General features: G+C 39.7%; 1 protein-coding gene across 6 annotated transcripts; it reads left to right on the forward strand.

Annotated features, from left to right (window-relative positions):
- Positions 1-44,846: 44,846 nt before the first annotated feature.
- pcdh7b (protocadherin 7b) lies at positions 44,847-438,790 on the forward strand. Of its 6 annotated transcripts, XM_043693486.2 has the most exons (4): positions 44,847-48,016; positions 230,389-230,605; positions 331,202-331,255; positions 433,701-433,836. In XM_043693486.2, exons 1-3 carry the CDS (start codon positions 44,894-44,896, stop codon positions 331,228-331,230), a joined length of 3,369 nt encoding a protein of 1,122 aa, XP_043549421.2. In that variant the 5' UTR covers positions 44,847-44,893; the 3' UTR covers positions 331,231-331,255; positions 433,701-433,836. The 6 variants fall into 6 exon arrangements, with proteins under 6 accessions (XP_043549421.2, XP_043549411.2, XP_043549434.2 ...); XM_043693476.2 differs by lacking the exon at positions 331,202-331,255 and having other exon boundaries at positions 433,701-438,790; XM_043693499.2 differs by lacking the exons at positions 230,389-230,605; positions 331,202-331,255 and having other exon boundaries at positions 433,701-433,871.
- Positions 438,791-576,716: the final 137,926 nt, after the last annotated feature.

A 576,716-nucleotide genomic window follows, 5' to 3' on the forward strand; every position in this document is an offset into this window, starting at 1 on the left:
AAAACCATATCACAGCATCACTGAAGAAATCAGGCAAAATTAACTTGAGAGATCTCCACAGAATGAAACCCGATGGACCCAATACACCCCATTTCTATGGGTTACCTAAGGTACACAAACCCGGGGGCCCCCTTCAGACCCATAGTCTCACTCCCTGGCACACTGATATACAGGCTAGCAAAGGAACTTCACCATAAACTGAAATACCTAGTAAAAGACTAGACAGTTCACTCCAACCACTCCAACCAAGAATTCATAAACATCATCAAAGACACCAAGATAGAAGAAGACAAAGGACACATGGACTCCTTTGATGTAACAGCATTATTCACATCAATTATAATCAGCCTGGCCAAACATTGACCTCACTATGAGATGAACCAAGAACACAAACTCCAGACAACGCCAACTCCATCAGCAAGGACAGCATTCTCAAGCTAGTAGACCTGCACCTTAATACCAACTTCACCTTCAATGACATCATCTATTAACAAACGAATGGGACACCCATGGGATCCAATATTTGGATTCTTAGCAGAAACAGTGATGTAGAGACTAGAATGAACAGCTCTCCCATGATCCAACTAAAACATTGGGTCTGCTATGTAGATTACACCTTTGTCATCATGAAACGGAACAAATTAGAGGAAACCTATAATATCATTAATAACATCCTTACTCGCATTAATTTCACAAAAGAGGAAGAGAACAACAACAGGTTTCCCTTCCTAGATGTCACATTGGAATGAACAGTTTTTGAAAAACTGCAGACCCACATCTACAGGCACAGACAGATACTCAACGACAGGAGCAACCATCCCAATATCTACAAATGGAGCTGCTTCAGGACATTATTTAAATGGGCCACAACACATTGCAGCACTCAGGAATTATGAACAGCAGAAGAAAAATACTTATACAGCATATTCAAGAACTACAGATTTTTGATAAACACAGTCTGCCGATTTTTAAACAACAGACTCAAACAACAAGACATAACACGCCTTGAGACTCTAACCATACTACCATACATAAAAACCTCTCTGAGATGACTACCAGACTACTCTGACCTCTTGACCCTGCAAAAACTGTAACAAACACGACATTGGACAGATGGGCAAGAAACTAGCTATCAGGATACATAAGCACCAACTAGCCACCAAAAGACATGACCAACTATCACAAGTATCCTTACATAGAGACAAAGAAGGACACCACTTCGACTGGGACAACACATCCATCCTAAAACGTGCTAAACAGACACACACAAGGGAATTCCTAGAGGCATTCAAACTGGAACTCCTCAATAAACACATCAATTTGGACCCCATTTACCAACCTCTGAGAAAAAGAACCGGAAATGCTATCACCCACTTTAACAGACCAAGACACATAAATTGAAAGTGGGACAGAACACCAGTGCTTCATCAGAGGCTCACTAATGATGTTACCTAGCATGGTGATGAAACATCTGAGAACAAACCTACAAGCTCAGTGAGGAAACTTACAACCTGAACCTTAACCTGAGCTACCAATCTTCTCAAAACAAAAGTAGAGAGTAAGAGCACAGTGTAAATCCAGAAATGACTCTTGCACCAGAAAATAATTATGTTCTGGAGAAAGCTGCCAATAGTGCAAGATGGAGAGTTCACAGTCATAGTCCTGCCAGGTATAAAACTGCAAGAAAAAGCCTGAACCTGACTAGATTAGACAGTGAAGTAAATGCCTCAGAGCCATCTCAGAACATAACTTTGAACATTAAAAAAACATCATTCTCAGAAAGATTTAGTGCCAATAAACTTTAGGATTAACTAGCAAGAAAATTGAAACAACAAAACTTGTTACTTCAATGCTTTTGGAAAGGACAAGAACAATTGTGACGTGCAGAAGAAGCAATTACGATGTAAGGAAAAAAACATTTTCATGTAGCGTGTAGTTAAGTATGGAATACATTGCCTGAAAATGTGGTGGAGGCAGGTTCAACTGAGGCATTCAAGAGGACATTCAATAATTATATTGATAGAAACATTGTGCAACAGTGCGGGGGAAAACCAGATTAGCACCAGTGAATGTTCATTCGAAGAACTGGTTCAGGTTTAATGGGACGAATGGGCTCTTTCGGTGCCATTACAGTTCTGTGATTCTGTAACATTAATCGGAAGTTATGTAATGCAGACAGCAGCTCTTGTTTTCAAGAAAAGAAAGGGAGAGAAAAGTTGGAATCATAAGCAGGTTACCCTGATATCAGTAGTTGGAGAACACCAGGAAATGGCACTGGGGACATATGGTATAGTAGTAATAAAAATTCATAATGAATGGAAAGACTCATGAAAGAAAATTTCTATGAGAAAGTTATTAGTTCCTTGAGGACCTAACTAGGTAATAGGGAACCAATAGAGCATTATATTTTGATTTTTCAAAATGACACAATTGAAACTTATGTTTTAGGGTAATATATCAGCATAGATTGATTAACAAACACAAAAAAGGAATAAACAGATCATTTTTGAGTTGTTCAGCTCCAACTACTGTAGCATCACAAGGATCAATGTTTCAGTCTCAGCTATTTGTAATCTCTATCAATAGCCTTATTGGGGGAAGGCCAAGTACAAAGGCCCAGCTCATCTGACTGGAAAATAGCTGTTGTACCAACATACCGAGAGATGTTTTACAGAACTGTACAATTAGGAAAGTTTAACACACTGACTATTCATGAATTGCCCATGTCTGGAATGCTCTGAAAATCTAAAATGCTGGTTAGAATCAGAGATTTCACAGGATTCTAACTCCCTTATCTGAAAAGGTACCCTAGGATAGTTAGAAGGATTAAAACATGCTCTAACTCCTGGGTAACAATCTGAAACTAACTTCCACATCACCACTGACTACCCAACCCCCCGATCTGACCTAACCTGACTCTGTCCAGTGCCACTAAGAACAAGATTGCATTGTACACTCCAAAAGGCCCCACCCAAGCTGACGTGATGAAGCACCCAGCCCATATTCCTCGCTGATATGAGGAGATGCTCCCCAATCAGACCCGACCTTCCCTGACATCCCCCCCAGCAAAATTCCCTGACCTCCCTTATTATCCCCTCACCCACAGCCCTAACCCCTCACTCACAGCCCTCACCCCTCACTCACAGCCCTAGCCCCTCACCCGCAGCCTTCGCCCCTCACTCACAGCCCTCAACCCTCACCCACAGCCCTCACCCCTCACCCACAGCCCTAGCCCCTCACCCGCAGCCCTCGCCTCTCACTCACAGCCCTCACTCCTCACCCACAGCCCTCGCTTCTCACTCACAGCTCTCACCCCTCACCCACAACCCTCACCCCTCACCCACAGCCCTAGCCCATCACCCACAGCCCTAGCCACTCACCCACAGCCCTCGCTTCTCACTCACAGCTCTACCCCTCACCCACAGCCCTAGCCACTCACCCACAACCCTAACCCCATGCCCACAGGCCTAGCCCCTCATCCACCTAGCTGCAATCCTATCCCCTGACCTTTATGAAACTCTACCCCTTCCTCATCCTCCATCCTACCTCATCCCTGCCATACCTACCTCCTTATCTTCTCACTTATCTACCACCCTAAGCTTTCACCCACTTATTTTAATCCATCTTCCTCACCCACTTGTTTGCCATCATACCTCCTCATCTACTTATCTGCCTCCCTAGCATTCACCCACATGCCACCCTATTGTCTCACTCGCCTCTCACCTTTCTCCCTCACCCACCTAATTTACACATGTATACCTTCCCTCCACAATTTGCCTTTGTGCCTTTGGACCTTGAAGCCCTGGAACGCAGCAGTTACTGTGTTAAAAATGAGAATGGCTTGTCGTCCAGTGTTGCACTGTCTTGAAAACTGTCAAAACCAGAACATTCCACGTTCCGAAAGAGGATTGAATCAGAAGTTGATTCATTACCCTGCTCCAGTGCAGTGTAAGTAAAAAGAGTCAAGTAGAAGTCCAACTGATTATCATTTCTTCGAAGATTCAGCTCATAGTTCAGTGGGAGAGAAAGCAATGAGGAGGATGCAAAAGGATTGCAGCCAGCTCAAATGAACAAGGCGTTCCAGATGGAATTGAAACTGGAGAAATGTCAGGTTATCTGCTTTGGCAAAAACAGTAATAAAGCAGAATATTTTTGCATAGTGAGAAACCAGGAAATGTTGATATTCTTTAAAAAACTGGGTCTCCTTGTGCACAAATCACAGAGACATTATAAGATTTATAGCAAGAAAATAGGAAAATGAAATTAGGGTTTGGAGTCCTGTACTAGAGTACTGGGGTCCTACTTTAATTTTGTTTGGCATTGGTGTGGCTGTACCTCAACACAGTTTTGATCTCTTGAACTAGACAGACTTGTCCTTCAGGAGATGCAATGAAGTGTGCTAGAACCAATTCTGGGATAAGCGGATTGTCCTATGAAGCAAGATTGAATAGTCTTAACTTATATTCCGTAAAGGTTAGAATATTATTCCGTAAAGGTTAGGATATTATCTCACAGAAATTTAAATTTGTAGAGGTCTGAACTGAATTGGGGGAATGTGTCCCTTGGCTGTGGAGTGTCATTGTCACCAGATAAGTGCAGACCACAGGCCTGAAATAAGGAGAAATTTCAACATTCAAAAGGGAAACTTGGGAATTGTCCATTCGAGGAAGCTATTTGCTCAGTGGTTCTGTATATGCAGAATGGTGATAAGCATATTTTGCTGTGTGATCATGATAAACCATTGTAGTTGCAATTAGGATAGCCTTGGTTAGACCATCATCAAAAAAGTCAGCAATTGTTTGTGGAAGTGAATGGCATAGATTTGTTTGATTAAACTGCAGCAGAACCCAGGCTCAAACCCACAAAATCTTGGCTATTCTTACATTTTCTTAAACTGTTGGATTCATGCTAGTAGTAGTATTTCTCAATAGAAAGGATATCCTTTTTTGGAAGTTCAAATACGACCACAAAACTGCAGCTACTGGAAATATGGGATAAGCAGGAAAAGAAATTCCAAAAAAACATGGCAGATTTGATAGCATCTGTAGGCAGGAAAAAAAAAGTTAAAGTTTCAGGCTGTGAAATTCTAGCAGAAAGGTCGCAGAAAGCATTGGCTCTAATGGTCAGTTGATACAGTCCCAATGGCTTAAGATAAATATTAACAAATATTACAATATTTATTACAGTTCAGACTTCTAAAAATTTCAAACGTTAATGAGATAATATCCCTTTATTCTAAACTGTGGAGAACATATGCTAAGGCTACTCAATCTTTCTTCATAGAATAATCTGTTTATCTCAGATATGGTTCTAGAGCACTTTATTGCATCTCCTGAAGGAAAGGTTTGTCCAGTTCAAGAGATCAAAATTCTGCTTAGTATTTGAGCTCTGGCCACATCAATGCCATATATAATTAAAATACAACTTCCTTCACTCCAGTGCAGAAGTACAATTCCTAATAATATAAATAAATTAAGCTTCTAAGATTTTCTGAGGTTTAGATGGGGAATGAAGTTGATTCTTCTCACAGTAATTTCCTCTGCCACTGCTTTCTGATCCTGCATATTTATGTTTAATGCATCACTCCACTCTAAAAAAAAAATTTTCCCAAATCGCTCTGGATGAAGGGGTTAATAGTATTGTATTCCAGGATAAATGTATACTGCAGCCTCCAACCATATCCACAGAGTGTAAACACAGGAATTCCCACAGGAGCCCTCAATCCAGCAAAATCGGATAGAGCAATGTAATGTGTTTGCATGGCACCTTTAATGTAAAGAAGTGTCTCAGGTTGCCTCACTGAGCACCATAAGAATATATCAGTTCAAATGACCAAAATTGTATTCAGCGAGAAGCTTTAAGAAGTTTTGGGGAGCGACAATAAACAGAGCATAGATATCTCAGATTGTTTTGGAAACAAAAACAGAAATTGCTGGAAAAACTTAGCATGTCTGGCAGCATCTGTAGCGAGCAATCAGAGTTAACATTTCAGGTTCGGCGACCCTTCCCAGACCTGACACACAAATTCTGATCTCTCTCCACAAGTGCTGCCAGAGCTGCTGAGCTTTTCCAATAATTTCTGTTTTTATTTTTGATTTACAGCGTCCGCAGTTCTTTCAGTTTTCATTCAGTTTGTTATGGATCTGGAAGAGTGAGGCCAGGACGGAATTGAAAATGAGGATGAGATTTTAAAATTGAGGCACTGTTCACTTAATTGGGAGCCAATGCAGATCATCAAAAGCAGGGGTGATGGCTGAATAAGATTCCGTATGAGTTAAGTCACAGGCCTCAGTTTGTGTGACCTCAAGTTCACATCAGATAGAATAGGGGACATAAATCAGGAGTATGTTGGAGATAACAAATGCATGAATGAAGTTTCCACATCAGATGTGCTGAGACAGAGGCAAAGTCAATTAATATTACTGAGATGGAATGAGCAGTCTTAAATAAAGTCACAATAGCCCTAATGGACCACAGGCTGCTTTCTCATTGTAGAGAAAGACATGCAGTGGTGCTTTAGCCTAAAGATCACCAGACAAGGGGGTAAGAAAGGGAATTAAACCCATACTATTAGCATCAGCCTGAAACACAGGCCTACTATCTAGCCAACTGAGTTAAAGTTTGTTTCTGCTCTCAATATTCCAGGAAAACATACAGACTGCTTCAGTAAATATGTTTTCTTAAACTGCAGCTATCACTTCAGAGAGTATCCTTGGTTTGATGCAGTATCTGCTTTCTTTTGTTCAGTCCAAACATAAAAGACATATGATATATCATTTGTTTTAGTAAAACATTTATACATAAAATGTTCTAGTTCAACCTTTAGGAAAGATGAAGCACCAGTTCAAAAATGTGTTTTATCACACACTGCTGCCTCACAGCGCCGGAGACCCGGGTTCATTTCCCGCCTCAGGCGACTGACTGTGTGGAGTTTGCATGTTCTCCCCGTGTCTGCGTGGTTTCCTCCGGGTGTTCCGGTTTCCTCCCACAGTCCAAAGATGTGCAGGTCAGGTGAATTGGCCATGCTAAATTGCCTGTAGTGTTAGGTAAGGGGTAAATGTAAGGGTATGGGTGGGTTGCGCTTCGGCGGGTCGGTGTGGACTTGTTGGGCCGAAGGGCCTGTTTCCACACTGTAAGTAATCTAATCTAATCTAAACACACAGACAACAAAAAATTAGACTTACGTCCATTTTTATTTACCCTTTTTACTAGTCTTATACAAACTTTTATCATTTCGTAAATCCTTAGCATACTTCAGAATTTTACATTCTGGATAAGGAAGCCACAATCACATTATCTTTCGCAGCAATATGATCAATCTTTACATTGAATGGTTGCATCAATGTCTTCAACTGAACATTCTTGCATAATGATTTTTAAACTTTCCAAAAGAAATGTTTATCTGAAACAGAAAATTCAATCAGTTCTACACACACAGTCTTTTCCTCTAATCAAAAATATACTGTTACTCTAGGATAATAACAATCAATATCTAAATCTTCAATTGTAACAGAAGAAAAACATTTAATTGGCTCCACAGTAAATTCCTCAGTAGGTTCTAAAATATTACTGCATTAACATGGCCCCCAGGTCACCAATCTTGGCTTAGATTCATTGGATTCTTTATGTAATGCAAACTCAACTAACTATTGGAGCATTCCTGCTTCAATAATGTTATCCCGAGATGTGAGCTGGAAACACTTTCCCACACATTCGCCTTCAGATTTGTTTCTCAGCTTCGACTACAGTTGTTTGTTTTCCTCTTGGTTGCGTCACTAAAGTCTACTTTCTCAGATTGAAAGAGAAACCTGATTGTTTCAAATATTTGTGTTAAATAGCAGTATTTTATGTTTTCACTGTTGTTCTAAGTTCCATCCATCATTGTTTTGAAGCAACAGCATTAAAACGTTCAGACCTTTTTATTTTATCCAGTGTGCTTTGCTCATTGAACTGAATATCAGTACCACAATTCGTGTGAGGAATTTGAATCTCAGTTGTTTTAAGATACGGATTCAAATTCAATGGTTCTGATTGCATAGACAGTCATAGAGAGTCATAGAGATATTCAATGCATTTTCCCCTTTCTGAATGTAGACCCTTCTTGTCTTTACTGATGTCACCAGAGAATTTCCCCACTTCAAAGCCTAATAAAGCATTTTAGAAAATGTTGAGACTTCCTAACTATAGTTAGATAGATCTACATTGGATTCCAAAGGAGAAAATGAAAGAGGAGCCCCTAGTTATTGAAAGTGCAGGTTTGATCACACAGTGAGGTTTACCTCCTTCTATCTGATATGCATAAGGCATTTTACAGAATTGCACCATGTCTTTATGAAAGTTTGGCCAAGTAAAACACTGATTTATCAACACTTTTTTTCCATATTTCTACATTGTCCTGCTACAGAATTTCATGTGCGACTTACAATGACTCCTAATGATTTCTGGGCAGCACCACTATCTAATAAACAACCTCATATTCCTTGTCCACAGGTCTGAGAGTGTGTGTCCACTTCCTTATTAAAACCCAACTTTTCCATATAATGGCACTCCAGAACTCCTTTCAGTCTCAGCTTCAGTGTGAGCTGCTTGAGCTAGCAGGCTTAAATCGGGATCTGTTTTCTAAGTCTTAATTAATGAAGACATGCCAAATACTTGCTTTGAATTATTTTAATTGTTAAGGAAAGGTTTAGCTACTTCACCATCTGCTTGTGGCATTACTGTGTCCTCTGGTGATAAACTCTGTTTAGTCACTGCCCTAGTCACCACACACAATGGATAATATTTGTTTGTCTACCTGTTTCATCTCTTTAATCCCCTCAGGCTTTCAGTGATTATGGGCAAAACTGTAACCATCACTCCAGCCAAATAATTCCGCAGGAGTAAATCCAATCTGTCCACAAGTTTTTTTTTAACAACAACTACAACCGTTGGTCTGGATAACAAGTCACAATCTAATTGCACTTTGTACAACAGAACCAAGATACCCTCTCCACTTATCCCAGTTACTAAAGCTTTGGCTTTATTGAACTCCGTGGAAGAAAAACTAAATCCTTTTCCAACAAAAAAGGTAGTGTATCTTCTGTGTCTCCTAATATGATATTAAGAGCATAAGACCTAGGAGCAGGAGTAGGTAAATCAGCCCCCAAGCCTGCTCCAAAATTTAGGATGAGTTTTGAGTTTAGCTTCATCGTTTGAAGCAGAATTATCTTCGTTTTTGACAACCTTTTATCTTTCTCATCTAGCCATCTCAACTCATATGTAGTCATAGAAGATTTTATTTCCAGTTATCTGGTTGTAGTTAAAGCTACAGTTGAATCTGTGGTATTTTTCTCCTGAGTTCACATTTTGGATTCATTCTCACGAACCTCAATATATCCTATAGTCTTCCATTGCAACATAAGCATTCCAAACAAATGTGTCTCACTTTGTCACAATCAAAATACTTAGGACTTAGATTTTCACTTCCATCTTCAGTACTTTCATTTCTAATCTGAGGAGGGGATTCTGGAGTATTGCTAGTTGTTCTTTCCTCCACCCTGACTACATGCCTTTCATTTTCCCATCCTTTATCTTATGTGGGTTTGTGGGGTTGATAGAAAGAAGGTTTAGTTTTATGAATGAGTTCATAATGTCAGCTATTACTATTACCTGTCTAGCAGTTATAACCCTTTGTTCTTCCATATGACTTCTTTTCTTGAGTTTTTAAATTTTTCTTCATCACAACTTCTGAAAGAGGGTCACTGGACTCCAAACATTAACGCTGCTTTCTCTACTTTGGCTTAAGTCTGGTTGACCTCATTAGCATGAGGAGAAAGTGAGGTCTGCAGATGCTGGAGATCAGAGCTGGAAATGTGTTGCTGGAAAAGCGCAGCAGGTCGGGCAGCATCCAGGGAACAGGAGAATCGACGTTTCGGGCATAAGCCCTTCTTCAGGAATGGGGAAAGTTTGTCCAGCAGGCTAAGATAAAAGGTAGGGAGGAGGGACTTGGGAGAGGGGCGTCGGAAATGTGATAGGTGGAAAGAGGTCAAGGTGAGGGTGATAGGTCAGACTGGGTGGGGGCGGAGAGGTCGGGAAGAAGATCTCAGGTTAGGAAGGCGGTGCTGAATTTGATGGATTTGACTGAGACAGAGTGGGGGGAGGGGAAATGAGGAAACTGGTGAAATCCGAGTTCATCCCTTGTGGTTGGAGGGTTCCTAGCCGGAAGATGAGGCGTTCTTCCTCCAACCATCGTTTTGTTGTGGTCTGACGATGGAGGAGTCCAAAGACCTGCATATCCTTGGTGGAGTGGGAGGGGGAATTGAAATGTTGAGCTACAGGGTGGTTGGGTTGGTTGGTCCGGGTGTCCCAGAGGTGTTCTCTGAAACGCTCCGCAAGTAGCCGGCCTGTCTCCCCAATATAGAGGAGGCCACATCGGGTGCAGAGGATGCAATAGATGATATGTGTGGAGGTGCAGGTGAATCTGTGGCGGATATGGAAGTTTCCTTTGGGGCCTTGGAGGGAGGTGAGGGGGGAGGTGTGGGCGCAAGTCTTGCACCTCCTGCGGTTGCAGGGGAAGGTGCCGGGAGTGGAGGTTGGGTTGGTGGGGGGTGTGGATCTGACGAGGGAGTCACGGAGGGAGTGGTCTTTACGGAATGCTGATAGGGGAGGGGAGGGAAATATATCCTTGGTGGTGGGGTCCGTTTGGAGGTAGCGGAAATGACGGCGGATGATACGCTGTGCATGGAGATTGGTGGGGTGGTAGGTGAGGACCAGTGGGGTTCTGTCCTGGTGGCGGCCACCACCACCACCTCCCCCCTCACCTCCCTCCAAGGCCCCAAAGGAAACTTCCATATCCGCCACAGATTCACCTGCACCTCCACACATATCATCTATTGCATCCTCTGCACCCGATGTGGCCTCCTCTATATTGGGGAGACAGGCCGGCTACTTGCGGAGCGTTTCAGAGAACACCTCTGGGACACCCGGACCAACCAACCCAACCACCCTGTAGCTCAACATTTCAATTCCCCCTCCCACTCCACCAAGGATATGCAGGTCTTTGGACTCCTCCATCGTCAGACCACAACAAAAACGACGGTTGGAGGAAGAACGCCTCATCTTCCGGCTAGGAACCCTCCAACCACAAGGGATGAACTCGGATTTCACCAGTTTCCTCATTTCCCCTCCCCCCACCCTGTCTCAGTCAAATCCATCAAATTCAGCACCGCCTTCCTAACCTGAGATCTTCTCCCCGACCTCTCCGCCCCCACCCCAGTCTGACCTATCACCCTCACCTTGACCTCTTTCCACCTATCACATTTCCGACGCCCCTCTCCCAAGTCCCTCCTCCCTACCTTTTATCTTAGCCTGCTGGACAAACTTTCCCCATTCCTGAAGAAGGGCTTATGCCCGAAACGTCGATTCTCCTGTTCCCTGGATGCTGCCTGACCTGCTGCGCTTTTCCAGCAACACATTTCCAGCTCATTAGCATGAGTTAAGAGGTACTGTTATCTCTGAAGAGGTATTAATTCAGACTATACTACTTGGTTATACACTATACTGCTGATTAAATGAATGACTAACTAAAAAACTAACGAACTACTTTGAGAGACAATAATTCATGCTTCAGTGGGCAGAGCTACGCCACAGCTTCTGAGTTAACCCTTTCAGGCCAACTGTCTCAGACAACACAGAACAGCAGCTTGTAGAATTTGAAATCAATTAATTAATCTGGAATTTAAAACTAATTTTAGTAATAGAAACCATGAAGCAATCAACAATTATTATAAAAATCCATCTGGTTTCTTAGTGACACTTAGGGAAGGAAATCACTAGCTTTACTCGGAGTGGCCTACATGCAATGCCAAAAAAGTGGCTAACTCTTAATTGCTTTCTGAAAAGGCCATGCATGTCACTCAACTCAACAGCAATTAGCTATGGCTACTAAATGCTGTCCTTGTCAGTGATGTCCATGTCCAATGAAAGAATAAATAAAATAAGAAGCAAGGTATGCACTTACACTGGTCTCAGCAAAGAACTTATTCACTTAATAGGGATTCATTTCTCAACAGTTGTGAGATAATTTGCTGTTTGTATTTATTTTTCCTTGTTATTTGTGGTTATTTTCAGACATAAAAAGTGTACACAATAATACGTGCAAATGTAGAGAATGTATCATCCAAGTGCTCTTCCTGTAGGCCATGGTGAATATAAACAGACATGAATGTACTTTTCTTGGCATTTTCCTAACTGACAGGGTTAATGAGCTACACTCAATTCATATTTTTGTCCCAGCAAAGTATCATCATAAAGAGAAAGCTTTGCTACTTCCTACTATAAAAGTTGCCTTTCTAATTGACATTCTTTCCTAATGTCTTTGGAGTTGTTTTATTAGCTTTCTGTTTAGTACCCTGCCATGTCTTTCTCTGTAGGTCAATTAGATACATCCGCTGGGTGTAGTTAAAAACAGCATCTTTTATTCACCACATAAATGCTTTTCATCAAGGCCAGCCACAGACTATAAGCAGTCTGTTCGAAAATAGTAATTTTCTCAACAAAGCAAAAATCAAAAAGATATTCTACTTTGCAAAGGCTTCCTGCATGACTCGAAATGCAGAAAGTATTAAACTAGGTAAAATTAATACAAATTACTGCAATGCCAGGGAAGGTAAATGAATTCAGTAGGTTTACTGAAAAGTGAAAAACAAACGAAGCAGTTTTCCATTGGGGTGAAAGATCAATTTTTTTTCCCGTGGTATGGTCCAAAATTTCAAATATAAGAAAAGATTAATATCTTTAAAAATTAAACTTTTCTACTAGAGTGTAAAATGTTCCTGATATGATCTTGCATATATCATATATAAATTTGGATTTTAAAAATTATTACACTATTAAACCATTAAACTATTCTTTTTACTCATAATATTTATAGTCCTCAGGATTTCCTTTACTTTTCTCTTCTGTTATATTTATATTGTAGATTGAATTGCTATAAAGTACTCAGAAGCAACGTAATATTTCAAATGAGTACCTTAACTTGCCACACCTATAGTAACATAAGTGTACGCATGTTGACCAGTGGAAAAGTTACTCAAGTGCTTAGCCTTTGAATCAGCATCTAAGTGAGAGTGACAATTGCTGACACTTATCACAATGGCATGTATTCAACATAGGTAAATTATATATAGTCTTTCTTTTGGCAGTATTCACAAGCACAATAAATTGCTTGTACACCTTATTTGCCCTTTGGATTTGAAAAATTATAATTTTATTGCTCCAACAGTTCAATCCAAATTTTAGCCTGAAAATTGCCCTTCAGTTCCAAAGATTTAACCTTCCTTTGTAACATCTTCTGGTGTAAAATGACCAGGGCCATATTTCAAGAATGCTGCCACGTACGTGTAAAATTGGAAATTTCATGGAAAGCTCAGTTTTAACTGTCAGGACAGCCTTTTAAAAACTGAATGCTTGCTTTATGTATTTCCTTTGTAATTGCAGTACACTTCCTGTGTGTCAGACAAACTGCAGAGAATGTTTCACGGTGCTTATATTTTCTCAAGAAATGTTACATTCTCTACAGTGCATACTACATATATGTCATGTATGTGATATACTGCACAAAAATTCCCATAATTCTTCTTTCTACTTGTAGATTTAACAAGAAATGTACAAAAAATTATTTTTCTTAAAATATACAGACAGTCTATTGTAAATTCTGTTTACAAATACACTGCTTTCACATCCACATTATGACAAGGAGTCCTTCCTTTCCTTTCTTTCTAAATTTGAAACAGAGTCATCGAGATGTACAGCACAGAAACAGGCCCTTTGGTCCAATTCGTCCATGCTGACCAGATATAGAGTCATAGAGTCATAGAGATGGAAACAAACCCTTCAGTCCAACCCGTCCATGCCGACCAGATATCCCAACCCAATCTAGTCCCACCTGCCAGCGCCCGGCCTATATCCCTCCAAACCCTTCCTATTCATATACCCAGCCAAATGCCTCTTAAATGTTGCAATTGTACCAGCCTCCACCACATCCTCTGGCAGCTCATTTCATACACGTACCACCCTCTGCATGAAAAAGTTGCCCCTTAGGTCTCTTTTATATCTTTCCCCTTTCACCCTAAACCTATGCCCTCTAGTTCTGGACTCCCCAACCCCAGGGAAAATACTTTGTCTATTTATCCTATCTATGCCCCTCATAATTTTGTAAACCTCTATAAGGTCACCCTCAGCCTCCAACACTCCAGGGAGGATCCTAAATAAATCTTGTCCGATTTGCCAGCATTTGGCCCATACCCTTCTGAACCTTTCTATTCATGTACCCATCCAGGTGCTTTTTAAATGTTGTAATTGTACCAGCCGCCAACCCCTCCTGTGGCATTTCTTTCCATGCAAGCATCACTCTGTGTCAAAAAGTTGCCCCTTCAGTCCCTTTTAAATCTTTCCCATCTAGTTTTGGACTCCCCACCCAAGGAAAAAGACCTTAGCTATTTTTCCTATTCATGCCCCACCATCATCACAATCATTTACACTTATTCTACACAGCATCATACAGCTATCTTCAACTATCTTGGAGAATTACAGAAACTTTTCTTTGTAGCCAACATTCCTCTCTCAATTAATTACACTAAATAATAGACTAACTGCACACTTATTTTATTTGTTAACAGGACTGGGCAGTTATACTTTCTTGTATAATCACAGCAATCATGCTGCAGAAAGTAATTTAGTAGGGCAGAAATATTTTTTAACCATCCTGAAAATTTGAGTTGCAATATAAATACAAACAGTTCTTATGAAGGAGGACACTTGAAAGAGACAAATGAAAAGGACTTTTTGGAACTAATTTGGAGGAGCCGCTGTTGGACTGGGGTGGACAAAGTTAAAAATCACACAACACCACATTATAGCCCAACAGGTTTATTTGGAAGCATTAGCTTTTGAAGCACTGTTGCTTCATCAGGTGATTGTGAAGCAGGATCATAAGACAGAGACTTTATAGCAAAAGGTTACAGTGTCATGTGGCTCAAATATATTAAACAAACTTAGATTAAGTCTTTCATCTTTTAGAATGGGTAACTCTGAAGATGGACAAGGGAGATCCAGTAGATATAGTGTACCTGGACTTTCAGAAAGCTTTTAATAAAGTCCCACATAGGAGGTTAGTGAGCAAAATTAGGGTGCATGGTATTGGGGGCAAAGTACTAACTTGGATTGAAAGTTGGTTGGCTGATAGGAAACAAAGAATAAACGGCTCCATTTCAGAATGGCAGGCAGTGACCAGTGGGGTACTGGGACCACAGCTTTTTACAATATATGTTAATGATATAGAAGATGGTATTAGTAATAACATTACCAAATTTGCTGATGATACTAAGCTGGGTAGCAGGGTGAAATGTGATGAGGATGTTAGGAGATTAAAGGGTGACCTGGACAAGTTAGGTGAGTGGCCAGATGCATGGCAGATGCAATTTAATGTAGATAAATGTATGGTTATCCACTTTGGTGGCAAGAACAGGAAGGCAGATTACTACCTAAATGGAATCAATTTAGGTAAAGGGGCAGTACAGAGAGATCTGGGTGTTCTTGTACACCAGTCAATGAAGGTAAGCATGCAGGTACAGCAGGTCGTGAAGAAGGTTAATAGCATGCTGGCCTTCATAACAAGAGGGATTGAGTATAGAAGCAAAGAGGTTCTTCTGCAGCTGTACAGGGCCCTGGTGAGACCACACCTGGAGTACTGTGTGCAGTTCTGGTCTCCAAATTTGAGGAAAGACATTCTGGCTATTGAGGGAGGGCAGCGTAGGTTCACGAGGTCAATTACTGGAATGCGGGATTACCTTACACTGAAAGACTGGAGCGACTGGGCTTGTATACCCTTGAGTTTAGAAGACTGAGAGGGGATCTGATTGAAACATATAAGATTATTAAAGGATTGGACACTGGAGGCAGGAAACATGTTTCTGCTGATGGGTGAGTGCCGAACCAGAGGACACAGCTTAAAAATAAGGGGTAGACCATTTAGGACAGAGATGAGGAGAAACTTCTTCACCCAGAGAGTGGTGACTGTGTGGAATGCTCTGCCCCAGAGGGCAGTGGAGGCCCAGTCTCTGGATTCATTTAAGAAAGAGTTGGATAGAATTCTCAAGGATTGTGGAATCAAGGGTTATGGAGATAAGGCAGGAACAGGATACTGATTAAGGATGATCAGCCATGATCATATTGAATGGTGGTGCAGGTTCGAAGGGCAGAATGGCCTACTCCTGCACCTATTGTCTATTGTCTATTGTCTATTGTTTGCTGGCTTCAGGTCATTAATATGTAAATGCCAGAACTCCTTTTAAGTCACATTCTCAAGATAACTTCAGGTTAACAGAAGATGTCATGCCAGCTCCGACAATGCATTAAAGGTGTGAGATTAAAATCTGTCTTTGTCCCAATCTTGATGTCAGACTGGTTCTATTTCTAAAGTGGGATTTACAGAATATTACATGGATTGACTTTGGTTATGCATTTTTGAGCAAAATAAAATATAATTCTCCTCATACAGATTCACCCCATAGATGTGTGTGTGAAGGAGAGAGAGAGTGAGTGTGTACATGTGAGTGCATGCAAGAGACTGTGCGTATGTGTGTGCAAGCTTATGTGCGTGAGTGTGATTGGATATAAGCCAGTGAGAGGATATGTGCGTGGGAGTGAGTGTTGGGGTATATGTGTGCACGTATGAGAGAGATCTTTTGTAGGAGAGAGGGTCTGTGTTATTGTTTTTGTGTGTGCCTGTGTGTATGTGCATGTGTGAGAGAGAGAAAGAGAAAGAGAGAGAGTATAGTGCAGTGGGGTCACCTGTAGTGCGACAAGAACCCAAGGTTTTGTTTGACGCCATCCCCATGGATACCGAACTTGGCTATCAGCCCCTGCTCATCTACTTTGTGTTATTGCTTGTCGCAAAGTCTGCCTTGGAGGATGGTCATCCGAAGGTCCGAGGCCGAATGTCCCAGACCACTGAAGTGTTCTCCAACTGGGAGGCAACACCCCTGGTTGGTAATTGTTGTGCGGTGTCCATTCATCCATTGCAGTAGCATCTTCTCGGTCTTGCCAATGCACCATGCCTCAGGGCATCCTTGCCGTAGCATATGAGATAGACAACATTAGCTGAGTCACATGAGTACCTGGCACGTACACGGTGAGAGGCATCCCCGTATGTAATGGTGGTATCTGTGTTGACACTCTGCCACATCTTTCACGGCTGCCGTGATAGGGTTGTATGGTGCTGTGGTCGATGTTGTCCTGAAGGCTGGGCAGTTTGCCACTATGACAATGGAGGAATGGACACTGTACAACAATCACCAGCCGGAAGTGTAGGGGCAACATTTCAGCGGTCCGGGACATTTGACCTCGGACTTTTGGGTGACCATCCTCCAAGGCAACCTTTGGGACAAACAACAACACAAAGTGGTTGAGCAGAGGCTGATAGCCAAATTCGGTCCCCATGGGAATGACTTCAACTGGGACCTTGGGTTAATGTCACATTATAGGGGACCCCACTGCACTAGAGATGATATCCGAATGAGATGGGCGGGCACTATTTTGTTCAGATAATTGATTATTTGGTTAATTGATTCAATGCCTTTCTTCTGGGGCTCAGGGTTTTCTGAAGTTTCCTTTTTCCTCGCTTTGCCTGGCTTGCTCTCTCTCTCTCTCTGTCTCAGGGTTTTTTTCTGAGCAGACACACACATGTGCGTAAGGGACCTGCTGCATTGCTGAAGCCCCCACCCTGCCCTCATCAGTTCAATGGGATTGACACAGCGAGCACTTGTTAAGTCTGCTCCCCATTCAGGAGACTAGGCAAAAGCACACTGCATGCAAGACACTGCCCCTCACCCACTATCTGCCCCCAACCCACCGTCTGCCCCCAACCCACCCCCGCCGCCCCACAGCCTCAACCCCATCCACCCTGCCCTCTGTCCACCCCTCTAACCCCGTCCAGCCAGCCCCCAATCCCATCCACCCCACCACCCCGTCCACCCCCCAACCCCGTCCACTGCCCCTAACCCAGTCTACCCCCCCACCACCCCATCCACCCCCAAACCCCGTCCACCCCCTCAACTCCGTCCACCCCCACCCGCCTTCCCACCCCGTCCACCCCCACTAACTGACCGTGACCCCCACCCCATCTGAAGCGGCCATTCCACGCCCCCACTCTTCCGCGGCAGCCGAACTGGACGCCAACAGTAAGAATGCTGCTGTCTTTAGGGAATGAGTCTCAAAATAGTGCACACACACACACACAAACACACACACACACACATACCTACATACTCACACACTAATACAGGCCCTCTCTCACACAAGCTCTCTCTCATACGTACATACATACACCTCCCACACTCACATGCACTCACCCTCTCAAAGACTTTTACCCCATCACAGACACACACATACTTTAGCAAGCTTGTACACACAATGTCTCACATGCACTCACATCCACATGCACTCATATCCACATACACACACTCACATGCACACAGTCACTCTATCTCTCCTGCACGCACACACATTATGGGGTGAATCTGTATTTGCAGAATTATATTTTTTGTTGCTCAAAAAATGCACAACCTACAGTCAATCCATGTAAGATTCTATAAATCCAACTTTAGAAACAGACCAGTCTGACTCAAGATTGGGACACAAACAAACTTTAACTTCACACCTTTAATGCATTGTCTGAGCTGAGAAGACATATTTTGTCAGAAAACCTGAAGTTGTCTTGAGAATATGATTCAAAGGAGTTCTAGCATTTACATATTAACAAACCAAAACTAGCAAACCCATTCTAAAAGATGAAAGACTTAATCTAAGTTTGCTTAATATATTTCAGCCGTGTGACACTGTAACCTTTTGCTATAAATTCTGTGTCTTATGGTCCTGCTCCACAACCACCTGATGAAGAAGCAATACTTCAAAAGCTAGTGCCTACAAATACCTGTTAGACTATAACCTGGTGTTATGTGATTTTTAACTTGACAGAAATATGTCATTTGATAAGTCAAATAGAAAAATAATCTGAAAATTACATCAATTTAAACTTTGACGCAAGAGAAGGTAGCATAAGAACATAACATAAAAGATAAATTCCAGACTAATGGTAGAAAATCTTTCCTTACATCAGGTCCAATTAGCTTTTGGGTAGCAAAGTAGAGGCAAAAAAATAACTGGAGTATTTCAAGGCATAATTGAATGCAGCAATGGAGTCACCATAATCGTATATTGAAGAATTAGCTAGATAAGCCAAATGGATGCACTTAGCTTTTTGATATTCTATTGACATTTGCAGCTTCCTGGTACTTGCCAAGTAATCATTCTTTCTGTGTGAGCCTAGGCAGGGAATATTCATAGACTTATTTGCATGCAAACCATGACAAATGAGCAATCTTGTTCACATCCAAAATCCATGCATGTATGCTTTCCAGCAGGGGTCACTAGATAGCAATTAATAGCTGCTAATTTTTAACCCAGCGAGAAGGTTTGGTACCAATTTACAGTCTCTCAAATGTTGGTCTCACTAAGATCTTCTGCCTCAGCACAGATCAGGAATTAAAATTACACCTTCCAGTTTTGAAGGCTTTGCAATATACAAAGAAATGCTCTCATCCATTTGGTAATCAAAGTACTTTCAATCATTCCCTTGTTCCAGTCATCAAACCAAAATCTGTAAAAGAAATGAAAATTGTTTATTTTGTACATGCAAATTAAGTTAAGTCTGAGTGCTCTTAATTGATATCTAATAGTACATTATTTGTGAAATGATGCATAGCCAATTTATTTTATAGTTTGAATTAATAAATCTTCAATTACAACATGAAAGGATTTCAAAGCAAATCTGTTACATTCCCCTGCAGATTTCCTTACATTAATGTTGGAGCAACGTTTGAATGGAATTTTTTTTCCCAATTCCTTCTTTTAAATACAACCTATTGCACAAAACTTGTATAATTGCTGACTGTGCCTAATTTTAAAGGATTAAACATAATCAATCTATTCAAAAGACTTGGAGACAGTCAGGACTGCAGATGATGGCAACCAGAGTCAATAAATAGAAGATAGAACTTTACAGCACAGTACAGGTCCTTCGACCCTCGATGTTACACAGACCTGTGGGACCAATCTGAAGGCATATCTATCCTACCCTAATTCATTCTCATCCATATGGCGATCCAATGACCATTGATATGCCCTTAAAGTTGGTGAGTCTACTACTGTTGTAGGCAATGCTTTCCATGCCCCTCCTACTCTGATTATAGAAACTACCCCTAACATCTGTCCTATATCTATCACCCCTCAATTTAAAACTATGCCCCCTCGTGCTAGCCATCTCCATCTGAGAAAAAAGGCTCTCGCTGTCCATCCCATCTAACCCTCTGATGATCTTATATGTCTCAATTAAGTCACCACTCAACCTTCTTCTCTCCAATGAAAACAGCCTAAAGTCCCTCAGCCTGTCCTCAGAAGACCTTTGCTCCATACCAGGTAACATCCGAATAAATCTCCTCTGCACCCTTTCCAAAATTTCCACATCCTCCCTACAATGCGGTGACCAGAACTGTATGCAATACTCCAAGTGTGGATGCTCCAGAGTTTTGTATAGCTGCAGCATGACCTTGTGGCTCTGAAACTCAATCCCCCTACCAATAAAAGCTAACACACCATATGCCTTCTTAACAACCCTATTAACCTGGGTAGCAACTTTCAGAGATCTATGTACATGGATACCGAGATCTCTTTGCTCATCCACACTACCAATAATCTTAGCTCAGTACTCTTCATTACTGTTGCTCTTTCCAAAGTGAATCACCCCTCACTTTTCCACATTAAACTCCATTTGCCATCTCACAGCCCAGCTCTGCAGCTTATCTATATTCCTCTGTAACTTGCAACACCCTTCAGCACTATCCACAACTCCACCAAACTTAGTGTCATCCGCAAATTTACTAGCCCATCTTTCTACGCCCTCAGACCAGGTCATTTATAAAAATGACAAATAGCAGCAGCCCTAAAACAGGTCCTTGCGATATACCACTTGTAACTGAACTCCAGGATGAACATTTCCCATCAACCGCTACCTTCTGTCTTCTTTCAGCTAGCAAACTTCTGATCCAAACTGCTAAATTACCCTCAATCCCATGCCTCCGTATTTTGTGCAATAGCCTACGATGGAGAACCTTATCAAACACCTTCATGAAATCCATATACACCATATCAACCACTTTATCCTCATCCATCTGTTTAGTCACCTTCTCAATGAACTCAATAAGGTTTGTGAAGCACAATCTACCCTTCAATAAATCGTGTTGACTATTCCTAATCAACTTATTCCTCTCCAGATGATTATAAATCCTATCTCTTATAATCTTTTCCAACACTTTACCCACAACCGAAGTAAAGCTCACTGGTCTATAATTACCAGAGTTGTGTCTACTCCCCTTCTTGAATAAGGGAACAATATCTACTATCCTTCAGTCTTCTGGCACTATTCCTGTAGACAATGACAACATAAAGATCAAAGTCAAAGACTCTGCAATCTTCTCCCTGGCTTCCCAGAGAATCCTAGGATAAATCCCATCTGGCCCAGGGGACTTACCTATTTTCACACTTTCCAGAATTGCTAACACCTCCTCCTTGTGAACCTCAATCTCGTCTAGTCTAATAGCCTGTATCTCAGTATTCTCTTCAACAACATTGTCTTTTTCATTGTGAATGCTAATGAAAAACATTCATTTAGCGCTTCTCCATCTCCTCGGACCCCACACATAACTTCCCACAACTATTCTTGATTGGCCCTAATCTTTCTCTAGTCATTCTTTTATTCCTAGGGAGTTTCGGGCTCCCCTCCCCCACCCAGTGTTGACAAAGGGCTTCAGCCCGAAACTTTGACTTTCCTGTTCCTTGGATGCCGTCTGACCTGCTATGCTTTTCCAGGTTCACATCTATTCAAAGGAATCAGTGGGTGAGCTGGTTCAACCAGATAAGGCAGCTTTGTAATAGTAAATTAAAGTCATTGAACAACTCAATCAAAATGGATTTCAGTGGATTTCCATTGACAATTTCAAAAGATTACCAATGTGAATAATACTTTTAAATTCATTAGAATGGCATAAACATTTGAAGCAACTTCTCCAGTTACAGCAATAATAATTTAAGCAATGCCTTCATTCAAATTTATGATTAAATCTATATTTTCCAAATTATGTTTTATCTTTTATTATCAATTATCTTATGAATCTCCTGGTGGTATGAATTTACATAATAACATTCAAAAGAAAGATTCCATGAAGCAGCTGAAAAACGCAAATTAAGTTTAAAATCTAATATGATATTCCTTACATTATAATTGCAAAAAGAAACTAAAAACAAGTCTACATGATATACCCAAAGCCGTTTCTTCATTGCACTTTTAAGTCAATAACATCTGGCTGATTGTAAATCAAGAATACAATTGAACATATCCAAATGTACATCAGTGTAGAAGGGAGCTAATAATGTAACAACCTTGTCAGCAAAGTTGAAGATCAAGAGGTGAAAATTATGGAACAGAACAGACACTGGAAGCTAGAACATCAAGTAATTGAAATGACAGGAAACAGATAGCTGCGACAATCTTTCAAATTGGAGGAAGGTTATGCAGTTGATCCCTTAGGGATTGGTATAACTCATAATTTGCTCTACATCAATGTCCTGGACAATGGTGTGCCGAGTGCACAGTCAAACTATGTGGATGTTCAAGACCTGGAAGCATTCTCAACTGTAAAGAGGAGAGGGGTGGATTTCAAGAGGGCTTAGACAGACTGGTGAATGGACAGAAATCTGACAGGTATTGTATGAATTAATTAAGAGATATGAGAAGTGATACATTTTGGTCAGAAGAATGGGAGAGTCAATATAAAGGGCGCCACTCCAAGGGGAGTACAAGAGCAGAGAGCAAACAGATATATCGACACAAATTATTGAAGGTAGCATGGGAGGTTGGGAAAGTGACATATAGGATCCTAGACATTATAAATAGAGTTCAAAAGCCAGCAAATTATTGTGATCCTTTATAAAACTCTGATCCAGGGTTTTTTTATCCAATTCTGAAAACCTCATTTTAGGAAGGATGCAAAGGCATTCAAAATGATACAGAAAAGATTTGTAATACTTGGTCTGGGAATGAGAGTTTCAGTAGGAGGATAGATTAACAAAGCTGGGATTGTTCCTTTTAGAGAGGACTTTGCAGACAAGAGATTTGATAAACAAAAAATTGTGAGAAGTTGGGACAAAAATGAGAATGAGAAACTGTTTCCATTGGCAGAAAAGTCAAAGATTAAGGGGCAATGAAAAAGAAAATCAAGATGCCTTAATTTTTTTTTAACATACTGAGAAGTTAGGATTTTAAACACACTGCTTGAAAGTGTAGTGGGCACACTTAATCATGGATTTCAAGAGGGAATTGAATTATTATCTAAAGAGAAAATTGTTCTATCTGCATTTCTCCACAGTGAAGTGTCTTGGGTGGCATGGTAGCACAGTGGTTAACACTGCTGCCTCACAACATCAGAGACCCAGGTTCAATTCCTGCCTCAGGTAACTGTCTGTATGGAGTTTGCACATTCTCCCCATGTTTGTGTGGGTTTCCTTTGGCTGCTCCAGTTTCCTTCCCACAGTCCAAAAATGTACAGATTAGGTGAATTGGCCATGCTAAATTGCCCGTAGTGTTAGGTGTAGGGGAATGGGACTGGGTGGGTTGCTCTTCAGAAGGTCAGTGTGGACTTGTTGCGCCGAAGGGCCTGTTTCCACACTGTAAGTAATCTAATCACTAATGTGAGCTAAGAAATTCACTTTTCTGATCTAAAGAGGAGTCTTGTTGACTAAACTAAATGAAGGTTATTGTATTACTGCAACTATTTATAAATTACATGAATATGATCTCCATCACTGCAGAACTTCTTATGAGCACACAAGAACTAGGTCTGATTCCCATTAAGTTCTTTCTTTAGTCTGACCAATTCCTCAAGACATTGAATGATCCTTACTGCACTCAATTACTCCAAGTGTATGAATGCATAAATTCAGACATAAATTGAAGATTTCATGATTATTGACAAAGTGTTCTCTTTGAACTTGAAAAAATGGTAGTTTTTTGGATAGGAAGGATTTGATCGGACTATCTTCTTGATGTTTGCTATTTGTAGTTCTGTCTCAAACTGTAGAGTCATTTACCTCTTGTTGCTGGTTATGTAGAGGATGTTTTGAGGTACTTTTTTTGTTTAATGCTCTCTGTTATAGCGGCAATCTTTTTTGCCTCTTCATCGACTTCAGTGGAGTTGTATGCCCCACATTTTCAATTCATGTTCATGGAATTTGGTTTTCATTTCACGAGTGAATCTGTGCTGAAATTGGCAGACTCCTACATTGTTTTTTTAAAAATATTTTGTACTTCCTCCCTCTTTCTTGGCCATTGAATTAATAATGAAAGTACCTTGTTCACTTCTTCAAGCACCTTGTTTACTTCTTACAAGGTGATTCATTCTTGCTTGCTGTGATTTTTTTTTGAGTGTAGTTATTTGGAGTGACTGGGCAAAAACTTTGCAGATTGAATATACTGTGAGAAAATTTAAGGCTATGCACTTTGGCAGGAAGAATAGTGGAGATCCATATTATTTAAATTGAGAAAGTCTGAAGAAAACCTTGGACCAGAGGGATAAGGAAGGTTTTGTTCATGAATCATAGAGAACTAGCGTCCATGGTTAATCAGGAAGCAAAATGGTATGTTTCCCTTTATTTCAAAGGGAATAGAGTATAAACATAGGGAGGTTTTATTAAAACTATACAAGCAACTGGTCAGATCCTCACAGCTGAATACCATGCACAATTTTGATCCCCTTATCTAAGGAAGGATACACTGGTGTTAGTGATTCAGAGGCTCACCAGGATGATATCGCCTATGGAGGGGAGTCGGCAGCCTATTGGTATTTTTGCTGGACTATTAATGCAGAGACCCAGTTAATGTTCTGAGGACTCGGGTTTGAATCCTGCCATGACAAATGATTGAATTTGAAATTAAATATAAAAATAAGGCATTAAGAGTCTAATGAATTCATTGTTAATTGTTGGAAAAAACCCATCTGGTTCACTAATGTCTTTTAGGGAAGGAAACTGTCATCCATGCCTGGTTGGCCTACCTGTGACTCCAGACCCATGTGATTGACTCTTAACTGCCCTCTGGCTAATTAGGGATGGGCAATAAATGCTGGCCTAGCCAGCCATGCTATCATCCTGTGAATTAATTTAATCTCTATGAGAAGAGTCATAGAATCATAGAGATGTACAGCATAGGAACAGATGCTTCGGTCCAACCCGTCAATGCCAACCAGATATCCCAACCCATTCTAGTCCCAACTGCCAGCACTTGGCCCATATCCCTCCAAACCCTTCCTATTCATATAGCCATCCAAATGCCTTTTAAATGTTGCAATTGTACTAGCCTCCACCACTTCCTCTGGCAGCTCATTCCATATACGAACCACCCTCTGTGTGAAAAGTTGCCCCTTAGGTGTCTTTTATATCTTTCCCCTCTCACTCCAAACCTATGCCCTCTAGTTCTGGACTCCCCCATACCAGGGAAAAGACTTTGTCTAATTATCCTATCCGTGCCTCTCATGCTTTTGTAAACCTCCATAAGGTCACCCCTCAGCCTCCGCACTCCAGGGAAAACAGCCCCAGCCTGTTCAGCCTCTCCCTGTAGCTCAGATCCTCCAACCCTGGCAACATCCTGGTAAATCTTTTCTGAACCCTTTTAAGTTTCACAACATCTTTCCAATAGGAAAGAGACCAGAATTGCACGCAATATTCCAGTGGCCTAACCAATGTTCTGTACAGCTGCAAAATGAGCTCCCAACTCCTGTACTCAATACTCTGACCAATAGAGGAAATGCATTCTTCACTATCCTATCTACCTGCAACTCCACTTTCAAGGAGCTATGAACCTGTATTCCAAGGTCTCTTTGTTTAGCAACACTCCCTAGGACCTTACCATTAAGTGTATAAGTCCTGCTAAGATTTGCTTTCCCAAAATGCAGCAACTCACATTTATCTAAATTAAACTCCACCTGCCTCTTCTCAGCCCATTGGCCCAACTTCAATCCGGTCTATCCTTTTCCATCACTATTTTAAAACTAATAGAATTATGGTCGCTGGCCCCAAAGTGCTCTCCCATTGACACCTCAGTCACCTGCCCTGCCTTCTTTCCCAAGATTAGGTCAAGTTTTGCACCTTCTCCTGAGTAGATTGGACCTGTACTCATAGAGATATAGACAAATGAGAGGCAATCTTATTGGAATTCTGCAAGATTTTTAGGGGACTTGACAGGGTAGATGTAGATGTAGAGACACTTGTAGCTTACCTTTAACATTAAAGATACTACTCCCTGGGATCTGTAGCTGAATTTATGTCTGAATTAAGCTTTGATTTTTCCACAAAGACTTCCTTGGAGAAAGAGTCTAGGGTCAGAAGGCATAATCTCAGAATAAGGGGCTGCACATTTAAAACAGAGATGACGAGGAATTTGGGTAAGGAATCTGTGGAATTCTTTACAGCAGAGGACTGTTCAAACTGGGTCATTAACAAATTCAAGGCTGAGATAGACACATTTTTAATCAATAAAGGTATCAAGGCTTATGGGGAAAAGGCAGTGTTGTTCAGTTACCTCCCTCAATAACAATTACTGGCTTGGCACAAAGGGAACAACAGTCAAGTCTGTATCAAATAACCACTATCTTTATTGTTTCGTTAAAGCAGACATAAGTTCACACCATTCAGTTAGGAAAAGTTTAACAGCAAGCATGCAATTCAAATAAAGCTAAAATTCACATGCACAATTCATTAGTTTTCAAATGACATTCCCTTAACAAAACTAAAAGCCAATACCTAAGAATAGAAGCTCACAGTGATCAGGTGTTTCTTTCCAAGTCTTGGGGTCTCCTTCAAATGTGGGGTCCACGACTTCTCCAAGGTTATTCTCTTGAGTACAGCTACAGTCTTCATGTGTGAATGGCCTCTGGCCAACATTAGGAAAATGGAGGTTAGGATTATCAGATCAGCTGTGATCTCATTGAATGGCAGAGTAGTTTCAAGGGGCTGAATGGCCCACTTCCGCTCCATTATCTTATGGTCTTATGGAATTTGGGCAAGTTAGATATAATGTTTGACCTTATTGCTTCCTCATCCCCTCAATCCCTAATGGCAGATATGAATTTGAAGTGCAGTTCCAGCACAGTTCACTGTGGTGTTTGGCAGGTTGACTCAATTCGGAGCAGATGCTTCCATTGTCAATGAATCATGAGACATTTTTTTGAATGGTGGAGGTGGATTGTTTGCTGCCTCTTTGCTTGTACCTTTTCTCAAATAGTGTCACTACTGAGAATCTGAACTTGCTTCAGTTTTGATAGCTGTGAAACTCATTTCAGCCAAACCACAAACATCACAACTTCCAATTCATTTGTGGTGTAAAACATTTTTTTTATTCCAATGTAACCAGCCTCAGGTGAATCTACTATTTGTTTTGGTTCTGTCATGAGCTTACAGAGGATATTATATGCCCTTCTACTCAGGAGAGAAGATTCTTCATTGTGAGGAACATATTGTTTTTTTTCTTAGTATTCTGAAACCCTTATGTTAAAGAGACTCTTGTAACTTACCTGTCACATTAAATTCACTACTCCCTGGGATATGTAGGTGAACATCTGTTAGATTTAAGCTGTGTTTTCTTCAACAAAGGCTCTCTATCTGACAATACTCTAACACTTGCTCTGGCATTGAGTCATAGAGTCATAGACATGTACAGCAAGGAAACAAACCCTTCAGTCTACCTTGTCCACGCTGACCAGATATCCCAACCTAAACTAATCCCATCTGCCAGCAGCCGGCCCATATCCCTCTAACTCCTTCCTATTCATATACCCATCCAGATGCCTTTTAAATGTTGCAATTGTACCAGCCTCCACCACTTCCTCTGGCAGCTCATTCCATACACATACCACCCTCTGCATGAAAAGGTTGCCCCTTAGGTCTCTTTTATATCTTTCCCCTCTCATCCTAAACATATGCCCTCTCGTTCTGGAATCACCCATCCCAGAGAAGAGACGTTATCTATTTATCCTATTCATGCTCCTCATGATTTTACAACCTTCTATAAGGACACCCATCAGCCTCTGATGCTCCAGGGAAAACAGCTCCAGCCTGTTCAGCCTTTCCCTATAGCTCAAATGCTCTAACTCTGGCAACATCCTGGTAAATCCTTTTTGAACCATTTCAAGCTTCACAACATCTTTCCAGTAGGAAGGAGACCAGGATTGCACACAGTATTCCAAAAGTGGCCTAACCAATGTCCTATACAGCTGCAACATGACCTCCCAACTCCTGTACTCAATACTCTGACCAATAAAGGAAAGCATACCAAACGCCTTCTTATACCAGTGACTCCACTTTCAAGGAACCATGAACCTGCACTTCAAGGTCTCTTTGTTCAGCAACACTCCCTCGGACTCTACCATTAAGTGTATAAGTCCTGCTAAGATTTGCTTTTCCAAAATGCCGCACCTCGCATTTATCTAAATTAAACTCTATGTCTCAGCCCATTGGCCCATCTGCTGTAATCTGAGGTAACCTTCTTCACTGTCCACAACATCTCCAATTTTGGTGTCATCTGCAAACTTACTAACTATACCTCTTATGCACACATCCAAATCATTTATATAAATGATGAAAAGTAGTGGACGCTGCACCTATCCTTGTGGCACTCCACTGGTCATGGGCCTCCAGTCTAAAAAACAACAGTCCACCACCAAACTCTGTGTTCTACCTTTGAGCCAGTTCTATATCCAAATGGCTAGTTCTCCCGGTATTCCATGAGATCTAACCCTGCTAACCAGTCTCCCATGGGAAGCCTTGTTGAACTCCTTACTGAAATCCATATAGATCATATCCACCTCTCTGTCCTCATCAATCCTCTTTGTTAGTTCTTCAAAAATCTCAATCAAGTTTGTGAGACATGATTTCCCATGCAAAAAGCCATGTTAACTATCCCTAATCAGTCCTTGCCTTTCCAAATAATGTACATCCTGTCCCTCAGGATTCCCTCCAGCAACTTGCCCACCACCGACATCAGGCTCACTAGTCTATAGTTCCCTGGCTTTCCTTACCACCCTTCTTAAACAGTGACACCACATTAGCTGACCCCCAGTCTTCCGGCACCTCACCTGTGACTATTGATGATACACATATCGCAGCAAAAGGCCCAGCAATCACTTCTCTAGCTTCCCACAGAGTTATCGGGTACACTTGATCAGGTCCTGGGGATTCATCCACTTTTATGTGTTTCAAGACATCCAGCACATCCTCCTCTGTAATATGTACATTTTTCAAGATGTCCCCATCTATTTCCCTACATTCTATATCTTCCATGTCCTTTTCCACAGTAAACATTGATGCAAAATACTCCTCTAGTATCTCCCCCATCTCCTGTGGCTCCATGCAAAGGCTGCCTTGCTGATCTTTAAGGGGTCCTATTCTCTCCCTAGTTACCCTTTGGTCCTTAATGTATTTGTAAAAACCCTTTGGATTCTCCTTAACTCTATTTGCCAAAGCTATCACATCTAACCTTAAATTCGTGAGATGCTCATTGATGTAAATATCTGCTTACCATAATGTTGGTTTGAGTTTGTGATTTCCTGTAGGTTCACTGGGTTTATCTTCTACTGGGGACTGTTCCATCCTCATTTATCTTCATGTGGATAATTCTTTGCTCACTTGCTGCTCCCGTCCAGCATATTTTCTAAAGTGATCGGTGGTGCTGGCAAGAATTTGCATTTTCTGATGTCTATCCATTGCATTGGCTTATCTGATGCATCTTTGAGGGTTTGTACCTTAAGAAATTATTAGTTTCTGCAATTCTCCTGTGCCAACTTTTATCCTATTGTCAGGACTGATTTGCTATGTTTCTGGACATCTGCTTCACTCTGCAATTGAATGCCTTTCTCTGTAATTAGATCTTCTCTGAAGTGTTATAAATGTAAGGTTGAAAATCATCAAAGGCTTTCAATACCTCTTTAGATTTGCCTGATGTTTAATTTATCCCTGGGTGACCCACAATATCATTAGCTCAATTCCCAAATGCGGACACAAGAATATTTACTTGTTCAGCTTTTGTCTTTCTATCTAGTTTAAATGCTATTCTCTACCTCAAGAATATTCTTCGTCAGCATGTTCAATTTTGTACATATTTGATATATCTCTAATTTTAGATCATCTGGTAATGCTAATTCAAATGCCATAGCTTATCAATGTGAGTTTTATTTTCTCTTTAAATACTTTTTTTCTGTAATATTAGCAGTTCTCATGCTTCCTACTGTACTGGTGATATTTGATACAGGATGTTCTTCCGTTCTTTATCATTGTAATGGAGGTTTACCCACACTTTGGAACTTCGCAATGACTCCCACAGTATTCATATTGATTCCCCACAAAAGATTAGATTAGATTAGAATTGCCTACTTTTTAGCATTGTCAATGTTTGTCTTCTTTAATTGGCATAGTTAGTGATTTACCTTGCTCTTCACATCTGAAGTATTTGAGTTTTCATTTCTTTGACCCCTGTGTCATAGCTTCTATTGATAGCAAAGCCTAACCACGCAGAAACATTTCTTTAAATTATTGCCCTGTTAGCCTTCAATTACTACATCATTTATAGTTTCCCTTCTTGCAGAAAGGATCCTTCATTTTTATTCACTAATCCTCAATATCTTGTCAGCTCACTGACTTTACACCAAGTATGTACAGATATTCTTGATGTCTCCTCGAGTACAACTTCCACAGTTTGGAGTTTCCTCTGCTCGGAGTTTCTGATTCCTTCTTTTATTCCTATGCAACTTCTGTCAGATCTGAAATGATTTCTATGCTATTCTTTGAAGTTTTTTTTTCTGTTGATGTTGCCATGATGTTTTTGGGTTCACTGTGTCAGCTGTCAGCAGTTTCTGTTTCTCCTGAAGTCACTTGAGTCACCAATATATTTCTTCCTGAACTTTCTCTCTAAGGTATAAATTCTAAACTTTCTTATTTAGTACCATTTAGAAATGAACCCGGTCACTTACACTTACTATATTGTGGCAGAGTCCACTGTTGGCATCATATTGTGTGCCAACTCCTTCAATCTAAAGAGATCTAGTGTGAGGTTTTTAATGTACCTTTTTCAACTAAATGGAAGAGTCTCATTGTGTAAACAAGTTGAAGCTTATTGCATTACTACTAGTATTTACAGAATATAGGAATTTGATCTACATTACTACAGAGATTTAGGAACACCCTAGCCTCAGATTTCTTCTTTACTCTGAACAAGTCTCCATCACCCATTGGGTGGTGCTTATTGCACTAAATTAAGCAGCAATCCTTTTAGACCCATGCACAACAAATATATTAGATTAGATTATATTCCCTACAGTATGGAAACAGGCCCTTCGGCCCAACAAGTTCACTCCGACCCTCCGAAGAGGAACCTACCCAGACCCATTCCCCTACCTGATATTTACCCCTAACTAATACAACTAACAATATGGGCAGTTTAGCACTGCCAGTTCACCTGACATGCACATCTGTGGATTGTGGGAGGAAACCGGAGCACCCAGAGGAAATGCAGACAGACATGGGGAGAATGTGCAATCATGGAACTTCATTGCAAAGTAAACACAAAATGAAAGAGAAAACAAGCACAATCATGAAATTGTCATATCTTGTATAATCAATTGTGCAAACTCTACACGGACAGTCACCAGAGGCAGGAATTGAACCCAGGTCCCTGGTACTGTGAGGCAGCACTGAGCCACCATGCCACCCCATACTTGCAGCAAAGGTAGAGGAGTGTGACTGGTGAAGTAACTGTTCCAGTACATCTTCAATGGGTTGCAGAGTCTTCAATCATGCTGTAACCATTCTGTGGAAGTTGTACTTCAAACTGTTAATGTAGTTCATAATTCAATATTTAGAGGCATCTGGTATGAATTTTGTTCAAAATTAATATTGTTAAAGTGTAAACAATCTCTTAGGGCTCACAGTGAATGATTCTAATCTCAATTACTAAAGAAAATTGATGAATAAGGTTGCTGATTTCTGATTATTAAAAATCGAATAGTAATCAAACTCCAGAATGTTGTGCCTTGTGTGTATTCAGTTTGCAGTCATGAAGCCCTGATCTTTCTGTTCCAGTGATGCAAGTTTGTATAAGAAAAAAAAGGCTCCTCACCTACTCTGATAACAGAGCCAATGCTGCACCCCTTGGTGAAGTGTAAAAGTGATATAAAAAATTGCTGCAGATTTTCATTGCCTAAACCTCTAGATGGAGTTGTAGAGTTTCTTTCATACATCTATCTGTCTTTGCATTATTCCTATTGCTTCTTGTTAATTTACAATGCCTTCGTATGAGTTTCCGTGTTGGTCACTTTTTCTCATATCTGCATCCTTCTCACTCTTTAACAATATTGTTTAATTTTTCTTTCATGCCTTTCAAGCATTGTTCATTCATTTATTCATTTCCAGTTTTTAATGTCAATTATTCTTAATAATTTAACCTTTAAAGTCCTCTGTCTAATAATCGGCATTCTCCTTCTTCTGAGAAGCGATTTCTCCTCAAAACTACGCTTTATGTTTTGGAAAACATGTAAAAATGTTATTCTTGCAGAAATGATGGAATGATTGTAAAATTAGTTTAATTAAATGCAAAATAATGATGGTTATTGTGGTTCAATTTCAAACAAGAGCTTATGGTAGGATTTGTATTACATATTTAGTGTTACTTCCATATTTTGCTTTGCAATCAAATGAAATCTTAGCTTTAGACTAACACTGTGCATGACAAATTAACTACCTTGTCTAACCCTGATTCTTAAACTTGTCTGTCAAAGATAATGATTGTTCAGATTAGCAAAGATAAGGTGCAGGCCCTCTGTCTCCATTTTTTATGTGCTGCACAGTTCACCGCAATTTGTGTCACCTCAAAGCCCACTGAATTCTTCTCCCTAATTTTTCTCCTCCCTATGACTCAGTAGGTTTTTTTTCCACAAAAGCAGCTCATCTTATTGCGAACGACTGCTCACCTACTGCTTATGTCTTCACAATAACCACAAACATTGGAATTTGAGTGGGATATCAGCCCAATCAAATGTGTGCTATAAATGTCGAATTTTATGATTCACTTTTGAGGAATGTAACTTTTAATTTGGTAATTACATTTTCAAGGGTATGGTCAATGGAAAAATTTGGGATTGGGAAATTGTTAAATAGTCTTATTTAGATAATTATAAAGATTTAGCAAGGGAAAGATAATTATAATTATTTAATTATATAATAATTAAATAATTATAAAATTATAATTGGGCGGCATGGTGTCTCAGTGATTAGCACTGCTGCCTCACAATGCCATGTTCGATTCCAGCCTCAAGTAGCTGTCTGCATGGAATTTGGACATTCTGTCTTGGTTTCTTTTGGGTGCTTCAAATTCCTTCTCCAGTCCAAAGATGTGTAAGTCAGGTGGAATGGCCATGCTGAAATTATCTGTTGTGTTCAGGGATGTGCAGGCTAGGTGGGTTTATCCATGTGTAAGTGTGGGGTTATTGGATATGGTAGGGGGCAAGGCCTGGGTGGGATGCTCCTCAGTGGGTTGGTTTTGATTCATTGGGTCAAAAGGCCTTCTCTGCACTGTAGGGGTTCTATGATTGTGTGCATTCAGATATTTTTTCCATTTTTTAAAGGCATTGGAAGTTTGAAAACAACAATCAATAGGGTTGGCGTTCACTCAGATTCATAATAGAGCTTGTGAGTTTGATAAAGTTGCAATTGTCTCCATTAGAGATAAAGATTATTCGGTTAGTTTCATAATTAAAGGGAGATTTTGAAGATAAAGTTAATTTTTAAAACTAAATTTGCACCTGGGACATCCCAGGTGTGATATGTCACAATGGGATAGTTTGTGGGTTTTCTTCAAGTTATCTAAGTGTTTTCCAACAGCTACAGTCAGCTTGGGAACAACTTTGACACAGGCAAGAGAGAATCTGCCAGGAGCTGTGAAGCACCTATGGATTCTTACAATCCATAAAATATCCTGGTTCATCTAGTGGCACTCATTCATTATTAGAACACCTGAGTCAAAAACAATCCAGACTTGTAAAAAAATCAAAATATTGTTTCATTGGTAGTGTCTTTTGGGAACTTACATACTGACTTTGATGTGAAAGTATCTGTTGCATTATCTCTGTTTCAGCTTGGAAGGAGCTTGAAACAACAGTGCTGGTGGTCACCACATTGGCTGAGCTTTGGCAATTGCAGAAGGCTGCAATTAACCCAATTGGAGGTTGACAAGGCTCTGCTGTTGTCTGGCAAAAGAAGTGGTACCTCCTTATGCCTTGCTACCTGAACTTTTTAGAACTGATTCTGGGCTGGCTAGACATAACACCTTGCCAAACTGGTTCTCTAGTAAACCACAAGCACACTTTTCTTGCTTGCTGGTGGTGATACTGCTTGTATATAGTGAATAGTTAGACTTAGATATCATCTGTAGTGAAAATGATAAAGCATGGTAATAATGAATCATGCTTCACTCCACCTCCCTAAACACTGCAAACCATTCCACCATATGTTTCCTTTCAACAATCATAATATTATGTAATAATGGTCCCTATTATACAGGCAGGGTACTGTAAGTATGTAATTCAGAAAGAAATATTCACTTTATTTTTGGACAAGTCTTCAGCACTTTTAAAGGTGGAAACTAATAAGCTACCTTTTGAGATCTTGCTCTTGAAAATTAGGTACAATATTGTTGGATGCAACACCCAAAGGACATTAGAAGCCTTAATTCTATCTTTTTATTTCATATTTTTCCATATTCAACTACCTGCTATAGCACTAAAATCCCAATCTTCTAGCAAATGTGTAAAGCTAATTTCTGCTATTATATCACTCCATAATATTTCAGTTATTATGTTGGACACTGGCTAATAAAATTTGCAAAAATCATAAAAATCTGATATGCTCAATCTACTTGATTATATTTCACATTAAAGTGGTGGGAATATAACCTTAGAATTCCTCAGATAGAGGCCATTCAATCCATCACATATGTAACAATCCTCCAATATATCCCAGCCAGACCCATATCCCCATCCTATTGCCATAACCCTGCATTAACCATGGCTAATCCACCTAGCCTGCACAATCCTCGACACTACAGGGCAACTTAGTATGACCTTAACCTGCACATCTTTGGACTGTAGGAGACAGACTTGAATCAAACCTGGATCCCTGGTGCTATGAGGTAGCAGTTCTAACAGTGCTTCTGAATTATTATAATTACACAAATGTCAAACAAGTTTTCATATTTTTGATGAGAACTAATCAAAACAGGTAGATGTTGAAATTATAAACAAAAGGAACTGCCATGTTGGAAATCAAAAACAAAAATTGCTTGAAAAGCTTATCACATTTGGCAGCATCTGTGAAGAGAAATCACAGTTAACATTTTGAGTCCAGTGACCCTTCCTCACATGTTGAAATGAGCCATTATCAAGTTTTCTTAAAACAAATGCTACTTTCTTATGTATTCATTGACTCAAATAACATGAAAATAGACTATTTCATGACACAATTTCTTACAGTACCATGACATTGTTCACAGCACCTTTTAGTGTACAAGCTTGATGCCCATATTCTTGCATAGTCAACTATTTTCTAATTATGAGCAGATCTTGGAGTTCAAAACAGTGATCCCATTACTTTCAGAATTGCTAAGCTAAGAAAAAGCTATTATTGTGTGTAAAACTTACATTTTTGTTTAACAATATTATTTTCTTCAAATCTTAAAAGAAAAAAATGAAATATTCCCATGCCTTTTAATTGTCTCAATATGATTAATGAGGGATCCAATTTATAGCAGAATTTGCATTTATGCAATCAGGTAGCAGGTGTTTCTGACATCATATGAAATCCACAATCATTGAATACAGTTGGCATACTTTTTGTGACAAATGTACAATAAGCAATTTTCATCTCTATACTCTCAATTGTCTGGTAACATGAGATTGCAGATTTTCCTACGAAATTGAAAAAGTGTTATTTCAGTTCTGAAGAAGGGTCACTAAATTTGAAACAACTTGTTGAATGTATGTTAATTGGAGAAAAATTATAATGTCCTGAATTGTTATCAATCTTAAATTCAGAGCTGAAGTTTGGGTGTAAACCAGGTTGAACCATGTTTTTGTTTTGATTGACATTAACCTTCCTGCCCTGGTTACAAACACGTGAAAAGCTTTCTCTCTCAAATTAACAATTTGGATGATGTTTAAGTCAGATGGATTATATAAAATGGTGCCGCATCCTTCTACACTCTTGTTAGCTCTGGAGTTGGACTTTTAAATTCAGCTTTGTACTGTTCGTTTTTTCCTTCATTGATGTTGCCAGACTTGCTGAGTTTTATCCAGCATTTATCTTTCTGTTTATTTTAGTGTTCTTGCTTTCTGTGTCTTCCAGTGACCCTTCTACCTCCACTTATAACTGGTGACATGGTGGCTCAGTGGTTAGCACTGCTGCCTCACAGTGCTAGGGACGCAGATTCAAATCCAGCCTTGGGTCACTGTCTGTGTGGAGTTTACACATTTCTTATCTGTATGGGTTTACTCCAGTTTCTTTCCACAATCCAAAGATGTGCAAGTTAGGTGATTTGGCTATGCTAAATTGCCCATAATGTTCAGGAATGTGCAGGTTAGGTGCATTAGTCAGGGGTAAATATAGGGTAGGGGAATGGGTCTGGGTAGGTTACTCTTCAGAGGGTCGGTATGGACTTATTAGGCTGAAGGGCCTATTTCCACATTGTCAGGATTTGTTAAAAAGAACTGTTTTGGAAGCCCTGTAGAGTATAACTACAGCATGACTATGCTGGATTATATATCAGGTTACAAGATTAGGAGATCACTAAAAAGCTGCCAGGTTTACTATTGATGGAAAGTACAAATCATCTTCCACTAACACAAAACTAACGGTACAAAGCTGAATTTAAAAGTCCAACTCCAGAGCTAACAAGAGTGTAGAAGGATGTGGCACCATTTTATATATGGAAATGTGTTGCTGGAAAAACGCAGCAGGTCAGGCAGCATCTAGGGAACAGGAGAATCGACATTTCGGGCATTAGCCCTTCTTCAGGAATGAGGAAAGTTGGTCCAGCAGGCTAAGATAAAAGATAGGGAAGAGGGACTTGGGGGAGGAGCGTCGGAAATGTGATAGGTGTAGGACTACACCTCCTCCCATCCTGCCCCCTGTAGGACTACACCTCCTCCCATCCTGCCCCCTGTAGGACTACACCTCCTCCCATCCTGCCCCCTGTAGGACTACACCTCCTCCCATCCTGCCCCCTGTAGGACTACACCTCCTCCCATCCTGACCCCTGTAAAAACGCCATCCCATTCTCCCAATTCCTTCGACTCCGCCGCATCTGCTCCCAGGAGGACCAGTTCCAAAAATGCACATTCCAGATGGCCTCCTTCTTCAAGGACCGCAATTTCCCCCCCGACGTGGTCGATGATGCCCTCCACCGCATCTCTTCCACTTCCCGATCCTCCGCCCTTGAACCCCGCCCCTCCAACCGCCACCAGGACAGAACCCCAATGGTCCTCACCTACCACCCCACTAACGTCCATGTACAGCATATCATCCGCTGTCATTTCCGCCACCTCCAAACGGACCCCACCACCAAGGATATATTTCCCTCCCCTCCCCTATCAGCATTCCATAAAGACCACTCCCTCCGTGACTCCCTCGTCAGATCCACACCCCCCACCTCCACTCCCGGCACCTTCCCCTGCAACCGCAGGAGGTGCAAGACTTGCGCCCACACCTCCCCCCTCACCTCCCTCCAAGGCCCCAAAGGAAACTTCCATATCCGCCACAGATTCACCTGTACCTCCACACATATCATCTATTGCATCCTTTGCACCCGATGTGGCCTCCTCTATATTGGGGAGACAGGCCGCCTACTTGCGGAGCGTTTCAGAGAACACCTCTGGGACACCCGGACCAACCAACCCAACCATCCTGTAGCTCAACATTTCAATTCCCCCTCCCACTCCACCAAGGATATGCAGGTCTTTGGACTCCTCCATCGTCAGACCACAGCGAAACGACGGTTGGAGGAAGAACGCCTCATCTTCCGGCTAGGAACCCTCCAACCACAAGGGATTAACTCGGATTTCACCAGTTTCCTCAATTCCCCTCCCCCCAGCCAGTGTCAGTCAAATCCATCAAATTCAGCACCGCCTTCCTAACCTGCAATCTTCTTCCCGACCTCTCCGCCCCCACCCCAGTCTGACCTATCACCCTCACCTTGACCTCTTTCCACCTATCACATTTCCGACACCCCTCCCCCAAGTCCCTCCTCCCTATCTTTTATCTTAGCCTGCTGGACCAACTTTCCTCATTCCTGAAGAAGGGCTAATGCCCGAAACGTCGATTCTCCTGTTCCCTAGATGCTGAATGACCTGCTGCGTTTTTCCAGCAACACATTTCCATCTCTGATCTCCAGCATCTGCAGACCTCACTTTCTCCACCATTTTATATAATCCATCTGACTTAAACATCATCCAAATTGTTAATTTGAGGGAGAAAACTTTTCACATGTTTGTAACCAGGGCAGGAAGGTTAATGTCAATCAAAACAAAAACATGGTTCAACCTGGTTTACACCCAAACTTCAGCTCTGAATTTAAGATTGATAACAATTCAGGACATTATAATTTTTCTCCAATTAACATATATTCAACAAGTTGTTTCCAAACATATACTTTAATCGTTAAAAAAAATGTGAAATTACATTCAACAAGTTTTAGTGTGACATTAACAAAAATGAAATACAGTTCATGTTACAGCTCATGGCATTTGAATGTGCCTCAATAAAAATGTAGTTACACATGATTCTTGCAATATACATTCCAAAGCAAAGATACCATTCAAGGATTTTTACAGTTTTCAGTCGACTCCGATTGAAGGATTTTCAACAGTGTTGTTTTTTTAAGGAACCTTTGCAGTGGGTGCCACACCAATGAGTGTTATCAGCATGCAGTTCTGAATTGTGGAATGTGAAATTTAAGTTTTCCAAAAGTATATTTTATTTCTAATATTTGTAAAAGTACATTGCGTTATCAAAATTGACATTATGAAAAAATCAAATTAATTGAATACAATGCTGTGCATTTCTCCCCATATTTTTAATTACCATTAATACTTATGAACTTCAGTGGTTAGCACTGCTGCCTCACAGTGCCAGAGACTCGGGTTCAATGCCTGTGTAGAGTTTGCACATTCTCCCCGTGTCTGCGTGGGTTTCCTCTGGGTGCTCCGGTTTCCTCCCACAGTCCAAAAATTGCAGGTTAGGTGAATTGGCCAAGCTAAATTGCCCATAGTGTTAGATGGATTAGTCAGGAGTAAATATAGGAGGAGGTGGGTTTCTCTTCGGAGGGTCGGTATGGACTTCTTGGGCCGAAGGGCCTGTTTCCACACTGTAGGTAATCTAATCTAAAAAAGCTTTGTTGTGTGTTGAACATACAGCCTGAAGGGTTTACCCCATTTCCAGGCCTTTGGTAAACTATGGCTGAAAAGCCTCAAAGAGTGACCTCTTTGCCTTTGAATGGCCGCCCCAAATTTTACTTTACAGCTCAGCACATATTAGTGATTCTTAGAATGTGCCAGTCGGCATTTTGTCATGGTCAACTCTTTGCACTGGACAGCTATAAAGTTCCAGGGAGACCACAGAATTTTTTTCCCAAGAGTTTATGGTCCTTGTGTGCAGTTGATATTTATCTTGGTGTGTATTTTTTGGGAGCAGCTATGGGGCAGAGTTCTGGATCATTCAGCTGTTTGGGATAGGCTTCAACAAAATGCCATTGCATTACTTTTCAGATCTTTTTTGTAATGGAACACTCCAGAAGAGGAAGACAACCATCTCTTCCTCACCACAGTTCCGTTGAAGAAAATATGTGAGACTCTAGATGTACAGGTAGAGAATTTATCCACTTCATCCAAACAGAAGGCTAGTTAGTATGGAAAATAGAAAATTCAGACCAGTGTGTGGGAATGTGCTGAAATGATAGTGTCCGAAAGATAACCTGCCATTAATTCTGAATTGTTCCTACAGCTGGGAGCAACATTAAAAATAAATGACCACAGCTTTACTTTTTAACACTGACAACCAAAATAAACAATAATTACAATACAAACCTATGTCAGCTAATTAAAACTAGCTAAGTGGAAACCAAGATTATAAAACAAAGAACTGTGGATGTTGGAGATCTGAAACAAACAAAAACTGAAACTGCTGGAGAAACTTAGTAAGTCTGGCAGGATTTTCTCTGCACAGAGGTTGCCAGGCCTGTTGAGGTTCTTCAGCAAATTCATTTGTTTCAGGAAGATTTATTTGTTAGTCATGGAAATGTATTGTGCTTGGTGGTTGATGCAAGTATTTATTTGAAATGCTATTCTAAATTGCAGCACATTGATATTTGTGTTTATAAACACAATTGCTATCATTGTTTTTCTGAATCTTCAGTAATTTAACTGATAATCCTTATTTTCTGTTTATTCTTTCAATGCTATGAAGACAAACAAATAAAACAGATTAGAAACAACCAAGACACAACACACTGCTAATCTAAAACATTCCTTTCCTATAAATAGTCTTCTTAAAGGTCAACTCCACCCTGCTTATAATTGCAGATAAGATACTTATAATTACGGGTAGGCTGAAATGTCATTTGTCAAGTTTCTATTTGTGCCGAACTGCAACGAAGAAAGCAAGTTGTATCAGATGTGTATTACCTGGTTTAGAGAGATCAAAACAATTTAATCGGTCATTCTCCCTTAGCACCTTTGCCAAAATAATATCAGATTTTTGGAAACAATAATTATCATCTCAATATTGTCTGTTAATTTCTCTCCCAATGTCACCAACTCTTTCTGGGTCTGGCTCCACAGAACTTGGAAACAATGAGAAATCATCAAATGGTCATTGTTCATGCGTTGCTCTAGACAATTAGTGTTGATGATTTTCAACAATATCATTGTGTGTCATGGTTTCATGGCCTGGTTTCACATATGCTTAAATACCATTTAAGTTTGTGATCATGACTCTGGACATGAGTGTGAATATGGAATTGAGGTACAGTGACCCAACTACTGAAACTGGCTAATTCAACCTAAGTTGTAAATCAATTTTGGACTCTACCAGAGAATACTATGTAATATGCAGTACTCCCAGCACATCAGTTTTCTTTCTTGGCCTGCGCAGGTTAATGTCACATGACAATGTTTTGCTTAATAAACCATCAGACATCTGAAATCTTAAAAAGATATTTTACTAATTTTGTTAAAAGGATAGCATATCAAAACAATTTATGTCATTTTAATTTAAAATATGTCAATTAATATTCGGTACATATAAATTGGAAAAAATGTGGGTATACAGAATATTATGCTATAGCTAGAACCCAACACTTGCATAGAGAGCGCAGTAGGAAGCAAAAACTATACTGCTAACTACTGATATCGATTTTAAATGCGGTGCAAGTGCTTAAGCAAGGCATCAAATCTGAGACATAAATGAAAGCACCCGCAAATGTATTAAGGTCTCTGACAATAGGAGCTTACTTGTGCAGTTAGAATGTTGCACACTGACACTCACGATTCCATTTTGCCAGTAACATTAGCCTTGTGCTCAACTGTAAGGACCCAACACAGGTGAAACTGCTCGCTGTAATAAACTGCATTGGAACCCGGTCAAAATTTACATACATCAGGTTCTAACAAGATTTTTTTCTCACATCAGGGCTGTATAGAATCTATATTGATTTAACTGCATAATGTGACCTTTCATCTTAAACTCGATTATATATAGAATGTCGTTGCTCACTGTTAATCGAAGACCGCAGACGTTGAAAATCCGATGTATTCGAACTCGTTTTGTGTTAGACACGAGCCACTCAAAAAACCTGTGTATTCCCTATTTAATTACAATTGCGATCCAAGGATGGTACCGCTTGCACATCCTGCCCAGAACTTTTCATGCATAAAAATCTAAATCTCACTAAAAGTTTCTTTGAAATGCAAACGAGGGGACTGAATGTAAGAGTCTGAACCGATTAGCAGCATCACGAACCACGCTGACAGATTGCTTCACACAATAATCAACCTGCTCCCCGACACCCCAACCCTCCCTGCTACACGGAGACAGTCCACCCTAAAATACAATTATCGTAAGAGGTGTAAAACATATGCTGATTTCTAAACTGCAGTTCGCCAAGTTGATTGTTTTCCCTTTCTCCTATTTTCCCATATTCTCTCTCTGCAGCTCTTGTTCTCAGCAGCGTGTTTTTTTTTTCGCTCTCTCTGCCCCTGCCTCTGTCATCGCTTTCTGGCTGTCACCAAGTGCTGTCCCACGCCTACCCGCGCAGGCGCTGCTCATTGCTGCCGCAGACTGGCTGCGGTCCGTGCGGTTGCTCCAACTCAGTTCAGCAAAAGCGGGGGAAGACAGCAGGCAAGTTTCATCCAGCAAAATCCGATGTCCTCACAGCGCGCCTGCGAGCGCCTCCCGCTCTCCCACACTCTCTCTCTTAAAGAAGTCACCGCGGCGTTGCAGCATTCAGTTGCAAATTGCAAATACAGCACTTCCCCAATGTATACATAAAAAAGGGGTCTCCAGTCCAGTCAACTGGGCAGAAATGCGCCGGTTTCTCATTTTTAAAAAAAGTATATTGTCAAATATAGATTCAAATTCTAATTTTTCACAAATGAGAACAAGTCGCGAACGCAAAGGACAGCACGCCCTTTATCATGGTTGTAAGGAAAATATTTTTTAAAAATGTTTTTAACTCGCAGTCAACCTTGGTTGTATACACATACGAGCTTTTGCTGCCCCTACTCTGTCAGAATAAAAGACTGATTTTAAATCGTGCCTTCCCTCAAAGCTACAGAACGAGATGGAATTGTTGAAAAGATCGATCATGCAAAATATTTTCCAATTAAAATACTTCCGCAAAGAAAGGTTTAAACACCGAAGGTATCAAGGCACGTAGCCAAATGCGCACAGTTAGGAGAAAATAGGAAGATAATATCGAAAAGATGATAAGCTATCAAAAACGTTTAATAGGAAAAATAACGTTGCACTAAAGTAAGTGCAACGGCACGGGGGGGGGGGGGGGGGAAGCGACGAACGTAAAAGCAAGCAAATGAGGGAAGAGATGGATGATGTAGAAAGAGGAATCTCTGCATTTCCTGACCGCGCTTCAGTTCCTTTTCACTCGTGTAGGTGACGCTACCTCAAATGAGTCAGAAAACTCTCACATTCACCCACACTGAGCGGGACGGCATACAAAAGAGGGTGGGAGAGAGAAATCGGAACTATGCTGTTAACCTGAATTCCCAGCTTAACATCGCGCAGATATAAAGGGGAGGGGGGAAAGGAGCGGAATTTACAGATCTTCCAACCCGAGGGAGAGAAAAGAACATTATTACATTCACTCCTTTATAGACTCCAATCCTCCGAGAAGCATCGGCGTTTGGAGTCAGGGTTGCGCTGTAACCTGCAGCTACTTTCGGAATACAGAAGGCTGAATTGTACGGGGAGAGAAAGACAAACCCAACTTCAACTGCAGGAATAGCAATGAACTACTCAGCAGACCACGACTAATCGAATAACAAGGAAGGACTTTTTTTCTCTCTCTCAGAGAAGGATTCAGCACCACATAAAGGACTGCGTCAGGGAGCTGAGATACACTTAGGGGACTGGAATAAGAAAACTTGCCGTTGTCAAAAGTACTGCATCATATTCAGTCTTCAGTTGGGGATTTTTTTGAACATTCAACTACTCGGACCCGATCCAGAAGGAAGACGTCGTTTGTTTTAAAGGTCCGCATCGTGAAATCAGTTTGCTCTCATTCGGATTCCCGTTGTATCAACTAGGATTTCCCTGTCCACGTTCAGTCCAGAGGAGTATCTGCATTTAGACGCAGCTTGGCAGCTCAGCCCTTTTTGTACAGCTCTCCGGGTTCAATACGAAAGTCATTACCGGCAACCTTTATTCTGCGGGACTCTGCTCGTCGAACGCGAGGAAACGGATCGCGTTCGCAATCATTTAACAAGCCCCCCCCCCCCCCCCCCGCCATATCAACTTTCTGACGGCTTCCAGACCTTTTGTCTTCCGCTGCTCTGCAGAGGAACAGCAGCGCCTGGAGTCAATTCGGACGGTCGGAGAGAGAAAGGGGGGAGATTGAGAAGGGGAAGAAAAAGATAGGGGAGAGTGTGAAGGAAAAGGCTGCAATAGTAAGGTTGGGGCAGTCCGGTTGCAGCACACACACACACACAGAGTCCAGCGAGCAGCAGCATGCAGGTAAAGAAGCACTAACTGCGGATTGCAGGGCAAACTTGGAACAACGTGACCCAAGAAGCACGTCCGAAAGCACTAGCGGATTCAGGTGATCAATTCGACTCAGCGCTGTTTCTTCACCTTCGTTTGGGCTGTGGCTGCGAAGCCGGCGATCTCTCGACCGAGAGCAAGAGTTGAGCCGGTCTCCGAAGGATGTTCCAGCGGGGGGAGGGTGGGGGGCAAGACAGAAGGGAAAGGGAGCCAGGGAACTGAAGCGATGTGTGCGAGGCTAGCCCCGTCACTTCAGTGAGTATTTGGAGACGGACGGACAGCTGTCAGCCCTCCAAAGTCGGGAGAGATTCCAACCCCCGCTTTGGCCGAGGAAGAAGAAGAATAATAAAGAAGAGAAATAACGAGAGGGAAAGAGAGAGACATGACTTTCTGCTTCCCGCTGCTGCTGTTCGTGCGGACCGCCGCGGTGCTGGCGAGCGCCAAGCAGGCTCTCCGGTACCGGATCACCGAGGAAGGACCGGCCGACGTGCGGATCGGTAACGTGGCCAGCGACCTGGGCATCGTGGCGGGCTCGGGCGAGGTGACTTTCAGCCTGGAGTCGGGCTCCGAGTACTTCAAGATCGACAACATCACCGGCGAGCTGAGCACCACCGGGCGCCGCACCGACCGCGAGAAGCTGCCGCAGTGCCAAATGATCTTCGACGAGAACGAGTGCTTCATCGACTTCGAGGTGTCGGTGATCGGGCCGGCCCAGAGCTGGGTGGACCTGTACGACGGCCGCGTGGTGGTGCAGGACATCAACGACAACACGCCGAGCTTCCCGTCGCCGGTGCTCACCCTGACCGTGGAGGAGAACCGGCCGGTGGGCACCCTCTACCTGCTGCCCACCGCCACCGACCGCGACTTCGGCACCAACGGCATCGAGAGGTACGAGCTGCTGGTGCCCGAGGAGAGCTCCGGGCCCGGGGGGGAGGCAGGCCGGAGAGCAGGGGGCACCAACGGCAGCCCCGAGGCCCGCGGCAACAACGGCGGCAGCGTCTTCGAGCTGCAGGTAGCCGACACCCCGGACGGCGACAAGCAGCCGCAGCTGATCGTCAAGGGCGCCCTGGACCGGGAGCGGCGGGACTCGTACGAGCTGAGCCTGAGGGTGAGGGACGGCGGCGACCCCCCGCGCTCCTCGTCCGCCCTGCTGCGGGTGCTCATCTCGGACGTGAACGACAACAGCCCGCGCTTCGAGCGCGGCCTGTACGAGGCCGAGCTGGCGGAGAACAGCCCGCCCGGCACCCCGGTGCTGCAGCTGCGCGCCTCCGACCTGGACGCGGGCGTCAACGGCCAGATCGAGTACGGCTTCGGCGCGGCCACCGAGGCGGTGCGGCGCCTGCTGCGGCTCGACGAGGCGACGGGCCGCCTGACGGTGCTGCACCGGCCCGACCGCGAGGAGCTGAGCCAGCTGCGCTTCACGGTGACCGCCAGGGACCGCGGGCAGCCCGCGCGCACCGACCGCGCCACCGTCTCGCTCCGGGTCCGCGACCAGAACGACAACGCGCCGCGCGTCGACATCCGCAAGATCGGCCGCATCGTGCTGCGGGACGGCGTGGCGCAGGTGGCCGAGGACGTGCTGGTCGACACCCCGGTGGCGCTGGTGCAGGTCTCCGACCGGGACCAGGGCGAGAACGGCGCGGTCACCTGCACCGTGGTGGGCGACGTGCCCTTCCAGCTGAGGCCGGCCGGCGGGGGCGGGGGGGATGGTGGCGGTGGCGGCGGCGGGGAGGCGGCCGACGGCGAGCAGAGGGCCCGCAAGTACTTCCTGCACACCTCGGCGCCCCTGGACTACGAGGCGGCCCGCCAGTACACGGTGGCGATCGTGGCGGTGGACTCGGGCAGCCCGAGCCTGTCCGGCAACAACTCGCTGCTGGTCCGGGTCACCGACGTCAACGACAACCCGCCCGTCTTCCCGCAGCCGCTGGTGCGGGTCTCGGTGGCGGAGAACAACCGGCCCGGGGAGGCCGTGGCCTCGGTGCGCGCCTCGGACGCCGACGACGGCAAGAACGCCGAGGTGGCCTACTCGCTGGAGCCGTCCCCGGGGGGAGCCGGGGGAGCGGGAGGCCTGTTCTCCATCGACCCGCTGAAGGGAGACATCGTGGCGAACGCGGTGCTGGACCGGGAGCAGACGGAGCGCTACGAGTTCGTGGTGCTGGCCCGGGATAAGGGCAGCCCCAGCCTGCAGGGCAGTGCCACCGTGCTGCTGCGGGTCACCGACACCAACGACAACGAGCCGCGCTTCATGCAGGACGTCTTCACCTTCTACGTGAAGGAGAACCTGCCCCCGCACAGCCCGGTCGGCATGGTGACCGTCATGGACGCCGACCAGGGCAGCAACGCCGAGCTCACGCTGCGGGTCCAGGAGGACGGCGGCATCTTCTCGATCGACAACGACACCGGCACCATCTACTCCACCGTGTCCTTCAACCGGGAGCAGCAGACCAGCTACTCCTTCAAGGTGAAAGCGGTGGACGGCGGGGAGCCCCCCCGGTCCTCGACCGCCATGGTGTCGCTCTATGTCATGGACGAGAACGACAACGCGCCGACCGTCACCTTCCCGAAGAACGCCTCGTACACCGTGCTCCCCCCTTCCAGCAACCTGCGCACGGTGGTGGCTACCGTCCTGGCGACCGACCGAGACACTGGCATCAACGCTGACCTCAACTACAGCATCGTGGGGGGGAACCCCTTCAAACTTTTCGAGATTGACTCAGCCAGCGGTGTGATCTCCCTGGTGGGAAAGCTCACTCAGAAGCACTATGGACTGCACCGGTTGATAGTGCAGGTTAATGACAGTGGGCAGCCCTCACAGTACACCACCGCAATGGTCCATGTGTTCGTCAACGAGAGTGTTTCAAACGCTACGGTCGTGGAAGCACAGATAGCCCGAAGTCTTCGCACTTCCTTGAAGCAAGATATTGCAGGTGATCCAAATTACGAGATGAGCAAGCAACGACTGAGCATTGTTATTGGGGTGGTTGCTGGTGTCATGACAGTGATTTTAATCATCCTGGTCGTGGTCTTGGCGAGGTACTGCAGACCCAAAAAATCCAAGAATGGCTATGAGGCAGGAAAAAAGGATCCAGAAGACTTTTTCACCCCCCAGCAACACGACAAGTCGAAGAAACCCAAGAAGGACAAAAAGAACAAAAAGTCCAAACAACCTCTGTACAGCAGCATTGTGACTGTGGAAGCATCAAAACCAAATGGACAGAGATATGACAGTGTGAATGAGAAACTTACAGAGAGCCCTGGCATGGGTCGCTATCGTTCCATGAATGGCGGACCTGGGAGCCCTGACCTCGGTAGGCATTACAAATCTAGCTCCCCATTGCCAACGGTTCAGCTTCACCCCCAGTCACCTACTGCAGGGAAGAAACATCAGGCAGTGCAAGAACTACCACCTGCTAACACCTTCGTAGGGACAGGTGACAACATCTCAATTGAATCAGACCATTGCTCTGAATACAGCTGTCAGATAAATAACAAGTACAGCAAGCAGGTAAGAAGCAATAATTACCAAAGCAATGTCTAAATGTAGTTTAGGAGGGAGAAATCATCAGTATGAATGCAGAATAATATCATGCATTTTTAACATGCACATATACTTTGTAATGATGTATGCACATTCAGAATTGATTTTCTGTAAAATCGTAATGTTGAATGTTGAAAAATAGACTGAGAAACATGTCGAACCTTGGATGAAGAAGTTTTCAATTATTTAAATCCTAACTGGGAATAAATGTAACAACTATGTAGTTCTTTTAAAAATTCATTTACATTGCAAAGCCAACACAGAACTGTACATAATCAGCCAGTTAGGATTGTGCATTTTGGGTAATTGAGCTTTTGTGATGTCACTGCACTAATCCTCCTCTTTCTCCCCTCTCTCTGAACCAAAATGAATTACCTGTGCAACGTCAGTTGCTCACAGATCTATTTCACGGTGACAACTAAATTGAAGTACATTCATGTTCAGTTAGTATTTGCATAGTGCGAGATAAGCAGATAAAATAAAATCTATTGGTCTTTTTGGTGTCAGTATTTGCGACATCAACATTTTGCCAAATGTCAATTATGAGTGGCAAAATTCAGATGTTGCAAATGTCACTTGAAAATAAATCCCCAGAGCTCTTCTTTACATGCATGGCTTGATGTCTTTACCTTGATATGAATCACTAAAACAGCTTTGGTAGCTACACTGTAGCAAATCAAATACTCTTCTAGAACTGGAGTCCATGTACAGTGGCAATCACATGTTACAGTTGTGCATCTATTCCTACTAAAATATAGAAGACTTTTACTTATTTAAATGACTAAAAGTAATAAGACTGTTAGTGATGAATGAGATCAGGCACACATGATAGTCTTTGAGAATGTCCATTTATTGTAAAGTAATTTTCTAAAACTTCAGTAATATGGCGTTTAAAGTTTTATTTTAAATGTCTAAAAATATAGGTTTTACTTGTTTAACTTTTGATATATTAATATTACTGCAAACTTCAAAGTATACAAACAGGTTTAGTATTACATTTCTTTGCAACTTTCTGGGAACATGTTGAATCTAATTGATATGTAAAATTACAATCCTAGACTATTCTAACGGTGATAAACATCTGAACACCATTGTGAAAACAATTTGAAGTAGAACTCTGAGAGCATCCCGAGGCAATACGTTTAAAATCCTTATTACCTTTACAATAAACTATGACAGGTCATAGCTCGACCCTTTTTTTTACAAATACGTGTTGAATGATCGGTATTCTCTCCCCAAAATAGTAAAACAGGCTAAACAATTTTCTGATTATTGTGCCTATTCTAAGTGTGTGTGATGAATGAAATGTCACAATGGTTGCATATATTCTTCCATGATAGATACTCTGATGCATTTGGAACTAATTAAATGGAAGGCATGTTTTGTTTCTTGTGTACAATCACCAAAGCTTAGCCGCATCAGAAACTTGCATTTTCTATTTATTAATTCAGTACGGGAATGTAGAATTGGAGTTAAGCTTGGACAAAACAGCAAGGTTTGCACACTGTATTTGGTGTAAATGATAGTTTTTCTTGCTATCTACCTACTCTGGATGAAATATGTTTAATACTTTGTTTTCATGAAGTTAAAAAAATATGCTGAGCTGTGCTTTTGTGGCAGAAAAAAATAAATATCAATATAATGACAATAGCTTCAAGTCAAGATAAAAATATACTCACATAAATTATAACTTCAGGCTATTGATATGTATTTGTATTTTGTGTCCTATTCTTCAATATTAAGCAACTCCTCATTCAAGTAAATTATCTGTGAATCATCGTTCTGTTCAGGTTATCTTGGTCTGTGTATTTTTGAGAGATTGTCAGCGTAATAAAAGGCTATGTATACTTTCCCATATATTTACTCAAGAGCTAGAATTAAAGAAGATGCTAAAGTCAACGAATGATATTTATACTGAAGCTTAAGAAACCCAATCTGTTTCAAATATTCCATGTAAATTTCTATTAGCATTCATGGCAGAAATAAAAAAAATACATATTCCAAATTAATTCTGAAAATAAACAATGAACATTGTCATTTATCATTATAAATGCCTTTACAATGAGATAAATAATAGTATTCAAATCTGTCTTAACCAAGTGTGGAGGAAGTTGAAGGTAATTAGACAAATGAGATTTTTAGGCAGCTGAGCATCTCTGTTGTTTGATATGGATTTCTTTGGATGCAAGTCAAATGAAACAACAATTTACAATTCTGCTATCTCACTGTGGAACGCACATCAATGAGCCATTGGCTTTGTTGATAATATCTTCAGCATTTTGATCTTTATTAATTTTATGCATCTTTTCAATTGAACCAAAGTTAAATTATAGTTAATTGAAGTCTGAGAGGATCTTTAATTAATCTATTTCTTATTCATGTTTCACTACCTGTAACAGTGCTTCATCATAGATGAAGGTGGAAAACATATTTTCATATCTGTTGTGATATTGTGCTTGTGTGACCTGGGTGTAAAAGTACACTTTAACTAACTTTAGGACACTGGATTCATTGTAAAACACATTGGAGAAAGCTGTGCCTGACTGCATAGAGGTGTGGTTCCATTTGATTGTTTTTGCCATCTTCCTGCTTATGACTGTGTGAAGTGGAATTTAAATTTACCCATCATATATTCATATTTAGCTATTTAAAGCCATGACCATAAACATGTGTCTGTAAATAATTAAATTTGATATCTTTCAACTTTAAAATCCACATCTAATTATTGAGATACACTTCAAGGAACTTGTAGTTGAGAATTGAGGAACTTAGCCTCAGAACGTAGTTGAGCGCACAATGTACAAACCTTAAAAATGTGTCAGTACCAAGTTTTGTTCATGTCTTGCAACTGAAGAAAGCCATTTAATAAACCTTCAATGGAGTGTGAGCAAAGAGTAAATGAATTATACATGTTGGCCTTTGCATGCTAATGCTGTTGTGTTACAGTGGTAGTGTTTCTACCTTTGAGCCAGGAGATGTGGATTCAAATCCCACCTGTTCTAGAGGTATGTCATAACATTGCTGAGTAGGTTGATTAGAAAATAGGTTATAATACAGCTAATTGTCTCAGACTGTGATTTGTGGAATGCAGTTTTCAGTGGACAGCATATCACTGTTGATCTTGCTAAGTCAGCAGTAAAGTATTTTGTGTGTGCATTCCTGGTCCCAAGAATAAAGATCTGCTTCTTGGTTGACATTTTAGATAGTCAGCTTTCTTTTTACGTTAAACATTTTGAAGTGTGAGCACTCACCTGGGAAACTTTTAAAATGTATCTCTACACCTGTGTGGAATTATATTGCATACAATGTAACATTAAGCTAGTGTAAGAGAGCCTTCTGGAGGAGTTTCACACTTTTGCATTCACATTGATGCCCAAGTTACACGGCCATTTTTAAACTTGACGCATTTCCAAAACAGCATCAAGCAAATACAGAAGTAAAAGGTACATCCAGCAAATCATAGCTACTACAGTATTTACTGCTTGTTTAATAATATCCAGAAGATTTTTGACCCAGCTTAGGACAGTATTACTTGTATGCCAATTCAGTTAAGGCTGATGGCTGCCACACCCAGAAGAACAGGGATGTTTTAGTTGTGTTTAAAGAACATAGCAGCTTTCATGGCTAAATGCTAGTTCAGTAGTGACCAGAATTGTTGAATTTACAGATGACAAAGTTTATTCTTATTTGGATCCTTATATAGTTCTATTGCCAAACATTTCACTTTCTATTAAATTCAGTGTTGTCAATATATACAAAACAGTCGGCTTGATTTTTTGATTTTGTTTCTTTCGATTCCAGAAAGAGTGTGAATAATGTGTAAAAGTACTTGCATGTGCTCATTTTATTCTAAATTGGTTCTGTAATTAAAACAATGCAAACAACTGAGTACAGTGTCATTTTATTAGCAACAGAGAAATAACATTCAAAATATTCTATGCTTTCTTTTCCTTCTGTTGAAAACGTTATAACATGAAGCATGTACATTTCTAAAGGTATATCTAATATAAAAGGCCCAATAAAAGGCCTTTCTTTCATGTTTGCTTTACAAAATAAAAGTTCTAGAAAATTAAAGTAACAAATAATTGGTTGTTTTATATGGGTGTTTCATGTATTGGTCCGAATACCTCTTGATTGAAAATGAGATTGCATGTAAGACATGCTTAACTTTACCTAAAGGCAGCACAATTAATGTTCTTCAGATGGTTTAGTGGATGAATGCCTTTCGCCTAATTTAAATCACGTGGATTACAGTAATCGTATTCAGATTGGTTGCCCATGGTTCAGGCAGATAAAATTGATGGAATACCAAATAATAATAACTCCCTTAGGAGAAGGTATATTTGTATGTACACTAGGTTCATCTGTGATGTCATCCACTTTAAAATATTCAGCTGACTGGACAGAAAAATAGCTTATTGGCTAATGAAGTAGAGTAATTGCATAAATGATTGCAGTTGCAGTTCATAATTTCATTACATTGGTATTTCTTTCTCACTAATGCAATGATATTTTACTCACTTTTTCTTTCCCTCTTCCATATCTGTCTCATTCTTGTTTATGTTTATGATTTATGATTTGTGTGTATTTTATATCTTTTCATTTTTCTACATTTGTTTGTGTTTCTCTCTTTAAAATCATGATGGAATCACCTCCAGTCTTGCTTCCAATTGGCTTATTTATTTTATGATATCCAAAGACGTCATCTAAATGGAATTGGTGAAGCTTCATTTAAGCAAAATAAATAGAAAGCACTGGAAATGCTGCGTGTAATATAAACGCTTTATGTAATGCCTTTTATTTTACTACATTGAATGCAAAATCTTTAACAAGACAGCAATTTGCATATTTCACAACTAAGAATAGTAAAGATCGTACTAAACTGATTCAAAGCTCTGCACTACTTTGGAATCTTTATAACTTTGAAAATAAAGGATACATAAGCAAAAGAGCTACTACAGAGAGTGAAGTGCAATACGTGTAATTGGAAATAAATAATTAGTCAAACAAATATTTATAAATATAGTGAAATTAACTAATATGACCCTTAGTGTTATGTCTTTAGCTAGTACTGTGCAGATTTCATCATCATCCAAAAATAGTATTTTTTGTATTGACTTTTAGATAATATAAATTAAGTTTACACAAATTTAAAAGATTATCAGTACTTAGCTGGAAAAATAACACATATTACTTCGTCATATCCCATTTATGTGACCAAGCCTGCAACCCCCAGATCCCTTGAATGACTAAAAAAGTCAAATTGTGGAGGGTTCTTGTAATCTATGAAATAAAGTTTACAAAAATCAACAATGGCTTTGTCATCTGTCACATTTTGTGCAGGTTAGGTGAATTGGCTGTTCTGAAATTGTCATGGTGTTCATGAATGTGTGTTCAGGTAGATTAGTCATGGTAAATGTAGGGTAATGGGATTCAGTGGAGAGCTGGGTTTGGACAGTTGGTGTGAACTCGATGGGCTGAATGGCCTCCTTTTCCACTGTAGGTATTCTATTAGTCTATCTAACAAAAAAGAAGTAAACTCACCAATTTTTGAAGAGTAGAATATACCTTTGCAAGGAATAGCATCTCTATTTTATTCCTTATGTGAGAAAAAATTATTCCAATGAAAGCTTCTAAAATTGTGTTTTTCTTTGTTTTAGATTAGGCCTGAACAATTTATGAAAACACGTTTGAGTGATAAAATGACCTTTGATGCCAAAGAATAAGCAGATAATATTACAGTCCAGCATAAGAGCAAGCTGTGTTGCCTTACTACGCCAGGAATCTGGGTTCCATTCTAGCCTTGGGTGACTTTGTCGAGTTTGCATGTTCTCTGTGTGTTTGCATGGGTTTCCTCTGGGTATTTCAGTTTCCTCCCACAGTCCAAAGATGTGCAGGATAGATGAATTGGCCATGTTAAATTGCTCATAGTGTCCAGGGATGTTTAGGTTAGGTGGATTAGCTATGGGAAATGCAGGGTTATGGAGATAGGTTAGGAGGTTGGGTCTCATTGGAATGCTGTTTGGAAGGTTAGTGCAGACCTGATGGGCCAAATGACCTGTTTCCACAAGATAGAGTTCTGTGATTGTATGATTGTATGATTTTATGATGGAAGAATTGCCAACAGGTGGCATCACATTGTTGTAATTGCTACTTCATAGTTTCATTTTTAACAAACTGATTTCAGAAGCTTTCTTTTTTAAAAACATCTTTCGTAGCATGGTCAATGTCAATCAATGTAAATAAGCAAACTTTTACTTCAAGTCATTTTTTTTGATAGAAAATGACCATAGTCACAGGTCTGAAAGCAGCACTCCATGCATGTATTTGAATGGCATGTGTTAGTCTTTCTTTTCTTAAACTATATTCAATGCTGTCACTATGGCTGAGTGCTGTTATTACTGTGCTAGACAATGTAATGTAAAGATGAAACAGCTATACAATGATGCTCTGCTCTCTGAATTCAAACTGGTAATCACAGATAAATTATTTAATACTTAAAATATCTGTCTTTTTTTGTTCTTGTTTCAAGAACAAAATAATGAGAATTAGAGATCGAAGAAAGGAATGTAATATGGAGATTAGTATCATAATATTGTTAAGTAAAACCATCTTAAAGTGTGCTATATCCATATACACATAAATTACCTATTGTCTTTAAAGATGTAGCTGTAAAATAAAAAGATTTGTGTTTTTTTTGTACCTTTCACAACTATAGGACATACCAAATCACTTTACAACCAGAGTCATAGAGTCGTATAGCACGGAAATAGACCCTTCGGCTCAACTCGTTCATGCCGATTAGGTTTCCTAAACCAAACCACTCCTGTTTGCTTGCATTTGGCCCATATTTTTTGAAACTTTTCCTATCTATGTACTTGCTCAAATGTCTGTTCGATATTGTAAGTGTACCCGCCTCTACCACTTGCTCCAGGAGCTCATTCCATAGAAGCACTGTGTGAAAATGTTGGCCTTCAGGTTCTTTTTAAATCTTTCCCCTCTCAACCTAAAACTTTGCCCTTTAGATTTGGACTCCCCTATCCTGGGGAAAAGACCTTTTGCTCTTCACCTTATCTGCCCCTAATGATTTCATAAACCTTTATAAGGTCACCCGTCAGCTTCCTATACTCCAGAGACAAAGGTCCCAGCCTTATAACTCAAATCTGCTAGTCTCTGTAACATCATTGTAAATTTGTTTGCACCCTTTCCAGTTTAATAGTATGCTTCTGATAACAGGGCAACCAGCATTGTGTGCAGTCGTCCAGATGTAGCCTCACCAATGTCTTGTACAGCTGTAACACCATGTCCCATTGTACTCAGTGCTTTGACCAACAAAAGCAAGTGTGCCAAACATCTTCACCGCTCTATCTACCTGTGATGCCACTTTCAAGGAACTGTGTACCTGCACCCATCGTGCTCTCGTTTCGCCAACACTCCTTAGGCTCTAACACTAACTGTGGAAGTCCATCTTGGTTTGTCTTACCAAAATCCAACACTTCGCATTTAATTGAATTAAACTTCATCTTCCTATCCTGGACCCACTGGCCCAATTGATCAAGATCCCACTGTACTCTTAGATAACATTCTCACTATCTACAATGTCATCTGCAAATGCATCCAATTTGGTTTTTATTAATGATGAATAATAGTGGATCCTCCTGGCACAGCTGGTCACAGGCCTCTAGTGTGAACAGCAACCCTCTACCACCACCCTCTGTCTCCAACTTACAAGCCAACATGATAGCTCTCCCTAGATCCCATGTGATCTGACCTTACTAACCAGTCTACCATGCAGAACCTCATTGAAGGCCTTGCTGAAGTCTATGTAGTACAGACAAAAAAAAATGCAGATGCTGGAATCCAAAGTGGACAGGCAGGAGGCTGGAAGAACACAGCAAGCCAGGCAGCATCAGGAGGTGGAGAAGTCGATGTTTCGGGTATAACCTTTCTTCAGAATTGGGGATGGGTTTAGGGGGAGCTGCAGATAGAGAAGGTGGCAGGGACAGGGTGGTGAAGTGGGGAGAGGTGAAGACGGGTAGAGAGTACAGTTAGTACCTTCTACCTGTATTCACCTATTCTCACTTCACTACCCTGCCCCCACCATGCCCTTTATCGGCAGCTCCCCCTACATCTATACCCAGTCCTGAAGAAAGGTAACACCCGAAATGTCGAGTTTTCCACCCCCTGATGCTGCCTTGAGGTCTATGTAGTAAACATCTATCGCTCTGCCTTCATTGATCTTCTTGGTGACCTGTTCAAAAATTCAATCAAATTTATGATGCACAATTTTCCACGCACAAAGCCATGCTGACTATCCCAAATCAGTCCTTGCCTTTCCGAATGCATGGAGTTTCTGTCTCTCAGAATCCCCTCGAACAACTCACCACTGAAATTCTCACCGGTCTGGCTTTTCTTTGAAGCCTTTCTTAAATAATGGCCCAACATTAGCCACCCACCAGTCTTCCATCACCTTGACCATAGCTGTTGATGATACAGATATATCTGTTAGGAGCCCCACAATTGATTCCCTAGCTTAGAGTCATCGAGATGTACGGCATGGAAGCAGATCCTTTGGTCCAACTTGTCCATGTCGACCAAATATCCTAGCCTAATCTAGTCGCATTTGCCAGCACTTGGCCCATATCCCTCTAAATCCTACCTATTTGTATACTCATCCAGATGCCTTTTAAATGCTGCAATTGTACGAGCCTCCACCACTTCCACTGACAGGTCATTCCATACATGCACCACCCTCTGTGTGAGAATGTTGCCCCTTAGGTCCCTTTTATATCTTTCACCCTAAACCTATGCCCTCTTGTTCTGGTCTCCCCCCCCCAGGGAAAATACCTTGTCTATTTATGCTATCCACGCCCCTCATGATTTTATAAACCTCTATAAGGTCACCCCTCAGCCTCTGACGCTCCAGGGAAAACAGCCTCAGCCTGTTCACCTCTCCCTATAGCTCAAATCCTCCAACCCTGGCAACATCCTTGTACATCTTTTTTGAACCTTTTCAAGTTTCACAACATCCTTCCAATAGGAAGCAGACCAGAATTTCATGCAATATTCCAAAAGTGGCCTAACCAATGTCCTGTACAGCCGCAATATGACCTCCCAACTCCTGTACTCCGTGCTCTGACCACTAAAGGAAAGCATGTCAATTGCCTTCTTCACTATCCTATCTACCTGTGACTCCACTTTCAAGGAGCTATGAAACTGCACTCCAAGGTCTCTTTGTTCAACAACACTCCCTCGGACCTTACCATTAAGTGTATAGGTCCTGCTCTTCCCATAATGACTTGGGATGCACTTGATTAGGTTCCAGGGATTTATCTACATTCATGCATTTTAATATTCCTACTTGTCCTCTTCTGTGACATGGACTGTCTTCAAGACAGTACTGTTTACTTCCCTGAATTCCCTAGCTTCCATGCCTTTCTCCATGGTAAATATTGATGAGAAATGTTCATTTAGGATCTCATTCATCTCCTATGGTTCCACATATAGACCATATAGCGACCTTGTTGATCTTTGAGGTGCTATTCTGTCCTTAGTTTGTCCTTATTATACTTGTAGAATCTCTTTGGATTCCTCTTTATTTATCTGTCAAAGCTATCAAATCTCCCCTTTTGCAGTACTGATTTCCCTCTTAAGTGTACTCCAACTCCACCAATACTTCTGAATAGATTCACTTGATCCCAGCTGCTGATACCTGGTCAATATCTCTGGTCATCCAGTGTTCAATACTGTCAACCTTGCCCTTCACACTCTTAGGAACATGCTGGCCCTGAACTCTTGATATCTTGAAAGTCTCCCACTTGCCAGATGTCCCATTTCCTCCAAATGGTCTCCCCCAATCAATGTTTGAAAGTTCTTGTCTAATACTATCAAAATTGCCCCAATGTAGAACTTTAACTTGTGGACCAGACCTATTCTTTTCCATAACTATGTTAAAACTAATAGAATTATGGTCACTGGTCCCAAAGTCCTCCCCTAATAGCATCTCAGGCCCTGCCTTATTTCCCAAGAGGAGGCCAAGATTTGCGCCTTATCTACTGCCATCTGCAATCTTCCTACATACTTCCTCCTCAATTTTCCACTTACTATTGGGGGACCTAGTACAATCCCATCAGAGTGATCACTTCCTGTTTCTCAGTTCGCCTCTTTGGATGATCGCACAGGAATATCTTAAGTATTATTATGATGTTTTCCCTGATCAAAAATGCAACTCGCCCCCTCACTTGGCTCCAGTTCTATCCTTCGTGTAGCATTTGTACCACGGAACTTTGAGCTACCTGTCCAGTCCCTACCTCGGCTATTATTCTGCAGTAGCTATAATATCCCAGTCTCATTTTTCTCAACCATGCCCTAAGTTCATCTGCCTGATCTGTCAGGCCTCTTGCATTAAAATAAATGCAGTTCAATTCATCAGTCTTCCGTCGTTCCCTGCCGTTCTCTTGCTTGCCTTGTCTATTTAACTTGGCCTCTTTAACATTTGTACAACCTCAACCTTCTCTTTTGTTTCACTGTTTAGTGTCCCACCCTCTTGCCAAACTAGTTTAAATCCTCCTGATATGCTCTTGCAAATGTCCCCACCAGGATTTTGGACCTCTTCCAGATCAGGTGTGATTCATCCTCTTGTACAGGTCATCTCTGCTCCAGAAGAGACCCTAATGATGCAAATAATCTGAATTCTTGTCCCTTGCACCAGGTCCTCAGCCACACATTGAACTGCCCTATCCTCCAATTCCTACTCTCACTTACTAGTGGCACCAATGGTAATACAGAGATTATTTCCCTTGAGGTCCAGCTTTTTAACCTCTTGCCTAACTTCATATATTGACTGTATCTATCGTTAGTACCAATGTCTGCAACAACCTCCAGCTGATTGTGCTCCCCTTTAAGCGTTTACCACAACTGTTCCGTGATATCCTTGACCAGCCATCAGGGAGGCAACATACTATCTTGGAGTCTCATTTGCAGCCACAGAAAACCCTCACTAGAGATTCCCCTATCACAATTGCTCACTTGGACTTTGCCATATCCTACTTTAGAGCAGAGCCAGTCTTGTGGCACAGACCTAGCTGCTGTTTTCCACTAATAGGTTATTCCCCTCAACAGTATCCAAAATAGAATACTTATTTGAGGGGGATAGCCATAGGAGACTCTGCACTACCTGCCTACCTCTCCTGGTGATCACCCATCTACCTGATTGAACCTGTGGTGTGACCACCTCTCTGAAGCTACTATCCCATTCTCTGCCTCCTGTATACTCCTCAGTGTGCTCAACTGCCACTCCCATGATCCAGGCAGTCTGAGATGATCTGAAGCTGGACACAAACCCCGAATGTCCTTTAGGGAAGGGAACTCCCATCCTTACCTGGTCTGGCCTACATGTGACTCCAACCCCACGCAATGTTGTTGACTCTGAACTGCCCTCTTAGGGATGGGCAATAAATGCTGGCCTAGCAAGTGATGTCCACATCCTGTGAATGAATTAAGAAAAAGACATAGTCACCAGTGATACTTGACTGCTCTCTGAGCTCCCACATCTGACAGGAGGAGCATACCACTTCACTGACTGCCATCTCTGTTCCATTTAACAACTAGTGTTCTTAAGAAAAAGAAATTCTTGCCTTTCCCTTATCTTGTTGCTGTTTGCCCTTCTCAGCAAAGCCCGGTATTTACGTAAGTCCACACATGGACCTACCGGCAGCTATTTGATCACAAAGCAGCTCCTCTTGAAAATGTCTTCTCCGCTAGGGACTACCTCCCTTCTATTCTTTGCCTGGTGGTTGCTGGTGAAGCTAACAACTCCTTACTGCCAACAGACTTTGTTAAGCCTTTTCCAATCTCTCATACTCCTCCTGATTGCTGCCTGGATGATCACTGGTGAAACCTCCTATTGGAATATGCATCATACTGCAGCTAGTCCATACACAGCAAACATTCACAAACACCAATATGATAATGATTGGAGAATTTATTTTTGTGACTACATTTTTTATCCTTTTATGGGATATAAGCATCACTGGCAGATCCCAAATTGTCCTGGAAAAGGTGATGGTGAGCTACTGTCTAACTTTGCGGTTTGCAATTCTAGAGGACTGTTCAAAAATCATTTCGGCCAGACAAGATAAAGACAGCAGATTTACTGACCTAAAAAGCATTTGTGATCCATATAGGTTTTTAAAACAATCCAATAGTTTCATTATTGAGCTGAGTTTTTTATCCATTCACTACTCACTGAGATTGTGCTGTCAAGCTATACTATTCCTGGAGTCAAAAAAGTTAAAATGCAACAAGGACACAATAAGTTTATGATCTACCTCTCTTCTCTACCCTGGTTGACAGAATGCACAGACCAGGTTTCAGTGTGGGACAAGAATTACTATTTATAAAAAGCATGTAGATGCTAGCTACAAGTAAATAGATATTAACCACTAGCATATAACAATATAAATTAATATTCTAATCCCAATAGAACCCTGCTCCCCCCCCCCCCAACATGGCCATAGACACACGCACATACACAGAGAGACAGTAATGCAAAAATTTATGTGAGGAGGGAAAATTTTGACACAAAAAGTTACTTGATTTTTGCTCATAAGAGTTGCTGAGTTGAATCTTTTTTTGCTGGTCAGAACACTGTTCCTCAGTTGTCCTTCTCTGGATGCTTGCATATTTTGCAAGAAAATGGTTTACTTTTTAAAATCGTCTCTGACTTATTATTTAAAAGTTAAAACTTGCAGCAACTATTAAATGAAGGATAAACTGTTTTTTGTCAGATTTAAAGTGGCTTATCGCAGAGAACAAAGAGAGAGCTCCTGGTAGGTAGAGACCTGATTGAAACCTTTGTCTGATTTCCAGCCCCAATCTGTTCACTTACCTGAGAATCAATCATATAGTTGTTAGTAGGTAGAAAGTCTTTGGTTTGTGGGCTAGTGACCAGTTACTGGTGACAATCAGCTTCTTGTTTGCAACTAAACTCCATTAGTTCACGGTTTGGAGATGCCTGTGTTAGACTGGGGTGTACAAAGTTAAAAATCATACAACACCAGGTTGTAGTCCAACAGGTTTATTTGGAAGCACGAGCTTTTGGTGCGCTGCTCCTTCATCGGTTGGTTGTGGAGTATAAGATTGTAAGACACAGAATTTATAGCAAGAGTTAAATTCTGTGTATTACAATCTTATACTCCACAACCACCTGATGAAGGAGCAGCATTCCCATTAGTTCACAGCATCTCAGCTCTCATTCATCTACAAATGTTACGTAATGTCTTGCTGTACAAACTGTTCACAATGAGTAGCAAGTTACTGGCTTTTAAATCATGCAGCAATCCTTAGTTTATTAAAAAGAGTTATTCTTCCAGTTCCATAATTTTAAAACACAAAAACAAAAAGGCACAGTTTTTACACAAGATTTGTTTTAAAAACAAAATCTGCACTGTGGCAGGATTTCAACTCATGTCTCCAGAAAGTTTGCCCATTCTTTTCTTTGTTGTTGCAATGCTGTGAAACAAGTTGTCATTCCGGGGCATTTTGCCATTCATAGTGTTTGTAAATGCACTTTATTCTTTTCATTTGGACTCGAAGTGCTGTGATATTCATGTCTCTACTTTGACAGTGGGGAATGCAAGAATCTTGGAGATGAAATAACAGTAGGTGGGATATAAGTTTGGATTGCATATTTCCTGAATGCAGACTGAGATGGACTTCAAGGTGGCAGGGATTGAAACACCTTTTTAATGGAATAGTATTTGCAAGGATCAACATGTTTCAGATTTTTATAGTTTCATCTAATTGGAATAAGTAGCCTTTTACCCGGACGAGGCATTTATCACTTTCAAAGTAAATAAAACATTAGGGAAGCTGTTAACCCCTGATTAAAAAAAAACTAAGCGTCAGGAACATTGTTGCATCTTGGTCTGTTCTCTCACATCTGTAAATTTCCATTTGCTTTAGAATTTTAAAAAAACTAGTTCAGGTTTACCTGAGCTAGTTATTTAAGATTCCAATAGACATTGATTCATGTTGAACTTAAATACCTCAAAAATAATTGTATTAATTGAAAGACAATTTGAATTTGAGCAATGCTCGGTATTATTTTTCAATGGCAGTAAATGATCTGCAATGACATTATAAAACAGCAATTCGTGGAATGACTAGTATTATGATGTAATTGGTGTAGTCAGCATTGTTACACTGGCAGTGGACCAATTTGCTCTATATTTGAGTTAGATCATGCTCTTTAATAAGTTTACCTAATTTAGATTTTAAAGACCCATTCCTATGACATATTTGGAATCAATTTTGGTGCAGCAGTAAATTAATCCACAGATCATAGGTTCGCAAAATAAATCCCAGCTTAAGTTAAATATATAAAACAGATATTAGGTATAAATACAGAATATAATTTTTAATAGAATTCCTACGGTGTGGAAACAGGCCATTTGGCTCAACAAGTCCACGCCAACCCTCCAAAGTTTATCCCAACCACACCCATCCCCCACCTTGTTCCCATAACACTGCATTTCCCATTGCTAAGCTACACGTCCCTGAACACTATGGGAAAGTTAGCATGGCCAATCCACCTAACTTGCACATTTTTGGACTGTGTGAGGAAACCAGAGTACTTGGCAGAAAACCACGCAGACACAGGGAGAACGTGCAAACTCCACGCAGGCAGTCACCCAAGGGTGAGGCAGCAGTGCTAACTACTGAGCCACTGTGCCACTGTTTGATTGCTGTTTTTGGCTACCAGTTCAAGATTTTTGAAATGACTGGTTGAAGTTGGAATCATAATCAGGTAACATAAAAATTGCTGCAAAGCTATTGGGAGACTACTTGAAAGATTTGATCATTTTCGGCATGCACAGTTTTGTCTTGGTTAATTTTGTTACAAACTTGGGTTATGGTAATTTGAAAAAACACTCAGAAAAATGTCACTACAATGCAGTATATTTAAACAGAGTCATAGAGTCGTAGAGATGTACAGCATGGAAACAGAACCTTCAGTCCAATCCTTCCATGCCGACCAGATATCCCAACCCAATCTAGTCCCACCTGCCAGCACCCGGCCCGTATCCCTCCAAACCCTTCCTATTCATATACCCAGCCAAATGCCTCTTAAATGTTGCAATTGTACCAGCCTCCACCACATCCTCTGGCAGCTCATTCCATACACGTACCACCATCTGCGTGAAAAAGTTGCCCATTAAGTCTCTTTTATATCTTTCCCCTCTCACCTAAACCTATGCCCTCTCGTTCTGGACTCCCCGACTCCAGGGAAAATACTTTGTCTATTTATCCTATCTATGCACCTCATAATTTTGTAAACCTCTATAAGGTCACCCCTCAGCCTCCCACGCTCCAGGGAAAACAACCCCAACCTATTCAGCCTCTCCCTGAAGCTCAGATCCTCCAACCCTGGCAACATCCTTGTAAATCTTTTCTGAACCCTTTCAAGTTTCATAACATCTTTCCGATAGGAAGGAGACCAGAATTGCACGCAATATTCCAACAGTGGCCTAACCAATGTCCTGTACAGCCGCAACATGAGATCCCAACTCCTGTACTCAATACTCTGACCAATAAAGGAAAGCATACCAAACGCCTTCTTCACTATCCCATCTACCTGCGACTCCACTTTCAAGGAGCTATGAACCTGCACTCCAAGGTCTGTTTGTTCAGCAACACTCCCTAGGACCTTACCATTAAATGTATAAGTCCTGCTAAGATTTGCTTTCCCAAAATGCAGCACCTCGCATTTATCTGAACTAAACTCCATCTGCCACTTCTCAGCCCATTGGTCCATCTGGTCAGATCCTGTTGTAATCTGAGGTAACCCTCTCCGCTTTCCACTACACCTCCAATTTTGGTGTCATCTGCAAACTTACTAACTGTACCTCTTATGCTCGCATCTAAATCATTTATGTAAATGACAAAAGGTAGAGGGCTCAGCACCGATCCATGTGGTACTCCACTGGTCACAGGCCTCCAGTCTGACAAATAACTCTCCACCACCACCCTCTGTCTTCTACCTTTGAGCCAGTTCTGTATCCAACTGGCTAGTTTTCCCTGTATTCCATGAGATCTAACCTTGCTAATCAGTCTCCCATGGGGAACCTTGTCGAACGGCTTACTGAAGTCCATATAGATCACATCTACTGCTCTGCCCTCATCAATCTTCTTTGTTACTTCTTCAAAAAATTCAATCAAGTTTGTGAGACATGATTTCCCATGCACAAAGTCATGTTGACTATCCCGAATCAGTCCTTGCCTTTCCAAATATATGTGCATCCTGTCCCTCAGGATTCCCTCCAACAACTTGCCCACCACCGAGGTCAGGCTCACCGGTCTATAGTTCCCTGGCTTGTCTTTACCGCCCTTCTTAAACAGTGGCGCCACGTTAGCCAACCTCCAGTCTTCCGGCACCTCACCTGTGACTATCGATGATACAAATATCTCAGCAAGAGGCCCAGCAATCACTTCTATAGCTTCCCACAGAGTTCTCAGATACACCTGATCAGGTATTGGGGATTTATCCACTTTTAACTGTTTCAAGACATCCAGCACTTCCTCCTCTGTAATCTGGGCATTTTGCAAGATGTCACCATCTATTTCCCTACAGTCTATATCTTCCATATCCTTTTCCACAGTAAATACTGTTGCAAAATATTCTTTTAGTATCTCCCCAATTTTCTGTAGCTCCACACAAAGGCCGCCTTGCTGATCTTTGAGGGGCCCTATTCTTTCCCTGGTTCCCTTTTGTCCTTAATGTATTTGTAAAAACCCCTTGGATTCTCTTTAATTCTATTTGCCAAAGCTATCTCATGTCCCCGTTTTGCCCTCCTGATTTCCCTCTGAAGTATACTCCTACTTCCTTTATACTCTTCTAAGGATTCACTCGATCTATCCTGTCTATATCTGACATATGCTTCCTTCTTTTTATGAACCAAACCTTCAATTTCTTTAGTCATCCAAAATTCCCTTTACCTACCAGCCTTCCCTTTCACCCTGACAGGAATATACTTTCTCTGGATTCTTGTTATCTCATTTCTGAAGGCTTCCCATTTTCCAGCCGTCCCTTTACCTGCGAACATCTGCCTCCAATCAGCTTTCGAAAGTTCTTGCCTAATACCTTCAAAATTGGCCTTTCTCCAATTTAGAACCTCAACTTTTAGATCTGGTCTATTCTTTTCCATCACTATTTTAAAACGAATGGAATTGTGGTCGCTGGCCCCAAAGTGTTCCCCCAGTGACAACTCAGTCACCTGCCCTGCCTTATTTCCCAAGAGTAGGTCAAGTTTTCCACCTTCTCTAGTAGGTGCATCCACATACTGAATCAGAAAATAGTCTTGTACACACTTAAGAAATTCATCTCCATCTAAACCTTTAGCACTATGGCAGTCCCAGTCGATGTTGGAAAGTTAAAATCCCCTCCATAACTACCCTATTATTCTTACAGATAGCTGAGATCTCCTTACAAGTTTGTTTCTCAATTTCCCTCTGACTATTGGGGGGTCTATTATACAATCCCAATAAGGTGATCATCCCTTTCTTATTTCTCGGTTCCACCCAAATAACTTCCCTGGATGTATTTCCTGGAATATCCTCCCTCAGCACAGCTGTAATGCTATCCCTTATCAAAAATTCCACTCCCCTTCCTCTCTTGCCTCCCTTTCTATCCTTCCTGTCGTATTTGTATCCTGGAACATTAAGCTGCCATCCCTGAGCCATGTTTCTGTAATTGCGATAATATCCCAGTCCCATGTTCCTAACCATGCCCTGAGTTCACCTGCCTTCCCTGTTAGGCCCCTTGCATTGAAATAAATGCAGTTCAATTTATTAGTCCTACCTTGTCCCTGCCTGCCCTGACTGATTGACTCACTTCTGTTTTCAGCTGTACCCCTCTCAGATTGATCTCATTCCTCACTATCTCCCTGGGTCCCCCCCACCCCCCCCCCCCCCCCACCTTACTAGTTTAAATCCTCCCAAGCAGTTCTAGCAAATTTCCCTGCCAGTATATTAGTCCCCTTCCAATTTAGGTGCAATCTGTCCTTCTTGTACCGGTCACCTCTACCCCAAAAGAGATTCCAATGATCCAAAAATGTGAATCTCTCTCCCATACACCAGCTCCTCAGCTATGCATTCATCTGCTCTATCCTCCTATTCCTGCCCTCACTAGCTCGTAGCACTGGGAGTAATCCAGATATTACTACCCTTGAGGACCTCCTTTTTAAATTTCTGCCTAACTCTCTGTAATCTCCCTTCAGAGTCTCAACCTTTTCCCTTCAAATGTCGTTGGTTTCAATGCGGACAATGACCTCCTGCTGGCCCTTCTCCCCCGTGAGAACATTCTGCACCTTCTCTGAGACATCCTTGATCCTGGCATCAGGGAAACAACACACCATTCTGCTTTTCCTCTGCTGGCCACAGAAACGTCTGTCTGTACCTCTGACTACAGAATCCCCTAACACAATTGATCTCTTGGAAGCCGACGTTCTCCTCATGTTGAAACATTTATTTTATGATACAGATCGAGTGAGCATTTACTCTTATTGCTTTGAAGGCTGTATATGGAAAGGATGTTTACTCTTGTTGTTATTCTCGAGCTAGAGGATACTGCTTAAAATTAGGACAGATGAGGGAAAATCTTTTATACAGTCATATAGCATGGTAACTGACCCTTCAGTCCAACTCGTCCACGCTGACCAGATATCCTAAATTAATCTAGTCCCATTTACCAGCATTTGGACTATATCCCTCTAAACCTTTTGTATACCCATCCAGATGCCTTTTAAATGTTGCAGTTGTAACAGCCTCCACCACTTCTTATGGCATATACATACCACTGTTGTGCATCTTTGAAGCTCTGCCTCAGAAGGCATTGGAGGTGGTGTCATGGAATATTTTTAAGGCAGAGATAGGCAAATTCTTGTTAGGTATGGTCATCAAAGATTGTTGGGAAGAGATGAAAATGTGGAATTTGGAACACAAGCCAAGTCCTTATTGAATTGCAAAACAGGCTTGAAGGGCTGAATGGATACTCCTGCTCCTAAATCATATGTATGTAAATATTAAAATTTCTTCTCAAATATTGTGCACAATTTAGCAAGCCAGTTCAATGATAGGATGTGCGAACAGAAATTTATTTACAGTCAGAGGCCAGCATTAACCGTTGAAACTATTTTCACTCGTAAGTTGGTGCAATGATAGTCAGAAATTAAATATGTAAGAGATGTAACTTAAATTATAACATAAGATAATTAATAATGCCTTATCTTGGGCAAAGTTATCTCCATTGAGGTACATCTGCTTTTCTGAGTTATTTAATGAATGAATTGCCCAATATTAAAATGAAATATTGGGGTCAAAAAATAAAATTTCTCTGACCTCTTCACAAATAGTCAATAATTTTCATGGCAAAAATAAGATTTAGAAGATTTTGGGGGAATTTAGAGGGCCAACGGCATGGATTCTGGTGAGACATTTGGAAGAATTGCATGAGAAGTTAGACGAAGTCTTTCTCATCATTACGAGCAATGTGTTGTATTTTCAGGGGTCAAGATGAAACTCTAACGAGGCAGCGACAAGGTGCCTGTTAACACAGATTTTTGCGTGTTGTTGGTCTCATTAACAGAAAATTTTGAATCGTTACTATGCAGTTTCCTATCCTATTACTCCTTGCAAAGAAACCAGAGCCCATTTTCAACTAGAATGGGCCAGAGTCTTGCCATTACCCAGGAATCATGCCAGGCATAACAAACTACAGAGAGTTATGAACACAGTCCAGTTCATTATGCAAGCCAATCTTTCATCTATTGACATCATCTATATTTGTTGCTGCCTCAGGAAGGCTGCCACTATAATCAAAGTTCGCTCCCACCCTGGTTCCAATTTCTTACATTGGGCAGAAGATACAAAAGATAAAACACACGTATCCACAGATTCAAGAATAGCTTCTTCCCCACTATTATCAGACTTCTGAATGGACCTCTGAAATTTTAAATTTAAATGTTGATTTTGTTCTTCGTGCACCTTCTGTGCAGAGGTAACATTGTATTCTTTGCTCTGCTCTGTTACCCTGAAACACTTTGTACGGTATATGCATGACTGCACACAAAACAAAACTTTTCACTGTACCGAGGAACACGTGACAATAATAAATCAAATCAAATTGAGAACTGTTGGACCATGGTGGATTATCTCAGGGAAGCTGAATTTCTTAATCCCTATGTCAGTGTCCTGTTCTAGCTGCGTGAGCCCCAATGTGAATCAGCTCAGAGCCTTTCAATCCTGCCACATCGTGTAGAGAATGGATAAATAAACAATGACCCAAAGGAGGAGGCTGCACACTTAGTTCCACCCTTAATATTGGCAGAAACCTGGTCATTTGCAGGTCAGTGTAAAGATGAGCCTGAAGAATTCATAATTATATTGTCAGAATTATCAAGTAAATGATCAACTCTACCAACTGCAGATGCTGGAGATCAGAGTCGAAGTATCCTGAAAGTGAATCAGAAAGGTGCCATAAGGATCCCAAGAGACTGCAAGGCATGAGATGAGGCAGGTATTTAGGCTTGGGCAGATAATTGGAAAGTAGCAATCAAAAGCTTTTTGTCATTTATATACATGATTTGGATGTGAACATAGGAGATATGGTTGGTACGTTTGCAGATGACATCAGCATTGGAGGAGCAGTGGACAGCAAAGAAGGTTACCTCAGAGTACAAAAGTATCTTGATCAGATGGGTCAATGGGCCGAGGAGTGGCAGATGGAGTTTAATTTAGATATGTGTGAGGTGCTGCACTTTGGAAAAGCAAATCAGGGCAGGAGTTATATACTTAATGGTAAAGTCCTGAAAAGTGTTGCTGAACAAAGAGACTTTGGAGTGCAGGTTCATTGTTTCTTGAAAGTGGAGTCACAAGTAAACAGGATAATGAAGAAGGCGTTTGGTATACTTGTCTTTATTGCTCAGAGCATTGACTGCAGGAGTTGGGAAGTCACGTTGTGACTGTCCAGGACATTGGTTAAGCACTTTTGGAATACTGCATGCAGTTCTGGTCTCCCTGCTATAGGAAAGATGTTATGAAAGTTGAACGTGTTTAGAAAAGTTACAAGATATTGGAGGGTTTGAGCTATAGGAAGATACTGAATAGACTGGGGTTATTTTCCCTGGACTGTTGGAGGCTGAGGAGTGGCATGGTGGCTCAGTGGTTAGCATTGCTGCCTCACAGCACCAGGGCCCCAGGTTCAATCCCAGCCTTGGCTGACTGTCTGTGTGGAGTTTGCACATTCTCCCTGTGTCTGCGTGGGTTTCTGCCGGGTGCTCTGGTTTCCTCCCAGAGTCACAGGGATGTGCAGATTAAATGGATTGGCTATGCTAAATTGCCCATTGTATTAGATGTAGGGTTGTGGGTTGGTGTGGACTTGTTCGGCCGAAGGGCCTGTTTCCACACTGTAAGGAGGTTTCCACACTTATGGAGGTTTATAAAATTATGAGGGGCACTAATAGTATAAATCACAAGGTCTTTTCCCCAGGGTAGGGGAGTCCAAACCTAGAGGGCATAGGTTTAAGGTGAGGGGCGAAAGATATAAAAGGGATCTAAGGGGCAATGTTTTCATGCAGAGGGTAGTGCGTATATGGTATGAGCTGCTAGAGGAAATGGTGGAGGCCAGTATAATTACAATATTTAAAAGGCATCTGGATGGGTATATGAATAGGAAGGGTTTAGATGGATGTGGGCCAAATGCTGGCAAATGGGGCAAATTTATTTAGGATATCTGGTCAGCATGGATGAATTGTGCCGAAGGGTCTATTTCTGTGCTGTAGATCTCTATGGAAATTCCAGACATTAAAGTCTGAGCATATACTTTGTGACTTCAGTTCACTGCTTTCTCCTTCGGGTTGCAATCTTGAGCACACTGTAACAACATCTCAGGGCACAGTTCAGAGTACCTGCCTCACACAACCCACATCATCTCATGCCTTGTAGTCCCTTGGGATCCTCATGGCACCTTTCTGATCAAATTTCAGGATGCTTCTGTACTTTAAAGCTGCAGTGGCAAGTTGCATTGAAATGCTATTGCATGGACATTTTGTGCACAGGAGCAGCCACTGAACTTGTGCATTAGATAAGGTGGCATCTAATGCCTGGTCACTCCCATTAAGGGTCACCCCCTCCCTTAGCTTGAGCCAACTTGAAATGGCACAGCATCCCTGCCTTGAATTGCCTTTTAATGCTTTGCTCCCTCAACCAGAGCTACGAGTCTAACATTACCTCTGTCTTTTATTGTTTTTTGTTTAATACAGGCGCAAAGTGCCTTACATGTTTGTGAGCAGTCGTCAGTCACGCTAACGGAGACAACTTTAGTCGTGGGGTCCTGGCACATTAAGTCAAGGGCAGCCATGCTATCATTTTGGAGGCTTGGACATAGTTGGTTAGTTACTTAGTGCAATCAGGATCAGGATCCTCTCCTCAGGGCTGAGGAAGCAAACATCTCTCACTCCACTCCCCATCTTCACTCTTTGCTCTTTTGGAGACTGTTGTCTTCTGGAACGAGAAAATGGCATGGTTTAAGTCTGAATGAAAGTGGATCATACAGCTAAAAGTGTTGGTGCAGGTGAGGAGAAAATAGTCAGTTGTTCTGAGTGAGTTGTTGTCAGAGGGCATGCAGCATTGGGAGGGTGAGGGGTATGTATTGAGGCTGGTGAGAGCAAGTGGGGGAAGATGTTACTGACCATAGTGAAAGGAGTAAAGCATGATCATTGATGGGTGCTGTGTGCAGTAGCAAAGCCAGAGAGAGTGTGAACCAACAGAAAGGATGGCTCTTGATCTTCCTACACTGCAGGGTATTCCTCCAGGTGATTGATAGCATTGACCTGGGTGGCAATCTTGCTCCATGCTGCTAAGCTGTGATGTTGTGGTCTCCACTATACTGATCCTATGGGAAGAGCTCTCTTCTATTTCATCCTCGGTACAAGACTTTCAGATTCTTATCCACAAAGCAAGGTGCCAATTGCTTTTTCTCTGCCACCTGTAGGGTAAATGTCAATTTCTGTAGAGGGCAGTTCTGGAATTACAGGGCTTGTCCAAGTGAACAATACCCTTTAAAGATGGCACCAGGGCTAGGGATGGTGGTCTTTTCCAACATATATCAGCAGTGACAGGACGTTAGGTGTGGCAAATGGTAAAACAATGGAAGAGAGTTTTGCCATTGAACTAAAGTAGGTTAGTTGGATTGCATGAAATTGACCCTTAGCCAAAATATGACAAGATTTAGTCCTTAAATAACTTGGTTGCTGTAGCTGAACCTTCAGTAACACTGGGCTTGATGTTTCATGCCCCTGCCAGGTTTGTTTTTGGTGTGAGGGCATGTAAAATAGAGAGGGTTCCCAGCTTGCCACCTTTGCACCCACTCTGAGCTCACTGTTGATAGCCTCTGTATCACCTCTCCCCTCCTCTATAAATTTTGTGTGTGTGGTTGTGCTCAATAATTGTTTTGAGCATTTGCATATCAGATTAGAAGATACAGAAGCTGTCCTACATAGCATTGTGCACATGCAATATTATGAAAAGAAGCAAATATTGAAGACAACCATTTTGTTCTTAACTGTTGCAAATTTTGTTTCTTACACATGATTAATTCTGATTGTCTTAACTTAAAATTTTAGTTTCAAGATCCTTTAAATATTGAACTTATGCTTGTACCAAACTCACGCTGTTTGCTGTTGCATAGGCCCCAAGGTTTCAAATTCTCTCCCTACACCTCTCCACCTATCTAACTCATTTCTATCATTTAAGGCACTCCGTACAACATTCTGCCTCGACCGAGCTTTGAATATCTCCTTGTGTGGCTTTGTTTTATAATATGCTGGTGAAGTGCCTTAGGATGTTTCATTTCTTTAAAAGTACCATGTAAATATAAATTGTTATTTGTATATGAAGAACCCAGTCCACATGTTACCTGACAACAGGACATGGTGTCAACTTTGAACGAAATAAGGAAATTAAATAACAAATTACCTTGAACCCAGACTTTGAAAATCCACGTTAATACTATATAAGAATGCACTGATGTTAGCTTGATGTCTCTATTTTCTTGGAAACTGTAAATTAAGATTAGTAATCAAGCTGGCACCATCATATTCATTGCTTGCTCTCATCAAATATCAATACTGAGGTGATGCTGTGTCATGGTAAGCATCAGAAACACCCTATCAAGTAACAATATGTAGGTGTAAAACAAGAATATGAAATATATGGCCCTTTTTGATAATGATCATTAGCCTGTCTCTTATTAGTATGCTTGTAATATTTCAACCCATTTCGTCCAAGGAAGGTGAACACCTCACTTTCCATATTTTAAAATTTCAGCATGTTTTCTGTGGAATATGTTGAAATGGGTGCACACAAGCACCCTTAGTTTAAGTAGGTTTAGTCATGGTTTCATTTATAGAATACATTTAATGATTGATAATATGTTATATAGAAAATAAATGTTATAATGCTGTGTGACAACAAATGTTTTGTGTAATCCTATAAAGCAAAGTCTTGTACACGTGTCAATACAAATTATGAATACATCCAAAATCCTCGAGCAAGTATTAAAATATGACATTCTCGCAGATGATTCTTTTGATTAAAATTCATGTCATATGAATTTTGTATCATTTCACTGCCATGTTAAGAAACTGGACAGAATTATTTTTCTGTAAGCTTTTACATTAGATTGGTTGTGATAAGCGTGGGTTATTTAAATTTGGTCTGTCATCATGTGTATTCATCATTGGCCTTCATGAAACTTATTGTACTTTTTGAAGTTGGCTTAGGAAAGACTCTATACAGTAAGTGTAAAAAACAAAAGAAAAAACATGACAACCATATGCCCACACCCACAATCACACAAAACTCATCCATTTATGGTTGACGCTGTGCAGCGATATAACCTAAGTAAAGTTCATTCTGTATTCGAGATTGATTTTCAACTCCTGAGTGCTTCCTTTAGGTAGGATTTCCATTCCACAGAATGAAGTCCAAGTTTTGAATCTGATACTGAATTATTTATCTGCATAAAGTTATAAGTAATGCAAATGTTCTAAATATTTGATTTCAGATAATTTATAGACATCTTTATATTTTCAAATGAAGTTAATCAAGGTATGTCTAATAATGGTAAAATTATTTCTGTATAATAACTTTGCTGAGTGGTCAGCTGTGTATGTTTTTACATTGCAGTTATATCCTAATCGTGTCAGTTTGCTGTATCTAAAATTAACTCAAAGGTGAACACAATGTTTCAAACTGATTGTAAACTGACAGACAGTAATTATCACCAATAATTTGAGAAATGAAGAGGTTTGCAGCATATAATAGTTTTTATGCTTATTATTGTTTATGATGTAATTACTGATTAATCACAAGATACGAACAAGATGCAAAATTCTTATTCATCGGAGAGTGATGGCGAACACACATGGTGGAATGTGGAATGGAATTTTGACACTCAAGAGGAACATGTCACATGTATCTGTGATCTCAGCAATTGCTAAGATAGCATTTTTAACCAGCATTGCAATTGGCCCAATTACATAATTATTCAATATAATGCACAACCAGTCTAACGGCTTTGTTGAATTACAGATCTTTAAAACTCTATTGAGGTTGTGAAGCTAACTTTTTTGGTGTAAATCTGAGACTACCTGAAAGAGGTATCAAGTTTTCAATTAGTCTTTCATGGGTATCACTAGCAAGCCCAGCATTTGTTCCTGATCCCAATTTGCCCTTCAACAGAGTGTCTTGCGATGTCATTTCAGAGAGAACAGTCAACCACATTTCTGTGGGGCAGGAGACACACGTAGGTGAAACCATGTAAGTATTTCAGATTTCCAAGTAGCCCACTCAGTAGACAGCCTCCATCCACCATCTTAAATGTTCAATGCCTTCACTTCTGTTACAAATTGGCAGCTTTGTGCAGTCTACAAGATGCATAGTGGTAATTTATCAAGCTTCTTTTTGTAGCACCATTCACGCCTGCAGCCTTTACAAACTATAAGAAGAAAGCCACCAGATACCATATGCCAGTTTCCTTTCAAGTCATGCAGGACCCTAACTTGGAAATATAATGCTCCTCCTTTAGTGTCATTGGATCAGAGTCCTGGAACTTGTTCCTCAGTAGCACTTTACAGCTATCAAGTATCTACAGGACTTACAACCGACCACCTTAATCTGAACTATCAACATCCTTTCTCCTCCAGCACTCTACACTTGCCCCCAACTACAGCATAAATGCTGCCCCTTCATACTTCAGTTCAGCTCTGGTGAAGGGTTATCCAGACTCGAAACATTAGCTTACTCTTTCTTCATGAATGCTGCCTGGCCCATTGGACCTCCAGAATTTGTTGTTTTCAGTTAGATTTGTGCCAGGTTGATTGCAGTACTTCAGGAAGATGATTTCTACACCTTTACCAGGGCAGTTATCAATAAATGCTAGCCTTGACAATAGCACTCACAGCCTAAGAAACCACAAAGTACCCATTCATGGCTCAGGTCAGAGCAGGAGGAGTGAGGGTACATAGAGCAGAATGAATGGTAAACTAGCTAACAAAAGATCTTTTCAGATTGGTGGAAAATGGGATTGAGCTGCAACCAATGTTGGGATTACAGTTGCAATTTACATTGATGATTTGGAGCTGCAATTTCAAAATTTGTGGGTAATGCTAAACGTCGAGAATGTGAGTGGGTATGAGTAATAAAATCAAATAATATGACACAGTACTTAGGACCATAGGTACAGGAATAAGCCACTCAGCCTCTTGAGCTATTAAGCATTTAATGAAGTTAAAAATCACACAACACCAGGTTATATGCAACAAGTTTATTTGGAAGTACTAGCTTTCAGGATCCTGCTCCACAGCTACCTGATGAAGGAGCAGTGCTCCGAAAATGAGTACTTCCAAATAAACCTGGTGGTCTTTAACCTGGTGTTGTGTGATTTTTTAACTTTTCCACCCCAGTCCAACACCAGCATTCCACATCATGGCATTTGATGACATCATGGCTGTCCAGTGGCCTGACTTGATATACCTGGCTTTGGCCCATATCCCTTAATACTGTTGCTTAACAAAAAAAAGTTTCAGGTTTAAAACTAAGAACTGATCTAGCACAAATTGCCATTTGTGAATGACAGTTCCAAACAGCTACCACCCTCTGTGTAGAAGTACTCCCTAACATCTCTTGCTGCATGGTCTGGGCCGAATTCTCAAACAATGTTCCCTACTTTTCGACTAGTGGAAATAGTTTATCTACCCTGTTTTTCCCTGTTATGATGTTGAAGATTTTGATCATATCACCCCAAGACCTTCTGAATTGTCAAGAAAACAAGATTAATTTGCATAATTTCACCTTATAACTTAACCCTTGAACTTCAGGTATCATTCTTATAGATCTACATTATACTCCCTCTAAGGCCAATATATTCTTTGTAAGGGGTGGTACTCAGTTCTGCTCACAGTACTCTTAAGCGAAATTAAACCATGTATATACAAGAAGGCATTTTTAATCTTGTAGAATGCCAGTATAATAATAATAATTTTTCAATATAGTTAAATATTAACTGGTGGAATCGGTAAGAAGAAAAGTTGAACTTGGATCGAAAGGATTCAGGGTTACTGATATAAAAATTGCAAAATGTTGTGCTGCAGATTAATAAAGCCATGAAAATATAAGCAAACCAAACACAGAGAATTCATTTCTGGAATGATAGAATTGAAAAAAAAAGGATATTGCTTTAACTCTGTGTAATCTTGGTTAGATCATACTTAAGAGAATTGTACACGGTTTTGGTTTGTATAAACAGACCACCCACTCAGTTGGTTTGCATGTAAAAGGGGAGCCTGTAAAAATTTCTGTCTGGCATTCCCTATGTCCTCAATTGACCCTGCCTGTAATTTTAGGTTGGAAAGATTGGGCTTAGAGTTGGGTTCAGCTTGCCTTTGCTGCAATTAAAACCCTTAAGTAGCCTTTTGAAGACACTTTCCTGCCCTCACCTCAGTGATGAGGCTGGTGGGGGGAGCCCATATATAACCCTTACTTAGACATTGGAGGGAGGATACACACCTGCCTCAAGGCATTCAACCTGGGACATACCCCAAAAGGTTCTCTCCTTTCCCTTAGCCTACTCATCAAGATCTCCACCTTCTAGGCTGCTCCTTTCCTCAACCTTTCTGCATTCTTGACTCAGAAACAAATATGCAGCTCTCTGTTCTGGAATGTTCCTATGGTTCCTATCCCATACTGGTCCCAAATGGTAATTATTTTTGGTTGAGCTTTGAAATTAAGTGTTAAAGTAGTAGGGATGTTATGGCTATGTCTGAGTACTTTCTAACACTAAGCATCTAACAATGACCAAGAGCTGAGTCCCTAAGTGACCATTCCCTTTCACTTGAACATAGTGGGTCAAATTATAGTTCCTTTACCAAGTTCTCAGCTGAGCTCAGTAAGCGTTTGTTTAAACTACAGTTTGCTGAATACTTGGACTAGCTTTGGTAGGCATTGCTATTCTACTCTGCAGTCTTGGATTTTAATTGAAAAGGAATTCTGGCTCATTCCATTTTGTGCATTTTTAAAAATACTTTTCTACCTCCTTATAATGCTACCACTATCAAATTGGTAAAATAAGGAAAGTGATTTATAATACTGCTTACTGAGAGATTAAATGCATGCTTATGAGCGTTGCCTTGAAAATTAGTCGGTTTTGTTGTATATATCTCAGTTCTGCAACAAATGGTAGCTCAAGTACAACTTGCAAAACAAGAATTTTGGCACACTCCAACAGTTTTTATAACTTTCCTTCAAAAAAACATGTTGAATTAGCAGTCTACTTTATGATTTAACTTTTTGCTTCTTTCTTGCACTGAGTTATTACAATGTTGTTCCCAGTATATCTTCCTGAAACTCGCTCGGAGTTGAGTAAAAATAAAAGTTCAATGTTTATGTATGAGCCAGAAATGTTTTAAAATGTTTTGAATAGCAGGCTTGGGTATTTGGAAGTACTCATACAATATGCAAATTTGGCATTAGTTAGAACAAAGTGTAATTGTAAAATATTTGTAAAAGATGGGTTAATAATAAATGACCAGTGTATAGTAAAGAAAGTTTTAAATTCTAGAGGAATCCAAGTGAAATAATATTTTACTTTGACGTATTGGTAGTGATTGCAATACTAATCAACAGAACTTGATGATATTTACAATAAACATCCTTTGTGTGACTTCATTGATAGAGATAAACCAACCTGAGATCATGGATCGAATTTTGAAATCAGCATGTGCCACTTAGATGACCAAGGTATATGTCTGACTTGTTTTGGATGAAATGTGATATCACAAAATATGTCTTTATTCATTTCCATAGTCTCGTAGCTCTCTTTCTTGTCAGGGTGTGGAGGTAATAAGCAGGAAGCTGCTATTGGGAACAGTTGGGGATGGTCCTCCACATTTGGAATGGGGACAAACCGGTGATTGGGAATAGGTTGATAGGGAAAGCTGGAAGGGAAATTAGCAAGTGGTAGCGGATGGAGGTTTGCAATTGATGCTTTTAAAGATTGGGGGAGGCTGTTGGTTTTCTTGAGTGTCTTAGGCAGGGAGCCACTGTTGTTTGTGGACCAAATGTTAATGCTGATTTAGGTTGTGTGGCCCTTTCACTGCTCACTTTCCTTAAATTTAGGAAAATATATTGGTTCTTGATTAAAATATGTGACCCGACATTGTTATTAAGTGACTTGATATTGTGATGCCCTGCAATTTGCAATAATAAATGTGTTGCATTTTGGGATCATATTCTCCTGACATACATATTTAAATTCTCCCACTGACACTCCCTTCTCCAAATAATTGAGTGGAGATGGGATTGATACCAAGGCCTTAGTTTCTCAGCTATATTGATCTCACATGTAATTTGAGATGTAACGCATGCATACGATACATTCACTCAGGCTTTGGATTTCGTCAACATAGCAGGATATTAACCTTGTAAATGAGGCATTAAATCAAATAGCTTGACCATTTGCTGTGGTTATTTAAAGTGTTCATGATCTATTACCCATTTTAGTAATTTTAAAATAATGATTGCCCGTGTAGTTATTTTGTCAGATACCTATGTGAAATACCCCAAGTGGGCAGTGCTAGACAGAAACTAACAGTTGCATCTTCTTTTTGGAAATATCTTACATACCTAAAGATACAGGTAAATTTCTCAATTTGTTTTCCTTTTAGATATTGGATTTCCTCTGAATGCAATTTTATTTGTTTTAAGTAGATTATATAAAGTGTAACTTGTTAGATAATTTGCTACTAATTACAGCTGTCATAATAAAGCAATAGTTCGTGACAATCTTATACTGTGAGCTTTATTTCCTAAAAGTAATTGTAATCCTGTTGATCACATCATAGAGTGACACAGTACAGAGGAGGGAGGGTAGTAGATCCTGTTGTGCCAGTGCTAGCTCTTTGTTAGAGACATTCACTTCATCCTAATCCAGTTGCCATTCCCTTAGGCCCTATTGAATTTTCTCTTCAACTGTTTATTGACTTCTCATGTTACTATTGAATCTTCTTGCATCACTCTTTCAGAAATTACATTTGAGATCATAACAATTCCCTTAAATATTTGTACTCCAACACTGAAAACTGTTTCTATCTTCTTACATACTCAGAAGAATCATTAATAATATTGAAATATGCCATGAAATCTCTTCGACAGTCAGCAGTACAACCATAGCTTCTCCAGTCCTTCTGCGTAGCTTATATCCCTGGTCTGTGATATGTTTCTAGTAAATATATTCTTATCTCATTTAATGTCTTAGCATCCTCCTAAAATATAGTATCCAAAATTTAACAGAGTTATCTAACTGAGGCCTAAGCAATGTTTTCTGCCCCTCAGCCAATTTTATATCCATGGAGTGGCTGCCCTTTACTAATAGTGACTATGAAATTACTTTTTATGTTGCAGAAATGTCTGTCTGGTTCATTGATGTCCTTTAGAGAATAAAATCCTGAGCACATCTGGTAAATATTTTATTCTGAGCTGCAGCAAACTGGTTAAATCTGAAATGACCTAGCAAGCCATTATGTGAGCTTTACCAAATCACCATGACATGGTAATTTTCAGCAGTTAGTCCACTGCTGTTTAAGAAAGCAGCTCATTACCATTTTCTCAACTTTAAAGAAAATTCAGTATTGTCAAAAAATGGTAATCTTATAATAATGCCCATATTCCACTGAATACAAAAAGAAGCAGAATTGAAAAGACAGAAGTGTGTTCAGTGTCAGTATTTCAGAAGCAAAATTTAGGTTGTGTATGGAAAGAAAAAAATGATCATATTTGATTCATAAGTCTGTATTTTTACATTTGGAAAGTTATTCCGATCTCTTAATTTTTGCTATCATATGTATCTCTGATACCTTAGCCTTTGTTCTTTCTTATCTGTTTTCCCTTAGTTCATTTCCCTAGCACTTAGTTGATGTTCTCCCATTTTCGTTTCTCATGAAATGGCAAATTAATCTAGGCCATGATTCAGTGAATAATAACAATTTTATCCAAGAAGCACTTCTTTACGCATGTATCACATCTATTTAAACCTGATGCTATCATCACTGAGAGTTGCCCTATTCCTATTTTAATCCAGGCAATATTGCTGCCACCTAACAAGATTGGGAGCTCCATTCAATGCTTTCCCTTCTTATCTGAAGAACATTGATGCACTGCATTATTTAGTTTCCATTGTCATTCTAACAACATTGTTTATTGGAGTTCAGTATAGCAGCAAAGATCAGAAAGACAACGATTCACAACAGCTTGTGTCAGTGTGTGTGTAATATTTAATAAATAGTTGAAAATTCAGAAGCTAGAATATAGTGAATTCTTTGTAGAAATTAAAACAGTTCACGTTTATTAAATCACAAAAGTAGTTGTTTTTTTGGAATGTTGAAGCTTTGACAATTTTATTGCCAAAATTGTATGCTATCCTGAAATAAGAACAGAATACTGGAAATAATCAGCAATTTAGGCAGCAGCTGTGCAAATTTACAAATTTTGAGACACAGGAGTTCAGCTAACTATAAATTATTTCTATTTCCATTTCAACAAACAATAATGAAGCACACAACCTATGAAGCCTAATTTTAACTTATTCAAAGCACATTCACTTGTGCTTTCAGTTAAAGTTGTGGCCCATACTATATGCAGATATGCATTGAAGATTATTATGGTAATGTTCCAAATACACACTTGATACACAAAATCCTTTTGCACGGATTAGGATGTGCAAGTTGAATGTTAATTTTCTGGCTATCAAGTATGAAGAGGATATATACTTGCAATGTGTGAATATTTGCTCTTGGTGATTATAGCCTGGACTCTTTTGGCAAACTGGCCCTAAAGACTAAAGTAATGTCTTTATTTTGGTGGGATCATTTGTACAACCAGTGGCTAATTATTTGGAATTTAATCTACACCTGTGACCAAACAAGGATTAAAAACAGGACTGGACCATTATATCACCTGCAGTCATTAAAGTGTCAAATGGTCCTCAATGATACAGGCTTGTTTGCATCACGTTATATCACAAATGAATGAAAAAAAAAGAAGGTGGATCACAATAAAAGCAAAAAGTCCACAGGACAACAAAGAAGCCATCAAAGCACTCAATCAAAAAATACTTTGTTGGCCTGAATACATGATCGTCAAAACAACTATTTACTCCATGAGGGAATTAGTATGTCATCAGAGTCTGAACAGTCTGGTAAGTTTGAAATATAGTGTTTCTTTTAAAAAAAAATCTCCCTGAGCAGTACATGTAGTTCAAAAGCATAGTTCATAATGTCTACTTTAATCAGCTTGCTAAATTGCGCTTGTAAAGTAATTAATTCACATGAATAGTATTTTCTGTCCATATTAATAAGTTGCAGTTGAACTATTTAAATTAATCTATGCCTCTGTGGCATTTTCAGACTTCATCATGTATTTCTATCAGAAGTTGAGTTCAAATCATTAACGAATTAAAATCTTTAATGTCTCCACAGATGAGTCATCTTCATCCAGATGTGCTGCATCTGTCCATGCGGCTATAAACACAGAAGGATATTGAGACCGGGCAAGAGATAACCAATATCAGTCATCGATACCATACTACCCAGGGTCACTGTACTGAAAAATCGTTGGAGAGCTCTTTCTTATATTGCTCCATAGGGCTTTCAGCGCCCCACCATAATCCTCTGCAGGCCCTTCACTGGCTCGCACAATAGGAGTTGGAAATTACATCAGTTGTTAACCAGGGCATGCTGGAGAAGGGTATATAACTGTCATAAGCATATGCTGCCTGCTAAAGTCCACTGTACTGAATTAGTGCACAACAAAATAATATGCATTGATGGTATTTGCAGGTAAGCTCCTAGTAAATTGGCTCAACAAATTGGTGCCAAAATAATAAACCTTCTCCAGGCTACTCTAAGCTATTTTCTTTCACATTTGTACAGAAGTCTTTGATAACCCCAGAATCTTAGTGGAAAGTTAACATCCAATTCTTTGTAGCTCAGTTGGGTCTGATCCAAAGTATCAACCTGTGAGATAGCTTGAGTGCTAAAAGCTCTGAAAGCTGACAGTCAGTGCTTTGCACATCTGTGAATAGAAGTGCACTGATCATACTAAATTGTCATGTAATTGAATGACAAAGTGTTTTTCAGTCAGTATTTCACAATTATACTCTTTGTTCCAGTATTAAAGTACAGTAGTATGGTTATTCAGACATTACACGAGAGCCTTCACATTTTGTTACACTATTTTCTATTTATTTACAGTTACTGTCTCAGGTAGTAGTAAATATAGTAGACAGAAATATAGCTGATTTTATATACTAAATCAGTGTTTAGTTTACATGCGTTTCTGTTTCCTGAATTAAAAACATTTATTTATTATTTATATATGTATCTCCCAATTTTACCCTTTTCCCAACAGCACAAGTTTCCCAACCAATCTTGTATATATAATAGGCTTCTGCATGTGCTTGTTCATTTTCCTAGGTGTGGAATTGAAAGTTCCAGGAATGTTCAGTCACATGTGACACTTCAATCCTGCGTGATCTTCTGTCATTAACATATTCATGGGAACTGTGCTTTGATATCTTCTCATTAGAACACAATTTTCTCCTACACATAAATATCACACTTGCATCACTTCCTTTTTTGCTTTTCAACATAATGCACTAGATAAAGATATGCACAAGGAGTTTGCTGGGCATATTGTAAATGCACAGCGAAATGTCAGTCCTTAGGATAAGTATAGGGTTCCCTCCAGATGCATCACTAATGATATGTGCATTTATGTTAATAGACATATTCAGTGAGTTATTTAAGAAAAGAGAATCCTTATTAATGGTTCATGAACACAAGCTGTAGTATTGACCAGACTACTTCCATCCCATGTCCTAAATCAGCTAGTCAGCAGTAGTTCTGCAGTTCAGAAACAGAAGAGAAGATCAACCAGATCTCCTGATCTATATTCAGTGACTATAGGTCTATTGTTTAACTTATATGGAAACAAGATGATTATCAGAATCAGCTATGATGCTATTTACGTAAAATCTAGCCCTGAAGAATAGCTGCTCGGGCAAAATATTGGATCATATTACTAGGTGTAGAAATGTCTGCCCGTACAGATCGCTGCCTTTTGGAAGGGAAGAATAAAAGTGTAGAAAAATACAGGGACAGAGGCTTGAATCACTCTAATTTTAATCTCTTGGAGGTAATTAAACCACGGTTGGAAGTGTGACTTGCAACATGGAACATGCTAGGGAACTATTTGAAACTTGCAGCGTGACTTAATTGGATTGCTTCCTCCCATAATTGATTTATTGCTATGCCTGATATTTGCAAAAGCAGCTTGGAAGGTACTTTTCATGTAACAATATGTCTGTATGTCGGCAGCAGGAATATTGTACTCTGGACATCCTGTGAACAAGACAATAAGTCACTTATTCCATTTACAGACTGAACTTACCTTCACTGTATTACCATATAAATATTCATCCACAGCTTTATGGAAAATGACAGAATCACAGAATTTCTGAAATACCTTGAAAAGAGTTTGAATAAATACATTTTTCTTGCAATAAAACTTCTGCCACTGTTCAGTGTATTATTTGAATCTTCAATCTATCAAACTCTTTCTTCTGCTTGATTCGGAAATCTAATTGATTAGGAATTCAAGCCATATAATAACTTTCTATAATGGTATTTCAATTTCTAATGCACAAAGCAGTATCCTGTTTTTATGGTTTCCCATATTTTATGTTAAGCGAAGTACATTATTTCCACACAGTCTAAATCTGCTCAGTATTTAGCCCCAAGCAGAATTTGCCTTTCAGAACTCTGAAAGTGTATTGTCATCTGTAAGAAACAAGGAAGTTATATCCATAAGGAAGTAATAATAACTGGATGCTTATGAGTGTCTGGGATTTCATGGCTATTAATTTTGAACTTTTGATTGCACCATTGTTTTACAAGTTCAAATACTGCCAGGGCACATGTGAACTGTGATAAAAGGCTTCCTGTAAGACGAGACACATTTATCACAGTATAATTTTTAAACACAGATTGAGAAAGCCAAGGAACCAGATTAATTTCATGCAGCTAGAGAAACTTTTCAACTTCAAATTCATGTTAAAGTAAACATTGTTGTCTTTTCTTGTTACACAAAAGAGCAAAACAATCCATGTGGAAAAAGTGCTCACCTTTTTGCATCTATGTGCAGTTAGTACATTGGAATTGAATTAATATTTCATGTACAATGGCTATGCTATATATTGTTGCACTAATTTATTCTTGAATCACATATTCATATATCTTCACCACTTAGTGAAATCCCAAACATAAATGATAAATTAACCTACCCAGAGGGAATAAGTTGGGTATGAGTCAAACACTCTGATTTACATTCTGCTTACATTTACTCTGCAATGAGGAGTAAACTAAGGTGAAATATGTATTATACATGAACCTGTCTTGACCTCACTGGGTGGGTTAGGTTAATTTTGATGTTTCTTCTGTGCCACCAAGTACCTTATTTGCCCTGTTGACTAATGTGCTGCTATCAGTTTGAGTTATGCAGAATGTTGCAAATATCCAGATTATTTGGATGAATTGGGGCAAAGAGGGAGACTGTTGGGAGCAAAGAGGGAGACTGAACTACTTTTATGATTTAGACTTACCTGGGTAATTTTGGTCACCTGCCAACAGACTGACCTGCCACTTTAAATTGTAGAAAGTGAGTGGCTATTGTGCATCCGCAGACATGAGATGATAGTGTAAAGCCAAAAGGGAAATTTAGGCTTTCCTTAGTCCACATAAATCCATGGAACAAATTTTCTTTTGTCCTGTTAAGAATAACCCACAATGATCCGTTTAAGCACAAGTCCATGCCTGCTCCCACTAACACAAAAAAAGGGTCAATGTTAAAATAATTGCACACCAAAAGTCTCAATTTGCCATCGTAGTGTTAATGGAGCATTTGGCAGTCAAAACTCTGCCTGTCCCTTAAAAGGAGTGTGCACAGCTCTTCACTGATTGAGGAGTCACCTCATCTGAGTTGAAAGTTGTGTGTTCAAGTTCTACTTTTAATCTTGCATGTAACCTAGGCTGACACTTGTGTGTAGTATTCGGCTGGTGCTGCTTTGTTGAAGGTGCCATGTCTAGGGGCCATTTTAAATTGCTAGTTCTTGTGGACAAAATAAAAACTCATCACACTGTTTCAAGAAAAGCAAGAGTTCTACAAGTGACCCCTTTAACCAAATACCATGAGAAAAAAAATATGAATGAGCTATAGTTTATGCAACCTTGCTGTGCAAGTGCTAGTTTATCTATATTGTAACAGTGAAAATACTTTAAAATCACTTTGAGACATCTTGAGATTATGAAAAAAAACTGTGCCAGAATGGTATCTTAAGAGAATCTTTATTTCCATAATATCATGATAGTAATGCATTTTCTTTACTATCCGAGAGCCTTTTGCCTAATTATAGCCTTTTGTCCTAATTGGCATCAGACTCTATGGATCTGGAGAGCTAAACAGCAGTATGGTGGAATTTCTCTGTTCGCTATTGATGAGCAAGAATGAAAAACTGCATATTTCACCCTGCTACTTAGAAAGCCTGTGAGAGAAAAAATGGAATCACAGGCCAGTTAACCTGAAATCTGTAGTCAAGAAATTACTGGAGTCTATAATTAAGGAATACATTGAACACTTTCAGCTATCAGAGAACAGATGAAGTCATGGAAGTTTCTGTGTAATTTAAAGTCTCTGTTTCTACTAATTCTATGTCAAAGTAAACAAATTTGTAGCTCTGATTTGCTGAGCTGAATTTGAATGGCTCTGATATAGAGCGAGCGGACCAATAACAGTTAAACAAAAATTTGTTGTGCACCATCTGCAGTTAATTATAAATTATAGTCCTGAGTTAGTTCATTTCTACTGGGGATGATGATTGAAGGGCTGGAGATGACCTCAGTAGCCTTAGCTTGGGAATAGAAATGGTCAGAATTCTAAATAATTATCCAAAGATTTCAGCTGGGAATACATTTTCTGAAGAGGTAACTAAAACATTGGAACAGAGGGTGTATGTGAATTTCTTCTATACAGACCTTCAAAAGACATTTGATAAAGTTCCTTATCGGTTCCTTATAAGAGCCTGTTAACTAAAATTGATGCTTGTGAAATTTAAAACAATGATCAATCTGGACAGGAAACTGATGGAAGATAAAAGCAAAAGAACTGCATATGCTGGAAATCAGAAACAAAAACAGAAATTGCTGGAAAAAGTCAACAGGTCTGGCAGCATCTCTGGAGGGAAATCAGAGTTAACGTTTCAAGTTTACTGACTAGTGAACTAATTCTGAAGAAAGGGAACTTGACCTAAAATTTTAGCTCTGATTTATCTCCACAGATACTGCCAGGCCTGCTGCCTGTTTCCAGCAATTTCTGTTTTTCCTTGTAATAGGTGAACAAAGACACAGTAGGGATTTGCGAAGATCTGTGTTGGAATGTGAGCTTTTCACTATTTATAATCACTTAGATAATGCAGTAGAAAGCTACAAATCCAAATTTACTGTCCTCAGAAATGTATTATAATCAATCTGTTAAGAGATGTTTTACACAGGTGGGACTTGAATATGTGTTTCCTGGCTCAGAGGTAGAGACAGTACCACTACAGCACAGCAGAGGTATCTATGGATTATGTGGATGGGCAAAATGGCAGTAAATGAGTTGTGTCCCAGATAAATGTGAGTTTATCTACTTTGAAACTAAAAAGGATAGCTTCTAAATTGGGAAAAACTGGAAACAGTGGATGACCAAATAAACTAGGGGTTCCAGCTATGCAGATCTTTAAAGTGCCAAAAGATATGTCTTCCTACTTGGAAAAGAACATTTAATGGGAGTGAGAGCATCCGTCTGTTGTGGCCAATAAAATAATCAATCACATAGAATTATGTTTGAGATTCTTTTGAGAGAGTCTGTAAAAGAAAGATCTATTCCTTTGGGATAGGTGTCACATAAACTCAGTTGAGGTCAGTGACCTAACAATAATTAGAGTAGTAGATAAGGTTTTAAACTAATGAAGGTCGGGTTGGACTCTAAGAATGGGTAATTTCAAAAGCTGAAGTGCAATGTTGAAACTGCAGAGCAGATTAGTGATTTTGGGAAAGATAAAAATGGAGTGAGCTGGAAAGGAACAGATATTATTATAAGTAATAGAGCATTAGTCACTAATTGATTTCAGGGATATAAAGAAATACAGAAAAGGTGCAATATCTGAATATATAGTAATTTCTTCTATAATGTGATGGTTGTGTTCTTGTGCAATCTCGCATTAGAGAAAAATCATGCTTTAGAAACAGTGCTTAAAGTGTTGGTACTGTAATCGGGTTATTGCTAACACACGTTTTAAAAGTTTGCACTGTAGAAACAGTGTCCTCAATTTGTCAATTGCATCACAGTGAATTTGTGTTGACGAAATGTGCATTATAACAGAACAAACTGTATAGAATTTGTCACAAAATAGTTGAACAAACAGCACAGATAGACCTCAGTAAGTTTGATCTCATCTCTAATATCAGAGAGATGGTTGCAAAATAACCAATAATTGCAACTAATGCATAATGTTTTGGAGCGATAGGCAATATAGAAAATGATAATAAATGATACTTTAAAAAAAAAAATTGAGGAAAAGAAATACCTTACTTTGAAAAATCAAGATATGGGGCTGAATTTACCAATCTTTTTGGCAAATAGTGTTTCAAGTGAGATTCAGGGCACCCAACCTGCCACGGCCCATGTTGGTTTTCTCATGCCATATTTCACTTTTTATCAAATTGTCATGTACCTGGACTCTTTGGCATCCGTTCTTGTAGAATTGTATGGCAGGTGCTTATCATCACTGGGATTTTGTGACATTCATGCCATTGGCATGAGTTTTAAAATTGAGCTCCACTTCAGGTGTTGCAAGTCAGGAACTTGCTTTTATACTGTAGTGTTCTGGTGCTAACCCCAAATCAGTGGCCCTGGAAGGAACTTAGCATCTCAGTTCATTGACAGGGAACTGGAGATGTGCTAACGGATGGTGTGGTGGTAAAAAGAGACAAAAAAATTGTAGGTTTGATTTTTCCTGCTAACTGGTAAAGGAAGGCACACCATGAGATTTAGCCAGCTTGTACTGAAGTAGTTGCCCAGGCCAGTGCACTGTGCCCATTGAAGTGTAATGCAGCGAGAAGGTATTGATATTTTATGCTCTGCAAGATTAAGCACCATCACCTTTTCTATGATACCTCATGCTTGCTGACTCTAATCATGCCACTGCACACACTTCTCATGAACTACACCTTTCATTATTGCAAACATCATGTCTACTCAATGGCTGTCATCTATGTCACCCCTCCAAACGGATCCCATTTTGTCCCCTGTGTTTCCTCTTCACTCACTGGGGATACTTTATGACTTCTCATACTTATGCATCCCCACTAATTGCTCTTTCATTTACTGACATTATCTTTAGTCCCTTTCTTTATCTCACTCCAGAAAAATATTGTCTCACTCCCTGGAACGCAGCCTCCACAGCACTCCAGCTCACATATCTGTAATCCCCAGACTGGCCGTACCTGACTTGCGGGACTGACCGTGCATTGTAATCAAACTAGCCCTGGACTGACAGTGGCAGTGCTCCCTGACTGGCTGTAGTACTTCTGAAACTACTAAAGTTTCTCCCCTTTGACTTCCACACGTGGCTGTTTGATTGAAGCACATGTAGTGTGAATGCTATTTAAGCTGCTGGCACATGCTATGAGTATGATATTGACTTTGGTATCTTACAGCAACATATCTGTCCACTTGATGTTCGATGCTTTGAAATCTGACAGTCTGTCTGCTTCTCCCTTAGTGCTGAAAGGCAAAGAAAGTAATGCAGGCTGACAGCCCGTAAATTGACACTTGAGTCTGTGCACTAAAAAACAATGCAAGCCAGAAAAAAGGTGGCAGCCTCTGAGTAAGTGCCAACCAAGTCTGTGAGGTCTAAGAAATAAAGCTGCATTGAAAGATGCATCTTATCTAGTATTACGAAAAGAATGGGGATAAAGCAACTTGGCAGAAGCTTGCAACTCATTAGTATCCCAGACCTCCAATGTAATGTCCTGAAGGAAGTAAAAGATAAAGAACTGCAGATGATGAAAATCAGAAACAAAACCAGAAATTGCTGGAAAAGCTCAGCAGAATGGCAGCATCTGCGGAGCGAAAGCCAAGTTAATGTTTTTGGTCCAGTGACCCTTCTTCAGAACTGAACACTTTATATATCCCCACAATGTAGGAATACTATGGTATGTGGGTCGGAAATAAGAGATGGAAATAATGAGATGGAAATAAGATCATGGTCACTCAACAGTGAGATTATGAACTTGCTGTTTAAATCTTGAGGCCAAAATCAGAATTATTTTTCTCAGCTTGAGAGTCTTATTTTTAAATTGTTTCTGTATTCTCCCAACTTCCCACCATTATCCGTGCTGCTCAAACGAGTGGTAAATTTTGTCCAGAGAACGCGTTCACATGGAGCTAAAAAGAAAACACGAGCCAGAAAATATGGCTTTGAGGAGTTTGTTAAATTGAGTATAAATCAGGAAATTTGGGATGTGTGTAATAAAAATAATGCGGCAAACATGGAGTGAACTCTAATCTTCATATAGCTTGATCAAATTATATTTGCAGCAATTGTGTGGAGGATAAATTAATGGAATACTTTCAAGACAGTTTTATAGGTTAGGGTATTAAATAAATAACTAGGGAATATGCTATATTATACTTTGCACAGTGAACCATGGTTAATTAATAAACCTTTAGCAAAAGAGCTCAGAGGAAGAATGATCACAGTTCGGTAGAGTTGTATATTGAGAAGGATTTCTTTAATCCTGAATAGAGAATAAGACATTGGTATGAATGGGGAGTTGACTGAAATGAATCGGTCAATTGATTAAAATGTGTAGTGGTAGAGAAACAATGAATAGAAGCATGGAGGGAAAAGTTGAACTGTGATGAATAAGAAACCTTACAACCAAAAAAGAGAAAATGCTGGAAAATCTCAGCAAGTCTGGCAGCATCTGTAAGGAGAGAAAAGAGCTGACGTTTTGAGTCTAACTGACCCTTTGTCAAAGCTGGTATCTGCAGTAATTTGTTTTTATTAAGAAACCTTACATATCATGCTAGGTTAAAGGAAGTGGCACATATTGCCAAACATAGCAAGTAAGCTTGAGGTTTGGGAAAGCTTTAAAATTCAACAAAGGGTGACAATTAATTTGTTGAAGAGACACAAAGAAAATAGAATGGGAGTAAGTGAGCAAGAGATATGAAAACAATTTAAAAAATACTCTATTGGTGAAAAAAATGACAAATTAATGAATACAAACATTCATGCCTTACAGGCAGAGACAATGGAAATGATAATGGGGAATAAGGAAGTGACAGAGACATTGAGCCTTATTTTTGCTACTGAGTTGAATTGGTCAAGTTAGGAAATTTCCCTTTCAGCGGATGTACCTTAAGGGAAAGGATTCTCTTACACGCAATTTTAGCTCTGTGTTATGATACGGACAGGTCTGTGGAGGAAATTAGGAGGCAATCACAGATAAGTGAGCATCAAGGAAGACTCGTGCTAATGTTCTATCTCCTTTCTCTGAGATTTCAACCCAGTTCAGTAAAAGGCTGTCAGACCTTCTAGCCCTTTCCCATCCAAACACTCCCACTTCCCCCATGCCACTTACATAGCATCCTACCTGGTATTGTTGTTGGACAGCCCTTAGGAACATGTGGAAACCAAAAATAAACTTCAGCAATCTAATAGAGCTCTCTTAGAGAAAAAAACTTCTTCATGTAACCAGCTCAGAAAGATATTAATTCCCCACAAAGTTATCATTCTGTTCTAATAATAGACAGAATTCTATTCAAACACCACATTAGAAATATTGAATTCATTAGTATGCCTTAACACTAATGTTAAGGCATTAACATTAGTGTTAAGGCATACTAATGGATGCCTTAAATGTAAACTTGCCCCCATCCCAAAAAAAATCTTAAACCTTTGACTCAGAAGGTGGTGAATTATTAGAGAATCCCACCCCTGAAGGCTGTAGAAGTTCAGTCTTTGAGCCTATTTAAAGTTGAGGTTGATCAGTTTTTGATATCAGTGGTCTAAAAGACTATGGGGATAATGCAGGTAAAACTTATTGAACACTTCAGATCAGCCATGATTGCATTAAATGACTGATTGGACTCAATAGGCTGAATGACCTGCTCCTGTTCCAATGTTCTAGCATTGGCCTTGACATCCATAATTTATTGGATCTTAGATCAATCCCAGTGTACAGGAAGAAAACAAATGTAATGTATTACTCGAGAAAGAGGGAGAAAGAAAGCACAGGCACTAAATGCCAGTTAGTTTGACATTAGCAGCAAGAATAGTGCTAAAGTCTATTATTAGGAATGTAATAATAAGGCACTTGGATTGGACAGAGAGAACACCAATTTAGGGAAAGGTAATTGTGTTTGAGAAATTTAAAATAATCACAAATTTAAACTTAAATGTTGGAATTTAATCAAGAGTATTTCTTGCAACTCCCTATGTAACCAGTAGACTCCTTTGTTGTTGCATTTGTGCAATGAGTGATTGTGGCATCATAGATATTTATGTATAAATGCCTACAACAAAATAGTTTGTAAATCATTGAACTAATAAAACATGGTTATCTATTAGGATTGACATATTCCAAAAAAGTCACGAGTTTGTTGGTTTATTTTCCCATTAATTGCTCTGCAGGCAATTACTGAAATGTTGATTAATTTTTTTTCAGTAATACTGGTAACTTTGTATGGAAATTGTGATTTTACTTGCACATTAAAGGTTGTAATATTCAAACCGTAGACATTGGAATTATTTTGCAGTGAAGCACTTGCCATATTTGTCTGAAAATCTGTGTATTTTTACAGAATTGCTAACTCTTTCATATTAAACCAGTTAACACTGAAGTAATATGGCAGAGAAAGTGAATCTTTAACAAATAGTGTGGAACTCAATTACATAATTTCAGGGCCATGAACTTGGCATGCAATCTTTCTCACTGATAATTTTTCAACAAATGCAAAGGAGTAGTAGCAAGAATAAAAATAACTTTGTTTATCAGGGAAGGTTGACCCATTTGTAAAGAGTAATTAAATGTTTGTATGCTGTTCAAATATATATTACGAGGATTAAAAAAAGCTTGTTTAAATTTACACTTGGCTTACAACAGCAGTTTATAGGAATGTCCTGCCTAAAATAGGCTTTTTATTGGATAGAATTATGCAATTGGAATTCTCTTCATATCAATCAACACTCATTAACTAACTTAACTGCTCTAGTTTGATTAAAAACAGCTGGGCCACGAATGAAAAAAGGCATGAAGTGTAGTTTACTATTACTCTTTACCATGGTTCAGTACCGTACGTCCCAAAATGTGATTAACTGTGTGCATGACAGGCTGCTGAAAATTCAAAATCCATCCATCAAGCTACAGGGAAGATAACTGCCACATTCCAGCTGAAGTTGCAATGCAGGGAGAAAACTGAAACACCACTTCATTATCCTTATTGTAAATAATAGGTCAAAAATGAGGTCAAAACCTGGTCCTGGACACTCAAAATTTAAAGTCTCACACCCTGGGTGACATGCATTTGCTTGACAAGTTGGGAGGAAATTATGACATTTAAATTCCTCTCAGAATTGAAAAAAAAAGTCTTAAATGATGTAAGAACCTTGTGTGCTTTATCAAGGCACAACATTTACAACTGTAATTAACTTCACTCAAAATAGTTTTCTTGGCATCTACAGTTACAGTGCAATGAGGGAAGATTTGGTTGGAGTAGGCAGAAAGGAAGTTCGCACTTATATAATTACAGTACAATGATAGTTTGCATATTTGCAATGATAGAATATTCTTGTTGGTAGGTATGGTCAGGCTCTGTTGCATTTCTGAAACCAAACTATTTATGCACAGAATGTAGCCAATTGCATCCAATTTGCATTAAAATAACAATGTTATGTGTATTACATCTTGATCAGATAGGCCAATATGCTGAGGAGTGGCAGATGGAATTTAATTTAGATGAATGTGGGGTGCTGCATTTTGGAAAAGCATATCAGAGCAGGACTTATATACTTAATGGTAAGGTCGCATGGTGTGTTGCTGAACAAAGAAACTTTGGAGTGCAGGTTTACAGTTCCTTGAAAGTAGAGTCACAGGTAGATGGGATAGTGAAGAAGGCGTTTGGTATGCATTCCTTTATTGGTTGGAGTATTGAGTGTAAGCGTTAGAAGGCCATGTTGCGGCTGTACAGAACATTGGTTAGGCCATGTTTGGAATATTGCGTGCAGTCTTGGTCTCCTTCCTATCAGAAGGATGATGTGAAACTTGAAAGGGTTCAGAAAAGATTTACAGGGATGTTGCCAGGGTTGGAGGATTTGAGCTATACAGAGAAGCTGAATAGGCTGTTTTCTCTGGACCATCAGAGGCTGAAGGGTGACCTTATAGAGTTTTATAAAATCATGAGGGGCATGGATAGGATAAATAGATAAGGTCTTTTCCCTGGGGTGGGGAAGTCCAGAACTAGAGGGCATAGGTTTCGGGTGAGAGGGGCAAGATATAAAAGAGACCTAAGGGGCAACTTTTTCATGCAGAGGTGGTGCTTGCATGGAATGAGCTGTCTGAGGAAGTGGTGGAGGCTGGTACAATTGCAACATTTAAAATGCATCTGGATGGGTATGTGAATAGGAAAGATTTAGATAGTTGGGGCCAAGTGCTAGCCAATGGAACTAGATTAGGTTAGGATATCTTGTTGGCATGGATGAGTTGGACCAAAGGGTTTGTTTCCGTGCTGTACATCTCGATGACTCTAATGGTTACTCTTCATAGAAAATGAACCAATAAATTTTGTTTCAAATATAGACAATTGGAGCATATCTTGGCCTTCTGTTTGAACAAATCCTGATTAAAGTGGAAAAGGAAGAGTTTTTTTTCCTGTTAGTTTTGGTTTGTATCTTTTTGTGTCACGCGTTGCAGATTATGATCAGTTAGTTGCGTTAAGTGAGGCAACTTGATAATGCTTGTTATAAACATCTGCAAAATAAAGTGAACACTTAAATCAGTAAATGTTATTCTATTAGGGGTGGATCTCCTCAGATTCTCTTCAGCTTTGCCCCTTTAATCAATATGACATTATAACAACTAAGTAGGAGAAAGTCAGAGGAATTTCACCCCAGTACTCTCTTTTAAGAAAAATTTCCAATTATTTTTGTTTATCTACACAGAGGCTGTGAGGCTATAAATTAGTTCTGTTGCTTCTTGAAAGAATAAATTACTATTTAACAGTCTGCCCATCTGTGATATTGTAGTAAAACATTCTAATAATTTACCTTCATATTAAAAGCAAAATAAGGTGGCAGCATTTACTGTGATACACTCCCACCAATTTTAAATGTTTTGCCTTCGATATTTGGCTCATCATAAGGTCTTCAATTTTTACAGCCTTGCAAGTTACTACCATGGAATTAGATACTAGGCATGACAGATATGCTATCAGAGGAATGCCCAACACTGATTTATCTGACAGAACATCTGAAATAATTTTGTAAATTAAGCAGGTCATAGAGTCGTAGAGAAGTACAGCATGGAAACAGACCCTTCGGTCCAACTTGTCCATGCCGACCAGATATCCCAACCCAATCTAGTCCCATTTGTCAGCATTTGATCCATATACCTCTAAACCCTTCCTATTCATATATCCATCTTGATGCCTTCTAAATGTGTCATTGTACCAGCCTCCACCACTTCCTCTGGCAGCTTGTTCCATGCACGTACCACCCTCTGCATGAGAAAGTTGTTCATCAGGACCCCTTTATATCTTTCCCCTCTCACCCTAAATTATGCCCTCTAGTTCTGGACTCCCCACACCAGGGTAAAGACTTTGTCTATTTATCCTATTCATGCCCCTTATGATTTTATAAACCTCTATAAGGTCACCACTCAGCCTCCGACGCTCCATGGAAAATAGCCCCAGCCTATTCAGCCACTCCCTGTAGCTCAGAACCCCCAATTTTTGCAACATCCTTGTAAATCTTTTCTGAACCCAACCTCATTTCAGACAACAGAAAAGATCATTTTGATTTGATTTATTAATCTTAAGTGTACCGAGATACAGTGAAAAGTGTTGTCTTATGTGCTTTACAGACAGATTGTACTAAACAAGTGCATCAGGGTTACAAAACAGAGTGCAGGATGCAGTGTTACAGCTGCCAAGAAAATGCAGAGATCAATATTTAAGATGTCCATTCAAAAGTCTGATAGCAGCAGGAAAGAAGCTTTTTTGATTCTGTTTGTATGTGTAAGTCTGGTAGCATCTGTGGAGAGAGAAACAGAATTAACACTTTGAGTTAGATTTGATTCTTATTCAGAACGGTCCTGAAGAAGAGTAGTACCTGACTTGAAATATTAACTCTGTTTCTCGCTCCAGTCCTTTCTGATTTCTTTCAGATTCCCAGCTTCTCAGCATTTGACTTTTATTTGAGGTAATTTAATGTAAGATGAAAAGCCTGATTTCAGTTATGCATGCTTTGAGTTATTGGTATTTGATAATCACACAATTTAGTTGTAATGGTTTATCGCCTTATACTAATTGTTGAAACAAACAGTTTTGATCAACTTTATGGTGCCTTATTTTGTATCATCACAATGATTTCAAATGCCACAATCAATTTTGCACTCTATAGATTTTTACAGTATAAATTAGAGTAAAGTTGTTATAACATATTTCTGTGCACAATGAAAGAAAATAACTAGAACATTCGGTGACTTTCAGTTCTGGGACAGGTTTGTTGATGCAAGACAAACCCTGGCTTTATGAAACAGACATTGAAGAAAATCTGTCAAACGTTTTGCTCCGGCTGGAGATGGGCAGACTGGTTTGGGAGTCTGGCCAGACTGGTTTGGGAGTCTGGCCAGGCAGGCTAAGATTGACTGAGCAAAAATCTGATACTATGTTCGAAGTTTTTCAAAAAGAGATTAAAGCGTCCCTCTTATTCTCAACTTCACTACCATCACTCTGCATATCAATCCATGTCAACTATTAACCTGTACCCATCGCCTTGGCCCCCAATCCTCTATGCTAACCTGTGTCCATGTGCCTAGCTCCCCATGACCCCTCATACCCCGTTGTGCAAACTTGTACAGGATACCTTTCCTCAGTGACGACTCATAACTCCATATTAATCATGGCAGAATCAATCATACTCATGACTCTCTATTGCCCCAATGTCAACTCATACATTCGATCTCCTATTCTTTACCTTGCCCTCATCATGACAACTCACTTCAGTATCATGACCTTACCTTAGAAGGCATGCTGAATTGTTAATGTCATTATTAATAAAACAAAAATTCATTGGTACACAAATTTATTCAATACATTCAAATTACTTCAATTAATCCCTTGCAAAAACAGTGTGTTTAAATGTGTATTCCCTGAGGTTATAAACTGACATTTCACTTAAATGTTAATCCCTTATGTAAATAAACATTTCAGTTCTTTGGATATTGGAGCTGTCCATCAAAATGCTTACTTGATAGACACCCCATTATTAAGATGGCTTGGGAAATCACTTAAGCAGTGCAAAATACTGAATTTTTAATTTTTTTTAAAATCCACATTTTTTTGGACAGTAACTTAACAGCTTTGGCAGTTCCTTGATATCTTTGTCAGTCCCATTATCAATCTCACCATCAGCAAAAATGATAGTGCTATCAAACAATAACATGTTCATTCCACTCAATTTCAATCCTGCTACCCACTCAACTCCTAACCTCATTCTAGCCTTAGTCCATACGGAGACATAAGAACAAAACTGCAGAGATGAGGTGAGAAGACTGCCCTTGACACCAAGGTATCCTTTAACCATACAGCATCAAGGAGGCCTGACAAAACTGGGGTTATTGGGAATCAGGGAATAGCTCTTCACTTCTTGAAGTCTTATCTATTGAAAAGGAAGATGGTTGTGTTTGTTGGAAGTCAATCATTTCAGTCCCAGAGTTTGACTCCTAGAGTTGCTCAGGGTGGTATCTATGCTCAACTATCTTTAGTTGCTTCATCAATAATCTTCCCTCTAGCTTAAGGTTAGATGTGTGGCTGTTATGCTAGTGACTGCACAATGTTCAGCACAAGATGTGACTCCTCAGATACTGAGACAGCTCCAGTCCATGTGCAGCAAGATCTGGACCAGTATGTAGGTTTGGGCTGAATAGCATTCATGCCACACATCTGCCAGGCAAGGACCATCTATTACAAGAGAGAATCTAATATTGTCTCCTGACAATCAATGGCATCATCATCGCTAAAAATACAGTCTCAACATTCTGGGAGGTACCATTGACTAGAAACTGAACTGAACAAGCCATATAAATACTGTGGTGACAATAGAAGGGCAGAGTTTAGGAATTCTGCTGTAATCAATTTACCTCCTGTCTCCCTATGGCCAATTAATTATCTAAAAGACACAAGTAAGGATATTAATGGAATACTCTTTACTTGTCTGGTTGGGTGTAGCTCCAACAGCATTCAAAAAGCATCAAAAAGCTTGAGACTAGCAAGAACAAAGCCTGTTTGATTTGCACCCATATCACCATTATTATTATTATTCATATTCACACCCTTCACCACCAATGTGCAGCTGTATGTACAAGTGGCTCACCCAGGCTCCTATGACAACCCTTACCAAACCCGTGACCTCTACCATCTCGAAGGACATGGGCAACAGGCGTTTGGGACACCAGCACCTGACATTTCCCCTTGTAGCCACATACTATCCTGACTTGCAATTATGCTGCCATTCTTTCACTGTTGCTGGGTCAGAATTCTGGGGCTCTGTTTAGAGCAGTGCTCTGGATGTTCTTAACCCCAAGGACCAGCGTGATATGGGAAGGTAGCAAACTGTCATCTGCTCCAGCGTATTTGCGAATAAACAGTAAATACTGGCCTAACCATTAACACCTACATTTCATTAAAGAATGTCTGCCTTTCACGACTTTGGTGATTTCCCTCTCCCAAAGGGTGCCTTTCCTCTTCTACAGGTGCCTTGCCTCTAGCAAAGGCAGTTTACTTTCCAAAATGTGTCCTGGGTCTAGATCCAAAAGGTATAGTACCTCTGCAAAAGGTCTCTCCAAAAGCTGAGAGCAGACCTGCTCTTACCTGGTCTAATCTCCACATTCCACGTTCTCCATTCTGGGGACTCTTGGGTTCATTAGAGCCAGCTGATGTTTCACACAACAAGCTATTGCTGGGAACTAAGGCCTGCCCTGGTGGGAATGAGTAATGCTAAATTTGGAAGCAGGATTTGAGCTTCCCAAATTCTTCTGGCTTTTTTTTTGCATGGCAAGAAGGCTGTCTTACAGAGAGGTGTTGTGGTGTAAATCTGGGCTTCCATCTCTGGAATATACTTCTTTGCCTTTCAATATGTTCTCTTTTGCTGTGTTCAGATTTTAAGCTTAGAAAAAGTGTTTGTTAAATGAGATATCAACAAAGTGTATCTATTTCCATTAAATTTGCAAGGGCTGTCATAGCAGTTAACGTTAAGAAACAAGATTGCTTGGTTATAGGGGCTATAGGATGTAATGGTAATAGGTAATTGAGCAATGTATTGAGATATTGTGCAGATTAAGATGAGACATTATCATGGATAATTTTAATTTTGCAATTTGTTGCTGTTTCTCCAATCAAAACTCAAAGAGGAAGCCTAAAGAAAAGTATGAGCAAGTAAATGTTAAAGAATACCAGGGATTAATGGGAAAATTATTTATCGGCAAAGTGAAGGCAAAATTATGAAAGGGTAGTTGATAGAAAGTGGATAGCCCACTTTACACTCAGCTTGATTGAAAATTAAATGTAAAATGGGTATAAAATGGGCTGCCTGCTTTCTTGTGCCAAAACAAAATCCAATTTCAGCCAAATAGCAGCATGAACTTAAAAGGCTAGTTCATTTCTGAGCTACATCATTGCATGATTCTGTGAAATATGAACAATTTTGTAGTTAGATGTGATAATATGCTTTTATACCTGAACAGAAATGTATAAGACTAACATTTGATCTCCTTTATTTTATCATCTGAATTTAGCAAAATGAGAACCAGTTTTAAATGTATCTATTTTTTGCTCTAAGTTAGAAATGGATTTTTAAAGTGGTTGAAATGACCCTCGATAACATATTTAAAGTGATGCCAACAGCAAACAAATTATTACACAATAGTTACATTTTAATGATGTTCAGATTGATCTATTTGTCAGATATTCCATGACCTGAATAGCAACAAATTTTATATTGATAATTGTATTTTGTTGCTTTTTTGAGTAAAATTGTGTCCATGGAAGTATGTGACGATTGAAGCTGTAGTAATTGATTACAAACAGTGAAACTAAGCAACACTGAGATAGACTGTGATGCAGTCCTTCTAATATTTTATATATTGTTAAATTAGATAAATAATTTAAATATGCTATTTTGTTTGTTAAAATTTTGTCATTGTTTGCAGACATGAAAACATTTGACAGAGATCTTTAATAAAGACAGTAAGTCCAGATTTACTATGCCTGTGTCTTCCCCTATGTGTCATTCGTACTTGTATTGAATATAATAAACTGCAGCACCAACCAATTAAACTTATAGATGATTATGTCATCTGTTTCTGGCCTCCTGCTAGAGCAATGAGAGATCAACAAAAGTTTGAAACAGCAAAAAGGAAGTTTTATATCTGCAATATTTTTCATTATAAACAGAATAAGTAGCAGGAAACTGTGGGACTTGGGAAGTATTCTACTAGTGTACGGCCATTTGGCTAACAATGGATTTATGCACAGAAGCATTATTTATATTCCGCACTTTACCCAACTCTCCACAGACCGTCTGCATTGCCGATGCAAGGACAAACCTATCCTTTCGTGAAAGATCACCAGTGCTAAATCACTTAATTAATTAGCTATATTGGTAAGCAAGCTCTTGCAAACAAAGGAGAGTAATATTATATTATACATACAGAATTATAATTGATGGCTACCATGTGTCAGGCACACTTCTAGGAAAGTGCTGTGGCATGAAAAATGATAACTGACAAGAATTGATCAATTTGTAGTAATTAGATTGTGTTGCTTGGTTGGGGGACGGGGGATTAATTTTATTTTGTGAGAGTCTGTAAAGTGGGCAATACAGCCAGTTGACTGTCTCACAAATTTTACTTGCATTGATGTCAGTAGAGAAAAATCAGAAGAGATTGAAAATGTGCAGTTAATTTTCTGAACCTAATTTTATGCCATCACAAAATTTTATTTTATTAAAAATAAACAAATGTTTGAAGAGCATCATCTATCATAAGCAATACTAAGTGTGGATTTTTGCATTAATTCTGTACATAAGAATGGTCTATAGATATTAGATAAATGTAGATCGCAAGATTGGGTTTGAATACAGACATCTTCTACTGAGTGTCAGCCTGAGAAATGGTTCAAATCAAATCATTATCAGATTGTAATTTATCCATCAGTGATTCCCAAAATACAAGCTTAGCAATTTGCAAGCATGTGTTCAATTTGTGCCAAAACAACCTTTTTAATCAGCAATTGTTATGTCGGACTATTAGAATTGCTTTCATTTAAATTATTTCTGTTCTCATCTGGAATCCCCAGAGTGTGGAACAATTTTGGCTGAAAGCCACTCCCAACCTCTGCCTAACCTATGAAGAATCTTGTGTATAGAGTCATAGAGTCATAGAGATGTACAGCATGGAAAACAGACCCTTCGGTCCAACCTGTTCATGCCGACCAGATATCCCAAACCATTCTAGTCCCATCTGCCAGCACCCGGCCCATATCCCTGCAAACGCTTCCCATTCATATACCCATCCAAATGCCTCTTAAATGTTGCAATTGTACCAGACTCCACCACATCCTCTGGCAGCTCACTCCATATACGTACCACTCTCTGCATGAAAAAGTTGCCCCATAGGTCTCTTTTATATCTTTCCCCTCTCACCCTAAACCTAAGCCCTCTAGTTCTGGACTCCCCGACTCCAGGGAAAATACTTTGTCTATTTATCCTATCCATGCCCCTCATAATTTTGTAAACCTCTATAAGGTCACCCCTCAGTCTCCGGCGCTCCAGGGAAAACAGCCCCAGCCTGTTCAGCCTCTCCCTGTAGCTCAGATCCTCCAACCCTGGCAACATCCTTGTAAATCTTTTCTGAATCCTTTCAAGTTTCACAACATCTTTCACAAAGAGACCAGAATTGCACGCAGTATTCCAACAGTGGCCTAACCAATGTCCTGTACAGCCGCAACCTGACCTCCCAACTCCTGTACTCAATACTCTGACCAATAAAGGTAAGCATACCAAACGCCTTCTTCACTATCCTATCTACCTGCGACTCCACTTTCAAGGAGCTATGAACCTGCACTCCAAGGTCTGTTTGTTCAGCAACACTCCCTAGGACCTTACCATTAAATGTATAAGTCCTGCTAAGATTTGCTTTCCCAAAATGCAGCACCTCGCATTTATCTGAATTAAACTCCATCTGCCACTTCTCAGCCCATTGGCCCATCTGGTCAAGATCCTGTTGTAATCTGAGGTAACCCTCTTCGCAGTCCACTCCACCTCCAATTTTGGTGTCATCTGCAAACTTACTAACTGTACCTCTTATGCTCGCATCCAAATCATTTATGTAAATGACAAAAAGTAGAGGGCCCAGCACCGATCCTTGTGGCACTCCACTGGTCACAGGCCTCCAGTCTGAAAAACAACCCTCCACCACCACCCTCTGTCTTCTACCTTTGAGCCAGTTCTGTATCCAACTGGCTAGTTCTCCCTGTATTCCATGAGATCTAACCTTGCTAATCAGTCTCCAATGGGGAACCTTGTCGAACGCCTTACTGAAGTCCATATAGATCACATCTACTGCCCTGCCCTCATCAATCTTCTTTGTTACTTCTTCAAAAAACTCAATCAAATTTGTGAGACATGATTTCCCATGCACAAAGTCATGTTGACTATCCCGAATCAGTCCTTGCCTTTCTAAATACATGTACATCCTGTCCCTCAGGATTCCCTCCAACAACTTGCCCACCACCAAGGTCAGGCTCACCGGTCTATTGTTCCCTGGCTTGTCTTTACCGCCCTTCTTAAACAGTGGCACCATGTTTGCCAACCTCCAGTCTTCCGGCACCTCACCTGTGACTATCGATGATACAAATATCTCAGCAGAGGCCCAGCAATCACTTATCTAGCTTCCTACAGGTCCTGGGGATTTATCCACCTTTAACCGTTTCAAGACATCCAGCACTTCCTCCTCTGTAATCTGGGCATTTTGCAAGATGTCACCATCTATTTCCCTACAGTTTGTATCTTCCATATCCTTTTCCACAGTAAATACTGATGCAAAATATTCATTTAATATCTCCCCCATTTTCTGTGGCTCCACACAAAGGCCACCTTGCTGATCTTTGAGGGGCCCTAGTCTCTCCCTAGTTACCCTTTTGTCCTTAATATATTTGTAAAAACCCTTTGGAGTCTCATTAATTCTATTTGCCAGAGCTATCTCATGTCCCCGTTTTGCCCTCCTGATTTCCCTCTTAAGTATACTCCTACTTTCTTTATACTCTTCTAAGGATTCACTCAATCTATCCTGTCTATACGTGACATATGCTTCCTTTTTCTTAATAGGTGAAGAGTTCCTTATCTTTCCCACCATGAATCATACTCCTTCAGTCTATGCCAAGCAATGAAAAAAAACTGTCAATTTCTAGTTCCAGTTGCTGGTACTTATACAAGAACATGCACATCTTATCAGCTTATTGTCATATTTATGTTATAGAGATGTTTATGATGGGAATAATTATCCATCTTTGTGCTCCTGGCAGGAGTATCACTACTAGAGAGTAGCATTAGTCATTTGAGTATTTGAGTAGGAATACAATTTTATAAATATTCATTTAATTGGGTGGAAAATTGAGCAGAACTGCATGCTGAAAGTTAAAAACAGGTAGGAACAGGTTTGATTCGATATTAAAATTTAGAATCTCAAATCTAATCTCAGGTCACCTTCTCTTGACCACATGATTTTAGAAAAGCACAGCAGGTCAGGCAACATCAGAGGAGCAAGAAAATCGATGTTTCAGGCAAAAGCCCATCATCAGGGCTTCCTGATGAAAGACTTTTGTCCAAAACGTTGGTTTTCCTGCTCCTTGGATATTGCCTGAGCTTTTCCAGCACTCCTCTAATTTTCAGTATCTGCATTTTCACCACATGGTTTGAGAGCAGAACAACAAAGGTGTGTGTGTTTGGGTGTGTGTATGTGTTTTGGGGTGGCAGGAGGGAATTGTGTGATGTTCGTTTTTTAAAATTCGTTCATGGGATGTGGACATTGCTGGCTGAGCCAGTAGTTATTGCCTGTCCATAATTGCCCAGAAGTCAATGAAAGTCAATATATTCCTGTGGGTCAGGAATAACACACAGACCACATCAGGTACGGGTAGAAGATCTTCCCAAAAGGACATTAATAAAGCAAATCAGTTTTTAATGACAAATTGACAGTGGTTACATGGTTACCATTAGGCCAGCTTTATATTCAATTCGAATTTACCACCAGTCATGATGGGATTTGAATCCATGTCCCCAGAGCATCAGTTCAATGGGGTTCTAGATTACTAGTCCAAAGACAGTGCCACTGCCTCCTTGGCCAGTTAAATATTTTTATGAAATTGGAACTCTCTGATTTAATCTGCCTCATAGGTGACCTGTGATCAGAAAGCCTTCAAGGCCTTTGGAAATGTGAAGAGATGTGAATACAGCTTTCAGTCAGAGTAAGTTGTTTTTCTCTCGCTTGTACAACTTAGATATCCTCTTACTTTTCCATTGCCCCATGCACCTGTCCCTCTCTCGGTGAACTTCACACCTGGAGCATCTTCCTTCAAGAACAGGGACTGCATCCTATACCCTACAGAACAGATTGTGGTCAAACTTAGGGATGTGTCCTGTTCGCCAATTGCATAAGGCGGCATACCTGCTCTTGTTGCCTCTCTCTCAACTGGAAGACAAACTTGAGATAGAATCATACAGTACAGAAACAGATCCTTCAGTCCAACCAGTCCATGCCGAACATAATCTTAAGCCAAGCTAGTCCCATCTGCCTGCTCATGGCCCACATCCCTCCAAACCATTCCTATTCATGTATCTATCCAAACATTGTAACCCGCATCCACAACTTTCTCAGGAAGTTCATTCCACATGCAAACCACCCTCTGTAAAAAAAAATGCCTCTCAGGCCTTTTTAAAAACTCTTTCCTCTCCTCTCAAGCCATGGTCTTGAAATCCCCCATCCTAAGCAAAAGACAACAACCATTAACTCTTATGTATACCCCTCATTATTTTATAAACTTCTATCAGGTCGCCTCTCAACCTCCGATGCTCCAATGAAATCAGTCCCAGCCTATCCAGTCTCCCTTTATGACTCAAACCTTCCATAACTGGCAACATTCTGGTAAATCTCTCCTGAATGGTCTCCAGCTTAATAATATCTCTCCTTTAACTGGGCGATCAGAACTGGATACAGTATTCCAGATGAGGTCTCACCAATGTCCTGTACAACCTCAACTTGACTTCCCAGCTCCTATACTCAAAGGACTGAACAATGAAGATAATGTGCCCAACGCCTTTTTAACCACCCTGTTTATATGTGATGGAAACTTCAAAGAATTATGTACCTGTATCTCTAGGTCCCTCTGTTCTACAACACCACCCAAGGTCCTACCATTAATTTTATAAGTCCTACCCTTTGTTTGTAGTACCAAAATGCAATACTTCACATTTATCCAGATTGAACTCTATCGGCCAATTTTCAGCCCATTGACCCGTTTGATCAAGATCCATTTGTAATCTTAGAAAACCTTCTTCACTGACTACAATGCCACCAAATTTGGTGTTGTCTGCAAACTTACAAACCATGTCTTCTATATTCTCATCCAAATCACTTATAAAAATGACAAACAAAAGAGGGACCAGAACTGATTCCTGTGGAACACTGCTGGTCACAGGCCTCCAGTCCAAAAAGTAACCCTCCACCATTACTCTCTCTCTCTCTCTCTCTCTCTCTCTCCTGCCATTAAGCCAGTATATATCCAATTGGGAAGCTCACCCCGAATTCCATGTGACCTAACTTCACTAATTAGTCTATCATGCTGAACCTTGTCAAAGGCTTTACTAAATCCAAATAAACAATGTCTATTGCTCTGCCATCTTCAATCTTTTTGATAACTTACTTAAAAACCTCAATGAAGTTTTTAACACACGATTTTCCTGACACAAAACCATGCTGACTATTTTTAATCAATTTTTGCCTCTATAAATGTCCATAAATCCTATCTTTTATAATCACCTCAACAATTTACTCACAACTGAAGTGAGACTCACAGGTCTGTAGTTCCCCGGTTCCTTCTTACAACCTTTCTTAAACACAAGTACAACATTAATTATCCTCAAGTCGTCAGGCTCCTCACCCATAGTTATAAATTATGCAAATATTTCTGCAAGGAGTCTCGTAATTTCCATCAGGGCTCATTTCTGGTTGGGGAACATGGCAGAGCAAACAACATTATGGAGTCAAGACTCCAAACTATGTGTGACATCTGGCTTTTGTGACAAAAACACAGTCCTGCCCCCTTCCTGTCAACAGATGCAGCTCATCACAGTCAACATTTACCCAAACATTCCTATATGCACTTCCAGCTATTGCAACAACAAAGACCATAAGATATTGGATCAGAATTAGGCCTTTCAGCCAAACAAGTCTGCTCTGCCATTCAAACATTGCTGATATGTTTCACAGGCCCACTCTTCTGCCTTCTCCCAGTAACCTTTGATCACTTACTAATCATGAACATACTATCTCTGTCTTAAATACACTAATTGAACTGGCCTCAACAGCATACTGCAGCATTGTGTTCCACAGAGTCACCACTCTCTGGCTGAAGAAACTCCCCCTCAGCTCAAAGTTAAAAATCATACAACACAATGTTATGGTCCAACAGGTTTATTTGGAAGCACTAGTTTTTGGAGCTCTGCTCCTTCATCAGGTGGTTGTCACCTGATGAAGGAACAGTGCTCTGAAAGCTTGTGCTTCCAAATAAACCTGTTGGACTATAACCTGGTATTGTGTGATTTTTAACTTTGTACATCCTAGTCCAACACTGGCACCTCCAAATCATAACCTCCTCAGCTCAGTTCGAAAGGCCGGGCTCTCGGATCCTAATCTGGTGAAAACATCTACTCCACGTTCACTGTATCCAGGCCTGTCAGTATTCTGTATGTTTCCGTAAGATTTTCCCCTCATTCTTCTAAACTCCATTGATAATTGACCCCAATCCTCAACCATTCCTCATATGTCAAGCCCTTCATTGCTGGGATCATTCTCTGTGCTTCTTTGTGCTTTCTCCAACATAAGCACATCCTTCCTTAAATAGGGTTCCAAACTGCTCTCAAATTTCTAAATGTGGTCGGACTAGAGCCTAATGCAGTCTCAGCAGTACATTCCTACTCTTCTATTCTAGCTGTCTTGAAATGAGAGCTTCCTAAATTGACTAAATAGACTTGATTGGATTGGGATATCTAGTCAGCATGGACGGGCTGGACCAAAGAGTCTGTTTCCATTCTGTACATCTCTATGACTCTGACTAAATGCCAACTGAGCATGCATGTTATCCTTAACAGAATCTTGAACCAGGACTCCTAAGTTCTTTTGGGCTTCAGATTTTCAAAGGTTCAGACACAAAATTATGCCTTTGAAAGTGATATAGAGAGAGGAATAGCATATTGGAGCACTAGTATAGTGAATCCTGGAATAATGCAATGTAGTTCCTTGCACACTTTGTTGATGTCACTGTGCGTAACTTCCAGTTGTTGATCAGGCATAGGGAAGACGTTATCAGAGGGAAACAGATCATGTGAAAACTTGAGAAGGGGTACAGAAGAACAAGGAATAAAAAAAGACAACAAGCATAGCAATTAAAAACAAAGAATAATCTGCTTCAGTGAGCTATGTTAAAGAGTTAACTTTTGCTGACAACTTTGCCATTAATATCTTTTTGGCTTCTGATCATGTTTCATATAACAAGTGATAATGTGAAGCAATAAAGAATTTATGAAACTATACGTGGTATGGCACTATTGGACTTTGCTCAGCTTGCTTCTGCAGTAGCTCCTAATCTTTTTGCAATTAGACTTGTTGAAATAGACACATTAGCAGAAGGTGCGGTAGGATCTGGAATAATTGTGATCGCATTAGTGAATAGAAATAGGTGTGAAATTACAAGAGTCAAAATGATCGCCATAATTTTTCCAATAACCATGCAAGATATATATATATATATAAATAATAATAGATAATAACTGGGATATTGTGCTTTATTATAACCCCTCAAGCATCTTGGCGGTGACAGAATTTCCAACTGTCCTGATATCTGTCAACAGATTCAGGTTGATTTTTTGATGACTGATTATTTTAAATCTTTAACTTAAGTATCATATATACTTGCTTAAAAGTCAAATTTTTTAGCCAATTTTTCAAGGTTCAATTTATAAGGTCAACTAATTCACAGGTACTAGTTTTGAGGGGCTGAAATTTGTGCTACAGTTTGAAATACCATATTATTAGCAGAAGTCGATTTGATCACACAACTAATCCCAGATAAAGAAGAAAAACACAATGAATTACGGCAAAAGTAATCACCGGATAACGGCAAGAGAAACAAGAATGAATTACTGGTCGGAAATTTTATTTATACATACCGATACAAAAATTTACCATGTCAAAGATTTCTTGAAATCCTGCAAAATCACATCGTTCAACATCGTCATGGCCTGGTATAATGGCGCACTTAAAATGAAATATTTATTAAATTCTGAACGTGTAAGCGTCTTAACTTTCCCACCAAAATCTTCCGATTCCCTCCCATTTATTCTCATATGTTATGAACGTCAGCACCATTAAAAAATTTGTTAAAGAATTAAAGACATATGTAACTAATGTATCTCATTTTTATTCAGATATAATGGCACAATTAAAATGATTAACTTTTTAATGATATTAACTTTTGGATGTATAGTGAACAAAGTGCAATAGATACCAATAGATTTAGTACTGGTCTGAATGAATGAACCAAAACGTGCTGTAGTAAACGAAGTAGACGGTGTAGAGTTATGAATGAATGAATGAATAGAAATGCAATATAGTAAACAGAGAGCAATGAGTAGACTTACAGTTATGAATAAATGAATGCAATTTTATTTAAGTGGGTTAATGGGAACATGCAGTTTCCTTCGTAAGAGGTTTATAATGCGATATAGTAGGGTCGACTTTTATACGAGATGTATGGAAAACACAAGATTTTTTGGCCAAAAATAAGGGGTTGACTTTTACATGAGATTGACTTTTCGACTGGTATCCACGATAAGTTCTTATTCTTTGATGAGCAGAGAATACATGAGTTACACCAAATCTTAGGCTTTTGGATAATTTTCTGAAAATTCAATTTAAACTTAAGTAAGGGTAATTAATGCTTTACTCTATGTGATCAATTATCTGGGGTTAAACAATGATAAATACATGGGGTTTACGTGTTACATTACTTGGATGTCATTAGAAGACTCATACCTGTGATCTCTAATTGTAACCAATTTCTGCCTTGAAAAGTTTCTACTTATGATTAACCTATTCCCTTTTTTCAGTACTTTTAATCTTAGACACTCTTCTTGCTATCCATAGTGATGTAAGTTTCAGAAATAAGTTGATCTCTTTGCTAATTTCCCTATAATATCTCCTGTAATCAGTCATTTGCAGTGGCACTTTGTATGACTGTTTAAGTACTCATTCCTGACATTTGGACACTAATAGGTATTGCTTTTTCATTTGTTCCTCCAGAACTGACCCACTTCAAAGCATAGTAGACTAATATAGTTATTAAGTAATTAAAAAAAGTGATTCCTGTTAGTCATCAGTTATTTGCAAAATGAATGCTTTTTATGTGCAATGTAAAAGGACCCATTTATTGGAAAATCTAAATTGAATGAAAGATATGCCTGTTTAGAATTTAACATTTTACATCAAACCTCCTTTGAAAGGTTTATGGTCTGATTTTGTGGCCAGCTGTGAAGCATGAGTTATTCTGCCTAACTAGAAGGCTGCCCGTGAGGATTGAGAGGTTTTTGTGTTGCAGTTTACTCCTATGAAGTCCAGGGGATCTTTGGTATACAGCAGCAGTGATAGCAGCAATCAGATTAAGTAACTAATTGCAATGAAATGTTCACACACAGCATAGCAGAAAGTTAAAAGTGCTAAAATCCTTCTCTTTTAATTTAGTATTTCATATAATGAAAAGTCAAGAACTGTTCCGAAAAAGTCACATTTGACTCAGAGAATTAACTCTTGATTCTAGCTATCTAGATACTGCCAGGCTTTGTGAATTAATTATTATGATTTGACTAAGGTTGGAGTTAAATGAAAGAATAACTATTGAAAATAAGGAAGAAATGTAGATATTCTTTTCATAACGGAATTTTTAATAGTAGAAATTTGACCTTCCCTCAGGAAGAAATGTGGATTTTCTTTTCATAATGGCATCTTTAATTATAGAAATTTGACCTTCCCTAAATATAAAGTTAACTTTGCAGCATCTGTGAGTGCATTTTACCATACATTTGAAATTAGTATGCTGCCAAGAGCTCAGGACACTTCATTCAATAGTATGTACCTTTTAAAAAGGATTTTTACAGTGAGACTAATGGTGCAAGGATAGATGTCCTTGTCAGTTCATTTGGTGTCTGTGATTACAGTCTATTGAGGTCCCAATAGCATATCCTCTGGAGAAGCAAAAGATTGGTGATGTTGACTTCGAGATTTCCACGTTATTCCCGTTTTAATGGAATATTAACATGAACATTAGTTTTGTTGCCTTTGCCACAATAAAATCTGGACAGTACATTTTTCATTCATCATTCTTGTAGTAACTAGATGAGACTGTAACTCACTGAATTCATTCCATGTGGCATAATTGTGGTTTAATTTATTTCTGGAGTTTCACAACACCCTGTATGTTTGAGTTAAACCATGACCTGATTTAAATTTTTGGATGTATTTTGTAACACTTTATCAGCAATGTTTTCACTGTCTTTTGGGTTCATTTGAAACAGGTTTACTGGTAAACAATAGGTGTTGAAAAATTGAACACAACATTTACTGAAAATTTTAATAAGCCGTGGGTAATGTAATTGTAGTAAGAATGCAACAAGGACAGCATGAAGTCTTACAGTGCTTTAGAACTGAGTTTTGTTAAAGCTTTATGCTTCACTCTGACTCAAAATAGCTTGTGGACGTTAATTGCCTGGTATCCTCAAGATATTGTATTGACAGTTGTTGTAATACCTGCTAATTGTATGTTTTCCATTGTTCTTGATAGATTATCATGAATAAAGCTAATATAAAATTTCAATCAGAGGAATAATCTACACCAGTTGTACAATCGTCTTAGAAATGCCACCCCATATAAGTTCCAGAGCTCTCTGGCAATCTTCATATAGTTCATTGTGGCTACAAACATACAGCACAAAGTTCCTATATAACCACATTAACCATTTTACGACTTAAAGGAAAAGGATATCTTGTCAGACAAATTGCAAGATCATCGCTGTTGACTTGCAAAGGATAACTTTGGTTTGAAAGGGATATGTTATGGTATAGTTTAGGATAATGGTCTCCAACTTTTTTTTAACCACAAGATCACTTTTTAAATGTGCAATCCAGGATCTACCCCAAGAAAATACAGAATTGTTTTTCTTTGCTTTATAAATCTAAAATTAAGTATATATTAATCATTAATTTTGTCCTCTGCTTACCAACTCTCAATGGCTGCACATTACCTGGCAATGCCTTGAAGTCTACTCATTCAAGAGAAATGACTGGTGGGGGTTTCATCTGAGGGTCACTGTGCCTTAGGCAAGGGGAGAGAGTGGGAAGGAGAATCCTTCATAGTAACCTCAGCGAGCTTCAGATTTAACCCTGTGCTGTTGGCATCACTCTGTGTTGCAAACCAGCTGTCCAGCCAACTGAGTTAACTGACCCCTCTTCCTGACAAAGTGCATGATCTCACACTTTCCCTCATTGTGTTCCATCTGCCACTTCTTTGCCTACTCTGCTAGACTTAAGTCTGTGAGGAACTCAAAGTTGAGCAACCATTCATTGTCTGACATTTCAGTACACACTTCATTCCTTGTCTTAAGAAAAGTGAAGATCTCAAGCATCAGACCTAAACATTTTCCTCTTGATTCACCATCGATAGCCTTGAATTTGTCAAGCAAAGATTTGTACAAGTGTGCTAAAGGGATTTCGCTCAAATTGAGTTTCCAATCTTAAGAACAGACTTAAATACATGAGTGAAGTCTATAACTGTATTTGTTATTGCTTGCTAGTGGGTTATACAGTGATAATTGCTAAGTGCGAATATCAGGATAATTTCTGCAAACTGTGACCAAGTCCGCATTTGCTGCTGGACTGTCAATTGTGATGGAAAGCAGTTTCTTGATCAGAAACCAAAAGAACTGTGGATACTGTAAATCAGAACCAAAAATAGAAATTGCTGAAAAAGGTCAGGTTTGGCAGTATCTGCAGAGAGAAATCACAGTTAACATTTTGAGTTGAGTCACAAGACCTGAAATGTTAACTCTGATTTCTCTCCACAGATGCTGCAAGGTCTACTGAGCTTTTCCAGCAATTTCTAGTTTTGCTTCTTTTTTGGATTGTTTTTCTCAAGCATGCACCTTTTGATTTTGTTGTACATATTCTCACCCTTTGTTCTCTCTGTAAGGAGCAAAAGTGTGAAAAGATCCTTTTTGATAATTTTGAATCAACCTGTTCAGAAATGTTATAACACACCTCTGGAGCAGGGGGTACTTGAACCCAGGCCTCCTGGTTCAGAAATAGGGAAACTACTACTGCACCACAACAGCACTCTCAATGCATAAACTCTCAGTGCCTGACTAGGAATCGATCTCGGGCCATGACAGTGGAAGTGCTGAATCTTAACTACTAGACCAGTTATTATGACCTTAAAAACCATGCACACAAAAGCAATCAGTTGAGCTGTGTCAATCATATCAATGGATTCATTGAATTGCAATGAGAGCCATTTGCAATTCTTCAGGTATTGTAAGAAAGACACCATTAGACAAAGATTCCACTCATCTTGCTTCTGTGGGTGCATCAACTGACATGGTCTGGATTATCATCATTATTCCTTCTTTGCTCTTCAAGTCTTTGAACAAAGAGTGATCACAGTAATTCCTTCTTCAATTATTTCACCATCTGTGAATGATGTCTTATGTTAGCCAGAAGATGGCAATTGCTTCAGCACTGTCCTTACCTTTAGCCACTAGTTTAGAAAAAAAAAGTGATTTCAACTGTCTAAATAGCTTTCAGTCTACCTGAAGCATGCTGTTCAAGGGAAAATAATGCTTGAATATACCATAGTGTTATGCCAAATCCCCGTTTTATTTATCAATATATTTGGGTGACATAAATCAATTGCTCTCATCTTCTACAGTTATGAACATAAATTCATTTTCCCATTAGTTATGAATGTTGTACATTTTTGTTTTTTTTCATGGTCCAGATTTATCAATTATTGTCATTGCTTCACCTTGTAGTTCATGATTTCAGTTGGTCACTAGTCACAGAATCTCAGAAGTGTTATGGCACAGAAGGAGGCCATTCCACCCATCATGTCTGCACCCACCTGTTCAAATGGACATCATTTCCTAGTGCCAATCCTATCTTTTCCCCATACTCTTGCACACTATTTCTATCCAAATAATCATCTCATGCCCTCTTGAACGCCTCAAATGTCCTGTCTCCATCACATTTCCAGGCAGTTTGTTCTTTATCTTAACAATGTGCAGTGTGAAAGTTTTTTCTCATATTACCTTGCTTCTTTTGCATGCCACTTTAAACCTAAGCCTCTCATTTTTGTTCATTTTACAAGCAGGAACAGCTTCTCTCTATCAACTCTATCCAGCCCACTTATGATTGTTGAAGTCTCCTGTCAGTCTTCTCTGCTAAGAGAACAGTCCCAACTTGTTCAATCTATTCTCATAACTGATGTTTCTCATTCCTGGAGCCATTCCTGTAAGTTACTTCTGCATCCTGTCCAATTAATTCATACCTTTTCTATATTGTGACACCCAGAACTGAACACACTATTCCAGCTGAGGCTTAACAAATATCTTATGCACCTTCAACATCACCTCTTAGTTCCTATGCCCCTTTAAGTAAAGTGTTCGACAATGTATGCTTTAATAACTGAGCTCTTCACCTGTTCAACCATTTTCAATGATCATGTACACATGATCTCTCTGCTCTTGCACCCCCTTTAAAATTATATCTCTTATATTATCTTTCAATTCTTCACACTGGCCCTCTGGATCCAACCCTCTGAAACATCCAGCATGTTGCTGGCTGTTTTCAAGTGTGGAGGCACAAAAAGTCATTTCTGTGTTTGCAGTTTGTTTCTGGGGTCCTTGGTCAGTTTATCATTGCTTGGATATTGGGTGTGGGGCACAGCAGCATACCTGTTAGTTTTTCTTCATCCTGGACTAATTTGGTAGATAGCTGAAGGAAAAGACCTGCATGCCTACAGAGGTCAGGCAGTAGAGCAGAACTAGCTGAACTGCTTTTGCAGAGTGTCTGCATGGACATAATAAGTTGAGTACCTTATGTTTTTGTTAGTGTAAGATACAGATACACAATCCTTTATCCGAAATCAAAAAAGCTCTGAAATCCGATTTTTTTTTCTGGCGTGTGGAGCTTCAATTTGGTGTGCGAACCACATCGACATCCACTCGAACCATGTTACTCAGGAATGACATGGCGGCGTGGCTCAGTCCTGGTGGGCGTCAATTGTGTCTCAGCGCTTGTACTATTCACATATGGGTCTGCTGTTAGGTAATTGTTTTTTTATTTCACTGTGAAAATGCCATTTATTCTGAAATCTGAAAAATTCTGAATTCCGAAAAACAACTGGCCCCAAGGATTTCAGATAACGGATTGTGTACCTGTACCAACTTCGCACACCATTTCTTTGTATAGTTCTTATTCATTTGTTTGCATTGCCACTTTCAAAACTTACCTTACCCTGCAATGATAGTCCATTTGGCCCAGACTGAAATATGAAGCAACAAGTTAGGCGCATGCACTTTTCTTAAAGTACTACAGTTGCATCTGCATGTTGGAGACCATGGGTTTGGGAAATCCACTTTCATATTCATCACGTGTTCTGAAACACAATCTTGGTGTGTATTAGAGCATTAGTACAAAAAATGGAAAATATTTGATTCTACCTTCATGACAAAGTGGTTCTTGCTAATGTGTGTAGACGTTTGGTCACAAATTTATAAATTTGTCTGGTTATTTCATCAGATTTTTTTGTGCAATTTCTGTGCAATTTTGTGCAATATTTTGACACATAATGTTAATAATTGTAACTAGGAAAATATGCTTATAGGATTTTGAAATTAAATTCTGGAGAACAGACTTTGAATCACTCAACTAAGTACTCATGATAGCAACAATTCACTTTGTTTTAGGATCCTGCCATAGGCACAGAACTTCTCTGCAAGTGTAACATTCAGAATTGTTTTTGATCTGCTTGCCATCTCTAGCATTGGCTAATTATTCTACTATCTATTAATATCAAATATTCTGTCTGGATTTATGTGATTAATCACCGTTGCACATCCAGCTATCTGAAGAAACACATTTCAATGCTTGTAGCCTGTAGGCAGTGTCCACAAGTTTTCACAGTTTAATCTGTTGGGATGTGCCACTGTCACACTTGATTTGTATTTCCTTCTATTATGTTTTACGGGATTGTTAATGAATATATTCTAGATATTATAGCCACTTAAAACAGTGCCCTGATTGTCCAGAAAACCAAAGGCTGTAAATGATAAAATCCTGATAAGACAATAATTTAAATATAATAGAATTAAACATATATATTTCTGTTATTTTTTTATTCTGAGATGTTAACATGTTTTATTTATTTGGGAGCATAAAATGAAATTGATCCAATGACCAATTACACATTAATCGAAAATTAGAAAAAAATTGTTTTGTATGCTTGTAAAGTTACATATTGAAACAAAAACAGCAATTGTTTGTGAAATTCAGCAGTTCTGGCAGCATCTATGGAGAAGGAAACAGAGGTAATGTTTCTGGTCCAAAACAATTACTCTGCATACTCATGTTTCAAATTTCCAGCATTTCAGTTCTTTGTTTTAGTTACAGATTGAACTGCCAATGGTATTACTTATTGAAATATCCAGAAATTAAAGTTGTGGTGTTTTACGACTGCTATGCATTTGCCAAAACATTAATAGTAATAATCTTTTCTTGCCAAAAGGCAGACACTTTTAGGACTTGGCTTGAAACCAATCTTGAATGATTAAAGCAATTTGATTATCTTCCACTTTGGATCATTTCTCGATAGCTCTCTGAAATAAAATGTTAATATTTTCTTTTATTTACTTATGGAATATGGATATAGCTAGCTGGGCCAGCATTTAATACTGCTCCCCAATGTTAGAGTCAACCACGTTGCTGTGGGTCTGGAGTCACATGTGGGCCAAACTAAGTTAGGATGGCATAATGCAATGTTCCTTATTAAATTTACATTGTTCCGTTGGATGATTTATTGAATTAGTTTCCTAGCTATTTATCCATGTTTCCCATTGCTTACATTTCTTAGAGAAATTCTGTTGTAATAAATAAAAACTTGTCAGAATGTTCCAAAGTGCTTTCCAAAGGAAAAATAGTTCCCTTGAATAACACAAGGAAACCTTAGGCATTCCTCATCCTAAGCTTCACTTGTACACTGCCTGATCTTACCTACTGATTCTATCACATTCCCTGACACATCCTTACTGTCAACACCTAATCCCTTGGAATTATGACATGGTCTGCTAATATCCCAATCCAATTCCCTGTCCTCTGCCTTTTCATGACTGTTAAATTCAATTGGAAAATAAACTGCAAGCTTGAGAAGATACCTAATTAACAAAAACTATCAGTGCAATTACTTGTCAATGAATGAATGCATGAATGGGTGTTAATTACAGAAAAGTGGCAGAAAGTGTTTTAACTGTTGTAAAAATTGAAAGAACTGTAGCTGCTATAAATCAGAAACAAAAACAGAAATTGCTGGAAAAGCTCTGCAGGTGTGGTATCATCTGTGACCCTTATAATTAAATGTGAAATAATACATTTACCAGCTGGATTCAGAACTAAGGAAGGGTCACTCAACCTGTAATGTTAACTTTGATTTCTTTCACAGATGCTGCCAGACCTGTTGAGCTTTTCCTGCAATTTCTGTTTCTGTTAATAGCTGTAAATTTGGCATGAATTGTGTATTTTATACATCACTAATTAGTGGAGAAAAAATATAAAGCATCAAATTTGCAATTGATATTATAGAGGTGAAAAATAAGATCGTGGTTGAACTAGGTGACTTTAATTATCCTAATATCAACGAGACTAGTTATTTAAAGGGTAGGGGGGAAAGAGTTTGAGGTATATTCTGGAGAATTTTCTCGGGCAGTATTTTCCTGAGTCAACAAGTTAGGCTGGATCTCGTTCAGGGAAGTGAGATGTATCAAATACACTACGTATCAGTCGAGGAACATCTGAGGAATGGCAATTGTTCTCAAAAACAGTATTTCACTCTTTGAAGTATATATGATATAAGCTTACTACATTTTTCCAAATCTGTATTGGGTGTTGGGGACATAACTGTTCTCATGCAGGGTGAAATCTTTAGCCCCTACTATTGTCACCATTCAGATGGTTTTTGGCAGAAAGCATGAAATCCTTCATGTATGTTAAGTGTTAGCATGAGGCTCAATTATAGAGGAATTACATTATAATCCTACATATTCGTGTTATTGATTTCTCTTGACCATTTCACTATTGTTTTGTTGGAGATAAACACATGATATTGTCTGCGGAAAAGAAGAGGTTGTAATTTCTTTTTTTTATAGATATTTTTATTAGAAATTTAACATTTTTACAAGTTTACAAAAATAAACAAAACTCTCAAGTACAAACATTGATATACAATTAAATCTTAAATAAATAATAACCAAAATTTAACAAAAGAAAAATACCGAGAAAGAAAAAAAAACAAAATTCAACTAACTACTAATCTAACTTACGACTAACCAGAGTGTATAATTAAGTCTCTTACATTATTCAAATAAGAGAAAGAAAAAAAATGGATAACACAGAAATTGGATAGTGAGATCGATGCTCGGAATGTGTTAACATCAAATGTAACAAAACCCGTATTCGTGCAGGATTCCTCTCCCAAGGGCCCCCAGACCAGCCAGATTCGTAATCTCAATTAAATAAAAGCCCTTATTAGGATAGCTGAAATATCTGTATTCGTATAATTCAAGAAGGGCTGCCATATTTTATGAAATAATTCAGTCTTTCGGTGCACCATATTTGTAAGGAAGTCAAGAGGAATACATTCCATAATTAATCTATGCCAATTTGAAAGTCCAGGGGGGGCCCTCAGCCACCCAGTTTACCAAAATATTTTTCCTTGCACAGAAAGAGAGAATAGAAAATAATCTCTTCCTGTGCATATCCAGGGAGGGTAAATTCGAAAAGCCCAAAAGGAGAGACACAGGGTCCATTTTAATTTCCGTTCCTAAAATTTCTGTCAGGGTACTTGCTACTTTAGTCCAGTATCTACGGATCTTATGACAGGTCCATAGGTAATGTACAAGAGTGCCCACCTCTATTTTACATTTGGGATACATTGGAGATGCTCCTGCCTTAAATTTTGCCAATTGATCCGTGCTATATGGGCCCTATGAAGTATCTTCAGCTGGATAGCCTGAGTTCTGTTACAGATGGTGATTCTTCTGGCATTTTCCCAAATGTCATTCCACGTTTCTATAGAGATTTCTAGTCCCAAATCCTGATCCCATGTTTTAAGCAGATTGTCCATATCTCCCGATACTTCATCATGTAGTAAATGATAAATAGGACTGACGGAAGATACCCCCATTGGCCGTAGTACTCTACATTCTCTATCTGATTTATAAAGACTATTTAATAACATAGTCTTCTTATGTATATAATCTCGAATTTGGAAGTATCGAAAGAGGCCTCCATTAGGTAATCTGAATTTCTGACGCAGCTGTTCAAAAGACATCAGGACCCCATCTTTAAATAGATCCCCTAGACATGAGATACCCCTGGATCTCCAGAGTTTAAAAGTGGCATCTGTAAACCCCGGTTGGAATCCCATGCTCCCACTATCGGTGCATAGGGGGATGTTTTATGTGAGTTGCCCTCATTTTGCCGCATTATATTCCAAGCTTTAATTGTGTTTAGTATTATAGGGTTTTTACAGTGATCCATAATGATTTTCCTCTTGTCTGAAAATAAAAGGTTAATAAGTGGGCATTTTACTTGAGAAGCCTCGATGTCCAGCCAGATTGATTGCGGATCAGACAAGACCCAATCAGCTATGTAACTTAATAGGGAACTTAACTGATATTTCCTAAAATCTGGGAAGTCCAATCCTCCCCTTGCCTGTGGAAGCTGTAGCTTCTTCAGCTTAATGAGGGGCCGTCTATGATTCCAGATAAAGGAACCCAACCAGCCATATAATTTATGTAGTGCCAGCCTCGGCAGCATCACCGGAAGCATTCTCATAGGGTATAGGAGACGGGGCAGGACATTCGTTTTAATTAGTGCTATTCTACCCAACCAGGAAATTGGAAGGTCTCCCCATCGCTGGAGGTTCTGCCTTATCCTTTCCAGTAAATGCACAAAGTTAGCCTTGTATAACTGACCAAATACTGGGATAATAAAAATGCCTAAATATAAGAAACCCTCCAGGGACCACCGAAAGGGAAAGTGGGATCCGTCCACTAAGTGAGGTACCATAGCAAGACCACCCATTGGCATAGCCTTGATTTTGAGAAATTAATTTTATAGCCTGAGAATGCGCTAAATGTATTAATAACTTGAATTAAGCGAGGTACGGACATCAGAGGATTACTGAGGAATAGAAGAACATCATCTGCATAAAGGGTAATTTTATGTTTACCTGTACCAATCCTCGGGGCCGTTATATTAGGATCAGCCGTATAGCTTCTGCTAGTGGTTCAATTATTAGCGTAAATAACAATGGCGAGAGAGGATATCCCTGACGGTAGCCCCTACCCACACTGAAGCTATCCGAACCTAATCCATTGGTAACCACAACTGCTTTGGGATCACTATACAATGTTGAGACCCATTTGGTAAACACCTTTCCAACGCCAAACCTTTCCAATGTGTAAAACATATATGACCATTCAACCCTATCGAATGCCTTTTCCGCGTCTAATGAGACTACTACTCCTGGTATCTTTCCCTGATGGCAGGCTTGAATCATTTTCAAAACCCTTCTAATATTATTGGATGATCTACGGCCCTTAATAAACCCCATCTGATCCTCCTTTCTGATATGTGGCAATACCCTTTCTAGTCTCAATGCTAACGTTTTAGAAAGGATTTTAAAATCTACATTTAGCAAGGATATTGGTCTGTATGACGCACAATCTTCTGGATCCTTTCCTTTTTTAAGGATAAGAGAAATATTTGCCTTTTTCAGCGAAGGGGGGAGACAGCCCTGACTCTATGTGTAGTTATACATGTCCATAAATGGACCAGCCAATATTCCTGTAAATTCTTTATAGAATTCAGCTTGAAAACCATCTGGGCCAGGTGCCTTACCGCTGTGAAGTTGCCTGATTGCGTCAAGTATTTCTTGGACTGTTAGGGGAGCATTTAAGACCGATACCTGTTCCGGAGTTAGGGCCAGAAAGGTCAATTTTTTTTAAAAATGACTGCATCCTTCTAGTCATGTCTTCACAATCCTGCGATTTATGTAAATCAGAATAAAATTTTCTAAAGATTGCATTAATCTTTTTATGGTTATGAATCAAAATACCCGTACTTTCCTTGATAGACGTGATAGTTTGAGGGGCCTTTTTTCCCTTTGCAATAAATGCTAAGTATCTACCCGGTTTGTCGCCAAATTCATATAACCTTTGTTTTGCAAATAATATTTCCCTCTTAGCCGTTTGGGTAAGCGCGGTGTTTCGAGCTGTCCTAAGGGCCGTAATCCTTTGCAATTTGATAATTGAAGATCTATCAGCGTATGCTGTTTCCATTGCTTTTAAGCGAGCTTCGAGCAGACCCTGTTGTTCTCCCTTTAATTTTTTCTGGGTTGCTGAGTAGGAGATGATCAAACCTTGCGCGCAAGCTTTGATGGTCTCTCACATCATTGATGGGTTGCTAGCCGTACCTGAATTAATTTATAAAAAAGTTTTAAATTCTTGAGAGAAGTACTTTACAAATTTACTATCTTTCATCAGGAAGGGGTCCATACGCCAGTGCCGAGGGGATGTCCCGTTATTCCTCGCCTTGATTTCCATATATACAGCAGCGTGGTCGGAAATTGCTATACTACCTATTTTACAGGATGATATGGAATTTAAAAAAATCGAGGAGGCAAAAAACATATCAATTCTGGTATGACATTTATGTGGATTGGAGTAAAAAGAAAAATCTCTGCTCTGTGGTTGAAGACATCTCCATACATCTACTAATCCTAATTCTTTGTTCAGATCCACCAATTGTCTAGATCTGGGAGATACTCCTGCAGTACTTTTGGGAATCCTATCTATTTCCGGATCCATAATACAATTAAAGTCTCCCCCTATAATTGTATGACGGGCACCAAGAGCCATCAATTTTGAGAAGGCTTCCATTATAAATTTAAAGTGGTGTGCCGGGGGGGGGGGCAGTACAAATCTAAAATCCCATATTCCTCTCCATTTATAAGGGCTTTAATCAGAATATATCGTCCAGCTTCGTCTTTTATCTGATTTAGGATTTTGAAAGGGAAATTCTTCCGAATAAGAATAACAACTCCCCTACTTTTTGAGCTAAAAGAAGCAAAAAAGGCCTGATCAAATCCACCCTGTCGTAATTTCAAGTGTTCTTTATCCAACAGGTGTGTCTCCTGTAGGAGAGCTATATCAACTCTTTCTTTCTTGAGATTTGATAATATTTTCTTCCTTTTGACTGGCGAATTACTCCCCTTGACATTCTAGGTGCACCACTTAACCGACTGACCAACCATAATTGTCCGGGCAAATCCGAGACCCCTAGGGAGGGGAAACCCTATCCAGAACATCCCGAGCATAGAGCATATAAAATTCACAAAAATAAAGGCTCTCTAATACACTCACAACAGTATAATTAAAAAATCTATTTCTAAATAATAAAAAAAATATAAAATGTATTTAAATGGAGATTTTCCCCCTTCTTCCCAGGGGATGTCACTTCCTTTCCAAAGGTCCATCGTATCCTCTCCCAACCAGTGCCCCACCCTTGACCCAGGTGCTCCTTAATAGGATGAGGAGAATTCAAATATACTACAAAGCTAGAGTTAACAGTGAGCACCCTACCTCCCCCCCCCCACCCCCCCCACCCACACCAGCACCTGGATATATTTGGTAATATTAATACCATGTATAAACATATATAACTATAAAATTACAACCTCAACAAATAATAATTAAATATAATAATACAAAATAATAAGGGAAAACAACCCCGCTCCTAGAGACAGAGATAAAATAGAATAAGGTAACCACCTCTCCCCACCAACATTAACTAGACCCCCCAGCTTATATATATATATATATAGAATAATTTTTTAAAAAACCCAAGGGGGGGAGAAAATCGTGAAGTAGAGAACAAATAAATAAATCCCTCTCCCCAAAAGTCCAAAAATTCCTTAGCCTTTTCCGGCGATCCGAAGTTATACATGGATCCTTCATGGTTAAAGCGTAGCGTCACTGGGTAGCGTAAGGAGTACTGAATATTTAAGTCCCTTAAACACTTCTCCTCATTGAATGCCTTCCTCTTTCGGACCAGAGCTGGGGAAAAGTCCTGGAATAACATGATCATGATCCTTTATAGATCATGGCTTGGGAATCTTTTCCAAGATTTCTAGAGGCTTCTAAGAGTATCTGCCTCTCCTTATAGCTCTGCAGCCGGAACAGGACCGGGCGGGGGCGCTGGTTCGAACCGGGCCCACGTATTGCTACCCGGTAGGCCCATTCCATCCTTACCTGGCCTGATCCAGCCTCCAGATTTAAAAGCTCTGGCAGCCACTGTTCGAGAAACGCTGCAAGCTGGCCTTCCTCTTCCCGTTCTGGAAGGCCTAGCAAACGAATATTTTTTCGACGACCTTGATTATTGAGGTCGTCAATATGATTCTCTAAGGTCCAGATTCACTGTTCGAGAGTCCGGACCCGATTCACGGCCGATTGCGCTGTAGTTTCGGAGGTCGCAGCCTTTAGCTCCACCCCTCTGACTCGGCGCTCGATTTCCTTAATGTCTCGGTCGTGCTTTTGCAGTGCGGCCGAGAGTGAGTCCCATCGGCTTCGGGACTCTTCAATAAAAGCGTCGTTCTTCGCATCCAGTTTGGAGATGATTTCCACGAGGCTCGCCACCGTAGGTAAGTCCCCCGGGGCGGCTGCGGATGCTTCTGCTGCAGCTGGAGAGGGTGTGGGAGGGGTTCCAGCTTGCTGAAAGCTGCGGGCTCCCTTCCCTTTAGTCATTTTACTGAAGATTAGATTGTTTAAATTTAATACTAAGCAACTAATTAAATTAAACAGCTATTTTAAATGATTTGGTGAGTGTGGTGGGGGTTGGTGACCCACTTTGCCCAAGTCTTGGGAGAAGCACTGTAGACTCAGACTTGCTGGGTCGCCGCCATCTTGGATCCCCTCAAGGTTGTAATTTCATTGAGTGCCGAGAAGTGGGCAAACTGTTTTCATCTGAAGTTGAAGTTTCAAAAGCATTTCTGTTATTCAGAATTGTGGGCTTTTATCAGTTACTTTGTAACATAATTCAAGTGCTGTTTTGCACTTGCAATATGATGGTTGAACAAATGGGAATTTGGGATGGTAGAAGAAGAATTGAAGAATTATAATTAAATGTGAAAATAATGCATAATATCAGCTGGAGGATTGTTAAAATTGTACAAGTTTCAATTGTTTAATTTAACCATGAATTGCCTAGATTTTAGCTGTAATTTAATATCCTCACCTTGTTGTCAGTTTGGAGAAAAAGCAGCACTTCATCAGCAAGGAAGATGGAACCTTTGTTGCCTTTCTGTCACTACTCAATTAAGGTAGGAGGACTTGTGCACAATATTCCTGATCCAGCCTCAAATGAATCCTAGAATTCCTACGGTGTGGAAACAGGCCATTTGGCCCAACAAGTCCACACCGATCTTGAAGGGTAACCCACCCAGATCCATTTCCGTATCCTAATACTCTACCTTTTTCCTGACTAATGTACCTAACCTACATATCCCTGAACACTATGGGCAATTTACCATGGCCAGTAATACAAGAATGCAGGTTAAAGCACTAAAGAATGACATTAACATAATCACTTATATAGAAGACAGTAATTAAATACAATACTATAGTAAACACATATTAAACACTATTAGAACCAAAACAGAATTTTTAATCACAGAAACTAATCGGGCTTCCTAATCTTGGGGTACCATGCATTTTCACCACTTGACCTCCCCTCCCTGCTAGCTAGGTTGATCCTTTGGGGTCTTGAGAGTTTCAGCTCACCACTGAGGCAAAATACAGTTTTAAAGCACAGCTGGTTGCTGAGATTCATGCTGTTGGTTCTCTTGGTTCAGAACAGGCCTGTGTCTGGAAAGTCCTGTTTGGATTGCGCTTGGTTGGCTCCCCACCTCCCCAGATGTCCTTTGTTCCGATGATACCCTTGGTTTGGCTTTGACTTCCTGATTGAACTTCTCTGTTTGGCCTCTGTGGATCTGTGGTTCTTGGTTCTGAAGTTACTTGTTGAGGCTGTAAGCCTGTGGGGAAGCTATTTCTGCAGAAGCATGTTGTTGAAAAAGGCTCTCCTTTCAGGTCAGATCAGGTCTAGCAAATATACCATTAGCTCCCCTCAAATCTGTATTGTCCATTGTGTTCCTAGTGTTTCCTTCTGAAATCAATTGGTTTCCCGATGGTTATAGTATCTGTGAATGGATTTTGATTGCGATTTAATGTCCGGTATCTCTGTAAGATCCATACTGTCTGTGATGGGTAGCCCGACATATAAAAATTAGTTTCAGTGTACAGTATTAGGTTTGGTTGATGGTTCTCTGAGATTGGAGGTTCAGACTTTCAGATTGAACAATAATCCCAGACTGAAATCATTCTGGCTCTGTGTGTGCTTGTTGCAGCCTGAGTTTAAGATTTGTCCCATATTTTTAGATATTAGAAAAGTCCAAGGTCTTATCCAGTATTTTAGATGATGGGGATTTTTGCTCAGTCCTAAATATTACTACTTAAGGATGTTACATTTGTTGCTGTTAGATAGTGAAGCATCGTGGAAATGAAAGGGAAGAAAATATTACCTGAAACAATACAATTATCAAGAATCATGAACCCTTAGCAGTTAATTTATAAAATCCTTCAAGTGCTGGTTTGATTTATGTGACATGATGACCACATCAGGATGCAGATTTGTACATTGGGAAAATGTAAACTAGATGGCTATGTTTTATTTTTTCAGATTACTTCATGGAACAGTTTAAAAGTGAGCGGAGGTAGATAATAAGTCACCTTTAATAACAGTGTGTGAGAGAGAAACCCTTCTCTATTAACCTTTTTTCTAGGCTGTAACATGTTGGATGCTTGCTTTCATTCACCAAGGGCATCACTGTTATTGCAGGGAGCACTGATATGAATTCAGTTCTGCCAAATAGCATCATTGTAAACTTCTATTTTTTTTTGAGTGATTCATATTGATAGGAGCTACTGAGTTATTGCGTTTTACATTGGTTATCCTATTCCCTTGGTTGATCTCTTTCACTTGTTTATAAAATAGAACTGAAATATATCTACATAAAATATTTTCCAAGTTGTATTTTCAGAGAAGCCTTTATAGTTCCTACTGTACATATGAAAATATGAATTAGGAGCAGAAGTATGGTATTTGGCCCCTAAAGCCTGCTCTGACAATCAATAAAATTACAAGAGAGAATTGTAAAAAAGATTTAAAAGAAAATTTGGAAATGAATGCTTTGGTAATACTGGAGATTAATTTTGTAGATATACAAGGTATGTCAGACCAGTATGTTGTATTCACTCATTTCACTAGGTTTTCCTTCTGACATGACTGATCTGTTGCAAATTCCACTTCCCCATCTTTTCCGAAAAATTTTGAATCTTCCTTAGGTAAAAGAATTGATCTAATGGCCTTTCCTCCACAACATTCTGGGGCAGAAATTTCCAAAGTTGCATAACGTTCTTTGGAGGGAAAAACAGTCTTGATTTCTGGGTATGGCATAGGCCACTTAGGACTGAGCTAAGGAAAAGTCGCTTCATTCAAAGGATAGTTAACCTGTGAAACTCTCTACCACAGAAGGCTGTGAAGGCCAAGAGACTGAACATATTCATGAAAGATTCAGGTAAATTTCTAGCTTTAAAAGGCATTAAGAGGTATGGGGAGAAAGTGGGAATAATGCATTGAGATAGATGATCAGTCATGATCCTATTGAACAGCGGAGCAGGCTCAAAGTGCTGAATAGCTTACTTCTGCTTCTCGTTTCATCTCTGTTCTTAAAGGGCGACCCTTAATTTTAAACCAATCTCATCATGTTCTCATTATGCCCGCAAAGAAGAAACATCTTGCCAAAACATGTCCACCTTGCCAAAACAGTTCATGGCCTTATATACTTGTCAAGTCACGCCTCACTCTTCTAAATATGATTGGATACAAACCCAGTCTGTCCAAACCTGTCTCATTAGACAAGTTACTAGTTTGGGATATCAATCTGGTAAACCACCTCTGAACTGCCTTCAGTGCATCTACATCCTTCCTTACTTAAAGAAACCAAATTGCACACAGTATTTGAGGTAAGCACACACTAATGCTCTGCAAAACTGAAGCAGAACATCCATACATTTTCGGTTCAGTTCCTTTTGTAATAATGAATAGTATTCAATAAGCCTTTTTTATTTCTTGCTGTACATATTATTATGATCCCCTCAATATATTTTAAGAAGGTAGCCTAGATCCTAACTTTTTCTTATTTTAAAGATAGGTGTGAAGTGCTGTGTTCCAGATGTGATGCACCTGCTCAAACTATTCGATGTTAAGTGAAGCACAATTTATTTAAACACTGTAGTTAAAATACAAACAAAAGAAAGAGGAATTTAGAATAACTTAACCATTCGAAAACTTAACCAAATAATAATAACAGTAACTATCACTAATTAACTGTTCCAATATAGTAACATCCCAGAAATACATCCTTGCAAAAAGGCAAATTCAGACACAGATTCTCACATGCAGTTCTCTAATTCAGGAAGAAAAGCCATCAAGAGTAAATTCAGAGAAAGTAGCAGCTAGGAGAGATTCACTGAAGCTCAATATGAAGGACCTATTTTTGCCATCATGGCTTGTCACATCTAATGGTTGTTAGGTTAGACTTATTTACTTCAACATGTGCTATCATTTCATTTAGTTCAATTTAGAGTCATTGAGTCATACAGCATGGAAACAGACCCTTTAGTCCAATTTGTCCATACAGTTTTCCTAAGTAAGCTAACCTATTTGCCTGTTCATGTACCTGTCCAAATGTCTTTCAAATGTTTAAACTATACTTGTCTCTTCCACTTTGTCTGGCAGTTCATTCCACATACGAACCATGCTCTGTGTGAAAAAGTTGGCCCTCAGGTCCCTTTTAAATACTTTTCCTCTCACCTTAAAATTATGTTCTTTAGTTTTGAAATGCGCAACCCTAGGGAAAAGCCCTTTGCTATTCACCTTATTTATGCCCCTCATGTTTTTATAAACATCAATAAGATCACTCTCAGCCTTCAACGCTCCTGTGGAAAAAGTCCCAAATTATCCAGCCTCTGCTTATAACTGAAAACCTCCATTCTCTGATCTTCATTTCCCATATTACTATTTTGCTATCCTGCTTTATCTTGATTTGTTACATTTATGAAAGTGTGATCCCTCACTCCAATTATGCATTTTAATACACTATCTATTCCCTATTTATATGATTTGCTAAAACACTGCCTCAGTGCAATTCAGATGCCGCTCATCCCAACAACACAGTCCCTAATTTCCCCAGTGCCAATTTCCCACAAACCAGAACCTACCTCTCCCACACCAGTCTTTTGGCACACGTTTTAATTTCACTAACCTCATGTGACAATTGGCACATGGCTCAGGCAATAATCCAGAAATTGAGTATTGATGAGGAAAGACAATTATTGGACACTTGTCAACTTGTTCTTGTCAGGACAAGTAACAAGTCAAAGAAAAAAAGAACATTTACATAGCATGAGTGCTGGGTGCAAAATGCTGGGCAAGTGGACTCTAATTGTTAGAGGTTTACAATAGAGAATATTTGTCATCAATAATTGGTACTTTTAAAAATAAATCACTTGTGTCACTGGCTGGCCAGCATTTATTGCCCATTGCTAGTTGCCATTGAGAAAGTGGTGATGAGCTGCCTTCCTAAATCACTGCAGTCCATGCACTGTTGGTAAACCCACAATACCCTCAGGGAGGGAATTCCCAGATGTTGACCCAGCAACATCACTAGTGTGATGTTAAGTATGAAGGGCAACAGAATGGTATGAAATTGAAAAGTTGGATCTACAAAGCAGTAATCTCAGGATTAATTCATGGCCAACATTCTAGTGAATGTAGAAACAGAGGAATTGAACAACTAAACACTGCTAAATCAGTGTCGGAAAGAAAACATGTGATTTCTGAGACATTGGGACTTAGACAGGGGCAGGTGGGACCTTTCCAAGACTAGGTTGCAGTTTGGCAGGACTGGAGCAGTCATATTCACAAGGAGATTTCCTAATGCTGATGCAGTTTGGAAAGGAAAATCAGAGCAGGACTTATATACTTAATGGTAAGGTCCTGAGGAGTTTTGTTAAACAAAGAGACCTTGGTGTACAGGTTCATAGTTCCTTGAAAGTGAAGTCGCAGGTAGATAGGATAATGAAGAAGGCATTTGGTATGCTTTTCTTTATTGGACAGAGCATTGAGTATAGGAGTTGGGAGGTCATGTTGCGGCTGTACAGGACATTGGCTAGGCCACTTTTGGAATATTGTGTGCAATTCTGCTCTTTCTCCTATCAGAAGGATGTTGTGAAACTTGAAAGGGTTAAAAATAATTTACAGGCATGTTGCCAGGGTTGGAGGATTTGAGCTGCAGTGAGAGGCTGAATAGGCTCGGGCTATTGATTTTCCCTGGTGCATTGGAGGCTGAGGGGTGACCTTGTAGGGGTTTATAAAATCATAAGGGGCATGGATACGGTAAATAGACAAGGTATTTTCCTGGAGTGTGGGAGTCTAGAACTAGAGGCCGTAGGTTCAGAGTGAGAGAGGAAAATCTTAAAAGAGACCTAAGGGGCAACCTTTTCATGCAGAATGTGTGTGTGTATGGAAGGAGTTGCCAGAAGAAGTGGTGGAGGCACATACACAATTCCAACATTTCAAAGACATCTGGATGTTTTTACGAATAGGAAGGGTTTAGAGGGATATGGGTCAAGTGCTGACAAATGAGATTAGATGAGTTTAGGATATCTGGTCGGCATGAATGAGTTGGGCTGAAGGGTCTGTTTCCGTGCTGAACATCTCTATGAATTTATGAATCTATAAGAAAGTTTAAACAAGATTGGCCAAGGAATGCAACCTAATTCAAGGGAAATAAACTAAAAAGGAGGTAGAAAAATAGTAAGCAAAAGTAAAAGACAAGTGAAGCGAAGAGCATCAAATATGATCAAAATAGAGAATAAAATTAAAAGGCTGACTTAAAGGTACTCTATCTGAACATGTTACTAGATTCCTATGATGTCAATTTTAGTTTTTACTCAGTTCTTTGAATTGAGCATACCCAGCTTCCAGTAGCTGAATTGTTGAGCTCAAGAGTGGTTAGGACAGCAAAAGCAAACTCTGACATTACCAACTCTGACAATCAGTGCTGGCTGTACTGCGCAGGCCTGTATTTGTACTGCTGTGACTTGGATGACACAGTTTTACTCGATTGTTGTTCAAGCAGTATTTTAGCTTGCTCTCTTCTAAAATAATGACATATAGCTGCTCTCGGTACAGAGCTTCCCTGTTTAAGCTTGAAATAATATCTTTTTAAGAATGACTTGGAGATGCTGGCGTTGGACTGTGGTGTACAAAGTTAAAAGTCACACAACCACCTGATGAAGGTGCAGCACTCCGAAAGCTAGTACTTCCAAATAAACCTGTTGGACTGTAACCTGGTGTTGTGTGATTTTTATCTTTTTAAGAATTAATCTCACTGTAAAATTAAGTTGCTGTTGGCTTTTGGTATTTCAGTAAGATTTACTGTTTAGGCGAAATTTAAAGTCTCGAGATTACTCTTTAAAACTTGAGTACTTAGCAAACTCCTAAACCTTCTGCACCAAATCTACTGCACAAAGTTTGGTAAAACTAAGTGCTTTTTCATAATTAGGATTTGTTGGGCATACCTCTTAGTCAAAAATTTCTGATTTGAAAAGTTTTATTAAAAACAAACTTTAATTAGTGACTTTAAGATTACCTTTAATAGACTGTTTTCAAGAGGAAACATGTTTTATAAGAGATTGTCAAAGTAGTTGCCTTGAATTTAATAGCACATTACAATCTTAAGTAATGAGATGGATTTTGGCAACAGAGATGGCGAGCACAAGTCAAAAAAATCATCCTAATGCAGAACAAATGTGGGCAACTGTAGAGGTTGGTAAGTGCTAAACTGTTTAGAATTTTTTTTTATCTGGGACTGTTTTGCAGATGTTGACAAAGTTATTGGGCCCTCAAGCCATCACCCCTGACACTGCTTTACCCTCAACTTAAATCTCAGCCAGCTCCACGGCCTCACAAAAACTCCAGGCGTTTTCTGTGCCCACGTCTACCCCCATAGCCGATCAAATCTACAGCGTTCACATCTGTATTGCCTCTCCCAGTATCCATCTTCCAGACCTCTCAGAATGTGGAGATGAGAAAAAAAGACATAATCATCTAATATTCACTCCTAATTACTTGGTAGTGAAAAGAAGGTCCCATTCATTGAATATCTTACAGTGATTATCGTTTATAAAAATAAATATGAAACAGCCATATTAAATCTTTTAATAGCTTTCTTAAAAAGTTTAATCAGTCTTTTATGATGGCCTAATGAAAGCTCATGGGGGTACATCAAAGAACACTATTGAACGTGGCAAGACGAGATGCTACATTTTTTTCAAACAAATGCCTCTCAATCAAAGCAGTCCACCAGTGCATTTGTTTCAGCTCTCACTGACACCTGCAGCCTTTTTTTAAAAGTTTCAAGGTTGGCGCATTTTGCAAACTTTGAATTTGCGGAGATCACCTGCCTTTCATGTTTACATCTACTCCATTTTTAAAATTTATTCTTGGCATGTGGCCATTGCTGGCTAGGTTTTAATACCCATCCTAGTCATCCTGGCGCTCCCACATTGCGTATTTAGTCCTGGACCAGCCAGAATTTATTCTCTTTGAATTGGATAATGAATATAAGTGGCACTGCCGAGTTGGAGTTGCCTACTTATGCAAATTACATCTTGTCCTAATCATAAAAATTGGATTAGTTTGAAGTGAGGGACTGACTGTCATGTCAGAGTCCTGTTCTCAGTTTTCGAAGTCTACATAGTCATTCCAATTTTGTGAAAATCTGACCTACAGTCTCTATGTCTACATGTAGATGAAGATAACTGATGTTAAGATATTTTGTATATTCATAAAATTTGACTCAAAGCTTATGTCACCATGCCACATTTACGTTTTGAAAATGCACTTTGGCTCTTTTTGTCTTATTTACTTTGTGTGGTGACAATTTAGTAATACGTTCAGCTAATAAAAATGGATTCAGAGTATCTTTTGTGAAAATCTTACCATAACCATCTAAATAGCCAATGGCTAATCATTAAATAATTGGAGATTGCTTATATTTAGTTTAATTTTCTGATATATTATAAATCATTGACAAATGTTATGTCACTTTAAAATGTCATAAGCATTATAACACAAATATGGGCAAATAACAAACATTGGAAATAGTATCCAAAGAGTTTTGGGATAATCAATTTAAAAGGTGAAAAGTCTTCAAGGATGTAATGTTACAGCTTTACTTTATCTACTGCTATTGAATATTGGTCCAAGGAGTAAGTGAGTAGGTTGCTATCAAGTCTTGAAGTGCTGATGATGATTTAAAAAAATACTCTGAGAAAGATAGAGGAGATCTACCTGTCAGCTGACCCCATGAGTTAGATTAGATTACAGCTTTCGTTCTGACATGACTTCTGATTTTTTAATGCTATATATCCAGTAGTGTTTTTCCCATTTTAAGTGGTTGCCTTACCTTAGCAGCATACTTGATCCTTGAAATCAAGCATTTTTAGATGGACTAACATTGTTGCTAAAATAGGGGAATCTCAGACTTGAGTATGAGATTTCAAATTCTGTTAGCCCTGGTGTGGATTTGAAATGTTGATATCTTTGTATGATTATAAAGAGAAAGAAGATGCTGTGGGGGTTCCATGAGGATTCAATAATGGGAATATCCTAGCCATTGCTTCAAATTTAAAAGAAAAAAAGGGAGGCAAGAGAGTGTAGCCAGTGAAACATGTTAGAAATATAATGCACTTGTAATGTTAGCCAGACATTTAGAAGTTTCAAGTTCTTATTACTGCTGTAGTTATCCAGGAGATAACTTTACATTGCAGTTGCAGTTCCGTAATATGGAATAGTATAATTTAACATAGGATTGTGGAAGCATGTTGCAATTTTTTTGATCCCATGCTGGCATGTTTGCAGATGATGAGAGAAATATTCCTGAGCTAGCCTTTCTGCTGCCTTCCAACTATCCGCAACCTCTCCATAATTTTATTGGTGTATCCCCCTCTGCACCATCCAAGTATTCCCACCCTGTCTGACTTCACCATCGCAACCTGCGCGCCCACTCCCTTCATTCCTGCATCTCTGCTTCTGTCCTCACTGTACCACCATGCACCCACTGGCACTTGGATTTGGTGAGACTGTAGGCCCAGCTGTGTCTGCCTACGAGAGGTCCAAGATCTGCTGTGTGCCAATTTTTCAGAATAGGAGAGATCTGTTCCCCACTGACTCCTCAAGTAGCAAAGCAGGAAACTCAATCATTCAAAAGATCCTACAATGGTGTTAACATCAGTAACATTGACAAAGAATCAAGGATCAGAAGGAAAAGACAAAGATATTTTTGTACTGTGTTTCTAAGAGATTCATTATCTAGTAAATATTTTATTACCATTATATGAATGGGTATTGGTATTTGAGTGCAGATGTTAATCAATAATAAATAAGAAAGCACATTAACCTCCAGAAGGGGCAGTATGAAGATAATGGGTTGGTTCTCTGCAGTCTGCTGGAGTAGTCAAAATAACAGGTGGGCTCAGAGTCACACAGTCAGCATTGTATCTTATTCCTTGCAGTAGGACAATTCTCTCTCAATTGTGTCACACATGGGACATTAAGTAAGCTAAAAACTCGCCCGTTATTGTTGAAAACTTCTTCAATGTTCAAAATCAACCACTTGCATGCAATTTCAATTTAATTTTCCAGGACTTAATGCAGACTTTCTAATTAGTTTTTTTGTGCCTGGTTACAAAGCTGGTCCTTTTTCTAAAAGGTGTTCCTTTTCTCAGGGCTACTATGTGCTTGTTTAATTTTCAGAGGGGTCATAAAACAGTTTGGGCTCCAAATTGGCTGGGTTGGTACAGAGATGAAAAGGGTATTAGGAGGCCTTTTTGTTTATATGTAAATAGATGAGACTTTAGGCCACAGTTTTCATGCTTTAGAAATAACCTGTATAATGAAAGGGGAGTGGCCAGTCCTGAAAGCTGAATTCTTGTTTTTTAGTTCAGTTCAGCAGTGGACTGTGTGGAAACAGGCTGCTAGACTTTCTCTCTTCCTGCCCTTCTAACTTCGACCTGTAAGCCCTTGTTTCATTTTGCTCTGTGTTTAAGGGGCTTGTTTATTGGAACTGTTGCATGTATTTTTTGGAACAGCATAATTAAGTCTAGTTTGAGTTCTGTGGGTATTCTATATCCTGTTCTTTGTGTTTCATTCCATAATTGTGTGCATAAATTTTTGTCTGTTTTAAAACCTAGTCGTCAACCTAGCTAACTTACTCCGGGTAATGTTCACTCTATACTTACTGAGACCAATAACAAAGTTGCGGTCTGGGCTGCCTGCTTAAGAATGTTTTGAGTAGTCTTGCCTAGTCCATAATAGATTGGAGGCTCTTTGCGGGAGTTAAACAGCGAGTGGTAGCTGCTAGTGTCTTTATTTTGGGTGTTAGTTTGGTTAAATAGACAAAGCTTAGGATAGCACAGGCTCTTTCAGTCGTCAAGCGTTTTCTGGCAGTGGACAAGGTCAACTTGGTAGTTTTACAAAAGGTTGTTAAGGCTAGGCTGCTGGAATTAGCAGACAAGCTGAGGTTGGAGCTGCCTCCTTCTTGAGGAAAGGAGAGATAATTACAGTAGTAGTTCAGCATTTAAATTTGCTAGAAACACTATCATGATCGACAGAGATGGCAAGAAGGCAATTGTAAATGAAACAGCTTGAGTTAGAGGTAAGAGATAAGGAAAGGGCAGCAGAAATGAAACAGTTTGAGTTATGATTAAAAGCAGGAGAGGGAAAAAGAGAGAACAGTAGGAGAGAAAAGAAGAGAGCATTTGAACTTCAGAAATTGGTAAGGGGAGTCAGCATTAAAAAATGATGGAGATAAAGGCTGAGGGTAGGCTTAGTGAGGAGGAGAGTGAGCAAGCCGCTGGTAGTCAAAACCTAATGAGAAACTGTTTAAGTATGTTCAAGCTGCCTAAATTTGATGAGAAGGATTTGAAGCTTTTTTCATCTCATTTGAAATGGTGGCATAACAAATGCAGTGGCCGTGACATGTAAGTTTTGTTGATCCAAACAAACTCTGTAGGTAGGGCTAGTGGGGTCTTCGCATCACGATCAGAGGAGGTATCTGGTGTATATGAGGAGATGAAAAAAAGCCAACTTAAGTGCATATGAGCTTGTAGCAGAAGCCTATAGACAATGTTTCAGGAATCTAAGGAGGGACCCTGGTTAAAAACCTATATTGAGTTTGGAAGGATCTAACAAAATAATTTTGATGGATGGATAAGAGCTTTAAAAATAGAGCAAACCTACGACACGTTAGAGAGGTAACTATTTTGGAGGAATTCAAAACTTTATTGCCTGAAGCAGCGCAAACTCATGTGGAAGAGCAAAAATTTAAAATGGCAAGGTTAGCAGCTGAAGGTGCTGATGATTATGAGTTGATCCATTTAACACCGTTTGGCTTCCAGAATCAATTTCAGTCCATGAGGGATAGAAATTGGGGCAAAGAGAAATCCTCATGTGGAAAGGGAAAGGTAGATCTCAGTTAAGATCATAAGGATAACTTACCACAGGGTAGAAAGGAAACCCTTGAAGGGGACAAAGACATTAAAAAGCTCTGGTGTTTTCATTGTAATAAAGTGGGCCACATGAAATCACAGTTTTGGTGGGCTAGGAGAAAGCCAGATGTAGGAAAGCGTGTAATTTTGTTGGTGTGGAAACAGAAAGCACAGTGAAAGCTAGAAAGCTGCATCAGAGTGCACAAGCTGATCAGAGGTTGATTAAGGAGGAAGTGCCAGATCTGCTTAAAAATATACCTGCAAAGGGAAAGTTTATTCACATACGCCAGGTGTAGCAGGTAAAGAGATTGCAATATTAAGGAACACAGGATCCTTTCAGGCTGTGATGCTGAAGGGTGAGTAGATAGGTACTCCTGAAGGACTATTGCCAGAAAAGGTATTGGTAACAGGAGTTCATGGTGAGATAAAAAGTGTTCAATTATGTAAAGTGAGGCTAGAGTGTCCAGAAAAGAGTGGAGAATTTGTGGCAGGACAAACTCTCAGCTCCAGGAATACAGTTTGTCCTTGTAAATGATATAGCTGATCCACCGGTAGGTGTGCTGCCTACTCTAGTTGAAAAGCTAGTGGAGGCACAGGCAACTGAAGCAATACAGGATGATTATCCAGGAATCTTTCCTGATTGTGTCTAAACGAGATCACAGAGTCACAAGCTGAAGCAGGAGAGATAAAAAGGCACAGACAAGGAAGCTGAAATAGTCTTTTCAAAGACTTTTTTAATCAGATAGTGGGACAGAGCAGTAGACAAATATTAAAAGTGCAAGTATCTTTAGCTCTGCAAAGCTTATTGAGTTACAGCAGAAAGATGAGAACTTAAAGCACTTGTATCAAAAGGCATATACATGGAAGGAGAGTGAATGCATCCCTGTGTGTTATTACTTAACAAACAGTGTCTTAATGAGGAAATGGAGACCATCACACCTTCAAGCAGATGAGAAATGGGCAGAAGTTCATCAGATTGTTTTGCCAGTCAGGTATAGAAAGGACGTGATATGAATGGTGCATGAGCTACCACTTGGAGGTCATTTAGAAGTGCGTAAAACACAGGCTAAAATGCAATAAAATTTTTACTGGCCTGAACTGCACAAAGATGTTGTTGAATTTTGTGAGACATGTCATACATGTCAGTTAATTGGAAAATCACAGACAGTAATAAAACCTGCACTTTTAATACTTATTCCAGCATTTGAGGAACAATTTACAAAAGTTTTTGGTTGATTGCATAGGTCCCCTACCTCAAACAAAAAGTGAGAATAAGTATTTATTAACAATAATAGATGCATCGACTAGATTTCCCGAGGCAGTCCCATTATGCAATATCACAGCAAAAAGGGATGTAGAGGAATTTATCAATTGTTTTTGCCAGATGTGGACTACCAATAGAGATCCAGTCCGATAAAGGGTCAAACTTCACATCCAAACTATTCAAGGAGGCTATGGAAAGCTTGGAAATAACAACTCAAATCTACTGTGTATAATCCAGAAACGCAGGGACCATTATAAAGGTGGCTTCGAACACGAAAGACCATGTTGAGGGCTTATAGTCAGGACTATCAAGATGATTGGGAATAGGGAGTTCCATTTGTGCACAAAATGAATCAACCAAATTCAATCCATTTTAATTAAATAGCAGGTTTTGAGAAGACTTGTAGCTCAGGTTGAGGGGTAGCTCAGACCCCTTGGCATCATGGTAGCCCACAAACCCACCAACACACTAAAACAGCAACTAATGAACTTGAAAGACCCTATACAGACAACAAACAAAGCTAATGTCATTTACAAAATACCGTGGAAGGACTGTAACAAATAATACATTGCACAAATAGGCAGAAAACTAGCCACCAGGATACATGAACACCAACTAGCTACAAAAAGACATGACTCTCTCTCACTAGTATCCTTACATATGAATGAGGAAGGACACCTCTTCGACTGGGACAGCACATCCATCCTAGGACAAGCCAAATAAAGACAAGTACGAGAATTCTTAGAAGCATGGCATTCCAACCGGAACTCTATCAACAAACACATCGAGTTAGACCCCATCAACCACCCCGTGAGAAAAGGAACAAGAAGTGATTTCACCACAGGAAATAACATCACCACAAGAAATGACATCACCAACCCAAAGAAACCCAAACATATAAATAGAAAGCAGGAATTTTCAGCAGTGCTTTACCTGAGGCCCACTGAAGATGTTACCTAGTAGGGTGATGAAACACCTAGAAATGAACCTTCAAGCTCAGCGAGCAGACCTACATCCAATTTTAATTAATTTTTGGGCATAAAGTAAAAGGACCATTAAAATTGATTAAGGAGCAATTAATAAGTCAGAATTCAGAGACCAAATTTTAGAGAGCGACTAAATAGAGCTGGGGAGTTGGCTAGCCAGCATTTAAAAGTATTGCAGCATGCAATGAAATGGGAAGCGAGCAAGAAATCAAAAATTCACAATTTTGCCTTTGGAGAATAGGTGAAACTTTAAAAGCAAGGTTTAGTGGACAATATCAAATCGAGAGGAAATTGAGTGAGGTGAACTACTTAATAAGGACTCCAGACAGGAAGAAGTCTCACACAGTGAGGCACTGCTGCCTCACAGCGCCAGAGACCCGGGTTCAATTCCTGCCTCAGGCGACTAACTATGTGGAGTTTGCACGTTCTCCCCGTGTCTGCGTGGGTTTCCTCCGGGTGCTCCGGTTTCCTCCCACAGTCCAAAGAAGTGCAGGTCAGGTGAATTGGCCATGCTAAATTGCCCGTAGTGTTAGGTAAGGGGTAAACGTAGGGGTATGGGTGGGTTGCGCTTCGGCGGGGTGGTATGGACTTGTTGGGCCGAAGGGCCTGTTTCCACACTGTAAGTAATCTAATCTAATCTAATCTAATCTAATCTAATCTAATCTAATATGAATATGCTCAAAAGGTATGTTGACAGGGAAGGAAAGCAAGAGGAGAAGATGTTTATGATTACAGCACAGAAGGAAGAACTAAGTTCAAAGGATTCTGAATTGGACATTCCTTAAAGCAAGTTGGATGAGTAAGTTGTCCAAAATTGGGATAAATTGTTGTGTTGCCTTCCACAAGAAAATTAAAATGACCTGAAAGAGTTATTACTATCACATGGGGAAATATGTGGAAATAAAATAGCAAGTGCTAACCTAACTGTGCATGATGTCGATATAGGAGATGCTATCCCGATTAAGCAGCATCCTTATAGGCATAACCCTGGAAAGTTAGCACAGGTTCAGAAGGAGATAGACTGCATGCTCCAAGATGGCATAATCGTAGTGAATTACAGTGACTGGAGCTCACCCATAGCCATGGTGCCAAAGCCGGATGGTACCCAACAGTTATGTGTGGACTATCGCAAAGTCAGTGCCGTTACAAAGACTGATGCATATCCAATTCGCCGGTTGGAAGACTGGATCGAAAAGGGACAAACAACTTACATTTCTAAGTTGGACTTGCTCAGAGGCTACTGGCAGGTACCTTTGTAGAAAGGGCAAAGGCAATTTCGGCTTTCATAACATAAGTGGACTATAACAGTTAAAAGTTATGCCATTTGGTATGAAAAACGCTCAAGCCACATTTCATAGACTAACTCATAAGGTCATCGCCAGATTACCCAACTGTGTGGTGTATATTGATGACCTTGTGATTTTTTTAGTCACTCATGGAAGGAACATCTACAGCATTTATCGGACTTGTTTGATCAACGTTGGAAGGCAGGCTAAAACTGAATTTGCCAAAGCCCAAGTCCCCTTCCTGGGCCTTTATATTGGACAGTGACAAATGGCCCCATGGGATGCATCAACTAAAGTAATTGGGGAATTTCCCACACCGTTGATGAAAAGAGCAGTACTACGGTTCCTGGGATTGAGTGGATTTTACCGAAGGTTTGTGCTGAACTTTAGCAGTGTGGCTGCTCCACACACCAAATTGTTAAAAAGGGCAAGAAGTTTCAGTGGACAACAGACTGTCAAAAGGCATTTGGCAGCCAAAAATCTGTTAACCACTGCCCCAGTATTAGTCACACTTGGTTACGTGAAGCCTTTCAAGGTGGCTATCGATGCCAGTGATGCAGGTGTCGGTGCAGTGCTCCTGCAGGAGGCTGATGAGGGAATAGAAAGACCCATTGGGTATTTTTCCAGGAAGTTGAGCGTTCATTAACAGTAATGTTCAACAGTATGAGCTTGGTGTTGGCATTGCAATAATTCAGTGTTTATATTACCAGCAACACATCTGAGACAATCATATACACTGATCATAACCTATTGACATTTGTGCAGAAATTCAAGGACAAAAATGCCAGACTGTTTAGATGGAGCTTGGTGTTGCAGCCATTCAATTTGACAATTGTGCATATGGCAGGTTGCAAAAATGAGATTGTCGATGCATTGTCGTAACTGAAATAAGATATGGAGGCATTTGGTGGTGGGTGTGTTATGGCCTGAATTTGCATGTAGTTGTGCATGTTTGCATGTGTATAGTCAGTGTAGTGTATATGTGTGTTTTAGAGTACTAATCAATTTTTTGAGGGTTTTTAAAAATAAAGCCACCTTTGGATATTGATGACTTTTTTTTAAGGGGTGAAGTGTCACAAAGCTGGTCGTTTTTCTAAAAAGGTGTTCCTTTTCTCAAGGATACTGTGTCCTTGATTATTTTCAGAGGGGTCATAAAACAGTCCATGCTCCGAATCAGCTGGTTTGGTACAGAGATGAAAAGGGTATTAGGAGGCCTTTTTGTTTATATGTAAACAGATGAGATTTCAGGCCACAGCTTTCATGTTTTCGAAGTAACCTGTATAGTGGAAAGGGAGTGTTCAGTTCTGAAAGCTGAATTCCTGTTTATTAATTCAGTTCAGCAGTGGGCTGTGTGGAAACAGGCTGCTAGACTCTCTCTCCTTCTGCCCTTCTAACTTTGACCTGCAAGCCTTTGTTTCATTTTGCTCTGTGTTTAAAGGGTTTGTTTTTTGGGACTGTTGCATGTATTTTTTGGAACAGCATAATTAAGTCTAGTTTGGGTAGACCTAGTTCTGTGGGTATTCTATATCCTGTTCTTTGTGTTTCATTCCGTAATTTTGTGCATACATTTTTGTCTGTTTTAAAATCTGGTAGTCAACCTAGCTAACTTACTCCGAGTAATGTTAACTCTACACTTGCTGAAACAAATTGCAAAGTTACGGTCTGGGCTGCCTGCTTAAGAATGTTTTGAGTGGTCTGGCCTAGTCCATAACAGCCTTCAATAATTTGCTGTTGAATGCTGGTGATGTAAATGTGGATTACCTGATTTGCTGTGAGACGATTTTTGACTTCTCTTTTTAAATTCATTCCTTAATCTTCTGTGGTCAGCATTAGAAAATGAAGTATTTGTTGCCTATCCACAGTTGCTCTTGAACTGAGTAACTTGCTCGAAATTTCAGAGGACAGTTTGCCATTATTGCTGGAATTGTAGTCAGATGTTAGGCCAGATCAGATAAGGATACCAAATTTTCATCCCTTAAGAACATCATTGAACTGTTTTTTTTTTGTGAAAACTGAAAGGATTGTGGATGCTAGAAACCTCAGCAGAATCTATGGAGGGAAGATCCAAGTTAATGTTTCAGTGACCCTTCTAAGAGCTCTTTTGTTTCATGAAATCCAGTGACTACTTCCTGGTCACAACTACCAAGTCTGACTTTATATTCCTGATTTATAAATTAATTTAAATTCTATCTTGATGGCATTTGAACCCTTGTTCTTTGGATTAGATTTCTGGATTACTAGTCCACTAGCATTACCATAATTTTCTCAGATTTAGTGGAGAGTGAGCCACTGGAGGCTGCAGTATTTTTGGGGATTTCTTGTCTGTTTTCAGGCCGAGTTTGACATGAGCCATGGAGTTTGAGTAGGAAATGATTAAACTTAAAATGTTGTTTTCAAACTTTGAAGGAATATGCCAAGGCAGAGTAACTCATTAAGGTGACAGTATATTGAATCCCTAAGTAGTTGGGTGGGGGGAACGGAAGTGGTGGATCTTTAGAAGATAGTTTGAAAGAAGGGGAGAAAAATGTTGCACAATGAGAATCATCCATTCTTTACTCCTCATCCCTGAGCCCTGAAGTGGTTCAGTGCTGTACTGTTATTCTGACGTAACACAATAGTTCCGTTCCCATGTGATCCCGTGTTATAAGAAAATCATGTAAAGCAGCATCATTTCAAGTAATGGGACCGGACTCGCATTATAACCTATACACCTAAGGAAAGTTTGCGTTCTACAAATAATGGTCTAAATTCTTCAATCGCGTTGTAGCAAATTCACATTGAAGAAAAATGTGTTATAGCAGAACTGACTGTATAGGAGCATCAGGAGCTGTGCAGGCAACCCAGGAGCAACAATAGGAAGTAAACAGTGGCAGGAAGCCAGACAACAAGGCAAATATATGCAGGAATGTTGAAGAGATGATGCTTGATGAAATTGCAGCAATCCAAGGAGACTGTTACAGAGGTCCACAGCCTAATGCTGGATACAGTGGCATTGAAAGTTACAGCAACACTTGATTTCTATGCAGCCAGTCCCTTTCAGGGGTTTTCAGGTGACATCTGTGAAATCCCTCAAATGGACATTTGTTGTTGTTTCAACGTGGTAGTACATATACTTTAAGAGAGGGCTGGAGTATTCGTAAAATTCATGAAGGAATGTATTGTGCATTTGTGTTATAATATTAATTATGAATTTCCAGGCTATGCTTTTAAAAATAAAACCAAGTTCAATCTATAATGTGATTATTAAATTCAGTTGATGTCTTGAATGAGGCTGGATTAAACCCAGAAACGCTACCCATTTGAACTGAAAAGTATCATTACAGAAAAGTAAAGGACACAAAATCTCCAGAGAATCATTAGGATAAATAGATACTAGCATCTATATGGCACCAATTTTTAAGGATAAATATCACGCCTTTATAATGGAAACTAACCATATTATTAAATAACAAGTATTAAAACAAATACTTGGGGAAATTTTACCAGTGAGTTCAAACAACTTTCACCTCTGGTCTTGCAATGATGGCTTTCTACCAGAATATCTGGACCAATATGTCTAGTTTGTTTTATGATGTTCAATACAACTAGTAAACCGAAGTTGCAAAGTATGTGCTGTCTTTCTCTGGTTAAACCTCTTATTATGACAATGTTATTATAACCATTTATTAAAAGAAAAGAAATCTTGATAAATGTTCAAGTGGTCAAAATCCAATGATCACAGTGTGAGACCAGGGTAGACTTCTTGCATCAGTTCATATTGGAAGCCAGATATCTCTCTAAATCAGCTACTAGGTAGCCATGCAAGTGGGTAGTTGAATGTATGGGAATAAAAATGAATAATTTCCAGTATTCAATTAAGGGCTGATGGAGGAAACGATCCAACAGGAATGTTGGCTGGAGAGTGAGTCTGATACGTGGAGACCCAATGTTTTACTGTGTCATAAGGAAAGGTTTTTTTTCTCCTCCTGGTTTCCACACAACTCACAAACATCCAAAAAAATAAAATTTAGCTTTCTCGATCTCGTTTAGTCATGGATCCACTTCTTGACCTGACAGGTATGTAGCCACACAGACCTGAGGATAAGACTACTGGCTGGATTTTTAAAAAAAAACTATTTGTAAAGACATTTATGTATCATGACTCATTATTTAAGTGGCACTTGATTATGGTTGAGTTACGGTAAATATTCCTAAAATGACAAACAAGACAGCTGTAGAGCCCGTATGGGTATATTTTTGTGCTTTAAGTTCATGGCATTTTGGGTTGCAAAATCCTCTCATTTTGTTTCAAAATACTTTAGGTTGTGGTAGTAATTTAAAACAGTACAGCTCTGGGTCTGTGTGAAAAAGGTTTCAAAATGTATTTTCTATATTCAACTGTAATGCCTATTAAATGTAAACTGTGTTTCGTTTAGCATGATATTATAATGCTAAATCATGCTTACCAAGTCCTGCTTTTAAGTGATTTTTTTTCCCCTGTCAGATAATCATGCGTGGGAGACTGAAGTAAGTGCAAATTAGCATATTACTAAAAGAAGGATTGAATGCCAATCACTTCTGCTAATGAATTAAAATGTGCTGAAATTGACTCGTGTTCAGGATGCCAGCCTGTATCTCTGAATTGGGTACTCCAGTTTATTAACCCTTCTGTAATTTCATCAGTTTCTCTCTAATTGTATGTGAACTGATCGACAATGGTATTGACTATTATGATACTTGGCAAGCTGAACACAGCAGTGTCGCATAACAGGAGATTATCAAAGCAATTAGATTAATTCCAATTCCCAAAGCACACAATATTTGTTCAGAATAGCTGTTTGTATCTTCTGTTTTCTGGGCTGTGTTGAAACAGATCACATTTTACTCATTGTAGCAAAGCTAGAGGCACATGCAAACAATGTCACAATAGCTGAACCAAAAGAACTGGTTGAGTAGCTCTTCATTTGAGGGTTTTACTTTTTGGATTTTGAATACTTGGACATTTGTCGACACAACATGTGCAAATTTTCTTTAAGTAAATGTTATAATAACATTGTCACGATTAGAGGTTTCTAATAAAACAATTGGTTTTAACCAGAGGATCTGCCAACCAGAGCGTGCACGTTGCAGTTTGGGTTTATATTCATGTTGAACTACATAAAACAGATTGGACATAATGGTCTAGATCTTCGGATAGAAAGCTATTGTTGCAACACCATCGACTGAAGTTCTATATCAGGACCATATGGAAGTCCCAGTACAGCTATTTGGGAAATTGAAACTTCTGATGGGCAATTAACATATGTATAGAATCTTATGGAAAGTCTCTAAGTCTGTTAGAGTTTGAGATTTCAAAGGATTCCATCTGGCTTAGCCTAATAGTTACCCAAGAAATATTGGAGGAATTAAAAGCTGCTTTAACTCCTGAGTAACAATTAAACTGACCCCCAAACTCACCACAGCTCACCAGACTTGAATTTCCTGAACCCAACCTTGGACTGTATCCAATCATCCTCAGACCTAACAACTCTTCATACCTGACCTGGCCCCACCCTTGACTCCTTTCCCCCATATCTGAACTGTCTCCTGACTCCCCCAGACCTCCCCCACATCTGATATGCAGTGTGGTTCCACTTTCCCTGTGCTTGGATCAGGCTCCAACCCATCACTCTTACAGGGTTTTACTGGGTCATGTGTCCCTCAATACCAGTGATTATGCCAAACCATGGGATCACACATCCTATCTCTCCTTTGATCTATGCATCAGACCTAAAGACGCCCATGGCATGCTTCTCTCCGATTCACTGGAGGTTAATAGCCTGCCAGTCAGTCTGATTTGCAAATTGGGAATATGATAATTGCAAAAAGTGTACACTGTGGAATTAAATGTCCCGTGTATACAAGAATCCTGAACTTCCCAGCTGAAACTCCAATAGCCTCCTGCCCCAACCTCTACTCTCTACAAATATAGCCTGCCCCTGCTCATATCCAGATCTGTGTTTTGAGCAATTAGCTATTGAATGATTAAAGTATGCTAGATTAGTTGTGCAATCAAATCATAAGTCCCCAAGATTCTTAGCACTGGAAAGAGTCATTTACAGAGGATGATAAAGCCCAAAATTGAGCAAGCATGATGTGATAGAATGTAAATCAGTAAAGTTTGCTCGAATGTATTTTTCTCATTAATACTGATTGAACATTAAAGACACATGTTAAGTCCCCAGCATTCAGGGTTGTCAGGCATGTGGGATGGGTAGGAGGAGGGGTGGGGAAGGGATGGAGTTGAGCAGAGCAATTGATTTGATTGTCTAGGTCAGCTGATGAGGGAAGTCACAGTTTCAATAATTTATTTTGAGATAATTTTCCAAGCATGCAATGGAAATGGTAATTGTGCTGTCCTAAAGTATGTAGCTTGGGCTGATCAATGCTGAGTAATTTTTGTGCCACGTAAGTAACAGGCAGTCACCATCTCCATCCAGAGGGAATCTACCTTTGACTTTCAATGGCATTGCAGTTTAATTCTCCTACCATCACCATCCTGGGGTTACCACTGACCAGAAACTGAACTGGGTCAGGTATACAAATACTGAAGCTATAAAAGCTGCTCAGAGGCTGAGAAATCTTGTGGTTAATTGCTCACCTCCCGTTTCCCCATTGCCTGCTCACCATCTACAAGGCACAACTGGTAGCATCCGCCACCTATAACATTCCTTCCCTTTTCCACTGATGCACAGTGACAGTAATGTGTACCGTCTATGAAATGTGCTGCACTAACTCACCAAGACTCCTCCAACAACCTTACAAACCCTCAATCTCTACTAACTAAAAAGGTCAAGGGCAATAGATGCAGGGGAATAGCACCACCTGCAAATTCCTCTCGAAATCACACAACATTTTAACTTGGATCTTTCCTGCAACTGTCACTGGTCAAGATCCTGGAACTGCCTCCCCAATAGTATCGAGGTGCCCCTATACCCGAAAGGCTGCACACATCCCAAGAGCAAAACTTTTAAAAAATTGATCTAATCTTGAAAGAGATGAGGTTAGGATCAGCCACACATAGTGGCCAGAAGCTCTTCCACCCTTCCTCAACTCTAAGCCTTTGCAGTCTCTTTTGAAGCATGGACATCAGAAATGATGTGAGTAGGACTGAATATGCTACCTAGTGGTCACTAGTGTACTTTTCATCAGGTATTTTTTGTCTAAGAATGAACTGACTTGTCACCTGTGGAAATTAATACATCTGAATGTATTAATGCCCTCTCTGTGGACTTTTCATGCAACTGGGACTAATTCTGTGCAAAAGGATTACAGGGAAGAGCTGACACTAATGTGTGACACCTATTTTGTTACAAATTGATGCTTCCTGGACTCCCTTAAAGGCTGAGCAGATGGTATATGAATATAGTTTTCCTAGGGGATTTGCAGTTCTTCACCCAGCTTCAGAAATGTGTGTTTTAATTTTTAACACAGTTCAATGTTGAAACATTAGTAATTCTGCTTTGGGAAACTTCCAAACTATTTCTATGTTGCAATATTATGGCCTTTGCTTCCAACAAAATGCTGATTTGCCTGGCTGGAGGCACTTGGAAGAGGACATTTGTTGTTAGGAAATTGTGGTGATTGGGATAAATCAGATATCAGGTATGTTCACTGCTTTTCAAAGCTCTGGATAGAAGCCCCCTTTCATCCATATTCTAATATCGAGCATATGCCCATTTTGTGTCAACTTTTATGAATTTAGACAGCTGATGACACTTTATGATCTGAATGGGAACTAAAAAATTACAGTGATACAGTCTGGTTACCATAGCCAACTATCTCAAGGAGCAGCACTCTGAAAGTTCGTACTTCCAAATAAACCTGTTGGATTATAATCTGGGTTGTGTGACTTTTAACTTTGTCCATCCCAGTACAACATTGGCACCCCCACATAATGTTCAAGGAGAGGAATGACTATGATATCAGTCTATGTCCTTGAACAAATTTCGGTTCTTTTCTTACACTTGAACAAAAATTCAGTCCATATATTGTACTGAAATTTGACTTCAAAAATCTAGATTCCAAAGCATCAAACTCTTATTTAGAATAGCAAAAATCATTGTATTGGTTAAATATTTTGCAACAGACATTTGAATGAGACCAGTGGAATTATTTCAATAACCTGTTTTTTTTTTAACTGTCAAGTTGACATAGCTCTGCACTTCTTTGTCAATTGTACTCAAATTTTGGATACAGCTGGAATTGGAACAAGTACTCACAATCTACTTTGCACTTTTGTTTGCTATTTGCAGCAGGTTGTAGAGTTCCTGTCTTGACTAAATGACACACTATATTGTCCAGTGACCCTGATGGTACAGTGACAATGAAAAATTTTCAAATTGTTGTGGATTATCTCATGGCTGAAATGTTAAGTTAACATCGTATTTCCAGCATTGTATTTAGAACTTTAATTTTCCATTGAATGTTCCGTTTGTCTGCAGGAGTTATGACAAATTCCTTCATAAGTGATTTCATTGTGCACCTAGGGTGCAGTTCAGGGCATCCACAACAAATCTTTCTGTTCGCAGTTTTAATAAAGCTGTTAACCTACATACAATACACACATTCATACCTCGGGTAAAGTATCAGACAAAGGAATTTGATGCCACTGCATTAAGTATCCTTGCAGTAAATAATACAGTAATTTCCACGATAACAGTTACCATTTCTAGGCCTCTGTATCCCTAGGGATGTCTGTTTAGTTTTGCAGTGTGGCACTCATCAATTTCACATATCGGATCTGGTTTAGTTTAGAATTTGAAAGGTTTATGTTGCTCATTTCTGTATTACCATCTTCTTTGAGTAGCTTCATCAAAATGCAGAAATGTATAGGCTAAAAGGATAATTGTGTATTTGTGTAGTTCCAAAATTCAAGCTATAGATAGAATTCTTTTCTTTGTGAAAGACTGTAAGATAGAGTTTCTATCAGCCTCTTTATCTCCACTCTGAACTTAATCATTCCCATTGCTTGATCCATTCACTGTTATCTCAGAGGCGAATGAATTGAAACAAAGACAGAAATTGCTGGAGAACCTCAGCAGGTCTGGCAACATCTATGTGAAGAAAGTAGAGTTAATGTTTTGAATCCCGCGACTCTTCATCGGAACTGTTAGCAGCTAGGAAAAACTGGTATTTATGGGGACAGGGTAGGGAGGTGGGTCTGGGTAGGATGCTTTCAGAGGGTCAGTGTGGACTCAATGGACCAAATGGCCTGCTTCCACACTGTAGGGATTGTCTGATTCTATTCTATGATACAATGCTGACTTTGGTGTTTAGGGGGGTGATCGTGATGGAGGGGAGAAGTGAGTGAACTGGTGGGAGGGAGAGAGATGTGAAAGGAGTTGGTAAACAAAGAGGTAATGGATAGCAAGCCAGGACAGACAAAAAGCCAAATAAGAGATAATAAGGGCTAAGAGTAAGAAAGTGGGTTAGCTGTGCTGAATGCAGCCCATAAAATGTTAAAATGAGCCTCGGAGTATGTGGGAAAGGGTGATTGTGCTAAAAGCAATCTATGCCATAACATGAGCAGGTGTGGGTTAGGTAAACAAAAACATGGAAGGATGGAATAAGCCTGTAAAGTTACTGAATTCAGTGTTGGGTCGTAGAAGCTGCAGGGTCCCCAAGTGGAAAATGAGATGTTGTTCTTCAAGCTTGCACTGAGGCTTGTTGGACCATTGCAGGAGGCCAGCGACAGAAATGTTGGCACAGGAACATGGTGGCGTGTTGAATTTGCAGGCAACTGAAAGCTCGGGAGAAATGAGTTGATTCTGTACAGGGGCGTTATTATACCTCTGAAAGATTTTGAGTGACGTTAGCAGGATGCAACAGCCCTAAAAAGGAGTAAAGGATTTAAGCTGTAGTCAAAATCTAAGCAAGCAAACCTTTGTATAGAGATAATGAATCAGTCATTTATGACACAGAAGGAAACAATTTGACCTTCCCCAATACTATTTCTCAACCAGGGAACACTTTGCTACATTTATAAAATTCAAGACTGCACCATCTCTACTTTTAATATAGTGGTCCCTTTACACTGGGCAGTCCCAGAAAGCAGATGTAATCACTTTCCCCAAATCCTTTATGTGATTTACTGTTTCTGCTTTAAAAACTCTTCAGAATTGTACAGTTTTGTCATTTAGTTTGCTGTATAATTTTGATGATTCAGCAGTATGGGGTAGCTTGTTTTTTGCACTGGTAGACCAGTCTACTAGGGAGATGAAACGTTAACCCTGCTTTTTTTCACAGATGCTTCCAGTCTGGCTGAATTTTCTCAGCAATTTCTGTTTTACATAGAACAGAGAACAATACAGCGGAGGACAGGCCTTCAGCCCTCAATGTTGCGCTGACCTGTGAAATAATCTAAGCCCATCTCATTACACTATACTATCATCATCCATATGCTTATTCAAGGATTGTTTAAATGTCCCTAATGTGGCTGAGTTAACTACATTGGCAGGCAGGGCATTCCATTCTCTGAATAAACAACCTGCCTTTGACATCTATCTTAAATCTATCACCCCTCAATTTGTAGTTATGCCCCCTTGTACAAGCTGACATCGTCATCCCTGTCTACCCTATCTAATCCTCTGATCATCTTGTATGTCTTTGTCAAATCCCTCTTAGCCTTCTTCTCTCCAATGAGAACAGACCCAAGTCTCTCAGCCTTTCCTCATAAGACCTTCCCTCCAGACCAGGGTAACATCTTTGTAAATCTCCTGTGCACCTTTTCCAATGCTTCCACATCCTTCCTCTAATGGGGCGACCAGGACTGTACACAATGTCCCAAGTGTGGCTACACCAGCATTTTGTATAATTGCAGCATGACATTATGACTCAAGAACTCAATCCCTCTATCAATAAAACCTAACACATTGTATACCTTCTTAACAGCATTATCAACCTGGGTGGACTCCAAGATCCCTCTGGACATCCATCCTATCAAAACATCTTTCCATTGACCCAGTATTCTGCCTTCCTGTTATTCTTCCCAAAATGAATCACCTCACATTTATCTGCATTGAACTCCATTTGCCACCTCTCAGCCCAATTCTGCAGTTTATCCAAGTCCCTCTGCAACCTGCAATATTCTTCTACACTGTCCACTACTCCACCGACTTTAGTGTCATCTGCAAACTTACTAACCCATCCACCTATGCTTGTGTCCAAATCATTTATAAAAATAATAAACAGCAATGGTCCCAAAACAGACCATTGTGGCACACCATTAGTAACCGGACTCCAGGCTGAATATTTTCCATCAACCACCACTCACTGCCTTCTTGCAGAAAGACAGTTTCTAATTGAAACAACTAAGTCACCCTCAATCCCATGCTTCTGCATTTTCTCCAACAGCCTACCATGTGGAATCTTATCAAAGGCTTTACTGAAGTCCATGTACACCACATCAACTGCCCTACCCTTATCCACATGCAGGTCACCTTCTCAAAAAACTCGATAAGGTTTGTGAGACATGACCTGCCCTTGACGAAACCATGTTGACTATCTGCAATCAAATTGTTGCTTGCTAGATGATAATAAATCCTAGCTCTTACAATCCTTTCCAAAACATTTTCTACAACAGACGTAAGGCTCACTGGTCTATAATTATCTGGGTCATCTCTACTGCCCTTCTTGAACAAGGGCACAACATTTGAAATCCTCTAGTCCTCTGGTACTAAACTGACTGCTGAAAGATCAAGGCCAAAGGCTCCAACATCTCCTCCCTAGGTTCTCAAAGAATCCTTGGATAAATCCCATCTGACCCAGGAGACTTGTCTACTTTCACTCCTTCTAGAATTGATAACAACTCCTCCTTACTAACCTCGATCCTTTCTAGCCTAATATCCCGTACCTCATCCTTCTCCTCTACAATATTCTCCTTTTCCAGAGAGAAAACAGTTGACAAATATTCATTTAGCACTCTCTGATTTCCACATGGTCCACACACAACTTCCCACTTCTGTCTCTGACTGGCTATATTCCTACCTGAGGCTTCCTTTTATTCCTCACATATCTGAAGAATGCTTTAGGGTTCTCCTTTATTCTACCTGCTAAAGACTGCTCATGTCCTCTCCTTGCTCTTCTTAACTCTCTCTTTAAATCCTTGCTGGCCTCCATCGCCTCATCTGAACCATCTCATCTCAAAGTCACATTTTTGTTTCTGATTTCTAGTATCTGCAAGTCTTTGATGTTTTTCATTTAAAGAAATAGTGTTTTGGATGTGAAGGCCATGTATTTTTATTGAATTGCAATTCTATATTCTGATTGTGAACTGAAATGTTCCCATTTCAGGAAACATTTCACAAGAGTTGTATAAGGGATTGCTGCATATCTTAAAAGCAAGCTACCAGCACTTACTGTAAGTGGTTGTTACACTGTTCATTCAACCAGAGTGGGAGGTTAGTTGCGGACAAACCAACACTATGAGGTGTGTACATTGTGAGATTAAGCTGGGAACAAGTAGTTTATTTGCAACTTGTCACTACCCCACAGACCAAAGACAAAGCTATTCTGCCTGCCAACAATCATGTGTGATTGAACAGGAGCTCGACCTCCAGAAAGGGGAGGTGGAGTCCTTTGTCCTACAATTAAAAGAAATACTTAGAGCCTGAAAAAGTCTGTTTACTTTTCCTTACCAGTTGTTGCAAGCTGTTGCTTTTACACAATATGTCAGGGACTTTAAATTGTCAACCAGTCTATCTATGCCTCATTTAAGCAAATGAAATCAGCTGGAGAAGGAAGATTGAGGAGCAGCAAGTTCTGGCAAGCCAAAATGATTATCTTACTGAACCCTGTGGAGAAGGAACCATTGAAATGCCTTCCCAGATCCTTTCTCCACTCATTACAACAGCTTTTATTGTAGGCGAAAGTGAGGACTGCAGATGCGGGAGATTAGAATCAAGATTAGAGTGGTGCTGGAAATGCACAGCAGGTCAGGCAACATCCGAGGAACAGGAAAATCAACGTTTCGGGCAGGAACCCTTCGTCAGGAATGATTCTGTGTCTGTTGAGTCTAACTGGACTCAAAACATTAACTCTGCCCCAAGGCTGCCAGCCTCATTCCTGATGAAGGGCTTTTGGTCGAAACGTTAGTTTTCCTGCCTCTCGGATGCTGCCTGACCTGCTGTGCTTTTCCAGCACCACAATCTCGACTGCTAACTGCCCAGTGTCTGAAATAACATCACAAAGGCCAGTATCCTGTCACCAAGTCACCCTTTATTTCCACATGCACAGTATATGACACTAATCCAGCTAGATCAGAGCCTGTTTGTAGAGTGAGCAGAACCCCTGACACTCCTGTTTATGTCTGTCAGCCAAGACTCCCTGATTGGACCACTGTAGCAGCCTCCATCAGGGAACTCATGTTCTATGAGGTCTATCTGGCTGACCTTGTTCTAAAACTACATTACCCTTTTTAGAGGATTGCCAATGACTTGCTACCAACTCTGCTCAAAGATTAGGGATGATTAGTGCATTAATTAGAACTTTAATGCAATTGAAATATGATATTTCTGCTGGTAATTAAATCATAGTTGCTGGGTGACGAAAATATATCATTGATTCTAATTCAAGATTTCTGGCTTTTACCTTACCAAAACCAAAAGAGTGGAAGTTAAATCAGGTATCAGATTTTGTGAACTCATCACTTTTTGCTCCACAAATTCTTTGCACATTCAGATGCACCTGGTCAATATCTCTGAAGTATGACCATATTAATAAATGAAGCTTTGATCGCTCAACTTTTTAATTTAAAAAAACCCTTACAATAATTTTATAAGGGAAAGCTTTGCAGTGAATTCAAGCATTTGCTTCTGGGCTGTTGGTTCTCACCAAAGTCAGGCAATTGGGTGAAAGTTGCTTCTTATTACCAAGTTGTCAATGATCTCAGTGAAATGATTTCAGACATTCTGACCCAGCAACTCGAAGACACATCTCCATTACATGAAAGTGCCCATAGATCATCAAAAATTTGCCCTAAAAAGGCAATTTTACTCAGTGCGTCTACAAGCACTGTTGTGCTGGAAAATAAAAATGCCATGTTGCTTTCGACTTGGACAAAAATATGAGTGTGCTACAGAGATTTTGAGAGTGAAAGTACTAAAATAGTAAACTAACTTCATTTGTGCTTCATCAGAGACTTATATTTTGCAACAGAGGACTTAAACCTTAATTCCCATGACTTCCTTTTTTAAATGCCCATTAAGATTATTTTTATATTTCGTGTCATTTCTTTTGAATTTGTGTTAGAACAAAATTCTTTAGTTAATAAAACGTTTATTCAACTAAATATATGTTTTGTTCACAGATCTGCATGATAACTATCACTCTTGTTATGGTTGGGATTTTCCATTTATTCCTTTAAACATGCTTGGATAAGTGTTTACTTCCTCTGCCTGGCAGCAATCCAGTAGAAAGAGATTCAGTTCACTGTTGTTGAACTATTCTGATCTTTATTTCAAGGGATGAATACTAGTGGGGTTCTAAAATAGCCAGGTCATCTGCCCTCCCTCAGTATAGCCTAAGTATTGAAGGTGAAATGTAAACCTATTATTACCTCTAAAAAAAACAGCAAAGTTTGCCAGAAACACACAGCAGTTTTGTCAGCATCTATAGACAGAGAAACAAAATAAATGCATCACTTTTTCATGTCAGAGATGGCAAGGAGACTGGACTAATCTCATGATTTCAGCCGACTCTCAAGAATTGTCCCTTATGCAAATCCGAGTTCATCCCTTGTGGTTGGAGGGTTCCTAGCCGGAAGATGAGGTGTTCTTCCTCCAACCCCGATGTGGCCTCCTCTATATTGGGGAGACGGGCCGCCTACTTGCGGACCGTTTCAGGGAACACCTCTGGGACACCCGGACCAACCAACCCAACCACCCTGTAGCTCAACATTTCAATTCCCCCTCCCACTCCACCAAGGATATGCAGGTCTTTGGACTCCTCCATCGTCAGACCACAGCGAAACGACGGTTGGAGGAAGAACGCCTCATCTTCCGGCTAGGAACCCTCCAACCACAAGGGATGAACTCGGATTTCACCAGTTTCCTCATTTCCCCTCCCCCCAGCCTGTCTCAGTCAAATCCATCAAATTCAGCACCTCCTTCCTAACCTGCAATCTTCTTCCCGACCTCTCCGCCCCCACCCCAGTCTGACCTATCACCCTCACCTTGACCTCTTTTCACCTATCACATTTCCGACGCCCCTCCCCCAAGTCCCTCCTCCCTATCTTTTATCTTAGCCTGCTGGACCAACTTTCCTCATTCCTGAAGAAGGGCCATTGCCCGAAACGTCGATTCTCCTGTTCCCTAGATGCTGCCTGACCTGCTGCGCTTTTCCAGCAACACATTTCCACATCTGATCATCTCTCAGCCTGCCCCCTCTGCCCTTACCATGGCATCCCATGACATTCAATGTTCTCACACCCTTAGATCCCTCACACACATTATTCACTGTCTGAACAGAGCTCGCATGCCTTATTCTAGCAGTTGGAGGCTGGTCAATAATCCATGAAACTCCAAGAGTAAACAAACTAATTCTTCAAACCAATTGTGTAAACAGACTCAAATGTTTGTAAAATAATTAAGCAGTTATATTGTAGTTCATAAAAACCTGAGTAAAGATGCAGGAAAGCAATGGGAAAAGATTAAAATTTTATATTTAGTGATCATAATTGTCTATCCTTTCAATATTGTGAAACATACTTTTTTAATCATTGGATGATTTCTTCTCGTATTCTTGGGATGTATATGTCAGAGCATCTGCTGCCCATCTCTGATTGGACTTTGAAAAAGTCTTTGCATTCATTTCTGCTCACTACACTATGGGAAGTATGTGGAGATTTCGGAGAGGGTGCAGAAAAGGTTGACCAGGATGCTGCCTGGATTAGAGAGTATAAGCAGTAAGGAGAGGCTGGACAAACTTGGGCTGTTTTTCTGGAGCAGCGGAGGCTGAACAGAGACCTGATAGACGTTTATAAAATTATGAGAGGCATAGGTAGGGTTGACAGAATTGAAATGTCTGATATTAAAGGACATGCATTTAAGGTAAGAGGAGAATTTTCAAAGGAGATGTGAGGGCAAGTTTTCATGCACAGAGAGTGGTAGATGCTTCCACCAGGGGTAGTGGTGGAGGCAGAATAGATAGGGGCTTTTAAGGGGCTTTTCGGTAAGCACATGAATAAGCAAGGAATGGAGGGATACAGACCATGGGCGATCAGAAGGGATTAGTTTAACTTGGCATCATGTTTGGGACAACATTGTGGACTGAAGGGTCTGTTCCTGTGCTGTACTGTTCTAACATGATGATAAACTGCTGCAGTACTTCACATGTAGGTACAGGAAGGAGATTCCAGGGTTTTGACCCAGCAATAGTAAGGGAACAGTGACATGGTTCTGGGTCATGATGCTGTATGGTTTGGAAGGGAACCTTAAGGTGTTGTGTTTGCACATATCTGCTGCCCTTGTCCTTCTAGCTCGGTGAGGGTTGCAGGTTTGAAAGACTTTGGTGAGGTTTTCTTAACTCAGTGGAAGATTTTATGACATTAACACTGTTGATTTTTTAATTGACAACTTTACAGTGAGCAGAAGTCACAGTCTAGCAATCAGATAGTTGGAACTTAATACCCTCATCTGGGTGGGGTGTGTCATTTTTTCAGGAGAGTGGTGGGTGGGAAGCCCACCACCTTTGATGGGCCAAAAGACCTACTTCTTCTTTACTTTCTTATGATATTTTATTATGGCCTAACAATGAATGTAACTTCTCTCCAAATTTTCCTACTTTTGCCCTGACTGTGTTAGGGTGGGAAGGCTCATGGACGGCTAATTGAAGCTGTTAAGTGGATAATTGATATGTAGCTAATGGCCTCATCCTGCTCCCACTAGTGTTCAGCCAAAACTGGCCAGGGCACTCATCATGCTGATGCCTGAAAAACAAACCTTGCTTTACTTATTTGAGTGTTCTCAGGTGGGGTCACTCATTTAGGGGAATCAGAAATAGGAAGGGGAAAGCCCACTAAGAACCAAGCCCCTGCCCTTTCAGCAAACTCCATCCCCTCAAAATTTGGCAGGTTTGTCTAAACCAAGATGACTCAGATTTCTCATAAAAACTGAAAGAACCCTGGATTCTAGAAATCAGAAACTAAAGTAGAAATTGCTGGGAAAGCTCAACAGGTCTGGCAGCATGGGTCACTGGACCCGAAATGTTAACTCTGAATTCAGTCTACAGATGCTGTCAGACCTTCTGAGCCTTTCCAGCAACATCTGTTTTAGTGACTCAAGACTCTTCCTGGCTCCCAAGCTGGTTAGCAATGCTGTCATTGCTGCAATTAAATACTGCCTATTGTTAAGACAATAACTTTTTCCAAACAGAGCAGGAGCATAACTCACCTCACTGAATATCGGTACAACACATGAACTATTGAGGAGGTAACACCATTTTACTTCCCTTTTAAGTTCTTCTCACCTTTGGCCCATGGGTTATGCCGTAATGCAGCTCAAGTGAAACCTGATATCTGCTGAAGTCCAGCCATGTCCGTAAAAATTTTGAAAACCTTACCTGGAGTGAGGTAGACATAGCCAGGTGTAGATGGCTGAGAATAGGAACAGAGGCAGGAATGGCAGCTGCCCCAGTCTGCAACCATTTTTTAGATGTTCTCTTATCCACTTGATCAAGTCTGTTTCAATATTTTTGATCTGTGAACATTATGATAACTGGGAAATGTTAAGAATTTAATTTGGAGCTTTTGAAAGAGAGGTTTGGGAACAAAGAAGAAAATGGAAGGTCTATGATAAAGTGAAAACCAGGTGGGTGTAAATGACAAAGGATTTCATGATGCAATGCCAAAGGAAGTGGTAATGGGACAAGCAAATGGAAAATAAACATGAGGAGATATGAATGGCAAGATTCTGAAAAGCTGCTTCTGAATGCAAAATCAAGGTAATAACAGAGAAAAGTGAGAAAAGCAACAGCAATGGTCAATAAAACAGACAAAATGGGAGCCGAGGTTCTGTTCTGAAAGTATTGAATGCAGGGTTGAGCCTGGAATATTGACAAGTATCTGATTGAAAGATGTCTCTCAAGCTTGCATTAGGCTTCTTTGGAGCACAAGAGGTGGCATGGTGACTCAGTGGTTAGCCCTGCTGCCTCACAGTGCCAGGGACCCAAGTTTGATTCCAGACTTGGCCGACTGTCAGTGTGGAGTTTGCACATTCTCCCGTGTCTACGTGGGTTTCCTCTGGGTGCTCCGGTTTCCTCCCACAGTCCAAAGATTTGCAGGTCAGGTGAATTGGCCATGCTAAAAATTGCCCATAGTGGTAGGTGCATTAGTTAGAGGGAAATGGGTCTGATGAGTTACTTTTCAGAGGGTCAGTGTGGACTTGTTGGGCCGAAAGGCCTGTTTCCACAGTGTAGGTAATCTAATCTAATCTAATCGGCCCTGGAGGACATTGACAGAAAGTTTAGAATGCAAGCAAGGTGGAGATGTAAAATGACCTTAAAATTAATCCCAAACTGGATTCCTGGATTTTTGTCCTATAAAGAGATTTGTGTTGAAGCAGGAGCAAATTATAGGGTGAACCCTGTATCCGTGGAATTGTTTTCTGCGCTTTCAGTTACCCGTGGTTTACCGTTGCCTGAACATATTACACAGAAGCTTCCGGAACCAGGGACCGGGGGCGGCTAGGAAGGTAAATTTCCCATTTAACTGAATGGGTTTGCTCCTATCCGTGGTTTTGCGCTTCCACGGTAGGTCTTGGAACATATCTCCCACGGGTACGGGTGACCTACTGTACTGCAGATGCTAGAATCTGAAGTGACAACAAAAGAAAGCTGGAGATCACAGTGGGTCAGGTAGCATCCATGGAGATAGAGCATGTAAAATGAAATGAAATGTGGAGGCGACAGCATTTATGCAGGAATCGGCGGTAGGGTTGGAGTGCTGGAGGAGAAAGGGTGTTGATAGTTCAGATTAAGTGATTGGAATGTGAGAATGGCAGAACAATGGTGTGTCTAACTGCCATACTGGAATGAGCAAAGAGGCCCATTGAGATTGGGAGATGGGTGGGGGGGGGCGGGTTGGAAGGGAGGGGAGTGAGGGTTACAGAAAATGTAAGAAGCAAAGGCTAAAAGAAAGGGAAGGAATGGGTTCACCGTTTGAAGTTGTTGAACTTAATATTGAGCTCAGCAGCTTGTAAAGTGCCTAATCTGAAGATGAGATATTGCTTCTCCAGTGTTCACTGTGATTTGCTGGAGCATTGCAGCATGCTGAGGACACCTTCCAAAACAGTACTGCTGACATGGCTTCCTTCTTTCATAACTGTGTTTCCTGCCTACTGTGGTTGACAGGGCCCTCAGACATACCTCTGCCCTTGCCCCACCCCATCATTCATAAGGGAAATTGGGTCCTGCTTGTACTGCCTTTTTATCCCACCAGCCTCCACAATCAAAGGATCATTCTCCGCTATTTCGGACAATGCCAGTAGAACACCACTACCAAACACATCTTCCCCTCACTCCACTTTTGAATGTACCCTCATCCATTCCTCATATAACCCCCTTTCCCATGGCATCTTCCCATGTAACCACAGAAAGTGCAACAGCCGTCATCTTCTCCATGCTCACCATCCAAGGGCCTAAGCAGTATTCCACCTGTATCTCCTCCAATCTTGTGTATTGTATTCGCTGCACCCAATGTGGCCTTCTCTACATTTGAGAAACCAAACATAGGCTGGGTGACCGCTTTACAGAACACCTTCGGTCCAGGTGTAAGTATAACCCCGACCTTCCCATTGCTAGTCATTTTAACATAGCATCTTGCTTGCATGCCCACTTGTCTGTCTTTAGCATGCTGCAATGCTCCAGTGAATCACAGTGAAAACTGGAGCAGCAACATGTCATCTTCAAACTAGACACTTTGCAACCTTTTGGGCTTGATATTGAGATGCATGTTGAGGCTGGTTTCCATTCAAAAGAATGTCACAGCTCAAGTCATCACTACCATATTTGCCGGCCACATGGAGTCTGTTTGCTCAGTCACAAGTTGTTGGTGTGGAAGATATTTTTCCACTTGTTATTTACAGCTTACAGCATGACACAGTATGAGTTTACTGTGAATGCAATTGCAAAATTGTCATCCGAGTCTATTTTAATGTTCTGTGGGTTGGGCACCATTTTCTCTAATCACGTATCATACATCCTGCCTTTCTGTTTGGGTCATTGCATTAAAGTGACAAAAATTATAAGTTTTGCACTTCATTTCATAAGCATATTCTGCTCTGACACAGTGAGAATGTGCTGCTCTCCCACATCTCCTGCAATCTGTCCAAAAGGAAAGGCCTCAGATAGGATTACGTTGGTGCCTTGGGGCTGTGAAGAACAGCAATTAATTACCCAGTGTCAGTTTATGGTAATTGCTGTGACACACCATGCAGCAGTCAAGTATTTAACATTCCATGTATTTTCAAGAAGTTACATGCCTAAAATCACGTTACCTTACAAAAATATTACTTTTGTCAACCACTCCCTTCATTCCACATAAAGATCACCAACTATTTTAGATTATTGGCAATAAGATGCCTTTGACTTAGACATTAGGTTGTTTGAGGCCGCAGGTATAGAACATGGATAGGCAATAAAATACATGTAAATTCCACATGATTTTTATTCTGTGCTGTGAAGCAGTTAGCTGTGCTGCCAACAGAAAATTTAATTCAGTGTTCCAGTTGATATGCTTCAAAAATGTAATTTAGCTTTATTATTGATCCAGGGACCCTAGCAACTCAAGAAAAACTTCTTATCATTCCTCATGTTTCATTACTATTAGGACACCAGAGGTAATCTTATGATTTTGCAGTGGCAGCACTTATGCCTTCCACTGAGAGCATATTACCCTTTGCAGCGAGTATGTGAATTTATCTTTCCGAGTTCTTATTGACTTCTCTGCAGTGTTCAAGGTGTTCAGTTTTGCCATTGTTCTCCACTCCTCCTTCTGTGGTCAGTTGCATTGTGTTGTCAACATTTCTTGTCTCCCAGTACAATGTGTGTAACTCCAAACTGCTTTGTACAGCAGTCACATAGCCACCTCCAAACTACCTTCAAGATCTATTCTTCTTTTGCTTTTTTTAAACTAGTAAACACTACCAGTAAAAATACATATGTAGCCAATTATGTATTTAAGTACACTGCCCATTAAGGGCAGTGCAAATGATCAAAGGTTGGGGCGGGGTGTGCAGAGTTCTGTGTGGTTTACAGAGTACAGGAAGTGTCTAAATCAAAGTGGAGTTGCTGGGGGAAATAAGGCACTGCATCCCTCACAGCACCCACCTCTTTCTAAAGGCATCACGAGCATTGATGGATATTGCATACTACTTCTCCAAGGACACCCAGGCACAAACATAACCGTGAAAGAGGGGCAGACAGTTAGCAGAGAAGGCCTCCTCTATGGCCCCTGCTTGGACCTATTTATAGCCGACCTGGCCAAGCCCATGAGCTGATCCAAGAGGAGATTGTCTAATCTGCCTGTCCTCTCTGCACCATGTTCCCAAAGATCAGAAGTATAGGGCAGAAGAGAAACCAAAAACACAACAACAAATTTCTCAAGTAACTAAAAATGGGTGCAAATGCACACAACTAACATAAACATGCTCCATGGACTCCACAGTGCTGCAAAATACCGTAAACAGTTAGGCTGAGAGTCCATGAATCGTCATGATCTACAGTTACACAAGACTAGTACATGCAACACCTTCCTGGGGGATCCCTGCAACCCAGCTGCTTTAAGCATGCTAAGGTGTACTTGGACGGCGGATGTGGGAATTGAGATAGATGGTATGCGACAGCAGCCTGTACAAAAGAATGCCTCTTTGGAAGGTGGAAAGACACACCACACATACACACGAGGCAGCTCAGGTTGTAGGGCGTGGGCTATGATGGAAGAAAATAATCTAGTCTTTTAAACAAAAATTAACCTTTTATAAAAAATTAACTTGTTCAGACATGTTATGACACACCTCTGGAGCAGGTGGGATTTGAACCAGGACTCCCAATAAGATCCATTCTTGCCAGCTTTCTTTTATCTCATCCACATGTTGCCTCTTAATATGTTGAGGGGGAGAGGTGTTAGATTTAATTTTTCACAAAATTTGGCAATAATGAATCACCCACCACTTATAAAGCCTTTGGGATTTTTCGATACTTTGCTCGACTGAAAGATCAGGTTTATGATTGATAAGTCTACAGTCACTCAGTAAAAGTTCTGTTTCAACTGAATTATTCGCAGTTGTTCTGGTCATCTTCCACTTTGTACAAAAACATCTAATTCCACATCACTAACCTACCTCTTAACCCTAAAAACTCCTCATTGCTGCTCAACAATTTTAGTGTAATATTAAAATCGAATGTATGAATGGCACACTGGCAGAATGGATTGTCTATCGTAAAACATGTCCAGTTTTCACCCTGTTGATTTTAATAGGTTGGAAGTAAAGTGATTTGTACAGTGGATCACTGCACCCATAGATTCCCCCTCCTCGCCACATGATAATAAACCATTGATGAGCCAGAACTTCTCTCAGTAGAAGATCAGCATGTCTAAGAGTATCATTGTCAGTCCCTGCCGGAATTCAACTGAATATTTGTTATTGACTTTATTCACCTACTCTGTCAGACTGCTCACAATCTTGCTACTTTTTTTGACCTGTAGCAGTGATCTCAGCTTTATATCTTTCAGATACTTATTTTCTCTCTGTCCAGTGCATTACCTCCATTCCTATCTTAATATCTGTACCCTGTCACCTCTCCACTTAACTTTGTGATCTCTGATTGATAATCTTCACCCTCCACGAACTCCTAGTCCTTCAAAACTCTGCTGCTGACATGTTTTCGGTTGTGAATTCTTGTTGTTCCTGAGCTTTGTTGAACCATGAAACTGCCTGACCTGCTGTGTTTTTTCCAGCATTTTATCAACACTGAATATTTGATCCACTGAAGAAATCCTCAGCTGCAAACCTCTTGACTACCCATACGTTCTAGCTGTGCAGTCTTCTTCAGCCTAAGATTCCTTTTCATATCCTTTGAGATTTTGGCACGAGGCAACTGCTCATCATTCCCTCTCTCCAAATCGACTTCTGGAGTATTGTCTAGTGCATTTATAACTTGTTCTGTCCTAGCTGATATAAAATATAAAGCTTTGTATTTAAGATATACATTCTATTTAAAAAAAACATGTAGCAGCGTTGCATTGTTGATTTTTTTCTAAAGTAACAACCTAATTTTACTGAAAGCAGTGCAAAAAAATACATAGGTGCTTTTGAAGGTCTTGTAATGCAGTGGTACCACTGGGTCAGAATGCCCATGTTCAAGTCCCCCATGCCACAGAGGTATGTCTTTTTTTGTTTATTCTGTTGTGGGACATGGGCGTCACTGGCTGGCATAATTTATTGTCATCCTTAATTGCCCTTGAGAAATAGTGGTGAGTTTATTCCTTGAACAGCTACCGTCCACGTGTTGCAGGTAAACTCATAATGCAAATGGGGAGGGAATTCCAAGATTTTGACCCAGTGATAGTGATGAAATGGCAGCATGTTTCCAGGTCAGGATGTTGAGTAGTAGCTTGGGAGGAAACTTCAAATGGTGTTCTCACGTACCTGCTACCTTTTTCCTTCTCGATGGAAGTTTTGGAAGGTGCTGTCTCAAGATCTTTGGTGTATTTCTACAATAAATCCTAGAGATAGTAAACCGTGCTGCTACTAAGTGTCGGTAGTGGAGGGAGTGAATGCTTGTGGCTGTGGTATCAGTCAAGTGGGCTGCTTTAACCTGGATGGTGTCAAGCTTCTTGAGAGTGTTGTTGGAGCTGCGGTCATTCAGACAAGTAGGGAGTATTCTATCACACTTCTGTCTTGTGTCTTGTGGACAAGATTTGGGAGCGAGGAGGTGAGTTATTCACTACATTATTCCTGCCTCTGATCTGCTTTTGTGGCCACCATATTTATGTGGTGAGTCCAGTTGAATCTCTGGTTAGTGGTAACCCTCACAGTGCTGATGGTGTGAGATTCAGTGGTGGTAATGTCATTGAATGTCAAGAGGGAGTAGTTGGATTGTCTCCTTTGTATATGGTAATTTCCTGACATTTGTGTAGTGCAATTATTATTTGCCACTTCTCAGCCCATGCCTGAATAATGAGCAGATCTTGTTGCATTTAAACATAAACTGCTTCAGTATCTGAGGAGTTGCAAATGGTGCTAAACATTGTGCAATCATCGATGAACATCACCACTTCTGACCTTATGATGGAGAGAAAGTCATTGATGAAGCAGCTGAAGATGGTTGGGCCTAGGACACTACCCAGAGAAACTGTGCACAGATGTTTTGGAGCTGAGAGAATTGAACTTCAACAATCACAACTATATTCCTAAGTGCCAGGTTGAACTCCAAACAGTGGAGAGTTTACCCCCAGTTCCCATTGATTCCAGTTTTACTAGGGCACCTTGATGCCATACTTTGTCAAATGGTAGCAGTGCAGTGCCAGGAGGCCTGAGTTCAAGATTCATTTGCTCCAGTTGTATGTAATAATATATCTGAACAGGTTGTTTAGAAAATAACTGTATCCAAATCTTAAAATAGAAAAAGGAGCACAGGCGCTGATGTGGCACAGAGCCAAATATTGTTTGACTGGATTAGTTGATGGAAACCTGAACATAAAACACTTCAGTCTGTAAAAATAACAGATGAAAAATGTTTCACTGACCTAACATGTAAAAGCAAATCTTCTGTGTTAAAATACTGTTAATCAGGAAATACTCCAAGCAAATTAAAAAGTTTAACTAAATGTAAATGTAAAGCATATTGGTCATGGTTTTAAATTTGATTAAATGCTTCTGCAATTTGTTTTCTTGCTGCTTGGTTGACAGCTGTCATTTATGAGATGTAAAAGTGACACAGATAAAATTAGTCCCTTATAATAAATGGGTTCCATTCTTTCCCATTATGTGCAACACATACACCCACACACAAGATCATGCCCGAGTGCTCCAGGTGTTGATTTTTCAATTCATAATCTCACAGCTCCTATTCTTTTAAATTGTCAACCAATTTCAATTGTAATTCATGAAGAAAATATACAATGCAACAATGAAAGAAATTCATGAAAATTTCACCAAAAAGGACAGAAAAAAAAACAAAATAGATTTACACATGATCCCAAAGAGATTCATGGAATCATAGAACGTAACCACACGAAAAAAGCCATTGTCCCATTGAAAAAAAAAAGCTCTACCCAGTTATTCCCATTCTGTTTCACCAGAGCCCTGCAGTTCTTCCCTTTCTGTTATGTATTCAAATACTTTTGAAAGTCACTGCTGAATCTTCTTCCTTCACCTTTCAAGCAGTGCAGTAAAGACTGTAACTCAGTTCTGGCTCTTTGACCAATCCCTTGAATGTGTCTAATTGCCAACACATCTGCCATGGAATCTTTATGTAGTCATAAGTGTTTCTTTATCAAAATCCTTCAAAGTCCTGAAGACATTTTTCGATCTTGATTTAATCAACTCTCCAAGGCTACACCTAATAAATTTTATGACAGATATGGAAGCATAAGGACAACAGGAGAAAGTGTCCTGACATATCAGTCAAAATAGCAACACCTAGGGAAACAGACAGAAGCAACACCATCATTAATTTAATCACTAATGGTTTAGTCGGCTGATACTGATGATGACCAAGAAGTATTCCTATGTATTAAAATTATATGACAAATCTTGTGTGTCCAGACCTCCTGACCACAAAACATGCATCTTCTTGCCATGTTTTTGCATTTTAATGTTAATTTTTACTGTTGTGAATTCGGCGACTCGGGTGAAAATACAAATGCCAGATTGTCACGCAACAATCGGCAACGCACAGTTAACACCTTTACTAGCATCTACCAATTTAGTTTTCACCAGGCGGCATTTCTGTGACCTGATCCTGATTGTGCTTGAGGGTTGCCTGCATATGTGATCTTCTCCATATGGTCAATTAACTGGCTGCCTCTGGGAAACCTGCCTAATTAATGATGGCAGGTAAGCTGCAATTATGAGAGCCAAATGGACTGATCAAAGTTGTACTTCTCTGGCAGCACCCACTGGGAGCATGGACACTGCACTATAGCTGAGGCCTGTGAAGGTATGCAAGATGCAGCTTCCCTCTGAAGACATTTGCAGTTTGGAAAATAAAGTGTACGTGTGTCTGCCACATCATCATTATGTATGGGAAACCACTCCCAGTATGGCTCATATCTGCAGGTGGGCTCTGCACTAGCGGTGTGGTGTAGGAATACAGGAGGTCATGCTGTTCACCAGGCTTGTCTCTATATTTCTGCTGGGCTTTGACCTCACAGGGGTACACATCAGTCACTAGGTAGATCCCAGTGGTGTTACCAATCTTCCCTGAAGTGGATGCTACTTTACCGGAATTGGCTGCCAGGAGTGTAGCCAGTACCAATTAGACCATGCCTCGGCTTGTGTTTTTAAAACCTATTTTCTAATTGACCTGCTCAAAGATGTTATTTTTCACCTCTGGAACAGGTGAGACTTGAACCCAGACCTCCTAGCTCAATACTACCACTGCATTACAGGAGCCCCCAGCTCATTTATAGACATACAACATGTTAGGTAGAAGGCCCAGTAGGCACTTTTTGAAAGCTCACTGCACCATACCCTGGTGTCATGTAACTTCTGTCCTTGTTCTTTGTAGCTGTAACACTATATTCTACATTCTGTTCTATTACCCTGATGTAATTACGTGAGGCATGATTGTCTGGTTAGCACGCAAGACAATAATTTTCACTGTATAATGTTACATGTGACAATCATAAATCAAATTAAATTATATAATTGTGAGTGAGTCTTCTGGTCATCTGTACTTGCTGTACAGTCGTGCCCCTCAAGCTAAAGTCTCTGGCTCCAGGCTGGTGACCTGTTCCAGGAAGAGCTATGAAAGATAAAATCAACTGTATGCTCGGTTTGCCTCATGTATTTCATGGGAAATCTACTAAATTTATTTGTCTTGGGATTAACATATAACACAGGATTTATGTGAGAAGTGCATGGATATAAATCTGAAGTTTCGTTATGTATGAAGTGAGCCAGCAGTAAACTTGGCATTTGATCTTTCCTTGAAAATCCTGATGAACTTTGTTTAGTACACATATTGTGACATTGACCTTTTGTATATTAGTGGAGTGGCAAAAAATGTCCAGATTTTTTTCAAATTAGATATTCAAACCAATGTTCTTTTGGGACCCTGATGCTCTGCCTGCTATGGAGTATTTCAGCAGAGAACTACAGGAAATAATTTGTGTTTCGTTCAGAGCTGAAAACATTCTCTAGTCACTGGGTGAACAGCTTATTACAAAGTATCCAGAGCCTTCTCTGATCTGCAGCAAAATTATTGGTATTGCTAATCCCTAAACATCTGATAATCTCCAGGATGTTGATAGGCTACTCAGCAGTAGTGATGCTGCGGAAGCTAGGGAGAAATGCTTTGATCTTTCATTATTTGAGAAAATCAATGCCGAACATATTTATGGCAAACATCCTACCAGGCACATCCCAACCAAAACCTGGAAGCTCTACCACGAGCTGCTTAGTAATTGCAATAGTTGAGAATGATGCTGGACCCAGTGGAATTGTCAGTGAACAGCTTAATTTCTGACTACGTGACAGACAGACATAAAGTAATCAAGTGCCAGTTTTCACACCATGACACAAAAGAGGAGCAGCTGGTCTTTTTGGAAATACACTTGCAGCCTCAGGGAGACCTGAAAAAAGAAAGAGAAATACAAGTTGGTAAAGCAGCAGAATACTTGGAAGAGCCAATATTCAGTTCAGAAAAAAAACAGAAAAACGGAATTTTCGTGTTTTAAGAACCAAGGATTTTGCTGCAGCATACAAAGGATATGCTGCAGACAACAAACCTCTGTCTGTAGTAAACTTATCCCTACACACACACACAAACCATAGGTAGTTTATTAAAGGTAAGTTAAATAAAAGGCTACTGCGCTGTGCTGAACATTTAAAAGAACATTAAAATGTTTTGGGAAAAAAGGCATTTCTCCCTAAACACCATTGTCAAAATACATAAACAAAACACTGAATCTAGCATAAGGTTGAAAACCACTCGATCAGTACTTGACAGTCTTTGGATTAGGTTAATGTGCAGGTACTGTGTAACGTTGTGCTTTTGGGATTTCTATTGTGAATTCAACCGAAGTAATCTTAACGATAATTAAAGGAGAAATAAACTACTATTCTTTCAATGGCCAATTGTAAGTTGTTTTAATGATTACAGAGTGTCTATTTAGTGTAATCTTGAAATAAAGCTTTTTCCATTAAACATGTAATTCATAGTGTTTTATCCTACTGCTTCACTGTAAATCTATTTTCAGGATTAATGCTAAGTAGTAGTAATTTTTATGTGTGGACTAAGAATTTGTGAAAATAATGCTTATTTTTACAGCTAGATACTACAGCACTTTCAAGATCATCATAATTTGCTCAGCCACTGTCACTCATGTTACAGCTGTCAGTTTGATTTCATGTTCATCTCTACATTGATATCTTCACCATTTAATTAATCATATCTATTTCAACATAAATATCTTACTCATTTAGTTGGTGTCTCTGATTTTTATTTTATCTTTCATCTCATGATGGTAACTAATGCTGGAAGATAAGTTCCTTCCACTTGGGAAATCTGTGATATCCTGCCCAGGTGTCATTCTGCATCCATGATTCTAAACAATGAATGGTGTCAGACGCTTTGATCATGAGGCCCAGCTTGAATTTATTATAAGTAAAACTTTTCACTTTCGAATGAAAACACTGAGCTCTAGAGCCTGGCTATAAATTAAAAACTTGAGTTGCTTTAAATAATCTACATGAAAATACAGGAAAATAAGTCATACCCATACCTGAATTGCTTTTATTAAATCTTGGTTCAGTGCTAGCACTCGCCCCACCAAGCTGGAATATAATGTGTTCCAACAATTCCTTAGCCTCTTTATAAGTACTATCAATGGATGCCCAGGATAATATATTATTATAATTATTGGCTTTTGTTGCTTCACTGACATATTCTCCAAAAAGAGAAGCATGAGGATTTGGTTAAATTTGTTAGCTTCTCTTTTTTAAAAGAGTCACAACATCATACAGCACAGAAACAGACGCTTCAGTCCAACTCCTCCATGCCGACCAAGTTTCCCAAACTAAACATGTCCAATTTGCCCGAGTTTGACCCATACCCCTCTAAACATTTCCTATTCATCTACCTGTCCAAATGTCTTTTAAACACTGTAACTGTACCTGCATCTACACTTCCTCAGGCAGTTCATTCCACATACAAACTACCCTCTGTGTGAAAAAATTGCTTCTCGGGTCACTTTTAAACTTTTCTCCTCTCACTTTAAAATCGAGTTTTGAACACTCCTATCCTAGGGAAAAAGATCTTTTCTATGCCCCCCATGATTTTATAAACCTCTGTCAGGTCACGTCCTCAACAGCATAGATTCATAGAGATGTACTGCACAGAAACAGATCCTTAAGCCCAACTCGTCCATGTCGACCAGATATCCTAATCTAATCTAGTCCCATTTGCCAGCATTTTTCCAGTAAAAAAAAACACGTCTCATTGTAACTCAAACCCTCCAGGCTTGGTAACTTCTTCAAAACTCTTTTTTGCACCCTTTCCAATTTAATAATATCCTTACTATAGCAGGACAACCAGAATTGCACACAGTACTCCAAAATGTCCCTGTCACCAATGTCTTGTACAACCACAACATAACGTCCCAACTCCTATACTCAAAGGTCTGATCAATGAAGACAAGTGTTTCTAACATTAGAGGGAAGTTAGCATGCTAACACCCAGGGCAAGTGTTTGAAACATTGCTGTTTTAATATGCATATATTAATGATCTGGATACTGCTATATAGAGTATAATTTCAAAAGTTGTCAATGATACCAAGCTCTGAAATGTTGTGAACACTGAAGAGAATAGTAAGGCTTCTGAAGAATATAGAGAAAGTGAGGACTGCAGATGCTGATGATCAGAGTTAAGAGTGTGGTGCTGGAAAAGCACAGCAGGTCAGGCAGCATCCGAGGAGCAGGAGAATTGACGTTTTGGGCATAAGCCCTTCATCAGGAATATGCATAGAATATATGTATGTGGCCATCTATATGTGGAGCCACAGGAGATGGATGAGATACTAAATGAATATTTCATGTCAGTATTTACTGTGGAAATGCTAATGGAAGCTATGGTACGTGGGGAAATAAATAGTGATGTCCTGAGAAAAGTTCATGTTACAGATGATTGAGGTAATAAATGCATAAAAGTAGATAAATCTTTGACACTTTCTTTTATTTTTCTCTCTTTACTCTGAAGTGGGTGGTAATATACTTAGATTGTGCTCACTCCATTTTAAAAAAATACACCTGCGCCTGATCATTCGTACTTGTTAGCCTGCTAATATTTAAAATTAAATTTAAAGAATGAAAGTTCTTTCAGATTCCTGCACAGTTATCATTCTGGTAACAGATTATATACAGTGATCATTATATATTGCAACAATGAACACCTGACTAGTTAACCAGGTAATTTGGAGGGATGAAAATCTGCTCTGACTCCTGACTAACTATGAAACTGACTCCCTCAACTCTTCACTAACACCCTTGTCAACTTCTTGACTGCTCAATCTGGAGTTATGCCTTGGTCAGCTTGATAAGGACCTGGCCCTGCAGAAGGAGTATGAAGAGAAAAATGGCACATTGTGAGACCTGCATTTTGTTGGGTCCCAGAGTGCGTGAAGACGTGGATCTTGTTCCTCAGGGAACTAGACTGTTTGTTATAAAAAGGCACAGAGTCCATCAACAGCCCCTTGTGCTGGATTGACACAAAGCTGGGACAAGTGCAATTTAACTTGAACAAATGATGAGGTTGTACAGTTTTGTGAAGGAACACAACTAACAAACACTCACAAAGAGGGTGTTGAAGTATGTTGATGAACAGAAAAATATCAGAGATCAATTGTATAATTAGAAGATGAAGCTGCAATAAAGAGCATAGAATTTGGGATTTTGTAAAAAAGAAACATAAAGAACATGTATAATAAAGGCAGCAATTAATTATACAGATTAATTCGTGGAATATAGCCAGAGTACTCTATGTGCAGTTTGAATGACCATTTCTTTAAGGTCATAAAAACTAGAGAGTATTTCATGTAATATCAGGTTTAGAAATTGTAGTAAAATGAAGAAACAAGGTAACAGAGAAGCTAAAGAGGATCTTTAATGGATTTTTAAAAAAAATCATGAGGACTTTGATAGCAAGGAAGGAAAGAATGTTTTGTTCAGTTTGGATAACTAATGTTGTTATTCAGAGCTTGAGCACTGAGGTTAAGTGAAATTTCTCCAAGGCAGTTTGTTGGAACTCTAAGTGTTTTATTCATAGTGAACCTTCAGGTGGAAGTTGTGTATCTCTTGATGGAAATTGGCATAAATATTTGAAGCAGTAAAGCAAAAAGAGCTATGGGGAGAGGTGTAATTCTTCTAAAAGGTCAGATTTTGGGAATGAACATTTGGAATGGGAGCCTCACATGTAGTGAGAAATAGTATGTAATATGCAAATGATTCTTTTCTGTACACTCACAAGATATATGAGTGTATTTGGGAAAGCCAGTATTTCTTTCCCATCCCTAAATATCAATGAAAAGATGGTGGTATTCTGTCTTCTTGATCACGTCTGTCTGTTTGACCCAGTGATGATGCAGGAACAGAACTATATTTCAAAATCAAATTAGAGGTTTTTCAGGTGTTGATGTTACCAAAATCTTCCTAGGGCTTATACATAGTGGGGATTGGCAGTTTGGATAGTATTGTTGAAGATATATTTGTGAGTTGCTGCCGCAGTGTGCTGCTGGTGGAGTGATTAAACGTTTGAGCAGTAGATCTGTGCTCTTGAAGGGCAATGCTTTATCATGAATTGTTTCAAATACCTTGAATTTTGTGGAAGCTGCAGTCTCCTCAGCAAATGCCAGCTGTGTTATGTCCTGCCTTGTACCTTGTGCCTTGCAGATGGTGGACAGATTTTGGGGAATCAGGAGGTGAATTACTTGCAGCAAAATTTCAAGTTTCTGACCTGCTTTTGCAGCCACAGTGTTTATTTCTGGTGCAATTCAGTTTCTAGTCAGGGGTAATCTGCAAGATATTGGTAGTAGTGGCTTCAGTGATGATAATACATTTGAATGTTAAAGAATGATAGTTAGATTCTGTCTTGTTGGAGATTCTCATTGCCTGACACATGTGTGATGTGAATGTTACTAGCCATTTGTGAGTCCAAGCCTGCATGTTGTCCATGTCTTGCTGATATGGTCCCAGAACACTTCAGGATTTGAGCAATTGCGAATGATGCTAAACATTGCGTTAAATCATAAGGAACCATCTCTACCTCTGACCTTATGAGGGAAGGAACGTCTTTGAAGCTGCTGGAGATGGTTGCGCCTGGGACACTACCCTGAGAAACTGCTGCAGTGGTGACCTGGTAATGAGATAATTGACCTCCAAAGACCACAACCATTCTCCTTTGTGGGATGGTGACTGGGTGGAGGCTGTGGAGACTGAGGGAACAATGGTAGGAAGAATTAGGTTTGTTGTTTTTTTTTGTTAACCTTAGGTACCAATAGATAAGTGACCTCACCAAGAACATAATTTTTGTTTAATGTTTGGTGAGATTTGGTAAACTGCAGTAACAACAGAAGACATTTGATCAGCTGTTCCTTCCACGAGGTATTTTGCCAATCATATATCTTGACATCATGCCAACCATATCACTTGGTACAGTGCCAGTGCTTTGCAGGCAGCCTGCCCAGCATATCACTAGCATGTGCCAGCCTATTAGGCAGCATGCCAACACTATACGGACTTCCTGCTCTTCCAGTCATAAACCATCATTCTGCCAACTGTCATTGTTTTCTATGTCTCTTGCCAGTGCCAGTGTCTCCCTAAATGTGTTTTAGTGGAAAAGTTACCACAAGAGTTTTAAACAGCCATTCAATGAATGATTACTGTGTAGACTGTAAAATAGCCTTAAATAAAGAAGCCCTTTGTTGGCTGTTCAGCAGCTTAGTGGAATTACGTCTGTTGGAGTTTGTGATTTCAACTATATCTGGGTTCACAGGAGAAATAACAAAAAAAAATTATTAAACCAGGTTTTTGTGTAGTATTTAAATCTAATTACAGTGTAGGTTTTTTAAAATTGTATTTAAATCTAGTTACTATATATCTTGAAGGGATATGAAGGATTTTGTTAAAGTTGAGCTTAATACCGATCTACAGAATCACTTTAATAGTTAAGTTGTAACTCGTATGTTGTTATCTTGAAGGTCTATCATACAGTTGGAATAAGCCAAAATAACATGGCAGAATTCCATTATTCTTAATGGATGTTCACTTACTTCTGCATCAGACAGTTTACAAACAATCTTCGTTGCATAATTTAGGCTGGTTTTGAATCTTGAACTCTGCATAGGTGAAGATAATTCAAAAATCAAACAAGAAAATGTGAGTTCTTGAGAAATTTTCATTTCATTTCTTGTCCTTCTGTATTCTGTGAATCTTACACCTTGTTCCTTCATTAAATATTTCAGCTCATTTTTACCGCAAGGTTTAGTATGTCTCAGAGCAGACATGGAGCCCTAGTGGGCTCAGCCTCCTCTGTAATTCAGGAAACTGTGAACAGGTTATTGGGTCTCCTTAAGTTTCTGAATACAACTGTATCACAAAAGGTGTTAGCATTTGAATCAAATCTTCAGAGCAGCAATATGCTTTTCAAAGTAGTGGAAGAATATGCCAACCATGTCCAGTATGTCAGTCACTTTGGAATGCAATGCTACTTTTTTCTTTTATCTGTTGTTGTTTAACCTCAATGGCTTGCCAAGTATAATAATAAAATTTTAGCTGTTATTGAGGGAGAAGCGACTTTGATTATAAAATAGCACTTAAAGGATGAGGGAAAAGCATCTAGAAAGCATAGAGTTGTTGTTCCAACGTTACCAGTGGGGAAGTCATTAGAATCTATAATTAAGGACAGTGACAGCATGTATAAAGAAATTTAAGCTGTTCTGAGGAAGCCCAGTTCCGTTCACCTTTAACCATTGTGCTTCCTGACTAGCAATGCTTGCATTTTAGGACTCTCAGCTTTATTTTCAAATTCATCCATGGATTTGTGCCTTGTTATCTGAAGATTTGCCCTAAACTCTCAATCCTTCAGGATACTGCACTGCTCCAGTTCTGGTTGCATGCATATCCTATTTTTAATTGCTCCATTGCAATTGGCTGTGCCTTCAGCTGCCAATTTTCTTCCTACACTTCTGCACCTTTCTGACTTATTTCCACCCTTAGGATGCTCCTTACATATACCTATTTTGCTAAGCTTTTGATAATTTCTTCTCGTATTTCCTTGTGCCTTGATATCAAATTTACATTACAATGCTCCTATGAATTATTTTGAGATGTTGTATTATGTTAAATTTTGTCTAAAATGTAAGTTGCCGTTGTGAAACTAGAGGGATAGACAAGGCATTCAAGAGGGGGCCTGGCAAGAGATTGTTTTAGATTAGATTCCCTGCAGTGTGGAAACAGGCCCTTCAGCCCAACAAGTCCACATCGACCCTCTGAAGAGTAACCCACCCAGACCCATTCAGAGGGTCTGTGTGAACATGTTGGGCCAAAATGGCCTGTTTCCACACTGTAGGGCATCTAATCTAATCTAAAATTTGAGAACTTTTTTGTGTAGATCCTGAAAGGCAGCTTTCTCTGACTGGATCGTTTAGATATAGAAGTCATAATGCTGGGATAAATGATTGGTCATTTGGGATTGAAAAGAAGAGACATTTCTTCATGAAGAGTATTGTGAATCTTTTGAATTCCAGAGGGCTTTGGGTGCTCAGTCCTTGAGTAGATTCATAGGATTCTTTAGGATATATGTCACAGAACAGGCCAAATGGCCCAACCCAGTGCATCCCTGGCTCAAGTTGGGCTTCCTACTACCTTTCCCCTCATTGAAATCAATCACTGTAACCATCAATTCCCTCCTCTCTCATATGTTTGTCCACTTTCCCCTGAAATGTATCTAAACTGTTCAGTTCAGGATATACTCCTCACGGTGGTCAGTTCCACATTCTCACCAGTCTTTATGTGAAGATGTTTCTTCTGACTTCCCTAATCAAGAGATGGTTAGATTTTTGGGTATTAAAGGAATCAAGAAATGTGTGGATAATTTAGGAAACTGTAGTTGATTTTGTATTGTGGAGCAGGTTTGAGGGACTAAATCATCTCCTGTTCCCATTTTATATGTTCAATGCAGGTAACTGTGAGAAATCCATTTTGGGCCAAAAACTACTGAGCCATGTGTTAAGTGACAGGTGAAAAGATAGGAACATTGCAAATACAAATAAATTTAAGGTCAGTGTGCACAGTTCACAAAAAGTATTAAGTACAAAAACAATCAACAAAAAGAATGTTTGCCTTTATTTGGAAATAACTGAAATACAAAGTGAACAAAAATAAAGATTTTCACAAAACCCTGGTTAGACAATATCTGGAGCATTCTACAACTTTTTTGCACATCACCATTTTGACTTTGAAAGGAGTGCAACAAAAAATTCACCTGTATGTTTCCAGGCTTCCAAGGGTTAGATGAAAAGAAAAGTTATCTCAGCTAAGTTTGACTAAGGGTTATAAAATTTTAAAATAATTAGTAGAATACTTGAGAGAATTTTCTTCCACTCATGGGGAGTCTTGGACAAAGGGACATAATGTTACAGTCAGATTCAGGACTTTCCAGACAGCAGTGAGGAAATACTTAATCATGCAGTGGTAGTTTAGGTGTGGAATCATCTCTCACAATAAAAGGCATTGGATAGTAATTCAGTTAATACTTTTACATCTGAGATCAATAAATTTATACTAGACAAAAGTATAAAAAGCCATGAAACCAAGACAGCTGCACAGAATTGAGATGGAGAGCAACCATTGAAAGACATCAAGGGACTGAATGGCCGACTTGGCAATTCAATGACAAAATAAACAGATGTAAGTCAAGTAATATGTATCTATTTATAAGATAAAGTGAAACTTGTAGTACCGAAAACACGAGCCTATTTCACAAGACACAAAGGTACTTACTATTTAATCAAAAATGAAATAGAAGTAAGTTCTTATTTGGACTGCAGTTGATTATAATGCAGTTTCATCACATGAACGTAACAGCAATGTCATTTAAAATTTGACTCTGCCCACAAGTTTTGTAAACACAAAGCACTGTAACATATTTTTGTCACTGTTATTGAATTCGATGGATAATTTCCAAGGTTTAAGTAAGGCAAGTGTTATTTTTGTCACAAACATGGTTATGATGCCAGGATATACTTGTATTTATTTGTTATCGGAAACAAAATGTCAAATAGGTGAGTTGCTGCATTGCTTCAAATAATGTTATAAATTATATCTGAGAAAAGTAGACAGTTCTCATTTCCACGATGAGTCTGCTGTTTTAATGCATAGAAAACTACCCTTTCTTGCTTCCATTTGGAAGTCACATAAGAATTTCCCAGTTTTCAAGAATTTCTTGACTTCTTTTTGCCTTTTTCCAAGAGAAGACCTGGATCATAGTTTGGTGAATAGTTTACAACTGTACCAGTTCTTGCATGACACTGGTTTGTTAGGCCTGATATCCTTTTTCAACTCTTCTTGTAGATGCATCTTAAGCTAGCTAGGCTCTAAGCATTAGAATACTGTCTCCAAATCTCTCTCATTGCTATCTCACCTCTTTGAAGAACGTCCTTAAAACCTACTTCTTTAACCAGGAGCTTGGCTACCAGTACTACTGTGTGACTAGGAGTCAGTTTCTTTCTGACTAAACAGCTGCAACATGTTAAGATGCTGTATAAATACAGGGTACAAGATTTTTATTCGTATGTTGATTTGAATTATAACATATATATCATGATAGAACAGGGAATGTGAACCCACAGCTTAAAATGACATTCATTTTGTTATAAATTGGGTACTAGTATTCAATGGTGGGAGGAACAACGAGTAAAGGGAACTGAAGTATTGCACATGAGAAGGACAGAGTTTTGACTTTGTGTTATGTATCTTTATGTATGAAGACAAAGGCCCAGATGGTAGAAGTAATCGGAAATCTTAAGTCCCACCCTCAAACATCACATTTTCTGTTTTTGCAGGGGCAGGATTGACAGTAGACTGACTTTCAGACACCACCCACGCCCTCCACCTCCTCCAAGACTTCCGTTTCCCCGGCCCCCAACGCCTCATCTTCACCATGGATATCCAATCCCTCTACACCTCCATCCGCCATGACCAGGGCCTCCAAGCCCTCCGTTTTTTCCTCTCCAGATGTCCCCAACAGTACCCTTCCACCGACACTCTCATTCGTTTGGCCGAACTGGTCCTCACCCTTAACAATTTCTCCTTTGAATCCTCCCACTTCCTCCAGACCAAAGGGGTGGCCATGGGCACATGTATGGGCCCCAGCTATGCCTGTCTCTTTGTTGGCTACGTAGAGCAGTTGATCTTCCGTAATTACACCGGCACCACTCCCCACCTCTTCCTCCACTACATTGATGACTGCATTGGCGCCACCTCGTGCTCCAGCGAGGAGGTTGAGCAATTCATCAACTTCACCAACACATTCCACCCTAACCTTAAATTTACCTGGTCCATCTCTGACACCTCCCTCCCCTTCCTGGACCTCTCCATCTCCATTAATGACGACCGACTTGACACTGACATTTTTTACAAATGTACCGACTCCCACAGCTACCTGGATTACACCTCTTCCCACCCTACCTCTTGCAAAAATGCCATTCCGTATTCCCAATTCCTCTGCCTCCGCCGGATCTACTCCCAGGAGGACCAGTTCCACCACAGAACACACCAGATGGCCTCCTTCTTTAGAGACCGCAATTTCCCTTCCCACGTGGTTAAAGATGCCCTCCAACGCATCTCGTCTACATCCCGCACCTCCGCCCTCAGACCCCACCCCTCCAACCATAACAAGGACTGAACGCCCCTGGTGCTCACCTTCCACCCTACCAACCTCCGCATAAACCAAATCATCCGCCGACATTTCCGCCACCTCCAAACAGACCCCACCACCAGGGATATATTTCCCTCCCCACCCTTTCCGCCTTCCGCAAAGACCGTTCCCTCCGTGACTACCTGGTCAGGTCCATGCCCCCCTACAACCCACCCTCCCATCCTGGCACTTTCCCCTGCCACCGCAGGAACTGTAAAACCTGTGCCCACACCTCCTCCCTCACCTCTATCCAAGGCCCTAAAGGAGCCTTCCACATCCATCAAAGTTTTACTTGCACATCCACTAATATCATTTATTGTATCCGTTGCTCCCGATGCGGTCTCCTCTACGTTCGGGAGACTGGGCGCCTCCTAGCAGAGCGCTTTAGGGAACATCTCCGTGACACCCGCACCAGTCAACCACACCGCCCCTTGGCCCAACATTTCAACTCCCCCTCCCACTCTGCCGAGGACACGGAGGTCCTGGGCCTCCTTCACCGCCGCTCCCTCACCACCAGACGCTTGGAGGAAGAACGCCTCATCTTCCACCTCGGAACACTTCAACCCCAGGGCATCAATGTGGACTTCAACAGTTTCCTCATTTCCCCTTCCCCCACCTCACCCTAGTTCTAAACTTCCAGCTCAGCACTGTCCCCGTGACTTGTCCGGACTTGTCCTACCTGCCTATCTCCTTTTCCACCTATCCGCTCCACCCTCTCCTCCCTGACCTATCACTTTCATCCCCTCCCCCACTCACCCATTGTACTCTATGCTACATTCTCCCCACCCCCACCCTCCTCTAGCTTATCTCTCCACGCTCCAGGCTCACTGCCTTTATTCCTGATGAAGGGCTTTTGCCCGAAACGTCGATTTCGAAGCTCCTTGGATGCTGCCTGAACTGCTGTGCTCTTCCAGCACCACTAATCCAGAATCTGGTTTCCAGCATCTGCAGTCATTGTTTTTACCTCGTTGACTTTCATGCCTGTATGGTTTATGAAGGTAGCTAGCCATTTATATCATCACTTGCCTGAAATCTAATTTTGGCATCCCTTTAGTCTGTCAACCCGAGTGTGCAAAATATCCCTCTTTGGAGCAGTTCTGAAGTTGCACAAAGTTTGTTTGGATTGGCAAGGTACTACTTTGGCTAGGTAAGGCACTCCTTTGGATCAGATTCCAGAAACACCTTTCAAGGTGATCACGTGTCTTTTCGTAGAGGTCAGATGCCCTTTGGGATTGTTAAAACTAGGCATGACTGTGTATAAAAGTACGTAACTTAATTTCTGTTAAGATCTTTGAAACTGTCAATAGACTTATCAAAACTGTCGAAAAACTTGAGAAAGCAATTTGTCATGGTCATCCATCAAAAGTGTCAAAATGACATGCTAGAATTTTCAAAGGAAGTTATCAAAAATATTAAGGCATTAAAAGTACTGCTCATTAAATCTTTGAAAAAAGCTCTGATGTACCCATGGTGAATTCCCCTCGTATGAAAACACATTAAGTCTTGAAAATAACAACATTGTTTACTATTTCACTTTGTCTGTTTATGGTTTGCTTTACTGGATTATTGCTGAAAGAATAATTTCATACACATGGTGAGGTGCCTTCAATTGATTCACAGGTGCATGTGATTTTAAATTTATTGATGTGGTACTATGGATTTCAGTGCTTGTTGAACTAAATGTTTGTTGCTACATGGCTTTAAGTTGATGAAGGAATCTAATTGTAGTAAAAAAATCTTCTTATGAATGAGAGTTTGATTCAATAGGGTGAAATCTTCAATTTACACTTAGAGTTTTATTTTATAGCATCTCTACCTGAGGTCTGCCATGCTGATTTTAAATGAATTGACTTGGTAGGTGTGTGTGAAGAAGGTGGTGTAAAGGGCCATGAGGGTCAATAGAGGAACCTAATTTGTCACGTGGGTTATGCGAGCATGATGGGATGTGTCGAGGGATATAGCTTGGTATGGGGATATACAGGCATGAAATGACATTGGTTGACATAAATGGGGTATGAGCAGCATGTAGACTGAAATGTGGGCCAGAAGAATCTTACTTTATTTCCATTACTGTTAAATATTGGAGTGGCAAACCCCTGAGGAAGGCCTCTAGCTCATCTGACAGCCTCCACAGTTCTTCCAGGTTTATCTGCCCCAATTTCTAATCCAACATCAATGCTTATTCCCCAACACACACACACACCCCTTTACTTCACAGACACTTTTATCAGTTAATTTACTGTACCACAGCAAAATAGTAGATTTTATTTGTTGTACAGTTCCTGTGTCCACTCTGATTAAACAAATTCCATTATTTTCTTTTATTTCATCACATATGAATTATTTCCTGGCTCAAGGCCACTGGCATTTCTGCTTAAATAGCGAGTCAACCATCTGTTCAGGTAATTTCATACAGTGAATCTGATATCACTCTTCACTACATAAAAGGCTAACTGTTTTGCTATTGGTTACTGTATGGCCCACATTACTGAGCAGGTGGTTGAAGAAATCTACTGTAAAGCTACCTGGTTTTGAGGTGTGCTGCTGGAGCTGCTGCTCCATGCTGATGGCATAGGATGAGAAGTCTAAGTAAAATGAAGCAAGTAGGCCTGGGGCATATTTCAAATTCTACTGTGCTGTTGCATGCTGCTCATCTTTTATTAACTGTAAAATTAAAAAGCAGATAAATTTATGATTTAAAAGTTCTGCAAAGTTTGTGATGCAAATGGAGAATTGTTTGAGATTAGAAGATTACATCATTTTACACTTGGTTTTACCTTAGTGGGCTCATGGTGGAGCTTTTTTTTAAGAGTCAGAAACCTGGAATAATGCTTAAACAGCTTTACTTCCATCAGTGCTATGTGTAATCAATCAAAGCCTTTGAATGAATCCTTGGAACACAGTAACCCATTTAAGGGTGTCACCATAAAAGGCATGATACAGCTGCATCATGCTTTTCTTCCAATGCTTTTTAAGTAAAGTGCATTTTATCATTTAATTTAAAAAGCTGGAATGTATTATAAATAGAAGATGCACTATGGAAGATTAGAAGACTATGTAAATTTAAATGATTGAGCAACACAGAAAAACATAATTGATCAATGTGTTTGGATTATATCAGAATGGTTTATTGCTAAAAATCCATCAAAAATCAACATGCCATCTTTTTGCATTACAAATTGTAATGCTCTCTGGAAATATTTCAATAATGAAATTAGCTTCAGAAAGGTTACTGATGTTCTGCAGCATCTCTTTCAGAATATAGCCTTTTGCTTATGCATCTTCATTTGTATGTTTATTATAACATCACTGGTCTAGGTATCTGTCAGAATTTATGAAGAAAATTTAATCTCTCCTGTTGTTGTTGTAAAATATGCATAACTACTGTTATGGATCAGACTATACCAGACCTCTTAAAATATTTTAAGAAAGTAGCTTAGACCCCAATCCAGCAGCAGAGGGAGAGAAAAAATTATCAAGTGAAAACTCAGAGAGTAGCTGCTAGGAGACATTTACTGCAGCTTCCAACCCTGTTGAGACTCAAACAGCAACTGATTAAAGCTAAACCTGAAAAACTAAAAAAAGAAATCATTTTCTGTGAGAGCTGCACAACTCCCACTCAGACTGCTTCTATTGTTTCAATTTTAAAAAGAAACCTAAGGCCTCAAACTGTTTACTTTATTGGCCTTCACTGGCCAGCTCAGACCTCTACCTGCAAACCTTTCTTCAAAAAAGGACAACGTACACTCTTAAAGCCCCAGCATCATCACACTACACTTTGACATTGTAATTTAAAGTCCAGTTAAGGCTTTTGAATGTGCTGTGTAATCACTGTTGCATGTTTATTATTAGTCATATTTATTATAATATTATGTTCACCACTTGATTCATTAGAAGTAAATTTCCACAGAACGTCTCTTGCTAATTTTCATAATTTTACCAGAGAGTCATAGAATCACTGGCAATGAATTTTATGCAATTTCTCCAGAGTTTCTGTATGCCTTCCACTGAAACTATGGTGAATGAAAAGCACAATAGTCAGATAGATCAATACTTGAACACAATATATGATTAACATAAATGTTTGAGACCATTTCTAGTATGCCTGACACTCGATTATAATTTTTATGTCAGAAGAAGCTATCTTCACAGCTCTTTTGGCTCAAACACAAATAAATAGTTGCTGTCAGTTAGGCAAGTCTTCCGTGTCCAATTCAATCTCTCCTATCTCTCATCATTTTAACGATGATTTTGGGATAATTGATCCTTGAATTTGGTTCTTTTTTTTCATATTCTTCAAATACATGCTATCTATTATGCAACATATAGAACTTATAAGACAGAAAAAGGCCTTCTAGTCCAAACTTTTAGTACATCAGATTTAAACATTCTCTTCCAGTATTCATTTTTCTGTTTAAAAACAAAACTGTGGATTGTGTATTTTACAGAATTCCCCCAAATTGAGATTACCCTCATTCTGTTTAAGTAACCACATAGAGAATTAATAACTGCATAATGTAGGTTACATGTATTTTGTACCTTCAACTTCAACCACTTGGAATAAAATATCCCTCCCATTAAAGCAGCAGCTAATTAATAGTTTAAAATTCCACTACTAAATTAAAACTTCAAAATTCTCACTTAACTAAGACAGACACACTACTCTGTGAAAATATGCATTTGCATCATAGTGTGAATATAAATTATTGACTGATCAGTAATCAGTCTGATTTATGCTAATTCTATTCCAGTTGAACAAGTTTTGTAATATCTTTTCAACTTCAGACTTTAAATTCTCTTGGGCCCCACCTGCAGATGTTAAATTGAATCCTGGACACACAGATACGACCTTAAATTGTTTGTTTTCTTGTGTCGCCGTGGTGTTACCAGACCATAGAGGCTGCTCTCGTTTTTTGAGAGAAGCAACTCGTGGTGATTTAACCTGAGGGCCATCAGATCTCAGACAAGGGAAGAGGTTGAGAAGGTGAGTGCTTCATGGTAACCTCAAACCGGTGATGGAAATTGAATCCATGCTGTTCCTTAAATTGGAGGATTCTCTGAAGAGAGTGGATTTTATTTGACAGGTGATACTTAAAGTGACAAGCACATCATGCTATAATTCTCATTAAACACTTAATATTCCTCTTTAAAATATAACAATAATTCACTGTAGTAAAATATTTCTCTGTCCATGTAAATTACTGTCCCATCTCCAAAATTCCTTTCCTCCTCAAAATCCTTCAAGATTTTTGTTGCTTCCCAAATCCATGCCTGTCTTTCCTGGAACACCATATTTTAAATGCTCCATTTCATTTTTTGTTCCTTTCATGGCACTGAAATTATTCTTTCAAAGTCACGAAATAGTTCCCACTGTAAACAATCTGTTTTTATGTTTTTTCGACCTATCTGCAACATTTCAACCAAGCTGACCATTCCATCCTCCCAATGTCTACCTTCCATTGAACTGTTTAGTGGATAAAACAATGACTGCAGATGCTGGAAACCAGATTCTGGATTAGTGGTGCTGGAAGAGCACAGCAGTTCAGGCAGCATCCGAGGAGCAGTAAAATCGACGTTTCGGGCAAAAGCCCTTCATCAGGAACTGCTTTCAGCAGGTTCCATTCGTACTTAACCAATCCTGGGTTAACAAAGAATATTATCTGGAGTGGCTTCTCATCGACTTCGAGACTTTATGCTTGACTTCCATCTAAATAAAAATTGAAAACACAGTATATGACACCCATCCTTTCTCTCATCCCATCCACTCCTTCTCTAAGAACTGAGTATAGTCCTTCCCAAGCCCCGATCATCATCCAAGTCAAATTATTTGCAACCATAGTATTCTATTTGATCTTAAGTTAAGCTTCCAATCCTGTGTTCTTTCCATCCTGTGTTTCATTAAAAACATCTACCTCCATGTTCGTATCAACATCCGGCTTAAACCGGGTCTCAGCCAAAACCGGGTCTCAGCTCATTTGCTATTGAAATCCTTATTTAGGTTTTCGATAACTCTAAAATTGCCTATTGCAATGTTCTCTTGACCAGACTCCTGCCTGGCATCCTCTGAATGCATTCTCATTCATCTTCTATTATTTTCTAACCCACAACAATGTCTATTTATTTGTTATGTTCTGAAATGAATACAGTTGCCACTTACGGCACCATTTTAGGGACAAAGGTACCCAGATACAGATTCTTAAGTGCAAATTCTTAGTGATCAAAAATTTAGAAAAATAAAGCAATACAAAGTCCAATATTGCAGATCATAGGAATTAATTGGAAAAAAAAGAAATAGAAAGTTCAGAATAACAGTCCTTCTAACCCAGTCTATTCTAACAACTAGCCTTGAGTCAGTGCTGGGTCTTGACTCCAGACCATGGCAGGCTTCACCTTGGGGCTGGGAGACTATTCTGAAATCATTTCAAGGCCAGATGTCCACACTGAGGTCAAGCCGGCCCAAAAGACCACTATGCCGGGCTGCCGAAAGACCGCCACACTGGGCAGGGAGACTGGAATGCCAGGCCAAGAGGATGCCATGCCAAGGTGAGAGATCACCACACCAGGTCCATGCTGAGGCTGATAGTCTGAGTTCATGCTAAGACCGGGAGATCAAGACAACACCAAGAAAAAAGAAAGAAAAACAAACGCGAGAGGAAATAATAAGGAAAGAAACTGACAGAGAGGACGAGCCTCAGCTAAGAAGTCCTACTCTGCCAGCATTTGCTGACTAGGATTAGCTGCTGGCCTCAACAGTGTCTGTACTTTAAAATTATCTTCCTTTTTCCAATTTCACCTTTGGCCTCAATCCTTCCTAATATGAAAAGTTTTGTTTATTTGTGATTTATTTCTGATTCCCAGTTTTAATAGCTTCAATACTGGTGGCTAGGCCTTCAGCTCTTTAGGTACTAAGCTCTGGAATTTCCTTCAGAAGCTTCTCTATACCTCACTCCCAATATCCATCTCTCTCTCTTTTAAGATGCAACTAAAACTCATCAAATTTAATTAAAATTTTGATTGCCTTATTATCTGCCTGTGGTTCAGTGCTACTTGAATGTTTTGCCATGTTAAAAATGCTATATAAATAGAAGTTTGCTGTTAAGCATAAGAACAAGTGAAACATGCTATATGACATTTGAATAACCGAAAAGGCTACACAAGTTTGCCTTAAAGGCCAGAACCTAATTATTGATCTGTCCTTATGAATATTGAAATTGACATCTTATTAATTTGGATATGAGATGATAGAATTCCAAAGTTATCTATACATTTCTATTAGTGGTTATCAGAAGTGGTGATTGTCTGTGATAGTCAAACAAGCCACAGAAATGAGAGGCCACTCCAACTACTCCTGACTCCACAAGTATATTTTACAAAATAGAACAAATCTTTGCAAAGGCAAACAATGGCAAGTGGCATCCCACATCTGACAAACCTGAATGAAGCAGACCTGGTGCTTTCTCCTAATGGAGCAGCACAATTTTCAGAAGAGTTAAGACATAGCTGTTAGATTTCTTATTACCACACGCAAGCGATATAACATATCTATCACAGAGCTATCATGAGTACCTTGAAATTGTACAAGGCTATTAAACTGTCATATTAGATGAGAGAGCTGATCTCCAGGTTTGCAGACAACACAGCTAGGTAGGAGGGTGAATTGTGAGGAGAATACAGAGATGCTTCAGTGTGATTTGGCCAGGTTGAGTGAGTGCACAAATGCATGGCAGAGGGAGTATAATGTAGATAAACGTAAGGTTATCTACCTCAGTAGAAAAAACAGGAAGACAGATTATTGTATGAATGGCGACGGATTAGGAAAAGGGAGGTTCCAACAAGGTCTGACAGTCCTTGTCCCCCAGTTGCTGAAAGTAAGCATGCAGGTGCAACAGACAGTGAAGCTGTGAGATATTGTATTCTAGGTCCCTTCATTAACCCACTCACAAGTGCTTTATATTTCTCACACACATGCGCTTTATTTTTATTCATTTATAACTCCTTTACTAACCCACTCACAAGTGAACACTGTGTTGCCGTTTCATTCATTCATAACTCCCTACTTTAACACGGTTTCATTCATTCATTTATAAAACCATGGTTCTGTAGTATATTTTACTATCATATGATAGACAAATTTAAAACAACCCTTTAAAATCAAGATGTGGAACTGCCACTGTTGGACTGGGGTAGACAAAGTTAAAAGTCACAAAACACCAGGTTATAGTCCAACAGGTTTATTTAGAAGCACTAGTTTTCAGAGCACTGGTCCATTATCAGGACAGCTATCTGATGAAGGAGCAGTGCTCCGAAAGCTAGTACTTCCAAATAAACCTGTTGGACTATAACCTGGTGTTGTGTGACTTTTAACTTTATAATCAAAACAAGCGTTTCAAACCCATTCCTGCATTTCACACCTTATCAGTCCTTGCTACAAGCAGTGTTTATCCCTGAATAAGTGTAACGTACAGAATAATACCAAACCCACCATCATGTCTCCACGAAACATTATAATATTAATCAGCCCTTACCAACCATCTTCTGGACCTGATTAGATTACAGAACACCAAACAGTTTCCCCAATTAGTATATACTTGTTAAATACATTTTAACTGGGCCATTATCCCTTTAAGAAACTAACTGTCAAAACAGCACTTAAGTGAAATTGCATGAATGAATGAAATTCACACCAGCAAATAGTAAACAAATCTTACAACCCATCTGCAGTATTATTTTATTAAGTACTAAGTTATTTAGAGCATATAGGTCGAGTATTTTTACTATCAGTTACTAATTTAAAAGACAAAAGGACTATCACCTCTTAATTATGCAAGCAGACAAGGCATAATTCTTAATCCCATCAGAAGTAGTGCCTGCATTTAGCACATAGAGCCATACAGATGAACAGCTCAGAAACAGACCCTTCGGTCTAATTCGTCTATTCTGGCCAGATATCCTAAATTAATCTAGTCCCATTTGCAGCACTTGACCCGTAGCCCCCTAAACCCTTCCTGTTCATATACCTATCCAGATGCCTTTTAAATATTGTAATTGTCCCAGCCTCCTCCACTTCCTCTGGCAGCTTATTTCATTCATGCATCACCCTCTGTATGAAACGTTGCCCCTTAGGTCTCTTTTAAATTTTTTCCCTCTCACCCTAAACCTATACTCTTTAGTCTTGGACTCCCCCACCCTGGGCAAAAGACTTTGTCTATTTACTGGTAGTTCTTCTATAACGCAGTAGTTGCATTCCAGTGAAACCTCACTTAATAGAAAATCGCTTTACAGAAATAATGGGACCTATGGGAAAAGTGGGGTTGGAGCAGACCAGCAAAAAAAAAGATCATTCACAATCGCCCAAAAATCACCCAAAAGTCTACCGCAAAGTATAGCACAACCTGAAAGAAGGTAAACATTATATGTATCAACAAAACAAATGTAAATTTAAAATGGTACATTTAAACAATATTGTTAATGCAGGGACAGAGGGTCATCATGGTGTGTAAGGTAGACTCCCTTATTCCCATCAAGTGAGCTTGAACACATATTCTCTCCTTATGCTCAAAACACTTTATAATGTCTAGCTTCTCTTCCACTGTTGTAGCCTTCTTTTGCATTTACCACCTGCAATTTTATCACTAGGACACTTCTTGCTAACATTCCTGTCACAATGCCCCTCCATTTTTTCAAAAAAGGGATAATCTAGTAGTGTGTCTCTCTCAGATGTTTTAACCCATCTTCTGTCTCCCAGGACAGAAGCCCCCTCAAACCTTTGTGTACTATAGATGAAACAATGTAACACCATAGTAATGAGTTTTTAATATATGTAAGAGCTGTGTATGAAGGGGCTCTTGTAAGAACTGGATTTTGGGATTCTATTGCCTCCTCGAACCTGTACTGTGATTGCTGAATAAAAGCAGCTATTTTCCCCACTCGTTGATTCAGGTCATTACTTGAACATGGTCCCAAGAAGGCAAAAATTGTGTTGGCCCACATGGTGAGAGAATTCGAGTGCAGGAGCAGAAATGTCTTGCTGCATTTGTACAGGGCCTTGGTGAGACCACACCTGAAGTATTGTGAGCAGTTATACTCCCTAATGTAATAACATAGCTAGAACATTCTGTGCAGAAATGAGAATCATTTATGCTATATGGTCAGCTTGTAATGAATCACCAATGTTAATTTTTTTTTAATTAACTTGAGTAGTTTAATTCAACTTTACTTCAGCAATATTAGAAAGATTGAAATGGTATTGTTAGTTTCCCTGTTCTCATGTCTTTAGATTTCAGTCATAACTCTGCTTTCTCTCTCTAGATGCTGTCAAACCTGTTGTGTTTCTGCAGCACTTTCTGTTTCAACATTTAACATTGCAATTCTCTTGATTTTAAGAACAAGATCTCTATCTGTTTTTCTTATTTTATGTTAAACAGAACTCTCATAGAATCCCTACACAGTGAAAGCAGGTTATTCGACCAATTGTGTCCTTGTCCACACGACCCTTTCTAAAGAGCGTCCAACCCAGACCCACCCCTCCTACCCTATCCCTGTAACCCCTGTACTTCTCATGGCTAATATCCTAGCCTGCACATCCCTGGACACTATGGGCAATTTAGCATGTCCAAAACACTTAACCTGCACATTGTTGGGCAGGAACCAGAGCGCCCGGAGGAAACCCATGCAATACACAAAGAGAATGTGCAAACTCCACACAGACAGTCATCCAAGAGTGGAATTGAACCTGGGTCCCTGGTGCTGTGAGGTAGCAGTGCTAACTACTGACCCACTGTGCCACATTTCTCACCACCATCAGCAGAATTTTTCATCCCTCTCAAGTGGCCTCCACAAGTCTCCATCCCTGCTGGTCCTATGGCCCACCTCAATCACTGCCACTAAATTTGGAAAACTTTCATTGCCTCAGATTTTGTTGGCAGTTCTGACAGGAAAAAAAACTGTCAGTAGATACAGTCATTAAACCATTGAAACTGACAGTAATGGCTTAATTCTGCAGCCATGCAGAATAACAGGGAAATCCTAAAGCTCCTGTCAGGAACTGTGAGCTTCTTCAGGGGCTGAGGGTGAAATATTCTTCAGAGTGCTGTTAATGGAAAATCATTGAACTGATAAGAATGACCACACTTTCACTGTTCTCCTCCTTTCGGTAGCATCCTTGATTATTACGGTTTGCTAAAGCATGACATGTTCTGAATTTAGAAATGGAGTAAGGTGATGGGGTAGACACCAAATCTACCTCAACCAGAGGGGAAATTGAACATCATGCTCTTGGTTTTATTTTGAACCACACACTAGCAAACAAAGCAACTAGCAGTCTAATCTTCTACTCTAAGCTTCTGTTAACAAACCAGAGAAATAATTCACCCTCTTGATTGAAGCGTTAAGGCGTTTGCAATGCCATACTAACTTAATAAATTTAAATGCCCTCATTAGCCCTTAGAAATTTATTTTAATTTTGAGGAACATCAAATCATGATAAAACAAAAATTATTCAAAATTATGTGTTCAAAATGAGTTTGTCTTTATTTTAAATTTAACTTAATCCAATCATAATCATTTATTTTGTTATTTTGAAATTTGAATAAAAAGTGAAGGATTCCAAGTGTTTTTAAACTCCTGATTTTCTCTGTGTGAATATTACAGTGTAATTTGCTGCAATTTTTTTTCTTTTTGACATCACTGTTGCTGCATGCAAAGAGATTCTCTTGACTAGCACCAGATTTAAGCTTCTGTCAGGAAGGAGGAAGAACACACCATGCGATTGCTTGATCTTTCTGGGCAACTTTGTTCACATTCAATAATGGGTTGCTTTGTCATTGACTGTAAAATCTGGCTATTGTGAATGAACACAGTTTAAGAGGTAGCTGATATGAATCTATGGAGTCAATGGTTGTTCATTCCCATAACATGAAGGATGGTGAGTCCTGAAATTTGTAGCCCATCCATCAAATGTAAGTAAGTGATGAAGGATGATTGAGCTTGTTTGATGCAGTTGGATGGGAGTGCAATTCTCTTTTTTCAAAAGGCATCTCAAACAGTGGGGAGGAAGCGGGTACTGTGTTTGAAGAGGAGGTACTTTTTGCCCATCATAGGCACTCCTCTGGGAAGATGGAAACCCCTTCCTTTCACGCTCATGTACTTTCAAATCCAACTCGCCAATCCCTAATATCTTTGCTGTCCTGTTTAAGCTGCCAAAAACTGCCCTGTCCAAAGTCCCCTGACTTACTTTGCTCCATAAACCACCTGGGCATTTTTATAAACCTGCCTCAGTCTACGCAGCACTGATTGTGGATTAGTGGCACTACTCGACCTCCTGAGATTGTCTGGCAGCTCCTGATACCTCCTCTCACTGAGGGGTAGAAGTCCCACTATCTATCAGTTTAGCTCTTTTAAAAGACATGCCTGTGGGCTACTGCCTTTTATTTGGGGGTTTGTGGGCTTGGGAGTCAGCTAGTGTGAGGAGTGTGTTTAATGCATCATCCCTGCCCCTCCCCGCCCCAATATTTCTGCCTACACTTGTATTATCTAATGGTTCTTGGAGGAGGGGGTGGATTAATCTTCATATTAAATTAATCTCCACCCATTCTCCTGATGTCTCACACAGTCTGTAGTGAACACAGAGATTTATTCTAGCTCTTCAAGGGAACAGGTATTAACTCTCTATGGTCCTAGTAATTATATAAATATTTTTGCTATCATGCAACAAACCTCTTCATTGCTTTGAAATAATAGTGCCACTGTAGATTCTCTGTGGTAATCTGATTATAACCGAGTAGTTCAAAGGCAAACCAAAGACAAAAGAGGACTGGTGGCATTGAACTACCTCAAACAACCCTTGTCCAGTGTCACATGCTGGTAGAGGTGGCAGTGGCAAATAATACAAGACACCAGTGGTTGTCATTTGGGAGAAAGAAATGCAACAGTAGGAGTGCCACAGCTCTGGAGAAATACTCAGAGTCCATTCTCATAGACTGCAGTTACATTTCTTCTAGTATTTGTTTGCAGAGCAGATTTGACAGTGTCCTGGGAGTAAAAAACTTCCTGTATATGATTGGGATATTTGAAGTCTCAGGGTAATCTGGATGAGGTATGGTGAACATTATGCAAAACATATGGGAAAAATGTTTTTCTATTGGCCGTGCCTTATTATTAAAAACTATTCACTCTTTCTATTGTAAAATTATTCTGGGTATGTGCTTGTCATTAATAGTGTCAAAACATCACAATGTGAAATTTTATTTTTTTGACTATTAATTTCACATCTAGAGTACTTTATGTTGAATGAATCTTCAATTGTGTAAATCCATCTTTATTATACATCTACTGAAAAAAAGAACAATACTTCTAAAATCTAGAGGAATATTTCTGTATTGCAATAGAGGTGACATCAATGTTATTGTCTAATTTGAAAAAGAAGTGATTCCATAACACACGTTCATTTTGACTTATCTATTTTGAGTGTCATTGTTGTATATTCTAATTTTAAACACAACCTATTTTTGTATCAACTACCCTATTTTAGAAAATAAGTGGTGAAAAACTGCAGTACTGTCATCTAATTTAACCAGTGATCACCTGCATGCTGTGCCATTCAGATCTATCAGATTCCAGCTTCCCATCCCCACCTCCCCCACCTCATTGTGATGAGTATGTCCCATGGTATTTTTCATTGCCTGACATGTGCTAGTAATGGTTCTATTAGCCACGGTGTATCTGCTGAGCTTGCTGTTTTCAGCAGTGCTGTCATTATTACTGCTTTTCTGCAGTTTTCTTATTAGCATGTGCCCTTCACTGACTCTGCAAAAGCCATCACATAGAATTAGATGCTTTCCACCAGACCCGTGCTTATTTGTCCACGTTATTCTTTTCAAACTGACAAATATTGCTGATATTACAATAAAATTACTTACCATATCAAAATGTTATTTTACATTAAGACATTATGATGAAAAATGTGCAAAATATTCAACTGCAGAGAACTGCTGAGCATGCTGGATCCTATATTATTTAATAAAAAGGGGCCTACATGTCAGATCTGATACTTAGTAGCTATCATCCTTTGAAAGCTTACAATTAGGTTAAGTTTCCTTCTGATTTCAATAGTAAACCTTTAGCTGATGCGAAAGTCTCACTAAGACTATGCATTAAGCAGAATGCTGAAATTGAAAACTGACATTATGTGCACAACCATAGGATCAAGCAAATGTGTCAATTCAGGCGCATCCAGTATCTCCAAATCCATACTGGGAAAAGGTGTGATCCTAGGGTCTGGAATTTACTGCAGGGGCGCAACCAAAAGGTTATAGTTAATATGACACAATTCCTGTGCCCATTTTGTCAGTGTCAAATGATGTTCAAATTTTGACCAATTTCATTATTAGATCCACAAACATGAAAATGGACTTAATTGGGAGAAAAAAAAAACAAAAATTACTTTTAACAATTAGAGACAAAAGAAAGTGTCAAACTCATTTGTAGTCTCCCTGAAGCTCAAAGATTTCAACCGTTCAACATCATTTTTACACGTCAAGATAATCCACTGTTCTTTACAATTCTTCCTGTCAATCGTCACTCCATCTTTCACTGGCTAAATCCCTTCTTATTCCACCGGAATTAGCCCTCTTTCAATTTAACTCTTTTACTTTAAATTATTTCTTGGCCTTCTCTACTATTAACCTCAACCTTATTACAATGGTCTCTCTTATGCAAATGTTTCTCCACTGACACTTAGTCTACTTGGCTCACCTCATTACTGGATCTGGTGCTGCATAATGTCTCATTCCTAATTGGACCAAGAACATACTTATAAAACACATTTCTTTTTACTATTTTTTTCTTGTATTAGCTGTAAACTGTACATAAGTACAAAAATAACTATAAAAATCAGCACTGATCTATGTAATGAAGGAATATAAGAGGTGCCAAAACTGAAGAAGGAAGGTCCCCTCCTTCTCCTCCCTACTTAAGTATTAGTTTCAGAATTTTCTACTTGATTTATCTGATAATTAAAGCTGATTATGATGTGCCAAAGCAAACATAGTTATTGCTACTATCAAAAGTTGACATTTTTCACCATTCATGACACTCAAGAATTGAGTTACATTGCTCTAAAACTTTAGGACACTTTTAAGTGCCTTTGCTTCTTAAAACTAGAGTTAAAATCTTTTTGGAATTTATTCACAGCACAGACATGAAAGTTACAGTATGTGGATAATAAGATATAATTAGCTCATCTCAACCTCTCTTAATCAATCTGTTGCTGTGGATCACATAACAACTTTATTGCTTTAAGCAGTGACCATACAACATGTCACAGAGGCTTAATACATGGATATGTGACTTTCCCTCAATTAGGCATACTTCGTAATCCACCCCTTTTCAACAAAGCTGAATGCTATTTAGTTCATTATGTACTGATACTACCAACAAAGAAGTACATAGTCAATGCGCCTACATTCCACTTCTTCTGTCTACACTTTCGACAAATACTACTATTTGTAGTATTTCTATATTCACAACTAAATTGTCCAGTTGTAGACCTTGCTTTTGAACATCCATCTATAGGACATTAATTACCAGCTTAATTAACTGAACCAGCAGCAGCAGCATTATAACTAGGTGTATCATGATACTGATCAAGCCAGTTGCAGCCAGACTTCATCCAAATTATAGCAACCAACTCAATCTGATCCACCTTTGCTGCAGATGTTCTCAATGTGTGCTGCTGAATGTCCACAGCAATCCTTTGATTCAAAAGTTGAAGATGCTTAAATTTTGTACTATTTTCACTTTTCCTTCCTCCAAGTGTATTACCTCAGGAAAGATCAAGTAAAAACAAAATCAGAAATTGCTAGAAAAACTCAGTGGGTCTGGCAGCATAAATGGAGAGAAAGCAGACTAACATTTCGGGTCCAGTGACCTTTCTTCAGAATGTTCTGCTTTTGATTTCAATTTCTGATTTTGTTTTTGGTTTCCAGCATCTGCAGTTCCTTGTACTTTTGTTTAGAGTTATAGCAAACTAATAATCTTGACAGACTCCCACATTGGAGATAAATTTGTAAAATTAAAGCATAGGGGATTGGGGTTGTTGAGATTGAGAGAAAATTGGTTCGAAGACAGGAAACAAAGAAAGAATATTTTTATTTCATGTATGGCTGGTAATGACGAATGGGGGACCACACAAATAGTGGGTATTAGGGCTCCAGCTACTCACATAAGGGGGGACTCTCATAGAAACCTGTAAAATTATACCAGGACTAGACAGGTCAGGTGTAAGAAAGATATTCCCTGTGACGGTGGTGGTGGTGGTGGGTGGGGAGTTTGGGTCGGGTCACAGTTCAAGGATAAGAGGTAAACCTTTTACGACTGAAAAGTGGAGAAATTCCTTCACTCAGAGGATGTTAAGCCTGTGGAATTCACTATGGTAGAAAATGGTTGAAACCAAAACATTATGTGTTTTCAAGGAGATAGATTTCACTGTTCTGGTTAAAGGGATAAAGGAATATGGAGGGAGGAAGCAATTGGAATATTGAGCTTGATGATCAGCCATGATCATATTGACTGGTGGTGCAGGCTCAGGGGGTCGAATGGCCTATGCTACTCAAATCTTCTACATTTCTACAATCCCAGACATCATCAGTTAATGTCAACATCTGTCAGCTTCTTGCAGCCTTGAAAAAAGCTTAAAGCTTATAAATTCTGAACAATTCTGTGTTGCAATGCGACTGCAAAAAGTCATCAGATCATTATCATACATGGCGGTGAAACTTGCTCCTTTTTCTCTCTGGTTGGACATCACAGGATTGCCAAGATAATAAAATAATCAGCGACATCTCAAATCACTGGCCTCTTGCAATTAGACAGAAGATCAAACCCACTAATTTCTATATATCCATCTTACAGCTTAAAGTACAGACTCTCAATATTTACATGAACCAGAATTCCACTGTGACGTCAAGAATTTTTTTTTCAATTTGACAGATTAATCACATTCAAATCAATATTTAAAACTAAACACAATGCATTTTGAAACAGAATGCATATACTCTTATTTGAGACAAAAATAGCAAATTTTTGTTTTCCATTCCATTTTTAGGTGCTTTTCCAAATTATTATGGAACACTGAATATAAATGAGCACAAAGGCCATAATGAAATAACAAAATTCAATATTCCAACACAAAAGCAATATTTAAAGGAATGATCTTCCCACAGATTATGCGAGATTGTCACACCAGATTCATTAATTTAAAATTCAATCCAAAATTTCCCCAATACTGGGTGCACATTGTTAGACTGAAATGAATGTATTCAATAATCACATCACAGCTTTATTCTATCATACAACTTAGAAATGGTTATAAACTTATTGTGCCAAACTTAATGCTTTTTTTCGCAAAAATATATTTTATTCAGAAATTATCTGCAAGTACAAAAAACAGTTCAGTACGGACATTGCAGAAAGTACAGTGCAGTTATGGCATTTCTTATATTGGGTATCAATCAAAGTTTGTGAAAAGAAACCTTTACTGAAATGACAAGAATATATTTATATTCCAATTAAAGCCAAAAGGGGATCTCAAATGTAACAGATTACATTATATTATGGAAACATACCTTAGACAATGATTTTTTCCCATTGCTTTATGTTGTAATACCATGCCTCAAGTTCAAGTGATAGGTAGGTTAGAATCTTAGAGGAGTGTTGAGTGACATGCTATGGCAAGATGTGTGGCAGAATTGGCAACAAGTATTGCAAGGCTTACCTCAATGTCGAGATAATCTCTCTCCATCTTTTATGCTTTTGAGAAGTGACGTGGTGAGTTTCTCACCAGGCAGTGGTGAGATGCCAGTTGACACTCATTATTGCTTTTTAAATACCTTGTTAAAAGTCCAGCACACCTCATTAATATTCCAAACTCACCAAGCAAGCCAGATGTTAAAAGAAAAATGACAAGAAAACCAGAGTGAGCACTTGCCAGATTCAGCTTGTTACTTGCTCCAAATGACAGACATGAGACAAAAATGGATGCTATGAGCAGAGGGTGAAATTAGAAAGGCAGTTCAGTGACCTCTGTTTACAGAGTTTACTGAGATAATCATTTTGCTGGTCAGCATGCTGCTTCTTAATTTGCCTTCTCCAGATCATTTCACTTGTTTGCAGGAGGCACAGGGTGACTTGTTCACACTTCTAAAGCTCTCTGATTTAACTAAATAAAAGTCACAGCTTACTACACTTGATGAGGGGAAATAATCTGGATAACTTCAGCTTTGAGATGCTTCTCTTTGAGAGGTCTGATGGCTTTTGCACCAAACAGTTATACCATCACACTTTTCAGATACCCAAAACCAATCACATTGCTGTTGACAGGCAATGGTCTTTGTCATTGATTACTGCCCAGTAGTTCACAGACCAATCAATTATTTTGTGATAGCTAAATCTCCATTCATACAATGCGCTGAAGGTCCAGCTCATCTGTAACCAGGCTTTCCCCACTGCATGAACCAACAACTATGTGAACAGCACTGACAATGAGCATCAGATAATTTGCTTTTAAAAAGTGCAGTAAACTTTCAATCATCCTTGGCTTTTAAAACAGTCCTTTACCCACTTTCAATCCATAAGATATGTATTTTTAACAATATTTAGTGACCAAACATGTCCCAGACTGTTGAGGTGTTTAATGAGCGACCTTAGTTCAGTAAAGCCAATGTTTCAATACACCGTTGTTCGGCAAAATTGAAAGCTATTTTAACTTGTCATGTATGAATCCCACCAACAATAAATTAAATGGGTAATTCAAATGCACATTTCCAAAATCTTTGGAACTCCCAGCTCTACCAATCAGAAGGTAGAAATGGAAACCCCTGGGATGAACTAATGCTAGCAATATACCAAAGATCGAGGATTATCTTGGGAACACAGATCAAAGTCAAAGTGAGATGGTTACGAGGTGAGAATTACACAAGGTGGGGGAGCAGGAACATCAGAGACAAGGGCAGGCAAGTGAATTTCAGCAGCCCCCTCTCTGGGATGCTATGTACAACCCAACAAGACTTGCATGGCAACCTTCCAAGGGACCTGGAAAGATGTGCAGCCCACATTTAGTCCTTGAGCCACCACGAAATTGTATTGGGCTCTGGAAAAATTGGCATGATTGGCTCATTAATGATATTGAAAATGTGTTGCTAGAAAAGCGCAGCAGGTCAGGCAGCATCCAAGGAGCAGGAAAGAAGGGCTCATGCCCGAAATGTCGATTCTCCTGCTCCTGGGATGCTGCCTGACCTGCTGCGCGTTTCCAGCAACACATTTTCATCTCTGATCTCCAGCATCTGCAGTCCTCACTTTCTCCTCATTAATGATCTTGATTGGCACTCTGCTGTTAATGGCCAAGAATCCTGCATCAGCCTTTGTGTCCTTTGTCATTGGTGAAGGACTTTGCTATGATCAGGAGAATTACTTGGGTGAATAAGTGGGCACATTGCCATGGTTGGTATTGCTGTGGGCTGCGTTAAATTTAGGCCTCATTGTTAGCACGGAGGTCACTTGGTATATATTTGAAACTGATTCAACAAGAAAATGATACAAACCTTGTCCAAAATTTCCAAGTGAAATTCTTTAAAAAGTCAGATTATCTCATTGATGATTTTGCAGACATCAAAAATATTCAATATTGCAATTTTGCATTTCAGAAAGCAGATTCTTTCTATATGCAGATGAAAACACAGTTTGCTTTAATAATGATCAAAAACAATAATGTTGCATTGAAGCAAAATATCAAAGATACCAAACAGCATTTTCAGTGGTGTATTGACCTCTCTTAGCCATCTAAATAGCATAAAATGGTCTTGAGTAGAATCAAGCATTGTGTGTTATGGAAGCTGAAGGTTTCTCTGTCACTGTTGTCCAACCAATAACTTCAATTTATGCAATAAAGTACTGAGTAATTGGCAGTAGCAGAAATACTTATAATTATGATGTAATTCTGTATATTTTGTGCTCAGGAGTTGAGATGAACCCTCAATTTGGTAAAATAAGAAAGTTCAAGATGAGGATTTTCAAGCCATTTAATGTTTCCCCTCTTAGAAACCCTCACATCCTTAAAACATTACACTAATCACATTTGCTATTAGGTTCAGTATCACATACTTAATTTATGACATATCAAAATTGTCAGGTTTTTTTCTGAATAATTATCTTCTTTAAATTCATATTTTATAATAGCTATCAACCCCATATAGGTTTTATGTTTCTGGAATATTTTTTGTGATCTTTTTAGAGTTCATGATTGTGCACTAAGTAGATTTTTAGTGATCTATTTTTGAGATTGATAAATGTTTGATAAACTTTTATTATAAAATTGTTTCTCTTGTGCAAAACCATCTCAAAGCTGAATGATTTCTTTCATCTTTGTAGATCTGTACTTTTGTCATCTCTAATGTTGCAGTTTTTTATGTCTGAGACATTTGGAGTGGTCTTATTATATTGCCAAGGAACCTTATTTTAAACATTTTGTACTGTTTTTAAGAAAAATATCAAAAATAATTTACCTTAAAATTATGGCAAATTAGCTTCATAAAATCCTCTAGTTTCACATTTTTAAAAGATCAACAAGTCATTTCACTTAATTGACAGTTTTGCCTCCTTTAATCCTAATATCAAGGTAAAGAAATTCATTATTCATGCTTCATACTTTGTGGAGTTACAGAACTGATCAATCCTAATCTTGTGATTTCAATTGTCATAACATTATTCAAGTTACAGGTTGTGTGGTACGATATTCAATTAAATCTCATTTCTATCTTTAAGGCATCTCGTCTTCACCAGTTACAGTGACTTAAAACCTATCACAAGTGTGCTTGTGTAAACAAATTCAAAGATTGCTGGACAGGTGGACCTTAATTTTAACAATTGGATTGCAAAGCAAACAACAATTTTGCCCAAGAGTGGGAACAATGAGTCAGACTATTCTAAATAACAGGTCTTACATCCTACTTGCCAAATTACTGTCTGTAAAATTATACATCCAGAGGTAGCTGCTGTTAAAAAAATGGCCTCGCTTTGTTCAGACACCCTATAATCTGCATGTTATGATCTGACGGTACTGCATGCAAAACCAAACTTTTCACTGTACTTAGTTACATGTGACAACATTAAATCAAATCAAATCAAATTGCTTGCAAATTAAAAGGATGGGAGGTTGTACATACCAGGAGTTTGTACTATGAAGGTAATGACAAATGTAAATGGATTTATCAGTGAGAGAGTCAAGAGGATTAATAGAAGTAATAGTTATGAATGAAGAAAATAAAAGGAAACCTTGGTAATGTATGTGTTGATTGGAAAAAGAGTCAGAGGTGGCTATCATTTTTGTCTCAGTTTAGTCATGGAAAAAAAAACCTAGATTGTCAGGAGCAGAACAAAGGAGACAAATCAGGCTGTGGTACATGGCCTGGTCCAGGCTCTTATCTCCTTCCCACCCACCTTTTAACAGATGACAGCTTCTGTTGAAGACCTTAGTGACACATTTAGAGTCCAAATGAATGGAATTATGCAGCACAGAAGGAGGCCATGCAGTCCATTGGGTCAGCATCAGTTCTTTAGCAGAAATATCCTTTTAGTCCTGTCCCTATTCCCTCCTCCCCCCACCATGTACTTCTTCCAATTTATTTTTGAAAACTAACTTTTATCTATATCCACCTCAACATCAGGGAGAGAACGCATTCCAAACATTGTTTTCTGAAAGTTATTCCTTCTTTTTTTACTCAATTTAAAATGAAGTTAAATCTGGCCATCTGATTATTCATCCTTCATTAGAAAGAGTTTCTATTTATTCTGTCTAGACCTTTCACCATTATACACACCTCTGTAAAATTCCCCTCAGGCTTCTTGGCTCATAGAACAGCAACCTCAGCTTCTCTGTAATCGCTCTTTCCTCGTAAATCTCTTCTGAACCCTCTCCAAAGCCTTCACATCTCTCTAGTGCCCAGCATGGGAAACTATACTCACAGTTGGATTGAACTTTTATTTTACAGTTTCATCAAAAAATCTGTTCTATAATGCAATTTATAAAACACACTGAAAGCTCAGATTTCAATATGTTGTAGTTCACATCTGCACAACTATCAAACAAGTGCATACATGGATCTTTCTATTCTATAACCAACTCTTCTTATGGCAACATTTTTTTCAAAGTCTCTTCTTAAGAATTTATTTAAGGATGGCTTTATGATTTTAGGGATTTTTTTGATTTTCAGGAACTCCTTTATTACAAAAGCTAGCTCATTTATTAGTGATGCGGTCTAATAGGAACAAAAGGGTTTTTTTTGTGTTGACATACAGAATATTTCAACTCAGACAGAGCCAGAATGAGAAGAATTTGTCAATATATGTTAACTCTCCTATAAACTTAAAGCCACAACACCTGAGGAAAAGCTTCATTTTCCAGACACCACAATATTTATTTTGGCAGAATGCAACCTGAATAAGTTAGCATGAACATTTCTTTCAAAACTACTGACACTCTACATACAGAAAAATCATCTTAAACAGTTCTGTAGCCTGGTGAGATCACTTCTGATGCACTTCCACCTCATGTACTGTACATAAAGCTGGAACAGTTCAAGCAGGCAATTCCAATCTAATTTGCTGCATCTTAGCTTTAAATTGAACAGTTGACAGTGTTGTTTACAATTGCATCCACTACTTTTCTTCCCAAACGAAAGCTCATGATTTTATGTAACCTTAAGCTAGAGATTCCTGTTCATATCTAAGGAATTCATTACCTTAGCAATTTATTCTTTTTACTGGCTCCCAGGTAGATGGGCATTCCATTATTGACAGATTTAAAACTGGTCAATCTAGTTTATAACCTCCTTCTCTGTCCATCCTTTTCCAACCTTCTTCTGCTCCCCTATTTGCAACCTCTTCCTTCCTCTTCTCACCCTTTGCAATTGCAAGTAATCCCATGCATTTGTCCACTGCAGTGACTTTAAAGCTGTCCCACCAATCACCCAGCAATTCACTCCTGTGTTGTATGTTGATAGGCTCAGTAGTGAATATTATCAACCACAAATGTCAGAGAACAATTCCTTGTGTTGGAGGAGCATGAGAAGCACAGAATCACTGTTTGGAGGAGTAGCTCCTCACAGATTCCATCTCTCTCATATATGGGAATATCTTTGCTCTGATTGGTCACTGAGAGGTGGTATTTCCCAAGTCCCAATGGCATGGGAACCAATGATTTGTATCCCCAAATGTTAACTTTATGTTTGGTTGGGAGTCATGTTTTTTTCATGGTAAAAAAAACTTACCAAAAATACAAATATAAAATCATATATCATAATTTTGTAAAATGATAAATCTTTCCAAATTATGCTTTTATAATTATAATGCAGCCTACCAAATCCAGAGTTGTTAATCGAGAATAACCATTGCATATATTTAAATTCAATTTATAAACATTCTGAGGAAGGGTCATTCGACCCGAAATGTTAACTCTGATTTCTTTTCACAGATGCTGCCAGACCTGCTGAGCTTTCCTAGTTATTTCTATTTTTGCTTCAATAAACATCTGTATTTTTGTATTTCTTTAAATCTATGCTGGAATCCCTATAGAAATAAAGGAATTATTTTAAGGTAAATTGATCTTCATTCATGTAAAACAGGCAAAATTGAATTTGCAATTTGTTTAACTGTTTTCCGTCTCTTATGTCTTTTCCAATGATTTTACCAATGTTATCAGCATCTTGAAGGAGGAGCTAAATGAGGGAATTAACTTGTCTCTTTTCACTTGTCACTGTGAATAAGATAAAAGAATGATTGAGATGCAAAATGAACACGTTGAGATGTTGTTGATGTAGGCCAATCACCAACTTTATGAAAACACTAAATCATTATCTGCGCAAGGGATTAGGTATTTTAGAACTACTTGATAGCACTAATTGATTTCTTTCGTGGACATTGAGAAAGCAGATTCTTGTTCCCTAAGGCTTCATTTCCGAACTGTCTTTTCAGCATTTGGTTTTAATATCTCAGGCTTATAAGTGAAAATGCAGAAATAAAGCAAAAGGCTGGTATTTTGACAAATCCAGCTTTATGTAATCTGTATAACTTGGTGGCTCGCAAAGGTTGCCAACTGCAATGAGGTGAATTTATAAAGTCAGGCATATTGGTCTGAATTTTTCAATGGCTAGGTAGTCTCTGCAGCAAATGGGATTTGCACATGGGATCCCTGTGGAATCCTTGGCATAACAAAATCCAAGGCAATTGCCCAGGTCATTGACGATGCTAGAACCCTCTGAAATTATCTATTTAAATCGGATAATGTAGAAGGTTCTTCTGCAGTTAACTGTGTAGTTGTTCAGGTAACCTCCTCGTAATCAATCTCCCACCCAGACCAAGATCTCCATGCCTAGGACCCAACATGTTTTGTACCTCTGGAACCTGACCATTCTTCCTCGACCCACTTGCCTCTGCTGGATCCTCCAGCCTCTTTCCCCCACCTCAGCACCCAATTGTGACCCACTTCCCCTCGTCCCACCGCCGAACCCAATACCACTCACCCCAATCCTGGACCTGGCATCTGCAACCCCCCCTTACCTATCCTCACGAGCCCCAATATCTTCTGCCCATCCACCCACTCACCCAACCATCTCTTATTTGACCCCCATGCGACCTTCCAGCCTGGCACCCTAAACTCAAACTTACCTTACATACTTAACCTTTCACAGGAGCTGTCATAGTTTCTATGATATTGGTCCTTTAGATAACAGAATATAGTGATGAAGTGCTACAAAGAACCTGTGTGGTTTGTTTTCTCCTGACTTTGATGTACAACAAAGGACCTGATAGAATGACAAAACTCCATGTTTCTGAAGGAGACCTAATCAGAATCTCCTGTCAGAAATGTGAATCTCTTTGATTACTTAAAAAAAAATAGGGTGGCAAACTATGCCGCTCCTCAGAAAATCCCTGCCATTGTTTTGTAACATTTCTTGACTTTTAAATGGACCTTTTGTGGCAAGGACAATTCATAGTTAAGAAATTGGCTCAAGGAATTTATTCAAACTGATGTACTTGCAAACTATCGTCCACATATTACTATCAACCATGTTATCACATAACTTAATGCACTTGCATCAAATTAATTTTACTACAGTTACAGTGTTTACCTGTTTTGAATAGAACAATCTCTTTGTTAAAGCAATAGGGAGAGTCATTTGATATGAAAATGCTAAGTGTGTATTCAGTAACATTGCTGAAAATGTTTTATGCCCTCATCTATGCTTTGACAGGATCATATTTCTGAGATCAAAAGTTGGTTGAATTATTATCAAAAAATTGGCATTATCATGTAGACAAAGCTGCTTTATTTGTGTAAGTTAACTTGTTCGGAGACAGTGTCATAGAGCCAATCATACTGCAGTTTTTTGCAGCTGAATGACATGAAACTCTGGGTGTAAATTAATCCAACAATAAGTCAAGAAATATGGTAACCTCCCCACAGTCAGTGAGAGGTGAAAGAACAGAACTGTGAACATATTATGGAAAAATGTAAAAACAACAGCATAGTTGTGGTGGATGATTTTAACTTCTCCTGTATTGGCTGGGACTTGGTTTGGGAGGGAACAGAATTTAGTAGATGCATCCAGAAGGGTTTCTCGAAGCAATACGTAAATCGTCCATGCTAGTCCCAATATCGGGGAATGACCCTGGCCAAGTGATTGAAGTTTCAGTGGGGGAGTATTTTGGGAACAGTGACCATAATTCCACACATTTTAAGTTAATTATGGATAAGGGGAAGAGTGGTCCACCATGGGACGACTAAATTAAGGAAAGGTTAACTAATATTTGGCAGGAACTGAGGAATGGAGATTAGGGCGGCTGTTTCAGAGTAAATCTATATCTGGGAATCTTTTAAAGACGAGTTGATTAGAGTTCAGAACCAGCACTTTGAAATTTGTTTTATTCATTCACAGTTGATGGCATTGCTGGCCAGGCCAGCATTTATTGACCATCCCTAATTACCCAGAGGGCAGGTAAGAGTCAACGATACTGTTGTGGCTCTGGAAACAAATATAGGCCAGACCAGGCAGTTTCCTTCCCTAAAGGATATTAGTAAACCAGATGGGTTTTTCCAACAATTAACAGTGGATTCCTGGTCATCATGCGGCTCTTAATTCTAGATGTTTACTGGTCGGTAAGTTCCCAAGGACCTCATGGGATCTATCCCATGTACTAGTGGAGGTAATTTCTGGGTCCTTGTTTGAAATCTTTGTATGCTTTTAAGACACAAAAGAGGTCCCAGAAGACTAGAGAATAGTCAATGTTGTTCCTTTGTTTACGAAGGGCAACAGGATAATCCAGGAAATTACAAGCTGGTGTGCCTTACATTCGTGGTAGAAAAATTGGAGAATATTCATAGGAACAGAATTTACTCATGTTTAGGAAAAAGTATGGATCTGTTAGCAATAAGCAGCATGGCTTTGTATTGGGGAGGTCATGTCTCACAAACCTGATTGAATTTTTCGAGGAAGTGACAAATTTGATTCATGAAGGCAGTGCAGTGGATGGTTTTGACATGGACTTTAGTAAGGCCTTTGACAAGGTTCTTCTTAGCAGATTGATATAGAAAGTGAAGTCATATGGGATCTGCAGTGAGCTGGTAAGATGAATACAGAACTGGCTTGGTCGTAGAAGATGGAGAGGAGCATTGGAAGGATTTTTTCTCTGACTGCAGATCCGTGACCAGTGGGGTTTCACAGGGATCGGTGCTGGGACCCCTATTGTTTGTAGTATATATATAAATGATTTTGTGTAGAATGTCAATGGTCTGCCTGTTAAGTATGCAGATGAGGCATAGTTTGGCTGAGCTGTAGATAGTGAGGAGGGTTGCCAGGATAGAGCGGGATTGATAGGCTGGAGACTTGAGCGGAGACATGGCAGATGCAGTTTAATCTGGACAAATGCGAGGTGATGCATTTTGGAAGATCTAACGTAAGAGTGAAGAATACAATGAATGGCAGAACCTGTAGAAGTATTAACATACATATTGATTTAGATGTGCAGATCCACAGTTCTCTGACAGTGGCAACTCAAGTGGATAAGATGGTCAAAAAAGCACATGACATTTTTGCCTTCATCTGTTGGAGCATGGAATATAAAAGTTGGCAATACGTAGCTGTGTAGAACTTTAGTTAAGCCACATTTGGAATATTGCATGGAGTTCGAGTTGCCACATCACCAGAAGAATGGCAGCTTTGGAGACGGTACAGAAAAGATTTACCAGGATGTTGCCTGGTTCGGAGTGTATTAGCTATGAGGAGAGATTGGATGAACATGATTTATTTTCACTTGAACATTTGAGGCTGAGGGGCAAGCTGATAGAAATTTATATTATTATGAGAGGCATAAATAGAATGGACAGTTAGAGTCTTTTCACCAAGGTGGAAATGTCAGGTAAAAAGGAGAAAGATTAAAGGAGGTGTGGGAGGCAAGTTTTTTTTACAAAGAAGGTCCTACACTCTTGGAATGCATTTGCGAGAGGAAGTAGTAGAAGCAGATACAGCAACAACACTTAAGGAGCATCGTGACAGATACATGAATAGGCAAAGAATAGGGGGATATGCACTGCGGTGGGGCAAAAGGTTTTTAATTTAAAAGGTGTCAGGTGTTGGAGCAGGCTTGGTGGGACAAAGGGCCTGTTCCTTTGCTGGACTGTTCTTTGTTCTTTTTGTTCTAATATTGTGTATGTTTTAAGGTTTTCACAAGTTTGCTACCAAACCAAACTTGACATGAGTAACTGAAAAAAGTATTTGAACAGATGACCAAAGACTTGGTCTTGAGAAGTAAGGTTGCAGAAGCAGAATTTCTGAGATTAATTATCTAATAGTTCCTTGAAAGTGGAGTCGCAGGTGGATAGGATAGTGAAGAAAGCATTTGGTATGCTTTCCTTTATTGGTCAGAACATTGAGTATAGGAGTTGGGAGGTCATATTGTGGCTGAATAGGACATTGGTTAGCCCACTTCTGGAATATTGTGTGCAGATCTGGTCTCCCTCCTATTGGAAGGATTTTGTGAAACTTGAAAGGGTTCAGAAAAGATTTACAAAGATATTGCCAGGGTTTGAGGGTTTGAGTTATTGGGAGAGTTTGAATAGGCTGGGCTGTTTTGTTTGGAGCATCTGATTCTGAGGACTGACCTTATCGAGGGTAATAAAATCATGAGGGGCGTGGAGAGGCTGAATACACAAGGTCTTTTATGGGGTGGGGGAGTCCAGAGCGAGAGAATATAGGTTTAAGGTGAGAGGGGAACGATTGAAAAGGTTCCTAAGGAGCAACTTTTTCACGCAGAGGATGGTGCGTGCATGGAATGAGCTGCCAGAGGAAGTGGTAGAGGCTGGTACAGTTACAACATTTAAAAGGCATCTGGATGTGTAAGTGAATAGGAGGCGATTAGAGGGATTTGGGCCAAGTGTTGGCAAATGGGACTAGATTAATTTAGGATATCTGGTCAGCATGGATGAGTTGGACCAAAGGGCCTGTTTCCATGGTGTACGACTCTAGTACTAACAATATTTGCAGTATTTGTTATCAGGCTGGGCGATAGTGTTGTATGCACTAAATATTTCCTTACCTGACGTAGCCCAAATCAGGAACTGTTGGGTTAGAGTACCAGAACTAGTTTGTCATTTAGTGTTTGTTATGAATATATTAGCCATGAGTTGGAAATTCTAAAATACATTGTGAATCTTCATTTTCTGGCACATCTGACATAAGGGCATAAACAAACTCAGGACAGAAACAGGCTATTTAGCCCAACCAGTCATGCTGGTTTTTACCTTCCATCTGTGCTAATTGCATAAATCAGCATGTTATAATTCTTTTTCACTTATTCCCAATGTATTCCAAGTAAGGCCTTCAACAACAACATCTACAGTTATTCAAACTTGTGAAGTCTGAATTCCATTTGTAAGAGAGAGCACTTCTCATTACTGAATCAATAATACTCAGTTCTTCACTCCTTCCTGTTTTCTCATCTTTGTCAGCTTTTAACAGTCTCCAGTTTAGGCTATTCCTGATGCAACCATTTGTTCTTGTGATTAAAGAGTGTAGACAGAACACTGTTGTATCTCAGGTCAGGCTATGTGATAATTTATGTACTGTTATGAGCATCCCAGTGCCATTGCAGCTGTTATTATGCAGGCATTACACACACAAATGCTCACTCTGAATTGACATTTTCTAATTCTCAGTAGTAACGGTTGAGAATTGTAGCAAACTTTTGAATAGTGGCTCTGCAACATCTTAAGCCAGATTTTATATACTGAGCAAAGCCTTTTACTTCTAATTTATTTTAAGCTTTGGTAATTTTTCAGTCAGTGTTCTTTCAACATCTGTGAAATGCCATGGGGGTTTCCTGTATTCAGGAAATGCCAAAATGTATCTTCCATGGTAACAACAAACTATATTACCGATTTTGCCAGCTCTAGTTCTTTGACAGGATCCACATAATGTTCAGCTGTATTCTGTTCTATAATTTCATTATTCTTCAATATATTCTTTGTGATCCTTATGAAAGTTGATTGGATTCTAAATGTGCCATGCTGAAGTCACAAAAGAACTATAATTGCTTCATCAAAATAAGATGAGAAGATTAAGTTCATACTTCACTCAAATTGGCAGAGAATTCCAGAGCTGGTGAAAGATATTGCCTGTATACTTCTGGTTTTTTTTAGTTGCTTTTTCATATGTCTATTTTCAAATTACTAAGGTCTCTGCCTCCCTGACCTGTCTCCTTGGTTAAAATATTGGTAGTGAGAGATGGAAATGATCACTCGCAAAAATGCTACTTAAGAGTCCCTATGAACTCAACATCAGTGTGAATTCACATCAGAATATATTTTTTTTAGATTACATTACATTACAGTGTGGAAACAGGCCCTTCGGCCCAACAAGTCTATTCCTTTTTATTCTTGTTCTTCGTGGAATTTAAAATAGAACTGTGATCTAGATTGGCATGTGATTTCAATAGGTTAAGGGTGACGACACAGTTGGTTAAATTGTCATTGCTTCCAATGTATATCATCAGAGTCTTGTGCAAAATGTTAAATGTTATTTTAGTAAAAGATTCAAATCCCATTGAGAGTGTTTTATTTTAGTTGGAAAAAAATGGATTACGATAGATTTAAAGAAAGTATTACAATTAACATAACAAAGATAAAATCAAGTTAATCACCACTTTGACGCAATAAAAAAATTACATGTTGATGTATTGTGTGCATTTTTGTTTCTTATTCAAATTATTCTACATATTTATTTATTCAGACTTAGCAATATGTATTGAAAAGGATCAATCTCACATAAAAATAATCTATCATCATTACATTTGTTAGCTAGCATCTTTGAAGCAATTCAAAATGAGTAGATCTTCAAGTGTTTATTTTTCCCATTTAAACAAATTCTTGCCAGGGAAATGTCTTGTGTTTTACTATAGAAATTGAAAATCTATGGGCACATTCTGTCTTTATATATTGTATGCAGTTTCCTTCACTGAATTATTGTACATGCATTTTTTTGCCCAAATGTCATAACTTGAAATGTTTCCAGCATAAATCATATTTTAACTTGCTGCATGTTTAATGCTATTTTAATTATTTACTAAGTCTACAAGATAAGGAGGAACCATATGGAATGCTATATAGAGCAGGTAATTCATTTAACTGATTTATCTCTAATGCAATTTTTAGTCATTTTAGACTTAGCTACTTTCCATATTTAGTGCTATATGAGACAGACAAAACATGCTGTTTCACATGTCAGTATGTCTGTTTCTGGAGTAGAGATTGCCAGCTGCAATAGCTTGAGGAGTATCTCTTTGCATCAGGCAGAGGAGATCAGGAGACTCTTCCATCTTACCACCTGTCACGGCAGACTAGAAGGATTTACAGGTTGATAATTAACCTGTTTTGCAATGTTGGTAATGCACTCTCTGACACCATCAGAACTTGAGTTCAGTGATTGTAAGTCAGAGGCAGGGGTGTTACTCACTGCACCACAAAATGTTTCTTTCTAAAATCATCAAAAGTATGAAAATATCAACATTAAATAAATTCTAATAGGTGTCATTGAAGCTATACATTTTCAAGATTGATTAACCAAAATTGTTGTGATCCTTGAGAGTGGACAGCATTAGGTGTATGTGACAACATTTCAGAAGTAAACCCATAGACAATATTGATCAACAAAGAGTGGACGGGATACTGTCGAGTTAACTTTTCAATGCTATCCCAGCATTCAGGATTAATAGTATTTAACAAAATAATGGTGGAGGTCTGAAATAAAAGCAGAAAATGCTAGTCATATCAAGAGGTCTGACAATTTTACGGGAGAGAGAAGCAGAATTAACAGGCTGGATTTTTGGTACTAAAGTAAATAACTCAAATTGGGAAGTTTCCTGATTAGGCTCAATCAGTTTAATATAAAGGAACCCATCACATGCAATTTGCACTCGGAAGGTGCTGCAGGATTCAGTCAGACACACTAATGAGGTAAAATTATTACAAAGCCAATCTTAGTTCAGTGGGATAAAATTTGTCTCAGTTGTTTAAGAAAATGCTAGGCCCCCTAGCCCTCACTCTTCACACACTCTGATCCCTCACTTATTCCCTATGTCCCTGTGCCACCACATTCCGCATTATTGTTATATCATCTCATACTACGTATGAAACCTATCCATTCTTCATATTGCCCACATACCTCCACTGCTCGCATGCTGAGATAAGTGCCTTTTAAACTTTTGAAACTCACCCAAGCTTTCATAATGGACTCAGCCATAATAATAATACTTGGGAGATGTCTGCAATGAACACCACTGAACTGCAAGAACAGTCAGTACTGTTTTTCTCATAAGTGACACTCGATTGTGTGTTAATCAATATATTCCAATCGCACTTACTTTGAAATTTCAACTGACAGCTATATCCTGTTTGCTTCACCTTTAAAGGGCTTGGGATTTCATTAACTATAAACCATGAAAATTAAACAGAATTTGTCTGCCTTTCGGGAGCATTTGTGTCAACTCCATTCATTTGTTCATAAATATTGCGAGTTAAGGCCCTCTGAACAAGTAAATTGGGACCTAATCACATTTAGTGCTAATTTCAAATAGCTCTGCTGAGTTCATATTCCCCTGTGTAATTAATAGGAGTGGAGCTGTGGCAACTGAGTCCCAGCTGTCATTTTTGAAAGTCCCTGAAGTCTGTCATCTCTGCAGAAATTCAGCCCAGCGTTTCATTCAATTACCGTTCACGGTTAAATAACAAAGGGAGTAACGTTTTACCAGAAATTCTGGACAAGACTGTTAATTAAGTGCAACACAAAGAAAAGAGGTATTTCGTACAGAAGTTCTGCTAAAGAAAATAATAATATGAATTGTTACCTATTTTGATTGTAAAATTAGTGGCATTGGTAAAGATCTTCTTGTTCTTGAAACAAATCAAGATTAGGTGAAGTGGACATATGTTTGGAACAGTTCCTATGAATGTTGAAAATTTCCAATTTTACATTTTCCCTAAAATAAAATTAGAAATTGAGTTTCCCTTTATTATGTTTTAATTTTAAAGTTAAAAATAGAGGTAATTTTGCTTTTTGCTTTACACCAAGTTTTCTCAATATCTTCAACAATCACCCTTTCATCCACACTTTCTCATTTGTAATTGCTCACTGGATGCTCCTAGCAGAAACAATTTAATGGTTGAACTCAGTCAATTGGGAATCGGAAATATATTGGAAACCAAGAAACGTCTAGGGGCTGAATGAAAATAGCAGGGGGGGGAGTAGAACCAATCTCCTGAAGAGCCAATGACATAGAGCAAATGATAACCACTTGTTTCTATAAATTCTTGTGAGGAAGTTAAGAAAGATACTAATAGGCACACCAGAAAGCGTACTGAATTAATCATGCCTTACTTTTTAAAAATAATCAGTTTTGATGGATGAATGGTTCAAAGCTGACAAAATTGTGTTGAGTAGACAACTTCTTTAATTACTAGAAGAGAGTATGTGTAAAACTCACAAAGTCCCATTTATCTGCTGTTACTTTGGTAGATGTTGCGGAAGTTCCAGCTGAATGGTTATGCTCTAATGAAGAAGTCATCAGACTAGAAGTGTTAACTCTTCTTTCTTCTTACAGATGCTGCCAGACCTGCTGAGTTTCTCCAGCAATGTTTGTCTTTAATTAGGACTTTCATATTCTTGTTCTTGGCCTAACTGACATACTCAGTGGAGTACGAAAATCACTAGAATAAGAGATTTCCATTAATTTTCATTGCTTCTGTTGTGACACCAGGCCAGAAACATCATTGTTTGTGATCTCTGAAAAGAACGTTATTGTTAGCCAACCAAGGGCTGACCTGAATAAACATATTCCATTGTGAGCATGTTAGCAGTCAGATAATCTGAACGTATACAGGAAATTCAATTTAATTTTCACCCAAAATGCTATGTGCAAAATGGTCAAATTATTAAATATGTACTTAAGTTTTAGTTTATTATGCAATCCATAATTAATAACTTGTCTCAAGTCTTATTTGCAGAAGACATGCTCAAGTTCTGCCAGCAGTCCTAACGTACCCAAAAGGCAACAGAAATGTCAGTTTTTCAAGAATTATTCTTTAGAAAGTATTATTTTGGACTGCTTCCAAATTCATACAGATGGACTGAAGTCATGTCATAGGCTTTTTTTCTGCTACTGATACAATTATAAAATGTTTTGTTGTTGTTTATCATTTCAAAAATTTTTTTTTTAACTTTCTTAATCACACTGCTGACTCTTTTTAAGTTATCATGTTATTCTTTTTCATTATTATATTATCTATCAGAGGTTATTCTTTTTTAGTTTTACTTGGTTTCTTTACTTGGTTTCTGTTTATCTATAGTAATAGAAAAGTACCAGTACAAAGAACCAAGAACAATGCAGCATTGGAATAGGCCCTTTGGCTTACCAAGCCTGCACCAATTCCTATTCCTTATTTAGACCCGTTACGCATTGCTCATGTGTAGTTTCTATTCCTCTGTACACCTCCCATTCATGTGTTCATCAAGATGCATTTTAAACATTGCTAACTTGCCTGGTTCCACCACCTCCACTGGCAGTTTATTCCAGGCACCCACCACCCTCTGACTGAAAACTTTGCCCTGCATATCTCCCCTAAACTATTACCCTCTCATCTTGAACTTGTGTCCTCTTTTAGTTGACCTTCCTACCCTGGGGAAAAAGCCTCTGACTATGCCTCTCTATGCCTCTCATAATCTTGTAGACATCTGACAGGTTGCCCCTCAGCCTCTGACTTTCACATGAAAACGATCCAAGATTTTCCAACCTCTCCTCATAAGTACAACCTTCTAGACCAGGCAGCATCCTGGTAAATCTCTGCACCCTCTCCAAAACATTCATGTCCTTCTGGTTATGTGGCATCCAGAAGTAATTTCCTTTTTTAAAAAAATAGGATATGCGTATTCAATACCCTTTCATTGAACAAAATCCTATTATTGTTCTACATTTTTGTGGTATCTCCTTCCACTTTTGGGAAATGGTTTCTTGGCATATGAATATCAACACAAAGAGTACACATTACATTATTGTATGTCACAAAGCTGGCCCCTTTTTTCTAAAAGCTGTTCCTTTTCTCAAGAATACTGTGTCCTTGCTTTTTTTTCAGAGGGTTACTAAAACACTCCCGACTCTGATTAGACTGGTTTGGTACAGAAATTAAAGGTTATTGAGAAGCCTTTTCATTTATATGTAAACAGATGAAACTTCAAGCCATAGTGCTCATATTTTAGAGGTGACCTGTATAATGAAAGGGGAGTGGTCAGCTCTCAAGCTGGGCAGTTCAGTCCAGAACCAGTTAAAAGTTGAGCTGAGTGGAAACAGGCTGTCTCTCTTTCTGCCCTTCTAACTTCAACCTGCAAGCATCTGTTCCATTTTTTAACTGTTTTTATGGGAGTTTGCTTATTGGGAATGTTGTGTATGTTTGGAACAGCATAATTAAGTCTAGTTTGGAGAGGCTGAGTTCTGTCGGGGTTTTTTATTCTATTCTTTGTGTTTCTTTGTAATTTTGTGAATAAATTGCTGTCTGTTTTAAAACCTCGTAGTCAACCTTGTTAACTTAATCTGGGTAATTCTCACTGAACACTTACCGAAGCAAATAACAAATTTATGATCTGAATTGCCTGTTGTGGTTCTGTTCGCCGAGCTGGGAATTTGTGTTGTAGACGTTTTGTCCCCTGTCTATGTGGCATCCTCAGTGCTTGGGAGCCTCCTGTGAAGCGCTTCTGCGTTCTTTCCTCCGGCATTTGTAGTGGTTTGAATCTGCCGCTTCCGGTTGTCAGTTCCAGCTGTCCGTTGCAGTGGTCGGTATATTGGGTCCAGGTCGATGTGCTTATTGATTGAATCTGTGGATGAGTGCCATGCCTCTAGGAATTCCCTGGCTGTTCTCTGTTTGGCTTGTCCCAGTCGAATTCATGTTGCTTGTCATCTGCGTGTGTGGCTACTAAGGATAGCTGGTCGTGTCGTTTCGTGGCTAGTTGGTGTTCATGGACGCGGATCATTAGCTGTCTTCCTGTTTGTCCTATGTAGTGTTTTGTGCAGTCCTTGCATGGGATTTTATACTCTACATTGGTTTTGCTCATGCTGGATATTGGGTCCTTCATTCTGGTGAGTTGTTGTCTGAGAATGGCTGTTGGCTTGTGCGCTGTTGGTCGCAGTAGTCTGGCTGTCAGTTCGGAAATTCACCACAAAGGTATACAGGAAAGCCACACACACATACTAAGTCCTGAACTACAAAAGCAACAACCCCAACACACACAAGAGAAGTTGCATCAAGACACTATTCAAAAGGGCCACAACACACTGCAGTACACCAGAACTGCAAAAAGAGGAAGAAGAACACCTATACAATGTATTCGCCAAAAACGGATACCTGCGCAATTTCATCAACAGATGCCTAAGGGAAAGACAACGGAACGAGGACATGCCGCAACCCAAAGGACTAGCCACACTACCATACATCAAGAGCATTTCCGAACTGACAGCCAGACTACTGCGACCACTAGGACTCATAACAGCACACAAACCAACAGCCACTCTCAGACAACAACTCACCAGAACGAAGGACCCGATACAAGCTGAAAATGTGTTGCTGGAAAAGTGCAGCAGGTCAGGCAGCATCCAAGAAGCAGGAGAATCAACATTTCGGGCATGAGCCCGAAACGTTGATTCTCCTGCTCCTTGGATGCTGCCTGACCTGCTGCGCTTTTCCAGCAACACATTTTCAGCTCTGATCTCTAGCATCTGCAGTCCTAACTTTCTCCTAGAAGGACCCAATACCCAGCATGAGCAAAACCAATGTAGTGTACAAAATCCCATGCAAGGACTGCACAAAACACTACATAGGACAAACAGGAAGACAGCTAACGATCCGCATCTATGAACACCAACTAGCCACGAAATGACACGACCAGCTATCCTTAGTAGCCACACACGCAGATGACAAGCAACATGAATTCGACTGGGACAATACTACTACTATAGGACAAGCCAAACCGAGAACAGCCAGGGAATTTCTAGAGGCATGGCACTCATCCACAGATTCAATCAATGAGCACATCAACCTGGATCCAATATACCGACCACTGCAACGGACAGCTGGAACAGACAACCGGAAGCGGCAGATTCAAACCACTACAAATGCCAGAGGAAAGATCACAGAAGCGCTTCACAGGAGGCTCCCAAGCACTAAGGATGTCACCTAGACAGGGGACGAAACATCTGTAACACAAATTCCCAGCTCGGCGAACAGAACCACAACAACGAGCACCCGAGCTACAAATCTTCTCACAAACTTTGAATCAGAGTTGCTTGCTCAAGAATGTTTTGAGTGGTCTGTCCTAGTCCATAACATGTTGGAACTATGTTTCTTCACTAACATTGTGTGGGTTTTTAGGAAGTAGTGTAGTTGGTCAATTGGCACAGACCAGGTCGCTAACTTCACTTATGTAATAATACAATGTATTTGTGTAAATTGGACTATAACTTAATTGGAAAATTTAAAAGTTCCATTAATCCAATTAACAAAGTCAAAGTTAAAAAGGTGGTTAGGCTAACATTAGTAAATTAATCAGCAATAAACACTGGGAAAGTATCTGGATCAAAAGTGATATGTCATTGATTATCAAAAAAATTATGTGGAATTAGGCAATCCACTTATTACTATTTTTAGGAACTTCATGATTTTAAAAACCCTAAGGACTGAAGGTTATACTGTTGGATTGTAATTCTGATGTTCAAAGAAGTGAGAGCAGAATCAAAATATTGAAAAGCAATTAGTCTAATATGAGTCTGGGGAAAATACTGAAAACGATTTTTACAGGGAGTACCATTTTTTACCTAAATAGCTTACAGCAATAAAGAATAATCAGTGAGTATTCAGAGCAAAACTTCTGGTCTAAAAATTACCGAAGTTCTACCAGAGGATAACAAAATTAGTTGACGGAAATTATCCAGCATATATCATTTACCTCAAAAGCATTTTACAAGCTTTTGTCAGCGAAGGTTTAAAACAAGATTAATACTTGTTAAGTCAGTGTTGTGTTAGTGTGTTGGCAAAAAAGAGGTAGAAGAAAATAACAGCTGGGAAGAACTCTGGAGGACAATAATTTAAGGAAACAGGAGTCAGTTCTAATTCCCTCCTATTTACAGTATGCAGACAAAAAATGATTGGAGAAAAGATAATCCTGATAATGCTATAACATTTATTCTTAGCATTGCTTCAGGTAATGAATGCAATGAGATTGTGTTCAAAAAGAATTGTTTACAAATTAATTAGATTACATGATCCACAAAAACTACAAATGAAGAAAGGCATTCAGGCCAGCTAAGGTGAATCCGTTTGATGCACCTTCATTACTACATGAAGTTGTTACTTAAATGAGTGCAGGTTTGTACTCCATTATTTGATTACTTATATTACTCATTGCATCATTATCACATTACTCTATTTCACTCAAGCTACCTTTGAAAGCTTCTGAATATTAGATGCTCGTTAAAATACTAGACAGTGATGTGCTCATCTGAGCTGGCATGCAAGTCATCCACATTGTATTGAGACATTAAAACTGAGCTGAAATGAAAACATTAAATGCTGGAGAAACTCAGGTCTGGCAGCATTTGTCAAGAGAGAAACAGAGTCAATATTTGAAATTGAATATGACTGTCCTTTGAAACTGGAGATTGTTCCTCAAAACGTAAAAGGTTTTATATAACTGTGAGGTTGTAGCCAAAATGCCTGACAATCACTTAAGAAAGAGAATTTTCTGTGGTGAGTGCGGGCGGAGTTTGGGACATTTGGGCATTTGGGAGCAAAAACAGGAAGGCAAACCATTATCTGAAAGGCAAAAGTTGAGAGAGGGAAATGTGCAATGCAATATGGGTGTTGTCGTACAGCAGTCACTGAAGATAAGTATGCAGGTGTGGCAGGCAGTCACAAAAGTAAATAGTATCTTGGCCTTCATAGCAAGAGGATTTGATTACGAGATTACAGGGAATCCAGAACAAGGATCCACAATCTAAGGATACAAGAAGACAATTTAGGAATGAGATGAAGAAAATTTCTTTACCCTAAGAATGTTAAACCTGTGGAAGTTCACTAACTCAGTAAGAATTGAGGCCAAAATATTGTTTGAATTCAATCAGCAGTTGGATTTAGTATTTAGCGGCTAAAAGATCAAAGGATGTGAGTGAAAAGCAGGAACAGGCTACTGAGTTGAATGATCACCAGGATCATTACAAATGGTGGAGCAGGCTTGAAGAGCCAAATGGCCTACTCATGCTCCTATTTTCTGTGCTTCAGTAGCACTCTGATGGTGTTATATAGTTTTGGTGTTGAATTAGGGTATTGGGAAAGGTACACAGGATCACTGTGCGTGGCACAACCAAATTAAAAATGGTGAGGTGTATTTTACAGGTAATTGCATATAAGATGCAGAAAAAAAGACACGAAGAGAAGAAATACTGAGCCAGTAGCTCATCCAAAGCTTAATCAGCTGCAGTACTCTGCCATATTTGTTGCAGAACCTTCTGGAAACAGTTTGGCCTAATCATACCCAGAATTTTACCAAACATTCAGGTGGTGGATATGGTCATCTTCACCTCAAAGGATGAAAGCAAACAGTTTGTGTGGGATTCTGTTCAATGTTATCACGCTGTGTGTGAAGAATTCTTAGGCATCAGTCCTAAATGTTTTCTCTGGTGCATTATTTTGTCTAACAGATTGAAATGAATTTCTGCAGTAACTTTATACATACCCCGAGCCACAATGCCTATTTGCATATAACTACCTCATTTCTAGTGTGAAAAGCCATGTTCTTTAGTCATAATGTAGACACAAATAATTATCTGCATGAGTCTTCACTATGTCTCTGTTGTATGATTGCACTGATCTTAGGAAGGCACTTTGCCTTTAAAATAGCTAGATCATATCATATACCATCATTGCAGAAAAAATCTTTGCTTTAGTCTCTATTCAGACAGTTAGCCAGTTAGCAAGCAGCTTGTCAACCAATCACTTGTCTTTGTGATATATTAGTAATCTAAGTAAGCATACAACCCAGATTGTATATGTAGCCTGAGAACCATATAATTGCACATTGTTAGTTGTTAATAAACTTCCATGTATCTGACTCAATATGAACCCATCATTCTGTAGTTTATGTCACATGGGTTAATATATCGAAAAGCACAAGATCAACACCTTGCTATTGGCAAGTGGTCATATCATGCTGACAGAAAGCCTCCAGCACTTGAGTGCCATACTTGTTTCATTGGGAGTAAAACTGAGCATAGGATTCAAAATACTGGCTAGTAAGAGCAGCGTACAGTTAAATCACAGCTTTGTCTGATTGTAAAAAGTTGAATTTTGTGAAGTTGAGCTCACTTTAGAGACACTTAAAAATGGCAAGTAAGTCCAAGATGTCGAAATCTTCAGCATTTTTTAAAAATCTAATTTTTACGACAAACAAGAGTGAGGCATAGATAGGAAATCTAAACTCAACAAGCCTATATGACATCAGTCATGAGTTCAAACAGATTGTTTTTTAGTTGTTCCTAGGGTCTTGACCCACAGTGTGAGAATCATAATTTGATTGGGTTAACATAAGTGCTCTTGAAGTGCAGGTAACGTCTGTTTATGTAATATGGCTTGATGTTTTTACAAAACTCCAGCCATTTAAACTTAGGAAAGTGAAATAGGCTGAAACTGTCAGTTAGAATTAAAAAAACCCTCTGGCTGCTAATCCTCTTATTGCCAGGCCATCTCGTTTAGATAAAAATAAAACACCACCTGTTCCTATAGTTTGATTTGAGTTCTTTATTATATTTCCCAAGGATTGTTATGTCAGCTAAGATTATTGTAAATCCTCAGATCAAGTTGACAAGCAATGAAGAAATATCTTATTTCTGTAGGATGGATGCTGACGTGATATTTGATTGACAGGGACTATTAAAGGATTAATGGTTTTCAAAGTGGTAACTGAAAATATTTTTTAATAACAGATTGAACAATTGATGAGATCTAACAATTTTGAATTGGAGTTTTTTCAGTATCAAATGTGTATGAATTAAAGCTCTTTTAGATTGGGAGGAAATTTTTAAAAATCTTTGCATGCCTCCAGAGGCCTTCCTATGGTGAATACTAGGTACATGGCTCGGAAATGGAATGTAATGTGCAATATGACATGATGATGAGGCGGCATGAAAACCATGTAGAATGGTTGTGGTGTAAGGGTAAGTGCAGAAGGTGTTTTATAAAGTGCCACACATTAATCTACTTAACAATATAAAAACTCATGGTGCTGGAGTTGGTATACTAATATGGATAGAATATTGGTTAACAAATAGATGACAGAGCATTGGGATAAGGGAGTATTTTCTGGACGGCAACCTGCAATTTATGGAGTGCCACAGGGATTAGTGTTGGGAGCCACAATTATTTTGAAAATGTATTAATTACTTGAATGAGGAAAGTGAATGTACTGTAGCCAAGTTTGCAAATGATACAAAAATAGGTGAGAAAGCAAGTGTTGAGCATGATAAATAAGAATCTGCAAGTGGGTAAAAACTTAGTAAATGGAATATAATGTGGGAAAATGTGAGATTTTGCATTTTGGCAAGAAGAGTGGAGGAGTTAAGTATTATTGAAATGGAGTTAGGCTGCAGAAAGCAATGGAACAGAGGGATTTGGGAATCTCCATCCATGAATCACACAAAAAAAAAGTAGCGTTCAAGTTCAGCAGATAATAGGGAAGGCAAATGAAATGTTTATCTATTTCAAAGGGAATGGAGTATAATAGTAGGGAGATGTTGCTAAAATTATTCAAGATACTCGTCAGACCATATTTCGAATACTGTGTACAGTTTTGGACCCTTAAATAAAGATAGACATACTGACGTTAAAGGTAGTCCAAAGAGGCTGATACCAAGTATGGAGGGACTGTCTTATGAGAAGCAGTTGAGTAGATTGGACCTGTACTCGTTGGAATATAGAAGAATAAGAGGTGATCTTATTGGAACATACATGTTGCTTTGAGAACTTGACAGGCTAAATGCAGAAAGGTTTCCTCTTGTGGGAGAATCTAGGACCAAAGGACACAATTTTGAAATAAAACACTACATGTGTAAGACAGAAATGAAGAGGAATTTCTTCTCTCCGGGAAAGGGTTGTGTATCTGTGGAATTCTTTACCATAGAGGCTTTTGAAGCTATGTCTTTAAGTATATTCAGTGCTGAGCTGGACAGGTTTTTACTCAGTAAGAGAATGAGTGGTAATGGGACAAGACAGAAAAGTTGAGTTGAGGATTATCACATCAGCCATGATCTTGTTAAATGGTGCAGCAGACTCTTGGGCTGAGTGGCCTATTTTTGCTCTTACCTTTTATGGCCTTTAGCCTCATTGTTTTTCTCTAAAACTTAATGCTCTACTGACAATTACCGTATGTATTTCCTCATCTTTTTTTTCCCCCTTGATTATTAGTAACTTTGGAAGGCTATTGATGTCTTCTGCTGTGAAGACTGAAAAAAAATATTCAATTAACTCCTCTGCCATTTCTTAGTTTCCCATGACTATTTGCCTAGTTCCCCATGACTATTTCTAAGGGGCCTCTGTTAACTTTGGTCTCTTTTCATATATTTATGGAAGCTCTTGCTGTCACCTCAAATCAGGAGCTGCAGACAAGAGCAGCTTACTGAAGATCTGACACCTATTAGGACCTCAGACAGTGATGTCCAGGAGGGATACTATCAGAACCAACAACCCACCAGAGCCATCTTTGAACAAGCAATCAGGTATTGAAGATGTGCTTTAGGCTCTCTTTATTATGCACCAACTGAAGTATTCAAAGTGATAGTGACATGCTGCACTTTGCACTAGGTGATGCAGCAGCAAGGATCAGAGTTCATGCAGGCAAAAGATGCTGAGAGGAGGAGGAAGAGGAGGGGTAATGTGAGGAGCAGAAGGAACAAGGATTTGATGTGGGCAGAGTGTGTTCAGCAATGCAGCCAATTTCTGGACTTTTTTCCCCTCTAATACACACCCATCCACGCACACACACATGCACACACATCCCACTTACATCACGAAGCAATTCAACCAAAGTATTCCTTTCACAAACATCCATTACTCATCTTTAGCTGTAATGTCTTACCAATTGAAGCTGTGATACTTTCAGACAATCCCTTCTAGATCTTAATTGATCTAGAACAGTCCATTCTAGATCTCGATCTGATCTTGTGAAGGTTTTTTTCATCGTGGTTGCCATTGTTTCTTTTGCCAATGATCTTAATCTTCACCCTCTAACTCTCAATGTTTTCACCAATGGGAATAGTTTCCCCCTATCTATTGTATCCATATCCCATTATCTTGAGAAGGTCTATCAAGTCTCCATTCAACTGTCTCTTCTCCACGAGAAATTCCCGACTTTTCAGTTTTTCTGTGCAACTGAAGTTCCTCATCCTTGGAACCATTCTTGTCAATCCTTCCCGCACCTTTTTTAAGGCCGACACATCCTTCCTGAAGGATGGTGTGTGGAAATGGATGAAGTACTCCATTTGAGGATCAACCACCAACATAATTCCTTATTTTTCTACTTTAGACCCTTATTTATAATTCAAGGATGTTGTATGCTTTATTAAACTTTATTAATTTTCTTCCTCCCAGCAGCATGGAAAAAATTACTCTGTGTGCTTTCCAGGTCTACTGCTCGACCTTCAGAAATGTATCAGTGAAGCGAGGTGTCGCCTTGCAACAGTATGAATACAGCAGTTCCTTGTTCTGTTGCTACTTCTAACAATCCTTCAACTTCTATCTGAGCTGAAATGCAGCTAAAGTCTAACCAGTTTCAATGATATATGAACATAAACATCAAGGTCTTCCAGTTCCTGCTTCCCCTTTCGAATTGCACATTGTGTTTTGTATTATTCCTATGTTCTTCTAAGCAAACTGAATCAATTAACACTTCTCAACATTAAATTTCACCTGCTACTTAACCACTCATTCTGCCTATGTTCATTAAGGTTGAACACTGATTATTCATAATACTTCCAAATTTTGTATCATTTGTAAGTTTTGACATTGTGCCCCATAATACCAAAGTCTAACTCATTAACATATACCAGAAAATACAAGAATTTGAACATTGATTGCTAGAGTACTTTGTTTGAAACCTTCTGTTGGTTTGATATTAAGTTATCATTGTGAACATCATCCTGTTTCACAGGTTTTGACATCAGGTCAATGTGAGTGAGTGCTGTATGCCATGTGACAGTGTTATATTTAATTCTATCGAGAAGTAACTTAGGGAGCAACTCCATATCCGACCACCTGGCATGCCAAGACTTGGCTTATCTCCAATGTTTATTGCTTTGCAGCTGGCAGTATTGAGATGGCTAGTCGTTTAATTTGAGTTATCTGTTATTTTCTTCTCTAAGGAGAGACATAAAATATCTTTGAATGAGAGTAACGCAATATGTTCAATGAATAGATGGACAGCATTTGTACAGGTTCACTGTATTGTCAGGAATAGGTGTGACTGCATTGTGATGGTTTATGTCAGTGTTAGATAGTCAGATGGAAATGTGAATTGATGCTGAGATAGAGAGCAATGAATGCACCTGAAGGATAAGCTGGTATAAGGAGTGAGATACAGGAGGAGTCTTAAGAAGATAGAGTGAGGAGGCTAGAGGTTAGATAAATATAAGAACACTGGGTCATTTTATCATCATTTCCCTTTCTGTTTAAGCCATTATACCTTTTCCAGCACTCTATCTAATAGAGTGGTAACACACTGAGATTATTAACCGCCTGAGCAATTTACAGCCACATATTCTTTTTCTCTGTGTCCAGCTTCTTCTTCCCAGCAGTGTGGAAACACATTCTCTGTGTGCTTTTAAAATCTGCAGCTGGAGCTTTAGACAGGCATCAGTAAAGTGAGATGCTGCCTTACAACTGTATGAATCTATTGCAGTTCCTTATTCTGTTGGTATTTCTGACAATCCTTCAACTTTCACCTGTGCACAATCTAGTTACACATTTCAGCTGAAATAAGAGCTGAGGTTAGATCAAGCTAATTAATGAGGAAAATTGGAAATCTGATGCAAAATCAGTGCTTTGTTATAAACTCACGGACAAGCATACTGTTAAAAACGTCTTAATTCTCCAGGCAGTGCTGGACTCTTCCTACTTAGTTTAGGTTTCCAGCATCTGCAGTCCTCACTTTTGCTGATTTCTTCCTACTTAGTGTGTCGTAAAGTTAAGATTAAGACTAGGTTCTCAAGAGGGCTTTTGCCCGAAACGTCGATTTTGCTGAAGCTCCTCGGGTGCTGCCTGAACTGCTGTGCTCTTCCAGCACCATTGATCCAGAATCTGGTTTCCAGCATCTGCAGTCATTGTTTTTACCTAGGTTCTCAAGATAGTCTGCTAAGTTTCCTAAATCTTGTCAGGCTTCATTCTTAGGCACTTCAGCATTCAGATGTGTGCTGCTTATTTTACTTATCTCTGTGTAATACTTCACACATCTGTACATTAAATTTTAACCTGACTTCTGTTTAGATGCTTATTTGTTCAATCAATTCTGAGACTTCTTAGCTACATGGTCCTTCTAATTTGATATCAGCAAATTTGAATTGAGTGTTTTGAGCTCAAATTATTTATGTGAATGGGAAGCAGTAGTTATCCCAACACTGGGTTCTGGACACTTGCCTCAGTATATCTCTCTGACTCTATTTTAATTACTTGAATGAATGAATACACGTTGCTTTGTGCTCCAAAGTAATATGTAAGGTGGTGCAATAATAGCATCCTCTACCAAACCAACTTTCCGACCATACGGGCTTGAATTATTCATCACCACCTGATGAAGGAGCAGCACTCCGAAAGCTAGTGCTTCCAGATAAATCTGTTGGATCATAATCTGGTGTTGTGTGTTTTTTAACTATTTTCTCTAAAGCCTCTTAGTTTTCAATTTGTTTGAATGGGGGAGTTTTTCATATTGTTTGAGAGCATGATGGAGCTCATTGGTCAACTGTTCAGCAAGTTTTGCTAAAAGCCATAATACATTTTAGTGGACAGACTTTATCTAAAGGAAGCAGGAGAGCTGCTTACCTGAAATTTGCATCCAGGTTATCATTCAGTGAATGTTGCTTGCATTTTTAATGATTTTTATCTCTCCCTGACTTCCTCTTTACTATTACAGTCTACTCTAACCAGTTTCCACAGCAAAACATCTACCTCCCTCAATTCATCATGATCAAGAGTAAAATCCTTTAAAATGTGGATAACTTTTTTCATATCTTGGGAGCCTTCTCCAAACAAAGGCAGACATTAATGATATAATTCAGCATTACCTCCAAGGTGTCAGCTCAACCTTTAATTGGCTGAGGAAAGAGCCGTTGAGAACCAGCCCTCAAACTTGAGACCAAGGTTCACTATTGGCAGTAGTGATCTTCAAGCTCTTAAATACTCCAGGGCTTTGCACAATACAATATAAGCAATTTAAAGAACTGGAGGGATACCATCAGTCATGTATTTTCATGATTTTTCAAGTGGTATGTAAGGTGGTCCAGTTGTAGCATCCTCTTCCAAACCAACTTTACAACCATACAGGCTCTAATTATTCAAAACCAGCTCCAATAGTCAGGACACGCCATCTGAAACCAGACTCCCAAAGCAATTACTTCACTCCCATACCACATCGTTGTGGCAGGAGACGCCCAGGGCAGCAGAAATACTTGAGTATCTTCAAAGGGTCCTTGAAAAGGTTAAACATAACAGTTGATTCATGGGAGAATCTGGATTGGGAGTGACCAACAGTGAGAGAGCTCATTCTGAAATTCACCAAACCCATGATGAGAAATTGACAGGAATGCACAGGGGCCAAAAAACCCTCAAGCATCACCTTCCCCACATGTACAGATAGACTGATCAGCCATTTCAGAACCAACTGATTCTGAGTAGAAGCAAGTCATCCTCAGTCCTTATGGAGAAGACAAGCCTGAAATTATTTTTGAATGTCGTCTCTTTCCTTTGATCATGCCTTGATTAGAGACATGGACTATTTTCTAAATTGGGAGAAAATTCAGAAGTCTGACGTGCAAAGAGACTTAGAAGTTCTAGTCCAGGATTCTCTCAAGGTAAACTTGCAGGTTGAGTTAGTAGTTAGAAAAGCAAATGCAATGATGGCATTTATTTTGAGAGGACTTCTGGTCAGACCACATTTAGAGTATTATGTGCAGTTTTGGTTCTGGAGTGTGTTCAGAGGAGATTTACGCGAATAGTCCCAGGAATGAAAAGCTTAACATTTGAGGACTCTGGGTTTATACTCGATGAAGTTTAGAATGATAAGGTGGGGAGGGGGATCTCATTGAAACTCACAGAATACTGAATGGTGTGGACAGAGTAGATGTTGGGAAGATGTTTCCATTGGTCGGAGAGACTAGGACCCGAGGGAATAGTAGAGTAAAGGGAGGATCTTTTAGAACGGAGATAAGGAGAATTTTCTTCAGCCAGAGAGTGGTGAAATAATGGAATACATTGCCACAACAGGCTGTGGAGGCCAGGTCATTGAGTATATTTTAGACTGAGATAGATAGGTTCTTGAGTATCATGGGGATCAAGGATTATGAGGAGAAAGCAGGAAAAGAAGGTTGAGAAACTTATCAGCCATGATTGATTGGCGAGGCAGATCTGATGGGCTGAAAGATGCTTTTTTTAAATAGCTGTCTCTTTATATGTTGATCACCGTTTTAACATGTCTATGAATTTTGTTTGTTTCATTCCAATAAATCCTTTTCCCTCTCTCGTTAAATGGAAATCTATTCCTCCAGTGCTGATTAAATGTGGATGGAATAAATAATTTGGTGTATTAAAAGATTTGCAATTATACATAAAAGGATTCAGAACCACTGTCTTCAGATTGTATACCATATTTTACCTTTCTTGTTTGTGTGTAAAGATTGTATGCACGATCTCAGAGGAGCATTTTATACTCGTAATTTAGCTGTTATTTTTCATCCATTTGAAGTAATGATCACAAAGTGAAGTCAATTTCCTTCTGGAAAAATGAGTTTTCATAGCTTACTTTCTTTTACCCATATGGTGTTTTATGGCCAAATGCTAAATAGCAAAATCTCCACTATTATGAACTTCATTGACACACCTTTAGTGTTGGACTTGAATCCTCTGCTTGATATGGCACCATATAAAGTCCTCAATCTAATTGGTCATTCATTCTGTAAACTGGTTTATGTATTTATTATTCTATATATGTTAATCATCTCCCACTGCCACATTTTCCACATTTTGGGGTTGAATGTCCTTGAGGTTGTCCCATTCATGTGTCAGCAGGAAAGCTGCAGAAATCCAGAAATAGATGACAATTGTTCTTCCAAACAATTTTTGGGAAAATATGACATTTAAAGAGTCAGGGGAACACTGACTGCTATATAATATTAAATTACTGAACTTTGTTCATAACTCAGTTCTTGAAGTATATGTTCAAACTTAATCATACAGTGCTTGAGGCTTTTGCATGTTTCATCTAGCAATAAAGTAGAATTAATTGCTTGGCTGTATTTTACATATATATGAATGTTCATGGAGGACAAAGATTCAATTTGTCATACATGCAGGAGTAAAAAATGCCAGATAGAATAAGAGCGTTAAATATAATTCTTAGCCTGTAACTAACACTTAACACAGAGTGACAATACAGTATTTACCATCAATAATTTAAAGTATGCAACTGTAATGTTCATGGTACTATAGAAAAACATTCTTTTAACAGAATTTTATGTCAACATAATGTAATCTTGCTGATCAGTTTGTTTTCCAAGAAAAAAGGCACTAACTGAGATCATAAAATTCAAATAAACTTAATTTCACAAATTTCCAAAGGCAACTTACTGCTTGTAAGACTTAAGGCACTTGTGCACAACACAGATTCACCCTGTTAACAGTGACAACTGAGAACCACATGGCTGTTGTTTAGAGTGGAATATTTAAGACAAAATAAACCAAAATGGAGTAAGAATTGGGTGTCACCATGCCTATTTGCTGGGCAGGTAACCCAAGACTAAACAGGCTGAATGTGCAAGCTTTGAGCTAACCTCAGATGATTTTTCAGATCTCAAGCGATCTCCAGCAACATGCATTTGACTTGTTGCCTTTGATGATGAATGTCTAACAGTTCAGATTTTGTGAGTGTTGCAACCCAGCAAGTAACTACAATTAAAAGGAGCAGATATTTTAAATTAGGATCTTGAAGACCAGGGATTTATCAATTTGCTCCACAGTATTATGATCGTGATCACAATCACAACCACTCCGCACCACCATCCACCATTCCTTACTGCTATCTCACCCGAGTGCTCTTCCAGGATTACCAAAGTCTATTGCCAATGAGGACAGTGGTATACACTTCAATCTTCCTGAATGCGTGGCCACATGTACAGGTCTAGCACTTACCAGAATATCAGAATGATTTATTTTATCCTCATCTTCTTTTTCTCTCTTTATTTCACTTTCTGTACATGATTTAATATTGAATTAACTGTTCTAGCTTGCCGGTCCTGGTTCATTCTTAAGCTTGGTTGGTTAAGGAGATGCAATATTGCTTACCCTATTTTCTTATAGAGTACTCCTGTATTTGTGAGTTTACTGCAAAAGCACATAGAGAGTCTAAAGGCAAGTGTGCCTGCAAAACTCAGTTTCTTTGCCACTAACTAAAATATCAGCACAATATTAATTCTTATTTGGATGGGGTGTTTATCTTTTTTGATGCAAACCAGTCTGACTGCATCATGTTTGTCATGTTTAAAGATGCAATGCATAGTACCAGTTAGCCTTTTGAAGAATTTTATTACAAAATTCTGAATTATTTACCTCTCCCAAACAGAGTGTACACCATCGACAACTGGTTAGGAATTCATGAATAGGTTAGTTTATTTTCCTCAGAGATTTGAGCACAAAAACTTAGTTGACTCTTCAGTCTAGCACTTTTGCTAGTTCAAGGTGCTGTTATAGAATCATAGAGATGTATAGCATGGGAACAGGCGCTTCGGTCCAACCCATCCATGCTGACCAGATATCCTAAACTGATCTAGTCCCATTTGCCGGGATTTGGCCCATATCCCTCCAAACCCTTCCTATTCATATACCCATCCAGATGCCCTTTAAACACTGTAATTGTACCAGCCTCCACCAACACCACTGGCAGCTCATTCCATACACGCACCCTCTGCGTGAAAGAGTTGCCCCTTAGGTTCCTTTTAAATCTTTCCCCTTTCACCTTAAACCTATGTCTTCTAGTTTTACACTTCCCCGGCCCTGGGAAAAAGACCATGACTACTCACCTTATCCATGCCTCTCATGATTTTATAAACCTCTACAAGGTAACTCCTACATCACCTATGCTCAGGGAAAATAGTCCCAGCCTATTCAGCTGCACCCTGTAGTTCAAACCTTCCAACCCTGGCAAAATCTTTAATAAATTTGTTCTGAACCCTTTCAATTTTAATAACATCCTTCCTATGGCAAGAAGACCAGAATTGTTTGCAATATCTCGAAAGTGGACTAACCAATGTCCTTGACAGCAACAACACGGTTTCAATCTCGCATACTCAATGCATTGACCAACAAAGGCAAGCACACCAAAAGCCTTCGTCACTTCTCTATCTATCTGCAACTCCACTTTCAATGAGAAGGAGGAGGGTTTGCACATTGCTACAGGTTATTTAACTCCTTGTTCTGCCACTGCCACCTCCAATTCCTTTTCAATGCTTCTTTCTCCCCTTCTTTCTCCATCGTGTAATACAGAGACTTCCTTAACATCAAATCCCAATCATTGAATCCCTACATCCCTAAAGAGACAGCATGAATATTCAAATCAGATGTTAAACCCAAACACTGCATACCCTGCAGACTGATGTTAATGATTACTTTGGACAAAGAACAAAGAAGTTCTGTCTGAATACCTCACCACATTATTCCTTCAAAAGTATAATTGGAAATAGAGTGGTTATTGTTACATCACTGTTTCCTGGAGATTGTTACACAATTTGGCTACCGTGTTGACAATGGCTTAAAACAAAATTTAATTGACTATGAAGTGTGTTAAGTGACCCTGAAGTGGTGAAAAGTGCAGTAGAAATAAAGTTTCTTTTTCCTCTGTAGAAGCAAAATTAAGTTGTTTGAACACATAAAATGGGTTTACAGTAATCAGCCCGGTTTTACATTCTACCTGGAGTCATGTAACACAGAATCAGCCCTTTGACCTAACTCATCCATGCCATCCAGGTTGCCTAAACTGAACTAGTCCTATTTTTCTGCATTTGGCAACCTGATCCATATTTATCATTGATTGCAACACTAAAATACTCCACCAAATCTCCCCTTATCGACCTGACCCAATTCAACAACCCCTGTCTTCTCCTATCGTAATCGTGAGAAAGAGCCAGATGTTCAATGCGTTGCTGTGACATTTTTTTCTGTTTATGACTTCAAGAAAGACATTGGCTTTTTTTTAAATGATCCTGAGGCTGAAATAGGTTGTTGGGAAAATCAAAGAGAGGTTCATACCATATTCTATTATGTGTGCCCTAACCTGGGCATGCTTTCAAATTCTTGATGTTAGTTGCCTTCCGATAAAGTATTCAGTTTCTCATATGCATTCTGAATAGCACAAAGTCCTCAAAAAATTGAAATAAAAAAGTGAAATTTAAATAATTAAGATTACATTCAGAAAGAAGATGGGGGAAGTGAAAATAATTTGAGGATAAAAGGGTTAAAAATTAAGTCATAAAGATCTTGGAACTTCTACTTATTCATATTAAGGAGTCCATGGCTGAAGAACAACAGGATAGACATACAATGATGCAGGCAGATATAATTTATATTCATTGTAGCATCTGAAATCTGCATTAGGCAGGACATATAGTACTTAATTAACTTCCAAGAACATCAAGCAGCAGTATATTTCAATTACAAATTCATGGAAAAGATCTTAAGAGTCAACTGGATAACCTCAGCTTATTATTTCATCATTCTATAATAAAATAATAGGAACATTCAGTTGTAATTTGGTTCTGTATAAATTTTGACGTTCTAAGATTTTGTGAAGAAAATAACTCATTGAAATGTAGCCTAGAACCCAAAAATCTACAGTGAAGTCATGATTACTATGTGCTCTTTGTCATGCCCAAAACTTGCAGATATCTGAATAGGCATTTTGTGAAATTCATAAATGTGACTGATTGTCTGGCAAAGGTTATTTATGCAAGGAAGTACCAGTATGTACCAGCAAGTAATTCTTTCTGCAGTGTATTGAATGGAATTTTTTTTAAAAATGTAATAATTTTGTCCTCCAGCTTTTCAGTATCCTGGGCACAACAGGGAATAGGAAGTCCATAGCTTTTTCTGACTCTGGAGCAAATTCATACAAGCAGCATTTTTTTTGATTTAAAACATGATTGTGTCTCTTGTCCAAAGCTAAATCAATTAAATGTTTCCTTTGTTGAAATAGACAACCTCCTAAAAGTAATTAGACTATATTATCATGCAAGGTTATTGTTACCTCCTGATCTAGATGGATTTTAAAGTTTCAAAATATCTGTAGAAAATTTGCTTCCAATTTTCAATGCAATTGCTTTTCATTAGCAATAATTTACTTGTCAGCAATCTGTGAAGATGTTAATTTAAAGTATTATATGAACATTCCATTCTTTAGGAAGGGGAAAATTACAATTTTATGAGTTAGCTTTAAATGGGTCATTTATTAGTGTGAGATACACATTTGATTCACATGACTGAGCGTGACGGCCCTGATAGAAATATGAGGAATGTCCTCGGTCAAAAACCTTTTGTTCAAATAAGTAGTCATCTGATTGTTTTGATGGGAGAATAAAGAAAATCATCCTTTCTACATTGTCTGTACATAATTATAATATATTCAGAACATTTGATTCTGGGTTGCGTGAAACTGATTTTATTTGCAACAGTCAAAGAGACAGCAGTTTACATAGGTAGCATCATATTAAGGAAAACGACACAGAAAGCATTTGCAATACAGGTGGCACTGTTGGTACAATTGTAAAACAGGCATATGTGACTCTTGGCAAAGTTGGCACAGATGGCATAACTGAGAACTTTAGAACAGATGGGAAATTTGGCAAGTGTGATATAGCAGGTCTGGCTGGGAAAATTTCCACAGATGGTATAATTGGCACTAGAAATATCAGATGGTACATGCAACACCATAGGGCCTGTAATGTATGCAGTCTCCTCCAATTAATCGAGTCAGGAATCTAATAAAGAAAGAAAAAGATGGTTAAGAGAATTAAGTGAATATTAAATAGTAGGACTAGCTAGTAATTTACCAGAAAAAGTGTGTGGCCACAAGTTGCAATGGCATGTTACCTTCAAATTATTTAGCAATTGGAGATAGACTGTAAGGACATCAATGCAGTAACATGGAAGTGAAATAAAGGCCCAGAAATTCCAATGGCTTGATATTTTGTTTCTGCAAGGTAGATTGGAGTTCCACATTGAGACCATGCAGAAGTCCTAATGCAATTGACTGCTTGGGAATTGCCTAGAAAATTTGAATTGCCTCCTGGCTATTCTTGTGTGTCTGGAACCTTTAGAGTCCCTTAGAGTTGGAATTTCTGAAGTTCTCACTCACTTAAACTCAATATTTGCTCAGAAAAAGTTAGAGGATTAAAATTCTCGATTAACTGAATGATTCTTAAACTGAACCCCCACCTCACCAATACGCACACTGAAATTCACCACTGAAAACACTTTCCCACAATTAACCTCCCTGACTGCTGAGACCCCAGCACCCAACAACCACCACTGCCAATCTAATCATCCCTGCCTCCATTTCCTCTCCAGGGAAGCCACAGCTGGACACAACATAACCCCTGCCTGAACCAAACCTTCTATTCTTAGATAACATCCCACTGACCTAACCTTCTCCCAGTCAGTCCCTGACCCAATATCTCACTGAGATTCCTGATGAAAGACTTTTGCCCAAAATGTCAATTCTCCTGCTCCTCGGATGCTGACTGACTTGCTGTGCTTTTCCAGCACCACACTCTCGACAACATCTCACTGATCCTACCCTCTTTCCCCAACCCACATCAATCCTACCCCTAACACCTGACCATTAAAACCTAAAACTCCTCTTTCTCCTCACCCCTACCCCTGTTTTTGACCCTGATTGGCATTTCTGGGCCAACGGATAGAATTGTTGTGTTCAGTTATGAATGGGTTTCCTCTGATGATAAGGATAAAATTGATGCAGATGCTGGAATCAGTACTGAAATGCTGGAGATCACAGTGGGTGAGTTAGCATTCATGGAGAGAGAGAGCAAGCTAACGTTCTGAGTCTAGATGACTCTATGTCAGAGCTGAAGTTAGCTTACCCTTCCTCCATGGGTGCTGCCTGACCTACTGTGATCTCCACCATTTGTTGTTTCCCTCTGATGCTGACTTCTATCACTGAACAAATTTTATGAATGCAGTCATTAAAATAATGGCATTCACTACAAATCTGTAAAGATTGAGTATTTTTGTTCTGTAAAGATTGAGTGCTTCAGTTTTAGAGAAATTTGAGAGTAAATGTAAATACAGTTGTTTCATTTATGATCATCTTCCTTCTAGCCTTTTCGTCGTGTGACTTTTTCTGTGGTGAGTCAGCCTCAGGATCCACATCAGGGGTCCCTACAGAGTTGTTATGACAGTGGCTTGGAAGAATCGGAAACACCGAGCAGCAAGAGTTCATCGGGACCAAGACTAGGTTCACTCCCACTTCCAGAAGACAACTATGAGAGGACCACACCCGATGGCAGCGTTGGTGAGGCAGAACACATGGAAAATGGTAAGGTCATAAAACTAATCGCCTTTTCTCTAAACCAAAGTGCATTAATATTAATGCTTAAGACGAGTTTTCACAGATAATAATATGAGCACTTAATTCAAAATTCAAAGTACAAACAGCATAAAAAATGTTTAAGATAAATGCATTTATATTTTCTCATGAATAAAGTAGGATTATTTCTACATATCGAAAATTGCAAAATGGTCTTTTTCTTCAGAATTTCACAATATTGGATTGTAATAGTGCATTAATTTAAAACAATCTTGATCAAAAGACTTAGTATTACCTCTCAAAAATTTACTCTTGAAGAATCATCCATGTGTACATCTGATACAGCTGCTGATTTGGAAATAGTTTTATTTTGATTTTTTTTCAAACTTACATTTTCCCATCAATTTTATCTCCCCTTTTTTACCTGAAGGTGTTAAGTCTTTGTTGAGAAATCTTTTAGTGGACTCTGGTTATCTTCTGCTCCCTTGGTCATCTATGATTCTGGATACTGAGTGGTGATTATTGAAATACTGGTCGACCAATGTGCTGACCTGGCACCAAATCTTGTTCCTATTAGATCGTCACCATTTTGGAGATTCAGTCCCATTAGCATGCTGCTTGCAAGCTATGGGTGTCCCACTGCAATCTGCTATGTGTCTAGTATTGATCATTTTTTGACTGATTGCAGTCTGAAACATGATAGTTCATGGAGTGGGTGGTGGGCTGAGATTGTGGTAGAACACAAACTGTGAAGTCAGAGTCCAGGTTAGGAGCAGCCCACATATTCTTCTGGATCCCAGAGGTGAACATCTGCTTCTGCTGACTCCACAAGGAACTAATCTTCAACATCTTCTGCAATACCACCTGGTAAAACTAAATGGTGCATGAGCATATCTATTCCTGAAACAGGCAGACATTTCAGCTGCACAGTGGAAGGACCTTTCAAAATAGTGATGACAGGATTAATATCGTGAACAGGATGGTAAGTTGCCATTTTCAATTAAAATCTACCCCAGATCCCAGCAGACTATGTGATTACTTGACACAGCTGAGGACCAATTTATTTGCACCCATTATAAGCCTCTATACCTCTAGGTAAGATACTAGCTTCTCTCTTATTTTATCTGGACCTGCAACAGTGGTACTTCTTTACAACATTTTCTTTAGCTTTTATTGCTTTATCAGTTCTGATTGAAGTTGAGTTATTGAACAGACATCTAAAAATTATGCACAACCAGAGGAAAATTTATTCCACACTAACAATTGAGCTCTTGGGAAACTACCTGAGTACTCTGTCTGTCAACCACTTGAGGATATCTTGTAAATATATGGTAGATGCTGCATTAACATTGAAGGTCTTTTGTTTTTGGTCTTCACAAGCATTAAGGTTGAAATGAATTCAGGACACTGTTTGGTCAACAGGGTATTTCTTGCTATGCAAAGAAAACTGATTTGAGCAATATTTATGTCTTTGTGTAAAGAAGTACTGACTCGAAAGAAGGTTAAATCTGTCAGCATGTCAGGAGAGAGACATCAGTGCTGTGCATTAACAAGGCAGGTTGCGTCTGTCAGCAGTTACTGAATCTCTGTGGTCAGAACTTGCATTAAGCTGGGTATTCGGGTTAATTACATGAAATAAAAATGAGCAATTCTGCTACTGCTCTTTTCTTGCACTCAGGTACATTTTTCATTGTTATAGAAATATCAGATACTTTATTTTAATTAAGGAAATACCAATTACTTTTTTAATGGGAAAATGTCCTTCCCTTATTTTTCCTTTTGTGTGTAGGTCAGCTCTTTTTTTGTTTCTTTTGAGGATTTTTTTCTAAGCTTACAAAGCTGATTTATCAATGCTATTTATAATACTCTTCTACCTCTTTACCCCAGTGGCTTCTGCAGCAGATGTTCTCGTCACTTTAGCCTGGAATTTATGCTACATGATATTATACATACAGTTAACTCATTTGCATAAAATCTTTTGCTGCTTTAGCTGGTATAGTTCACCCATTAAAAAATGAAATAGTCGAGCATTTCTTTCAAAATAGTTGACAGTAAAATTTAAACAAGAAGCCATAAGTAAAAGTATAGCAAAAGCCACAATAAAATTATACAGCACGATTTCCATCGTATTATTTCCTCTCTGATATAGCATTTCAGCTTTTGCTTAATGATTTAGTAGACTGATCTCCGTTATTTCATCAACTAAACTGGCTGATATTCCAGTTTACTACTCAGTTTTGCTCGGTCTCAATCAGCCTAGTAAATTGAATGCATTGCAATAGCAGAGAATTGTACCTCAGGGTGTAAAAAATGACTTAAAAACCACAGTTAATTTCCATCAGATAATATATAGAGAAAGGAATGGGTTTTATTGAATATGTTCCACTAACCTCAATAAACTACTAATTCCCAATGAAGAGGCTGTAAAACATGAAAACATTAAATTTTATGTATTTGTTAATCTCTAAAGCTGCCACTCATCTGTCCTGCATCAACCTTTCAGATGTTTGGTGGAAATTTCCCTAGCTAGTTTTGCAGAATAAGTTGTTTCTCTGTCAGCAAAACTAAGGACAGGATATTGCTTTGTGTCCAGATATGACTCCAAAAGAACATTGGATCTTATTTTGTTGATATTATGTCACTGAATACAGACATTGGTCTCCTTTTGGGAGGTAAAAGCATGTACCTAAAATGAATGTTGCCACCATATCCTATCAATAAATTCATGAAAATAGCAGAAAATCTCTTGGACGAAGTAATATTGCTAATAATGGCCAGTATTTTTGAGTCTAATATACTAAGGCACAATTTATGTAGATTCACATTGTTTTGACATGGCACCAAAACAGAATAGAGTCATACAGCGATGAAACGCATCCTTTGGTCTAACTCGTCCATGCCGACCAGACATCCCAACGTGACCTAGTCCTGTGTGCCAGCATTTGGCCCATATTTCTCTAAACTCTTCCTATTCGTATACCCATGCAGATGCTCTTTCAATGTTCTAATTGTACCCGCCTCCACTACTTCCTCTGGTAGCTGTTCCATAAACACACCACGGTCAGTGTGGAGAAGTTAACACTCAAGCCCTTTTTAAATCTTTCCCCTCTCACCTTAAACCTTGGCTCTCTAGTTTTGGACTCCCCTACTGTGTAATGAATATGTTGCAAGGTCTAGGTTTGGAGGGATATGGGCCGCATGCGGGCAAGTGGGACTAGATTGGGTTGGGATATCTGGTCAGCATGGACAAGTTGGACCAAAGGGTCTGTTTCCTTGCTGTACAACTCTATGACTCTATGACTAATTTAATAGAACTACTCAAGAACTTATGTCATTTCCCTTGCACAAGCAATGAAAAACAAGATCTGCCAAACATTTTCTTGATCAATTTAACGTTATAATGCCAGCATAACAATTTTCCTAAATGGTTATGCACATGCAGAATTCTTTTTTCCTTCCACAGATTGTATTGTCCCCTTACTGAGAAAAAGTGAGGGCTGCAGATGCTGGAGATCAGAGCTGAAAATGTTTTGCAGGAAAAGCGCAGCAGGTCAGGCAGCATCCAAGGAACAGGAGAATCGACGTTTCGGGCATAAGCCCATCTTCAGGGCTTCCTGAAGAAGGGCTTATGCCCGAAACGTCGATTCTCCTGTTCCTTGGATGCAGCCTGACATGCTGCGCTTTTCCAGCAACACATTTTCAGCTCTTGTCCCCTTACTGGCATTGCTAGTATGCAGAACTGTCAGTCTCTGTTTGGCTGGCAGCTTTATGAGCCATGCCTTCCTCTTGACGATTAACAGAAGCCCAGCTTCATATTAATGAATGGACTATTGCCAAAAAATTCAAGTGCAGTAAGGTAGCTAAACAGAGACCACTTTTCCTCTGTTAGATATGCTAAGGGTGCAGAGAGCCTCCATCAGTATGTAAACCAGCTCAGTATTTCTTCTATAGCTCATGAGGAAATGGAATTCCTAACTAATGGGACTGTAGACTTTAGTAAAGTAATTATTTTTGCAATCAAAAAGAAAGACAATGATCAAATCCTATCTTGCAACGTTAAAGTACCTAAACAGAATTTTTCTTTTATGAAAGCAAGTGTTTAAAGTTAAAGTATATAAAACAGTGCTGTGAAGACAATTATTGGAGCGGGAGGGGGAGGATTCAGTTGTTGTGGTCCACATTGGTACCAACAACATAGGCAAGACTAGGGTAGAGGACCTGTTTGGGCATTACGAAGCACTAGGCAGGAAATTGAAGCACAGATCCTCAAGGGTCATAATCTCCGGATTACTGCCCAAGCCACGTGCCAATTAGCATAGGGACAAGAAAACTAGGCAAGTAAACATGTGGCTAAGGGATTGGTGTGGGAAAGAGGGATTCCACTTCATGGGGCATTGGCATCAGTTTTGGAACAGGGGGGATCTGTACCGTTGGGACGGTCTCCACCTGAACCGATCAGGTACCAATGTTCTAGCGAAGAGGATAAATAGGGTGGTCAGTAAGACTTTAAACTCCTGAGTTGGGGGGAAGGGAAAGTGAAAGCGACAGGGAGTATGGAGGTAAATGGCAAGATAAGCAGCAGGATAGCATGTTTCCAGGCGGATTTAAAATTGAGGCAGACTGAGAATGCAGTAAAAAGCAAGGATAACTTAGGACATATGACTTCCAACATCTCTAATGATAAGGAAGTTAGCATTAAGGCACTTTACCTGAATGCTCGTAGCATTCATAACAAAGCCGATGAACTAATGGCACAGATAATAGTGAATGATTATGATGTAGTAGGCATCACAGAGACTTGGTTACAGGGGGGTCAGGACTGGCAGTTAAACCTCCATGGTTTTTCAACTTATCAAAAAGACAGAGAGGTGGGCAGAGGGGGTGGGGTTGCCTTGTTAGTTAAGAACAAAATTAAATCTATGGTATTGAATGACATAGCGTCGGATGATGTGGAGTCTGTGTGGGTGGAATTGAGGAACCACAAAGGCAAAAAAAAACATAATTGGAGTTGTGTATAGACCTCCTAACAGTGGTCAGGACCAGGGACGCAACATGTACCGGGAAATAGAGAAGGCATGTCAGAAAGGCAAGGTTACATTGATCATGGGAGACTTCAATATGCAGGTGGACTGGGTAAATAATGTTGCTAGTGGATCTAAAGAAAGGGAATTCATGGAATGCTTACAGGATGGCTTTTTGGAACAGCTTGTCATGGAGCCCACAACAGAGCAGGCTATTCTGGACCTAGTGCTTTGCAATGAACCAGACTCTATAAAAGATCTTAAAGTAAGGGAACCCTTAGGAAGTAGCGACCATAATATGGTAGAGTTCAGTCTGGAGTTTGAAAGGGAGAAGGCAAAATCGGATGTAATGGTGTTACAGTTGAATAAAGGTAATTATGAGGGCATGAGAGAGGAACTGATTAAAATAGACTGGAAGCAGAGGCTAACCGGGAAGACAGTAGAGCAAAAATGGCAGGAGTTTGTAGGTATAATTGAGGACACTGTACAGAGGTTCATTCCCAAGAAAAGAAAGATTAACCGGGGAGGGATTAGACAACCTTGGCTGACAAAGGAAGTCAGGAAATGTATTAAAGAAAAAGAGAGATCCTATAAAGTGGCTAAGAACAGTGGGAAATCAGAAGATTGGGAAGGATACAAAAGCAAACAGAGGATAACAAAGAGTGTAATAAGAAATGAGAGGATCAAATATGAAGGTAGGCTAGCCAGTAATATTAGAAATAATAGTAAAAGTTTCTTTCAGTACATAAGAAACAAACGACAGGCAAAAGTAGACATTGGGCCACTTCAAACTGATGCAGGAAGCCTAGTGATGGGAGATAAGGAAATAACAGGAGAACTTAACAAGTACTTTGCGTCAGTTTTCACAGTGGAAGACATGAGTAATATCCCAAAAATTAAAGGGTGTCACGGGGCTGAGTTGAGTATGGTTGCCATTACGAAAGAGATAGTGCTAGAAAAGTTAAAACGTCTTAAAATTGATAAATCTCCTGGCCCCGATGGGATACACCCTAGAGTTCTGAGAGAGGTGGCTGAGGAAATAGCAGAGGCATTGGTTGAGATCTTTCAAGAGTCACTGGAATCAGGAAAGGTCCCGGATGATTGGAAGATGGCTGTTGTAACCCCCTTGTTCAAGAAAGGATCAAGGCAAAAGATGGAAAATTATAGGCCAATCAGCTTAACCTCGGTTGTTGGTAAAATTCTAGAATCCATCATTAAGGATGAGGTTTCTAAATTCTTGGAAGAGCAGAGTCTGATTAGAACAAGTCAACATGGATTTAGTAAAGGGAGGTCATGCCTGACAAACCTGTTGGAATTTTTTGAAGAGGTAACAAGTAGGTTAGACCAGGGAAACCAGTGGATGTGGTCTATCTAGACTTTCAAAAGGCCTTTGATAAGGTGCCACACAGGAGGCTGCTGAGCAAGGTGAGGGCCCATGGTGTTCGAGGTGAGCTGCTGGGATGGATTGAGGATTGGCTGTCTAACAGAAGGCAGAGAGTTGGGATAAAAGGTTCTTTTTCAGAATGGCAGCCGGTGACGAGCGGTGTCCCGCAGGGTTCGGTGCTGGGGCCACAGCTGTTCGCATTATATATTAATGATTTGGATGAGGGAACCGGGGGCATTCTAGCGAAGTTTGCCGATGATACGAAGTTAGGTGGACAGGCAGGTAGTACTGAGGAAGTGGGGAGGCTACAGAAGGATCTAGACAGGTTGGGAGAGTGGTCCAGGAAATGGCTGATGGAATTTAACGTGAGCAAGTGCGAGGTCTTGCACTTTGGCAAAAAGAATAAAAGCATAGACTGCTTTCTAAATGGTGAGAAAATTAATAAAGCCAAAGCACAAAGGGATCTGGGAGTGCTAGTCGAGGATTCTCTAAAGGTAAACATGCAGGTTGAGTCCGTGATTAAGAAAGCAAATGCAATGTTGTCTCTTATCTCAAGAGGGTTGGAATATAAAAGCAGAGATGTACTACTAATACTTTATAAAGCTCTGGTTAGGCCCCATTTGGAGTACTGTGTCCAGTTTTGGTCCCCACACCTCAGGAAGGACGTACTGGCACTGGAACGTGTCCAGTGGAGATTCACACGGATGATCCCTGGAATGACAGGTCTAACATATGAGGAACGGCTGAGGATACTGGGATTGTATTCGTTGGAGTTTAGAAGATTAAGGGGAGTCTTAATAGAGACGTACAAAATAATACATGGCTTGGAAAAGGTGGATGCTAGGAAATTGTTTCCGTTAGACGAGGAGACTAGGACCCGTGGACACAGCCTTAGAATTAGAGGGGGTCATTTCAGAACAGAAATGCGGAGACATTTCTTCAGCCAGAGAGTGGTGGGCCTGTGGAATTCATTGCCACGGAGTGCAGTGGAAGCCGGGACGCTAAATGTCTTCAAGGCCGAGATTGATAGATTCTTGTTGTCTAGAGGAATTAAGGGCTACGGGGAGAACGCTGGTAAGTGGAGCTGAAATGCGCATCAGCCATGATTGAATGGTGGAGTGGATTCGATGGGCCGAATAGCCTTACTTCCACTCCTATGTCTTATGGTCTATGGTCTTATGGTCTTATAATCTGGATAAACTAACAAAAAAAAAATTCTCTTGGAAAGAAGAGCTTATAAATATTTTGGAGATGATCCATTATGAGTAACAGATTGTGACTAATTTTGACTTTTAGCAAGTTAAAACAAGTGATAATGAATCGGAATCTTTGAAGTCAATGGAAATGGGAAAAAAGAGAAATGTAAAATAGGTGACTGCGTAACAATATTTATGATAGCAGTGCAAAAATAAACCCCTTCTGCATATTGTAAGGGTTTAATGGGAGGGATTTGAGATTTTCATGACAGATTTGGATGACTTCAGTGGTATTCTACCTTTTGTTTTTGTGTTTGTTTTATAAGCCTCTCTTCCATTACCTCAGTGAGGCACCGGAATCATCTGACTTTGGACAGAAGCACCAATGTTTTGACATTGTTAAATGATTCTATCCAGTCAAGCTATGAAATAAGTCCTTTATGCACCAACATTTGATATAGTAATAATACCGTATTTACTATTGTTAAAATGCTGCTACTCATATGTTATGCCTAAAATCAGGATTTTTCTGGACTTCTCCTCCCTACTTGAAACAAGCCTTTCTTCAAATTACCCTACTTGTGTTTTCTCTTCATACCCAGAGGTAAGCAGAGAAAAAAAGCTTCCATTTCCCTAAATTTCACAGCATATTACAAAAATAAACATGTGGTGCAATTTGGTAAAATGGGAAACCAACTCGTCTCCAATTCACAGTCCATTAAATTCCTTTAGGGGTTCGCTAATGAGCTGAGGATGGTGATAGTGGCATTCTCAATGAACAATCTGCATTGAAGAGACATCAGAAAGTTTATTCCTATTTGTGTAAAAACTAATGTTTTATGGGTCCATTTAAACTAGGTTGAGTGCTGTACTTCACATGTATTTTTATTTGTATGGTCAATTTTGTCTGGGTTCCAGTTTGTGGTCTTTTATTTAGCAAGGTAGTTGTGAACCTCAGTGACTGCTGATCCACCTTTGCTACCAGCACCAGGCAGGCAGTTGCCAATTTCTGGAGTTGCTTGGTACTATTAATTTAGTACCAAGCTCACCACTTCCTCAATTAGGATACTTACATTTAAAAATAGGAATGCAAGAACAGAGGCATTGAGGTCTAGGCCAGGACCTGGAACCTGACACTGTTTTAAAATTCTAGCCCAAAATTTCATGTGTCCTACATGATCACTGAGTCAAAGTTGCTGACAACTCATCTTTGCTTGCTCCAGAAAAAGAGAAAGGAACTATTTGAGCTTTCACCTTGCAGGAATATATCAAGAAACAAAGAAATTCAGAATCAGGTAAGAATACCTGGTGAGGCTGCTAGATACAACTAGCAAAGAAATAGTAAAGTTGCAGGATAATTGCTTTTAATTTTTGTACATATTATGACTGGGTGGCACAATGGTTAGCAATGTTACATTATAGCACTGGGGACCCATTTGTATGGAATTTACACGTTCTCCCCTTATGTGACTTCCTCCCACAATCTAAAGATGAGCAGGTCAGGTTGATTGGCTATGCCAAAAAATTGCCCTGTAGTGTGCAGGTTAGGTGGGTTAGCCATGATTTTAAACAAATGTGGGTTTATGGCAGTGGGGTCAGTTCGATGGGATGCTTTTCAGAAGGTCAAAGAAGACTTGATAGGCCAAATGGCCTCTTTCTGCGCTGTCAGGATTCTATGATCCATTATCTGAAGATTCTATTACTCCTATATGGATGCTTACTGTTAGTTCAGTGTTGTGAAAAAAAATCAGTACCCTCGAAAACAGAATATCAAAAGAGAATACCAAAACACATGCATTTTATTTTTAAGATCATCACTGATCTTTTAACATGCTATTGAAAGGGATTAAAGTAAAGGAAGACACTGGATACCTGTTACCTAAAACAATGCGAGTTATAATTAATTTAATTTTTGAAACAAGATTCAGTAAGAAACTATTAGGTGCGGAACACTGGCAGTAGGAACATGAGACTAAGAACAGGATTGTAGGGCCCCTGGGACCTTCTCTGCGTTTTGTAAGATTGTGATTGATCTTCAATCTGATCTTCATTTCCAGTTCTCTACCTTCATTCACTTCATTCCTGTCTTGAATGTATTCTGATTAGATAAGCATCCAAAGTCCTCACGGGAATAGACAATTAGAAATAAAACACACCTCTCCTCATCTCAACTCTTACTCATCAACACCTTTTCCTGAACTTCTTCCCTCTCATCCTAGATCCTCTAGTGAAGGAAACAGCTTCTCGTCATCTGTCCTGACAAGCCGCCTAAGAGTTTTATGATAATTCTCATAAACTCCAGAGGCCCATTCTAATTGGTCTCTTCTCATTGGTTAATTCTGTCATCCCAGGAATACTTCCTGCTGAAAAGTCCAGCATTATTTACAAAATTAAGTATCTGTAATTAGCTTCAGAAGCAATAAATTGAACATAAAGCGTAGTTTAATACAATCTGCATAAAGCCAATTACTAACAATATTGTCAAAACAAGACTGCTGTTGCTTGGTACAACCATAAATTGCTTTATTAAAGCATAATTAATTTGAGCAATGCAATTTGTATTCTTTCAAAATTAACCCAATGAGTTATTTATCCCATCAGCTGTTTATTTGTTGTTGGTGATAATTAATTAAGTACTAATTACATTTCACATCAATCAGAAAAAAATGCTCTTTTAATCACAACAATAAAGGCAGAAAGTTTAGGACCTGTTGGGGGCAGGAGTGGAGGTGGGCAGATGATTAATATACAAGCACTGGCTGGAATGTTGGCTTCCCAGTACTGACAAATGTCACCAGAGGATTGGGCAGGGAAAGGTTGAGGGGTGTTGAATCTGCCCAGTTCATTTGTGCATTTAATTAAGATTATTTAAGAGAGAATTGAGAGCTCATTGTGAACCATATTAAGATTTTGGAAGGCTGTTGACTGCTGCTGGATCAGGGCTGACCAGATGCATGGAAGTAGATCCATAGCAGAAAGTCAGTCATGGCCACCCCTACAAATTAGGTTGCCACATAGAAGGGAGTGCAGTTCAGAAGAGAAGTCAGACATTGGTACCCATGTGATGATCAAGGCACCCATTCACCTCGCAACACATTCATAAAGGGACACAGGCAGGGATTCCAATTCCTTAATGTTTGGGGTTTGCAACAACCAGAGCTTTTTGTGTTTGTGTTTGTGCACATGCCCTGCAACAATCATGGGTTTTTTTCATCCTGTCATTTCAGGAGCCAGCAGTAGTTCATTTTAATCTGACCCCTTGCTGTCACTTTCTTATAGCTGAGATGCATGAAGTAGTTGATTTCTTGATGGAGTCCCTAGTGGGACAAAGCTGCTGCACCAGTCATTATAGAGTAGGCTGTATCATTGGGCCCAGCCACACTGATGGTCACTCAGTCAGAGTAGCCAAGGAAGCTGATGATAGCACCACGTGAGGGATGACTACCTCACTCTTTACAAGGGCTCTGAATGGCTGGAGGGGAGCACTAAAGCAGGCCACCTCTCTCGACAATTTTGTGCCATCTGCATCACTGCTTGGTCAAAGCTACAGTGTGCCATGCATTCTGTGAACATGTTGAAGAACAGCAAACACATTGTGACTCTTCAGCTGGCAAATCTATTGGCTGCTGAATATACCCAGAGGGCCTAGTGCTAAGGATCAATGTTGCTGTCACCTTGTCAGAGCAAAGAAGGTGATCAAATGTTTTCTAGCACTCTGTCCTGACTACATTCTGCCTGTTGATTGTTAGCCATCTCAAGCTTAATGGAGGATGATAACCTTACTTTGTCAACCCGCAGAAAAAGGAGCCACTTCATCTCTAGGTCAGCATGAGTAAAGTGATTGGCAGTGCTGTTCTGGATTTGGTTTCTGTTTCTCCTGTTCCATCAGTAACAATTCCCCACAAATGATTCGGTAAAACAGCAACAACAGTGATGGTTGTCTTTGTCTGTTTAAATTGGGCTTCCTGCCTTTCTTCATCAGGAATGAGGGGGTGGCCAAGGAGGCTGAGAGATAAATGGGAGGCAGGGTGGGGCTGGGGTTAAGGTAGCAGGGAATGTGATAGGCAGATTAAGGTGGGGATGAAAGTGATAGGTCGGAGAGGAGGATGGAGCGGATAGGTGAGAAGGAAGATGGACAGGGAGGACAGGTCAAGGGGGCAGTGCCGAGTTGGAAGGTTGGATCTGGGATAAGGTGGGAGAAGGGGAAATGAGGAAACTGGTGAAATCAACATTGATCCCGTGTGATTAGAGGGTCCCAAGGCAAAAGATGAGGCATTCTTCCTCCGGGCATCGGATGGCTAGAGTCTGGCGGTGGAGGAGGCCTCGGTGGGTGGAGGTGTAGTCGAGGTAGCTATGGGACTCATTGGGTTTGAAGTAGATGTCCGTGTTGAGTCGATCACTAGAAAGGGGGATGGAGAGGTCTAGGAAGGGGAGGGAAGTGTCTGAGATGGTTCAGGTGAACTTGAGGTCAGGGTGGAAGGTGTTCATGAAATTGATGAACTGTTCAACCTCTTCATGGTTCATCCCATGCAGGTGCCCATTGCTGATCCAGACCAAAATGGTACGTGCAGTACGTGGAACTGACCATCTTCCACAGCTACACTGGCACCATTCTCAACCTGTTCTTGCGCTACATCAATGACTGTATCAGCGCCACCTCACGCTCCCAGACGGAGGCTGAACAGTTCATCAACTTCACAACTACCTTCCACCCCAACCTCAAGTTCACCTGGACCATCTCAGATACCTCCCCTTCCTGGATCTCTCCATCCCCATTTCCGGCGACCGCCAAAACATGGACATCTGTTTCAAACCCACCAATTCCCACAGCTATATCTCCTCCTACCCTGCCTCCTATAAAAACGCTATCCCTTATTCCCAGTATTTCCGCCTCCACCGCATCTGCTCCCTGCAGGTCCAATTCTACCATAGAACATCCCAGATGTCCTCCTTCTTCAAACACTGCAATTTCCCCTCCCACCAGCACATCTCCTCCACTTCCCACCCCTCCGCCCTTGAACCCCACACCCCCAATCACAACAAGGACAGAACATCCCTGGTCGTCACCTTCCACCCTACCAACCTCTGGATACATCGCATCATCCTCAGCCATTCTGCCACCTACAAACAGACCCCACTATTAGGGATATAGTTAACTCCCCACCCCATCTGTGTTCCATAGAGACCATTCCCGCCCGACTCCCTTGTTAGGTCCACGGCTCCCACCAACCCACCCTCCACTCCTGGCACCTTCCCTGTCACTGAAAAAAGTGCAAAACCTGTGCCCACATCTCCCCAACCTCTGTCCAAGGCCCCAAAGGATCCTTCCACATCTGACAGAGATTTACCTGTACATCTACATATATCATCTACTGTGTCCGTTGCTCTCGATGTGGTCTCCTCTACACTGGGGAGACAGGACACCAACTTGTGGAACACTTCAGAGAACATCTTTGGGACATACGTACTAAATAGCCCCACCGCCCTGTGGCCGAACACTTTAACTCCCCCTCCCACTCCAAAACGGACATGCAAGTCCTGGGCCTTCTCCATTGCCAAACTCTCGCCATCTGATGCCTGGAGCAAGCCCGGGATCAATGTGGATTTTACCAGTTTCCTCATCTCCCCCACCATATCCCAGATCCAACCGTCCAACTCGGTACCACCCTCTTGAATATTCTACCTGTCCATCTTCCTTCCCACCTATCCACCCCCACCCCTGACCTATGACTTTCATCCCACCTTCATATACCTATTGCATTTCTAGCTACCTTCCCCCAAGCCCCCACCTCCGTCCCAATTATCTCTCAGCCGCTTTGGGCCATCCCCACATTCCTGATGAAAAGCTTATGCTCGAATTGTCGATTTTCCTGCTCCTTGGATGCTGCCTGACCAGCTGTGTTTTCCAGCACCACACTTTTTGACTCTGATCTCCAGCATCTGCAGTCCTCACTTTCTTCTTCCTGCCTACTTCCTTTCTGACTACTTGGCCACTCCACATGCGTCCTTGCATGTTTATTTTTTATTCCATCATCAGCAGAATTCTGATAACAGAACATCATATATGTTGTAACCAATTTATTGATTAGATTACCGACAGTGTGGAAACAGGCCCTTCGGCCCAACAAATCCCACACCGACCCTCCGAAGAGAAACCCACCCCCCCTATATTTACCCCTGACTAATCCACCTAACACTACAGGCAATTTAGCATGGCCAATTCACCTGACCTGCACACCTTTGGACTGCGGGAGGAAACCAGAGAACTCGGAGAAAACCCACGCAGACACAGGGAGAATGTGCAAACTCCACATAGACAATTGCCCGAGGCGGGAATTGAACCCAGGTCCCTGGCGCTGTGAGGCAGCAGTGCTAACTGCTGAGCCACCGTGCCACCCCAATTCTATTTATTTCTTCTAAGAGGTAATAGAGATCTTCAAATTTAATTTATGCTTTTGATATTTTCCTGACCTTATTGCGATTGTGTGCTTTGTTTTTGGCGGTTCAAATGTGATGGACCGAAGGGCCTCTGATGTCCTGTATAATTCCATGATTTTAATACCACTAAGAGAGATCTCAATAGTTCTATTTGCTTTCCTGTGCACAACATCATAGGGCCTAATTTACATATAATACTTAGTACTCACCTGTTCTTGGTGAATTTTCCATTTATCTGGTCATGATTTAAGTTTCTAGCAAGACTGGAGTAGTAAATAGACTTATATATTTTTTAACTCTCAGCTTAGTTACAATAGGTTTGTGTCAAAATTAGGATGTCAGATTCCATAAGAACATAAGAAATAGGAACAGGAGTAGGCTATTCAGCCACTCAAGTTTGCTCCACCATTTAGTAGGGTCTTGGCTGATCTGACATTTCTTATGTCCATTTTCCTGCCCCTTCCCTATAACATTTGATTCTCCTACTGATCAATAATCCATTTATAACACAAAGACTTTGGCCCCTAAGCTTTCATTGACAAGAGGGCTGAAGACTCACAACCCTTGAAGAGAAGAAATTTCTCTTCATCTGTCCTAAATTGGCAGCCTTATACTAAGTTGAAAAAGTCCCTTTAACACATATTGCGCTATAGTTATCCATGAAGTTTCGATTTTGGGTGAGCTGACCTCTGTTGCTCGGAAACTATTGCAAGTGTCTCTGGCACTGAGCTTGGGAGCGGAGACTTGAGCCAGATACATGGGATTTCCCTGGATGTTTACACTGAAAAATGCTATACAATGTATACCTGGTTGAACTCAGTGATTAGCCAGATTGACTCAAGTGAGCATCACAATTGAATTTCCCCAATCATCCACCTTCCATACCAGCTGACTTTCCCCATTGAATATCCTCAGCTCCCAACTCCTCCCATCCATTTGACTACTAACCTAACTAGTAGACAACACTACCCTAACCTGAAGAGTTTTCACACTCATCCACCAACTCAAATGATTTATTATTATCTACTCACTGACTAAGCTTCTTTGTTTACTTAGCAACCCATTTCATCTATTCATGTAGCCATTCACTACATTTACTGAGAGAATATGCATGGCAGCTATTGTCTTAAAAAGGATCTGCCTTCACCCTTCTTCTGTCTCTTGTGCTTATCAGTCTTCCTTTTAGTGTGGCTGCTATTACTCTTGGATTCTTCAGTTAGTATTGAAAGTCCCAGCTGAAAAATTGTGGAAGGGTCAGGTTGCAGAACGCTTCACAGTCAGTGTCAGTGCACTAGCATCAGCACTGATTGGAAGTTCTGGGCCATTTGCAAACATAGAGATTACTAGTCAAGGCCTATATTTCAGAATGTTACCTTTCTCCAACCACAACAGCCAAAACGGTAGCCAATTAAATTAGTCTGTCTTATGTGGTACAGGGAGAGAAAGCCGTATGATTCTAGTTGAAATGATTAGCAAAAGCAGGCTACTATTTTTGCCTTGTTTGATGTACTCACGGTAGATGGAGAAATGTGGGGGATATATAATGTTGAATGTGGAAGAAATTTACTTTTTGAAGGTTAGTAATCAACCTTTTGTTCCAGTGCTAGGAAAGTTTAATTGCATTTGTCTTTGTCTAGCACTTACTGTGAAACAAATTCAGCTAGTCTCTCAGTATTTATGTAGGTGGACTAAAACCGTACTAAATCATTATGCAGTTGAGCTCATCATATCTTCTTAGTACAAAGCATGCAGTACAATGACATAGTTAAAACTGTTGAATGTTCTGTATGGTAATTTTAATAAACAAATCTGTTCTGATGTAAATTTAATATCAGTTTTAATAGGGCAGTGCTTTCGTCTTCAAATTTTACCTTATATTGGTGAATCATTGACAGGCAGAATGATGCTTATACTTTTAAAAAATTGTATTTTGACTCTTACCTAATCAACCAGGCAACATGGTTACAACTGTCATCACTGATTTATTTGTTTATTTAATGTAATTCAGTACTAAGGACAACTGAAAATAGTAGGGTGATTGACGTAAGCACTGATGCAGCTGCTGATTTTACACAGTGATAAGATTTGTGCAAGTAAAATAAGGTAGAACTATGCCAAAAGCATAATATTTCATTTTAAACAAAATGGTAGAATATCCAAAGCTCAAGTATTGGATATGTTAAAAGAAACTACTTCATTTAAATTAGAATATGGAAAATAGATGCATTGAGCAAAAAATTCTGAAAAATAGTCAAGATAATTCTTATGTATTAATCATTTTTGCAAGATAATTAGTTGGCATTCCAAATATAAATAGGTTTAATTGACTGTATATGTCTTTGTGCATACGTACATGAATGGTAGTTGTAATGTCAAATATTCTTGGGCATGTATCATATTAAATATGCAGCAGACGTATTACAAAAGCTGAATGCTAATTTGCTTTCATCAATAGCTGTGTGGCTTCATATTTAAATCGAAAAGTCAACTGTGAAATGTAAAACAAAATGGCTTATACAAAAGATCATTGAGGAGATTGAAAAAAGAGTGTGTTCATTTCAAGCAAGTTAGATGCAACAAATCTTAACTGAACAATGCAAACTCATTTTGTGACTGTGGTTCTGTTTTCTGGTTATTTAAAAATAGATGATAGACACAAGGAACAAAGAAATAACGTACTGATTTCTGTTCTTGAAATTGAAGCAGTGAACACAGAGAGTAGTAAACTGAGTGCTTACTGATATAATTCTGGCATTCTTGTCTGCTTCCATTTAGTGGGACCAGAAAAGACTACCTGTTCCGAAGGGCTTCACTGCCTTCCAAAGTGGCAGAAGTCTAATCTCAGATAGATTGTGATACAATCTGACAATGGTTAGTAGCACTTAGCATGGATGTTACCTACCTCTTTTGTTGGATCTTTTCTAAGTGAGAAAAACTATGCAAAGAGGAGATTGGAGGAAGATATCAGGGAGATGTCAGATGTAGGTTCTTTATGCAGAGAATGGTGGGTGCATGGAATGCATTGCCAGTGGTGGTAGTAGAGTCAAAGACATTAAGGACATTTAAATGACTGCTGGACAAGCACATGGTCAGCAGTAAATCGAAGGGTGTGTAGGTTAGGTTGATCTTAGATTAAGATAAATGGTTGGCACAACATTGTGGGCCAAAGGATCTGTACTGTGTTCTGTCCTGTTCTATGTTCTGTGTTCTAAGTGAAATGGACATGCTATCAGGAGCTGAAAAAATCATTTTGGGTTTTCTAGAATGATGTGTTTCTGATATGCCTTTCTACTTAGAATAATTAATGTCATGAATATTATGACAAAATGTAAAGTTTTGTGGCTTTACAAAATTTTGCCACTTCCTTTTATCATAAGATGTAGAATGCCTGTAATATGTGGGAAATCAGGGACACTCGTAGTCTCCATGGTGACCATATATGCAGGAAGCGTGTTCAGCTACAGCTCCTGATTTTCTGCATAGAGTGCCTGGGGCTGCAGATGGACTCACTATGGAGCATCCATGAGGCAGAGAATGTTGTGGATAGCATGTTTAGTGAGCTGGTCACACCATTAGTAAGGGTTACACAGTCAGAGAAGCATTTAGCGAACAATAGGAGGATGAGCAAGAATGGGGCAGTTAGTGCAGGAATCCCTTGTAGCCATTCCCCTCTCAAACAGATATTCGGAGGAAAACAACAGCAGCAGCCATGTCAGTGGCACCACAATGGTTCTGTTGTACAACAGGAAGTGTGGAAGTATAGAGGAGCAGTAGCTGATTGGGGACTTTATATCAGTGGCGCAGATATGCATTTCTGTAGCCATGAGCAAGACTCCAGGATGATGTGCTGTCTTCCGGGTGCCTCGATAAAGCTTGTATCTGAGCAGGCACAGAATATTCTGAAATGAGAGGCTGAGCAGCCAGCGATCGTGGTCCATATTAATATAAACGATTTGACATAAAGAGAGACGAGGTTCTGAAAAGGGAATTTAGGGAGTTGGGTGGAAAGATTAAAAGCAGAACCTATAGGGTTGTAATCTTGGGATTATTCCCTTGTGCCAATAGCTAGTGAGGCCAGAAATGGCAGGATAATACAGGTGAATGTGTGGCTAAAGAATTATTGTAGGAGGGAGAGCTTCAGATATCTGGTTCATTGGGATCTCTTCCAAGGCATGTGAGACCTACAAGAAGGACGGGTTGTGCCTAAACTAGCGGGGCACCAATATTGTTGCAGGGAGGTTTGCTCATGCCATTCAGAAGGGATTTATGTCCTCTGGCAGAACTAGTGTTTAGACTAGGGTGGGAAACAGATCAGTGTGTCAGCATATGGAATGGTGTTTTTAACATGGTTAACATATTTGTATCATGTTTCTGAACATACTATTTTAACAGTTGTTAACTGCATTACAATGTCTCGTACAGCTAATACATAAGTCTGGTACTCTAGTGTCTAAGGTATGGACTGTAAATGCAAACTTACTGCTCTGTTCTGCCTTCCCATTGCCCTGTAATTTGGAGCAGACAGATTTTGAGGCAGCTTTTTTTCTATTCTCTCTCTGATTCCAGTTCTAGTCCTCACTTTGACAACACCAACCAATTTGGAAACTCATATGGTCAATACTAACTCGGCCATTGTGTCATCAGGTTCCAAGTTAAGAAAACTTTATAAATGCAGTCTTTCTTTTCACAAGCAATTAACACACCTTAAGGAACTTACATGCATACTTAGAACTGGACAAAGTGAGGAGATGCATTTTTAAATTAGGTGTAGCATACTATTAAAAGCAAACCTTATTTTTCAAAATACTAGATTTTCTTTGTGTAAAATTGTTTTTATTAATGATTTTCCATGCAAATTGCAAGATGTACGGCAATTATGGGCGGCACGGTGGCACAGTGGTTAGCACTGCTGCCTCACAGCGCCAGAGACTCGGGTTCAATTCCTGCCTCAGGCGACTGACTGTGTGGAGTTTGCACGTTCTCCCCGTGTCTGCGTGGGTTTCCTCCGGGTGCTCCGGTTTCCTCCCACAGTCCAAAGATGTGCAGGTCAGGTGAATTGGCCATGCTAAATTGCCCCTAGTGTTAGGTAAGGGGTAAATGTAGGGGTATGGGTGGGTTGCGCTTCGGCGGGGCGGTGTGGACTTGTTGGGCCGAAGGGCCTGTTTCCACACTGTAAGTAATCTAATCTAATCTAATCTAATCTAATCTAATGTACAAAATGGTTCAGTTTGACAAGAATATGGAATCATTTTATTTACTTCAATGTCAGTTAATTTTTCAATGATATGTTGTGACTGACCTTAATTAGAATCCTGTAACTTTTCATTTCACAAAATCATTTTCAAGTCTCAAAATAAAAAAGTTAAGAAAAGACTAAGTGGTTCGTCCAACAAAATATAATCTTACTAGAACAGACAGAAAGTTTTAATAAGCAAGGGCATTTCCAGAATGTATGACTTTTGTAACTTGTCCCTTGTTTCCGTCAAGTTATGAAACTTGAGTTTAATGATAAAGAACAACAAACTGTGGTGTGAAAACACAAATTGACCAAAAGGATTATCTGGATGTGTTTTTTCTTGTCCCTCCAGAAGAATAGCTGTAATCTCACATAACAGTTTACTTTTGTGTAATCTAAGTGGACAATGGGAATTGTTTTCAATACATTATGCTCTTATATTATCTGAGATCAAATGTTGAGATATTTGTCCCAAAGGCTTGCTTTTGTGCATGTCATGTCTATTGAATTGTGATTGAATAGATGCTTATATGTGTTCAACACAAAATAAGTATTGTTCTGTACAAAAAAAATGAAACTTTCTTCATCAGAAAATAACAAACAGCCTTCAGTTCTTTTTAATATTAGCAGGTTCTGAGCTCTTGGTAAAATAAATCTTCGAGGAGAAAGTGAGGACTGCAGATGCTGGAGATCAGAGCTGAAAATATGTTGCTGGAAAAGCACAGCAGGTCAGGCAGCATCCAAGGAACAGGAGAATCGACGTTTTGGGCTTATGCCTGCCCGAAACGTCGATTCTCCTGTTCCTTGGATGCTGCCTGACCTGCTGTGCTTTTCAGCAACACATTTTCAGCTCTTGGTAAAATAAAGTCCACCCAGGCAACACTGAGTAGCGAACACATATGCCTCCAGTTCTACTCTGCAACTTTGCAGTAATTTTAACAAGACCGTTCAGCAATTCTAGATAAAGGAGAATACACAAAAGAAGTTGAGTTGGAAAAGAGAGCAATCTGAGAACCAACCCTGTGATCAAATGCATTTTACTTAGAAAAAGTAGCAGTTTCCATATTTGAAGACTTGTCAGCCTGTCAATTTCACAACCTCTCCAATCTGTACTGTCTCTCACCTTGCTGGCCATGGCCAGCCAGATGGTCACTAACTTTAACAGCTTGTTTCACTGTTGAACTTTAGATGTTACAGTGCGCTTGAAATAATAAAAAACATAAGAAATAGAAGCAGAAGTAAGCCATTCAGCTTCTCAAGGCTTATAAGGTCATGATAATCCTCAACATCAATCCCACATACACATCCAATGCCCAAATCTCTTAATTCCCAGAAAATCTAAAACTATCAATCTTAGCCTTGACACTCAATTATTGAACATCAACAATCTTTAAGGTAGACAGTTTTAAAAGTTCACAACTCAAAAATTTATCCTCATTTCAATCTGACATTACCAACTTATCCTGAGACTAACCCCAGCCCCATGGGAAACAACCTCCCATCACTTACACTAACAAGGTTCCCTCTGAATCTCTTATGTTTCAATTATATCACTTTTCATTCTGTGAAACACCAGAAAGTAAACATCCATTCTGATCGTAAGACAACCTTCTCATCTCAGAAATTCACTTAGTTAACCTTTGTTACACTTATTTCAAAGGCAAGTTTATCCTGTCTTATATCCAGAAACCTAAACTGTACACAAAACTCCAGGTGTGATTGAACAAAGGTCCTTTGCATTTGCAGCAAGGCCTCCTCATTATTACACTCAAACCTTTTTACAATAAAGGCCAACATGCTGGAATCTATTAGAAAAGCAAATCATAATTGTGTGAATATCATGTTTCCTGTGCAAGACCATCTAAATCTCGCTGAACACAAATACTAAATGGGTTTTTAACATTTAAAAAATAAATTAGTTTTCCTTCCATCCTGCCAAAGTGAATGACTTCTCAATTCCTTGTATTGTACTCCACTTAGTTGCCCACTCACTTAACCTATCTAAATAATTTTATAAACTCTTTGGAGGGGAATTTTAACATGTGTGAATGAAGTGGTGGGGAAGGGAGAAGAGAAGAACTGGTGTAAATGTATGTGGGAACTGAAATGTTTAACTGGAGAGTGTGTTTCTCAGTGTAAACTCCCATTGTACCAGCCCATGATTTCGCAGTGCAAAAGACCAATGGACGAAGAAGTTAATACTGGATTAACTGCGAGTTCACATTTGTCTGCAAACTGTCTGAACCTCACCATGGGCAACAAGATGAGAGATAGAAGGGATTGGCTTTGCTGTGAAATTGACAGGCTGGAAAACCTTCACCTATAAACCATGGCAGCTGCTTACTTAAGTAAAATGTTTTTGCTCGTAGGATTTGTTCTGAGATTTCATTTTTACTCCCTTTGAGATTGCTTCTATTAATTTTGAATATTCTTACCTTTTTGGTTTACCGTTTTGGGCTTTTCTTTTCCCTCTGACCATCAACGTGCTCCTATCTGTCTCCGCAGCAGTATCGGGAGCAGTTTGTGCGACAATTCCTTGAACTTTGAACAAAAGGAACAATATCAGGACCATCTCCCCAGCCACATTCAGCTCCACAAGATGGAGGGGATAAACATAGAACTATAATTTACATGGGTTCAGATTCACATCATACAAGCAAATCAGTGTTCTGGACATGTAGAAATGTCAACTTATCAGGACCCTCCGACTTTCAATGGAGGTCACTGCCTGACATCTGCAGTGTCCTTTGAGTGGAGCAGATAAGCATCTATTTCTGGTGGCTGCTGAGATGACCATTGCCCCAGTTCATTGTCTCTGGCTCCTTCCAGGTTTTTTATTACTATTCCTGATATATATGTTTAGTGTAGTCCCTTACCCTAACCTAACATGTTCATAACATATCCCTGCCGTAAAACAGATGAGCATTCATATCAGTCTATGTTGTGTATGGTCATGCAGGGCTGCATGTAATGAATTCCCAAGATTTTGATACACCCACAAAAAGGGAAGAGCAATTGTAGTTTGAAATAAAGATGTTGTATGATTTTGAGAAGGATTATGTGTAATTATCAGGAGTCATCCCCACATCAGACACTATGATGGAAGCAAGATCATTGATTGAAGGCACTAAAGATATTTGGGTTTGGGAAACTACCCCAAGAATTTGAACTGTGGCTGAGATGATTGTTTTTCAACAATCTGAGCCATCTTCCTTTGTGCGAGGTATTATTCCAATCAGTGGGAGAATATTCCCCAATTCCCATCAAATGACGCTGGGCCTCTTTATGCCACATTTGGTTAAATTCTGTGCTATTATAGCATCAAGGACAGTCATTCTGAGCACCCCACTGGAGTCACCTCTTTTGTCAATATTTAAATGAAGGCCACATTGAGCTATGGAGTCAACTAGTCTTACCTGGTGGGACACAACCTGAACATCAGTGAGCAGCATATACCTGAGGAAGTGCAGATTGATAGCACTCATAGGATAACAAATGGTGTGCAATAAGTTTGGCAGAGCCAAAGTTTGTCAAATTCCAAGAAGGAACCTCATATGCTCATAACATAATACTATAAAACAGATTTAAAAAAAAAACTTGATCTTGTGAGATTTAGACATCGCTGGCTGACCAGCATTTATTGCCCGTCCCTCATTGCCCTTGAGAAGGTTGTTATGAGCAGTCTCCTTGAACCGCTACAGTCCACCTGCTGTGGGTTAACCCACAATGCCATTAGGGAGGGAATTCCAGAATTTTGACCAAGTAACAGTGAAGGAACAGAGATTTATTTCCAAGTCAAGATAGTAAATGGCTTGAAGGGGAACTTGAAGGTGGTATTTCCATGTACCTGTAGCCCTTGTCCTTCTAGATGGAAGTGGTTGTGTATTTGGAAGTTTCTGGCTGAGGATCTTTGGTGAATTTCTATGGTGCACCCTGTAGTTGGTTCAGTGGCAGTAGTGTGTACTTCGGTGGTGGAGGTAGTGGATGCAGTGCCAATCAAGTAGGTTGCTGTGTCCTGGATGATGACAAACTTCTTGAACGTTGTTGGAACTGCGTCCATTCAGGCAAATGGGGAGTATTCCATCACACTCCTGACTTGTGCCTTTTAGATGGTGGACAGACTTGAGGAGTCAGGAAGTGAGTTGCTTGCCACAGTATTCCTAGCCTTTGATTTGACCTGCTCTTGTAACCATTCTGTTTGTATAACGAGTCCAGTTACTTTTCTGGTCGATGGTTGTTGAAGGTGGGTGATTCAGTAATGTTAACACCATTGAATGTCCAGGGGCAGTGATTAGATTATCTCTTATTAGAGATGGTCATTGCTTGATATTTGTGTAGCAATTGTTACTTGCCACTTTTCAGCCCAAGATATTATCCAGATCCTGTTGCATTTGGACATGGACTGCTTCAGTATTAGATAAGTTGTGAATGGTGCTGCACATTATGCAATCACTGGCACACATCCCCACTTCTCACCTTATGTTGGAGAGAAGGTCATTATGTTTCATTATCAAGATCATTTCAGTCAGAGGAAGTTAGGAGTTATAGAATTAGAGTCATACAGCATAGAAATAGACCCTTTGGTCCAACCAGTCCACACTGACTATATTCCTATACAAAACTAGTCTCATCCACCTGCTGTTGGCTCATATCTGTCCAAACCTTTCCTTTCATTAGGTTATCCAAATGTCTTTTAAATGTTGTAACTGTACCTTCATCTACCACTTCCTCTGGCAGTTAATTTCCTGGAATATCAAGCATATTTGCTTATTTCAAGCCTCAATAAAACTATTAACTACCTCTGGTCTCTACAATTACTCCAAGGCATGCAAAGAGTCCTGGGAAAACGCTCAGTCAAAATCTTCAAATAATCATCTTTTGCTGTTGACCCTGTCTTACTCCAACTATCTCTCTCAGATTTGGAATATTGTGCAGAGTATTGGTTTCCTTATTGAATGAAGGAGGTAATTGTGTTAGAAGCAGTCAAGGAAGATTTACTGGGCTCTCAGCCTGGAATGGAGAGTTGCGTCTTAGGAGGAAAGGTTGGACAGGCTAAGCTTGTGAAATGTGTAAGATTCTGTGGAATCTTGACAGAATGAATGTCGAAAGGATGGTTCCTATTTTGAAACACATAGAATTAAAGGTCAGTATTTAACATAAGGGTTTCATGATTTTTCCTCAGAGAGGGTTGTCAGTCTTTGAAGCTTTCTTTGTCAAAAGTCTATGGAAGCAGAATTTTTGAGTATTTTTGAGGGCAGAGGTGAAACGATTTTTGTTGAATAAAGGAGTGAAAGGTTATTGGGGTAGGCAGGCACATGAGCAGTCAAATCACCCATGAATTTAACAAATGTGAGATTAAGCTTGAGGGGCAGCGTGGCCTCCTTCTCCTCCTAATTCATACGTTTATAGATTATCTCAGATCTGTCAGATTTGAGCAGGATTGGTTGAGAAGCAAAGAAAAGGTGTTTGTCAAGCTAAAGACAACTTATCAATTAAACGTTTAGATAAGCAAAACTTCACAAACCATTAATATTGAATTGAATATTCCATTTCTTATTTAGATTATTGGTGAGAATGTCTACTTTTAAGATTATTTTGCATCAGAAGAAATTGGGTCATTTTCTGGTGAGCCATTTTCAAACCACTATATACAGTGACAGGATGAGAAGAAACAAACACATGACGCAACAATTTAAAAGCACTTGATTGTTGTCACACAGCCTTATTCTATTGAATTTATTGTTCTCCTCTTGATGCCTCAACAGGCGTCTTTTTCATACTCAAGAGCATTTCATTTCCCTTCAGTAATAGCTCAAAATGCATTTGCTTTTGGTCTTCATTCTCAAGTCAATGACTTGTCTTGTGATCAATGCTCAGAAATGAACATCTTTGAGAATCAGCTGAGGAATTAGGATTTGTGTGAAATAAATTAGAATGTTTCCTGTGAATTACACACGAAAAAAACTGATGGGGAACCCAAGAAAAGATACTTTGTACTGCGTTCCCAACATCATCCACATCAGTTAATCATCATTGGCCTAGATTTCCCGATTAGCAGCAAAGCAAGGATGCTCTCAACTGATATTGAATAAACCCTGCCTACAAAGACACAAATACCTCTGTGGCATGGACATTCCTTTTCTCAACAAGCATGAATGTCTGCCGCCAAGTCAAGTGGATGTTTTGACATGAAGCAGCAGTGATGTCAACATGCAGATTTTCTGCTAATCGTATTGAAGTATTCTGATACAGCAAGCCAAGAAGTTAAAAACACTTACTATCTTTTGCTTTTAATTGAAGTTATTGGAGTGAAATCAATGAGGATGAATTGAATAAGATATAATCTAAAAATTCAACTTTTGAAAAGAGCAAAAGAAATAAAATGTGAAATTTTCTTCATTCTGGAAGAGAGATTGGCCAGATTTGGCCGATGTGAAAGGTGCATTTGAAACATAAGAAACTGAGGCAGCTTGACAGGGTAGATGCTGAGGATGTTTCTTCCTTGGATGGAAATCTGGACCTGACCGACTCAGTTTAAAGATACAGGCTCTCCCGCTTAACACGCAGATGAGGAGTGTTTTCTCTCAAGTCGTTATTCATCTTTGGAATTTTCCTCTATAGAGTGCTTCTGTGCCTGGATTATTGAAAATATTCAAGGCTGAGATAGGACAGGCACGTTGATATGATTTATTGGGTTCCTGATTAGTTTTCTCGCTCCTATTTCTGATGTTCTTATGAAAATTGACAATCTACAAATTCAAGACTTTAGCTTCAAAGGCAAACAAGGTATTTTGCTGTCATCTTGAATGTCATATCTGTTCAAAACCCAATTAAATCTCTTTCAAAAAGGCATAACTTTTTCAAGATGTGGAGGTGCCAGTGTTGGACTGGGGTGGGCAAAGTCAGAAGTCATATGATACCAGGTTATAGAACAAGTTTATTTTGAATCAGAAGCTTTCAGAGTGCTGTTCCTTCTTCAGGTGAAAGTGACTTTCACCTGACGAAGGAGCTGTGCTCTGAAAGCTTATGATTTGAAATCAACCTGTAAGTATATAACCTAGTGTCGTGTGAATTTTCAAGGACTTTTTTCAGTGAAAGAAACACTGTAAAGTCAATTTGGTGATGTCTATTTGGCGAAAATGAGGACTACAGATGCTGGAGATTAGAGTCAAGAGTGTGGTGCTGGAAAAGCACAGCAGGTCAGGCAGCATCCGAGGAGCAGGAGAACTAACCGTTTCGGGAAAAAGCGCTTCATCAGGATCCTGATGGAGGGCTTTTGCCTCAAACATCGATTCTCCTACTCCTCAGATGCTGCCTTAGCTGCTGTGCTTTTACAGTGCCACGCACTCGATGTCTATTTGGGGTGACTGGAGGGCCTGTATATCACATGCTGGAGAAGTGTAAATTTCTGGATTTCTGTGTTGCCCAGTAGATGTATACGTTCCAGAGGTTAAGATCCAATAGATGATATTGAGCTTTTACAGTTTCACCATCATAACCACAACAAAATTTAATGTAATCTGCATCAGTCATGCTAAAGGAGATAACAAGCTTACTTATCAGATCCTGTCATATGTGCTTTAAAGATAGAAGGCAAAATGAGTTTGTAACGTACAAAATAATCTATATGAGTTCATTTTCTTTTAATTTATAATTCTAATTGGAAATTGAGCTTGGTGCATCTTGAGTGAAAGAAATTACTTGGAAATAAACATTATCGAACAGTTACTGTGCAAATATTTGTGAGGTGCATTTCATTGTATTTAAATGTAACAATTGACAGAAAAAGACTTGTATGTACAAATGAATATATCTTCAGATAAACAATAAATACATGAACATTTTATTTTCCTTCAGTGTTTCAAGCAATTATACCAATCTAGCTGGGGTTGCTTGTCGGAGATGTTAATATTGTTGATTTAAGTCAGTTGTGTGATTTGCACTGCAAGATCAGTTCTGAGAGTCCCAGGCTATTTGTAGTCACTAAGGCTCTATTCAGAATATCACATAATAGATAGCAAGTACTTTTACAGAGGTTTTCCCTCATGGTCTATTTATTTAATCTATTGTTTTGTGTTACTGAACAATTTAAAGCATGAAATTAACTTTTCTAACCGAAATACATTAAATGTGACCCAAAGCAGTAATTAGTTTAAGCTTTACTTTAATGCTTTCATTGATTATTCTTTCTTAAATCTCCTTGTTACTTTTGTCTTCAAGGTGAACACAGGGCAACTCAATCCCATATAATGTATAATGAAAGAGAAATGTGTATTGAACTACATATTGACATATTAGTGTAAAGTCATAGAGGTATACAGCATAAAAGAGGCCCTTCTGCCCACCATGTCTATGCCGATCAGCAAACACCAAACTGCACTAATTCCATTTACCTGGACTTAGTCCATAGCCTACTCTGCCCTGGCATTTTAAGAGCTCATCGAAATGCTTGTTAAACATTGCATGAATACATGTTTCCACCATCCTCTCAATCCATGTTCCTACCACCCTCTGGGTGAAAACATTTTTCTCAGATCTCTTTCAAACCACTTACATTTCACCTTAAACTTGTCCTGTCTGGTCTTAGACAGAATTGCATGGGAAAAGATTCTCACAAGTTACACTGTCCATACCTCATAATTTTGTATACCTCAATCAGATCCCTCCTCAGTTGTGTCTCTTGGGTCTTCTGCCAATCAAACTACTCTAAGGACATGGCTGGGTCTTCGTTCAGAAATTTGATCCAAGGGACATAAGACATTCCAGCCACGAAGCGAGACCCCCAACACCTTCATGAAATCCAGTCTTAGGATATCTGAGCTAACTGAATGAGAGAGAAGAGATATTGGAGGAGAGTAATATTGTTAATTATGTCAAAGATTGCAGACATTTGGAGAAAGGTGATAAAGGAAGGTGATAATGGCTATATTAACGTAAGATCTCATCTGTGGCTTCAAAAAGAACAGAGATGGCTATGGAAATTTAATTGGACAGATTCAAAAGTTGAGTTGCAGAAAGGATGAGCCTTGATTTGAGGTAATAATACTTAGAGAAGATTTTAGAACAGAAATGATCATTATAAGAGCCACAGGAATTAGTAAGGACAGTGAAAGTAATGAGGTGAGTTTTTTTTTGATGAGAGATGTGATGGCAGCATTCTCAAAGAGGATGGAACTGTTTACAATACTAGCTAAGAGGCCAGACTCAAGAAGAGCAATGATTAACAGTTTGGTATAATATATTATAGGAATAATTAGTAGTGGGATTCTTTTCATCAAGCTGAACTCCAGAGGTCAAGAAAGGGGATAGGAGAGACACTCGAGAATGATGTGAGTTCATAAGTAGGATAGGGGCAAAAATTAGAGCAAGTTTGGGACTGGGGAGGCTGGGAAGTAGCGGATGCAGCTGATTGATGGCTTCCATTCAGGAATCCATTCAGAAAAAAATCCATTCAGGAGAAACACAGGAGAATGATTTGAGAAAACTGCTTATGGTGGAAAACTCCAAAGTAATCTTTGCACTCCAGATTCACCCGAGAATGGTGAGAAGCTTTGTCAGAAGAAAAAATCTGTGATAATTTGGTACATTGATTCCATTAAATGACAACAACCCACAATTACTAATTTGTTGTTGGCCTTGTCTCATTTCTTTTGGTGTTTTTTTCTTTGTGAAAAATACATGCAAACATCAATAGAAAATGCTCAGGAAGTATTTGCCTGTGTAATAATTCATTAATTCCTAAACTTCCAAATGTGTACAAACACATACAAGTTTAAAATATAGCAAAAGCTCAATTTTTGTTCAAGACATTGATGAGGTTGCCATCGAAGAAGAATGTTCCATTCGTTAGCTACACAGTTAAATTAAGAAGCTGTTTATTTTTCCTCTGAGCCTTTAAGATAATGAGTTGCTGCTACTGACCAGAGAGGTCAAGTGCATGTTTTTGGTGGTACATGAGTAGAAATGTCAGAATGGTATCAGAGCAGTGATTATACAGCCATAATCATTGAGTTCTCGATCTACAGACCAGAAATACGCCCTTTGGCCCATTGTGTTTCTGCTGATCAAAACAAGCACCTAATTATTCCCATTATGTTTTCCAGCACCTGGCCCATAGCCTTGCAACTCTTGGCATCACTGGTGCATATTGAAATACTTGTTCAATGTTTTGAGAATTTCTGCTTCTACCACCCTCACATGCAGTGAGATCCAGATTCCTGCCACTCTCTGGGTGAAAACATTTTTCCTCATATTTCCTCTAAGCCTCCCTGCCTCTTAACATACATCAATGCTCCATGGTTATTGATCCTTCCATTAAGGGAAAAGTTTCTTCCTATCTATGGCCCTCATAATTTTAAACATATGACTGAAGTTTCGAACTGAAATTTGCTACACAGACCACATCCGGTAACTGTCTTCTGCACCATCTCCAGTGCGATCACAGCCCACCTGTAATGGGGACTCCAGAGCTCTAACTGAACTAACATTTTAAACAGTTCCAGCAGAACCTCACTGCTCTCAAATTCCACGCCTCGGCTAATAACAACACGTGTACCATATGCCTTCTTAACCACCTATCTATCCATCGTAAGGTACCAACATATAAGCATGCATTTTGATCCTTGGTATTTCCCAGGATGCTACTGTTCATTGTATTCTCTTGCCTTGTTTGTGATGCTTAAGTACATCACCTCTCATTTATCTAGACTGAATTCCATTGATCACTGATCAGCCCATTTTGACAAAGCTATCCACATCCTCTTGTAATCTAAGGCTATCCTCCTCACTATTCATCACTGCACCAATTTTTGTAGCGTCTGCAAATTACTGATTAATCTGCCTACATTTAAGTTTAAATCATTTATATAGCCATTTATATAAAGAACCCCAACACTGACCCCTATGGGACTCAAGTGGGTGCAGACATCCAGTCAGAAAAACACTTCTCAACCATCACGCTCTGCTTCCTGCCACTCAGTCAATTGTGAATCCAATTTGCAAATTTTCTTGCATCCCACGAACTCTTAACTTTGCTATCATTCTCCAATGTGAGACCTTATCAAAGGCCTTGCTGAAGTCCAAGTGAACTACATCAAAAGCATCCCCCTCATCTACATACCTAGTCACCCCTTAAAACCATGCTCACTGTTCTTGATTAATCTCTGTTGTTCAAACGTAGTTTAATTCTGGCCCTCAGAATTGCTTCCAATAATTTCCCGATCTCTGAGGAAAAACTGACCAGCCTGCAGTTTCCTGGTTTATCACTTGCTTCCTTCTTGAATAATAGTGCATCATGTTAGCTGTCTTCTGGCATCTTACTTGCAGCCAGAGATGACTCAGAAACAATTTCAAGCATCACTGCAATTTCCTCCCTTGCCTCACCAAACAACCAATACATTTCATCTGGCCATGGATATTTATCTGATTTTAAGCCTGACAAACCAGTCAGAATCTCCTTTTTGCCTATCCTTATTTCTTGAATTCTTTCACAAAGCTTTTCCCTGTTTTCTATACCTACGTCATATTCTCACTCGTGAATATTGGCATAAGTATTCATTTAGAACCCTGCCTACATCTTCTGGCTCCATGGACTGTGGTCCTAACAAGCCTTACTCTCGTTATCCTTTTATCTTTAGTGTAAAACGATTTAGGATTTTCCTCAATTTTACTGCTAAATATCCTTGCATGTCCCTTTTAGCTCTTCTAATCTCCCTTTTAATTTCAATCTCCCTTACAATTTCAGTTGGAATCCACAAGGAATGATTTGGAGCCAGAGACAGTCGCTGATGAAAGAGTTGTGGTTGTGAAGGTCGGTTCGACTGATAAGTGATGAAATATAACAATGGAAATTTTAAGTCTAAGACTGCAGGAAACTGGACATTTGTTCTGTTGTTATTTCTTCTTCACCCATCATAATATGTTATTTCTGACTGTTCCAGAACTGCGAGGCTTATAGATTAAAGGGTAACATATCTAGGACTGAGATGGGAAGAAATGTTTTACCCCAGAAGTTTGTGAATCTTTAGAATTCTATACCCGAAAGAACTGTGAAAGTTCAGTCATTGAGTGCTGTGATCAGTAGATCTTTTGACTCTCATGAAATTGTGGAACAGGGGGAGGAGTTGCAACTGGTTTTGAGGTAAATAATCAATGCCATATTACTGAGTGTCCAAGAAAGTTTGAAAGGCAGTTTGGCCTATTTCCATTTCTTAATTTTAAGCATCATCAGTGATTTCCCCAATTGAGTATGCACCAAATGGTGATTGCGTTGGTTCAGACCACGAGTGAATGGTGTGGCTTAGGTTTCGGTTGAATGTAACTGCAATTTCTTTGTTATTTGACCTTCTAGTAATGCCATGCATGCCTTTTTTCATAGTTGAGTATCATTTTCTCACAACAAACTCTACCCACATTATTCCAATTTCAAAGGACATGAGTTTTCTGTGGTTTTTGCGAACTATTCTCCTATATTACTGGATACTGCAAATTCTTTTTGACCACCTTAATGTTGCATAACTTGTTACCTATCAAATATGTCACAATTGGGATTCCTAGTTTCTCATTATCACTAATGATATCACATACTGGACACAAAATATGGTTGGTTTTCCCATGTTGTGGAAGCATACTCAGATGTGTTGTTATGACAAGCCAAAGGGTGGCTACTGGTGATCAGAATATTTGCTTATGCTGTGGCTCATTATTTTAAGTCACAGTCTATGAATGCTTGAGCAGCATGGTGAGAATGGAAACCGAGCTGTCACATTAAATGGGATAGAGAAGACGATTGGCAAGCCAGGACAATGTTTTTAATGCCTGTACCGCTTTGGGATACTTTTTTAAAAAGTGTGCAAATTTGCACACAATATGTAAACTACTATTTGCAATCTGTGGCTTCAACACCACTGTGGGAAATGTACACATGACCTTGGAGGACAACCTTGAGCAATCTTTGCTGGCGGGCTAAAAGGGTGCAGCAAGAACACAGGAGGGTTGGCAGTAGTAGGAGGACAAACACTCAGCCTGCGAGAGGACAGCAGGTTTATGTATAAGACCATATAACACGGTGGCACAGTGGTTAGCACTGCTGCCTCACAGCGCCAGAGACCCGGGTTCAATTCCCGCCTCAGGCGACTGACTGTGTGGAGTTTGCACATTCTCCCCGTGTCTGCGTGGGTTTCCTCCGGGTGCTCCGGTTTCCTCCCACAGTCCAAAGATGTGCAGGTCAGGTGAATTGGCCATGCTAAATTGCCCGTAGTGTTAGGTAAGGGGTAGATGTAGGGGTATGGGTGGGTTGCGCTTCGGGGGGGCGGTGTGGACTTGTTGGGCCAAAGGGCCTGTTTTCACACTGTAAGTAATCTAATCTAAAAAAAACCATAAGACATAGGAGTGGAAGTAAGGCCATTCGGCCCATCGAGTCCACTCCGCCATTCAATCATGGCTGATGGGCATTTCAACTCCATTTACCACATTCTCCCCGTAGCCCTTAATTCCTTGAGACATCAAGAATTTATCAATCTCTGCCTTGAAGAGATTCTATGTATCCACTCGCTCTCTCGTGGGACAACATCTCAGCAATCTTCATCATTTGATAGAATCTGCTGTGATTTATTTCTAGTCTCTGTGAATGTATGAACACACAAAAAGGAGCAGAAGTAGACCATTCGACCCCTTGAGCTTGCTCCACCTTTTAATACAATAATGGTGATTTTCTAGTGCTTTGAATTCCACACTCCTATCCATCCCTGGTTACCTTTGATTCCCCTGCCTAGTAAGAATCTTAAAATTTTTTCAAACATTGATATTTAACACTGCTGCTTTCATGGTTCCACCCATGGATGTTATTGTAACCTTACATTGGTCTGAGCTTCCACTGCGGATTCCAGGTATTAATTGGATTCTGTTTGTGCTACAATTGAAGCTGAAATGTTAGCCATCACATGCTGCAAGTTAGTTGGGTCTACAAGTTTGTGAATTAAGTTGGGCCACAATTACATGTTGGAGAGGATTGGCTCCAAGAAGTGTACAAAATAAACTCTGCTGCATTCGTTTGAATACCTCTCAGGATTTCTGGTCAGTCTGCCAATCCATCTGATATTTCCTTTATGTGTACATGCCAGCTGTCTTTTCCTGTAGCCCGCCCTATCCAAATGCTTTTGAATCCTCTGCAGCAAGCTCATGTGCAATCATGCCCTCTGACAGCTGGGACCCATGCAACCCTTGCCCTGACTGCAGGTTGCTTGTGTGTGGTGTCTCACCAGATGCAAATCCTATCTCTAATCTATCGTTCAAATTACGTATCTGAGCTGGTGGCTGTGAGTGTGAAATCATTTTTTTCTTCATCACTGTCTTGTTACTCTTCTATCTATTATTCCTCCACCACTTCCTAGATAGATAGCAATCCTTTGATTTTAGAAAGAAAATGGCAGCATCTGAGTATCACAGCATTTTTATGGCAGAGGTGGTCATTTAGCCTTTGCTGTCTATATTGAATCTACAAGTGAGTAATTCATCCAGTGTGATTCCTTAACCTTCTCCTCATAGCCCTACACATTTTTCCTTTTTAGGTAACTATCCAACTCCCTTTAAAAACCTCATTTGAATGTGTCTCCACCACACTTTCTGACAGTGCATTCCAGAGTCTAACCTCTCAAAGCATGAAAAAAAGACTTTTCAGCATATCTGTTTCTTTTACTATTTATTTAAAACTCCATGCTCTCTCATTCTTGATTCTTTCACTTGTGGGAACAGTTTTCTTGCTCTGTACTCTGTCCAGATCCCTCATGGTTTATATCAAAATCTCATCTCAGCCTTCTTTTCTCCAAGGGAAGTAGTATAAACTTAACCAAGCTATTTTCACCTTGTAAACTAGCAGAGATTGGGAGATGAGGAGAAGAGGGTCGTGAAAACAATAATTCCTAAAGTGTTTTTATATGACACCTCTAAAGTAATAATTTGTCTCAATATGCATACAGCAGCATTTTTAATATGACGGAAGGTGGTTGAGTGTTCAGGATACTACCAATTTCTGTAGTTCTAATCTCATCACTAGCCATGGCCTCAGATATGACTGTCAAGTAATAACCTGCATTATTTTCTCCAGGGAATAAGGACTTATAGGTATTCCTGTTTCCTTCCACTTTGTTATGAATGTCTTTGGTTACATGCTGCTTTCGTCTGCAAGAAAGAGAAACACAAGTATCAGTGAATACAGTGCAACATGTTTGAGTGTTGTGGCTGTTGTGTATAAATTGCTGGCAGAGAGTATAGAAAGTGAAATATGGTTGCGAGTTTTGCAACAGTGGTATGAGGATGTGTTGTAGCTTTAAATGTTGGGGAAAGGTCCTGTTTGATTAAGCTTGTTACTTTGTGGGTGATGGGGTATGGAGCATTAAGTGGTGTCTAAGGCTGGTCTCTGGGATGTGGACTTTGAAAATGCATTCTTGTGTGAAGTCGCTGAATGTTTTGCAACAATGCATCTGAGCCTTTAGGGCTGGACTCTGGGCACTGACCATAGCTATCGGGTAGTTCTGCCTTCTGACCTGTTGTATAGAGTCCTCCTAACCTCTTGTAGTGTTACAACACAGAGATAGACAGTCAAATCAAATCATCCTTTCTATCTCTGTGCTCACAACATAGTAAAATTAAACACTTTAAAGAAACTCAAAATTAAGCCCAGTGGTTCCTAAAAAGACTTTTAGAATAACTAATCCCAGACTCTGCGAATAATCAATTCTAGATACTGGTTTGTAACTTAAACAAAAGATGTGACAATTTATTGGTAATACAGTAACTTTAATTAAACAACAATGTAAACTAATTGATATCTATTTAAACCTGATGACCTTTTTTTTTCAGGCCATTCCCACAAAAGACAGACAAACAAACAAATACAATTCAGAGATAAATAGAAGAAAATAACAAAATTGTCCAGATTTCTTTAGTGGTTTTCATGATGTAATGTTCCACAGGGATAGATTGGTTGATTTTCTGAAGATGTCGATTAGTGCTATCTTTTCAGTTCACTCAGTGGGAGTCAGTAATACTTAAAAGTTAGTTTCTATTTGATGAACTTCCAATAGCTAATGACAGGAAGTTAGGCAGGAAGCTTTCAAATCTTCATGTTGTCGCATCAACAGCCAAACTCCTTCTCCCACAAAACACAGTTCAAACTCTGGCTTCTCCCTGTCAGATTAATGTCTCTCCACGAGGTCCCAGTTACCATTCAACACCTGCCATCTCATTGTGCGTATAGTCTCTCCCAGACTTTCTGAAACCAATTCCCAGGTACTGACCTTTATTAATGGCCAACATCTGCTCTCTGTTTAAACATACTGCTCTCCCCAAGCTCGAAGAATTGTAGAACATTTTGATCAAGACCAGCCTGCAATAACTTCTAGGCTTGGCCTCACAAACAAGCAATAACTTGGTCATTATGCTTTTTCTTAAACAGAAGCTGCAGCCTACAATTTAAGGTCATTTTCAGCTTATAAATCTTTAGTTCACACTTCAAACCAAAATTGATAAAATAGTAAAATAAAAATAATGAAAACTCAGTGAGGGTTCTAACAATAGATATAGCACTTCTCCTTTCTACCTCCTTCATAACAACCTCTAGTGTATTGTCTGAGAATATTGGTGCTGCTGTTCATTATCTGGTACCATTGTTCAATCTTTGTGACATTAAAATGATTCCTTCAATGATGTCCAACAGCTGCTTTTAAGAAGTGCTTACTGACTTTAACTTATGCTAGCTCTCATAATGTAAGTAACTTATGGAGGATTAAGTCTAACACTTCTAAGTTGTATAAGACTACATTTTTCTTATTCAGCAATTTGCTGAATTTTTTCTAATGAGAGCCAGACATCTTTAACTGTAATGGAGATCAATTCTTAAAAACTACAGGTACTGAACAGGATTAATAGGGCTCCATGGGCTAGATTTGATTGCTTCCTGGATCAGTGAGAAATTTTCCCAGCTGTTTCCCCCACCAAGTTGGTCTACATTTTAATTTTGTTTCTGTCTCTCCCAGGATGTTGTGTATTTTTATTTTGTAATGCAGTGGACAGCATATCAGTTGTTTTATGATGTGTAACATAGGTTGAATGATCGCTTCCATGTATTCTGTGATAACCTAATCGATTATTGTAGTGAAAAACCATGGCCTATATTACAAAAATTATTTTCAGAGGCGATAACATGGAACTGTACATCAGCAACTGCTGTTGGTAAGATCAATTGATTTTTACCTGAACACTTCCATGCACTCCTGTCAATTATTTTAAGTTTGTTAAAATAGTGAACATAGAAATGACTTGTTAACTCCTGAAGTGGTGGTTTGCTCCTACCATCATCAATAATTTCTCGGTTAATAATTTAGGACTTAAAAGAATAAAACTGCATTAAGGTGCAACTTTTAATGGAATCAAGTCCTACCACCATTTTTCCAGGAGTTATGAATGAACAATAAATGCCAGCTTTGTCAGTGATGCCCACATCCCAGATGTGAATTAGAAAATGGTAAGATGACACACAAAGAACAATTGCATGATTTTGCCACTCCATGATAACTTTTGCTATAGTTATGTTGAAATTTGACATTGACATTTTAAAATAAAAACTGTAATTTCTGCATGCTAATATTCAAACTTCAATAGGGGTTATTTTGTTTAAAAGAATGATAATTGAGATTATTTAAATTGGCAAGTTATTTCATTCAAGGAATTACAGTGACAATTCAGATAGATGTTGCCTTTTTGTGTGTGCATGAATTCATGTGGACTCCACTGAAATATGAAAGAACCCAACCTCTTTTCAGCTTATAGCCTGTCCAGAAACAGTAGCACTCAAGAGTTCATGTTAATGTCATTTTGTTACTTTTAAAGTACTTAGGACGTGGGCAATTAAAGGCATCAAATTGTTCAGAGTGATGTGAGCTAACATCAAAACAAATTAAACCCCATGGACATTTTCCCCACAGTGATATGTAAATTAAAAAAAGAAATCCTTTAGTTCAGCGATTTGAGTAATATAAATTGTTGGAAGGGTGGAAAATGGAAGTGGTCAAACAGTATGAATATCCAGTAATTCTCCTGAGTGTGACATGAAACCAGATTAGAACCTGTGAAATTACTTGGTTGAAAAATGTACTGCAGGACAGTTCCTCTTCTTTAGAGATGTACATCTGTAATTATATTAAAATCAAACTTTTACAAATCTCTAAGTGTATCAAGAAGTACAGAGTTTAGAATACATTATTACCAGAACAGCTCAGTTCTCCTTGTATTTCAACCATGTATTAACTGTGATGAATCTATGACCTTGAGCATAATACCTTTTCTTTAGAGACCTTTCTGTCAAATATTGAAGGCTTGAAGTTGTGTATGCTGTCCGGATAGGTGAAGCATAAAGCCAAAGGCATTCAAAATTGTGTTATTCCAAATCTTTTGTTATTATAAGTAGTAATGAAAGTTCAATTCTGGATGAATAACCATCAATTTCTGCAGTGTTTTTGGTTATATTGCTTCAAACCTAATCATATTCTGTATTGTTACTCCCGTGTGAATACTTGGCACTAACTAAATCTTAATTCTAGATTTCACCTTTATAAAGCAGGAGCAGCTCACTCACATTATTTGAAAACAACAGGAAACACAATAGAATTTTATATCAGATTATTAAAAATACATGCTGATTTAAATGCCTACTCTCCTATGCGAGTCAGTATTTGAATGGGATATTTGCTCCTGTCAACCCCCATTCACCATTTAGTGCCCAAGAATTAAGTTTTAACTTCAGGCATTAAGAGAACCATCAGAGACAAGTGATATTTCCTTGTCAACAAAACTGAGGATTAGAAATCCACAAACAGCTCTACTTTCACTGTTCCCATGAAATGAAAGGTTCTGAATCCACTGATTCTGGTGCCACTGTTATTCATCACCAACAACACAGTTCAGGCAGTTGCACATAAGAGTGGATTAAATTAAGGAAAACATGATTTATCTTTCTTATCACAACCAAAAGATACATTTAAATTCATATTGAATCTGAATTGTGCTTTTGAGATTATTAATCGATTTGTGCTGTACTGTTTGATATCCGCAGGAAATAATTCTGCACAAGGACTTCATTTCCCAGCATATGTTGCCTTGTTTCTTACATTCAGAAATTAAAAGTAATGATCACATCTTCATTACTTTTAACTTCTGGAGCATTTTCTTCCATTATTTGGAAGAGCCAACGCTGAGCACATGCAATATTTATTCCTCAAATTTTTGTTTTAAATTCACCATATCTATTTGTCAATAGACCCTTGAGGTAGGGTTCCCAAAGACGGTAAAACAGAATGATTGCAGAACCAAATGTTATCAAAGATGCAAAAGAGAAGCAATCAAATGCCCCTCCTGATTGAACATTAATCAGGTTGTTAAGGCTCAGAGCAGCTCACTACTTCCATCTCTTTTGGATCACTGCCTAAAACTTGTCAGTCAAAGATTGAACCTAATAACTGACAAATATCCTACCAGATGTTGTACAAGTTCGGGTTGCCAGAATGAAGGACATAACAAGTAAGAGTTCTGAGTTCAAAATAGAAACATATGTCTGTATAATCTTGTGCTCATTGTGATGTGTCTTACATGTGACATTGCTACAGTCGTGATAATCTGAATGGAATACACATTTTTAAAGATGCATTCAAATTAAGGTTAGAATCAGACAAGAATGAAGCTGCAAAGCACAGATGATATTACATCTTGTTACTGCCCTCTCCAACACTTATTTACGGTGTGTCTTACAACAAAAGCGTAAAGCTTGTTTTACAGCTATGACTAAGTCTAATTCCAACCACTACATGTATAAATGCATTATTAAACAAGTTAAAATGTTAGTTTGCTTCTGAAAATTATACATGCAAACTTCATGACAAGTGTGATGAAGCTGACCATGATAACAGTTCCTTTCACTAACTTATCACAATAGATTGGCATATCAGCTTTTGGGAGCAACATGTGATCCTTAACCTAACTAGATTTATGTTTTTATTAAAAGCAATGTAACAATGAATTCTAGTTTTCAATAACACCTTAATTGCATCTTGGTGCGGGGTGCAAGTGGGGAGCTCCTTATTGCCCAGTGTAATTTTGGTTGAAGATCACAGAAAGCTTGGAACAATAGCTTGAACAGAGTTCCAATGAAATTAAAATTATTTTGTTCAGTGGATAGAACTGTTGGAAACGTTAGAGGCTTTTAAAGCCCAATAATGTATCGATGTCCTTGTTTTAAAATGCAATACCATTTAAAGGTATGTTATTTTGCGTTTGTCCTTATTCTTTCGGCAGCAGTTTTTGACCTTATAACTCTTATGAAATCAAACTGAGAAATCTGACACAGCAGAAGAGTTGCATGTAAATAAAAATCTTCTCGATACAGGAGATAATTGCATGGTACTCTGGTTCACTTAGAGGGAAACTGAATAAGAACCTGAGAGAGAAAGGAATAGGATATGTTGAAAGGTAAGATGAAGAACAGAGATAAGGAGGCTTCTGTGGAGTATAGACATTACCACAAATCTGTTACAGTGAAGTGCCTGTTCCTGTTGTGATCCTATTTCTGTATTGTAATTTTGTATATCTTGAAAAAATGAGTAGTATTATGTTGGCATTCTGGAGTCAAACAAGTTTCCCTACTCTAATTGTATCAGATTATATTTAGAACTGTGGTTTTTAGTTTTAAGATGATCTTTCGGAATACACAGAGCAGTAGATAATTTCTGAAGAGTAAGAAAAGTTCCATGGGATAAACCCAGCATCCATGGTGAACTTGAACAGTTCAAGATCTACCAAACTTAAAGAAGAAGCTTGTAATTGTGCAACAACAGATCACTGGTTAGAAAATTCCAGAGATTTAATACAAGATTAATAAAGAGGTTTGCATTGGAGCACGAGGGAAAGCAATCCACAAATATAACAACAGATATGAAGTGTTTTTTTAATAAATATTTTAAAAAGATTTAACAAATGTGCATTGTTTCTATAGAAAGAATTAACAATGGAAAATAAGGAGATGACAGATGGATTGTAAGACATAGTAAGACATACTGATGATAGGAGACATAAGTAATGTCCCCAAAGCAATTATAAAGTGGGAGGGAGAGAGGAACTCAGAGAAATTACAGTCACTACAGAGTTACTAAGTAAATTATCAGAGCTGGGACAGTTAAACATCATCATAAGGTTATTTGAGAAGATAAAAGTTCATGCAGCAGGAGACAGCATATTGCAATGGATGGAGATTAGCTGATGAAGAAGCAGAAAATCTGTTAAAATGCCTTTTTTTTTAAAGTTGAAAAAATGAAATGAGTGATGTACCAAAGAGATCAGTCCTAGGACCTCAACTGTTTTCAAATTTATAACTTTAAGGAATGGACAAAGGGTATGGCTGCTAAATTTGCTGACAGCACAAAGATAGGTAGGAAGAAGTTGTGAAGATGACATGAGTCTGCAAATGGATACAGATAGGTTAAGTGAATAGGCCAAAATGTGACAAATTGAGTATTATTATGAAGGAAATGTAAAATTGTCTATTTTGGCAGGAAGGATAAAAATAAGCTTATTGTCTAACTTATGAGAGATTGAAGATTTCAAAATGCAGAGGGAGCTGGGTATCCTAGTACATGAATTACAGAAGGTTAACATGTTGTCCATGCAAGTAATAGGAATACTAATAGAATACTGTCACTTATTTATTGTGAGGGGAATTGAATACCAAAGTGGAGAGATTATGCTTCAGGTATTCAGGATAATGGTGAGACCACAGCTGGAAAGTTTTGTGCAGTATTGGAAACCTTCTTTAAGGAAGAATGTAAATGTATTGGAAGCAGTCGAGAGAAAGTTTACCAGACTAACCTGGACTTTCCAGATTGTTTTTTGAGGAATGTTTGGACTGAATGGGCTTGTATCTGTAATAGCTTAGAAGAGTAAAGCGACTTGATTGAAACATTGAATTTCTTGACGGTTTCTGACAGTGCAGATGAGGAGAAGATGTTTCCTGTAATGGGAAAATCAAGAACAAGGGTTACTGTTAAATCAGGGTAACCCACTTAAAATAGAGATGAAATGAAATGCTTTCTTACATAGAGTCATGAGTCTTTGTAACATTCTTCCTGAAAAGGCAGAGGTGAATAAATTCTTGGTAAGTTAGCAGATGAAAGGTTATCAGGGGTCAGCGGGAATGTGGATCTCAGGTTGCAATCAGATCAGCCATGATCTTATAAAATGGAGGAGCAGATTTAAGAGTCTAAATGGCTAACTCCTGCTGATTGTTCCTACTCTTGAATCTTCAGTCTGTTTTCTTCCATTACACCTGATCATATTTTAGGCACAAAAAATCTGCTATTTGTTGCTATTTTGTTAATTGTCAACAAGTGGAGAATGTTGGAAAGAGTGCTTATTTCTAAAGTTTACCTCACTTTAAAGAGTTTGACAAAGTTTCAATTTTCCTTATACATCTCTACCACATATGCTTATTTTTGGTATTTACTTATTAGTTATGTTGATTATTTTAGTTCTGGATAATTGACTTTATTTTATTTTAATGCTAACAGTTGATTTTAAAGTATTTTGATAAATCTTATGGATTTATATGTGTGATGTTGGCGAGAAGTTCAGCAACAGTTACAATTGTTTCAGGAAATCATGTCATTTCAAAAGTTTGAATTCTCCTTGAAAAGCAACAAAAGACCTCAAAGTAGCCATGACAGGAAATTCCTCCAAGCTGATATGTCAAATACGTACATCGAGTAGGAGCTGGAATGGGCCAATCAGTTGCAATTTATCATGCAATCTCATGTCTATTTACACACTTAATATTTAGAATCGCTTGATCCCTAATGAAGTGGGAGATGGCACGAGGTAGAGTGACACTAGGCACATGGACATACAAGATGGCCACTGAGCCATAAGTTGGCCACTTGACACAAAAGATGACCACTGGACCACAGTATGGAGAGAGACAGCATGCAAACAACGATACTGCCTGGGGCTACCAGAATGCCATCTCAATGCACTCACAACCCAGTTATTTAGCCGAAGACGTGTGGGGGACAGAATACACATGAGTAGTGTATACTGCCCACCGAAGTGTCTGAGTCCAGCTAACACCTTTGATAGAAATGCGAACAGTTTGATACAGACTCAATATGGAGAGCTAATAGCCAGGGCTGCAGTAATCGTCCTTCTCAGGAAGAGCGATTAGCACCCATTACTACTGAAATGGACTTCCATGCAGACATTGAAACTGACAATGTCTGCGCTGAAACTGACAATGACCGTGCTGAAATTAACAAAGGCTGCATAGGAATCGACAATGACTGCATCAAAACTATCAACGATTCTGCAACAAACAAACTATGTTACGGAGACAATAACTTCATCACTGACCTATTATTATCACAAAATGTATAAAAGCATCTTGATATGTGCTCTGGATTGAGAGAAGACTCACAGCTGACCACTGTGCTGTTGGTGTCTTTCTTTTCCAGTATTTCCTTGTGCAATAAACTCTGTCGTTGAACCCTGACTCTGACTCCGAGGTTGGTGATTTTCCCCACAACACTAACCTGTATATACTTGATGACCGAGCATCCATAACCCTCTGTGGTATCATATGCCAAAGATTTACAACACTTTCAGCAAAGAATCATTCCTCAACTTCGTCTTAATTATTCACTCTTTAAATCTGAAATTGTGACACCCTGGTTATAGAATTGGAAATTAAATAAATTATGTTGAACATGTATGTCAAACCTTACTTAGACTGTTGGAGCACAGTATTCATTGACCTATTGTCAAAAAATGTTAAACATGAGAGGATATCGACAAAATTTACAAGTGTGATAGCAGACATACATGGGTAAACATTTCTGGAAATTATTGATAGGCTTAGGTTCTTGAAAAAAAAAAGAAAAGTGAGTTACTTAATAGAGGGCTTTTAAAAAAAATTAAAGGGTTTTCAGATGTCGAGAGTAAGATAATGTTTGCTCTTGTGGGGATAAGCATAACCAGATGCTATCAGTTTAAGGTAGACATCACCAATTCCAACAGGAATTCAGAAGTAAGTTCTTTATCCACAGAGGGTCAGAATGCAGACTTTGTTATCACAGGGAGTTAAATACTGTCAATGCATTTAACAGGCAACAAGACAAACATATGGGGGAGAAGTAAGTAGATGTTTACAATCTACTTAAGTGAAATTTAAGTGAGAAAAAGATGGGTGCAAGTTCAAATGGCCATAAACACTGGCATGGACCAAAGTAGCTAACTTCATATTTCTTGTATAATATTCTAACGGTCACATTCTTACCCAAGCATTTAACTTGGCTACATCCCTTTTTGTCTTTTTGTATCCTTCTCAGTTTATTTTCCACCTAATTTTCTATCATCACCAAACTTGGCTATGTTGCACTCAGTCCTCATCTAAAGTGTTGATTTTAATTGTAAATATCTGAGGCCCAAGTACTGATTCTTCTGGTATCTTATTCATCACAGCCTGCCAACCTGAAAATGAGTAGTTTATTTCTACTGTTACCATTGATTGACAAATCATCAATCCACGTTAATATATTATCTCTGATTCCATAAGTCTAAATTTTGTGTAATAACCTGTGAGCCACCTTCCCAAATCCTATTTGTAAATTCATATGCCGGTACATTGGGCTGAATCTTGCATTTTATTTTTAAGATTGTCAAATTTTTTTGAGAGATTTTCTCTGTGAGGCTTGGTGCATTTTTTCATCATATCTTACTAATTGTCCCTTATTAACTACCTGTTCCATCTCTATCATATCCCTCTTATTGGATTGTAGCCCCATCTCACCGTGCGCTGTTCCTGGGACAACTTGCTGTAGCCAGAATATCCTAAAATTGACTACCATCCCTGGCATCAGCACCATCTTTAGAAGGCCACAGTACACACAGACAAATGCTGTCAGTCTGTCCTTGCCCTGCACAGTTCTTGACATTTGACTCAGCAGATGAGGGAAATCTGTGGGTAGGGATCTGGAGGCCCTGCTGGGTGTGCTGATGTAGATGCAGGACATCCTCTTCCCCCAAGACCAGCAGAGGAAGCCACAACACCAAACCATGCCAGCCTATCTGAGGTTGCCATCTGTTTCAATGTAGTCTTAGCTGGCTGTTGGAATGTGTGGCATAGTAGGAGGAAGATCAAGGTCCTTTTGCACTTGGCTGGTGTTTATGCTGTCACTTTCTCTCCACCCATTTCACTCACTCTATCTCTGCTACCTACCCATCTCCCAGCAAGGCTCATGCTCTATCACTCATTATTATATTTGACATCTTCTGTCACTGTAAATCCACTCCAACCCCTGCACTACCCCTCTTTGGCCACTGTCTGGCCTCCTCATTCTGTTTGGACACCACCCCACTTGCGCCAGCAATTACAGCCACCCACCTTCTGCCACTCTTTTTGCTATCTCTTAATACCTGTGCCTCCCCCATTCCAGGAGGAAAATCAGTTGTCAGAGTATTCCAGCTACAGACAATGGAAGTTATTGGAATTGAATTAATAGATGGCGAGCTTTTTAAACACATTTTCACATCATTCGGACATGATATCAACTGCAATTACATGGGTCAACTAATTGAACAATTGTAGCAATCCTCTGTTGTATTATGCAGGAAGATCTGAAAAGATGACTCCTCGCTACCTACACACACCAACTAAATATGAGACTAACTTGACTAATATGACAAAATATCAACAAGCTTTTGACTTAGGTGGACATTTCATATCGTTTAGTCTTTATGCAATAGGTGACTGATGTCACTCATTTAAATGCTTTCTTTTTGCACTGAGGTTAATGGACAGCAGTGACGTAAGTTAGCTTTGTGCAGTCTGGAGGTTCAACCCTGCTGTTCCTGACACCCTCAAAAATAAAGAAGACCTTTCTTCTGGTACCTCCTTGGGTCACGTCAGCAGCTTGCATTGGACGGTGCATTTCCTGTCTGGTTCAATGCAAAGAAATTGGCAATTAGGGTCCATTGTGCATCACAGGGTACCCAATTTGCATTTTAAGTAGACATCCATTAGATTTACAGAGTTATTGTGACAGGGTAGGCAGAGGAGCCATTGTCAGTATCTGCACACAGAGTCCAGTAGTAAATCATTACTGACCATTTTTTTGTGGTGCAACTGCTCCAGTTCTGTCAAGCTGGAGTTCTAAACATTCACCATACTGTATCAAAACTTTGAACTGATGTGAAGAATATCTGACAGAAAGCGAGGCAGTTTTTTTTCCTGAAGACACATCAAAACCAAAGAACTTTGACAAAAAGATCTGTAATGTCCCTGTTTATTCCAAAAGTGTGCCTTTTGATTATGTTGTATTTTTTGACATTAGTTGAAACTGTACCTTAAGGACTCAAGAGCCTTTGTTTTTCTTTCCATAATAATGGAGACCTTGTTCCATTTGGGTGATTTTCTTGCTTGAAGAAATATCAGACTTGACTGCAACTGTGGTGTCATCCAGTTCTCATAAGAAGAAATGTACTTCAGGATGTAGAACATAGACAATAATGTTATTTCAACCTGTAGGACTTAACTTCAAGCAAGCTCACATCAAATTTTAATATGCTTGTAACCATTTTTACTCTCCCAGCTATTTTATGATTTATTGGATTTTGTTGTGGAACTGAAGAGTGCTAATTTTAAGGAATTCCTACATGTGCGAATCATCGTTCAATCATTTAGAATAGGACAAATTTTAAATAATAGTTATCAAAAACAAAAAGGCAGTGATTCTGTACAAAAAAGAAGGACAAGGCAAGGAGTACAATGGAGATAAAATGAAGTAAGTAATGTACCTCAGGTCCTGAAATTCCAAGAGGCTGGGGGCATCACCTGGTTATTGAAATTTGCATGAAATTTGGTTTCACTTGCTCCAGGATTAGTGGTTGGAAAATTTACCAACAGGAATTAATTTGAGAACACATTTATTGTCATCCTTATTGTCAAGATGGCATATTTGATACCAGATTATTCTGAGATTTTTGCCCATTACACCAATGTACCTTTTTTACGATTCTAAGTAGGTGATTTATTCCCAGAGACTTTAGGCACTAAAGAGTCCCTGAGGTGGAAAGATGGAGTGTTGGGTGGCAGTATCCCTCTAATGCCCCTTTAGCATGCCCGCAAGATAATGTAAATGAGTTGAAGCAAATAGTATAAATTTGAGGGGAGTACAGGAACAGAGGAACCTCAAATACCATGTGCATGATTCTCTGAAGGTGGCCAGGCAAATTGAAACAGAAGGCGTATAGGATCCTTGGTTTTATAAATAGAGGCATAGAGTAGTCCAGCAAGGAAGTGATGCTACGCCTCTACAAATCATTGGTCAGGCCACATTTGAAGTTTGTGTTCAGTTATGGGCACCCTATGTAAGGAAGGATATTAAAACCCTGGGAAGGAGTTCAAAGGAGATGTGCTAGAATGATAGCAATAAAGGATTATAGATACAGAGGCAGAGAAATTAGGCTTATTCTCCTTGGAGTAGAGAAGAGGTGACCTTATTTAAATGTTCAAAATTATGAACAATTTTGACAGGGTAAAGAAAAATATTCTATTTTCACTAGTTGATATGTCAGTAACTAGGTGGTCACAATTTCAAGGTTGTCAGCAAGAGAGCTAGAAGTGAGATGAGAAGAAACTTCTTTACTCAGAGAGTTGGGATTTGGAATGTGCAATCTAGGAGATGGTGGAGGTGGATTCCAAAGAAGGCTTCAAAAGAGAGCTTGATATATATTTAAAAGTGATTAATTTGCATTAATAGGATTGGAGATTGGGATTAGCTTGGTAGCTCTTTTGGGAGTTGCTACAAGCACGATGGGTTGAATAGCCTTCTTCTATACTGTAAAATTCTCTGATTCCAAGATTAACCATCCAAGGACTGTTTAGGTTACTTTAGCTGATAGTGGTCAATAAAGTAACTTCACACCGTTTTGCAGGTTAACTTCACAAGTAACAATCTCTCCTAAAAGATCACCTGAACACACAATTGCAAGCTGTACTCAACTTTCACTGTTGTCTTACTACTGGAGTTCACTAACTGCACTGTGTTTGAGGAAGACTGATGCAAATCAGGAGCCCTCTGGGGCACTTGATCAAGACTTCATCAACACTATCAAGATTTACTTTGGAAATTCTCTGAAAACGTCACCTAAAGAGAGTGAGTGCTGTGTTATTGCATCTTATTGAACACCTTACAGGATCGCCAAGAGAATGGGATCTTTCTTGCGGTCTATCTTATTTGGAGGAGAAATGAAAGGAGCAGCTGATGCCAAGCAAAGCAGCAGTACCTGCTGCAGAAGAACAGGGAGTGTTTCTTTTTCCCCATAACCAGTCTCTTTTGGTTGAAGGTATCAACATTTGGACCTCTCTAGTGCTGCCAAGAATCTGTATACTGTTTTCTTTCATCCCTAAAACATTTTGAAATATTGAGTTGTGTGTAAGGTAGCACACCCCACACGAGTTGAAGTGGATTAGTGGAGCCCACATATTGTTCCTAATCAGCAATTGAACATGAAATCTACAAATCTCTGTTTGTATTTCCAAGACAGCTTAAATCATGGTGTCAATCAACTTGCCTCAAAATACCATGCTGAAATCAAACTTTCAAACAAATCAGTTATATGAGCATGGTACTCACTTAATGTAGTTTTGATCTGTTCCCCATTATAGCCAACTGCATCAAGAATATGAAGCAGATTGCAGGTATTATACCTTTGCGAGTAGATTATAGGAAGAAGATGAATTCTCCAAAATTATTTCTAGCTCTTATCCTGCCCGCAGTGTGCAGTACAATTGGCTGATGAAATTGGATGGGTGTTAAGGAACTTATAACAGATGCTGGTGACAGCTCCGTACATTATAATAACCCCATTTCAGCAATTTGGGAGGGGTCTAAGTCTACCTGCATGGGCTGTAGAGGAGTTCTGTGCAATTATTCAATGATTCTAATGTTGTATGTATTTATTTTTTAGTAGTTAACACAGATATTACCAAAAGGAGAGAAAACATTCCTCTTGACAGTACATTACAGTGATTTATTTTATTTTAAAACAATAATTCAAAAAGTATTTTCTAAAAAGGAAATTGGTGTTCTGACTTGCTGTGGGTTGTACTCTGAAGAAAAAGAAAAGATAAACCCAACTTACATTTCCTCAATCTCTGTTTTTTTTTATTTGAATGAGCACACAAATTAAGAAAGATATAGTATGGGCTGCCAATTCACTGTCATCCATTTTACACTGTAGCTGAAACATTTTATCACAATTTGTTTTTGTTTTACAATTTGGATAGATACCAAGTCTTTCATTCAACACTGACATTTGATCGTCACTCTTCATTTGCATTGGGATTTTCCCAATTTCTTCCTAACTTTGCAGCAACTTGGCAGGCCTATTCATTAGTGATAGACATTTACACTTCTTCCACTGAAGTTACAGGAAAATATCAGCAGTCCTTGCAGAAATTGCTCCTTAACTAAAACTAATGATCATGGCCAGTGAATCTGGCAATATTGTACAAATCATTTCAGGATTTAAAATTGCATATGCAAGTCAGAACAGGAGCAGCTAAACTTTAAAAATAGTGCCCTTGGATGCTGTATCATGTTCTGATTGCATCTACAGCGCACTTGGGTTTTCAAAGTAAATGGAATGGTGGGAGTGGTGTGGTTATCTGTGACCCACGTGCCTCAAGCAATTACCTCATTAAGTTCTTCGAGGAGCTTGTTAATGTACCAAAGAGTAAATGGAAATGTTCAGTTGTAAACCAGTGAAACTAAACAGTCTAGTATACCTTTGCTCGCAGCTTGGAAAATCTTGCTGTGGATCATAGGTATTACTTTTCTTTTGTGGCTTGTGAGCACTTTTGTTGATCAGGTCCTCCAATTTGCAGTTTCTGCCCTTCAAGCCTGTGGCAGGCCGAGTCATGGTTGCCAACTGCCTTTTCTCCTTGTGTTGTGTAGGCAGATCCTCCCTTCTGAAACATTTGGTGCCATTAACTGGGTGCTAAACTCATTGCATGCCCAATTAGGGCATTTACATTTGAAGATCATGTTGCATAACTGGTCATTGGCTTCGGACTCAAATTTTTTCAGGCATTATATTCCCTATCCCAAACTAAAAATCAACAATCAGAACACTTTTTGCCTGAGTTCTGTCCAAGAAGATCTATAAATGAGTTTCTTCAGTTTTCTGGTGAGCTGATAAATCAAAGTTGCTGAAACTATCAATATTTTGTGATCAAATATAAGAAGCATTGAAAATTGATGCACAACTTATCTTGATCTCACATTCATTCTTCTGAGACAATAGCCAGTGAAGAAGCCTCAGGAAAGAAGTGGTGCAGGCTTGACATATTAACAAAATTCACATGATTTGTGTTTCTATTGGCATAAAAAACAAAATTCCATAAGGATAGGGAACAATGTGATTTAGCAGTTTCAGCTTAAGATCTCTCAATGACTTTGTCTGTCCACATAAAGAATCAGGCTTGATGATTTAAGAACAGACTTTGAATTTTAATCAAATTTGTGAAGCAGACTCTAATTACAATTTAATCTGTGCAGCAAGAAATTGGTAGGATCGGATAAAGCATCCAGTTTATAGCCGATTCTATTTTCCAAGTCATGGCAATTAGGTCTTCTCAAAATTTTGAAGTTTGGGTCCTTGTTTTAATCTGGAGAATCTTTAGCTTGAAGAGCTGTCTCCTTGCTTTGTCCCATACATGATGCAATGTTGTGCTTCTTGATGCACACATATAATAGCTTACGTTTTTTCGCACAAACAGACCTACTGATGTTGTCCTGTGGACTATGGCTAATTGCGAACTGAAATCCTCCTTTTAGTGCTACATTTCAACATCCTCCCTTCCTTGCTGAGATCCTCTTCTAACCTGCCTGCTTCTGTGGTTCCCACAGTGTCCTCCCTCTTCTGCAATTGCTTCTCAGTGTACCATCACAGTCCAGCATCTTTCTTACCCTTGCCTCCAAACTTGAATTATTTTTATTGCTGCTCCCTTCACTGAGTGCATCTTTTTGAGGTGCGACAATGCACTTCAACCTCACTGAGTTAGCTTTCATGTTTCCACACTCTCACAAAGATAATTTTTATCCCGTTCCCCAAGTGAGCATGATCATTACTACTCTCACCATGCTACGCTTCTTTTGGATTCTGCTCACTTATTGATTCAGGCATGTGCCCAAGTGAGTTATTTCCCACTTCTCCCCATTGCCAAAAGACATTCTGCTCTCACTGAGGTTCTTTCCTGTTTGTCCCACCCCGACAGTTTTCTTGTTATAAGTCAGTAGAAAGCAAAATTTAAGTAGATTGGATGGTTCATGTATTGTTGCATTTTCCCTCAGGTTGAAGTAAATTGAAAGAACATAAATGAGTTTAGGGTATCTGAGATTTGTTAATTTTTTTTATTCACTTGTGAGACGTGGACATCACGGACTGGGTCAGCATTTGTTTGCTCATCCCTAGTTGGCAAGGTGATGGTGAGCTGCCTTATTGAAAAGATGCAGTTCACATGCTGTTGGTTGACAGGGAAGCAGGGAATTCCAGGATTTTGACACAGTGACAGTGATGGAACAGTGATATATTTCCACGTCAAGTTGGCATGTGGCTTGAACGGGAACTTGCAAGTGGTGAGGTTCCCATCTTTCTCTTGCCCTTGTCCTCCTGGATGGTCTTTTTTTCTTCAGTGTACTGTCTAAAGATCTTTCTGCAGTACGTGCTGCTGCTGCTACTGAGCGTCATTGGTGAAGTTTGTGGATATGATGCCAATCAAGCAGATTGCTTTGTCCTGGATGGTGTTGCTTCATGAGTGTTGCTTCATGAGTGTTGTTTGAGCTGCACTCATCCAAGCAAGTGGGGAATATTCCCTCACAATCCTGACTTGTGCCTTGTGGTGGACAGTCAGGATGTTGGAGAGTCAGGACATGAGTTACTTGCAGCAATATTCTTAACTTCTGAAAGGCAATCCCAGCTTCTCAGCTGTATTTTTGTTACATTAATAGAGTCATAACAGAAAAGGCTCCTCAGCACATCGAGTCTGTACCAATATAACTACGACTAAAAGTGTGTTCATCCCAATTTCAATATCCTTGAATGTTACTATGTTTGAAGTATTCATCCAAATACTCTGTTAAAGTTTGTAAGGTTCCTAGCCTTCTTGTAACTTGGCACTGATATAAATCTTCACCATTTATAGTATTTCATTACTATCATTTAAATCCAAAGCAATCATCACAAATAATAATTACTTATTGGACTCTTCTGGGTTGCTACAAGTGAATAATGTAGATTTATAAAACTGACTGATTCTCAATGATTAGTTTGACTAATGACGTCCTGTTATTTACTATATACTGACAAAGTTATGATCACATATTATCTGTGATGGATAATTGAATAGGGTCTGCAGATACTGAAGTATAGCAAAGAATTTGTAGTTTGATTGAAAAATGTTCAAGCACCAACAAGACAGATTAAAATCCAGTTGGAGTGAGGAAAATAAAGTCTTAAGGGAGTAAAATTAGGGTATAAAATCTCTTCAAAGTTGACAGGAAGCTGTAGAAGCAAAAGATTTAAGTGCAGAGAATTTAGTGCACTGCCAATATTGACAGTGACTACTGATAAGTTGTGAATCTGGTGACCTGATCACTTGACCCTTCGATCTGTGCTTTCATTAAGTACGGCTTTACAAAACTTACCTGACTGAATATTCATAACTTCCGTTTCAAAAGAATAATGCAAGATACACATGCAGATTCAAGTAATTCAGAGTTACATCCTCAAAAAATTCCAGAAGGTTAGTCAAGCATGATTTCCCCTTCATAAATCCATGCTGACTCTGACCTATCCTGTTACTACTATCCAGTTGTGTCGTAATTTCATCCTTTATAATAGACTCCAGACCTCAGTGGTGGGAATTCAGTTCAGATTCAAGGGAACTATGGAGCTATGAGGGAGGAGCTGGTCAAAGTTCAGTGGTGCAATACCTTAGCAGGGATGACAATGGAGGAACAATGGCGGATATTTCTGTGTATAATGCAGAAGTTGCAGGATCAGTTCATCCCACAAAGGAAGAAAGATCCTAGGAGGAGGCATGGGTGGCCGTGGCTGACTAGGGAAGTTAAGAAACATATAAAGTTAAAAGTATAACATAGCAAAGATAAGTGGGAAAACGGAGGACTGGGAAGCTTTTAAAGGACAACAGAGGATTACTAAGAAGGAAATACGCAGAGAAAAAATGAGGTACGAAGGCAAACTGGCTAATAATATAAAGGAGGATAGTAAAAGTTTTTTTAGGTATGTGAAAGGCAAAAAAATGGTTAAGACTAAAATTGGGCCCTTGAAGACAGAAACAGGGGAATATATTACAGGGAACAAAGAAATGGCAGAAGAATTGAATTGGTACTTCAGATCTGTGTTCACTGGAGAAGACACAAACAATCTTCCTGAGGTAACAGTGGCTGAAGCACCTGAACTTAAGGGAATTTATATTTGCCAGGAATTGATGTTAGAGAGACTGTTAGGTCTGAAGGTTGATAAGTTCCCGGGGCCTGATGGTCTACGCCCCAGGGTACTGAAGGAGGTGGCTCGAGAAATCGTGGATGCGTTGGTGATTATTTTCTAGAGTTCGATAGATTCAGGATCAGTTTCTGCGGATTGGAGGGTGGCTAATGTTGTACCACGTTTTAAGAAAGGTGGGAGAGAGAAAGCAGAAAATTATAGACCAGTTAGTCTGACCTCAGTGGTGGGAAAGATGTTAGAGTCTATTATAAAGGATGACATTACGACACATCTGGATAGTAGTAACAGGATAGATCAGAGTCAGCATGGATCTATGAAGGGGAAATCATGCTTGACTAATCTTCTGGAATTTTTTGAGGATGTAACTCTGAAGATGGATGAGGGAGATCCAGTAGACGTAGTGTACCTGGACTTTCAGAAAGCTTTTGATAAAGTCCTACATAGGAGGTTAGTGAGCAAAATTAGGGCACATGGTATTGGGGGCAAAGTACTAACTTGGATTGAAAGTTGGTTGCTGATAGGAAACAAAGAGTAGTGATAAACGGCTCCATTTTGGAATGGCAGGCAGTGACCAGTGGGGTACTGCAAGGATCAGTACCGGGACCGCAGCTTTTTACAATATATATTAATGATATAGAAGATTGTATTAGTAATAACATTAGCAAATTTGCTGATGATACTAAGCTGGGTGGCAGGTTGAAATGTGATGAGGATGTTAGGAGATTACAGAGTGACCTGGACAAGTTAGGTGACTGGTCAGATGCATGGCAGATGCAGTTTAATGTGGATAAATATATGGTTATCCACTTTGGTGGCAAGAACAGGAAGGCAGATTACTACCTCAATGGAATCAATTTAGGTAAAGGGGCAGTACAGAGAGATCTGGGTGTTCTTGTACACCAGTCAATGAAGATAAGCATGCAGGTACAGCAGGTCGTCAAGAAGGCTAATAGCATGCTGGCCTTCATAACAAGAGGGATTGAGTATAGAAGCAAAGAGGTGCTTCTGCAGCTGTACAGGGCCCTGGTGAGACCACACCTGGAATACTGTGTGCAGTTCTGGTCTCCAAATTTGAGGAAAGACATTCTGGCTATTGAGGGAGTGCAGCATGGGTTCACGAGGTCATTTCCTGGAATGGCGGGATTACCTTACATTGAAAGACTGGAGCGACTGGGCTTGTATACCCTTGAGTTTAGAAGACTGAGAGGGGATCTGATTGAGACATATAAGATTATTAAAGGATTGGACACTCTAGAGGCAGGAAACATGTTTCCACTGAAAGGTGAGTGCCGAACCAGAGGACACAGCTTAAAAATACGGGGTAGACCATTTAGGACAGAGATGAGGAGAAACTTCTTCACCCAGAGAGTGGTGGCTGTGTGGAATGTTCTGCCCCAGAGGGCAGTGGAGACCCAGTCTCTGGATTCATTTAAGAAAGAGTTGGATAGAGCTCTCAAGGATTGTGGAATCAAGGATTATGGAGATAAGGTAGGAACAGGATACTAATTAAGGATGATCAGCCATGATCATATTTAATGGTGGTGCAGGCTCGAAGGGCAGAATGGCCTACTCCTGCACCTATTGTCTATTGTCTATAATGTATGAAAGATTATGTGGAGTACAGTTAGGATTTCCTAGCACACGTACCCATGTCTGAATTTCCGCACTGGGTTTGTCTTTTCAAATTTATCCACTATTTGTGAGCTGACCGTTCAACCACAAGCTGATTCTGTTGTTAGCTAATACACATACATGAACACAATTTCCAGCCAAGGCCACTAAACGTCATTCTAAATAACCAATCCTGACTCTTTTCCAGCCTTCCTCTCAGGCTCATGCACAAATTGGAGTGCCCTTGCTAAGATCACCTTGCATAAACTCGGTATAGAATAGGCCTTTCCTGTTCTGAATGGCTTAGGTAAGTGTAAAATAAGCTTGGTGACAAGGCAGTGACCATTTCCTTAGATAATGGGGTGGTGCCAAATTACATCTTACAAAGTAATTTCTAAACCTGCCCTGTTTCCTTCAATTAATGTTACAACGTTTAAAAGATAGGATGGATTTGTGAATAGGAAAGATTTGAAGGGATATGGGCCAGGAGCAGGCAGATGGGACAAGTTTAGTTTGGAATTACGTTCGGCAAGGAACAGTTGGACTAAAGGATCTGTTCCCATGCTATATAATACCATATACCCACATCTCTCTGCTTCCGCACACACTTTAAAATTGTATAATCCATGACTCTCTTTGACTACCAAGATAGAGTATGTTATATTTCTCACTGTTGAGATGATTACTATAGATTTAAAGTGCAAATGTCATGCTCTTTTTCCAAAAAAAGGTGAAAAGGTAAACACAACAACTGCGAGTCAGTGCGTTTAAACTTGAGCTTTGCAAACTAATAATTTGGGACAAAATTAACACTCGCTTGGACAAATGAAGATGAATTGAGAAGAATTTGCTTTTAATACAAATTTGTGTGTTGGTTGGACTCTTTCAATGTGGTGATAGGATTAATGACTTTAGTGTAACAATTGGAAAAAGAAAGTGCTGGAAAATCTCAGAATGTTTGGCAGCATCATGGAGAGAAAACAGAGTTAATGTTTCTAGTCCAGTGACCCTTCTTTGGAACTGATAGCTGCTTGGAAAATGTGGTACTTATGATGTTAATGGGAGTGATAGGAAGGGTTACAGAGTGAGCAGTTCAGATAAAGATCGAGCTCAGAGGGAAAGAGAAAAAAATAAGGGAGGCAGATAAAGAGATTATTGATAATAAGCTAGGGAAGAAGAGATGCTAACTAAGTGGTGTGCCCAAGAATTGGCCCAGGAGGAATTGAACTTCTCTTGCAGAATGTCAGATTGGACCTGACATCTGAATGTGCCGGGATCATTCTATGATTCTACATTGTTACCCAAAATCCTGTAAACTCCTATTGGCCTATGAACTCTGGCTTACTGACCTTCAAGAGCATTCAGTCCAACAACAATTCCAATTGAAAGTCTTTATTATGTTCAAGTTCTTTAATGACTTCACCTCTTTATATTCTCATAACCTGCTTCAGTACTACAACTCTCTATTGACTGAAAATGTCTTCCAGTTTTGCGCTCTTGTACATCCCAGGCTTCCACTTCATTGTTGGTTCTTGTGCCTTTCAGATGTCTAGGCCTAAGCTCTGGACATTCACCCCAAAATATGATTTGGAAGTGCCGGTGTTGGACTGGGGTGTACAAAGTTAAAAATCCCAAACCATCAGATTATAGTCCAACAGATTTATTTGGAAGCACTAGCTTTCAGAGCACTGCTCCTTCATCAGGTGGTTGTGGAGTATCACAGCTCACTCTCCTTCTCTAAGGTTGTTTTAAAACCAAGGATTTTGACCAAAACTTCATTAAAGTTAATAATTTCTTTTTGTTTGCTTGATGTCAACCTTTGTGAGATTTCACTTCAGTAGTGGGTTAACTATTAAAGGTATTATTATGAATTTAATCTATTACTGTTGAAAACATTAGACTGAAAAATATTCTGGATAGTCTTGGAGCCAACTCCAGCTGTGTAATATTTAGAATGAATTTCTATTTCAATGTGCACCATTAAATAATTACATTACAAAAGGGGCATCAAAGCATCTGAAGTGAAAGTTTGAAAAATAACGAGTAGGTACTCTGAAGCTAAAAGTAATCACAGCACACTTGTTGTTCTCACATAATTGATTTCTAAAGATATAACAAGTTAATGTAGTAGCTTCATACCAATTTAATTAGGTGCACAGTTCTAACAACTTCAAATTATCTATTTCAAAAGTTCCAATCATATCAAGTGGCCATTCATCCCATTTTGTCTGGAAAAGTCTTTGGCATACATCAAAATTTCTGCTTGAATTATCTTTCTGGATCGCCTGATATTTTTATCCTCATATCTATGTCTAATTACCTCACAAATGTCATGATTGAATTGCTTAAATAGTGCACACAAAAGCTTATCCTGAAGAATCTAAAAGTAATTCATTCAAGCATCCTTCACCAATCCCAAGTTGAATGCTTCACTGACTACTGAGAAAATATTGTTGTCCTCTCAATGGTTATTGTTTCAAAACTTGAGTGAAAAAGTGTTTGATTGTCAATATTTAGTCAAAACTTAGGTGGATAAGTGTCCAAGTTGACAGATGGTATTGCAGCCATCCCTCATATGGACACATCAATTAGGAGGAACACTCTGCCTCTCAAGCCATTTACACTATTCAATAATAGCATGGCAGATCTCATTACTACATATTCCTGACTACCCCGATAACCTTTCATCCCTTATTTACCAAGAATCTACCTCTGCTGTCACAAAAAGAATGCCAACCACCATTTTCAGCTTGGAAGAGACAAGAGTACATGCCTGAACACTATTCAAATCTCATTGCTACCTCGGGCAGCATTTGCTGCCTATCTCTAATTGCCCTGGAGAAGGTGGTAATATCCTCCTTCAATTGCTGCAGTCCATGAAGGAATATATCCATCTGCAAGGCTGTTATGGAAAGTGTACTATCATGAAGACCAGCTCAGTTGCACCACAAATGACCAATTAGGCTGTGTTCTAATGGGCATAATTGTTACCCTGGGCCTGCGGTAGGCAGGGAAAAAAAATATTCTTGGCTTTGTCCTTGCCAATCGAACTGCAGTACATGTTTCTATCTCTGACAGTATTGATAGCAGTGACCATCACACAGTGCTTGTGTAGACATAGTCCTGTTTTTGCTTGAGGATACCCTTCATCAACTTGATCAATATACTTTCAAAAGATCTAGCAACTTAAAACTGGACATCTGGAGATGCTGCAGGCCATCAACAACAGAATATATTTAACCACAATCTGTAACTACATGGCTGGCAAATCCCCATTCTACTATTGCCAACACTTTTGACCCTGTCCACCCCAATCCTATACCGGCACCTCCACATGATGTATCTTGTAAGACGTTGGAGTTTGGATCAGCATGTGGTGAGTTATCCAGATATAGATCACCAGGCCAGTGGTGTAAGTGATTAATTTGTTAGTTCACAAGATCACAGTGTGGCAGATAAGTACTGATGCATAAGTTTCAGACCTCAATGTAGTGGAATACAGGCAAATGCTAATAAGCCCACACACTGTGATACAATGGCTGACCTGCTGAAAAGTCTTCTATCACTGTCAAGAAGTATAGGAGCCCAGTTGGCAGAGGAATTGTCTAAGAGTTTGCCCTCTCTTCTGCCATTGTGCATTTATTTGCTGATCTGTAGATATATTGACACTGTCAGTGCTTTCTCCATTGGTGTTATTGGTGTCACTTAGAACCCAGTCAATATTAACGATTAAAGATGATGTGCTGGGGGTATTCAAAAGTTGAAAATGGAGTGGGAATGGGGGATAGCTGCCATTTCCTTCTTCCTTCAGTCTTCCCTTGGCTCAACAGGGTATAGCTGGGAAAGGAACAGAGGTAAGAGAATAGAAGAAAGGACTGCAGATGCGGAGATCAGAGCTGAAAAATGTGTTGTGGAAAAACGCAGCAGGTCAGGCAGCATCCAAGGAGCAGAAGAATCGACGTTTCGGGCATAAGCCCTTCTTCAGGAATCAGAGGTAAGAGAACGACAGGGAAAGGCTCAACAAGCACAATTATTTTGACTGGTCTCAACACTCCTTCTGCCCTAACTTCTCATTTTCTCTCACTTCCTTCTCCATGCAGAAACATTTACAGCAGCTAATTTTGCACTTTCCTGCTTTGAGTCTCCGTGCTCAGTAATTTGTGCAGACAAAGGCTGTGATTTTCTTGTCATTCATTTCAGGAGGCAAAAGTATGGATGGTGTGTCCTTTGTAGTGGCACTCAGTACTTGGCTTTCTTGAAACTATCAATGATATTCCCTTTCATGGTTATTCTCAGAAAGTTATTCCAGCAAATATAATTTATACTAGTTGAACAATAATTCAAGACAATCATGCACATTTCTGCTTTGAAAGATCTCTGCAATAACCTGACTTGAACTGCTGCTGCGATATCTAGATTGTGCTCCTCCCATGTGCCTGTTAGTTGTCTCTTCGTGGATTCTGTAATATCTTGGGTGTCTACATTTGCACCCTCAGAAGTTGTACTGTGTTACTAGACTACAAACTTTCCAAGTACCTTCCAACACTAGTTTGTCCTTAACTTGCTAACTGCACTATTGTGAATTCTCTGTTGGTTCTAAGTTATACATTTTATTGAATGTATTTCCCTGGTTCAGGATTTCTCTTCCTCAATCACATCTTTCTCAGTGCTCTGCTACTTTCACTGTAGTATCAACTTTAATCTATTAAGACATCACATGATTTTCATTTTTCCGTAAATGTTCAAGTAACCTGACAGTTCCTCAGGGTTTTTTTTCAAATGTTTGTATAATAGGAAATTTAAGTGAAATATTCCTTAATGCCCGAATGTATAGTTTTATTACAAACTACAAAAATGTTTTCTGATGTAGAACTCTGTGGTACATGCTTCATGGATCATTTTCTGAAGAGCATTTGGCTTATCTTCAGTTTAAATGGAGCATTTAATTTTTCTTCATTCTCACCTTTTAGGAAGGGGTGAAAGCTGAGCTGCTCCTTTACAGAACCACCATTTTTGTAGGTGTGAAGCTTTCCCATCCATGACCTCCCTCAAAGGTTGTCATGATGCCATGCAGTGCTATGAACATGAGATGAGAAAAATTAAATGCTCCACTTAAACTGAAGATAAGTCAAATGCTCTTCAGAAAATGAAAGATGAAGTATGTGCCACAGAGTTCCACATCTGAAAACATTTTTGTAGTTTATAAGAAAACTAAACATTCGGGCATTAAGGAATATTTCACTTAAATTTCCCAGTATACAAACATTTGATATAAAAACCCTGAGGAACTGCATGATAACCTATTTCCTTTTGGATTCAGTAAAAGGTCTTTCAGACAGATTATATGTATATATCCATTTATTTTCTGGTTAGAACATACTAACTGTTTTTCCATATGTCAAGACAATCGGAGTCTCAAATTCAAAAATGTGATATTATGCTCATGTACCAACTATAGCAATATGCACTATAATTATTATAAGTTTTTAATATATATTCTATTCCAGTAGAGCTTAGATAAGTCTCAGTTGTTTGCAGTTCGGTTTCTTCCATTGTTCTGGCATTAGGATGTATATACATCATTGAGGCTGATTAATTGTCTTACTGGAAGGAACATTTGAGTGAATTATCGTACTAAGTACAGATGTAAAATTATACACAATGTTGATGCTTTAATGTTTGTCAAGGACACTCATCGACCTGTTACCCTGTTCAATCATTTTATGTTTATCAGGGTGCAAATCAATTTGACAAAAACAAAAAAAAATGCCACTGAGTTGTTGGTATGCTTTACCTTCAATTGATCTCTGTATTCATGTGATACTTTTTGCACTGTCTTACATTTGAAGGTTGCAATAAAAATTAAAGATTTATGTTGAAGTGAAGCTGAAAATGTTATTGTCATTACAAATCTAGAAGCAATGTATATAGTTCATTCAAATGATAGTATGTTGATAAAGTTCTTCTGTAATAAATATAATTGTACCTTTAATTGTCAATATTTATTTCAACAGAATCAATAATGATCTATTTTACATATTTGCATGAATAGTCAGTTGATCAGTGTTTATCTATTCCCTAAGTTTATTTCTTGAAAGGTGAGAGTCTAGAGAAGGTGGAGGAGCAAATCAACCCTGGTGTACAAATACAATAACTTAAGGTTGTGCTACACGGTTAACAAGACTATTGAAACTGCCCTTAAGTTTAACCCTTAAGAATGTAAGTTAAACAATTCAGAACACTGCTGATTTACTGGTGGTTGTTATTAGATTAAAATTATCACAGATGATTTGGTGGTGGGAATAGCCATTCAGTTATGTGAGATAGCACTTATGGATATAGAACAAATCAAAGAGAAAAGCAAAAGACCATTTTTTGAAAAGACCTTTGTAAGGTTCTGCTTGTAGAGGGATGTAATTGAAAAATCAGGAAGCTACGCTAAACCTCTGTTGAACTTTGGTAAAACCACAGCATGCAGCTTTGGTCATCTTGCACTGTAATGTAGACTGAAGGTAGGTTCCCTGGACCCCATTGTAAAAGCCAAACCCACCTTTACTTAGCTGTCTTGCAAAACTTTATTTTATTTTGGATAACTGCCATTTAATTAGTATATGGCAGAGTGTCTGTCTGTCTCCTGAGGCAGTCATACCTCAGAGATGCAGGCCAATTGGAGGCCAGCAACTCTGTGCCACACTAGGATCAGTGGTCCTGTTGTTATTGCAGAATGTCTGGGTGACAGTGGAATCATCAGGATGCCTCAAAACTCAGGTACTTTCAGGATGTCGGCAGAGCAGGGTAGCATGCCCAACTAGTGAGTGAGGGAGGGTAACTGGTGATTGGGGGGGTGGGGGTGGGGGTGTCGGGGGGTAAATCTGGAACAGTGATTCTCTAATTGGCACTGGGGCCAATTCAGAAGGCATCCCTCTTTGCTGAACAGTAGTGTACATAGTTATACCTCTCCAGCTGCATGGTGGGTGCAGGCTGTCTGTTAAGTCAGAATGGCGACAGGGTAAATCCTTAATTGGGCATTTATTGATAACGACTGGCAGAATATTGTCTTTGTTTTTTCTTGAATAACAAAGGCTTAAATAAAACTTAGTAAACACATTTTAAATGATAACCAGTTTTAGTAGAGTGAATCCTAAGAAAATATTTCTGCTTCTGTGTAACTTGTGGCCATGATATGAGATAGTCACTAAGAAATTCAAAAGGAATTCAGAAGAAACCTCTTTACCCAGTAAGTAGGAAGAATGTGAAATTTTCAGTCACAGGGAACATTTGAAGCAAATAATGTGGACACATTTAAATGGAAGCTAGAGGAGCATATGAATAAGAAAGGAATAGATTATTACATTGGTAGACTTGGATGATGAAAGAGAGAAGGAGCCAAGAGTGGAGTAAATTTGCTGATTGGGCTGAATTGCCTGCTTCTGTGACATATTTATTGTATAAAACTATATAAAACCTAACAAATCTATTGTACTGTATTGCATACTTAGGGCACTAGATAATTAATGTAAGCTTCTCACATCTCACACTTGCTTTGGCTGGAGTTCAGTGAAATAGAATTCTTCAAATTGACTAACTGCCACCTGTAGCTAAATTGACAAATTTAGCAAAGTGCACCAATCATTTGGCAATATGGGACCTTTATCAATGTATTGATATTTTAAAAATGTGCCAGCTCCCTCCATTTTCTTTCCAAGGGAATAACTGCACTATAATTCTTTTCAGATTGTATGCTATTTGGACAGAGTGGATTTAGGAAATGTACTTTGGCATTCAGTTGAACAGGGCGAAGGACAGATACTGAAGAAATGGAGTCCATCAGACATCATGGGAAAACAATGCTACACCTATCCAATACATTTCCCATCTTCTTTCTGCGATCTCACACTCACTGTAACTCTGCCAATGCACACACCTCCCACCAAGGCTCATGCTTTACCATTCTCAACACTGCTTGCAGTGTTTTCCTTCAATGGCTCTCATCCCACAAATCCTCCCCAAACTAAGATTTTGTGTCCTAATGCACTTCCTACTTACCCTCAAGACACGTTGTCACCCTTCCCTAAGGACTGGTCCCCTTAGTCTTTCAGCTATGGCCATTTGTTTGAAACACGTGCAGTGTGATTTTGCATAAGCTACGACTACATACTTTAAGTGTGACTCAATGGCATACGCTGCCATACAGCAACAAGTCCACCCTTGACTGATTATTGATGGCACTCATAAAAATCTGTCTCGCTGTCAGCATCTAAGTAAGCGTAAAGTTTGAGGGTGCTGACAAAGCAAGCTACAAGCCCTGAGGTGCAACTTGTTCCAATGCAATAGATGGGTGACTGTCCCTTTGTGCAAAGTATCTTGGTGGCATTATGCAATGTAAAGTGTCAGTGAGCTCCAACGTGCAGTATTGAAGTGTTGAGCTATGTTATAAATTAATCACAAATGTGCCGGGATGATGCAATGAACTGGTGCTTTGCTACTGCTGATCTCTGTGAACAAAGGACAAGATCAATGTCCAGAGGAGACACTGGCAAGCTGTAGATGCCAGGTTACTGCTCTGACTTTCCAGTCAGGAATTGGCATTATCTGGGAAAATAGCAAAATGAATACATATGAGGTGTGATTAGGTAATAATCAATTGTTGATACATGCAAATGGACCTCTCCCCACCCATTTGTGAAAGTCTCATCTCACCATTCGAACTTCAAGTGGAAATTTGGATTTTTTTTCTCAGTACCAAGAATCTCTCCTTTCCTTTATTCTTGCTGTATTTTTCCAACTGTAGCGCCATTACCCGCACTGTTCAGAGGCTAGGAAAATTCTGCTCATTATGACTACTTTAGCTTTCCAAAATATTTACTCAGGTAGTTATAATAGATTAAATTTGATTCATTTCACACTCTGTCTCAACCTTACAATTTTACAAATTATGCTCTGAGACGGTATCGGTGAATTTATTTTTTCATGATATTTAAAAGATACTGCTGATGTTTGATGACCCATTTTGTGCACCATCCAAAACATATTTCACCAGCAATGAGTTATGGAACGGAATTGATTGGTTTACTGGAATCATCAGAAACATTTATAAATGAATGAAATACTTTGGGCAAATATTTGCCAAAAGACTACCATTATTAACAATCATTAATTTCAGCCAATGAAAGTCTGAATGAAAACTGGACGAGCAGGAATTCATTATATTATTTCTTTATATAAAATGACATTTTTATAATTAAAATTTAGTATTTTATTTATCAAACTGGAGAAATTTTAGATTGTTACAGTTTAATGTTAACTATCTATGATACATGTCACATTGCTTAACTGCCATCCTCACACAAGAAAATACCCATCCATTGACATGCAAGGTGTATTTATTTTTTAAACAAAGGCATAGAAATATGTGAATGAAGAGAAAATTCAACTGCTATTAAAATTCTTAAATACATAAATCTATAAGATGCATTAGATTGCCAGAAGTGCATCATGTGTTTTACTCTCATTACTGGCAGATTCTCTGACCATTCAGTTATTTAAGATAGAATCAGACCATGGCTGCACAGAATGCATTCAGAATAGCTATGGCTTTACCATCTCTGTAAATAATAAAAATCTGCAATGACAAAGTAAAACTCATGATTTAGAGATACCCGTGTTGGACTGCAGTGTACAAAGTTAAAAATCACACAACACCAGATATAGTCCAACAGGTTTAATTGGAAACACTAGCTTTCGGAGTGCTGCTCCTTCATCATAACAGTGTTTGAAGACCCAGATGCTCTCACTGACAAGTCTGTTCCTCCCCAAATGTACATTCATTTGCACTTTGAATTGGCAAAGCTTTGCTAAAAGGAAAGGATAAAGCCAAGCACTGGTAAAAATGTCGACAGATTTATCAGTATTGTAAAGTAGTGCATAAAACTAATTGTATGCACACTAATTAGTCAATTCAAAAGTAGACCAATGAAACAAACTTAAAACAAAGGTGAAAAAAGACAATCAGGAAAAAGAATTAAGCAAGATAAAAAGGCAATCAAGTTAAATCTGAAATACTCGATAATAATTTACCATGAGGATCAGATTGATGAGATTGAGCAAAGTTAAGAAAAACTCTCAATTTGTTTCATTGCAACTCACATAAAGTCTGAATTGAGTTCATCACTTTTAATTCTCTTCATTTTGATGTGTGGCTCTAACTTTGGGCTCAGACTGCATTAGCACTATAACTGAAAGGCCATTATTTCAGAAAATTGTTTTGTACCAACAATCGTTACACGGTGCATCCTTAATTCAGTGAGCATGTGGTGATAACCACTTGGGTCCAATTCCAGCGAGCAGGACTTGTTCAGTTTTTGTCCTCCACCAAAATTGACAGAATAATAGCATTTGCATGCACAGACATTCTTCTTTGTCTTGAAAAGTGGAATGGATTGCTACAATTGTACAAGATTCATATGTTATGAAATCATAGCATAAAGAGTGGGGCAGACGACCAACAGAATTGGAAAACTGAAGGAGCTTGCCATTTGTATTCTAGGTCAAGAACTAATTTTAAAATCTACTTTGGTTTTGGATTAGGTGGGATTGGGTTAGTTGGATTGAATCAGAATAGAGGCTGCTTTTGTGTGGAATGGCTAGAGTTAATTATCAATCAGTTTCAGCCTTTTAAAGAACAAAGAAAATTTACAGCCCAGGAACAGGCCCTTCTGCCCTGCAAGCCTGAGCCGATCAAAATGTAATGTCCAAACCTGTCAGTCAATTCCTAAGCATCTGTATCCCTCTACTCCCCACCTACTTATGAATTTATCCAGACGCATCTTAAATGAATCTACCATGCCTACCTCGACCACCCCTGTTGGCAATGCGTACCAAACGCCCACCACCCTCTGTGTGAAGTACTTGCCACGTGTATCCCCCTTAAACTTTTCACCTCTCACCTTGAAAGCGTGACCTCTCATTATTGAATCCTTCACACTGGGAAAAAGCTTGTCTCTATCCACCTGTCTATACCCTTCATGATTTTGTAAATCTCAATCAAGTCCCCCCTCAATCTCCTTTTTTCTAATGAAAATGCACCTAACCTACTCAACCTTTCTTCATAGCCAGCACCTTCCATACCAGGCACCATCCTCGTAAGCCTTTTATGCACCCTCTCCAAAGCATCCACACTCTTTTGGTAATGTAGCAACTAGAACTGTACACAGTATTCTAAACGCGGCCGAACCAATGTCTTGTACAATTTTAACATGACTTGCCAGCTCTTATACTCAATGCCCTGTCCAATGAAGGCAAACATAATATATGCCTTCTTGACCCACTATCCACCTGTGCAGCAACCTTCAAGGTACAATGGACCTGCACTCCCAGACGTCTCTGCCTATCAACTTTTCCCAAGGCTCTTCCATTCATTGTATAATTCGCTCCAGAATTAGTCTTGCCTAAATGCATTACCTCACATTTGTCTGGATTGAAAACCATCTGCCACCTTTCCGCCCAACTCTCCAGTCGAACTATATTCTCCTGTGTCCTCTGACAGTACCTGTCATTAGCAGAGAGATTGAATTTCATTAGCAGAGGGATTGAATTCAAGAGTCGTGAAGTGATGTTGCAACTGTACAGGACTTTGGTTAGGCCACATTTGGAGTACTGTGTGCAGTTCTGGTCGCCTCACTTTAGGAAAGATGTGGAAGCTTTGGAGAGGGTGCAGAGAAGATTTACCAGGATGTTGCCTGGAATGGAGAATAGGTCGTACGAAGATAGGTTGAGAGTGCTAGGCCTTTTCTCGTTGGAACGGCGAAGAATGAGGGGTGACTTGATAGAGGTTTATAAGATGATCAGAGGAATAGATAGAGTAGACAGTCAGAAACCTTTTCCCCAGGTGCAACAGAGTGTTACAAGGGGACATAAGGTGAAGGGTGGAAGGTATGGGGAGATGTCAGGGGCGGGTTGTTTACCCAGAGAGTGTTGGGGGCATGGAATGCGCTGCCTGTGGGAGTGGTAGAGTCAGAATCTTTGGTGACCTTTAAGCGGCAATTGGATAGTTACATGGATGGGTGCTTAAGCTAGGACAAATGTTCGGCACAACATCGTGGGCCGAAGGGCCTGTTCTGTGCTGTATTGTTCTATGTTCTATGTTCTACCTTATGCTTTCTGCTACTCCACCAATCTTCGTGTCATATGCAAACTTGCTGATCATACCAACAGTGCCCTCTTCCAGATCATTTAGGTATATTACAAACAACAGTAGCCCCAACACTGACCCCTGTGGAACACCACTGGTTACCTTTCTCCATTTCAAGAAACTCCCTTCAACTACTACTCGCTATCTCCTGTTGCTCAACCAGTTCTTTATCCACCTAGCTAGAACACCAAGCACACCATATGACTTCACTTTCTCCATTATTCTACCATGGGGAACCTTATCAAATGCCTTACTAAAGTCCATGTGTATGGCATCAACAGCCCTTCCTTCATCCATCAACTTGGTCACTTCCTCGAAGAACTCTATTAGGTTGGTAAGGCACGGTCTCCCCCACACAAAACCATGTTGCCTATCACTGATAAGCCTATTCTTTTCTAAGTATAAATAGATTCTATCCCTCAGTACCTTCTCCAGCAACTTTCCCACCACTGATGTCAAACTCACTGGTCTGTAGTTATCTGGAATAACTACTACCTACTACCCCCTACTACCCTTCTTGTACAGGGGGACAACATGAGCAACCCTCCAGTCCTCCAGCACCTCACCTGTATTTAAGGATGCCACAAAGATATCTGTCAAGGCCCCAGCTATTTCCTCTCTTGCCTCCCTCATCAACCTGGGATAGATCCCATCTGGTCCTGGGGATTTGTCCACCTTAATAACCTCTAGCCTAAAAAGCACGTCTTCCCTCCTTATGTCAACATGATCCAGACTAATCAAACTTCTATCTCTAACCTCAACATTCATCATGTTCCTCTCCTCAGTGATGCAAAGTAATCATTCAGAATCTCACCCATTCTCTCAGGTTTGACACACAGCCTTCCTTCGTTATCCTTTAGTGGACCAATCCTTTCTCTAGTTACCCACTTGCTTCTTATATAAGAATAAAATGCTTTGGGATTCTCCTTAATTCTGCTCGCTAAAGCTATTTCATGGCCCCTTTTAGCCTGCTTGATTCCTCGTTTAAGACTTGTCCTACTCTTCCAATGTTCTTTCAGGGCCCGTTCTGTTCTTAGCTGCCTAGAGTTTATGTATGCTTTCCTTTTCCTCTTGGCTAGTCTTACAATTTCTCCTGTCATTCACGGTTCACGAGTCTTGCCCTTCCAATCCTTTGTCTTCAATGGGACATGCTTATTCTGCACTATCTAAACCTATCTTTGAAAACCTCCCACATCTCAAATGTGGACTTCCCTTCAAATAGCTGTGCCAATCCACATTTCCTAGCTCCTGCCTAATTTTGATATAATTGGCCTTGGCCCAGTTTAGTACTCTTCCCTTAGGACCACTCTCTTCTTTATCTACGAGTATTCTAAAACTTACAGAATTGTGGTCACTGTTCCCAAAGAAATCTCCCACCGCAACTTCTACCACCTTTCCTGGCTCGTTCCCCAATACCAGGTCCAATATGGCCCCTTCCCTCGTTGGACTATTGACATACTGCTCTAGAAAACTCTCCTGGACACTTCGTACAAATTCTACCCCATCCAGACCTCTGATGTTAAGTGTATCCCGGTCAATGTTGGGAAAATTAAAATTAAAATCTCCCATCACCACTACCCTATTGCCTGTACATCTTTCCATAATCTGTTTACTTATGTGATCTTCTACGTCATGCTCACTGTTGGGAGGCCGGTAATACAGCCCAACAATGTAACTGCACTCTTCTTATTTCTCAGCTCCAGCCATAATGCCTCATTCCCCAAGACCTCCATCGTGTGCTCCTTTAGCACAGCCGTGATATTGTCCTTGTCTAGCAATGCAACTCCACTCCCCCTTTTACTTCCCTCCCTGTCCTGTCTGAAGCATCTATATCCTGGAACATTTAATTGCCAATCATCATTCCTTCAACCAAGTCTCTGTGATTGCAATAACATCATATTCCCAGGCACTAATCCAAGCTCTAAGTTCATCTGCCTTACACACTATACTCCTTGCATTAAAGTAGATGCATTTCATGCCACCAGTTTGTTTGCGCTCATCTCCTGTCTGCCTACTCTTCTCTTTATTAATGCTATCTTCATAATTCTTACAGTCTCCAATCTGCACCTCACTGCCTACTTGTTTTCTCTTCTGGTTCCCAGCCCCCTGCCACATTAGTTTAAAACGTCCCCAACAGCAGTAGCAAAAACTCCCCCAAGGATATTAGTTCCGGTCTGGTTCAGATGTAGAGTGTCAATTTTGTAATAGTCCCACCTTCCCCAGAGGTCTCAAAGTCCAACATCTCTGAACCCCTCCCTCCGACACCATCTCTCAAGCCTGCCTATTTTTTTCATTTCTACGCTGGCTAGCACGTGGGTCTGGTAGTAAACCCGAGATCACAACCTTTGAGGTCTTCCTCTTTAACTTCTCTCCTAGCTCCCTTAATTCTTCTTTCAGGACCTCATCTCGTTTTCTACTTATAACATTGGTGCCTATATGCACCAAGACAACTAGCTGTTCACCCTCCCCTTTTAGAATGCTCTGCACCTGATCGGTGACATACCTGACCCGAGCACCTGGGAGGCAACATACCAACCGGGAGTGTCGTTTTCAGGCACAGAACCGCCTATCTACTCCCCTCACAATAGAATCCCCTATGACTATGGCCCTACGAGTCTTTTTCCCGTCCTTCTGAACAGCAGTGCCCACCACGGTGCCATGATCCTGGCAACTGCCCCTGGTGAGCCATCTTCCCCAACAGTATCCAAAACGGTATACCTGTTTTGGAGGGAGATGACCGCAGGGGACACCTGCACTGCCTTCCTACTCTTTTTCTGCATTTTGGTCACCCATTCACTGTCTCCCTCAGCAACTCTAACCTGCGATGTGACCAGCTCACTAAACGTGCTATCCACGACCTCCTCAGCATCACGGATGCTCCACAGTGAGTCCATCCTCAGCTCCAGAGCTGTCATGCGGTCAAACAAGAGCTGCAGCGGGACACACTTCTTGCAAGTGAAAGAGTCAGGAACGTCAGACACGTTCCTAAGCTCCCACATGAAACAAGAGGCACATGCCACGGGTCTGAGGTACCCTGCCATTGTAAGCCTCAGCTTTCTATGAACTAACTAAAACCAAACAATGCACTTAAATATATGAAAAAGAAAGATAAAGAAAAAATAATAGCCTTACCTTGCAGAGTTTTTTTTCCGGTTAGAGGAGGGACGGGAGAGAGATACTGCACGTGTAGTATCTCAGGTTTAGCCACTGCCTAAATATAAATTAAGCCGTCACCTTCCCGGCAGCCTTTGCTTCACTCCACCTTCTCTCCTCGCTGCTTTGTCAAAATGGAGGCCCGACTGCCGAGGTAAGCCCCTTTTTAAGTGGGAAAACTTACCCTCCCCGGCAGCGGTCGCTTCACTCCACTTTTCTTCAGTGTCCAAATGAGGGGAAGATCTGGCGCTGTCACTGAATGTTTTAAAATAGTGATGGAAAAGGATAGACCAGATCTAAAAGTTGAAGTTCTAAATTGGAGAAAGGCCAATTTTGACGGTATTAGGCAAGAACTTTTGAAAGCTGATTGAAGGCAGATGTTCACAGGTAAAGGGACGGCTGGAAAATGGGAAGCCTTCAGAAATGAGATAACAAGAATCCAGAGAAAGTATATTCCTGTCAAAGTGAAAGGGAAGGCTGGTAGGTATAGGGAGTGCTGGATGACTAAAGAAATTGAGGGTTTGGTTAAGAAAAAGAAGGAAGCATGTGTCAGGTATAGACAGGATAGATCGAGTGAATCCTTAGAAGAGTACAAAGGAAGTAGGAGTATACTTAAGAGGGAAATCAGGAGGGCAAAACGGGGACATGAGATAGCTTTGGCAAATAGAATTAAAGAGAATCCAAAGGGTTTTTACAAATATATTAAGGACAAAAGGGTAACTAGGGAGAGAGTAGGGCCCCTCAAAGATCAGCAAGGTGGCCTTTGTGTGGAGCCACAGAAAATGGGGGAGATATTAAATGAATATTTTGCATCAGTATTTACTGTGGAAAAGGATATGGAAGATATAGACTGTAGGGAAATAAATGGTGACATCCTGCAAAATGTCCAGATTACAGAGGACGAAGTGCTGGATGTCTTGAAATGGTTAAAGGCGGATAAATCCCCAGGACCTGATCAAGTGTACCCAAGAACTCAGTGGGAAGCTAGAGAAGTGATTGCTGGGCCTCTTGCTGAGATATTTGTATCATCGATAGTCACAGGTGAGGTGCTGGAAGACTGGAGGTTGGCAAATGTGGTGCCACTGTTTAAGAAAGGCGGTAAAGACAAGCCAGGGAACTATAGACCGGTGAGCCTGGCTTCGGTGGTGGGCAAGTTGTTGGAGGGACAGGATGAACATGTATTTGGAAAGGCAAGGACTGATTCGAGATAATCAACATGGCTTTGTGCGTGGGAAATCATGTCTCACAAACTTGATTGAGTTTTTTGAAGAAGTAACAAAGAAGATTGATGAGGGTAGAGCAGTAGATGTGATCTACATGGACTTCAGTAAGGCTTTCGACAAGGTTCCCCATGGGAGACTGTTTAGCAAGGTTAGATCTCATGGAGTACAGGGAGAACTAGCCATTTGGATACAGAACTGGCTCAAAGGTAGAAGACAGAGGATGGTGGTGGAAGGTTGTTTTTCAGACTGGAGGCCTGTGACCAGGGAGTGCCACAAGGATCGGTGCTGGGCCCTCTACTTTTTGTCATTTACATAAATGATTTGGATACGAGCATAAGAGGTACAGTTAGTAAGTTTGCAGATGACACCAAAATTGGAGGTGTAGTGGACAGCGAAGAGGGTTACCTCAGATTACAACAGGATCTGGACCAGATGGGCCAATGGGCTGAGAAGTGGCAGATGGAGTTTAATTCAGATAAATGTGAGGTGCTGCATTTTGGGAAAGCAAATCTTAGCAGGACTTATACACTTAATGGTAAGGCCATAGGGAGTGTTGCTGAACAAAGAGACCTTGGAGTGCAGGTTCATAGCTCCTTGAAAGTGGAGTTGCAGGTAGATATGATAGTGAAGAAGGCGTTTGGTATACTTTCCTTTGTTGGTCAGAGTGTTGAGTACAGGAATTGGAAGGTCATGTTGTGGCTGTACAGGACGTTGGTTAGGCCACTGTTGGAATATTGCGTGCAATTCTGGTCTCCTTCCTATCGGAAAGATGTTGTGAAATGTGAAAGGGTTCTGAAAAGATTTACAAGGATGTTGCCAGGTTTGGAGGATCTGCGCTACAGGGAGAGGCTGAACAGGCTGGGGCTGTTTTCTCTGGAGCATCGGAGGCTGAGGGGTGACCTGATAAAGGTTTACAAAATTATGAGGGGCATGGATAGGATAAATAGACAAAGTCTTTTCCCTGGGGTCAGGGAGTCCAGAACTAGAAGGCATAGGTTTAGAGTGAGAGGGGAAAGATATAAAAGAGACCTAAGGGGCAACTTCTTCACGCAGAGGGTGATACGTGTATGGAATGAGCTGCCAGAGGATATGGTGGAGGCTGGTATAATTGCAACATTTAGGAGGCATTTGGATGGGTATATGAAAAGGAAGGGTTTGGAGGGATATGGGCCGGGTGCTGGCAGGTGGGACTAGATTGGGTTGGGATATCTGGTCGGCATGGACGGGTTGGACCGAAGGGCCTGTTTCCATGCTGTACATCTCTACGACTCTATGACTCAATAACTAGTAACCCAGAACCCCAAGCTAATGTTCGGGCATGGCAGGTGAAATTTGAATTCAATATATATTGAAAAAAGAGCTAGCCTAATGCTGATCACTGTCAAATGTGATAAAAACCACCTGGTTTATTGACATACTTTAGGGAAGGAATCTGTCATCCTTCCATGGTCTGGTGTACATGTGACTTCAAGCCCACTGCATTGTGACTGACACTTAACTGGTTTTTGGGAAATTAGGGATGGATGATAAATGTTGACATAGCCAGCAACATCAGAATGCCATCAATAGTTTTGAAAAATTGAATTTTTGTTCTCTACGTATTCAGAAAATTTCAGAAAAGTGATAATAGATCAACACTTTTATTAATTCTTGTGTGTTTCACCATTACTACCAGCACCAACAAATAAATCTTACCATTTACAAGTAATCATTATGGAGGATTAATGTTCGTACTTCATTGTTATCTTGTTGAATACAGAAATGACTCTCAGATTGGTAAAAACAGCACAAAATAGTTCTGATGGCCAGAACGTTAAATTCTGAAATCATTTGCAAATATTTTTGTGGTGTAGGTGACAAAGTTTAATCTGAAATGTCTTTTTAATCATACATCCAGCAATACAAATCAGTCTTATCTTTGAAAAATAGCGAGAATAGTAATAAATAAAATATGAGGATTCAGTTCTAATTGTATGACATTTTACTTGATTTACTTTGACCTCAAGACATAAATTAATATTGAACTAGAGAGTAATGATTAGAAAACAGATTTATTTTCTGATGCTATGGTGTTTCAAACATGTATGACATATCAATTGAATACCTAATTTAAACAATGCTGTGAGGCTAAGCTTGGTTCTTCATCCTAGACTTTTCTGATCATCGACTTCCTATAAATTAAAGCTATGTGAAATTCAAGTCTCTGAAATATAAACCGTGGTCTTTGATGTCTGACGAGGTAAGGCTAAATTTCTGGAGGACGATTTTTGGGACTAATTTGAGAATAAATGCTTAAGAAGAACAGAAGAGTACAAACAAAAATAGACTACATTGCCTCTCGTGCTGCTCTCCTACCCCAATTTTGTTTCCTAATCCTTTCCCCTATTCCTTGACTCCCTGTAAGATCAGTAATCTATCTATTCCTAGCCTTAACAAAACTCAACAATGAGCTGGAGCTTCTTTCTATCATTTAGAATTTCCAAATACTGGAGAAATTTGCATATTGCACATTGATACCTGTGGTTTTAGAAGAACTGGTGCATCCACATTCGACACCAGAGAGTAGTTTCACTCAGCTACTTATCAGAACATGAGGCTGCAGACAGAATTTACAGAGGAAAGTTGTTTGTACTTTAAGAGAAGAACAAGCTTTATATTCTGATTTTGTTGATATTTGGATTCTGGCCTTGCTTAATTTGGGTTTAGAACCGAGAACAATACAGCGCAGAACAGGTCCTTCGGCCCTCAATGTTGCGCCGAACTGTGAACTATTCTTAGCTCATCCCCCTACACTATCCCATCATCATCCATGTACTTATCCAAGGATTGTTTAAATGTCCCTCATGTGGCTGAGTTAACTACATTAGCAGGTAGGGCATTCCACGCCCTTACCACTCTCTGCATAAAGAACTTGCCTCTGACATCTTCTTAAATCTATCACCCCTCAATTTGTAGGTATGCCCCCTCGTACAAGCTGACGTTATCATCCTAGGAAAAAGACTTTCACTGTCTACTTATCTAATTCTCTGATCATCTTGTATGTCTCTATCAAATCCCCTCTTAGCCTTCTTCTTTCCAATGAAAACAGATCCAAGTCTCTCAGCCGTTCCACAGAAGACCTTCCCTCCAGACCAAGGAACATCCTGGTAAATCTCCTCTGCACCTTTTCCAATGCTTCCACATCCTTTCTATAATGGGGCAACCAGAACTGTACACAATATTCCAAGTGTGGCCGCACCAGCGGCCAGTTTTGTATAGTTGCAGCATGATATTGCGGCTCCGGAACTCAATCCCTCTACCAATGAAACCTAACACACCGTATGCCTTCTTAACAGCACAATCCACCTGGGTGGCAACTTTTTGGAATCTATATACATGGACTCCAAGATCCCTCTGCACAGTCACACTACCAAGAATCTTTCCATTGACCCAGTACCCTTCCTTCCTGTTATTCTTCCCAAAGTGAATCACCTCACATTTAGCTGCATTGAACTTCATTTGCTATCTCTCAGCCCAATTCTGCAGTTTATCCAAGTCCCTCTGCAACCTGTAACATTCTTCCAAACTGTCCACTACTCCTCCGACTTTAGTGTCATCTGCAAATTTACTAATCCATCCACCTATGCCTGCGTCTCAGTCATTTATAAAAATGACAAACAGCACTGGCCCCAAAACAGATCCTTGTGAAACACCACTAGTAACCAGACTCCAGGCTGAATATTTTCCATGAATATTTTCCATTTTGGGAAAGCAAATCTTAGAAGGATTTATACACTTAATGGTAAGGTCCTTGAGAGTGTTGCTGAACAAAGAGATCTTGGAGTTCAGTTTCATAGCTCCTTGAAAGTGGAGTCGCAGGTAGATAGGATAGTAAAGAAGGCATTTGGTATGCTTTCCTCTGTTGGTCAGTGCGTTGAGTACAGGAGTTGGGAGATCATGTTGCGGCTGTACAGGACATTGGTTAGGCCACTGTTGGAATATTTCATGCAATTCTGATCTCCTTCCTATCGGAAAGATGTTGTGAGACTGTAAGGGTTCAGAAAAGATTTACAAGGTCGTTGACAGGGTTGGAGGATTTGAGCTTTAGGGAGAGGCTGAATAGGCTGGGGCTGTTTTCCCTGGAGCGTTGAAGGCTGAGGGGTGACCTTAGAGGTTTATAAAATGATGAGCCTGGATAGGATAAATAGACAAAGTCTTTTTCCTGGAGTGGGGGAGTCCAGGACTAGAGGGCAGAGGTTTAGGGTGAGAGGGAAAAGATATAAAAAGACGAAGGGGCAACTTTTTCACATAGAGGGTGCTACGTGTATGGAATGAGCTGCCAGAGGAAGTAGTGGTGGCTGGTACAATTGCAACATTTAAAAGGCATCTGGATGGGTATATGAATAGGAATGGTTTGGAGGAATATGGGCCGGGTGCTGGCAGGTGGGACTAGATTGGGATGGGATATCTGGTCGGCATGGACGAGTTGGACCGAAGGGTCAGTTTCCATGCTGTACATCTCTATGACTCTATGACTTTATGACTCTATCTCTTTGATATATTTTCACTGGCTCCCTGTCTCACTTGCTCCCTCTCTCAATGTGCCTGACAACATATCAGGTCCACAGCAGATACCATTTCACTAGCCTGCCATTTAACCCTGGAACATCTGGACAACAAGGAACCGACATCAGACTCCTGCTCATCGACTATAGCTCTGCCTTCAACAACTCTAGCCTCTGCAGACTAATCTCCAAGCTCCAAAACCTTGGTCTCAGCTCCATCCCCTGCAGCTGGATCCTCAGCTTCCTGACCCATAGACCGCAATCAGTGAGGGTAGACAACAGCATTTCCTCCACGATTACCGTGGAATGGGGGAGTCCAGAACTCGAGGGCAGAGGTTTAGGGTGAGAGGGAAAAGATATAAAAAGACCAGCACTGGATTTTCTCCCCCCCCCCCCCCAAGGATATGTTTTTGGCACCCTCCTATACCAGCAACACATTTTCAGCTCTGATCTCCAGCATCTGCAGTCCTCACTTTACCCTCCTATACACCCTGTAGACCCACAACTGTACAGCCAAATTCTTGAACACCATCTATAAGTTTGCTGATTACACCACTGTGGTAGGATAGTTATCAAACAATGACCAATATTATGAAGTTGAAGGTGTGCACTGTATCTTTAAGAGAGAGTGAATGTTGTTCTGAACTGAGAGATTACAAACACCTGTGTATATGACAAGATGGCAGTCCCAGAGTGTACTGGAACATTGAAAATATGTAACACTTGACTGTGAAATGGATAATCAAGTTTTGATTGCTGATTTGACAACAATTTGAATTTAACCCATCAGTTTAAGTTATGTCACAGTATACTAAAACCCTAATGAGCTTGTATTTGGGTTTCTCTTGAATCAATCAAAATAGAAGCCAATGCTACCCTCCTCTTTCATTGTTTTCATCCTTGCTTCTCTCTCTACCTTTTCACACTGCTTGGCCACACCAACAATGTATAATGTACAAAACAAAGATTACACAAGTGTCATTCTGCAGGTCTACATTAGACAAAGACACAGCATTAGCTAATTTCCACATTGTGACAAATATCAACTTCTCAAAGAAAGAGTATAATAATGACACAAATAGTATAAGAAATTAGAGCAGGACCAAGACATATGGCCCCTCAAGCCTACTCCACTGTTCAGTTAAGTAACACCTGAACCGCTACATCATTTCCAAATTCCCACCTTATTCTTGTATCTTATGCTTCCTTAAGTGTTTAAAATCATGGTTTTATTTCTGGAGGTTCAGTAATCCTGAGCATTTTCACCTGTGATGTTTTAAATGTGAACCCTGGCAGATATCTAAAGGGCAAGTATTATTATGTTGCAAGTCATGCAACATTGATAGAGGCAATGAAGCAACAAATATTGATTGCACATGAGGCATCTGATGGAGATACCTGGCACCCAACCTTCTGTGCAGTGACAACCTTTACAAAGTTATGATTAGACAGTGGCACATACTCTGGCAGATCATTCACTCTCTCACAGCAGAGAAGGCAGGTTTTTTTTGAGCTGCCCATGGTTACTGACCTCTGCAGTCACCACTGTACAGGCTGCCTTCATTTGGTAGAGTGCCTTCTCATTGCCAACCATGGAGAAAATAACTTCCTTTCTTTCCAGAGCTGCCTTCAGGAGTACCTATCGGAAGGTATCTCTAAAATGTAGCGCTGCTTTTTGTCTGGTCTCTGACATCTCGAGGGTTGAGTGGAAATGATGAACAGAGGTTAGATGAGATGATGAGCGGAGGTTGGATGTTGCTTCTGGATTGCAAAGAGTGAAGTGCTGTCCACCTACCTTCTAAAGATGGCACCTAGCTGTTAGGGTCTGCCAGGTTCTGGCAGAGGGCAGAACCACCTGTCCATAAAGTGAGGTTTTGCACATGCACATACAAATATAATGAGCTGAGAAGAACACAATCCTGAAAAGTCCACCCACCCTCAAACAGAATTCTCTCCCACGTTTTGAGCTCATCATTACACTTGGCCTTAGAAGAGAAAAAAAATACTGCTCAAGGTATTGAAAATTGGGTGGAATCGTGTGACAATAACAAAGCAAATGGAAATTGTCAGTAAAATGAGTCACCCCTTTCATTTGCTTTCACTGAGGTTTTGACTTAGAAGATATGTACTCATAATTTTGGTGCAAAAGAATTGATTAAATGAATTTATTGAGTGAACCAATTTTATCAATGAGCTCGATTGATTGCTGCTGTTTCAGTCACAAATCTACTCACTGTTTGTGGGTTTTTTTCGCACCCTTGCTCCATTAGCCAGTTCTGCTTCCTAGTCTATCATCTAGCTCAACTATATAGTTCAATTATATATTTATGTTAGCTATTTTCTCATCATCTTCTGTTCATTAAGATCTGTTACAAATTCCAATGTTGTCGTTCCATCTGTTTCCAGCCTCCTAGTTAAGTTACATGTTTCTATAATCTAATACTGTCAACTTCTGCTGTCAGATAGTTCAGCCATTTTGTGGGAATCATGTTATTCCCATTTCAAACTGATTTATGCTGTAGTTCATTGTACAGAGTGTGTATCGACTAATATTTCATTCTACACCACATATATTTTATGCTGAGTAATCAGTATTTTGTTCAGGCATATAATATCCCCTGTATGATTTATGCTGCAGTTTAATACGTATGGCTATTTACAAGAGAATAAACTGCACAACAAAACTATGCAAGAAATATGCAACCTACATTTAAGTTAAAGTGAAAAAGAAAACTGCTGGAATTATCAGAGTATTAGATGGCCCTGAAGCGTAAAACACATACACAGGTACACAAAAAAGATCAAGACTTTGAAATTAATCTGTGGTGAATTAGCATAATTTGATTTGTTCACTTCTTTTAATCCATTATTTTAACAAATTAATAAACAACTTAATGTCTGAAGGAATTAAATATGAATAGTGTAAGTGCTTATATGCAAATTTTCATACAGTGTAAACTCAAGGGCATTTGTTAGGTATAGACAGCAGAGACTGAATGAATCCTTACAAGAGTGGAAAGGCAGTAGGAGTACACTGAAGAGGGAAATCAAGAGGGCAAAAAGGGGACATGCGATAGCTTGGCAAATAGATTTAAAGAGAATCCAAAGGGATTTTATGTATATATTAAGGACAAAAGGGTAACTAGGGAGAGAATGGAGTCCCTCAAAGATCAGCAAGGCAGCCACCAGGGGATGGGGGAGATTTTAAACAAGTATTTTGCATCAGTGTTTACTGTCGGGAAGGACATGGAAGATATAAAATGTAGGGAAATAGACGGTGATATCTTGAAAAATGTCAGTGTTACAGAGGAGGGCATGCTGGTTGTCTAAAACACATATAAGTGGATAAATCCCCATGACTTGATCAGGTGTACCCTAGAACTCTGTGGGAAGCAAGGGAGGTGATTGGTAGACCCTTTGCTGAGATATTTGTCTCATCAATAATCACAGGTGAGGCACTGGAAGACTGGAGGTTGGCTAACATGGTGCCACTATTTAAGAAAGGTGGTAAGGAAAAGGCAGGGAACTATAGACCGGTGAGCCTGACATTGGTGGTGGGCAAGTTGTTGGATGGATAGGATATACATGTATTTGGAAAGGCAAGGACTGATTAAGGATAGTCAACATGGCTTTGTGAATGGGAAATCATGTCTCATGAACTTGATTGAGTTGTTTGAAGAAGTAACGAAGAGGATTAATGAGGGCAGAGTGGTGGACATGATGTATATGGACTTCAGTAAAGCATTCAAGAAGGTTCCTCATTGTAGACTGGTTAGCAATGTTAGATCTCATGTAATACATGGAGAACCAGCCTTTTGGATATAGAACTGGCTTGAAGGTAGAAGACAGAGGGTGGTGGTGGTGGAGGGTTGCTTTTCAGACTGGAGGCCTGTGACCAGTGGTGAGCCACAAAGGTTGGTGCTGCTTTTCGTCATTTATATAAATGATTTGGATGAGAACATAGGACGTAAAGTTTGTAAGTTTACAGATGACACCAAAATCAGAGGTGTAGTAGACAGAGAAGAAGGTTACCTCACAGTGCAATGGGATCTTGATCAGATGGGCCAGTTGGATGAAGAGTTTAATTTAGATAAACGTGAGGTGCTGCACGTTTGGAAGGGTAAATCAGAGCAGGACTTATGCACTTAATGGTAAGATCCTGGGGAGTGATGCTGAACAAAGCGACCTTGGGGCACAGGTTCATATTTACTTGAAAGTGGAGTCGCAGGTAGATAGGATAGTGAAGAAGGCACTTGGTATGCTTGCCTTTATTGGAGACAGCATTGAGTAGAGGAGTTAGGAGGTCATGTTGTGGCTGTACAGGACATTGGTTCGGCAACTTTTGGAATATTTTGCACAATTCTGGTCTCCCTGCTATCGGAAGGATTTTGTAAAACTTGAAAGGGTTCAGAAAGGATTTACAAGGATGTTGCCAGGGTTGGAGGATTTGAGTTATAGGAAGAGGCTGAATAGGCTGGGGCTGTTTTCCTGAAGGTTCAGAGGCTGAGGAATGACCTGATAGAGGTTTATAAAATCATGAGGGTCATAGATAGAGTAAATAGACAAGGTCTTTTCCCTGGGGTGGGGGAGTCCAAAATTAGAGGGCATAGGTTTAGGGTGGAGGGGTAAAATTTAAAAGGGATCTAAGGGGCAACTTGCTCAACAGAGATAGTGCGTATATGGAATGTGCTGCCAGAGGAAGTGGTGGAGGCTTGTATAATTGCAATTTTTGAAAGGCATTTGGGTGGGTATATAAATAGGAAGGGTTTAGAGGGATATAGGGCCAAGTGCTGGTAATTAGGACTAGACTAGATTAGGCATAGACGTGTTGGACAGAAGGGTCTGTTTCCATGCTGTACATCTCTATGACTCTATATCTCTAAATGTCCAACCTAGTCAAAGAATAGCAGGAAGTTTCTTTTATGTCGCTTCTGGTAAATATCCACTAAACAACGTTATCAGAATAGATGACCTTTTTTTAAATATTGCCTTTGTTAGAGTTTACTGTGTTTTCATGAAGTCACAAACACCTGCTGTTGTCCAAAAGTAATTCACTGACTGTGAAACACAAGGATATCCTGAAGGTGTTATGACCATAAGATGTACTGAATATGAAGGGATAATGGGTAGATTCTCTTTTGTTGGAGATTGTCATCACCTGGCATTTATGTGGCATGAATGTTTCTTGCCACTTGTCAGCACAAGCCTGGATATTATCCAAGGTTTGCTATGTATGGACATGAGCCACTTCCGTATCTGAAAACTCACAATTGGTGCTGAACCTTCCCCACTTCTGACCTATTGGTGCTAAAAGGGTTCTTGCTGACACAGATGAAGATGCTTGGGCGAAGGACACTACCTTGAGGAACTCCAGCAGCGATATCCTGGAGTAGAGATTACTGACCTCAAACAATGACAATCATCTGCCAATGTGCCAATGAGACTCCACCAGTAGAGAGTGTTCCCCTAATTCCCATTGATTCCAGTTTTGCTAGGACTCTGAGTGGGCGGCACGGTGACACAGTGGCACAGTGGTTAGCACTGCTGCCTCACAGTGCCTGAGACCTGGGTTCAATTCCTGCCTCAGGCGACTGACTGTGTGGAGTTTGCACGTTCTCCCCGTGTCTGCGTGGGTTTCCTCCGGGTGCTCCGGTTTCCTCCCACAGTCCAAAGATGTGCAGGGTCAGGTGAATTGGCCATGCTAAATTGCCCGTAGTGTTAGGTAAGGGGTAAATGTAGGGGTATGGGTGGGTTTTGCTTCGGTGGGTCGGTGTGGACTTGTTGGGCCAAAGGGCCTGTTTCCACACTGTAATCTAATCTAATCTAATCTAATCTAATCTTTGATGCCGCACTCAGTCAAATGGAGATTTTCTGAGGCATCTGAAATGGATCATCCACTTGACACTTCTGTCTGAAGGTTGTTGCAAATGCTACAGCCTTATCTTTTGCACTGATGTGCTGGGCTCCTCCATTAGTGAGGATGAAATATTTGTGGAGCCATCTCCTCCAATTAGATGTTAATTGAGTGTCAGTTTGATTTATTGTTGTCACATGTACCGAGTTAGAGTGAAAAGCGTTTTGTGTGCTATACAGACAGATTGTACCATATAAAATGCATCCGGGTAGCAGAACAGAGTGCAGAATACAGTTTACAGTGCCAGAAATGGTGCAGAGAAGGAGAGATCAGAATTAATATTTGAGAAGTTCAGAAGTCTGATAGCAGTGGGGACCAAGCTGTTCTCGAACCTGTTCTTGAAAATATTCATATGAACTTTTATATCTTCTGTCCAACGGAAGAGGGTGGAAGAGAGTATAACCAGAGTAGGAGGGATCTTTGATTATGTTAGTTGCTGACCTGAGGCAGTGGGAAGTATAGGTGGAGTCAATGTATGGGAGGCTGGTTTGCGTGATGGACTGGGCTCTGTTCACGGCTCTCTGTAGTATTTTCTGTAGTCTTGGGAAGAGTACTTGCCATCCAGATAGAATGCTTTCTCTGACACATCTAAAAATTGGAAAGAATCCTTGTGGGCATGCCGAATTTCTTTAGCTTATTGAGGAAGTGGAGATGTTGTGTCTTTTTGACCATTGTGTTGATTTGGGTGGGCCAAATGAATATAGCAGGACTTCAGAACTTTAATCTGATCTGTTGTTTGTGGAATCATTTAGATCCATCTATCATTTGCTGGTATGCTGTTTGCAAGCAAGCTTCACCAGGTTAACATCTCATTTTAAGTATGCCTGGTGTTGCGCCTGTCATGACCTCCTGCACTCTATATTTGAACCTTAGTTGATCCCCTTGCTTGATACAGGTACAAGATCCTTTATCTGAAATGCTCAGGACCAGCTGTTTTTCAGAATTCTGAATTTTTCGGTTTTCAGAACCTGAGTTTAATGGTGAAATTTTTTAAAAATCTTATCGGAGAAGTAGATTTCTAACTAAGAATGTGCTTGGCCATGCCCCCTACCCATGTCACACCTGAGTGACACACATTGAGTGGGTGTTGATTTGGGGGCGTTCACAGAGAAACCCCAGGCCTGTCGGTGCTTGGCCACGTCCCCCATGTCGCATCTGAGTGACACACATCGAGTGGGTGTCGACTTGGATTAACTGTTTGCTTGCCAAACAATCTTGTTAGTAAGAAAAATGCTTCACAAAAAATCCTTCAGATTTCAGAGCTTTTCAGTTTTTGGATGTTCGGATAAAGGATCTTGTAACTGTACTAATGGTAGAATGATGGATGTGAGGTTACAGATTATCTTAAGAGCACCAAGAGCACAATTGTTACCCTCAAGTGGTGTTCTCCTTTATTATTATAAAGTTCCACACTTCAAGGATTCCCTTCTATAATAAAGCACAATATTATTCTGGAAAATTACTTTGATTATTGAAAGCATTGAATTAATAACCTACAAACATAATTGAACTTGTTGCTGGTGCCCATGTAAATGTTTATATAAACAGAAGTAGATATTTCTGTGAGGCTGGTCTTTGGAAGCTGTTGTCAGGTTCCTTACTTGTGATTAACTTGAATAGGAATAATTTACTTACAGAAAAATAACTCCTCAGAGAATCCACTTCAGTTGTGCGCTGACTGACCTTGTTGATGAATTTTATTATATTTTTCATCCGAGCATTTTGTCTCCTCTATTATTGATTCTGTAAACTCAGCATCAGACCAGGACATGATTTTAGATGCAATGTTTCAGTGCTAAAAATGTTCTGATACAGAATTTAGGTCATGATTATTGTTACTTCAAAAATTATTTTCAATAAAATATAAAATTGCCTGAGTGCCATGTTATATAGATTCTCAGAAAAGGGAGGAGGAATAGACCACTCAGCCAGTCAAAGTGACTATGACTGATCATCCAACTCAGTACCATGTGCCTGCCTTCTCCACATACCTTTGGACTCATTTTGCCCGAAGGTATATGTCTAATTCCTTCTTGGAAATAGTTAATATTTTGGCCTAAACCACTTTCCATTGCAGAGAATTCCATAAGCTCATCACTCTCTGCGTGAAGAAATTTTTCCTTCTCTCAGTCCTCAGTAGCCTAACTCATATCCTGAGACTTTTCCTCTGATTCTGGGCTCCCGAGACATCAGGAGCCTCCTTCCTGTTTTTATCCTGTCCAGCTCTGTTAGAATTTTTATAGATTTATATGAGATCATCCCATCATTTTTCTAAACTTCAGTGAATATAATCTTTTTGATCTATTGTCTCTTCATACGTCAGACCTCTCATCCTAGAAAATGAATCTGAGATATTTTTGTTGCACACTCTCCATAGCCAGAACGCCCATACTCAGTTGAGGAGACCAGAACGGCATAGAATTCTCCAGGTCTGGTCTCATCCTCGTCCTGTGCAGCGAGACATTTGTGCTCTGGAACTTGAACCTTTTCCCTATGAAGACCAACATACCATTTCCTTTTTTCACCAGCTGCTGCACCAGTATACTTATGATATGAATACAGGTTGAAATATATTTTAGTGCTCAAAACTACTGTATAAATATTTTCTCCAGTCGAGGAAGGTGAAGAGCTATGGTCTGTTCCTGAGAGTGAGGACGTTCAAAACTAAGGGCATAATTTTTGGATGAGAGGAGAAAGATTTAAAAGGGATCTGAGGAGCAACTTTTTCATACAGAGGGTGGTTCATATGTGGACTGAACGGCCAGAGAAAGTGGTTGATGCAAGTACAGTTACAACATTTATAAGACATTTGGACAAGGACATGAATAAGAAAATTTTAGAGGAATATAGGCCAAATGCAGGAAAATGGGGCCAGTTTATTTTGGGAAACCTGGTCAACATGGACAAGTTGGGCCAAAGGGCTTGTTTCCATGCTGTATAACTCTAAGACTGTAGCAATTCTTTCCACTAATCTTTGTTAACATTGAATCTTGCTTGCAATCACAAGTTCTGTACAAAATTGGTAATTTGAAGAAATTTCATCAGTTTACATATTTTCCAACTGTGTCATGAATATTAAGTTGATAGGCAATATTTCAGGGGCCGTAAATGAATAATATCCAAAATGGCTTGAGTTATTGGACCTAATTAGCATAGCAACTGAATTGGCTCTTGCGCAGTGGTAGTCTACCTCTGAGCCAGAAAGCCTGGCTTTGAGTCCCACTTGTTTCGGAGTCGTGTCATAACATTCCTGAACAGATTCATTAAAACACAGCAATTGATCTCAGAGTGATGTTTAGTGTGATGATTCACAATAGTAGCACTGTGCTTTACATTGTCTGAAAATCTAATTGTTCATACCAGATGAGCAGTTTCGAGATGCATGTTCCATTTCAAACTAATAAATACTTAGCACAGTGTGAATGCAAACAATGACTTCTTTGTAATAGTTAAGTAAGTTCTGCTTACGTTGATAAAATGGCCAGAAGGTACTTGAACTCAGCTTGATGCTACAATGCAGTTATACTGCATCTGCAGTAAAGTCCAGGTGATGTGAGGCAACTTTCCTGAGGCAGTGTCAAACTGCGGTACCTAAAAGTAAGACAAAACATGACTCATTTTTTCTGTGAAGCAGAAACTATGTTAAAATATATTAAAGACTGATCTGGAAATTACATTTGTGAATATTGTTCTCATATCTTAATGCTTACTGCTTTTCTTAAAAGTAATAATTACACTTCAGGATAAAATAATGTTTTTCTGTAAGGATTTGCACTGCTCTGAGATATGCAACACTAAAATGATACTACAGATATACAGGAAGACAGCAATGAACTGGCAGTAATGATTATTTTGAATAACATTTTGCATTTACCGTAATCTCATTTGTAATTTTTTTAGTATATTGCAGCATTAAATATTTCCAGAACCTTCCACATTGTTGTTTCACAATGGAGTATAGCCCACAGTTTCCCAGTGTTAATGTCAAAATTATTTTTTATTTTAAACTTTAAAAAAAACTGATCGCCTGGCAGAGGTCTTTATTCCCATCTATTCTCAGTTGTTCTTTCCCAGTCATATGTTACCACCCTCGTAATGCAGTCCCTCGTCATGCAGCTCTCCCCCAGAATCATACACTTTTGTCACAATTTTGAAGGAACGGTGAAGCACAGCACCAAAACTGGGATAAGTACCTTGGGCTACAATGAACAACTTATCAGACTAAGATACATTCCTCTGCTTGCAAGGCATCAGTAAATATGAAAATTTTGTATGTTATTTAGGCTTGATAATATCATGTATGAATAGGTTTGTTCTGGTAGTTCATTTGAGAACATTATTATCTCAACAATCTTCATGAAGCACTTTTGTAATGCACCCAGTAATTTAAACTCTAATTTCTGCATTGTATTCTTAGTTGTAACAGTGATTACACTTCTTCATCGACTATGAAGCACTTTAAGATATCTGATTGTCGTGAAAAGTATTATGTTAGAGCAGATTTTTTTTTTCTTTTTGCCAGTTAATGTATTTATTTTGGTTCCTAAGAAATTCAAGAAATACTTGAAAAAGTAAAAGGAACATTCATTTTGATTCTTTTATTGTTTTTGGGTTACAAATGCAGTACCTCACACTGAGCAGCACACCCCATAAAACCTAAGATAAAGCAAAGGAGAGAAAGCAGAGTTAATATTTTGTTCCAGTGACCCTTCTTCAGTTCTCTGCAGATGCTGATAGACTTGCTCAGTTTCTCCAGCATTTCTGTTTTTGTTTCAGACTTACAGCATCCACAGTTCTTTGGGTTTATTTTCGTTCACAGTTCTGGCCTGTTCCACATTTTACATGCTTTTTTATTCTGATGAGTTAGCTTGTCACACGTGAGTTGCTTTGCATTCTACATTTATTTGCTGCCATTTCAAACATTATTGAACAATGTTGCAACTTTACTGTGTTGTGCACTGAATTTAATCAAATCAGTTTTGTTTAATAGTGAATAAGATAGCTCTCAAGAAGTATAGTTTAAACACAATAGATTGTCCCTGTATAAATAAAACCTGTGCAGCGCTTCATGTGCGATTTTATAATCATAACTTGGCAATGTCACCAAAGGACAATGAGAACTGTAACCTGAGCCAAGTTCTAGATTTCCATCTCTCCTGTGACCTTAATAAGGAGGTTGCCAGGATGTTAGGGATGAGAAGATTGCCATGTTTAACAATAGACATAACAGCCTAAATTGGATAGGTGGAAAATCCAGTCATTTTACCATAACAACTGTTTGCATTTATATAGTGCCTTTAAAAACTTGTGATCAGGAAGGATTGAAACTGTTCCTCTCCTATCAACCTTCTCTGTCAGCCTCAACAAATGTTGTTACTCCATTTTTAGCATGAGACTGTATCACCGATTAAAATGTATTTTTTTAATCCAAACAGTTTGGAACAATCTCTTAAGGTTTTCTTGAGTTTAGAAAGAACATGTATCACCTGATAACCCCAAGGAAAACAATAAAGATATCATGCATAAAGTCTTCATTCAGTCACTGGGCCCGAACAGTAGCAAGTGCAAAGTTAAATGGAGATACAGCCCAGAACAAAAGGAAGATAAAAGAATATACAGTCCTTGGGTATCCTGAGGTGTAAGGTTTTAACCTGAGATCACAATGGGTTAGTTGGATTCGTGGACCATCAACAGCAGAGAATTTTGTAGTTATCTTTCAAGTTTATGGCGAAGTTTCTTTCCGTTCAGTATTTTCACTGGACTGTTTCAAGTTTGATTATTTTTGGTGAGATTACATCTCCAACATATGGAAATTCTCATAATGATGTTTACCATTTCAAGCCTCCATTGGAATCTGACCTTTTTATTTGGCTTTGGATACAATATTAATATTAGCTCTGTTTGATTTTTGTTTAATCCACGTTGTTTTCTGAAATAATTCCACACAGATCACCAAATCACCCTTTATTTTCAAATGGAGAGTTCTTGACATTGATCCATCTCCCTCAGTGCCAGCTCTCAGAATGAACACAACCTCTGACTCTACTATTTATATCTGTCAGCCAGGACTCCCTGATTGTACCAGATTAACAGCCTCAATCAGGGAACTCATTTTCTGTGAGGACTACCTGGCCCACCTTGTTACAGTGACTACAGTTCCACGAAAGATGGCCCACCTGTGTGCATCAGGTGATACCTGTGACCTTTTTGAGTTGGTGATTTTGGTCCATTTTTCAAATAATTTCTCTATAAACTCTCGGTGTTATGAGGGATATGGATAAGGTAAAGAGCAAAAGCTTTTTCCCCGAAGGTAAGGGAGTTAAAAACTAGAGGGCATAGTTTTATGGTGAGAGGAAAAAGATATAAAAGGGACTAGTTTTGTTTGGTCAGTACAGACAAGTTGGACTGAATTGTCTGTTTCCATATTGTATAACTTTGTGACATGGAATTCAAGGATTTGTAATCCATGAATTATATTATCAACATTATCTAACAAAATTTGACATTGAAACATATTGGAAGATTTTGGAGATGTCAAAGTGTTAGATTTTAAGAAGGATCTTAAAACAGGAAAGCAAGTAGAAATGTTTAGAGAAGGAATTACAGAACATTATCTATTTGCATGGCTGAATGAATCTACGGAAAATCCAGTCAGTGATATATGGTGAGCAGTATTCAGTTGGCATAATGTTGACATTTAGAATTATCGAAGCATAGAATAGTACAATGCAGAAGGAGATCATGTGCTTCATTGTGCCTGTTTTAGCTCAATGAATGGCCTGCTCTTTTCTTGTTGCCCTGAATATTTTTCTCCTTTGGTTTTAGTCCAAATTAGCCTTGAAAGTTATTTTTGAATCTTTCAATCAATGCATTACAAATCACAGCCTGTTGCATTGAACAATTTTCCTTCATGTCATTGCTGGTTCTTTCGCCATTTACCCATAAACATGTGCCCTCTGGTCACTGACCCTGCTGTCACTGGAAAGTTTATCCGTATTTACTGACATACAACTTTTGAGATATTAAATGAAGTTTGGACTTAGCTGTTCAGCTGGATGGAAAGGATTCACTGGCAATATTTAAATAAGAACAAGTTCTTCTAATTTCCAACTAAAGCCAGTAAAACACTGCCAATTTTGGAAAGTTGAACAAAAACTGAAAGTGTTAGAAAAAAACAGCAGCTCTGGTAGCATCAGTGGAGTTAATGCTTCAAGTTTAGTTTGACTCTGAATTCTCAAGAAGAGTCATACTGACCTCCAAACACAAACTCACTATCTCTCGCTCCTTTACTTGCAATTGCCTGACCAATATTCTTCTGTCAGCCAGTATGGCTGAATTAAATTATGGCCAAATGTTGGGCATCTTATTTATACTTGGATGACTTGACGAGTCATAAAATCATAGAAACATACATTATGGAAACAGACTCTCTGTTCCAACCCATATTTCTGTCATCCTTAGCTCCCCTTACATCAGTTTCAAACAATCCAAACCTCTACCATCTCCTGCACAATGTTCGTCATAACTCTTGGCAAGCTCATTGTGAATATTATCATTCTCGTCTTCAAATTTCTCCTTAATTGATTAGATTAGATTAGATTCCCTACAGTGTGGAAACACGCCCTTCAGCCCAACAGGTCCACACCGACCCTCCGAAGAGTAACCCACCCAGTCCCATTTCCCTCTGACTAATGCACCCAACACTATGGGCAATTTAGCATGGCCAATTCACCTGACCTGCACATCTTTGGACTGTGGGAAGAAACCAGAGCACCTGGAGGAAACCCATGCAGACACGGGGAGAATGTGCAAATTCTTCTTCCAGCTCTATAATCTTGACCATGCTTTCAGTTCTTCTAATTATTTTATGTTCTCCAGTCCCTCTGCTATGCCATTAATGGTGGAGCCATCAGCCATCTTGTCACTGCAGTCTGTCATCACTACATTGGAACACTTGAACTAGACCTCTATTATACAGCATCTTTGAAACTCCTTTAAAGTCTCCTTCAACTAGATTTTTGTCATCTTCATTCACATGCAACTAATTCGGCATGGGTTTAATACATCAAGATAAAGCAGTTTGTTTTGGCTATGATATAGTTGGTGCATAAATTCAAGTTTTCTTTTTATTAATTGTAGCACTATTAGACATAAATCAAAGGTACTTTTGTATGAAAGAAAACTTATGTTAGAAATCCCAATTTTATGTCTACAAACAGGCAATTTCTCTTTACTCTATTTACCACTGATGTCATCTTCATCATCAACATTGACTGTCCCTTGATTGCAAGATGACATCTATTCAGAGGCACAAGTTTATGTCACATTCATCATAAGCCTGAACAAGCTGATTCTGAACCTCAATCTATTGGGCACATGGGGCGGGACATCCCAGAAAGTCGTGGGACATAAAGTGCAGGATTCACTTTCAGTTCTTTCTTTCCCTGCCTCTAGTCTGCCTCATAATAAAGACATTTAGACTTGAAGCAAGATGCAGCTTGATGAGACAGATTAACACTATTTTGAAAGACTTGTACCATAATCTTCCCAGTCATTAATGTCAATACTGCCACACTTCAGGGAGGGTTTCAGAAAGTCTTTCTAGTGTTTTCTTTATTCTCCTCTGGAATGGTACCCATTCGAGTGATGAGAAAACAGGATTAGCAGGAGAGTAGTTTTCAGTATGCCGACACAATGTCCATCAGTTGGTTTTGCAAAGATTTCGCTAGAATGTTTGTAGACCTAGGTTCAGGGCACAATGTACAAGAACCTCCAAAGGTGCTAATCGAATGCAGTCAGCTTATGTCATTCTTTTAAAGATAAAAACTTTTTTTCTCTCCAATGACAAGATAGAAAAGTTAAGTGTGTTTTTTTTAATGAGATCAGCTACCCTGCTGATCCATGTTATGGTCTCTTTGGCTCGTAAACATACCAAATCTAAAATTGTCCAGGTCAGTACTTGCACGTTTGTGTATGTTCAGTTGTGATATGCCAAATTCTTTTTGACAGAATCTCAAAAGCACCTCTTGCTTCCAATAATTTGAGATGGGGCTTTTCCTATTTTTAACTGGAATATTGCTTGCCACTAAATTATTCAGTATTACCAGCAGAATTTCCACAGTCAATAGATTTGGAACTGGGATGCTGTGTGTTTATAAAGTGTCAACTTCCGAATAGGCTTCCTTCAATCACTGCGATAACTAAGTGAAGAATTTCATGAGTTGCTTTGCTTAGGAAGCAAACATTTGCACAAAGGTTGCTTCATAATTCATCTCTTTCAAGCAAAACTCTCTCCTAACTGATACACTTTATTGTATCAAGAAAATTTAAATGTCTAGAAATAAAAAAAAGGTCACACTCAGAATTTTCACAGGGCAGAACAGAATGTCAATAAAGAGGCAGGGTGAAGGCCAAAAGCCATGCATTATGAACAATGTATGGCTAGCAGAACTGAGCATCATGACAAACGCTTGCTGGACTGAATATAAGTATCAATTTTGTTGTTGGGCAGAAGCATTGTTTCAATCCAAATTAAAGATGTTAGTATAGATTTCTTGAAGCATTGATTCATCTGTTTATTCTCAGACTGTATTATTTCTTGACTAAAGCGGGTGTGAACATTACTAGAAGTTACTGTTCTGAGATCTCGCATTCCCAGACTGACATGAGCAGCAGCAAACTCGCTAGTATTCTGACCAAAGGTGATCACAAAGTAACTAATGTTATCTGTGACCTGTTACAACCCCAACCACAATTGCCATTAAATGTGTCCCAGTTTGAAGAAAAGCAACAAGACTCACTTAACACCAATCTGTCGGATAAATTTTTCACCTCAACAAATTTGAAAGTTGAAGTTGCATGACCGTCTGAATTCTTTTGTCAGCCTTTTGTTCACTTAGGAGAACGGCAGAACTCTTATTTCCAACCCATAAAATCTGAATAGAAACAAAAGTGCAACTGCACTCAAGTCACCAGAAGGCTGAACTGTTGGTTGTTACTATAGCTCAGCAAGGCATTGACATGTGTACTCAGTGAAGATAAAGCAGGTATGTCAGTGAAAATAAAAGGCTGCCAAAATACCAGACATATCAATCACATATATAAAAACTATGAAATTGAAAGAATTATTAGAAGCAACCAACTATACATCGCTAAATGCTTTAACAGGAAAGACTCTCCAAAGACAGAAATAAATAACTGCACATGCTGCAAGCTCTCCTCCATTAATCAGTACAATTTAAATGTCCTTTGCTGGAGTGAAACTGTGCCTGTTCTGTTTTGTAAAGTATAAATGTCATATGATTTCTACATAATACAATGGTGTTTAAAGTCTGCACCTGCTATAGAATTATATGTGACCACACTTCTGAGGGGCAGAACCAACTGAATTATTTCATTTGTGAGGTTTTCAGAGTATGCTTAATGGACCTGATTTTAACTCTGTAACCAGAATTAATTAAAATCCTACCCCTATGCTTTCAGCTGCTGGTGCTTTATTCAATTGATTAGATTGAAAATAAATTAATTACCCAATAACAAAGGAACAGGGCTACAGAGATTTCACTTCTTGGATGAAAAATAAGTAGGAAAAATTTAATTAAAAGACTGAGAAATGTCACCAGAATTATGAAATACATAGTGTAAAGTTAGTTCAAGGTTTTTAAAAAATTCACATTAAATGTATTTATGTATTTGGATGATGACATGAACTGGCTTCTGTTCTAATATATCAAAAGGTTTTTGGCAGAGAACCCTTAAATGAATTGATAATACAATATATTGACTTGGATCTTCTGAATAGCAACAATGCTGAACATATTGCCACTGTGTTGATAAGTTTACTTCTACTGACTTTCATTGCTTAACATTTCATCTGGATTTTCCAACCCTAGCTTTCACACAAAAGTACAAAATAGCATCACTTGAGAGCTCTATTAGAGCAGAGTACAGTCAGACAAAGGCAAAAAAGTGTGCTTTTTTAATAGTACTAGCTGTGTAAATGTAAAAGAGCTTCACTGTGAATATTAGCGAGTGGATGAATGAGTGGGTGAGTGAGTTAGTGGGTATATGGGTTACATTGGTAAGGTGGGAAAGTAGGTCAAGTGGGTGAGAGTGTAGGTGAGTTGTCAACATGGCAGTGTAGTCAGGTGGGGTGGGGAGGTGTGCGTTATTCCAGTCCGGTCAATGGGTCGTCAGGTCAGATCAGTTGCGAGTAGTTGGAGGAGGCGTTGCCCATAAGATAACCGGTTCAGGTCAGATTGAGTTAGAGTAGGGGGTAAGTGATCATGTTAGAGGTAAGTCATGGTTCAGATAGGATGCAGTTTGTCAGTTTGTTGATGGGAGGCTGCTTATGTCCTTTAGGCTATTTGGCACTGGGTATGTATAGTTTGGTGTTTGGGGTGCTGTTCAGACCCTGTGTGTACTTCAAAGTGGAGCTGCTCACAAAAGGCTCAAAAACAACACCTCTCTCTCTCTATGAAGCCCCTCAGATTGGGTGGGAGATCTATGTGTGAATATGAGTAGTGGAATTAGACCTCTTTAGGCTATACAGTACACTAGTACCAATGATAGCTCTCCGATTTCCCTAGAGGGTTGAAGTCAGAGATGTGGATGAGCTTTGGCGAGTGGGGACATATAACACTGGGAAAACTCTGTTAATATCAGAAAATAGCCATCACTGAGTCTTTAATTGTATTAGTTGACTGCCAACCTCCATTGTCAATTCCTGTGACAGTCCACCCCTGGGAAATTGCCCAGAAATGGAACTATTCTTGGGAATCACAGAATGCTGTGACCTACTCAGGGTGTATCCAATGACAATGGATTGCACCCTTGGTATTGCCACCACATGCTCCCAGTGACTCTTCCCCTACACTGCCACTCACTAGTGTCTGTTCACTGGCCCCAACAGCACTTGTCAACTCATCTGGCTGTTTAGGCAAGCACTCATTCACAAAGCCTTTCTCCTCCACCCGGTATCTTGTCAGCGTGATGTGACATTCGTGGGGACTTTGTGGAGTGGCCAGTCTTCTGATGGTCCTCTTCCACTTCTGATCTCACCACCTCCCAAAGTAAAATATTTTACCCAGTGAGTGAAAAAGAATATAATTAAGCAAGGAATGAAAATGAAATAAATGCAGTATTCAACATGAATGTTTTTTTTAGCTAATGCAGGATTATTTGCTGACTAATCTGAAATGAGCTGATTAATAAAACTTCAAACCAACTAATTACAACACATATTACCTATTCAAACAAATCAAAGATTCTGTCAGCTGTTAAAGAAGACATTTACAACCAGGGATTTAATATAAAGTCCTACAATTAGCACAAAATGTTTCTGTCTGAAGGAAAGCTCTTAATAATTATGTTAATGTACTCAGTGCTATCTTGTCATTTGTCACATTATGCACAAATGCCACAGCATAGTCAGAATTCTCTTATGTAACTGTTTTGCTTATCTTAGGCTGTAGTTTCAGTTATCTAAATCAAACCACTCAAATAAATATAAAAAAATTATTGTTGTAAGTGTCAACAGTTAATGGGGGATAAATTGGGTCTGCAATTCCTGATTTTTAGAAACTGTGTGTCTTGTAAATGATCCAAAAAGGTATCGGCCACATGTGCGCACAGCTCTATTATGAAGCATAATGTATGCAAATCGTAATAGTGTTGTTAAGTAGGTTAAAATTTGACAGACGGAATATAATGTGGAGAAATGTGAGGTTAACCATTTTGTAAGGCTAAACAGAACTACAGGGTGTCGATTACAATTCGAGAGGAGGGAATGTTAAATTTGATAGGACCCGGGTGTTCTTTCTGATGAGTCACTGAAAAGTAACATTCATGTACAAGAAGCACTTAAGAAGGCAAATGATATGTTGGCTTTTATTAAAGGTGATTTGAGTATAAGAGTAAAGGTATTTTGCAACCTTGATGGAACCTGGAATATTGTGTCCAATTTTGATCTCCTTGCCCATAGAAAGGTACCATTTAGGGATTGCAATGAATTTTTGCCAGAGCAATGTTGTATGAAGAAAGATTAAATAGACTGCTCCTCTATTCAGTGGAATGAGACATGATCACATTCACACATTGTGGCGACTGTTACATAACCTGTACACCACTCCCATGAGTGACTTAATTTCCATATTATTCCTCATCTTCACCCAAACTGATTCTACATCCTGATCTCCTCAACCAATATCATCTCTAACTATTGCATAATGCCATCCTTAATGAACAGTGACCATCCCCACATTTCACAGAGCTTCTTATTTTTCTTGACTGTCATATACCACATATCTTTCAGGACTCAATCCTTGTCATCTTGAAGCCTTGCATAGGTGATGACTATTAGATCATATTTACCTTCTTTAGTATACTCTGTCAATATATTTATTTTATTATGAATACTGTTTGCATTCAGAAACAAAGCCTTGAGTTTTGTGTTTTATTATCTTAATGCTTGTCTCTTCCTGCCATTCTCTTACTTTCATTTCCTCTGTTGACTTGTTTCCAGTCTTTGATATATCAAATAATTCTACGTTTGATCCATTACCTCCACTATTTAGTTTTAAACCCTTTATACTTCCTTGTTATGTGGTTCACAAGAGCGCTGACCCCAATATGGATCAGATGTAGACTGTTCGAACAGTGCAGGTACCTGTGGTTCTAGAACTGGACGTCCACATAAATTATAAGATCATAAGAAACAGGAGCAAAATTAGGCCATTGAGCCCATAAATACCATGCTTGAACATATCCCTCAAACCCTTTTCAGTCCTGGGAAATATGACCTGAATAGCTATCCTATCCTTTAATCTCATAATTTTATATGCTTTTATCAGGTCACCCCTCAGCCTCTGACGCTCCAGCGCAAATAATCCAAATTTATTCTACCTCTCCTCATAGCTAATGCATTCCAATACAGGCAACACCTCTTTTGCACTTCTCCAAAGCCTCCACATTCTTCCCAAATCATGCTTAAATAATATTATGTGGCAATAAATACAGCATTTAGAATGCTAAATCAGTTACTTTTGCTAAAAGCCATACTAAAATCGAACAGTAACATAACTAGCCTGCACCAGCAGCACTGAAAACAAAAAAAGCAATGCACTCAGCAGTCCAACAGTGCCTTCCACCGAACTCAAAGATAGCTGCCCAGAAATATTTACGCATTTTTGTGGAGCAGCTTTTCTTTTCCCTGATGGCAGTTTAAACTCATATCAATATCTAGGCATTTGACAGCATTTTATATTATGTGGAAATTTGACATTCCAAAAATATAGAATTAGTTTTCAAAGTCAGCAAGAGCATTTAGCTGTAGTTCTGAAATTTGGCTGATGCTTAAAACCCAGACACACCTCATTCAACGAGATGTAACTTTTCAATTATTTTTACATTAAAGTAACTGTAAAATGGAAGTTTTCATCACTGACCTGTATTTTTGCAGTAATGGTAGTCCACAGCCAACTTTACTGTCATTGCTCTACTGAAACCAGCAACAACTTTGGAAGTTTGTATATGTACAGATAAATGTAGAAATCCAAACATTGGTGTCAAGGATTCTATGATATTCCAGACGTTGTGGTGTTGAAGACCTATGGCAGCTCCCCACAGAGTGCAATCCCTGAGCAATCAATTAAATGTATCATACAAAACCAATCTGGAAACATTTGATAGGATAATGCCGCTTCATATCAAAAGTAAGTATCTCAAGTGACCTTGTAGACTAGGTTGGCCTAATATTGTATCCCAAACTTAGTGAACTTAGTTGACTCTATTAAGGTCTTACAGTTGGTTTAAACACTTATAGAATGACAGGGAATCATATTTTTGGTGATATCTGGTGATCCTTGCATGACATCAGCTTGGAAATAAAATTGAGTTTTTATTTAATGTTCCCCCGACAGTCACGTAGTACACCATCATTTCTACTAAGACACACCAGAAATTAAGACTGCCTCTTGGGAATGGCACAAGATAGCATGCTCTGCTCAATAAAATTGTGCCCCAGCAAGGAGTCAACATCTTCATAAAGGAGAATATTGATCAAGATAAATGATGTAGTCGTAAAATATTTCATGGAAAGTGTTTACAATTGTGTGTACCTGAATTATGGAAGTAACTAAAATCAGATATTAAACAATATATTAAAATGAGTTTGTTGTCTGAAGTGAATAATGGCCCAAATGAACTTGCTCACCTAGTATACTTTCCGTAATTTTTGCAGATACATGGATAAATATGTTTTGTCTATTGCTTAAAATAAGTGTGGTACAATGCAATAATAAATGTGACATAACAAAATGAATCTTAATTATTTGTGTGTCTGTAAGAATTTTACTGAATCAGGAACACAAATGCAAAAACCACCTTTACATCTTACTGAGTTACTTCAGCATTGAGTATATCTGCAAAGGTCCGAAATCCTCAATTTTTCCTCAATCATTAGAAATGCAGTGAGGCAGGTTTTACAATCACAGAGTATCATTTTCTAGAAATAAAGTCAGTGAAAGGAAAAGAAGTCAGGAACCTCCATCTTTTATGTGGAAATTCAGAATGGTCCCTTGTCGCTATTTTGGGAAGCGAGAGTGTTCACCATTTCAGCTCAAGAGAGGTTTTGTGAAACTTATTAAGAAAGCAACGTTATGTTCCTATTCCCATATTTGCAGAGTCACTAAGGGGTCCAAGAATTAAAATAAAAACAGAAGCACTGGGATTTATAAACATGAATTAGATTAATTTGTCCTCTTTGTGCGATGCCAGCATGGAAGTTTGGCTACTTTAAGAAGTGATGCGAGCTTCTTTACAGAAATGACCAATGTTGAATGACTAATATGTAGATCTATAGCACTACGATGTATAGCAAATCGCTATTGCCTTTTCTTTCCGATCAGGAATTTCAGAATCCATGTTTCGGTGTTTATGTTGTATTTCTCATTGTGGGGAACCATGCCACAAACTTCATTTCTTAGCTACTAACTCCATCCTTGATTACATATCCTTTTGACAAAATTTTGGAACTCCTTTCCATTAAATTTAGATAAGTTCAATAAAGGTTGAGGGATCCATCCACACCAGATTACTATACAAATGGCATTGCGGATAATTAACCATGATTCTGCGACAAGAGCAAAATAAATGCAAATTTTGTTCTCATTAATTCAGATCTAATAGGTCTAACCATTGAAACAGGAGAGGGACCTAAAAGAAAGGCACAAGTAATAGCAGATTTGTTTAATTCATTTGAGATTTCCTATTCAAGAGTTCCTACACAATATCCATTTGTAAATAAAACGAAGTGTTGGAAAATTCAGGATATCTATACAGAAAGTAACAGGGTTAATATCTAAAGTCCAATATGACTCTTCTTCAGAACTACAGGTTTTTTTTGGTGCATGCTTTCCCATCACCATGTACAAGTCTACTTCTAAATATTGATTAATATGATGATTGCAATAGCTATCTACATCTTCGTCTGGGTAGAAATGAAAATGGAATTATAAAAGGTCAAATAGATGGAATACAATGTGGGAAAATATGAGGTTATGCACTTTGGCAGGAAAAATAGTAGCTATTATTATATTACTATTTAAATGGAGAAATACTGCAGAAAACTATAGAAGAGAGGGATTTGGGAGTGATTGTGAACAAATCTCAAAAAGGTAGCCGACAAGTTCAGCAGGTAATAGGGAAAGCAATGGAATGTTGACCTTTATTTCAAAGAAAGTAGAGTATCAGATTGGGAAGTCTTACCAAAACTAAACAAGGCATTAGGCAGCCCACAGCTGGAATACTGTGAACAGTTTTGGATTCCTGATTTAAGGAAACATGTACTGGCATTGGAGGCAGTCCAGACAAGGTTCACTTGGCTGATTCTTGCTATGCTGAGTCTGTCTTATAAGGAGACTTTGAGTAGGTTGGGCTTATACTCAGTTTACAAGAATAAGAGGCAACCTCATCGAAATATACAAGATTCTTAAAGAACTTGACAGGTTAGATATGGTAAATTTGCAGGAGAGTCTACGATCAGAGATTATAATCTCAGAATAGGAGTTCCATTTTAAAACAGAGATTAGGAAGAATTTATGGTCGGAGGATTGTGAATTTGTGGAATTCTTTACCACAGAGGGCTGTTGAGGCTCTGTAATTTAACTACATTCAAGGCTGAGATCGGCAGTTTTTTAATCAGTAAAGGAATCAAGGTGCATGGGGTAAAGGCAGGAAAGTGGAGTTGAGGATCATCAGATCAGACCAGTGATTTAATTGAATTGTAGGTTGGCTTGATGAACTAAATGGTCTTCTTCTGCTCCTTCATCTCATGGTCTAAAAAATGTTAATATTTCATATAATCTTCCATTAGCGTTTGTAAAGTTCAAGTTGATGAAGGGTGGCACTGAAAATAATAATCTTTGACGAATCATCTGTGCATTGTAGGTTTCCAGCACTTCATGTGCTTATCAAGTTTTTAAAAAATTCTTTTGACTAATCAGCTGCAAATATTTGATTAACTCATAACAATACTGCTTGTAGTGTGGATCTGCACATCTCATTATGTAGCCAAGAGTGAGAGTGCACCTAATCTACCAAATAGTACAATTGGTGGAAATTTATTCCATTAGGGTCTACTGCATTAGTACAGACTGTGGTATTTCAATTTAGGAATTACAACGTTATTATAAAAACTGCTAAGTCTGTCCCTGTATATATGAGAGAATTGCTTAATAAGGATGTGCCATTTTACTATAATTAATTGCTTCAATTAAAGTTTGCCACATTGCTGTAGATTAGAATATTCCTTTTAAAGTCTAAATGGTTGAGACTATATGACTATACAACCTATAATATGACCATAGGTGAGACATTGCTGCTGGTGTTCTACCATAAGGAATTGTTGCAGCAAGAACTGCTTTGGATTCAGTGCACGCCGTGTACTTCAGCACAGTAATGTGTTTTCAGAATTCAACAGCTGCCTTGGCTATCAAATGGAATGGTTACAAAATCTCATTTTTTTTCTTGGTACAAAGATATTTTGAAAATTCAAGGATTACCACATATGACAGCTTCAAAAAAAAATCCTTTAATCTTTCGGGGGCTAAAAAATATTGTAAATATATTGTGCATAAAACAAATCAATCATGGGCTTAAGTATTGGGAACAGAATAATAATACACAGAACCAGACTACAAAATGTGCCACATATGTTCGCATTGACCTGGGAAAGATATAATAGAGAAGACAGTAAGTTGATTGTGTGTTTGCTGCTGTACTTTAAGTAGTCCCATCTTGTGGTGAAATTGAATGAAAAATGACAGTGTTGTAATATGGCTCAGGTGTCTTAGTAGCTTCAACCATTGATTCTCACCATAGTGATTCCAGTTTAAATTGCTGCTTACTCAGACAAAGTGAGGTTAACTGCTGCAGTCAGAAGAGTCACTCTGGAATTAAAAAAAAATCCAGCAGCCACAAAAATATTGACAGGTAATGAAAATTAATAAAATGCATTTTGAATGAATTATATAAAATTATTGACAGCCAGAATGGTGTTTGAGCCCACACACCCAGCAGTTTTGTCAAGTTGGTTCCCTTCAGTTCCCTTCAGTGCTAAACTCTATCAGAGGGCTTCAAGGACATGTCACCTGTCATGGGACTGATGGGAAATACTACAGGCACATCTCAGGCTGCTAGGAAATAACCTCAGGCTGTTCTAACAGGAAAACATATCACATTTTCTCCAGAAGCAATCCATGTGTGGTTGTTGACAAAAATGAACTTGTGAAACTATTGTCTACAACTGAGAACATTGAATTGTTTGTATTGAACTGAGTCCACTCTAAATAAATAGTATCTATGTGTTGCTTTGATACTGTGAATGGGTCAGGTCAACTTGCCCAGTACCAATGATCAGGAATATTAGATTTATCATACTATTGGTTTGATGTACGCGAGAAGAAAACATGTTTTAAGTGATATTGTGATATAAAGATCATTTTATGTATCTAAATCATATATATGCAACATATATGTGTTATATTTACAGTGAATTTTTTGATGGTTATATTATAGGGGGTAGAAAGTCCCCACGATGCAGATAGGAAGCTCTACTCCTTAATAATGCAGGTCAGCTCTTTTTCTTTTCAACACCCAGTCATGAATAAAACTTTAATGTTTTCTTGAATTCAGTTACTGTGGCAAAATGGAGATGAGAATAGAAATTAATGTTGGCAATTGTATCTCATGAAATCCAAATGTTCTTGTACCAATTTATACTGTTTGCTGTTTTAACAAGAGGGGTTAACACCTTGTGTATATTTAATAGATTAAGGCTTCCAGGGAAGCAGAGAATTGAGATGCACTAAGATAAGACCATAAGATGTAGGTGCAGATGTAGGCCATTCAGCCCATCAAGTCTTCTCTGTCCTTCAATGAAATTAATGCTAATCCGCTGACCTGATCATCCTCAACTGCACTTCATTATCTTTTCCCTATAACCCTTGATTCCCTTACTGATTAAAAATCTGACTGTCTCAGCCTGGAATATGCTTAATGTCCCAGCCTCAAAAGATCTGTGCGGTAATGAATTCCGATGACCCATTCCCCTCTGAGAGAAAAAAAAAATTCCTCCTCATCCCTGTCTTAAATGTGTGATCCCTGATTTTGAGATTATGCCATGTGATTGTAGAAACTCTGACAAGGGGAAACAACCTTTCTAAATCTATCTTTCCAAGTCTCCTAAGAATCATGTACGTTTCAATAAAGATGCCTCTATATTCTTTTATATTCCTATAAATCTAGTCAACCTAGCCTCTTACCTAGTGTCAGCCTAGTGAACCTTCTCTGGACTATCTCCAATTCCATTGCATCTTTCCTAAGATAAGGGGACCAAAACTGTTCACAGTATTCCAGCTGTGGTCTGACTATTGCCTTTTTGGGTTTTCATAAAACCTCCATACTTTTATAGGTTGTTCTCTTTGAAATAAAAGTCAACATTCCATTTGCCTTCCCAAATACCCATTGAACTTGGATACTTTTTTTTTTGTGACTCATGAATGAGGACTTTCAAATCCCTGTGTTCTGTAGTTCTTCAGTCGACTTTCTCCATTTAAATAATATTCAACTCCTCTGCTCCTCCTGCCAATATGCATAACCTCATATTTTACCACATTATATTCTTTCTCCCAAGTGTTTTTGCCAAGGTGTCTGGCCTGTCTATGTCTTTGCAGACTCTTTGTGTCATCCTCACTACTTGCCTTCCCATTTTTTTGTGTGTTAACCACAAATGTGGTTAAATTACATTCACTTTCCTCGTTGATGTCATTAATATATATTGTAAATAATTGTGGCCCAGCAGCAATCCCTATTGCACACCACTAGTTACAGGCTCCTGGTCTGAAATACCCCCTTATCCCAACTCTCTATTAGTTAGAAAATCCTCTAACTATTGCTCATATTCTGCCTCCAACACATATTATTAAGTAGCAGAATGTGTGGTGTCATCTCTTAAGACGTGTTAAATCACCACTAGTTATCCCTCTCTGATAAGAGTGGAGACCTATAGTCTTCTGGGATTTCTTTTGCATTATCAAAATCCAAATATATTAATCAATTGTTTCCCCTTTATCCTCCTTTTCACCTCCTCAAGGAATTCTGGCAAATTTCCCTTCACAAATCAATGCTGATACTGATCAAATTAAACATCACTAAATGTTCTACTATTACATCCTTTGTAATAGACTGTAACATATTTGCAATAACAGATATTATGCTAACTGCATATTTACTTTTTTTCTCTCTTTTTAAATAAATTGTTCATTGGCAGTTTTCAGTCCTCTCGGACTTTTTCAGAATCTAAGGATTCTTTGAAGATTCCTATCAGTCCATCCACTGTCTCTGAAGCCACTCCCTTTAATATCTTATGGCTGCATTCCATTACGTTCAAGGGACCTATCAGTCTTTAACCCCATATGTTGCACTCGCATTCTCCTTTAGCAATAGTTATTCTATTTATTTCCAGTCCTTTTGTCTCTTGACTATTTAGTAATTTCAGAATGCTAGTAGTGTCTTCTACTGTGAAGACTGATGCAAAGTATTTGTGAAATTCTCTGCTATTTCCTGGTTCTTCATTATTATTTGCCCCATCCTTGTTTTCTCAGGGGCCCAATACTAGTAATCTTTGCTACATTATATTTTATTTCTTTCAATCTGATGACATCCTAAACTTACCTGGTTAGCAATTGTTGGCTTATCATCTTCTTAGAATCATTCTTCCTCACTGGAATATGTATTTGCTGTGAGCCATGAATTCTTTTCTTAAATGTCTACCTTTGTTCCTCAACCATTTTTGCTGCTGAATTCCTTTTCCTACTCTGTCCAGCCTGTTCTGCCCTCATTCCTTCGTAACTACCATTATTTAACCTTAGCACAGCTGTTTCTGACCCAAGTTCCTCCCTTTCAAACTGAATGCTAAATTCTACCATGTAATCTTCATTGTTTCCGAGGGGATCTTTCAGACTGACATCATCTATGTAAATGCCTGATAGCACCATTCGAGATCCAAAATAGCCTGATCTCAGTTGGATCCACAACATATTGTCCAAGAAAACTGTTTTGAATACAGTCTATGAATTCTTCCTCATATCTTTATCTGCTAATCTTGCTATCCTAATCTAAATTAAAATTAAAGTAATCCGTGATTAATGTAGTGCCTTTGTTACATACCCTCATTATCTCCTGATTTATTCTCTGTTCTACCATATAACTATAACAGAGGAACCCCGCTTATCCGAATGAGATGGGCGGGCAGTATTTCTTTCAGATAATTAATTATTTGGTTATCTGATTCAATGCTTCTCCTCTGGGGCTCGGAGTTTTCTGAAGTTTCCGTTTTCCTTGCTCTGTCTGCCTTTCACCCTCTCTCTGTCTCAGGGTTTGTTTCTGAGCAGACACACACTTGTGTGTAAGGGATCTGCAGCATGACTGAAACCTCCCGCCCCCGCCCCCATCAGTTCAAAGGGAGACACACAGCGAGCACTTGCTATGTCTGCTCCAACTTCAGGAGACTAGTTAGCAGAACACTGCATGCAAGCACTCGCCTCAGCCCCCATCCACCTACCACCAATCTGCCCCCAACCGCATCACCCATCTGCCCCCCAACATCGTCCAACCCCCCCCCCACCACCCCGGTCTGGCCCTAACCACCATCTGCCCCCACCACTGTCCACACCGTCCCCCATCTGCCCCCACCCCCTGTATGCCCCTGCACCCCCATCTGCCTCCCCACCCTCCAGTGAAGCCGGATTGGACACCAACAGCAAGACTTGCTGCCTTTCAGGGGTGAGTCTCAAAATAGTGCGCGCGTGTGCGCGTGCGCGCACTCACAGACACACACACACAACATTTACTGCAACATTTTGACAAGTTCCACCTTTGTCCTGTAAAGAGCAGTGTTGCAGAGATTATCTGGAGAAGGGGGTTTTAGGGTACACCCCTGTACAGAACTCTAGGGAAAGTGTGGGGAGAGAGAGAGTGCAAGCAGTCAGTCATTTAGAGACCATGCCTGGACTCCCATCGATGCCCAGGCCTGTTTTCGGCAGCATTTCAGTGAGCCAAATTCATTTTTAATCACTGGAAACAAAAGACATAATGACTATTGGAAACACCTCTTTGATGTAATGTTTCTATCAGGACCTTGAGATCTTCTTCGCTAATCCAAAATTTGGATAATTGATATTCAGATAATCAAAGTTCCTCTGTATTAGGAAGCCTGTACACTACTCTTAACAAGTTATGGATTCTATATCTTCTAATTTCAGAATCATTTCTTGCTATCCTACTTACATCATTTCTACCAACAGAGCTACCCCACCAACTTATCCTACCTCTCTGTCCTTTTGAAAATTCACATACCCTTAAATATTTCGTTCTCAGCTTTGATCTCCTTGTAACCATGTCTCCGTAAAGGGTATAAAATCAGACTGATTAATCTGTAGTTGTATCGTTAATTCATCTACTTTGTTCAGAATACTCTGCAGATTCAAGCCAAGTGCCTTTTTTACCACTTTTAAAATCATTTTTTTCACCTTTTGACCCTATTTACTGTTTCTTTTCCATATTTGTATTCTCTGGCCCTTCCTGTCCCACTCTGCGAATCGTTATCCAAATATCTACCCTGTAATGTTACACTTTTTTTTTGTTTTGCAAGTGAAATAACTACACAGATATCAATATCTGATCACCAAGTCACCCTTTATTTACATGTGCACGGTACATCTGCTAAGGCCAGCCGATCCCTACACTGAAGAGACCTTCTGAATCTCCTGTCTCCAAGGCTCCCTGATTGGCCAAGTTAACAAGTCCAATCAAGGATCTTATAGTCAATGAGATCCACCTCACTCTGGTTCCAATCACTACAGTAAACCTAAGTTTGCCTTCAATTAGTTTAAAGCCCATTCAATTCACTGCGGCACTAGCATGAGCATAGTTCAAGTGAAGCCTATCCCATCAGAACTTATGAGAGTGCCCCATGATCTGAAAGCCATTCCTCCCACGCTAATTCAAGATGGGGATATTTTGGCTCAATTGCACTGTTGATTCAAATGTACATAATATGTTTTTAATTTGCTTCAGTGAAAATCAAAAAGCTGCACACCTAATCAAGTAAAAGTATTTTATTACTAATGATTAAAATCGCCCCGTTAGATAGCTATTTGATAATATCACCAGTTGTACTTTTTTCTCTAAGAATGGTTGACCACAATTGGATTGAATTTTATTATTGGATTACTAATTCTACGATATAGGATATTGATTATTCAGACTTCTCTACAAAACATTCCAACTGATGCTGGTAAATGTTTAACATCTGTACACCAAAAATTCCAAGTAGAATGAGAATTTATAGACCTGAGACATAAACGTAATGATAAAAATACCTACTATGAAAAAGAAGCTCAATTGTGTATATGTCCATGTCATCAAAATTAATGAGTACTGTTTTATTTTTAGTTAAAAATCACACAACACCAGGTTATAGTCCAACAGGTTTAATTGGAAGCACAATAGCTTTTGGAGCGATGCTCCTTCATCAGGTGGTTTATTTTTAATTTGAAATGAAGAGATTTCAGTGCATGATTTATTTGGATTGTCTGAACAAAGAAAAATAATTTTAATTGTGTATCTTTCCAAGTTATTAATTAGCTAACTAGTACAATCCAGTAAATATTAAGTGGATGATTGTATTTATTAATGTATAACTTCATGTTACAAGCTGTACTGCGATGAACACAAATCAGTATAAGTTACTTCAGTCTACATACTTTTACATTTCAATAGCATTTTTCTTCAAGTATAGTTCTAGCAAACTATTAATTAACAGGCAATAGTGCAACCATATGCATGCTTTGCATTAATATGTTTTGGAATCAAATTTTACATCAAAAGTGACAGTCACGTAATAGCATCAAACTTATAGATGTTGGTTGCAATAAATTATCAAGGAAAATGAAGGTATGATTACTAATACTGATACAGTATTTCTAATCAGTAGAAATATCAAGCTCTCTGTAGCTCCATGTTATCAATTTGAAATTTTATTTTTAAAACAAAAAAAATCCAGTTTTCAGTTTTAATGTCCCTCTCAGTTTTGTTTTTCCTTGTGCCATTTTTCTTTCTCCTCCAAAATAACTATACAGTTGATACGCTCCAAAATACAGCGGTGGAGCCAGCTAATGGAATGGTACTCATTCTCTGATTTTCTGTTCCTTTGATTTTCTCTTTCTCTTTGTGAAGACATACATTGGATAATGCAATAATACTGAAGAGTGGATTTTATTTTTAAATTACATTCAAGTACAATGTCCGTAGATCATGTGCACATTGCCCCGACATCAACTCTGTGTCACCGAGATAATCATACTGGTTCCTCTCTGTTTATATATTATAGCAGTAATATCGAGTGTCTGTCTTCACTTAAGCTTCTGGTATCCACAGTGAATTTTCTACACTCTGGTAGTAAAAGAAGAGCATTGCATTCCATGTTTATCTCAGTGTGCTGGCATGCTTAGGTGAAACTGTCTTTGCGGAGTCACAGAGACAAAACTGTGCACCAAGGAATAGTACATTTAGTTACTTTCATTGGAAATTTCCTCGTGAAGTCTCGTAACCATTTGCTATAGCTTCAGAAAAATGACTAAACGTTCACTGAAGTGCAATGGGCAGTTGGAAGAGCTTCAGGGGAAATTTATGATGGTGGATTGCTGTAGGATCTCTCTATTATGCATTTAGGAAGATAGTGATGCAGGTAGATTTTTTAAAATAATTAAGTCACCTGTACTGTTCTGATTTTGTTAAGATTCAGTAATTAATAATTGTAGGAATATTATATTAAAATGCTTCAAAATACTTCACGCAATTGGTTTTTTTAGAATGTAATGTTTATAACTAAAGTACCTGGTGAAGTGACAACACAGGATAAAATGCATGCCAAGCAGTATGAGTGGCAACAGATAGACAGTGCCAAGTGATTGCACAATCAAACTCTATAGTCCTGCCACATCCAGTTGTGAGTGGTGGTGGACAATAAAATAAAACAGGAGGAGGAAGCTCCACCAATGACCTCAATGTCACTGCTGGGAAGCCCAGCCCCTCAATGCAGGCCGAAGCTATTGCAAGTATGTTAAGCCATAAGTGCAAGGTTGACTATCAATCGTAATCTCCTTTCAAGGTCCGCAGCATTACAGATGCCAACCTTCAGTCAATTCAGTTCACTTCATCTCAAGAAATCGTTGAAGATACTGAATATTGAAAACACTTTTGGTCCTGATAACATCTTGGCAACTGAGCCGAAAATCCATGCTCCAAAAAAGGTTGTGCCTCTATACAGGCTGTGATAGTGTTAAAATGCTAGCATCTACCTAACATTACGCAAAATTGCCAGAATATATCCTATCTATAAATATAGCAGGACAATGAGCTGGAAGGTTCATTTTCAGATGTTTCATCACCAAACTAGGTAACATCTTCAGTGAGCCTCTGGATGAATAAGAGCTGATAATTCCTGCTTTCTATTTATATGTTTGGGTTTCTTAGGGTTGGTGATGTCATTTCCTGTTGTGATGTCATTTCCTGTTCCTTTTCAGAGGGGGTAGTAAATCGAGTCCAAGTCAATATGTTTTTGGATCCGGTTGGAATGCCATGCTTCTAGGAATTCTCATGTATGTCTCTGTTTGGCTTGTCATAGGATGGATGTGTTGTCCCAGTCGAAGTGGTGTCCTTCCTCATCTGTATTTAAGGATGATGTACATGAACATCAACTAGCCACAAAATGACATGACCCTCTCTCACTAATATCCTTATATACAGATGAGGAAGGACACCACTTCGACTGAGACAACACATTCATCCTAGGACAAGCCAAACAGAGACACGCACAAGAATTCCTAGTAGCATGGCACTCTAACCGGAACTCTATCAACAAACACATTGACATAGACCCGATTTACCACCCTCTGAGAAACAGAACAGGAACTGACATCACCATGGGAAGTGACATCACCAACCATAAGAAACCCAAACATATAAATAGAAAGCAGGAATCATCAGCAATAATTTGTCCAGAAGCTCACCGAAGATGTTACCTAGTATGGTGATGAAAATCTGAAAATGAACCTTCCAGCTCAGCGAGCAAATCGACATTCAGAACCTCAACCTGAGCTACAAATGTTCTCAAAACTCGCTAATAGCAGGACAAATCCAACCTGGCCAATAAGCACCCCACCAAACTACTCATAAACATCTCCAAAGTTATCGATAGTTGTTGTCGTTAGTGCTGCCAAGAATTACAGAATTGTTACAGCACAGAAGGAGGCCATTCAGTCCATCAATCTTTTATTGGCTGTTCATATTCATACAGATCTACAGCACAGAATAATGCCATTCAGCCTATGCATTCACGCTGGACAAAAACAACCACACAACTATTCAATTCCCATTTTCCACTTGGTGGCGTAAGTGAACATCGTACTACTTCTTAAATGTTATGTGGGTTTCTGTCTCAACTACCCCATCAAATGGTCAACATACTTCAAATGAGCATCATTTTCTCCTGCTTTTTCCCTATACCCTTGTACATTATTGCTAAGTAAATAACCACCCAATTTTACCTTAAATGCCTCAACTGAACCTACCTCGACAACATTTCCAAGCTGTGCATTCCATCTCTAACTACTCACTGTGCAAGTAAAGTTTTTTTTGCACCATCCTTTCTTCTTTTGCATATCACTTTAAATCTGCCCCCTCTCATTGTTCTTCCTTTTACAAGCAGAAATAGTTCTTTACTCTATCCAACCCACTCATGGTTTTTGAAAACCTGTAACAGATCTCTTACTTGGTTTCTTCTGTCCAAATTTCATCAAAATACCCTCATAATTGAAGTACTTGCTCAGCAATAATCTGCTCATTGATACTAAGTTTGGCTTCCAGCAGTACCACTCAGCCTCTGACCCCAACACATCCCTTGTCTAAATATGAACAAAATGATGGTAATTGAGAGTGATTATCATTGATACCAAGGCAATATATAATAATGTGTGGCATGACTGGCAAATCTGAAGTCAATGGGAATCAAGGTGGAAATCATTCCACTGGTTGGCTTTATACCTAGCACAAAGGAAGATGATCATGGTTGTTGGAGGTCAGTCATCTCATTGCATTAGAGGTTTCTCAAGGCAGTGTACTCAACCTAACCATCTTCAGCTGCTTCATCAGTTACCTTTTTTTCATTGTGTGGTCATGGGGCTGGGAATGTTTGCAGGTCATTGCATAATGTTCAGCACCATTCACATCCCCTCACACCACAGAAATACCACGGAAAGATTGTCTCCAACAAAACAGAATTTAGTATCACTATTCAATGGTATTACTATCATTGAATCTCTCATGATCGATATTCTGTGAGTTACCATGGCCAGAAACCAAACTGAATCTGCCAATGTGACAACAAGAATAGGTCAGATGATCGGAACTTTGCAGCAAGTAATGTATCTTCTCACTTCATAAAACCTATTTATCATTTATAAGTCAGGAGTGTTGCGCAACTTCCACAGCTCATATCTTGTACATCCACTCTAAAAATCTGGAGCCTGGAAGGTCTGGTCCTTTGTGTTTATTCTGTAGTGATCTTCATTTGGTTAATGTTCAGCTTTAGGGAATTGACTAATTTCTGAATTGCATTATTGATAATATTGTATATCTGTGACCATAGGATAGTTTGGTAATTTTGGTGATTTGTAAGCGTGCACGGAATGGCAATCAATGCAACACAATGTTGAATTGCAATGTTGTTTTGCTATCAAGTAGCTCCTGGATGTTTCAGCTCTGTTAAACCCAAAAACTAAATTAAATTAAAATGAAACATTTTCTGTGATAAAGAAATAAATAACTTTTCTTGTGCCATATTAATGTTTGACTGAATGCCACTTTGGTTTTTCATTTCAGTTATGCTCTGGTAAATTGCTGTCACCATATAACATTTCAGTGTGATTTACGAAAGCATCAAGCAGAAGCCATCAATTCTAGATTTTCATTTTAAAAAGCTGGACAGTGTAGAGGTTGCTGGGGTGTGGTGGAGTTGGGTGGAGGGTGTAGTGGGATATTTCAAATTTGTATATTCTGTTGGTGCTTGATTAGGTCCATGGATATCCTGTTCCTTTCAGCAAATAAAATTAAAAGGAAAACATACAAGATGGGTCAGACATCAAGGGAGGATTTTGAGTAGTCTCTGAACTCAGCATCATATAAACAATTTACTCTGCTTCTGAAAGCTGGATGATTCTGAATGGCTTTCCAGCTGAAGTGTGATGTCATGATTGCTAAGGTGAGGCAACAATTTCATCAGTTGACAAATCACTCTGTTAATAATATTTGTCATGTTTCACTTTAATAAAATAACTTCCAGTAAAAAGGTAAACAACTGACAATTTTATTATTTTATCAGAAGCTGTAAAATACTTGCAGTTTTATTTATCCATTAGGGTCATACACCTTGTGTGTATTTCATATGAAATCAGGAGTCCATGCTGAATGATTTGGAACATTAGTGACAGAGTAAAGCTTGAACTGAATAGGAATTTATTTCAAGGACAAAGTGTTGCCTACACAGTGCATAATATAAACTTGCTTATGATATAATATAATGTTGCTAGCACTTATAATTGTAAACAAAATTCAAAAATATATAAAGCATGCATTTTTGAAGAAGGTATTTGATAAAAAGGATTTCTGTGCTACATTTTGAAAAACTTCAATTTCATAAAACTTAACTGATAAAATATGGATCAAGGTGAGACCTCTAATCAGTGCCCAGGCTTATACACAGTCCATCTCCGAACATTAGCCTTTTTAATCAGCCAGAGCCAAGGCAATGAGCATGTGATTTTGTGAACTTGCTTATAAATCAGAAAACTGTGTCCTTTGTTACTGATGGATAACTGATTGATTTATTAGTCGAGAGAGAAATAATGTAATTCCAGAATTATTCAAATTGCTTTGATTGCCTCAGCTGTTGTTTTGTCCAATGTTCGATTAAGAAAAGCTCAGCTACCGAAAAGAAGACCCAGCGAGAGTAGGGGCTAGTGGATTGTGCACCTTCTGAACCCAATGTTTTCCATCACAGCAAAACCAACAGAGGCTATCATCGTTAGAGTAAGGCTGCTGAGCCATACTAAGAGATATTTAACACAGAGTTCACCACCATGTCACAACCGATCTTATAATTCAGTAAGGCTGCAGTCAACTGGTAAGGCAGCAGCATGTTAATAACTGTGACCATTAGCTTCTTTATTCCAGGATATCCCCTGAAAGGAATTTTTATGACACAGATTTATGGAATGACTGGATGGAAAAGAGTTTTCTAGAAGTCATCTTGAGCTATACTATTGCTCCTCTGTGTCACTAACTCTTGTCAAGAAATGTAACATGAAAATGCAAGAATCATGGTGAAAGTTTACAGAATAAATAGTCTAAAGAAAGTAATGTATAATTAAACTACAAATCTTGGGAGGCAATTTATTACAGTTATTCTCTCTGCATAAACACTCACCAGTTAAACGCACCTAGGCATTTGTTCACCATCATTTCCTGTTTATTAAAATTCCAAATATGTGAAGCCAGAAAACACAGCTCCAGGCTAGTTTCAGATATTCACTAAATTATTGCTTATATTGCTGCCTAATCTCATTTCCCAGAAACGAGATGGAAATGTATTCTTCACTTTCCGACCAACTGTGGAGATCTTTAAAATGGCAGGCAAAAAGCACGTACAGAAATATCCATTTCCTAAAGAAGCTATTTTTGTCAGCAGTGGAAGGGAGTGTGAAATCCTACTTTGCAAGCAGGGCCAATTGGAATTAGTGCTCAATTCACACAGATCTACCTTTGCTGTCTAACCCACAGTGTTATGTAGTTGGAAATCCCAGTTGCCCTGGGAGCTCACAAATTGACTGTGGACCCCATGATACCTCAACCACAGGCAAGGAAACTTCTTGATTGTCGCCCGTTGCCTGCAAGACATACCTGCGATGGCGAATTAGTGCTCCTCCATGTTGAACATTGAGGGTGGCAGGGTACAAATTATATTCTGGAACTTTGATGTCCATCACCAAGATAGATTCAGCAGCACTAGTATTTACTGTGCTGCTCGAGTGCTAAAGGAAATAGCTTCTAGGCTGGATCAATGTCAGTGGTAGGGAAAAGCAAACTTGCTTTCATCCGAAGTTGGTTGTCAGCATAATTCTTTGCTCACTTCGGACTGTTTAGCAAATTATGTCCAATCACAGAATCTAAATTGACATTGGACTCTGTCCTTTGAGTTTTGCAAGTATGTGTTGTTTCGCTAGAGTCACATTGCCTGTTGTGAACAGTCAAACAGATGTTTGAGGCAATGTGCCAGTCTTTACTATGTACTAAGTACCTTGCATCATAACATACTGAAGTTCATAAACAAGATTACTCATTTGTTTGTCAGACAGAATGTCTTTTTGTTTTGGCAACAATGTTCTGTTAGTGATGAACATAATTCTTTTACCACAGCATTGTAGCTGTGTGAAACAGCTAGTTTCACTTGTTTAAATCTTTGAGAACTTACCCTTCCAGGGTAATCTCATTTATGATGTACATTTTACAGGATCAAAAGTGATAGCCTTGGGCCCCATTTGTAAAATATAAAGGAAGCAATAATCTGATCTTGGTAGCCATTATTCCATAGGGTGGTTTTTATGTGCCCTATTTTGGCGTCAAGATGCACACCTTGGTTTGAATAGCATGAAAGCTCTTCTCTCAGCAGAAGTTTCTGAATTTACAGTTTGATTCCCAGTTTATACAGGGATTTATAAAGGATTGCCATTGGGAGAAGATGCCAGAGCAGTGGTAGTCACAGGACTAGTAATCCAGCACCCTGCATTAATATTCTGTCAACTTGGGTTCAGAATCCTACCATGGGGAACCAGTGTTGAAATTTGAATTCAATGAAAATTGGAATTAAAAGCATCTCATAAACAGGCATGTTGTATTAAACATCCCTTTGTAACCATTGTTGTTAAAAACCCACCTGATAGGGAAGAAAATGAATTTTCTTTGTTCGGTCTGGCCTACAGGAGACCCCAGACCCACTGCAATGTGGTTGACTCTCATCTGCCCTCTTGAAATGGCAACTCAGCTCAACCGGATTATGAGGGATGGGCAATAAATGCTGGTCCAACCATTAATACTGACATCCCATGAATGAATAAAAAAACAAATTAAATACACATTTTTAACAAACTGAAGGTGATTAAGTTGATTTAACAGCCTTACACGTTTTATGATTGGGCATTTCTTTTCACTAACTTGTATGTATGAACGAGAGTTGTTGAAGATGGGTTTTAGGTTTTTTTTTATCTTGACATAGCCCCTGAGGTCGAGCACTATGTATAGATGGAAGCTATGAAGATATCAGGGGATGTGAGTAGGCATTGGAGTTAGGGTGATTGGGCATTGAGTTAGCATTGAAGGCACTTATTTGGAATGTAGAGGCAGTAGAAGTGGGTGGAAAACCTAATTTGTGATGAGTATGGATTAAAGCCCTCTATTGTTCCTGAAGCAGTCGGGACAAAATTCCAGAGAACCTTCTGATCAGGCCACCTTGGCACTCACTGCCGCATCCATTTGCTTTGGAGGTAGGTGGGTCCAACTGCTCCAGGGAGGAAGACTTGGCTGTAATGAAGCCCTTTAAACCAAGCTACCTACTTCAGTGGATTTCATTTTGCAGCAATTTAGAAACATTATTATTTTGGATTTAGAATCTGATTATGATGAAGCCCACTTTTGGATTCCTCTGGATCGAATTTATGCAGTTCTGTTTCACAGCAGTGTTGTCAGTTTGAGAACAAGATTGCCAGTTGACTGTATTTAATGCTGATTTCAAGATAATTTATTGCTGTTGAATTTTGGCTTCATCAGTTTTTTTGAAACTGACCAAACGTGTTTCACTCAATTAATAAGGAGCAGCATATATAGAAAATGGCCCACTGTATAAGAGGAGTCATGTCACAGATGGTGGGGGAGAGTGAGGGGAGTCATCTTTGGTTTTGGTTTTGGGATATTAGAGTAAAATGGGCCAAAATAAATCAGCAAGTTGTTTTTGTTTTGTTAAAGTCAGTGGAAAATAAAATCAAATAGAGTACAAACAATTTGCAATCACTGTTTTGTGTTACTATCCAAGATGAATTTCACCCCGAGTATACCCTTTTAAAAATATTTCAATATCATTTTAAAAGATAAGCATGTCATGGTGGTTGTAAAATATTCAATAATTTTAAATGTTACTTAACTCATTTTTGATCAGGTTTTATCTAAGATAATTTTGGCATTCATTGGAAAATTTAAATATTTCTTCCAACTGTCACAGATATCAAATTTTGATTGCATCCTGCAATTGACTGTCAGAGTAAGTGCAGTAATTTAGAGAAGTGCTCATTGATGCATTTAAGGCCAATCTCATTGCTTTTGCTTTTGCTTTCAGCTGATGTGAGCATTTTCAGCTCTTAGATGAGATCCACCTTTTAAAGGGAACCAGGAATACCAATGAATAATTTGTTAAATTGTAATTGCACATTAACATATACTGTGTCTGATTGATGTAAATTTTCAAGTAGTAGTATTTTCTTGTTCTTGAATGTACCTCATGTGCAAAAATGAACTTGTGTATTTGTTGACTGTTACTCAAACCATACCAACAAAATAGCGATTATGTAAAAGCCAAATGTTCAGTTTTTGTAAAGAGGGAAAATAAGCTGTATCACCAATTGACTTGTAGCGTGTCATATGTAGCATTCTTTTCATATTTTTACATGAAATGCCCAGTTTTTTTTTCATTTTAACTTGTTGTTAAGGAAGATGTACACATCCATCATTTGGTCGACATCAAACTAAGTTAAATGGCGAGCCCAATTATAGAAAAAACATTGAGTGTAGGCATTTTAAGAGTTGAATTCTTCATTTTACATATTATTTACATATTGACCAAAACATCAGAATTCTGTGATATTTTGAAATATTTTGTATTCTAGCTCATATACTATTGCATAAAACTCTGGTTATACCCTACTTGACATACTGCATTCATTTCTGAGCACTGAATCTCAGTAACAATAAATAGACCTTGAATGGTAGCAGTGTAGATTCACCAAAATGATGATAAGGTTAAAGCATTAAATTAGGAGATGTTGCATAGAGCAGGCTTGTTTTCCCATGAGTATGAGAGATTAAAGGGTGAAGATTTTAAGATGATCAAAGGAGTTGATAGTTTATCTCTGTCTGTCCTCATTTTTGCCAGTACAAGAAGCATTACCTTACAGCTAAAGCTGTGCTTTTCAAGGGTCAGGAATCACATCTTCACACAAAGGATAGTTGACATCTGGGACGCTGACTTGAAAAAGCTATTGAGGCTAAGTGATTGAACATTTTGGAACTGAAATTGCTTGATATTTATTAAGCAAGTGTTATCAAGGTTAATGAAACCAAAGTGAGTACATGAGTGAAGTTAGAGTTTAGCTATATCTAGTTGTACAGCTGAAAGGGTTTGACCGATTTGTCGAACCTTGCTTCAGTGTTACACAGAGCAATAAAGAATGAACTTTGCTTCATGCTTAATCTGCTGATATCAGTACTGGTTAATCTCAGCATTGTTGGACTCGAAGAAGTCAACTCAATGTGAGTGTCTTTGTCCCTAGTTATTATCAAGTAGCTGTACTGGAAGTGCTGTACTGAGAAAAAAAAAACTAGCCTTCGCTCTAGTTGCCCTCTTGCTCAAAGTGTTGGCTATCATTCAGGGTGCTGATAACCAATTTATTTTCTCTCTCTTGCCCTAGAGGAAGTAACATTAAATTAAAATAAACTCAGTATCCAGCAGTTTTTCCTTCATTAAAAAACTGTAAATTACCCAACTACGCTAAATGATAACTGTAAATACAAAATATTAAGCAGCATAAAATGCCTGTATTTCTTCAGTTCTAGCATATGCATACAGAAAATCATGGAAGGTGTTTAACTTTCAAAAAGAATGTTAAATAATAAACAAATTAGTCTTATATTTGTTACATACTTTGCATTAATGATTACAGTAGTAATCCTTTTAAAAAGGTATACCTTATTGGTGAAAGTGTAGATTATTGAAAACAAAAACAATCTCGATCATTATGTCATCACCTACTTTTATCTAATTATACTCATATTTAATACTATTTAAACCCATCTTTTCGTGAGATCACAATCTTCTTTTCTAGCTGGAACATTCATTATACATTGAAATACAGATAGCTATGAGGAATAGCTATGAGGACTCACATATATATTAGAAACAAATTATTTTCATTTCATTCATGTTTTTAGCTTGAAAACTTATTGCATTGCCAAATCTCCAACAGTCTTCCTGCCTATTTTCCTCAGTTGTGGATAGCCTGTAAAATTCAGTTCTGTTTGTTTTGTGTTACCCAAATTACTTCCCAATGTATTAACCCAGATAACTCAGGTGTAGTTTATGGTCTTGCTTCAAGAGCCTTTCTGTTCCTCTCCTCTTGAGACATGAATAAAATGTACGACATAATTGTTGTTAGTTTCATTAAGTCTAATATTATGAGTACATGAGCTGTATAAACTTTAGCAAAATTAGTTAGCTAGTTTGAATTCACTAAAATCCTCAAGTGAAGAAAACAACAGTTGTTTGGACATTTTGGCGCATAGCTATAATTACTTAACAGCTTGAAAGAGAAAAATTAAAAAATTATACTGTTTTGCTTTCAGTAGATCAAAATGCTAGCACTGCCAGGGTAGATTAGGTACACTTACTATTCATGTGCGTTTCACAAACATTTCATGTAAATCTGGCAATTATTATCTTGCTCTATTTCCCTGAACTACGTTTAATTATGTGAAGTATAATGTTAATTGATTCTCCTTACAAAAAATTGCAGGGCTGCTGATGTTTGCTGTACCGTTTATAGTGCAAAAGATGTTCACAGTACCATCTCTATTTTCACATGCTCAAATTGAAGGTCCGCAAAGCTTTCCAGCCGTCTTCACACTGAGGGGGCGGATTGCTGGAGCAGCTGTTAGTTAGTTTGGTTTCAAATGGATTGTGAACTTGCAACCCTTTTAGTGTGCAGAGTTCTTAACATATTTCAATTTGTTCTATTTGTTTTCCCTCCATTTGCATAGATTCAGTCTGTTTCTTTTCTCCTATCCATGTGTTTGCACACACCACATGTAATCAAGAATATTAGAAACAATATTAAGAGTTTGCCATTCAATATCTCGAGCCAATCACAAAGCCATGACTGTTGTTAACTGCAGTTCCACCTCCCTCCATTATCCTCAAATCTCTTGCTTCCTTTAGTATCCAAACTCTGTCACTCTGTGACTATGGCTTCAATATTGTTTTCAAGTGCTCTCTGTGACTTCCAAAGACCCCTTGAGAGAGGAACTTAATTTTGTTTGCATAATGCCAGCATCCAACTTCTGCAGAATATCAACAATTTTTCAATCTCTCACCATTCAATAACCATTCTAATTTTATATTTTTTCAATCAAAGCAGATAACCTCACATTTATCCCTGTTATATTCCAACTAATTTAATCAGATTAATGTTCATCATTTTTCTATCATCTGCCATCGTACATTTCCATCAAACTTTGTATCATTAGTAAAAATGAATACATTATATGAATCTTCACTGGCGTAAATTGCAAAATGCTGGATGCAAGCACCATTCGTAGGCCTGCACTGTTAGTTACACTTCACAAACTGGAAATGGCTCTTTTTATTGTTGGTTTCTGCTTTCGGTCCATTAACCAGTTTTCAAACCATATTACTTTATTGAGTTCTTTTGATCCAAGCATTAGCAACTGCTTTTGGAAAATCCAAGTACTCTCCATCCACTGTTTCATTCTTTTCCACTCTAAGTTATATCCTCAAAATATTTTTAACTGATATGGTCAAATAGTTTCCTTTTCATAAATCATTATGGAACCTTTCCAAATATATTACAGTTTTATTTGTTTATAGGATGTGAATATCACTTGAAGGTTCAGCATTTATTGCCCATTTCCGATTGCTGTGAGAAGTTTGAGATTAATTATAGCAGTTCAAGAAGGCAACTCATCACTATCTTCTGAAGAGCAATTAGAGAAGAGGAACCAATACTAGCCGAGACAACAAACCCCACATTCCCAAGAATGGATGAGTGGTCTTCATGTAGTAAGAAACCCGCAGGTGTTGTTTGGGATGGCCAGAATTTTTAAACAGTAACAGCAAAGGAGCATAACATATTTCCAAGGCAGGAGCTGTGAAACTTGGAGGGAAATTTGCAGATAGCTCCCATGCATTTGCTGCCTTTTAAATAGTTGAAATCATGGGTTTGAAAGATGCTGTTGCAAGAATATATGTGAGTTGCTATACTGCATCAAATGAATGATGCACACTACAATGGTACATTAATGGTGTTGGGAATGAATATTTACAGTGATTAATAGGGTGACAGTCAGGCAGTCTATATTTTCAAGAGAGGTTTTGATTTTCTTAAGTGTTGTTGGAGCTGCACTCAGCTAGACAAATTCCAAATACACTCCTCACCCGGGATTGTTGGTAGGTGGCGGGGGGAGAGGGTGATGCGCTCTATGGATGGTTGACAGGCTTTGAATAATCAGCTTCTTGCCACAGAATTTCCAGGTTCTGACATGCCCTGTTAGCTGCAGAATTCATATGGCCAATTCAATTAAGTTTCTGGTCAATAGTGACCCCCGTCATTCCACTCCATGGTGCTGGCTCATTCAGTGGTTGTAATGCCATTTAAACTCGAAGGGAGGATATTATTTATGTCTTGATTGTCATTGCCTGGCATTTGTATGCCATGAATTCAGTGTCCTGTTATCAAATCTGATAAGATTTTAGGATTTCTGCCAACTAAGGATGTCTAGCTAATGGCCCTTTGAATCTGTCCTTTCTTGGATAATGCGATTAAGCAGAAATTTCTGCCCAGATTGGATTCGTTTAGAGACAGGCCCAATAAAGGAATTGGCTGTACCATGCTACCTACCTTTCCAATTTGTTGATCATTCTGAAAGTGGGGGAGAACATGAACTTCAATTTGGCCTACTTCAATTCAGAGGTCATTTAAATTTCTTGAGGGCTTACTAAAAGTCCATCTCCATAAAAGTGTGCAATGTTTTCTGAGAGGGCAAGCGTTCAGCAGTTGTCTGTGCCTGATCTGATATTTGGAGGTAATAGCCAATTTAGGGTAAATTCATAGAGGCAAGGATAATTTGAAAAGGTAACTGTTCCTGTCTTCAAATTGTAAGTTCTTAAACCTTTGTGAGGTTCAAGTTGTAATAACCCTTCACCGATCAGTGCAAGAACGTCAATTGAGATTTTTGCCAGTTCAGGAAGTCGTCATCCTCCTGATATCATATGGGAATTGGTATCCATATTGCACTTGTACAGTGGAAAGGATGGTGTACATTGAGAAAGTGAGAGTTTTAGAGATGAGGAGCACCAGCTTGCACAAGAAGGGCAGGGCACCCGGCATCAGGAGGATAAAAGAGAGGGTCGAGAAGCATGAAGGAGATGGAGACACCACCATTTTTGCAGTTACTAGATTTCCATTACAAATACCAACTTTTTAATCCCACATTAATTCGACTAATTGAATTTAACTTCCTCAGCTGCTATGGTGGAATTTTAACTCACATCTCTGAATTATTATTCCAGGCTTCCTGTTTGTCAGTTTAGGAAGTAACCACTGTGACATATTTCACTGAATGGACATTAAACAATTCAATTAAAACAGAAACCCAAATTTCCTGGACAGAGCAAGAATAATGGTATATCATGCAGGATCCTTAGTTGAGATGAGACATTGTTCTAATGAAAATAAAGGTATCTGTTGCTTTCATTGAAGAAAAGAATGACCCAGAAAATGAAACTTGTTTTTCATTACATTCTGATGTGTGAAGCTTTTGTAAATATTGTACTTTAGCCTTTGGAATTCAAGAGATATTTATATTTGGCTGTAAAAATTAATGTGATGAACATTTACTTTATATGTATAAAATGGGTGCACATTTGACTACTTTAGCAATGAGGCTAATTTCCATTGATCCTTGAGATCAGTCTAGGGTTTGGTGAATGCTTGTCATGCATGCTGAATTTTGGCTAAGCTAATTTGTAGGCCATTTAGTCTGTTATTGTTTTTAATATTGCAATTTGTTTAATTTATCATCCTTATTATGGAGTATTAATAAAATAGGTTTAATTCACTTCCTGAAATCACACATTCAAAACTTGACTGACCTAATTATCACTATTTGCCAAACACACTGTGTCTTCTTTGTTTCCTCCATCTATTCCAAACATTAGTATTTTTAGTCAGAAATGGTTTAGTCATTTGATATAAGACCTGTCTAACCTATTTCAATCACTGTTCAACTCACTGACCTCAAACAATACCATCACATCTCCATAAAAAAAATGCTTGGCTTCATTTATCTACTAAGCACTGTGGTTTAGTGATTGGTACTGTTGCCATACAGTGCCAGGGACCCAGTTTCCATTCCATCTTTGTGAGTGTCTACCGGGTTAGGATGGGTGGCTGGGTCTGGGTGGGATGCCCTTCAGAAAGTTAATGCAGACTCAAGGCCAAATGGCCTCTTTCTGCACTGTAGGAATTCTGTGATTCTCCTATCAAGCATCTTAAATCATGCTCCACTTCCTCTTCCATCCTCATCTCCAAACCAAAGTCTGATGACTCATATGTCACAAGTTTTGACAATCTGATAAGTTTCTCTGTTGATTTTCCTTTTATCTTTTTGTCCGCCAAGCCCATTTTTTGAGCTGTACTCATGCATTGCATTTTCTTGATTACATTTCTACTGCTGGCCATCAATCTCTGCTTTCTGGCCCCATGTTGGTTGACATGCAACAGTACATTTCCCTTCCTTTAAAGTTCCCACCATCAACCTTTCCTCAAGAGAAAGCCATTAACCCCTCTGTCCCTATATCAGGAGACTTGTTTCCAACCTCCAATTCCTTTCTCAATGCTTAAATATGTTATTACATGCTAAATGTGTGCTTAGCTTGCACAAGAGTAAAATATTGGAAATCTGAGGTAGGAACAGAAAATGTGAGAAATTGCTCACCACGTCTCTGGTGAAAGATGTTTCAATATTGTAGCCTTTCATTGTATCAATAGCAGGATTTTAATATAACTAACATCAACAAAATTTTAGTAATTCAGTTAATTTCTGCAGAACTAATTTTACCCTTTTTCCTTAGTTTGACTTTCATTTCCTTGTAGTTATGATTGCTTTATAATTTTTTTAAAAGTGTATCCGTTGTTAATGGGTGTAACATGTAGCCAAGTAAAGTTGTTTGTATGAAGATGGAATACAGTGGTTCTATTCACTAAACAGATTAGGAGATGTATGATATAAGGTAATGACAATCTCATAATTAATCAATCCATAAACCAGTTTCCAGCACAAGTAATTCATTGTTGTGAGAGCTGCTCATCTCTCAGCATGATCTCACATGCATGGAGGGCTTTACCCATTGATACTCACATTATTAATGAGGTCATTGTGATTTCTTGTCTTTAAAAATGTAAATGTGAAGATGGTATTCTTCCCAGGTTTTTAATTTAAAGACGTGTTTACATTACTGCTCATTTCCTACCTGTTGTATTGCCCCTTTTATATGGACTACCTTTTTTTCACCTTTGCTTGACCATATTACCTTTTATAAGACAGGGTGATAAATACTAACCTTACTGACCAGCATTTTGGGAACCACATGATCACCAACATGTGTACAGATTTAAATGCTGCATTTTTGTTCAAAACACTATTGATTACAACAGGATCTGGACCAGATGGGCCAATGGGCTGAGAAGTGGCAGATGGAGTTTAATTCAGGTAAATGCGAGGTGCTGCATTTTGGGAAAGCAAATCCTAGCAGGACTTATACACTTAATGGTAAGGCCCTAGGGAGTGTTGCTGAACAAAGAGACACTCCAGGTCTCATAGCTCCTTAAAAGTGGAGTCGCAGGTAGATAGGATAGTGAAGAAGGCGTTTGGTATGCTTTCCTTTATTGGTCAGAGTATTGAGTACAGGAGTTGGGAGGTCATGTTGCGGCTGTACAGGACATTGGTTAGGCCACTGTTGGAATATTGCGTGCAATTCTGGTCTCCTTCCTAACAGAAAGATGTTGTGATACTTGAAAGGGTTCAGAAAAGATTTATAAGGATGTTGCCAGGGTGGAGGATTTGAGCTATAGGGAGAGGCTGAACAGGCTGGGACTGTTTTCCCTGGAGCACCGGAGGCTGAGGGGTGACCTTATAGAGGTTTACAAAATTAAGAGGGGCATGGATATGATAAATAGACAAAGTTTTTTCCCTGGGGTTGGGGAGCCCAGAACTAGAGGGCATAGGTTGAGGGTGAGAAGGAAAAGATATAAAAGAGACCTAAGGGGCAACCTTTTCACGCAGAGGGGGGTACGTGTATGGAATGAGCTGCTAGAGGATGTGGTGGAGGCTGGTACAATTACAATATTTAAGAGGCGTTTGGATGGGTATATGAATAGGAAGGGTTTGGAGCGATGTGGGCCGGGTGCTTTCAGGTGGGACTAGATTGGGTTGGGATATATGGTCGGCATGGACGGGTTGGACCGAAGGGTCTGTTTCCATGCTGTACATCTCTATGACTATAGTTTCTTTTCAAAGCTTAACCTTCTATTTCATATTATAAGCAACAGAAAGTGGAGAAAAATATGTTGTTGTGAAACAATATGTTTTGTGTTAGAATTCCCAGTAAATAAAGATTACACATTATGTGCCAATCATCTAAAGGTTACTCCAGTAACTAGGCTGTGACTGCAGTATGTTTTAATAATGTTTGATTTAAGATTTTAATAGAATAACTTTTGCAGAAATGAGTGACTGAAGAACTGTACAACCCTAACATAAACAAAGCCCTTGTTTCATAGCAGTTCAATTTGTTTATCTTATGAAAAATTTAAATAGTGCAAACTTTATATAGTTACTTAACTGCAAATTAATGGATGGTTTAAAGAAATGCTTCTTTTTTTTTCAAGAGGAAAGTTTCGCAGGCAGGAATTAGGTTATGGAAGTACTGGTGCATTGCATGTCACTCAATAAATCCAAATTATTGCATATTGTAATCTAAAGCTATAGATAATGATGATACAGGATCCAACTTTCTTTCTATCACATGGCTAGCCAGAAATTAGTCCTCCTTTTATCATCTGCCATTGGCATGCATCGATAGGATTTGCAACTTGATAATCAATCACATTATGAATGCACCTTTCTTTGTCATTAGGAGTGAAATCCAAACTAGAGCTTCTGACGCAAAGGCAGGGATGTTAACCATTTTGCCAGAAGACCACCACAATAAGCGATGAGGAAGAGACAAAGGAATAGAAACCCGTTCAGAGCCACAAATGTTTCAGCCAGCAAGAAACATTGGGAGACATGTATAGCATCCGAAGCTCGACCATGTAAAATTGATAGGACTGGGCCTTCAAAGTAGATTGGGAGTTCTTTATTGCTGAAACAAACAAAATCATCTCCACAGAGAGCAGGGTTTGTACTGGTGTACAACAATTTCCTCAAGTTGTAATACTAGTAAACACAAATTTGAATGTTGCTTCAGCAATACATGTTCTTAGACATGTGCATTAGCTGCCACTATGACACCAGTCTTTGTAAGTAACATGGATCGCTTGCATCTATTGTGATGTATGGTTTGACCTGATGAAACTTCAGTAGAAAGGGGAAGAAAATCAGCTTTGCTTAGCATGCATGTCATAAGGCATTAAAAATTTAAACATTCTTTGCTTAACTGTTACAGGAACTCGTTTATATCAAAAAGTGATTTGTTAAATCTATTGGTTGAAAATCACAAAGTGAATTTGTTTTTAAAGAAGAAAGCCATATTTGCAGTCAAAAATGGTTACACATTTGCATCTCTGTACCTCCTTCATTCCAAAAACACTAAACCGGAAACAGCCTGTCTGAAAAGCTACACCAGGAATTGCACCTTCAAGCATACCGAATAAGAGACCATCTTCTATTCCATTAGAACAGCATCCAGACAATCTCCCAGGGTCCCCAACTTGTTGAAGACAAACTATTAGAGATAATTACCTCGTTAACAGAATCTTAGCTGAGAGAAAAATTTCTGATCATGATCTAATCAAATTACAATTGGAATACACTAACCATGACTAATGACCATATTTAGTTCGCTGGGCAGAAAGAAGGTCGAAGAACATTCAACTTTGTGTTTTTTTAATCAAATGCTTTCTCTGCATCGCAGGACAAGTAACTGAAACCCTGAAGGAACAAAACCCTGAGTTGTTTCCTTATTTTCCTTTCCCTGTCCAAATGACAATTGAACCTAGCCCGCAGATTTTTACAGTATAGATGCTAGAGATAAAAATTTTGGACAGGATACAACTCATCATTGGGTCTCCATTAGTTCAAGGATGATGTATACTCAAGGCCATGCTGTGGGGCTTCTTCATGCCCAGAGATATTTTGGATGTGGAAATGGACATCCCATGGCATATTGGGATCTGGAGTGTTGGGTTTGTTTCCTTTTTATTTCTTTTCTGCTGCTTTTATGCCTCGTCATTGAGCCATTGGACCTGAGCATATTGCAGCTCGATAGATATGTTGTCATTATTATTAATTATTTGTAGCCAGATTCTGCCTGTCATTAACATCAATACTGCGTTATTTCACAGAGCACTTCAGAGTGACTTTTTGACATTTTTGTTGTTCTTCCCTGGAATGCAGACATTTTGAGGATTGAGTCAAGGGAGGCAATTGCTTTTTGTATTATCCTTGAACTATTAATCCAGAGTCCCAAGTAATGTACTGGAGACCTTCGAATCCTGCCAGTGGCAGATGATAATCTGAATTCAATGAACAACCTGGAATTAAAAATCTAATGACCACAAAACCACAGTCGGTTGTTGGAAAAAAAACCATCTGGTTCACTAATATCCTTTAGGGAAAGAATCTCCATCCTTCCCTGGTCTAGCCTACATGTGACTCCAAACCCACATCAATGCGGTTGATCCTTAACTGCTTTCTGGGCATTTAGGGATGGGCAGTGAATGCTGGCCTCATCAGTGGTGTCCACATCAGTGAATTGATACAAAACAAAAAGGAAATAGTAGGGGAGACATTTTTCAGCCGTCCAGGCACCATCCAGTTAAGCATGTTGATTTTGCAGACGTTTTGCCTGAATGCTTGTAGAGTTGGCTGTAATATTTGTTATATTTGTTTAATCGTTATCCTATTGAATCCAGAGGAAAGAGATGAAATTCATCCAGTGCTCTTATTTGTAACTTTTATATTGTCTAGATCTCACTCTAGCACAAGAGTGTGAAGACATCAACTGCTCTGTACAGTAGGAAATTTGTTTGACTTGTGCAGGTCTTTATTGGCAATTAATCAGTGCTGAAGTCTGTAGAAGGTTGAGCTGACACAGTTGTTCTGGTGTTGGATCTCAGTGTTAATTGTGGCCTTTTGAGAGGTGCCTGCCTAGGTATGGGAAGTGCTCAATATATTCCGGTGGAATATTTAACTGACTAAGTCTGAATTGGTATATGAACTCAACTCAGTGCTGTTTACAACTTTAAACTGTCCTTATACTAAAAATGGCAACGTCAGAAGTAAAACAGAACCATCAAATTCAATCTATAGTCAACCAAGTTACCAATCTTCAGGAATGATTTGACCCTTTAATTTTAGTGAACTCTAAAATTGGGGGCGGCACGGTGGCACAGTGGTTAGCACTGCTGCCTCACAGCACCAGAGACCCGGGTTCAATTCCCGCCTCAGGCGACTGACTGTGTGGAGTTTGCACGTTCTCCCCGTGTCTGCGTGGGTTTCCTCCGGGTGCTCCGGTTTCCTCCCACAGTCCAAAGATGTGCAGGTCAGGTGAATTGGCCATGCTAAATTGCCCGTAGTGTTAGGTAAAAGGGGTACATGTAGGGGTATGGGTGGGTTGCGCTTCGGCGGGGCGGTGTGGACTTGTTGGGCCGAAGGGCCTGTTTCCACACTGTAAGTAATCTAATCTAACTTTCTTTAATTGGCCTGCCCACTCTACAGTCAAATTATGTGCATGTGAACTCCGATTACGTGTGTAAGTCAGAGCTTATATGCAATACGCTTGTCCTTTTAAAAAGTCAAGAAAGATCTCCTAATCATATTTATGCAGCCATAATGTGTAAACAGTTTAACTCTCATGGAATTGGCAAATGTATCCATTTGAAAAACAATCCTGTTACGATGAAAGCAGAAGAGAAGAACCATTTGACTCCCTATCCATTGCCGTCCTTACCAGCCCAACCCCAACAATACCTCAGCTGATTGGAGCAGCGATTTAGTTATTTGGTCGTTTCTCATAATGTATCAAGATGTAGTGCATTGCATTAGTAAAACAGAATTCAAATACCCCTTTCCCTAGGTAGTTAGCCAGGGTTTAGGTTCACAGTCACCAAGATTTCCTGCCTGTAACCCAGACAATTGAACAAAGAGAGCCATACAATGTTGAAATTGCCCAGGCATAGGAGGGAAACTTTAAAAAAATTCAAAAACACATGCTGTCAGATCTTTTTTTCCCAGACACTTTTGCTTAGGGGTTGAGGGCATAACTTATCAAATCTCTTCCACCAATCACGGATTGTTAGAACAAGTATTCTATGTTGCATCCTCCACACTTTGTACTTCTGTCTCCTGTCTCCTGTCTCTATGGTTACTATCAAAAGTCAAACCATTTCCAGGGCTAGCTAGGCATCTTGACCAAAAAGCGATTATGGTTTCATTATTTCCCATTAGCAGTTGGGGAGATTCTCTCTCATCTTCACACTACCCACTATCAAGTACTATTAACTGCAATAATAAAAGCTTTTTTTTTCTTGTAAATGCAATGAATGAAAAATTGTATTTAACATCTCAACTTCCTTTGCATCCTCTAAGCCTAGTTATAACAGTTCATATTCTAAATATCAAATAAAAAGTTATTATTTTAATAAACAAGTTTTTTTTATCATCAGAGGGTATATGGAACAAATACATATGAAATTAAGTAAATGGAACACAGATCAGCCCTGAACTAATTGAATGGTGTTACGGGTTGAATGATCCTATACACTTTCCAACTACTGATTTAACTGGAAATAGTGCATTTTAGACTTTTGAAATAGTTGACATATGTCTGGCATAAAGTGCATTTTATGGCCTTATACTAATAATAATCTGTTCAAAATGCTTTGTTATTTTAGTGTAATTTATAATATGGTTTCCACATGTTTCTAATAGAGAGTGGAATCCTGTTACCACCCAGCCTATGACATAACAGTCTGTGTTTCCTCACAATTAACCTAAATAAAACGACAATACTATTGATGGTGAATACTCTGAAGAAGGGTTATATTGGACTCAAAACAGTAATTCTGTTTCTCTCTCTACAGATACTTCCAGATCTGCTGAGTTTCTCCAGTGATTTATGTTTTTTTTTGTCCACAATTAACCAAACCCTCTGAAATATAATGGACAAATTTGAATCAAATATCCATGTCGTCTCATTGACTCTATCTCTAGACTGGAAGGGCTGGCTTCAAGTTCCACAGATCCCGCTTCAAGTTCCACAGGTCCCAGTGTGTGTGATTGAAAAACTCTTCTTTTGCACATTTTAAGGGCTCTTTTAGCAAAATAGTAATGTCTCTTCCTCTGAGCCAGAAAGTCTGGCTTCAACTCCCACCTGCACCAGAGATCTGTCATAACATATTTAGAAATAACTACATCTCACCTCCTTTTACTCAGCATTGGCACAATGAGAATTGAAGTAAGGTGGGATGTTAAATAGGCATCCAACGAACCACACACGTCACTATCAGGTGGAAGAGGATAAAAATCAGGGCTCATATGACCAAATTAAGACTTTTTTAAAAGACTGAAAACATGCATTCAGGGGGATCAGAATGCATGTGAATTGGTTTAAAATTGTGAATCCAAGTTATTGTTTTAATAAGCATACTACATTCACAGCTTTCTTACAATAAAACTGAAAATACTGGAGAAACTCAACAGATCTGGCAGCATCTGTGGAGAGAGAAAAAAAGTGAATGTTTCAAGTCCAGTATGACTCTTCAGACACCCAGCATATTTACTGCATATTGCCCATGGTCATTCATATGCTGGCATAACTTCTTTTAAGGATAGAAATATACACAATAACACTCAATATGTTTTTTTTTTCCGGTATTGAAATGAGTTGTGGCTTTTTAAGGCAATGAATTGTCAGTAAATTTTCATCAAGTGATATCTGAGATTGTACGTTCTCCAGATTGCACATCAGAAGCTGCTTTCCTTTCATTTTATTTAAAAATGAGCTTGGTAAAATTATTCAGGACGTACAAATATTCTGACTCCTGAGTCAATTAAGATGCTGTAACATTTGAACATTGTAATCTATTGCCTTTGTTTCTGTTTCGAAGACGTATGGGAAATATAATTTTCAATATTGGATTCCAGATATATTATTTTCATTTCATTGTAAATTATTTTGTAATTTAACTGCAACAGACAATATCTGACATTTTTCGGGTTTCTGAGGTACTTGGTTAAAAGCGACAAGTCCTGGAATTAAGTTGCAATATACTAGTGTACAAACAGTTCACAAATTCATCTGATATCATACCCTAATATTTCATTGAAAATGCTGATATGTTTATTTTAAATTTGTAATATTATGCTAAAATTTCAGATGAAATTATACAAGTTTCATACAGCAAAATTGCCAAACATATTTCTGTTTCTAAGTGATGTGTTAAAAGAAATGGAATATTTGAATTCTGCCTTTACCTCTTGCGTTGAGTGACACATTCACAATTACTTCCTTCACCAGTTCTAAAATGCTGAGACAGCCACAGCATAACTAAACAATTAATGTACTTTTCCAACTAATTCTGTTTTTTGAGAAATACAAGACAATTAGCTTTTAGCACCAATAATATAAAAGTTGCCACAAAATATATAGAAGCTGTTCTAAAAATCATTAGTCCTGTAATTAGCAAATACAATCATTGTTTTTGTTCATTAACAATTTGACATGCTACTATCAAATTCTAATGTACCCATAACTAATATGCCTTGCACCATCGTGACCACAGATTCAACAGCCGCTCATCAGGCCCATTGCCAAGAAACAAACCTCTCTCTCACTAACTCTCAGTTGTGAGATCCTTCATTACAGAGACAAGAGAAAAGTATCTAAGTTAAAACTGCCTGGTTTTGCTGAAGTAATGCTTATACTGTCAATCTGACAAGCTACTTTCTATCATTTAGCTTTGCATTATTTTTGACGAATTTGGTCTGGTTAAAGTACAAAATGTCACTTACGTGAAATGTGAGTTGAGTAGGGAGAGAATTACGGATTGTTACTCTTGTTGTACCTACGTGACATTTCTATTGTCATTAAACTTACTCTTGTATGAGGTTGCTAAGTCATCACTATATAAACAGCTACTTGCATTAAATGTAATACCTGTTGGTATAATGAAGTGACTGGCATTTTACAACAGAGTATTCAGTCAAAATTTGACACCAAACCACAGGAGATATTAAGAAAGCTGATCAAAAGCTTGATCAAAGAGGTAGATGTTAGAGCTTAAAAAAACAAAAGCAATGTGGTGTTACAGAGACATTTAGTCAGGAAATCCAAAGCCTAGAATTTGGGCAGCTAGAGGCAAAGTATTGATATTTCCTGGTAAAGAAACTATCTTATTGATATCATCAAGCTTGTAAATTGCACTCAAGCACACATGAGTGTTTCAGTGGCAAAAATACAGCTGAAGTGTAATTATTTTTTAGCTGACCTATTAACATGTAGTATTGATTTTTAATCAACCTTTCCAGACATGTTATGAAACACTTCTAGAGCAGGTGGGACACTACCACTGTGTCACAAGAGCATGTATTATAATAATCATTTTTGCCATTTAGATTATGGGGCAGATTGTTACAGAGTCATGGATTCTACAAACCTTTAAAAATGGTAAACAAGAACAAGGTTTGAAAATTTCATCTTTTATTTTGGATAGATTCCATTTCTCCCAGTGGAGGAAAGGTAAGAAGCTGTGACCTATGCAGGAGGGAAGTCTGAGCTCAGCTTGCCCATTTTCGTTCAGTATTTGAGATCAAATAAATCCATTATTAACTGCAGCAAAGGCCTTAACCAACAGTGTAAGAGACATAAACTTACAGAAGAGACAAAAATGCTTGTAAAGGGTGGATAATATATGTGAAATCAATCAACTGTGAAGGTATTTAAGTTCCCAGCTCTTTAGAAATTTGTAAAAAGCCTGACTGTATCAATATAGGTTGAAAAAACCCACCAATCATAATAATTATTTGTTGGCAATAGCACAACGGCTGTCATTATATCATTGTTACTGGTCAGTGGCTTCCCATACCTATGATTATCCCACCAAGTGGAATTAGAATGTAACTTTTTGACTGAGAGCTCAAAGAGGTTAGGGCCAACTGTTTTTAATGTAGGGTTAGAACTACAAAAAGTTTTTGTTATATACTTGGACTTTTAAAGTTTTGAATTGGTTTTCATAAATGGGAGTTTTCTTTCTTAGGAAGCTGTAGTAGATATTTAGGTCATTGATTTCATGTCAGCATGAGTCCTGAGATCTGTCCATGATAAATACTGGATGACCTAGCATGGAAAGTGTAAGGACAAAAAATAGTCAGTGGTCCCATAGTTGGTGTCAATTGCCATGGAGACAATACGGAGCCATGATATGTGGGCATCATGAATTGGCATTGAGGCTGTAAGGGCACATTAGTGGTATGAGACTGCTTCCATGACAATTTAATACCAATCATCATACCATGAAAGTCCTAAATATCTACTATAAATTTGTTTTGAAATGGAAACATAAGTGGCTTTTATGATGGATGGATGGCATGAATTGGCATGAGGACCATAACAGGCCAAGAAGGGATTTGTGGGAGACATGAATTGATAGGTGATAGGGTGAAGCTTAGGGATGTGAAGGGTGAGGACTACTTGACTTAACATATACCAAAAATGCAAGCACAAAGTCCCAGACAACTGAAGTGAGCCTTTTAAACAGTACTTGTGGTGACTTCCAATTTGCAACAAGGGTTGTCGAGTCCCACCTCATTCCTCCCTCCCCATTCTGGCATCCTGAATAAGATTTGCACCAGAAACATTTTTTCCCCAAGATGGTGCACCAAGATAGGAACTGGGCCAACTTGCACTTCCAAGCCTTCTCCCTTGGGAGGAAAAGTCCACCCCCATATCTTTGAAATTGTATTGAATTGTCTGGAATTTAAGCTATTAAATCCCCTTGAGTAAGTTGAAATTGAAAATAAAGGCATTAAGAGAAATGATTAGATCCACCATTACAACATTTTCAAAAAGGTACAACATTTATTGACACGATTTGGAAATGATATGTCTAAAATCATGGGCCAATATTTTGAGCAGACAGTCACATTCTAAAATTATAACGACATTGTCATCATCAAGTTTATACCTGCAGATAGATCTTTATAAAAGTAATACAACTGTATTTGTTTCCAAAACTTATGATATAAAAACAATATTTGATCCTGCTACAGCCTCTCAAATTTACTTTAATTGAAATGTTGCTGTTATGTTATAAAGCTGGATTAAATCTCACACATTCATTTCTAGTTAACAGTGCAGTTTCATTCCATTAAAGATTTCTTTGATATTCAACAACACTTGGGATCATATACACAGACAATATATATACATTGGTGCAGAATAGTGTCAATAGATGCTGGCTTGAAGTTGGGAGTTACTTTGGCAAAACAAAGAAAGAATTAAAGCAATGCAGTAAGGAGATAATCTGATTTTTGCATTGTGTCCAGTATCATCTCAGCCAAGTTTCACTTCACGCTTTAAATGTATTTGAGGAAGCATTGACGTTTCATGAAACTTTATTTTCCAGCTTTTCTGCTGGCTGGTCCAAGTAGAAAGAATCTCTAGCTTTCTGTTAACAATTCTAATTAGCTGGCCATAGAATCTGATAGAATTCTATACATGCTTCTACAGTGCTTCTTCGTGACTGAGCTCATGGTGACTTGCAGAAGGGCATTCCTGGAAATGATCCTGATTGTGAAATCATCTGAAATAGAGAAACACAGTTTTAAATAGTTACATTGTTGTGTTGCCAGACATATTCCAAGTATTCTGTTCCATATATATATATTCTTGTTCAATCTGATATTATTGCCAGTGTCACATTCAAACATTGGTGCCAGAGAATTTCTTCAAAGCTGAATAGTGCTAAATCTACCTCAGATTATCCTGGAAAAGTAAGGTATCTCAAATGTTTGAGCAACAGATGAAGCTAATTGTTTCATCCTGTTCATGGGATGCCACGTCAGGCTATATTTATTACATAAATGAGTAACAGGATACAGGCAGCCACTGGGTTGCAAAGGGGTTCCATTCTTGAACCTGTTCACAAGTCAATTTGTACGCAAGTAAGAAGATTTATAAGTATAGAAACGTTCGTATGTCAGTCCTTTAAAATTTTAACCCACTGTGGGATTGTATTTCTAATTACGAGTAAGTCAGATGTTTGTAAATTGGGACACTCTGTGTTTGAATTTCAGTGCTGATTTGATGCTCGCTATGTAGGTTGTCTGTCCCGTGGACTGTACAGTTGTACCAAACGGCATATCTCTTTGAGTTCCAAAGAATTCATATTGGACTTGAAAAGTTAACTGTCTTTCACCACAGATACTGCCAGACCTGCCAACTTTACTGGCACTTTCAGTTTCTACTTCGGGTCTTCAGCATCCACAGTACTTTGATTTTATGCATCTCTTTGGCTGTTTGCAGCAAGCAAGGTGTGACCCAATCCATCCATCCCATGCTTGCAAAACTCACAACAGTGCTCAACATTAAATATGTTTCTGCAATTGAACAATGTTTGCTACGTAATCCTGAATGCAAAGTAGTAACTGGCAACTAATTTAGGATTCTCAAAGGGGTTCCCAATGTGCTGCGCTTATGTGTACTGGAAGCTATATATGTTAATAAAAAGGACCATGTACATTGCAAACAGAATGTACATATACATGCAGTACACCTGTTTCAAATCAACAAAGAAGACAACAGTTATTCTGTGGGACATTTCTCAGGGCAATGTCTTAATTAATCAGACTCAAACTCCTTGTTTAATATTTAACAAAGCTTGGCAGATAACTGTCAGTTGTCACTAACTGGTAACCTCTACTAGTCAGAGTCCGTTACTTAAAAATCAGCACTGTTTTCCTTATTCAGTATAAATGTTGTTTTCCCTTTACTTTCTTTTCTCATATGAATTCTCCCGAGGTGCGCAAATAAATAAAAAGCTCCAACAAAATATCTTTTTTAGCAATCTTGGTATTCTATATGAACCGATGATTATTTGTTTCTTCATTCACAGTGTGAAACCTAAATCACTGTGCCAGATATTATAATTTATCTAACAGGCAACAAGATAACTTGTTAACTGAAGTCAAACAAACTCGTATTTATTTCCTGCTGAAAATGTGTTGCTGGAAAAGCGCAGCAGGTCAGGCAGCATCCAAGGAGCAGGAGAATTGACGTTTCGGGCATAAGCCCTTCTTTCCTCATTCCTCATTCCTCATTCCTCAGCCCCTCATTCCTGAAGAAGGGCTTATGTCCGAAATGTCAATTCTCCTGCTCCTTGGATGCTGCCTGACCTGCTGCGCTTTTCCAGCAACACATTTTCAGCTCTGATCTCCAGCATCTGCAGTCCTCACTTTCTCCTCGTATTTATTTCCCCAAAACTATTAAATCGCTTTAACCATTCCTGACGAGAGTATGGCTTGAGAAACTCTTAACAGTTGAACAAAGGGACAAACAATAGAACACACACAGATACATAACCTCAGGTCTGTAACAATGTCCTTAATGCATGACATCAAAACTTATTCCTGAAATTTCAGTAAATTTAGCCAAGTCCTGAGAATGACACAAAGAACAGCAAAGAGTGACAAAACAGACAGTAAGAGCTACAAAAAGTAAAAGAGTATAAAAAGAATAACAAAAGTAATACAAGTCTTACAATTATATTTGGAAAGAAAGGATAGTTAGGACCAGCATGAGCTTCTTGAAAACTGATTACAGTGATGTTGTCAATGAAAATAAGCAAACGGAAGACATGCTAAATAAGTACCTTGCATCATTATTTACAGTTGAGGAGGAGGCCAGCATTGCCTCATTGAATGCCAAACATTCAAAGGAAGCTAATCTTGAATCACAGAAATGGGCACATAAAAATTGATATATGCAAAATAACAGTAATGCAGAAAGTAGTGGAACTAAAGGGTGGCAAAATAAATTACTTTTCATCTGAGGGATTAAAAGGAAGTAGGTGATAATGTAACAAATATCTTAAAATCAAGTTCTCTTGATTCAAGAATAGTTATTTTAGTTTGGAAAATTGCAAAAATCTCTCCAGTATTTAAGAAATGTGAGAAGGGTAAACCAGCGAATTATATACCAGTCATCTTCAAGTGTGCTGTCGGGACATTGTAAATCAATGATTAAGGAGAAGGTGACTGAAACCTTGATTTTTTTTTTTGTCTAATAAGAGAAAGCCAGTAGGTATTTCTAACAGTTAGGTCAAATCTGAAGAGCTTAATTGTTTTTAGTTGCAGAAGGGTTGTTTCCCCTTGTGGAAGAATATCAAACTAGAGTACATAACCTCAGAAAAAGGGGTTGCACATTTAAAACAGAGATAAGGAGGAATTCTTTCTCTCCAAAGGGCAGTAAATCTATGGAATTCTTCATCACAGAGGGCTGTTGAGGCTGGATCATTAGGGAATTCATGGCTGAGATGGGCCAATTTTTAATTAGTGAGGGAATCAAGGATTTTCGAGAGAGGGCAAGAAAGTGGCAATGAGAATTATCAGATCAGACATGATCTCATTCAGCAGATTCAATAAGTTGAATGGTCGCCTTCTACCCTTAAGTCTTATGACCTTTGAAGTAGGGGCAGTCAGTGTTTTCAACAAAACTTTTGAATTAAGTCTTTTATAAGGAACTGTTAGGTTAAAGTTATACCTTGTGGAATTGAAGGCAAACTATTGACCTGGTTAGGAAATGAGCAGAGCAGCAAGAAACAGGGCTGATTGGCCACATGTGACAAGTGTAACCTTGCATTGGCCTGTTGATGCATCAAGTATTCAAATATGTGATTTTATATGTCAAACAGTAGCTGATATTATAAACAGTCTTCATGGAAGTACAGGAATATATAGAGGCATCAATAGATTAAGTGAATAAACAAAACTGAGGGAAGTAGATTTTCATGTATGAAAATACGGTATTGTGTCATTCATTTTGATTCCAAACAGTATACTACTGGAAAATTTCTAAGTGGTAAAATAATAGAAGTAGTGGAGATCTAAAAAGATTTTGCAGTTCATCCATACAGATCATTAAAAAGGCTGAGGGAATGCTTGCCTATATATCCAGAATTCAAAAATACCAAGGGATAGAAGTCATGTTTCAACTTATAAAGTCCTGGTTAAATGACTTTAAAGTTAAGTAAATTTAGTTTCACTGGAATGCTAGTTCAACTCCAAAGTCTAAAATACAAGGAGAAATTGCAACTAGGGTAGTATTCCTTGGAATTTATAAGACTGGGTCTGATTTGATTGAGGTTTTCAAGACATTGAAGAGAACAGGTAGGGTAACTAAAGAGAAGATATTTCTGCTTGGAATGTCGAGTGAGTTTAACCTAAAATTAAAGCCAGATTTTCAGAAAATTGAGAAACTAGATGTAGTTGGCTACATGCCTAGAATGTGGGGCAGGATAATGACTGAGGTCAGTCTTGGGGCTTGTCTCCTTGCCTAGATGATAATGTTGTGAGCCATGAATAGAATCCTTCTGGCAGCTGCACAGAGTGAGAAACAATTAGGACATTTTTGTGCACAGAAAAGATTGCATAAGACTCGACAGCAAAATTTTTAGAAAGATTGAGGTTTTTTTTGTTCACTAAAGGTATGAAAGGACGTGAAACAGAGGGATAGAAGACGTTAGGCCTGAGATCACCTGTGACCTCAAAGAATGGTAGAGCAGCCTTGAGGAGCTGAATAGCCTATTCCTGTTCATTATGGTCCCCTGTGATATTTTTTGTCCTTGAATGTCTATCCTCTGACAAATGATACTCTAATCGAGGAACATGTCTTTCTGCCATATTTACATTCATCAATGTTTGCTGCAGGATTAGCCCAGCTGTAAAGTTCACTGATTGAATGCTGAAAGCATTAATTTCACACATTGAAATCTCAGAGTAAAGGGATTTGCATACGCAGATACTTGGGTAATTAGAATCTGATTGCAAGAATTTTCAGAGACCACAATTTTTTCTTTCTTTCATGCTACATGTGTATCACTGGCTGGCCAGCATTTATTGCCTGTCCCCATTTGCCCTGGAGAAGATGGTGGTGAACTGCCTTCCTGAACTGCTGCAGTTAATGTGCTGTAGGTAAATCCACAATACATAAGGGATGAATTCCAGGATTTTGACACAACAGCACTGAAAGAATGGCAATATATTTCTGAGCCAGAATAGTGAGTGGCTTTGAAGGGAACTTGCAGGTGGTGATGTGCCCATGTATCTGATACCATATAATAACAGAATAGAATCAGACCCTTTGGTCTAACTCAACCATATGTCCTAAACTGATCTCGTACCATTTGCCAACATTTGGTTCATATCCCTCTAAGCCCTTCCTATTCCTTTACCCATACAGATTCCTTTTGAATGTTGTCATTGTTCCTACCTCTACCACTTCCTCAGGCAGCTTAATCCATAAACGTATCATCTTCTGTGTGAAAAAGTGCTCCTCACATCCCTTTTAAATCTTTCCCCTCTTACCTTAAACATCTGTCGTCTAGTTTTGATCTCACCTATCCTGGGAAAAACGAAATGGCTATTCACCCTATCCATGTCTCTCATGATTTTATAAACCTCTATAAGATCATTCCTCAGCCTTCGACACTCCAGGGAATAAAGCACCAGCCTGTTCAGCCTCTCCCTATTGCTCAAGCCCTCCAATCCCAACAACATCCTTGTAAATCTTTTCTGAACCTTTTTAAGTCTAATAACATCCTTTCAAAAGCAGGGAGACCAGAACTGAACATAGTATTCTAAAAGTGGTCTCACCAATGTCCTCACCAGCCGTAACATGACATCCAAACTCCTGTACTCAGTGTACTGACCAATGAAGGTAAGCATGCCAAACTCCTCCTTCACCATCCTGTCTACCTGTGCCTTAACTTTCAAGGAACTATGCACCTGCACCCCCATGTCCCTTTGTTCGACAACACTCCCTCGGCCCTACCATCAACTATATATGGGTCCTGCCTGATTTGCCTTATCAACATATAATATTTATCTAAATTAAATGCTATATGCCACTCCTCAGCCCCTTGGCCCATTATACTCTGTGATAACCTTCTTCAATGTCCACTACACCTCCAATTTTGGTGTCACCTGCAAACTTACTAACATAATTCTTATATTCACATCCAAATCATTTATATAAATGATGAAAAGCAGTGGACCCAGCTATGATCCTTGTAGCACACCACTGATTCTGGGCCTCCAGTCCGAAAACAATCTTGCATCATCCCCCCCCCACCCCCGCCCTTCTCCTACCTTCAAGCTAATTTTGTATCCAATTGGCTAGTGCCTCCTGGATTCCATGTGATCTAACCTTACTAACCAGTCCAGCATATGGAAGCTTGTTGAATGCTTTGCAAACTCCATATAGATGATATCTACTACTCTGCCTTCATCAATCTTCTTTGTCACTTCTTCAAAAAACTCAATCTAATGAGACACGATTTCCCATGCACAAAGCTATATTGACTATACATAATTGGTCCTTGTCTTTCCAAATGCATGTAAATTCTGTCCCTCAAAATCCCCTTCAACAACTCACTCACCACTGACATCAGGCTCACCGTTCTATAGTATCCTGACATTTCCTTACCACTTTTCTTAAATAATGGCACCACATTAACCAACCTCCAGTCTTCCAGCACCTCACACATGGCTCGTTGATCCTTATGGTGCCACAGTTACTCTTTTGCCCTTAATATATTTGTAGAATCTCTTTGGAATCTCCTTAACCCTACTTGCTAAAGATATTTCATATCCCTTTTTTTACCCTCCTGACTTCCTTTTGTACTCCTACTGCCTTTACACTCCACTAAGGATTTGCTCCCAGCTGTCTATACCTGACATATGTCTCCTTTTTCTTGACGAGAGCCTCAATTTCTCTAGTCATTGAGTGTTCCCTACGCCTATCAGTCTTGCCTTCACACTAACAGGAATATACTGTCTCTTAACTCTTTTTATCGCATTTTTAAAGGCTTCCTATTTTCCAATCACCCCTTTACCTATGAATAGCCTCTCCCAATCAACTTTTAAAAGTTAATACCTAATATTTTCAAAATTGGCCTTACTCCAGTTTAGAACATTAACTATCCTTTTCCATAACTATATTAAAACCAGTAGAATTATAATCATTGGCCCCAAAGTGCTTCCCCACCAACACATGAGTCACTTGTCCTGCCTCGTTTCCCAACAGAAGGTGAAGTTTTGCTCCTTTTCTAGTAGGTACATTCACATACTGAATAAGAACATTTTCTTGTACACACTTAACAAATTACTGTCCAACACCCTTGTCCTTCTGGGTGGAAGCTGTTGTGGATTTAGAAGGTACTGTTCAAGAAATTTCTGCAGTGCATCTTGTAGATGTCAAAGGGCAATGGTGAGATTGCCTCTCATTTGAGATAGTCATTGCTTGCTGTAATTTCATGCAATGTAAATATTACGTGCCATTTTTCTGCCCAAGCCTGGATATTGACCATGTTTTGATGCATTTGGATATGTAGTGTCTGAGGAACTGAAAATGGTACTGAGCATTGTGCAATCATCAAAATGGTCAATCATCAAAAATTAAATCATCTTTTTTTTCTTTATTCTTACCGATCAATATTGAAAACTCACTACTTCTCATGATTGCTGCTTTTGCTCATTGGGCACATAGTTGGCTGAAAGTTCAATAGGAACTGGTCAAGAAAGAACAGGTCTGGAAATCCTGCCTGATTTCTTAGGGAGTCATCTTACATGTACAATTAAGGCCCAATAGCTTGCCCTGCCTCCTGTCTCCCAAAAGGCTACTATACTTACACGAGTATTCAACTAATTTGAGGCCAGATTTTCTATTATATTGAATTATATACATGCAATATTTGTTGAAATATAAAAGAAACAATGCAATAAAATTCTAATTTATATTTATCAAGGATTTGTTTCATAATTGTATCTTTGAAAACAGAAATATAAGTTAAAATCTCTTTAGCAAATCATAACTTTAGCTTGGAATGGAAAACTTTAGCAAATGCAGAATTAATATGAAATTGTACCGATCAATTAATGCATATTTAAATAAAAATAAATTGCCTATAGACAGTCATTTATATATAGGTAGTTCTACTATAGTGCTTAATCTCAATTTTGACTGCATTTAAATGACAATCACGAGTGATTGACTATCATAAATATAGCTTAGCTTGACTAATCATTCTATTTCACAGCTTAAGTAACACATTAAATGCAGAAAGGCAAAGTAACAAAACATTACAGAAATATAATGCCAGATTTAGCTACAGTTTAAGTCTGATATAGTATCTGAAAGACGCAAGTTTGATTTGTAGATAAATTGTATTTATAATATCAGCCGTGTGAATATGTTCGGCGTAATGCTGGCCGTATTGTATTCCATGAAATAATTTTACAAAATTGAAGATGTAAATTAGCCATTTGTTGAGTTCAGTTTTGGTTTGAAACATGAGGATATTTTGCCCACCATTGAGAAGGGCACATCAAATCTAGACTGAGCCTAAGGTAAGGAAGCACATAAAGTAGTATTAATTGGAGAACATAGAAATAGCGTATTAGGGTGAGGTAGATTTTTTTCTCAATGTGAATGTTGCTAGCAATTTAAAGGGAGGTGATAATGTACTAGTAATGTCACTAGATCAGTAATCCAGGTCCTCAGGCTAATTTGTGGTGATGTGGATTCAAATTCCACTGTACCAGGTGTTCAAATTTGAATTCAATAGAAGTTTGAAATCCAAAACTAACAAATGGTGACCATATAACCATTTTTGATTATTGTAAAGACCTAGTTGATTTACAGCAGGAAATCTATCATCTTTACCTGGGCTGACCTATACGTGACCCCATGATTGGCTCTTAACTGCCCTCCTGATAATTAGGGATTGACAGTAAACGCTAGTTTAACCATTGACACCCATATTTCATGGGCGATTTTGTTTTTTAATATGAAATTTTTGCATTTCTACTTGTCCCTGTGAAGGTGGTGGTGAACCACAAAATTATATGTAACTTGAAAAACTAACATTTTTGTTTAAAGACCAGAAAAACCATCAAAGCTTCAGTGTCTTTGAATAATTTTGTGATTCTTCTCTGATGTAATAGCAACATACTTGAACATAGAGATTAGTACATGACAACAAATAGGAAATCAACTATTTTCATTCCCTGGAAATGTATTTGCTATGTTTGTAAGCAAAGAAATCCAATTGTCAGCATGAAAGTTTATGCACTACTTAATCAGTGTGAGTAAAATACTATTGGGCAACATATGACGATCCCAGTTTGAGATTGTACAATTAAGGTGTGGAGATTGCCTTAGCAGATACTGATTAAGACTGCTTGATTTGTATCCCAACAGCAGTTGGTAAGAAAACCCCTAGTTAAAAATGCCATTCATCCATTATTACAGCTTTCTTAGACTATAATTTGAAAATTAAAGCTTTTTCATTACTTTGTTATAAATTAATTTTGTTTCTGATGTGCATTGTTAAAATGCTTTTAAATGGCATTGAGAATTAATAAAATCATAGATATATTTTTCAAAAAATGTTGACATTATTACATTGCAGCAACTTGAAAGTTTCTATTCTAGAGAATACTTTTTTTAAAATAAAAAATAAATAAAAAGTCAGATTAGCGTTAGAGGGTCATTCATCTGTATCAAGGGACATAGGAACAGGATTAGGCAGTTCAGCTCTTCGAGCCTGATCTGGCTGAAGTACTTCTTGCAGCTTGTTCCACTCGTAAATTTGAAAAGCGGATCTTAAGGGTTAAGCAGTTTGGTACATTTAAATCACATTTAAAACAATTGGATATGTTTATTTTCCCAGCTTAGAAGAATCCAATGGAAGATATACATTTAGATTCACATACTCTTCAATATGTTATGTATGATTGATGTACATTTTGTTTTATGTTTTGATCACTGTTGCACAGTAAACATCAACAGGGGCTACATTAGAAGCAGTATCTGACATTGAGAATTGGGAGATTAAATGGTAATTTTTCAACTCTAGCTCCTAGATTCAAATTTGATCTCAACTGATGAAAATGTTTCCCTAATTAATGGTTGTTTAGGATATATGTATAATGGATTTCGCAATTCTACTTTTGTACTTGCCTTGGACCTAACTGATTTAACAATTTGTGATGGAAATTATGAATTATGGCTGCCATTTTAAGGTTAGGGCTGAGTCAGATTGTTGAATTCTGTTGAGTTCTTGGCACTTATTACCTCAAATGGAAATGTTCCCATGCTAACATTGAGTGATAAGCAAACAATCATCTCATAATATAGCAGTATTGGTTCTGACTGGTATACTCGTACTAGATTATATAATTTACATGTATATATTGATATAATGTTTTTGGAATTTTCATTTCAAAGTAGTAACAGATAGGTGTTGGTTACTTCTGTGAAGATTTTCTTTTTAAGCAAAAACAAGGTCAGAGAGTCTTTTTGGAAGTGACTTAAATTCAGCATTTGTCTGAGAGCAGGTAACTGCAGATCTCGGTGGCATTAGTGGAAAGATTTTATGCTGTTGTGTTTATGATGGATAGGGTAAACATTAAGGTTATAAGCTTTTTTTACAGTTCAGAAAACCTAGGATTGAGATTTTCTTTTTTAATTCAATTCAGAAAACACCAAGGTTGCGTTCAGAAACAAGTTTCTCTCCTATAAATAGTTGCAGGCGTTTCAGAGAACCAAACACCTCAGTAGAACAGTGTAGTTTATACAACTGGAAAATTTGATTAGAAATCTACAAAGTATTTTAAAAATTAGATAAAATGTTCAGAGTTAAGTTTAAATATTGAAAGGTTGAGAAGGCTTAGAATCTCAGATTTGTGAAAAGTTCATGTTGGGGTAGGCTTGGAAAGGACTCCACAGTCCTCAACTGGTCGGAGAGAATAGGTAAAATTTTAGAGTTGAAATTGGAATGTAATCTCTCTCGAATTGAGATTCTGTAACTGATATTGTTGGGGAAAATGTTGAAATTTTTTCTGAGTGTGTTAAGATATTTCAAGCTATCATATATTTAGGTAGCTTTATTATTGTTTTATGCGATACACCTTAATTCCAACCATACAAAATGAAAATGATGTTTTTGGGGGCATCCTGACTTCTTTCAGCATTTTCCCTATGGCGAAGGTTACCTCTTCATGATGAAAAGGTGGGCAGTGGTTTGGAATAGCTCTAGCAAAAGAATTAATTTTCCCCATCAAAGATGTTGGAGTATATTCAGAAATGAAACAAATACAGGACCTTGCTATTGAAGGTTAAGTGAGTCATTTACGGGGAATTGAAGAAACTACATGATTTAAACAGTAATATGAAATGCATGGGGCTGATGAATTACTAAAATTACGATAGCATTTAAGAAAAATTGCACATTGACCATGTCGCCTAGGTATTGTGCCAACCTCATTTTTACTGTTGTGAGCCCTTTAAATAGATTGCTGTACTTCTGTATTACCAGTGATATGCTTTGTTCCCATTTATATCCTGAATGCATGATGTAGAGGTGTTGGACTGGGATGGACAAGGTCAGAAGTCACAAGACATCACTTCACCTGATGAAGGGCCAATGCTCAGAAACCTTGTGATTTCAAATAAACCTGTTGGGCTATAACCTGGTGTCCTGAATGCATGAGTAGATAAAACAAGAAGACACATACTTGCAAGAATTATTTTATTTTAAATTACGTCCGTGAATAATATCAAATTAGTGATCATTAACTGGTGAAAAATCCAGCTATTGCTGAAATGCCAGATGTGAAAACTAATTGTTCATTTACACCAAGTTATAGCTTTTTATGTACTAAATAGTATTTGTCTAAACAACTTTTTCTAATGCTTTTCAAACAACTGTTCAGTTTGGAAACTTTTATTCTAACTATTCAACAGCAGTTAGACTTCATGAGAAACTGTAAATAGCATGAATGTTGTACCAGAAACCTTATTTTATAAATAGCACTGTCATCGTTGCATCATGGTTGACTAAATTAACCCTGTCATACGTATGATTAATCCTTTAGTTGTCCTAAACCTATGATTTATAAGTATCATTGAAGTGTTTGTCCCTTTCTTCCCTCCAGATGAATTTTGTCACAATTAAATCTGTCCAAATGAACTTAATATGAGACAGGGCTGTGAGAATATTGAATCTAGACGGTTTTCTTTATTTTTATGTGTCAGTTCCAAGTCTTTAACGTTATGTGAGAATTTGCATTCATTTATTAATTATTACTGCTATTACTTCAATAGATTTGCTTTTTTCACTCATTGGTGGTTATCAGTGAGAAAATATCACATCTTAAATTTGCTACTGTGGCCAGTTTATAAAAGAATATTGATCAGTGCAAGGTATTCTCTACTTTTCGACTCACGTCCTGCAAAAGTACATGGTCCGATAGCTCTCCAGCTGTATTATCAAGGATAGTATTTGAAGATCAGTATTCATTTCATGCATGTTACTTATTGTTTGAGGATTTCTGTATTCACATGCTGAATTGTGTAGCAATATTGCAATATTTATTATTTAATGCAGCTGTTGTTTGTACAGTGACTGTTTAATCACCTAGATAAAGCTGTTACCTCTATAATCCAACTAGGTAATGGCTGAGATTATGTTTTTAGTAAGCCATGAAAGGGAACCATATGCCTCACCTATTCACTTGATGCCACTATTTAACAAAGGTGGTAAGGAAAAGCCAGGGAACTATAGACCGGTGAGCCTGAATCAGTAGTGGGCAAGATGTGAAGGGAACTCTGAGGGACAGGACTAACCTGTCATTTGAAAGGCGCGGACTGATTAAGGGGAGTTAACATGGCTTTGTGCAAAGGAAATCATGTCTCATGAACTTTATTGAGTTTTTTTGAGGATGTATGAAGAGGATTGATGAGGGCAGAATAGTGGACATGTTCAATAAGGACTTCAGTAAGGCATTCAATAGACAATAGATGCAGGAGTAGGCCATTCTGCCCTTCGAACCAGCACCACTATTCATTATGATCATGGCTGATCATCCTCAATCAGTATCCTGTTCCTACCATTCCCATAACCCTTGATTCCACTATCCTTAAGAGATCTATCCAACTCTTTCTTGAAAGTATCCAGAGACTTGGCTTCCACAGCCTTCTGGGACAGAGCATTCCACACACCCACCACTCTCTGGGTGAAGAAGTTTCTCCTCAACTCTGTCCTGAATGGTCTACCCCGTATTTTTAAGCTGTGTCCTCTGGTTCGGGACTCACCCATCAGCGGAAACATGTTTCCTGCCTTCAAGTGTCCAATCCTTTAATAATCTTATACGTCTCAATCAAATCCCCTCTCAGCCTTCTAAACTCAAGGGTATACAAGCCCAGTCGCTCCAATCTTTCAATGTAAGACAGTCCCGCCATTCCAGAAATTGACCTCGTGAACCTACGCTGCACTCTCTCAATAGCCAGAAAGTCTTTCCTCAAATTTGGAGACCAAAACTGCACACAATATTCCAGGTGTGGTCTCACCAGGGCCCTGTACAGCTGCAGAAGAACCTCTTTGCTTCTATACTCTATTCCTCTTGTTATGAAGACCAGCATGCTATTAGCTTTCTTCGACAAGGTTCCTGATGGTAGACGGGTCAGCAAGGTTAGATCACATGCAATACAGGGAGAACTAGCCATTTAGATACAGAACTGGCTCGAAGTTAAAAGAAAGAGGGTGGTGGTGGAGGGTTGCTTTTTGGACTGTAGGCCTGTGACCAGTGGTGTGCCATAGAATCGGTGCTGGGTCCACTGTTTTCTGTCATTTATATAAATGCTTTAAATATGGAGATTAGAAGTATGGTTAGTAAGTTTGCAGATGACACCAACGTTAGAGATAGTGTAGTGTAGCGGACAGCGAAGAAGGCTGCCTCAGAGTACAACTGGATCTCAATCAGAGGGCCAGTGGGCTGAGGAGTGGCTGATGGAGTTTAATTTATATAAATGTGAGGTGCTGCATTTTGGAAAGGCAAATCAGGGCAGGACTTATACACTTAATGGTAAGTTCCTGGACAATGTTGCTAACAAAGAGACCTTGGAGTGCAGGTTCATAGTTCCTTGAAAGTGGAGTCCCAGGTCGATAGGATAGTGAAGAAGGCGTTTGGTATGCTCTCCTTTATTCGTCAGATTATTGAGTACAGGTGTTGGGAGGTCATGTTGTGGCTGTGCAGGACATTGGTTAAGCCACTTTAGAAATACTGTTGTGATTCTGGTCTTCCTGCTTTTGGAAGGATGTTGTGAAACTTGGAAGACATAGGGATTGCTGGCTGATTTATTGCTCGTCAGCTCCCTGGTTCTGACACTGGGCTTGCGTAGTGAAATGCGGTGTGATGGAAAACACAAGAGACAGATGTTTCAAAGGCAAAGAAAACTCAAATTTTATTGATAACAAGCAAATTGAATATATGTACAGAAATGGAAAAAAATGAACATTTCAAAACTATTATAGAACAAAACTGAATGTCTGAGATTTGTCTGACGGTTAACTTGAACTCCAGTCAACCTTTGCACCCCAGACTTGATACCGTGGGTTTAAAATCACAGTAAGTAATTGCTAACTAATGGGGACAGAGAAGAGAGAGAGAGAGAAGAAAACAGAACTCACTAATCCCAGAGTCCTTCCCTGCTTCCCTTCCCTGGGGATGCCCTGCACCGTTGGCCCCAAAGCCCACCTGCCCTTAATCTAACTAACCAAGGTAGGACAGATGGTCACCCTGGAGTAGAATGCAGGCTTGGCTTGCTCCTGTCCGTAGTCTCCTGCTGTAGCTGGGTTCTGCTGCGGACGGTGAGCTCCAATTTTTCCTGTTGTCCTGGTTGGTAGTGGATGTTGCTGCTGCTGCTCCATTCAGTGTCTTCTTTCTCTCCATTTTTCGTGTTTAGAGATCAGATCTCCCCCAGTTTTACCCAACTGCAGGCCCCTTATCTCCTGATAAATCTCGTTTTGATTGCTGAGCTATTGTTCCTCATTTTGGGGCTGAATGAATCTTCTGATTACTTGATGAGGTGTAAATGGTTTTCGATGGTTTGGAGTGTCCAGTATGTCTCTTGGATAGGTGTTCATTAAAAGTTTGACTAGTAGTGTGAAGGCTCTTACAGCCAAAGATGTAACAGATTTACATGTACCACAATGTTGTGGAATGCTCACTATTTCTGTGCCAAAGCACTGATTGAAAGTTGAATGGCTCTGTACCATGGTATGCGCCAGAAGGTCTGAAGTTGTTTTGTTCTGCAGTCTGGCTTTCATTGTTTTAAGTTGGGGTGTCAATGGGTGTCTTCCTTTAGTTTTGCAAGGTAACCCCTGTTCCTAGGCTTGTGTATTACACAGTCTATCCCAACCAGCCTTCCCTGGTTCAGTTGAGGCCCATAGTTTCTTGAGTCCAAAAGTTCAATGAATTTTAGTCCAATGTACATTCCATAAACTTAGGTCCAAAGTTCAAATGATCCGATGGGGAATTTTGCCCCACCTTGCAAAGGGTTCAGAAATAATTTACAAAAATGTCACCAGAGTCTGAGGGTTTGAGCTATAGGGAGAGCCTGAATCGGCTGAGACTATTTTCCCTGGAGCATCGAAGGCTGAGGGGTGACCTTATTGGAGGTTTATAAAATCAGAGGAGCACAGATAGGGTGAATAGACAGGGTCTTTTCCCTGGGGTGAAGGAGTCCAAAACTAAGGGAATGGGTTTAAGGTGAGAGGGGCAAGATTTAAAAGGGCCCAAATAATAATTATTATTTGGGCTTCTCTTTTCCAATACACTTGCATAACTTACTGGATGAAAATTTGAATTAGTTAACTTTTATGAAATTTTCTTGTAATGGCAACCAATTATAAAACACAAAACAGTAAAATTACTTTAAACTAACAGCTACTTTTTTATGTGCTAATACCTCATATTATATAAGTGGCTCTACAAAATAATACTAAGATTTACTCCTTGCATTGAATCTGGATATTTTGTGTCTTGTGGTAGTCTATGACAAGGGAAAATGTCTTGCTTTTGGGTCTATTCTTTAGATTTGATGTTCTGACACAAATTACAGGGCATAGCGCTAATATCTTGCAAGAGCAAAGCACTGGTCTCCTTCACCAGTCTTTCTCTCTGTTTACAGAATTCCCCTTCCTCCTCCATGATTTTTGCCACAAAAATGTTCTTAAGTGGGTTGGTTACCTCTGTACATCAGGATTGAAAAAAAATGGCTTTATAATTGAGTTAGCATGCACTTCAGTACCATTTATTGCTATGGAAACAAATCAAAAATGATTGTGCTGCGAAAGTTATAGTTCCTTCCCACTCCCTGTCCCCATAAAAAAGTCACCACCACCTTCCTTTTTTTTAATAAAACTCAAGGTTGTAGAATTTCACTTCAAAATCTATTATTTTATTTCACAAAGTAATAACACATGGTTTCCTGTTGGCATGGTCGATGCTCAGATGGTCACATGAGTGATCTGCTGTGTAGTTATATGGTGTAAGTATTAGCTTTTGGCAACAAAACTTGAAATGTATCCATATATACTAGCGTTTAGAAAAAGACATCAATTATAGGTAGATAACCTATAAAATTCTGGCGCATGCTGCAGAAAGATATTCCATTGAAAGTCGAAAGCCTTCATCACAAAACACTTTCAATGTTGAAACTCTATTTTCATTATTGTTTGTGTTTTTTTTTACTTTGTAGCATTTGGCACATTTGTAAACCATCAACATAAGTCATTCAACAATATTTGAAAATAATCATTTGCTCGTGGAGTAATTGATTTGGGGAGAAAATGTATATTTTCAATAAAAATGCCAATTCTCCTCCCTCCTGCTCTCACTATTTTTAGAGGCACATTGATCAACTGAGGTATGCTCATCAGCACAGTAATAACAAATACCAGGATACACAAATGTATATAGGAGAGGGAAACTAACTTAACAGTTTGCAGTTTTTCATAGCATTCCAAGTCCTGGACAACAGTAGCTACTGCCAGGCTTTGTTGAGCAATTAAATAACGAAACTACCCTAACTCAACTGGAGTGTTAACAGAATTCTGAATTTTAAGCACTGAATTTGTGGTGACACGGACCAATCCAAAATAATAGTAAATTTGAAGTATAAAAGACAGATAGTAATCAGCATTAGACGTTCACAGGTAATTGCTGGTTGAAAGACATGTTTTAATTTCAAGGCTGCAGAAAACATTACGTATCAAATCAATTCACAAACATTTGTCATTCTGAAATTACTGATGTAACTCTTGCTAACTTGGTGTGTCAATAAAGTGTCTACTGATTTAGAAAATTATACCTATTTTAAGGAACTATTTCCTAAAATATCTTTATGCAATGATTCTACAGATTGCACATAGAATCCTAAATTACAGTTTCTCTGGATTTTTCTGCAATCTGCTTTTGCTACTGATTCAATGCTCAGATCAATATCAAGAGTTGTGTCTGTTATTTCTGGTCATTGACTTAAACCAGCGACAAAAATTAATCTTTGTTGCAGTAATCCCTAACTTTGCAAAGCAATGCAGGATTGAACAAAAATATTACAATTTTCAATTTGTTCCAACAAAGTATATAAGAATGAATTATCATAACTGTCTTATACTTAAATCTTATCCGACTTTATGTCATTAAGCTTCTAATGTCATTAAACTTTTAATTAAGCTTTTAAGCTTTTAAGTAAACCACCATGTAAACTTAGTACTTACAGTCAAGTATCTTTGTAGTGTAGCCTTTTTGAAAATACTTGATAATTTTGGATAAAAATGTTGCATTCAAATATTTAGATAAATAAAAAGGAGTAAAAGGGCAATTCAGTTTTCTAAGATAACATTAACATTTAAAAATTTCAGGACATACCTGGAGTCTAACTATATTTTAATCTTCTTGAAATCTAAATATGGTATCATAATTCCCATTGATGATGAAATATTATATTCCAAAAAGTCCTTGGACCCAGTGACGAAACATAAGGACTAATTAGTCCTGTTAGTACTTAAATCCAAAGAAAGTACAGAAACACTGGGGCAAGTTGTAACTCTGCGGAATGTTGAAATACAGGTGGTATCAAATTAACTGCCATTGTACACTGAACAGTATTCTGGAAGCAACCCAGGATACAGATCAACCAAGAGTGAAGACTGGACCCAGTATGATACCCAGCACTGAGACTGGACCTGCATCTCATTGAAATTGAAATGTTAAGTAATATTGTTCCCAAACAAGTTCAAGATCTTTCAGACTTTATGGTACCAAGTGGCCTAGGGACTTCTTGCAGGTACCCAAGATGTTCACATACTGGTACAGACACATGCTGAAAATACATTAATGCAGAAACCCCATCCTGATATTTTCATAAGCAGAGATGGAAAAGTACAGCTATGTTTGGATGGTTAAGAGATCCATTATACTTTTCTTGGAGCAGGGTGTTTGGAAATTCAAAGCCAGTTGTTCTAATCCAATGTGCCATCCAGCTCCCAAAATATCCCTGTTTTAAAAGTTAAAAATCTGTCATCTTTCTAAGCTTTAATAATATGAGATTTAAAGCATTATCTTTTGCGATTAAAATTCATGTGACATCGTGAACAGTTTGCTGCAGTTCCTGTGCCCGGAAAGGGTTGATCATGTAAGCTGGATCAAAATTAGACTCAAACATTGTTAATTGTCTCTTTCCTCAGTTTCAGGCATGGTGGTTAGTCAAGTCTTGACAATGTCAGAAAATATTGAAATATTGCTGAAAATATTATATATGTCACACAAAAAAGAGAGAGCTGACAAATTTGCATCACCTGTATCAATCACGTCACATCACCCTTAATGAAGGAATTTAATTAGTTACTCAGTGCCTTGCAAATGAACTGTTAGCCTCCAAATTGATTGGTTAATGGGCAAAAGAAAGAGCCACCCAAAGAGTCAGTAATTTTGATGCAGGGCTTTGCTAAAAATTTGATAGATGACTGGTCTGCACTTTTTTTTGCTGACAAGTAGAATCTCAGAGAAAGAGAATTGCACTTATGCTTTTTTTTCGTAGAGTTCTGAAATAGTAGCATCCATTAGCAGCAGGATCATGATTGACTTCCTCCTTATATTTTACGCTATTATCATCTGCTTCAAAAAGAATCATTGACCTCAGACATAAAAAGCTATGTTTCTGTTTAATTATTCATGTAAGACTAATATTTTAAACTAACATATGTTTAAAAAAACCTACGCTTCAAATAGATCTCAACTGATTTAGAACAAAGGCCAAATTTTGATACATTTCTTTATAAATAGGGTACGACCATCTATGTCATGGTGAAATTAATGATTTATGCACAAACTAATTACCATTCTAGGAATAGGTGTGATTGAATATTGAAGATACATGTTTACTCAGATACTGGGATACAGTTTATATTTGCGTTATGACTGGATGGTCCTCTTGATTGTATAATCTGAATATTATACAAACATGGTTTAATGCAAGCTGATATAGATATCGGAGAATAGTTCTGAGGATACAAAAACTGTTCTTCAAGATAATTTACAATTGTTATGTCGAAATTTTGCAACATTTCTCAAAGTTAGTTAAGAGAAGATTTATTTGCACAGAAACACTTCATAGTGGCAATGCATGTAGATTCCCCAGAGGCAAGCAGCGTAACTTCCTCTATATGTGTGGTCCATGTGACATTTCTCATTGGCATGAAAACATATGAAAGTCATGTGAGACATGAAGGTGTTTTTCTATTAATTTACGGAATGTTTTGAATCTGGTTGGAGAAATCCAAATCTTTGAATAAGACTTCAAGCAATTAATAAGCAGTGGAACTATCTCTCTTGAATGGTAATCACAAATAACAGGAAGATTATCCTGTTTAAATTCTCTGTTCCTTTATCCAGTTCAATAGAACTGTTCCCATTTAGCTTGTGCCTCACCCAGAAAGGTTGGAACAAGAAAAGGCAATTTAGACACTTGAGCCTGTTCTGACTTCATTGGTATTATGGGTGATCTCTGACATAACTATATAAACTTTATCATTTGCTCTAAAGATGATAATGGATCAAGTTTTAAAATGAACATTTGATTTCATATCAATTGCCTTTTATGGAAAACATTCTAAATCTTTATCAGTTTTTGTGTAAAGAAGTGTATCCTAATTTTGCCCCTGAAAGTTCTGACTCTAAAGTTTGTCTGTGCCTCCAAGTTCTAGATTCCCCAGCCAGAAGAAATAACTTTTTTCTAAATTTAACTTATCTCTCCCCTTAATATCCTGAAGATTTTGATCAACTCAACTTTTTCTAGTTCCAGATAATGCACCCTCATTTTGTTTAATTACTGTTCTTAATTTAACTCTTGGAGCTCAAGTATCATGCTTGTAAATCGATACAATGCTCCCTCCAAGGTTACTACATCCTTACTAGCTCACAGGTCAGATGTGTCGAACCTTTTTTTTTATATAATGAGGCATGACTCCTGCCTACCCTCGAATGTACTCTAACAAATAAAGTGCTGAAGAAACTTAATTGTTCTGTCAGCATGTATGCAAAGAGAAACAAAGTTAATGTTTCAAGACCAATTTTGACTTCTTCAGTTCCAGAACTGAAATAAACTGAATAAATTATCCATCACAATTTCTTCTATTCACTTAATCTGTCAATAGCTGTTCATTCACATTGGCTATAAGACTTTTTATTATTCACTCATGGGAGGTGAGCATCACTAGCTGAGCAATCATTTACTGCTGTTTCTATTTGCCCTTCAAAAGGTGATGCTGAGCTGTCTTCTTGAATTGCTGCAGTCCATATGCTGTAGGTTGACTCACATTGCTCTCAGCAAACAAATTCTCAGATTTTGGGCCAGCAACAGTTATGGTGAGTTGCTTGGAGGGGAATTTGCAGGTGGTAATGTTCCCATATACCTGCTGCCTTTGTCCTTTTAGATGGAAGTGGTTGTGGGTTTGGAAAATGCTGTCTCAGGTAAATTTTTACAGTGCATCTTGTAATTAGTATACACTGATGCTACTGAGTGTCAGCGGTAGAGGGAGTGGATTCTTTTGGATGTGGTCCCAATCAAGTAGGCTGGTTTGTCCTGAATGGTGTCAAGTTTATTGAGTGTTGTTGGAACTGCACCTATCCTGGCAAAGTGACAAAGTGCCTGTCTTTGTGTCAGATGCTCAGAAGCTCATCAGAATATCAAGAACTTTGGCAGTATTGAAAATGTAACCAGCATTACTATGCATGGCCTTCGCACTAAAGGCATAATAATATACATTACTGGCAAATTTTGATATATGACCTACTAATACAATGTCTAAGTTGCTAACAAATGCATCAAATTGTATAAGGCCCAAACACAAATTCTTGCAGGTACCACTCATGACATCGGGCTGGGTAGAATACTTGTCCATCTTCCCTCCTCTTTGTCTCCTTCTGCTCATCCAATTTTCTAACCAGAACAATAATTTATCTTCAGTTTCTTATGCGGGACTTTATCAAAGGCCTTCTGTAACTTATGTAGACACTCAGCAGTCTACTACATCAGTAACCTCTTCAAAAAGTTCAATCAGATTAATCAAACATGATCTTTTACAAATCACTCCAGACACTCTTTGACCAGCTGAAAATTTTGAAGGTTGTCGGGCACTAGCAATTTTGTGTCAGATGCTGAGCTAAGAATTCTACAATTCCTTGGTTTTCTTCTGAAATATTTTCTAGTTGTTATGAAAATATTTCTTCTATTGGGTTGTATTATTTACATTTGTGCAGATGACACCCAGCTCCATTTCCTCACAATCTCCATAACATCTCCATTCTCTCACTCTGTTTGTCAGGTATCTAGTTGTGGCTAAGACTCATTTTCAACAAGCTAAGCTTTGGGAAAAACTTTTCATTTTGGACTTGGGAAGCATAAGTTAGATCACTTTGTGACATCACATCACTAACTTCTCAAAGTTAGTCCATTTCATCTTCCAGAGTAAGGCATACATTCAATTCTGATATCATGTGATAGTTCTGTTTCCATGTGATTCGCATTATAAGAAAACCACACATAACCTTGCCATTTAAACTAATGAGGCCGGAATCGCATTATAGCCAATTCAGGTAAGGAAAGTTTGTGTTCTACAAGTAACGGTCTAAACTGCTCACGTTAAAGTCAATTTGTATTACACGCATTATAGCAGTACTGACTGTACTGGAATTATGGCTTCCAACTCCTGATACCTGCCAAAGATAAAATGGAGGCAAGCTCATGGTGAGGGCAGCAGGTTTGATGGTCACCTTCCATTCAGTGTGACTGCTGTCTACACAGTTATTAGCTTTGAGCTACCAAACCCCTGCATTCGTGCTACATCTTCCTTCTTCACACCCAATATCAACTATGTACAGAATGCATATGCTACCCAACTGGGAAGTCTTCAGATGACCCAGAACATTTTAGAAAAGAAATCATTGATTTCTAAATCAGTTGAAAAAGAATCATAAATACTAATTTATCTGTCAAAATAAACAAGCAGCCAATCAAAGACCATTTTAAAACATAGAATCCCTACAGTGTAGAAGCAGGCCATTTGGCCCAGTGAGTCCACATCAAACCTGACGAGCATCTCACCCAGACCCACCCTATCCATGTAATCCTACATTTTCCATGGTCAATCCTCCTAACCTGCACATCTTTGAACTGTGGGAGGAAACCAGAGCACTTGGGGGAAACCCAAGCAGAGACAGGGAGAATGTGTAAACTTCACACAGCCAATTTCCCATAGGTGGAATTTAACCCAGGTCTCTGGCATTGTGAGACAGCAATGCTAACCACTGAGCCACTGTCCCAACCTAAATTATTATAACATGCTGAAAGATGTATCACTGAAACAAATCACACAGGTCCGTTCATAACTATATTAAGAATCCATTCTGAGCTAGATGCATTCATGAGATTTGCAATGCATTCATAAAGAGATTACATTGAATCACTGAATAAACATTCCTACAGAGCTGAATACAAGGATATCTTGAAGTCCAGCTATTTTTCTTTTCCCCCAATTCTCAATTAGGATTTAATCAAAGAAACCTGATTTTTGTTTTCAAATTCTGGACAGATGTCTGGACTTGAAACCAATGTGAAATATGAATGTTAATATCCATGTGACCCATTAAATTTGTTTGTCGAATGCATAAGGACACTTTATCCATGAACTATAGTAATGTAATGCATATGCAGGCACGCGAACAAGGAACAACAGTGGACCATTTGGTCCTCTGCCATTCAATAAGATCATGACTGGTCTGATTTTAACCTTACCTATACACTCCTGCATATCCCTGATAATCTTTCATCTCCTTAGTAATCAAAAATCTACCTTCAAAATATTTAAAGATTCAGCATCCAGTGCCTTTTGCAGAAGAAAGTTTGAAAGATTCTTAACCCTCAAAAAATCAAAATGTTTCTTCATCTCCACCTTTTAAACTTATTTGCTGAGACATTTCTGATTTCCACAGCAAGTATCTGCTGATTTACCTGTGTATTTCACAAAGTCTTCAGTAGCGTACCCACCTCAACAAACTACCATTGTCCTGGAAAATCACACTTAAAGGATAATCCCAAAGTCAAGAAACCTGAGTATTTATAAGTCTCTGTTCATACCCTTTCAAACATTGTACCATATTTGACTTGAGTGTATGTCAGCTAGGAAGAAAAATAATGTGATTGGATTTAAGAAATAGATTTTTGATATACTTTTTCAACTTCCAAAGTAAATAAAAAATTCTCTGAAGTGCTCCACATTTTTATATATAGTCACTGTTGTTATGAGTAATATTTGTTATTTAAAATCTCTGACTTGATTTTCATGCATTTTGTGGAAACGACGACACAATGGTTTTAATGTGGAATGGTGGTAAATATTCAAAATAATGTATTCTTGAATGCATCATGCAATCTTGCCTTTAATTGTTTGCATTGGAAATAATGCACAAAAATCCACAATATATTTGATTATTAAATATTAGATTTTCTAAGTTACTCATTCTGACCTGCCCCCATCTATAATAGAGTCATACAGCATTGAAACAGGGTGTTTGGTCCACCATGTCTATGACCAATAAATATTTTAAGTGCTCATCCAATTGCTTCTTAAATGTTGTAAGACTATCTGCCTCCACCATGCTCTCATGCAATATATTCCATATTCTATCACCCTCTGGGTGACTTTTTTTCTCAGATCTCCTGTCAACCACTTGCTCCTCAATTTAAACTTGTCTTCTGATCTGAGGGGAAGACATTCTCACGATCTACACTGTCCTTTCCTCTCATGATTTTGTGTATCTCCATCAGATCACCCCTCATCTTTGCTTGCTTCAAGGAAAACAAACACAGCCTATCCAATCTATCCTGATTACTGAGACTTTTCATCCCAGGCAAAGCCCCTCTGCACCCTCTCCAGTGCAATCACATTCTTATGATAGTGTGGTGGCCAGAACTGCACACAGTATGTAGAGTCATATAGTATGGAGGCAGATCTTTTGGTCCAACTAGTCCAAGTCGACCATGTTCCCAAACTAAACTCATCCCACATGCCTGCACTTGGTCCATATTCTTCTAAACCTTTCCTATTCATATGCTTATCCAAATGTCTTTTAAACGTTGCAACTATTACTGCATCTACCACTTTCTCCTGCAGTTCATTCAACACACTAACCACTCTCAATGTAAAAAGGTTGCCCCTCATATCCTTTTTAAATCTTTCTCCTCTCACTTTAAAAGCATGCCCCCTAGTTTTGAACTCTGCAACTTTAGAGAAAAAACCTTTGCTATTCACCTTACCTATGCCACTCATGATTTTAAAAACCTCTGGAAGGTCACCCTTCAACCTCCCACACTTAAGTGAAAACAGTCCCAGCCTATCCAGTCTATTTTTATTACTCAAACCGTCCATTCCCAGCAACATCCTGGTAATTTTTTTTCTTCACCTTCTCCAGTTTAATAACATCCCTTCCTATAACAGGATGACCAGAACTGCACACAGTACTCCAGAAATGACATCACCATCATCCTGTACAACCTCAACATGATGACGCAACTCCTTACTGAAACATCTGAGCAACAAAAGTCAGCATGCTAAGTGCCTTCTTAACCACCCTGTCTTACCTGTAATGCAATTTCAAATAATTATGTTTCTGAAATCCTAGATGTCCCTGTTCTATAACACTATCCAGGGATCTACCATTAATTGCATACACCTGCCCTTGTTTGTTTTACCAAAGTGCAATACCTTGCATTTATCCAAATTAAACTCCATCTGCCACTCCTCAGTGCAGCTAATGAAGGTAAGCATTCCCTATGCCTCTTCACTATCCTTCTACCTCATGATCAAGATCTCTTTGTAATCTTAGATAATTCTCTTCACGATCTACTATTACCACCAATGTTGGTGTCATCCGCAAATTTACTGACCAATGCCTCCTATATTCTCATCCAAATCATGAATATAAATGACAAACAAAAGTGGACCCAGTACTGATGCCTGTGGAACACTGCTGGTCACAGGCCTCTTGTCTGAAAAACCCTAAACCAACACCCTTTGTCTCTGACCATACAGCCAATTTTGAATCCAATTGGAAAGCTCACCCTGAGTTCCATGTGATCGAACTTTTCTAATTAGTCTACCACACAGAACCTCATCAAAGGCTTTACCAAAGTTCGAACAAGACCTCCCTGCTCTTATATTCTATACCCCTGCTAATAGAGGTAAGCATCCCCTGTGCCTTCTCCACCACTCTGTCTACCTGTGCTGACACCTTGAGGGATCTCTTGACTTGTACACCAAGGTCTGTTTGTTCATCAGCACTCTCTAGGGAGCTATCATTCATTATATATGTCCTTCCCCTTTTAGAACTCACAAAATGCATTACCTCACACTCTTTGGATTTAAATTCCATCTGCTAGTGCTCTGCCCAATTTATCAGCTGTTCAATATCAGACTGTAACCTGAGACCACCTATCTCACTATCAACAACACCCATTTTCTTGTCATCTGCAAAGTCACTAACTAAACATTTGTCATTCACATCCAAGTCATTCACAGACATGACAAACAGCAAGGGTCGATGCACCGATCCCTTTGGTACGCCACTGGTCAAAGACCTCCAAATATAAAACAATCCTCCACCTTTCACCTCCTATTTGTGAACTAACTTTGGATCAAGTTTGCCATATGGGACCTTGTCAAAGGCCTTACTAAAGTCCATATAAACCACATGAACTGCATACCCTCATAAATAATATTTATTCATCTTTTCAAAAAATCTCAATTAAATTAGTCAGACAAGATCTCTGTTTTATAAATCCATGCTGAGTACCTCGTGATTAATCCCTGCTTTTCCAAGTATTATAGAGTCATAGAAATTTATAGCACAGAAACAGACCCTTCGGACCAACTTGTCCATGCTGACCAGATATCCCGACCCAATCTAGTCATACCTGCCAGCACTTGGCCCATGTCCCTCCAAACCCTTCCTATTCATATACCCATCTAGATGCCTTTTAAATATTGCAATTGTACCAGCCTCCACTACTTCCTCTGGTTGGTACAATATTGCAATTGTACCAGCCTCCACTACTTCCAGACATGCACCACCCTCTGGTGAAAAGGTTGCCCCTCAGGTCCCTTTTATATCTTTCCCCTCTCACCCTAAACCTATGTCCTCTAGTTCTGGAATCCACCATCCCAGGGAAAAGACTTTGTCTATTTATCCTATCCATGCCCCTCATGATTTTATAAACCTCTATAGGATCACCTTTCAGCCTCCGACACTCCAGGGAAAACAGCCCTAGCCTATTCAACCTCTCCCTAGAGCTCAAATTCTCTAACCCTGACAACATCCTTGTAAATCTTTTCTGAACCCTTTCAAGTTTCACAACAGCTTTCCGATAGGAAGGAGAATTGCACACAATGTTCCAGCAATGGCCTAACAATGTCCTGTACAGCCTCAACATGACATTCCAACGCCTGTACTCAATACTCTGACCAATAGAGGAAAGCATACCAAACGCCTTCTTCACTATCCTACCTACCTGCGACTCCACATTTTCAAGGAGCTATGAACCTCCACTCCAAGGTCTGTTTGTTCAGCAACACTCCCTAGGACCTCACCATTAAGTGTATAAGTCCTGCTAAGATTTGTTTTCCCTAAATGCAGTGCCTCACATTTATCTAAATTAAACTCCATCTGCCCCTTCTCAGCCCATTGGCCCATCTGATCAAGATCCCATTATAATCTGAGGTAAACTTCTTCGCTGCCCACTGCACCTCCAATTTTGGTGTCACCTGCAAACTTACTAACTATACGTCTTATGCTCACATCCAAATCATTTATATAAATGATGAAAAGCAGCACTTCACTGGTCACAGGCTCCAGTCTGAAAAACAACCCTCCACCACCACCCTTTGTCTTCTACTTTTGAGCCAGTTCTGTATCCAATTGGCTAGTTCTCCCTTTATTCTATGAAATCTAACCTCGCTAACCAGTCTCCTGTGAGGAACCTTGTTGAATACCTTACTGAAGTCCTTATAGATTACATCTACCTCTCTCATCAATCCTCTTTGTTACTTCTTTAAAAAATTCAATCAATTGATTAATCCTGTCCCTCAGAATTTGTTCCAGTAATTTTCCTACCACTGACATCAGACTGGCAGGTTTGTAATTACCTGGCCAATCTGTGCTGCCCTCTTGATTAAGGGAAGCACAATAGCTATCCTCCCATCATCTGGCGCTTTGCCTGTCACAAACAAAGTATTAAATACCCCTGCCAGGGTCCCAGAAATCTCCACCCTTACCCATAGCAGCCTGGGATATATCTCATCAGGCATCTGTATATCCACTAAAACATCTAATACCTTTTCCTTATGAATCATTGCATGTTCTACAACCTCACCATTTCAACTGAAATCTCCAGCTATGACATTTTTCTCCTCTTTGAACACAGACGAGAAGTATTCAGTTAGGACCTCACACACATCCACTGGCTTCATGCACATTTTGCCCTTTGGTCCATAATAGTTCCCACTCTTACCCTGGTAATCTTCTTATTCTTAATGTATTTATTAAAAGCCTTGTGTTTTCCATGATCCCATCTAGCAAAGCTGTTCCCTGACCCCTCTTTGCCCTCCTAATGTCTTTTTTAAGCAACCTCTCATAATCTGTACACTTATGAAGGGCCCTCCCCTGTTTTTAACACACTGTACCTGATATATTTTTCTTTTTTTATCTTGATGAAACTCTCAATGTCACTTGACATTTAAGATTCCATGAACTTTCTGCCCTTGCTCTTCACTCTGAGTAGCATGCACACCTTGAATTCTCATTAGACTACTTTTAAAAGACTCCCACTTTTGAAATGTAGACTTACCTGCAAGTAGCTGCTCCCAGTCTGTTTGCCAGATCCTGTCTAATGATGTTGAATTTCCCCCAATTTAGAAATGATGTCTGAACTATCCTTATCTTTTTCTATAATGAAACTTGTATTCACGTTATACATTAACAATCTGTATGAAGGAACTGAGGGCATTGTTGCTAAGTTTGTGGACGACACAAAGATAAGTAGATAGTATTGAAGAACCAGGGAGCCTGCAGAAGGAACTGGACAGGTTAGGAGAATCATCAAAGAAGTGGCAGGTGGAATACAATGAGCAAAGTGTGAGATTATTCACTTCGGTCGGAAGAACAGAGGTGTAGACTACTTTCTAAATAGGGAAAAGCTTCAGAAATTTGAAGCACAAAGAGACTTAAGAGTCCTAGTTCTGGATTCTTTTAATGTTAATATGCAGGTTCAGCTGGTAGTTAGGAAGAAAAATTCAGTGTTAGCATTCATTCACACAAAAATAGACAGAACAGTAAATATGACACAGAACTAGGTGGGACAGTAAATTGCAATGAGGAAATAAGAACCTTACAAATGAATTTACATAGATTCAGAGAGTGAGTCAAAATGTGTCAGATGGAGTTTAACATGGAAAAGTGTGAGGTCATGCATTTTACTCAGAAAATGGGAAGGTGACCTAACATCTAAATGGGGACAGAACTCGGGCTGCTCCAGTGCAGAGGGATCTGGGTGTCCTTGTTCATGAGCCACAGAAAACTAGCATGCAGATGCAGCAGATAATAAAGAAAGCGAATGGAAAATTGGCTTTTATAGCTAAGGGAATAGAATATAAAGGTAAGGAAGTATTGTTGCAACTATACAAGGCATTGGTGAGACCGGACCTGGAGTATTGTGCACAGTTTTAGTCCTCTTATTTGAGGAAAGATATAATGGCAATGGAGGCAGTTCAGAGGAAATTCACCAGATTGATCCCAGAGATGAGGGGTTTGTCATCTGAAGAGAGATTGAACAGTTTAGGCCTATGCTGTCTGCAATTTAGAAGAATATGGGGAGATCAAATTGAGGTATTCAAGATGATAGAAGGTGTGGATAAAATAGACCTGCTTCCTCTTGTGGGGCATTTTAAGATGAGTGGTCAGAGTCTTCGGATAAGAGGTAGCAAATTTAAAACAGAGTTGAGGAGAAACTACTTCTCCCAAAGTCTGGTGAATGCTGGGGCAGTGGGTAAATTTAAGGAGGAGTTAGACAAGTTTTTAATTGGTAATGAGTTGAGGGGAGAAAACAGGAAAATGGGGTTGAGGAGCACATCAACCATGATTGCGTGGCAGAACAGACTCAATGGTCCAAAAGCCCTAATTCTGCTCCTTTCTCTTATGAACTAAAATTTCAAAAGGAATAAAAGAGCAGAGATGTAGAGCCGAGGCTGTTCAAGGTTCCAGTTAGACGGCCTTTCAAATATTGTGAGCAGTTTTGGGCCCCATATCTAAGGAAAGATGTGCTGACATTAGAGAGGGTCCAGAGGAGCTTTACAAGAATGATCTTGGAGATGAGGGCTTGACATATGAGGAGTGGTTGAGGACCCTGCGCCTGTACTCGATGGAGTTTAGAAGAATGGGAGAGATCTAATTGAAACTTCAGAATACTGTGAGGCCTGAATGGAGTAGACATGGAGAAGATGTTTCCACTAGTAGAAGAGACGAGGATCCAAGGTCATGACCTCAGAGTGAAAGAACATTCCTTGAGAACTGAGATGAGGAATTTCTTCAGCCAGAGGGTGGCTAATCTGTGGAACTCATTGCCACAAAGGACTGTGGAGACCAAATCACTGAGTATATCTCAGAAAGAAAGAGAGAGAGAGAGATAGGCTCTTGTCTGGTAAAATGATCAACAGTTAGGTTGAGAAGGCAGGAAAACGGGTTGACAAACATATCAGCCAAGCTCAAATGACACAGCAGACTCAATGGGCTGAATGGCCTAATTCTGCTTCTGTGTCTTATGGTCTTATCTTACTATTCCCAAAATGTTCACCTACTGAGAAATCAACCACTTGACCAGCTTCCCTAGGATTAAGTCTAGCTTTGCCCCTTCTCTAATAGGACTATCTACATACTGGCTAACAAAGCTTTCCTGGATGCACTTTAAAAATTCTGCACAGTCTAATCCATTCATACTAAGGTGATCCCAATAAATTTGAGCAATGTTGAAGTCCCCTAAAAACATAACCCTGGTTCTCTCACACCTTCCTGTGATTTGCCTCCATGTCTGCTGCTCTATCTCCCTCTGACTGTTGGGAGGCTTGTGACATAATCCCAGAAAAGTAATTGTCCTGATTTTATTTCTAAACTCGATCCAGATGGCCTCATTTGAAGACTCTTCTAGGATGCCGTCCCTTGTTACTGCAGTTATATTTTCATGTATCAGTAATACAATGACCCCCCACTCCCCACTGCTCCGCTTTCCTCCCTTTCTTGTACACCCTGGTATGTTGAGCTGCCAGTCCTGACGTTCCTTCAACCATGTCTCAACAATTACAACAATATCATATTCCCATGTGCTGATCAATGCTCCACGTTCATCTGCCTTACATCAATATTTCCCCTCTCCCAGTAATGGGTGTCTGATTAATAATAAATATTTGAAGTATGAAAATAAATACAAAAATATGACTTGAAGGACACTGTAGAATGAATGCGTGCAGCTTAGAATAGAAATGCAGTGGTTTTTCTCACCACTCTTTCATGTTCTGTCAGCTATTGGTAGTCATTTGACTTTTGTAAGAGAGTGTTGTTTCCCTTCCCAATTCACTGTATCGGATTGCTGAATCAGCAATGCTGTCAGTTCCACACTGCTTTCCACTATTCAATGACAGGAATATCTGAGTCAAGTGAAGAAAAGCATCAGAACGCATTACATTCACATCAGAGAACAGGAGTTTGAACCAGATGGATATCATTTAGTATTTTCTACTACTGGCAATTATAGTTTTATTTTTAATGCAGTTCCTAAAAAAACTCTACAGTGCGGAAAACACACACAAAATTTTATTCTAACCCACCTGCACCTAACAGGGAGGTTGCCACTGGCTTGGAAACTTATTTCTAGATTAAGTGGGCTTTGAAGGGCTCTTTAACTGTATTGCAGCGTTAACCTCCCACTTTTGCCCACCTAATCTGAAAGACTGGATGGATTGATGTGCTGAAATTGACAAAAGATTTTTTTTTTAAAAAGGGAGCCAGGCAGGGAATGATGGGCTGAATGGCCTAATTCTGCTTTTGTGTCTTATGGTCTCTAAAAAGACTATGATTTTACATGGATTCCTTATGGTTAAGTAACAACAAGGCTGAAAAGGAATCCTCTCCCACTTCACTCAGGTCTCTCAGTCTTATCTAGAAGTCCTAGTATGGGATCTGAGGTTTACATTTAGATGGTCTTTACCAAGGAAATGAGATGATGTTTATCTACACCCTGCATGCAGCTGAACTTGCACCCTTGGCAGTTAAAATTCTATCCCTAGTCTTGTTGATGTCAGAAATCTGTGATGACCACAGCCTATCTCAACAGCTGGGCACAGCTTCTGGGAATGTCCACCACAGAATCCAATGAACCTTACAGAATCAGAGAAAGACATTTTAATCTGCAGTGAATCAAAAAGACCTGTATCACTGGAGACAAGTTTGGGCTGCTAGCCTGTTTTAAGCCCCAAATGTTGGCTATTCGCTGCTGGCTCTGGAGACAAGTGGGCCTAAATGCCCTCACTGACACCCTTCAGTGTATGCAAAAAAGTTGATGGGATTTTTTTTTCAAAATTAATGCCATAACTCAACACATTTTCCCCAAGGTGATGGGTGTGAATCCCATCATATTCCATCCAGCTATTGAGAGAATGAGGACCTTGGAATATCTGATAATGTATCGCATCCTAAACTAATTTGCAACATCATGTGATGTACTCACTGGGATTGAAATGGAATAATGTTAGAAAGCCATGGATTTTCACTTATGTTGTGAGTAAATAGGATTGGAGGATTTGTGCCATAGGGAGAAGCTGAATTGGCTGGGACTGTCTTCCCTGGAGCATAAGAAGCTGAGGGGTGATCTTATAGAGGTTTATAAAGTCATGAGGGGCATGGATAGGATAAATAGACAAGCTCTTTTTCCTGGGGTGGGAGAGTCCAGAACTAGAAGGTATAGGTTTAGGGTGAGAGGGGAAAGATGTAAAAGGGACCTAAGGGGCAACCTTTTCACGCAGAGGCTGGTGCATGTATGGAATGAGCTGCCAGAGGATGTGGCGGAGGCTGGTACAATTGCAGCATTTAAAAGGCATCTGGATAGTATATGAACAGGAAAGGTTTAGAGGAATATGGGCCAAATGCTGACAAATGGGAGTAGATTAGGTTAGGATATCTGGATGGCATGGACGATTTGGACCGAAGGGAGTGTTTCCATGCTGTACATATCCGTGGCTATGATTCTGTATAGAATCATATAAATTTATCTTGGGTGATAGAGAGTAACAAGTGCTATCACCTTTCCTATAATATATTCCATCAGATATCCAGCACCATTGAAGTAAATTACTACATAACTTCAGTTGTGCTGTGTTGTTTTTTTTTTAACATCTTATCTATTCTTCCAAAACTACTGCCCTTTACTGAATATTAAGCCCATGAACAGTGGGCAATATCCAATGGCTAATCTAAACATATTTTTTCATTCCTGATTTGGAGACAGAGTGTTGACTATATCGACAACTACAGGCACCAAAGCTTGGTCTAGTCATTATTCATAAAAGTCTTTGTGTGGGTCCTGTGTATGTATTGGCACTTTTGTTTGATTTTTGGTTGAAAACATACATTAAGTTCCATATAGCTTATTCCAAAAGCTTGGCATCTGGATAATAGATTTTTTACTAATTAATTGTCTTTTATATAGTAAAGAATTAAATGGACTAAATGTTAAAATGTACTAGGGAGACCTCCTTAACCAGTGATCTGTTTGAAATCCTAATATATCAGTCAGACAGTTAATATGGAGCTACAGCCCACAAATGAGTGTGTCACGTTATTACACCCAGTGGGTAAATATTTCAGTTTAGTGCTAATAACATAGAACTTCACACAATGTATTTCAGGAGTTTGGACGTGCGCTTGAATTTGGGATGCACTTTTGCATTGCAGTAAGATCTGCCACAAAGACGACTTAGAGCACCATTTTGCATCCAAACAATTGGAATTCATATTGTCGATCTCCTAATTGTTTGCTGTAACTGCTATGAAAAATCAGGGGAACCAGCATAAACAGCACTGTTCAGAAATTTTCTGTGACGTTATGATGGGAAGTCAGAGTTCCATGACATAAATTCGATCACAATCAATCTCAAAGGAATTGAGCAATTTATTTTATGTTGTTTTGTGGATAAGCAGCAACAGGGAAATCGAAGCTCCTGTTTCAACCAGGTTTTAAGTCTTCAGTTCTAATTCTGAAACAAACCTGCTATCACAGTTTTTTTAAAAAAAAATCCAATCAGAAGTGAAAAATATCTTTACTGCATTGTTGTAAACCTTAACCAGAATAAAGAATGTGACATGACCAAGTCAACATTTGACTTGAAATTTTGACACAATAAAACTGAGACCTGTTGCTTGAGGATTATGCCATTATGTTTAAGTTTGATCATATATGGTTCTGTTATACAACATAATAAGTTAGCTTATTTTAAAGTAAGCAATTGTTTTGGAGATAATTTTTTTTATCAACTTTTTTCATATAAAGAGACATTTACAGTGTGACAAATTAGTGTTTCGGCTTTTTTTTTACTTGTTTTGCTCATAAGCAGCTGGCATGGTGCTGCAGTGATCATTATATTTTGTGTTTGTTTATAAGCAGGTGGACTTATGTATTTTCATGAAAATATTGCTCCCTGTGATTTTTATATCTCATTATATTTTTGTTACTTACAATCACATTTCTTCTGTTCTAAAAACATCACAGCAGCCTGAACTAAAATCATAAATGATGGTGGGAATTTTACTATTTTACCACCCTCTTAGCCCTCACCCCAACCTGGCATTGGCAGAAACCACCTTGTGGAGTTTCACCAAACTAATTCTTAGGATGGGGTTATTTCAGAATGAGGAAAAAGAAAATAGATTGGGCCATTATTTTCTGTAGGAAATGATCTCAATCAACTATACAAATCCTTAGAGTGCTCAACAGGGTAGACACAGGACAGATGTTTCTCTTAAATCGCAGGCAGTGGTTTAGTACCAGTGAACACAGTCTCAGACTGAGAGGCAGACCACTTCGGATTAAAATGATAAGGAATTTAATTCACTGATAGAGGTATATCTTTGCCCAAAAGGAAAACCTTTTGTTGAATATGTTCCCAACCAAGATGAATAACATTGTAAGATATTTAGAAACATTAAGAGATGCAGGTGCAGGGAAATGTTTTTCAAATAGAAGATCAGCTGTGATCTGATTGAATGGCAGAGCAGTCAGGAGGGACTGAATGGCCTACTCCTGCTCCTAGTTATGATTTCACCCACTCACCTTCACATCTAGTGTCATGAGGGACTGCCTTTAGTCCAGCAGCGACCAGCAGTCCCAGTGACATTGCTGGGATGAAGGAACAGCCAGCTGTTTGATTTTCCAGCAACTCCATGACGTAAGACTTCATCCCAGCTGGAACCAAAATCTTGCCTTGAGCCAAGTAGTGACTGTAAAATGAGTTCAGTCCTTAACGGCACATGGAGACTGGGTCTAGATTAGAGTGGTGCTGGAAAAGCACAGCAGGTCAGGCAGCATCCGAGGAGCAGGAAAATCGACGTTTCGGGCAAAAACCCTTCATCAGCAATGAAGGCAGGAAGCTTCCAGGGTGGAGAGATAAATGGGGGTGGGGCTGACGGTTGGGGGGGCAGGGGGGGTTGCTGGGGAGAAGATAGCAAAGAGTACAGTGGGTGGATGGAGGTGGGGATGAAAGTGATAGGTCAGAGCAGAGGGTGGAGAGGATAGGTGGGAAGGGAGATTGACAGGTAGGACAGGTCATGAGGACAGTGCTGAACTGGAAGGTTGGAACTGGGGTAAGGGGGGAGGGAAAATGAGGAAACTGGTGAAGTTACATTGATGCCCTGGGGTTGAAGTGTTCCGTGGTGGAAGATAAGGTGTTCTTCCTCCAGGCATCGGGTGGTGAGGGAACGGCAGTGGAGGAGGTCCAGGACCTGCATGTCCTCGTCAAAGTGGGAGGGGGAGTTGAAATGTTGGGCCACGGGGTGGTGGGGTTGGTTGGTGCGGGTGTCCCGGAGATGTTCCCTAAAGCGCTCTGCGAGGAGGTGTCCGGTCTCCCCAATGTAGAGGAGACCGCATCGGGAGCAACGGAAACAATAAATAGTATTGGTGGATGTGCAGGTAAAACTGTGATGGATGTGGAAGGCTCCTTTGGGGCCTTGGATGGAGGTGAGGGAGGAGATGTGGGCACAGGTTTTGCAATTCCTGCGGTGACAGGGGAAGGTGCCAGGGCGGGAGGGTGGGTTGTTGGGGAGCATGGACCTGACCAGGTAGTCATGAAGGGAATGGTCTTTACGGAAAGCAGAAAGGGGTGGGAGGGAAATATATCCCTGGTGGTGGGGTCTGTTTGGAGGTGGCGGAAATGTCAGCAGATGATGCGGTTTATGCGAAGGTTGGTAGGATGGAAGATGATGACCGGGGGGATTCTGTCCTTGGAGACTGAGTCACCCTGACTTTCAAGTTGAGGGCAGGCAGCATTACTGTCTAAATGTAAAATTCCACCCAATATTCATAGTGATCCTATGCATTCTTGATTTCATCAACCTCATTAGTCTCAGTACTGTCTTTGACCAGTTGCCCATACCATTCTATTTCACTATCTCTCCTCCTCAGTCCATCCACATGATAATTTCACATATAATTTTCCATTATATTTGTAACATGGTTATCTCTAAATTTCATCAAAGATATTTCCTTGGCCTCTTCATTTCCTTATGTAGGTACTGCTGTTTGGTGACATCATACAAATCAATTGTACATGAACATTGATCTCCAGCTAAATGTGGCAAAAATGAAAACTACTGTCTTCAATTATTCAAGTGATCATCGAATCCAATCCCATAATCTCATTGACTGAAATAGATTGTAAGTTTGTGACCTTATGATTCCATTCAATTCCCTGTTCTCATACTTATCATTCTCTACAGGAGTCAACTAATTCAAAATTACTGACCATTTCTGACCTACACTTAGTTATGTTTGTGAACCATACCCATGTTAATTGATTCGCATTTGGTTTAAATTTAAATTTAAAATTTGTATTTGATGTAATTTTTATGACCTCGCCCCTTCCAATTCCTACCAAATTGTACCTCCTTAAATCATACAACCTCAGAGTCTGTTCATTCAAGGCAAGGACCCTTCAATATTTGTTTTCCGTGCTGTCATGACAATGTAAATGACTTGTGCTCACGTTTTGGGAGAGCCATCATTATAATCTGCCCCAAAATTGCCACATTGCCTGGAAAATTCAATCACCCTGCAAATTGAATAAAAAGTAATGGTGAGGAGTTACACATTTCTTACATTTACTGTATTTACAACTGATAGGCTCACTATGGACTATCTGCAGTGAGAATGGGGAAAACTAACCAGTGATTGGAGGATTGAGGTGACTGCAGCAGGGCCTGGGGGTAGGGCAGGAGGCTAAGTTAGGGAGCAAGACCAATGAGGCCAAGGAAAGAGGCTGGGACCCAGGAAGTAAAGGTGAAGAGCAGGGCTTTGGAGGAAGGAAAGGGTGGGTACAGTTAGAGGAGTTGCAGGGGGATGAGGCAAGATGTGGGGGAGTGGGGATACATGGAAGGGAGTAGGTGTGGAAATGCTAAAAGGGGTTTGCGAAGTGTCTGAAAGGTGAGAGAGAATCTTCAAAGTGGAGATTACAATTCAAAACTTTTTTTAAAAATTTTTTAAACTTTTTAAAGAAAGAAATACTGAACTAACTCTTGATAGAAAAATGAAGGTAATAAATTCCTTGCAAATTCATACATAATACCAAGATTCAAGTTTCAGATGTTCAGGAGCGACTGTGTGAGAGCAGATGTTGTGGATGTTACTACAATAAATGCAATGTCAAATGTATAATTTAATATCAAACAATTTTATGACATAAAGATTTTCATTTATGTGTTATTAACTCAGGGTGGTTTACAGATTTTGAATTCCATAAGGCGCAGTGGCTGTGAGAGAAACATTCAAAGGCCTCATGAGTCTGTGGAAAGCATGTTTAGGATGATGGATCTTTGTGTGCAAAGAAGTGCCAAGTTTTGTTTTGAAGGAAAGCATTTGTAGCTAAGTTGGCCTGTTGGCTTGTGTCAATTTAGATACTGTTGTCTAGGAATTTATTACCTTTCTTGTTTGTGGTGGCTTTAATTTTCATGGAACAGTGATGTTTATTGGGATATTGATAAATTTTCCTTAATATGTCTTTGCGCAAGCCAAATTCCCTCAAGTAACAAATACAACAGGGAGTGTAACACAGTGATTGCAGAGAAGGAACCATTGAGCCTCTGATCAACAAAACAGAGCCCTCAAGAAATATTATGAACTCTGGTGGAAATTCTTGGGTTGCTGCACCGATGTACAGCTTTGATGCAACATTGTCTATAACCTTTCCTTTGTATCCATTTCTTATCTCCCACTTATCTGCATATTAAATGCTGAATAATTGCTCACCATGCTTTTAACTGTCAAGTCACTCTTTTCTGCATTTTCTCCAACACTCACCTCTCCAGCTCCTTTTGTTTTACCTTTTAAAACCAGTCTGTTTGACTAAATATTGAGTCTATGACCTTTATTTTAGCATATCTGTGAAGCAACTTAACTTTTCTTAAAGACACTAAATGTATTCAAGTTTTGTGGTCGTAGTTAACCATTTCATACTGTGAGTAATATCTTTATTAAAATATTTTTGATAACCAAGCAGTGAGATAATCGTGGATATTGCTGGAATAAAATTGTGTGAGAGTATTCATTGTTCAGCAATTGTAAAGATTTGAAGGCACTTTTATTGTCACAGTTAACAGAAATCATTGCAGTGAGTTTTGACAGTCTTTGTGCTTTGCTGACACCTGATTATCGTAGCCTTACTGAACATGAGAAAAAAAACAACTAAAATGCTGGACTATAATCTTTAAGTGGTTGGGAAGGAAGTGGTGGAAAGGTTCAAGAATCAAGTTTCATGTGAAGCAGTGCTATATGATAAGATGAAAACAATACAATCAATAAATTATTCAGTTGGAGAAGCAGCAAGAATTCATTGCTTCCTGAAACATAAGATATTGTTAGATAATGCAGGTTAAGAATATGTTAACACTCATTTGCAATTGCACTTGCTGCAAGAATCACAAGTCTTATGTATGCATAAATTGTCTCTAAATAAAACTGCAATGTTAAGCATTCCCTATGAGGTGACAGATAAACGAGCTTGTGTTTAATATTTAATTTCTTTGTAAGTTTTTTGAGGATTTCCAGTATTAGTACAAGCCAAGTTCAACAACGTCCTAAAAGGTCAGATGGTGAAATTGTGTTGAAATTAAAAAAAAGAAAATATAGCGGGAATAAAAGAGTTGATTGAACTTGCTAATGTCTGTCTTTTGCTTCTGCCCAAGACCAGCTTCGCCTCCTTTCCCCTCCTCTCCAGCCACTGGCAACCTATGTGCCAACTGACAATTCCTAATACATTGTCTATCCCAGCTGGATGCTAAAATCATCAGTGCTGCAACACTGTAATGATGTAATCGATGTGTCAGAAGGACGATAATTTGGACAATGTGTCAGTGTATGAACAAGATAGTAATGTGGTTTCTGCACCATAAATAGACAGCAAAATTCAATATGAACTGTGCAGTGTTGTGTGTTTGCACGTGGTCATATTAATTTCATAAGTCATCACTGAATTAATTCAATTTTACTTGGAGAAAACAATATAACTCAGCTGTTAAATCAATCTGCATTTGAGATATTGTCTTAATATTCTCTTAATGATAATCATATAAAGGCAAACGTCACTCTAAATCATTTCTGTTTGCCGGTTTATTTGTATATTAAACTGTAACTTTATTTTCCCATTATGAATGGTTATTTACTTTATTAGTGAAGTTACTTCTCACCAATACTGATAATACTTCATCACATTAGCAAAGTAATAGGATTTAACTCCCTCATTCCCCACCTCTATTCCTGCCTCCCTGTCTTTGGCAACCTGTTATGGAACACTGTGGCCCTCACACAGTGTTCTCAATGCTAACAACAGGCACTTCTTGCTTTTATGTTTCCTGCAGATGGGATTGTGCATTTGCAGACAGTAGTTTGAAATGCCTGTACAGGAAAATGCTAAACACACAAACTTAAGAAGGAAAACATGACAGAGAAGTGTTTGTATGTTGCTACTCTACTATGAAGAATACTGTTAATTCCCGAAAAACAAAAAAATGCTACAGATCACAGTGGAAAAGCAGCATCCATGGAGCAAGAGCGTTTCAATTCGTATTTGGGGACTTAAATCCTATCATTTTGCTAATGTGATGAAGTATTATCAGCATTGGTGAGAAGCAACATCACTAATAAAATAGCTTACCACTCATAATGGGAAAACGTTTTGAGTTAATTCCCCATGGGTTAGGTAACACTCTGGCATTACGTTTTGGCCGAGTTCATTATTGTTGTCATTGAAATGGACCACCCACAGTGCTATCTGCCTCCCGGAATTTGAAATAAGTCTACATTGCAGAAGTAGCACTTTACAGACACTCTTTAAAAAAAATACAACAATTCACGTGAAAACTCAGATGGTGCAACGAATTGGGTATGCAGGGGGTATAAGGTAGTTCAAGATAAATGAAATCAATACCTAAGATTCTAAATAATTTCAGAATGTGAACAGTGGTTAGCACTGCTGCCTCACAGCGCCTGAGACCCGGGTTCAATTCCCGCTTCAGGCGACTGTGTGGAGTTTGCACATTCTCCCCGTGTCTGCGTGGGTTTCCTCCGGGTGCTCCGGTTTCCTCCCACAGTCCAAAGATGTGCAGGTCAGGTGAATTGGCCATGCTAAATTGCCCGTAGTGTTAGGTAAGTGGTAAATGTAGGGGTATGGCTGGGTTGCGCTTCGGCGGGTCGGTGTGGACTTGTTGGGCCGAAGGGCCTGTTTCCACACTATAATGTAATCTAATGTAATGTAAAATCATCTTGAACCATTATACTGGTTAGGCACTTTCTGCCTTGAGTATGCTGTCACTGACCTCGCCTTGCATGGATTTGCAACTTTAACTCATTTTTATGTTGTTGACATATTCTTGCTGTCTGATCCAGAATCAGGAAAAGAAAGTAATCTGTTATCATTGCCTTAGGCCTGAAAGACCTGCCCAAGCACTGACCAGAATGAAAGTTCTCATGGCGCCAAATCCATATGCTCTTATGACAGCAACTCCTGCGTTGCTTTGTATTCCTACAGTGATCTCCCAGTGGCTTCACAAATACAAAATACATCAACATTGATGTGCACAGACTTCATAATACAGAGCAAAACTGCATTTATGTAGTACCTTTCATAACTAAAAACATGACCAAATGGTCATCGATCCATTATTTTTGAAGTGTAGTCAGTGTTGTAATATAGGATGATTTCTTTATTTGAATATGTAAAATAACCAGAATGGCTCTGTGAACCATTGTATCCCATTGAAGTCAAAGATAAATGTACAAATAGAATGTTATAATTTTTGTTGCTGTCATTGCATGTGAACATAAAATATTGTCAAGTTTATTTCACTAAATGTAGGTGTCTTTGACAATTACGTTTTCAAGCTCATTAATCCTTAAAAAGAATCAGCAGTTGCAGGAAGATTTTGATTTTCACATTGTCCTTATTTTTTAAATAGGCAAAGCACTAGTGCACACTTGCACTAAACAAACAACAGAAAATTAGATTCGGAAACAGCATCTTGTAGTCTTTGTTCATGTAGACTAGACTGTAACTGGATCAAAATGTACCGCAACGATGTAATGTTATCTCAAGGAAATGCTGACTGTCAGTTTAACGGAAATTCAATATTCTCCAGAGGAAATCATGGAGTACTGATATATTTGGTAACTACTGCCAAGCTGGGATAAATTCTTCGCAGACCGAGTAACGCAGTTTATTCTTGTAATCTCTTGTCAAAAAAACAAAAAGCTGATTCTCCACTGAAATTCCCATTGCACACTGTGTTAAACTGTTCAGTTCCAGTTTCAGAATGTTGCTGACTTTACAACAGTGGAGTATTTAGCCTTCAGTGCTGTTTTTCTTCCTGTTGAATCTTTGCACATCCAGATGTGGAGCATGGAAACAGACCCTTCGGTCCAACTTGTCCATGCTGACCAGGTATCTCACCCTAATTTAGTCCCACTTGCCAGCACCTGGTCCATAGCCCCCCAAACCTTTCTATTCATATACTCATTCAGATGCTTTTCAATGTTGTAATTGTACTAGCCTCCACCACTTCCTCTGGCAGCTTATTCTCATACACGTACCACCCTCTGTATGAAACAGTTGCCCCCTAGGTCTCTTTTATATCTTTCCTCTCTCACCCTAAACCTATGCCGTCTAGTTCTGGACTGCCCCACCCCAGGGAAAAGATTTTGTCTATTTATCCTATTCATGCCCCTCATGATTTTATAAACCGCTACAAGGTCACCCCACACCCTCTGACACTCCAAGGAAAACAGCCCCAGCCTATTCCACCCCTCCCTATAGCTCAAATCCTCCAACCCTGGCAACATCCTTGTGAATCTCCTTTCAAGTTTCACAACATCCTTCCAATAGGAAGGAGACTAGAATTGCATGCAATATTCCAACAGTGGCCTAACCAATATCCTGTACAGCCACAACACGACCTCCCAACTCCTGTACTCAATACTCTGACCAGTAAAGGAAAGCAAACCAAATGCCTTTTTCACTATCCTATCTACCTGCGACTCCACTTTCAAGGAGCTATGAACCTGCACTCCAAGTTCTCTTTGTTCAGCAACACTCCCTAGGGCCTTAGCATTAAGTGTATAAGTCCTACTAAGTTAAAAATCGCACAACAGCAGGTTGCAGTCCAACAGGTGTAATTGGAAGCACAAGCTTTCAGAACACTGCTCCTTCATCAGGAGCAGCGAAAAGTGGGAGGGCCTCAACCGGGACCTTGGATTCATGTCACACTACAGGTGACTGCCATTGCACTGTACATACACACACACACACACACTCCTATAGACACACATTCCCACACTCTCACATGCACCCTCACACAGACTTAGATCCCTTTACACTCTCTCTCTCACACACACACATACACACACTCTCTCTCACAGACACTCACAACCCCCCAACCTAGACACACACACATGGACAAACCCACATGCTTACATACACATATACATTTGTGGGGTGAATTTGTACTTGCAGAGTTGTACTTTGCTCAAAAACTGCATGATTCTATGTAAGACTCTGTTAACTCATTTTTTAAGATTAGAATCAGTCTAAACATTATGGCACAGACTGGGAACATGGGGCTAACACCTTCAACATACTACCTGGCTGACACCATTGTTAAAGTTAACCTAAGAATGTAACTTTTAAAAGAAATTTTGCAATTTACATATGAAAGAAGTGAAACTAACATGGTCATTCTAACAGATGAAAGCCTTAACAAACAATCAAGGTATTTTTCAATGTATAATTACGGTTACATCTCACCGTAAATTTTAGCTATAAATTCTGTGTCATACAATTGTGTACCCCACAACCACCTGATGAAGGAGCAGTACTTTGAAAGCTAGTGCCTCCACTTAAACCTGTTGGACTATAACCTGGTGTTGTGTGATTTTTAACTTTGTGCACCCCAGTCCAACACTGGCATCTCCAAATGAAGTCCTGCTAAGATTTGCTTTTCTAAAATGCAGTGCCTCGCATTTATCTAAATTAAACTCCATCTGCCACTCCTCAGCCTATTGGCCCATCTGGTCCAGATCCTGTTGTAATCTGAGGTAACCCTCTTTGTTGTCCACTACACCTCCAATTTTGGTGTCAACTGCAAACTTACTAACTGTACCTCTTATGCTCACATCCAAATCATTTATATAAATAATGAAAAGTAGTGGACCCAGCACTGATCCTTGTGGCGTTCCACGAGTCACAGGCCTCCAGTCTGAAAAATAACTCTCCACCACCACTCTGTCTTCTACCTTTGAGCCAGTTCTGTATCCAAATGGCTAGTTCTCCCTGTATCCATGAGATCTAACCTTGCTAACCAGCCTCCCATGGAGAGTCAGTAAGGATTTCATGCTTCTGAATTTCAGAGATATTGTAATTGATTGTCAAATTGATATTAAACTGGCTAAGAATGGATTCCAAGTGAATTGAAGCTTAAGCTGGTCACTTGCATTGATTGTAATAAAGTGCAGTAGCAAGTTTGTTCATGGTTCATTTAAAATGATCCAAATATTTTAAAGCAGAATGAAAGAGTTTTCCATGGTGGCTGCATAAACATAAAATAATAGTAAGATGTCTCTGTCCCCGTTTAGTACAGGATAATGTCACATAATCAGTTTATACTTTTTGACATCAGCTTAGCCAACTCAGTTGGAGAAGTTGATGTGAAAACTGAATAAGAGGATCAGGAAGGTTGATTATCTCAATAAAACTTCCATTTGGCCTTTTAAAGAGGTGATAACCTTCAGTCTCATTAGATATGGTCTGCCCCAATGGTGGTCATTTCTGAATTAGATATCATTTGGTGTGGTTTAGAGATCCCATTCTAGTATGGCTAATTCTGTTGTATTTCTGGAGAGAAAAGCAGTGTCCTAATAATGTTTATGATTTTCTGGACTCTGTTTTTTCTGAGTCGTCTTCTTGGCCAGCTGAATTTTTCTGCTTGTTTCTTCCAATGCCCTTCCAGGCAGGGTCCAGAGACATAGAACATAGAACAATACAGTGCAGAACAGGCCCTTTGGCCCTCAATGTTGCGCCGACCTGTGGACTATTCTCAGCTCGTCCCCTACACTATCCCATCATCATCCATGTGCTTATCTAAGGATTGTTTAAATCTCCCTAATGTGGCTGAGTTGACTACATTACCAGGTAGGGCATTCCATGCCCTTACCGCTCTCTGCGTAAAGAACCTGCCTCTGATGTCTGTCCTAAATCCATCACCCCTCAATTTGTAGTTATGCCCCCTTGTACAAGCTGATGTCATCATCCTCGGAAAAAGATTTTCACTGTCTACCCTATCTAATTCTCTGATCATCTTGTATGTCTCTATCAAATCCCCTCTTAGCCTTCTTCTTTCCAATGAAAACAGACCCAAGTCTCTCAGCCTTTCCTCATAAGACCGTCCCTCCAGACCAGGCAACATCCTGGTAAATCTCCTTTGCACCTTTTCCAGTGCTTCCACATCCTTCCCGAAATATGGCAACCAGAACTCTACACATTATTCCAAGTGTGGCTGCACTAGCGTTTTGTATAGTTGCAGCATTATATTGCAGCTCCGGCACTCAATCCTTCTACCGTTGCTGTCAGCCACTGGCTTTCAGTTTACATTGTCAATCACTGCTGCCTTCACACCAACAAAGTAAAGGCACCCAGGAGGTTCAGATGCAATTGTCATTTCAACGTGGAGGAGGTCAGTGGGTATACGGCAGTGATCCAACAGTCAATCATGGCAAAGCCAACTTGAGCATCATTTGCTTAGTAATGCAAGTATACTGATGGAATCAGCATGCTTCAAGACTGAGAGTTGTGGATATGTTTACATGACCAGCAGAGGTTTTCGATGTGTTCAAGGTTACATACAGTAGAATATGAAATTCTGATGGGTAATGTGTTGGAGTAGTTATGTCTCAAAGTGTTAGAGTTAAGAATGAAGGTTTCAAAGGAGATGAGCAGTGACAGTGGCAAAATAAAGTGATGTCACAAAGGTATTTAAGGTCTGATTTAGGGCTCGAATGTAACCTTCTGACTCAGGAAAAAGTGCTCCTAAATCAAGCGTGACCGACTGTCAAAGGTTTCTTTAAACAGATTCACAACAAAGAGAAGGCATATGGATTCAGGAACTAAAGTAGTAAAATGGATAGAAAGATGTCAACAGAGAATAATACTTAAAGGCTTCTTATGAGGGTAAAAGAAAATGATGGACTTGGGAATCCATGCTGGAATCATTGTTCTTTACGATATAAATGACTTAGTCTCTGGAATGTACATGGACATTTCAGATGTAATTGAATTGAAGAGAATGACTAATAATCTGAAAATTGCAATTAAACACAAAAAAAACAGATTTGCAAAATAAATGGGCAAACTGCAAATGAAGTTAACGACAATCAAGTGCAAGTTGGTTGTATTTAGTACAACTATGGTTGTAAAGTAAGAAATTAAGTGAGCTAAAGTAGCAAAAAGATCCCACAATAACACAATAATGTTGCATACATTCATGCACATTTCTGGTCTCCACATTCCACATTGAAGCTGTAGAGCAACTGCAGAAAATATTTTGAGTCCAGACTTGAGATAATAACAGTTATGAGGAAAGATGGAGCAGGCTGGAGCTGTTTGGAAAATAATAGTCTGAGAGATGGAATTCTTTATAGTTTGAAGGATTAATGTGAAGAAACTGTTTTGCATCTTTCAGACAATTTGTGGGGCCTACACAAGGGATGTAAATTTAAGTTAGACACTAACAAATCCAAGTAGCTATTGTTTGGGCTTGCTTACTGCTTTTTGGCATGGTTGAATCAAATGGCATCGAGGCATTTAAGAGGCATTTAAGAGATGGCTGAGAGAATGGAGCAGAGGAATAAGGGAGCACAGTTGGAAAAAGTCCATAGAATATTACATGGTTCATATGCAGTATGAGCATAGACATAAACCAATGTGGGCAAATAACCTTTTTTGGATACTATAGATTCTAATGCAAAAAGCATACAAGATAAATGATAAACACATCTTTGAGGGATTGATGTTAACAATTATTACAGGATTTGTAGAGTGCTATGGCATCCTGTGTATTTACTTTCCAAGAAAAATTGAGGTCACGACTCAAGATTAAACAGGAGATTTGTTGTAGGTTTTCAAAACCGTACGTTATGGACAGATTAGATGAGGAAAGATTGTTCCTGTTGCAGTGAGTGGAGTGCACTGCCTCTGAGTTTGGCGAAGGCAGGTTCATGTGAATTTCAAAACGGAATTGGACAACAGTTTGAGGAGAACAATATTGAAGGCTATAGGAAATGATAGGAGCTTAAATTTCAAGGAGCAAGCATGAATGTGGTCAGTTGAATGCCCTCCTGTGTTATAACAACTCTATGATTCTCTGGCTTATGTAATGACATTGCTACAACTGAGCTACACTGATGCTCAGTAAATGTTTTATGATGTTCTGTGTTCCAGTAATATTTGTATTTATTCCTTTACACCTGTCTCCTGTGTTCTACTGTCTCCATAATGCCAATTGTTTTTTGTCTCATATGACAAGTGTTGAGTGCTGTCAGGTCATGCTACTGAGTGTGTTGCTTTAACTCACATAAAATTCACACATTTTGTGATGAGAATAGTCAAAGAATGGTGACTATTGTGACTTGTTAAGTACAAAGTGGAACTTTCAGGAGCAACTCTAATTGTAACTGATACAGGATTGCTTTATTCCCTTAGAGCTCAGTTGGAATCCATTAGGGTTTTCACAGAGGGATTGTCCAAATCACATGCAAGTAGTTCAAATTGTAATTGATATCAGCAATGGTTCAGTCTCAAAGGAATTGCAGTAATATTAAACTGGAATGCAATCTGGTGGATTCTTTCCTGACAATTCCCAGTGGAATTTCACTGCAGTTCTTTTTGCATTGGACTGCAAGTTAATACCATTTCTGATGCAAGCTGCTGCTTAAGATTTTACTTTGTATGAATTACACCAACGTGGTTCTGTGAAGCTTTTAATCAACATTTATTCAGAGATTTTTTCTTTATCCACATCATGCATGGCAGGCCTTGCTGTAGAATAATGAGATGAAGTCCATTGCATGATGTGAAATATATGCACACAAACACACATGATTTTCACAATTTGTATTTCAAAATAGAGGCAGAATTTATGATTGAGCAAGTATTTTCTGATTTGAGTTCGGAAAGTATCAATGTTGATTTCAGAAGCGAGTATAGTTTCTCTGTGAGAAGGAGTTCCTGACAGTCCAGCTAACCAGTCACCTCAGCAGAAAGCTTTAGCATGTGAATCATCCAAATCAGGAGAGTTTTAGAAATCTGCAGGTCATTAGAATTAAGAAAGTTGAAGCTCTCAGATTTGTGAAGAATTTATGCCAGCAGTTTTGGAAATGACTCATTAATTTGTTTCCACAATGTACAGCAAAGAAACTGTGATGAGTTAGATGGATCAAAACTTAAGTAGTTGAGATCAAGGAGTAATTCCTCTGGAATTGACTCTCTGTAACTGATGGTGTTGGGAAACAGATTGAAACTTTGTAATGTTATTTGGATTAAGACATTCTAATTGTCTTCTTTATTGATATGTTGTTTCCTTTCTTCTTTTATGTAATACATGTCTGTTCTATTCTTGAAGAAAATCTGCAGACTCGTCAATACTTTCCAGTGACTAATCTTCACGTAAACTAAATAAAAGAAAACTTTGTTAGGTATGTCAGGCTCATTCTGGAATCTTTTTTTTTAAGAAAAACAATCCTCACATCTCTAAACCTTCTGCCTCTTATTTAAATCTCTGCTGTTTGGTCATTGATCCCTCCATCAAGGGGAAAGGATAAACAGGAAGAAATCTATCTATGCCTGTCATAATTTTCTACATCTCAACCATGTCCCCTCTCAATCTCTTCTGTTCTAAGGAAAACAACTCCAGTGTGACCAGTCTCTCTGTATAATTAAAACTTTCCAGCACAGACAACATCCTAGTAAATATATTTTGGATCCTCTCCCATTGCCATTGCACACTTCCTATAATCAATGGATTCCAGAACTGCACACAATACTCCAATTGTGGCCTAATTCACATTTAATATTTTTTGAGCATACCCTCCCTGCTGTTAAACTATGCCTCAACTAATAAAGGCAAGTATATCATCTGCTGCCTTAACCACTTTATCCACCCATACTGATATCTTAGAGATACTCAGTACATCCCAGATCCTATCATTCATCATGTATTCCCTTGTCTTGTTTAACCTGTCCAAATGCATCACCTCACATATATGAAAAATTATTATTGCCATAAAGTTCAGTTAATTGTTAGTACTGGACAGCTGTCCCAATCATCTCCAATGGTCACTCTCTACCTTTTCCAAGAAACTTGCCTATTATTATGGATCAGGCCCAAGCCCCTCAAAATATATTAAGAATATAAGCTAGACCCCCAACTTGTTCCTATTTTTAAAGACAAGTATAAAGGCATTGTGTTCTGGATGCAATTTGATTGGTCAAACTAGCAGACTTGAAGCAAAACACACTTTATTCTTATACTATAGCTAAAATACAAACCAAAGAAAGAAGAATTGGAATAATTTGGCAAACTTTTTGTAAAACTTAACAGAATAATAATTTGTTTAATAACTAAACAGCAACTGTTCTAATATAGTAATATGCCCCAAACGTACCCTTGGCAGAGGCAAATTCAGTAAAATAGATTGTCTCACGTGTAATTCTAGCAGCAGGAAGAGAACCCCAGTTTTTAGCTGCAAGAGAGAGAGGAATAACAGCATCCACATTCAGCTTCAAGACTCAGCAACTTGCTGAAATGTAAGGTCACATCCTTGTTCTGGGGAGTTTGACCCCACCTATTCAGGTTGCTTCTATTCTTCCAACTTTAAAAAAAGATGTTTACTTAATTGGCTTGGGACAGGACACTCTACACCTGTGTCTCAACCTCTTTTCATAAGTAACAGGACAAAATGCACCTCTTAAAGCCATAGTATCAACTCACTATGCTCAATCCATCTTCTACCACAGGACCACAAATGTAGGAACAGAAGTACACCATTCAGCCCATCAAGGGCTGCCATTAGGTGGGGTCATGACTGATCTGATAACTCTAGACTTTTTTCTCCATAACCCTGATTCCCTTGCTGATTAAAATTTTACTGATTGCTGGCAGTGGAGCAAGAGAACGTCGAAGGTAGTGGATGGGGTGCTGATTAAATAGCTGTATTATCCTGGACAGTGTCAAGTTTCTTGAGTGTGGTTGAATTGCACTCATGCAGGCAAATGGTGAGCATTCCATCACACTGCTATGCCTTGTAGATGGTGGACATGTTCTGGGGAGTCAGGAATAAGTTATATGATGAAAAATTCAGTCCTTTTCATATTTTATCAGTATTAGGTACAATCTCTCTCAGTCTTGTATATATTTTATGACCTAACCTCAATGGCTCTCCATTTATAGAATTCCGCAGATTCATGACCCTCTGAGAGAGAAAAAAGCTTCCTCATCTCAGTGTTTAATTTGTGACCTTTAATATAAGATTATGCTCTCTGGTCTGAGACTTTCCCACAATGGGAAACAACCTATCTGCATCTGCCCCATTATGACCCCTAAGAATTTTGAATATTCCCATCAGGTCACATCTCATCTATGTCCCAGCAAGTGCATGTCCAAACTGCTCAACCTTTCCTCATAAGACTACCTCTCTTTACCCAGTCTTCTGGACTGGCTCCTTTCCATTGGCAAAGGAACCAAAACTGTTCACAGTATTCCAGCTGTTGTGTGACTGGTGCCTTGTATAGTTTTAGCTGCCCATCTTTATTTAACTTGCAAGTTTACCTTCAAGATTTATCCTCTCCTTTTTTTTTGGTAATTTTTTGTTGGTTTTTAAAACTTTCGAAATGCTCTGACTCACCACCAGTATTTGTTATATTGGCTGATTAATATAGTGCCTGTGCTACATGTTCGCATTATCTCCAGATTATTTTTTTTCTGTCCCGTTCTATCCTACTGTCAGGGGACCTACAGACTACTCAAACTGGAGTTATTCTTCCCCTTTTTATTTCTTACCTCCACCCAAATGGATTCTAATCTTTCTATTCAACAGGATTTCTTGCTATCAACAATTCTACCCCAACCCCCCTTTCAACAGCCACATACTTCAGAATATTTAGTTCCCAGCTTTATTCTTCTTGTAGTCATGTGTTCATAATGGCTTTCATATCAGATCCATTTACCTCTATTTGTGCTTTTAATACATTTATTTTGTTCTGAATACTACATATGTTCAAGTAAAGAACCATTAATTTTGCCTTTTTTCCATTTTATCCCTGCTATTTTACTGCTGTTTTTTCCACATTTGTATACTGTGTTATTGCCTGTCCCACTCTGGGTATTGTTATCCAAATTGTTGCTGCCATATCCTTTTGCTTTGTAAGCCTTTACTTCCCTTTTTCCAAATCCTCCCCACCCAACAAAAAAAAATATAAAGCCCTCTCTACAACCCTAGTTATTCAGTTCTCCAGCAACTGGTCCCAACATGGTTCAAGTGAAGCCCATCCCACGAGAACAATCTCTTCTACCCTTCTGTTGCCAAAGCCTTTAATGTTCTTAGTGGCCTTCAGTATCCCTCTCATGGGCAACAGCACACTTATACTCTGCGAATCTGCAGTTTGGAGGGATCAGTGACGTGCTGCAAGACCAAGACTAAGGTGTACATCATTCTGTTCAGAGTACCAGATAGTCAGTCATCTCGATTCTGCACAGCCATACTCAAGCCTTATGTTGTCATTTTATCGCCATGATGGATATTCTGGAGTTGATCCCTCTACCCATTCCAGGAGATAGCCCCAGAGTGCTCTTTGATATCAACCTACATTAGATTGAGTTGGCTCTTCTATTCTCCATGCAGTTGTGAGCAATGTGCATGGAAAGCCTGCCCATAAATCAAAGACTTGCTGCTCTCCCTTGATGATTATCCTTGCATGGCCTGGCTGGCAGCATCTGTATTCAGTTGAATGGAATTTGGAGAGAACTATCCCATGCTGCAAAGGCGACTTTGCCACTACTATCTAGTCCAACTCACTTGTGAATTGTGAGGAACCAGATGAAAATCCAACTGCTTGCTCAGGTGAAGCCACTGAAGTATGAACAACTGAGGTAATGCACACTTGGCATATGTCCTATGATGGTGCATCATCAGAAGGAATCAGCTCTTCTGAGGTTTTATCACCCGGGAGATCCACCGACTGATGATATATGCTGGAGAGAAAGGTGATGGTGAGGATACATATAAATTTGTAATGGCAAGATAAGAATGTTGTAACTTAGTACCATGAACAAGTTCATATTTCACTCACAACTGAAATCAAGTCGATGCAACTGAACACTATGTAGCACACAGGCTATTGATATTTAATTTTGTAACTATAAATCAGCGAGATTCCAGCCTCTGCATCTCCTTTGGTCAGGGATGCTGAAATGGACTTGTCAAAATCCTGAAGCTCCCTACCTAATAACTATAGGATTACCTTCCACAGATAGGCTAGTTGTTCAAGAATGCAGCTCACCAACACCTCAAGAAAGATCAGGGATGGGCAATAAATGCTGATTTTTCCAGAGACATCCACAGTCAGTACTGATCATGGAATGGATCTAATCCTACGAATAATTGCGTTTTAAATGAAGCTACTCATCTCCACCTTCCTCCTCTTCTTCCTCCTCTGCAGCTATTCCCTGGGAAATCTGTGGAAGCCCACTCTAGTTTTATTCCTCGCTCTACTGTTGTATGCTTTCTTCTGCAATAGGCAGAAGTACTATCTGATGAGTTACTACACTGGGATGTGTTCACTTGCTAGCTGCAATGCATTTCGTGAAATTACTATGAAGACATCAAAATTGCACAAATGATGGACAGATGATGTTGTGAGAAAATGGATAGATAATGATGTGTGTGCTGCTAACTTAAAGTGCACATTAAGATTGACATGATGAAGTGAGGGTGGGACTGTTGCTATGGACCACAAGATGGAGGTAAATGTTCAACTGTACTCAATTTTCCTAGAGTTAGATCATGAAGGTGTTTCCTGAATTGAATCCATAATATGGCATGATATTCCTGTTGTTAGTTCTGATGGCAGATGGAATCTAACCCTGGTAAGTGTGAGGAGGAAGAATTAACAAGACAAGAGGGTACTTGACGAATGGCAGGTCACGAAAAAGCTTAGAGTAACAGAGCAAACTTTGTGATGCTTTTCCACAGATGCCTGAAAGTGGCAGGAATAGGATAGTTGAAAAGGTACATGCGCCACTTGCCTTTATCAATATTGGATTAATCTAAGTTACAAGAGCAAGGAGGTTATGTTGGAACTGTACAAAACTTGGTTAGGCCACAGCTGGAGTATTATGTGCAGTTCTGTTTACCACTGGTTGCACTGGTGGGGTGCAGAGGAGATTCATTAGGATGTTGTCAGGACCAGAGCAGTTCAACGATGACGAGAGGCTGATCAGCTTAGGTAATTGATTATAAAGCAGAGAAGATGGAAAGGGGACCTGATAGAGGTGTATAAGATTATGAGGATCACAGCATGAAAGCAGCTGTTGCCCTTAGTTGAAGAGCCAGTAACAAGGAGGCATATTTCTCATGTGAAAGGTAGCAAATTTAGAGATTTGAGGAAAAGAAAATTCTCTCAGAGAGAATCTGGTATACACTGCCTGTGAGGGGAGTTGTAGGACAACTCTCAACATTTTTAAAAGTTATTTGATGAACAATTAAGTATCATAAAATTGAAGGCTATGGGTCAAGCACTAGAAAGTGAGACTAGTGCAGATTTAGAGTAGTTTTCGATGCAAACTCTTTGAGCCAAATGGCCTCTTCTGTAATTCTCTGACTGAGTCTGGCCTTTGTCTTCTACAACCACACACTTTGTTGTAACAGCAGGTTATTCTGCCTATGCTAGGGAAGAGGTTCTGTCTTCTGCACCACGTACCATCACATCAAACGAGATATTGTTGAATCTTGATGTTGCCCCAGTCCTTCAGGATTCCATCACAATACTTCCTCCTTAGTTTTCTGTAGCTCCTAATTTCTCCAAATTCCATCTGTGGATGGGTCTTTTAAATGCTGAAGTTTATCTTGAGCATTGCACATTGAATGACAAACACAGAAGTAATATTGGAATGAGGTTGCCCTGTCAAAACGTTTTTTTTAAACATTGTTGCATGCTATTATTGTAGCTGTTGCAGTTTCTGGAACCACTGTGAATTACTAACTCACTATCAAAGCTGTAGTACCCTTTAGTTGTGTTAGTGTTGAATGCAGTAAGCTATCTTATCTCTTAAACTTCCTGTATTATTAGTGAGAGGTGTGCAGAGCAGCACTTTGAATCAAAGCATGCTGTTGTTATTAATTGATTTTGATCCTCCTGTCTCCTGAATTTTTATATAGTTGGTGTAACACAAGATAAGGAATTACACTTTTATAGGACTAATTCATAATATAAATTTATCTCTGGAAGTATAAGCCATATGGAAACTGTCACTTTTTTGTTATCACCTTAGAGAAAGGAGGGAAACTAATTTCACAGTGCCCTTTTAACTCAACATAGAATTATCAAAGCATTGAGTCACCAATCTACAATGCTGGTTTAGTACCATGACTCAATATAGAAACCAATAAAAATGATCATGCTTGTTAAAATTGGAAAATTCGACAGAGTTCAGAATTAATGACCATTTTAAATGCTCCAAGGCTCTAAATGGTAAGGACATATTGCAATTCTTTATGGCACAGTAGTCTAACTGGATCAGTGAAAGTGCTTTTTAATTTTATACTCTCGCCAAACATCAATTGTAAAAAGTATTTAAACTTCTTCCGCCAGATACTCACTCTTGGTCTTTACAACCATGAAAGAGCATTGGTGTTGTATGCAAGTAAAGCTGCATAATTTTTCATTTTACAATTCACTGTTTGAGAATTTCAAAAATAAAACTTTGAAAGAGCAGTACTGACTTTATGGGCAATAATGATACAGTATTTGTTTTGTTTCTAATGCTAACAACTATTTACAAAAGGATGCAACTCATTCTTTACAGGCACAGACAAAATAGTTTTACTTTAATTATAATTTCAAAGCTGAACAATGCTTTGCTTCATAAACATGTGATTGCTCAGAAACTTGGACCATGTGGAGTATTGTGTGCAGTTCTGAAATCAACATTATAAGAGGAATGTGATTGTACAAGAGAGGGTGCAGAGGAGATTTTCGAGGAGAAAGTGAGGACTGCAGATGCTGAAGATCAGAGCTGAAAATGTGTTGCTGGAAAAGTGCAGCAGGTCAGGCAACATCCAAGAAACAGGAAAATCCACGTTTCGGGCATAAGCCCTTCTTCAGGAATGAGGAAAGTGTGTCCAGCAGGCTAAGATAAAAGGTAGGGAGGAGGGACTTGGGGGAGGGGGCATTGGAAATGCGATAGGTGGAAGGAGGTCAAGGTGAGGGTGATAGGCCGGAGTGGGGTGGGGGGGGGCGGAGAGATCAGGAAGAAGATTGCAGGTTAGGAAGGCGGTGGTGAGTTCGATGGATTTGACTGAGACAAGGTGGGGGAGGGGAAATGAGGAAACTGGAGAAATCTGAGTTCATTCCTTGTGGTTGGAGGGTTCCTAGGCAGAAGATGAGGCGCTCTTCCTCCAACCGTTGTGTTGCTATGGTCTGGCGATGGAGGAGTTCAAGGATCAGCATGTCCGTGGTGGAGTGGGAGGGGGAGTTGAAGTGTTGAGCCACGGGGTGGTTGGGTTGGTTTGTCCGGGTGTCCCAGAGGTGTTCTCTGAAAAGTTCCGCAAGTAGGCAGCCTGTCTCCCCAATATAGAGGAGGCCACATCGGGTGCAGTGGATGCAATAAATGATGTGTGTGGAGGTGTGGAGGTCCCCCTTAGTACAAGAACTCCCCACCTACGTTCGGGACACCACCCACGCCCTCCACCTCCTCCATGATTTTCACTTCCCCAGTTCCCAATGCCTTATCTTCACCATGGACATCCAGTCCCTGTACGCCTCCATCCCCCATCACGAAGGACTCAAAGCCCTCAGCTTCTTCCTTTCCCGCCGTACCGACCAGTACCCTTCCACTGACACCCTCCTTCGACTGACTGAACTGGTCCTCACCCTAAACAACTTCTCTTTCCAATCCTCCCACTTCCTCCAAACCAAAGGAGTAGCCATGGGCACCCGCATGGGCCCCAGCTATGCCTGCCTCTTCGTAGGATATGTGGAATAGTCCATCTTCCACAACTACACTGGTACCAACCCCCACCTTTTCCTCCGCTACATTGATGACTGTATCGGCGCTGCCTCGTGTTCCCACGAGCAGGTTAAACAGTTCATCCACTTTACTAACACCTTCCACCCCGACCTCAAATTCACCTGGACCGTCTCAGACTCCTCCCTCCCCTTCCTAGACCTTTCCATTTCTATCTCGGGCGACCGAATCAACACGGACATTTACTATAAACCGACCGACTCCCACAGCTACCTAGACTACACCTCCTCCCACCCTGCCCCCTGTAAAAACGCCATCCCATATTCCCAATTCCTTCGTCTCGGCCGCATCTGCTCCCAGGAGGACCAGTTCCAATACCGTACAACCCAGATGGCCTCCTTCTTCAAAGACCGCAATTTCCCCCCAGATGTGGTCGACGATGCCCTCCACCGCATCTCCTCCACTTCCCATTCCTCCGCCCTTGAGTCCCGCCCCTCCAACCACCACCAGGACAGAACCCCACTGGTCCTCACCTATCACCCCACCAACCTCCATATACAACGTATCATCCGCCGTCATTTCCGCCACCTCCAAACGGACCCCACCACCAGGGACATATTTCCCTCCCCTCCCCTATCAGCGTTGCTTGGCAGTTCTCCTCCCAACTGTTCAATTTTCCCCCAGTTTTATAGCCCGGAGCATCGGATTGTGTCTTTAGCTTTTAAGATTGAAAATATACTCAATTCAAACTTGATTGGAAGTTGGTACTTTTTGGAAAATTATTTAAACTTGATTGGCCGAGTTCAAATTTGTTTTTGTCTCTAGGCAATGAGCTAATCGAGTTGTTCGACCAAATGGTACATTGTTACCTTATTGAGAACACTTGGTGCTGTGAACGGTAGTTCTGCTGCTTTTAAGTCTCTTAAAGTACACCCACATCTTCATAACATGAGAATAGTTAATTGATTGTTTTTGACTAACATAGATATGGTGGACTGAAGGGCTTTTTTCTGTGCTGTGACTCTTCTGCAATTTCCCCTCCGACCGTGGTCAATGATGCTCTCCACCGCATCTCCTCCACTTCCCGTACCTCCGCCCTTGAACCCCACCCCTCCAATCGCCAACAGGACAAAACCCCACTGGTCCTCACCTTTCACCCCACCAACATCCGGATACATCGTATCATCCTCCGTCATTTCCGCCACCTCCAAACAAACCCCACCACCAGGGATATATTTCCCTCCCCACCGCTATCAGCGTTCCAGAGTAATCACTCCCTCAGCGACTCCCTTGTCAGGTCCACACCCCCCACCAACCCAACCTCCACTCCCGGCACCTTCCCCTGCAACCGCAAGAAGTGCAAAGCTTGCGCCCACACCTCCTCCCTCACCTCCCTCCAAGGCCCCAATGGATCCTTCCATATCCGTCGCAAATTCACCTGCACCTCCACACACATCATTTACTGTATCCGCTGCACCCGATGTGGTCTCCTCTACATTGGGGAGGCAGGCCACCTACTTGCAGAACGTTTCAGGGAACACCTCTGGGACACTACACCAACCAACCCAACCGCCCTGTGGCTGAACACTTTAACTCCCCCTCCCACTCTGGCAAGGACATACAGGTCAATGCCTGGAGGAAGAGTGCCTCATCTTCCGCCTAGGAACCCTCCAACCACACGGGATGAATGTAGATTTCTCCAGCTTCCTCATTTCCCTTCCCCCCACCTTATCTCAGTCCCAACCCCTGAATTCAGCACTGCCCTCTTGACCTGCAATCTTCTTCCTGCCTCTCCGCTCCCACCCCCTCTCTGGCCTATCACCCTCACCTCTCTCCATCTATCGTATTCCCAGCGCCCCTCCTCCAAATTCCCCCCACCCACCCTCCTTTTTATCTCAGCCCGCTTGGCACACCAGCCTCATTCCTGAAGAAGGGCATATGCCCGAAACGTCGATTCTCCTCCTCAGATGTTGCCTGGCATGCTGCGCTTTTCCAGCACCACACTTTTCAACTCTTCTGCAATCAAGGTTGCTACAAATAAAACAAGGCTTGATTGTTGCTTATTGGTTTTATTCTGTCATAAAACATAAATGCTCAATTAATAATTGACAAATTAATACTTGTAATATTCATTGTATATCTCAAATTTGGATTATGTGGTTGATTTTATTTCAACAAATTTATCCCACAGCTGTTTTGCACCAGTGTGCTGATAAACACTGTAAAAGCCTATTCAGGGTGATAGTTACGGCTTAGGTTATAGCACTGCTAGAATATTCTTCAGTTGCTGTTTAGGTATTTCTATCCTTACGTGTATGGAAATATGCTGATTCTTTCAAATATGAAGTACATATTACAATAATGGCACAGAGCCCAGATCCACTGTATGACTCCACAAAACAGTATTAATCAATTATATCGGATATAATATTTTCATGATTATGCTTGTTTTCTCTTTCCTTTTGTGTTTACTTTGCAATGAAGTTCCATGAGCTGTAATTATTAAACCACATCCAAAAGTGTGTTATTGCCTGCATTAAAGCATTAAAGTGACAGATGCATTTACAAATGTCAAAGGGATTGGTCATTGAAGAGGGCCATTAGTTTCAACAGATCAAGTTTAACCAATAGAATTTATCTCACTTACATCTTTGAATTCTATTCAATTTTTGAAAAGTAGATTTCTCATTTATTTTGAATAGCAGTTAATATCCATGGTTCCCTAAACTGCTAAAATATTAGAATTGCTTTATTAACAGAATTTAATTTCAGAATTCAGAGAATAAAAATACAGGGTCTCCTGAATGGTGTAGGTAATAACTAGCCCACCTAGCCTGTCTGTTCTTTGATTGCCAGAAAGTAATCAAGCGACTGATCTTGATTGTGTGACAAAGACCACTGAGCAAGGGAGGGGAAATAGCAACCAATTCCCCCACTTCTGATAGCTATCCAAAGAAACCCACTGGACAATAATTATGGAGAGGGATAGACAATGTCTATTGGGAATCTGACTATCACAAGACTAGATATAAAGGATGTCCTACAATTTCAGGAGGTAGCTGATACTTGCGGGACCATATGCCAGCATAACCTACAAACTTCAGACAGACAAGAAACAGTGTGAAATTGATTTGATGCCTCAAATGTAAGATGTTTGCTACTATTAAGATTGCAGTGGCACAATCACCTCTGATGAACACCTTATACTCCAATCCAGAAATTGAATTCTTCCTGAAAGGGCTTCCGAGGAAACCCACATTGATGGCCTGTTGTGGTCAGTCAGTGAATCCAGCATACCTCTTCCTTGGCACACTGCTAACTGTTTTATTATGTCAACACTTAATGCATCAGAATACCTTTAAGAGACAGCATATGACCAGATGGTATAAAGATGACATACTCCATCTTAACTCAGGCCACTTAAATCATGATATACTGATGGAAGCATGGTACATTGTGTAGATTAGAGTGGTGCTGGAAAAGCACAGCAGGTCAGGCAGCATCTGATGAGCAGGAAAATCGACATTTCGGGCAAAATCCCTTCATCAGGATTCCTGATGAAGGGCTTTTGCCCGAAACATCGATCTTCCAGCTCCTCGGATGCTGCCTGACCTGCTGTGCTTTTCCAGCACTACTCTAATCTAGACTCTGGTTTCCAGCATCTGCAGTCATTGTTTTTACCTGGTACAGTGTGTGACCAAATACTAGCCCAGACATTGAAGTGACTGAGCACCTTGTGTTTTATATAACAGTGAGCTCCAATAATTGTCTGTTGGTTCTTTCATTGTTAAGTTACCTATGTTCATTTCTTATATTACATGAGATAACTCAAATTTTGCCACATTAGGTACAAATACATGGTGAAGGCAGAACACCCACCACTCTCAGTACTCCTTCCACACTCCCATCACTGTCCCTGCCAACAGATGCCTCAGTTCCATTGTTGTCTTGGAAGTCTAGTGTTGGGAAAAAAAATGGAGGTGGGACTGAAATTAAAAGCAGAAAACACTTAAAATTATTACATGTACTTGCCTGTCATTGAGGTAAAGACAGGTCTTTAGGGGTGCATATTATGCTTTTGTTATCAAACAGGGTGGGGCTTCACCAGCAATGCACCATTTCACCAGGTCTCCCCATGTACCTCGCTGATGGATCCACCCTGCAGCCAATAGGTAATGTTCTAAACAAACAGCCACTGAGAAAAGTAAATTGATTTAAGCACATACACCACTGCTTCACTACTGACTGTAAAATTGAATGAAAAAGAACAGATTCTATATTTCTTCAGCATCTCTGCCCTGTGTTCTGAGGATGTAATAAATTGATACTTTAGCATGTAGAGGGTAGATTTGGTTAAATGAGCAGGAAATATTTTGATTCTTAATATGTGCAGTGTGGAATTTGCAGAACGTACATTTGATTCAAGGACTGGTGGGGCTGACTATCTTCAATATTTTTGTTATCTATCACTGGCAGGACCAGGCAATAGGAATTGCAGTTGAATCAGGATTTATTGGTGTTTTTGAAGCAAGTCAGAAATGCTTTCCACCGATGAGAATTAGTTTTTACAAAGGTTGACATTACTGAATTTCATTTTCAATCTATCCTTGCAAGAGAAAACTCAGATACAGTTGTGTACAAATGCAGCTTTCCTTTTGCTGCAGTATGTAAGAGGAAATTAGATCTGGAGGAAGGAATTTCCCCTAATTTAGAGTGCAACATAAATAGGTTTGAAAGATTTAAGGCAAAACAGTAACTTGCAAGGGGGGGGGGGGAAATGTGGTGGGGGGATGGTTAAGGGAAGGGTTAAAAATATTAAGAAGTAAATCATGAAGGGCATGGGTAGGGGAAATAGACATGGGTTTTTTTCCTTGGGGTGGGGAGACCAGAACTAGATGGCATAGGTTTAGGGTGAGAGGGGAAAGTTATAAAAGAGATCTAAGGGGCAACCTTTTCACGCACTGGGTGGTGTGTGTGAAGTATTGCCATATCAGGGGCCCAACATGGTGTCCAATTCAGTATATTAACCAATGTGCTTTCAAAGGCATATGAGGTACACCTTGAGGATGCATCTGTGAATTAAGTATGTAAAAAATGAAGCTGAAAACATATTTAATCCTGCAGCATGCCTTTAACTGCTAGCTTACAAGTTTCCCAAAGTCTCTAAAATTCTCCAGGGTCAACAGAGATAGAGTACAGCATATTTTTAGGCTACAAAGCCTTTAAATATAGAAACTAGGTGAAAGTCTGAACATGTACTGGCACTGTGCTTAAGGTGACTTTTCAAAATTTTGGAAATCATTTTTGCTACCTTGGACTTTTCTCACTTTATAGAATAGCACAGGAATAGGCCCTTCAGCCCACCATGCCTGTGTGCCCACTGTGATGGCATTCAAAACTGCCTGCCCATGATCTCTATCACTCTATTTCCTGCCTGTTCATTGGTCCATCTAAATGTCTGGTAAACTGTGCTAACATATCTGCTTCTACCATCTCGCCTAGCAGGTATTCCAGACACCTACCAGCTCTGTGTCAAAAACCTTTCTGCACAGTTCCCTTAAACTTTTCTCCTCTCACTTCAACCTGTGCCACCTAATATTTTCCATTTCCACCCTGGGAAAATGACTCCGACTATCCACCCTGTCCATGCCTCTCATAATTTTGTATACTTCTATCAAGTCACCTCTCAGCCAGTACACTGGAGAAAATAATCCACGTTTATCCAACCTCTCCTTTATAGCTAATACACGCCAATCCAGGCAACATTCTGATAAATACCTTTTACACCCTCTCCAAAGCCTCCACATCCTTCATACAGTATTGGGACCAGAACTGAACATAATACTTCAAAGGTGACCGAAATAAAGTCTTATACAGCTGCAACATGACTTGCCAACTCTTACACTTAATGCCCTAACCAGTGAAGGAAGCAAGCTTTTCACCTTATCACTTGCGTTGCCACTTTCAGGGACCTATGGCTTGCACCCAAGATCCCTCTGTATATCAGTGCTCCTAAGGATCCTGCCATTTACTGTACACTTTGCTCTTGCATTTGACCTCCAAGAATGCATCACCTCACACTTGTCCAGTTTAAAATCCATTTAACCCATCTGCCCATCTTTTCAACTGATCTATATCCTTTGACAACCTTCCTCACTTTCTATGACTTCACCAATTTTTGTGTCTTCTGCAAACGTACTAATCAACCATTTACATTTTCATCTAAGTCATTTATAGTTATTACAAACAACAAAGGTCTCAGCACTTGCAGAGCACTACTGGTCACAGACATCGTCAGAAAAACACCCCGCTACAACTACCCTCTATTTTCTATGACCAAGTCAATTTTATATCAAATTTGTCACCTTACCATGATCCCATGCAATTTACTTTCTGGACTAGACTACCATGAGGGACCTTGTCACATGCTTCAGTAAATTCCAAATCGACAACATCCATTGCCATATCCTCTTCAATTATCTTTGTTACTTGCTCAAAAAACTCAATGAAGTTTGTGAAACAAGAATCCCCCACCACTGCATAAAGCCATGTTAATTATCTCAGTAAATCAATTATTTTCCAAATGCAAGTAGATCTTGTCACTAAGAATCTTCTCCAATAATTTTCCTACCACTGTCAGAAGGCTCATCTGCCTATAATTTCCTGGATTATTACTGTTGCCCTTCTGAAACAAAGGAAGAACATTGGCTTTTCTCCAGTCTTCTGGAACCTTGCCTGTGGCTAAAGAAGATACAAGCCCCATCAATCTCCTCCCTTTCCCCCTTCAATATCCTGGGATAGATCCCATCAGACCCTGCAGAATTATCTACTTTAATGCTCTTTCGATGTTCAGTATTGATATAATTTGCTGAATGGCTTCTTTCTGCACTGTAGGGATTCTAATGTTTTTCAGGACACCCAGTATCACCACCTGCTTAATATCGACAAGCCCCAGACTATCAACATACTCCTCCCTAATCTTAGCCATCATCCATGTCCTTCTCCTTCATGGATGATGGCTAAAATTAGGGATGAGTATGGTATTCATGAATACCAATGCAAAGTATTCATAGAGGACCTCACCCACTCCCTCTGGCTATATGCATAAATTCCCTCCTTTGTCCTTGAGTGAACCTATCTCCCAGGTATTGGCCTCCACTACAATATGATAGTAGCTTACACAGCTCCACCTCGAACCTCTGATGAGGCACAAGACGAGCAATAACAATAGAATCAGGACTACCTATGAATGATGCGATTGATGATGCCAATAACTAACCCTACCACCGACATAGACGAAAGATACAATCAGAGCCCCATGAAAATGGGAACAGTTCTACTCCACGATCATGAGTTTCTGCCGGAGATTTTAATTTGACTCGATTGTCTGATTCTTGACCCTTTTGATTTTCGGGCACATAGTGCCAGATGACCCATGAGCAAACCGTTGAGTGGTTAAAGAAGTGTTTCAGGTGCCCAGACGGTTTGGAGGGTGGCCTTCCTTAAACACCAACAAAGAGAGTCTAGAATGGTACTGGACTGCTGCACATTGTACAATGTTGTGCTGCAGAATTGAATAAGTGAGGAACGCTTTATATCCTCTTTTGCATCATCGATAACAATGGGTGAGGTACCTGATGACTGGAGGGTGGCTAATGTTGTACCTTTGTTTAAGCAAGGTTGTAGGGAGAAACCAGGGAACTATAGACTTGTAAGTCTCTCTTCAGTTTTGGATAAATTGGAGGTGATAATAAAATATAAGATTTATGGACATTTAGAGAAGCAAAAATTGATTAGGGATAGTTTTGTATGTGGAAAATTGTATCTCACAAACGATTGAGTTTTTGAGGAAGTTACCAAAACAATTGAAGATGGCAGAGCAGTAGACATTGTTTATTTGGGTATTAGCAAAGCTTTTGACAAGGTTCCATATGGTAGACGAATTAGTAAAGTTGGGTTAAATGGGATTCAGAGTAAGCTTGCCAATTAGATACATAATCTAAGCAGGAGACAGAGAGTAATGGCAGAGGATTGCTTTTCGGACTGGAGGCCTGTGATCAGCGGTGTTCCACAGGGATCGGTTCTGGGTCCTCTTTTGTTTGTCAGTTATATAAATGATTTGGATGAGAATATAGAAGACATGGTTAGTAAGTTTGTGGATGACACCAAAATTGGTGTTATAGTAGACAGTGAAGAAGGTTTTTTAAGATTACAAAGGGATCTTGATCAAATTTGCTAATGGGCTGAAAATAGCAAATGGAGTTCAGTCTGGATAAATGAGAAGTATTGAATTTTGGTACAACAAACAAGGCTAGGACTTATTACAATTAATGGTAGGGCCTTGGGTAGTGTTGTAGAACAGAGGCATCTGGGGTGCAGGTACATAATTCTTTGATGTTTGTGTCAAATATAGGCAGGGTGATTAAAAAGCATTGTTTGTCATTTCTTGCCTTCATTGCTCAGTCCTTTGAGTATAGGAGTTAGGGAGTCATATTGAAGTTGTACAGAACTTTGTTGAGGCCCCTTCTGAAATATTATGTCCAGCTCTGGTTGCCCAGTTATGAGAAGAATATTATAAAGCTAGAGAGGGGTCAGAAGAAATTTATCAGGATACTACCAGGTGTGGGAGTATGCCGAGTTATAAAGAGAGGCTGGACAGGCTAGGATTTTTTTTTACTGGAGAATAGGAGGTTGACAGGCGACCTGATGGAAGTTTATAAAATAATCAGAGGTATATGAGAAATTGTCTTTTCCCAAGAATGGGGGATATAGACTTGTGAGTCTCTCTTCAGTTTTGGGTAAATTGTTGGAGGTGATAATAAAAGATAAGATTTATGGACATTTAGAGAAGCAAAAATTGATTAGGGATAGTCAGCATGGTTTGTATGCGGAAAATTGTATCTCACAAACTTGATTGGGTTTTTGAGGAAGTTACCAAAACAATTGAAGATGGCAGAGCAGTAGACATTGTTTATTTGGATATTAGCAAAGCTTTTGACTAGGTTCCACATGTAGACGATTTAGTAAAGTTGGGTTAAATGGGATTCAGAGTAAGCTTGCCAATTAGATACATAATCTAAGCAGGAGACAGAGAGTAATGGCAGAGGATTGCTTTTCGGACTGGAGGCCTGTGCCAGCGGTGTTCCACAGGGATCGGTTCTGGGTCCTCTTTTGTTTGTCAGTTATATAAATGATTTGGATGAGAATATAGAAGACACGTTAGTAAGTTTGTGGATGACACCAAAATTAGTGCTATAGTAGACAGTGAAGAAGGTTTTTTAAGATTACAAAGGGATCTTGATCAAATGGGCTAATGGGCTGAAAATAGCAAATGGAGTTCAGTCTGGATAAATGAGAAGTATTGAATTTTGGTACAACAAACAAGGGTAGGGCTTATTTCAATTAATGGTAGGGCCTTGGGTAGTGTTGTAGAACAGACGCATCTGGGGTGCAAGTACATAATTCTTTGATGTTTGTGTCAAATATAGGCAGGGTGATTAAAAAGATGTTTAGCATTGCTTGCCTTCATTGCTCAGTCCTTTGAGTATAAGAGTTAGGAAGTCATGTTGAAGTTGTACAGGACTTTGTTGAGGCCTCTTCTGAAATACTATGTCCAGTTCTGGTTGCCCAGTTATGAGAAGAATATTATAAAGCTAGAGAGGGTTCAGAGGAAATTTATCAGGATACTACCAGGTGTGGGAGTATGCCGGGTTAAAAAGAGAGGCTGGACAGGCTAGGATTTTTTTTTTACTGGAGAATAGGAGGTTGAGAGGTGACCTGATGGAAGTTTATAGAATAATCAGGTATATGAGAAGTTGTCTTTTCCCTAGAATGGGGAATTTCAAGACGAGGGAACACATTTTTAAGATGAAAGGAGAGAGATTGGGAAAAGACATCGGAGGCAATTTTTTTTAAAACAGAGGATGGTTTGCATGTGAAATGAACTTCCTGAGGGAGTGGTGGATGCGGGTAGTATTAAACATTTAAAAGGTATTTGGATAGGTACATGAATAGGAAAGTGTGATGCTGGAAAGGCACAGCAGATCAGGCAACATCTGAGGAGCAGGAGAATCGACGTTTCGGGCAAAAGCCCTTCATCAGGATTCTCCTGCTCCTCGGATGCTGTCTGACTTGCTGTGCTTGTCTAGCACCACACTTTCAACTCTGATCTCCAGCATCTGCAGTCCTCACTTTCTCCTACATGAATTGGAAAGGTTTGAAAGGGATCTGTGCCAGGAGCAGCCAGGTGGGACTAGTTTAGTTTGGGACTAAGTTCGACTGAATGGTCTGTTTCCAAGCTGTATGACTGTATGACTCTAAGGAAGGGGAGCTTGATGTGCCTAGTCAACTTGTTGCAAAAGAAGCCTTTGATGGACAAGCACAGCATGATTCAGATACCTTCAGCATATCAAGTATTATGACACAACAATGTTGAAACCATTGTTTTCTGCATGCTCCGCCTGACAGAAATCCCTCCTATAGTCAATAATCCTTTCATTTCCTTGCGAATCCTTGCATTATTCATGAGCCATATTCCTTAATGCTGGGCTATCAACCACACAAATGGCAATAGTGGATATGATTGGACAGTGATGAGTTGAAGTAAAGTTTATCTTTCATTTCATATTTTCAAAATATTAACATGGTGACATTGTTATGGACACCTAAGAGTTTTTCCTTGTTTAACAATAAAAACTTGCCATTCCTTTTTGCCTTATATCCGAGTTTGTTCTCTAATCTGGCAGCTGAAATATTTGTGGTGCAAGTCCTCAGGGATTTGGTGCCGCTGGGTAACCTGCTAAAGTCTGCTCTCCCGGCATCTGTACAGAGCAGTCTTGGCCATCTGGGCAGGAAGCAACATGTACTGACCTCATTGATGGAGGTGTGTAAATGAAGAAAAGACAGGGCACTTGGAACAGAATCCTACATTCATGTAGTCTTTCTCAATCTTGCTTTGCATGAATCATCCACATTTCTCGGTTTATTAAGAGCTGGACTACAACTTACTTATTTACTTTAGTGAGATGCTCAGTGGCTACAGTGAAGCTTTCCTCCGTCATTTTTCGAGTGGTGCTTATTGATCAGAGCAAAGATGTTAATGGGTAGCTGCACCCTTGATTCTGCATGCAGCTATCTAACCTTTCCAGGAGGCAAAATCAAGGAAAAGGCCGAAGACATCATGGCACTATTAATAGAGATGGATCCCTCTGGAAATACTAAGACAACATTTCACATTTTCTATTGCTGCTTCAGGAAGTCCTATTCTTTGAATCAGAGGCAACTGAATAGTGCTTGGAGTATCCTGTCCCTGTCTCAAATGCTGAGTCACTTTTGACCTGTCACTTACTGTGAAAATTTAGCTAACTACCTTAGAGACTCACTGAGGTAGTGTATCTGCACCAATGTGCAGTGCACAAAGCAAGTGACAGTCAACCCTTAGGATGCTCTTCTGAGGAATCCTTGGCCCCTTAGCAATTCAAGGACATAGTAGGAGATTGCAGGCATGAAATAGAACTGACATGGAGTAAGGATTCATGACTGTCATTTGCTGGTGTGTATCTTACAGTTTATATAACCATAAATCAACATTAGTCATTGCCATGGGCTGTTCTGTTACCAGTTATGTGGGAGATCCCATCTCTACATCTCTAATGTGTATGTAGTCTACACCCTGTCAATCTCCAAGGATGCCTCCTCCATGGCACTCTTGGGGGGCTTCCCTAGATAGTGATCGCTCCTTGGATGCTGCCTGAACTGCTGTGCTCTTCCAGCACCAGTAATCCAGAATCCGGTGATCCCTCAATATTTGCTACTACCAGCAATTCAGAGTTCTGCAAACAGAGAAACCAGAGAGTTATGAGTGTGTGACATGGAATGCCTGCAGCGGATAAAACACCAACATTTGTGAGGAGTGACAGTGAAGGATGGGCGTGAGGTGGCACTAAGGAAGGCGACTGTGACTGTTGGTTATTCAGATGGGAAATGAGGAGAAAGAGAGGAGTGAGTGGACGTGCCCACAATTCTCCTCAGATCAGGACCCTTCACACCTTGTAAGTCAGAGTGTGAGGTCAGCACCTGAAAATGCCCTGTCCAAGTGACGTCTTTCAACCTCCTGCTGCACTGAAGCCTACATTGTGAATGACACAAAGCTGGGTGGGGCGGTGGGGGGGGGAGTGAGCTGTGAGGAGGTTGCAGTGTCGCTGCAGTGGTTTGAGTTCTGAGGAGAGGCTGGATAGACTGGGCCTTTTTTAAAAAATTGGAGCATAGGAGTTTGGAGGGATGTGGCATTATAGAGGTTTATAAAATTTTGACGGGCATAGATAAAGTCTTTGAATAGCCAAGGTTTTTTTCCCTGTGGTAGGGGAGTTCACAATGAGGGAGCGTAATTATAAGGTGAGCGGAGAAAGATTTAAAAAGGAGCTGAGGGGCAACCTTTTCACACAGAGAGTGGTTTGTATATGGAATGAACTGCCAGGAAAAGTGGTAGATGCAAGTACAGTTATAGAATTTAAAAGACATTTGGACAGGTATTTAAGAAAGGTTTAGAGGGATATGGGCCAACAGGGTTAGTGCAAACTCCACAAGACAGTTGCCTGAGGCAGGAATTGAACCCAGGTCTCTGGTGGTGTGAGGCAGCCGTGCTAACCACTGTGCCAACATGCCACCCACTATGACTCTATGAAATTGCCTAGCCTCAGACAAATCTCGATGTCGAGCCAGTATGTATGAAGATAAGAAATAGCAAGGGGAAGAAGCCACTAGAGAGGTCATTTTATTGCACCCATCCCCACTCCTCAACTCTACACTGTAGAACAGATTATTTGTAAAGTGTTTGGGTTCTCATAAGAAATCAGTGGCAAAATTCTGGGTGATCTTAAACTTTATATGTAATGATGTGGCAGTGCCGATGTTGGACTGGGATGGACAAAGTTAAAAATCACACAATACCAGGTTATAGTCCAACAGGTTTATTTGGAAGCACAAGCTTTTGGAGCGCTGCTGCTTTGTCACGTAGCTAGTGGGGCTAGATCTGTGTCCTATGATCCTGCACTACTTAGCTACCTGATGAAGGAATAGCACACCAAAAGCTCCAAATAGACCTGTTGGACTATAACCTGGTGTTGTGTGATTTTTAACTTCATACACAATGGACAAATCAAATTGCCACAGATAGCCTTGAGGATGAATTCGAGAGCCAACCAGGGAGCAAGCAATTTTAGACCTGCTCATGTGTAATGAGCTCAAAAGCAAAGATCCTCTAAGTTACAGTGATCATAACATTACATGATTTCATATTCAGTTTGCGAATGAGAATTCCAAGTCTGAAATTAGTCTCTAAAACGTAAATAAAGACACAGAGACATGAAGTTAGCAACAGTGGACTGGAAAATTAAGTGGAAAGGTAAAATAGTAGAGGAACAATGGCAAACACTTAAGATACTTCAACAAAGCTGTATTAACTTGCAAAGGAAAGACTCATTGAGAAGGATGCACCTACTATGGCTAAGTAAGAAAGTTAACGGTGGTGTCAAATTACCCTTTATTAATGTTTCTAAGATTAGCAGTGGGGTAGAAGATTGGGCAAATTCTAGAAACTAGCAAAAGCTCACTTAAAAGGTGTAAGGAGTCAAAAATCAAAATATAAATGAGCAAAAACTATAAACAGTAAGAGCTTCTACAAGTTTAAAAAGGAAAGACATTAGCTAAAGTATGTATTCATTTCTTAGGTGTTGAGGCTATGAAATAAATAATGGCAAATGAGGAAATGTCAGAAACGTCAAACAGATATGTTGTGCATCTTTTCACATGATGAAACTAATTGTGATGAGGACACAAAGCATTTGCAAAGAGATATAGGTGAAGTGAGTAGACCAAAACCTGTTAGACAAAATATAATGTGGGAAATTTTGGATGTATCCACTTTGATGGGAAGAATGGCAAAGCAGAATGTGTTTTAGATGGAGGACATCACAAGATCCTGCAGTACAGAGGGTTTTGAGTTTCCTTGGATGTGAATCACAAAATGGGGTGGTTGTGCCTGCCACATAGTGTGTATTGATCCTCATATTCAGCAAAGAACTGTGAGTCAACTTTTTAAAGTAATAAGAAATAATCTTTATCTGTTTCAACATAACACTATAATAACAATACACCTCAAATTAACGATTAAAGCTTTAAATCTAATTAACTATCTTGTACTTTAATTTATCTTTGAATTAGCATAAAGCACCACATCTTGGCCTTGATCCACGTAGTGATGATTGTCTGGTCTTCTTCTTTTTCTGGTTGTAAAAGGGTAATCTCCTTTTCACAGCTGTTGGTCTCGAGTTAATATGCCCAAGGGTGGTGTTGCGGTGATTCTTATACCTGGAAGCTTTTGCGCTCTGTGGGAGGGTCTTTGATTCCTACCAATCGATCAGTCAGGGTTTGATTACTGTGATTGATTGGGCCCAATCAGGTATTGATGCGTTGATGGTAGGGTGGTCCTTTGACCTCCATTCCTGAAGGTGTTCAGGGCATATAGGTCAGGTAGCCTTTCGCAAGCAAGGGCTGTGAGGCACCCCTTTGTTCTGGAAAACAACTTAATATTTCCTATTGTCCTGGGAATGCATATTGTGCTGTCTGTAGCTGCAGCCTGTCTGGTTCTGTAGCTTATTTATTTCAGTGTTTTTAGCACAGGTACGTTTGAACAATGCTTGGTTTGATTTCCCAGCATGCTTTATTTATCATCCAGTTTTCATAACTCTGCCTTTTGAGCAGCCCATCTGGCCACAGAGTAAACATGGAGTTACAGCAACTAATTAAGAAAATAACTGAATTCTTGGTTGCAGTGGAGTGGGAATGATAAATAAGAGTCGAGAAGATTTACTATACCTGACTAGGGCATTGGTGAGACTCAATTGAAATTACTGCTTACCGTTTCTGGTCTCCATACTTACGATGGGATACAGTTGCACTTGTAAAAAGTTGCACTAAGTTGTTCCTGGGCTGAAATGTTGTCTTACAAAGAATTTGCGCCTATGCTTATTGGAGTTGACAGTGTTGAAAGGTCAGTTTATTGAAACATATAGGATTTTGAGGGGACTTGACAATGTAGATGCTAAAAGAATGTTTGTCCTCATGAGGTAGTCTGGAACAAGAGGGACATGGTTTCAAAATAAAGGGTCTATCATTTAAAGATTAAGATGAGAAGATATATCTGCTCCGGAAAGACTATTAATCTTTGGAATTTCTGTCGCAGAAAGCAGTGGAGGCAGGTCATTCAATATCTCCAAGGCCGAGATGGTCAACTTTTTGATCTACAAGGGAGTTGAGGTTTATTTAGGACAGGCAGAAATGTGGAGTTAAGGCCAGAAATCAGACCAGTGGTAGTATTGAATACCTAAGCAGACTAGAGGAGGCCTAATAGCTAATATTGAGTTTTCAAAAAAAAGAATTCAAGTCATTTTAGGAACCCATGAGATCCCGCAAGAGTACAAAGCAAGACACCCATTATATTTGTATGTCATGTGGAAGAAATATCTGTTGACATTTACAATTAATACACTTGCGAATTAGATATTTTGTGAGAGCTGTTCCTGCTTTGCCAAAAGGGCAGGGGAAATGATAAACATGGTTTTCAGCAAAGCATTGGAGACATTACTGCAATGGAGCAAAACTACTGCAGTGGAGCAAATTCTCCAGCCTAGATAGTTGAGCATATGCAGGCGTAATATGTGAAAATCTCAGCTTTGTATTTCATACACTGATAATGTGCATTGCCCATTAACAAGACTTTATTTTTTTTCAACAGATTCAAGGCCTTTGCCTGATGTAGCTTTGACAGGAAAATGTACACGTGAATGTGATGAATTTGGCCACTCTGACTCCTGTTGGATGCCAGTGCGCACCTCACCAGAGAGAAGAAAAAAGAACCCGCCCAAGCTTTCTACATTCATGCCTGTCGCAGATCGAGGCAGTCAAGAGAAGCTCGCCAATGGTGCCCCTCAGATTATAGGTGATCGCAATCGAAACCTTCTCAACAAGAGGCTGACTTCATCATATGAGAACTTCAACACTGCTACTTATGCTAAAAATGAGGAAGCAAATCCTGAAGATATACCCCTGACACAGACAGCAGATTTCAAACCATCTTCGGTTTCTCAACTCACAAGAAGGGAAGTCTACCTGTGAAAAGTTTCAACACGATATTTCAAAAGGCAACACATTAGATACATAAATTAAAAAGAATTCAAATATTGTGCAGGATATCCCATAAAGGGGGCTACCAAAGAGATATATTAATGTCTACTGTTTCTGGCTCCACATCTCACATTTGACAGTGGACTGCTTGACAGTTCTGTTAAATTGTAGAAATCGTTCTGACTCACCAATTACATGCATGCTGTATCCTGAACCTTACCCCCAATCCACCCAAACCCTTCAAGATATGCACACACCAATACACACATGCATATACACACGCACACTGAATTTTCTACTTTAAAAGATAGCAAGTGTATATACTGGGTGAAAATGTAGTTAAAAGAGCACAGGAGTAGTACAGTATTAAGTATCTTATGTAACGTAACTGTCTCATTGTTTGAAGCATGATTTCAACTTCCAGAGTATGGATTGCAATGTGTTTTGTGACATTTTCACTCTGAAACTAATGCTTGATTTGGATGATGGGTCAATGTAGAATTTTGAAAATGTATTACACTCAAAATACATTCAAATGGGGATGTTCCTGTTAACATTTACTTAAACTACTGCAATTTCAGGTGGCCTGGTATATCTATTTAAATGACTTCAGTTCTGGCATCTTACAAGCCTTTTGGAGACTTTGATGAAGCAAGTCTATCCAAAGTTGGAGAACGAAATGTACATTTTTTTTTCCTGTTGCGAGGCTTTGATAATATTCATAAACTGGACTAGAAGCCATGATAACACTATGTACCAGGCTGACTTTTTAAAAAAATCTGCAATGGTTGGCTTTTCTACAAAAGAAGGAGAACTCTTTGTGATCATCTTCAACCCCATTACATTATTGGAATTGACAAGATTAAGGACAAAAATAACAATCACAGGGGGAGTTCCTGTTTTACAGGCCATGTAGAAGAAGCAGTTGATATATTAATCAGGAGCATCGCTTTGCAAACTCAGACACAACCATGATATAAAACATGAAGCCACTGCTGTATGAACATGAGTCAAACACCTAAACAAGACCCAGGAGAAAACTTGCTGTAGGATGTTGCTCTAGGGTTCTACTGTGAAAGCCAACAGTATTCCAGTCCCAGATAAAACTGTTAATTGATTCACATAAAAGAAAGCACTGCAATTCTGGATTGTAGATTTAAAACTGTGCTGTTGCACAAGAAACAAGATGATTCAAATTCTTGTATGAATAGATGGTTCTCTACTTTTGCAACAAGTTGTCCAACATAACAGCCTAAAAACCCATTTTACTGTTACATTAGTCTGGGATGTTTAAAAACTAACTTGCTCAGGAAACAGTAATGTTAGAAAACTCTTCTGTTTTTCATATCTGATAAGAAATACTAGGCGAACGCAGTAAAGTGCATGTTATTGCTTTAGCAAAAGTGTAGCATTATCAAGTTCATGACCATCCTAAAACAGAACTGCAGCACATTGTTGTGGTTGGCATAGTTCAAACAGTTGACTTAAATGTTTAGTGGTGTTAATTACATTGGAGTTTTACCAAGCTGAAATGCAGCTTTAACTCACTAAAAACCAGACTGTTACATGCAATGTATACTTTCACCAGAGATTTTGTTCTTTGGGCTACAAGAGAAAGAGTTGCAGAGTTGTACAGAATTGACTAAAAAATATATTTCAGGGCACTGGAAGTGTTGAAGACTCTTCACAGTTAATTTCATTGAAGTATCAAAAGGTCGGTTATTCTCTGAGATGCACCAAACAAATATGGACAAATTCTGCTTAATCACAAAATATCATTATTTAAAGAAAAATAATAATATAAAGTTCAAAGGAATGAACAACAAAGTGGCATGCAAGGTGAAACTTGATGTTGCTTTGGTAAATTTTGAACAAAATACAGCTTTTGGTAGAAAATGCTTTTCATAATATGCATAGAGTTATTTAAAGTTGTTGCAGCTTAAATATTGGTCAATTATTCAATAAGTACTTGTTGCACCCTTTGTTTACTTGGTACCTGCTGTCTTTCACTGTTTTACTGCATCCTTTCCATGATATTTAAGCCATTAATTGGAATATTTCTTATAGTATTTGGCACATGAATGATCTGATGTAATTCTATGTATTCATGGTGAAAGCAGTGTTAAACAGTGGACAGCTGTGGTGTAAATACAATACGAGGTCAGCTATTTGAACAGTCAATTATAATTAAAAATGTTTGTATTCAATTATTATTTGAATGTTCAAATTTCTGTTGCACTTCTATTCAATAGTAAGATACAAAGCTGCTCCTAGCGTGCTGCTGTGTAGATACAGTAAGTACTTGTTGTTAATGGATGTTCTCATAACTTGCAAATATATACATAAGTATTTTTATTGCACGTTACAAAGAAAAAGCATTCACTAAATGCAAAGAAAGTTTCTTTAATGATAACAACTGTAGCATTTTGTTTTCTTAACTGCAAATATGAAGGTAACCAACTCAGTTAGATTGTGTCCGTTCTATAGTACTTAGCTTCATATTCCCAGAAATGCAAGTCACCCAGATTGATCAGATTAATTTAGTTATGCAATTTAGTCTCTCATTGCACATGGTATACATAATGAACACCATTCACAAAGAACTGAAGCCAAACCATAATAATTCCACATATATTTGACATGAAATTTGAACATGTGCAAAGAATTCAGGATTTATTTTGATTTAAGCATTTACATCAAGCAAGAGCATCCAGACTGAAACACTATTTTCAAACTCTTTTGGAGTCTTAATGGGGCATTTTGTTAGATTATGCCTTTCTTTTTGAGACAATTTAATTATTGGCGTTATCTGATGCTACACGTGAGCATACTCCTACAAACAATGAATGCAATCTATGAAACTGTGCCTTTTATACCTAGAGGTATAAATAACATTTGAATTAATGAGGGGAGAGAGGGACAATAATGTCAAAATTTTCTGCAAAGCAGATTTGTCAAAAGGAGTTCATTGGCTTTTCATACGTATAAAAATGTGGTGTAAAATTTAATGTTTTCTATTAAAGATACAAGGCCATACAAAAAGTTAGTATACACGTGATGAAAAATTGGTGTGATGATTTTGTTTTTTTCTGGACTATAGTGTTACTTTAATGCTTAAATCAAAAACAGATGTACATCTTAGTTGGGTAATTGCTTTTTTCAAATTAGTGAATTGTCAGTATCAACTTAAGAAATTGTGTTGACTTTGATTAAAATGTTGTATGTTTACATACAAAAAAAATCCTCATTGCAAATGTGTTTTTATTTATGCACAAATCCACATAACCATAGTAGTGTTTTAGCATTTATTGCTAAGCAATAGCCTCTGCCCATACTGACGTACTCTGAATCAAACAAAGCCCACATTTGGTAAGTGCATCTGCTGTAAGTAGGTGAAGCATCAATAAGTTCACAGTTTTAAAAAGAAATAAATTGTTCTGGCCAAAATGTTTTGTGGTCTGACATAAGTCTGAGTGCCTGAGGAAGAACGACTTTATTTTCCATGATAGGGGTAAAAAGCTGACTGAAAGAGTACTCCAGGAAATGCAACAGCATTCATGCAATTTTAGATGGCACCAAGGAATACAGATTGGATTTAATCACAAACATTTAGTACAATTTCCCAAAAGAACTTTCATGAAATAAGGATTGCCAGTGCCATTATGATTTTTTTTAAATACAGCTGCATTACTTAACCTGTCCCCAAGTACCTAATTTAATAAGAACAGTACACACCATCTTGGCAAAGAAATGTAAACAGTACAGTTCTAAGCAAAAATGTTTCATTTTATTACAGCAAGAAATGATTTATACAGATAATTTTCTAATTAAAAACAAAGCAGTCATATAGTGAAATATATCCAGTGGATTCTGCTGTTAAAAGTATTGAATACTCTTCTAATTTAAAGCAATACATTACCTTAGGCAATATTTAAAGAGAGCTATCATTTTGCATGCCTTCGGTATGCTTGCAGTCAGCAATCCATGAGATTGAAACACTTCAATTCTATGCTTTTCTGATCTGCTTGTAATAATAATCATGAACTATTGTGCTGTGACTTGGATGTTGATAGCAAAGTGGAGAACAATTTATCATCATTTATTTACTATGAGTCACTAAGCACATAGCTCCGTTGAACATGACTAAATATATAGAACATTCATCCGCTTCTGTTTATAAAATAACAAACATGATTTAATCATCATTGTACAGTTTACTATAAATAAAATGATTTTTTTTATTATTTGCAAATTAACTCATACCGTAATGGAATTTTCTTGTAACATTTCATTTTTATGCATCCTGAGGCAAATTGTTGTGAATTTTTTCCTTTCTTCCTCCCACTCAGCCCCCTTTTGTATATATGCATAGACATCTTTTAGTACTGGTTGTAGCAGCATTGTAATATGACATTAATTGTAGCAAATTAAACTTTCCAAGTCTGTTTTATTTTAGAAAGAAAACAATGTTATGCAGGAAATATTCTGAGAGTTCTTGTTACTACCTTGCTCCTCCTCCATTTCCATTATATTTATACTGTTGATTTACGATACACTTTGAACATTGTTAATGTAGTAAATAATTTGATGTCACGCTGCAGTCTGCAGCAGAAAAGCAGGATCTGAAAGGTTAAAGCTAAGTTTTGTGCTGCAGTTAAATTCTGTCTCATTTCTCTGGTGCTTTGCAATAAAAAAAAGTGAATCTAATTTTGTGACTGCATTTTAGTTTGTGCAACCCTTTTCTATCTTTTCTGCCTCCCCTGTTTCAAGGAAAAGCTGCTATAGGGACTGAGTCCAACAATCAATTTTGTTTTTTTTTAAAACATCACACATGAAAATATTCTACTGTTGTTAAGCTGCAGAATTTCTCTAATGACAATGTATTTGTTCAATCAAGATTGCTTTTGTTAATTCACAAACATTCAATAGGTGACTTCTACTCAGAAATTTAATAATGAATTGCTATCAGTTGAGGATGAGGATATCTTCCAATGAAACTAACTACACGATATCTCAGTAGGACCTCACTTTTTCTATTTGGCAGCTTAAGAAAAATAAAAGCCCAAGCATAATTTAGTCAATAAAAATAAGGGCTTATTTTAATATGCACATCATGAAAAAGATCACTAAAAATCATTTGGTCAAAACTAAAAGTCAAACTTCTGTTGTTTCAGTGCAAAGTTTACATTGTCTCATCAGAGATAATATTCAGTCTTGTGTTTTAAAAAAAGGTAACAGAAAATCAGCAGCCCTTTTTATTTCTCCTCTTCTGGATTTCTGCTGAAGTCACCAACAACACAGGACTACTGACATGCACAGCAGCAGAACCCTCAAGTGACAGGCAGTGCTCAGCAATTCTACAACCAACAACTCAGATCTCAGATCTGCAGTTTTACCACATCCAGTTACCAATAGTGGTGGGCAATTAACCAACTCATTGGAAGAAGAAGAGGCTGTACAAAAAGCTTCAATCAACAATGCCGAGTTGGTAATCCATCTTTACCTCCTCCAGAGGCCTTCAGTACTACAGATGCCAGTGTTCAGCCAATTCAGTTCCCTCCATTAAGTATTGAGAAACAGCTGAATGCATTGGATACTGTAAATGTGTCCCAACAACAATAGTACTGAAGATCTGTACTTGAGCATTTTCTGCATCACTAGCCAAGCTAGTCGAATACAACTAAAACATGAGGATCTACCCAGCAATGAAGAAAACTGCCTTGTATCTGCTTTTTACCAAAAGTAAGACAAATCCAACCCGGGGAATTGCTACCTTATCTGTCTACTCTTGCTCCTCAGTAAAGTGATGGTAGGGGTCATCAACAGTGCTATTAAGCAATTGCTTAGCAATAACCTACTCACTGACGCTGTGTTTGGGTTCTGCTAGGGCCACTCAACTCCTGACCTTACTGCCGCCCTGGATCAAACATAGACAAAAGAGCTGAATTTCAGAGATGAGGTGAGAGTGAGAGTCTTTGACATCAAGACAACATTTGATCAAGTTTGGTATCGTTGAGAATCCGGGGAAATTCTCTGCTGGTTGGAGTGACGCCTAGCACAAATGAAAATGGTTGTGGTTGCTGGATGCCAGTCATCTCAGCTCCAGGACATCTCTGCAGGAGTTCCACAGGATAGTGTCTTAGGCCCAACCATCTTTAACTGCTTCATCAATAACCTTCCCCCCATTATAAGGTCAGAAGTTGGAATATTCAATGATGATTACACAATGTTCGACATCATTCATATTGAAGCAGTCTATATAACCAGCTTTGGGCTTACATGTGGCAAATTTCATTCATTAAATGCAAGTGCCAGGTGATGGCCATCTCTAATGTGAGATAACCCACTCATTGTCCTTGGTAGTTATTGATTCCCCCAATGTAATGCCCTAGGCCATTACCATTAACCAAGAACTGAATTGGACTTGCCACATAAACACAATGGCTAGAAGAGCAGGTCAGAAACTAGGAAGACTCTGGTGAGTAAGTCACTTTGACTCCCAAAAGCCTGTCCATTATCTCTCCACTTGCCTCGCTGGATGCAGCTCCAACAACACTCAAGAAGCGTGACATCATCCAAATCAAAGCAGCCTGTTTCATTGGCACCACATCCACAAATATTCTCTTGCCCCTGCCACTGAGGCTCAGTTGCAACAGTGTGTACTATCTGCAAGATTACATGCAGAAATTGGCCCAAGATCCTTAGACAGCACCTTCCAAACCCCTGACCCCTACCATCTTTTCAGACATGGGCAGCAGATTGATGATAACATCACCACTTGTCAGTTCTTCTCCAAGCCACTCACAATACTGACTTTGAATTAAATCACCATTTGTCACTGGGTCCAAAGCCTGGAACTGCAACTTAATAACATTGTAGGGTGTACCAAAACTGAATGGACTACATCGGTTCAAAAAGGTAGCTCACCACCACCTCCTCAATAGTAACTAGGAATGGGACATAAATGCTTGGCCAACCAGTGACACCCACATCCCATGAATGAATAAAACACTAAAAGTTGGAAAAGATTTAAAAGTTAGAAGAGATATATTTGTTCTTACCCAAACTGCACTGTGGTTCAAATTTAGAATTACCCCAGCATCTATGTTGGGTCAATAATATCATTGGATGCACATGAATATCAGGAGGCCATCATACTAGCAGCCTACAACTTCTGTGCATTTTGCCACTGCATCACAGAAATACATGCATAGATTTCACGCAGGGTCTATTTATGACATATTAATGAATGGGAGTTTCTCATGATGGTCCTATAAACCAAACAATAGTAATAGCATTTGTACTAATGTGAAATTGATGGTGCAGATGTGGCTTATTTCCTTCAATTGAATCACTAGTATGAAGAAGAACTATTGATAATTTAATTTTGATGATAAATTAATACTTTCTGTGAGCTCTGCTAATAACTTATTATGGACAGTGTGTCTGAAGCCATTAGCAATCACCTTTCTCACAGATATTCATTGGGGCATATCTCTCTATTTATTGGTTTTTGAGGTGGATCAAAGGAGGCATCTTTCATTTTTAGACACTTTTCAAAAATAGCTTTGCATCATCATTTTTGTGTATGACCGTGCTCTCATCAGCATCTCTCTGAGAACACTTGCCTTTTGGAACTAGATCATACAGTTGTTTGGTCGGATAAAATTTGAGTATTGCTGAAAAAAGACACATTTTGATAAAGCCTTTCATCTTGCACTTGTCAGGATAATTTGCAAATATCAATTCAGGTTTTACACTGCATTATAAAGGACTCTGCTGATTCATTGAGTGCTGGGTCCATTTGCCAATCAGCACTCTCATGTGGTAGAAATCTTTTTTGCCTTGAATTGATATTCTTGCAATTTTATCCTGATGAGTACAAGACATAATGTTCTGACAAATGTAATTTTTTTCAACGATATCATAATGGAATTTTACACATGCCAGTAATTAGACTTACAATCAATTTAAGCATAACTTTGATGTTTGTGGTTGTGGAATGTGTAATTATTTCAATGTTTTCTTCACATCAATCATAGTACTGGATCAGGAATCTAAAGATTGAGAATTTATATATAATCTTGAAACTAAATTCAAGAAATCTCCAAGTTGTTGCCAAGATAACAATCAAGATTGCTGCAAAAACCCAACTCATTTATTACCTTCTTGCAGGGAATAAACGTAGAAAAAATAAGGAGGAGTAGGCCATTTAGTGCTCTAATGCTGCCCCAGTATTTAATATCATCATGGTTGTTGCTGTATCTCAGTGCCATATTCCCACTTCCTACCCATGTCCCTTGATGCCTCTAAAGTCTAAAAAAAATTTATCCCTTTCTTGAATAAATCTGGTGACTTACCTCCACTGCTTTAATGGTTAAAAGTTTCCATAGTTTCACTACTCTTTGAGTGAAGAATTCTTTCCTCATATCAGTCCTAAATTGTCTACCACATAGCATATGTTGCCTGGTTCTAGACTCCCCATCTTGTAGAATCATCCTCTCTGCATCTAGTCTTTTCAGCGTAGTTCCAATTCCATACATTTCAATCAGATCCCCTCTCAACCATTGATGTTTAGTGAATACAGGCCCAGTCAAACCAATCTTGCCTCGCTAAGGATCTTCAGACAGCACCTTCCAAACCTATAACCACTTCCATCTAGAAGGACAAGGTCAGCAGATGTATGGGAACACCACCACCTGCAAATTCCCATCGAAAGCACTCACCATTGTGACTTGGAAATCTATCACTATTCCTTCACTGTCATTGGTCAAAACCTTGAAATTCCCTCTGTAATGGCATTGTGGGTCTATCTATAGCACATGGACTTCAGCAGTCAAAGAAGGCAGCTCACCACCATCTTCTTAAGGGCAACTAAGAACATGCAATAAATGCTGGTCAGCCAACAACACCAACATCCCACAAGAGAAAAAAAGGACAGTCCTACCATCTCTGGCATCAGCCCAGTGAACCTTCACTACACTCTATCTGTGGCAAGTATATCCTTTCTTAGGTAGTGTTGTGGAGTTGAAGGCGTGAACTGTACTTTAAGAGAGAGTAAAAGTTGAAAAGCTGGCAAGCCTATCATGTGACTGACTGCAGGCACAGAGTGTGCTATATATTTGAAGGTGTAACCTTTGAGATGTAGCTCAGGTACTGAGTTGTTTACACAACAGTTCGATTTCAACCAATCAGTTTAAACTTTACCCCAAGATAGTAAAACTCAATCAAGTTTGAATTTTGCTGTTTTGACAACATCAAATCAATGAGATGATTCGATGTTTTGGGGTATAAAAGTAGGCATTTTGAACAGTTAGCTGGAGAAAGAGCACCTTCTGCCTACTGTTCAAAAAAAATTCTCTCTGAAAGGTACCTTTTTCATTTGAAACATCTTTGCAACAGAGGACCGAAGATGACCTAGGGCAAATCTACTGAGGAGGATTGACACAGCTGACTGGTTTATGAAAGTTGATTTTTTTTTGGAAATTTAATAATGGCTTTATCGGTTCAGTATATTGTTATAGAGTGGGAGATAGATAAATTGTTAAGACAAAGGAGACTTACAGTTGTAGATATTTGTTGTTTAATGTTCTCTTTTGGAGTTGAATAAAGAATAAAGTTGTTATTTTTCTTTAGTGGAATTTGGGTAGTTCTCTATCACTCATACTTTAACAGATTATGAGGCGAGGTGAGCTTTTTCTGTGTGTTTGGTTCAATTAGCAGAAGGGTTTACCCCATGTCATAATAGTAGGGAGACAAAAACATGCAATATTCCAGGTGTGGTCTCACAAAGGCCCAATTTGGCAGCAGTAAGTATACCATTTGCCCTCCTAATTGCTTGCTGAACTTGCCTGTGTACTTTCATTAACTGGTTTACAAGGACATCCAGATCCTTTTGTACACATTTGATCCAGTAATCCCATTATATCGCCATTTAAATGATACTCTTCCATTCTGTTTTTCACACCAAAGCGTAAAACTTCACATTTAGTGAATCTGGCTGCCCTACTTCCAGCTTTAATTCCATGCTATTCTTAATGCATTGACAAAAGTACCTTGTAAAAGTTGTAAAGTAAGTTATTATCAGTTGTTTAAGAAAACCAACAAAGCTGAAGTTTTGTTTATAAAAATATACTGGCAAAAATGTCTCTCTTACGTCTTCCAATTTTAAGTACATAATTTCATAAAGCAGATCACTAATGCATTGTTGATCAGTTCAGGTATTCAATCAATATTCCTTGACAAAACAGTCAATTCCCACAGACATACTCAATACATCTGTCAATTGATTACATTCTCATCCTACGTGTAAATCTCTACATGGGCCAAATTCTCTCTACCAATGTAACTTTGCCTTTTTTTTATTCATACACGGGATTTGGAATTCACTGGCCAGGTCAGTATTAGTTGCCTGTCCGATGAGACTCTTAATCCCAGACTTGTTTCTTGAATTCAAATTCCACCATATGGCAAAATTCGAACTTGGGTCCCAAAGACATTACCTGGGACTCTGGATTAAGAGTTTGATGATAATGTCCTTAGGGCAACATTTCTCCTTCCAATGAAGTATTCCACAATCATGTCCAGCCACCCTCAATTCCTTGTTCATCTAATTCCAGGTTTATCAGCAATTCTCTCACCCTTTGCTATACCATTTTTGGCTATACCTTCAGAAGCCTAGGTTTCACTCTCTGGAATTCCTTTCCTGAAACTCTCCATCTCTCTTCCTATGAGGCAATCTTTCAAATGTAGCTCATTGATCAAGCTTATGGTCACCTTTCATAAAAATGCTTTTACTCACATTTTGTGAACTCTTTCCTATGTTAGGTATTCTTTCTAATGACAAAAAAATGAACCAAAACACTTATACTGAAAATGTTAAAGAAAATGCAGAATGTACTTGAAATACTCAGCTGACCAGAAAACATCTGGGATGAAAGATACTTTGTGACAAATACGTTTAGAACTTCTTAAGTTCTGAATAAGATCCATGTTTGACTTGAGAAAGATCAAAAAGTTAACCTTTCATTAGATGCTGCCCAAGCCGATGAGTATTTCAACACTTTCTGTCGAAATGCAAACTCTTCTTGTAACTGTAATCTTGAGATTGTACATCCTAATGCTTCCAATGCACCAACACTCGTGAATAGAAGCAGCTGTGACCTGCATGTGTAGATAATCTGCTTCCAATGAGTGTTATGCCAGAAAATTTCATATGATTTCCTTCTCTTAAAACATTCAACTCTGTCAGCATCATTGCAAGAGCCAGGAGTACTTTTGGAGCTGTCTTCACCCAAGAACAAAATTGGAATAAAATTCTCATGATATACAAATTTCTATCAGGGTTCTACTTTCAGATTAGTCAGAAGAGAGACGATAGAAAAAATATTGTGCTCTGCTTCTGTTTGAATAGCAGTCAGAGCCTCATTTAAACATCTTAATCTAAAAATAACATTTCAATTACAGCAGCACTCTTTCGGGAGAGCACTTGGTTATCAGCGTAGATCGTGCATTTACTTTCTGGATACAGACTTAAACAAACAATGTCCTAACTCAAAGGCCATTGAGTGAGTTAAGCTGACAGCAATTTCTTCAGGGTTTCCTTGATTTCCTTATTACAGTAGTGGATACACATCACTCAGAATCCACAGGCATGCATTTTAGATAGCTATCATAAATAGCTGCAGAAAATTGCATCAATTAAAGAGGGGATATGTTTCAGACGCCCACCACCCTCTGTGTGAAGTACTTGCCCCTTTAAACTTTCCAGCTCTCACCTTGAAAGCGTGACCACTCGTTATTGAATCCTTCACCCTGGGCAAAAGCTTGTCTCTATCCACCCTGTCTATACCCTTCATGACCTCAATCAGGTTCCCCCCTCAATCTCCTTTTTTCTAATGAAAACAAACCTAACCTACTCAACCTCTCTTCATAGCTAGCACCTTCCATACTAGGCAACATCCCCATAAACCTCCTCTGCACCCTCTCCAAAGCATCTACATCCTTTTGGTAATGTGGTGACCAGAACTGTCCACAGTATTCTAAATGCGGCCGAACCAATGTCTTGTACAATTTTAGCATGACCTGCCAGCTCTTATACTCAATACCCCATCCAATGAAGGCAAGCATACTATATGCCTTCTTGACCACTCTATCCACCTGTACAGCAACCTTCAGGGTACAATCGGCGTGCACTCCCAGATCTCTCTGACTATCAACCTTTCCCAAGGCTCTTCTGTTCATTGTATAATTCGCCCTCGAATTAGTCTTGCTTAAATGCATCACCTCACATTTGTCTGGACTGAAATCCATCTGCCACTTTTCCGCCCAACTCTCCAGTCTATTTATATCCTCCTGTATTCTCTGACAGTCCCTTATGCTTTCTGCTACTCCACCAATCTTCATGTCATTTGCAAACTTGCTGATCATACCAACAGTGCCCTCTTCTAGATCATTTATGTATATCGCAAAAAACAGTGGCCCCTGTGGAACAACACTGCACACCTTTCTCCATTTCGAGAAACTCCCTTCAACTACTTCTCTCTGTCTCCTGTTGCTCAACCAGTTCTTTATTCACCTAGCTAGAGCACCCTGCACACCATGTGACTTCACTTTCTCCATTAGTCTACCATGGGGAACCTTATCAAATGCCTTACTAAAGTCCATGTATATGACATCAACAGCCCTTCCTTCATCAATCAACTTGGTCACTTCCTCATAGAACTCTATTAAGTTGGCAAGGCACAATCTGCCCCACACAAAACCATGTTGCCTATCACTGATAAGCCAATTCTTTTCTAAATATAAATAGATCCTATCTCTCAGTACCCTCTCCAGCAACTTTCCCACCACCGACGTCAGGCTAACTGGTCTGTAGTTACCTGGAATATCCCTACTATCCTTCTTGTACAGGGGGACAACATGAGCAACCTTCCGGTCCTCCGGCACCTCACCTTTGTTTATGGATGCCACAAAGATATCTGTCAGGATCCCAACTATTTCCTCTCTCGCCTCCTTCAGCAACCTGGGATAGATCCCATCCGGTCCTGGGGATTTGTCCACCTTAATAACCTCTAGCCTACCCAACACTTCTTCCCTCCTTATGTCAACAAAGATGGTCATTGCCTGGTACTGAAATGGCGCAAATGGCAGTTTTCGTTGATCAGCCTAAGTTTGGATATTATCCATGTCTTGCTTCACTTGGACATGGACTGTTTCGATATCTGAGGAGTCATGAATGGTGCTGAACATTCTCAATCATCAGTGAATGTCTGCACCTTTGACACAACCCTACGATTCCTTTTGGACTATCAGTGAGTGATTGAACAAGAGTGACCAAAGTAAAAAGGTTATTTACAGAGGAGAAAAGTAGAGTTCATGCTGGAAGGTAATACTCACCAACAGTCTTCAGACAATACTTTTCCTAGCTCTGTCTTACTCAGGTGTAGTGTCCACGGCAGCAATGCTTCAACCAGGAGGCAGTCATCCAACTATGCCAGCTTCTTGAACTAGAACTGCTGCTACAACCTGGTACAAGAACAAAACTGCCAGTAGCTGCCATGGCCACCATGGAGCTAATCTTATATACTTCAGCATCTGCCTAAACTGGAGCCATCAACATCATCAATAGTTCTCAATTTACCATGCATCACTGCGGTGGGGACATCAACAAAGGCCTGTCCACAACTGGAAGGGACGTCATTGGCCCAGATTTTGCAGATTAACCAGAATGAAGCAGGAGGATTGGCCATTTGTCTTAACCAGAAACCTAAGCTTTCCAATGGTGAAGGAAGCCATTGTTTGCATGCACTCCATCTGCAGAAGCATCTTCTCAAAGGAGCAAATGTATATAGAAACTCCAAAGGCTTGCACCCCTGAATATGCAGGTGGTGTGTGATAATGTTGGTGAATGTTTGCTGCTTTGTGAGTTTGATGATGGTGAGGAAATAGGGTGACTCCTGAGCACACCCAATGGTAGCAAGGGCTGCCCCTGTGAAAATATTCACACGTTTCCTCTCATCAGTGATAATTCCGCCCCCCCCTCACTGGAGTCTGCTAAGATGAGCCCAAGCCCAGTCACCTCCATTCTGGACCGACTGCATACCTCCTCTCCAAACTGTGTTGGCAGCTCTCCAACTGCCTGACAGCGCCTGGAGGCAGAATCCATGCCCTAAAGAGATAGGAGCCCCAGTGCTCGGCAAGTAATTACCTCATGTAGATGCAGTCACATTGAGCTCCTTGAAATGACCAAGGCAGGGTTAGTCCTGGCTCTCTAGCTCACCTTCAGGTCTACTCCTACCAATATTAAAATCAGACAAACTTGCATCTTAATGTCTCTTAACGGTGCAGCTTCAGACTGTCCCATCTGGCATGGGTGCAGCATTCTGGGCTGGCTGAGTGACAGACAGCAGCAGGGCACTTGGCTGAGTATGGTGTTGGGAGCAGAAGAAGAGCTATCTCAAGAAAAGACAACAGGGATCCTGTGCAACAACACTGCCACTCCCCTGGGGCATTGCCACAGCAATCCTAGGAATCAGATGTAGCATGGGCAGCATGGCGACTCTGTGGTTAGCACTGTTCCTCACAGCACCAGGGATCCAGGTTCGCTTCCACCCTCAGGTGACTGGCTGTGTGGAGTTTGCACATTCTCCCCATGTCTGCATGGGTTTCCTCTTGGTGCTCCAGTTTCATCCCACAATCCAAAGATGTGAAGGTTAGGTGGATTGGCCATGTTAAATTACCCTGTGTGTCCAGGGTTGTGCAGGCTAGATGGATTAGTCATAGTAACTGTGGGGTTAGGGGGATAGGGTGAGGGGCCTCAGTGTAGGTGGGGTGCTCTTCAGAGGGTCAGTGCAGACTCAATGAATCGATTGGCATCTTTCTGCACTGTAGTGATTCAATGATTACAGAATTAATACAAAAGCCTGCAAACCCTTTCATGCACTGATATCAACTTCTGCCATGACAATATTCAGACCTTATATGCCACCAAACATGCGGCTTGACCACAGCCAGAGATTTCATGACTTGTGTCTGGGCTTCATTGCAATAATCAGACATTGGGTAGATTCTACATGTGCTGCAGGAAAACTGAAACATTGACAATCATGTGCTGGTTCATGGCTGGGTCCATAAAAGCTGCCTTTGAACTAACCATCCATTCTTACATTGGAAAGGTTGATCTCCAAAGTCTATGGAAAGTTGTGTTTCAATTTAGAGCCAAACTTCTCAATGTTCCTTGATACTCTATAGCAGGTCTGCCAATGCAACAAGTATCTTGACGTATGTGTGCATTTACCAGCCTTCTCACAAGTATCATCCCATCAACATCTTTAAATAAATCCTCTGCAGAAGAACTTGCCAACCACCTCACCTACAGGGAGCTGACACCTACATTTCCTCAGAGAGTCATTGAGTCATTGAGTTATACAGCATGGAAACAGGCCCTGCAGCCCAACTTGTCCATGTTAACTCTGTTTCCTTAAATGATTTAGTCTCATTTGCCTGCATTTGGCCCATATCACTCTGAAACGTTCATATCCATGTACCTCTCCAAATGCCTATTTAAATATTGTAATTGTACCTGTCTCTATCACCTCCTCTGGCAGCTCATTTCATACACACACCACGGTCTGTGAGAAAACATTGTCCCTTAGGTCCCTTTTAAATTTTTCCCCTCTGAACTTAAACCTATGCCCTCTAGTTTTGGAATTCCCTAAAATGGGAAAAAGACCTTGACTATTCAACATATCTATGCCCCTCATGATTTTATAAACCTCTGTAAGATCACTCCTCAGCCTCTTACACTTCAGCGAAAACAAGTTCCAGCCTATCCAGACTCTCTTTTGAACTCAAACCTTCCAGTTTCTGTAACATCCTTGTAAATCTTTTTTGCACCCTCTTCAGTTTAATTACATCCTTCCTATTTCAGGGCAACCAGAATTGCACACACTACTCCAACTGTGGCTTTACCAATCTCTTATATAGCTGTAACATGATGCCCAAACTCTGTGCCTTGTCTTTCTGCAGCCCACTCCCGCCCTGTGCATCATAATGTGCATATGCCACATCTATAATGCCCTCAACAGAATCACAGTGCAGTACCTGAGCAGGCAGCAATGATGCATCAAATCATGGCATAAATGACTCCAAAATGTGTTCCTCTCCTTTTCACCTTACTGCACTGGGTGACCAGCTAGAAGATTTTGGGTCTCCAAAAGTATAAATTGAGAAGGGAAATGTTGGAGTGAGGGAAGTTTGGGCTTGTTGAAGAGGAGAAGTGTGTGGTCACATCATCTGCAGCTTCTAGGTGAGGATGAAGTAGGATTGGAGAAGGTGCAATAGACAGGAACAAAACATCATCATGGATGGTTTCAACACTGGCTGTGATCTCCTCAGTGACTGCTGCCAAAATAAATCTCAGCACAATCTCCTCAAATTACATACCACCATTACTGTACCCCACTATTTTATTGTTTTTTTCTCTCCTAGTATGCATCACTTTGTTCTCCAAGATAGAACAAAGGATGTGTCAGTTGAATACGTTACATTGGTTTTCAATAGTGGAATAGCTCAGTGTATGTGGAGGCTGCTCTGACACATATGAGGTAGATTATATAAATTGATTATATAACTATGAGGTAGATTATATAAATTTTAGCATGAGTCCTGATCGGTAATATTGTTGAATAGCAAGCAATGGACACATGGTGCATTAAGCAGAGTATAAGGTTGCTGGCATTTAGATGCATGCGTTCAGCTTGACTGCTCATGTGAAATCAGTGAACCTTTTCCCACAATGGAGCAGGAAACTTGGAGTTAATCTTCTGACATTGACCTCAATGGTTACCTGCTCCCATAGTCTTCATAGCAGATGTCTTGTCAGTCCTCATGCTAAGTTCTCCAGCATTCAATCCAAAACTCTTGCTGACTTGTTTCCCCATTGTTCTTATTTCTTCCTTCTGAGAAACTCTTTCACAGGCACATTTAGCTTCTGTTGCAGCCAGAATGTACCTGCCATTTAAGGGGAACAGGCTGCCTTTAAGAAATGCATGCAACATTAATTGATGGTAGTCATATATAAACATGGACTGCCTGCTGAGTATCCAGTGCCTGAGTAACATGCTTATCATTGGGCTATATGCTGTAGTTATGGAGTTAGGACAAAGTCTTAGTGTTCAAAGTTTGTGCGAAGATTTGTAGCTCGGGTGCTCGTTGTTGTGGTTCTGTTCGCCGAGCTGGAAGTTTTTGTTGCAAACGTTTCGTCCCCTGACTAGGCGACATCATCAGTGCTTGGGAGCCTCCTGCGAAGCGCTTCTTTGATGTTTCCTCCGGTAAAGTCTTAGTGTGTCTACCTTACGTTGATTGGCTGCAGGTAGTCATGCATTGTGAGTCCCAAAGTCGCTAACCATCTTGAGCCAGCTTTTACTCATATATAACTTTGCAAAAGAAACTCAGCTATAGCTTCATTCTAGGTTCAATCATTTCAAGGCCCTCATGAATATAACAGAAACTAAGTACCAAATAATATCAACAGCTTGATCGTCAGGGTATAGCTATATGTACCAATGTGTTTTTTTTTTGCATGCAGGTTCTTTTGGACCAAGTGACTTCTCTGTCAGATAGGGGAGTCCAAAACAAGAGTGCATAGGTTTAAGGTAAGAGGGGAAAGATTTGAAAGGGACTTAAGGAGCAACTTCTCCATGCAGAGAGTGATGCGTGAATGGAATGAGCTGCCAGAGAAGATGGTGAAGGCTGGTACGCCCAGGAAGGTTACTCCCAGACAGTCATGCCAGTGTAACCATTCCTGTTTGAATACACCATGTCTGGGAGAATAAGCAAAAGCCATTGATTGTCCAAGAGCTCTTCTTACAGGCCTCAGGTGGATTTTTCCCATCCTCATTTGTTCTCCTCTTTTTGCATGTAGCTCCCTTTTTATCCAGCTCTCCTACTGATGTCGGGGTTGATTCTGAAAGGGTCAGCTCATGTGTTTCAGCTTATGGGTGAGTAGATAGCTGTCTGCAGCAAATACAGCTTCTCCAGCTGCGAGGTCTCTCTGTTCCTCTTCCTGAATTTTCAAGCTGTGGGGGCTAAGCTATCCTAAACCTTTCCAGCAATGTTAACCCACATCATTCATCGTAGGTTCCCTGTTCTTTTGTAGAGAAGATCCACCATTCGGAAGTGATCTGCTTTTGACTTTTGAAGTCTAGATAGATGGCTCTGCATGGGTTTGTTTCGAGTGCTCTTGAATTACTAATGATATGCCTCAGGGACTAAATCACATGCATTAAGGATGATAGCTTCTGTCTGCTCATAATCTCCATACATTTCAGGGGTCAGAATGGAATTGACCTCTTGAGACGTCAGCAACTCTTGTATCTTAAAAAGCCCCTGTTATTTTTTGGCTCTTGTCTTCTGATTATTTAAGTTAACCAATTCAAGCTCATTTCTTGACTGTGGACTCTGGTGAAATTTTATGTATGTTTTCTTTAAAGTTGGCTTGTTTTCAAAATTCAGTCCCAGACGTATAGTCCCAATTACTGCTATAAATAAGAGGGAGAGGTGGAATTAATTATGCTTAGCGTCCGCCTGTCTCACCAAAACAAGAGAGATTTTTAAAATAAATTTAAAATCATAAGGAGTGGTGCTTTTCCTGAAACTCTATTTGTGAAATCCAATTATAAGTGGACTACGGCAAATTCTTAGGGTAAAGCAAAGGGTTTATTGCTGTATTCAGCTGAGGATGGGAGAGTGTTACTGATAGTTTTTGATTCACAAATGCATTCACCCAAGAAAGGAAGAAAAGAGAGAGTAAATAAGAGATTACAAAATACAATTGGCTTAAGGTCAAAAGCCTTAGGATTAGTTCATGGAAATTAGAGAGACCACAATGGCAATCTTGTTTGGAGGTCCTTGTAGTTGGATGTTTTCAGGTGTCCTTTCCACAGGAGCTCAGATGCAGTTAAATTGCTGGTAAACTGGGATGGTTCACTATTCAGGCAAAACACAACTCTCTCTTCAGAAATCTGACTTTTGAGAATATTAAGATCAGAAGCAGAGTTCAGCCCGGCACTGCTTATTCTACTGATATTACATGCAGGTTAATAGACAACAGTCAAGGCTATTTATTGAAAGCTTGATCAAAGAAACTAGCAGTTATGGTCATGTGATTGAACCTTCTGTTTGAGACACTAAGCTAACAAGGTGGATTCTGATGTTTTTCAGCGGCTAACTAAGGAGACATTTGTACCAAGTCAAACAACAATGGATTTTAATGTTCTGTTTCAGAACTGGCTCAGGTAGATATCTCATCCACTTGTCCTTTGTGTTGATTTTATTGAGATTTTTTATATGATGCAGGGAGTGTTACAACCCAGGAGGTGTTGAATCCTCTTTCCTCCTGGTAATTGTTGGAAGTTGCTGGTTGGGCATGTGTACTGTGCATGTTTCAACTCAACAATTAGGTGACTGCCATTTGTTGGTTCAGTTTCCAAGGCAAAGCCTGAATGAATCAGAGTCAATTTGCTGGTTTAAAATTTAAACAAATTTAGCAGTTTACTATCAGTCATCATTCACTGCTGCTTTCTTTATGGCAATTTACCTACCAGTCAGAGTTAATTTGCCAACCATTGACCACACTCTTCTCGTACAGTTTAAATGTTGACTTTCCCTAACATTGATAGTCTTACAAATTATCCTTATTAGTACAAATTACAAAGATTTAAAATTTGCATTCTTCTTTAAGGAACATTCAAGTTCAGTGCAACCAAATAACTATTGAAAAGCAATTTCGGATCACTTTCTTCCTTACCTCTGTTTACTTTACACAGAACTTCAGATGCTGCCAGGTATCCAGCTAATAAACAGCAATTGCACTGAGCAATTGCTGAAACCATTTAAAACAGCAGTATTTTGATATTCTTGCCTTTATTGCCCAATGTATTGAGTATGCAAGTTGTGAGATAATGTTGCAGCTGCCCAAAACATTGATTAGGTCACTTTTGGAATACAGTGTTCAATTCTGGTCTCTCTGCTATAAGAAGGATGTTGCCAGGTTTGGAGGGAATGCACTGTAGGGAGAGGCTGAATAAGCTGGGGTTATTTTCTCTGGAGTTTCAGAGGCTGAGGAGTGATCTTATAGTAGTTTATAAAATCATGAGGAGCACAGATAAGTGAATAGCCAAGGTCTTTTCCCTGGGATTGGGGAGTTCAAAACTAGAGGGTATAGGTTTAAGGCGAGAGGGGAAGGATTTAAAAGGGACCTAAAAGTTAACCTTTTTACACAGAGGGTGGTGTGTGTATGGAATGAGCTGCCAGAGGACGTGGTATAGGCTGGTACAATTACAACATTTAAAAGGCACTTGGATGGGTATATGAATAGGAAGTGTTTAGAGGGCTATGGGCCAAATGCTGGCAAAGAGGATGGTTGGCATGGATGAGTTGAACTGAAGAGTTTGTACAGCTTTATGAGTCTATGATTCTATTTAGTATTGCTCCATTACAATAAATGGTGCAAGCTAATTTCATATCAAAATCCAGCCCAAACATTTCAGAAGATGTCAAAATTAATGTCCACCATCTCCACTCAATATGTATGTGTTTAATCTGATGAATCCATTTAATTGCTTATGTAGCTTGTGTCTATAAATCTAAATGCTTTGAATGGGCACACATGCAGCAAGACAGTATGTGTTCACCTGTGCACAAGGACCACATAAAGTTTGCATTTTAAACTTGTGATAATGGCTTAGCATTGTGCTGAAGGTATCCATGATGCTGAGTTGTGCCTCTTGGAATGTCTGCATTTTCAATCTTAATTTGTTGATAATCTCATTGCACCAACTTGTTAATAGGCCAGAGTGGAACCACATTAAATTTTCAGTGTTAATAATACGATGAGAGGAATATGTGGGCCACATTTGTATACAGCTCATGGAACCACAGGGGAAATCAAAAATTCATTGTGGCTGCTGAGGTAAAATTGTGTTAAAGAAAGATGTCGTCAAACTGTGGTACAGCTGGTTCTGATAGTTCTGTTCTTGTGCGATCCCGCATTATAAGAAAATCACGCAATAGCTGCACCATTTACACCAATGGGATCGAATTGTGTTCTAGCCAATACATGTCAGGAAAGTTCACGTTCTACAAATAATGCTCTAAATTCTTCAATTGTGTTAAAGCCAATTCACATCGAAGAAGCACACGTTACAGCAGAACCGACTGTACTCATGTAGTGATACAAAGTCACTCTTGAGCAGATCTGCATGGGGAATTGAGGAGTGCATGTTGCAGAACCATCTTCCTATGTCGTCTGCTCTTCTGACTGCTCCACTCCACAAGGTCACTGCAACCTAAGAAATAGCTGCTGTTCAGGATCATCTTCTGTCTCAAGGATCTCCCTCCAACCCACAGTCAGTGTCGCTAATTGGGAACAGATATTGTGTCACAGTGGGAAAGCAGCAGCAGCATACCAGAATTTCAAGAGAATCAGGAAGCAGAGGTGAGTGTAGTGGTTGTCACTAAGGAGAAGGCGCTGGGAAAACTGAAAGGTCTGAAGATGGGTAAATCACCCAGACCAGATGGACTACAGCCCAGAGTTCTGAAAGAGATAACAGTGGAAATTGTGAAGGCATTGGTGGTGATCTTTCAGTGATCACTAAAGAGTGAGGTTCACAGAGGACTGGAAAATGGCTATTGCAACACCCCTGTTTTAAGAAGGGAGGGAAACAGTAAATGAGAAATTATAGGTCAGTTAGCCTAATCTCAGTCATTGGTAAGATTTTAGAATCTAGTTTTAAGTAAGATATTGTGAAATACTTGGAAATTCATGGTAAAATAGGGTTGAGACAGCATGGTGTTGTCAAGGGGAGGTCACGTCTAACTGATCTGTTAGAATTCTTTGTGCGCACAGAAATGCCAAATGGAATATAATGTGGGAAAGTGTGAGGTTATTCACTCTGGTAGAAGTGGAAGAAGAGAGGCATTAACTATTTTTAAACAGGGTAAGGCTTTGGAAACCTGAAGCTCAAAGGGATTTAGGAGTTCTGATTCAGAATTCTCTTAAGGTTAACATGCAAGTTCAGTAGGCAGTTAGGAAGGCAAATGCAATGTTTGCAACCAATTCAAAAGTGTTAGAATACAAGAGCAAAGATTAAATCTCAGCACAACATCATGGGCCAAAGGGCCTGTTCTGTGCTGTACTTTTCTATGTTCTATGTTCTAGCAGAGATGTACTGCTCAGGCTGTATAAGGCTCTGGTCAGATTGCATTTGGAATATTGTGAGCAGTTTTGGGCCCTGTTTCTAAGGAAGGATGTGCTGGCTTTTGAAGGGGTCCAGAGGAGATTTACAAGGATGATGTCAGGGATGAAGAGCTTGTCATATAAGGAGTGGTTGAGGACTTTGGGTCTATTCAGTGGTGTTTAGAAGGGAGATCTGATTGATACTTACAGAATACTGAGAGGCCTAGCTAGAGTGGATGTCGAAAAGATGTTTCCACTGGTTGGATGGAGTAGGATTTGAGGGCAAAGAGAAGGGACAACCCTTAGAAGTGAGATGAGGAGGAATTTGTTCAGCAAGAAGTTGGCTAGTCGATGAACCCTATTGCCACAGAAGGTTGTGGAGGCCAAGTCATTGAGTGTATTTAATACAGAGATCGATAGATTCTTGACTGGTATGGAAATCAAGAGTTATGGGGAGAAGATAAAGGAATGGGTTGAGAAATGTATCAGCCATGATTGACTGGTGGAGCAGATACAATGGGCTGAATGGCCTAATTCTGCTCTTATATTTTATGATCCTATGGTGTCCTTGCCAGTTTGGGCCAATGCCACTCAAAAGCATGTTTCATCACTGACCCTGGTATGTTGGGTTCAGAAGTGATCTAGTAAGCAGGTTCCTGTTACTAGTTTAAAGATCCAGTCCCTGCTGACTCTGGTATTATTTGATAGCAAAAAAAAAAACTCGTCATAGGAACTGCAGGTAAGAAGGAACCCTTTTGAAGTTCAAAATGTTTACAGGTGATGTGGATTATTCCTCCATGTTTTCCAATGCTGCTGTTGAATGCTGAGAGATGGAGATCCTGTCCGAGTCACTGTAGGCAGACAGTCCTTCAGTGAACCCCCACCATCAAGCGAGTGTAGAGTTAAGTCAGGATATCAATGCTATGGCAAGAATATGCATAATATTTAATGACTGCAGTAAATATGTCAATATAAACTAGTATGGCAGGGGGGTGAGAACCTGAGCTGTATACCAGAGGTGAGATTTGATGCAGATGAGGCAATAGCAAGAGGTAGACCAGCTAGTGGGAAGGATTTTTCTTGGAAAGAACCAAGGGATCAGTTAAAGTGTGTTTGCTTTAACGCAAGGAGTATCAGGAATAAAAGTGATGAACTTAGAGCATGGATCAGTACCTGGTGCTATGATGTTGTGGCCATAACAGAGACATGGGTTTCTCAGGGGCAGGAATGGTTGCTGGATGTTCCAGGGTTTAGAGCACTTAAAAAGAATAGGAAGAGGGGAAAAGAGGAGGGGGTGTAGCACTACTAATCAGAGAGGGTATCACAGCTACAGAAACTTCCATTGTCAAGGAAGATCTACCTATCGAGTCAGTATGGGTGGAAATTAGGAACAGTAAGGGAGCAGTCACCTCATTAGGGGTTTACTACAGGCCCCCCAATAGCAGCAGGGAGATTAAAGAAAGCATAGGTCAGCAGATTTTGGAAAAGTGTGGACGAAGTAAGGCTGTTATAATGGGTGACTTTAACTTTCCCAATATTGATTGGAACCTCCTTTGAGCAGAAGATTTGAATGGAGCTGTTTTTGTAAGGTGTGTTCAGGAGGGTTTCCTAACTCAGTACGTTGACAGGCCGACGAGGGGAGAGGCCATTCTAGACTTGGTGCTCGGAAACGAGCCGGGGCAGGTATCAGATCTTGTGGTGGGAGAACATTTTAGTGATAGTGACCACAACTGCCTCACATTCTACATAGCTATGGAGAAGGAGAGGATTAGGCAAAATGGAGGATATTTAATTGGGGAAGAGGAAACTATGATGCGATTAGACATGAGTTAGGAAGCATGGACTGGGAGTAATTGTTCCATGGTATAGGCACTATAGACATGTGGAGACTGTTTAAGGAACAGTTGTTGTGAGTGATGAATAAATATGTCCCTCTGAGACAGGCAAGAAGTGGTAAGATAAAGGAACCTTGGACGTCGAGAGCGGTGGAGCTACTCGTCAAAAGAGAGAAGGTAGCTTACATAAGGTGGAGGAAGCTAGCGTCAAGCTCAGCTCTAGAGGCAGGTGAGGAATGAGCTCAAAAATGGTCTGAGGAGAGCCAGGAGGGGGCACGAGAAAGGCTTGGCAGAACAGATGAGGGAGAACACAAAGGCATTTTACACTTATGTGAGGAATAAGAGAATGGTCAAAGAAAGAATAGAGCCGATCAGGGATAGCATAGGGAACTTGTGTGTGGAGTCTGAGGAGGTAAGGGAAGCCCTAAATGAGTTTTTTGCTTCTGTCTTTACGAAAGAAACAAACTTTGTAGTGAATGAAACCTTTGAAGAGCAGGTGTGCATGCTGGAATGGATAGAGATAGAGGAAGCTGATGTGCTGACAGTTTTGTCAAACATTAAGATTGACAAGTCGCCAGGCCCAGACCAGATTTGTCCTCGGCTGCTTTGGGAAACGTGAAATGCAATTGCTTCGACACTTGTGAAGATCTTTGCATCCTCACTCTCCACTGGAGTCATACTTGAGGACTGGAGAGAGGCAAATGTAATTCCTCTCTTCAAGAAAGGAAATAGAGAAATCCCCAGCAATTACAGACCAGTAAGTCTCACGTCTGTCGTCTGCAAGGTGTTAGAAAGGATTCTGAGGGATAGGATTTATGACCATCTGGAAGAGCATGGCTTGATTAAATGCAGTCAACACGGCTTTGTGAGGGCATGTCATGCCTCACAAGCCTTATCGAGTTCTTTGAGGATGTGACTAGAAAAGTTGATGAGGGTCGAGCTGTGGATGTGGTGTATATGGACTTCACAAGGCATTTGATAAGGTTCCCCATGGTAGGCTCATTCAGAAGGTCAGGAGGAATGGGATACAGGGGAACTTGGCTGTCTGGATACAGAATTGGCTGGCCAACAGAAGACAGTGAGTGCTAGTAGAAGGAAAATATTCTGCCTGGAAGTCAGTGGTGAGTGGTGGTCCACAGGGCTCTGTCCTTGGGCCTCTACTGTTTGTAATTTTTATTAATGACTTGGATGAGGGGAATTGAAGGATGGGTCAGCAAGTTTGCAGACAACACAAAGGTTGGCGTTGTCGTTGACAGTATAGAGGGCTGTTGTAGGCTGCAGTGGGACATTGACAGGATGCAGAGATGGGCTGAGAGGTGGCAGATGGAGTTCAACCTGGATAAATGCGTGGTGATGCATTTTGGAAGGTCAAATTTGAAAGCTGAGTACAGGATTAAGGATAGGATTCTTGACAGTGTGGAGGAACAGAGGGATCTTGGTGTGCAGGTACATAGATCCCTTAAAATGGCTACCCAAGTGGACAGGGTTGTTAAGAAAGCATATGGTGTTTTGGCTTTCATTAACAGGGGGATTGAATTTAAGAGTCATGAGATCTTTTTGCAGCTCTATAAAACTTTGGTTAGACCGCACTTGGAATACTGCGTCCAGTTCTGGTCTCCCTATTATAGGAAAGATGTGGATGCTTTGGAGAGGGTTCAGAGGAGGTTTACCAGGATGCTGCCTGGACTGGAGGGCTTATCTTATGAAGAGAGGTTGACTGAGCTCGGACTTTTTTCATTTGAGAAAAGAAGGAGGAGAGGGGACCTAATTGAGGTATACAAGATAATGAGAGGCATAGATAGAGTCGATAGCCAGAGACTATTTCCCAGGGCAGAAATGGTCATAGTTTTAAGCTGGTTGGAGGAAAGTATAGAGGGGATGTCAGAGGCGGGCTCTTTACAGAGAGTTGTGAGAGCATGGAATGCGTTGCCAGCAGCAGTTGTGGAGGCAGGGTCATTGGGGACATTTAAGAGACTGCTGGACATGCATATGGTCACAGAAATTTGAGGTGCATACATGAGGATCAATGGTCGGCACAACATCGTGGGCTGAAGGGCCTGTTCTGTGCTGTACTGTTCTATGTTCTATGTTCTATAAACATCTTGCCTCCCAATTTGACTCTTCTCTCATACTCTCTATCTATAACCTCAGTATACACTACACACGATTTCCCCATTTCCTTTCATGCTCCTATAAATGCTGCACTCTGCTTTCTTCCCCTTTCTGCTCATAAGTTCTACACTTCCAGCCCTCAGTGCTACTGCACCTTCATTACCCCACACCTAACAGCTTGCACACAGCAGCTTCTTTCTTCATGGGAGGCATATTCTCAAAACAATTCACAAAGTTATTGTTCACACATTCTTCCCACTCCTCCAACATAAGGTCACATACCATGTAAGGCAGAGGAGAATATTGATAAAAACCAACGGCTTATCGCCCACAATCCTTTCACTACAGAAGCTCATTCTGGACACAATGAGCAGGGAATAAATTAAAATGGCCACTGAGAATGTTTGGAGATGATGCATTCAGGATCTCTTCACACCTCACTCCCCACTTTTCTTTCCATATCTGACTCAATCTTTGCATGGCAACCAATTGATGCTACATTTAATAAGTTCCCTCTGTTCTCTTTTAAATATTGAAAGCTAACCCACATCTCTCCTGTAACTCCTGCCTCTGTTTAATTTCAGGCACTGACAATTTCCAATCTCGGACCAGGAAAAGCAGGGCAACCTTCTTGAAGATTCAGCATCGCTCCATCCAATCTTGGAAAGTCTTGTTAAAGATGAGACCACACTTACTTTACAGGATAGATTCAAAGAAGTCTTCTCACATGATGAAATACTGAACACTGTTGATCACATAGCTGTCATAATAGATACAAGTGTAGGAGTCAAGCTCTGACTTGTTTCAGGCCTTATATCTTGTGGTCTCACAAATATAAAAAAGATGTTCACCATAGTGGAACATTTGCTGACAGCCTCCACTGTAATTCATACTTTGACAGCTCAGCCTGAAGTTGAGAACCAGAGGTATGAAGAAGCACAGTCCAAAGATAATGACATTAAACCCATTGGAGGAATAATTCGGGTTTTCTAAGGATGCTAGCATCTTTGTGTCGCAGTATACAATCTGTCTCTTCCCTTCTTACTGCCACATAGTCATCTGTTTTGGACTACCTCAGTTTTCAGTGAGATGCTGTCGTCTGTTAGATGCCCCTAGATTCACGAGGATCAATGCTCAAGTCTTCCCACCATGACCATATGAAGTAACTGCCATGGAAGCTTAGCTGCCCATGCTGTAATCATTAAAAAAAGCACTTAGGAACACAAGGATAAATAGTGAGCACAAACATAAGCAGTGGGAATTTCACAGGCTTAATTCTTAATTATTCCTGTTAATTAACATAGATCTCAAATGAATTGTTGGAGTCAAATTCTGTTTTCTAGAATTAGTGTTTGTTCACATTTGAAAATTATAAAAGAGCATGACAATGAAAGTTGACTGAAGAACAGTAATCACATATTGGCAGTGATGTCCATGGATTACAGGATGTTGTGAATAGAATAGATGCTTTAGGTGAAGTGATCTGTCACCAGATGTTCTTTGAGAATTCTGGAAGCAAGACAGGTCACTGGCCAATATTGTTCTTACTTTGGTTCTTCCTCCTCCAATTCTCAAAGACCAGAATAGTCTGGTTTCACAATATCTCAATGTCCTGTCGCACGTAGCAGACAATTACAAACTTGGTGACATGATCTGGGTTGTACTGCACAGCTCCTCCCTAATCATCCTGAAGTGTTGGTTCGACATGCAAATTGCCTGGTCAATAATATTTACAATGGTGACATCGGCTCTTGTTTAAGGTATCACTAAAGCCGTGACAGGTTCCTGCTTTATCAGTCATGTTCAAAACGCAATTTCCTTACCATCAAGTAGCAGACTGGGATATCTTGGTCTTGTTGAAATAGAGACAAAATACAGAATTGGGAAAGTATAAATAAATTGTTGCTATTGGCAGGAAACAGAATATGTAATATGTAGTTTTTTGCAAACTGTTTTTATATTCAGGGAATGATATTTCTTTCCATGAAGAAAGATGTTAGATTAATGATGAGGAGTACTATGTTGCTAATAAAACCTCCCATAGCCTGAATTGACCCTGTGCCAAATAGGGTTATAGTCATGGTCATCTTGAGACCAACATGCAGTTCTGTCCATACCCTAGTTTGAATCTCCAGTATGGTTGCCATGGGTAACATCTCAAGATCAGCCTCTTTGATTAAACACAAGTACCTGTCAAATTGCTTCTCGGTGAAGTTGAGACGTGAGTATAACCTTCTACTCTCATCTCATCTTGCTGTCTGTTGTCTTCCTCATATTTACTCTCCTTCAGTTCTAATTGCATGAAATTGTTAACAAAGCCAACGAGAGAAGAGGAAGAGAAATTTGTTCTCACATTTATTGGACTTATGGAATGATAAAACCAATCAAGAGAAAAAAACAGAATTTAATCAGCAACTTATCTAACTGAAGGAAATTAGGTCTTTAAATGGAGTTCTTACAGAATCCTTGTTGTCCCTTAGTGCCACAAATTACTGGGCAGTCATAAGGCAAGTAAGATGCCAGGGCAAACCATTTTTAGAGGAAGACCCTGTAGATAATTCAAGCTGCCTTTTCTGAGATTACCCTGAAGGCCATTCATGGCAGAGTGAGTGGTATGGAATAGATTTGACCCATGAACATGCCACTTGCAGAAACATGACCAAAGGTGACAGCTCACATCAAGGTTATAGATTAGACTCGATCAATTGCTATTGATTCTTGGAACTTCTGCTTTGAGAGCAAAATAGATCCAGAATCATTTCTACCACATCATGTAATGAAGTACTTAGTATTCAATTGCATTTGCATTCAGATGTTTTGCAGCACAGGATAATAGACAGTCACTCAATAAGTAATGTACACCTAAACATGTTCTACTGGTTGTAGCAAAAGGGTAAGCAATTCAAATTTTCCAGAAACAAAACTAGCAGGTTTCGCAATTTAAAAGACCCTTCAGTTATAGCTTACGGTTATGCTGCAGTTCTGCGCTTTGGTGACATTCAAGCTCAACATTTCACTAGAAAGCTTTCAATTCTAAATGTTAATTGTACATCAGCAATTCCTAAAGGGGAATCTGCTGGAGGCTGTACCATGACGTTCCTTTATAATGAATACATCATTTAGTAACCGAGCCAAGAAAAAAAATGTAATATCTAAGGATTTCAATTAAGTGCTAGTAATCTTGAAAGTGTACATCATTTCACAGCTGACACTATGAAGCTTTCTGAAAATAATTTTGTGCAGGCTGCTGAAGCCTCTGCATGTTATCCTTTCAAATTTTAGTTTTCCCATTAGGTCTCACTTCTGTCACGGAATGTTCTTTGTAGTGTGGTACAATAATTGATATAACTAGTGACTGAGGGCATGGAATTTAAAATCCTCCAACACCTTATGGTTCTGCTTAGTTGGAGACTTAGTTGCACCTTATTATCTATGAACTGGTGATGATAATTACCCAGAGGTTTTGATCTTACTACCAATTTGTAGAACCTTAAGCAATGCTAATTGCAATAAAATGATTCTACTTTAATTATAATGTATCATTTTGTTTTAATTAAAATTATCTTTAATTGTATTTTAAAATTACTTCTTGTGCTTAATGAAAAGTTCTCCTATTCTAGCTTTTATTTAATGTATTCTATCATATAATTTAATTATTATTTTATTACAATTTAATGTTCTGAATGACTTATTAACAACACTCATAACTTACCTGTTCTTAAAAACCTATAAGCTTACACATTATTGCACATTAAGGAAAATGTATAGATATTTTAGGAAACATGGATAATATTGTTCATAAGAATGTATTCTGTGCATAAGTAAAAAAAAAAGGAACCCTCATATATTATCCAGTTAAGTACAATTAAGATGTTTTTCCTTTGCTTAACATTTATTTTTCTTGTATGCTTTGAGATGAGTGTTCTCAATGTTGCACAGAGTCCATTTTTCGACATTGCACTAATTCTAATCCAAGTTTGAATTTTTGTAACCATTGTGAAAGTCATCTCTGTAGCCGAAGTGGTGCCATGTTGGAAGTCCCATCCGTAAATTTGACACATAACGTTTTTGCTGGAATTGAGATTGGGGAAATGAGGTGGGGTGTAGTTGGAACATCCATGCTTCACATAAGTAACAGTATGATATTCGAAAGCACTTCACTGTCAATGAAGTATTTTAAAAGTATAATCACTGTTGTACTGCTAGAATTGAGCATAACAGAGATCCTAGAAACAGCTATATTGAAATGACCCAAATAATCTGTTGGTGATGGTTGAGAGATAAATATTGACGAGAACACCACAGAGAGCACTTTTCTATTCTTTTTTGAATAGCACAATGAAATAATTTTGGGCAGCTAAAAGGACAAATTGGGTTTGAATTTAAAGTCTCAATTTCAACTAGTTATTCGATTCCCAACAACATACTTGGTGCATTATGCCACTTCCACTCTCTTGTTCTTTCCCATTTGCCACAAGATTCTCATTTAACATCAAAATGCAGGGAGTATAGTTGGCAAACGTGAGGTTTTATGGCAGGGGGTGCATTTCATTGGATAAATGTACAATCAGCTGAAAATGGTACACGTATTGGTGGACTTAAAGAGCTGTCTGGTCACAAAGGAAGACCCTGCATCGTGGCCACAGCTTTACTGCCCTCAGCCTATGCCCAGCTTCCATGATACCTCCCCAAACTGCTAGCCTCCTCCTCTGGTTTTGCCTACTGCGGGATTTGCAGCTCTTTGTTTGCCAGCAAGAACCCTCTCTTGAACATCCTCTTCGTCTTCTCCTGAAGTTACTCAAATATTGGGTGTATGAGTTCCGTAGATCTTCCAGCAATTGAACTCTGTGAAGAAGGCAAATGATCTGACAGATGTGTTCATTGATTTGTCCATATTCATGAAATATTCAATCTCTTCTGTAATCCACAATCAAAACTCCACCTACCATACTCAGGACCCTAGACTTTTCCGTCTTCCTCTCCTCAATGCCCCGATTCCATCCCTGGCTTACCTTTGTCAGTCTCGAGCTTACATGCAATTTGTCATTCTCCTGAATCTTTCCTTAGGGCTGCAAAGTTCAATAAAGGAAACTGCTGACCTTATGCAGAACGCTAGATATTAAGAGGTGTGTGCCACGTTTTAAGGAACACAAACCAAGTGTCACAAGAATTTCAAAAGTCACTGGTTTTATCTGAAAGGTAGGATGCAGTTATAAAAAGCACTAGGCATGACACAACGCAATAATCATTGTCCAGAATCACAATTTCACTCCTCACCTGATTCAATAACTTGGTACCTGCCTAAGCTTCATAATATCTCTCCTCATATATTTAAGAATAAATTAAACTTGTTCATCACGCCTAAAATAAAATTTAGCTTCCTCAGCCAATGTTTCAAAATGTAAATTTGTGAACCTGTATGATATATTTCTGTTCACCTGTTATTTTCACATCAACTGATCTAAATGAAGATTTCCAAAATTGAAATGGAAATCAGATTGGGGCCTGCAATTACAGGAAACAAGTCAATGAAGAGGCTAGAAATGAGGGACAATAGGTAGCTGAATAGTATAAAATCAATAATTGTTCATTTAATTAAGCAACCAGTAATTAATTATTGAAAATAATTATCTGTTGACGAACTGGTTTAATTATGCAGTAAAGGTGCAAAATGACTGAAGAATTGAAGAAAAACTGAAAACAATGTGTATTGTTACATCGCAGTAATGGCAAACATATTTTACATAAATGGTTCAATCTTTAACAGCAAAAATTACAAATCACATATATATTCATTACAATCCAATAATGTAGCATAATACAATGCAGCACAGGGATAAGCTGTTGGCCCATCAATCCTGCGCCGATTCCTAATCTTCATTTAGACCTGCTACTAATTGCCCATATGCAGTTTCTATCCCTCCCATGCCAGGTTTCAATCACGATACACCTTAACCATTGCTAATGTATTAACTCAATTTAACTAATTAAAGAATATCTGTTTAGAGTCTTTCAATTTATTAAGAATTTCCTTCAAAATATTGCCCATGGGAAGATTCATTTCACTAATGTTGTCATCTCTGTAGGTGGCTTCTTACTGATGATAGTTCCAGTTGTGCTGCAGTCACTTGTTCCCATGCATTCCAGAAGAATGATCATCAAGCTAGCTGTATGTTCTGCATACCTGCTAATTTGATCAAAATGTGTTGTATTTCTACCAAAATGAAATACAGAATGTGGATGATCCTCCGCATATTGTGTTCATTAAGAAGCAGGAGCTACACTTTGCTTTGCTTCTTTGTGTCCATTGTAATCAGTGATTACTGGAGCTAAATTATCCGCTGACATCACCAGGTCATGCACACTGCTATCACAACTAAATTCAGTCGAGTGTAGCAAAAATTGAGCTGGCAGATGGAAAATAATATCTCCTTTGGCCTCAAGCAAAAATAAAAATATTTAACTTTTTTTATAGGTTAAAGCCAATTAAAGCGGTTTTATTTCATTACTACTTCCACTTCCATCGCCTTCTGTTGATTGTTATTTATTTTCATCATTGCAAACATTACTGGGAACTGGAGTTGAAATATTGGGCGTGCAGTAAATAATATGCATTTTACATTATTAGCAACTTTGCTGGTGTTTGTGCTCAGCTCATACATACAGAAAGCAGATAGCTGAAAGTGTATAGATCATATTCTCACAGGGGCATCAACAGGGGCAACTTCTGGCCATCCCAGTTGGAAGGCAACTGAAATTTGGCAGTCTTTGGCCACTCCTTTTGCAACAATGCATTAAAATGACACAAAAATGCATTGTGCAGCCGAACAACCTCTAAAGTGGGCAAAACATCTTTTTTTCTATAATGACTGTTTCTCAAAGGTATTGAAATCATCAGCTACAGACTTCAAACAGCTATGTAACAAGCTATAATTAAGAATTTTGATGCTTCTTGCAAGAATTTGGAACTGTGCCAATTAAACAATACCTTTGTAACCTATGGCTTTATGAGATATTATGATGGGTTATGCTAGTTCTGAAAATGTAATACATCAACATCACTTTACAAACTGGAGGACTAGATCTCAGGCTGGCTTGAATGTGTCAGTACATGCCTCATATGCCGAAACCTCTATTTGCCTGTATTTCTTCAGATTTTCCTTAAAAAATGAAGTTAATTTTGGCAGTAGTCATAATGTTAACACTCAATACATTCTAGTAGCTTTGTGTGCAGATGCAAAATTTTCACATGTTGCAACTATGCTTTCAGAATTTATGGATAAAATGATACAATAAACACATAAGTACTTGGAAGCTATTTGGACTTGTGAATCCAGGCAAGTAGCTTACCTCACACATAATATATATTTATTCCTTCAACCTGTACTTTATAGTATTAATTAGTGTTCTACATTCACAATATGCTCGAACTTGCTTTGTCCCATGGAATCTGCACAAGAGATCGTCATCTCACAGCAACACCGATGTGACAATTATTGACGTAAGGCTCTGGAAAACACTTACATGATAATCCTTTACTATTATAGGTGCATTCCCCTGACCTCATGTTATGTCCGCTATGCCAAATGAAGTCTATGCCTATTGAGTAAGGTGTTGCACCCAGAGGCAGGAAGGTGAATGCTAATGCCGGAATACTAACGTTTCAGTAACTCAGAGGCCCAGACCAATGCTTTGGGCTTATGGGCTCAAATCCTGTCATGGAAGCTGGTAGAAATTGAACAGAACAAATAAATGTGGAATTGAAAGCTAGTAATGATGTCAGTTGTCGTAAACCTACTTGCCTCACTGATGTCTTTTGGGAAGGAAATCTATTGTTCTTACTTGGTCAGACTTACATGTAACTCTAGACCCACAACAATTTGGTCCACACTTCAGTGTCCTCTGAAATAGCTGAGCCAGCAACTCAGTTTGAATTAAATTAAAGATGGGCAACAAATCTGGCTTTGCTATCAATGCCCAAATTTCATGAAATAAAGTTTTCAACAAAAAAGGAGCAGCATGCACAAGTAATATTGGAGGCAATGTGACTGCCTGGATTCATTTCTTTTTGCATTGTTGACTGCCAGCGTCACTGAGAGAGATGGATGCTACTGAGGCAGCTAAAGAATGTGAGGACACTGCCATTTTGTATGAACCAAGCAAACAGGGCCTGAGGAATGTAGTGGAAATGCCTTCAGTTGCAGTGCTGAGGCTACAGGGCCATCATTTGTTGCCAGCAACACCCTCCTTCTACAACAGAGCTTCCATGTCCAATAGCTGTCTGCACCTCCCCTTCTGGGAAGACACCACTGTGCAGCTGGTGCCACTGCACAGAGCTGGAGACTTCCAACATGAGCAAAATACCAACAGCCCAGAAAGAATATTGTCCCAATTAGATCTTTGATTGTTGATGTTGGCTGCCTGTCTCAGTTGCTGAGCAGCTGAGGCATTGCTGCTTCCTTCCAATTCCAAATTGGTGACTGAATAGTATCATGGGACCTCCTTGCCTGCCACTCAGGAATTAATAAAATTCTAGCTTCTGTTGATTTCTGATATGATTGACAATCTCCCAGCTCATGGGCTTTTGGGGGTCAGACTTCAAATACAAGCTGGACTTCCGTCCATCCTTAGCACCCAGGAATTTCCAAAGTCCCAGCCACAGCAAGTTGGTTCCCACCATGGTCAGTAACAACCAGTCAGTGGGATCATTTTTATATATATTACACCACATGTACATGAGCATATACTTAATCACACTATCCTTTAGCTTTTCATTGAGCTCCCAATTTTGCCATTTATAATTCCACACAAACCTTACTGGAGTAAAGAGATTAGCTGCCCTTCCTCTGTTTTATAATGCATTCTCACATATGTACTTAGCCTATTCCAGTTGCTGTTTTTTCCACAGCTTATCTGCTTGTTCATTCATGATTACAGAATCCATATTTTTATACAGTTTACTGTTGGGATGACAATTTTACTCAATTTGTTTTTTTTTACTGAAAGCTTATCAGCAGCATTTGAAGCAGCATAACTCTTCCAGTTTTATTAAGTGAAAAATAAAGTGACCCCCGCATATGAGTTTCTCTTTTCATTGCAAATACTGACCTTGTTGACTTCTTTCACATTACAAAATTCTTTCATATCTGTTATTACCTGCTGTCACATTCATTATTTTGCATTAACATTGTCTTATGTGTAGAACTGGAAAGCAAAACAGTGCATAAATCCCACCAGCCTGATTTTGAGTGCATTGGCCCTATATGAATTTCAGAGATGAATTTATTTATAGTGTGACCGCAATTGGCATAAAGGTTTGATTCGACTTGACCGAATTTTATACCAGCACGCTCCACAAGGACAAAAGATTTTTGAGGGAAAGTAAGCTACTAAAAGATGCAGGCTGCTTTTTCACAGATAAACAAAAGCCGTTGGACTGTGACGGAGGGAAGACCCTTGAGGCCTTGGGGCCTTTATCTGGCGGTGAAGCCCCACTGTCATAAAAAGAGAGCTCAAACAACAGACAACAATGCTTTGAAGCAGTCTTAAGTCTCTCAGTTAAAGCATTCCTAATTAAGAAAGGATGGCTGAAATGCAAAAATTAATTGCAGGGCAGGCTGTAAAGAAAATACCGATATCTCAATAGTCTGATAAGAAATAAAAACAGCAGAATTAGATAAGCATCTGAACAGCTGTGAACATAAATAACTGATAATATGCCAATATGAAGAACAAAATCTCTGAAAGCTGTTTTGGAAGCTGGAAAAAGGGATGCCTCAAGGGAGTAATAAGACCGGCCATAGAAAATGGTACTGGATGAGCTAAGAAAATTGTGTAAAACCCAATTGATTGAGTCTTCATGAAGTCGTGAAAGGTGGATAATGTCAGACAGTTTTAACTTTGTGGTTCACACAAAGAATTTATGTGAAATTGTAGAATTTATATCATGCAAGACATTTATTCACCAGTGAGCATACTGTTTTGTCTGTCTTTGAAGAAATGGTATAAAAAGTGGTTGTTAATGGAGCCTCATTATTGCAGCTGGAGAAAGGTGACTTGGCCGGATGTCTCACTAGGAGCACTAACAAGCAGCAACTGTCTATCTATTGGTCATTTGTTGGGAGCTGTATATATGGTCAGCTATTGTAGCAGTTCTTATCTGCTCTTGTGTGCTGTTTGCATTGTTTTCATTTAGCCATTTTTAGATTGTGTGTTAGTGGTGGTTTTGAACCTGTTTTGAAGATACAATAAAATTTTGTAGGTAGAACTTTGTGACTTGTATAATCTCTCATAATTTTCAATAAAAAGAATCATAAACACATAGATTCTAATATTGAGGGTAATTCCAGGCACTAAAACTCGCTTTGAAAGCAAGCTTTTTTTTTGTATGAGATTTAAACAGAGAAATTTTCATTGTCTATTGCATTGATATTCAGTACCTCAGAATAATTCTGAAGAGCTGCAGTAGACCATGGAATTTATGGCTGCTCTAGATACATAACCATTAAGCTGCAGATGCTAGATGAGAATAGAATGCTGTTTTCAAACTAGATATTGAGCTTATGTTTTTGGAGAGTTACTTAAACCCATGACGTCTGGTCCAGTGGTAAGACTGTACAACTGAGAGTCTTACAACTGAGCTATGATGACAGTTAAGCTTCAGTGATCATGTTAAAATCACACAAGTTAGTGATCAGACTGAGGCAGTGCCCTACGTGGCTGGAGTGGGCATAGATCATAGAAAGTAAAGTAAAGTAAGTCCAAAAGTAAAGGAGAGCGTGCAATTGCCTGGTCAAAGAGTCATGGATGAAAGCAAGTGGAATAATTTTTTGTTGAGAACCATTTTCATTCCAAGTAGTTCTTAATAATGCATGAGCTGCAAGGGACAATACACTTTTCTCTTTGGATTATCTGATAAAGTATTAAGAGCTGCTATCTTCAATGTTCCCTCTAATTCGTTGTGTACAATGTGGATTATAAACTTCGCTGAGAACATCTTTAGTGTCCTCACTTTGATTAGATTTCAACAGCGAATGAAATATCATAAAATTGGGAATATCCTGTTCATTCCAATGTATGGTACTATCCAGACAGTTATGAAGTTGTATATCAGAGGACCTAAGAGGAAACAATGCCATCAATAATCAGCCATGATCTCACTGAATGATGGAGCAGACCTGATGAGCTGAATGGCACCTTATGGTCTTCTGGTCAAGGTGAGGCACTGTGTTAGTGTTTAGTAAATCGAATATACAATATTAGAATTGTGGTTGCACAGCAATTATCAAAGCAATAGTTGTGGGAATGCTAGGATCAAGCTTGATTCATTTATCTGAATGAAATATTTGAAAGCTATGTTAAAAAGGGAATGTACAGTTAAAGAGAAGAAATGTAAAATAAGTGAAAGACTTGAATTTATATCACATTTTCATGACCTCCAGATACACCAGTGTGAGTGATGGAGTATTTTTGAACTGTAGGAAATATCACAGCCAATTTGCACACAACTAAGTCCCACAAACAGCAATGTTATAATGACCAGGTATTTTATTTTTATTGGTGTTCATTGAGAGATAAATATTGGTGGGATGCGAGGGATAATTCTACTGTTCTTGTGAAACACTGCTATAGGATGTTTTCCATCCACCAGAGCAGCCGGCTGATACCTCAATTTGACACATCATCCAATAGTGAAATCCTGATAATGTGTGCAATTCTGTTCTCCCTCCTACAAGAAAGATGTTGTGAAATGTGAAAGGGTTCAGGAAAGATTTACAAGGTCGTTGCCAGAGTTGGAGGATTTGAGCTATAGGGAGAGGCTGAATAGGCTGGAGCTATTTTGCCTGGAGCATCGAAGGCTGAGGGGTGACCTTACAGAGGTTTATAAAATCATGAGAGGCATGGATAAGGTGAATAGACAAGGGCTTTTCCCTGGGTTGAGGGAGTCCAGAACTAGAGGGCATAGGTTTAGGGTGAGAGGAGAAAGATATAAAAGGGATCTAAGGGGCAACATTTTCAAGCAAAGGGCAATGCATGGAATGAGCTGCCAGAGGTTGTGGCAGACACTGGTACAATTACAGCATTTAAAAGGCATCTGGATGGGTATTTGAATAGGAAGGGTTTAGAGGGCTATGGGCCAAGTGCTGGCAAATGGGACTAGATTAATTTAGGATATCTGGTCGGTATGGATGATTTGGACTGAAGGATCCGTTTCCATGCTGTACATCTATGACTGTATGATGTCAGCTTTGATTTATGTCTGTAAACTTGGAGTGGAACCTGAATCTGAAACCTTGTAACTCAATGACAAGAGTGCCAACAGTCAAGCCCAGGATATAGATAAAAGCTTATTTGTGGAGGGCATTGCGAAGTTGTAAGTTCAACTTTTAATGCAATGAACACATTTCCAAGTTGTGAGAGGATCTCCTGTTTCTGTAGCTGACTCTGCCTGTAGCTGACTCTGCCTGTAGCCCCTGCCTGAAGCTCTCTATCCTGGATCAGGTTGCCTCTTTGAGGGGCAAAATGGTGCACATATCTACAGTACTTGAATCTGTACTTTCTCAGAAATTCCAGGTGCTTATTCATTCTATAAATGATACATTCAATGTATTTATTCATTCACTCATGGGATGTGGGCATCACTGGCTGACCAGCATTTATTGCCCTTGAGAAGGTAGTGGTGAGCTGTCTTCTTGAACCACTGCAGTCAATGTGCTGTGGGCTGATCCACACTTCCGTTAGGGAGGGAATTCCAAAAGCTTCACTCAGTGACAGTGAAGAAATGGTGATGTATTTCCAAGTCATTATGGTGAGTGGCTTGGATGGGAACTTACAGGTGGTGGTGTTCTCATCTGCTGCCCTTGCCCTTCTAGATGGAAGTGGTTGTGGGTTTAAAAGATGCTGTTTAAGAATCCTTGGTGAATTTCTGCAGGTAGCACACATTTCTGCCACTGAGCGTCAGTGGTTGAGGGATTGGATGCTTGTGGATGCAGTGCCAATCAAGCAGACCGCTTTCCCCTGGATGGTGTTAATCTTCTTGAATGTTGGATCTGCATCCATTCAGGAATATTCCATCACACTCCTCACTTGTACCTTGTAGATGGTGAACAGGCTTTGGGGAGTCAGGAGGTGAGTTCCTCACTGCAGTCCCTAGCCTCTGACCTGTTCTTGCAGCCACTATGCTTATCTGGTGAATCCAATTGAGTTTCTGGTCCATAGTAACCTCCAGGACACTGATATTGGAGGAATTCAGTGATGATAATGCCATTGAATGTCAAGGAGTAGTGGTTAAATTGTTTTTTATTAGGCATGGTCATTAACACGTTGTATGAATGTTTCAATCCAAGCCTGGATATTGTCTGGATTGTGTTGCATTCGAACATGGACTGCTTCAGTATTTGAGGATGGTCATTGTAGTGGTTATAATGGTGCATTTTATCATAGTTGGATCCAGCAATACTTTTATTATCTCCCTGTGTTCCAAATGCACAGAGCAGCTTGGAGTATTGCAATAGGGGATCAAAATTTTGACGATAAGCAGAACAGATGCTATAACCAATTTTGATGAAGACTTGGACAGTGAGAAGGACCCAAGTCCACTCTACTTACTTCAAGAGATGGATAACAGAGCAGTAGGTGATATTATTAGCTTACCTTTCCAAACAAAAAAAATTGATGTAGCAATGCGGATATTAGGGGGAATAAAGAGACATTGACCCAAGGCCACGGCTATCAGGTCTTCCTGCACCTCCATGGCATTCTTTGCTTTTGGAGCCCCGAACCTACATGTCTCAAGCAGAGACCTAAGTTATGAACATAAGCAGATAGATGCCTCTGTATCTTAAAAACTTATTTCCCATAAACAACTTACCAAAACATCAGATAGGGTAAAATGTTTCAAAGAAACAGATTACTTGGATAAGGCAAAAGCTGACAGTGAATCTTCCACTTTCACTTCCTATGGACATCAAAGAGATAATCTGTCATTTAGAGGTCTTGAAGATTCTTGACATGAGAGGATGCACACCAGTGCAAAACATGTCAAAAAGAAAAGAGATTCTGGATAGCAGCAAATGTTGTTGGGCAATTGAGGTATAAGTAAAGGATCAAGAGAAAGAGTGCACACCACACAATAAATCACGATAAGAATGAAATTGGCAGTTCGTTTTTTTCTTAATTTTAACTAACACTTTTCTAACAAAAAATGACTATTTTGTTTTTCACTCATCTTCTTGATGTTATATTTGAGGATCAAGTTTTTTTTAGTTTTGAACTGGTTTTAAGTGCTGTGAAAATTCATTGGATTCAAAAATTTGGAATATTTCATAAATGGTGTCAGTTTTGAGTTCATAATCCATTGTAGGGGTCAATAATTTGAAAGAAAAATACTAAATGTTCAACATAAATCGTTAGCTCTCTCAACTGATATTATGAAAAATGCTGAGTTTTTTTTCAGATACTCTATATTTTTGGGATGTCTTTGGGACATGTGAATTTCAGTGGCAGTGTGATGCTAATTATGTACGCCATATGTACGCAGATATTATCAAATAGAATAACATTTTGGGTGTTGATAATATCTCAAATACTGCTGGTATCCAGCCAATCCATTTGCAAAACTCTCAACATAGTATTCAACTTTAGATGATTCAGCAATTGAACAAAATTTGCTCCGTAATCCTTAATTTGTAAATAATTACACTGACAACCAATTCAGTATTGCCAGTGGGGCTCACAGGATTCTGCACTTGAGTGCATGCAAAATACATAGAGTAATACACAGGGATCAGTTCTTTGCAGAAAGCAAAGCATGTACATGTTTTTATTTTAACTCATCAAAATAAGTGACCACTGTTCATTGGTTCATTTCACAGGACAATGTCCTGACCAATCAGATTCAAAAGCCTGGTTTGAAATCTTGACAAAGCTTGGCAATTAACTGTCAGTAATTATTAACTGGTGCTTTCTGCATGGCACATCTTTACCAATCAGGCATCACTTGCCAATCAATTAGCACTTTCCTCTTATGCAGCACAAATGTAGTTTTCCCCTGAAAGTGATAGTTTTGTAAATTGTCCTGATGTGGGCAAGACAAAAATATTTGACCAAATGTCTTTTATTGGCAATGCTCAAATTATGTGGAAGTATAAATGTGCACATTTTTCATTGAAATTTAAGACTGGAAGGAATCTGCAGAAAGTTAGGTTCATTATGAAGCAGAATGAGCAAGAGAAAGGAGAGCCTATGCATCAGAAACAGCTTGAGACAGCGCGGGGACAACAGCTCCATAAATAGCATTTAAGAGTGGAGACAGCAGGTTAATAAAGAGCAGAAGGGAGAGTGGAGTCAGCAACATCTCAAACAATGTGAGATAATGGGTTAGCAGCTTGATAAAGAGAAGAGCAGACCTGCTTCAGAAAGTTAGTGACTGTGGGAGACAAAAGCCAACTGTGGGGAGTCCCGGCAACTGGTGTCTTCCTGTAGGAGTCAAAGTGTGACATCACAGGAAACCAGGTAGTTGATTTATGGGTATTTCTTCTGTGACTATTGATTGGTTCAGTGGTTTAAATCAGGAGATGTCTCTGCAGTTGAGGATTACAGTTAAGAAATTCATCTTTAATATATTTAACATTCAAATTAAAAATGATAGCGATGGCTGGGGAGCTATATGGTGCAGGAGCTGTCAACACTTAAGGTTCTTTAGCAGAATGTAATGCAGCATTTGTAACAAGATAGATGAGTTAACCACACAAATAGAAATAAATGAATATGACTTGATAGATTTACAGAGTTATAGGGTGACCAAGACTGGGAACTCAATATTCAAGGTTATTTGACATTCCAAAAGAAAACGCAAAAAGGCGGTAGCTTTGTTAAACATGAAGATGTCAGTGTGTTGGTGAAAAGTGATTTTGTTGAATGGAGGGGCAGGCTTGAAGTTGAAATGGTGGATGCTTCAATGTTTGCAAGTTATGGGGATTTCTTTCTTTCTCTCCCCTTTAATGCATGTTTTTTCAAAGTTTCATTTCACAATGAAATCTAATCTTTCCTTCCAATTTACAAAAAACCTTTTTAATGTTTGAAAAGCCACTTGAAGGAGGAAAAGGGAAAAGATGGCATAATTTACTGTTTTTATTTTGTCATAATCATGCACAAATGTTGCTGTGTCACTAGAAATGGTTTTCTCCTTTATTTAATGATTCACTTGTATTTTGCTCGATGTAAGATTATTGATTTGAATTTGTTTGGAATTATTGAAGTAAATTAACCTTTAAATTGTGGAAGTCAGGTTTATATGCTCAATGAAATGTTGGTGGTTGTAAGATGCTGGTTCCAGAAATGAGACTGCCACTTAATAACTGACATTTTTGAATGTCTGACCAGTGCCAAGGAGTGAGAGATACGAGGTCATTCCAATTATTTCTCTGACTTTGTATATCTGGAATGTGTCACCTGAAAAATAAACAGAGAATTGATACCATTTAGAATACGATAACGATTTGAAGGCATCTTGTATGTTTATTGTATCCAGAAATTGTTGCATAGAATGTTTAAATTTGATTGTGTTAATGCTAATCATTCTTCATGATTCTGTTTTAACTCAATTTTAAATCCTAAGGGTGGATAAAAAGATTCTTAACTTTTTTTGCCTTTGCGATTTACGTTTTGAAAATTGAATCTAAAAGAGAATGAGCAGTGCAATTTTAAATATGATTGCATCAGGGTCTTTGTGGAAGTTTTGTAAGCACAAGCACTTTGTAAAAATATGTATTTTTATAAAATATAACATGTGAATTACATCACATTTCTTTAGTTATTTTCTCCCATTTGTGAAAATATTATTCAAGGTCATTTTTATTTGGCAGAAACTTTTTTGAATTAAATTTAATTGAAAGTTAAGAAAAACTGTGTAACAAAAGCTGACATTTATTTACGAATCCTGTGCTTGACATCTTTTGAAATGCAAAGTAGGTTTTCAAACCAATTTTTAACAGTTAACTTTTGGATATTTGAAGACACTGCCATGAAAACAAGAATAACAAGAATGAGTCTGTAGCAACCTTACATTGACCCAGACAGGCTTGGTATTTAGAAGAATGAATTGCAGAAATGAAGTACAAAATCTCAAAAGCTTTAGTGATTGAATTCATAGACATTAGTTATCTTATTGCAAGAATTCAGTGTGTTCATATAACTTTGGATCAGATTGGACATGTGAGCTTGTGGGAATTTTCTGGATAGAGCCCATTATCTCTACCAATGCAGTAAGTACAGTTGTATACCCTGTTCATATGCTGCTTCTGTTTTGGTCAATTATGCTGGTTACATCAATTTATTATGGGTGACATGTTCATAAGTGGGAGAAAATAACTATATAAATTTGACCCAAACAACTCCTGATGGAAAGGACAGAGAGAGGAATTGAGAATTTTGGGAGCAATTGTTCAAACTACATGGCTATTTCAATGTCCTGGGCACAGACTCTAGGATCAGTTTATAATGAGTCTATAAAATACTTTGCTGAGGACTAATACATTGTATGTGTGAGTTGTTAGATTTTTAAAATGGTTTATATTATCATCATCATTATTAATAATAATTACTATTATTATTAATATAATAATTATAATCATTATTATTACTGTGAAGTTTTGGAATGAATTTTCAGACTTTTATGATTTGTCAGGGAATGACAATACTGAAAAAAAAGAATCATTAACTTGGAGGGGGAACTGACAAGATTAACTGGACAACAAAATTTGATCTTTAACATTCCATTATTTGATGCACGATGGACACAGAGGTTAAACACGTCAGTCTATCTCTCAGCAACTCAGAAACTCTAGTGTCTTCTGAATATAGCTAACTTAATTTTAATATGATTACAAACTCCTTAGCTGCTTTAAGACTTCAATTTTATTGTCCTGGTCTAATTTAACTTCTGAAGCTTCTAGCTTGGGTAGGTGGGGTTGGTGGGCAATCAGCACCTACTATCTCTCTTGCTTTCTCCCTCCCCCTCTACACTTTTTGCTGCTGTTGGTGTCTCTCACTTCTTTTCAATTTCTGAAAGATAATATCTTTGATAATTTCTTCAGCCACATCTTAACTCCTAATTCAAACTCTCCGTTTAAGTCTGCTAACTAACTCTCCTTTCAATTAAGAACCTATTCTCCTGGCATGAATCTCTTGTAGCAAGTACCTTCCTGACAAGGTCTGTCTGCAGGCTAGTGCAGAGATCACAGTAATGTGCCTAGTTTGCTATCCATTATAAAGGCAATTTTGCAACATTCTAACCAATGCTACACATCTTTGCCAACAGAACTCACAACTCCAAAATAATGTTTATGAGTCTTAACCAATGATAATGTGTTTCCTGGATTCCACAACAACTTGATGCTTAGACCAGTTCCTTTATGCCAATCAGCTCATGTCCGTTCAAATTGCCATTTATAGTTTGTATCTGAAAAGGATAAACTGGAATACACAGTTCTCTGAGCTCTTCTTGACCAAACCTTCAATTTTTCACTTAAAGCTGTATTACAGTGAATTGTAATTTATGACTTTTTTTGCACAGCAGAGTTACATCACAATTTGTCAAATGTAAGCTACTTTAATTATACAAATATATCACCCAGGTAAATTCCAATGGAATCCAAAGCAAGACTATTTTTTTCAAGACAAGGAATGTGGTTGAATGTGTTATATTCACTAAGCTCCTAGTAGTCTTCAAAAATAGCTTTGTTGACTTGTATTTATGACTGTAAGATGCTTGGAAGATGATTTGAAGTCAATGCAACCAAGATAATAAAAATGGTCAGATGGGATTGAGTGGGGCTGAGTGTAATTGTTCAGTAGTTCATGTTGTTATTCTGATGTTGCTTGCATGTGGGCAGCACGGTGGCACAGTGGTTAGCACTGCTGCCTCACAGCACCGGAGACCCAGGTTCAATTCCCACCTCCGGACTGTGTGGAGTTTGCATGTTCTCCCCGTGTCTGTGTGGGTTTCCTCCGGGTGCTCCGGTTTCTTCCCACAGTCCAAAGATGTGCAGGTCAGGTGAATTGGCCATGCTTAATTGCCTGTAGAGTTAGGTAAGGGGTAAATGTAGGGGTAGGGGTATGGGTGGGTTGCGCTTCGGTGGGTCGGTGTGGACTTGTTGGGCCGAAGGGCCTGTTTCTACACTGTAAGTAATCTAATGTATCATTGATATTTATGATTTAGTGGTGGTAAAGATAGAGTGTAAAAATCATAAAATGAATTGGCAGCATATAAAGTCTCATTCATAAAACAATATGAATGAGACTTTATATGCTGCCTCATTTCTGAAATCACACTCATTCTGAGATTATGAGGTAAAATGTCTCAATTAAGACCCAATCCTGCATCTTCACAACTAAACAAGTGTGCGGTCTGCTGTTTAAAGAAACAAGATGGATTAGACCAAAAGACACTCCAAAAACATTGACAGTAGTTGTTGCTGAACTTACAAATAATGGCCTCTAGACTACTTTCAAATTTACATTGGCTTCTGCACAAATATGGTAAACTTGTTGAATGTTCAATACAGCTTACTTTAAGTGATTGTCTTGGGTGTAGAATATTAACTGAGCAAATTAATAAGGTCAGTTTTTCTGACTTGTGGCAGCACCAAGGTGTGAGATTCATGACATAACTGTCAGATTTTTTAGATTAAGGGCATTGTTTTCTTGTAACTTAGAGTCATAGAGCTGTACAGCATGGAAACAGACCCTTCAGTCCAATTTGTCCATGCTGACCAGATATCCTAAATTAATTTAGGCCCATATCCCTCAAAGCCCTTCCTATTCATATACCCATCCAGGTGCCTTTTAAATGTTCTAATTGTACCAGCCTACACCACTTCCTCTGGCAGCTCATTCCATACATACACCACCTTTGCATGAAAAAGGTTGCCCCTCAGGTCCCTTTTAAATCTTTCCTCTCTTATCCTTAAACCTATGCCCTCTAGTTTTGGACACCCCAACCCAGAGAAAAGAACTTGTCTATTTACCTTATTCATGCCCCTCATGATTTCTATAAACTTCGATAAGATCACCCTCAGCCTCTGACACTCCAAGGAAAACAGCCCCAATCTATTCAATCTCTCCCTCTAGCTCAAACTTGCCAACCCTGGCAACATCCTTGTAAATCTTTTCTGAACCCTTTCAGGTTTTGTATCATCCTTCCTACAGGAGGGAGACTAGAATTGCACACAATATTCCAAAAGTTCCTTTGATTTGCAAGATGGGGCTACGTGCAACCGGCACTGTATCAAAGAAGAGGATTTAGCCTGTGACTTGTAGAACATGTTTTATCATCTGTAAAAGCTGTAAAATATTAGCTTTAAATGTGTATGTGGAATCACTGCATGCTCCAGATATTTCAGGGCTGAGATTGTCTGAAAACATTAAAATGTCTGATTTCTTTTCGTAATGAGGAACCATGGATACTTTTTATGATTTGCAATGAAATCCAAATGCTTCTCGACCATTTCAAATGGGTGGAATTATTGGATTTCAAGTGAGTAGAAACATTTAGTTTCCCTTTTGTTTACCATCTCTACAGTACCAAATCAACAAAGTGAACTCAGCATTTCAGCATTCAATGCCGTTAGTGCACACAATGCAGTATGGAATCCATAACAACAATGGAACATGACATTACTTGATAATCTACATGCAAATAAAAGTAAAGGATGATGGCAGTGATTTGCAAATTATTTTCCAATATGACTCCATTTAAAGTCACCACTGCCTTCTCAAGAGCATAGATCCATAGAATCATACAATACAGAAGAGGCTTTTCAGCACATTGAGTCTCTGCCGTCAAAATACACCACTACCTTTACTGGTACCACGTTTCCACAATAGGTCCATAGTCTTGAACAGTATGACACTTCAGGTGCTCATCCAAGACCTTTGTAAAGCTTGAGAGATTTCCCACATCAACTAGCCTCTCAGGCAGTGTATTCCAGGCGATTATCACTCACTGGGTGAAAAATTCAACTAAACCTATTGCTTTCCATTTTGAAATTATGTCCCCTTGTTAGATATCCTCTGATCAAACTATTCAAGGATTATTTTACATATCTCTGGAGCAGGTGAGTCTTAAATGCAGGTCTTCTAGTCATAGAGTCATAGAGTAATAGAGATGTACAGCACGGAAACTGACTCTTTGGTCCAACCCGTCCATGTCGACCAGATATCCCAACCCAATCTAGTCCCACCTGCCAGCACCCGGCCCATATCCCTCCAAATTCTTCCTATTCATATACCCATCCAGATGCCTTTTAAATGTTGTAATTGTATTAGATCCATCACTTTCTCTGGCAGGTCATTCCATACACGTATCACCGTCTGTGAAAACGTTGCCCCTTAGGGCTCTTTTATATCTTTCTCCTCTCACCCTAAACCTATGCCCTCTAGTTCTGGACTCCCCCACCTCAGGGAAAAGACTTTATCTATTTATCCTATCCATATCCTTCATGATTTTATAAACCTCTAAAAGGTCACTCCTCAGCCTCCAACAGTCCAGGTAAAACAGCCCTAACCTATTCAACCTCTCCCTATAGCTCAAATCCTCCAACACTGACAACATCCTTGTAAATCCTTTCTCAACCCTTTCAAGTTTCACAACATCTTTCCAATAGGAAGGAGACCAGAATTGCACGCAATATTCTAACAGTGGCCGAACCAATGTCCCGTATAGCTGCAACATGACCTCACAACTTCTGTACTCAATACTCTGCCCAATAAAGGAAAGCATACCAAACGTCTTCTTCACTATTCTATCTACCTGCGACTTCACTTTCAAAGAGCTATGAACCTGCACTCCCAGGACCTTACCATTAAGTGTAAATAGGCAAAAGTGGGGACTGCAGATGCTGGAAATCAGAGCTTAGATCAGAGTTGTGCTGGAAAAGCACAGCAGGTCAGGCAGCATCCAAGGAGCAGGAAAATCGATGTTTCGGGCAAAAGCCCTTCATCAGGAATAGAGGCAGGAAGCCTCCAGGGTGGAGAGATAAATGGGGGTGGGGTGGGGCTGGGGAGAAGGTAGCAAAGAGTACAATAGGTGAATGGGGGTGGGGATGGAGGTGATAGGTCAGAGGGGAGGGTGGAGAGGATAGGTGGAAAGTTGATTGTCAGGTAGAACAGGTCATGAGGACAGTGCTGAGCTGGAAGGTTGGAACTGAGGTAAGGTGGGGGGAGGGGAAATGAGGAAACTGGTGAAGTCCACATTGATGCCCTGGGGTTGAAGTGTTCTGAGGCAGAAGATGAGGCGTTCTTCCTCCAGGCGTTGGGTAGTGAGGGAGCGGCAGTGGAGGAGGCCCAGGACCTGCATGTCCTCGGCAGAGTGGGAGGGGGAGTTGTAATGATGGGCCACGGGGCGGTGGAGTTGATTGGTGCGGGTGTCCCGGAGATGTTCCCTGAAGCGCTCTGCGAGGAGGCTTCCAGTCTCCCCAATGTAGAAGAGACCGCAACGGGAGCAACGGATATAATAAATGACATTGGTGGTTGTGCAGGTGAAACTTTGATGGATGTGGAAGGCTCCTTTGGGGCCTTGGATGGTGGTGAGGGAGGAGGTGTGGGCGCAGGTCTTGCAATTCCTGCGGTGGCAGGGGAGGGTGCCAGGATGGGAGGGTGGGTTGTTGGGGAGAGTGGACATGACCAGATAGTTATGGATGGCATGGTGTTTGCGAAAAGTAGAAAGGTATGGGGAGGGAAATATATCCCTAGTGGTGGGGTCCGTTTGAAGATGGCGGAAATGTTGGCGGATGATGCGGTTCATGCGAAGGTTGGTAGGGTGGAAAGTGAGGACCAGGACGGTTCTGTCCTTGTTACGGTTGGAGGGGTGAGGTTTGAGGGTGGAGGTGCGGGATGTGGATGAGATGTGTTGGAGGGCATCTTCAAACACGTGCGAAGGGAAATTGCGATCTCTAAACAAGGAGGCCATTTGGTGTGTTCTGTGGTGGAACTGATACGGGAGCAGATACGGTGGAGGCGGGGGAATTGGGAATACGGGATGGCATTTATGCAGGAAGTAGGGTGGGAAGAGGTGTAATCCAGGTAGCCGTGGGAGTCGGTGGGTTTGTAAAAAATGTCAGTGTCAAGTTGGTTGTCATTAATGGAGATGGAGAGGTCCAGGAAGGGAAGGGAGGTGTCAGAGATGGTCCAGGTAAATTTAAGGTCAGGGTGGAATGTGTTGGTGAAGTTGATGATCTGCTCAACCTCCTTGTGGGAGCACGAGGTGGTGCCGATGCAGTCATCAATGTAGCGGAGGAAGAGGTGGGGAGTGGTGCCGGTGTAAATACGGAAAATGGACTGTTCTACATAGCCAACAAAGAGACAAGCATAGCTGGGGCCCATATGGGTGCCCATGGCAACCCCTTTGGTCTGGCGGAAGTGGGAAGATTTGAAGGAGAAATTGTAAAGGGTGAGGACCGATTCAGCCAAATGAATGAGAGTGTCAGTGGAAGGGTACTGTTGGGGATGTCAGGAGAGGAAGAAACGGAAGGCTTGTGGCCCTGGTCATGGCATTGGGGGTTGGGGAAAGAGGTAGAACCGGGCAGTGCGTGGTTCCCGCACTACGAGAGTGGAAGCTGTGGGTGGGAGATCTCCTGAGGTGATGAGCCTCTGTATGATCTGGGAGATGATGGTTTGGTGATGGTGGGGTGGGGTCATGGTCGACGGGGCGGTAGGAGGAGGTGTCTTTGAGTTGGTGTCTGGCTTCAGTAGTGTAGTGGTCAGTGAAGAAGGGCTTATGCCTGAAATGTCGATTCTCTTGTTCCTTTGATGCTGCCTGACCTGCTGCGCTTTTCCAGCAACACATTTTTAAGCCTACAAGTCAGTGCGCCAAATTACCACTGCACCCCCTTTATCTGTTGGTTTGATGGTGAGGTTGGGATTCCTGTCACTTTCAGGAATCTTTCGGCCGGCACCAAAAAATCCCTAATTTCCTCCGAGCTTCCGAATGTTGTAATTGGTTGAGTACTCCCTTGTCTTATTCTTTCTTCCACAGTGCATTACCTCACATCTATCAAAGTTAAATTTCATGTGCCATCTGACTAATCTATTCATATCCTCCTGTAACCTAACAACTTCTTTCTCACTGTCAACTACGTGGTAATTATTGTATCATCTGCAAGCTTACAATTCCTAGCACAAATCATAAGGGTCCAGTGTGGATCCCTGTGGTATGCCACTGCACACATGCTCAAACAAAAAGCCTTTTACCACCACCCTCTGTCTCCTATCACCAAGCCAAATTTGAATCCAGTTTACGAAGTTACCCTGGATTCCATCTATCTTTAAGTTCTTTATTAATTTCCCATGCTGGATTTTGTCAAAGGTTTTTCTGAAATCCATATTGACAATATCAACTGCCCCACCATCACCTACAAACTTGGTCACCTCCTTGAAAAATTTGCCCAGATTTATTGGGTATGACCTTCCTTTGATAAAGCCATGCTGACTATCTCTGATCAAATCTTGCTTCTCTAAATATTCCCAGTCTGCTATGGCCAGACCCTGCCTTATTTTAAGAAAATCTGCCTTACCCTAATCCAAAACTCATTGATTTGCAGACCATGTTTCTCCTTTTCCAAAACAAACTCGTTTTTTTCTGGATCATGGATAGGTAACAAATGCTTAAGCAATGACCACATATAATGAACAAATATCTAGACTACTTAAAAAAGTGATGCCAGGTGCCAGCAAAACCAATAAAGCAGCTTGCCAACAATCAGCATATAATGAGGAAAGTTTGTATGCCACATATATGTTATAAAAGTATGAAAAAAGATTTTGAAACACCTTGGAAGTTCTTTTGTTCTTGTTATAGGCTACAGACAAGTTTGTCATTTTATTTGCTTCCAAAAGACTCTGTGAAACCCTTCTACCTTCAATTTCCACTCCGCCCTCCCCTAAAATACAGTTATTGTAAGCTGCCTCTCACCCACCACTGCACACATTTGCCTCCACTCCCTAAACCTCCCTCACCTCCACTCATTTGACAGCTCCACTTCCTGCATCCTTCCAACTCACTCACTCAGCCGTCTGTTGGACAATCAACATTTAGCAGTCAGCAGACACAGCCCCCAACTCCATCCACTCCATCCACTCCAAACTCCAGCCCCTCTCTTCATTCTCCCTCTTCCTCCCTCCACTTGCTCAGCAACGCCTCTTTGCAAGTCCTATTCCCACAACTCACCCACCATGTCCTCTACACAACACCCAACCCGTGGGCCTGTCTATTCCCATGGAGCCTTGGGCTTCACTACTCCTTGAACTGCTTATCCCCACAGATGCTCAGGCTGCACTATTCCTTCCTCCAGTATAAGCAAAAAAAAATTCCACTCAGGTACTGGATCTTTCTCGACTAAATAAAAGCTTGATAAACAACAGGTTCCTGAGGTATTCCCCATGGACATAGCCTAACACCTGTGCTGGGGAAATTATTATCTGTTGTGAGGAAATTGTCGGAGTCTATAAGTAAGGATGGGGATAACTGAATACCTTGAATGTGTTTAGTTAATCAGGAAGAGCCAGCATGGATCCTTGATGGGTATGTCATGTGTGACAAGCCTCAACGAAGTTTGTTGAAGAGATGACAGAAGTTGTGGATAGGGGAATATCTATTGATGTGGTTTATGCGGTCTTTGAGAAGGTATTTGATAAATTCCAACAAAAGTGACTGTAAAATAAAGTGGAAAACCATGGAATTGAAGGCAAATTACTGAATTGGGGGGGAAATTGGCAGGTGACAGAAAGTAGGGATAATGGTTAGGTACTCAAATTGACAGTTGTGTTTCACGAGGATCTGTGTTCAGCCATCAATTATTCACATTTTTTATTAACAAGTTGGATAATGACACAGAAAATTATATATACTCATTTGATGATGACTCAAGGTTAGGCAGCAGTGAAGAAAATTCAATAAAATTACAAAGGGACATTGAAAGACTAAGGGAATGGACAAAATTGTGGCAGATGGATTTCACTGCAAGCATAAAAGGGACAGATCAGGGTACTTCCTAGATAGAGTCATAGAGTCATAGAGATGTACAGCATGGAAACAGACCCTTCGGAAAAACCCGTTCATGCCGACCAGATATCCCAACCCAATCTAGTCCCAACTGCCAGCACTCGGCCCATATCCCTCCAAACTCTTCCTATTCATATACCCATCCAAATGCCTCTTAAATGTTGCAATTGTACCAGCCTCCACCACATCCTCTGGCAGCTCATTCCATACACGTACCACCCTCTTAGGTCTCTTTTATATCTTTCCCCTCTCACCCTAAACCTACGCCCTCTAGTTCTGGACTCCCCGACCCCAGGGAAAAGACTTTGTCTATTTATCCTATCTATGCCCCTCATAATTTTGTAAACCTCTATAAGGTCACCCCTCAGCCTCCAATACTCCAGGGAAAACAGCCCAGCTTGTTTAGCCTCTCCCTGTAGCTCAGATCCTCCAACCCTGGCAACATCCTTGTAAATCTTTTCTGAACCCTTTCAAGTTTCACAACATCTTTCCAATAGGAAGGAGACCAGAATTGCACGCAATATTCCAACAGTGGCCTAACCAATGTCCTGTACAGCCGCAACCTGACCTCCCAACTCCTGTACTCAATACTCTGACCAATAAAGGAAAGCATACCAAATGCCTTCTTCACTATCCTATCTACCTGTGACTCCACTTTCAAGGAGCTATGAACCTGCACTCCAAGGTCTCTTTATTCAGCAACACTCCCTAGGACCTTACCATTAAGTGTATAAGTCCTGCTAAGATTTGCTTTCCCAAAATGCAGCACCTCGCATTTATCTGAATTAAACTCCATCTGCCACTTCTCAGCCCATTGGCCCATCTGGTCCAGATCCTGTTGTAATCTGAGGTAACCCTCTTCGCTGTCCACTACACCTCCAATTTTGGTGTCATCTGCAAACTCACTAACTGTACCTCTTATGCTCGCATCCAAATCGTTTATGTAAATGACAAAATAGTAGAGGGCCCAGCACCGATCCTTGTGGCACTCCCCTGGTCACAGGCCTCCAGTCTGAAAAACAACCCTCCACCACCACCCTCTAACTTCTACCTTTGAGCCAGTTCTGTATCCAAATGGCTAGTTCTTCCTGGATTCCATGAGATCTAACCTTGCTAATCAGTCTCCCATGGGGAACCTTGTCGAACGCCTTACTGAAGTCCATATAGATCACATCTACTGCTCTGCCCTCAGCAATCTTCTTTGTTACTTCTTCAAAAAACTCAATCAAGTTTGTGAGACATGATTTCCCACGCACAAAGCCATGTTGACTATCCCGAATCAGATCTTGCCTTTCCAAATATATGTACATCCTGTCCCTCAGGATTCCCTCCAACAACTTGCCCACCACTGAGGTCAGGCTCACCGGTCTATAGTTCCCTGGCTTGACTTTACCGCCCTTCTTAAACAGTGGCATCACGTTTGCCAACCTCCAGTCTTCCGGCACCTCACCTGTGACTATCAATGATACAAATATCTCAGCAAGAGACCCAGCAATCACTTCTCTAGTTTCCCACAGAGTTCTCGGGTACACCTGATCAGGTCCTGGGGATTTATCCACCTTTGACCATTTCAAGGCATCCAGCACTTCCTCCTCTGTAATCTGGACATTTTGCATGACGTCACCATCTATTTCCCTACAGTCTATATCTTCCATATCCTTTTCCACAGTAAAGTATGAGGTTAAGTACAGTAGACGTCCAAAGAAACTTGGGGGTTCAGGTGCATGGACCTTTAAAATGTCATGAACAGAAGCAAAAAATAATCAGGGTGACTAATGGAATGCTGATATATAAAGGTCCCCAGAGGATGGAGTGTAAGATTGCAGAAGTTATGCATTCAGTTGTACAAACTCTAGTTAGACCCCACTGGGAGTACTGTGAACATATCTGGGCACCACATCTTAGAGAAGATATATTGGCATTGGAGGGAGCACAACATAGGTTTACAAGAATGATACTTGGACTTCAGGAGTTATGAGGAGTGATTATCCAAATTTTGCTTTGTTTTCTCTCGAGTTTGGAACATTAAAAAGTGATCTGACTGAAGTCTTCAAGATATTAACAGGAAAAAAAAGGAGATACAGATAAACTATATCCACTGGCTAGAGATTCTAGAACTATGGGCTAAAGGGAAGTAGGGCCAGACCTTTCAGAAGAGATGTTAGGAAGCACTTCTACACACACAGGATGATAGTTGTTTGGAGCTCACTTTGACAAAAATAGTGGATTCAGGATCAGTTGTAAATTTTACATCTTTTGTTCAGCAAAGGAAGTAAGGGATATAGGCCAATGGCAGGTGTATGGAGTTATGCCACAGATAAGTCATGATCTCATTGAATGATGGACAGGCTCGAGGGCTGAATGACCTACTCCTGTTCTTATGCAACTCCTCGGACATTTGGAGTTGACATGCCAAGCTTGAATGCTTGGTGATGATGGTTCCTCATTGCATTCTTCAAAGCAGTCATTGTCTATATGCCAACCAATCAACATGCTGCCCTCATGCAGCATGAATTATCATCCCTTTGAAATATGGTGCTCTTGCGATTGTGCCCTCATGAATACAAGTATAAAATGCTTTGGCAGTCCAGTTCATTCTGCTATAACACACATTTTGTTAATGTTAATTCGCTGTAATGCAATTGACAAATTGGAGACACTGATTCTAAAGCACATACTTTTAAAACATGTTTTGGCTGTAACATGATTACATCGCCAACACTTTAAGGGCTGTTTCTAAAGCATGATTTTTCTATAATGCGGGGTTGCACAAAAACACAGCCATCATGCTATAGAAGAAATATGCGTATGTTTCTTTTTAAAGAAGTACAGAATATATGCAGGTAGTTTTTCTGAATCCTTGCCTGCAGTGATGTATCACACACATTATGGGCTTCATCACCATGCATGCAGACCCAGAAGATCCACCTGACTAGGTGATATCATGTAAAATTGCAACACTAAAATTAATGAAAGTTATAATTGACTTTCATTAAATTGACTCTAAGTGCAATGAAAGTAAATTAAAGTTGATAATACTTGTGCCTGATTACATTCTTGAGTGACCTAGTTTTGGATAATCATGTGATAGAAGAAAAGTGAGGACTGCAGATGCTGGAGATCAGAGCTGAAAATGTGTTGCTGGAAAAATGCAGCAGGTCAGGCAGCATCCAAGGAGCAGGAGAATCGATGTTTCGGGCATGAGCCTGAGGATTCCTGAAGAAGAGCTCATGCCCGAAACGTCGATTCTCCTGCTCCTTGGATGCTGCCTGACCTGCTGCGCTTTTCCAGCAACACATTTTCAGCTCTAATCATGTGATAGATCCATTCTAAAGGAAGATTTGTAACTGCAGGTGTCTTACATATTGTGATAAGCAGTGCCCACCAGGATAAGTTTTGCTGAGTCAGGGCACCTGATTGGCTTAGTAATTTCACAAAAAGCTAAACATTGCACTGCCGAGTTTGGAAATAGTTACTTGGTGAATTCCCTCAAATTTGTCCACTGAGTTGCTGAGACACTGATCATAAAGATCCCTTGTTGTCTTGAGTTGACAGCTCTCATGAGGGATTTATGTATAAGAATATAATTGTGCTCAGAATGCTTGGTTTAGTTTGCTGGTCATTGCACAAAGTTCATTTCTGAAATTAAATATGTGTGTATCTGGGAAAGGACAGAAGCAGATGCTGCTGTGGCATTTGGATAGAGAAAAGGTTGCTGCCAATTTCACACATGGACAATGACCATTCATACAGGTGACTGGAGCCCAAATAATATCTCTGAGACTTTACTGAACCATGGAGCCAACAGTTTCAGTGGGGAAGAGAGAGAGAAAAACTGCTAAGTAGGAGTGTGTGAAATGCATTGGTACAAAATGCCTCTGCGATTGCACATGCTTGGGTGACCAAGACTGTTGAAGAAACTGACAGACACGTAGAAAGGGTTTTCAAATGGAAACCTAGAATTTTGGCTTTTGTGTGGAGCTTCAGGGATTTAATTAACAGGCTTCCTTCAAGAGGTCAGCCTGATTGACAGACTAGTTCTATTAAGCAGGAAGAACTCTGGAGGAGGCTGCAGAATCAGGTATCTCTCCATCAAAACACTGTGGAGGAACCCAAACTCTGATTGAAATGGAGAGTTGGCAAATATTGTTTCTTATCTCTGATTCTAGAAGATTCTGATGGGGGTGGGTGGCTTTGAATGGGAAGGTGTTTGAGGGGGATGCAGTGCTGCTCTACTGTCCCACACACACTCTGTACAGGAGCTCACCCTCTCTTCGAAACCTCATAAATACTTCCCTTCAACTCCTGTGTATCTGTGACAGCCAGCCAATTGCCTTAAAAGTTGCCATAGCTGGCTGAATCAGAAGCAACCAAAGACATTAAAAAAACTACCAAAACACTTCTTGCGAATATGTCTGTCACCTGTCTCTTTTCTGCCGCTATTACTTTGTACAGTCACCATTGTTTTGAGAGGGGGCATGATATATATATATATATATATATATATATACACACACACATATATATGTTTTCATTCTGACATGTCAACATGGATATCACTAACAAGGGCAATATTTGTTGCCTATCTATAATTGTCCTGGAGAAGGTGACGGTGAATTACTACCTTAATTAGATTACATTACATTACAGTGTGGAAACAGGCCCTTCGGCCCAACAAGTCCACACCGACCCGCCGAAGCGCAACCCACCCATACCCCTACATTTACCCCTTACCTAACACTACGGGCAATTTAGCATGGCCAATTCACCTGACCTATCTTTTTCAGTTCATCTATACAACATGCCCTGTTATATGTGTGAAAGAAAATTGAACTGAAGCTGTTCATTTTGCACTCGTCAGGACTGAAATGTCGATTCATTGAGTCATAGTGTTGTACATTTGGTAGAGGCGGGCATGACACGTCATTTAAGATGTATTCAGACAGATATGTGATTGGGCAGGGAGCAGAGGGATACAGACTCTTAGAAAATAGGTGACAGGTTTAGATAGAGGATCTAGATTGGAGCAGGCTTGGAGGGCTGAAGGGCCTGTACTTGTGTTGTAAGTTTCTTTGTTCTTTGTTTGGAGTCAATATTGTGGACTCCCAGGGTAACTCCCAGTTATGTCACTGTACTGCAACTTCTGGTGGGTCTGTCCCGCCTGTGGGACAGGACATATCCAGAGCTGATGATGGTGGCATTTGAGACATCTACTGATGGTAATATATGTTTATGTGAATATAACCATATCAGGCTGTTGCTTGTCCAACCCATCAATAAGCTCTCCTAACTTTCGCACAAGCCTCAGCTAGTAGTAAAAAGTAATTTGGAGGGTCAACAGGGCTGAGTTTGTATTTATTATTTCTTGTACCAACTTTACCAGTGTTTGGTCTATAGGGTTGTATTCCTTTTTGATGTTTCTGTGGTGATTTTGGTATGGTTGAGCAGCTTTATAATTTATTTAAAAATTTGCAGTGTCAATCATTTGAAGCACAGATTGGCAGACAGTTGTCCAGGTCAACATCAATTTGTGAAGCTCTTAATTGGTCATTAACATTAATCATCAGGAAATTGGATGGCCCTCAAATTGGTTGTGCCACTGATTACCCCTGATTCACGACCTTATTGAACAAAGTGCTGGGTTCAGAACCTAACAAATTTTTCTCATATTTCATCAATTTATACTCAGCTTCCATTTTATAACAGTGGATGAAGGTTGCCTCAATATTGTAGTAAATTAAAAGTATGGGTCAAGAAGGTTGCCTTATTGCACCTGAAATCAGCTATATGCCAAAAGGCATTCAGTGCGTTCTACAGTGTATTTCAGATAAATATTACTGATTATCTGTCTGTCTTCACTGGTTACACATCACAGAGATTAATTTTCGATTGGCACACTTGAAATGAAGACTGCAGTTATTAAAGTATTCCCTGTACCATCAATGGTATGTTATTGCAAAGCTTATTTAATTTCTTTTGGGAAGATATTGTTTTATTCAGTACTTACATGAAGAACTATACATAGCTTTTTTTAAATGTTTGGTCTAATAAGTAAAGCATACTATTATTCCATATAATTGTAGCATTTTAACTCTTGCTTGATTAACCATTAATTGTGCATTAATAAACAATTTTTGGAAAGCTAATATCTGTAAACATCCTATGGCTTTTGTGTTAGACTAAGCAGCTGTGATGATAAAAGCAATGTTGATTATGCTGTCTGATTTTGCTTTGATATTTACTGATTTTCTTTTCCCTCATGGAGACAGAAATATGGTCTTTAGTTGTTTAGTTGTTCTTGGTCTCTCTTCTGTGTGCTGGGAATTAGAAATTTCTCAGCAGAAAACAAATGACATCAGAACTAGGCATCACCAGACTAATTGGACATCAATCAGATTGTGGCAATGGGAGGCCAGCAGTGAGGAATTTTGACATTGAATTTGCCTCAACTAGTAGAAAGTGAGGACTGAAGATGCTGGAGACCAGAGTTGAAAAGTGTGGTGCTGGAAAAGTGCAGCAGGCCAGGCAGCATCCGAGGAGCAGGAGAATCGACGTTTCGGGCATAAGCCCTTCTCCAGGAATGAGGCTGGTGTGCCAGGCGGGCTGAGATAAAAGGTGGAGGGGCGCTGGGAATACAATAGGTGGAAGGAGGTGAGGGTGAGGGTGATAGGCCGGAGAGGGAGTTGGGGCGGAGAGGTCGGGAATAAGATTGCAGGTCAAGAGGGCGGTGCTGAATCCGGGGGTTGGGACTGATATAAGGTGGGGGGAGGGGAAATGAGGAAGCTGGAGAAATCTACATTCATCTCGTGTGTTTGGAGGGTTCCTGGGTGGAAGATGAGGCACTCTTCCTCCAGGCGTCGTGTGGCCAGGGTCTGGCGATGGAGCCTCACCAAGGCTAAAAGTCCAATTATCAGTAAATTAATGACAAAAGCACGGGGCTGCTCATCATTTCAGCACTTTCTGACACATGTAGGTTCACAACAAAACGTTTATATTTCCACTAAATTTGTGGTTTTCTATCCATATTGGAGGCTGGCTGTACAGAACATAATATTTATTACCAATCACAAACTGAAAGTTGTACAAACAAAATAAAATTGAATTCTGTTGATTTTAGAGGTCTGTGCCTCTGCTGAGTTTTTATTACATGAAAGAAAATCAAGGAAATTTGTATTTAACCACATCTGATGTATTGGCATTGATTAAGGCATGAACTGTAAGTTTGCTTCATTCAGACATTACCAAACAAAGTACAATTAATATGTCTTACATGTTGCTTAAAAAAAATGACAGTTTTTCAACTACGGTACCTCCGATGAAATTTAAATTCTCATCATTATTTCTGACATTGGCTTTCAATTGATAGAATTTTTTTATTCCACGAGATGCTTTGACATGAATAACCTGCCGGCATTATGGACTATTATTAGCATAGTGCTCTTCAGTAATTTGTAAAAGCAAAAGTGCAGAGTGTTTTTGAAAATATTAATGATATTGGTCACCAATTCAAATTCTCAGAAGCACTATGAGATACAAAATGAAGTGTAAGAATGTGAAGCAATGTGCAGTAAATTGGGAATTAGTACCTTGGGGTAGAGTGTCATATGACAGGAGCACATTTGGACTTTTGGGAAGAGAGATCCACATTTGGGTTTTGTTATTCCCTGTGAGCAAATGTCCACATAATGCTGCTATCATGTGTAGCTGTATGAAAACTGCTTCAAATTACAAAGCAATATAGGAGAAATTTTATGAATTTGTGTTTCTGGTGTGCTGCTTTGTCTCCTGGATGCAAATGATTTGACAGATATTTGACATATAAACGAGTCAAGGATTATTTGGGGTTGGGGGGGGGTGAACGGGAGCAGTGGGCAGCTAAAAAAAAAAGCACAGTTAAAGCCACAATGAGATGAACTTTTGATCTTATTCAGTGACAGTGCAGATTTGAGTAGGCCAACTGGTCAACTCAGTATCCTATTTCTTATGTTTATTATAACAGGAATTCAGGTGTGTGGTCCCTATAATTCTTTCCAATTGTTTGCAATAGGAGCTGGAATATATTTTACCATAAATGCTGTCCTGTGGTTATTTTAACATGCTTATGCCACTGAGGGAAGTATTTACAATGTGGATAATGCCCAACAGGCGTGCAACTTTGAACCATGGGTACAAAGGTCAATTAAATCTGATTCATGATTCTTATAATTTTTAAATAATTAATTTTAATAATATTTCTCAAAATTCCACTCTACCAAGAAAGTCTTCACACTGCAGAGTCAAGTGAAAAAGAACTTAAGAAATGCAATAAGCATTCTGACGGTCAAATTATTGTGATGGATTCACTCACCTAAACAGTGAACCAGGTTGACTGTTGTAAACCAACTGACTGATTTTATAGAAAGCTAATGATAATCATCACTGAAGTGTTGAATTGCTCAGTGTTTAAACGCTGTTACTTGCTTGTTTTTTGTTTCGTCCCCAAACACATGCTTCTCTGATAAAATTTTAGTATGAAATTAAAGCCAGAAACGGTGGGGTGTATTTTGGAAGCCTGTCCAGATCAAGGGTCAAAGGTGGTAGGGGTTGGAATTTCCCACCTTCTACGGTCAAGCTGGAGGCTGGGTCAGGGAGGAGATGATTACTAATCCACCAGCCCTCGGTAGTCAGTTGAGGATGATACAAGACCACGATAGGAAGTATCTTCAGAGAGACAGCAAGTGGGATATCTCTCCTGAAAACCTACAGGAAAGTGGTACAGCTGCGGCCACAGACGCCCGTAGGGAGAGATTCCTCCCACGATGCATTTTCTCAAATGTATCCATTGTTATTGTCAAAGGTTTAAAAAGTGATGAGATGGTGCTTCTGTCTGCAATAACAGGCAGTAGTTCTCTCATTATTGGCCATCCAGAGTTAGCAACCTATTGATTGTTTTTAATTAGACAGCAAGGGTGTCTCCTGACCATTAATTGGTAAATCCAAAAATAAAATTCATTTTGGATGTGTCTTGTCTGTGTTGTGTTGGGTCAGGACCCAGAAATGATTCTGACGTTGGGGTCCTAAACAGAAAGCTGAAATCTTATATAAGAATTCTGTTAATGCAAAAAATGCAACAAATTAGGATTAGACACTACATGTACCAACAACTGTAGATCTACCTTTGAGCTATTCGTAATTCTTTAATACTGATTTACTATGCATACAATTAATAGCAGTCTAGGCATCAAATTGATTTTGACATTAATAATGCCAGTTCATACAGTTAACACAAGACTTAATATATTCGCAATGTTAAAGCAGTTGACTTCAGTCAGTAATTTGAGAATTGATTCAATTGGCTGAAGAAACACTTAACAATTAAAATTTAAAAAGAGTATACTCCACCACAGCTCCATCGCTTCTGTCTAATATTCTGCATCAATAAAATGTGCAGAGAATGAATAATCAAGTTGCATGCTCGACTGTAGTTTCTTAAAAAGATTGGCAGCATATGGAAGATTGTCCCTCGTTTGCAATCTTTCAAAAATAGAATTAATCACTTGCATTAGCGAATGTGTAATCTGTGACTTGCACTTGGGTTATTCCATCTATCGTAAACTCTCCAAGTCTGCACTCCTAGTTGCCATCTGTTTCTCAACGTATGTTACTGTCAGGCTATCTAATAGAACAAAAGAACAATCTTGATGAAAAGCATGATCACAAATTATTCCATTACTAACACCAGCTATCACAGTAATTACCACATTAATGTAAACGGGAAACAAATTATTGTCCATTTTGTGTTGTGGAGCTTTAAAGACAAGTTTACAAATGTCGCTTACGAGCTAACAGAGATCAGAGAGAGGGAATTGTTGTTCAGACTGAATTGAAATCCGAGTTCAATGGTTTGAAAGGCATTCATGAACATTAGGATGTCATACTTAAAGACAATGAAGATTGGAGAAGGAACACTGCAATGCAATTTTATTTTTGATCAATGCATTCCTTGTGTGTGACTCTTAGACAAGATCAGGAATGCTCAACTGAGTGTATTTACTCTAATGTTATAGTCCACCTCCTGACATAGTCATATATGTCTTTACTTTAAACCATCCTTTTGATATGATAATGGCCTGATTGTCAGGAGTGGTATGATGGTAGTTTATTGATCAAAAACTCATGACTTGCTTCATTTGACAAAGCAGACACAACTCCTTAAACTTCTTATACCAATGAACAACTGATGTTACATAATATAATGTGACAAATTAATTGTACTATTTAAAGGAAAGAAAAAAGAAATAGAGAGAAATAACTGTAATCAATATTAAATTACAATGTTATTTGACAAACATAGATAATGTGCTTAAAATAGCTTCTGACTTCACGAACTTTGGAACTTATGAAGTCTCATGGTTTAAGATTAAACATGGGCAAGGAAATCTCCTGCTGATTGCCATGTACCATTGGCTGATGAATCAGTACTCCTCCATGTTGAATAACACTTGGAGGAAGCACTGAGGGTAACAAGGGCACAAAATGTATTCTGGGTGGGGGATTTCAATGTCCACCACCAAGAATTTCTCAGCAACAGCACTATTGATCAAGCTGGCTCAATCCTAAAGGACATAGCTGCTAGACTGGGTCTGCAGCAGGTGTTGAGGGGACCACAAGAGGCATTGACCTCATTCTTTTCAATTTGTCAACTGCAAATGCATACCAGTGACAATACCAGTAAGGGGCACATGTCCTTGTGGAAAAAGTTTGGCCATCAAATTTATAATACTTTCTATTGTGTTGTGTGGCTATCACTGTACTAAATGGTACAGACTTTGATCAGATCCAGCAACTCCAGACTGGTTAACCCAGAGGCTCTGTGGGCCATCAGCAGCAGTAGAATTGTACTCCAGCACAATCTTCAACCTCATAGATCCTAGAATAGAATGCCCAGAAAGAAGCCTCTTGACTCATCAAGTCTCCCACCTCCAAAATGCATACCACCCAGATACAGTCCCCTAGCCAATCCCTGTGACTCTGCACTGCTGCCTCACAATGCTAGTGACCCAGTTTTGATTTCAGCCTTGGGCCTCTGTCTGTGTGGGGTTTGCAAGTTCTCCCTGTGTCTGTGTGGGTTTCCACTGACTGCTCCGGTTTCCTCTCACATTCTAAAGGCGTGCAGGTTAGGTGTATTGGCTGTGCCCCGTTTTGCCCAGGGATGTGTAAATTAGATGGATTAGCCGTGGTAAATGCAGGATCATGTGGATATGGTGGGGAGGTGATGTAGGTAGTGGAATAACACTTTCAAATAAAATAACAACTGTTTTGAGGCACTAAAAGCAGCATTGGCCAACTGAACAGCATGCTGGGAATTGGATGAGGCCAGACAGATGTGCAAACTAGTTACTTTGATTGATTATATGGAATAGGTGTTAATGGGACAGTGAAACTGCGATACCAAGACAGGAAGCTTGCAGTGTTCACTGTCAAATTGGATCAAGCCAAACAGATATGCAAGCCAAAAAAACCAGCAAAACCATGGATGGGGGAAATTTGAAACAAGAAACAATTGCTGGAAAATCTCAGCAGGTCTGGCAGTATCTGTTGAGAGAAATCTGAGTTAACGTTTTAGGCCCAGTGAATTTCAGAATTTCAGATATGCAAGCCATTCACTTTGTTTGACTATTGAATAGCTGTTCATGAAAAAATACTGTGATATTTCAAATGGAACATTAAATCTGAGCTTCAGTGGAAGTGTTTTCGACACAGCTCAGTCCCTAGGAGAACCTACAATATCTAATACTGTCTTTTGTAACACCCTTCCTGGGACAGAAACTCTATTTACACGAGTAACTGAACTATGCTAATGAAATTGTTACATTAAACTGCTGTCACTACACGATAGTAAGCCACTGTACTTGGGAGTGACCCTGATAATTGTTCTAAAGAGGCCAAATCAGAGGCTTACATTTACATAAAGCTCTTCAGTACTGTTAAAGTAATTAACAGCTGAAGAAGTACATTTGAACTGTAGTCACTGCTCTGATATAGGTTACATGGAAGCTGACTTGTATCCATCAAGCTCCCATAAACAGCAGTGTGATAATGGCCATGTCACCTCTTTCTAGGACGTTGTTTGAAAGGCACACATGGCCAGAACGCAAGAGACGATTCCCCTGCTTTTTTTCAAGACTGTGCAATTGATACTGCTATGTCCACATGGCAGACTCAGTACGTCGTCTGAAAGTTCATAGCTCTGACAGCACTACACTGGAAGGTCAGCCTTGTATTTTGTGTTCAAGTCCTTGAATAGGTCTTAAGGCCACAACCATCTGACTGAAAGGGAATTGTGCTACCAAATAAGACTCAACTTAGAAAAATAAGTAGGTAGAGAAGTAGACAGCACAGTGCCAGGGACCTGGGTTTGATTCAACCCTCAGGCGACTGTCTGTGTGGAGTTCGCACATTCTCCCTATTGGTTTCCTTTTGCTGCTTCGGTTTCCTCCCACAGTTCAAAGATGTGCAGGTTAGGTGGATTGGCCATGCTAAATTGTCTCATTGTGTCCAGGGATGCACAGGCTGATTCAATTAGCCACAGGAAATGCAGGGTTACACGGATAGGGTAGGTCTGAGTGGGATACTTTTCAGAGGGTTGGTGTGAATTCAATAGGCTAATTGGCTTCCTTCCACACTGGCAGCATCTAGGGAACAGGAGAATTGACGTTTCGGGCATTAGCCCTTCTTCAGGATTGCCCGAAACGTCGATTCTCCTGTTCCCTAGATGCTGCCTGACCTGCTGCGCTTCTCCAGCAACACATTTCCATCTCTGATCTCCAGCATCTGCAGACCTCATTTTCTCTTCCTTCCACACTGTAAGGATTCTATATAAGAATATGTAATATGTGCTTTGGCTAAAGGGGAACCAGTGAATGTACTGAACTTTGATTTTCAGAAGGCATTTTATAAGGTGCCACAACAAAGGCTATTGATGAAAATAAAACGTCAGGATCCATGGGGATAACCTGTTGGCATAGATAGATGTTTGGCTGGTGATCAGGAATTGGAAAAGGCATATGTGGTTTATTTTCTGGTTGGTTGGAAAGATGTGGCAAGTAATGGACCGGAGGGATCAGCGCTGGGGCCTGAACATTTCTCAATTCATCTCAATGACTTGGAACAAGGATCCAAAGGCATGGTTGCTAAACTTACTGATGGTACAAAGATAGTTTGAGAAGGAAATTGTGAAAAGGACATAAGAAGGTGACAAATGGGTATGAATAGGTTAAGTGTCTGGTCAAACATCTGCCAAACAGTGTGTAATGTGTGAAATGTGAAGTTGTCATTGTGGCAAGAAGAATGTAACTGACCATATTATCTAAATGGTGAGAGATTGCAGAACTCTGAGATACAGAGAAATACAAGTGTCCTTCTGTCTAAATCACAAAAGGTTAGTACAAAAAAGTACAGTAAGTAATTAGGGAAATCAGTAGAACACTACCATTTATTGCAGAGAAGTTGAACACAAAAGTAAGGAGGTTACATTTCAGGTGCACTGTGAATTGCTGTACTTGTTGAGTAAAATATACAGAATTGGTCTCCTCTTGGTAACAAAGTATTTAAATGTTTTGGACGCAGTTTACAGTTAGGTTTACTAAAGCCTGGAATGGATTGGACTGTTGAAGATTAAGAGTTGATTTGAATGAAATAAGAGCAGATTCGCAGAGTGGATGTGGAAAAGATCTTTCATTTGTTGGGAGAATCTAGAACTAAGGATTGTTGATGAAAAATAAGAAGTCACCCATTTTAGGCAGAATGTCAAGTGAGATGGTTACATTCTCTCATGTTTGAAAAGGTCATCACCTGGCACATGTTACTTGCCACTTATCAACCCAAAATTGAATGTCACCCAGGTCATGCTACTTTTGAGCAAAGGCTGTTTCAGTGCCTGTGGAGTTTTGAATGATGCTAAACATTGAGTAATCATCAACAAACATCCCCACTTCGGACCTACCGATGGAGGGAAGGCCGTTGAAGCAAATGAAGATGGGTTGACTCTCAGACACTACCCTGAGGAGTCCCTGCAGAGATATCATCCAACAACCACAGCCATCTTCTTTTATGTTAAGTATGACTGTAACCAGCAGAGCGCTTTCCCCCTTAGTCTCAATGAGTCCAGTTTTGCTAGGGTTACTGAGTGACATTCTCTGTTGAATATTGCCTTGATGTCAAGGACATTTGTTCTCACCTCCCCATTTTCATCCATGTTTGTACTAAGGCCACAGTGAGCTCAGGATCTGAGTGATTGCAGCAGAATTGCAACTTTTATAGATGCACCATAGAAAGCATTGTACCTTGATGTATCATGGCTTAGTACAGCAACTGCTCTGCCTAGGACCATAAGGAACTACAGGAAGTTGTGTGGACTCAGCCTAGACCATCACACAATCCAACCTCCCATCTGTTTCCATACTGTAGGGAATCTAACCTAATCTAATCTAATCTATTGACTCCATCTACACTTCTTGTTACCATGGAAAGGCATCAACGACCCCTCCCACCCCAGTCATAATCTCTTCCATCAGGCAGAAGATACAAAAGCTTAAACACATGTACCAGGAGGTTCAAGAACAGCTTCTTCCCAACTGTTATTAGACTTCTAAATTGACCACTCAAATTTCAAATCTGACGTTGAAGTTGTTATTGTACACCTTCTTTGAGGCTGTAACTTGTATTCCTCGCTTTGTTCGATCACCCTCTGATTTTTGTGTCGTTGTATGGTATGATCTGTCCATACTACATGCAAAAACAACTTTTCATTGTACTTAAGTACACCTGACAATAATAAATCAAATCAAACTGAGCATCAATGAGGAGGTTTGGAGGGATGAGCTGCTGGGCCTTTGCCCTTTTACCTCTGGAATGACTTTTCCTGTTGTTATACTCACTATGTATTTAGCACAAAGATTCCTGGAGTGAGTGAATGACGGGGTAGCTGTGGGAATGAATGTTTTATTTGTTCTTGTTCATTGCCAATTTGTTACCAATATATTACTAATAATATAGGTTTCTTATTGAAGAAGAAAATAAAAAAAGCCTTTCAATGCATCAAGCTGAACTTTGGATAGTACTCACCATGTAAGGAATATAATCCCAATTTTCTGCAGGAATTTCATTGGGTTGTCAGCATAAATTCTTAGAGCAATGTAACATCTCGGGGGGCTTTAATTGTCTGTAAGAATTCTGCCACCGTGTTCATTCTGTCAGCCAATGAACTGGGGGCTTTACTTCTTAGGGAAGGGGGGAGGAGAAAGACTGCGATGATCAAATCATGGAGGGAGTGCTCTGTTGAAAGCAAGAGGCCTGAAAAGGAGTCAATCTTCCCTCCCCATCACATGAGCAAATAAGTGTTACCTGCTGGATTTCACATCTGCCATTAGTCTTGGCCTCAAACTGTGGAACAAGGCTGGGCAGACTTGCCTACACCTCCTTCCCTGCTTGTAAAGTTGTGGAGGGCAAGAGGTTGGTGTCTGAGTGATACCTGGAAAGGGCCCATTACACTTTACAGACTCTGCTGCCTGTAAATATATGGGCAGGAGATGGTAAAATTCTATTCAATCACTGAATCCAGTCCTGCAAAGCAACTCTGTCTATTTTCATCATATTTTCCCTATCTCTTTTGACTTCTGAATAATTAAAATACCCTCCAATTAAAGTGCACATATTTTGTAGAAAAAACATTTTACTCTATAAATGAGAAGTAAATGATATTCTGTTTCCTTATTTGTTTATGATTTCTGGGCAATTTGACATAGGAAGAAAACAGAACTGTGTACACTACAGCTGTGTGGATTTAAGAAGTCAAATTGAAGATTGATGGTCAGAACAGAATTTGAAAAGTGCACTGGAAGAGATTACACAGAGGATCAGCAGGGGTTGAAATGCCCACATTGCTGTTGCTGAACACACCATCGAGATTAAAGTGGATCAACACGATTCAAGATGTTGCAGCTTGCCAAAATAACTTGCTTGCCTTACATTTATAGGTTTCTTATTGAACAACAAAATAAATAATGACCTTTCAATGCATCAAGCTGAACTTTGACAGTACCTCACCATGTACGGAATACAATCCCAATTTTCTGCTGGAATTTCACTGGGTTGACAGCATAACTCAGCAGAGTGCAATTGGACACGCAATAGAAGCAATCTGCCAGCTTCCCGATTGTTCCAGTCCCTTCCAGGTATCCTCGCTGGAAGTGGCAAATGGTATACAATATGACTGACCATATGTTATCATCCACATTGAAATGCTGTGAATCTGACGTATTTTGTTTTTGTTTGTGCCATAGTTCTGCTAGATGCGAGGGCAGACTGTTCACTCCTGTCATTCAGCATTCAGTTCCCAGCAGAGGGGCGCTTTAAAATGCCAAAGATCAAATGGTCAAAACAGTCAGTAACAAAGCACAGATTTTGAAGCGTTTTAAAGAAGTTTTGGACTGAATCTTATGTTATTTTTGGCAAAGTCTGAGTGTCGTCGCGTTTTGTGGAGGGTTTTTCATCACCGGCGCCTGTGAGTGCTCTCTTATCAAACTCACTGCATTAATTACCTAGCCGGCCTCTGCGGCATGACACACATTTACTTTTTTAAATCTAAAATGCCATGGGCCATTCCTAGACCAGTTCAACATTCACCAGATAGCCACCAAATGATCGACATCCCTTGTGTCCTTGCCATTTTAAAATCCCATTATGCGTCGAGATAAGCACCGACTTTTTGAAGTAGCTCTGTTCGTTGACAAATAGAATCAAAGACTCAGCAGGATTTGATTGGATTTGATTTAAGCTTAATTGTCATGTGTATTCAAGCACAGAAGGACAGGATACACTGAAAAGTGTACAATGTCAGCACACACTGCACCATCTTAGGTATGAAGGCAGCTAGGTACAAAACTTAGGTAAAAGTAGTAACATATAGAAATAAAGTTTAAAAAGTGAAGCATTACCATCGTACTTAGTATAAGTAGAACGGTAAATAAATAAAGTTAAAAGTTAACATTACAGTCTGACCTGGTACTAAGTGGAAAAATAAGGAATAAATGTAAACGTTCAACACTCTTTAAGTGAGTCGCTGCAAGGGCTCTCAAAACCCCACTCTCGACTCTCTGCAAACGGTGGGGGACCTCCCTCATCGACACGTCGGGCTCAGTCTGATCACACTGAGCTCAGCACCCACAGCCGCTCCCACACTCTACACAATGCCCTCACCACTGCTGCCTCTCTCTCCAGAACTCCAGATGGTAAGTTTAAAAAAAAGCAAGAAGGAAACAAAAGAAATGAAAAGGTTGCAGTCGGCGTGGAGAAGGTGGGCCTACCGTGCCGGAGCCACCATCCTGAACAGGTAGCTCACTCTCCTCTCTGTTCTGCTGGATCCCGCGCTCTCCCTCCACTTTGCTGGGTCCCATTGTCTCCTGCTGCCAATGGATCCTGCCTCTTCCTCTCATCTGTGCTCCTTGTGCACTCTCTCCTGCTGCCGCTGCCTTAAACAGCCTTAAAAAGAAAACAGAAAAGAAATGCTAAAGGAAAAGAAGCAAAGAAAACAGACGGAAGGGGAGCTGATGAAGAAGGGGAAGATTGTACTTGCATTTCCGCAACAGGGACTTGGAAGTCCTGGCTGAGGGGATGGTGAAAAGGAGTGGTATCGTCTTCTCAGGGGACTGGCAGCAAAAGCAAACCTTCCAGCCTGGTCCGAGCGTGCCACCTAGACCAAAGCCATCTCCAGGATACAAGGAAAGGCCAGCAATGCAGAAAGAAGGTCAATGAGCTTCTCTGCGCTGCCAGGGTGAGCATCACCTCTTTTCTCTGTCACTTCACATTCACTCTGTACCTACTACTGCATCTCCCTCCCACCAAGACTCATGTTCTGCTACTCATTATTATATGGAACCCCTTCCCTTACTTGCTGCTGATTTCTCAGTCCTTTCCCCTACAAGAATCTGTGACAACAGTCAGGTAACCCATTGTAATCTCACTCATTGGCCATCTTTTACTCTCTACTCGAGAAGACTGTTCAAGAGAGTCCATATTGATAAAGGGATACCTGACATTCATATCCTTAAACCCTATGTGGAGAAAATCCTGGTCTTCAAAGGAAAAGAATGAGATCATTCTTGTGGGGATGCAAAAACATTCAATGAGAATATACCACTCTTCATTCCACTGCAATTCTCGCCTTAACCATGCAACACTTTCAATCATTGCATGCTTAATCTCATCTATGTTCCACAAATTTTCTTTTTTTCTACATTGGCCTCCAATCTCTCTACGTGAGAAAGATATCCGGAATTGGAAGTCAATGCTGCATTCCATGTTGGCTTCTGATCATAACATGATAAGATATAGGAGCTGTATTAGGTCATACAGCCCATCAAGTCTGCTCCACCATTCAATCTTGACTGATACATTTCTCAACCCCATTCTTCTACCTTCTACCCATAACCCTTGATACCCTTACCAATCAGGAGCCTATCTATATCTGTCTTAAATATATTCAATTACTTGGATCTCCACAGCTTTCCATGGCAATAAAGAGGCCTAAAACAACTCTCAATATTTCAATGTCACTAATGATGTCCTCTACAATCACATTTGCCCCCGACTTTCTTGAAGTTCTGGTATGCTGCTGGTGTCTTCCACTGTGAAAACTGATGCAAAGCACCCATTCTATTCCTCCGCCATTTCTTTGTTCCCCATTATTATTTCTACAGTCTCATCTATGTCCACATTTGCCTCTCTTTTACCTTCTATATAGCAAAAAATAACTTGCAATTTTCTTTCATATTAACAGCTAGTTTACCCTCTTATTTCATCTTTTCCCCGTTTTTTGCATTTTAAATTATTCTCCACTGGTTTTTAATGGCTTCCCATTAATCTTCACTATATTGTATGCTTTTCCTTTCAATTATACGCTGTCACAAACCTCTCCATGCCATCCATGGTTGCCTCATCCTCTGTATGTTGTTTTTTTTCCTTTCAGATGAATTTCTGCTGTGTCTCCCAAATTACCCCAAGAAATCCCTGCCATTGTTGCTCCACTGTCTTCCTTGCTAGGCCTCCTCTTCCAATCAATTCTGGCCAGCTCCTCCCTCATGTCTTTGTATTTGAGCCTATAAAATAGTTTTAAACTGTGGTCACTGTTGCGCATCAAACCCAGCAGCCAAGTGCACAGTAACACAATGTGAACACATGTTGAATTAAGGTTAAACATTGGTCAGGGCATTGGGGATAATTCTCCTAACCCTTAAGAATCTCGTGCCACAGGATTGTTTACTTCGCTCCAGCAGACAGGGGTGGCCTTGGTTTAACATCATGTCCAACTGGAATGCCGAACAATGCAGCACTCCCCCAGTAATGCATTACAGTGTTAGATTTTGCCAGTGAGCCTTTTTGTAGGATTTTCCTTCTAGCTTCTGCCATGGCTAGCTCGATTTGGGAAGTGGAATAATTTGCCCAACCTCCACTTCATTTACCCACTTGACTCTAATGACTAGATCAAGCATAACCCGTTCTCCACACTGAAGTCCAAACAGAAAAAAAGGAGTACCAAAAGTTATCTTTCAAAATTAAACCAAAAATAAGTAATCAAAAGTGATCCATTATAAAGCTTTTAAATTGATGCCAATGAGAAATTTTATTTGTACTGGGAATTGCTTGCTGCAAGTGTTGTCTAGTAAGATTACTTAGGGGCTGCTTCAGGCTGCATGAGTCCCATATTCTTGCAAGTGACAGAACAATCTCAATGTAAAAGCTATTTACTCCATAACATTTAGCGACAGTATTCACAGACATCAAGAAAATTCCTCAAGGACCAGTCGTAGGCCATTCTCCACTTTAAAGATGGAGCCAACCACCCGATAAACAGAGTACACCTTTTGAGACAGACAATGAGAGCTAATGGCACATTGAGGATCTGTTACTACACTACATGAATTACTTGTAAAGCCTTGAAATTCCTGGCAGGCAACTGTTCCGTTAGAGATGAGGTGGAGTGGAATATTATATCTTAGGTGTGTTTGTGTGTGTGTAAGAGAAAGCGAAAGAGAAGGAAAGTAGCATAGTAGAGGCACAGGAGTAATATTGATTTAGGCTTTTACTCCAATAGCTTTATCGTTAAAAGGGATGGCAGTCTTGCAATTTAAAATTGCCTCTCCCTCCGTCTCTGCAGGCACAAACTGTTCATGGAGTAATTTGCGCAATCTGAAAAGAAATTGCTGTTTTTTTTCACAAGCAGATGAGGTGGAATTCATGGGATATTGGATTGTTGATATTTTTTCTACTCTTTTCTACTTCAATATAAGCCACACTTGCCTTTACTTTTTGTGGAATTTTTAATGATCATGACAAGGAATAGTGATTCTGTAGATCCTGTTCTGACCAGATCCCAGGTGAGTTTCCTCAGGTTATTAAGATTCCAGATGGATCCCCTGAATTATTGAAGTCCCGTTCAGCTGATAAGCATAAGGTTTATTTTAAAACGATCCCACTCTTAAGGATGCTTTTTTCTCAGGCCAAAGGATTTAATGTTTTAAACAGAGCCAATTTCATAGAATCCCTGCAGTATGGAAGCAGGCCATTTAGCCCATCGAGACCACACCCACCCTCTGAAGAGCATTCTATCCAGACCCACTGTATATCAGTAACACTGCATGTCCCACGACAAAACCACCTGACATGCACATCTTTGGACTGTGGGAGGAAACCCACACAGACACGGGGAGAACATGCATACTCCACACAGACAGTCACCCTCGGCTGGAATTGAATCTAGGTCCCTGGCGCTGTGAGGCAGCAGTGCTAACCACTGAGCCAAGTGTCGCCTAGCCATGTTTTCCTGTGTTAGTGAGAGAGTGATTCTATTAGTTGCTAAATGCAAAAAGAAATAATGACACCTTACACAGACACAGTTTAGGAATAATCAGTGAGTACAAAAAAGATAAAAGATGCAACATTTTTGGATCATTCTTTCCAGGTTGTTTGTGAAGATAGATAATTCAAAGTTGTCAGTTGACCAGACTACTTCAGGATTCTTGACTTTTGCAAGTCAGTTGAAATCCTTTTTGGCCTGTTTCCTTTTCACGAAGGTTGGGTTAGCTGCACTCAGTGTATGAGATTCCTTCCTATGAGGTTTACCTCTAGCAAGCCAGTTTCCAGCATTGGGTCATTTAGACTGTGATCTTCATAGCACACCAGTGCTTGAACCCAGGCAGCTTCACACAAACCTCAGTTCACTAGCACCCTTTTTTATACTAGCCCACCTTCCACTAATACTCCCCTCACCAGCACCCATAGAACAGGGTGTCAATCCATTTTTAACCCCTATTTGTATATTAATAAAAGGGCAATAAGCTCAAAATGTTTGCAGAGGATTGGTTTCTTTTCAGGAGGAGGGAGATAATGAATTTACACTTGCAGTCTTATTTTAAGTGTAGTAATCCTATTTTAAAAAAAAATCCACATTGTAGAATTAAAGTTTAAAATGTCCATAGCATTGCAGGATTCCGATCCATTGAAATGACAATGCATTGCATACTTATTTCCCTCCATCCAGCTTTGGCAAAATATCATTCTATAAATTCAATGGGCATCTAAGATGCAACGTTGGAGAGAGTAAGAAGTGACTAGAAACAGGTTGCAAACTACTGGGATGGTAATTTTCCCAGATTATTGATGACAGGCTGAGAGACAGTGGACTGGTAACATGGCAGGGGAAGGTTTCAGAAAGGGAGCCTGGTGCTTCCCAAGGCCCATGCCATATTGTTGAGTGGCCAATTGAGCCACTGTGATGGTCAATTAAGGGCAATGTCCCAGCTCCACAGTCCTTTTGTGTGAGGGGACTGCCAAGTAAACCATGGGTGACCTCCGAGTGCCTGGCAGGACTCCCCATTTTGTGGGTACTCCGAAGGAGCTCCAAGTGGCAATGGTTTTATAGAAACCCTCACCACCTCCCTATATTTCTGGAACCTGCCTGCGTGAGCCTGCATTCCATTCAGCACTTCATCTTTTGTTTGTTGCCTTACCGCTCAGATACTCACACAATGGAAATGCAACCTCTGATTGAGCCAGTAGCTCTGATGGTGTGGCCCCAACCATGGTCTCTTAATTAGCTACCTCCAGTAGACTGCTATTGCAAAGTTCCATTACTTGTTGGATGAGAGTAAGTTGCCCTTTTCATTCCCGACATCTGAAGTATAAGAACTGAAAGATTTGCTGTCCACAACTGGAGTGTCTTAATGTCATTGTGTTCGTACAGATTTTACTCTGTGTTATATCTCAATGTGCTCACCTCTCTGATGTAGAAAATAGAAAGTAGGAAGAGAAATCCATTACATTTAGTCTTTGCTTCCACTGTGCCACACAGATCTTCCCCACAGTTTCATAGCTGGGACAACAGAAGAATTGTATGGAAAGCTGTCTAAGGCCTTCTGTGTTACAGCCATGGGTTATACAAATAGAAGATCCCCTGTAAAAATCTTTGAGTGAAATATTTTGGTTAATGTATGCATTCATGGGATGTGGGCAGCATTTATTGTTAGTTTTTAATTGTTCTGGAGAAGGTGGTGAACTTCTTTGAACTTCTACAGTCCACAGAGGGTAGGGACACTACTATCAATGGATTTCCAGGCATTTGAATCAATGACTCTGAAGGAACAGCGAAAGAGTTCCAAGTCAGAGGGGAAGAATCCTTCCAGCTACTGAATGGGAAAGAGGGATGAGGTCACCAGGGAGGACTTTCATCATGTGAAGAAAAAGTGCCATTTTTCAAACAAATATTGTATCCAGAGTTGTGAGTGGTGAGTAGTAAGAGGCCTACTGGTTAATTGTGTCTCATTTATGTGCAGTTTAGCATCCTCCCATTTGCGGGATAGAAACTAAATGCTGAGAATTCTCAACCTGAAAGTCAGTGTTATCTGGATCACATACAACCCTATCCATAGATGCAAAGGAAATAAGAAATAAAAGCAGGAGTAGGCTGTTCAGTGTCTCACGCATGCCCTGCTGTTTCACAAGACCATGTCTGTTCCTGCCAAGGCCTCAACTCCTCTCTTGTGCCAGCTCAGCATAGCCATCAACTCCTTTTATATTTCATAAAATCTATCTACCTCATCTTTACATGCTTTCAATCCTCTAGCCTCTGCAACTCACTGTGATAGAGAATTCCACACATTCACCACCTTCTGGAATAAGAAGTTAGGGTTTAAAATAAGTATCCCTTATTATGTAATGATGTATCCTCATTTGAGATTCTCCCACTAGTGGAAATATCCTCTCAACATTTACCCTGTCAAGCCCCCTAGACTTTGTATGTTTCCATAAGCACATCCATCATTCTTCCCATCTTCAATGAATAAAGGCCCAACCTGTTTAACCATTCAGGGTATGTAAACCCCTATGTCCTGGGAATCAGGTAAATGAATCTCTTCAACAGCTCGTACACCCTTTTTGAAACATGGGGACCAACGAAGTATTCCAGATGTGACTTCACAAACAATTGTAACTTTGTTTCCTTCTCCTTTGTTTTCAAACTCCTAGCCCCTTCTCCCTCCGGCAGTGAAGGTCAAAATCCAATTTGCCTGTTTACTTACTTGCTGCACCTGCTTGTTAGCATTTTGTGTTTCATGCAAAAGAACATCCAGTTCCCTCTGCACTGCACTCTTGGAGTCTGTCTCCAGCTTATGTAACAGTTTGCCTTTAACATTTTTGCTTGAATTGACCTTCTTCTTGCCTTGCTGGGTATTTCTCTGGATCCAAGGACACTGCACTGACTGTGGTGACAAACTAGCTGCTTTCCTCTGCTGGGGAAAGAGGAAAGCCCTCCTCTGTATCACCCTGTCCACCAGGGCATGTAGGTCTCAGTTGACATAGTGAGGGGTCAAATTCCTCCTGTCTGACATACCTGGACCAATCCACGCTTGGCCATGCTGGCAAGCTCAGGACTGGCAATGCTTGATTGGGTATACAACTGCATTTTAAAACTGATACCAATGCAGAAAATCACTCTGTGGTCCTGATAGTGTCAGATGCACCTGCCTGTGAGAGAGGGAGGACAATGTGAGCACGACGCCATAGACTTGTGGTGCCAAGGGAATAAAATGAGTTTGGGAAATATCACCAGGCCTGATGGAAAGAAACTCTCTATGAAACTGACAAAATTAACACAATTAATTTGTGGTAAAATTTAGTTCAAAATTAGAGCTGTCATGCTCAGGTTGCGGCCAGGAATGGACCTTGATTTCTTCCCTGGCTCCACTTTCACTGGTTTGGACAGTCTCTGTTGAAAAGGCTCTCCATTGCCTGGCAGAATATTGAATCTGGCCTCCCACGCAGCCTGAGAGGGTTGCTCGCACGCAGCCTGACATGCTGCAGATCAATGTAGGAGCCAGGAGGTTGGAGCCGGCTAGTGCACTGTCATTATCATTCCCACCACCCACCCTAAAACTCACTTTAGGAAGTTCAAATTCCTCCCATATGTCTCAAATCCTCAATAAAAACTGAAAGGATTGCAGATGCTGGAAATCAGAAATAAAAACAGGAATTTCTGGAAAAACTCAGCAGGTCTGGCAGCATCTGTGGAGAGAAATCAGAGGAAGAGTCACTGGACCCGAAACATTGATTCAAAAATTTGAAATGGTTTCAAATTCATGGGACATTGGCACAAGTATTGGGGAAGGAAAGAACTATTCTGATGGGATGGTTTCTACCTGAATCATGCTGGGACTGGAGTCCTGGCGAATTGCATGACTACGGCTGTGGAGAGCGAGTTAAAGTAAGAAGTGGAGAGTGAGTGTAATTTTTTGGAAAATTAAAGGTGAAGAGCAGGCTCAGCAGAGGTTATTAAAGTTTCCGGAACACATAATAGGATAGAGAGTATGAAAAGGGCCAGGAAGATAACTTCAGGTACAGCACATAAGGAAATAACAAGGAAGAGGGGTGCAGTCAACACAGGACTGAGGGTGTTGCAGTTAAAAGCACAAAACACGGCAAATTGAAATTGGCAGGTATGATGTTGTGTGCATCACAGAGATGTGTCTACAACGGGATCAAAGCTGGAAACTAGATATCCATAGAAACACATGCTATCAAAAGGACAGGCAGATAAGGAGGGAGAGCTTGCCTTGTTAGCAAGAAATGAAATGAAATCAATAGCAAGAAGTGATATAATGTTGAAAGATGTAGAATCTGGGAGGGTCGAGTTGAAGATCTGCAAAGGAAGAGAAGACCCTGAAGATAGTTATGTACAGGCCTCCGAGCAGTAGTCAGAATTTGGAGAAGAAAATAGATCAGGAGATAGAAAAGGCATACAAGAAAGACAGTATTACAATAATCATGGAGGATTTGAATATGCAGGTAGTCTGGAAAAATCAGTTTGGTCATGGATACCAAGAAGAGAAATTTGAGGAATGCCAATGAGGTGTTTTTTTCCCTGGAGTGTCGGAGGCTGACGGGTGATCTTATAGAGGTTTACAAAATTATGAGGGGCATGGATAGGGTAAATAAGCATTTACCTGGGGTCGAGCAGTCCAGAACTAGAGGGCACAGGTTTAGAGTGAGAGGGAAAAGATATAAAAGAGACCTACGGGACAACTTTTTCACACTGAGGGTGGTACATGTATGGAACGAGCTGCCAGAGGATGTGGTGGAGGCTGGTACAATTACAACATTTAAGAGGCATTTGGATGGGTATATGAAGAGGAAGGGTTTGGAGGGATATGGGCCGGGTGCTGGCAGGTGGGACTAGATTGACAGGTTTAATTGGAAGCACACTAGCTTTCGGAGCGATGCTCCTTCATCAGGTGATTGTCAGGTGATCAGGTCATCAGGTGATTGAAGGAGCATCACTCCGAAAGCTAGTGTGCTTCCAATTAAACCTGTTGGACTATAACCTGGTGTTGTGTGATTTTTAACTTTGTATACCCCAGTCCAACACCGGCATCTCCAAATCAGGACTAGATTCGGTTAGGATATCTGGTCGGAATGGACGGGTTGGACTGAAGAGCCTGTTTCAATGCTGTATATCTCTATCACTCTATGAGGGAACAGGCAATTCTGGATCTGGGAATATGTAATGAAGCAGACTTGATTAGAGAGCTTAAGGTGAAGGAATCCCTGGAAGGCAGTGACCATAATCTATATATATATTCTATATCATATAATATGATAGAATAGTTTGAGAGGGAGAAGCTGGAATCAGACATAACAATATTCCTGATGAAGGGCTTATGCCCGTTTCTCCTGCTCCTCGGATGCTGCCTGACCATCTCTGTGCTTTTCCAGCACCACACTCTTGACTCTGATCTCCAGCATCTGCAGGCTTAGCTTTGTCCTATAACAATATTCCAATTGAGTGAAGGTAATTACAAAGACATGAGGGAGGAACTGACCAGAGTTGATTGTAAGGGGACCCTATAAGGGAAGGCAATGGAGCAGCAATGGCAGGAATTTCTGGGGGATAATTTGAGATACACAGCAGAAATTAATTCCAAGGAAGAAGAAACATACTAAGGGGAGAATGAGGCAAACATGGATGACAAGGTGAAGTCAGTGATAGCATAAAAGTAAAATGAAAAGTATGCAATGTGGTGAAGATTAGTGGAAAGCCACAGGATTGGGAAGCTGTTAAAAACCAGCTGAGGATAAATAAAAATGCAATAAGTGGGGTGAAGTTAAAATAAGAAGGTAAGCTGACTGTTCATTTAAAAGATGATTGCAAATGTGTTTTTAGATATATAAAAGTTAAGAGAGGGGCGAGAGTTGACATTGGACCACTGGAAATGAGAATTCATTGCCACAGAGGGCCGTGGAGGCCTGTCATTCAGTGTATTTAAGACAAAGGTAAATAGGTTATTAGCAGGAGAATGGAGATGAGAAATATATCAGCCATGATCGAATGGCAGAGTAGATTTGATGGGCCAAATGATCTAATTCTGCTCTTATGTCTTGTCTTATGGTCTAAAAATGCGAGACAATTAGTATAAATGGTGTTCATAGAGTCTCTCCATAACTTTCCAAATATCATTCTGAAGTTAAGGCTGACAAGTGTGACTATTTTGAAAGTTTGATCTCAGTATTCCATCTATGATGATTGAAGCATGATAGCAAACACTTCAATCAAGAAGATGCAGATAATTTGGAAATTTTTTGTTGAATAAAATGTGAAATAGTTTGTGCTATCACTGCTGAATACAGCCCAATGCAAAATACCACATTAAGCTGCACAATAATTTATTCTGGTAAGAAGGGAAACATTCCAAAACACTGAATATAATTTCTTAGCTTAGATGTTGCATGATTAGAAGGTTTCAGAACTTTTTTATGTCGTAGTGCCTTCGACAGTTTGTATAAAATTGCATATTCTGCTCTTTGCAGACACCTCAGTCCACTTTCTGCTACATCAAAGATTTGAGTTTAATGAATCTATATAATACATTATCCTCCTCTTTTCCTATCACCTCAGGACATGTATATGATCCAAGTTTCAATACTGTTTCCATGTTACTAACTGTTCAGGTTTTTGTGAAAGTGATTTGAAAGCATTAATCAATGGAATTGTTGTGCCTCCTGACTGAAGCTAGCACTGAGAACCACTTTTGCCTCCGGCAGTAATAACTAAATGGACTTTTGATCACAGGGCATAAAGTGGGGCGGTGGGAAGTTTTCCTCTGCTCAGTTGGCCAGGAGTGTGGGATGGGACTCACCCTGAATTTGGGGAGCTTGGTTCAACAGTGGGCCATATGAGGTTTATAGAGCCTGAGAGAAGTACAAACATTACAGAGTTTTGTGCCTTTTTGTGAAGCAGTCACCAGATATCTCACGGCAGATTTACACAGATTAGTACATTTGCAGATGACATGAAAATCGGTGAGGAAGGTTATCAAAGGATATGACAGGATATCGATCAGTTGGAAAGTTAGGTGAAGAAATGGCAGATGAAGTTTAGTCTGGGCAAGTGTGAGGTGATGCATTTTGGGAGGCCAAATGCAAGAAGAATACTGTAAATACTGTAAATGGCAAAACCCTTAGGAGCATTTTTAGACAGAGAGATTTTGGAGTCCAAGTCCATAGCTCCCTGAAAGTGGCAACACAAGTAGCTAAGGTGGTAAAGAAAGCAAACAATATGCTTGCTTTCATCAGTTTGGGCATTTGAGTATAAAAGTTGGGAAGTTATGTTGCAGCTGTATAAGTCTTTAGGCCACATTTGGAGTTGTGTGCAGTTCTGATCGCCACAGTTTAGGAAGGATGTGAAGGCTTTGGGAGGGTGCAAAAGGGATTTACCAGGATGTGCCTAGATTGGAATATATTGGCTATAAGGAGACTTTGGACAAGCTTGGATTGTTTTTGTTAGAGCAAAGAATTCTGAGGGAAGAACTTGATAGAAGTATAGAACATTATGAGAGGCATGGATGGAGTGGATAGTCAGAGTGTTTTTCTCAGGGTGGAAATGTCAAATGCTCAGGGGCAAAGCCTTTAAGGTGAAGTTTAAAGGAGATATGCAAGGCAAGGTTTTTATACAGAAGGTGGTAGGTGTGTGGAACACGCTGCCAGGGGAGGTGGTAGAAGTAGATACATTAGCAAAATTTATGAGGAATTTAGACAGACGCATGAATAGGCAGAGAATAAAAGGATATGGACCAAGTGCAGGCAGTTGGGATCAGTTTAGAGTGAAGGGCTTTTGTCCGAAATGTCGATTTATCTACTCCTCGGATGCTGCCTGACCTGCTATGCTTTTCCAGCACCACTCTAATCTAGATTCTGATTTCCAGCATCTGCAGTCCTCAATTTTACCTCAGCCTAGATTGGCATCATAGTAGCTTACAGCCCGGAGGACTCAACACTGAGTTCTCCAATTTCAAATAACCTCACTTCCCATCACCCCATCCCCTCCCAGCCCATTCCTTCCATTCCTCTCATCGACCCTTCCTCCCTGTCACCAACCGGATTCATTCATCCCATCGACCAACCAGGTCGTACCCTCTACCTGTGTTCACCTGTCCCTACCTCACCACCCTTCATCCCCCACTCACTTTATCTGCAGCTCCTCTTACACCCAGCCCCATTCCTGAGAAGGGTTACAACCAAAACTTCTCCACCTCTTGATACTGCCTGGCTTGCTATGTTCTTCCAGCCTCCTGCTTGTCTACCTTGGATTCCAGCATGTGCAGATTTGTGGCTCTAATTATAGTCGGTACAGATATGGTGGGCTGAAGGGCCTACTCCTGTATTTTACTATTCTATGTTCTATGTTTTAGGTATAGCTTAGGGCCTCAAAATATGAAGTAAAGACTAATTTTTACATTTTACATAATTCGTTCAAAAATAAAGGAGATCACGCCAAACAAAAACCCTCTTGAATGAATGGTTTTGGTCTGATATGACAAAAATATGCTTCTCTGCCTTTGATTCCCACATAGAATGCCGGAGGCTGTTACTTGATCATATTATTGCAGGAGTGTGTGCAGAATGTGGACTCGCATCCAGGAGGGGCAATGAAAAGTTTGGCTCAGCAATTTCTTGATTTGATGGAACTGATTGCTAAGTTTGATCTATTTCTTGCCAGTCATATAAGACATTTGTAGAAAGAGTGGATAGGGGAAGCCTGAAACAGTATGTGATGAACTCATCCAGCTGATGCCTGAAAGAAATAACAGGATCTATTTTGAATGACTTGAAAAATGCTGGATGCTTCAGGTTATCTGTTGACACTATGCTAGCTTTCACGTTGCTGATTAACTCCCTGGTGGTGTAAGGTAGTTGTTGACCATGATGGTTAATGATGGTTTTATATTAAATAATTTCCAGTGTCCTCCTTTTTCAGCGGCAGCAGCAACTCGAAGGACGGGAGCTTGCACCAGGGGACTGCTGGGACCGGTGAATCACTGATTTGTGCTTTTAAATTTGAAGTCAGAGAGCAGAGGTTTCTGGGAAAGGAGGGACTTCTTATTTTTATTTCCGTCCAGCTATATAAGTCAGTGTCTTCTCAGCTGAACACGTGGCTGCAAGGATGGTGCAGGAGGGAGGGTTTCAGGTACTTGGATAATTGGGGCTCATTCTAGGGAAGGTGGAACCTGTACAGGCAGGACGGTCTTCACTTGAACCAGAGGGGTACTAATATCCTGGGTGGGAAATTTGCTGGTGCTATTCGGGTGAGTTTAAACTAGATTAGATTAGATTACTTACAGTGTGGAAACAGGCCCTTTGGCCCAACAAGTCCACACTGACCCTCCGAACAGCAACCCTCCCATACCCATTCCCCTACATTTACCCCTTCACCTCACACTATGGTCAATTTAGCATGGCCAATTCATCTGACCTGCACATTTTTGGACTGTGGGAGGAAACCGGAGTACCCGGAGGAAATCCACACAGACACGGGGAGAATGTGCAAATTCCACACAGACAGTTACCTGAGGCGGGAATTGAACCTGGGTCTCTGACACTATGAGGCAGCAGTGTTAACCACTGTGCTGCCCAACTGGGCCACCGTGCCGTAGTTCAGCAGGGGGATGTGAACCGGAGGTGTAGTTGCAGTGCACAGGAGGATGAGAGTAGGAAGGGCAGGGACAGGATTTCAGGGTCACCAGAATGTGCTGGCAGACAGCAAACTGGTTTGAAGTGTGTCTACTTCAATGCCAGGAGTATCCGAAATAAGGTAGGTGAGCTTGTAGCATGGATAGGTACCTGGGACTTCGATGTTGTGGCCATTTCAGAGACATGGATAGAGCAGGGTGAGGAATGGGTGTTGCAGGTTCAAGGGTTTAGATTACTTTTTTAGATTACTAGATTAGTGTGGAAACAGGCTCTTCGGCCCAACAAGTCCACACCGACCGCCGAAGCACAATCCACCCAGACCCATTCCCCTACATTTACCCCTTCACCTAACACTACGGGCAATTTAGCATGGCCAATTCACCTAACATGCACATTTTTGGACTGTGAGAGGAAACCGGAGCACCCAGAGGAAACCCACGCAGTCACGGGGAGAATGTGCAAACTCCACACAGTCAGTCGCCTGAGGCGGGAATTGAACCTGGGTCTCTGGCGCTGTGAGGCAGCAGTGCTAACCACCGTGCCGCCCACATCTTTCATTAAAACCAGGCAAGTCAGTAAAAGAGGGGGAGGCATGGCCTTGTTAGTCAAAGATAGTATCATGATGACTGAGAGAATTTTTGATGAGGACTCGTCTACTGAGGTAATGTGAGCTGAGGTTTGAAACAGGAGAGGAGAGGTCACACTGTTTGGAGTTTTTTATAGGCCTCCGCAGAGTTCCAGGGAGGTGGAAGAGAGGATGAGCAAAATTATTCTGAGTAGGAGTGAAAGGAACAGGGTGGTTATTATGGGGTCTTTAACTTCCCCAACATTGACTGGAAATGCTATGACTCTAGTACGTCAGATGGATCAGTTTTTGTCCAATGTGTATAGGAGGGTTTCCTGACACAGTATGTCAAAGGGCTGATAAGAGAGGAGGCCACACTGGATCTGGTGCTTGGTAATGAACCAGGCCAGATGTTTGACTGAGTTGTGGGTGAGCACTTTGGAAAGAGTGATCATAATTCAGTTACGTTTAGTGTAGCGATGGAAAGGAATAGGTACATGCCACAGGTCAAGAGTTATCGATGGGGCAAGGGCAATTATAATGCGATTAGGCAGGAATTAGGATGCATAGAATGGGGTAGCAAAATGTTGGGAGATGCAGACAATGGAAATGTGGACCTGGTTTAAGGAACAGATATTGTGTGTCCTTGATAGGTATGTTCCTGTCAGGCAGGGAGGAAGTGATAAGGTAAGGGAACCATGGTTTACTACAGAAGTTGCATATCTTGTTAAGAAGAAGAAGGAGGCTTATGTGTTGATGAGGCAAGGTGGTACAGATGAGGCGATGGAGAGTTACAGATCAGCTAGAAAGGATTTAAAGAGAGAGTTAAGAAGAGCAAAGAGAGGGCACTAGCAGTCTTTAGCAAATAGAATAAAGGAGAACCCTTAAGCTTTCGATAGGTATGTGAGGAATAAAAGGATGATTCCTCACAAAGTGATGGTAGGATAGGAATAAGGCCAGTCAAAGACAGAAGTGGGAAGTTGAGTGTGGACCCTGTAGAGATCGGAGGGTGCTAAATGAACATTTCTCATTGGTTTTCACTCAGGAAAAGGAGAATATTGTAGAGGAGAAGAATGAGGTATGAGATATTAGACTAGAAAGGATCGAGGTTAGCTATGCACAGGCGTTATCAATTCTATAAGGAGTGAAAGTAGACAAGTCCCCCGGGCCAGATGGGATTTATCTGAGGATTCTCTGGGAAGCTAGGGAAGAGATAGTAGAGCCTTTGGCTTTGATACTTGAGTTGTCATTGTCTACGGGTTTAGTACCTGAAGACTGGAGGATTGCAAATGTTGTGCCCTTGTTCAAGAAGGGCAGTAGAGATGACCCAGGTAATTATAGACCAGTGAGCCTTACTTCTGTTGTAGGAAAGGTTTTGGAAAGGATCATAAGAGATAAGATTTATAATCATCGAGCAAGCAACAATTTGATTTCAGATAGTCAACATGGTTTCATCAAGGGCAGGTCTTGTCTCACAAACCTCATTGACGTTTTTAAGAAGGTGACCAAGCATGTAGATGAGGGTAGGGCAGTTGACGTGGTATACATGGACTTCAGTAAAGCCTTTGATAAGGTTCTACATGGTAGGCTGATGGAGAAAATGCAGAGGCATGGGATTGAGGGTGATTTAGCAGGTTGGATTAGAAACTGGCTTTCTGAAAGATGGCAGCGAGTGATGGTTGATGGAAAATATTCAGTCTGGAGTCCAGTTACTAGTGGCGTGCCACACGGATCTGTTTTGGGATCACTGCTGTTTGCCATTTTTATAAGTGACTTAGACATAGGCATAGGTGGATGGATTAGTAAATTTGCAGATGACACTAAAGTTGGTGGAGTAGTGGACAGTTTGGAAGAATGTTACAGGTTGCAGAGGGACTTGGATAAACTGCAGAATTGGGCTGAGAGGTGGCAAATGGAGTTCAATGCAGCTAAATGTGAGGTGATGCACTTTGGGAAGAATAACAGGAAGGCAAAGTACTGGGGTCAATGGAAAGATTCTTGGTAGTGTGGATGTGCAGAGGGATCTTGGCATCCATGTGCACAGATCCCTGAAGTTGGCACCCAGGTGGATAGTGCTGTGAAGAAGGCATACGGTGTGTTAGGTTTCATTGGTAGAGGGATTGAGTTCCGGAGCCACAATATTATGCAGCAACTATACAAAATGCTGGTGTGGCCACACTTGGAATATTGTGTACAGTTCTGGTTGCCCCATTACAGGAAGGATGTGGAAGCATTGGAAAAGGTGCAGAGGAGATTTACTAGGATATTGCCTGGTCTGGAGGGAAGGTTTTATGAGGAAAGGTTGAGAGACTTGGGTGTGTTCTCATTGGAAAGAAGAAGGCTAAGGGGCGATTTGATAGAGACATACAAGATGATCAGAGGATTAGATAGGATAGACAGTGAAAGTCTTTTTCCTAGGATCATAACGTCAGCTTGTATGAGAGGGCATAACTACAAATTGAGGGGTGATAGATTTAGGACAGATGTCAGAGGAAAGTTCTTTACGCAGAGAGTGGTAAGGGCGTGGAATGCCCTACCTGCTAATGTAGTCAACCCAGCCACATTAGGGAGATTTAAACAATCCTTGGATAAGCACATGGATGATTTTGGGATAGTGTAGGGGGACGAGCTGAGAATAGTTCCCAGGGTGGCGCAACATCGAGGGCCAAAGGGCTTATTCTGCGCTGTATTGTTCTATGTTCTCTATGTTCTCTAAAAATATGGTGATGAAAGCATAGACAATATGGTACTAGAGTATCCAAGCAATGACTGAAAAATTGGCTTCGATAAGTGCAGAGGACAGGTATACGATAATGCAACTTGTATAGCAGGAAGGTTTAATGGCATGCAGCAAAAAAACGTCTAGAGGAAAATAGGTATGCTATATATGTGGTCCATATGCTGCATATTCACTGAATCTTGTTGGTCGCATTGCAGTTGATAGCTATCTGGATTTAAACTTTTGTTTTTGCTGTTGTGCAACAAATATACACCTTCTTCGCTACTTTGACAAAGTACCAGATAGAACTCAAACAATTTACCTGAAACACCTCTTTGACACTCTGTTAAAAGCATATACAAAAATTACTTTAGCCAATGCTGAGAGTTATGGTTCAGTTACTTTTGTTTTTACTCATCTTCATACTGATGATATGAAGAAAAGCGATCCTAGGAGAGAAATTGGCAATCTGCTAGAGACAATGGAGGAATTAGTGGTTGTGGTGATTTTAGAATTTTGCAAAGTTGTTCCACAATACCCACAAAGCAGTACAGAACTCACAGACCGATATCTCTTATTACGTGTACAAAACCATATACATCACTCTCTCACTTCTTGAAAGAAACCTGAGAAAGATTTGATGATATTGAACTTGAAGCAAAAAAACCTGACCTGACTAGTCTATCAGTCTGTGAAGAAAGGGAAGAATGAGAAAATGAAGACAGTGATGTTGAAACACGTAATGCTGATGAAAACCCTTTCTCCAAGTGGCAATTTTAGAGTGAAACCCTTGATCCCTATGATGAATGCACTTGAAACCGATTTGAAGAAAAGTGCAGTCGTATAGAAACGTTACAAACAACTTTCTGTTTTTGGTTGATTTAGATCAGAAAAAAAACAGTTGTGTGAGGTAATCTTTTTCTGCTGAAAGATTATCCCAATGATTCTGAGATTAAATTTATAAGGTGTACATCCAAGTTTATATCAAGATAAAATATTTCGATAAAGAGCATTTGAATGACTAAAGCCTGTATCAAACCATGACCTGACCAGGATTCAATTGTTCTTTCCCAATCTGGAAGAAATGTTGCAGCTCATTTAGAATCTAATGGTAACAAACTGCTTGTGTGAAAGGTCATTTTTGTGGCTGAAAAGCATCAAGAATGAACTGTACACATCAATGATGCAAGACGGACTATTTGCATTTTGCATTGCATGCATGCAAAGTGATTAACTTCATAGCTTATCATTTGGGGGCATCATCAGTAATGTTGCTTTCCAAAAATCATGAAAAGATTGTTTAAATTTTGTGCAGGTTGTATTGCTACTTCCATTCAACTGTGTAATTGCTCTGTTGTTGCTGTAGATTAAAAGTTTCCATATATGCTAATTAAGAAGTGATAAAGTACATTCATTTGAAAATATTCATAATGCAAGGAGACTTAATGCAAGATATAAGTTTCAGTTACATCGTTAGTTATTCATTGTACCACCTACATACATAAAGCTTTTCTATTTCTATGTTTATTGCCTATCTTTGAAATAATATACTTTTGGTAATGTTATGGGTCACTTAAGCCTGACATTGCTTGGAGCCTCAGCATGTCATAATGACTAAATTATTACTTTGTGTATATTCTGCACATTTGTACTTCAAACCTGCAATTTGAGCTTTACAGTGACGCTGGATGCAAATTACACAAGGTATCAATGTGGTTCATCCATTTACAGAGACACTTGTAAATTGCATCAGCAATGCTGTGGGCATCCAAGGGACAGAGGATGTTTCATACCATGTATCTCTGCTGGCGGCCCACTTTCAGATTAGAAACCAGAAAACAATGGTTGAAAATTGCCATGATTGGTATTTGCTCAACAATGTCAGCAATGCTTTAACACGTCACACATTCCAGCATGCCAACAATCAGTTCAGTCAAAATATACATCAGATCTTTGCTTACTCCATTCCACATTCCACAAACATCCATCCATTATGGCTTTATGATTGATTATGTCCACGATGTTTGCTACTTTGCATTTTACATATATCAGCTTAGCGTTTTATTCATCCACAGGATGAGGGCGTCACTGTCTAGGCAAACATTTCTTGCCCATCTCTAGTTGCCCAGAAAGCAGTTAAGAGTCACTCGCATTGCTGTGGGTCTGGAATTACATGTAGGCCAGACCAGATAATGTTGGCAGCTTATAAGTAAATAGGTTGTGTGGATAGGTGATAAGCTAAAAGATGGGATGACAAACTTTGAGGAAAAGTCTACCTGTGTTAAAGTTTATTTAAAGTCTGTGAGTTCTTGCACAGCCCAACCAGTTCAGCAGGATGATAAGTTGTAAGTACATAACTGAAGTGTGATGAATAAAACACATGGTTTTATCTGGTCCTTGTGTTTATGCAATAATCTGCTGAACCAATCGCATTGTCAGAGGTGTGAAAACTAAGAGCAATTCGGGCTGTACCCCAGGACACACACTAACACAAGCATTGACTGCACCTGGAGGACCATCAACTCAGTGAAAGACACTTTTTGGTCTACCCAAAATTTGTCGGTATTCTGGTGTAAAGACTTGACCTCAACTGAGAGTTGCAAACCGGCAAATTCCAAGATTCAGGACTATGTGAGGGACACACTAAAGTTCTGGGCAGTTATTGTGCTGTATGAGTAAGGAATGCCTTCAGTTTTTGCAACTGCAGAAAATATCAAATTCTAGTGGTTGCTTTTCTAGACCTGCAAAGACTGTGCAGAACTGCTTCAGTATCTGTGAATGTAGATAAAAGTTTTTTATGAATAAAATATATTTTTGCAACAACAAAACTAAAAGTGGCTCTGAATATTTGCCCAAGCTTTGATAATCCTGACCATTCATTATTTAAATGCTCTGTTTTCTTGGTGGCAGAGATATGGATTGGATTATATAGAAATTTCCCAGTTGGAACATCAAATGTCCAATCAACCAAAATTATAAAAGTAATTCCTTTGAGATAAGGAATAGAAAAATCAGCTGTGACATACTGTTTGCACACTGATAGAACAGTTGATTGAGGGAAACCAAAGATTTACCAAACACAGCAGTCAACTGTGACACTCAGCTCTGTTCAACTTCTCTACAACCTTCCCTTATTCCAGTCTCTTGGGTATTTCAGTGAATTGTAAAACAGACCTGAGCCTGACAGCTGTCTTTTCTTTTCCTCAACTTTACAATTTTCCGGCCTTCAATCAACAGTGATATGGAGTTTATTAATGGTATGTACTTGTAAAACTATACACCATGGAGACTGAAAATCGGAATGCTCATGAGTGTCAGCCAACAGTTTAATTATTGATGCTGATGAAAGTCAAGTTTGCTCTTGTCCTTATTTGAACTCCACTTACATACACTTTCCAACAGCAATTATTGGAAAACAATCATGCGCGTGAACCTGTGAAGATTTAATAGTTTCTACTCCACAAACATTGAGGTTCAGTTTAGATGGTAAATATTAGTCCATTCAGGAGACCACGCTTCTGTTATGATTAGATTAGATTCCCTACAGTGTGGAAACAGGCCCTTCGGCCCAACCAGTCCACATCGACCTTCCGAAGAGCAACCCACCCAGACCCATTTCCCTCTGACTAATGCACCTAGCACTATGGACAATTTAGCATGGCTGATTCACCTGACCTGCACATCTTTGGACTGTGGGAGGAAACCGGAGCACCCGGAGGAAACTCACGCAGACACGGGGAGAATGTGCAAACTCCACCACAGACAGTCATCCGAGGCTGGAAGCGAACCTGGGACCCTGGTGCTGTGAGGCAGCAATGCTAACCACTGAGACACCGTGAAGAGGTACCCACCCAGACCCATTCCTCTACACTAACCCCTTCACCTAACACTACAGGCAATTTAGCATGGCCAATTCACCTAATCTGCACATTTTTGGACTGTGGGAGGAAACTGGAGCACCCAGAGGAAACCCACGCAGACATGGGGAGAATGTGCAAATTCCACACAGACAGTTGCCTGAAGCGGGAATTGAATCTGGGTCTCTGGTGCTGTGAGGCAGCAGTGCTAACCACTGTGTCACCGTGAGTTGTGGTAAACCAAGTTTGATTAGATTCCTTACAGTGTGGAAACAGGCCCTTCGGCCAAACCAGTCCACACAGACCCTCCGAAGAGCAACCCACCCAGACTCATTTCCCCTCTGAATGATGCACCTAACACTATGGGCAATTTAGCATGGCCAATTCACCTGCCCTGCACATCGTTGGACTGTGGGAGGAAACCAGAGCACCTGGAGGAAACCCATGCAGAGAATGTGCAAACTCCACACAGCCAGTCACCGAAGGCTGGAATTGAACCTGGGACCGTGGTGCTGTGAGGCAGCAGTGCTCGCCACTGAGCCACCGTGCCGCCCCACCGTTATACCTTCTGGGGCAATGTTTCTTCTCAGTATCATTCTCCTAAATTACGAAAGCAACCTGTGGGAAGTTATTAATTGAACACAAATCTCATCACGTCAAGCTACATCAGCATGTATCAGTATGTCAATCTCAGACTAGTGATTTAATTTATAGGTAAAACATCACTCCCAGGGTAATGTGTTCTGAATGCCCTCTATATATTAGCCCTTACATAATAGTGCACAAAGGCTGGGTTCTTGTTGAGACAAGTGCTTTGAAGTTTATCATCAACACCTATGTACATTACTATAAGGATTCAGACTTACACATAGTCCCGGTTCTGTCTGACTACATAGAACAAACATATAGTATGTGCAAGCAAGCTATTGATATTACTATTGCTCCTAAAGGTGGGACATGTTCCATTATACTAGACTGTCACATGTTGTGATGCCATCTAACCACCTTAAAGGTACACTGCCTGACTGGTCTGGTTACTGTGCAATAGTGAAATATCTCTCCTTTTCCCTTAAATTATGGGCATCCTTTTCTAATGAAAGTGTACAGAATGTATTGAAATATATTGTTTCTACTCTTGGTGGGCATATGATAAAACCAGATCTTGTCCTTATACGATTATTTGATTGTCGGATGCGCCTTCATTCTGTGCTGTGCTGTCCGTCATCATGAATGGATGTGTATTATTTGTTGTAGATTTGTGGTTGTTGTCTGGCACTGCCATAATACTTTCAGTATCCAACTCATCATTCTGCATGACAGGTGATTGATCATATACAGTTCTGATATGTTACCCATTTCTTTGCAGGATTTGACTGTTGCTCAATACAATGTCATAAAACCTCGGCTGGACACAATTTCTACTATTTTTCCCTGAACGCATGTTTTTGTATCTCAAGAGTTTATACCTTTTTGTGGTCCAATTTGGGATAACTGTCTCATTGATCATTTCTCCCCTCTTTCCAAAAATGCATCATGCACGTGTCACTGGGTGCTGTGGGTGTGGGAAGGAAAAACTGTGTGATTTGTCTTCCAAGCACGAGAGCTGCTGATGAGGGTAAAGCATTGCCTGAAGCAATGTCTCCAGTGGCTGCTGAGCAGGCTCTAAGTAAAGGAATCACAGCAGAAGGTCTGCTTAGGATGTGGAGAATGTACACGAGACCCACAGCTTTTCATCCTCCATGCTGTTTCTTCCAGCAAGGCACAGTGCTGCCGACAAATGGGAATGTCTTAGGAAACTGTCACAGAACTATGCCATCTGTTGCAGTATTGCAGGAACAGGGCACAATTTACTGTACACAGTTTGCTTTAAGAATTCTGTATCATAAAGTCTTCATTAATCAGAGAGGGTTCCATGCTGTTTATGTCCATGTCATACATAATCATTGCACCTACACCTTAGGTCCCATGGAAATTGCCATGATGACTACATCCTAAACACCCTTCAGGTTTCTGCCACACTTCTTGGCACAGACACCTTATAAGGATACCTGTTGGGCTGGTTGGGGGAGGGGTTTCTTGGTGAAGGCTATATTGTCTAACCATAGCTGATGACTCTGTAATACAACAGCCTGATTGAGGGTCAGTGCAGATGCATTGCAGCCCATACTTGGTCTGGAATGGCAGATGGCAGTCCTCCTCACGTTTCAGGTACATCGTAAATCTTGGGGGGAGAGTGTTGTGGTGGGAGTGAAGTAGCAGTGTACTACTGACAGACTGTCCCACATAATTCTTGAATGTTGCGCACTGAACAACTGATGCAGGCAAACAATGGGACTTGATTGATGCTAAGGAACTGGGAGAACAGGAACAATATTCTGAGGAAGTGCATAAGGAGGAACATGCCCTTTGTCAGGTTAGAACAGAGCAACATCACATTCAAAAAGGTGCTGATTCACACCCACTTCTAATAGGTCTGAGTTGGCTGAAATGATCATTCATTGTTAGTAAAATTTGTTGCTGCTGGAGATACAGGTAACCCATTCTCCAAAGCAAAGCAACTGTTTAGCTTATTTATTAATGACTTTTAATATTGTAGAATAAAGCTTAGTGTGAGCAAGGCTTTGGTGGCTTTACAATATGTGGTGCTCCCTTGCTTCTTTGTCACTGATGTTGCAGAAGAAAAGAGAGAGAATAGGTTGTGCAATAGGGGTAAAATTTTTAGCAAGTTAAAAACACATTCACAGTGGCGGTAATGGGAGAGCAGCACACCACAATTAATTGTATTTGGTTTCCTGAGATGAACGTCTCCAAGGATAGCATTCTTGCACATTTCTGTCCTCTTCCACAGCTTCAAGATCCTCTCCTTGTATTGGGTGAGGAGACAAATGATGGCAACTCTCTGACCAGCATTGGTTCAACATTATGACCTCCCACAATGCAATGAGACAAAGGATGAATTGAGTGAGGAGAAAGTGGATTGCATATCTGTTAATGTAGGTTCAGGTGGAGGAAAGGTGGTGAGATGTCCTGACTGAGTGAGTATGCAGAAATATCAAAGGCAGGAATGATTAGTAGTTTGGGGATTTTGTTTTAATTATTGTTCATTTGGGGAAAATTCACTGTTTGCCCATACTTAACTGATTTGGAGAAGATGGTGGTAAGTTGCCTTCATAAATTGCTGCAATCCATCTAGTGCAGGAACATCCACAGTGCTGTGAGGGAGTTCTAGGATTTTGATCCAGCGATAGTGAAGGAACGATGACATATTTCCAAGTCAGGATGGTGTATGGTTTGAAGGGGAACTTGCAGGTGGTGGTATACCTATGTAATTGTTATTATTGTATTTCTGGATGGGAGTGAAAGTGGGTTTGGAAGGCGTTGCCTCGGGAACTTAAATGAACTTCTGCAGTGCATGTTGCAAATTATGCTGCTAATACAATGTATGGTGATAGTCAAGCTGAACTGAGTTAAACACTGGAGGATTCCTAGGCTCGGACCTGTTCTTGTAATAGTATTTACATGACTTGCCCAAATCAATTTCTGTTCAATAGTAACCCTGAGGCTAAATTTGGCTACAGACTGCTTCAGTATCTGAGGAGTTGCGATCGGTGCTAAACATTGTATAATCATCAGCAAACATCCCCACTTGTGACCGTTTGATGGAAGGAAGGTTATTGATGAAGCAGCTGAAGTTAGTTAGGCTGAAGACTCTATCCTGAGGAATTCCTGCAGAGATGCCCTTGAGCTGAGATGACTTATTCCAAATACATCTGTTTTCCTTTGTGCCAGGTATGACTTCAACCAGCAGAGAGATTTCCCTTTAACTTGTTGACTCTAGATTTGCTAGGATTCCTTGTTGCTATGCACTGCCAAATGTAACCTTGTAACAAAGTGCATAGCAGGAGCATACAGGGCCCATAACCCTGAGGTCGCTCGATTGAAGCCATCCTCTAATATTTACATGATCCTACTATGACCGTGAGCTACTGACAACATTCTTATATTCTGCAAAGAGAGCCTCTTGTAGCACAAAGGTAATGCTCTAATCTCTAAGTTCAAGTACCACCTGTTCCAGAGGTATATTAAAGCATCAATGAAAAGGTTGTTAAGAAAACTCCAAATGCGGCCTTGATGTTAAGGGTAGTCACATTCATCTCTTCTGTCTAGTTTAATTCAATATGATCCACATCAGCTATATTCTTTTGAAGTTGACAAATGGTGTCTCATTTGTTATTATTATATTTAATTTCACAATTTCTCAAGATAAATAAAAAATGTACAGCCACTAATTTAGGTAAATTTAATTATTGGCAGACATTGCGTAGAAGTGGGTGTCTGGGTGTCTGATATTTTCAGTCAGAGCTCAGTAGTTTTTGATTTGAGCAGCTCACCATTCAGTGAATGGGTAACATTATGACTGCTCTGTAGAATCTGCAAATACAACTTTAAACGGATGGCCAAGGGAAGAATCGTAGAGTCATAGAGTTGTATAGCATGGAAACAGACCCTTCGATCTAATTCATCCATGCCGACCAGATATCCTAAATAAATCGAGTGCCATTTGCACTTGGCCCATATCCCTCTAAATGCTTCCTATTCATATACCTACCCACATGCCTTTTAAATGTTGTAATTGTACTAGCCTCCACCACTTCCTTTCGCAGTTCATTCCACACACACAGCACCCTCTGCGTGAAAAAGGTGCCCCTTAAGTCCCATTTAATTTTTTTCCCTTTCACCCTAACCCTATGCTCTTTAATTCTGGACTCCCTCACCCCTGGGAAAAGACCTTGGTCTACTTACCTAATGTATGCTTGAAACTTGAAAGGATTCAGAAAAGATTTACAAGGATGTTGCCAGGGTTGGAGGGTTTGAGCTGTAAGGAGAGGCTGAATAGGCTGGGGCTATTTTCCCTGGAGCATTGGAGGCTAGAGGGTGACCTTATAGAGGTTTATAAAATCATGAGGGGCATGGATAAGGTAAATTGTCCGTTTATGTTGAGAGACCCATGATGTCATTAGGGAAGGAATTCCAGGATTTTGACTCAGCGACAGTGAAGGAATAGCGATATATTTCCAAGTGATGGTGAGTGGCTTGGTGTGTATGGTTGGAGGGATCACCTGAAATAATGAACTTATGATGGACAATAATAAACTTACCATGGAGTTATAAAAGATGAGCTATGATTGAAGCATGCTGGGAAATAGAACTCAGCCATGACCAAAGTGACTGTGCTAATTTACATGCTGCAGAATAAAGATAGGCTGCAGCTGCCCACAGACCATTTGCAAACAAAATTTACAGCTGCAGACCCTACAATGTGCACCTGAAGTTGGACTTCAATGGGACAATGGAATGTTGCCCTTAGGACAATCAGGAGCAATGAGTCATTTGCTAGACATGGAAGTGACTAGCATGCTTATTTGGAGGAGCCTACATGCACCCAGCACCTATCATAATGGACACCTAAGCACTACCCTGTCATCAACGTGCCAAGCCCTGGTTGGGTCTGATCGATCAAGGTAATCAAACTTGATCAATCCATTGGCAGATTCTCAAACTCCTACCAAAAGGGCACGAAGACTCAGAAGGATAAGAATCACAGCAAAACCCCACTCAAGGTGGTAATTCAAAAATAACCACCGAAAGAGAAGACACTCCTAAGAACATTGGAAGAAGAAGAAGACATCACCATGTGGAGCCTGGCCAAGTTCTAGGGTGGTGGTATATGATCATACAATATTTAGTTAAAGCATGAGATATTTTGTCATATTTCTCATTAATTTACAGCATATTTTGTTGTTCTAATATTAATTGTGTTCAATAAATGAATATTATTGTTTATAAGAGTTGACTCACAGTTCTTTTGCTGAATATAAGAAATTATGGCAGGTACAACAAGAGGAACATGAAGGTGGTGGTGGTGTTCCCATTTATCTGGTGCCCTTTCCCTTCCAAAGGAAAGTGGTTGTGGGTTTCAAAGGTATTGTTTGAGGATCTTTAATGAATTTCTGCAGTGCATCTTGGAGATAGTACACACTGCTGCTACTGAACATCGGTGTGGAGGAAATGGATGCTTGTGGATGTCGTGCTAATCAAGCAGGTTGCTTTGTCCTGGATAGTGTCAAGTATTGTTGGGCTGCATTCATCAAGGAAAGTGGGGAGTATTCCATTACACTCCTGACTTGTGCCTTGTAGATGGTGGACAGGCTTTGGGGAGTCAGGCGGTGAGTTACTTGCCACAGTATTCCTAACCTCTGACCTGCTTTTGTAGCCACTGTGATTATGTGGTGAGTCCACTTGAGTTTCTGGTCAATGATAATCCCCAGGATGTGGGGGATTCAGTGATGATAACACCATTAACTGTCATGGGGTAGATTGTCTTATTGGTGATGGTCATAACCTGGCATTTGTGTGGCACAAATATTACTTGCCACTTGTCAGCCCAAGCCTGGATATTGTCTAGATCTTGTTGCATTTGGACATGGACTGCTTCAGTATCTGATGAGTCACAAATGGTGCAATCATTAACAAACATCTGCACTTCTGACCTTATGATGGAGAGAAGGTCATTGATGAAGCATCTGAAGATGGTTGGGCCTAGACATGACACTGAGAAACTCTTGCAGAGATATCCTGGAGTTGAGATGACTGATCTTCAACAATCACAACCGTCTTACTTTGTGTCAGGTATGATTCCAATCACTGAAGTGCTTTCCTCCTGATACCTTTTGATTCCAATTTTGCTAGGGCTCCTTGATGCCACACTCAGTTGAATGTAGCCATGATGTCAAAGGCTGTCACTCTCACCTCCCCTCTGGAATTCAGCTCTTTTGTCCATGTTTGAACCAAGGCTGCATTGAAATCAGAAGCTGAGTGGCCCTGGTGGAGCCCAAACTGGGGCGTCACTGAGCAGGTTATTGCTGAGCAGGTGCTGCTTGATAGCACTGTTGATGACACCTTCCATCATTTTACTGATGATCAACAGTAGACAAATGGGGCAGGAATTGGCCGGGTTGGATTTGTCCTGCTTTTTACGTAGAGAACATACCTGGGCAACTTTCCACATTGTCAGTTAGGTGCCAGTGTTATGACTGTACTGGAACAGCTTGGCTAAGGGAGCAGTAAGGTTTGGAACACAAATCTCCATTCCTATTGCTGGAATGTTGTTAGGGCCCATAGGGTTTGTAGTATTCAGTGTCTCCAACTGTTTCTTGACATCACATGGAGTGAATCAAATTGACTGAAGACTGGCATCTGTAATGCTGGGGACCACTGGAGGAAGCTGAGATGAATCAACAACTCGGCACTTCTGGCTAAAGATTGCTGGAAAAGCTTCAGCCTTATTTTTTGCACTGATGTGCTGGCTCTTCCAACACTGAAGATCGGAATACATGTCGAGCCTCCTCCTCCAGTGAGTTGTTTAACTGTCTCCCACCAGTCATAACTGGATGCGGCAGGACTGCAGAGCTTAGGTCTGATCCATTGGTTTGGGATCTCTTAGCTTCATCTATCACTTGTTGCTTATGCTGTTTGGCATGAAAGTAGTCCTGTTAGGTAGCTTCACCAGGTTGACACCTCATCTTCAGGTATGCATAGTGCTGCTCCTGGCATGCCCTCCTGCACTCTCCATTGAACCAGAGTTGATCCCCTGGCTTGATAGTAATGGATGAGTGGGGTATATGTCAGACCATGAGGTTACAGATTGTACTGGAGTACAGTTCTGCTGCTGTTGATGGTCCACAGCATCTCAAAGATGTCCAGTCTTGAGTTGCTAGGTCTGATTGAAGACTGTCCCATTTAGTACGGTGATAGTGCAACACATGATGGAGTTTATTCTCAATGTAAAGACAGGACTTTGTCTCCACAAGGACTGTGTGGTAGTCACTCTTACTGTTACTGTCATGGACAGATGCACCTGCAGCTGGTAGATTGGTAAGGATGAGGTCAAGTATGTTTTTCCCTCTCATTGGTTCCCTCACCTGCTGTAGACCAATCTGCAGCTATGTCCTTTAGGACCCAACCAATGTGATCAGTCGTACTGCTGCTGAGCCACTCTTGGTGGTGGACACTCAAATCTCCCACCCAAAGTACATTTTGTGCCTTTACTATCTTCAGCGCTTCCGCTAAGTGTTGTTCAACATGGGGGAGTACCGATTCATAGCAGAAGGAAGATGGTATGTGGTTATCAGAAGAACGTTTCCTTGCCCATGTTTAATCTGGTGCCACATAACTTCGTGGGGTTCAGAGTCAATGTTGAGGACTCCCAAAGTAACTCCGCCTCCACTGTACATCATTGTGCACACTCACCTCTGTTGAGTGTGTGCTGCCGGTGGGACAGGACATATCCAGGGATGGTGGGACATTGTTTGTGAGGTATGATTACGTAAGTATGATTATGTCAGGCTGTTGCTTGACTAATCTGTAAGGCAGCTTTCCCAATTATGATGCCACGCCCCAGATGTTACTAAGGAGGACTTTGCAGGGTTGACAGGGCTGATTCTGCTGTTGTCTTTTCCAGTGCCTCGGTCAATGCTAGGTGATCTTTCCAGTTTCTTTTCTTTGAAGCTTTGTTGTGATTGGTACAACTGAATGGTTGTGAGGCCATTTCAGAGGGCAATTGAGAGTCAACCACATTGCTGTGGGTTTGGAGTCACATATAGGCCAGACCAGGTAAGGATGGCAGACTTCTTTCCCTGAAGGACATTAGTGAGAGAGATGGTGTTTACTGAAAATTGACTATGATTTCATGGTCATCAGTAGATTCTTAATTCCAGATTTCTTTTTATTAAGTCCAAATTCCACCATCTGCCCTGGTGGGATTTGAAACTGGGTCCCCAGAATGTTACCTTTGTCTTTATATTAATAGTCTAGTGATATTACTACTGATCATTGCCTTCCCTCAATGTTGGAGATCAAGGGCAAGAAGGACAATTGGAGGCAAATTTCAATGTGGTGGGTCTCCACATGTGAGTAGAAGGCAAGTGGAAGGGAACTGGTGGGGTAGTGCAATGTGCTCTGGGGATGGTACCAGCTGGAGTCTGGAGCTGATGGTGTCCACTGGGAGCTGCTTTCCTTGCCATCAATTGCCAGAAAATGGTTGAGACAATCCCCAGGGGAGGCAGAGAAAATGTCAGTTTGATGGGCAAAAATATATGTTTCACATATACTGGATCCTAAGACATTAAAGAAGCAAAAACATGAAGTGTGCAAATGCAAACTGTAGCTCATTTCATTTGAAATTAATTCATCATCCATGTGTAATGTATGCAGAGTGATTTTATTTTGGTGTCACATGCTGATCAAAGGCAATTTGCACCATTACCATTGGTACTTTCGCATAAACATTAGCAACGCAAAGGTGCAGAAGTTAGTACCAATGATTTATAAATAGCCAAAAGCACAGAACATTGCCAAGTACTAGAGTGGGAGATGAGGGCTGCAGGGGTGAGATGCTATTCTCTCCTGGAAACATAGCTGGGTTCTGCAGTGCAAGGTGCCATTAACTGTGCAATTATCACAGTGAGAGGACAACATCAAAATGCTGAGGAACTCATCAATAGCAAGTGGTTCCAATTGGGTCCAATACTTTACTAGGCTGGTGACTAGAGAACAAGGAATACTCACTGCAAGGGTTGGTTGTGCGATCCCGGACTGTTGGCGAGTCAGATGCATTCAGTCCACGATTTATCCAGAGTCATCTTGGAGCAGATAATAGGGTTTCTGAAGATGTGGTTCCACTGTTTGACCTCCAGAATAGTCTAGACAGAATCTGCTATATCATCCTGGCATGCTGTGATCTGCACAATTGGTGCAGTAAAGAGGTGATGTTCTTCATTATAAAGAATCCCTATAGTGCAGAAAGAGGTTATTTGGCCCATCCAATCTGCACTGACCTTCTGAAGGGCATCCCACCCAGACACAGCCCCCCACCCTATTTCTGCAACGTCAGCATTTACCATGGCTAACTCATGTAGCCTGCACATCACTACAGGCTACAACAGCAATTTAGCATGATCAATCCAATGCACATCTGTGGGAGGAAACTGGAGCACCCAAAGGAAACCCACACAGACACAGGGAGAATGTACAAACTCCAACAAAGAGAGTCATCCGAGGCTGGAATTGAAGCCTGGTCCCTGGCACTATGAAGCAGAAGTGCAAACCACTGAGCCATCCTGTCACCTGATCTGAGGAACTGGGGCAGCAGGTGCCTGGCCAAGTTAAACTGCAAATACAAGCCAGACAGGACCTGATTGACACCCATGTCCAGTAGGTGACAGCTGGCCATCATGGAATGGGAAATTGCCTTTGGTCTTGATGCCAGCATTTGGTTTGTATTATTTGGGTGAACTGTAACTTCTTTACATTTTTGATGGCTTTAAATAAAAGCTCATGCTTGGAATTGTCCCATTGCATACTTGTATTTGATGTTCTTTACTGGCCAATGACAAAAAGTAGTCTACAGGTCTACAGTGCACATTGGGGACAGTGTAGCAATGACTTAAACCGGGTGTTTCAATAGTGTACAGCGTGATAGTTAAACAGTGGCTAAGGTAAATGAATAGGATTGTACATGTTAGGGAGTGTCAGCTATGCTAGCGAGTGCCATGAGCTGGGTGACATTGTGGCTGCTGAGCCATTGCATTACCAATGAAGGGCAAAGCTGGGTTTTCCAGTGCCGCACCAGTGCAAAACAACCTTTTATTGATAGTGCAGGTGCCTCGAAAGCCAGCATTTTTGTGAATATCTTGTGAACGATAAGTTGTTCCAGGAAAGTTGGGTGGTAGAATGGTGCTAGAATCGGTTACGAGGGGTGGCTTATGGGTGAGGCAGGCAGTTAATGAGTTATTTCTGGTAAGATGAGAGATCTATTTAGGCCTCAAAGACAGAAGTGCTCCATAAAACTTGCCAAATCTGTTAGCCAAGAAACTTTCAGTCTACAATTTCATCCAGTTGCTTATTATTTTGCATCCTTTTCTATTTGAGAGGATAAATCAGTCACTTTTGCACTCCAAGTATGATTAAAACACTGAGAATCAAGTAAGGGTCAAGTATATTAGAAAAATCCTAAGTACTAAATAAGGTAAATTAAAATTGAGTCAGTAAGATTGGAGCAGCTTTCATTTTATTGTGTACATACTAATGCAAGTTGGCATGAAGAAAGCAAAACCAGAGTATTTTATAAAATGAAAACACCTACAGATTAAAAAAAAACAAATGTCATCAGCAACCCAGATTATGCAACAACTTCTGTTTTTAATATAGTTCTAACACAAATGTAGAATACTTTGTGGAAGCATTTAACCAACAAGTTATCTATAATTATATTAAAGTGAACAGATCAGTAGATTGCATAGCATATGGCTTGCCACAATAATTTTTCAGTTTAGAGAATTTTATTAACATCAGGGTAAGAAACTAAAGAAGCATAATTAAGAAACAAAGGAGCAATATTTTGTGATGCTATTTAATAAATGTTGGCATTTTTAGTAGGTTCAGCTCCAAATAGATATTTTACTTTTGTTGAATGTGAAATGAGAAATAATAACAATATAGATAATTAAATGGGTTGCTTCATGGCCCAGAAAAACCACTTTGTAGCAATCACAACATGCCAGACCTGGCGATTGTGAAACTGCACATGTAAATATGATAACTTGAGAAATCCTGAGCCAATCAGTTCATTTCTTGTTAATATCTTTAACCGTGTCACAGAATTAATAGCTTCACTAACCAAAGTATTAAGATATGTGATCCAACAATAATGCATCTTGCTGGATCACAAATATCAGTTAAAAAACACACAACACCAGGTTATAGTCCAACAGGTTTATTTGGAAGCCCTGGCTTTCGGAGGGCTGCTCCTTTGTCAGGTGAAGAAGGGGCAGCACCTCAAAAGCTAGTGCTTCTAAATATACCTGTTGGACTATAACCTGGTGTTGAGTAATTTTTAGCTTTGTCCACCCCAGTCCAACACCGGCATGTCCAAATCATAAATATCAATTAAGCAGTATATTTTACCTGTCGTTATTAAGTAAATTGTAAATTTGAAACAAACCTTAAACTTACATCATTACCATTCAATTGATATTGCAGTTGACAGGACATACGTAAACATTTACATGTCCAAAAATGACATATGCTAAATGATCCACAACGAATAACAATGGATAAAAATGATGATGAAATTAAAATAGAGTACTTTGTAGCTTATTCTTAGCATAATATTCATTAGTGAATATAATTATGATACAATGCATTTTTAATGAGAGTTATTATCCTATATGAGGAGACAGTATATTGTCACATAATGTTCTCTCAGAACTTATAATGTGGGATGTTTAAAAGGACAGTTTATTTTGTCAGCCTGATTGACATTCTAAAAAGAAAATTGTGAGAGTAAATATAGGTGAGATAAAGGGCATGCTGATATGTGAGCAAAGGTGCATTCAGAATATAGGGGCAAATATTCTTTGCATATCATCTAATTGCAGCCTGAAGAATGGGTGTATGCAGAGAGAGAATTTGGGCAGCACTATTTTGTTTCCATTTGTCACCTGAAATGGAAGCAGGCAATTGTTTGGCTTTTAAGTAGGTGAATCTGAACACATTTGCTATGTTTAATAAATGTGTAACTTGTGCATAATTAGGTGTGGGAATACATTCAGATTGCTCTGATGTTGGGTGGAGTTCAGAAGTAAAAAGCTTCTTCTCAAAAGTACTTGTCACAACAGCTTTTGGAAATGCTGGATTTGTGCCCTCAGCCTGTTCACAAATACTTGAGGCTTCAATTTCACACAGAAATATTTTCTATAGTACATGTACAATGACTTTTTGAAAGACCAGATCAAAGTCTTGGGGGGGGACAAGAGATTTCCCTGATCCATCATGCTGGTATATTCTTTAAGAAATCAATTAAATTAATAAAACAGAACATACTTCATATCAAGCCTTGCCAGTTATCAATGATAAGCCCTTCTTTGTCTAAATAATCTTAAAGAGCATAGAGTCATAAAGTAACACAGCACGGAAATAGATCCTTTGGTCCATACAGACCTTGCCAAACATAATCCCAAACTAAACTAGTCCCACCTGCCTGTTCCTGGCCCACATCCTTCCAAAACTTTCCTATTCATGTGCTTATCCAAGTGTCTTTTAAAACTATAATTGCACCCATGTCTACCACTTATCTCTAATAATTCTTTCAAGCATTTTCCCAGTTACTGAGGAGTAGCTAATTTGCCCAGAATAACTTGGACATATTTTATTCCTTTATTAATATTTACCTGTTCTGATATTAGTTTATAGTTAGCAACATAGTCATCGAGTCATAGAGATTTACAGCACAGAAACAGACTCTTCGGTTCAACTCATCATTCTGACCAGATATTCTAAACTGATCTAGTCCCATTTGCCAGTATTTGGCCCATATCCCTCTAGACCCATCTGATTCATATACCCATCCAGATGCCCTTAAATGTCGTAATTGTATCAGCCTCCACCACTTCCTCTGGAAGCTCATTCCATATGCACACCACCCTCTGCATGAAAAGGTTTCCTCATAAGTCCCTTTTAAATTTTTCCCCTCTTACCCTAAACCTATGCCCTCCTCTTCTGGAATCCTCCACCCAGGGAAAAGACCTTGTCTATTTATCCTATCCATGCCTCTCATGATTTTGTAAACATCTATAAGGTCACCCCTCAACCTCCGATACTCCAGGGAAAACAGCTCCGCCCTTTCAGCCTCTCCCTATACCTCATATCCTCCAACTGTGGCAACATCCTTGTAAATCTTTTCTGAACCCTTTCAAGTTTCACAACAACCTTCCAATAGGAGAAAGACCAGAATTGTGGACAATATTCCAAAAGTGGCCTAACCAACATCCTGTATAGACGCAACATGATCTCCCATCTCCTGTACGCAATGTTCTGACCCCTAGAGGAAAGCATACCAGTTCACTACCCTATCTACCTGCAACTCTACTTTCAAGGAGCTATGAAACTGCACTCCAAGGTCCCTTTGTTCTGCAACATTCTCCAGGACCATAGCATTAAGTGTATAACTCCTGCTCTGATTGCCTTTCCAAAATGCAGCACCTCACATTTATCTAAATTAACTCCATCTGCCATCCTCAGCCCATTGGGCCATCTCATCAAGATCCCATTGTACTCTGAGGTAATATTCTTCGCTGTCTACTATACCTCCAATGTTGGTGGCTTCTGCAAACTTACTAACTAGGCCTGCTATGTTCACATTCAAATCATTTATATAAATGATGAAAGACAGTGGATCCAGCACCGATCCTTGTGGCACACTGCTAGTCACAGGCCTCCAGTCTGAAAGACAACCCTCCACCACCACTCTCTGTTTTCTACCTTCAAGCCAGTTCTCTATCCAAATGGCTAATTCTCCCTGTACTACATGAGATCTAACCTGCTAAACAGTCTACAATGAAGAACCGTGTTGAACGCTTTACTGAAGTTCATATAGATCACATCCACATCTCTGCCCTCATCAATCCTCTTCATTACTACCTCAAAAAACGTAATCAAGTTCATGAAACATGATTTCCCAGAGAAAAAGCCATCTTGACTAATCAGTCCTTGCCTTTCCAAAAAAATATAAATTCTGTCCCTCAGGATTTCCTCCAACAACTTGCCCAGCACGGATGTCAGGCTCTCTAGTCTATAGTTGCCTGGTTTTTCCTTACCCCCTTTCTTAAATAATGGCACCACATTAGCCAATCTCCAGTCTTCCGACACCTCACCTGCGACTATTGATGATCCAAATATCTCAGCAAGGGGCCCAGCAATCAGTTTGCCACAGAGTTGTATGGTACACCTGATCAGGTCTTAGGGATTTATCCACTTTTATGTGTTTTAAGATCCAGCACCTCCTCTTCTGTAATATGGACATTTTTCAAGATGTCACCATTTATTTTCTTACATTGTATATTTTCCATATCCTTTTGCACAGTAAGCACTGATGTAAAATGCTCATTTTCTATTCCCCCCATCTCTTGTGGTTCCACACATAGGCTGCCTTGCTAATCTTTGAGGGCCCCTATTCTCTCCCTGGTTACACTTTTGTCCTTAATGTATTTATATAATTGCTTTGGATTTTCTTTGATCCTATTCACTAAAGTTATCACATGTCCCCTTTTTGCCCTCCTGGTTTTCCTGTTAAGTATGTTCGTACTGCCTTTATACTCTTCTAACGATTCACTCAACCTTTGCTGTTTATACCTGACATATGCTTTCTTCTTTTTCTTAACCAAAGCCTCCATTTCTCTGGTCATCCAGCATCCCCTACACCTACCAGCCTTGACTTTCACTCTAACAGGAATATACTGTCTCTGGACTCTCATTTCCCATTTTCCGGCTGTCACCTTACCTGTGAACATCGGCCCCAATTAACTTTTGAAAGTTTTTTTTAGATTAGATTACATTACATTACAGTGTGGAAACAGGCCCTTCGGCCCAACAAGTCCACACCGACCCGCCGAAGCGAAACCCACCCATACCCCTACATTTACCCCTTACCTAACACTACGGGCAATTTAGCATGGCCAATTCACCTAACCCTGCACATCTTTGGACTGTGGGAGGAAACCGGAGCACCCGGAGGAAACCCACGTAGACACGGGGAGAACGTGCAAACTCCACACAGTCAGTCGCCTGAGGCGGGAATTGAACCCGGGTCTCAGGCGCTGTGAGGCAGCAGTGCTAACCACTGTGCCACCGTGCCTAATACCGGCAAAATTGGCCTTCCTCTAATTTAGAATTTCAACTTTTAGATCCAGTCTATCCTTTTCCATCACTATTTTAAAACTAATAAAATTATGGTTGCTCACCCCCAAGTGCTCCCCAATTGAAACCTCAGTCACCTACTCTGCCTTATTTTCTGTAATGTAAACTGAGCAATTTTTTTTCTATAACATTCTAATGAAAACCTATTGATAGTTTTTGTTCGAAAAGGAATGAAAGATGATGTCACTTTGCCATCCTTCTGAAAGTGATTACTTACAAGAGTTTTTTCCAGGCAGGAATGGGGCTGAAATGGTAGTTGACTGGTTAGTTCAGAATTTACAACGTTCTGAAAGTCTCAGCTCTCCCCAATAAAGTAATTTCTTCCTTTATACCTTTTGGCATGGATTTCTCCCTGAGAGAAATTACTCAGAGAAGCATTATTTTGTTTGCTGAATGGTCATCTGCTTATTATGCTTGTCAGGTTTGATTTTAATGATTTATTGATTACTATATATGTTTGTTCATTTTGTCTGAGTATTTTGCAATTATTTTTATTATTAAACGTAATATCAATGTATGGGATATACTTGCATAAATACAGGTCCTTAGTATCACCATACTTTGTTCTGACTGTGACCTATTATAGTGTTCAGGCTTTGTTTCATAGGATCATTTATGGATGACTTGCACCTTTATGCATCAGAAACTGATGATGTGAAACATACATGATGCAAATTTACATTTTTATTGCTCATACTACTTTTTGATATACAAATTATGAGGCACTTCCAGGCTGGTTATTCCTTGAAGAACAATGTTATCAAATTATCAGACATGAACCATATATACTTCCTGCTGATTTTCTCCAAAGCATTTTTACAGACTCTACTTTCAACTTTCAGAGAACTAATTGAGAATTGATCTAAATGGATAGAAGAGAAAATAGAAATACATACTCATTTATTCTGACACCTTCCAACATCAACCTATCTCAGTTGTGATTACATTTCATACATTATGTTATTGGGCAACAATTAAATATGCTTTGTCCATTGAAAAATATATCTACATACACTTAACAAAATGCTATTGTAAAATCATTTGTCATTTTCAAACACTTTATTTTTACACTTTACTTGGCTTTCTGAAATGTGTTCTGCCTATTAGATCAACAGAAAATCAATTTTTTGTGCTTTCTGTACCTCAATAGTAGGAATTACATTCCTCACCCTTTTGACTAAAACACATGAGATGTGGAAACTAATATTTCTACCTTCTTATAGAGCCAGAAGTAGAGCCTTTGGTTCAACCAGTCCACGCTGAACATAATCCCAGACTAAACTAGTCCCACCTGCCTACTCCTGGCCCATATCCCACCAAACCTTTCCTTTTCATGTACTTATCCAAGTGTCTTTTAAAAATTGTAATTGTGCCCACATCTATTGCTTCCTCAGGAAGTTCGTTCCACATGTGAACCACTCTCTGTGTAAAAAAAATTGTCCCTCACCTCTTTTTTAAATCTCCCTCCTCTCACCTTAAAAATGTGCCCCCTAGTCTTAAAATCCCCCATTTGAAGGAAAAGACACCTACCATTAACCTTACCTATACCCTTCATGATTTTATAAACTTCTAGAATGTCATCTCTCAAGATGACCGCAGCGCATCCTCTATGTCCTCTATTGTGCCGATTTAGGGCTTTATTGGAGGTAGGTTTGGTGCAATTGACTAAATCTGCTCTCCAGAGGTGTACTCCTATTGTAAGTATATGTATGTTGGGGTTTAGCCGTCTGTTACATTTAGCACCTGAAAGTGCAGGTTTCTGGTTACTGAAGAATATAGGATAGCTATATTCAAACAATAAGCTTTCTAGCTTCACTTGCAGACTTAGAAGAGAGCAAGTGTACTCCACATTCAAAGGAACATCTTAACCTTCCTGTGACTAGATTCCCATGAATGTTCCCATTTCCCCTTAGAAGAACTGTTTACCCAACTCACTGCCACAATCCATTCCACTCTCCAGACTAACTCTTCAGCCTCCAACAGTCCTCTCCAGACTTATCCACTCTCCAGTATTGGTCCCAGTCGAACTCCTTGAGTATCACACCCCAGACAAATGCCACCTCCCCCAGTATATGACCTCTTCTTCCCTTGTCACCATTACCTGCTCCAGGCTTGCTGCCTGAGGCTGCAATCTTCCTGGCAGACTATTTTTTTAGCTTGGTTGGTTTCCGCCCGGAGATGAAGTTCAAAACACTTAATCAAGACCCTGCTGTTAAGTTCACTGTGATTTCATGTTTTGATTGTTGATTCTCTTAAAGTAAAATATAATGACACAATGAGAAGAAGAGTTTGAAATCAGGTTTTGCACTTTACAGGTAATACAACAGGAGCTTCCTCATTTGAAAGCCTACAAGCGCAATATGTTCCTTACTGGTGCAAAATTAGTACAAGTGATTGGGCCTGAGTGGATGGGTTGGGTTTTCTTTGATGTTGAAGCTGCATGCAGCGCTGTATCACAGTCAATAAAATTCATAGCTGAACCTGTTTAACAAGGCTCCATAATATATGATCACTGAGTAAGCATTTGTAAGCCATGTAAAAGATATAAATACTTCATTTCATTCAGGATAACATCTTAACCTACAAGCAGGCCACCTACTTGTTACAGATTAGACTGTATACATAATTAAGCCTGACAATACTCCACATGCTTTTCATTCCTAATTCATCTGGAAAATCTATGTGAGAGAAAGACAGCTTATTTCAGGTTGATGACAGAGTCCCTGTCATTTGGTACAGCCATAGTTGTCATCTAACTCTCAACTACCAAAACAGCTTCCTTCTCTTGCTATTCATCCAAAGGTTTATTGCTTGAGCAATGGATTTATTATGGAGGAATAATCCAGTTTCAGTTCTTAATTTAGAGTCATCTGTCATTTGCTATTTCTTATTTCTTTCTTTAATATTAATACTATTTATATTTAACAATGACTTCTGTTTGATGCAGTTCTTTAATAATCATGATTTCTGGGGCTAGCGTTTGAAAGTCACAGTTGAAACTGTAACTCCTGGCTTATGCTCAATAGAGTGCTAAGATCCATATGGTCACCACTGCAAGGCTGAGAAAATAAACTGACCACTGAGATATGTTTCAAATAAAAAAATGAATGGTAGCGTGCTTCTGCTCAGGGAGACATTGGTTAGAACCTTGTGCTCCCAAAGGTGGTGGGTTTAGAGCAGGAAAGGCCACTTATTTAGTTGGGTTGGTGATGATCCTGAACTTGACTCTATTGGAATTAAGTTCAGAACAGGAAGGTCAATGATTGACCTCCTGCTCCACCACCAATTGAAGACCTTAAGGACTTCAATCCATCTCTGCTCAGATTAACCCTATGTCAGGTGAGTCTGTCATCATACAGGTTACCTGACAGGTAAACCCACATGGCAACTTGTTTTGTTTTATATTCCTTTTGAATTAATCTGTTCAGAGATGTTATTACACATCTCTGGAGTAGGAGGGACCTCAACCTAGGCCTCTTGTCTCAGAGAGAAAGGATTTGGTGGAGGGTTGTTTTTCAGACTAGAGGCCTGAAACGGAGTGCCAGAGGGATCGGTGCTGGGGTCCACTGCTTTTCATCATTTATATAAATGATTTGGATGTGGTTGTAGAAGGTACGGTCAGTAAGTTTGCAAATGACAACAATATCGGTGGTATAGTAGATAGTGAAGGAAGTTATCTTAGAGTACAGTGGAACCTTGATCAGATGGGCCAAGGTGTGGCAGATGAATTTAGATAACTGTGAGGTGGTGCATTTTGTTAAGGCTAACCAGAGCAGAACTTATACAGTTAATGGTAGGGCCCTGGGAAGAATTACTGAACATAGAGACCTAGAGGTGCAGGTGCATAGTTCTTTCGAAGTGGAATCACAGATAGACAAGGTAGTGAAGAAGGTGTTTGGCATGCTTGCCTTCATTGTTCAATGCATTGAGCAAAGGAGTTGAGATGCCATGTTGCAGGTGTACAGGATGTTGGTGAGACCACTTTTAGAATACTACTTTTAATTCTGGTCTCCCTGCTATAGGAAATATGTTGTTAAACCTGAAATGGTTCAGAAAACATTTACAAGGATGTTGCTGGGGTTGGAGGGTATGAGATAGAGAGAAAAGCTTGGGCTAGTTTCCCTGGAGCATTAGACACTGAGGGTGACTATATAGTGATTTAAACAAATTGTGAGGGATGTGAATAAGGTGAACAGCCACAGTCTTTTTCCCAGGGTGGAGGAGTCCAAAACTAAAGGACATTTTTTTAAGGTGAGAGGGGGAAGTTATAAAAGGGACCTGAGGGGCAACCTTTTCATGCAGAAGATGATGAGTTTATAGAATAAGTTGCCAGAAGAAGTGATGGAGGTGGACACAATTACAACATTTAAAAGCCATTTGGATGGGTATATGAATAGAAAAGATTTATAGGGATAAGGGCCAAATGCTGGTAAATGGGACTAGTTTAGTTTAGGCTATCTGGTCAGTGAGGACAATTTGGCGTGATGGATTTGTTTCCATGCTGTATGGGTCTAGGTAAGGACATGACTATTTTGCTACAAGAGCCTCTAAGCACCCAACATTCTCAAGTGGTTTCCCATCCAATACTAATCAGAGTTGAGTCTGCTTAGCTTTCAAGATCAGATATTTTCAGACTTGTACAGCTGTATGGGGTGATTGTGGTTTGAATTGTCTCGCAATTAAATATCAGTGCCTGATTAGAGGACTGGACATAGTGCAGAGGGTGTCCACTGAAAGTCCACAACCAAGACCTTGCTTCTGAGCTCCTTCCCCCATTTAGTTGAGATCCCAGTCCTCATGACTCCAACCCTGAATCACTTACATTACACCTTGGTCCTGTACAATCTCTAGTATCGTTCCAGCCACCTCTTTTTTTTCCAGGAAACTGAGGGATGCTGGCCTCTCATTGATTGGCATTACTGAGTGGGCAGGGCCTCTGATCTCGGGGCCTTAATCACATGTGAAGACCTGTCAATAACCTCATAAATGTGCAATTAACATTAGATATGGTGAACATTGTCATTAAGAGTCAATGTGGATCTCCCACTGGCTCTGCAGAAACCTGATGAGAACCCAAGCACCTAAACAAGATTCTGCCCATTGTGTCCATGCAAGCACAAAAAGATTCCCTCTGAGTTATTGTCTGGCCTTTTCCTGTAAATAAAATTTTCATATGCCTATTTACCAATGGATCAGAGATATCATTGCCATTTTGACAGGATATACAGCAGGCTAGCCATAAGATCGCTTTTGTATAAGATTCAGCAGTTAACATTCCTATTTTTGGCATTTTTAAGGGGTGAATTTGCTACTATATCCAATAAATGTCTCTTTGGAAAGCAGTTATGAACTGATACTTTAGACCTTAGGCATTTTGAAATGCTCTATTTATTATGATTTTTGAATTTACCTTTCCTCTATAAGATTGCAACTTCACAGTAAGCTTGATTCATTGCATTGAGGGACAAATATATTCTGAATTGTGATACACTTTTTCGCTACTTGCTTAAACTTGATGGTTTTATGGCCCTCATTATTGACTGTGTGGATCTTTAATTTTATCCAGAGCTGTGTTGGAGACTCATTTATTTTCTGGGAAGAGGCGCATGATATTATAAATGAGGTAGTATTTCAACAGCAGGAGGGAATTACGGATAGCTAGAAATGAGAGATAGAGAGATCAAAATAAGTGAGAACGTAGTTTTGGCCTATCGTGTATCCCCAGTTTTAATTTCTCCACCATTGGTGGTCAGGTCTTCAGTTGCCTAGGCCCAAGCGATGGATTACCTTTCCGACATCTCTTTGCCACTTCATCTCCTTTTAGACTTTCACTAAGATCAATTTTTTTGATCAGGCTTTTGGTCATTCTGAATATCTTTTCATGGCTCAGTGTTTTATTTTGTTTTATAATGCTGTTGGGAAGCACTTTAGGACTTTAAAGTTGTTATATAAATATGAATTTTGTTGATAGAAATAGAGTACATATTCATATTATTTACTAACATATAGCAATAGCTTACAATTATATGAGAACTTCTGTAGAGTATTTTTTATCTGATGAAAACCTGGGAACAATAGAAGAGTTTTGCGTATCTCCATGATTGCAGATAATTATAATACAGAAGCCAGGTACAAAATACAAAGAAGAGGTAAATGGAACATTCGGCTTCATAGTCCGTCCCTCTAGTTATTAGAGAATGTTAAGCAGAAACTATATATAGCCCAGGTCAGACCAAATGCGTAGAGACTACACCTTAGAAAAGATCTTATGGTTTTGGAAGGAGTTCAGCATAGATTCACCATAACATTGCTAAGATTCCAAGCATTGCAGTGTGTGGAGAGATTGCATACATTTGACTGACATTTCCAGTGGTTCAGAAGGCTACAGAATGAATTGATTGAAATTTTATTTTGGGTTCTTGCAAGGAGTATAGTAGAATAGCTAGAGAACAACGTTTTCTGATGTTGGAGTTAAATTGCTGACTCTGCAAAAGACAACACCAATTCGTCCAGGCCTAAAAGAATGAAAGATGTGAACTGTAATGAAGGCAAAAAGGAAGCTAGGGTAGATGAAGGACATGGAGAAATTACATAATCATGGTACAGAATTTGAGCAAAAGTTATGTTTTAAATTCATAAATTGTGAAACATACATTGTGAAAGTATAATTTAGAATTACCACCCCCAACATGAATATGAACATCAGATTTGCTGTTTACTGGGTTAATTGTGTGTTAAATTAATACAGATTACTGACCCTGGCAAAATGTAAAGTCAAGTAATGTAATAATAATAATAAAAAGGTGGTTCCCTTAAGTCTATAAACCACATAAGAGATATAGACATAGGGTAGATTTCTCTTGCCACTGCCTTGTTGAAATGTGTGAGGTCAAAACAAACTCAGATGGACATAATTAATTTGGATAGAGTAAGCTTGCTGAAGCACAGTTGGTTTCAACACCAGGGAAATGATGCCCATGCTTGTCATCTCCTTAAGCTGCTTCTCAATTTCTTTTGCTAAAGTATACAGAATCTTTCTGCGTGTGCAAAGATAAAATAGCTATGCATCTTTCTTTAGTGTGATGCTATATCCACAATTGAGTTTCCCTAAAACTGTAAGCAATGTAGGACTTGCACAGCTTGAAGACGTTCTTAATCTTTCACTGTTTAACTTTGAACTTTTGAAGCAAGCAAGGGCAAGACACACATTATTGAATAGAACATAGAACATTATAGCGCAGCACAGGCCCTTCGGCTCTCGATATTGCACCGACCTGTGGAACCAATCTGAAGCCCATATAACCTATACTATTCCATTCTCATCCATATGCCTATCCAATGACAATTTAAATGCCCTTAAAGTTGGCGAGTCTACTACTGTTGCAGGCAGTGCATTCCACGCCCTTACTACTCTCTGTAAAGAAACAACCTCTGACATCTGTCCTATATTTATCACTACTCAATGTCCCCTCGTGTTAGCCATCATCATCCAAAGAAAAAGGCTCTCACTGTCCACCTTATCTAACCCTCTGATTATCTTATATGTCTCAGTTACGTCATCTCTCAACCTTCTTTTCTCCAATGAAAACAGTCTCTTGTCCCTCAGCCGTTCCCCATAAGACTTTCCCTCCATACCAGGCAACACCCTGAACCCTTTCCAAAGCTGTCACATCCTTCCGATAATGTGGTGACCAGAACTGTGGCCGCACCAGAACTTTGTGCAACTGCACCATGAAAGAAACGAGGGATCATCTGGGACTTGAACCTGGGACCTCTCACATCCTGACACTATAGAAAGCCCTAATGAGAATCATACCCCTGGACAAAGGAGCCACAGACAAAATGTGAAGATATTAAAGCCAGTTTTTAGAATGGCACTGACAGTAGGATTACTGTGAGAGGTGCAATGGAATGAAGAATGGTACCTTCTCAGTTGATGGACCATGAATGTTTTAGCATCCTTGCAGAAACAGTCCCTATCTTTGCCTGTGAGGATAAGGTTTCTCTCTTTACAGGGGGCAAGGAGTCCAAAATTGGCTACTTGTACAGGCTCTTTGCTGTGTTATGGACTGTTTTCTTATATAGTCAGGAGGAATTGAATAAAATTGAAGTGGTGGCACACCTGTTATTCCTGGTGGAGGTGAGAGAAAAAGCATGAAGAAGAGGCTTCAGGAAATTACAGCAAAACTATGTGACACGGTGGAGGGTGGATGCTGTAGCAAAAATATATTGAGTGTCAGAGAGAAATGTTTGACATTTACCTGGCACTGTGGAGAAGGTCATTAATCTTCTTAGGAACTGTTGGCCATTCCTCCATCCTACTGAGCTGGCATTGACTCAGTTGGCAACTATGGACCAGGTTGCCAAGATTTGGTGTGTGATGTCCTGTGGTGGTTCTCCAGGAAGAGGACATTTCTCTGTCACAACTCCCTCAACTCCCTCCAGGTCCTGGTCCAAGGGTCACAATACTATCTTGCCCTCTTTTAGAAATGCGCTTGACTTAGCAGGGCAGCTTTGAAATGCCATTTACTCAGTCATGTCCACAGTGGCCTTTTAAAAATGGAGTAGACACAAGGGATGGTGGCCCTTTGTTGGAATCCGTCTGATTGTGAGTTGTTCCAGGAAGAGCATGTGGTATGTTGGAGCTGGAACTGGAAATAATAGACACCATTGGGACAGGGCATGTAGCGGTTATTGAGGAGAGAAACCTGCTGTTTCATTGCCTTGGTGGCTGGTTCATTTAGCAGTAGAAAATTTGAAAACAATCATACTATCAGCAGAGTCAGCACATTTTTTATGAAAGACCAATCGTATTTGAAAAACTTATTAGACTTTTTTGAGGATGTAACAAGCAGACAATGTTGAGGACTCCTAGGACAGCTTCCTCTGTATACCACTGTGCCAGGTTTATCCTGGGGATGGTGTTATCTGGGATGTTTTCTGCAAGTTATGTAAGCATGAGTATGTCAGGCTTCTGCTTGGCTAGTCTGCGAGATGGCTCTCCCAATTTTGGCACTTGCCCCAGGACTTTAAAGGGTTAATGGAGCAGACACGGCTGTACTAATTTTTGGTGCTTAGTGCAAGCTACTCCATCCGGGTTTCATTCCTTTTTTTGAGACTTTCTGGTGATTGACAGAACTGTATAGAATTTTAAAGGGCAGTTCCGAGTTAAACATATTAGTTTGGGTTTCGAAATATACACAGGCCAGACTCAGTAAGGTTGGCAGATTTTTGTCCCAAAAGAATATACATGAATCAGATGGATTTTTGGCAATGGTTTTATGATTTTAGACTTTTTAATTCTAGATTTTTATTGTGTTAAAAGTCCACAGTCTGTGGACTTTTATTGTTAGACAATAGTACTATCTCAACCCTTTAAGTAGCCTACTGAGATCTAATGATAAAAATTACACAACACCAGATTATAGTCCAACAGGTTTATTTGGAAGCACTAGCTTTCGGAGCATCACTCCTTTATCAGGTGGTTGAGGAGGTTAAGATCATGCTCACAGAATTTATAGCCAAAGGAGTCCAGTGTCATGGAGACATGATACAGTACACAATCTTAGATTAAAACTGTCATCTTTTATAATGGGATATGCTAGTTTCTGTTCTTTGATATGTAAATCCCAGAACTTCTTTTGAATTACATTCTCAAGTTAGCTCAGCTTTTTAAACAATGGATGAGTCTGTCTGTGTCCCAATGCTATGTCAGACTGACAAACCCTCTGTATCGTTTTACAAAGTTTTACATGGATTCATGCAGTGTTTGAGCAAAATAAAATGTAATTCTGCAAAAATAAGATAAAAATAAGTCTAAGAAATAGATCAACAACAGAGGAGGAGAGGACTTCCTCTGGAGGTTTGAATGAATTTTGTAATCATTTATCAATCTTCCTACAGTTGGAGACCATCGGACCAAAGTGGGCAAGTTGACTTTAAAATCTATGGACAGTTAAGGGTTAAAGCCAGATGTGTGTGCTTTTACTTAAGTATAAATCCAGCATGTGTGACAGGAGTCATCCTTAATGGAAGGAACTATATATGTTCAGATGGTGAGAAGTACTCTTTGAAATGGTCTGTGAGTGTGTATATCAGGGCAGTTTCCTCAATAGGTTTAACATTTTGCAATGTGTATAATGCTGAGTAAGACAATGAAATTATGAATTTGGCAATAGACATTCCCTGCAATGCAGAACTTTCCATGAATACATTTAAAATTTGATTTTTGTTCAGTGCAAAAATATTGAAATGTCAAATCAGACTTAACACAATTTAGTAATGAATAAAACAAGCCAGATTATAAAAGGTGAATGTCATCCTTACCACTCCTCCATTTAATTAATCATGCATTGAAATAAAAGATCAGGACCAAACGAAAGAGTAACTATCAATGGAACTTATAATGTTTAATTGCTAATGAAATAGTTCAATTATGGGCACCGTAAAAGGAATTGAATGCAATTGCATTAAAACCAGCATTCATATAACAGCAGCTAAAACAGGTTTTGAAGTTTTCTTGAGTTTGGTTTGTGTAAAGATGCTTCTCGTCTCAACAGACTTGGATTTCCTGTAGATAACATAGGGGTAGCTGTTTTTCTCCAGAATAAAGTATTCAGACGGCAGCAAAGTCAAGAACATGTTAGTAATATACGTGCCCTATCCAGCTAATTTAACAGATGAAAAAAAGTGAGAGTTGGAAAATAGAAAATTTAAAGCATTTTTTTGTCCAAAATATGAAATGACAATTTAACAGATTGCAAATTTATACAACTTTGGCATGCCTTTATGTTCATAAAGGAGATGGCCCTTGGGTATTGGGTTACCTGGGATTGGTGAATATGGTGGCAGTTGCTGAAGACCTGCCTGCTTGCCCTATGCACGTGGAGTGGAGCACCTCAAGCTACTTCACTACTAACATCACTTTAATGAAGTGAGATGCCATGATGGAGAAAGAGAACTCTGAAATTCTGAAGAGTCATATCAGACTTGAAACATTAACTCAGTTTCTCTTTCCACAGATGCTGCCAGTCATGCTGAGTTTCCTTAGCACTTCCTGTTTTATTTCAGTTTTCCAAAATCTCCACTACTTTGCTTTTATTTCTTGAAAATGTGTGGCTAATTCATAAATTCATATTGCAACAATGTCATCTGCCAGAAGCACACAGAGCTTTTTAAATGTTGTAACTGCATACACATACAATCTGTATCATTGTTAGATTTTTGATTCTTTGTGAAATGTTGTAGGGCTGGCTGATCTCTACATCGAAACCTCAGTGAACACTTTTCTGATTAGCAAATCTTTGTGACAGAATCATGAATTCATAAAATCAACACTCACATCTTAGCTTGAAATCAACTTAATATCGTTGAGTCTAACTGGTCTGATTCGCTTCACTTGTGTAGCCACAATCAAGGACTCAGTGGTTGAGGAGTGACCTTATCGAGGTTTATAAAATCATGAAGGGTATAGATAAGTTGAATGGCTGGTGCCTTTTTCCTTGGGTGGGGGAATTTCAAGACTAGCGAGCATATTTTCAAGATGAGAGGAGAAAGATTTAAAAAAGACATGAGGGGCAACTTTTTTACACAGAGAGTGGTTCGAGTGTAGAATGAACTTCCAGAGGAAATGGTGAATGTGTATGCGGTTACAACATTTAAAAGATATTTGGATACGTACATAAGTAAGAAAGGTGTGGAGGGATATTGGCTAAGTGCAGGCAGGTGGGATTAGTTTAGTTTGAGATATGGTCGACATGGACTGGTTGGACTGAAGTGTCTGTTTCCATGCTCTATGACTCTATGACTAAGTATGTAGGCATTTAGAGAAGATTGGGTTGAAAATCCCCAGTCTGGTGTGCAGTCTAAATGTAACTCTGCAGAGAGATAGTGGTACGATAGGACAGGAGGTGATAGCTGGATATATCAGATCCAGTTCAACGTTCCGATGCCTAAAATGGTTGGCAAGAGAACTGGGAAACAGAAAACAATTTGACAAGACTCAAGACATCTAGCACAACAAATATGTGTAAAATCTCCTGTTATTTAAAGCGACAGTTGCTGTAAGTTATCCTAACCAGGAAGAATTGTATTAACAGTCAAACAAAAAGTATTCAGCACGAGGGTTGGATGACTACGTACCATAGCTGGTGACTACGTACCATAGCTGATTTATGAAAGCTGTTTCTCACTTTATAGAGGAATATGGTGTGGTACCTCTACATCCTTGAACTTCGAAACTCATTTGTAAAACTGAAATATTAAGTATTTCACCAGAGCATTAAAGGATCTCCCCTCCCAAAAGGGAAAAATAAAGCAGTTAAATTTGGAAATGCCTGGAATTTTGTATTGTATAGCTTAAAAAGAACCTTCATTTTGGACCACTGCCAGCAGGCCCTTCCTTGCAGTTTCTTTCTGAATAGCATTCCTTCATCCTTCAAGACATCAGAATGCTCAGAGTTAAGAGTGTGATTTGAGACTGGGCAGCAGATGTTCCTCAGACAGCCCTGAAAAATATTGCAACATGTCATTCTTAGAGTCATAGAGGGAAAATGCACAACTTATCCAACCAAACTAGTCCCATTTGCCAGCATTTTTCCATATCCCTCTTAAAGCCTTCCCGTTCATGTACCTGTCCAAACGTCTCTTAAATGCTTTAATTGTACCAGCCTCAACCACTTCCTCTAGCAACTCGTTTCATATATGTACCTCAGGTACCTTTTAGATCTTTCCCCTCTCACCATAAACCTATGCCCTCTAGATATGACTCCCCTACTGTGGGGAAAAGACCATGGCTATTCTCCTTATCTATGCCCCTCATGCTGTCACTTCCCATGCCTCCCAGCTCTGCTAGACTGTGTCTGCAGCGGGTGGTGAGGGAACCAACAAGAGGGAAAACCATACTTGACCTTATTCTTACCAATCTGTTGGCTGCAGATATATCTGTCCATAGCAGTAACAGTAATAGTGACTACTGCACAGTCCTTGTGGAGATGAAGTCCCACCTTCACATTGAGAATGACCTGTGCTAAATGGGACTGACTTTGGACATCTAGCAACTCAAGTCAGCTCATTGATGAGGTGCCATGGGCCATCAACAGCAGCAGAATTTTCCTTCAGCGCAATCTGCAATCTCATGCCTGTTATATCCCCCACTCAACCATTACCATCAAGCCAAGGGATCAACCCTGATTCAATGGAGAGTGCAAGAGGGCATGCCAGGAGCAGCACCAGACATATATAAAAATGAGGTGCCAACCTGATGAAGGCACCAAACAGGATTACTTGCATGCTAAACAACAAGTGATAGACAGAACTAAGTGATCACACAGCTAATGGATCAAATCTAAGGTCTGCAGTCCTGCCACATGTAGTTGTGAATGCTGGTGGACAATTAAACAACGGCAGGAATAAGGTCCACTAATATCCCCATTCTCAATGATGAAAGAGCCAAACACATCAGTGCTAAAGACCAGGCTGAAGCAAGCACAACAATCTTCAGCCGGAAATATAGAGTGGATGATCCATCTTGGCCTATCGTGGTGTTCCCTAGTGTCAGAGATGCTAGTCTTCAGTCAATTTGACTCAATTCAGTTCACTCCACATGATATCAAGAAATGGTTGGAGACAGTGGATACTGCAAAGGCTGTAGACCCTGGAAACATTCTGGCAATAGTACTGAAGATTTGTGGTCTAGAACCCTCTGCATTCCTAGCCAAACTAGTTCAGTACAGTTACACCACTGGCATCTACCTGACATTATGAAAAATTGCACAGGTGTGTCCTGCATATAAAAAGCAAGACAAATCCAACCTTACCAATTACTATCCCAACAGTTTACTCTCAATCATCAATAAATGTGATGGAAGGTGTCCTCAACAATACTATCAAGCAGCACCTACTCAGCAATAATGTGCTCAGTGACACTCAATTTGCATTCTGCCACTCAGCTTCTGACTTCATATAGAGCCTTGGTTCAAACGTGGACAAAAGAGCTGACTTTCAGAGGTCATGTGAGAGTGACAGCCTTGACATGAAAGCTGCATTCATTTGAGTGTGGTATCAAGGAGCCCGAGGAAACTTGAGTCAATGGGCATCAGAGGACAAACTCCCTGTTGTCTGGAGTCATATCTGGCACATAGGAAGATAGTTGTGGTGTTAGAAGTCAGTCATCTCAGCTCCAGGACATTTCTGCTACGGTTTCTCGGGAAACTGTCCTAGGTCCAACCATCTTAGGTGCTTCAACAATAACTTTCCCTCCATCATTAGGTCAGAATGTGGATGTTCATTGATATTTGTGCAATGTTTAGCACCATTCGTGACTCCCCAGATACTGAAGCAGCCCATGGCTTAAAAGCACAAAATCTGGACAATATCCAAGGAACATTCACACCATGCAATTTTGTTTTTCATTCATTATTGCCCTGAGGACAGTTGAGAGTCAATCACATTGCTGTGGGTGTGGAGTCAAATGGAGGCCAGACCAGGTAAGAATAGAAGTTTCCTCAAAGACATTAATGTACCAGGTGTGTTTTTTCGAATAATCTGCAATGGATCTGTGATCACCATTAGACTCTTAATTAGAGATTTTTATTGAATTCAAATTCCACTATGATTTGAACCTGAATCCCCAAGGACATTACCTTAGTCTCTGGATTACTAGTCCAATGATAATATCAGAAACAAAAATAGAAATTGCTGTAAAAGTTCAGCAAGTCTGGTAGCATTTGAGAAGAGAAATCATAGTTTATGTTTTGGGTTGAGTGACCTTTCCTCAGAACTCAGAATAGTGATAATATCATTAAGCTGTCACCTCCAGTGCAGGCTATGATAATCTCCAATAAGAGACAATCTAACTTCCATCCCTTGACATTCAATAGTACTACAGTCACTGAATCCTGCACTTTCAATTTCCTTGGAGTTATCATTGACTAGAAACTCAATTCGGCTCACCAAATTAACATAGTGGCTACAAGAGCAGGTCAGAAGCTAGGAATACTGAGGTGAGTAACTCACTTCCTGACTCCCTGAAGCTTGTCCATCATCTATAAGGCACAAGTCAGGAGTATGATGGAATATTCCCCAGTTGCCTGGATGAGCACAGCTGTTACAATACTCAAGAAGCTTGACACCATTCAGGACAAAGCTGCCTGCTTGACTGCCATTGAGTCCACCATTGATACTTAGTAGCACAGTGTGTACTATTTACAAGATGCACTGCAGAAATTCACCAAGATCTTTAGAAGCACATTCCAAACCTATGACCATTTCCATCTAGAAGGAAAAAAGCAGCAGATACATGGGAACACCATCATCTGCAATTTCCCATCAAGCCACTCATCATCCTTCCTTCACTGTCACTGGGTTAGAATCCTGGAATTCCCTCCCAAAGGCATTGTGGGTCAACCTACAGCAACAAAAAAAAAATTGAATTCAATGGGAATCAGAGAAAACTTATAATTGCTTTGAGTCAGACTTAGCATAAAGGAAAAAGGCTGTGGTTGTGGCCAATCATCGCACCCGAAGAAATCACTGCTCAGAGTAGTGTCCTATGTCAGTTATCTTAATTACTGATCTTCCTTCCATCATATTGTGATATTTGGACTGCGTTTAGTAAAATTCACAATTCCTTAGTTAAAAAATGCCCTGCATCCATATTCAGCAAGACCTGTACAGCATTCAGTTGCATTTTGGAAATTATCATTGACTAGAAACTTAACTGGAGAAACCTGTGGGATATTGTATTCTAGGTCTCTTCATGAACCCACTCACTAGTGCTTTATATTTCCCACTCACGAGCGCTTTGTGTTTATTCATTCGGTTATGAACCATTCTAGACCTCTCAAAACATTTCAGGAAGGTAGCCTAGACCTTAGCATTGCTCGTTGTCTTAAGCTGGTGTTAAGTGGATATTCCAAAAGAGAATCGGCTGGTGAAACCACTTTGTTTTAAACAAAACAGAAGTTATTTACAAGATTACTGAATAAAACACAACAGAACACAGAATACCGAATAACTTAACCGCTTTGAAAACCCAACAGATCATCCCAGATGCTGTTCCAAATACTTGCAACAATCCCCATAAACAAAAGGTAAAATTACACACACGTGCTTACAGGATAAAAGTCACACAGAGAGAGTACCAGCCTGTACCTGCTTCTGTGGGTACAGCAGCTTTCGTTCACACAATTTTAAAAAACAAACCTGAGATCAACTGAGCAGAGAGAAATGGGCACTCTCCTTTCCTTGTGCAAAAGTTATTTTTAAACTTGAAAGCCTTCTGGCTGAGGCTGTCTCTGTTCACTATTATCAAATTGGTCCTAAAATCCTTCAACCCTCAGACTTTTCAGAGTCTGTGTCATTTATGACCTTTCTGGAAAACAGCATAATTTTGTTAAATGAGCAGTTTTGTCACAATTCATAACTTCTTTACTGACCCACTCACAAGCGAACACTGTGTTCCCATTTCATTCATTCATTCATAGAACCACGGTTCTGTAGTATATTTTACTATCATAAGATAGACCAAATTTAAAACAATGCTTTCTAATCAATACAACCCTTTAAAACCCATTACTGTATTTTCACACCTTATCAGTCCTTGCTATCTATGAATAAGTGTAGTGCACAGAACAACACCATCCCTGGCATCATAACTTCACGAAACATTATAATATTAATCAGCCCTTACCAACTTTCTCTCGGCCCTGAATAGATTACAAAACACCAAACAGTTTTCCCAATTGGTATGCAGTTGTTAAATACCTTTTAACTGAGCTGTTATCCCTTTATGAAACTAACTGTCAAAACAACGCTTAAGTGAAGTTGCATGAATGAATGAAACTCATACCGGCAAATGGTAAACAAATCTCACAACTCAGCTGCGGTAATCAGTTTAATACTCTTTATTCTTTCACTAAGTACAGGTACAATTTCTAACTTATTTAGAGTATATAGGCCTAGTATTTTTTACTAACATTTACTAATTTAAAAGACAAAAGGACAAATATCTCTTAATTATGCAAGCAGATCAGACAGATACTCTTAATCCTATCAGGAGTAGCAGCCAGGACTTAGCACATAGAGTCATAGAGATGTACAGCACGGAAGCAGACCTTTCTGTCCAACGCGTCCATACCGACCAAATATCCCAACCCAATCTAGTACCACCTGCCAGCACCCGGCCATTATCCGTCCAAACCCTTCTTATTCATATACCATCCAAATGCCTTTTAAATGTTGCAATTGTACTAGCCTCCACCACTTCCTCTGGCAGCTCATTCCATACAAGTACCACCCTCTGTGCGAAAACGTTGCCCCATAGGTCTCTTTTATATCTTGACCCTCTCAACCTAAACCTATGCCCTCTAGTTCTGGACTCGCTCACCCCAGGGAAAAGACTTTGTCTATTTACCATATCCATGCCTCTCATGATTTTGTAAACCTCTATAAGGTCACCCCTCAGCCTCCGACACTTTAGGGAAAACAGTCCTAGCCTATTTAACCTCTCCCTTTTATCTCAAATCCTCCAACCCTGGCAACATCCTTTTAAATCTTTTCTGAACCCTTTCAAATTTCACAACATCCTTCCAATATGAAGGAGACCAGAATTGCACGAAATATTCCAACAGTGGCCTAACCAATGTCCTGTACAGCCGCAACATGCCCTCCCAACTCGTGCACTCAATACTCTGACCAATAAAGGAAAGCATACCAAACGTCTTCTTCACTATCCTATCTACCTGTGACTCCACTTTCAAGGAGCTATGAACCTGCACTACAAGGTCTCTTTGTACAGCAACACTCCCTCGGACTTTAGCATTAAGCGTATAAGTCCTGCTAAGATTTGCTTTCCCAAAATACAGCATTGAGTTAAAACAATGTAATACCATAGTGATGGAATTTTAATATATGTAAGAACTGTATTTATAAAGGCTGGTGTAAGAACTGTATTTCAGGATTCTATTGCCACCTCAAACTTGTGCTACTTGCAGTTGCTGAATAAAAGATGCTATTTATGGCACTCATGGATTTTGGTCGTTTATTGAACACGATCCCACAAGCCATAAAGATACTTGGCTACAAGAGCAGGTAAGAGACTGAGAATTCTGTAGTAACTCGTCTAATTACTCAAAATATGTCCACATCTGCAACAGTACAAGTCAGGAATGTTATAGAATACTCCCCACTCACTTGAATGGGTGCAGCTTCAACAACTCTGAGTAAGCTGGATGCTATCCAGGAAATGGCAGCCAGCATGATAGCCTTTCCGATCACCACCTTAAATATTTACTCACTGCACTACTAGCTGCAGTGTGTACCATTCAGCAACTTACCAAGACTGCTTCAACAACATATTCCACTTATGGCCTCTACTACCCAGAAGAAAAGGGACAAGAGACACCACCAGATGCAGGTTTCCCTTTAAGCCATACATCATCCGAACTTAGAAGTATGGCTCTGTTCCTTCATTGTTGCTGGGTCAAATCCTGAAACTCACTCCAGTACTATCAGTTTACCTGCACCACATGGACAGCAACAATTCAGAATCTGATTCTTCACCATATTCTCAAGGACAATTAGGCTGACGATAAAAGCTGATCTAATCAGCAATGGCTACATTCTATGAAAGGATTAAAAAGGATTAGAAAAATTCCTCTTCTTGGGTATCTGAGCTATAAATAAAATAGGGGTTGCTTTGTGTTGAAAGGCGAGTAGAAAATAAGAAAAAAAAATGATTGCCACATTTAACTTCTGAATTTGAAGATAATTGGGGTGAGTAAGAAGTGCAGTGAGAGAAGGAGAATTAAGTGCATAGATATTCACATTATCAATGGCTTTCTCGATGGCTTTGACTGCCAGCTTTGTTTCCACTACGGGGATCAAAACATAAAACTCCCCGGTGTTCCTCCTATTTACAGTCTGTTGTAGTAAATCAGTTCCTACAACAAGAAACACCAAGTTAGTAAGTGAGCAGCCTGCTATGTGTTTGGGAAATGAGTCTGGTAGAATTAAATAGCCATTCATTTGTGCATGCTGTGACTTAATAGCATGAAGCTATTAACATGAAGCCTATAGTGTCTGAGGATCAGGTACAAGATATGAATTTTACTGATTGATAAATATTATTGGTAATTAGGCAATGAAAGTCTAAGTAATTCAGCAGAGGATGAGGGTAGTGGTACAATTGATAGGCTATGTGATTTGGAAGTGATTTCACTCCTATTGCTAACACATATCAAATTGCTAAACATGTGGGGTGGCTAACACGGCTGCCTCACAGACCCAGGGACCCGGGTTCAATTCCCACTTCAGGTGACTGTCTGTGTGGAGCTTGCACATTCTCCCTGTGTATGCGTGGATTTCCTTTGGGTGCTATGGTTTCCCCCCACAATTCAAAGTTGTGCAGGTCAGGTGAATTGGCCATGCTAAATTGCCGATAGTGATAGGTGCATTAGTCAGGTGTAAATGTAAGGGAATGGGTCTGGGTGGGTTACTCTTTGGAGGGTTGGGGTGGACTAGTTGGGCCAAAGGGCCTGTTTCCATACTGTAAGGAATCTAACCTAATCTTCCTACACTTCATTTATGTTCTTGGAATCACACTTCTGGGATTGGTCATTGCCACCAGTAGTTCCCACTGCCTCATGAATATGTACCCCATCTCCCTTCCCACCAATTTACTCTAATCTTTGCAATAAATACTGGGTAAATACCCTCATACTGTGAATGAGTTAAATGAGGAGCTCTTGAAGGTTCCGAATGAGCTGGTTAAAAATGCTTAAAGTCTGGAATTTTGTGTGAATTGATAACGAGCTGAATGTTTTCCCAGAAATACCCAACTTGTGAAGTGGGCTGTTATTTGTTGGTTCTTTAAAGAGGAACTCCTGATGTAGTTATACCACTGGGTGGACTGCGATCTGTGGGAAATCGGATTTATAGAAGTATGGCTTGTTGGTGATAATTGTATCCATGAAACACAAAGGGGAAAGCAGTTATTGGATAGGACTGTAAACTCACTGAGCTGCCAGAGGAAGTGGTGGAGGCTGGTACAATTACAACATTTAAAAGGAATCTGGATGAGTACATGAATCGGAAGGGGTTAGCCTAATGTGGGCCAAGTGCTGGAAAATGGGACTAGATTAATTTATGATATTTGGTTGGCATGGGCGAGTTGGACCGAAGGGTCTGTTTCCATGCTGTTGAACTTTATGACTCAATGATTCACCCTGAGTGAACAAAGAACACTGTGAAACTGTAGCTATGCAGAGCCACATTTTTTAAAATTACATGAATATTTGTGTTTTCATAATATGGAGTGACTATTTTAAGTGAAATTTAACTTTTTATTTGAAGTTTCACTTATCTATTCAGTTGTAATTTCAATTGATTCTGGTTATGTTAAATCAAAAGGTACAAAAAGTGGAAACTTGCTATTTTGGGCTTATTTAGTAAATTTGATTAATTTGGTTTATTTGCTTTATGGTTTACCTGTGGGTATTGTAACAAAATCTGGGCAAATTTCCACATTATTAACAAAGCTGTAGCTTTACTATAATGGCTTGGCTAAGGATGTCGTTAGTACTGAATCACAGGACTTTGTGACTGCAAGCAGAATGTAGTCAGGTTCCACAGCAACTATAGCATCCAGTGCCTTCAGCACTTCTTGATAAAATGTGGAATCAATTGAATTGGCTGAAGACTGGCAGTTGTGATGCTGTTCACATCAGGAGGAGGAGGAGGTCAGGATTAATCAGCCACTTGATATTTCTGGTTGAAGACAAGCCCTTTCCCCACCTTGAATTATTTAATGTCTTTGTCATCCTTTGCACTTCAGATCCTGGTTTCAGCTCAGTTCAGATGGAGATTATCCCAATAGTACAATCCTTCCTGTCCCAGTAATGACAGTGCTGCGTCATGAAATGCAAACATTTTTCCCAAATCAATCCTTCAGATATATGTTCACTTACATTATCATTTTATACTTATTGCAATCTGAATCTGCCTCTGCTGATAATGGAGAGATTATAGGATAAGCCCTGCTCCTTGATTTAGTTCCTAGTTTGATTCTCTCCAAACAGAAATGCCTTCGTTTCCCTCTGGATCACAACACTTACATTCTCCCACTCTCGTTTTTTTTCTGGAGCCTTCCTAGCCAGTTTGCTACATTCATAAGCTTGATGCCAGGGAGCAAAGTATCATGCGGGATTCTTGAGCCTGCTTGCAAAGATTGCTGTCTGACCCTTTAATCATTAAGTCCTCTCAAACCGCTACATTATGCTGTCCCTTCTTCTCCGCTCACCATTGGACAGTTGCATGGCTTAACATTCAAGTCCACATAATGGCAGTCTTTCCAAGAATAAAGTCCATCTTACCTGTTGGATAGGATCAGTTTGAGGATTTCCTGTCATCCATCTCACCCAGATTCCCTTCCTCTGCATTTTTTCAATTTCACCAATGATTCTGAACATGCAAGTCTCCACATGGTTTAATGAAAGACTAGAGCAAATTGTCTGGATACTGTTTCCCATCCCTTTTGTGTTGAGGTGTTTCCAATCTGCATTACAGCTCAATTATTCGAGGGAGGTGCATCTGCTGCAGATATACGTTCAAGTATGTATTCATTTGGGGCAGTCTTCCTCTCAAATACTGCAGTTCAGCCACACAGCGTGTCCTTCCATTTCTGAATCTACACTGACAAATTAAATATTGAATTTGAATTGAAAATGTTGAGCTATTATTCTGTTTGAGAAACAGACACCGCAGAAAATTTCCACTCGTATCAAATGACCGACATTTGTTAAATGTACAATTTTCAGAGTTATTTCACTGTCTCCCCTGATCAACCTTGAACGAAGTCTCAATAACCATTAACCTTGACACCTACAAACTTTTTCACAGAACTTTTCAATTCATTTGTGGAGCAGTAGAATTCCTCACTAATGTAACATACACATATGAATAATTCAATATCTGATCAATAAATTTCAGCAATTCTTGTTCTCTTCCATTTTTACTTCAATTAGCAAAAACAGGAATATTGGCACCATGTTAGTTGAAAAGGGAATTTCATAGCTATGCATTACTTCATTTCAATAAAAGATTAATAAGTATTAAAGAAGTGAGGTATTCTTCCATTTCTGAATATGGGGAGTATCAAACACTTAGCAATTGATACTGACTACATAATATGTAGAACAGAGAACATTACAGCACAGTGCAGGCCCTTCGGCCCTCAATGTTGTGCCAAATTGTGAAAATAATCTGACGCCCAACTAACCTACATCGTTTTATTATTATCCATGTGTATGTCCAATGCCCATTTAAATGCCCTTAACATCGGCGAGTCTACCAATGGTGTAGGCAGGTTGTTCCACGCCCCTACTACTCTAAGTGAAGAAACTACCCCTAATATCTGTCCTAAATCTACCACCCCTCAATTTATAGCTATGTCCCCTCATGTTAGCCTTCACCATTCGAGGAAAATGGCTCTCACTTGTCCATCCTATCTAACCCTTTGATTATCTTATATGTCTCGATAAGCTATCTCTCAACCTTCTTCTCGCCAACAAAAACAGACTCAGTTCCCTCAGTCTTTCCTCATAAGATTTCCCTTCCATACCAGGCAACATCCTAGTAAATCTCCTCTGAACCCTTTCCAAAACTTCCATACCCTTCCTATAATGTGGTGACCAGAACTGTATGCAATATTCCAGGTGTGGCTTAACCAGTGTCTTGTACAGCTGAAGCATGACCTCATGGCTCCGAAACTCAATCCTCTGACCAATGAACGGCAACACACCATATGCCTTCTTAACAGCCCGATCAATCTGGGTGACAACTTTCAGGGATTTATGCACCTGGACACCGAAATCTCTCTGCTCATCCACACTGCTAAGAATTTTACCAATAGTCCAGTACTCTGCATTCCTGTTACTCCTTCCAAAGTGAACTACCTCACACTTTTCTGCATGAAACTCCATTTGCCACTTCTCAGTCCAGTTGTGCATTTTATTCTATGTCCCTCTGTAACCCACAACATTCTTCGGTACTATCTGCAACTCTGCCTACCTTAGTGTCATCCACAAATTTACTAACCCATCCTTCGACGCCCACATCCAGATAATTTATAAAATGACAAACAGCAGTGGCCCCAAAACAGATCCTTGCGGCACACCACTGGTAACTGAGCTCCAGGATGAACATTTCCCATCAACCACCACCCTCCGTCTTCTTTCAGCTCGCCAATTTCTGATCCAAACTGCTAAATCACCTTCAATCCCAAAACTCCGTATTTTCTGCAATAGCCTACCATGTGGAACTTTATCAAATGCCTTACTGAAGTTCATATACACTGCATCAACTACCTTACCTTCATTCATCTGTTTTGTCACCTTCTTGAAGAACTCAATAAGGTTAGTGAGGCATGACCTACCCTTCACAAAACCGTGTTGACTATCCCTAATCAAATTATTCCTTTCCAGATGGTTATAAATCCTATCTCTTATAACCTTTTCCAACACCTTATCCACAATCGAAGTAAGGCTCACTGGCCGATAATTACCAGGGTTGTCCCGACTTTCCTTCTTAAACAAGGGGACAACATTTTCTATCCTCCAATCTTCAGGCACTATTCCTGTTGACAATGATGACAGAAAGATCAAAGCCAAAGGCTCTGCAATCTCCTCCTTGGCTTCCTAGAGAATCTGAGGATAAATCCTCAGGTGTCTTAACTATTTTCAGATCTTCCAAAATTTCTAAAACCTTCTCTTTGTCAACCTCAATCCTTTAATCTTGTAGCCTGTATCTCCCTATTCTCACTAACGTTGCCCTTTTCCAATGTGAATACTGATAAAAAGTATTCATTAAGTGCTTCCCTTATGTCCTTAGATTCCACACACAAGATTCCACTCCTATCTTTGATTGGCCCTAATCTTATTCAAGTCATTCTTTTATTCCTGATATACCTATAGAAGGCCTTAGGGCTTTTCTTGACCCTATCCGCCAACAACTTCTCATGTCCCCTCCTGGCTCCTCTTAGGCCTCTCTTTAGATTTCTTCTGGCTAACTTATAACACTCTAGCTTCCTCTCTGAACCATCATGCCTCATCCTCACATAAGCCTTTTTTTTCCTCTTGACAAGAACTTCAACTTCTTTAGTAAACCATTGCTCCTTCTCTCAACAACTACCTCCCTGCCTGATAGATATATACTTATCCAGGACCCACAGTATCTGTTCCTTGAGTGAGCTCCACATTTCAACATTCCATCCCCGGTAGTTTCCTTCCCCATCCTATGCACCCTAAGTCGTGCCTAATCACATCACAATTACCTTTCCCCCAGTTATACCTCTTTCCCTGCAGTGTATACCCATCCCTGCCCATTGCTGTTGTAAACGTAATTCAATTATGGTCACTATCGCCAAAGTGCTCACCTACCTCCAAATCCATCACCTGACTGGGTTCATTCCCCAGTACCAAATCCAATATGGTATCGCCCCTTATTGGCCTGTCGACATACTGTGTCAGAAAACCCTCCTGCACACATTGAACAAAAACTGACCCATCTAAACTACCTGAACTATAGCATTCCTGATCAATTTTGGGGAAGTTAAAGTCCCCCATAACAACTACCCTGTTACTCTCGCTCCTATCGAGAATCATCTTTGCCATCCATTCTTCTACATCCCTGGAACAATTTGGAGGCCTTTAGAAAACTCCCAGCAGTGTGACCTCTCCTTTCCTGTTTCTAACCTCAGCCCAAATTACCCAGAGTCCTCAAACATTCTCTCAGCTGCTGTAATACTATCCTTGATTAACAATCCCCTCTTTTAGTATCCTCTCTGTTCATGCTGAAACACCTAAATCCTGGAATCTGCAACAACCATTCCTGTTCCTTCTCTAGCCATGTCTCTGAAATAACCACAGCATCAAAATCCCAGGTACCAACCCATGCTGCAAATTCGCCCTCTTTATTCTGGATACGCCTGGCATTGAAGTACACACATTTCAAACCACCATCCCCATTGCCGGTGCCCTCTTGCGACCTTTTAAACCTATCCCTGACCTCACTGCCCTCAACCTCCTGAACACTGGAACCACAATTCAGGTTCCCATCACCCTATAGCATTAATTTAAACATCCCCAAAGAGCATTAGCAAATCTCCCCCTCAGGATATTGGTACCCCTCTGGTTCAGGTGAAGACCATCCTGTTTGTAGAGGTCCCACCTTCCCCAGAAAGTGCTCCAATTATCCAAGAATCCAAAACCCAGCCGTCCTGCACCATCCCTGCAGCCACATGTTCAGCTCCGCGCTCTCCCTGTTCCTCGCTTCACTAGCACATGGTACGGGCAACGGACCAGAGGTAACAGCTCTGTTTATTCTAGCTCTAAGCTTCTAACTTAGCTCCCTGAATTTCTGCCTTAGATCCCCACCTTTCTTCCTAACTATGTCATTGGTGCCTATGTGGACTACAACTTGGGGCTGCTCCCCCTTCCCCTCAAGGATCCTAAAAACATGATCAGATGCATCATGAACCCTGGCACCTGCGAGGCAACAAAAATCGTAAGTCTCTCTCGTTCCCACAAAGTCCTCAACTGTCCCCCTAACTATGGAGTCCCCAATGACTAAAGCTTTGCTTCTCTTCCGACTTCCCCTCTGAGCAGCAGGGACAGACTCTGCACCAGAGACCTGTGCTCCATTGCTTACCCCTGGTAGGTCTCCCCCCCCCTCCAACAATACCCAAAATGGTATACTTGTTGTTGAGGGGAACGGCCACAGGGGATCCCTGCACTGCTTGCCGGTTCCCTCTCGGTTCACTGACGGTAACCCATCCACCTTCTTCATGTGGCTGTGGAGTAACTACCTCCCTGAAACTCCTCTTAATAACCCCCTCCATCTCCCGATTTAACCAAAGTTCATCCAGCTCCAGCTTCAGTTCCCTAACACAGTTCTTGAGGAGCTGGAATTGGGTGCACTTCCCACAAATGATGTCAGCAGGACACTAGAGATGACCCTTACCTCCCACATACTGCAAGAGGGGCATTCAACTGCTCTAACTATTCCCACTATTCTAAATTCCCAAATAGACCACTGAAAAAATGAAACAAGAAAGAAAACATTTACCATCTTACCAACCGACACACGGAACATTTTGTTTGGTTAGAGGGTGAGGATGAATGGGAGACACCGCCCGAGTAATATTTTGGGTAAATCTCACCCAAATATGTGATCTTGTGACCTCTCCGACAGCCTCCTGCTCAACGCTCCTGTACTTCCTGCTGCTGGAATAACAATGGCGGGCCCCGACATTAGAGGTGAGTTGTTAAACGTTTTTCCTCATCTTTCCAATAGCCCCCTGTTGAATTTTCACTGCTGTGATGAGGCCATTTTAAATCTTTAGTTCAAATGAAAGTCAAATTTAACTTGCAATTCACAAAATTTTATTTCCTGAATCACCCTATATCAGTGAGATTATGAAACAGAGATGTGGGTTTTAAGGAGGGGCAATGCAGAAAAGCTCCATTTTAAATTATAATTGAACTCTGCTCGACATGTATTCTTCTTCCTTCAGTAATGGAATTTACTGCAGACACCTTTCTCTCAGACACAGTTGATTTCACAAATGATTGTAAAATTGCTCCAAGAGAATGAAGCAACGAAAAATAAAAAGCTTGACAGAACACTAGAGCCATACACTTTCATAAATAACAGCACATGATTAAACAGCTACAGGAGAGAGCTGCCATTATATTCTGGTTCTAAAGAGTGATGTGACTAGAACTCTCATCAATTTCTCCTATCTTTCATTATTAGAAGTTGTCTTGTATTTCTTCCTGACATGTTTGGCACTTTCATTTTAACTGCATATTATATAGCATGGTGTCATTTTAAAAAGAATCACTCAGCAGCTGCTCTGATTTGTCTATTTGTGGTCATTCATAAACTATGTATTTGTTTTGCTTTGCATGTTAATCAGGGTGGCACGGTGGCACAGTGGTTAGCACTGCTGCCTCACAGCGCCAGAGACCTGGGTTCAATTCCCGACTCAGGCGACTGACTGTGTGGAGTTTGCACATTCTCCCAGTGTCTGCGTGGATTTCCTCCGGGTGCTCCGGTTTCCTCCCACAGTCCAAAGATGTGCAGGGTTAGGTGAATTGGCCATGCTAAATTGCCCGTAGTGTTAGGTAAGGTGTAAACGTATGGGTATGGGTGGGTTGCACTTCAGCGGGTTGGTGTGGACTTGTTGGGCCGAAGGGCCTGTTTCCACACTGTAATCTAATCTAATCTTAATTTGCCCTTGAATCTGAAGAAGACTCAGCAACTCTCTTGCAATGTACAAAATAAACTATGTTAAAGAAAGAAATCAGAGCTACTAATCTTTTAACAGATTACAGGTTAATGGCCGGAATGCAAATCACTGGTTTATATTCACTGAATAAATCAAGCTCTGTTTTAATGGCTAAATGTCCAGGAATTTTTAAATAGAGTATTCAGATCACATTCTGAGATTTTATTGGTTTATAATTATGATGAGTGGTTTGTGTCAATAAGTGAAGCAATGTTCTTTTATTATATGAATTTCTGGGAAATTAAACTATTCGCTGATCACATTTTGTGATTCTATTTTTTTTTTTCTGTGAAAGTTGCCACAAACTGCAAGTCTGGTCGAATTTAACATTATCATTTTGAAATGACATTCAGGCCCCTTTGCTTTGTGTAATCTGTGATTTTAAAACCCGCTCGATCTATCAAAAGTGTACAAGCTAGTCAGAGAAAGACGAAGAAGACAGTGAAGATGAAGTGACACAGTTGCTCAATCATAAAATTGCAGCCACCAGCTCAGAGGTTGCCACTGCACTAATGATAGAAGCTTAAAGAGTGATAGGACCAGCACATGGTGAGAGATTGGAGCCATGGTGGGAGGAAAAAATTAGCAGAAATGTCTGCTCATTGTAAAGTTAAGTCATATACTTAGAGCTCTGTAGAAGGGCCAGACGAGGACATTAGTGGGCCAGAATGGAGAAAAAGGAGCAAAAAATGAAATATTTGGCACACTGGAAAGTTTGACAGAATTCAAACATGCAATGTGTGCTTACTTTCCTCAGCAGACCTGTGGAACCCACTGTGACTCAGTATCTGATCTCTGATGTCTCAAATTGGACTGCAGCACAAAAGCATGCCTGACAAAAATCTGAGTATTTCCATGGAAACTCAGGCCGCCATAGTCATGGCTCTGCATAACTCTGTTAAATCTACTTGATAATAGGATGATAGATTTGCTGTGTCGTCATGGGGCAGTTTAGCAACTCACTGTTGGACAAATCATGGTCCTTCTTTTGCCACTTCCACTTGCTGTTTCCTTTCAAACAACCAATTCAATATGCTGCAGACCAGGCTGAGATGATGCAAACTGAAACTGGCCCATTTAGTTCTGTGTAGTGGAACATGCAGCAACAGGTTTCAATGGTAAAGGAGGGCACTAAGTAGGACAGCTGGAGCAGATATGTCAGATCTTCAGCAGCTGGTGACAGTGATGCAGGACATTGTGCTGGCCAGCTGGAATAGATCCTCCGTGGTGGACACTATATCTTTGGGAGAAGAATGGAGGAAAGGTTCAGATGGACAGAGGATTTCCTCAATCAGATATAAGTGACAGGCTTAATTCCATCTACATACTGTGTCTTCCTTAACTAATATTTATTTCTTATCATGTTCGGAATGACCTGATGTTAGTGGAATAAAAGAATACCCGTTTCATGATCTTTGTTCCATCCATGTGTTCAAATATCATTTCACAAGGCTGCTCAATTATTATCCAAGGCATCTACAGGCTTCTCAGTTTAAGAATAGGCAGATCTACTGAGGTCACAGCTCACTAGAGAGCGAGGATAAGCAAAGGCACATGGAAGATGGGCTCTAAAATGGCTTACTAAGCAATTTAACACGTTCCCACAAATTTTGAATACAATTCAGCTGAACACTGCAGAGGAGTCCAAACATTAGCTTGTGGGTGTCTCGGTGAGCTGATGATGTGCCTAAAACACTGAAGCATGTGAGGCTATACAGGCTGTTATCTAAAACAACCACAGCAGGGGTCCCACAATGAGTGAAAATGTAATTAAGTATGGTAATAATCACAGTTGGAATTAGAAAGTGTCGCTATTAGTCCTAAATCATCCAGGATCAGTAATTGACCACAGCAAGAAAGGTTTTTCTCTTTAAAAGCAAAATGCAGGCCATTGTTTTCCAAATGGTAGGACCAATAAATTAAACTGCATTTATTTCAATGCAAGGGGCCTAACAGGGAAGGCAGATGAACTCATGGCATGGTTAGGAACATGGGACTGGGATATCATAGCAATTACAGAAACATGGCTCAGGGATGGGCAGGACTGGCAGCTTAATGTTCCAGGATACAAATACTACAGGAAGGATAGAAACGGAGGCAAGAGAGAAGGGGGAGTGGCATTTTTGATAAGGGAAAGCATTACAGCTGTGCTGAGGGAGGATATTCCCGGAAATACATCCAGGGAAGTCATTTGGGTGGAACTGAGAAATAAGAAATGGATGATAACCTGATTGGGATTGTATTATAGACCCCCTAATAGTCGGAGGTAAATTGAGAAACAAACTTGTAAAGAGATCTCAGCTATCTGTAAGAATTATAGGGTGGTTATGGTAGGGGATTTTAACTTTCCAAACATTGACTGGGACTGCCATAGTGTTAAGGGTTTAGATAGAGAAGAATTTGTTAAGTGTGTACAAGACAATTTTCTGATTCAGTATGTGGATATACCTACTAGAGAAGGTGCAAAACTTGACCTACTCTTGGGAAATAAGGCAGGACAGGTGACTGAGGTGTCAGTAGGGGAGCACTTTGGGGCCAGCAACCATAATTCTATTAGATTTAAAGTAATGATGGAAAAGGATAGACCAGATCTAAAAGTTGAAGTTGTAAATTGGAGGAAGGCCAATTTTGACGGTATTAAGCAAGAACTTTCAAAACCTGATTGGGGGCAGATGTTCGCAGGTAAAGGGAAGGCTGGAAAATGGGAAGTCTTCAGAAATGAGATGATGAGAATCCAGAGAAAGTATATTCCTGTTAGGGTGAAAGGAAAGGCTGGTATGTATAGGGAATGCTGGATGACTAAAGAAATTGAGGGTTTGGTTAAAAAAAGAAGGAAGCATATGTAAGGTATAGACAGGATAGATCAAGTGAATCCTTAGAAGAGTGTAAACGAAGTAGGAGTATACTTAAGAGGGAAATCAGGAGGGCAAAACGGGGACATGAGATAGCTTTGGCAAATAGAATTAAGGAGAATCCAAAGAAATTTTACAAATACTTTAAGGATAAAAGGGAAACTAGGGACAGAATAGGCGGCCTTTGTGTGGAGCCGCAGAAAATGGGGGAGATGCTAAATGAGTATTTTGCATCAGTATTTACTACGGACAAGGATATGGAAGATATAGACTGTAGGGAAATAGATGGTGACATCTTGAAAAATGTCCATATTACAGAGGAGGAAGTGCTGGATATCTTGAAACGCATAAAAGTGGATAAATCCCCAGGACCTGATCAGGTGTACCCGAGAACTCTGTGGGAAGCTAGAGAAGTGATTTCTGGGCCTCTTGCTGAGATATTTGTATCATCGATAGTTACAGGTTAGGTGCCGGAAGACTGGACACTGGCTAACGTGGTGCCACTGTTTAAGAAGGATGGTAAGGACAAGCCAGGGAACTATAGACCAATGAGCCTGACAACTTGGTGGGCAAGTTGTTGGAGGGAATCCTGATGGACAGGATGTACATAAATTTGGACAGGCAAGGACTAATTAAGGATATTCAACGTGGCTTTGTGTGTGGGAAATCATGCCTCACAAACTTGATTGAGTTTTTTGAAGAAGTAACAAAGAGGATTGATGAGGGCAGAGCGGTAGATGTGATCTATATGGACTTCAGTAAGGCGTTCAACAAGGTTCCCCATGGGAGACTGTTTAGCAAGGTTAGATCTCATGGAATACAGGGAGAATTAGCCATTTGGATACAGAACTGGTTCAAAGGTAGAAGACAGAAGGTGGTGGTGGTGGAGGGTTGTTTTTCAGACTGGAGGCCTGTGACCAGTGGAGTGCCACAAGGATCGGTGCTGGGTCCCCTACTTTTTGTCATTTACATAAATGATTTGGATGTGAGCATAAGAGGTACAGTTAATAAATTTGCAGATGACACCAAAATTGGAGGTATAGTGGACAGTGAAGAAGGTTACCTCAGATTACAGCAGGATCTTGACCAGATGGGCCAATGGACTGAGAAGTGGCAGATGGAGTTTAATTCAGCTAAATGTCAGGTGCTGCATTTTGGGAAAGCAAATCTTAGCAGGATTTATACACTTAATGGTAAGTTCCTAGGGAATGTTGCTGAACAAACAGACCTTGGTTTGCAGGTTCATAGCTCCTTGAAAGTGGAGTTGCAGGTAGATAGGATAGTGAAGAAGGCGTTTGGTATGCTTTCCTTTATTGTTCAGAGTATTGAATACAGGAATTGGGAGGTCATGTTACAGCTGTACAGGACATTGGTTAGGCCACAGTTGGAATATTGCTTGCAATTCTGGTCTCCTTCCTATCGGAAGGACGTTGTGAAACTTGAAAGGGTCCAGAAAAGATTTACAAGGATGTTGTCAGGGTTGGAGGACTTGAGCTATAGGGAGAGGTTGAACACGCTCTGACCTTTTTCCCTGGAGCGTCAGAGGTTGAGAGGTGACATTATAGAGGTTTACAAAATCATGGGCATGGATAGGATAAATAGACAAAGCCTTTTCCCTGGGTTGGCGGAGTCCAGAACTAGAGGGCATAGGTTTTGGGTGAGAGGGGAAAGATATAAAAGAGACCTACGGGACAACCTTTTCACCCAGAGGGTCGTACGTGTATGGAATGAGCTGCCAGAGGAAGTGGTGGCTTGCAACCACAATTGCAACATTTAAGAGGCATTTGGATGGGTAAATGAATAGGAAGGGTTTGGAGGGATATGGGCTGGGTGTTGGGTAATGTTTTTAGATGACTTACAGTGTGGGAACAGGCCCTTTGCCCCAAGTCCACACCGGCCCTCCAAAGAGCAGAACCATTCCCCTACATTTACCCCTTCACCTAACACTATGGGCAATTTAGCATGGCCAATTCACCTAATTTGCACATCTTTGGACTGTGGGTGGAAACCAGAGCATCCGGAGGAAGCCCACGCAGACACGGGGAGAATGTACAAGCTCCACACAGACAGTTGCCCGAGGTGGGAATTGAGCCCAGGTCTCTGGCACTGTGAGGCAACAGTGCTAACCACTAAGCCACTATGCTTACTATGTTTATTATCTTCCACTTCCTCCTCTCAGCACAAATGGAAGTTTATAAATGAAAGACTATAATTTGATGAGGTGTCAGATTGTGGCTCAGTTCATTGGATGTGTTAACATTATTAGTGACTTTAAGAATGTAACTGGGAACTAGGAACATGAGCAGAGAAAATCAGTCCCTGAATGATCCTTCACCATTTGATACAATCATGGCTAATTTCATCTCAGCCTCAACTCCACTTTCCTGCCCATTCTCCATGACCCTTCAAATCTGTCCATCTCTTCCTTAAACTTACTCAATGCCCCAACATGCTATGCACTCTGGGGTCATAAATTTCACAGGTTCATGACCTTTTGGGAGAAGTAATTTCTCCTCATCTCTGTTTTAAATCAGCTACCCCTTATCCTAAAACTATGACCTCTTGTTCCAGATTGTCCTGTATATGGAGTCATCTTTCTACATCGACTTTGTCAATCCCCTTTAGTCGCTCCCAAATATCTCAATTAGATCTCCTCTTGTTCTTCTGAATGCTTGACAGTATAGACCTAAACAGCTCAATCTCTCTTCCAAAGATAAACCCCTCACTTCTGGAATCAATATAGTGAATCTCCTCTGAACTGCCTTAATGCAATCACATCCCTCATCAAGTAAGATGACCAAATTTGCACAGAATACTCCAGGTGCACTCTCACTAATGCTTTGTATAATTGTAGCAACACCATCTTACTTTTATATGCCATTCCTTAGCAATAAATGCCAAAATTCCATTCAGCTTATTTAGTACAGAATTGCACAGATGTAATATTCTTCAAGGACAGTTGTCATGTGGTCTGCTTGCCTCCTCTCTTCTGATTTTAGAACAGTTATTCCCATTGAAATTTTCCTTCTACAAAATACATGAGAACTATTATGAATGCATCAAATGAATTTAAAAACTTGGGCCTTTAAGGGTTTTTTGTTTGTCCTCAGAATAAATTGATTGAATTGAATTGAATTTATTGTCATGTGTACCGAGGCACACTGAAAAGCTTTGTCTTGTGTGCAAAACAGGCAAATCACAGAGTTAGTAACATAGATAAGTAAATAATAGGTAAACAGCAGCAAAAGCAAAATCACAGGTACAGGTGAATGTTAAGAGTTTGTGAGTCCATGCAGTACTCTAACAACAGTAGGGTAGAAACTGTTTCGAAACCGGCTGGTGTGTGTGTTCAGGCTTCTGTACCTTTTCCCCTGATGGTAGAGGTTGTAGAAAAATATTGCCAGGGTGGGATGAATTTTTGAGAATGCTGGTGGCCTTTCCTTGACAGCAGGCCTGGTAGATGGATTCTATAGATGGGAGGTTGGCCTTTGTGATTGTCCGGCCGAGTTCACCACTCTCTGTAACTGTCTCCACTCTTGAATGGTAGTGATACATCCAGACAGAATGCTCTCAATGTTGCACCTATAAAAGTTGGCAAGGGTATTCACCGTCACGCCAAATTTCCTCAGCTGCCTCAGGAAGAAGAGACGTTATTGGGTCTTTGTAACCAGTGCGTCCTCATGAAGAGTCCAAGAAAGCTTGTTGCAGATGATCACTCCCAGGAGCTTGACATTCTCCATTCGTTCCAGCTCTGTGTTGTTATTGTGTAGGGAGGCATGGGTAACATCCTGCCGAAAGTCAATAATGAGTTCCTTGGTTTTGCTGGCATTGAGAGCTAGGTTGTTCTCAGTGCACTATTTTGCCAGGTCTTCAACCTCCTGTCTGTAATCTGTTTTGTCGCCATCAGAGATTCGACCGACTATGGTGGTGTCATCAGCGAACTTGTAAATGGCGTTAGTCTGGTAATTGGTGACACAGTCATGGGTATACAGCGAGTACAGTTAGGGGGCTGAGTACGCACCCCTGGGGGGGCTCCAGTGTTGAGTGTTAGTGAGGATGAAATATTCTCCCCAGTCTTCACTGATTATGGCCTGTGGGTCAGGAAACTAAGGATCCAGTTCCGGAGAGTGGGGCTTAGTCCAAGATCACTAAGTTTAGTAATCAGTCTGGAGGGGATGATAGGATTGAAAGCTGAACTGTAGTCAATGAGTAGGATTCTTACGTAGCTGTTCTTGGTGTCAAGATGTTCTAGGGAGGAGTGAAGGGCAAGTAATGGGTCACTGACGTGGATCTGTTGGTCCAAAAGGCAAATTGGAGTGAGTCAAGAGTAATGGGGAGGCTGGAGTTGATTCTGGTGTCACCCAGGGATAGCAAAGTTGAATGTAAAATGGTAAATGTAACAAATAGATTTTATTTCACTTACTTTCAACCTCTGTTCTAACACTAGAGTTAATAACCTTTTCCTAATTTAAGTAACCACTTTTCACTAGTGTCAGACTTTGCGTGCCCACAAAGATAGCATCATCATACGCAAAGGTTATGAATGAAGGGAAAAAAAGGCTTAACGGAAAGTCAGTGAGAAGTAGCAAGATGGGGGTAGATTGGGAAAGAAAAATAAGAAAATCAATCTGTGTTTCCTGAATGACAGGTAGTTTGGTTGCTAGAGACAGGGGAAGGAGAAAACACATGTCCCTGCTGATGCTTCACTGAGATAAATGAACCAAGGCAAAGAAATAGCAGACATGAAGTCAACTGATACTGAACAGTGGCCAGACTGGCTAAAAACCAGCGTGGCTGTTAAATAACCCTATTCTGGCTGCAGACATCTTGCTTTCAGAAATATAATATCAAAATGATTTTTTGTCTCTATTGGATAACTCTTGTAACAATTTATTTATGAAGGTTTTTTGCAGTAATAGCAAATGAGCCTTTTATACAAATATTGGCACTGGATTTATTGGAAAAATAACAGCTATACAAATGCACACCATGTTCCTAGTGAGTAAAAATAACAGTAATTTGGAAGGAAGAAGAGATACAATATGCATTGTGATCCATGACAAATTGTTGCTTGATTTGAACCACTCTGCCATTAAACTGTCAGAAATAAGAGTTTGGTTTTAAATTCCCCATGAGTTTTAAACAATTGTTGGATTTGTACACTCATTGTCAATTATATGTAGATTGTAAGGACTGTTTTAATGACAGAATTTATGGAACTGAGATCACAATCAACTAATAAGATATTTTATCTTATATTTCCTTTTGCCCACTTTTTCTTTACCAATTATTCTTTTCTTCTCCTTGGAGGGGGTTTTGTTGAACAGATAAGAGTGAGAAATGTGGAATGTGGGATGACTTAGTTAGGTTGGATGCAAAATTTTGACTTCCTGACAACAGTTTGAGATGAAGTGATAAAGTCAGTAATGTGCCTGTGGCTTCATAATGTATCACAGGCTTACACTAGCCTGTGATACATTATGAATAATCATTAACATGAAACAGTTTCCAAAAATGTTCTAGTCTCAGGGTTAAATCAGTGTAGCATGAGAATCTTATGGCACTCGCTTCACCATCATTTAAAGTGACATGCACTAGTTGTTTTGTGCAATTGCAATTAAGGCAAGTATTTGTCCATGTCGTACTCTGTAGCACAAGTCGATGGGTAGTGGAAGGTTAGTGTTTGGTTGCTCAGAGGTGCAGCAGCAGGAGGGAAAGTGGACAGGAGGTAGTATTTGAATGCGGAATGATTCAGTAGAAGGAAGGGCCTAGTATCCTGGCTATGGTGATCCTGTGTTTGGTGGATCAAGAAGCCATTGTCAGATGGATAAAGACCTAAAGGGTAGTGTTGGTGCCAATGGTAAAGCACAGAATGTTGAATTGAAAGTGCTGGGTGACAGAGGGAGCTGTCACAGACAAAGCAGAGAACTGTCTTCAGTGTGGAAGCAACCTAGGTTGCATATTGAAAGGTCTCATGACATTGGTCATGGGAGCAAACACAAGCATTCATGAATAAACAAAGAGGCTTCAGGGTCAGCATAGGCATTGGAATGGTCATGGGTATAAGCACAGTGTGGAGCGGAGATAGAACGTGTAGGGAATTGGTTGTTGTTTTCAGGGTGATAAGGGGACATTCAAGCGTAACAAAGAGGAAAGAAGATACCATTATTTGGTTAAAGGGTGTTGGAAGCAAACAAGAGGGTGACAGATGAAGGCAGAAAGTAAAGGAATGGATCTTCAAAGTCACATTCACTAGACATTCAGGGTCTTGTGCAAAATGTAGTGTTCCTGGTTGTTGGGTCAATTGAAGTGGAAAATGGATTTCTTTAGGTGGCGGGTGCTTGTGACAAGCATAATCTATTAAGAAACGAGTTTCACTAGTACTATATATACTCATGTATAGGTTGAGTTTTGAAGACCGCTTTTTAAAGTTGAAATTAGGGGGTTAACTGATATACAAGGTTTTGTTTTTGGGGGGATGAAATTCATGCTTGGCATGAGTCAAAAAATGGACAGTCAAGAGCCAGATCAAAATAATAAACAATAAAAGGAAAAAAGAATTAAGGCCATTACTGAATATTTATCCACAAAATAACTGTCTCCATTCAGCCTGCTACAGTAGAACAGTACTGTCATATCATTTTCCAGTTACCAGTACCATAAAGTACATGTAGGTC

The sequence above is a fragment of the Chiloscyllium plagiosum genome, unplaced genomic scaffold (genome assembly GCF_037043375.1).
Source record: "Chiloscyllium plagiosum isolate Xiang-an unplaced genomic scaffold, Cpla_swu_hap1 HiC_scaffold_1, whole genome shotgun sequence".
Taxonomy (NCBI): domain Eukaryota; kingdom Metazoa; phylum Chordata; class Chondrichthyes; order Orectolobiformes; family Hemiscylliidae; genus Chiloscyllium; species Chiloscyllium plagiosum.

What these genes read in the sequence shown, in the direction of transcription:
- pcdh7b (XM_043693476.2), top strand. Translation starts at nt 44,894, where the DNA reads ATGACTTTCTGCTTCCCGCTGCTGCTGTTCGTGCGGACCGCCGCGGTG. An exon ending in ATAACAAGTACAGCAAGCAG is followed by an intron (nt 48,017 to 230,388) that starts GTAAGAAGCAAT and finishes TCTTCCTTCTAG; the next exon opens with CCTTTTCGTCGTGTGACTTT. An exon ending in GGCAGAACACATGGAAAATG is followed by an intron (nt 230,606 to 433,700) that starts GTAAGGTCATAA and finishes TTTTTTCAACAG; the next exon opens with ATTCAAGGCCTTTGCCTGAT.